The sequence below is a fragment of the Triturus cristatus genome, chromosome 6 (assembly GCF_964204655.1).
Source record: "Triturus cristatus chromosome 6, aTriCri1.1, whole genome shotgun sequence".
NCBI lineage: Eukaryota > Metazoa > Chordata > Amphibia > Caudata > Salamandridae > Triturus > Triturus cristatus.
This window is the reverse complement of record NC_140589.1, coordinates 208,798,053-209,374,768: the sequence shown is the minus strand read 5'-3', so window position 1 is coordinate 209,374,768 and position 576,716 is coordinate 208,798,053. Positions and strand designations below refer to the sequence as shown.

At 44.6% G+C, this 576,716-nt stretch overlaps 2 protein-coding genes across 4 annotated transcripts; one reads left to right on the top strand and one right to left on the bottom strand.

Annotated features, from left to right (window-relative positions):
- The first annotated feature begins 96,985 nt into the window (after positions 1–96,985).
- CLIC5 (CLIC family member 5) lies at positions 96,986–562,303 on the top strand. Of its 3 annotated transcripts, none has more exons than XM_085610537.1 (6): positions 96,986–97,522; positions 406,978–407,087; positions 429,611–429,736; positions 435,215–435,321; positions 521,998–522,179; positions 555,876–562,303. In XM_085610537.1, the coding sequence occupies exons 1-6, from the start codon at positions 97,073–97,075 to the stop codon at positions 556,041–556,043; spliced, it is 1,143 nt and encodes a 380-aa protein (XP_085466663.1). In that variant the 5' UTR covers positions 96,986–97,072; the 3' UTR covers positions 556,044–562,303. The 3 variants fall into 3 exon arrangements, with proteins under 3 accessions (XP_085466663.1, XP_085466664.1, XP_085466665.1); XM_085610539.1 differs by lacking the exon at positions 96,986–97,522 and adding an exon at positions 279,549–279,852; XM_085610538.1 differs by lacking the exon at positions 521,998–522,179 and having other exon boundaries at positions 96,995–97,522.
- LOC146816647 (zinc finger MYM-type protein 1-like) lies at positions 458,078–517,731 on the bottom strand. The gene is made up of 3 exons (XM_085610536.1): positions 517,571–517,731; positions 460,758–460,874; positions 458,078–460,356 (listed from the first exon to the last, which is right to left on the bottom strand). Exons 1-3 carry the CDS (start codon positions 517,616–517,618, stop codon positions 458,203–458,205), a joined length of 2,319 nt encoding a protein of 772 aa, XP_085466662.1. The 5' UTR covers positions 517,619–517,731; the 3' UTR covers positions 458,078–458,202.
- Positions 562,304–576,716: the final 14,413 nt, after the last annotated feature.

Sequence of the window (576,716 nt, the reverse complement as noted above, 5' to 3'; positions counted from 1 at the left end):
TTTGGGGTTTCACCCCTCTTCAGCCATGATAGCTTGACTCCCGTGGCGTAGTGAGCACGGGACCCACGTCTGGGCATACCCTTCCCACATCGGGCGAACAGCAAAAGATACAAGATGATGGACGGAATGTTGCACATTGGCAAAACATTCACCCCAGTCACTCTCTCAGCTCAGCTCTCCATGCCACTGGAATCAACCTATCCTGGCTGAAGAGGGGTGAAACCCCGAAACCGGTCCTAGGATGCTTGTCTCCAGTCCAGGGAGGACCTGGCTTGGCAGTTCGGGCTGGACTGTTCCCATGAGGCACAGGGTCAAGACTGATTTGCATATGGCTGGGTTCAAACTGGAATGGCATGGTGAGCAAAAAACGATGGATTTAGGCCCAGATCTCTGTACTGGGGTGAATGTATGACATTGTTCTGCATTCTGTCCATCAACTGTTGTTTTTGCATTTGTCCCCCCGAATGGGACGGGTATGCTCAGACGTGAGTCCTGTGCTCTCCATGCCACTGGAATCAAGCTATCCTGGCTGAAGAGGGGTGAAACCCTGAAACTGGTCCTAGGATGCTTGTTTCCAGCCCAGGGAGGACCTGGCTTGGCAGTTCGGGCTGGACTGTTCCCATGAGGCACAGGGTCAAGACTGATTTGCATATGGCTGGGTTCAAACTGGAATGACATGGTGAGCAAAAAAACGATGGATTTAGGCCCAGATCTCTGTACTGGGGTGAATGTATGACATTGTTCTGCATTCTGCCCATCAACTGTTGTTTTTGCATTTGTCACCCCGAGTGGGACGGGTATGCTCAGACGTGAGTCCCGTGCTGTCCATGCCACTGGAATCAAGCTATCCTGGCTGAAGAGGGGTGAAACCCCGAAACTGGTCCTAGGATACTTGTTTTCAGTCCAGGGAGGACCTGGCTTGGCAGTTCGGGCTGGACTGTTCCCATGAGGCACAGGGTCAAGACTGATTTGCATATGGCTGGGTTCAAACTGGAATGGCATGGTGAGCAAAAAAACGATGGATTTAGGCCCAGATCTCTGTACTGGGGTGAATGTATGACATTGTTCTGCATTGTCCATCAACTGTTGTTTTTGCATTTGTCACCCCGAGTGGGACGGGTGTGCTCAGACGTGAGTCCCGTGCTCTTCATGCCACTGGAATCAAGCTATCCTGACTGAAGAGGGGTGAAACCCCGAAACTGGTCCTAGGATGCTTGTTTTCAGTCCAGGGAGGACCTGGCTTGGCAGTTCGGGCTGGACTGTTCCCATGAGGCACAGAATCAAGACTGATTTGCATATGGCTGGGTTCAAACTGGAATGGCATGATGAGCAAAAAAACAATGGATTTAGGCCCAGATCTCTGTACTGGGGTGAATGTATGACATTGTTCTGCATTCTGTCCATCAACTGTTGTTTTTGAATTTGTCACCCCGAGTGGGACGAGTATGCTCAGACGTGAGTCCAGTGCTTTCCATTTCACTGGAATCAAGCTAACCTGGCTGAAGAGGGGTGAAACCCCGAAACCGGTCCTAGGATGCTTGTTTCCAGTCCAGGGAGGTCCTGGCTTGGCAGTTCGGGCTGGACTGTTCCCATGAGGCACAGGGTCAAGACTGATTTGCATATGGCTGGGTTCAAACTGGAATGGCATGGTGAGCAAAAAAACGATGGATTTAGGCCCAGATCTCTGTACTGGGGTGAATGTATGACATTGTTCTGCATTCTGTCCATTCAACTGTTGTTTTTGCATGTAGCAGACACACCAGCATGTGCCGAGGCCATGCCCTCGTGTGCTGCGATGATCAGTGTAAGCCTGCGGTCCGCGTTGGGAATCAACCACTCACCAACGTTATTAATTGTCACATAGGGAACGTTATAAGAGTTTAAATGATAAGAGTATTTGGAAGGGAATCCCTTTGGATAATGACCTCCCTTCTCTGTAGCAGCTATAGCTGCCAAAATGTCATCATTAATCTTACTCATGGATCCTGTAACTGCTGCTACTAAGCACGTGTCCACTGCTGACTTAGCTGCTTCATCAGCCAAACTGTTACCAACCATGTGTACTCCTACACGTTGGTGGTCAAGAGTATGAATTACTTGTGTGAGCGGGAGGCATTCTTTCAGCTTTGCCACTCAAACCCATAGCATTTTTATGCTTAATTGTCTTGCCTTTGGAATCACGGTAGTCATTTTGAGACCAAAAGAATAAAATATCATTAAAAGATTGTACACAGTAAAAGGAATCGCTTACTATCAAAGTAATCACATTAGGATCTGCAAACTCAAGTGCGAGCACCAAAGCACGCAGCTCAGCCAATTGGGCGGTGCAGTCGTTGAGCGCCTGTGTGTGTACCGCACCGGACTTAAACTCACCGTTCACTATGGAACCAGCCACAATCGCAAAGGCTGCAGAACAAGAAAGTTTAGATCCAATCGCCGGTTGCACTGAACCGTCCGTGTAAATGATACAATGGTATTCCTCGAGCGGGCGCATAGACAGAGGAGCTGGATGAACAAATTCATATTGCAGTGACTCCTGAGTCTGTAACGAGGAATCATAGATAAATGTGACTTCCGGGGATGTCAACGATGTAGCCCATTGTATCCACCGTGGATGTAAAGCTTTGGAATTAGGAACACTCGCCTTTGTCACTGCTTCCAGAGCAGGATATGGTGTTACCACCAACATGCGTTTTCCTTGAGCTAAGGCGCGTTCTTTCAGAATCGCCATCTGGACTTCTGTCAAGACTTTTTCGACTGAGGAAAACCTCAGTTCTGCTGAAGTGTACAAGTGTGACTTATAAGCAATAGGAACTGTGTCTCCTTCATTAAACGTCAAGTATGTGAAACCCACCGCGCCTGGGACTATTCTTATCACCAGGTTAGTATGGTTGTCACGAGTTAATAACAGTTTAGAGTCAAGTAAATCAGACTGCAAAGACTGCAGTATATTTGTATGTTCTGGAAGCCAGCATGCTTTCGCAAATGTTGGTTGTATCAAAGCATAGAGAGGCTTGATATGCTTGATACGTAAGTATGACCAAAGTTCAAGAAACCCAGCAAAGATTGAAATCTTTTCAGGGTTGTAGTAGGACGCAAACGTACGCACTTCTCTAGGAAGTGCGGTGCCAATCCGCATCCCTCATTATTGAGCCGATAGCCCAAGAACAACACTGCGAATTCAGCAATGTGTGATTTTGCAAAATTAAATTTGTAACCGTAGTCCGCAAATTCTACAATGATACGGTCCACGCGACAAAGATGCGGATATAACTCGTTGTCTGTGAGATAAATGTCATCTACATACGAATACGCATCAGGGTCGATTGTGTCTAACAATGAAACCACACGTGCGGCGAAAACACCCGGGCTGTTTTTATAGCCCATCGCTAAACTTTTCAATTGTTTTTGTTTGCCGCCGTGTGTAAAAGCTGTCCACTGACTTGACAAGGGGGACAGATTGTGGCTAAAAAAGCCATTGGATATATCGAGCGTCGTCTTATATTTTTTCCGAACTAGACTGTCCACTAGGGCTGAACTATGGGTATTCTGTACCACATTCGTCCGATAATGAGAATTCAAATGCTGGTAATCCAAAATTATGCGGTACGACCCGCCTGGCTTGGTCTCGGTAAAAAGAGGGTTATTCATAGGTGACACACATATCTCAATTACCCCTTGATACTCCAATTGGTCTAGTATTTCCGCTACAGGAGCCTTAGCTTCCCTTTAGATGGGATATTGGGGTTGTGCCTGTGGCATGGACCGCAATGGAATCTCGTGGTGGGGTGATGTTGTATCCCATCCCACCTGAGCACGATATAAAGCCGGCGCAAGCCCTGAAACTCACTGTTCTGCAAAATGTTGCGCATGCTCCTTTGAGACACCGTGTGAAAAACTAGAGAGGATTACCTCCTCCCCTCTCGGAGCTGCCAGAACAAAAGGCGGGGGCCAGTCTGCCTCCGCTAACATGATGTCATACATAGAAGTCAGATTTTCCCAAAAAACTCCTTTGATAATGCGTTTTATGTCACCTTCTATGAGAATACTAATTTCATATAGTCTGTCAGGGGGAGCCACTCGGGTGTCTGCAGTTTCAACTGTTATGAAAGTATCAGTTGCTGTCGCCTCCAGAAATGGACGCAGTGCTTGCCGCACTACTGTAACCTCTCTGCTGTCTAGCCGCGTTACTGCCCATGTTAGATTCCGGAGCTGGGTCGTCACCGTCCGTGGCATACCTCGCAGTTAAAGCAGCCACTTTCTTCTTCTGGAAAGTCCTCTTGTTTACCCTTTCCGTCACTTGCCCGTGGCTGCTCATGTCCCTGCGGGGCACCTCGACCTCTTCCGCGATCCTAGCGATCACCTCCACCGGCATATGAGCCTGATGCTTCCTGTGAAAAACTAGGAGAACGGGTATCAGGAACCTGAAATCGATCAGGAGATTTAATTCTTGCGCGGTCACGCAGTTCATAAGTGCCTTCTGGGATCGAAGGTGTAGGGGACGATGCCCATCCCTCTTGCTTTTGTTATGTTTTCCCCTGTTTATTATTATTCCAATTATTTTTAGGGAATTGTGGACGGCCTCCTTGATCAGTTTGAGACGTTTGTTGAGCCTGTGGCTGTGCAGGTACTTTAGCAAAAGGCTTAATATCCAAACTATTACGCCCAACTGTTTTATAAGCCTGGGCTATAATCTTAGGTAATTCGCGGGGCTTGTCTATATCTGGGACAAGCGCCAAAGCATTAGACACCTGAATGTTGACTGCATCACCCTTAACATTAGCAAGGATTAGATCAGCAACCACGTCATACGCTCCAACTAACCTCATCCCCAATTCCACTGCCGCCTCTGGTCCGTGCTCATCTTGAACACGTTTTATTACAGAGGGGAGTATTGTCATTGATGGTGTGCCAAAACACTGCATAAACTGCCACAAATATTTTACCCCAACTCTCACAATCAATGACTTCGGGCACTAAGTCTTTCTGCAGACTAATTATAAAAATCCGGTGCTTCTCCACCGGCGTGGTATGTGGAAACACCGCTTCCAGCTGGTCAAATTTCTCAGCAAGCCAATAAGGTAAATCTTCCTTATTTGGGGGAGGCTTGCCCATAACCGAATTAACCATTACAGGGCTAATAGTAACACCGCCATTACCAGCTGGTTGCTGTGCAACTCCAGGTGCTCCCAACTGGACGTTGCAGTTTACCTATTGAACCATTGCCCTATACACACAGATTAGTGTAGTGTGCATGAGACGGAGAGCCAACACAGGCTAAGTGGCCCCATCAATTGATAACGGACCTAACATGACGGGTGACAGGGGTACGGGAAGGGCGCCATCAAACCAAATGCGATGCTGCCATGCCGTCAACGGAACTTCCAGAGTTCTATTGGCCGATACACAGCAGGAAGGCCGGTATAGCTGTATTTATCCCACAAATTATCCGCCCCTTCAACCGAGGAAGGTAATAAAACACCTCATAAGTGTATACTGGGTCGGATTGGACCACAAAGATCAGATTGACACCAGCATCCGGCACCCTACTTGCTTGCAAATGATGCCGGACTGCCACACGGCTATGCGCCGCGATGTCAACTCAACCACATAGAAACTTGTAAAGAAAACACCAAGGAAAAAAGCGGCAAGACAATGTTGGGTCGTAATCCAAAACACGCACAATACCTTTTTGTAAATTTCAAGCTTGAATCACCTATAAAAGCGACAATATAGGTACGTAAACCGTCACCAATGTTTTGCGGAAACAGAGGTGAGGGGATTGTGAACAAGTACTGAGAACTTCTAAAGTGCCTCGTAAATAAGTACCAGACTAAACGTTAGGTGCGCCATGTTGCAGGGATTCTGCACATACACAGAACTATGCACAGGAAACCAGGACTTCCTGGTATTGTGGTGTACCAAAAACACGCCTCAGTGCCCAGAACCCCTATCCAGCTAGCTATAGTATCCCATTCGTTCTCCATACTACAGCAGAGCTACCAATGATTGGATATCCTAGAACATGTGACTCAGGGCCTCTCAGAATTCATGGGAACAAGACACTCTTTCGCTTAGATACTCTTACCTGTTCACAATGTGAGTAACCAGAGACACTGTATAGTTTAAAATGTTTATTTCAACTAACATGCTCTGTAATGCAGTACACATGCTAAAATTAGCAAAGAAATGCATAAAAACAATATAATCAGCATGGTTACAATTCCATATAATAAGAAAGGGGATAGCATATTATAATGACAGTGGATGAAGCATTATAGCGCTTTACCACCCTCCCCGTGCTACAAGCTATGTTTATTATATCAGTGGAAGACCTCTGGGCTTGGACAGCGGAACCCCCTACCTCAAGTCTTAGATGATAGGATTTACATCTCCGGACAAGCACAGCTCTTCCTCTGGAAAGGCTTTTCTCCAAGTGTACTTAACTTGAATCCCGTGCAATATTAAAAGCACCCGAAAAGTCAGTAGCACAGCTGTGTTCCATGTTATGTCTATATATGTGAGGGATGGACCACAGCCGATTAACCAGTGCAGTTTATTTTATTTTTTATTTTAATGAGTTTCATATAGCGCTGGCTAGACCCGAACGTATCAGAGCGCTTTACATAAGGTTCCACAAAATTACTAAGTACATAGTTACATGATTTGTTTGAAAAGCAGTAACAAGATTATGGAAGATGATAAAAATGGAGCATAGAAGGGTAAGGGGGAAGGATAGGGGGAAGATTGGACAGAGAGACGAAGGAATGTCTACCCAAACACCGGCTGGGTAGGTGACGGCAGAGGGGGAAGTCCTAAGCCCATCTCCTCTATAGCTATCAGGTAGCTCCACCGGGCATCGGCCAGAAAGCTAGGTCTCGGCTAGAAGACATAAAAAAGCATAGAGGAATGGATAAATGGAGCGTAGAGGGGAAAGGGTAGGGTGAAGGGGTAGGAGTGAGAGAACGACGGAGAGACGAAGGAAAGTCTGCCCAAAGTCCGGCTGGGTAGGAGAGGGCAGAGGGGGAGGTCCGCAGCCTATCAGTTATTTTCTGGCCTTGAACACGATGTACAGACGAGAATTCAGAGCACAACAGAAATAGTGAAAGGCAGGCAGTTCCAATGTGAAGCAGCACAAGCAAAAGTGTTTACGGGAACCAATGCATGTAGTGTCGTGTGCATAAGTGGCAAGATGGCGGTGATGCAAAGCACAAACTAATGCTAACTTAGCAACGTCCACTGGCACCCCTAAACCCTCGCGACAGAGTCTGTAAGTGTATGTAAGAGAATGGTACTCAAAGTATCACTACAGTGAAAAATAACTGAACTGGCTGCTCAACCCCTTAGTAAGCAATCACTAGTTAGGCTTCAATACTGTGAACATGTCTTAGAAAATGACATATCAGTTGTAATTGATCAGTATAAGCAAGTTCAATTACGTAATGCAAACAGTGCAGTGCACAGTGGAAGGTGAATATGTTTACATGGTGCTACAGAATACGGCTAGACTGATTTGATAATACAAAGAGAGCCACAGAAAATCAATATAGCTATGACCATTAAAAGTCCTACAGCCAGTCTTAATAAGAAAAAGCTATCAATGATGCGACCCGTACGGGTCTTTGTTCACTAGTCTCATCAGGACAAAACTGTCTTGCATCAGCCAATGGGAAAGATATAGGAATACTGTCGTTAGCAAAAATGAAAAATATAGGTACTGGGTAGAACATTAGATGAGTGAGGATACAATATTTGCCAAAATGATGTTACATCCCACAATATAAGTCGTCCAAAAGTTAAACAACTACCAAGAAGACCTAAAAATAAAATAAAAAATAAAAATCTCCTATAATGAAGCACAAGCCAATGTCTATGTTAACCCCCTGTTGTGACAGAGCCCTGGGAGCAGCTACGATCAACATAAATAATATGGGACAGAAAAGGTGTTTGCTGTGTCTACAGTAGATACAGCGGAGTCTGTGTGCGAGCGGGCGCCATGTTGTTTGTCATTGTACACTGTCAAAGATAAGGAGCCTACCAGAGGCATCAAACAAAAAGAAATTATGTGTCAAGGTGTGTGCCTAAAAACAAGCAAAATCCTGCTTTAGCAAAAATGATGAGACACATGTCACATTAGTTTTCCATGGATCCATCAGTGTTGGAAGCAGAGATCTGCACAACCCCATCTTGTCTTTAATGTTGGCAGGAGAGAGTGTGAACAGGAGGGCCAGTCGCTGCGTCACCCATGCTATTTTGACTTCGGCAAGCTTGTGGTGGAGACCCATGTTGCAATGGTGGCCCCGATGGAGCCCCAGAATGGCTGCAACACAGTTGCCAGGGCAATAATAAGGTAGCAATAACCTCTATTCCCTCGTTCCACTTCTTCGCCATCAAACTCATTGGTACAGGCTGTCTCCATCAGACCTCAAAGGAAGTTTACACCAGCTGGACAGCTCACAGATGAAGGCCAGCTTCCTGCAAAAACAAGGTTTGTACACTTTTGGTTTGTTTGCAGCAAGTACTGTTAGTGTAGAGCTTACTAAGGAAAAGGTTGGTGGTGGAATTAATTAGGGGATTTTTTTTTGTCATCAGAACTGTTGCAGGGGTTACTTGGGGATTAGATGGAGGTTGGATAGGTTTGCTTAAATATTTTAGTCTGTGATGTAATGTTTGTAAGCATCTTCATTGTATGTATATGTGTATTTATGTATATAGTATTTCTACAGGCCAAACCTAGCCAAAAGACAGCCGAGCACTGTACATGGTCAAGGGCAAGCTTAACATCGGCCAGTAATAGGAGAGGAAGTTGAGGACAGTTAATTCATTGTGATGGAGTGTTCTTTAAAGAGGTGAGTGTTCAGCTCTTTCCTAAATTGGAGCTGCGTTTGAGTGGTCCTGATGGATACAGTGATTATTGTTACAGATCCTGGGTGCATTGATGATATAGGCATGCTGCTTTTTTTTCTTTTCGAGTTGGTAATCTGCAGTCTGATGGTGTCCTGGTTGCGGGTGTGCTGAGAACTGCCTGAGATGATGAGCTTGCTTGCAAGATAACTGGGAGTGCAGATCTTGATGGCTTTTTAAATCATGCAGATTGTTTCGAAGAGTGTGTGGATCAGCAAGGGAAACCAGTGGAGTTCCATCAGTTTGAGGGTGATGTAATCCTATTTCATTAGTCTAAGGATGAAATAAGCTGTGGTGAGTAGGGTTCCCTTAACCCCTTCAGTGCCCGCCCCTTTCCCCGCCCTGTGCCGGCCGTTGCATTAGCGGGCGGGGTCTATGACGAGCTGGACTCGTCATGGGCACAGCGCAACCGCGGCCCATGACGAGTCCAGCTCGTCATGGGCACTGAAGGGGTTAAAGGGTGCCAATGTGAAGTCTGGGAGGCCATGGATCAGGGCATTACCACCATCCTGATGCAAGAGTATGAGGGCTTGAACAGCTGTTCTAAAGTTTCTTTCTGAAAGGAACAGTTTCACTTTCTGTAGAAGAGAGACCTGGTACTAGTTCATCTTTGTTTATTTGGCAATGTGTTCCTGAAGGGTAAGGTTGGTGTCCAGGGTGAATTGGCAGTCCCCAGCTAACTATCTAAACTACACATACATCACATCTACCACTACCCTCAAAGAATACACTTCCCAAAACCCAACTACTTACAAATATGCCAGCCAGTCAATGGAACACTTCTTTTCCCAGAGGTATAGTCTACAAGAAGATGTGCCAAACAGGCAGACCTGTTATGCAGTTTGATTGGGGAGATCTCCTTGGTTTGGTGTGATGGTTGTGGGGAAAAGGTGGAGGTGGGGAAATGGCTAGAGGTACTGACTGAATATCTCCAGACAGGCAACTATGCTCCAGTCATATATCTGAGGTGAAACTGCTGAGCGCATGAACTTGTGCCTCAAGCGTCTTCCTCTGAATAGTCCTGATTTGCCCATTCCACCTCAAAATGCAACACCCAATGCCTCTGTACAGATTGTCTGACACAGCACGGCTGGCATGACAGGATGCTTACACTGGGTACGTACAAGCTCTGCTTCGTATTCTTGGTATCTAGCTGCCTTCCAACAAAGGTGACATTCAGTGGATTACCTAGCCTCTTGAAGGAGTGTGGCATTGCCTGCCTGCATGGTGGTTACTGTCTCCTCCTGCTGCAATAAGGACTGTGCTTTGCTTGTTATTTGGAAATCTGCAGCCAGAAGTGCCACAGAGGCTGTGATTATGTTCGCCCCAGCATTGGCCACGGGCACATCTGTTCTTCTTCCATCTCCTCCTCTCCTTTCTGCATGGTGGCATCTGCAGTGGATTTTGTCTCAGGAGTGGCCTCAGCAGCTATTGTGATGAGGCCTGGGAGTCACAGTGGCAGCAGAAGTGGTTTAGGATTATGTTTAGGTAGTGTTGAATTAGGTACGGGTCACACGAAGTATATTGGACGTGCTGGTCTGGTGGTGACACAGGCATTGGCAGGCAGGCTGAGATGTATCCGCGAGGTTGTTGCTGGAGTGGGAGGTGCTCTACTGGGTGCAGAAGAATAAACGGATAAGTGCAAAGTTTGGCCTATAGGTCTTTAATGGGTTCCAGGTTCACGGCTTGTTGAGGGCACCTCGCTGATCGCCTGTACTGTGTCACTTGCAAGTACAATAGGGGTGGACCTGATTACTTACATAACACTGTCCACTAATGTTGTACAACATCATGTATTGATGGTTTCTAAAGCATCTTCCAGACAATGTAACCAATCGTGAATGGCAAGATACGTAAAGGCACACCTGGAATTCACAATACCGTAAGTCATCTTCCCGCCACTAACTTACCACTATAACAGAAGGACTCATTAACAGGGAATATTATACAACCGTGGACTTAACGTGCCAATGTACACATCTTTCACCACTTGAGTTCCACCTCCTTTTATCAGGTACCTGCACCCTATATTTCTGGGTGCAGTGAAGCCAAAGGACACAGAATTTAGGTGGAGCAATATCTGCCAAAATGCAGTAATTTATACTAACTGTTTTACTAATTGAGAACTTTGTTTAGTGTAGAAACTGCGACACTGAGAGGTATCACGGGGGAGTAGAAACAAAATTGCATGGGGAGGAAACCAAAAATCATATAAGTTGAAAAAGGGAGTCTGTATATGTAAGCAGTTCACAGTGTTAGAAGAAGATGATTCCGCAGTAATCTCAGAAGAGAAGAGAATAGAACATAGTATAGTAGTCCAAATAGCAGGGTCTTAAGAAAGTTCCTAAATTTCACTGTTTTTATCCAATGTTAAACTATTCCAAAGTATAGCAGAATGTGAGGGTAAAAATGTACCTCTGGTTCTCACCTTCCTGACTATAGGAACTCTTAGCAAGCATGCCGTATGAAATTCAAGCGTGCAAGAAGGGCAATATATTTGACAAATTTTGTTTGGAAGTATTAGGGTTCCTGCTCATTATTCATAGGCAAATTTGCTTCCTAACAGGAAGAGAGTGCAGGTTAGTGAGATGTTGCGAGACAGAGTATTACTCTTTAAGCCCAAATTAATCATGTAGCTATGCTCTGAACTGCCTGCAGGCTATTGATTGAATAGTTGAGAAGACCAATCTAAAGCGAGCTTCTGTACTCCATGCAAGAAATAACATCTGCCTGAACCACTGACTTCAACAGTCAACCGGAAAAAAGGGATGTTTTTTCAAGTATTTAAAGGGGTGAAAAATAGGGAGTGATTACCTTATTAATCTGAGATGTCAGTGTCAATTTGGAATATAGTATAATACCTAGACCTCTCTCTGTGTTGGACGGAATAGGGGCAGATCCTTAGTTGCTTGCCCACCACAAGTCAGACCAACTATCGGTGTTGTTGCCAATAACCATCACTTCATTTTTTTAGTGTTCAGGTGCAGCTTGTTTCCGCTCATGCATTTAGCAACAGCAATCGTACAATCGTGAAATTTAGTTCGCGCTTGTGCACCTCTTCTTCTAGCCCTACCACTAAATGTGTGGCATCAGCATTCCAGTGCTTAATCTGAGCAGGTGGTTTCCGGTGCTTTGCACCACCAGTTAATTGTCAACACCGCACTTATGACTGTGTGCCACATGGTAGCGTTGCGCATCTGATTTAGAGAGTAGAACAATGGTTGTTTATGAATATGATATATTCCATCATATCAGGAATGAACCAGGCAAAGGTATCTAGGACAATCACTGTAGTGTTACGGTTCTGTTGGTATAAAAAGAGTTTTATCAAATGTGGCAGAGATTCTCTCTATTTTTTCATTTTAAAAAGGTCATGACTTGTCACAGAACTATTGTGTTGGTTTAAACTATTTAGTCTTGCAAGATGTGGAGGCAAGCTCTTTGGCTGAAGATATATGTGGAAGGGCATGAGGATGTGATTATTTGCTATGTGTAAGAAATTGAGTTACTGAATGAGGGCAGTGGAACCACAATCGTTATGCAGGTAAAGGCACAAGCAAATCCTAAATTAGCCTGCGCTCCCCCTCTGGTAGCTTGGCACAGAGCAGTCAGGCTTAACTTAGAGGCAATGTGTAAAGTATTTGTGCAACACTTCAAACTGAAGTAAAATGAAAACACACCACAAAAGGGATCCCACACCAGATTAGCAAAATAGAGCAATCTTTAATAAATAAAACAAGACCAAAACAACATAAATACAACCAGTAGAAGAGAGATATGCAGGTTTAAAGAATTTGGTGAAGTTAACGCCAAAAAACACAAAGTACCAACTGTGGATATCTAGTTGAGCCGGACTGGGACCGGGTTGACCACGATGGAGCGTGGGCCAGTTACAGGGACCCAGTTGGTCTAGCTGAAAAAGAGTACCTTAAATCCTGGTTGCGGAGCGTTGTGAGGTCCTGCGTCAAGGATGTATCCCACAGCTCAGCTGATACTTCGGTTTCTAGGAGATGCGAAACTGCGATGGAAGATCCTGCGTCATTATCGAGGATCCCATTGATGAGAGCTTGGGATGCAAAGTCCAGCGTTGAGGATGCGTCGCACAGTCGAGGCGATGCATCTGTTCCCAGAAGCTGAGAGGCTGTGATGCAGGAACCTGCATCATCATCGAGGTTGCTGTTGCTAAGAATTTTGCAATGCAAGGGCTTGCGTCACGGATGCTTCGCAAAGCGTCTCTTCTCATGCAGGCTACGAGTTCAATGTGGTGTCCGTGCACTGAGAGAAAAGTTGCAGCAGAGGCGATGCGTCAGTTCTGCACAGGATTGCACCCCACACCAAAGTAGATGCATTGGTTCTGCTGGATCCACAGTTAGGCTGGCAGAGCACCTTCAAGCCCACTTCCAAGGGCCTAGGACTGGGGAGGCACTACTTGGCAGGGTAGGACTCACAGATGGCAGAGTCCAGGTGCTGAGTTCAAGGTTGTTGGAGCCTCCTGTCCTGGGGTATTCAGGGGGCCAGCCAACTAGCCCTCAGAGTCAATGGTGTCCTGGGTTCAACAGATGCAGGTCCAGTCCTTCTCACCCAGGCAAGAGTGCAGCAGGTCAGCACAGCAGGGCAGCAGTCCAACAGAGTAGCAGTCCTTTCAGTGGCACAGCAGTCCTTCCTGGCAAAGTATCCACAGGTCGAGAAGTGTACTGAAGCATTGCATCTGAGGTCCAATATTTATACCTGGGCCTTCCTTTGAAGTGGTAGAAGCTTCTAGAGGTTTTCATTTGAAGTCCATAGGCTTCTTGCCTTCCTTGCCCTGGCTCCAGACTTACCACAGGGGGTATGCAGGCCGTTATGTGGAGGCAGGGCACAGTCTATTCAAGTTTAAGTAGGGCTGTGCCCAGCTCCACTGTCCCATCCTGCCAATAATGGCTCATCCAGGTGCGCCTAAGCTCTCCATTGCCTGTGGCTGTCTAGGAGGAATACACAAAGCCAAATTGTAAGCCCCACCCAGTCATGTGACCCAGAGACAGGCTGCAGGCACTAAATGGCTAAGGCAGGAAAATGGCAACTTTTTTATAAGTGCCATTTTCAAAATTGCAATCTAAAATTTGACTTCACTTTAAATAAGGTTTTTTCCTAACAAATCCAAAAGCACCAAGCATCATCTCGTTACCTGTTCCCATTTGGAAGGACAGCTTCTAAATGCACAAAAGGCAATCCAAAGTTATCCTATGGGAAAGGTAGGCCTTTCAGTAGTGAAAAACTAGTATTTTACTACCACGACATAAAAAACTTAAAAGTGCATGTCAACTTTTTAAATACATTGCACCCTGCCCTCTGGACTGTCGTGGGCCTACTCAAGGGTTGACTTATAGTATTAAAAAGGAAAGCTAGGCCTGGCAAAAGGGATATTTTGCCAGGTCGAAATGAGTGTTTAAAACTGCACACACAGGCTGCAGTGGCAGGCATGATACCTGTTTAAAGTGCTTCTTAAGTGGGTGACACAATGAGTGCTGCAGGCCCACTAGTAGCATAAAATTTACAGGTTCTGCGCACACATAGTACCACTTCACTAAGGACGTACAAGTAAATTAAATGTGCCTATTGGGTATAAGCCAATTCCACCTTGTTTCAAGGAGAGAGCACAAACACTTTGGCATTGGTTAGCAGTAATAAAGTACGCAGAGCCCTAAGGCCAGCAAACAAACAAATTCAGTTTAAAAAAAAGTGGTGGGTAAAAGGAAAATGTTTGTAGGGAGACCTTGCAGAGAGGACCATGCCCAATACCATGCATAGTAATGTTATCTTTCCATTTTACTAGCAGATTTATAATTATTTTAAAGCTTGTTTATACCTTGCCTCACTTTGTAGATCAACATTTCTTCTTCATGCTGTTTCTGCTTTTTTTTAAATTGTTTTATTTTTAGAAGTGATAGACTCTCTGTGAACCAGGGTTTATTGAGTCTGGCTCTTCTTGACTTAATCAGTTTCTTAGAAGCACTGTTACCTACTGCGGCAGTCATCCAGTTGAAAGAAATACCCTATATCAACAGCCAGCAGGCATACGTTTTTAGCTAATGGTACTTTAAAGTTGCTTCTAACACTTTGGAGCAAGCCTGGGCAATATAAGGTCAAATACCTTAGTCTTATTATTTTTCTGGATGCAAGAGAACTTCAAACAGTTCACTGTTAAATCTTAATTTCAGTAAATGATGATGGAATACAATCCAAAATAAAATAGAAATAAATGATGAGGAAAGAAAAATCTAGGGTATGTCCAACTTTGATTGTGGGACCTGCTGCCATCTATTGCAAAATATCTGTGGCATTAAGATCATTAATCCTCGAATTAGCATTTCCCAAACAAAGAAAACCTTGCTACTTGCAGGAAAAATGAAGAACTGTCGATGGGATTCCCTATTTTGGTGCACCTGCTGTGTGCGGCCAGGGTACCTCTCTCATTAAATAGGCAGAGTGTGGTGTGCGCAGGGCAAGAGAGGTCACTAAGCAACCAGACCACTGACCCCCACATTTCCGTGAAACTGTGAAGTCAGGAGAGAGACAAAAAACTCAGACTGTAGGGAGCAATATGGCGTCCTTTTTAGGGATATAGCTAAAACTGCTTATTACACCCCAGTGCCTGCAAAAGAGAGCAAAACTAGTACGGCCACTAGCAACAGGCAACAGAAATATGCTATTGGAATTTTCTACATAAAAAAGATGCAGAAATGTGTGAAACTGTAACTGCAAACTTTAAAAACAAATCAAAATAAGTTGTGGCGGTGAGTCAATCTTTAAAAAATATGTAGGCATCTAAAAGTGCACATAAACCTAATACCAATGAGCCTGCTGCCAGTGCTGGAAAATAGGGGGATCTTGCAGGATCCAGGTTCCACCAGCTATTTCAAAGCCAGACCTGGGGTTCGGCAGAGCCAGGAATTTGTCGTGGTGTCATTTCCCGACATCGGGACAAAATTCAGCAGCACTTGCACGTTGTTTGCTTTCCATTTGGTGCAGCAATGTTCAGGCAGCGATGGTGTTTTCTTATTCTAATAGGCAGCTGGGCCTAAAACAAAGGCCTGATTTAAAAGGCCATGAGCCCGCCTTTAATTCAAGTCATCATCCTGGCTAGGGGCCATCTGGAAAAGGGCAGTGAACCCGGGAGTCGTAAGTACGGCATAGCCGTTATGGTAATCCTCCCGTTTTTTCAGTCAGGAGGACCTTGTGTCATTTGTGACTAACCCTTGTTGGGTATACCTTTATTATTTTTCTTTCTATAGATAGCCTATCAGGCACTCCAACCACCCGTTCATCAGGCTCATGATGCTTTGTATTTAACAGAAATCAAGTATGTTTATCTTTCTTGCCCTACCACCAAATAAACGGCCAGCATATAGATATTGGATATTAATAACCAATGGTGTGTTGTTCTATTTGCATAGAGTGTGTGTTTTATGTTGTATGTGTGTTTTGTTCTGTGTCAGTGTACTTTCGTTTATCCTACGTCGCACTAAGACACGTCACATTACCTGATAAATGATAAAAGCAGATTATTCTATCACTTTTTTTCAGGTCACTGAATGCTCACGATGGATTATACATCTAGCAGAGAATATATGTTTTTATCTCCCCTTTTGTGTTTTTTTGCAGGTATTTTGACCATAAAGACCCATTGAGGCACTATACATATATATATACTTCATATTTTTAGGAGCATTTTTCCTTTCACACACATTTTTTTCATTATCAATCTTTCACGTTATTACACGCCACTGTGAGTTTAGGAAGGGATCCTTATGGTCCTGAAGAAGAAGCTTGGGGAGCTTCGAAACATGTCGGCAGACATAGGAGGCACAGCTCATTGAGGCACATACACCTCCCCCCCCACCTTTTATTAATACCAGCTCATAGGTATATTAAAGTCTTCTAGACCGACGAGCCAGGTATTTTTTATCTCACTTTTTCCATTCACTCCAGACCCTTCCTCTCACACCCCTACGTTACACATAGTTGTCCCATAACAACAGTGCCCCCACGCATACGTAGGTTGTAGCACGCCCCGTCCCGTAGAGGGGCGGGAAGACCCCTATGATGAAGCATGACACCAAGGGCCCTTTTGGTGTGTGAGGGGTATTTTAACAACTAGTGTGTATTCTCCACCACAGTGGGGACCTACACCTTGTTCTAGGAGATTCTGGCATACACATATACTTGTGGGTGGATCACTATGTTTATTGGCCATCTGGAACCTAACATCTAGATGCAAATACTATAGAAGGAAATAAAGGCACATAGCTTATCATTTCACCACTATGTAACTATGATTTGGAGCCAGGTTTCTGACATTGTTCAAACCACCTATGTAAGAGACGTGCATGCACTGTAAGAATGCAAGATTTATCTGTGTGTATGAGTAATTACACTACTAATGATTTAAATGGCACCTACTAATTTATTATTCCTTTTACAGCTCTATGCATCCCAGTATATGTATGGTATAAGAGCACTTTACATCACACACACAGATACAATAATTCATACAAGTGTGTCAATCAATTTTCTCAAAATATTACTTAAGACAATGAGGGTTGTAAGGTGTAGGAATCACATATTGTTCATACTAGTAGATATTATATGTTAAGAGTGAACAGTCAGGAGAAACACAACATCAGGAAATAAAACATAACAATGATTGGGATTGTCTGTACTAACAAGACTTTATTAATTCTCAGAAAAGCCCTTATCTACAATCTTAGGTTAACAACATATTCGGAAAAAACACATAAGGATTAAACCCATGACTTACAGTTTGCATGCAGCTCGTTGATTTTTGTAAATGGATCATTGGGGTACATTAGTATTGCAATTTATAAAGTGAAAGTAACAAGATCATCTCCATTTCAAAAGCAGTAGACAGCTTGTCAATCTACATGAAATACTAATCCGTGATCTGCGTGTTACATGAAGTGCTTTGTAAGAGGCTCATTAACCCTCTATGCTACTTTACGAGCCAAAACTGTGAGTGGACAAAACACAGAACTCTCCTAGAACTGCATTAACCATCAGAGTTATCTTACCAATATTATAATCCCCTCAAAATTGCTGGGTATACAAAGATCTCTGCACCAGGTATCTTACCCAGTAAGATATTTTAAAATGAGACCTCTTTGTGACCAATTAATACAGATCTGCTGTCACATTTGTCCTTGTTGGCAGTTTATTTGCAGCATGTGTAGGATTGTAGTTAACAGTGTATTTGAATAGTTTTTTATTAGTTAATTTTATTAATGGTTTTAGATTGTTTTTAAAGCATGTTTAATTTAAAAGTATGCATTCTTAATTTTTAATTTCTATTGCATTTTAGTACTTTCCTATTTTTATTTCTTAATATTTTAGAAATAATAAATGTTGTTGCACACTATCATAAATATTTATAATAATTTGTTACATATGAAATGTTTTGTTTTGTAAATAGTTACACTTGTTTATATTTTATTAAACATTTTTATTTACATAATACTTTTTCTGTAATGTATAATTGAATATTGTTTTTCATATTGATTTATAAAATCATTTTAAATTATGTCTTTTTAAGGCTCATTTTTTAGGTTAATATGTGAATGTATATATTGTATGTTTTAAAAAAAAACATTGTTTAAAAAAAAAGTTTACTGTTTTTTAAAAAGATGCTAACATTAATTGCAATTAAATGAATATAGTTACCTGGATAATGTTGATATTTTGGACCACAATCCTTTGGTAGTTGATATTTTTATACATTACATTATAAGTATTTAAAGTCAACGATCTGTTTAAAATTTATATTTTTGTACCACAACGTTTTTATGGTTCATATTCTGTTATATACAACCATACAATATCATCCCTCCTGCCTCAAATCTAGGTGTACAATAAGGACTCCTAAGCGACCCATTCTTGATTGACCTTTGGCAGTTTAATGATGTGTACATGTCTCAACTGTGTTTACAGCATCTTCACATCCCTCAACTGGTACTAATGATATTGTATTGCACGTATTGTATTTTAATTTTATATGGCATAAAGTACCCTCTGCCATACAATATACGGATATTACAAGTCACCAAGGAGTTCCATGAACATATAGATGAACGAGGCTGAAGTCAGAGTTCCTTTATAAGGTTATGGCATTCCGAGGTAACTTGCAGTATCCTGATCATGTATAGCAGATGGTACTTTATTTCTTATTATACCTGGTCAAACCATCACCTTTCTCACAAACCACTTTAATCCTTGGTGTGTATCACTTTCATTTTAATGAGAGAGCATTTTAGCAAACCCGAAGATAAAAAATAAAATATCTAGTGCAAAATTAAACACATCAAAAATGTTATTTGATATTTGTTGCAAAAAGATATTAGAAAAAGTTTAATACAAGTCAGTTTGAAAAATCAGAAAAGAAAATTCAATTTTGTCTTTCAAATGTAATGGATGGGGAAAAAAGGTGGCCTTATATGTGGACAATTTAATGGTTTATAGTTCAGATCTGCAGCCAGCCTTGCCAATGATTGAGAGACTAACCCCAAGCTTTGGGCAGATAGCAGGGTACTCTGTCAACAACACAAAGACAGAAATCATGGTTTGGCACACGCCAGGGAGTAATACCCTTATTAAAGAGGAAATTAAAAAGCTAAGTGTTTAGGTTACACAGGATTTCAGGAAAATGTTTGTTGAAACAACAACAGAAATTGATGACGTGTTGGGCTCACTTACCCCTCACTATACTTGTGATAACAAATTTGGTTAAGATGGCTATTTTACCCAAATTTATGTTTATCTTTACTTCTAGCCCCCTAATGTTTAAGAAGGAGTGGTTAGACAAGTTGCAGAGTAAGATAAATACTTTTATTTGGGCAGCCTGGAAAAAGTTGCGGAGGAGAAAAGAGAATGGGGGTCTGACTCTTTCAGACCTGCAATTTTATACTTGGGCCTTTCTATTAAAGAATAGGAAAATGCTGTTAAATAGTCTGGACAACTCAGAAATAGATAATATGTTTAAGGCCATGTTAGAAGATGTTCCAGAAGGATATATTTATTTCTTATCCAAATATGGAGATTCCAAGTACTATAACAAATTGAGGCTTAAGGTACTGCAAGACTTGGTGAAGTTATGGTACCGTATAAGGAGGGTCACAAGCCTTCCCTATTTTAGTAAATTTGCACCAATCTGAGACTCCCCAGAGTCTTCTGAATGGATCAAAGACAGACTGGTTATTCTCTTTAAAGAGGAAGGTCTGCAATAGTGGAGTCAACTATTTCCGGATGATACATTGACACCATGGGACGAACTCAGGAAACTGGGACATGGCAAAGTCTCAAAATTTAAATACCTTCAACTGAAAAGCTGGCCTCAGACCTCGGATATAAATGAAAATAAAATACCAGAATTTGTAAAGCGCACAGCTACCTCCGGAGAGGTGTCCCGGTACTGGGGGCCATAGGGAAGATTAAGCGAGCTATTTCCCAGAGTCACATGGTGCTGGGCTAACCTGCCACCGGTACCAGGGATCGAACTGTGAACCCAGTGGTCTGGGGTCAGGCACCCTGGCCGCTGCACCACACCTCTTCCACAAGAGGCTTAAATGAGCTGAAAGAACTACTAATCCAAAGGAAGATAAATAAGTGTTGAGATGGTACTGGCAGTTAATCAACCTAGCCGACAGAGATTTCACAGTATCGGAGGAGCACTTTCTTAGGATGCAGATAAGAGACATGTGGCAAGTATCTATGAATCTTTTATACAGCATTGTCAAGCCTGCCTGTTTAAGGAAGAACCATCTCTTTCCCCTTCACAGAGTGATTTGGACACCCTATAGATTGTCGAAGATGGGAACAGGTAGTGAGTTGTTTGAAGTGTGGGCTGGAGAAGGCAAACAACATCCATATGTTTGTGGAATTTCTGGAGATACAGAGATGCTGGGAAGCGGTATGTAAGTCTATGAGTGAGATTCTTAATGTGAATATCCAGATAAGCCTCTTGTGAGAAAATGGGGTTCTGTTGCAGTACCCCTCACCCCCACACTTTCGCCTGGCTTTTGATGCAACTTTGACTGTAGAGTACTGGGTCCCTGCTGTCCAGGTTCCCACTACCAGTGGTCTTTCCCTAAACACTGTTCCACAATTGACCCTTCCGGCCTCCAGTAGGTACCTAGTAAATGGTACCTGGGTACCTAGGGCATTGGGAGTGAAAAGGATCCCCTAAGTACCCCTCACCTACGCCATTCTGATTGCCACTGCAGAATTCATGAGGTGGTGCAGACAAATTGAAAAAGTCGATATGGCACACTGCTTGTGTGCCATGCCAGCTAGCACTGCCTTAGGTATATTTAAGTCACCCCTCTAGCAGGCCTTGCTTCCCTAAGGCAGGGTGCACTATTCCACAGGTGTGGTCATATCTGAATGAACAGATATGTCCTTACAATATTTAAGTCTATTCTTAGGTATTGTAAGTGCCAGGGAAGCCATAGAGATTACATGGGCTGGAATCCTGAGCACTCGAGTTCCATAGCTCCATGATTGCGTCTCTGAACACAGGAGTGTTTGGTACCAAACTACTCCTCTCAATATACCCACACTGATGCCATTGGGGGATTTATTAAACCAAGTCGTCAGAGGGCACCTACCAACCCTGGTGTGGTCTTTGGCTGGCTGTACTCAGCCTGCCACCATCAGACATGTTTCTGGACCCCTGGATCTAGAGTGCTCTGCACTCCGAGGCCAGAAGCAAGCACATCCTAGGTGAAGGTGTCACACCTCCTCTCCCAAGATGGGCACAGTGCTCAAGAGGGAAGCAGCTGGCTTCCACTGGTTCAGATCTCCACTTCGGGTGGGAGAACAGGTGGGAAACTCAGAAAGAATAGGAGGTGTACCCCCTTTCGCCAATGCCCCCCCTCAGGTGTGGGAGGCGAAGTTGAGTCTTTTCAGTCCCCTTCATCTTGAAGATGAGGGAACCCCTCCAATCTAGGCTAAAGTCTATGCCCCCTCCAGCAGGAGGGTGGCATAAAAGTGGGTGTAGTCCCCAGAGGTAAGGGACCCATTTGCCCCTACCTGCTACTCCCCTGTAATGCCCTTAAATCTAGTATTTAGGGGGCTCGACCAGACCCTGAAACTAGTTCCTGCTGACCTAAGAAGAAGGATGAAGAAGATGCTGTGCAGCAAAAGCTGAAGATCCCTACTGACTTGGCCCCAATCCTAGTGGCTTGTCTCCAGCTTCCGCTTCAAAGACCCTGCAAAGAAGACAACACCTCTCTTGCAGCCAGTGACCTCCAGAACCCGAGGAGGACTGTCTGATCTTTGATAAAGACCAGAACTCCAGAGGTCCTGTCCACTCTGTACCTGACGCCTCCGGCTGTGTCCAGGTGGCCCATCAACCCAGCAATCCTGACCTCAAGTCCAGCATTGGCTGACCCCTCCTGGACTTTACAACGACGCCTGCAGTCTGAATCCATCGGCTCCCCTCTACCGAGCCCGGCCTCAGTAACAAAAACCCGACGTCAAAGGGTACACCTGCACCTAAAGATCCGGGGTCTTAGGGAGCTCGACCACGGGTGTCCCTACGACCCATAACATCTCCACTTACCTCTGCTGTTGCTGGTGACCTTTGTGCAGCCTCCAGTTCGACGCCTGCAGCCTGTTTGTCCAACCGAGTTTCTCCATTGAAAAGCATTGGGCGCCCAATGCTGTCTTTGCACCCTGCACCCAGCCACCCCTCTGCAGCTGGTGGTGTATCTTTAGTGCTGCCTTGTGGCCCCTCCTGTGCTTATTTTAAACCCTGCAGCTTGGCCCCTGCAACCAATTTACTTACCTGCAAGCAATGTGGCTTCAAGTGCCCCCAGTCTCCATTGAAACGCATTGGGCCTAACTTCGAATTTGACCTCCAGACCCAGCCACCCCTGTGCCACTGGTGGTGCAGACTTTGTACTTACCTGAACCTTGCCCTCTGCTGACCTTAAGCCCCGAAGACTGGAACTGTAAGTTGGTTACTTACCCGTGAAACCGCATATTTGTTTTCCTCCATAGGTTAACATTAAACTGTTTGAAAATTGCACTAAGTGCTTGATTATGAGTTTGGCAGTGCCCGCTCCCACACTGGCAAACCCGTGTGTACACTGCCACATTACAAGTTTCCTTGTGTCTGGCGAGCTTTTTTGGGGCGGTCCCATGGGAGTGCCTCTGAAAATGGGAATTGCAATTGGAACGCTGAAAACAGTTCCTGCATGGCATGGACTGTTAAGTCCATGCCGTGTAGGAACTGGGGTGAATGCATACAGGGGGGCACTTTGTTTCAGGACCGCCAGCCTATTCATGGAGTAAAGACCTCCATGACACCGGTGGGGGCCCTGAAACTCGTAATATGCATTGCAATGCCACAGCAGCACCACCAGCATATTGCTGAGCCCCAGACTGCCACACAACAGCCAGGGAACGGCGGTTGCAGCAGTGCAATGGCGGTCGGACCGTCAAAGTTGTAATTGGGCGGTTGGACCGCTGGTGATCCAGCGGGTTACCAGCCTCAGGTACTCAAACACCATATACTCACCTGGGCCCATAAACACACACGTTCACATAGGCTAGTAAATACCACTGGGGGTCACTTTTATAAATGCTTTTATGAGATTAGTTGCCTGACATTCTTAACTAATCTTTCACTGATCAAAAAGTTCTTTCCTCTGGTCAATGGACCTATTAGTTGGAACTAGTTGATGGTGAAATGACATTAAAATTATATTCCTTATATATTGAAATAACCACAGACTCCGGAAAAGTTTAAATGATTTATCTAGTTACATTCATGTGAACCAAAATCAAAATACAGTACTAACTCCGTTTCTCCAAGGAAGGAAAGTCAACTACTTCAGTAATCAGTCACCTATATTAGAACGAAGTTTCACAATGATAGTACTCAGGAAGAAGAGGAGAGAGAGAGCAGTACAATGACATACTACAATGAAGTATATTTACCTAGAATGGTGTGGAATCCAACCCTTTGGCCAAGGAGCTGGAAGGGTCCCCTGGGATAGATCAGGTGACAAAGACTTCAGGACAGGTTTCAGGACAGGATAGATGACCTCTTCTAGATCAGACGCCTACGTCGCACCCTTCTCTGACACTATCTTCCTCCTCGATTCTACTACGATCTTCTTCTAATTAATTGTCTTCTTTCCCTCCTCGATTCTTCCGCGATTTTCTTCTAATTAATTGGCTTAAATTCTAAGTCTGCAATATGATTCTTCTTCAGCATTCGCTCGTTACTCCGACAGCATCCCGAGCTCTGCAGCATCACGGTCTCAAGCCCCACTTGCTAACTACAAACTACCTCATTTATACCTTTCTAATGGCATGTACCACCCCTTAATGTTTCAGTTTCATGAATCCCCTAATTCTGATTGGACAGGCAAAAGGGAATGATCATCGCACCATGCTAATTTTTAATAAATGTCTTTGGCTCTTTGTTTAATGTTCCCGCCCCTTAATTTTTATTCATAGATTTTTATATCCCACCCGTATTCACATCTTTATCAACCAAAAAGTATACATGGGACATTTGTTCTATTCAATATTCAGGATGTTCGCAGGTTCCCAGGACATGTTGCAAAGACGGCCTTGGATGGGATTCAAGAATGACATCATGGCTTCTGGCTTGTTATTACTGCGCCTGCGTGGGGGGGAGGTCATGTGTGGTACAGGCTTCAGTCTCGCTCTTAGGCCCAAATACGAACTAGTAGAGAGGTCAAAAAGAAACATTAATTTCTAAATAAAATTATTTCACTGTATACCACCTATCTCTACTCTAATACCATTTACTTATAAAGGCTTTCCCTGCATTAGCACTTAGTAAATAGCTTGTTTGAGTTTCAGCAAAGCAGATGCTTAGCATGTGAGCTTTCAAGCGCCCATTTTAGATGCGTTTGCGCAGGTGTGGAAATTTCCCTCCAAGCGACAGAACGTCATCCTACATAGATGCAGTTGACGCATACGCAGTACAATTTCCCGCGCTAGCAGCCATTTTAAGTTTCACTCGGGTTACTTGTTAGTAAGACACGTAAGCAAGCTTCATCTTGCTAAAATATGAAATGTAGTGCATATTAGTTATAGGATACACAATTAGTACAGTGTTACGAGTTATATGAGAGGTTTGCTTCCGAACAAGTCTCTTTTATACGAGTCCTTGCCCCATCAATCTCCTCTCTGATGGCATTTGTGCCATCACAAAACTACCCATCACCAAACCAGATGCCAACTTTAAGACATCTCAGTTCCCTTTCCGGTCTTTTCATTTCCTTCCTCAATTTTGTCTTTTAAGTTTTTCATTTTCTTGTATAGTTTGCCTTTCATTTCTTCTAATTGGATTTGTTCATACTTTCTTTTCTTTCCCTTTCCATTTACTTCATATCTTTTTCTCTTTCTACAACATTTGCACCATGTCATTATTACTAAGACTAATATTGTTATCCCAAGTATAGGTAGTATTATCTGTCCTATAAAACCTTTGCCTTTATTAGTAAACCAAGTCCCTATTGAGGTAATGCTATTTATTAATTTCTTCCATACACCATCAACTTCCAGTAGTTTCAAATCTTCTTCCAGTTTTGAAATATTTTTAATGTATCCTCCAATTTCAACACTTTTGTCTGGTACAAAAGTGCAACAATGTTGCACCTTCAACATTTTACAAACTCCACCTTCTTTTGCCAATAATATATCAAGAGCAAGTCGATTTTGTAAAACCATTGATCTAATTGCAACCATTTCTGTATTGATCATTAAGAACCCCCCAGCAGTATCAGTCCATAGACGATCAACTAGTGTGGATAACTGACAAATGTTTCGTGATTTCAGAATGACTCCCACTGAAGGTATCAATGCACCAAATATATCATCTACTATTTCTGAAAAACGAGCTCTCTTTCTGCGGGTAAGTTCTTTTGTGTTTTCATTGCTTCCAGTTATTCTTTTTACGTGGTACACTTTTGGAAATACTATTCTGACATAACAACTCCCGTACCAACGTGCAGGCAACCTAAAATAAGGCTTATTACCACACGTAATAGACTCCAAGAAATACTGGATCTGTTCCCCCTTTTAGTCCCCTTCCACCAGTAATAAAAAAAATATGTTCACATTCACTGGAACCAATAAATATATTGTTATTGTCAGTTTTTAGTCTATGGAGGCAGATCTTCCCTTTCTTTTCAAAATCTAGGGACATCGCAGCATGAGTCTTACCAGCTGTATAACTCTCTTCTTTCTCAGCCCATTGAGGAATCCGAGGATTCTTTTCGGAAGCTTTTCTTTGGAAGTCCTGTCTCCTTTCCTCTACTAAATTAAAAAATATATTTTCTTCTTCGTGTAATGAACATGTTAGATTGTTTTTGTGTGCTTCTGCTATATCAATTGTTTTCATAGTTAAGAAATATTCACTCATAAACTGTGCATCTTTAGTACTAGGAACTGGATTCATACCCTTGCGAATAGGAACCTTTGAAAATATCACATCTATGTTTGAATAATAATACTATAATTTTCCTGTTCTTTAAAATAAAGTAGTTAATATACTACATGAAATACCATATGTTAACGGTAAATGATGGTAAGTGACGCCTTCTGCTACTGAAGCTGGTAATTTCATACATACATAACAATCTCTAATTTCCATAGTTTCTATGTATTGTTTTAACAATTTTGAGAATACAGTTAAAGCAGTATCATTAGTTGTCACAGTGTGATGTAGTCTAACTCATCTGGTGCTTCTAATTTCCCTCTATCTCCCTTGATGTTAGCTACCCTTTTATTAGTATCTGTTTTATTTTTATTTTCTGTCATCATCAAATAAGGAATTGCTATGGTTAATACTAACCATAATATGAGTACTAAAAATATACGGTAACAAAATAGGATGGTAACAGTTCCTATGGGCAAAGAGATGCAAGTAGACAGCCAGGTAGGCTGAAGTGAAGTGTAAGATGTCTCCAAAAGAGTTCGAGTGTGCCGAGAAAGAGTAAGGTACTCCTGTGGGGATCTAGAGGTGCCCTCACACACCCTTTCAGGTGTATAGCATCATCATCGGGCTAGTGCTCCTCGTGGGGGTGGCGCTGCAGTCCCTCACGGGCCCGTTTGACGGGGCTCTTTGATGGAGATCTTTTAGGAGTTTGCCACAGTTGTGCATGGGGGTGTGTGGGACAAAGTGATGGTGGTGAGTGAGAAATAAAAAGAGCCCAAGGACACTAACACTTTATTGAGGATGTCCCTGGAGTCTGGTTAAGATATGTCACGGGGGATGGAGAAGCAAGGTCACTTGCCTTTATGAGAGGGGAATTTAAACAAATACATTCCCTCTTCTCTCACCCTGTAGCTAAGGAGGGCCGCATCTAGGGACACGCATAATCGACGTGTCCCCCACCTTCTTTCCTATTTGATTTCCTAAATTATAGGACTATTGGGATTATAGGGCGTCTCTTCCCGATTCCCATGTTGCACATTTTTTCTTAAGGTCCTGATGAAGCGCTCTTAGATCCATTAGGGACTCATAAAAGCGCGAAACTTGTCGACCCTGTATATCCACCTTCTTCACTACACGGGTGAGAGAAGAGGGAATGTATTTGTTTAAATTCCCCTCTCATAAAGGCAAGTGACCTTGCTTCTCCATCCCCCGTGACATATCTTAACCAGACTCCAGGGACATCCTCAATAAAGTGTTAGTGTCCTTGGGCTCTTTTTATTTCTCACTCACCACCATCACTTTGTCCCACACACCCCCATGCACAACTGTGGCAAACTCCTAAAAGATCTCCATCAAAGAGCCCCGTCAAACGGGCCCGTGAGGGACTGCAGCGCCACCCCCACGAGGAGCACTAGCCCGATGATGATGCTATACACCTGAAAGGGTGTGTGAGGGCACCTCTAGATCCCCACAGGAGTACCTTACTCTTTCTCGGCACACTCGAACTCTTTTGGAGACATCTTACACTTCGCTTCAGCCTACCTGGCTGTCTACTTGCATCTCTTTGCCCATAGGAACTGTTACCATCCTATTTTGTTACCGCATTTAACTTGGGAGCTCTGGTACAGGACCTTTTTTTCCTAATAGCTCCCCGTCCCCCCCTCTTTTGTTTGACTACTAAAAATATACTACATATACATATTCTACAACATTTCTTTATTTTCGTTTTGGTCTTCCAGTAACCCTATCTTCAGCCATTTTAGTCTTCTTTACTTCACTTTGCTTTAGGAGTTTTTATTTCTTTGATCTTCAAGGGGGTCTCACTTCTCCTTCGTAAATCTGTTCTGCAATTATTTCTTCGTCACTTTCTTCATTCAAATCTAGATTCTCGCATTCTTCAAGAATCACATAGGTCCATTCAGGACCTTTGAACTTATTGTTCAAAATTCTCAGTCTTTGGCTTATTCGCCTGGGTGTCAATTACCCAGACTGGCTAATGACTTCATTTATTTGTTCAGGTTCTTCACTCATTGTTTTTAAATGATATTTTAATCTTTTGACACCACCTGGCCAATTAACACCTTTTCTGACCTTTTTGGCTTGTACTGCACTCTCCCTTTCCTTGTCTCTTTTGAGTGTTCTTTTATTTTCGTTATGTCGTTGCACAATTAGGTTATCTTCGTCTTCAGAGTCCCTCTCGCTCTGTCCTTGTTCAGGGCTTATTATTGTGGCTTCATCTGCCTGAACATGTTCTTCTTCCTCTATCTGGTCCTGTTCAGGTCTTAATTTGACTTGTTCTTCTTCCTGAACTTGTTCTTCTTTTCCTAACTGGTCCTGTTCAGGTCTAACTGCAATTTGCTTTTCTGCTGCCTGAACGTGTTTTTCTATACCTGTCTGTCCCTACTCAGATCCGTGAATGTGTTGGTTCACCTCTGCCTGAGTATGTTCTTCTCTCCATGTCTAATCCTCTCTAGTTTCCTGTCTTTCTAATCTGGTTCTGCTTTTCGTTTTAATAATCACATCTGGTATGTCAACCACTGGTATCCAGTCTTCCTGACTTGTGCTCGGTTGTTCTTGGTCAGCTACTTCAGAATCTGTTATTCTTGATTCCTCAGCTATACAACCTTCAGCAGCCTCAACTGCTTGAGTCAGTTGTGGTTCCCTTTCTTCGGGAGCTGGAACTGTTTTGGTATGACTGGCATGTATCCAGTTAGGGAAACCTGCACATTTCACTGCTGTTGTTGTAACCAGTATGACCTCTCGCGGCTCATCCCACCTGGGTGATAGGCACGATTCTTGGGTGTGATTCTTCACCACCCCCCAGTCTCCGAGATTTAGATCATGCTCTTGATCCGGCTGCTGGCAACTGCGTCTTCTCCAACCTGGTAAGAGACAGAACGCACTAGGTCAGCCAATCCTTTACAATAGTCTAGTACCAAATCATCAGTTATATTCAACAGTTTGTGTCCTGGAATAAATGCTAGTCTCAATGCTCTTCCCATGAGAATTTCATGAGGACTCAATCCTGTGTTTCTATCAGGAATGCTTCTGAGTCCCATCAGAACAAGAGGTAATGCATCTGGCCAACACGGTGATGTGGATGCACACACCTTTGCCAGTCTTGATTTGATTGTGCCATTCATTTGTTCTACCGCTCCAGAAGCCTCTGGGCGATATGCACAGTGCAGTTTTTGTTCAATTTTAAATGCTTCACAGATTAACCAAATTATTTAATTATTAAAGTGAGATCCTCTATCCGATCCCACATTTACTGGAAAACCAAACCGCGGAATTAGTTCCCTCAACCACAGTCTTGCAACTGTTATGCTGTAATTTCTCTTAGTAGGGTATGCTTCCACCCACCGTGAAAACAAACAAATTATAACAAGAACGTACTTCAATCCCCTGCATGGTGGTAGTTGTATAACGTCTATTTGCTACCTCACAAATGGTCCTTCTGCCTTTCCAATTCTTCTCCAACTGACCACTGTTTTCCTGCCTGGGTTTGTTTGTTGACAAATTAAACATCTCTGGCAAAGACTCACTGCGACAGCCCTAAATCACGGATTGTACCAATCCTGTCTAAAGAGCCTGATCATGGCATCCCTGCCTACATGTGTGTATCCATGATACATTCTAGCCAATTGTGAAAGCAGACAATCTGGCATGACTGGTCTGCCATCTTGATAAATCCACACGTCATCCTCTGTTCTCCTTTGACACACTGTTTTTATCCACTCTTCCTTTTCTCTCACTTCCACCTCATCCTGTAATTGTCTCACTTCATCCCATGTTTCCAATGCTGAGAGTAGCATAAGTTGACAGCCGATTCCACTTGTTTCAGTTTTCCTGTTTAGTGCCATTTTATTTCTGGCACAGTACTGGACAACCTGGTCAGCGTATCGATTACCAGCTATCACATAGTCATCTCCTGACTGATGAGCAGCACACTTGCCCACTGCCACTTCTTTTGGCAACTGTATTGCTTCTAACAGTTCTTTCACAAATTTTCCATTTTTAATAGGGGATCCCGAAGAAGTCATGAAATCCCTCTGCATCCAGAGCTGGCCAAAGCCATGCACAACCCCGTAACCATACTGACTATCAGTGTAAATGGTTACTTTCCAGTTCCTCCCAATTTTGCATGCTTTAATTAAAGCTATCAATTCGGCTACTTGTGCAAACTTGACTCATGGTAAATAGGATGTTTCAACTATTCCAGCCAATGAGCATACAGCATAAGCTGCACTTAATCCTCCTTCCTCATGTCTCATACACGATCCATCTACAAATAGCTCATGTTCTGATTCTTTCAGGGGTTCCTCCTGTATGTCTGGACGGGGCTTAGTGCATAACTCAGTGACATCCAGACAGTCATGCTCAACTTCATCTCTCACTTCTTCCCCACGTACATCTGGCAATAAACTAGCATGGTTCAATACTGTACACTTGACCACTGTCACATTCTCTGCTCCCAAAATGATTCTTTCATTTTAGTCATCCGACTAGGAGCAAGGTACTGTGTTCGAATTCTCGTTAAAAGAATCTCCACTGAATGCGGGACATACACCTTCACAGTATGTCCCATCACAATTGACTCACTTTTTTCCAGACTCTGACAAGTAGCAGCTCTTGCCTTTAAACAACCAGGTAATGCTGAAGCTACAGGGTCCAAAGTAGCTGAGAAATATGCCACTGGACGTCACATCAAACCATGTATTTGGGTTAACACTGAGTGTGCACAATTTTCTCTTTCTCAACAGAATAGTGCAAATTCCTTTGTATAGTCTGGCATACCTAGGACTGGGGCTTCACACAAACAATTTTGTAAGTTCACAAAGGCTTCCACATTTTTATCATCCAAAACTATTGGGTCCTTTACTCTCTTCCGTGTCATCTAGATCAATTGTTTTGCTAACAAAGAGAAACCTACAATCCACTGTCTACAGTACCCCACTACACCAATGAACATTCTGATCTCTCTAAGAGTTTGTGGTAACTGCATTTGTTTTATTATCTTTATTCTTTCAGGGGTCATTTTTCTCACGCCTCTTTCTATTTGGTGTCCTTAATATTTGACTCCAGTTCGACAAAATTGAAATTTTTCTGGAGATACCTTATGTCCACCATCAGCCAAATGATTTAATAATGCAATTGAATCAGTAACACAATCATCTTGTGACTTTGAGGCTATGAGGAGGTCGTCGATGTACTGGACTAGAACTGAATTTTTAGGCATAATTAACATTTCTAGACATTTTTTCCAAAATCTGATTAAAAATGGATGGACTTTCTGTATACCCTTGAGGAACTCGATTCCTTACTAAAATACGGTCCTTAAACTTAAATGAAAAGAGATACTGGCTGTCTGAGTGATACAGAATCACTGCTGGATTTGGCACTACAGGACAACAAGGCACAACAATTTTATTAATCTTTCTTAAATATTGTACTATCCAATATTTTCCACTAGGCTTCTTGATACTAATAATAGGTGAATTACAAGGGCTGCTCATTATTTCTTTTAAAATGCCTTGTTTAATCATTCGATCAATTTTTAATGCAACACCTGCTTTAACTTCAGGGCTCATTTTGTATTGCCTGGTATTTGGGTAAACTGCACCTTCCTTCACAGCCAATTTTACTGGCTCTAAATTTGCCATCAACCCCACATCCTTTACGGTGAAATATCACATTTCTGGATTCACAGTTGTTTTTAATTCGTCTGGTAAATCATCTGCTGTCATTAATGAGTACATCTCATTTATCTCTGTGCCTTGTTTTGCCAACATTATTTTGTAGAAACCTTCTTCATCAGGGGTCTGAATCGCAACACCATCCGGTGTGCAATAAATTATGCAATTCATCTTGCACAATAAGTCTCTTCCTAGCAAGTTTACTGGACTAGAGTCGCACACCACAAATTTGTGCATTTCTCTGAAATTGCCAATGCGCACCTCCATGGGTTCAGTAATTGGGGTCCTAATCTGTTTGTTTGACATGCCTACAACTTGGATGGCTTCTCCCAAGACGGGTAGCACCAGTGTCCAACAAAAAAGTAATATATTTTCCTTCTACTTTCCCATCAATATATGGACCTGACTGACCTACCGGTAAGGATGTGCCAAGTACTCACTCCTCTTCCTCCCCCCTCAGGCACCGTCATTGATCATCTTTGTGAATGTAACTATTCTGCAAAAGAAATTGTGAAGTTACAGAATTTTTCTTACCACTTCCTCAGGGAAATCCGGTGGCCGCACTGTACTTTGTTCTGTTCACAAAATTTGGCATAGGGGCAGGTGGCACCTGACTCTGCTGATTAACAACCTGCTGCGGGTGATTCATTATAACCTCATTCTGCGTCTGTGGATTTAAATTTTGATTTGGGCCATTATTGTTCTGAATACTTTTACACTCGTTTTTCCAATGTCCCAATTTTCTGCACCCATGAAAAGGAAATTTCTTCTTTGCTTCCTCTCTACTCATTTGTCCTCTGGGTTTTCCCCCATTTGCTGCATTATCATTCTGACCCTGTCTTTTCAATTGATCATCAGTCTGACTATTTAATTTTAACACTTGATGTTCTGACAATTTCACTTGTGCCCACATCACTTTTTCTTCCAACTTTTTACGTCTATTCTCAATATCATCTCCGTAATACTTGCCATACTTTAGAATTTCATCTATAGGTTTTCCCTGCGAGCACAACATGTGCTGCTGGATCATCTGGCAATTGTCTAGCCTTAAACCATACACAAAACGATACACAAAATGACCCATGTTCTTATCTCCAATGTTTTCAAATCCTCTATACTGCTTGAATACCTGTAATACGCGTTCATAATAAGCATGTACAGACTCATTTAATTCTTGGGTTGTTCTATCTATTTTTACCCAATCTGTTTCTTTTGGTGGAATTTTCCCTTTCAAGAAAGTGATCACCTGGTGATATTTCTTCATTACCTCATCTGAAGGGGCTCCTGTTTTTCGTCTCTTGGGTATTCATCAATAGGCCAATCAACCGTGATTTTACATTCTGTCCATAAATCAGCAGGCACCACTATGTCAATTAGACCGTCCAAATCCTACAGCAAAACCTTAGAAACCTTCATAAACCTTTCAACTTGCTTGTACCATTCAATTGGTTTTTCTCACAGCTTGGGAAAATCATTAGTAAATGACAAAATGTCTTGTCAACTCCATGGAACATGTACATATCCTCCTCCTGGAACTTCTCTCATTGGGCACAATCTCTCTGCTTTTCCTTATTCTTTCAACAAGAATTCAGATGTTTCCTTTTTCCTCATCCACCTAGCTTTTCATTTGTCTTCGTCTCCTCACTTTTGTAAGATGGCCATTAACTCCTTAATCTGCAATTTTCTTCCAGACATTCATTTTTTCCAGATCCTTATCAGTAAATTCTGCTCTATATGGCTTCTGTAATACTTTTGATCTCCCTATTTCAATTCCCATTTCGGAGGCAAGATCTGTCAATTTCTCATAACATATTTTTGCATTTCTTGTGATGCTTCTACAAATGAACAGTAATTCTTCTTCACTGTAAGCATTTAGCCTATCTAATCCCACATTTCCAGCTATCATTTCCTCCAATTCCACTTTCAATTTATAAATATCTAAAATCTTTGGTTGTTGGTTTGGTTTGTCTATTCCTTGTGCCCATCTGTCTAATTCTTCCGGGGATACTATTGTTGCACTTTTGACTCCTGTGGATGTTACAATCTTGTCTCTTTTGAACAGATAGGCGTAACTCTTTTTGGGGTTTTATTTATCTGTCCTCCTATCGGCAAATCCATTAATGAAATTACTGAATCGCATTCACTGACCTGATCATCAGTTATTACAATTTCTTTCCTAGGTTCGATTATAGGAGTTGTCATAACTGGCAGCTTGGGACAGTTCACTTTATCGCCATACAATGGAACAACAGGGCCTATAGTCACTGGTATAGTTAATGCTTCATGGTGTGTATTCAACTGAGTTATTTTCTGTATTAGCTCTTCTTGATTTTTATTTATTGTTTCCCTTTCCTTTTCCTGGAGTACCCGTCCAAATATTGGTTCATGTACAACCTGTGGAACCAAAGGTGTACCTAAGGCAGGGGCACTTGGAGTAGATCTACTAGGTCCTTCCTGATATGGTGGAGGGTTTTTCGTTAGAATGTCCTCCATAAATTCATCTTCTGATTCCCCACAACCTGACAATGTTAAATGCTTAGTTTTCTCTGTACACTTGCCCCCTGACTGTTCCTCAGCCATTAATACAGGATACAGTCCTTCTGTAATCATTGCTTGTCTCCATTGTTTCATCTGATTGTCTTGTGAATCACGCATCTGTTTACGGAAAAATCCTCTATAACTCCTACTACTTCTAGATCTGTCGCGCTCAAATGACTCAGTTTACCATTCCTCTAATGCTTCATACTGTTTTAATCTATGTCTAGACTCTAATTCATTCATCCACATTCTCAAATTTTGAAGGATTCTCCCATTGAATGTACCTTTTTCTGGAAAAGCTAATACTCCATCATTTTTTCAGTGTATTCTATCCAATTTTCTAACCACACACAGGTATGGTAGCCTCTCTCCATCATCATAAATGGTGTAGATGTCTTTGGTGGTGGGATAAGAATTCCCTCTCTAGTCTTAATGGGTTTATCTTTCTTAAAGTAATTTTTAATTTTCTGCATATATGACCTCTTTCTCTTTTCTCCATACATTTTAGGAGAGGATCATTTGATATATTCGCCTCTGGCAAATCCTAAATATCTTCTGTCTGGGCGATTCCCTATTAATGTTGGGTCCTATTTCCACATACAAACTCCACTGTCTAATATTATTACAGCTTCTATATTTGATAAACAATTATATTCTTGCTCACACTCGGGGGTTCTCCAATCCTAGTGCTGCTTCTATTCCTTTATCCAATGAACCTCGGACTCACGCTGTTCGTATAGCCAATACTAGCGCGGCCTGTTTGTGACGACAGTATCACTCCTCACTACTGACCCCACCTTTACAAATTCACGTCAGTCACATGCCCGCTGTTTCAACTAATCCCAGCGCTGCCCTCTGTGACGTCGGTGCAACTCCGGCAACTGACCCTTCCTTCACAAGGTAACACGAAAACTTATTTTCTTGCAAATTGGCAATTAAAAGTTTCATTAATAACAACATCAAAACATTCACTACTGTGTCTGTTCCGCTAAAACCAAAGAATAGTTTATTTCTGTTGCTGCAAGTAAGACCTTCTTCTTACTTTTCATAGACTGCGAGTAAAACCTTCCGCTTACCCTTCATTCAAGCTCAGACGAACCTGTTATTCCTTCGGTGTTACCCTTTCTAGGTGATATAAGACCAAAGTTTCACCAGCGAACTCTTTTGCTATCAATCACTCTCACTTTTATATGAAAATAGTCCCTAATATTAACACTGCCAGCCCTGCATAACTTCTCAGTGCTATTCCAACAGATGAGTAACCTCACTGCAGTGTGGCTTCCCTTTGCCACCCGCTATTCACTTCCCGGGAATTCCCAGACAACATAAAACAAAATACAAACGGGTTTGTTAAAACATAAATCAATAATCAATTTATCATCAACTAGTCAATAATAACCACAGCTGTGCTACCAGAAAACTGATCCAGTGGGTTACCAGTCTCAGGTACTCTAAACACCATGTACTCACCTGGGCCCATAAACACACACTTTCACATAGGCTAGAAAATACCACTGGGGGTCAATTTTATAAATGCTTTTATGAGATTAGTTGCCTGGCATTCTTAACTAATCTTTCACTGATAAAAAAGTTCTTTCCTCGTATCAATAGACCTATTAGTTGGAAAAGTTGATGGTGAAATGACATTAAAATTGTATTCCTTATATATTGAAATAACCACAGACTCGGGAAAAGTTTAAATGTTTTATCTAGTTAAATTCATGTGAGCCAAAATCAAAATACAGTACGAACTCCGTTTCTCCAAGGAAGGAAAGTCAACTAATTCAACAAAGATTCACAATGACAGTACTCAGGAAGAAGAGGATAGAGAGAGCAGTACAATGACATACTACACAGAAGTATATTTACCTAGAATGGTGTGGAAACCAACCCTTTGGCCAAGGAGCTGAAAGGGTCCCCTGGGATAGATCAGGTGACAAAGACTTCAGGACAGTTTTCAGGACAGAATAGATTACCTCTCCTAGATCCGCTGCCTGCGTTGCACCCCTCTCTGACATTATCTTCCTTCTCGATTCTCCCGCGATCTTCTTCTAATTAATTGGCTTAAATTCTAAGTCTGCAATATTATTCTTCTTGAGCATTCGCTCGTTACTTCTGACTGCATCCCAAGCTCTGCAGCATTACGGTCTCAAGCCCCACTAGCTAACTAAAAATTACCTCAATTATTCCTTTCTACTGGCATGTCCCACCCCTTAATGTTTCAGTTTCATGAAACCCCTAATTCTGATTGGACAGGCAAAGGGGAATGATCATCACACCATGCTAAGTTTTAATAAATTTCTTTGGTTCTTTGTTTAATGTTCCCACCCCCTAATTTGTATTCATAGATTTTTATTTCCCACCCATATTCACATCTTTATCAACCAAAAAGTATACATGTGACATTCGTTCTATTCAATATTCAGGATATTCAGCAGGTTCCCAGGACATGTTGCAAAGATGGCCTTGGGCGGGATTCAAGAACGACATCATGGCTTCTGGCTTGTTATTACTGTGCCTGCGTGGGGGGTCACGTGTGGTACAGGCTTCAGTTTCACTCTTAGGCCCAAATACAAACTAGTAGAGAGGTCAAAAAGAAACATATTAATTTCAAAATAAAATGATTTCACTGTATACCACCTATCTCTACTCGAATCCCATTTACTTATAAAGGCATTCTCCGCATTAGCACTTAGTAAATAGCTTGTTTTAGTTTCGGCAAAGCAGATGCTTAGCATGTGAGCTTTCAAGCGGCCATTTTAGATGCGTTTGCGCAGGTGCAGAAATTTCCCTCCAAGCGACAGAACGTCATCCTGCGTAGATGCAGTTGACGCATGCGCAGTACAATTTCCCACGCTAGCAGCCATTTTAAGTTTCACTCGGGTTACTTGTTAGTAAGACACGTAAGCAAGCTTCATCTTGCTAAAATATGTAATGTAGTGCATATTAATTATAGTACACACAATTAGTACAGTGTTACGAGTTATATGAGAGGTTTGCTTCAGAACAAGTCTCTTTTATACGAGTCCTTGCTTTATCACTGGTGCGGCAGTGGCTGGAGCAGCACCACCATGCACCCAAACATCAAGGACCGCCAGACTCGAAATTAGGCTCAAGTGTTGACTTTTGAAAGATTAAAGTATTTTTCTTGAAAAACATACTTAAATGTTTGTGAATATTTTGGTCTTAAAATACTCAAACAAAGCTTATTTGTATAAAATTGGTGTGGATCTCCTTTTTGAGTTGTGTATCTCTTATTGGTCAATGTGTGTGCAATGAATGTCTTACATTCCTCTGTGTTAAGCCTAAGGCTGCTCGCCAACACTACCACAAATAGAGCACTTTGGGTTTGCATTGAACCCTGTACACTTCTGGGGGAATCTCTGGACTGTGTGCTCGGTATAACCACGTAGTAGTATACCATAAACAGAGCCACCTTCCTACACCGCTCCCTTGTTAAATTTGGGACCCTGGAAGGCCAGGGTAGTCTGAACAATGATAAATCAAAATTGTTGTTTTACATAATACTCTTGGGCCAAAGGGAAATATGCAAGAAGTGGCTTAGTGATTCCCAATCGAAGTATGTGGAATGGTTGGGGTCGATAATTTACAACTTAAATATGGATGCAAAAGATCTGGGGGGGGGTACAAGAAACAGGGTTTGGCAGTCACTGGTGAAATGTTTATATTGTGAGGGTAGTAGAAGCAGAATGATCTGTTTGAGTAATGGGAGTTAATCATTACGCCTAACTGCTGTTCCTTATGCTTTGATACACGGTGTAAGCCGCAGTATGAGGAAGAATCAGTGAACCGCACTGGGTTTGGCAAGTTTCTTTTACTTTTATCTCTACCAAGACATAGGCGCAAACACGAAAAAATCTTAGAGGAGTAACATGAGGTGAATGAGGACAATTTTCTTTTTTTTAAAGTCTGTTGTAGCAGTAGCTTGGAATGGGTTGAAAAGTGAAGAAAGATCCCAACTTTTCTATTATTATCTAAGGAGTGCAAAAAATAAAAATGTTGCAATAAATATCTCCTTTGTGCCTATCGCTATAGAGCTAGAATTATAGCGCAGAAGAAAGAAACAAGGTTTCATTTTGTTCCACAGCTGCTGTAATTATGTTGTGTGACCTGACCTGCCTTCCTCTCACCTGCTGGCTCTGGCAGCAGCCATTGTGATGTCAGAACGAAACTACAATGAGTAATTACGGTTGAGTTATGACCTCATTTCTTTATATTAGACAACTGGGTGTGCCACAAGTTGCTTATTATGAAGAAATTAGAGACCAGTTTTTATACAGGGATGGCTGAAACCCATGTAGTATATATCCGATGAAGTACCTCCTGTCGTACATTATAAGGGTATTGCAAGTCACCAAGGAGTTCTGTGATCATATAACGGAAAGAGGCCGAAGTTCAAGTTCTTTTATAAGGTCATGGAGCTCTAAGGTGAATTGCAAAATCTATGTAATGTACGGAAGAGGTCATTTATTACTTATAATACGTGGTCACACCATTGCCATCCTCAGGAACGCCTTAAATCCTTGGTGTGTTGCTCCTTCATATCAGGGAGATAGGATGTCAGCAAACATGAAGAATAAAACTAGAATCCATTGTGTAAAATGAAATCCGCCAAAAAGCAGTTGCATTTTTGTTGCTAAAGATATCAGAATCTGGTTAATGCAAGGCAGGTTTAAAAACCACTGTAGCTCTGGGTATGTAGAAACATGTGAGATTGTTTCTATAATTACTTAAAGCATGCAAGAATAAACATGTCGTTATAAATAGCTCCTTGCTGTTCATGCCTCTTCATTTAGAAAAATATATCAGAAGAAGGAAAAGCCAGTTCCCATTTTTTACTTGTTTACAGTACAGCAGTAATGATGCTCTGTGACCTGCCTTTCACCTGACTATTGTCTCTGGCAACCAGCATTATGACATCAGAACTAGACTGTAATACGTTATTACAGTTGAGTAGCTACATCATTTCTTTATTACAGGTGATTAGAAACATTGCAAGTGACCTGTAATAAAGAAATAGAGAGGGGTTTTTATACAGGGATTGCAGGCTCCCATTGAATTCTGATTTCTGCACCTAATTAGCCATGGTATGGGATGAGTGTAATCGGAATGTGCATGGTAGTGTAGTCTGAAGCGTGTTCCATGAACACATGTACATTGGGTTTTGTGGGTTTATGCAAAGATTCCCCTGGTTCTTTAACGCCTCCTTCTTCTCCTCCACCTTCAAGTCCATCTACGGCCAGATTAAAAAGTGACCGGAGACATGTGCTGAGACACATGTGTGGCTGTAAATAATGTGTCCAGTCAGTGTCCCTACACATAAATCCAGCTATCATGAGTATTTGTCTACAAAATGGGGAATAATATACAGATCTGGATTTATCGAGGCCAAATCCACATTCCCTGGTGAAATATGCTTCTATTTACGGCTTGCTGTGAGCAGCTGGTAAATAGTAGCAGGATGGGTACTGCAAGGCAGGTGGCTTGAGGTAGATGGTGGGGAGGGCGTTAGGACAAACCAGAGGCTGTGAACAGCAAGGGCCTCGAAACCCCCATGCTGTGGAGAGGGGAGGTGGTCAGCTGGTGGGTGAAGCTCAGTTGCAATTACAACCTGAGCCTCCTCGTCAGGGGTAATAAGCGCTATATAAATGCAATTACAATTACAGTGTGGTCAAAGTGTTGCTGCACCTGGGAAATGTAGGTGTGTGGTCATCGGGCCTGTTATAATAGGGCAGAGCAGTTTCTCTGTCAGAAATACTCCTCGGCCCAATTTATAATCTGGCCCTATGTGTCTGATGTTGCGGATGCTGCACACGAATCCTCCCACTGGGTCAGGGTGAAGTCTGGTGCTGGCTGTCCCCCAATCACTAATCTTCACATGCAGAATTGCCTCCCATTATTACTCAGTAATGTATGTGAAGATTTCGCATGTGGAAATTTTTGTAATGGTATGGTGCAAAATTAACACATGAAACCATGCGCTAATCCCACCCGGCCGCTTTAGTAATTGGACCACAGTAAATTAGATATACACGGCACCTCCTCTACCTCTAATCCTAAAGTATTTTGGAGAAGTGGATTTGTAACATCCCCAGCAATATTTCCTTCAGCAGTCTGTTCTTCAAAAACTGGAAATGTTGCTTTTGCTGCCTTTAAAAAGTGGTATAATATTCTGTTTGTCAAACATATATTATGTGGTATTTATATATTGCAAATCTTGTCATAAGGCCGGATAGTGTTCCTTTGGGTCACATATCCTTGCTAGGTGTATCTACATTTTGAGTATCCATTGTAAAACACTAATCTAGGTAACATATTTATTTTAAGTAAATGAGCAGCAAAGTTACGTTCCCCCCTTAAATATGGGTGTCTGTAAATGGCGGACGCCAGAACTGTTTCCCCAGTGTGACTGTTGTCCTTTGGCCGACTCTGGGGAGGGGTATAAAGGACACTCTGAGGTATTCATTTTTTTAAATTGTAAGTTGAGCCCAGAAAGGGGGGCAAAAGTGCTGGGAACAATTTTAGAAGAAAATGGGGTGAGGGCTGGCCACCATGGGCATGGCCATGCTCCCACCCCAAAACAAAAAAACTCAGACAGAATTTCTTCCCCCAGGGGTGAGATGGGGGCCACTACCCCTAATCTTCCCCTCTCCCCCGAGGGTTGGCGGGAGGGGCACAAAGGTCCTAGACACCAGGGAGAAGTACAAAAATAGAACAACAGAGGAGTGGAGGGTTGATCATCATGGCCATGCCTCACCCCAAAAAGGACTCAACAGACTTTCTGTCCCCCTGGGGGCAGATGTGGGCAATAACCCTCAATCTGCCCCCTTAGAGGGTAGAAAACTCACTACACACCAGAGAAAAATGTTAGAAACAAATATAGGGATGGAGGCCCCACCACTATAGGTATGGCCATGCCCCCACACCAAAAAGACACAGACAGTATTTCTTCCCCCACCCCCCTATAATGTGGGCAATTACATTCAATCTGTCCTTCGCGGGGGTGCAGAAAACCCACTAGACACCAGAGACAACATTTACACTGCATTTTTGGGGGAGTAGTGGCCCACTTTGGGCATGAGCCTGTGCTTCCCCTCCCCCTAATAGACTTTGTTCCCCCTTCCCCTCCCCGGGGCAGAATGTCCATTAGACACCAGGGACTCCAATCCAGGGCCAAACAGACTTTGACCCCATCTGGAGGGTAGCTAGAGGTAGTCACCCCAATCAGCACACAGTGGAACTTTCATTGACCTTGCTTTGATCCGCTCCTGTCATGGGCACTATGGGAATGCTGGGTGGTAAGATTTTTGTAGCTTCCTCATGATTCCGAAATTTCCCATCACGGAAATATAATGAACATGCATAATTCTAGCCAAATTGTGTGGTTTGCAAGGCATTGTGGGTAAGCAAACCTTGTGGGATTCACACAATGCACACCAACCTGGACTCCCCCTGGGTGTCTAGTCTTCATAAATATCTGCGGGTGGTAGGTTTCCAAGGGTGGCGGCCCAGCATGTCTACAAATACCACAGCTACTCCTATTGCTGATCTTTCCACGTATCGCTTTAGGGGTCTTGGCCCACCCATACAAGTGGGGAGCTGTTGTTATTGGGTGATGTGTGGAAACTCTGCATGGTGCGAAATTGGTGGATTCCCCAGAGATTCTGGAACATTCCCGTACAAATAAGTGTGTACAATGTGTGTTTTTAGCTAACGTTTGAGGTTTGCAAGGGCTACTGGGTAAGAAAACCTGGTGAGAGCCTTGCAGTTCACCCTACCCTGGATTCCCCTGGCCTAATTTACAAAAATGTACAGGTTTACGTAGGTGCTGGCGTTGCTAGGGCCCAAAATCCACAGCTACCCACATTGCAAAAAAGAGTCCGTTTTCAGTGGAAAAATGTGATATGTCAATGTTGAGTTTTGGGCACTTTTCCTTTACCAGCACTAAGTCTACCCACACAAGTGAGGTACCATTTTCATCAGGACACTTGGCGAATGCTGGGAGGTAGGACATTTTGTGGCTCCCCACAGATTCCAGTTTTTCTCACAGAAATGTGAGGAAAATGTGTGATTTTAGTCAAAGTTTGAGATTTCTGGGTAAGAAAACATTGGGAGAGGCACGCAAGTCACCCCACCCTGGATTTCCATGGGTGTCTAGTTTTCAAAGGTTTGCTAGATTTTTCTAGGTGTTAGCAGAGCAAAATCCACAGCTATTCACATTGCAAAAAAGGGTCAGTTTTTAGTGTAACAAAGTAATGTGACCATGTTGCTTTTTGGGCCCTTTCCTGTGGGGAACAACCTTTACAATGCAACTGTTACAACGCACTACACTTACAACGCATTTTTTACAACGCATAATCCATTACAACGCACTACACTTACAACGCATGACACTACAACGCATTTTTAAAAACTACCTTTACAACGCATTCCATTACAACGCCTACCATTACAACGCATAATATTACACTACACTATCCAACACTTACCCTACTGTTGCACCCCCTGGAGTTAGAATAGTAATTTTTACCCCTATACTATCCAACACTTACCCTACTGTTGCACCCCCTGGAGTTAGAATAGTAATTTTTACCCCTATACTATCCAACACTTACCCTACTGTTGCACCCCCTGGAGTTAGAATAGTAATTTGTACCCCTATACTATCCAACATTTACCCTACTGTTGCACCCCCTGGAGTTAGAAAAGTAATTTTTACCCCTATACTATCTAATACTTACCTGAAATGCAATGTAATATTATGCGTTGTAATGGTATGCGTTGTAAAGGTAGTTTTTAAAAATGCGTTGTAGCAGAGCAAAATCCACAGCTATTCACATTGCAAAAAAGGGTCAGTTTTTAGTGTAACAAAGTAATGTGACCATGTTGCTTTTTGGGCCCTTTCCTGTGGGGAACAACCTTTACAACGCAACTGTTACAACGCACTACACTTACAACGCATTTTTTACAACGCATAATCCATTACAACGCACTACACTTACAACGCATGACACTACAACGCATTTTTAAAAACTACCTTTACAACGCATTCCATTACAACGCCTACCATTACAACGCATAATATTACACTACACTATCCAACACTTACCCTACTGTTGCACCCCTTGGAGTTAGAATAGTAATTTTTACCCCTATACTATCCAACACTTACCCTACTGTTGCACCCCCTGGAGTTAGAATAGTAATTTTTACCCCTATACTATCCAACACTTACCCTACTGTTGCACCCCCTGGAGTTAGAATAGTAATTTTTACCCCTATACTATCCAACACTTACCCTACTGTTGCACCCCCTGGAGTTAGAATAGTAATTTTTACCCCTATACTATCCAACACTTACCCTACTGTTGCACCCCCTGGAGTTAGAATAGTAATTTTTACCCCTATACTATCCAACACTTACTCTACTGTTGCACCCCCTGGAGTTAGAATAGTAATTTTTACCCCTATACTATCCAACACTTACCCTACTGTTGCACCCCCTGGAGTTAGAATAGTAATTTTTACCCCTATACTATCCAACACTTACCCTACTGTTGCACCCCCTGGAGTTAGAATAGTAATTTTTACCCCTATACTATCCAACATTTACCCTACTGTTGCACCCCCTGGAGTTAGAATAGTAATTTTTACCCCTATACTATCCAACACTTACCCTACTGTTGCACCCCCTGGAGTTAGAATAGTAATTTGTACCCCTATACTATCCAACATTTACCCTACTGTTGCACCCCCTGGAGTTAGAAAAGTAATTTTTACCCCTATACTATCTAATACTTACCTGAAATGCAATGTAATATTATGCGTTGTAATGGTATGCGTTGTAAAGGTAGTTTTTAAAAATGCGTTGTAGTGTCATGCGTTGTAAGTGTAGTGCGTTGTAATGGATTATGCGTTGTAAAAAATGCGTTGTAAATGCATGCGTTGTAAAAGTGTGCGTTGTAACGTCATACATCCTTTCCTGTTGCAGGCACTAGGCCTACCCACATAAGTGAGGTACCATTTTTATCGGAAGACATGTGGAAACACAGAATAGTAGAACATCTGTTATTACCCATTTGATTTCTCTGCATTTGTACCTTCCAAATTTAAGCCCGTGTGTAAATAAAAAGACCTCTTGAAAAATTCCCTCTAATTTCAATGCTCTTATGTGTACCCACAAATTCAAAGTACAAATAACTACTGCTCCTAAACTCTATCTGGTGCCCATTTTAGAAATACATAGGTTTCCTTGATACCCATTTTTCACTTTCTGTATTTTACTAGATGGATTGCTCTGTAAGCGGTACACAATGAAAAAACATTGAAAGGTGTAGCTCACTTGTTTACTCTGGGTACTTCAGGTTCTTGGACTACCTACAAATCCTATATTTCCCACAACCAGAAGCATCTAGCGGACATAGTTGTATATTGCTTTTGTAAATCAGCAATCATGACAAGAAGTTACAGATGAAGATGATGTCACAAATGGCCATTTCTTCCTACTCGTTGCCAATATTTTTTAACTCCAACAGTTAGTTTCTTTGGGTAAACCTTGAGGGATCTATTCAAATGAGCCATTGCGGTTTTCAGAATTTTGTATGCTTTTAAGAAATCTTTTGCTTTCTGAGATCACCTATGTGGTGCACACAGGTTTCCATCACAAACTTCAAGTAGATTGAAAGCACAAAAATTAGGAAAAATCTATCTCTTTGAAGAATGCCAAAACTGAGGTAAAATATATATTTTTTATTCAGCTCTGCATGATCCTGAGAGCTGGGAAGATGGTGACTTTAGCACAGCAAATCTTTTGTTGATGCCATTTTTAGGAAAAAAAACAGGTACTTTTTGCAGAGCGCACTTTTCTTATTTTTCCCCAAAAAGTCAAAATTTTGCAATATTTTGCCTATATCTTCTGTCCCCTCAGTGGAATCTACAAAGTAGGAGGGGGGTGTTGGGCAGCCAAGATGGGGTTAAATCATCGATTTAACGGTTTTATGTGTTTTTAGAATGTTTTATGGACAACTGTCTAAATAAGTTTGTTTTCTACCTACCCACAAACCCTAGTTATCTTTGGAATCCCTATGATGTTGGAAAAAATGTGCGCGGATACCCTATGTGGGAAAAAAAGTTATGGAGATCTAAGTTCGAAGTACCCAAAATTGCCCCAAAAAAATTCAGCGCTGGGGGGAAAAAGCCTCACCAGTTAAGGAGTTAATGTCTAAATTTTCGGAACATATTATGGTGCTAATAACCAAAATGATATGGTTTTGCATTGCCATCTAGTGGTAGAAGTGATAATAACATGCACTGTACTGTCGTTTCTGCACTGCCATTAAAAGTTATTATTTTTAGAAACATTACGTTGAGTTTCTATTATGTTCTAAGAGGCTCCAAGAAGAATGGAGGCAAGTACTATACATGCAATATTATTATAACTTGTTTTAATAGGGTAATGATTAGATGTGATGGAATTAACGGATTCAAAAGTGAATGAATATGAGGGAAGAAGTGAAGCTACATGAGGCTGGAGGCGATGAGCCAGAAGACGAAGTGCCCTTTCACCCCGGACGGTTTTTTGAACAGGCGCTGGAGTTATTTTGCTTGAATTTGTATCTGCTTCAAAACCTTTACTGCTTCACTCCTGCGAAGAGCTCAAAAGAAAGTGACTACCTAGTAGGAGTTGGAATGGAGCAAAATGTTATGTAATATACGGCCACATACATATGTGTACGGATAGTAATGCATTTAGGGCACGAGAATTTGGGCTGTTGTAAACGGCAATTTTGATGGAACTGAGAAAGCGTGAACTCTAGGACAAGAAAACACACAGTGCAAAGGTAGACTAGAAGGACATCTTCTTCATACCACTACTGCGCCATACTTACTGTGACTGTCCATGCCTTCGTTGCACTTACTTTGTTGACCATTACGTCATCTAAGAGTTATTTGTAGGGTTAGTTTAAGGGTTAATGTAACAGTAAGGATAAGTGTTAGAAGGGTAAGGCTAAAGTTTATGGTTGGGCAGCGATCTTAAGACTTTTTGTATGTCGCACCCCTCCTGAGAAAAAAAGTGCCTGCACCCTTCTTCAGCCAGGTCTGGTGGCTTAGTGGACTGATGATTCTACTGTGGGGGCCAGTGTTTGACCTCATGGTTACAGGGTCAAAACCTGGTAGGTCCTCTCAGCCTTTCATCCTTCTGAAGTTCATAAAATGAGTAAAGTGTGAGTAGTTTGATAATTGGACCAAACTGTATGTGTTGATTTTGCTGTCTTTTATGATTTTTTTATCGAAATAAAGACTTTAAAACCTGAGTAACATTGAGTTGGGTAAGAATAAACATCTGTTATTCAGCACCAAGATGCCTACGAGTGAAAATACACTCTACAAAAAACGTTATGTTATACAATATAACCTACTTAAATGTTTAATAGTGAATAGTGCTGGAGTCGTGGGTTAGAAGTTAAGGGGCGCTTGTCTGAGGATAAAGTCAATGATAGGAAAACAACAATGAGTTGCTTAGCCTCACACAACCTTCCAAACATTCGATGTAAAGAGTGCGCAAGAGTCCGGACACCAGAGGCAACATTGCAAGCTTCCAGTGATGTGAGAAAGTATGCACACCATCTTAGGTTTCTATGCTCTTACAAACTGGCATAACTGCCCTTTGTGTTACCTTCACCAAATCCTAACTATTGATAAGTCTGGCCTCATGCCAAAAATAAAAACACACATATTTCATGGTGTCATTATTTATTACACAAATAAAAACAACCCACATTCTGTAGCCTTGTGTGGATATGGCTGTGTGCCGGTTTAAAAAAACAAACTACGCTAATAAAAAGAAGATTTTTTTGGGATAACGTATGTCTCCTGACTGACTTCAATCTGAGTGCACCTTCCTTTCTTGTGGACACTATACATGCTTTGTTTTTCTGTAAATTTTACGCTTTATAACGGAAAAGATGGATTTTGCCAATTTGAAAGGAAATAGGCCTGAGACGATGTCGTCCTGCCTTTTTTAAATTACATCTTTTAGTTGAAGAAATTTTTAATGATTACTTGACAATCTACTTACAAAACCATATAAAGGAAAAAAAGAAATCAAGACTGGTTGGTTTGATACAAGTTGTACCCAGGCTCTCCATGCATTAAAACAAGCGTTGAGCTTCAAACCTCGCAACAGCACAGCAATTAAAAATTGTTGTGCTGTCTATAAAATATCACTCATCAAGAGGAAAAAAGCTCTCCAAGAGGAGGCCTGGAATAATCTCAGTCTTGCGGCCGAAACAAATGATAGTAAATTATACTGGAACACTATAAATAGTCCTTTCTTAAAAAATGACACTGTGCCTGAAATAACTTCTCACGTTGATTGTAAAACATGGATGCATCATTTTTTAAATATTTTTAACCCGGATAGGTTAATTTTAGATTCCCATCAGGGCAATGAGTTTACCTGGCCAAGACTGCCCCTGACTATTGGCCTGGACGAGGTCTATGAGGGTCTAAGCAACAGCAAAGGTGGCAAGGCTCCTGGCCCAGATGGGGTCCCGCTGGATTTATATAAGTCCGAGATTCACTTGTGGGCCCCCATTCTAACCAGGTTATTTAATGCAACAGTGGAGGGACAGATGCCAATTTCCTGGGGCCAGTCAATAATCATTCCCCTTTTTAAGAAGGGATCCAGGTCTGAGGCAAGTAATTATCGTCCCATTTCACTATTAGACGCATCTATAAAAATTATGAGCAGAATAATTTTAAAAAGACTCGAGACTTGGGCCATCGACAATTCGATCATTTCAAAGGCACAATACGGATTCAGGAAAGGCCTGGGGACGCTGGAGCAGTGTGTTAATTTAGACCTCCTTATACATAAATACACTGTCGCTAAGGATGGCAATCTGTTCCTCTGTTTCGCAGACCTTAGCAGCGCCTTTGATCTTGTAGATCACAACATCTTATGGGACACTCTGTTAGATCTAGGTGCCCCTAAAGAGTGCGTATACTTTCTGGCTCGGTTATACTCCGGACTTTCATGCAAAGTACGTTATGGTCCTATGGGAGAATGTACGCCCTTTTTTAAAGTTGCAAGAGGTATTCGCCAGGGGTGCGTCCTGGCACCGTTTTTATTTTCCCTATTTATAAATGAAATTGATTCAATTTTAAGTAAATTGCCTTCAGACGCCCCTGTGATTGATGGAAGCGTTACTCCTATTTTATTATACGCAGATGATGCGGTTCTTTTATCACGAACACAGAATGGTCTCCAACGTCTAATAGATAGATTTGTGTTATTCACCAAAGACAGGAAACTGATAATTAATAAAACTAAGACTTTTGTTATGACCTGTGGAAAGAGGGTGAAATCTAATTCCTCCTTCTTTATCGATAAAGTTAAGATACAACCGGTCAACAGTTTCTGTTATTTGGGGATAACATTCTCCGGGGATGGGAAATGGAATAATGAGGATGAGAATGTGAGGTTAAAGATGAATAGAAATACCAGTAGTATTTTTAGATTTGCGGCCAAATTAGGGCAAAGGAGAACGAAAGACATGCTGGCCATTTATAAAGCTAGGTGTATTTCATCTGCCTTATATGGGGCAGGAGTATGGGGACATCACCCTGTTAATAATTTACAGAATGATGAGAACAAATTTTTGAAGAAATTGTTATGTGCCCCCTCCTCAGTTCCCAATATCTTAACCCATATGGAAGCCGGTATTGACTTTATCATGGACCTAGCTGCTCTACGTCCATTGTTACTTTGGCGCTCTATTTGGTCCAAAACTGAGACGGTATTTACACAAACAATCATCAAGGATTGTATGAAACTTGATTATTCGTCTCGGATACCATGGCTGAGATATATTTACTACTGGTTTGACCTTTTGTTTGATTGTAACATTCGTCTGAACCCTGAAGCAGCTGTACTGATACCTAAAAAAGACATAAAATTGAGGTTCCTGGCACACAAGAATGCTGCCAGAGAGAATCAGTCCAGTAGCTTAACAACTGTTGCTTCCTACCTTGATTTGGACTTAAGGAGAGGTTTTCAGACATATCTCACGACTGTGACTTATAACTCCCATAGATTTGTCCTAACCCGTCTAAGGTTAGGGATTGTGCATTTTTTAGTCTCATTCCCGGATATGAAGATCAAATCTAGTATGCTGTGTCCTTGTGATAATATCTCAAAACAAAGCTGCTGTCATTTTTTATTGTTTTGTAAATTTTATTGCTATTTTAGGAAATTTTATTTAAAACCTATCCTTTTAAAACACAAGATACGTTCCACCAAATCAGCAATGAAGTTTTTAACAACTCTGGAAAGTCCTGATACCTGTTTTTTCGTGGCATCTTATGTGCTCAAATGCATAAATATAAGGAAGTCCATAGTCTGTACCGATTAGTCAAACTTTGCTATGTATTTTGTACACTTAGGTATCGTCCAGACTTTTCTTTTCTTTTTATGCATCTTGTAGTTCAAATGAATTCTGAATGATGTATTTTGGATTTGTTTTTAGGCTTTGCATCTTTTGCACATCTGCACATACTAGACACTTATATGGAACACGCACTTTGCTAAATATGTAATGTATATACTTTGTGGATAAATTAGCATTATGCACTTTAACAATGCTTACATATTATTATCAGTTATGTTTAGTGTATAAGGTATTAATTGGATGTTATGTATTTTTAATGTGTTTTGTTCTGCTTATATGGTTGTATTTTACATACCGAATAAAGCTTTTGAACTTGAACTTGATTACTTGACTAAATATATGAAGGGTGTGATTAGAAGCAGAAATTCAATGTTATCCCCCTTATTTTAACTGATACATGTATTTTAAATTTATCGTATGTATGGATGTTAAGATTCGATGTGTTGGTTTTATTAACATGTTTGTCATTTTCAAATTCTGTACACTAAGGGACATGTAAGATATTAATTTTACTCCTATGTATTGTGCTTTTATGATTTAAGTGTTTACATTGAATAAAGCCTGTTTTGAATTGAATTGAAGTGTTAAATACCTTTGTGCGTCAGATCTGAACCTCTGTGACCCTCATGGGTCATAAATCTGAGCGGAGCACTGCTCATACTAGGCTCTGCTATCCGTAGCCTGATAATAATATAAAATAAACATAGCCTTTCCTTAACTTTAAAAGGAAAATGCAACACTTATTTGTTAGTTAAAAGTGAACTCAAGGCTTGGAGCTACTATGAAGGTTTCTGCGAGCTACTGGTAGTTTGCGATCGACTGGTTGGAGACACCAGTTTTAGATCATTCTCCTGTTGTAAAGTCAACGTTTGGCTAAGCTTTAGCTGTTTGTGAAATTACGTAGCGCAACAAATACCCAAAGGCCCATGTGCTCCTACACCCCCTCTCAGGATCTACTTAATTCCCAAAGGCAAGCCCATCTGCACCTCTCTGCATCTGGACTGTACCCAGCTCCAGGAATCCTGGTCTTCCCCTTCCCACCGCTACAGTGTTGCGCTCCCCCATGCTCTCAACTCCGGCTGCTGCTTGCGGCACTGCTGTCACACCATACAGCATGGAGGGATTGTTAACATGTGCCTCCTGCAAGTTCTCATGACACTCCGACACCCTAAACTCACCACTCCCACACCAACAGCACCCCACTCGCTCACACACACATAAACAAGCCGTCCGCTCACACTTATACAGACCAACCACCAACTATGCAGCACGCCACACTTGCCTGCATGTTTCTCAAAACCCACTGACCCGCAAAACATGCTACTGGGATATGGGACCTACTGCACAACCATGCACCAGACATGCTCTTTCTTACTGAAACAAGGTTAAACCCAACCTCACAGGGCATCGCTACAGCCATCTCTGCAGGGAACAAGATCGTTAGGCAAGACCGTCAGCACACGCCCATAGGCGTCATCATCATATTCAATGATACCATCAGCTGCCCCACGTACACTCCCAATAGCTACATGGAATACCTCACATCCAAAATATGCATCATAGTGAACTTTTCCCTGAGTGAAACCCTTGTATATATGTGTATATATATATATATATATATATATATATATATATATATATATACACCAACAGGACCCGCATTAATTTTGCCTGCGACATCACAGACTTTGTTACACCCATCATCATCAACGCCAGCACCTTCACCTTCTTTGAATACTGTAACTTTCCCCTAGAAGACTGCACCAACCCAAACTTTATGGCCCTTCTAGAAAGCCTCTGCCTCACCTAGCACATTACCGAACCCACCCACAGCACTGGAGACCTATTGGACTTGATTTTCTCCTCAATCAGCAACATCACAATCGACAAGCCGGCAGCTATGACCTGGACAGACCAGACATTCGTCAGTTTCATCATCCCCATGCTGCACAACCACAAACCTACCACCATTGGATCTGCCCACTGCAGCTGGGAAAGCATCACACAAGAGTACTGGGATTCTGCCGTCTCAGCACCCTGGCAGGAGCACACCAGCAACTTGCCAAAAGCCATCAAGAACCTCTACAGCTGGATCACCACATACACAGACACCCTAACTCCTCTGAAGCACAACCCAAAGGGAAGAGTTCCACTGCAATCAATTAGAGCGCAAATGAAGAACAAGTCAAGAAACCGTAGATAAAAACATCTTCAAATCTGCTCAAAGACTCTACAACCAGCAGTTTTATTTCAGTTTATTTATTTCTAAAGTGCATAGCTAATTAAAAGCGTTGCACCAATAGATAAAGCATGTTCAAGTATAAAGCAAGGAAAAGAATAAGATGGAATGTTGTATACAGTTTAACAACTGTTTAACATTTCCGATACAATTTTAAAAAAGATAGGTTAGACATAACAGTCATTCTTTAAAATGAATAAATGTTCTTGGTGGACTATAAATATAATTTAGATTTAAAACATTTAGTCGTCTCTTCCCTCCTTGTTTATTAGAATATTTGTTTTTAGTGTTGTGCCCGAATAGAACTGCGGCCGCCGGAGAAGCAGGGAGTCCACTGAGGTAGTCCCGGGTTTAAAAATGTAGTTCTGGTTTCTTCAATGCGTGGAGCCTGTCACTAATCAGTACAAAAAGGATAGTAAAAGTGGTCCTCAGTGACAGGTGCCCCAGGAGTCTCGTTGTTAAAGTATCTTTGGTGGGCAGGTGCATAAAGTGATTGTGCACAGCTGTACATGATGTTCAAGAATATAGTAGAGTGACAGTGGTTGGCTAGTCGCATAGCAAGAGTGGTCAAGACTTCTTGTGCTAGTCTGGGCCTGTATTCATTTTCAGCTGTCAAGTATTCAATTTCCGTTCAACCATTGCTAGATAGTTCACTAATGTGCAATTCAACTCTATGTCTGAAGGATTGAAGCAGGCTGTAACAGCCTGTCTGCAGTGGTGTAGACCCGATGCTAAACGCTGGTTTTAATAGAGTTTCTTGATCCTCCAGTGTTGATTTGCATACGCAAATATGTTGTGCCATAGTTTCTGGACCTTGGCTGCCTAGTCAGCATAGCTCCATGCCATCAGTGCGTTGCCATGGTGGAAGGTGTAAGAGTGAGGGCAGGGAACCTAGGTGATATTTCAGGAAGCTTCTTTTGATTCGAGCAACAGAGCCAGAACCCGGGTACGGGTGCGGTGCCAGAGTTTTAGCCAGGCGTCTGGTCATTTTGAGAATGCCTCTTTGTCTACCAGCAGTGAAGCCCGCTTGATTGTTCTATTTACTGTGCTCTTAAATTGGGAGTAGCTTCCATAGTAGATTCAGGCCTTGAGATGCCTAGGACGAGATGAGGTAGTTCCTGGCTGGGGAGTTGTCCCTTGTAGCAGTTTCCTCCCATAGGTAGTGATTGAGTGTTTTTGTGATGGTGTTTTTTGAGTTTTATAGCAGCATTTAATAAGTGCCCATTGCCTGGCCAAAGTTTGTTTTATAAGGCCAAACTCCAACCTCAGCTGAGCACTAGAAGTGTGCAGTGGTCGATGGAATATCGACTTGGAGATCCTGGATATGATTTTATCCAAATGGAGGGGGGGGGGGGTAATCTCTGTCCCTTAAAGCCTTGCTACCATCGGCTATAGTCAGAACCAGTTTGGCCTGCATTGCCTGCAGAATTAGTGTGAATGTCGACCTGGCAATTGCAGCTCTTAGATGATGAAGAGCTGCTAGAAGGAAGATGGCTTTCAACCGTATGTGCTACTTGTGCTATTTAAAGGATCCTAGTCCGTCGAAAAGCAGACCCAGGTATTTGAATTCTGTTGTTGGGTCAATATTTGCTGTTTCCAGATGACAGGGCAAGAAGCTGGTGGCTGACTTTCCTATGACCACTATTGAATTGGATTGAATTTATTAGCTGTTCAATTAATTAAAATCATTACAGTAAACAATAAATAAATAAATAACATCTATTAGAATACAACAATTGTAAAGAACAATTTCGCCTTAGACCCCTGCCTGCACACCATTCCTTCAGTGCCATCGTCCTTACGAGGGCTTGCGTTCCTCGATTCATTTGTACACACACTCTGGGGTTTATTTAAATATAGTTTAAGAACTGGGGCATTTCTAAAATTATGAAAAATGAGCTTTGAGTAAAAGTATTGACCCTAGTGATGCCTAATAGGGTCCTCCCGGCCACAATCACCACTTTGTGAGACCCAGATAGCAAGAGATGAAAGAGGGCCATCAAACTAGCAGAGAAGCAGCCTCTCCCTGTGACACCTCCTTTTTTGCCGTTGAGTCTGAGAAAAACAGGTCTTTACTCCATTTGCAATGAGCAGCGGGCGAAGAAGGTGCCGGCACTCTTTGTTCAATTTAGGACAGCAGCACAGAAGGTGTAGCCAGGATTCTTTAAAAATGGGGCATAGCCTGCACTCGACGCTCACCCCCTTACGTGCCCATGCTTAGTTATAATCTGTGATACCTAGCGTGATGAGTCTCATGGAGAGTATTTTCCTGCGAGTCTCCACTGACAGGCCTCCCGCCGGTACGGTTGAGCCTTTCCCAGAATATATGAATTGTCCAGTGGTTCTTTGAGCAGACTGGTGCTTAAGGATTCGATGTCAAGAGCAAATGATGTTTCCAAGACCTGCTTATTCACCGCTTTCTTCCAAGAGTATTTAGGAATTTCGGATAGTTGTAGACTTACTGCCTTTATCTTTAAAGTGGTGACGGCCTGGCTGAGGCTAATCTGCCAGGCTGTGCCTGTCTCCTCGAGAACGGACCTTAGTTGATGTCTAAGTGAGTCTTCCGGAGTCCTCAAGGTCTTGATGTACAATTTTATCAAGTCCCTCTGGCCTATCAAGTCCGGCCTTCGAAGGCCAAGCTCCAATCTTAGCCTTGATTTCCTTGCTGCTCGTGGAATTTGCAACACCGATTTGTATGCCTTGATTTGACTTGTGTTTAGAAACTTGTCCAGCTCTCCGGAAAGGCCAGGTGCAGGAAGTAGTTTTGCTCTTAAGACTGTCAGTTTCGGCTCAGCTTTTGGACTTAACACATGGTGGATTAATTGTCTTAAAGGATGAGTAATATTGTTAGCCTTCACTTTAAGATGTTTTTAGATGAATATTTGAGGTGGCCCTTTCTGAGTGCCATACCCCAAAATAGCTATAAGCTGCTACTGTGTCAATTTGCTGGTCTCCAATGAACCAATGAACTTCAAAGACATTTAGGGTTATAACTATGAGAGCTGAGACCCCTGAACGTTGGAATAGAAATGGATTGAGACTGAAAAGGCTTGGAGCCATTTCGTGGTCAAGAGGAACCTCTGCTAAGGAAGGAACAACTGAAGAGACTGCTGGGAAGGACCGACCCTTGCTTTGTGATCTGGGGCTGGTCTGCAGTTTAAGGAAAGGAAAATTGGAAGGTGCACTCAATTCGGAGTCAATTAGGTAAAAGTCCTTTTATTCAATAATGCTGTTCAGAAACTGGCACACAGCCAACGCGTTTCGTTCCCATTAAACTGCCAGTGGGAACTTCGTCAGGGCTCAATGGAGGATTTAAATCCAAGGTTGGTATCGAATGCAGAGCAAAAAATATATAAGCCAACTGTTTCCAAATAGACAAATCCCATACAAGTTGTATATGTTGACCTAATAATTCTCCATAGTGTGGGAGGCCAAATATCTATTACGTCCTAGGTCCGCAATTAATATAGTAAATTTTCAGTCTGGGAAGATGTAGTCGAAATAGATAAGAATAACCCACTTATATCGGGTGAGAAAGCGAATCTGTGGCAACTGGTAGTTCAAAACGGCATGATAACCGGCAGTAACTGCCGGAAGAAAGTGAGTCTCTGCAGCGTGGTGTGCGCGTCTTGGTGCCAACTGAGACCGCAGGAAGGAGTGCCTGGTGAACGTGCACTCGGAGTCGACGTGAAGTCCCATTAGCGTTGTGTGTGTGGCTTCGTGCCAGAGGAGGCCCGGAGGGTGCTGTGGTGAACGTGCACCCGGAGAAACGTAATCTCAGAGGCGTGGGGTACGTGTGCCCTGCGGCCACCTGTGACCTTCCTAACTAACTTCCTAGCTGAGCTGCCAGGCCAAGCCGCTGAGGCCCATTGAGAAAATTCTACACGGAAGGCCTAGTTTGCTGAAGGAGGAGAGGAGAGTGGGGTCGCGCCCCCAGGTAATGTGGATCACTACCTGGGCGGGGTGCGGGCTCGGAGGGACACTCTCTCGGCCTCTCATTCCTTCTGGCGACGTGAGCCTTTGCTTCGGTTAAGATTGGGGCCTGTACTGACCAAAGGAGTGACTGTACTGGGGCCAGAGTGAGAAGCTATACTTTATGTCATCGTTGATGCGTGTGGGGGGGCAACTGTTATCGAAGAGGCTGATTGTCGTAATACACATTGCCAATATTGCTGCTAACGAACTGCTGGACTGTCTTATGACACCTGACATTATTTCTGCATAACGAAGTACATGATTGTAGCGCTACGCATTGCATTATTTCTCCATTGCAAAGTACAGGATTGAAGCTGCCCGCATTGCATTATTCCTTCATTGCAAAGTACATGATTGTAGCTACGCATTGCATAATTCCTTAATTGAAAAGTACATGATTGTAGCGGTGCGCATTGCCTTATTTCTTCATTGCAAAGTACGTAATTGGGGTGGGACTCATTGCCTTATTCCTTCATTGCGCAGTACATGATTATAGTGGTACACATTGAATTATTTCTCCCATTGCAAGGTACCGGGGTGAATCATTAAGCATTGTATTATTTCTCCTTTGCCAAGCACAGGATTGTATTGTTATGCAGTGCACTATTGTTTGTCCATTGCAATGTGTGTGATTCTAGCATTACAACCAGCATAGTATTTGGAAAGCGGTGGTTGGGATTTGAACCTACCAGCCAGCCGGAACAAATGTTACCCTTTATTATATGTTGGCTTTTGTATTATGTGGTTTTATCGTATATCTTTTCATATAAAGTTTATACTCATTTTATCAAACTCATGTGGAGTCCATTTGTGGTGTCACCAGTGGGTTGCTGAGAGTGTGGTTGAACATACTGTACACTCGTGCCTTGGAGATAGGCCTGGCTGCTCGTGCCAAGCTATTAAGGGGGTGAGCAGGGCTATCTCAAACGGTGTCCTTACTTGACCTAACATTGAGTGAGGAGTCCCGGGTCTCGCATTTGGTGACAACGGTGCTGGACGAGGACTCCGGCTTCCAACACATAGATTTTACATACCTCCTCAGCTGGTCTGCATTTAACGTTTTTTGTGTTTCAAAAACTGTATAATGGAGAGAATGGAGATGTGCCTAAGAAGACTGTCTTGGCTCTATTTTACCAGATTGTGCTCATGCTCACAGAAGTGAGCGATATTTCACCCATTTGTGCATTAAAAACTCGTGCTGGCATGCTGCTAAAACTTGGCCTTAGAGTTGTCCTTTTTGTACTTTTTTTGTGCAATTATGCTGTGTAACCCGTGATAGTAGATGAACTCAAGGGAAAGTATGCAGTCATTCTTGTTTGCCACCATTTTTCTCGGATACTGGTGGCAGTAGATGCCATCTATGTAGGCATGAAATTACTTTCTCCCAGCGCTACAATGCAATACATTTTTCACATTTGATTAATTTCTGATCTTTTCATAGACCATGGCTGCATATCCACTGATCATCTTTCTGCTGGAGATCTTACTAGTCTAGTGCTCTCATTCCCAGCATACATTGCATGAAAGAAGTAGAACGTGTCTTCCCTGCTCAGCCAGTGAAACTACTGCCAAAATCCCACTCTCAATGCCAATTACAAGCCCCTTGCATTGACAATATCTCTGTTTTTTTTCTTATTCCATGTAATCCTCTGCATCTATGAATAATTCATTTTTGGGAGCAGCTGGATGGCTTCCTTGAGTGCCCTCTAGTCCTGATCGCTAGTCCTGATGATGACCTTTAACTTTAAATATAGGTCGAAACACTGTCGACTAATATACATATAGACTTAAATGACCATGCTTATTTAGTAATTTTCCTGAGTCTAGTGTCATTTATGTTATTTGCATACACATGTCACTTTATGAGGTTTGCGTACTGTGATCACTACTTCTCAAGCACTCTACTGAATAAATATTTGAAACAAATTAATGAAATATACGTATTCAATATACAATCATTGGCCAGGCTTTTCCATAGGTTGATGATTAGCACACTGAAATTAGACATTCACCAAATGTTTTATTGCTTTCACTAACCAAGTCCACGGTGAACCATTGTTACTTGTACATTAGTTTAATCACCCTTGATGGCCACACCATGCATCCCTCACTATGACTGGTGGGCAGTTTTGCATTTGTGTGAAAGCGCTACCTATGATGGCCTTGATGTGACCCCCTGAGCTGCTCTTCCAGGGACTGAGAGTTTGTCTGTGACCAATCCAATGACCACAGCATGCAGGTGACGCCACCCCCATGGACCGCCTTGCTCCCCATCTGCTTTCCATTGGCACTGTGCCCAGTGAGGAGAAATAATGAGGATGGATGTCTGTCTGGCTGATTTGACGGCTGAGGACTTCTGTGCACCCCCCCTCTACTGCGATCTTCTGGCCCGGTCCTCGCTATCTCTTTTTCATTCCTTGTAGAGTCACTGTGTCAAGCTGCCAACTCCTCCTCAGCCCAGTCCTGCACCACTAAGCTCAATAAAAGTAAGTCAAGGGGAGAGGGTGAATGCGTGCAATTGCAAATAACTAAGTGGGGCATTTTGGAAGGAAACTGGTTCAATTAGTTTTCCATTGCAGCAATTAAGGGCATTTTAGCCCCTTAACTACTGAGGCTTAGAGCTGAGCCTTTATTATATTTAGGGTACTTCATGCTCAAGCCTTTATAACTTTTCCCCCACAAATGTTATTGAGGTTAAATTTGTGTCCACAGACGTGTTGGGAATTTTTTAAAGATACTCAAGATTTTTAGATTTGCCTTGAGAGAACTGAGAAAATAGCAAAAATGAATAAAGATGTGGAACGGTTGCACTCCCGGGTAGATTGAGGTAATTCGAGTAATCTTGTGTAACAAACTCTGGTGCTGGTGAGACCACCTCCTAATCGTTGAGGTGTAACTGAACAATGTCTGAATGCGTCTCAGGGAAAGACGTCCTCACGTTAGCACTCAATTGCGGAAAAAAACGCTGTTTAAAAAGTGATACAAACGATCTGGTATGATTCCTTCTATGTTTTAATACATATTCTTTTCATATGACTAATCCAATAGTATGATGGTGCTCATACAAACAAAAGTGGGTTCGGACCACAGTGTAGGTTCATTGAATTAAATCCATGGTTTTAACATGCCATTTTTTCAAATATCCCCGATGCATTTCGGGACTTGCCCTTCGTCAGGGGGAATTCTACAAAGGAAAATAAAGGAGGACATAAGGCTGGAGTCCAGGATGTATACAAACATCAGTAAAACAGTAAACACTTCGATAACCGTGGTGTCTATGCTCTATAAGTAAGATGACATGAATATAAGCGTGTTGGAAAGGAACTGAGTTTCGATGTTGAACCGGTAACCAAAGAGAACTATCATAGAATCCGTGTCGGTTAGAAGACTAGTGCTGGTTGTGTACAAAGCGTATAAAAGAAGAGAACTGAAGTGTTAACGCTCGTGGGGTCAATAAAGTTAAAAAAGTTGAAAAAATGACACCAGTGCGTTCCGTGAAACCCAATCGCGGAAACATTTAAAACCCGTGATAATAAACCGAGCGTGGTATCCGAAGGGTGGGGAAAGTTTAGAAAAGATGTAGGAAACAACCGGTTTAGATTACCTGAATGGCGCCGAGGATGTGGGTGTGTCAAAACCTCTTCCAAATGGGTGAAAACATGCATCATAGGGCCCGGTACTTAATGTCGTGAACCCGGAAGTAGAAAACCGAGTGAAACGCGAAAAACAAGTCATGTGGTAAAAGAAGCTAGAAGAAAGACTAACGTGCGTGAGAGAGTAACCAGAAATATACGCTGAAATGATAATGTATGAAAAATAGCAAAAATGTCATAAAATATTGAGGTTCTCTGGAACAAAACAGGGAAGAAATGCTGTGCGTTAAAGTGTATGTTTTTGTGTTCTAAAGATGGCATCATCAAAAGATTTGCTGGGCCATATGTACAAGGACTGGCAAAAACTATCGCTAACGTTAGTTAGTCAGTAGCACTGAAAACTATCGCCATGTTAGCAATGTATTTACAAGCCGTCGCTACATGGTGATAGCTTCAGGGATCGGCGGCGAAAACTGCCGCTAACATTAGCGTGATGGCAATACGAATTCCGGCGTTTGCGGGCGAAAACCAATGAAAGGCCCATTAGCTGCAAAAAACACACGTTAGTCAGCCCAACGTGAGTTTTTTCTGCCTCTATTGGAATAAATAGCCTATCAGTCGACCTACAATAGAAAATATGCAAGAAAACCACTGAAATGCAGAATGGAGCAGCCCGGGCCAAGTGCAGCACACATCAACAACCCCCTCAAGCCACCAACATATAGGATGAGAGCCTGGATGCCTCGCTGGACCTGCGTCTGGAGCCTGGAAGCCTCGCTGGACCTGCGTCTGGAGCCTGGATGCTTCGCTGGACCTGCGTCTGGAGTCTGGATGCCTTGCTGGACCTGCGTCTGGAGCCTGGAGTGGGATGCAGAGGAGCTGTGGAGTTGATGAGCTGTGGTGGTAGACATTGAGGCGCGGCGATCGCTCGTACCTGGTGGTGAAGTTTGGCAGGTCGCATTGAGTCTCGTTGCTGACCTGTGTGAGAAGACCGCCTTGAGCCCCTTGGAGCTGTGAATGGTGCCGCTCTGCATCACACGCTGTGGAGGGTGAGGCCCCTGAGCTGCGCCGAACTTGTGTGGCGGGAGCGCTGCAACTTCACGCCTAAGGGGGCCCTGCTGCATCAACTGCATCGGGAGGTTCACCAGCGGACTTGTCGGCAACTGCTGTACCGAGGCTCGTGAAATCCCACCTGGCTGAGTCACAGATTTGGAGAGAGTGCAGTGGATTGCGCTACGGTGTCAATGTCCAGGTAAGGAGAAGGTGGGACGCATCATCACATGATGATAACTTCCTGATGTAATCGTGCTATGTTTCCTTTGGTAGGGCTACTCCACTCATGGAGCAGGGCAGGGGCGGAGTTGCATGCCCACTTAACTGCGCAGCGACTGTTTGGTCGGTCCACTCAGGCCACCCAAAGCAGTCATGCGCACTGTCCTGTTCGCAATGCAGGCTGCATTACAGTCTGCATGGAGAACATGCCCACCCCTCCAGCACCTGGCTGAACGCCTTGTCCCGGCGCCAATGACCAATCCCAACACCGAATTGCCACTTTGTGATTGGCTTAGGGGAGGGAGCCTGGCTGCCTACTTCCTGTTCCTGGAAGCAGACTCAGGCGAGCAGGAGCAAAGAAGACACGGGACCCGGCCCCCGGCCTCGAGGTAAGATTTCTCTCATTTGAAAATTAACAACACCCGCTCACACACACACCCCCGCGTCCACGCCCCATCCAGTGTTTCCCACCTCCCAGCTGTCCATTCCCCCTCGCAGCACTTCTCAATGGCAGCCGCTGTGCGGCCATGCGCAGCGGGCATACCACTGTTGTGCCAAAGGTATATATGAAGGTATATATGAAGTTATGATGCATAACATTACAACGCACTCCATTACAATGCACACTAATACTAGGCATATTGCAACAGTAGGGAAGGTGTTGGATAGCGGAGATGTAAATATTACTATTCCCACTTCAGTGAGTGCAACCCTAAAACGAACCCTTGCACCCCAAAGCAAACCCTGAACCCTAAAATTCATCTTTGAGCCCCCAAAAACACACCCTGAAAATCATATATGACCCAAATGCACACCCCAATTTTCATAATTGACCCCAAAACACACCCCAAATTTTACCCCATAATACACCCCAAATTGGATCTCCGACACCCAAAACCCATACCCATCCTAAAACTTAAAAATATCCCATTACTGACCTCACAATGCGTTGTAATTGAATGCGATGTAATTGCACCTGCGTTGTTGGGGTTGCGTTGTAAAGGCATCATGATGTAATGCCTGCGTTGTAATGGACGTCTCCCGCTGAGCACCAAGCCCCCTTCCTCTCAGACACTCCACCGCTACGACGCCAGCAACCTCCTCGCCATCAACTAAATCACCTCAAGGACCACCCCGACTGTCCAGGAGGAGGCATTGCCATCACCTACAGAAGCACACTCCGACTGACCACGCACTCTAATGACCCAACGGTGACCATGGAACACCTCAACCTCCAGATCCGGACCAACCCCAAGCCCATCCTCTGCGGCACCCTCATCTGCAGGCTCCCGGGCGATGGACCTCCATTCTTCGATTCCATTGTAGACCTCATTGCACCCCAGGCTCTCCCATCCACTGACGACATCCTACTGGGTGAACTCAAGTTCCACCTGGACTACCCCAGTGACCAGAACACCACCCCCTCCTGGGGAAGCTCTCCAACATGAGACTCAAGCAGCTAGTCACTGCAGCAAGCCACATAGCAGGACACGGTCAAGCATGTCTCCTCCGCCAGCTGCAACTTCAACTACAGCCACACCACCGGACTCTCCTGGACCGACCATCATTGTACACATTACATCTTCACCATGCCCACCGTACGCCACCGCCATCATCACCCCCCTTCGCAGCTGGATCAAGGCCACCGAAGAACGTCTCGTCAACTCCCTCAGCACCACCACTCCGCCAACGCTTACAGACGATGACACCACAGTGCGCAACCACCACCGATGGATCTCCAACTGTGCTGGCACCCTGGCACCCCTCAAGAACGGCACTGCGTCAGTACCTTACACCTGCCTGATGGCAGGCATAAGGCTGACGCAGTGCCACAGGGGTAGGTTGGCCCTATGCATTGCTGGAGTTGCTTCATGGTTGTGATACGACTGCAGCAATGGGTGACTTTAGCGCAGACAGATATGTCAGGATTCCAGACGTATCTGTCATTACTTGCGTCATGGAGCGCGGTCCAGTGAACACAGCGCATCCATGGTGTTGCAAGAAGGGGATAGTGAAAAGTGTTGCAACGATGTCTTGTCGCAGTGCTGCAACACTTTTCATGACTGAGGCCCAGGAATGAGCACTATCTTATTGATGGTGTGCATTCCTGACCTGTAGATTTGTTGCAGGGCAGCGCAGCAACATTGCTTGCAGCGCTGTCCAGCACCAAAAACCTGCTGAAAAGAGGCCCCAAGTGTTATCGCCATTTTTAAGACCAGCTATTTTCTGGTCTTAAAAAACTGCGTCTAACTGCAGTTAGCGGCAGTTTTTTGGGCCCTCCAAAGTTCAGGATTTCCCTTGTAAATATCGCGAAGTGGGGTTAGCGGCCGTTTTTGCACGGGAACGCTTCCCTTGCATGTCATTATCGCTAACAGAAGTGGCAATCTTTAGAATGGAGGTTTTCGCAGGAGAACTGCTGCTAACAGAGGTTAGCGGCAGCTTGTACATAAGGCGAAAAAAATCTTGCCACAAAACTGTCGGAAAAGTGCTGCTAAGGCGGCTTTAACTCCTTGTACATATGCCCCTTGCTATGCTAAGATCACCATTTGTCCATCTTTCAGAAACAGGGAGAGTTGTAAAAAAAATGTTCACCACAGTTTTTTTTTTTCTAAGTGCCGTCGATTTTTCCTATTTTTTATGGTGTCTACCTACTTGTAGTTTGTTATAGAAGCAGATATGAACCCAGAAATCTATGTATTTCTGATAAGTAGACAACATTTGGAATACCGCAAGGGTCATCTGTGTAGATCATTCAAATATAACGAAAATAAGTAGGAAAAACAAATAGGTGATGTTTTTATCTGCACTTTTTTTACTACGATGGACAATTTACAAAAGTATTATTCTGTTACATCCATCAGACTCTTCTGGCTGCAGAGATATTTACTGTTTGTAGTGTTCCCAAAAAATTTTGTACCCGAAACAAACAACTGAGCTGTGGTTCATAAAGATTTTTCATTGTTTACCTATCCTGCATCAATTTATATGGTATTCCCACACTTCTAATAAAAATGGTACCACTGGATGTTTTGCCTGCTACAGGAAAGACCCTGGAACTTGAACCCTGTGAAGTCAATGTGGTATCCATAAGGCCTTCACAGGGTGATAGGTTTGGTGCACATGTATTTTGTCACATAAATATGTTGAAAGTAGCCTTTTTGGTCCATACTTTAACTTTCACATGAACCTCTGGGGAGGAAAACATGCTGCGATCCATGCAAGCTACACCACCATGGATTCCCCTAGATCTGTAGGTTTCCCAAAATGCCCGGGGTTGGTAGGGTTCCCTGGGTGCCAGCAGACCCATAACTTGAATAGTGAAGCTTCTTACTATGACAAGTAAAATGAAATTGAGATTTCTTTGGGTGTTGTTTTGACATATGGGGTGGCAGAGAGGGGTGAACCCACCATTCTCCCTTGGAGGCAGAAATACTGTCTGGTGCTAGGTGGAGGAGACTGATGCCAAGATGGTCCAGCACACCACCTCATTCCTTTCCTCACTTTCTTCCCTGGTAACCCGATGGGCTTCCAGACTCCCTGAGTGGCAAGACTGGGGTTCCAGCTATCTGCCTGTCCCAGGGAGGTCAGAAAGCCCACCAGGAGGTAGAATGTTGGTGCTGTTAGGGGGTGGGGCATGGCTTGATTCCATGGCAGGCTGTCCCCATCCCATTAGTTTTTTTTTAACCTCTTCTATGCCCATGACGAGATAGTCTCGTCATGGAGCGCGGCTGCGCTGTGCCCATGACGAGACTATCTCGTCATGGACCCCGCCCGCTAATACAATGCCCGGCACAGGAGGGGGAAAGGGCGGGGCACTGAAGGGGTTAAATGACATTCCCTGGTGGTTTATGCACTTCTGACCCCTCCGCACCAGGAAGAAATACTGTGAGGCATTTAGGGATGAGGGCCAGGCCCTGTGCCAAGCAGGACGCCCCACCCCACTTAAAAAACAGAAAAGAAAAACATCCCCTGGTGCATATAAGGCTTTCTGTCAACAGCTGGGAGTAACCCTCCCCAATTTGCCTCCATTGGGGTAGAGATACTGTTGAGGCCTTAGGGCAAGAGAACTCTTTCCTCGTAACCCAAGATTATAAAAACAAAACAAAAAAAATGCAAGCACCGGAAGGTCTTTCTCTGCGTTTGTGTGCACTTATGGGGGATGAGACGTTCATGAGGAGCATCCAATCTAAATCAGGAGTGTTGATATGCATGTGAAAGAAATGCCATATTTTTGCGCATAATTTGGGTAGGAAGATCCAAAACTTTTTTAAACAAATGGCTTTATTGTAGTTCTCTTCTTCTCTTTAAATAAAAGAGCAATTGAATCGTCTATAGCAGGGGTCTCCAACCTTTTCTGTAACAAGAGCTACTTATGTTCAACATAAATTATCCTGAACTACTAGTATTATTAGTGCTGTAATAGTGAACACACCAGACAAGATTACATTAGTGGCCACGCTATGCTAGATTTCCAGCAAGGATCACCTCAGTGCATCAGGAAGAGTTGTCAGTAGCAATGTGAACAGCAGGTTTTGTCAGTCTGGAATGCCTACAGCCATAGCTGATGTTCTCATGGCACCAAGGTAATAATATTCATAATAAGTCTCTCTATCGCTAAATGAGTTATCTTTTAAATATTAGCTATCAAAATGTCTTGGAAATTCAAGCATTTTCCTCCAAATATCTTATGAGTTCAGACATTGCACACATTTTCATCCTGAATACACACTTTTCAATGTTAATATAAATATATTCAGCCGGATAAAAAAAATTTTCTCCCAACATCAACTTATGAGTTCTAAAAAATTCACGCTTTTCAATTTTGGTATGCATTTATTAATTTAGGCACATATAAGCTTCTAATTTAGTAGACTGAGCAGCACACAGGAGAGCTCCTCACAGGTATCTGAAAAGCTAACAGTAGCTCACGAGCTACTCGTTGGAGAAGCCTAGTTTATAGTTTTTTCATTCCAACATCCACATCTTATCTGTTTCCAGCACTTGCTGTTAACTGTTCCACAAGCATATAGAGCAATAAAACTGCTTTTTTCAAGCAGAAGCAAATATGAAAATAAATATTTGTTTGCACACAGGGCATTCTCCCTATTACTCCTTTAGGGCTAGGAGTATACTAACAAAACTTTATAAAAATGTATATATTTAAAACCATTAATACAAACCACCTGTGTAACAATCTAAGAAAGCAATGGGTGCCCTACACTAATGCTAAAATCACAATATTCTTATGAATAAATTTCTTGATAAAATAAGACAGAATAGCCATTAGAAAGTTAGCATACATTTAATTTATTTGAACCTAATACGTTGCCTCATATCTTCCATAGCTAAGTAAATACAGTAAAAAGGACAGTTAATGCAACATGGAACCCCTTCACCAATTGATTCAAATGTTACCATAGTCACACTTATAAGGATTTTTATTTGATCAGCTCTCTTACCGTAATCGTTACCTAAAATTACAAGGTAATTAAAAAATGACTCAAGAAAAGGTCACATGATTCGTCCACGATCTGAGTCCCGATTTACCTAAAGTGTGACTATTCACTTTTTGTAGGATCACGTTCTATAACATCACCCAATGTGTATATACACTATTAAGACTAAGTGATAACCTACGAAAGCATGTACAAGGAAGAGAAGGTGCAACTTACTCTGGTTTCTCTTCAAAACGAAAAAAACAAGGGAGAGACGGTGTGCACCGTGATCACCTTAGTACCCATCCATTCAGAAGGTATTTTTGCACATAATGAAGGTGTCTCTGCTTTTTTTCCACAAATTGCCTGATTGGCACTTTTTTCCCTCCTTCACTTTAAATGAATTGCCAAATACATGTTGTTGTTACTTCTTAGTGCTCTCTCTCTCCCCTCTCTTATCTATTCGCAAATGTTGGCACGTGTGCACCTTTTCATAGAGAACACATTCTTAAGAGCTCCATGCTGCTCCCACCTGTGCCAGGCCCAGAAGAAGTCATCTGCACAATGGAACGGGCAAGTGCCAGGCACAGGAAATCAATAAGTAATTTTCCCCAATGCAGTGGGCTGCTCTCGTCAGACCAGCGCACTCTGCACTTGGAAATTACACTTCCCTTCAATCCTGGCGCGACGTCCTCCTCGCTCTGGTCCAGGCAGGCAGGCTCCAACGTGGGTCCAGGAAGCTGTAGTAACCAATCCTGGCGCTGCTTTTTAATGCAGCATGAAAAGTGTCAGGATTGGAGGGAGCAGCCTCTCTTGCCACTTCAGAGGGCACTGGAGCCCAGTGCTGTCACTAACCCAGCTGTCTTAGATTGCTGAGTTACAGAGGTTTAAACAGCACATGTCTGGCTGGCGTCGCAAGACGCCTGGCCAAAGAGACATGCACACTTTAAACTTAAGGTGCCCTGCCCATCACTGCTTTCTGCTGCTGCCTGACTGGCAGCAGCAGAAATCAGAACCACCCTCCCCTCGTCCTGATGCTCCGCTCCGGACGGGGTTTTTAAAAATAAAATGGTAATAAATTAACTTTATTACCATTTTATTTTTCCATATCTGGGGGCAATTTGGTTAGTAGGGTGACGCTCCTCTGCCTCAAGGGAGGCGCCGCCCCTGCCTGCCAAGTGTGCGATGCCTTTGTATAAACAAGTCCCCTAAAAACACTGTTGCACAGTTACGCTTGCCACAGGAAGGCCTAGCAGTACATTTTTCTTAGGCTTGCAACATAGGGACTTGGGAATGGGTGACTTTGTCGCCTTGGCCCGCCTCCCCCGCAAAGAGGGTCGATTGGTTGGGAGGGTCAGGGGGCGGGAGCAGCATGGAGAAAAAAGCCTTAGAGCGGTTGGTGACATCTCTTTTGCAGTAAGTTAGGACATAGTTTGTTGTCAGTTTTTGTACTGTTTTGGATCATGGCCCGAGAAAAGAATAAGGCCGTCATTAAGGCGTTATTGACACTGCAGGAGGCAGCGAGTGAGAACCTAATAAGTCCAGGAGTTATGAAGCAGGTGTGGGTAGCACCGGGTGTCGATGCGGCAGGTTCAATGACCATGAGGCGCTACAAACAACATCAAAGCGGGCAAACCAAGGTACATAACACTTTAAGGAGTAACATCCTCATATATCCCAACTAGGCGACCTACAACGGTGGAGAAATGTGGTAATAGAGCAATGGTCTCCAGGGAGTCCGGACACACGCGTAATAAGTGTTGGGAGCAGACACGACTGAGCCCCAGCTGGAACACAGCAGTTTTGTGATGGACAAATGCTTCGCTGCCCCCAGAGCCCCTACTGGGCCCCCGCGGTGGGTCACCAGGGTTTTCCTTCACCATCCCATGTCTCTCTCCCCTACCTGAAAGCTGAGGTGGTGCACGCCCCGCTCAGTAGCAGGCACAGGAGGAGCCCTCAGAGGAGAGTCCCGTAGCCACAGCTCACAGCCCCGCTCACCATCTTTAGTGCAGCTTCAGCATGGCACACTTTCGGGATCAGCTGGTAAAGGGTCTTGAGTCACGACTTCAATCGAAGCAAAAAGCATTCAATGAAGGGCCCTGCCCTCAGATCTGGTTCATGCCAATCCTATACTGGGCAGGCTGTGGAGGGTTTATCTTCTTCCAGTTCTAACATGGCCGCTGTCTGTGCCCACCTTGTTTAACCCAGCCTGTTTACTTTTTAGCCATGGCTAGTCTGTACTTATATGTCAGCTCCGCATTCCCATGCTGGTCAAGGATTCCACGGCTCTCCTTTTAAAGTGCACCCCTTTGCGGAGGTTAATGTGGCAGCTGATGTTGTTTGCCTACAATAAATGGCAGGCAGTAAACCGCTGCTCCATCTTCGCCGACAAACTGCTGCATACTGCAGTAATGTGTGGCGGTAATGGTTCCACTGCGTCAGCCAGAAGTGCTTAAGGAGGAGTAAAAAGTTCCTGTGCCCCCTTATTGCTACGGACAGCACTTTGTGTCAGGATGACCAGTTGGGCTGTGCCCAGGAACTTGATTAACTTCAAAGAGCCATAGCCTGTCACAGGCAAATGTTAGCTGACACCAGGCAGTTCCCTACCAATGATGAGAGAGTAGTGCGCGCTACAACAGTGATTTGTAATAAGTCTTTTGATAAAGTTTAGTTTTTTTTTTAAAAAGTCTTAAAGGTGCTCCTGGGGTGACGTATTGGTCAAGGGACGTCGTGTGTAGATAAGAAAAAGGTAGCACAATCAAAATTGAATGTGACCCCCTGGGCACACTGGTAGGTCTCCTTTTTAGAGATTCAATTAGAAAAAATTAGTTCAGTTGCACTTTGTTTTGCGATTTAAGCAATTTTATTCATTGCGTTTTTCTATATCCGCATGTTTATTTATGCTTTAGTTCATGCTTTGTTTCAAATTGTGTGGAACATCTTGTAACTCAGATGTTTCTTTGCAGTCCAATGCATTTCGGGTTCTTTTGAACCCTTCGTCAGGGACAAATCTAAAAAAGCAATCATAGTGAGGAGGCCAGTAAATATCTAATGTATTATGATCAATTATCACAATGCTGTATTGGTCATTGTTGAAAGAAGCTTTGAGTGTTATTCTTGTATGTGTGGGGGAGGAACTAAGGGGCTCATTTATGAGCCCCTGCGTCACTTTTGCACCACTGGTGCGTCACTTTTTGTGACGCACCAGTGGCGTAAAACATGCGCCATGATGCGCCATATTTACAAAGTGGCGCATCTACCTAGATGCGTCACTTTGTAAACCCCTGCGCTACATTATACCTGCGTCAGGTATTATGTATGCAGGGTGGGCGTTCCCACGTAAGTAAGCATCGTAGAAGTGACGCAGTGAAATCTACGAGATTTCACTGCGCCACTTCTAGGGTGCAAATGCGTCAATATCTTACGCCTGCCTCACAGCAGGCGTAAGACTGACGCAGGCCCTATCACATGGGGCTTGCCCCATGTGAAAGGACACATTGCTGGAGTTGCGTCACTTTTGTGACACACTCCAGCAATGCGTCACTTTTGTGCCTACAGATACGTCAGAAATACTGACGTATCTGTGACTCCTTGCGACATGATGCGTCATACTGTAAATATGACGCATCACTGGAGACGCAGGAAGGGCGCAGTGAAAAGTGACGCATCACTGTTTTCAGGCAGTGATGCGTCACTTTTCATAAATGAGGCCCTAAGTGTTCTTGATGTGTCTGATGTTAAATTCATTACGCATGGAAAAAAAACATGGGTTACCATGTAATGTAAAAAAATACGAGTGGAAATGTAAGTGAAGAAGGTTGGTATTACAATGTTCACGATCTAAGTCGAAATTGCGTGAAAACTTCTAGGGTGTCAAGAACTAAACGTGTATTAATGCACATGGTGTTGTAACGCGATGTCCACAGTCTGTATCCTTTCATTTGCCAGTTGTGGTTGTGAAACAATGCGTTTGACCCTTAGTATTTGCGAGTCTGGTAGGTGGTTTTTGAGAGGTTCTTGATGGAAACTGTTATAATGTAAAATGGTGTTGCGGTCTGTTGGTTTCCGATGTAGGTCTGTATGCAATGTGTTGTTGATATTGATGATGGTCACATCCAGGTAAATGATACTTTTCTCTTGTATTTCGTAGGAGAATAAAATTCTCCTACGAAAAAACCACCTACCATACTCGCAAATACTAAGGGTTAAACGCATTGCTTCACAACCAAAACTGGCAAATGAAAGGATACGAGAAATGTCTACTCGCTTCAAACAAAGAGGATATCCTAATGAAATCATAGAACAAGCTATCAAGCGCTGTCAACAAAAAACACGCAATGAACTGTTCTTAAAATCCACCCCGAATACCAACAAACGGAATGTTTTAGTGTCTAAATACTCCACGATCAGCAATAATTTCAAGAAAATAACCAAACGACATTGGCCTATTCTAAAACAGGAACAAGATTTCAACAATTTATTTAACGACCTTCCGATTTTTGCATTCACAAGGAATAAAAACTTGGGTGAATTACTGAAAGCTAAAGATGAAAGACTGAATACAACATACAAAGGTACTCTACCATGTCATAACTGCAACAATTGCAACAGCATTATTCAAGGATCCTTCACCACACACCCACGGAAAGGACACACCATCAAACTACAAGTCAAAGCTACCTGTGACACAACCAACGTGATATATTTGCTAAAATGTCCATGTGGTTTAGTTTATATTGGAAAAACTGAACGAAAAATCAAAATAAGACTTAATGAACACAAATATAATATCCGCACACATAACATCAAATCCAGCATTGCCATTCACTTTCTAGAAAATCACCACAACATCAGTCAATTGAAATTCTTAATTTTGGAAACTATTACAAGAAAAGAAGGCAGAGACAACAACAAGTACTTATTGCAGCGTGAGAACTTTTGGATCAAGAAAATGGATTCTTTAAGACCGCACGGCCTCAATGACCGTATGGAATACCAATGTTACTTATAGAGTTATACACACTGTATCTGGATATTGTAACTATTCATGACCTTCTTATTTTTCAAAAAATATTGTTTTCAATCTTCATTGTATATATGTCAACACGTCTATGCCATTCAATGAGACATTCTACGCATTTACATTTATCTTTTAGGAGTGGAAGTTATTGAATTCAACGTTCACATATTAATCTGATGTTGACCTAAATCCAATTAACCATTGTTTCATTTTACACTCCTATATAATCACAATATACATCCCGTCATTATACGGGAGTAATGTTACACATATCTCACACCTTAATACACCATTTCAACATCGCCACCTATAGAATATATTATACATGATCAATACTCCACTATTTCTTTAGACACACTCATACACCAATCCAACATGGCCACCAAGATATCCTTACAACATTTCACCTTTTGGATACAACGCACCAATAGATCATGGCCACGTCACATATCTTAACAAAGATCCTTCTTCTATTTCGATACATTTTGTTATTTGACTAGTCCGTTATTTATGGCTAGCATGAAACAAACGCCATTCAACTACATATTTACGAAAGAAACATACACCAGCGCATCCCGAACTCGGAGTAAGTAAGTGTTTTTTTCTCACAACCTTTCAGGTTATTTTAACTAACATGTGAACAGCCTGTGATATCTCACAAGCTTCCGCGCAATTTGACATAGACCGTGAACATCGTGTTATAACACCATGTGCAACAAACTCTTCTTGATACTCATTAGAAGTTTCCACGTTGTCTGATACAGACTGTGGACATCACGTTACAACACCATGTGCATTAATACACGTTTAGTTCTTGACACCCTAGAAGTTTTCACGCAATTTCGACTTAGATCGTAAACATTGTAATACCAACCTTCTTCACTTACATTTCCACTCGTATTTTTTTACATTACATGGTAACCCATGTTTTTCTTCCATGCGTAATGAATTTAACATCAGACACATCGAGAACACTTAGTTCTTCCCCCACACATACAAGAATAACACTCAAAGCTTCTTTCAACAATGACCAATACAGAATTGTGATAATTGATTATAATACATTAGATATTTACTGGCCTCATCACTATGATTGCTTTTTTAGATTTGTCCCTGACGAAGGGTTCAAAAGAACCCGAAATGCATTGGACTGCAAAGAAACATCTGAGTTACAAGATGTCCCACACAATTTGAAACAAAGCATGAACTAAAGCATAAATAAACATGCGGATATAGAAAAAAGCAATGAATAAAAATGCTTAAATCGCAAAACAAAGTGCAACTGAACTCATTTTTTCTAATTGAATCTCTAAAAAGTTCCCTACCAATCCCAGGCAATAATCACAGTGGGAGATGTGTTGCTCCCTGAATGAGCTAAGAATGACCACAGATGAGGTATTGCTCATTTCCTTGTCTACTCCTCTGTGGTGGGGGAGCTCTGGACAAAGGTTTTGCCATTTTGGTTTTAGAATGATGCTGCAAATGTCGGCAAGGTCACCCCTGGGCACTTTTACCTCATTGGTTAGGGAGCAGGCCGGTGGCAGGCATACATCTGGCATCCCCAGTACATTCCTCAGAACACTTTCTGGACCTATGGAAGGACAGTAGTGGAGTGAACCTGCTGTCTGTGACCTGAGGAGAGCCTAGAAGGCTGGATGTGCTCTCCCTCTTGCAAAGAAGTGGACTCCAAGGGTCATACGGTTGACCTCATGTTCAAGCTACGGCAGCACAACAAGCTACAAGAGGCCTTTTTCTGCAACTGACCATCTGACCAGTTCCAACTGGGCATGCCCTAGACTCTGCTGGTGTAAGTCTTGATCGCTGAGTGTTGTCCCCAAGGTTCTAGATCCTTGGTGGCTGCTCTGAAAGTGAACTCCTCCTCACTTTTCCTGAAAACTACTGTTTAAAATCTTTTTGCCTCCAAAGACCTCTGGAGGAGTGGGTCCCACCTCTGGAGGACAAAGACCAACCTGTAAAGTCGATCGGAAGAAGGTGAGTTGCTGTTGGGCCAAAAATGTAGGATTCTGCCACTTGGAGCTTTTCCACAGTAGCCAATCTGATTCGGCAAAACCTTGCTGAGAGCATATTTGGCATTGTGAAGCCCTCTTCGGCTACAGCCAGCAACCTTGCCCCATTGGAAGAATTTGAGCTCCAAAAAGGTAACTAAGTCTAAAGGTAGAAATCGTCACCAAGTGAAGATGCCAAAAGTATCTGGCAGGCGAGGGACCTTTGCCGGGCACAAAATTTTAATTTCACCCGACTCGGAGCTTTCCTGCCAAAAAGTCAGGTGCTTCACCAAGACCTCGTCCATTGGTTATCTGAAGACAGGTAGCCCTCTTCGGCCATAGCCTGCTGCCTTGCCATGCGGAGGCTTCTATTTCAGATACTAAGTCCGAAGGTAAAGCTTTCAATTGGGTCAAACCTGTTTTCTGTGTCTGTGCTGGCTCCATCACGGTATGCCTTAACTTGCGCCTACATACCGATAAACCACAGCCAGATGAGCGCGGTTGGCACTTCGCGCTTTTTGTTGCCATTTTTTTATTTAACATTTTTTAATTCTGAGATCCTGCTTCCTTTTTGGATTTTTGTAATTTTGGTGCCCTTTTATTTAATAAAATATATTTGATTTTTTCTAAATTGGTTTGGGATTATTCTTGTGTTGTGTTTTGATTTATTACTATTTTGGTACAGCATAAATACTTTACACATTGCCTCTAAGTTAAGCCTGTCTGCTGTGTGCCATAGTTGCCAGGAGGTTGAGCTCAAGTTAATTTAGTAACTTCACCCCGACAAGAGTAGTGGTTATTACTTGAGTTGGGTACTCACCCCCTCAACTAATACCCCAATTTCTTACAGTGGTCCTCCTGGAAATGCCGTTCACAGTGTCAGTACATGTGCTGATGTCCGGGATGTTGGGTATTTTGGCCTCGCACTACCCCATCTCAAGAATTACCGCTAAGTGGTGCCTGTTTTTGCTTACTCGATACAGAGCCTGGTGAATATACTCAACAGTAGTTTTTAATCTCGCTACATGGTATTCAGGGAGCATCTTGCAAATATCCGATATAATTTCAAATTGAAGTTGTTGATGTTTGAATCTATCAATATTGATTAGAGAACCAATCCTAATTCAGCTACAAAAATGAAGCCGCTGGTCGCCCGGACCTTGTGACAAGGTGGCCAAGTGCAAGCGATGCCCCCTAAATCCTCAAAGTCCATATAATTAGTCAAACATCAGGGTCTGGTAACTATGTCAACGCTTAATTCTCTTGAGCCACAAGAAAGAGCAAAGTATCCATCAACGACAGCTCAACCCCTCTCCCCTATCTCACACACTAGCAGAGGAAACTCTAGTTTTCCTCCTGCATCTTTGGTGAAAAGTTTGTAGCTGAAGACCCACCTTCAAATACAAATGGATAATTCTGGTGTAGGATTAACAGCTAGTATGGTATGTGGTTTGCAGATGACTGGTCGGACCAACGGGAGTTCCTTCTTTAAACTCAAATTCTTTGATATCACAATATCCTTATGAAACTGCTTTCTCTGATGTAAATACTGTTATAATTCCTTAAGAGACCAATCCTGAGACAACAGTTACTTCTATCTCGATTGTTGCAAGCAAGCAAAAAATGGATGTCTTTTTCCTTTTGCATCAACTCAAGCAGACTTCCAAAATGGCCATACCTTGTGGAGAGTCATTGGTAGAGCTTTCTGAATCAGTTTAGAGTTGATTCAAATTGACAAGATGATGCCGCCGTCAGTGCAACAGACTTAAAATATGGTAGGCGAGCAGGGGAAGCAACTTTTGACTTTCAAACCTTCCAAGACATTCTCGTTTCATCTACCTAGAGGCACAGAAATTGACCACAGATTTCTGGAACCCTTGCTGCCATTCGCTTGAGGAGATTCCTGAGGAAATTAAATCTATAAAACAACACCAGACTGATCTGGTAAATTAGGTTAAAGGACGCCTAGATAAAATAGGTGGTCTAAAAATAATATAAATATAATAGGAGGTCAAAAGATAGTGGGCCCGATTCACAGAACTAACTTAAGACAAAATCCTAAACTTACTACCATTTTGGTATTCACGGAAGGCACTTACTCATTTTGGTATTCACAGAAGACACTTACTCATTTCGGTATTCACAGAATTTAGGAGTCCTAACTTTAGGACTCCTAAATGCCTTCTGTGAATACCGAAAGTCTTAAAATTAGGATTTTTCTCAGTTTAGTAGTAGTATAGTTAGGACTCCTAACTTTAGGACTCCTAAATGACTTCTGTGAATACCGAAAGCCTTAAAATTAGGATTTTTCTCAGTTTAGTAGTAGTAAAGATAGGAGTCCTAACTTTAGGACTCCTAAACTGAGAAAAATCCTAATTTTAAGACTTTCAGTATTCACAGAAGGCATTTAGGAGTCCTAAAGTTAGGACTCATAACTTCTGTGAATACCGGAGTGAGTAAGTGTCTTCTGTGAATACCAAAATGAGTAAGTGCCTTCTGTGAATACGAAAATGGTAGTAAGTTTAGGATTTTGTCTTAAGTTACTTCTGTGAATCGGGCCCAATATTATCAAGCTCATTATTAGGTTAATAAAATTGCCAAAAAAAGTGTATTATAAGACACTACAATAGTTCTTCAAAAGGAAAGCCCAGTTTTATAACACTTTTTCCATTCCTTACATTAGTATGCCAAATAATCTTGAAGATTTAGAGCTCATCCACCAGCGTGTTATTGATAAAGCAATCATAATTTGATGGAAAGCAAATGACTTTTCAAAATTAACTGATTTTTTTGATTGGGTATAGATCGAAAACCTGGGCAGAGATAGAGACATCAATCACAAAAGCTATAACGAGCTTAAATGGTCACATAACTATATATACCACACATTTAAGATCATTATAATTTTAACAAGGAGTTGGTCACATATTATATGGTAATGCTTTAGGCTAGATGATTTTTGGTTTTCCATATTTGAGTATCTTAAATGTGAATTACAGATTCAAATTCCCCAAAACCCTATTATAGTTGTGCTGGGTTATTTTCCTTTGATGGGGGATATCTCTAAGATATCAAATATGTGTCTATATTTCAATGTTGGGAGCATGTTGCTATTATTGCAGATGTGGAGAACTAAGGGGCATATTAACAAGGAACAGGGAAAATTAACGCTAAGGGCGCTTAGCGTTAATTTTTTTAACGCCCACTATCGCTGGATAATATCGCCTGTTTATCGCGTTATTAACAACGCTAACCGCCTAGGCGATAAAAAATCGAGCGATAGCGGTATTTTGGGCGGTTATCGCTGGTAATGCAGCGATAGAACTACAAGGATAGGGATATCCTTGTTGATAGCCCATGGTGGATTTAGCCATGTAATCCACCTCCCATTGGATTAAAAGTCTGAAAATTAGCAGACGTAAAAATGCAGCGTTAACTGTGGTTAGCGCTGCTTTTTTTGTCTCTAACAGGGTTAGCGTGAAGCTTGATAATAGGAGTAATGTCGCTTAGCGACATTTCTCCTATTATTTTGCTCTGGAACGCCCACTTTGCATCTCATTAGAGATGCAAAGGCAAGCGTAGTGAAAAAGGGTGCTAACATGCGATTTTGCATGTTAGCACCCTGTTGTTGATAGGGCGATATTTTTATCTCCGCTTCTTTGGCTTTTAAAGCCAAAAAAGCGGAGATAAAGCCCTTGTTAATATGCCCCTAAATTTCTCCTTTCAAAAGTTGGATTAGGAAAATGCACAGTGCAAGAATCTGTATGAAGTTCAGTCTGGTGCCAGACAAAAACATTTTAAACTTTTCACTTTTGCCCTTTATATTCTCAAGCTATGTCTTCTTTGACGTATGTATGTACATAAATAATTATGTTGATGAAATGTGTGCTATCGGTTTAATATAGATAGTTATTACTAGGAGTGATTATAGTTTTTTCTACCTTAAAAACAAAATGTAAGAAAGACTTGTGGATGCGTGGTGTCATTCACAGTAAACACAAGGAAAGGATGGACGGAGCGCTGAAACTTTTCAAACACTCACCCCCAGTCACAGATCTGGGTTAAATCCATTATCATTCTTTAGCTCACTTCACCACCCCAGTTCAGACCCAGTCATATGCAAATCAGTCTTGACCCTGTGCCTCATGGGAATAGTCATGTCCAAACTGCCAAGCCAGGTCTTCCCTGAACCGGAAACAAGCATCCAGGGACCGGTATCGGGGTAACACTCCTCATTAGCCAGTCTAGCTTGAATCCAGTGGCAAATTTAGCAAGAGACCCATGTCTGGGCATACCCTGCCAATTCCCAGTGGTATAGATTCTGTGGGTTGGCACCAGGGGTTGGCAAACGGAAGATGCTAACACTGAAGGGCCTGTAAGAGTGGCCGAGAAATTTAACTGACAACAGGTTCACCACCTGTATCCAAAAGAAGGGTGTATGGTCAGGCATGGTTGGACTTTATGGTGACTGATGATTGGAGAAGATCTTCAGAGGATGCTGGCTTTGAAACCAGAAGAGACAGAGACAATGTAGATAAGTTTATAATGTTAATAATTCAAAAAGGCTAGTCTTCCTTGATCATTGCAGAAAAATTAGCAGGACTGGCATTTTTGGGTAAAATAGTGTGGTGGTATGAGCCATCGGCATGGGAGCTGGGTAGAAGAGTACTTGAGGGATGGGTGTGGGAGACAGAGGAAATGGCAGGGTGCAGAGACCACTTGCATTGAAGCTCTTGATTGAGGGTCGTGTCAGCATTACAGGCTGTGCATAGGGACGGAACAGCCCTGCTTTTCTCACTATTGATGGTTTGGTCGCTTTTCTGAGATTTCAGGGCGTTCGAGATTTTGATGGGAGGGAGCAAGTATGTGTTGCGCTTATCAGATGTATTTGATCACAAGGATACGGTTGAAGTCTTGTTATGGATTTCCAAAGCTGATCAGAGGGATGACGGGAAAAGGGTTGTTTTAAGGCCTTCTCTGTTTGGCTGGGATTTCTGGTAGAGAAGGTATAAGGCTGACCCGGGTCACAGGGATTGGTTTTCCAATCATGCAGATGGTTTACAACTTTCGGCCTCGCGGTTACTTGTGCTGCTTCACAAGGTGATGTAAATCATGTAATTGGGTTTCCATTCAGCGGAATATGGCACACATTAATTTCGCAAAGGTCTGGCTACAGATGCAGAAATGAGCAGGTGTTCTCATGAGATCAAAGTTTGGAGGAGGTGGAAATCTGATTGCAGTAACCGAAACATAAGGCTGTGGTCGTCATTCTAGCTTTCCTAATTTTTATGCAGGCTGTTTTTCAGGGCATGTGTCATTGAAGTATGGATCTCTGGTCCCTCTTTTGTAAAGTAGACAGCCTGAGAGGTGGAGAACAGGGGTTTAGGGAAACAATTCACTTTCAACAGCACGGAAGTACAAATCGAATGGCTTGGGAAAGAGGGCATGCAGTGGAAAGAATTGTTGCTAAAATTGGACGGTCTAGTCTGTGGGGAGCCTTGGGCTGCGTGCTTTTGTGTTAATAGTTCACTTGGGGAAATACAGTCTTGTGCAATGAAGAAGACTGCCATTGTTGAAATGCATAAAGAAATATCTTCTGGAAATGAAGAGGTCCTGCCCCACTGCTCTGGAATGAGCTGATCCTGAGAAAGCAATGGCGAGGCGCTAAGAGGCCACCAATGATCAACGAGGCACAGAGGAAGATAGGGATTTATGAACTGTTTGAAGCATAGAGGATTGGGTAGGATTACACATTCAGATATTTGGTTGGGGAGAGGACATTTTACAGTGGTGATGGTGTGCATTGTCTTAGATGGGCATTGAGTTCTATCTACTGAAATTGAGAGAAGCTTTAGCAAGACTGTTGGGTGCCAGAATTAGTAGTGGAAGGGGCAGATAAACCCCTCCAGAAGATTTTGCTGGTGGCAGTTTTGGAGAGTAAGGATATATGGAAATTTGCTACGTTTATGGTGTGGTAAATAATTTAATTACCGGGACTTAATTTGATACAGAAACATAATAAAATAGCTCAGTAAATAAGAGGCAGAATCCGTGGTATTAGAGGTTCGGAATGGGCTTTATTCCAATGGTCGATTATAATCGGTTGCTCCAAGTTCCATCACCACGAAGGTTCAGGAAGTGAAGTACATACATTATTAACAATCAATTACTTTTATACAATAGGCATTACAGTGAGGCAAATACAAGAGGCGTAACAATTGATAGTGGTGATAATATATTCGTACGTAGCAAAAATAGGTGTAACTGGGAGTGATTTAAAGAACGTCATCAGATGTGATGTCATAAGAGGGTGGTTACATGAAAGAATTTCGCAATGTCAGCAGAAATACTTGGCAGATATGCGCGCGCAGCAGCATGACGTGTAATTGACGTGCAACTAGGGGGTGAAGGGGACTTGACATTTAGCTCTACATGTGGCGACAGAAGTCTGGAGGGTCAAGTCAACCTAATCCCAAATCATATCTAACATCCTATGTTTAAAGAACTAAGTTATCCAAAAGAGAGGTCTCTTCGAGTAGAATCTTATTCTATACTGACTATACTGACTGTTAGTGCGTGTACAAGCGTCTAAGTGTCTACACTAAATGCGAGGGGGTAGGAATACTCCATGGTAACAGGGCTATGAATTACTTGCATAAAGACAGAGAAACCGGGCCTTTGCTCAGTAGCTGGCAGAATGTTTACTTAAACTACTAGACAGGAATGCATTGGGCAGGGATCGGAGCAGATAACTTCGAAGGTGAAATACATTTTTTGGCAGGCAGCAGGCTGATGTCAGGCTTCGTGAGCCGCGCAGAGAATGAGACAAAGTTCATGGTCACAGATGCAGGCTCAGACTGGAGCTTTCAGAGGAAGAAGGCAAGAAGAGTTTGATGACAGAATCAGGGCCTACTTGCCTGGACTGTAAAATGGCATAAGTGAACCATATAAAGCCGGTGGCCTTTCGTACTTAGGAATGGAATATCCGGCCCATTCATGGCGGATCAACAGAGGACATGTTAACGGTGGACGCACATGTATTTGCGTCTTCATAACTGGAACTGGAGGGAACATACATGTACTTGTAACATGCACATAGAACCGTTGGGGTCCAAGATAGGGGACATAACTGACCAGAAAAATCCATATTTCCACATTCCCTCCTTGTCCCCTACTTGCCCGTCAAGAGATATCAATCTTCATTAATCCATTGATCTGTTCATATAGCATCATTTGTTCTTCTTTCTTCTTCCGGGATCTTGAATGAAAATCTTGATGTGGAATGCACGATGTGGCACACAGACCACAAATCGCTGGTCCACATTGCAGGCATAAGCAGCAACTGAATAATATGAGAAGGCCAATACCTAGGAAGGATAGAACTCTCCATCCCCAGGCTGATAACACGCTCCAAAACCAACCGGACCAAGTCCAGGTGCCTGGATTCTGGTGTATCTGGCTTACAATCTTATGAAGACGAGTTATGGCTTTATATACAGATAGCGAATTTTCTGGTATGAAAATGCAACAGCTTGATCCGATGACCCTACAAGCTCCGCCCCTATCGGCCAGGATGACGTCAAGGACAAGACGATTTTGAAGCACAACAATCCGCATAGCAGACTGCTCTTCTGTTAAATTGCCTAAGGCGGAAATAGTTTCGTTCACTACTGCTTCAAGGGTTCTAGTTAATCTACGTATCAGCTTACTATTAGTAACGGTACCTATATAGGGAAAGAGACCTTTATTGAAATCTGTGTATTTTTCCCATGCTGTTTCAGTGTAATCGACTATCGGGAGATCTCTCCTTACTCTATTATATACTAAATGAATATTTCTGTGATAATCAGCAGGAGCTAGAAAAACAGGTGGCAAAAGGAATCCAATATAGCAAGTACCATCCCAATCTAGAGGTAAACGTACATATGCCGTCTGACCACATATGAAATAGGAATGGCGGGAAGCTCTAAATGTAGACTTGCCTTGATCACTAAATTCTACTACAGTGGTGCATTTACTATGGCCCATGTGTATGGAACCATTCTTTCTTATACATAATTCACCTTTTACTGGAAATATTGACATAGCGGGCAAAATTGGAGTAGCTTCGGATTCGACATTTAGGATCATAAGATTAAGCGTAAAATTACCTAATCCATATACTTCATTTTCTAGATCAGTTCCTGTTCTTTTGGGAAGTCCCTCCTTGTTAGGATAGCAGACCTTAAGCAAAACTAAGTTCAAATTTCCCCATACCCAGTTATCTTGATAAACTGCAGAATTCGAATCTAGAGAATTAATTAAACTAAACCATGCTCCACAGGAGCCGTTGTGTGTGAACGGGTATGGAAAAAGAGGTAGAATTCCTTTATAATTCTGATAGGGAGGGAGTCGGCCACATATCCAACAATTTGTAGCATTGCTAACCTGATGGGAATGATGCAACATACTAATAAAAGTGTTATTGCGCAGCGCAAATCTGTATGACAATTCAAGCGGAGGTAATTCACTAAAAGAATGTTCAGCAGTAACATTGTAAACATGTCTAGAAATAGGATAATATATGTGCAACAATATACTTGCAGTAATTATTAAAAGACTTGAGAAAAACAAAATTAATAACGTCACTATGCAATGACTACGCAGTGATTTACAGTACGCCTGTCGTTTCAACATTTTTCGGGTGCTTTCTCTATTCAGGTCCAAGGGATACATGTCAGAGACAATTCAACCGCTTCACCTTGGAGAGGACTTAAACAATCAAATTGCTCGACTGATTGGGCCTGAGCTTTAATTTATAATGTTCGGAATCACTTTTTTCCACAAAAGGAAGTTTTGAGTCAATGGGTGAAGACACACAAGGTGTGGTATTCACATCTGATTTTAGTCCATGAAATTTCTTGATATGACTTGAGTGAATCCATCCTTTTCTGCCTTCGATCTTCACGGCTGTTCTTGTGGTGAGCAACACCAGCTGAGGTGACCTCCACCTAGGTTCCAGCTGAGTCTTTCGATCAAAGTTCCTCACGAGGACCAAGTCTCCCGGAACCACGTCATGGGATTTCACTTCAGTGTTGTCAGGAAAAGCTGCAGCTACCTGTGAACGACAAGATTGTAGTGCAGACATCAAGGAAGCCAAGTAATCTGTCAGCATGTTACAGTCAATATCAGTTATTTTGCGTGGTATAGGCGTCCCCCACATATTTGGTGGTCTGCCAAAGATCACCTCATACGGGGATAGCCCTGTTCGAGAGTGTGCTACCATTCTCATGTAAAAGAGTGCAACTGGTAATGCTACTACCCAGTCGACACCTTTCTCCCTGCATATTTTGGACAATCTGATTTTCAAAGTTTGATTATGTCGTTCCACGAGACCTGCTGCCTCGGGGTGTCGGACACAATGAAACTTCCACTGATATCCTAGCAAAAGTGAAACGTGTTTCATTAATTCGGAGGAGAACGGCTGACCGTTATCTGAGTGAACAACACGTGGTAAACCGTATCGTGGGAAGAATTCTCGAACCAACTGTTTGGCAGTAGTCGGGGCAGTGTAATCTGAAACCGGGTATGCCTCCGTCCAACGGGAAAGAGCACAAACAACTACGAGAACATATTTGAATCCTCGACATCGTTCCATCTGGATATAATCCATCTGGAGGACTTCAAAAGGGTGATCAGGAGGCTGAAATCCACCCTGCTCTACGGGAATGCTTTTTCCTGGGTTGAACTGACAACAGATCATACAGGTACGAACTTTTTGTTTTGCTGCTGCTCGTAAATGCTTGTTGAACCAAATATGTTGAATGCTGTCTAGCATAGCTTTCTCTCCTAGATGCGCTGGACTATGGACAGTGTTAATAATGACTTGGACCATTGAATCAGGAAGGAACCACACAGACTTTTCCTTCGTCATCCATCCTTGATCCGTTTGGATCCCTCCTAATTCAGTCCATTTCTTTATTTCTTCTGATGTAGCATGTGTCTGTATATCAATTACGTCAAGAGTAGGATCTTTAACCGTCATACAATGTGTTGGCGTCGGGACTATTGTCTTTGTCATGTCGGATGTTTGAGTTTGAGCAGTCTGTTTAGCTGTTCTATCAGCTAAATCATTGCCTTGAGAAATGATATCAGTAACTTTCGTATGAGCTTTACATTTCATAATTGATATTGCAGTGGGTAGATGTATTGCATCTAATAAAGCATGAATGAGGGGTCCGTGCTGAATGTGGGCACCGTGAGAAGTTAAATAACCTCTCTCTCGCCACAGCACGCCGAAGTCATGTACAACTCCGAATGCATAACGTGAATCAGTGTATATGTTGACTTTTTTATTTGTGGCTTGAATACAGGCTTGTGTCAGAGCGACGAGCTCTGCTGCTTGAGCGGACAAGGTATTTATGCAATTTGTTTCAATGATTTCAGTGTCTGTTGTGACTGCGTAAGCGGCCACTAACTCTCCTGTACTTGTTCTCATACATGAACCATCTACATACAACGTCAGGTCTGGGTCTGACAATGGGACATTGGTTAAATCTTGTCTGGGTTTCGTCGTTATTGTAATAACATCAATACAATCATGGGCTAGTGGGTCTGTTCCGCTTACAGGTAAAAGTGTGGCAGGATTCAATGTGTTACAACGTCTGATTTCTATATGTGGCTGAAACAGTGTTAACTCGTATCCTGTAAGTCGCGCTATCGTCAAGTGTTGTGTTTGCGTTCGATTCACAAGAACCTCCACTGCATGTGGTACTTGTACTGTCAATGGATGTCCTAACACTATGGCATCGCTTTGTCTGATTGCTAAAGCTGTCGCTGCCACTGATTTCAGGCACGCAGGCAGAGCCTGAGCTACGGGATCTAATGTACTAGAAAAATAAGCACATGGTTTGTGTGCTCCTGCTTGTTCTTGTGTGAGTACTGACAAGGCAGTACCTTCGCGTTCTGTAATAAAGAGTGTAAACTGTTTACTGTAACATGGTGTTGCTAAAACAGGTGCTTGACATAAAGCTTTCTTTAAGCTTTCAAAAGCTTGTGTATGTTCCTGAGTCCAAGGGAGAACAGTCGATGTGGCTGCCTCCTGTGTTGTCAACTGAATGAGTGGTTTTGCTAGAAATGCATACTGGGGGATCCACTGCCTACAATATGAAGTGAGGCCTATGAAAACCCGTACCTCCTTTTGTGTCTTGGGTATTGGCATGTTAGCTATTAACTGAATGCGGTCGGGTGTAAGCTGCCTTCCCTCCTTGGACAGCGAGTGTCCAAGATAAACAACTCGCTGGACACAGAATTGCAGCTTAGAAGGGGACACCTTGTGCCCCTTTTCGGCTAGAAATTGTAAAACTGTCAGTGATGCTTTCTCACATTCGGGTTCGCTTCTAGCGGTGATTAGCAGATCATCGACATATTGAAGCAAGGCAGTGTTAACTGGCATGTGAATACTGTCGAGTTCTCGTTTCAGTGCTTGGCTATAGATGCTGGGGCTTTCTGTAAATCCTTGAGGTGCGCGTGAGAATTTGAAGCTACGTCCATTTAAACTAAATCCGAACAAATATTGGCTTTCCGGATCTATTGGGACGCTGAAGAAGGCATTTTTGAGATCAATTACAGTAAAGAATGTTGCTTCGGAATCAATAGCTGTCAGTAATGATGAGATATCGGGGACCACAGGGAATTGTGGCACAATACACTTGTTTAATTCGCGCAGATCAATAACCAATCGATATACTGGCGGGGCCTTCGGATCTGTTCGTTTGAGAATCGGAATTATCGGTGAATTACATACATTGGAGTCTGTTTCTACAACCACTCCTTGGGCAATGAGCTCGTCAATGATTTGTAGTAAAGCCACTACAGCATCTGGTGGTAACTTGTATTGTCGCATTCGTGGTAGTACCACTCCTGCCTTTAGTGTAACTCGATATGGTGTAATATTCATGCAACCAACATCAGTAGGGCCTTGTGCCCATAGATGTGTAGGTAAAGTCTGCAATCGGGGATCCATGTCTCTAGACACATAATGACCTTTAAAATCACGTAAAAACAATCTTACTCCTTCCGGAGAACAACATATTATAGCTCCTAGAGCTTTCAATGTCTTTATTCCTAACAGGTTTTCTGGACATGATTTAGTAAGCAATAAATCTGTAGTTCGGGTCAAAGGTCCTATCGTAAGTGGAAGAGGCTGTGACACTTCATTAACAATAGGTTTTCCTGAAAAACCAAGGGAAATATTCTGTGAGCCTGAGAGGGGTGCCCCTGGAACTTCACTACGTTTTATGGTTGTTCGACTTGCCCCTGTATCGAGTAAAAATTTTCTATCTTGGCCTAATAATTCACTATGTACATAAGGTCCTTCTTGATCTACAGGGACCTCAATAAGGGGTAAGTCAACTTCCCTCTCCAGGCTGGTTCATGCGTATCGTTGATAATCAGGATAATCATACTGTGCGGTCTGGTACAGTTGTCGTGTCGTGGTTTGTGCAGCAGTAGCCGGCAGCGCTGGTGCGGCTGGCACAAACTGTATAGACTGTGGTGGAACTGGCATGGACTGTGCATGTTGCGGAGCTCCTTGTTCATTCTGATCCTGTCTGGGTGGCCGTGGTCTTTCTTTTGTATTACCTATGGCGATATTATGTTTTAAAACTGGACAATCGTGTACGTAATGACCTGGCCTTTTACAGTAATTGCATGTCCCTTTTACAGGTCCTGGTGAATCACCGGAATGTGTCATACCCTTTTTATGTCCTTCAGCTGGAACTGTCTGAGAGACTAGCATTTTCATTTTCGTGTCTTTCATGCGTCTTTGTTCATGTTCTTGTTCTTCTCTAATTCTATTGTAATGGTACTGTAACATTTGTAACATTTGTGATGGGGTATTACCTTGCCATGTACTCTCGAATTTTAATACTCTATTCTTCACTTGGGGCAAAGAATTTTCAACTAATTTTGTCACAAACAGATGTGGGTAGGACTCGCTACTTGCTTTTATACCACTATTTATACCAAAACATTTTTCGAATCGGGCATAGAAATCACTAGTGTCTTCATCTTGCTTTTGTTTACAGGCTGAAATTGCACCCCAGTCTTCCTTTTTCGTAGTTAATAAACGTGGCAGTACCTGGACTAATAAACCTGGCAGTGCTTTAGTTTTGTCCCCAAGCCCCGAACCTGGACCTCGGGCCTTTTCTTCTGCTTCTAATGCTGTCCAGTCTATCTTTTGGTCTCCCACCTCCCACTCTTTTTCCTTGAGTTTTTCATAAATGCCAGCAGGCATCAATACCTTTAATATTGTCATAATGTCGGGATAGGTATACTCTCCCATGAGTAACATGTCTTTAATTTCTCGGTGGAAGCCCGCTGGGTCTTTATCATGACTGGGTACCACTTTCTTCATTTCTAACAATTCTATTTTTGATATGGGCGTATATACATATACACGTTTAAACTGATTGTCCTCGCCCCTTATTGGGTGTACTTCTCGTAAGGGATTCTGTCTGTCCATGTAATACATCGGTCTTTCCTTGATGGGTAATGAAACAGGTTCTGGACATACAAAAAGAATGTACTGCCTTCTGGATTCTAGTATTTCCTTAATTAACTTAGTACCTGAACCTTTCCATCTATTCATGAGTAATTCAGTCAATATATCAGGTAAGGGACCAGGATCTGAATGTTGGCTTTTATATAGTATAAGAAGTTGTTGAATCATATAAATCCCAGCTAAACGCTGTTCATCTGGGGTGAAGTTCAAAAATGTGTGTGCTATTGTATCATCATCATATTTTCCGGGACTGTCAATCCAATGAACGGCTGACCTGGCTAATTCTTGTTCATCCATAGAATCGAGAAAATGATAACCCCTCCGTTCTCGCAGTAATTTGTCAGCGGCTTGGAATGAATGCTCGTTAGACCTTATATTTATTATTGGTGTTTGAAAATTCCTGTTATTTTCTAGACATATCGGACGTATCGGATCAGTAAGACATCTAGTACTATTACAAGATCTTCCTCTACCTACATAGGCTATAGTTTCTGACTGTCCTGTGGGCAGTCCTGATGCTTCTTCCTCGTTTTGTTCGAACTGGTCTACCGCTAATCTTTCTTCGTGTAGGCGTTCTATTTCTTTACGGATCTTTCGGCACATGGCTATTATACAGTTTTGCTTATCATGTCTCCCTTCTGATATATTCTGGCTCCATCTGGTAAGAATTTGCATTGCTTCCGGGTCTACCCCCGGTCGGTCTTGATTTCTGATCACACAATTTATGAGGAAACGTAACAGTTCCCCCTGTATTTCCACTTTCTGGTATTCCATGGCTCTGTTAATACATTCAGAATCTCGCCCTGTTTGGACGAAATGGTATATATTATCTAGATGCGCAGTCATTCCTGGTAACTTCCCTAAATACACCGCAGCTCGTCTGATACGTAATGATGCTAGGGTCATTTCGTCCTCTTTTCCGGGCACAGGGTCATATCTACAATCTATAAGAAGTTCCTTAAGCGTACGGGCATTTATGAGTTTGGGGGTACGTGAATGTGCTGACTCTTGAAAAGTGAGTTTATTTATTCTGGGTGGCGTAGAAAAAAATATTGGTAGCACCTCCGGTAGCCCCGTCTGGGGTATCGGGTGTGAAAGGATTCGTTGAACGTGATACAGCAACTATAGGTGTGGACACAGCTATCGAAGTAGCTGTAGGAACAGATGTGGAAACAGATGTGCTTGCCGGAACTTGTGTCAGAACTTGTTGCTGTAAAGATACGGGTACTGGATCTTGGCGTTGAATATCCCTGGCAGGCGATCTATGCGGGGCGGGATTAACATACTCGGGAGCTGCGTCATCTAAATATGAGGAAAGAAAAACATCTTCTGCTGTTCTAGGATGCCCCTTAGGATGTACCTTTATTGGAAATAATGGGGGTGGCAAGTCTTTTGGTATCCCCGCAGTAGCCTTAGGTAATCCCTCGGCCAGAAGGGGATACATACCCTTCATAAGGGCATGTCTTTGTCTTTCTACTTGTTCTGATTTTACTCGTGTACCTTCTTCAATTAATAGATTTTCTTGAACTTTATTTGAATTCTCTTTACTCTTCTCTTCCTGTCTACGTGCTTTTTCTGTGCGTCTATACGATTCTTTACGCCATAATTCAATGGCGTCCTTCTGTTATTGTCTAGCTTTCTTTTTCCATAACTCTTCCTCTACTTTCACGATGCACTCTGCATCCCAGGTCCCAGCTGCGGGCCACCTCTGACTTTCTGGTAATTCCTTAGTGTAGTCTACCCATAAATCAAGAAATAATATAGCATCTAGGCCATGTTTATGATACATGAAGTGCCCTGGAGTGTCCCTAGGAGGAATAGGAACGGCTTCTTCGAGTACCCCTTTTCTTGTTGTGATCTGTCTTAATTTCGAAAAGAGCGGCATATTGAAAATTGATCTGATACTTGATTTTGAACAAACTTAATACATTAAACACAATAATGAACAGTCATTCACACCACAATATGCAGAACGTTATTAAAACATTTAACATTTAACATTTAACTGAGCAACGATGATGATGACGATCTAAGAAAAACTTAATCACTAAACATAATACTCGACTCGAACTGAATTATTCTGAATTTATATACTTGATATACTAGATATACTGCTAAACAGTACAGATACACTGCTGAAACAGTGCAGACCGGATTTGTGTACCCAAACCCGTCTGGACCGGCACAACTTATGTGCACGCCAGAACGCCTCCCCAGTAATGGTACTCACCGGGTAGCTCGGAACGGAAGGCCTCGGAAACTGAACTGAACTTGAACCGGACTGGACTCGACTCGAACACTTCGGACACTGGACTCGACTTGGGACTTCGGAAAACTGGTGGGCCTCTGTATACCTCGGATCTTGCTCTCTCCGCTAGGCTCTGGTCGGGATACTTCGCACTTCTCACCGCCTCGTCTGGGTGTTGATCGCAGCCTCAGTCGCCCCCGCTTGACCGGAGGGAGATACAGGAAATCCTGCTGGTACGCGTTATTGTCCGTCCAGCTGTGGCAGGAGACCGGGCCTGCAACGCACCGCCGGCGCGTGAGATGAGAAAGTGTCCCTATTCGGGCGCCATTTATGTGGTAAATAATTTAATTACCGGGACTTAATTTGATACAGAAACATAATAAAATAGCTCAGTAAATAAGAGGCAGAATCCGTGGTATTAGAGGTTCGGAATGGGCTTTATTCCAATGGTCGATTATAATCGGTTGCTCCAAGTTCCATCACCACGAAGGTTCAGGAAGTGAAGTACATACATTATTAACAATCAATTACTTTTATACAATAGGCATTACAGTGAGGCAAATACAAGAGGCGTAACAATTGATAGTGGTGATAATATATTCGTACGTAGCAAAAATAGGCGTAACTGGGAGTGATTTAAAGAACGTCATCAGATGTGATGTCATAAGAGGGTGGTTACATGAAAGAATTTCGCAATGTCAGCAGAAATACTTGGCAGATATGCGCGCGCAGCAGCATGATGTGTAATTGACGTGCAACTAGGGGGTGAAGGGGACTTGACATTTAGCTCTACATGTGGCGACAGAAGTCTGGAGGGTCAAGTCAACCTAATCCCAAATCATATCTAACATCCTATGTTTAAAGAACTAAGTTATCCAAAAGAGAGGTCTCTTCGAGTAGAATCTTATTCTATACTGACTATACTGACTGTTAGTGCGTGTACAAGCGTCTAAGTGTCTACACTAAATGCGAGGGGGTAGGAATACTCCATGGTAACAGGGCTATGAATTACTTGCATAAAGACAGAGAAACCGGGCCTTTGCTCAGTAGCTGGCAGAATGTTTACTTAAACTACTAGACAGGAATGCATTGGGCAGGGATCGGAGCAGATAACTTCGAAGGTGAAATACATTTTTTGGCAGGCAGCAGGCTGATGTCAGGCTTCGTGAGCCGCGCAGAGAATGAGACAAAGTTCATGGTCACAGATGCAGGCTCAGACTGGAGCTTTCAGAGGAAGAAGGCAAGAAGAGTTTGATGACAGAATCAGGGCCTACTTGCCTGGACTGTAAAATGGCATAAGTGAACCATATAAAGCCGGTGGCCTTTCGTACTTAGGAATGGAATATCCGGCCCATTCATGGCGGATCAACAGAGGACATGTTAACGGTGGACGCACATGTATTTGCGTCTTCATAACTGGAACTGGAGGGAACATACATGTACTTGTAACATGCACATAGAACCGTTGGGGTCCAAGATAGGGGACATAACTGACCAGAAAAATCCATATTTCCACAGAGCCATGCAGAGAAAAAGGAGGAGAGTTGATTTAAGAGAGTTGAAGTGTGTCTACGCACATTGATAATGGTGGATATAAGGTTTGAAAGAAGAGTTCTGGGGCGTTTGTACACAGTAATTGTTGAGGGGTTGGTTTTAGGCATTAGGGGTCTATTCTGACTAGGTTTGGTTAATGTTTAGTGCGGCTTTGGTGGTAGCATGCGTGGAATGGGCCAAGGTTTGTTTAACTGTGATGTACACCTGTTACTGTTAGTGTGGTTTCTGGGCTGTGCCTTTGTGCTTAATGGGGGGTTGGAGGAGTGTGGGTGACTTTGTCTCATTAACCCCCTCCCTCATTCTTTTCAAGCGGAAGGTGTGGTCTGTGTACTGCAACGGAGGTCAACTGATTGGGAGGATTAAGGTGCGGATGCAGCGGACAGGCAGCCTTAGAGTAATAGGTGACATCTTGTTTTGCAATGCTATGCAACGGCGGTTAGCCAAGTGATAGGGACAGTTTTTTTGTCCCTCCCACAGCCTTTATATAGGAGTTTTGAGAATGTTTTGATGCTGTATCTCTGGCTTATATGATACAGGTGCGTATTTCAATTTGTATGTACTGTAGGGTTTGTCGTTGATGGCCATGTGCATGATTTTAGTGTGCAGATTTGAAGACTCAGCAGGACATAAGGAAGTTTGGCTGCGTTCATGGTCTCGCTTGGCAGTGCAAGGGGGGTTGGGAAGAGTTGAGAGTTAATAGTTGATTTAAGAAAGTTGAAGTATATCTTAGGAGGTTGATTAATGGTTATTGTAAGATTTGAGAAGGGAGTGTTGGGGCGTTTGCACAGTGTAATTGTTGACGGGTTGGTTTTAGAGGAGGATGGTCTGTGTTCTAGTTAGGTTTGTTTAAGGTCTAGTGAGACATTTGTGGTAGCAAGCATGGCATAGGCCAATGCTTCTTTATCTGTGATGCAGACCTGTATATTAAACACTACCTTTTTAACACACAGAATTGGTGTTAGTGCCGTTTCTGGCCCGGTCGTCCTGCCTGGTGGTGTGAGGCGACACGAGTGACAATTTTCTTGATTGTTCTTAACCTGGCCCAGCTGGGCTACCACTGGTCCTCAGGCGCCAGTCCCCTTTACCACCAACCCCCTTCTTGCCCTCATCAAAAACGTGTCTCGGAATTAGAGTGATTGGTGGTAAAAAGGCCACATTTTATTAACATTCCGCAATGTGTTCATCCATAACAAAACACACTGTGGTACAAGTCAGTCTTCAATCAGTCACAGATCATACATTGCCAGTACTTTAAATGGGCAGGTACTGTCGAGTACTGAGTACCTGCACTTCTTTATTTTGCAAGGGAGAGTACCAGCACTTATCAGCACTGCTGCAATACGTTTAATGGCAGAGTACCAGCACTTCTCAGGAGTGAATAGGTACTCTGAACAGTGAGTACCTGCACTTCTTTATTTCTAAATAAATTACTGTCCATTGCCAATATTCTTCGGATATTAGAAACATCACTTAATGCTGTTTTACAAGCAGGACCATAAATCATCATTTGACATCAAGCCATAAATCTTACTTCTGAAGGCACCATAGTTCCCCTCGTGACCGTTTGTTGTGCTGTGTAAATCTAGGCTTCCCTTGCAACCGATTTGTGGCATTGGTGGCCTCCTCTTGCCGTGCACAGGCTGTAAGTTCCATGTCTGCACTGCCTCTCTTCCTTTGGGCGCTTTGTTGCCCCTTTGTCTCTCTGCCGTGAGGCTTCTCAAGGGTTACCTATCCGGCAACTAATCCTCTACTAGCCTACCGGCTGCTTTTCAGACTTACTTGGTGTGATGCCCGCCTATCTCAGTAGTGTGGGTGGGATAACGACAGTCAACAGCAAACACAGATAAAACAGGATGCCTCGCCTCTGATTCGGCCGTTCAAACAGAGTGTTAGACGGTAGACTTCCCGCATAGTACCCCTGTTGTAAATCAAGAACTACCCTTCCCACAATGCATCAGTATGGTATGTAGCTTGTGTGCCTTCCCATACTGCACTAGGATCTGATCAGCTGACAAGCACAGCTTATAAGCTGGGAGCCACCGATCCCCGGTGCTTGGCTTTGTTTCCTGTTTTGGGCCACGCCCTGTTTTCCTTGGATTGCTACTGGCTCTGCCTCCTTCAGGACGGTACCTTGATTTGTGCTGTGGTTTGCCCGCTTGCCTTAACCTTGCTACAGCGCGAGGTCGCGCTGTTTTCATTGAAGATATCCCTTTCCTTTGGTAGCGCGAGGACGCGCTGGTCGTTAAGTATTGATTGACACCATTTAACAGCGAGAGGTAGCGCTGTTTGTTGCTTTTCAAATTATTTTCCCAGCAACGCAAGGACGCGCTGCTTTTTGACCTGACTTTCACAAGCGCGAGGAAGCGCTACGAGTATTTTTTTTTGGTGCCTTTGAGAGCGCGAGGACGCGCTGTTTTATTTTTTTGGTTTTGCCTGTAATCTCGTGTGCGCGCGGACGCGCTGCCTTGACAATTGGATATACGCAAGCGTCAGGAAGCGCGGAGTGCCTCCGTACCACGTGACAACATTCTGAGTCACCATTTTGCTTTTGGGAGCATTTCTACCTAGAGAGAGGACGCTCTCCTACGTGACAACCTTTGTTCTTCTGATCATATGAACGTTAAGTCACTTCTGCCTTGTGTTAATGGATTGACCTTGTGGGTGGAACCTCGCTTACAAACAAATCTACGTGACTACCAAGAGCTGTGAACTGTCAAAGCTTTCTCTTATTTGTGAGTACTATTTTCGATTTCTCTGACTTATACGTTAGTTCTGTGGTGCTAGGCAGACATATGCCTTTGTATACATTTCCTTTTGGAGGCTCCAGATGCTCGCTTTACAAGCCCCCTTCAGCTGTTTGCAGTGTAAGTGTGTGAGGGTACACGTTACAGACCTATATTGAGTTGTTATAGCCTGTTATAGAAAAGGTGTCTGCCCTAACCTGTCCCTTTCTGCTTCTTGTATTGCTGCAGGTTCCTTTTCTCTAATGAATAGCTCCTCCTTCCCTAAAGACAGTCAAGACGTTCCCTGGTGGCCCATTCCGGTCTCTTCGCTCCCTAGAGATGCCCCTCTACCCACTTTTTGTTACATTAACAGGGGTGTGAGGTGTCTCGGGGGAGAGGACAGACGCGTACTTCGTGCCTGTGGATATTGGCGAACTCTGTACCAGAAGCCCGAGGCCTCAACACAGAGCCCTGACCAATCATGTGCAAGGAATTTCCTGTGTGTGCCAAGTTGCTAACCCTGCTGCTGCAGGGGAGGGTGGTAGTGGCTTCTTTCCTGCCCCTTCGCCTCCACCTTTGTATGGAGGACTCCCCTGCTCTGCTGCCCAGCCCGAGGAGCACGTTAGGCACGGACCCTTGATGATCCGGCTACTCCTCCCCAAACGCTCCTCTTCCATTCTCAATGTATGAAATACAGTTCTCAAAATACTAATTGGAAGTACTACAGATTTCTGTTGATAGAGATATTGTATTGTATCTATTTATATAGCGCTTACTACCCCATACCAGGCGTTAAATAGCTTTTCGGGGAGTAGCACACTACTCTGGAACCCAAAAAGTATTAGTGGTGGATTAGTATAGGAAAATAAGAGCTAATTTTTAGCGATGAACATGAATCTGTTAGTTGGATTAAATAGGATAAAAAACGGCAGGAAGAGAGCTGTCGGGGGGGCAACAAACAGCAAAGACAACAAAGAACAGCAGATACAACAAAGAACAAAGGAATCCGGTAAAAGCAGCCAAAATTGACACAAAATCAGAGCAATACAGTGGTGAGAGAGCAGGCAGGGGTAGATAAAAACAGCGGCAAAGACAACAAATAACAGCAGATATAGCAAATAAAGGAATTGGGTCAAAGCAACAGAAAAATTACACGAAATCAGAGCAATATGGTGGGAAGTGAATGGGCAGTGGGGGAGGCAAAAGCTGTGGCAAAGACAACAAATAACATAAGAATTAGGCAAACAGGATGTGCTAAAATCAAGCAATATGAGAAAGAAACAGGTAAACCAGCAGCAGTATCAGGGAAGCAAAACTAGGCTGGCAAGAAGGGGGCAGACACTGGGACCTGCTCAGAGAGCGATGCAAAATCTCAAAATAGCCAAATTCAGGGCGATAGAACTGTGCAAATGATGGTATTGCTGCACCCAGCATAATGCCTGTACAAGAATAATTGATAGAAATCAAAATGGCTGAACGCCGTGGAAAGGGTCAGAAAGGTCTGCATCTCACCATCCCCAGAGAAATATTGCTAAAGTGGGCACAGAAAAAGGTATCATAACACCAGGTCAATTGTAAAGCACTTGAGCCAAGAAGCAAGGTAAAAAACAATTACCAATCTACATTTTAATACAATGAAGTGGCAGTATATAAGACTAAGCACTTCCATGTCTCTTACTAAGCACTGTTTACTGAACAATTTCAGTGCAGATGAGGGACGCCGTTCTCACTAAACCCTGGAAGACGGATTAAACATGTGGAATCCTTTGACTCACACACTGGAGAATAGCCCAGTCCTAAAATGACATCCACTCGCAGGCAAAAGCCAGCTCGACCTAACTGAAATGGCCGCCACGTTACGCACACAAAGTGATGGGCACCAGCAGCTAGACTTTATTATCGTGGCATCCATAAGGGAGCGGGAAGTCCAGCACGGAGCATTACCTCTACGTCCCTCGTCCTCGACCCAGTCATCACTAATGAGGTATTCCACTTGACAGGAAACAAAACAGGAAACGCTTTTAGGCTCCACCCACCCTCCTGCCAGGAGCTATAAGTACATAGCGAAGAGAAAGCCCTTCCTGACATACCAAGCAACAAAGGCCTGAACTCAAGTATGACCGGGCCGAGGACGAGTAGGACTAAGAGTAATGGGGATTACCGGTAAGTAATCATAGCATTACCTCTACGTCCCTCGTCCTCTACCCAGTCATCACTAATGAGGCATACCAAAGCAACCACACAAGCAGGCCTTTGGCATACCACACAGAGAACACAGACCGAAAACAAAACTGGAGTGCAGCAAGTGAGTTTTTTTTTAAAAGCACACAGAATCAGGTGGGGGAACATAAGTAATCATAGCAATCGTTACGCCCCAAGATGGTAGCAGGGAAAGGCGTGTCAGCCATTTCTAGCCCTACGAGAGCCTGCAATTATTAATGCATACAATAACCCTGCTCTCCAACCCAGCAGAGCGGAAGGAACAAAAACTATCACCTCATTTGTCTAGGGGTCACCATGTTTATTCATAAAAAGTAAAAATAAATAAGTAATTACTATTCCTGCTCCACCAAGCTGTGTGCTTGCTAGGGTTGTTGGGCTGTTTTTTTCCCCTCCAGTTAGCCAGAGGCAGAGGGTATAAGTACTTTGCTTAGCAATGTTGATTGTACGCTAGCTTTGTGTTATTTGAGAGTTGCAACTTTGGGCTACATTTGGGATGGTATCTGGTCCGCCTTAGGCTCAATTTTGGCCTTATATTTGAACAGTACTGGGCTTGGCAGGGCTTTCAAAATCTGGCAGCTCACTCAAGTCTGCACGGAAAAAGGGCTACCGAGACCTTTGGCCCGAACCTTACTTGGCTTAAACTGTCTACGTCCAGAAGTGGTACTTTATACAAAAGTAAACGATTACCCTTATGGATGTATTGGTGTATATCAGTTTTCCATATACACCAAGGGGCTTATTTACAAGCCCCTTGCGCCACCCGTACGTCACTTTTCCCATGTTAAAAATGACGCAAAAGTGGCGCAAGAGCCTTGTAAATAAGCCCCTAAAAATGTATTATTTCTGTCCTTGCTTTCAGCCCTTTTGCTGGAGATCCTTGAGCAATCTGCACGTCCAGAGGTGTCAAGTGCTGCCTGGGGTGGGCCGGGGCAGATCCTCGGGATAGGGTGGGGGCTGAGGCGGGGAGAGGGCGGGTGGCGCGGGCGCCCATCTCTATGGAGCCCGGCCTTATCTTGGCAGCAGGCCGCGAGGGCTTTGTTTATGCCCGATCAAAGTTCTGCCGCGTGTGAATGATTAGGAGAGCGGCTCCCGCGGCGGAGCCACTGTGACAGCAGAGAGCCGCTGTCACTGCCACGGACACCGCTCTCCCGCAGCGCACCATGGAGGCCTACGACCACCTGTACGACTCGGTGCACACCCCGCTCTACGAAGAGATCCCCGACGGGCCCCCGAGCTACGAGCAGGAGCACGGGGACAGCGAGGGGCCCGCCTCGCCCAGCTCCTCGGGCAGCCCGGAGAGCATGGTGCTGAGCGGCCGCGGCAGCCCGGACAGCCCCTTCCCCGCTCCCGGGAAGGAGAGGGCGCCCTCTGCCGGCGACGACGGACCGAGCTCCCCGCCGGCTCTCTTCGGCCGCTCCGCCTCCACCGGCACCATCCCGGGGTCCCCGCTCTTCTCCCCCACCTCGCCCACCGGCGTCTTCAGCCCCACCGACCCCGCAGGCTTCAGCCTCTCCCGGGGCAACTTCAGCCGCCAGGTACCCGACAGCAGCAGCAATAACAACCCAGGGGAGGAGGACAACTCCCTGCTGGACATCTTCCTCTTCGTCAAGGTGAGTGCCGCCGCCCCAGCCCTTCGGACCGCACCTGACAGCACGCGCGGGCGCGCGTTTTAAGGTGCGCACCTGAAATGCCGCCGAGTAACTGTACCATGGACAGGATTAGATGAAACGTGTAGGAGAGACTGCACGTGGAAAATACAGAAAGTACCTCGAAATCACGTTATGCTTAAAAAACACACTGGTGTCTGTCTTTCGAAAATAAGGCGGCGTGTTGGCAAAAGCAGCGACCGCTCCTGTAGCAGCATTGTGACAAAAATAAATAAGTAACTGCCAATTCATTTTTAAATAGTATGAAAAAAAGGCACTCTTCCACTTGAGAAATGTAAGCGACAATTGGGCAACAAGTGGTGCCTGTCTTTTGAGAATCTTGGGATATTTCTGAAACAATTGGGGACTGTGTTAGAAACGTAAATGAAATGTATGCAAAAATGTAGCCCATACCTTGAACATCAAGTGTGACTTTTACGCAAAGTGGGCTCTGCCTGTCTGCAGTGAAGTGGCCTTTTTGAGTAAAAGTGGAAATAGGTACTTAAAATGACCACTAGCAGCCCCTGGTGCAGATGGAAGAGGTAATAGCCGGACATGTTTATATCCGGTAATGACCTTGGTCTATACCGCAGGTGACAGCGAGGCCAGAGAGAACAGAGGCTCACATATTTTGCAGACGACAGTTTTATTTTGCATTTCTCACTGCCTAGGAATTATTATGTACGTCTAATTATAAGTAATGCGTTTGAAAATCAAGTAGCGTTTTTCTCAAACGTATGGACTATTGGTCGAAAATTAAACTCGTGTTTTTTTAGGTTTAAACCCCTTGCTCCAGGTGTCTCCCTTCCACCAGGCCCTGAATGTGGCTTTCTGATATCCCCTGGCTTTCAATGAACATCCCAGACCCTCAAACACTGATGTTTACGGAATCAATGGGAGTGGAACCATTTTGTGGGTTCTGAAAGTGTTGTATTAATCCCAGAATCAGTGCTTTAAATGGACAGGTACTGTCAGGTACCAAGTACCCCCACTTCTTCATTTTGTTAGGGGGGGCACCACTTCGCAGTTCTGATGCATTTCTTTTAAAGGGAGAGTATATGAACTAGGACAGTGAATTCCTGCACTTCAGTACTTCCTTTTCACGCACTGTCAAGATGTAACCCAACAACTGCAGCTTTGGAGAATGCTACGTGGCGCCTCGGGGCCCCTATATTCACTTCCTCCTGTAACAAGCATTTGCAATGCAATAGGTCTTGCATTTAAGCGAGTTTGAGCTATTGACATTGCTTCTACTTTGATAGCTTTATTTCGGTCGATGACCATAAAAGCACAGATAAAATATGTACATACAGGATAAAACATAAATATTTATACATACAAGTAAAAAGTTATTAAACAGAGTTATCAAAGTTGAGATTTACATATTAATGGTTCAGTTGATGAAAGTGGACCTCCTTCGCCACATGCTGTGCAAGAAACGGGAAACAGTAAATACGATAGGGGGCGAAGTGTCATAACGCAATATCCTACATGCTTGTGCGCATTGTTTTAGGCCTAGATTTCTACATAATGGTACAAGCCATGATCTACGAATTTCTTTATAGGCAGGGCAGAAGAATAAGATATGAACTAAATCTTCTTTGGTTGTGTTGCAAGCCGGACAAAGCCCCTCACTTCTTCCTGGCCATTTGCAAGTAAAGTCCCCGATTGGGAGGCAGCCGTGCCTTAACTGAGTATATAGTTTTTTGGCAAACGGGGGCTGAATTTGATCTAAGAATTCCTCCCTGCTGGGTGCCATCTTGACTTGCAAAAATTCTGTGGCCAACCTACCCATAGTCTGTGAGCGGTACAGCAGAGTTAGCTTGTGCTGCTTTAGTAGCACTAGCAACTCCTTCTTCTGTACCGCTAAACAGCTCACCCATGGAGAGTCCCAGAGTTGAGGCAGACCTATCTGGTGTATTAATGCTTTAAGGTGAGATAGCCAGGGTATACTTTTGGCCTTCAGTTGGTCCCAAATAGCCAAGAATTCAGCTCTATAGTCATTGAGCTCGGGCACTGTCCATAACCTTCTCCAGTATAGGAGGGGTCGGTTTGACAGAAATTCAGAAATGGGTTCCAGGTCTAGATCTAACCTCAAGGGGACGAGAGGTGTGCTCTGGGGGAGCCCTAGCAAGTTTCTAACAAATGTGTGTTCAGCCTTTGATAGGGGTAATACACGGGTGTGGCCCCAGAGTTCTGCGCCGTATGTAGCGGTAGGTCTTACTTGAACCCTATACATTTCAAGGGCTGGAGACACTGGTTTAAATTGCGTTTTCCTGTGAAACTTGCTAATGCCACCAGCTACCTGTGTCAGCTTTAGGGCAGATTTGGTCACCTGGGGGCCCCAACCGAAATCTTCGGTCAGGGTAACACCCAGGTAAACAAAGGTTCTGACCCTTTCGAGCGGAGTGCCATTCAAAGATGGGCAGGGGCGGGTGCGCTTAGGTGGGCCGAAAATCATGTACTTTGTCTTATCTAAGTTCATTTCAAGTCCACGCAGAGCGCAGAATGTTACAAATCCATCCAGGACCCTCTGGATGCCCGTTGATGTCCGCGATAATAATAAAGTGTCGTCAGCGAACATCAAAGCGGGCACCCGTCCAGATGACAGGCGAGGGGCGTCATTATTCCTGACCGCGTCCAGGTCACCAACCAGGCCATTTATGTAGAGACTAAAAAGTGTGGGTGCCAAGGCACAGCCCTGGCGAACTCCTCTGGTGACGGGGAAAGGGTCGGATAAATCGCCATTCTTCCCACAGCGTACCTGGGCATAGTTCCCTTTATGGAACCGCTTTAGGAGCTCTAGTAAATATGGGGGGAGCTTTAGATCTTCCAATACCCTCCATAGCTTTTCCCTGGGCACGAGGTCGAAAGCGGCCCGTAGGTCAACAAATACCAGGTATAAGCTACAACCCTCCAGTATTACCGTCTTCCAATACAAAACCTGCAACCTAAAAAGTTGGTCCAGAGTCGAGATCCCGGCTCTGAACCCGGCCTGTAGGGTGGTTAGTATTTTGCTTTCATCTGCCCATTCTAGAATTCTGTCCAAAATGATCCGACCCATAAGTTTCTGTGAGGTGTCCAAGAGACTTATCGGTCTATAGTTTGAGGGCACCAAGGGGGAACCTTTTTTAAATATAGGGACAATTTCGGCCCCGGCCCATGTATCTGGGATGTTAGCTCCCTCGAGTACTGCATTGAACAGTGCCGCTAAATAGGGTGCCCAGATCCTAGGTTGGGAGTGGAAGAGGTCGCCAGGGACTTTGTCAAGGCCGGGTGCTTTATTATGAGGCTGCCTAGCGATGGCATGCTCTACTTCCTTGATTGGCAATGCCTTTTATTCTTGTTTTCGTTTATGAAACATAAATAAAAGGCATTGTCATTTGCAATGTCAATAGCTCAAACTCGCTTAAATGCAAGACCTATTGCATTGCAAATGCTAACGGCTGTCCTGCAGTTCCCCCGGAGCAAAAGCAGGCATCCACTTCTGTGAGGACAGCTGATCTCAGCAAAAAGACAGAAGTGGATGCCTGCTTGTGCCCCGGGGGAACTGACATAAAAAAAAAAACACGCAAAGCGGCATTTTGTTGCTATGGCAACAAAATGGCGTGGGACTGTCCACAGTCCCAAGGACACGCACATACTGTTTGCAATGGACAAATGGCGAGAGCAGCCATCTTTGTCCATTGCAGACGCGTGCATGAGAGCCCTCGCAGAATTGATTCCAAAAGGAGCTCACCTGGCTCGAGCAGCGCATGCGCTGCTTTCACCAGGCGAGACCTAAAAAAGCCTTTGACTTTGGTTGGGACAGCCACACAGAATTCACTAGTAAGTCGTGGCCCCCTTTGTTAGAAGAATAGGGCGACCCTTATATGTAAACACGTGTAGTAGGCAGGGCACAAGTCCTATAAAAAGAAGTGGTGGGACTGACCAAGTAAGACAATATGCAAATGACCTCATGACGTCACGACGTAGCACTATAAAAGAAATAAAATAGTGCTATTTAATTTATTTGTGTAAATACTGGGATAGACTAACTCATCTGACAGTCTTTCAGTGTCTGCATTTATATACAGGGACAGAACAAAGGCAAAAGCATGCCTCTACGAAGTACCTGTGAAGAGAAGGCAAGCTGTGTGCCTTTGTTTTTTTCTGTGGCATTTACATTTAGGTGCCAAGTGGCCCCCAGTCAGCATATACAAACAAAAGGAGGCCAGGTGGCCCTTAACTTCGGTCCAGCTGAAGGTGAAACAAGCATTGGCATAGCCAATAGGTCTCTCTTTTGGGACCTTACAAGTGTTTAGCCATGCAACAGTTGCATAACTAAATACTTATAAGGTCCCAAAAGCGAGACCTATTGGCTATGCCAATGCTTGTTTCTGTTTATTACTGCTCTGTAGCAATGGCGGCGCACGGGTGCCACCATTACTACATAGAAGTAATAAACTGAAAAAAAAAACCTGGCTCACGGAGAACATCAAAGCGGCAGTGATCGCGATCAAACATCAAAGCGGCCGTGCGGCTGCGAATGTGAGGCGCGCGCGCCCGCACACATGCACTGTAGCTCTAGGCTACAGTGGTAGCACTTTGTTGGCCCTCACAAAAAGTCTCGCCAGTCCAGTCCAGCGCATGCGCTGGGTCAGGCGAGACCTAAAAAGGCTCCCTCGCTGCCTGCACGTTGCTGCTGGGAATGGAAAGCAGGCAATGTGCAGGTACTGCTGAACGTGTCCCGGTGTCTGAAAATTACACTGGGACAAGTTCAGCATATTATTGTGGGGCCCAACTTCTTGGCAGGGGGGACGGCGTCCGCCCTGTGAAGAGAGTGGGGGGACGCCGTTTACCTCCGTGTACCCCCGACTCGAGCTCTGGTAGCAGGCCTCATGACCAACAATAACCAACAACACTGGACTAACCATCAACCTTGGGTTCCAGAGAGCGTGCTACCTGGCGGAAAGCACTTCAACATCTTGTCACGGGTAGTAAGCGCTCAGGCCGGCTTTAGGGCAGTGCGACCAATGAGGCACCACTTGGCGCTGACCTGAAGGGGGGGCACTGAACTCAGGTTGGGTCAAAAAGGGTTGTCGCACAGGGCGCCACCAGCGCTTAAGCCGGCCCTGCAAGCACTATATAAATGTAATACAATTACAATTACCTTAAGAAAGTATCCACTGCACGCTGCTAGCTAATGTGGTGCTGCGCCTCCATCTTTCAAGAATGAAACCTGAGCTAAACTGGGTAAATCCACACGGCGAGATGACATAGCGAATTCCACAGCGGGCTTTCAAGAATTTTAAAATAGGCCCCTGTATAGCCCGCGCCTGGTCCTCATAGGCTTAAACGAGGTTCCGTTAAAAATTTGGAATGAGGTTGTGGGAATGTTTTAACCTACATAGACGACGACTTCGAACCTTCCAGACTTCGACAGGAACCTGCCTGTGAAGTAAATCCTTCTTGTGAAATGAGATGCAATGGCAAACCTGGCCAAGCGGAGCGCTGCTGGCTGTCTTTGCAGCTGGCTGCGGTTCTAGTGCGTTTTTTAAACAAACATGACAAAACGCCATCTTTCATTACATTATTTAAAACCATGGTAAGTTTCTTTTCAAATATTTTTTTTTCCCCCGAAAAGCTCACATTAATGGTACATTTTGGAAGTGGGTGGTGGAGGTCAAAACTGTACTGACCAATCAGTGGCAGTACAGATGTAACCCCTATCTAGAAGCCTTGAATTAATTTCGTCTTTATGTTACTATGAAAAAAATGGTGTGTTAGTATATGTTTTGCCCAAGCGTAAGGAATGTTGAAACTTTTAGAAAAATCGTGCAATCCTTCGTAGAGGTCATTTGTAGACTACCAAGAAAATTAGGGGATGTGGAGATAACTTCTGTGTAGTCGAGTATTCCCTTTAGTTCAATATTTTTGCCGGTCCTAAACAAGCAGTAATAGGTGTGTTACACACAGTACAATGTGTTTAGTGACGCCACATTTGGGTTGAATGCAAGAAATCGAAGCCACGTTTCACCTGATTGTCTGCCTAGTTTCAGATTACAGGATAACAAAACCATGTCATCTCTCTGCTTGTAAAACAAAAGCTAGTAATGTTTACCGTTGTATTACGATAGTGCTGACGTATAGAAATTCACCTTGAGGTGAACAGAGTCCAGTGTTGGCATCTGTCAAATATACGGATTACGTGGCTGCACGCTTTTTAGGTCTGTTGCAGACACCTTTACCTTTTGTTGGTTGACCTATTGTTTCCAATACATTCCATATTCTTAGAGTTGGATTTACCTCTGCCCCTTACTCATGTTTGGATAACTTTGCTGGTTGTATGATAGACCAACGCATGCCTCAATAACGCATGCCTAAACCATGCGGTCTCAACCACGACCACGTCTTTACCACGCATGCCTTTATAACAAATTTCTTTGTAAAGGCATGATTTCTAATAGCAAAAGTGGTAAAAATTACAACACAGCCTCCCAGCCATGAGCCCTAAAAACTGGCCCCCAGCACTGCAATCCCCCTGCCCAGCCCTAAACACTACCCAGGCCCCTGCCCTGAGCAGGAAAAACCATCCTCTAGCCCTGCAATGCACCCACCCAGTCCAAAAAACTACCCACCCCCTGCCTCCCACCCTGAGCCCTAAAATGTTTCCAGGCCAAAAAACGACCCGACCCCTGCCACCGCCCTGACCACTAAAATTACTCCCAAGCCAAAAAACTACCTGATCCCTGCCCCCCATCCTGAGCCCTCTAACAACCCCAAGCCAAAAAACTACCCTGACCCCAGGCCCCTGCCCTGAGCCCTAAAATGTTTCCAGGCCAAAAAACGACCCGACCCCTGCCACCGCCCTGACCACTAAAATTACTCCCAAGCCAAAAAACTACCTGATCCCTGCCCCCCATCCTGAGCCCTCTAACAACCCCAAGCCAAAAAACTACCCTGACCCCAGGCCCCTGCCCTGAGCCCTAAAATGTTTCCAGGCCAAAAAACGACCCGACCCCTGCCACCGCCCTGACCACTAAAATTACTCCCAAGCTAAAAAACTACCTGATCCCTGCCCCCCATCCTGAGCACTCAAACAACCCCAGGCCAAAAAACTACCCTGACCCCAGGCCCCTGCCCTGAGCCCTAAAATGGCCCCAGACCAAAAAACGACCCTGACACCTGTCCCCAGCCCTGAGCCCTAAAACGGCCCCCAGGCCAAAAACCTACCCCGTCCCAAACCCCGCCCTGAGTCGTAAAATGGCCCCCAGCCCTGAAAATTGCCCCTTCCTCCCGCCATAAGCCCTAAAACTACCCCCCTGAAAACTACCCCCACCCGGAAAACTCCCCCCCCCCAAACCCTACCTACAAAGCCACATACCGCTCCTTACTCTACCGATCCTTTGTGTTCCTCTCCCCGCCCATTCGGGCCCTGGAACTAGACCGCTGACTGCCTCATCCACGCATATGCGTGGTTGAGGCATCTGCCTTGTTAAGGCAAGTGATGTTCCGCTTGCGCGGTAACGGCATCCGTGGCTTAACCCGTATGCTAAATGCCGTTTCCAAACTTTGCTTTTTCTCAGGTGTTTGCTATTGTATCAGTGACTTTCATCCCTATTCTTGTGTCTATCCCACCTAGGACCATGTAGGTCTCACAGTGTTCAGAGTGGGTAAGTTGTATTTCTTCTACTGCTGCCTCGTTGAGACTCTTGTTCTGTATCTCTTGAGTTACCATAAGTGTGCATATGTTTTGCTGCACTCTCCCCCACTTCACTTTTTGTTTCAGTACTCCATTAGAGTGGATTACGGCTCAGCAGCTGCAAAGTGCGGCAAAGTGCGACTGAACCCCTGTCCTTTCTTTATTCTCCTCCTACCCCGGTCCCGCTCCCATTCTGCTCCCCGCTTTTACTTTATTTATGTAAATTATAATTTGTCTTACTCATGCATTGACATAGGGTATTCACTGATTTGTGAACCATATGAAGGTCATTTCCGGCAGAGGCCATCAATTTCATTATCTATAGAGAGATTGCAGTTTGTGGTGAGTTTCCTGTGTTTATTTGCTTGCACATGGGTGTTGTGCATGAGGTGGTAGTGACTTCACTTTGATCTTCTATTCCAGGCTGGATTTATCATTGGTGGTTTATTATGAGTGTGGACATGGTTAATTTTCTTTATTGTGCATCTATCTCTCGTGGAATTCTTTCTATTATATCTGGTGTCTGTTCTGTGGCAGTATAAAAATGTTTCTCTGTTTTACGCTTGCCTATATTGACTAAAGTCTCAGCACTGGGTGTTTTTTATTTGACCTTTAATTGGTGGAGGTGTCTTGTGACTTAGTTGAATATTTGTGTCTTGGATTGTAATCTAGTTATACATTTGTTTATCTTAGCCCTGATGAAGTCTTTGGCTTTTACCAATAGACGAAACACGTGTTGGCTCAATCTGTGGCTATCTTTTATGTAGATGAAGAACTGAAATACAATCTGAAGTACACAAGAACAAAGACGAAACAGCTGAAGAGACTACTGCGTGGATCAATTATTGTTGAAAAATTATTTTTGTGGCTCAGGAAATTGACTTTGTATTCAGTTGCAAGTGTGTCGACTTATGTTGACACTGATTTATAATGTTGGGTAGTCGTTGTACAGTTTCCTTTGAGCAATGTTTGTGAACTTATTGTTTCTAATTACGTTTTCACGTAACCGTGCTCAGTCTGTACCCCACTGCCCTTTTTTCCCACGAATTTAGATTATTTAGGGATTGCAGCAGGTTTAGTGATCTACCAATAAGGTATTAATAATTTTGGAAATGTGCTCTAGAAGTGACAGGAGCAAAGTAGCGGAAGACCTCTTTAAGAACCTTCACACAGGAGTTCCTATTAATAAGGCAGTGACTCATGGAAACATAAGACCTAATGAAGGTCTGAAGGCTAAATTCAGAAGACTAGAAAGGATGAAAAAACCTGAAATAGCGAAATGGTGGGATGGGGCCACCCTGAAGGAATATCTGAGACTTGAAAGAACCCATAGAGGCCTACGTTCGCGGTTATTCCCGCCCTATGACGATCTTGAGGAAGATCTACTTCTAATATGGGTAAAAGAGTTGACTGGCAATTCAATGCGACTAATGAACATACTAATAGAAAACGCAGATAGAAAGGTATTAAAAGCTGTATAACAGGTGGACAACTTAGAAAAAGAAATTCAGGAGATCAATTTAGTCGATGCAACCAAAAAGAATTATACTATTCTAGAGAAAGTGCCTGGCAAGTTTGAAGATGACATCAAAGAAAGAAAAGCACGCAAACTTAAATGTGACGAGATAGAATACTCCAATGGTAGAGTTTGTACGTTTGCCAAAAGATTTATAGTCTCGTCAAGTTAGACTTACAACGAAGTGAGAGTAAAACCTCACTTTTAAGTGGCCATAGCACAGCATCCTCAAATAGTATTTCTAGTAATGGTGAGGCAGGGGCTCAGGGCTCAGGGCTAGGCCCTCAGCCCGACTCTTTTTAATATCTACCTCTCCCCCCTTGTCCCACTTGTAGAGCAACACGGTGTAAGTGTTGTCTCATACGCTGACAATACCCAGCTTGTGTTCTCCTTCAAAGATCACTCTGAGGCTGCATTTACAAGCTTCGAGCAGTGTCTAATGGACATATCAGCCTGGATGACTGACAACTGTCTCAGGCTGAATACCGACAAAACGGTGGTATTGTTTTTCAATCAGCCTTCCCCTCCTCCATCCGTCCTCTGGTGGCCTTCAAAGCTTAATCCCACCTTCCTCTTCCTGTCTCCTCTGCCAGGAACCTGGGGTTCAAATTCGACACAACCCTGTGTTGGCTCAATCTATGGCTATCTTTTATGTTGATGAAGAACTGAAATACAATCTGAAGTACACAAGAATAAAGAACAAAGACGAAACATCTGAAGAGACTACTGCGTGGATCAATTATTGTTGAAAAATTATATGTTTGTGGCTCAGGAAATTGTCTTTGCATTCATGTCTCGTAATGCTCCTAGTTACTGTTCCTCACATATTGTTCCTTGTCTGTTTCATATTCCTCACATGACTCATTCTGTCTTATATTATAGTTTGACCTGCATCCTCTCCCACTGCTCACAGGATTTAGGTTTGCAGACACCTGTTTGTTAAGGTTGGTAGTTTTGCTGTAGCTCTCTGTAGCCTTCAGCGTAGTGAATGGATCCTGCATTATTAATCCATAGGGTGAAAGCTATAATGAAGACACAAGGGTGGAGGTTGGACTGGCTTGTTTCCTTAATCATGGATATTTACATGCTGATGAGATGGGCCAGCTCCTCTCCTCCAAGCACAGTATACCTGTGATGAACCCAGAGGGATTTCAGCTCTCGCCAACTATTTTTAGTCTTGAACTTAGGGCCCTTGCACATCCCATTTGGATCATCATCTTTGTGTTTCATTGTTGATGTGATAGCAGGTAATGATCAAAGTGGACAAATGCATTGACGATCACGGTTTGCATGTAACATTTATTTCTTCAGCATATCCAGGGGTGGATAAGAAGTAGGCTTGCACCCGGCATTAATAGGTACACTATCTGGCTTGGAACCAAAGCCAGTCATTCATATACGGGGTGATTAGGAGTTGCATGGAACCAGGGGCATAGTAAACTCACATGCAATTTTGCTTTTACCATGTGGTAAATCAACCCCGTTACCATGAAATTACAAGGTAGACCCCTTAGAATGGAGCATTACTGTGCTGGACCAATTCTTTCAATGCGTGAATCACACAGATTTTTGAAATTCCGTAGGGTTTAATACACCTGTTCTGAGCAGGAAGAAACTGTAGGCAGGGACCTCAGGCTGGGGTGAGGGAAGGGGGAGAGTGCTGGTGGAGGAGGTATGGGTAGGGGAAGCAGTAATCTGGCAGGACAGAGCATTGAATACTCCACCCACGTTAGAAAAAGTATGTGAACGGAGGCTTTGGCTGCTGCTGCACCCAAAGTCTCACGCCATTTTTTTGGCAGGAATTATCGACCGTAAAAAAATTCTGAACTGATTCTCCCACATGGTGATAAAGTGAACCTCTTGGAGGCAGGCGGACTCGAATTCCTTGACATGGCTATTCAGCCAATATATCAAACTAAGTCAAAGATAAAGAATTTCGGCTTTGTCCTTGATGATAACTTATCTGTGGGCGCAGAAGTTAATGCCGCGACAAAGGCTATCATGATCCCTCTATTATGAATAAAGAAAACAGTTGATATGAATCCATGCCATTGCAGAGCTAGAAGCCTGAAGGTTCCAGCACTAGTTTCCAGTGGGTGCAAGAACACATTACAAATGCTTCTATATAATCATTAAATGTAGGCAAGGTACAACCCAGGTATGCCTTCAGGAAGCCCTCTGGGTCAGATTAAATCAATGTTTGAGCATATTAGGGTCTAGTGGTCAAAACACATTGAATCAACTACTCTTCAAACCCCAGGTCTTTTGGGGGCAAGACAGCTCAGCATTTTGAGTTATGGAACCACCTACTTCCAAACATCAGCAGTAGCAGATGCATGGGGTTCAAGCAAAATCTTAAATCACATCTCGTTGCAATCTGACCCTGGCAATGCGATCGTTCACACTGGGGTAGCGTTCCTCATTGTAGACCAGAAGGGACAGAAGCCAAGGCCGGAGCCCAAAGGCAGATCAATAGGCAGTGTATGCCACCATGAGCTTCAGAACAAGACAGCAGCATAAGTTATAGTTGTAAATACGTAAGGAGCACAATCAAGAATTAAAAAATAACATTTGGAAAATCAAAGATACGACTGTTGAATTTAAATATGCAACAATCAATCAGCCTCCCCTAAAGTAGCATATTAGAGCCATCATTCACAGAGTGTTTCTGTTTCAGACTAAGGGCCTGATTTAGATCTCGGTGGCATTACTACGTCACAACGGTGACGGATATCCCATCCGCCGAAACATAAATCCCATTGGATAAAATGGGATTTATATCTCAGCGACTGGATATCCATCACCGTTGTGACGGAGAAACCCGTCTGCCGAGATCTAAATCAGTCCCTTAAGCTGTAATTTTCTGGGTATTAAACCCACTCCCAGATGAGGCAGCAATATGTGCCACAAAGATCGTGCTCAAGAAAATCTGTCATTAAAGGAGGAACAACAACACTTATTCCTATAACCAGGTATTTCTAATTGGTTCGATTACAAAAGGTAAATGACCAGCGGAGCATGGACTCCAGTGCATAGCTGCTATATACTGTACATACTAACGCTTTTGTGTGTTCGTGCTGTGGGAAGGAATACATTTGACTACCTTGTAGACAAGCTTTTTATTTGATTATGGAATGAAAATGAAACCCAGTAAGGAAATGCCCATGAATTAAGAATTTCAAATATAGAGAATTTGGATAAGGCTGACGTATTTGATTTGATAAAAGTTTCCGGGTAAAAGTGCTACATAACCAGGAGCTCAGTTAAATTCCCAAAAATGACAGAGCTATAAAAGCAATTTTTAAGAACAACAATCCAAATATGACAGTCATTGAACTGCTTTAAATACATGTACACTCATCCTCCTTGTATTTTTATGTGACTGGGGGCTGAATTGGGGCACAGCAGAATAGAAGACCGGAGGCAATTCTTCAGATGGTTCAGCATAATAAATGTGAAGCTCTCTGCAACAGTGGGATTTTCTTCCCCTTTAAGCTACAAGCAGGATACAGGGCATAACCCAGTGCCTTCCTTCAAAGTTGCAAAACAAATTTATAAGGACAAGCTTATTCCACTAACGTATAATTCTACTGATGCATTGTAAATATCTTCAGAATTGCTATGATGCAGCAATCGCCAGGGGATTTTGAAGTGCATGACTTTTTTTTGCCAATTTCTTCTAAGGATTCTGATTTTTTTTGTGTCAATTTCATCTAGCAATTTTCTCTCTACAGAGCAAATTCACTTTGGTACATTGATTTTATTCAACATCTTGCAACCTTGAGAATTTTTGCAAATACCTTTGGTTATTTTGTTTAACAATTTACTACATGCCCTTTCTACTGATATGTTTAAGGTGCCTTCGGGTGCATGATGCCTGAAGGCCACCATCTAAATTCAGCTAAAATCAGATCCCTTATCCCCTCCCCCTCTTGTTAGTGACCCAAAGGCTGTGTCTCACAAATTCAGTTGCTCTATATCTTATTCAGAATGGGTCGCCAACATGTTCATTACTCTTAATGGGCATTCTTTTCAGTATGTCGTCCCTATAAAACATTATGCAATAGATGCACACTTTTTTACTCCACGGAGTATATCAAAACATATGTGGTAGCTTTGCATCATTCAGTCATTAACAGGTAGAACACTTGTCAACCCCATTAAGAGGAGTTAAGTTTGGTCACCCCCTCATCATTTCCATAGTTAATTTATAGCACGGGTTATCATACGGGATCCCTCTTTCTGTTCCTGTGCTACAACTGGTCAGGAAGAAGTTAGTTACCATGTGTTCAAGAACTGTATGAATTGTAATTTTTGCTTGCAGGGATACATTAATGGGAGAATCTATCTCCAACCTTTGGAGTACACAGGAATGTATTTGAAAGAAAGTCCTCGTCCAGTGCTTGGTGACTGAGGTTCCGGTGGGTGTTACTCCTCACCACAACTTATTGGATAGATAGATTGATGTGCCCCATCAGAAAACTAATTGTATGGATAGTTGAAGATAATCAAACACATTAGGAAATAGAATGAGGGAATGGTTGGCTCTCATCAATTAGGCTAAATCTATAAAATTATAGAGCTTGGATCTCATTCAGAAAGATTTGCTGTGAATTCGTTTTGAGTACTTGCAGCTCACGTCTAAATTCCCAGAGTAAGCCAGAAGCGCTGCTGGTTTACTCCTGGAATTCATTACTATATCAGGAGTACTCCAAGAGTAAGTTGCATCAATTCAGAGCAAAATCATAGTTAATCAGGCTCCATTAGTAGTTTACATAGATGATGAACGACGCCTGTGTAGCTCGGACTCAGTGAATATTTTGAAAATGACATTCTAAATATTAATCTAACAGTATAAATCAGCTAGGATTGAATGCATTAAATCTTTTTTACTTAAACGTAAAAGGAAACGTACAGACATAATTATATGCAAAATGGCAGTCATCCGTGGCAACACTACTTCCAGCTCAATTGGGCAGACATTTCTAGTCAGGCCTGTGATTAAAGTCCATTGTCCTTGCCTTACTTATGGAACTTCACATTCCTGAACCAACTCATTGGGGTGTTTTAAGGTAATGATTCCTGATGAACGCAGGGTAAGTGAGCCCTGAAATAACACACACGAAGGTGTGGAGTGGGTAAAAGGAGAGTTCATAGTAAAAAAAAAAATCATTGAAGTACTAATAAAAGGTAGAGACAAAAAGATATAAAAAAGCCGAAAAAAGGTGCAAAACATTAATGGGTTAGTTTAGGGTAAGACCGACACTGTAGGTTTAAAGTCTGACGCTGTATTATAATGACAGCGGTTGGAGTTTAAATAGACCAGGGAATCCGACTCGGTTCCAACAGGCTGAAGGAGCACGTCGGCCAGTCGTAAAGGCCTGATAATACCTTAAGGACGGCATTTCCGCCGTCGTGATTATGATGGCACTTTCTGACAGCAGTTTCTTGTCGGTCGTCCCGACATGGAACTGCTGTCACAAAGTGTCTTTGGGGGCCCCTAGCAGGGAGCCCTCCCCCCTGGCCCTCCACATGTGGCCCAGAAGGTGCTTCACATCCCTGCACCGTGTGGCAGGCACCATGCGGCGGATGGTTTTGTCCGGCTGCACAAGCTACCATTGAAAATGGAAGTTTGCGACTGCACCATGTGTGGCCGCATCCTAATTGCGGTATCGGAATCGCCGACCTGAGGTCAGTCAGTTCCCAATCTGCAGTGATGTCAGTAGGAGGCAACTCCAACCGACATCATAATCAGGGCCTTGGATTCTTCACAAATGCACCAAGAGCCATAAATATTTTACCTTGATCACTTATAGTAATAGATGACTGAGTAACTAAATCTTAATAGGAAAACCACAAGATCAAAGTGTGTTTAATGATCATCGAGCTGCTAGGTCATAGGTGCAACTTAAAGTGCAGCAGGGACCCTGATTGGCAATGAACAGCCGAATGAACCTTTTTTCGTGTTATGACCCTTGCTCTCTGTTAACTAACCTCCTTTAATGAAGCATTACTTTTTACTACCCAAGCTGCAGTTATTGTTAATGTTTAATATCTACTTCTGGTACTTTCCATGACTTTGGCCTGCACCCATTGTGAACAGCTGGATTTAATGAGGTCAAAGGAAAGAATCAATACAAATAATTGATCTGCTTTGGATAGACATAAGCTTCTAACTGCTTTGGAAATAAAGAAAATGGCCCTAAAGTTGCTTAGGTGGAATGAAAGAGATGTTAGTCATAACGATAATGTGAAAGGCGTGGGCGCTGTAAAAGGTTTGTCTGATAAGGCGAGGAAAATTACCTATTTATATATTTATTTTTTGGTTGACTGAATTACATCTGAACAAGACATGCTGAGCATAGAGTTTAAGCAGGTAAAATGGTACTGGATACCCGTGCAACCGGAGGGATGTGGGGCTAATTGTCATTAACCCATTAGTATCTGCACGTCTGGAGCAGACCCAGTGGTCCTTGGCTGTGCACCCCTCCCCCACTATTCCACCACAAGGACCAATCTATGCTAGAAGGAAGTGGTATGGGTCTTCTTTCTATAGGAGGTGGAGCTTGAGGGATCCTTGAGCAAGGATAGCAATGACACGGATCTAGGGTCAGGAAAGAGCTCAAGGAGGCCAAAGAACTGTTAGGAATAGTATTCTATCCCACAGAGTGGATTGCTTGACTTGACTTACCCAGGCCCTTGCTTAATGCTGCCTCTCCTCGTGCCATAGAAATACAGTGGCAACACTCAGACACCATGTTTGGGGTAAAACAGGGATATTCCAAGTCCTTCCATGAGCGGCTCTTAATGAGTAGTGCAATGCGATATTACTGTATCACTTGCAGTTCCTGATTCACCAAGAAACTCTGTTTCCAGACGAGTCGGAACGTATGACCCGGTCTGAATGAGAGCTTATGTAGCTTGAAGTGGGTATTATGCAAACACTGGAAGCAAGTGTTGGAAACGATTTACTTGATGTAGTTCATACGCTCCTCTAATTGGTGGTTGAGTATATTTTCTTTCTTGCATAGGTAGCGGCCAAATGAGCGATGCCATTGGGCAAAGCTTGCGTACTTTACATTTTGCAAGTAAACAACAATTACATTTCCAAACAATGGCCTGTTAGATCTTTGTTTGCACTAAAGGACTTTTTCAAACTTTCTTGGAAATCTCAAAGACGTTCATGGAAAATGCTGGGGTACAACAACAGACAGAGCTTTCAAGAAGTCGCCGCATGCATACACATTTATATATCAGAAATTTGGGGGCTGATTTCTATCTCAGTGGACGGAGTAAATACCATTGCCATGGCAGAGTACTTTACTCCCACCCTGGCGAGGATACTCTGTCTGCCATATTTAGAGATGCCTGCTGCCCGTGTGGGCATCTCTTGCATTTCCAGGAACTGTTGTCATGGTAGTTCCTGGTATGGATTGCAAGTTTGATGGACAGCTCTGTCAACATGACATACCCCTACGTCAAACTTACAATTATTTTTTTATTTTCTAAAAGTAAATCCCAAAGTGGGATTTTTGTTTTGAAAATTAAACATTTTTTGGAGCTTGTGACATGGGGGTCATTTAAAATTCTCACTGCCCCGTATGCCACGTTTTTCATGGTGGTGATGGTCAGTGAAAACTGGCCACGTGTCCGTGCACTCTAAATCGAGCAGGCGGAAACATGGCTAAACCTCCGATGACCCTTACGCCGTCGGAGGTGTGTGTAAGTGGCAAAGAGAGTAGTCTTGGCCACCTACACACTGAAGGTGCTGAATAAGGTGGGCCGATCTTCAGGGTGATGGAAGGGGGACGGTGGAATAGGCTTTCCGCCAACATTTAAATCAGGTCCATAGTGTGTGGTTTTTTCTCATGTAGAAATTTAACACATAAATGTGTTTGCACTGAGTTACTTTTGCATCTTCACACTCAATTATTTATTTCCGGGGAGAAACTCCTTATCCTGCTCCCAACAATTTTGAGAATGGTCCCTCTTCTTATCACCCACCCTGAAACAGAGTTGCCACTGCCCTTGAGAGGAGTAGAGAAGATATCAAAGGTGGGTATTCTTCTATCCTGTCATCATCTTAAAAGGAATCCCTCAAGGGTCAGCCTGAGCGCCTACATGTGTTGATCTCTACCTAGAAATTCTGGGGGCCATTCTTCTCAAGCGTGGCACATTCGATACCTTGGTGACACTCAGCTTTATTTCAAGATCTCCAAACTTGAAGACACCTCACATGTTGATAAAATTATTAACATCACTCAGGAGTGATTTATCCTTCAGTACCTGAAACTTAACCCTCTAAAAACAGAGTTTCTCGTACTCTGCTCCAAACACTTCAACAATCAGATCCAAGCCTAGTTAGGCTCTTATATCAACCTTGACTGCAAACTGCTAATCATAGACTGAATGTGGCATTTCCTTTGAGAAAAGACTAAGAGCCAATCGTGAGGGATATCCCATCCCCGTTTGGCAAGTGCCATAGGATATGATGCACTTGTAATATTGCAGACGGTATATCAGTCATGTTTGTGAATGAGTATCCCATTCTCAAGATCTAAATCGGGCACTAAATCTTCAATCCCATATAAATGGCATGGCCAAGAATGCCCAGTTTCGTTTGAGTCTGTCACGCGGAAGAAAACATTGCATTCTAGAGGAATAGCTCAAGACCATAGTTCAGTCTTTTCTCCTCACAACAGTGAACTATAGTAACCCCACTTAACAGGACTAGTAAATGTTCATCTTTTACAGCAGCTTACTACGCTTTGTCACTAGGAGTAAAAAGGTGTATTACTTGCATTCCATTATCCAGAAACTAAAATGCTACCCATTGTAGGTAGATTTATTTACAAAATAGCATGTATCACCAAAGAAGGAATCCACTATGGGTGGGTGGAATTTGCAGAGATTTATTTCACTGCATTACATTAAAATTCCTCTCGATTCTGTGCAATTCCAAAATGGGCGGAGTGGGCATTTGGCGCTGTTCAAAATGCACCCTTGCGTCCAATAATGGATCTGAGGATGCATTTTGCGCTAAGATAATAGCGCAGCCAAATATCACTCGGCGTTCTTTCATACTCTTTATTGAAAACTGCACGTAAGGAGGCAGCCCCCGAGGGGCATGCAGTTCATTCTAAACTTGAGAAACCACTGCATATCACTCTGCAATCAGTAATCAATGCAGACTATGTATGGGTGCCTGGGGGTATGCACAGTGATTTTTGAAACAGTCCCGAAAGAGGAAGCAGTCCCTCTGTGTTTAAAAACCACTGCAGATTAAAGTTGAATCTGCAGTGGTTTTTAAACATAGAGGACAGCTCCCTCTACCTGCCCTCTTTCAAATCATTGCAGTGCATACCCCTCATGGCCCTTCAGATCTCTGCAGTGATCACTGCAGAGTATTGCAGAGCGCCAAGGGATATGCAATGCACAGTTTAGAAACAATTTACTGAAGATTAATTCTACTGTCGGAGTGGCGGAATTTATCAGTAATTCTACGTTACAAGAGTAATGCGGAACTACCAAATTCTTCCAACTCCACCGCCGGAGTAAAAAATTCCGCCCAGGCCTAGAATCAACACAGCACTCCCTAATACCATAGAAAAAAGCTGAACGTCTCAGGAGGACCCTTATGTCTCTTAAATACAGACTCACTCCCCTCAGAACCCCAAATATTAATAAACAAAAGTGTACTAATACTCAGTTGTTCCATGGATGTGCTACCAAAATCTGGAACTCTTTTCCTCACTCTCCGTTCTCCTACTTTGAACTTTTCACTCAAAAAGACCTTAAACATTGGTTGGTCTTTACCTCCCAGGTAACAATGAATCCTTCTTGTGCTGCCCCATATCATTGCGACCCTTTTCATGTGCGTCAAGTCAGCTGAATTGAACCAAGACTACAGCTCCCACTAGGCACATATGTTAACAGAAAGTCCAGGACTGGAAAAGACTGCCCCAGAGACATAGAGTTACTCCCCTGCACCTCTTCATTTCTTCTATACTTTATTAATCTCTTTCCTGTTCATCTTTGCAACGGCACAAGTGCTGGCCGCCCTCCTTCCGCCTTACAATGTTTTATTGTGAATGAACAAATGATTCATAGAATGTTTACTGTACAGGCTAATTATGAGTATGTATCGTGGAGTAGTTCTTCAAATGCGTTTTATTTTTAGTTTAGGATTTTGACCACACAGCTCTCAAACTGACCAGTGGCTAGTGGCTTTCTCTGACAAACCTCTTTCAGTCATTGGCCGGAAACTTTATCAATCACGCCTTACCTTAGCTAAGTGGAGTATTCATCCTTCACCTAATGCTGTTGTCTGTTTGGGTGCATTCTTCCACCTGAACTCGAGTGCTTGCATTTAACTGCGCCGGGTACTACTTTACAACTCCTAGCATGTCTGTGTGCGCTTGCTGGCTCCTTACTATGTGCCTTAATTTAAAGTGCTTATGCTGCATATATTAGGACATTAAACCCAGACCTATCATCTTTGCTAATACTTTGGCTAATTAGTGTGTAGTAAGTTTACCCAGATTTGTAACAAACATTGTCTTCATTTACCGGCCTGGGGCTACAATATTTAAGCAATCTCTATATGAGTGCCTTTATCCCTCATTAGGTCGAGGCTGGGCAGCGCATGCGCTGCTCTGCAAGGCATGCTGTATTAAAGTATGGACGTTAAGCTCCGCCCAATTTTTTCATTAGCTTTTGTCATTGTCCATTGTAAACTGTGGTGTTTCATTAGTCAATAAGCTTAGTAGTCCATCCGTAGTACCACCTTTTCTCATTTTGTACCCTCCCATGAGGACACCCCCTGTTACGTTCAATTACAGCCTCCAAGCACTATTTTCTCAAAGAGCTTTGTACTGCCTACTCATGCTGGCAGGAAAAGGCTGGACACTCGCTCTCCTAATGCATGTGCAATGCATTAGGTCTTGCATTTGCGAGAGTTCAAGCTATTGGCATTGTAAATGACAATGCCTTTTATTTATCTGTTTTAAAAAAACCAAATAAAAGGTATTGTCATAAAAAATGCCAATAGCTTAAACTCTGCTTGCTTGTTCCTATATATTGTGAGGTGTTCTGTTCAATGACTAGCTATCTGTTGTAATTGAATTTGCTCATTTGACTATATGATACAAGTGCTATGTACCATAATACATATATATGAGCCATGCCTATACTATGTAGAGCTACACAAATATACATGTTCATGGTGGGAATAAACCTGCAAAAGATTTGTGCATACCCACAAACTTGTGAGTTTGTGAGTGTTCACCACCATTTGCAGGTTTCGCTTTCCTGCAAATCCATTTACGAATGTAAATTCATGTCTATACATATGTGAACGAGGCAAAAATATAAGTTGTTTTACCCTCCAGGGATTGTGAATATTGCAAGTACTTTACTCAGATTTTAGTTTATAAACAGGACCTGACTAGGGCAGTTACATAACTACTCCCCATTGCTGTGCATACCAAGCCTAAACTGGATATGTCAATTTCTGCTGTCCTACACACACCTCACAACTTTGTGGATTTTCCTTCTCAAGAGAAAATCCTTAACTGTCCTTCCAATGAGAGAAGTCTACAAAAGATTTTACTTTTCCAGATGTTGTAAGTGACGATGCATAAGCCAGGTTTAGTATTGTTACACTGCACCTCAATATCAGAATCCACCTTAAAATGACTATAGTTGCCTGCAAAATCATGTGGGTATGAAAATATCCTCACCACATCTTTATTAATGGGGCCTTCCCATATTTCAACTGCAACTCATGCAGACAGCATTAAGCATGCTGTCATGTCCTTTAGGACATTCCTGTCATGTATACCCCATTTTTACATACATTGTCCCATCCACACGACAATAGCAATTTTAAACAGGGGACATTTTATCCAGTAGCTTGCTCCTGTCTCTTTAACACCAGGTTCCTAGTATTCTATCATAATCCCTGTACCTGACATACATAAACATGTCCCCAGCCATGGCAGAATTATTCTGTATAAGGGTCACCACTTTTTTCATCCTTGGCCAACAGCCAGCTGTGCATGATCGCATTTGTTTAGAAAAGCATTGGTGATTGTTTTCAGAACGTTCATGATTGTTTTAAAAACATATTGATTCTAGAAAAAACCCTGGAGTGACCACTTTAGTGTAAGAAACCCTCACTCCCCTCTACAAATTAGAGGAGAATTCCTTCCAAGCTGACACAGGGTCCTGCATGCTGAATCTTCGACACACAGTGGTCAGACATCCCTTGCGGGGTGTTATCCTCGACGTAGAGACGGGGTCCTTCATTCCCTACCATCAGGTGAGAGGGCTGGTTCTTCCCTAGGAGTTTCTTGGCTGCTCATACATACATATACGCATATACATGCTACACTTATAGATCTAGGCTAGGTACAATTAGGCAAATGACTTAGGGCGCGCATTTTAGGAATATGCAAGTACTACTGTTTTTATCTGAACTGCTTATGCTCATCTTATCAGCACTATGGTAGAAATGTATCTACTATTTACTACATTGGTACTAGCAATCTCTTTCGTATGCTTCTGTCTCCTGATTGTCTCAGCACACATGTTTTACACAAGGCTGTCGCTGGACCAATAAATACTTATTGAAACGTCCTTATCGCCATCCTGTGTATTTTCTGAGAGAAAGCAAGCACGAGTGTCTGAGCGAAACATACGGTGCTGCTTTCCACGATCCCTGAGGAATCAGGGTTGTGATGTTCAGTGGTTGCCAGAGACTACCAACACCACTGACATATCCTGTGGGGGTGACAGGAAGCGGTTGGGACACCAAGCCCTCAGTTTAGGTCATCTAAAACGCACAGGTCCTGGGGATTCCTAGGAACTACACGACAATGCCTCTGTCTCCAAGTGTTAACCCATTAAACCCAGCCCTTTTTTGTTTTACAATGCTACTTTTAAATTTGTTTTGCATTTGTGCTGCATCCAGTCATTCTGCTTCCGATAACGTTGGAGGGTTGTTCTGTTCTTTGGGAACAGTAAATCTGGAGAGCATTAGTCCATGGATTATAACTGTTGTATTGTTTGGTACAAGCTCATTTAGTCGTCTGAGCTTATTCTCCCACCAGGTTTATCAATAAAGAGAAGAAACTATTTTGAGGCGGATGTGAATAATGTGCACAGGCTTTGTGCAGCCACTCAAAGTTTTGCGGGAGGCGGTTGGTAATGTGGGCCGACCCACTGCCCCATGCTGTTCAGTGCAGTGAGCGAAAGCAAAATGTGAATAGCAATTTAACTGACCAATATTATTTATTAATTTATTGGAAAAATAATAGCTTGGTGAAACAGCTGAAGCTGTCTCAAAGGCCAAACCTAAAATGATAAAATATGATATGAAATTTATATTGCACACAGCTAGTCCAGGGAGTGCCCTGGTGCAGTACAAGCTGAAAAGCCGTAGAGGAACAAGCTCAGTCTCCAGAAAAAAACAGGTTTTCAGCTTTTTTTGAAAAGCCCTGGGTCACTTATAGAGCGCAATTCCAAGGGGGCTGATTTCAAACTGCTGCACCCAAAAAAGTGAGTGATTTACCTCTTTCTGTCTGCGTCCTGATCCTAGGCGTGCGTGCCATAAATTTATTGGTAGATTGTAGCTGTCTTGACTGGTTGTAAAAGATAAATCTGGTACTTAAATAGGTGGGTCCTTTGCCTTGGAGGGCTGCATAAACCAGCAGCATAGACTTGAGTTTACTCTCTCTCTAATGGGCAACCCATTGAGATCCTGACGATGCAGCCTGATATGCGTCCGTTTTGGGAGATTAAGCAGAAGTCGAGCTGCCGCATCCGGGATCACTTGAAGTTTATCCAGGAGATATTCGGGAAAGGGCCACTTTGCCGTAGTCCATTCGACACGTGATCAGGGCCTCAATGACTGTTTTCCTTTCCTGGAACAATAAAAGAGGTAGATATTTCTTTAGAGATCTAATCGATCCCAAAACAGGTTCCAGCCAACCTGTTAATTTGGGAGCCAAATGACAGCAAAATATCTAACCAAATCCCCAAATGTTTTACCGGATCTCTTTGGGGATCAGGTGGGGGTGCATCATCTGGTAAAAATGTTAGCCAGAACTGTGGGGGAACTCCCCAAAGAGGAGAATTCCAGTTTTATTGTCATTACATTTCAATTGCGATTTTGCTTGCCAATGAAAAGCTGCGGTGAGACAGATTTAACAAGAAGCCCTTCATTTCTGTTCCCTTGTTCCATGAGAAGAGCAGCTGTGTATCATCCGCATAGGAGATCACTTTTACTCCTAATTTTTCTACTAACTGGCTAAATAGGGTGAGATAAATATATAAAAGTGTAGGGCTCAAACCCGATCCCTGAGTGACTCCTGTATCCCCTTCTGGGGTCTTGCAGAGCAGCGTGGGGATCCACATTTGTTGGTTTCTATGTTCTTAGAAGGCTTTTAACCAGCTCCAGGCTTGCCCTAATTCTCCTATCTCCTGAATATGATCTAAAAGAGGAGCATGTGGGACCATTGCGAACGCTGAAGACAGGCCCAATAATATTATTGCAGCTATACCTCCAGTGTACAGGATACCCCTAATAAATTCAGATACCTCTACTAGAGCCATGTCTGTGCTGTACTGGGCCCGGAAGCCTGATTGACTTGGGTGGAGAAGCCTGTTGGCCTCCACATAATTCAACAGTTGTCTAAACATTGTTTAAAAAGCAGTCTATCGCTTTTATCACTGCTATTAGTATAGATGTTTGTATTATATAAGGTGCCACAAATCACAAACAAGGAATCACTGTTTATTTGCTGCAAAGGCAAGGCCGTTGGGTACTTTTTGTCACAATAGAATAAACAATTCACAACACAATGCCTACGGCAGTCTCAGATGCATAGTGTATTGCTGTGTTTTTCAGGAAACTAGTGTGCGAGGAATCAGCCTTCGACCCCAGCTGATCAGAGGACAATTACATTCCTAGCCCTAGAAACAAGCATTGAAAATGCAATAGGTCGCGCCTTTGACTAAGTTAAAGCTATTTGCTTTGCTAATGGTATTGTATAGCAAAGCAAATGGCTTTAACTTAATAAAAGGCGAGACCTATTGCATTTTCAATGCTTGTTTCTGTACTGGTGGGGCCGTTTTAACTGTTGATATTACCACAAACATAAATGCATGCAGTCCCCCATACCTTGCAAGACAATCACACAGCTTGCCTTTGCAAGTTTAAAACTCCCTTGACTTGCAAATGTAGGCCACTTTTGTTTAGCTATCTGATTGGTTAATGAGAGTCACATTTCATATTTTGGTGCAGGGACCTATTTTCTGCCCCAGTCCGACCCTGTTGCTACAACCAAGTGTACATACCCACACACACATAGACAATAGCTTGTTACAGCTTTGGAAGCATGTGTCTCCAGTCTCCCGAGACAAATGGGATTCCGACGAGCATGCTTCTGCACAAGCTGCTGTTTGACAAACGGAGATCCATACTGGGCGCTGTTACCCCGATCACTCACTCCTTCAGACGCTCTCCGCAGCCAGTACCAGCTTTCAGGCCACAATTAGCATCAGTGCTGCGGTTTGCAATAATTATGGCCCTGTTTCACTGCAAACAAATAAGGCTGTTTATCAGCGTTTGGGCGGTGATTTGTGCGTCTTTTTGTCGATAAATGAAGGCGGCCACCTCCCTAATGGATCAGTGTTCCTGCCGTCCGCCATGGCAGCGGGGACAAAGACAGAGACCTCAGCCAACGTCGCAGCAGAAGAGCCACAAAGGGCTCCTCTGATCCTCGCTGGCATCCGGACTGCCCCCGATGAGCGCACTGAAGCAGCACTGTCCTTGCCATCAGATGCACACTGTCCATCCCCCCACAGGGCGCTCTATAGAGCCATGGCTGCCGCCGCACTGCGCGGACGCGTCCCTTGGAGTCCACTTCAGGAACCTGCAGGGACATTTCAATTGCAGAGGGAGGCTGACGCACTCAAATGTTCTGGACAGTGGCGTAAAGATAGTCCACGCAGCCCCTGTGGTGCGGGGAGGGGGCGAGCTCCAGGGGGAAGCTGGGCGTCTCAGAACCCATGCAACTCAGAGAGAGGGGCGCAGAGCCGCCAGCAGCGATGCACCCATGAGAAGAACCCCTGTGCTTGGAGCACTGAGACCCCCCAAGAAGCGCAGGAACACAACTTTCCAAAGCACTGGAAGGGGAGGGCTGTGGACAAACGAGGAGAGAAAGGAGAAGGGGGTGGGAAGGAGGTGTTGTGCAACAATATGTTGAGAAGGGAGAGGAATGGCGCGTTGGGCTTCACGAGAAAAGTGGAGCGGGAAATAAATAAATAAAGTGAGCGCGAAGCCTAAAGCGGGCGCCGCGCTTATTAAAGTAAAGTAAAAAAGCATAAGGCGCAGGTGGTGGATGACACAGAGGGTGGGTAGTGGTGGGGAGGACGACAGGGCAGGGGGGTATAAGGGGAGAAATAAAAAGCGCGGCAGCCATTGTTGAAGGCAAACGCGTAATACGGAAAAAAAAGTGCTTAGCGGCAAATTGAGAGACACTGTCTCCCTCCACAAGTAAATGATCAAATCCCGGTGGGCGGGGCCAAGAGAGGACAGGGTGGCAACCCTCAGTGTAATGATTGCCTCCGGTGCAATCATTACACTGTGTTTTGCCTAATCTATGATGCAAAACGACGCCCACAAATCAAAAATGGAGGCGGAGCCACGACACGACTTCTGGAATCGTATTGATTCCAAGAAGCTCTCGTATTATGAGCGCAGCGCATGCGCTGCATTCGCCAGGCCGACACCTAAAAATACAGAAGCAAGGTAAGTCCAATCCCCCGCCCCCCTTCCCCTCCCACCACCCGCTCCCCCTCCCCTCCTCCTGCCATGAAACCCAGGGCTTGTGTGAATTTATTCCAGGGAAGGGCTTCTCTGTAGCTCCACATTCACGCTGAGCATTTACAGCTCTTATCAGTGTCCGCAGTGCTGGCAGATAAGGACCTGAAACATTTCCTAATGCTTTGAGAGCTCCAGGCATTGAGATGCCACAGCTGTTTTATTTATGAGGGGCCTTTGATTACATCAGATTTGGTAAATGGAAAAAAACAAAACAAGTGTCTCGTCCTTTTGAACTAGCCGTGGATCAATGGATTGTTTTTTTAATACTTTATTTATAACAGTAAAGTTCCAAGGACAGTTAACGCATCAAGCCTGTAAATCGTTTGAAAAAGATGTAAAAATGCAAATCAGATGGAAGAAAGCAAAAAAAATGGTCTCGACAGGGGTAAGCATAACCTAGAAAAAAAGTGAACTAAAGTAAAGTACTTTACCCCACTCTCCATAATAAATCTTCTGAACTCATCCCCAGAGAAAATAGACAAAGACAGCACAGCACGTACGCACAAAAGAGAGGGTAAAAAAAGGACACCACAGGAGGACCAAAATAATCCAACATTATAAAAAGGCACATAAAACACAGAGTAGATATTATTCCTGATAATAGAAGCCTCATTTATTGACAATGGAGCATTTCACAAGTAACAAGAGCAGACAATATGAAGGCGGATGCAAAGGTAGGAAAAGTACATTTGCAGATAAGAACGTGGACTTCGAAGAGGTGAGTCACAAGTTATTTTCGGAAGGATAGAAGTTAGGATTGAGACACATCAATGCCTGTGTGAGCGAAAAAGGGAATTTCTGAGTTCACCCACGCACGTGTGGCGTGGAGGAAATGATGCGGGCCAGTTTCGGTGTGTTTGCGTTCCAGCATCTTGTCAGTTAATGGTCAGGATGCAGCATCCTGGACCAGTTGGATTGCAAGGTTTGGTATTCAGGCAGGTCACAGTGACAGACCTCTGATTTGCTGGCACACTGAAGTGACGTGGATTCCATTGCCAAGGCAGGCGTTGTTTATTGTAAATGTAAATGTATGTGTCTTGTAAAGCGCACTGCTGCCCTGAGGCGTCCTGGCGCTGTAGACCGCTGGGGAACCCGTCCTGGCTATCCCTGTGAGATGGTCCCTCCAGGGTATCTCCAAGGTGAAACCAGGCATCCCCAGCGAATGTGGGGGCCGTTGTAGAGATGAGGCAAGCTTAATGCCCAGAGTTGCCGAGTGTGTTCCTGGTTAGAGTAGGTACCGAGGCGAGAATTCTCGAGTCCGTTTTGACCCTGGTCCACGACCCTGCCGCGTCGGGAATTGAACCCTGGTCCCTGGCCGATTCTCTGCTTACGGATCTGCCGCCTCTAACCAGTGAGCCACGCCTCTCCACTGTGGAATCTACTATCATCTTTTGAGCGGATGATAAAGAATCATCTACTGGAGAGGCCGAGCGAAGTGATATGGGCAACCACGGTCCGCAGTGCTGCCCGGACCTCAAGTTCACAGATGATTTGAGATTGACCTTTATTTTTTTCCTATTTGCAGTTTGGTATATTAGACTGTCTACATGGGTGGTTGAGTGGAAGCAATAAAGCAGACAGATGTGTTTTGAGATTAGTGACGGCAGGTTCAATGAGTTTGAAAATGTTCAAGACTAGGAGCAGTCAGGCATTCTTGCATGTTCCTGCTTTGGCTGTATTTGTTATTAATAGACAGGCAGAGGCATTTCACCTTAGGCATGTAGCAGAGGTCATAGTTGCTGCTAATGTTGAGGGAAATGTAGAGGATGATGCTGTTGATGGGCATGAACCATAATTACTGAGGAACTCTGTATATATCCACGTGGGAAATTTATAAGACTGTTCTGGGTTCAATTGTTGTGATAGGTTTGTGAAGATGGAGGTGTTCCGAGTGCTCCAGAATGTGGTAGATCTCCTGTATCAACAAGAATGCGTCTGACTAGCCATTGCAGGAGGCATGTGAATCCATCACCAGCTATTTTGAGCCTGCTTTTAGCTTGATTGAGGCAGAAACTAATAATTTAAATTAGGGAGTTGCTTTTAGATTGTGTGCTCGAGGTGAGCATTTTTCACAGTTTTTCTGAAATCGGCCTCTGGAAGAATGGGTTTCACTTCAGGAGGGAGATCTGGTACCTTCCTGTCTGGGCTTTCCTGGCAGAGTGTTTTTTCAATCTGAGGTGATTTTGAATTGGGTGTCACCTTGCCAGATGTTGTCTGAAGCAGTTTGCAAACAGCAGAAATTCAGGGCCAGATGTAGGTGGCCAAATACTGATCGCTAACGCTGAAATTCACAGAATTTCAGCGTTTGCGATCGGTATTTGGCTGAGAGCAATGTAGGTGGGTTTAAACCTACTAGCAAAATAAAGAATCGCAAGATTTGCGATTCCTTATTTTGCTCTTGCATTTAAGGAATCGCAAATTGGGATTCCTTAAATGCAATGTAGGTAGCACAAAAGAAAGTGCACTTTAGGCTTAAGGAATCTCTAATTACCACCAACTTCAAGTTGGTGGTAATTGGCGATTACCTGTAAAAAAGCATGTTTTTTGCTTTTTTTAAAGTGCCATTTGGCACACATTCATGCCCTTAGGGCATGTATGTGCGCCACATGTGCACACATGCACATTTCAGGGGTGCAACAGGGTGTCCTTTTGACACCCTGGCACCCTTGAAATAGCTCCCGCTATTTGCGATTCCTTAATACCGAATCGCAAATAGTGAATATCTTCCCATTCATTCCTATGGGCCTCCTAGCCAATAGGAATGAATGGGTAGGTATTCCTTATTAACGAATCTCAATTTGCGACTCGTTATTAAGGAATTTTAAGGAATCGCTAATATTTTACCGATTCCTACCTACATTCAATTTAGTGAGTCCTTAATAGCGATTCGATAAAAATCGCTATTAAGGACTCGCTAAATTGAATTTACCTACATCTGGCCCTCAGTCTTTTTTGGGTTGAACTTTACTTAGGTGCTTTGGATGCAATTCTGGATAAGCTCGATATGAAAGTCATCGCATATTGATGGAGTTTCATCTTCAGTCTTTGAATGACTGCTTATGGAGTATGTTTAGGGTGGAGGTATCTGTATGCTCTTTTCAAGGATTTTAGTGTTGACATCACTGGGTGAAGTGTGTTGAATCATTTTTGAGGACAGATTAGAATTGTGGAACAGACAGTGTAAGCGAGAACCTGGGAGGGAGTCTGTGTGTGGTCTTTGAGTGATGGGTCGGCATGGAGGGCACTGGCGTAACGAAAATTGAGGGGGCCTCCCTGCAAGGAACGGGAAGGGGCTCCCTCCGGGCTCAATGAAGAGCTCTCCGACAAGAGTGCTATGTTGAGGGGGCCCCCTGGAGCTTGGGCCCCCCCGCACCGCGGGGGCTGCGGGGGCATGTGTTACGCCCCTGATGGAGGGTGAGGACCAAGAGGGCTCTATTGCTCTACATTTGTAGAGTTTGCTTATTTTGCCACTGGAAAAAAAATTGTGTCAGTTGATTGCAGAGTGCTTGTGATCTGTTGGGTGCAGCATATATCAGGTTAGATTTATGATCGGAGAGGGTTTTCTCTTTGACCTTGTTGTTTGCTGTGGGTGGTTTTGACTTCATGAAGCCAGACTAAAGTCTTCAGTGTTTTAGTTTTAGTAAAGTTAGGAAAGGGGATCAGTCAGCCAGAGTGAAGCCATTTCAGCAGTATAAGAGGGGCATATGTGTGTTAATAAAAAGCCTGCCCTTTCCAAAACCTTTTCGAAGTGTGCCCTTGAAAATCCATTTTCTTGTGGATAATGTTATGGTTGCAAACTTTGAATCCTTTCTGTAGTAACCAAATTTGATACATATTGCACTAACACATGTGAAAGTAGGATATACAGCCTCCTCGGCCTCGCACCCTTTCACCTCAGGTTCCTACACATTTGCAACAATTTATTGCCATTCCCTTAAGTAACTTTTTAAAACATTTTTATTGGCATTTATCATTATACACTTGAACAGTCACATAATTAAATTCGAGATGTTCTGATATTGTACACATTATAAGTAATTTTTGTTCGGGCAGTGGGTCTAGGACTGACAAAGTTCCATATAATAAAGAGGTAATCAGGTGATCAAACAATACAATCAAATGTTACACATGTTACTCTGTGCACCTCACCGCAATGTGCGGGTGAGCCAAGTCCATTCCATCTATTGGTTCAGTCACGCCTATACCATGATTTTCTGCAATCCCTGGGGCCTGACAATCATCTATTCGTAATGTACCATCTTTAACCATTCTCACTTAACGCCAAGTTATGTGTGCCATTACATAAGAAACCCATTAAGCTTTAATGTGAAAAAAAAAACCCCAGTCTACGTATACTTTGTCACTCTTTCTATTCTTCTCTATGCAGGGGGGGGACGCCCCATCGTGGTCCAAACAAGATGAGGCGGTCCAGCCGTCAGTGACGTCAAGGCTGTCCCCAGGTTCTGTCAATAGTCCACGTCTGCAGTGGGACGACTAGGTGGAGGGGTGGGGGCAAAGAGCCAGGAGTGTCCCCCACAGGGGGAGAGCGCAGGCATGGCGGGCAGCCGGGGCCGACCCGTATCTATGCCATGAGTCGTGGCGTCACCTCTCCCCAGCGATCCTCCCGTTCTCCCTCCTGCCCAATCCAGCAATTAGTTCCCCTGTACTGGGGCCGTCTCACCCTCCTCCTCCTCACTATTTGGGCAGCTCAGGTGTTCCCAGTTAAAGAGGACCTCGCTCCAAGCTTCGGCCATGGGGCGCTTACGCAATCCTTTCAGTTTCCGCTTAAGTAACTTTTATTGGTAATCAGAATACTTAGAAGCTAAGTTAATCTGAACCCAACCATTATTATTGTGGGAATTGGGTCATCTACGAATTTTCAAGGATATCTTGAATGACATGTTCTTTTCATTATATTCACTAGAATGCAATTGATGACTTAAAGAGAGGACTTTACGGTACCTTGGGAAGCTAAGTGGTGGGAGTAAGGTCTCCAAATAAAGTGTCTTGATTGGCATGTTGCACTGTGAGCTGTCATGTACATAGATTAAAGTGTTGGTGATAGAAAATAATTATTTTGGGGTTATTTGTGGGAGGAGGAGGATGGGACAAAAGTGTAAAATGCTTGACCAAAAAGTTAGCCTCGCAATATTCTTTTACCGTATGATCACATCATTACCCGATTTGGTTAAATCAGCTCAGCACCTATTGACGTATGAATGTGTGGAATAGATTGTAGGACTCCCCCTAGGAGAAGCATCAGAGTGCCCAAGTAGGTGCTTCTCCAGACAAGCATGGGATTATAGTTTACTCTTTTGAGTACCTTTGGTCTTCAGATGCTTTCTCGTGTGGTTCCAGTAAAGTATTTTTGGGTAAATTGCTTAGTGGTGTGTTCTTCAAATAGCTATTCTTGAGTTAACTTAAGTTCTGTATTTTCATGCAGCCATAGTAGCGGGGCTTCCTGACTTCTTCTAAACACCCTGGTTTTAGGACCTTTTAGTATTATAGTTTTGAGGTAAACATCATTTTCACAGATATGGCTTTTATTCTTTATTTAATAGCTTTTTAAACGCGCTGTGAGTAGTCTTTGGACCACTTCCACACTGGTTTTGAGGTACTTTGAGAAAGTCAGTGTGGGAAGGCACAGATAAAAGAGATTGTAGTCTAATAAATTGTTGCTGAGAGCCTTGTTGGATATTCTTCAGGCCAGACCATGGCCTAATTGAATAGTTCTGTGTTCAGACATTTTCCAAAAAGATTTTAATTCTTTACTACTCCAAGCCAAACATATGTAGGGCTATCCACCGTCCCGAAACATGGACTCCCACATATCTGCGTCTTTATAGCTGCTGTTTGAAGGCACCTTGGTTCATCAAGCATGAGTTTAGGTCTTTGGGCTTCACATAGAAGCAGAGAATCTTGAACTTGATCCTTGGTTTCACCAGGAGGCAATGGAGTGCAGTTTTCTATGTACTCACACTTCAACCAATCAATCAATCAGGTGTTTGTTAAGCGTAACTACTCACCCGTAAGAGTCTCAAGGTGCTAATTGGTGGGGGAGAGTCGCAGGTTCCAGTCCATCAAGGAGGGTTCTGTCGAAGAGCCAGGTTTTGAGGTTTCTTGCGAAGATGGGGAGCGATGTCTGTCTGAGGTGGAGCGGAAGGTCATTCCAGGCTCTGGCCGTGCGGAAGGAGAAGGAGCGGCCTCCCGATCTGGTCTTTCTGGTGCGGGGGGTCCACGGCGTAGGAGAGCTGGGCTGATCATAGGGTCCTTTGTGGTGCGTGGAATTTGAGTCGACTGTTCAGGAATGCTGGTCCGGTGTCGTGGAGGGCCTTGTGAGCGTGGGTTAGCATCTTGAAGGTGACTCTGGCTTCGATGGGGAGCCAGTGGAGTGTGCGCAGGTGCTGGGAGATGTGGCAGTGTCTTGGGAGGTTGAGGACCAGTCTTGCGGCGGCGTTTTGGATGTTCTGTAGCTTGCGGGTGAGGTTTTTGTTTATTCCGACATAGAGTGCGTTGCCGAAGTCGAGCCTGCTGGTGACCAGGGCGTGAGTGACGGTCTTTCAGTGTTCGAGGGGGATCCATTTGAAGGTCTTATGTAGGAGGCGAAGGGTGTGGAAGCAGGAGGACGAGACAGAGTTGATCTGGCAGTCCATTTTGAGCTCTGAGTCCAGGATGATTCCCAGGTTGCATGCGTGGTCCGTGGGCGTGGGCGGGCTTCCGAGTGTGGGTGGCCACCAGGTGTAGTTCCAGGCGTCGGGGTTTGGGCACATGATGAGTACTTCTGTTTTGTTGGTGTTTAGTTGTAGGCAGCTGTTTTTCATCCATTTGGCGACGGCTTCCATGCTTTCTTGAAAGTTGTGTCTGGCGGTGTTGTGTTCGTTGGATAGGGAGAGGATGAGTTGGGTGTCGTCTGCGTATGACACAATGTTGAGTCCGTAGGTTCTGACGATGGGGGCGAGCAGAGCCATGTAGACGTTGAAGAACGTAGGGCAGAGGGAGGACCCCTGGGGGACTCCGCAGGTGGTAGGTGTAGGGTCCGAGAGGAAAGAGGGGAGTCTGACCCGCTGCGTTCAGCCGGAGAGGAAGGAGCGGATCCAGTCGAGGGCCTTGTCTTGGATCCCTGCGTCGTGGAGTCTGCGTATTAGGGTGCGGTGAGAGACTGTGTTGAACGCCGCTGAGAGGTCCAGGAGGATGAGGACTGCTGTTTCTCCTTTGTCCAGTAAGGTACGGATGTCGTCTGTTGCGGCGAGGACGGCGGTTTCCGTACTGTGGTTTTTTCTGAAGCCGGTTTGGGAGGAGTCGAGGATGTTGTGCTCTTCGATGAATGTGGCGAGTTGGCTGTTGATGGCTTTCTCGATGACCTTCGCTGGGAACGGGAGCAGGGAGATGGGTCTGTAGTTTTTTAGGTCGGTGGGGTCCGCCGAGGGTTTCTTCAGGAGATGGTTGATCTCAGCGTGTTTCCAGTCATCAGGGAAGGAGGCGGTGGTTACGAAGTATAACCTTGGTTTGTGGCCTTTACAACCTGCCATTAAGCCTATTTTGAGCCCAGTTTGAATGATGCTGAAATAGTCTCAGCATATCATTAGCCACACCTATGCTTCTTATGAGAACCTAGAGGATAGGTCACAGTATGAATGGGTGTAGGTCGACATGCTTGAGTAGCGGATTCACCTGGGGAGGAAAAGGGAGATCAGAGTTGTTTATAACTCCCTGATTTCTTACTTTCTGGGAGATGGATTGAGGCATTCCTGGGTTTGGGGGCTACTTGAAAGACAGTGCTCCTTCCAGACTCAGAATGCCACTTTTGACAAAACACATGCTCCAAACATGAGGTCAAGTTTGCCTCATTGCCTGGTCTTGTCTCCTTATGAAAAGGGATTCTGATGTTATCTGTATTCATTTCGAAGCTTACCTCGTCCTGTTCAAGAAGCTGCACAAAAGCTTGCTCATAGCTATTTGTAGGAAATTGGGTTACTGATTGAGGGGTGGTGAAACTCTACTCAGCAGGATACACATTTTTTGTCAGGGTGAACCACAAGTAGACCCCAAATTAACCTGTGGTTAAACCTCTTGTTGTTTGGCACAAAAGCCAATTTGGAAAAACAGAGTAACATGTAATACATTATTTGACACCAAAATGACAATAATCCAATAAGTAGAACCAGAGACATGCAAATGTAAAGATTTATGGGAAAACAGTGCTTAGAAGTACAAAGTACAAACTGTGGTTATTTGGTAGCGCCACACCAGGACAAAGTCACAAGTTCAGGCCGACCGCGATGGAGCACAGGCCGGATACAAGGAACGCTGGTCAAAGAACCGCAAATCCTTATGAAGCCGTTGACGGGCCTGCGATGCGAGGTCCTGTATCCTCGGTGAGGATGTTGTCGACAAAGGCTAGGGCTGCAAAGTCGTGCGTCTGAGATGCATTGTGCAGGGGCGCTTCCCAGGAACTGTGAGCTGCGATGGGAGGTCCTGAGTTGGAGATAAGTTGTGCAGCAGCAGTTCCGATGTGGTGCTGCGAGGAGATGCATTGCACTCTGTTGGTTGTGTCTGAGAGACCACAGCTGCCAATTAGCCCTTGGAGTCACTCTAGTGGTCCTTGGTTCAAGATACTGGCCTAGTCCTTTTCACTCAGGCTGCAGGGTAGCAGAGTAGCATTCCTTGCAGCAGAGGAGAACATCAGTCCTTCTAAGTCTTCCACAGTTCCAGACGTGTTTTGTGGAATAGGCTCTGAGAGTCAAATATTTCTTCTTGGGGCCAGCTTTGAAATAGGAGAAGGTTTTAGAGGTTTCCACCCCCAGACGTGTTTGGCATTTCCTGCCACCCTGCTCTGGTCCCAGCTTGTCTAGGGGCTCAATTGACTGGTGTAAAACCCCTTGTGAGTGTGCTGAGGCAGAGTCTTTGTGATATGCAAGTGTGTTAGGTGACAGCTCCTCCCCCGTCAAATCAGAGATAGCCCATTCTGCCAACAAATATTCCCCCTTTGTCTCATGACAGGGAACAATACACAAAAACCAACTACTAGCTACACCTAGTCATGTGACCCGGGATACAGGCTGCAGGCACCAAATGGTTAGAACAAGAAAATATCAATTTCCTCAAAGTGGCATTTTCAGAATTGTGACTTAAAATCCAAATTTACAGTAAAAGAGGGTTGCAAATCACATTTCCGTAAAGACCAAACTTGACTTTCTTACCTGATCCCAATTAAAAGATGTCACTTATTGAATATAATAAGGTAACCCAATTTCATCCTATGGGGGAGGTAGGCCTCACAGTAGTGAAAAACAAACTAAGCAGTTTTTCTCTACCAGGACATGTAAAACTTAAAAGTCCATCTGTTTGCATACACTACAACCGGCTTAAAGGGCTCTTTAGGGCCTATCCTATAGGTGACTTGTATGAAAAAAGGAGGTTTAGCCCTGGCAAAAAGTTTGTTTGCCCAGCTCGAAATGGCAGTTTAAATCTGCACACTGGCTGCAATGGCAGACCTGAGACACGTTTAAAGGTTTACTTCAGTGGAAGGCACAATCAGTGCTGCAGGGCCACTAGTGGCATTTCATTTACAGGCATTGGGTACCTGCAGTACTGCTTTACTAGGGACTTACAAGTAAATTAAATGTGCCAATTGCTATGAGGGCAATTTCACCATGTTTAAAGGAGAGAGCACAGACACTTGAGCACTGGTTAACATTGGTAAAGTGTGCAGAGTCCTAAGGCCAACAAAATTATTTCAGCAAAAACAGGAGGAGTAAACCAAAATCTTTGGGGAATGATCAGCCTAGGAGTGACAGATCTAACACTGTTGAACAGCAGGCAGGATAGAGGTGTCTTCTGGCTTCTTGTGCCCGAGGACCATACGGTGAACAACTAAAAAATCCAGTTTTTCATATTTGAAATAATTGTGGCACAAGTAAAAAAAATATACAGTGTTTCTCAGCATTTTAGGTCTCTCTGCAGTCAATTACCCACATAAAAATGAATACATTATGTGATAAAGTTTGAGTGATGAGAGACACAGGGCCCAAAAGACTCCAGAAATAATTATGTAATGGTACTTGAGGCAAGAATCTATTCTTTCAACTACTTGGAATCATTAAAACTTCAAAACGTTTTAGGTAAGATTTTAAAGACTCTCCTGTTCTCTGCACAATCTAATTAAACGTGTTAACCACTTCTGTAAGCACAGGTTTCGAATGATTTTTTCTTTTCATTTGCACTTTGAGGTGTGGTTATTACGTCACATAGAGCCTCCCGAGATGCTTAAAGTTCTCGAAATGCTGGTTATTTGAGAATTTACTAATGTGTAATGAGATGAAGATGTTTGTATACTCTCACTTGGAGGATGGAATGTTAACTTAAAAAGAATTTACTGATACTTAACTGGTTAAAGCTCCTCACAGACATGATTAGTGATTGCACAGTGGTGTGGGAGTGTAATATTGTTTATTAACCCCTTCAGTGCCACGCCCTTTCCCCCTCCTGTGCCGGGCGTTTCATTAGTGGGTGGGGTTCATGACGAGATAGTCTCGTCATGGGCACAGCGCGACCGTGCTCCATCACGAGACTATCTCGTCATGGGCACAGAAGAGGTTAAGAAGTGGAATAACAGTACATTTGTATTATGTACCTTCTAGCCCTGACGATGTCATCAATGACGAAATGTGTTGGATAGACAATAACTATATGGGTGAATAAAAGAAGAATTGGTCAGTAACTGAATGTGAGTGTTGTGTTTACAAATTGGAGGGCCCGCTCAAGGGTTTTGCATAATATTTTCATTTCAATTGACAGTGCAGAGCAGAAAAGCACTTTTGAAAAGAATTGCCATCAATAAAAACAAAAGTGATTTACAAACGGTGAAAAATGAGATGTATGTGAATGCATTTCATCATTTTATCCAGTTATTGGTTTAAAAAGAAATATTTTAAATTAGGATGGAAAGTTATGTTTTATGTTTCTTAATAAAGATTTTTTTTACATACTTTATATATCCCAGGGTGGCATAATCCTGTTTTACACAATAGCAGATATGTCAAGAGAAATGTTTTATAATACTGCATATATTTAAGATGGAACGCTGTGAGGTGGCTGCAAAACAACATATTCTATTGCTAAATAACTACTCTTTCATTCATCATTAAACTTATATGGTGTACTGTATATCAGACAAAACTTTGTGTTTTAGTACATTGCAGATTGTTCAGGCAGAGCCACTTTACAATACCACATACATTTGAGAAGGACTGTTTAACAATGTTTGCATATGGGTGAGAGAGAAGGGGCTGCTCTGACAATAGATTGGTAAGGTTATTGTAGGTAAAATGGGTTTTTGATTGAAGGAGGTGAAGACCCTTCTCAAGCCACAACCACAATCCCTGTCAGGGTTAACCAAAAAAGTCCTTAAATTAAACTGTGGTTATCCCTCTGGTAGACTGGCACAAAAACAGTCAGGCTTAACTTAGATGCAATGTGCAAAGTATGTATGCAGCGCATACACAGTAATAGAGTAAAAACACAACACAAGAAAAAACCCTCGCCAAATTAGAAAATACTAATAAATAAAATGATGCCAGAACAGAAAGAATCCAATCAGTAGAACCAGAAATATGCATTTTAAAAATGTTAAGTAAGTACAGGGCCTAAAAACACACAGCACAACTTGCGGTCATCTGGTTGAGCTAGACTGGGGAAAAGTCACAAGTTCAGGCCGATCGCGATGGAGTGCTGAGCAGATACAGAGACCTGGTTAGTTCCGCTGAAAAAGTTACCTTCTGAAAGTCCGGCATGAAGAGTCCAGTTTTCGGGGGAGGAGGCTGCGGGGATCAGGGAGAGTGCCATGGATGGGCTTCGCTGTTGATTGAAGATGAGGCCTGGCATCGCAGATGGTCCTCGCTGTAGCATGAAGATGCAGTCGGGTGTCACAGATGGCAATTGCTGGTGCTTTGCGTTGGCGGTCACACCGGGCGATCGTTGCTGTTGCGCAAAGTGCACATTTCGTGTCGCTGGCGGTTGCTGTAACACGAAGAGTCGAGTTCACCAGAGCTTTGAATTGGTGGTCGTAGCAGGCGGCATGAGCAGGCCTGTTTGCATTCGCGAAGAGCCCACAACTTCAAGATTTCTTATTTTCTTACAAGAGTGCACTCTGATGCCACCCAAGGGTCCCGGATCTTGGGGGTATCTCTTGGGAATCGGGGACTCTCTCTAGCCGAGGCCAGCGGGTCCAGTTGCAGCCAGTCAGCTGGGCGGTTGCAGTGAGGCCTCTGGAACTCGTTGTGTGCCTGTAGTTAAGAACAGTCAACTGAGGTCATTCAACCTATCCTTGGAGTCACTCAGGTTAGCCTGTAATGAAGAGAGCAGGCCCAGTATTCCATCTCAGAGAGCAGGGCAGGCCTCAAGGAGCAAGGCAGTTCTGTGGAGAACAATGCAGTCTGTCATCTGTAGTCCACAGGTTCAATTATGTACTGAAGAGTTAGTCTGAGGGTTCAATATTATACTTGGTGCCAGCTTTTGTGGGAGAAATATTTAGACTACCCCCAATCTGGTTCCTGAAAATTCCTTACTTTCCCATCCTAGGCTTTTAGTAATCTCGGGTGACAAAAGACTTGTGTCAAGTTTCTTTGTGAGTGTACTGGAGGCAGCCCTTTGACATGTGAGTGGGTAGGGAACAGCTCTGCTCCACCCATCCTGGTACAATGCTGCAATCAAATTCAAGTCAAATCAAATTGGCTGTTTAAGCCTGCACACAGGCTGCAATGGCAGGGATGAGACGTGTTAAAAGGCTACTTTAGTGGATGGCACAATAAGTGATGCAGGCCTTCTGGTAGCATTTAATTTACAGGCCATGAGCACATGTACTACCACTTTACTAGGGACTTATAAGTAAATTAATGTTAGAAGTTTTATCCTACAAGGTTGTGTTCCAATTAAATTGATCTCCTCAACCAAGGTTTAAAGATGGCTTGCTACCAGTGATGCTTAATGCAGGATCACCTTGCTTGGAGCATTCTTATATCAGTGATCAAGTCAAACGAAACCCAGTGTAATGCAGCATTAGGCCTAATTTACAGTTCAGTGCTAAGTGAAATTCCTCACATTTCTGTTCTCTCCTGCTGAATTTCCTCCACCTAAAGGATCGAAATTAAGCCGGTCTATTCGACTCTGTCTCCAAAACTTTGACACATTTTCATTTACCACCAAACTCTAAGTCAGTCAGTCAGTCAAAGCTTTTATTTCGGTAAAATACCATAAAAAGACATAAATAATTATGTACAATAAAACGTGATTAAATAGACATTGCATAGAGTATAATCCATCAATACATTAGAGTTTTTGTAAAAAAATTACACAGACAATTAAAAACAAACTTTTTCCACGTAAAAACATATTGTTGGAACTATATCCAAGGCCCAAAGTGTTCTCACTACACCACAAGCTTCTATAATGACAGTAATAACAATACTAGAAGCAAGAGAGTTATGTGGCAGATAGCATTTTTTTGGACCTGGTGAACCACATAGAAAGAAGATATTTAGCCATCGCAAACACTATCAATTGGGTAGTGTCGTACTTCAGGAATCTAAACACCTCCTGATAGTCCCTGAGACCCCTAGACTTGCAGAGCTGGATGATCCACTTCTTCCTTGCCTTGGTATATAAAGGGCAGAAAAGAACAACATGCAGCTCTGTTTCACAGATATCAATACATTCAGGGCACGTGCTTAAGGGGTCAGATGCATTAGACTATCTATGTGTAAAGGCCCTCAGTGGTAACGAGCCGTGTCTAAACTGAATGTAAAGTTTCTTAGCCATAGGGGGTTGGATAACATCCAAGAAAACTTCAAACTGGGGACTAATCTTAATATCCAGAAAGGTGTCAGTAAGCCTTCCCAGAGAGGAATGCAGTAAAATTTCCTTCCGATACAATTGTAAAGCCTCCCGCAGTGATTGCTTAGTTAGTGAGCGGCTTGTCTCTTCCGGTGCGGACCATAGGTCCCCCATCCCTATGAGATAACAAAGGTTCTTTACATATGTTAACCAAGGAATTTTTCCCAATTTCCCCCTTGACAGTATATCGCCGAGATCATGCCTATAACTTGCAAGCTCAGGCGTTGACCAGAGTCGTCTCCAGAACAGGAGAGGGCGATTCAGGGCAATCTCTTCGATAGGAACTAAACCTAGATCCCATCTCAAGGGAATTAAGGGGGTACTCACGGGTAGTTTCAGCAGTCGCCTAATAAAAGAATTCTCAATTGACGATAAGGAAGCAGGAGTACAATATCCCCAGAGTTCAGCGCCGTAAAGCGCACCCCCTCTTGCTTGGGATTTGTAGATTTCCATGGGGGGGCCCACAGGTTTAGAAGAAGTGTTATTAAAAACCTTCAGGATACCCCCCACTGATTGCGTTAGCTTCAAATTTGCCTTCGCCATGTGAGACCCCCATTTCATTTTGTCATTAAGGGTTACCCCCAAATAATCAAAAGTAGAAACCCTATCCAGCTCAACATCTCCCATCTTGGGGTGGGGACAGTTGGTTGAATTAGAGCTGAAAACCATAAATTTTGTTTTAGATAGGTTCAGTTCCAGATCCCTTTTTTTACAGAAGGAGCAGAAAGCCTCTAATGTACGCTGGATGCCCATGTAAGATTTAGACAACAGGAGCGTATCATCCGCGAACATTAGGGCCGGTATCTTACGCCCCGCTAGGATTGGGGAATCCAGATTGGCAGCGCACAAGAGATGCTCAATCAACCCATTAATAAAAAGGGAGAAGAGTTTGGGGGCCAGGACACAACCCTGCCTCACACCCTTTTCAACCGGAAATGGCCCTGAAATTTCCCCGCATCTCCCAAATCTCACCCTTGCGTAAGTGCCTTCATGCAGACGTTTGAATAGATGGCAAAGGTAGGGGGGAGCACCCATCTCTAATAATAAAACCCATAGTTTTTCCCTTTGGACCATATCAAATGCGGACCGAAGGTCCACAAAAATCAAGTAAAGATTGCCTGGACCCATACAGACTGTCTTCCAATAAATTAACTGTAGCCTAAACAATTGATCAATGGTAGAAACCTTTGCTCGAAACCCCGCTTGGAGGGAGGTTAGGATTTGATGGTCCTCCATCCAGGTCTGCAGTCTTGTTAAAAGGACTCGGGCAAACAGCTTCTGTAAGACATCGATCAAACTTATGGGGCGATAATTAGCTGGATCCAAGGGGGAAGATTTTTTATGAAACTCTAAGTGAATGCCATACACAGTCTCCATTTTTGATGAGAAGAGTATTATGGGCACTGTACTTTAGCAAGGCATTAGACTTGTGTAGAAGATTCTCTTTCTCCCAGTTCGCAAATATCAGGATGAGGAGGCCTTCTTGTTGATCATCTCATTGGTTTGAAAAGACTGTGGAGATTAGAGACTGGTCTTAGTAGTTTGATGACTGGATGTGCCATGATTCATGTGTAGGTTGTTTGCGTAAGTATGACTCAGGGTCATAAACCAGTGATGGGACTCTGCGGGGGAAGAGGGAGGAAGAACTAACTATCATAAATTGTACTATAAATAAAGACAATTATAGTTCACAGTATCAATGGTCGCTGGTGTATTATTCCAGAAAGTAGCAACCCGCCCATAAATGACACAGGTACAGGTTTCATGCCATCCATATTCAGTGCACAGTACCCTGAAGCAATCTCTTAATCACGGAATGTTTTCCCTGCATTGTTGTTTGGTTAGTCAAACCGATGATAAACCATGTTGCAAACAGTCTATATTGATCAACAAAGATCACTTAAATTCTAGATGACTGAAAAATGGATCGAAGACCACAATTCAAGTAACAGGTGACACCCCAGCATGCAGCTTACCATTTGAGTGACCAGAGCATCCCCTTCCCAGCTCTTGCTGTAAAAAAAAAACCTCTTCGGTATGGTTCAATAGAGCGCTTTCAAGGACGTCTGTGGTATTTGTATAGCATGAACCTAGATAAAAGGCAATGGAACGCTGAAAAGGTTCTAAGACAAAGATACAAGTCAATGAGTGATTAGATGGGTGGCCAGTTTCTGAGAGGGGAAGTGAACTAACACTGCATTGTGAATGTAGTGTTATTTAATGAAGGTGTGTCTTCAGTTAATTTCTAAATTGTAGTTGGGTTGATGGATACTGGGATGCTGTTGTGAAAATTGGGTGCTTAGATGGAGAAGGCATGTTGCTTTTTTTGGACTGCATTGAGTTTACTAAGGCCTTGTTCTTATCCTGACTGGATTACTGCAACATTAGATACGGCGGAATACTCAAGAAAGATATCCTAAGATTTCAAAAGATGCAAAACTAAGAAACTAGAATCTGTTAAATCTGAAGTAAACAGCTTATAACACCCAGGTGCTGAAACGCCCCATAGCTTACCAGTTTCACAGAGAATATTTTCAAGAACATCTGGATTCATCCCAAAGTACTTACGGGATGCCCCAACACAAGGCTTTCAACTGTAAATTTAGGTCACGCAAAGCAAACCTGATTAATCAAACCAAATTAAACCGGAAGAATCCTGGAGGTCGGACAATATGTGTCTTGGGTGCTCTTCTCTAGTGTACGCTAAGCCAAGACTTTAGGAAAACAAAACTTTATTCTTTCAAACTAAATATTAATCTTAGCCTCTTCCAAGAGGCATTATCCTCTAATTCTTCGATCTTCCTCAGAAACCTAACATTGAAGAGTCTCAGTTGGGCTCTTCATCTGCGTTGATCAACATTTTAATACAGCCCGGAAGAATCCTGTTAAGAGGAAACAACCGTAGATGCTGGGTCCAGGTTCTACAAAATGGCTTCATGCTAAAGCTAGTGTTTTACTAGTTAAATGAATACATAACCTATTGCTAAACCTCTGCATACTGTGCATCTATAGAAGATCCTCGGATCTGCCCGCCTGCTTTGGATTATTGCTCTGAATGTACTGTAAAGCATTAACTGCATTTTTTATAATCATCACTATGATTTGCATCTGTTCCCTGACATGTTCAAGATTTACATATACAATGTTGCTGGTCTGATGCCCAAGTACTCTTGTCTGAATAAATGACCCCGTGGAGTGTGATGTGTGTGAGTGTTGAGTGTGCCCCTGGAGTGGGTAGCACCTCAAAGGAGAGGTACGCGTGAAAGCCGCTCCCGACGAGGTCTGGTGGTGGTTTTCTGTATGATGTGGATTAATGAAGCTACTGGTGTACTATTAACGGTATAGATATTACTTTACTACAGCTTCAGTTCTTATTATGGAAAAAAGACCTGAAGAGCCATGCCCAAATTTCAAAGTTTATGGTTGATGAAGGCCACTGATTGGATGGGCGGCTCCTTGCGAAGCACCTGCCCTGCTCTGGAAGCTCATGGCCGAGTGCAAGCCTGCCTGCCCGCCCTTGCAGGAGTAGTGCTAATGTGTATGTCTGTTCAATTTTAAAAACGATGCTAGGTGCTTTTAGCCAGTCTTACTTCATGGACAAATAGCGGAGAGGGTTAATGTGCCTGCAACAAAGAACGTGTACCATGCAGATCACTAAGTGCATATAATGTCAATAGGTCAAAGGGTTTCTGCTTTTCTAAGAGACATCCCTTTGTTACTTTGCAGTTTATAAGTAAAAATCCTAATATAGAACACTGAATTATTAACTGTCATCAAAGAACTGCATGCACACTGCAAAGTACAGATTAGAGCATAGATTAATGTTGCAAAAAGGGCTCATTTGGGTAGAAATTGATTCTTATTAAAGAGAACCCCCAACTATGGGGTTCCATTTTCAATTCTGAGTTTGTGCTTCTCCTGACCAAGCACTCCTAAACTATACTGCCTACCAGTATGGATGACATGTGACTCCTGCACTTGCAGTCCTCTGGCTCTGGCGTATATAATATTCCCTATGCACTGATTTACACCCTTATGATTGATTGTCTCTGTAATGTGTGTGTGATGCAAAGTGCTCTGACACCCTACACTGGTCGAGCTGGCGCTATATAACTAATTAAATGCATCTGAAGGAGAGAAAGAGAGTAGTTATGGAGACTTGAGGGTCACTGTTAAAAGGTGATAGTGAGGAATCCATGGTGGAAGTGATTACCACCATGAATGGGGGCTGTCAACAAACATTGTTGCACCGGGCGCCACCAGCGCTAAAGTCGGCCCCAGTGCTTAATTTGAGCAGGTGCTTTCCGGTGCTCAGCAGCAGCACTTCTTTCACAGGGCCAGGGCTACAATTTCTGACCATGCCAGTTTTGGTCTCAATAATAATTGTTCAATTTCAAAATAAAAAGGAGAACATACCTTGCATGGTGACTGGCTGGTAAATGTTCATAGGCAGGCCGGCGTACGTCTGTCCAGGCAGGCATGATTGTGTATCACCACATTAGTGATGATGTCATCACGCCTATCCCAAATCCAAGAAGTCATCCACAAACAATGGCTTGCCTTCTATTCCCCGGGTCTGCTGCACCCTGCCACTGCCTGAGCCCAAGCCTCCCATTGGATAATTGTAGCTGGGGGCTGGCTCATGACGGAGTTGAGGCAAGGAAGCTGCGAGAGCGCATTTGGAATTGGGAGTGAGGGCTCTTGAGGAAGAATAAACAAAAGTAAGTGTGGACTTTCCACTTGCATATCCTGCAGCCCTGCATTGCTGCTATCCTCAACGTGCTCGATGCGGCTCAACACAACATTTGTGCGCCATAAAGTCACCTGTAGAATCTGCGCGCTGCTCCCCAGCATGCTAATTGCTGAGCGTGCGCGAGTCCAGTAGGTGCCACAGCCATACTCACCGGCATTGGCAGCATTACAGCCGGGGACGATGCCTGTGCTGTAGCAGGCAGGGTCACAGCAAGCTGAGTTCTGGATGCCGATGTCGTCGTCATCCCTGGACCTACTATTACAGGCAGCACTAGCAGTGACACGACCTGCTGTACTCGGGCAGCTGCCTGTTCCGCCATAAACCCAGTTGTACCGCACTGATTAATATATGCAAAAAAAGCATTTTCATTTGGTGCACGTTTTGTTTTTGCCCTCGGTGTAGGTAAGAAAGTAAAACGCATGCCATCCTTTTCTCTAGGAATGACAACAGGAAAACGCAGAGTTCAAAGTAGCAGGGACATGTACAGGCCGAAGACAGGGGTCACAGGCAGCAGTGTTATAGATGAGAGAGAGAGCAAGAATAAAGAGGAAAAATAAAAAAACAAGAGAGGAGAGCGATAAAACGTAGCAAAGTAGAAGAAAAGGAGGAGAGCAAATCAGATACAAAGAGAAAGCAGACATGATGTGAAGAAGAGAACAATAAGAAGAGAAGATAGAATGAAAGGATGTAGAGAACAGGACAGAGGAAAAAAAGCAGACAAATGATAAAACGGGGACATAGCTAATCACTGCTAGACGAGTGATAGAAGTAAAGAGACAAGATCGAGGGGAGAGAGAGCAGAGCACGGGTAAAAAAAGTGAAGAGGAACAAGCATTTACAATGCAATGGTCTCAGCAATATTATAGGTAGAGCTATTGGTATTGCTCATTATTTTTTTATCATTTTTGTATCCCTAAATAAATGGCATTGTCATTTCTATTGGCATTAGCTTTTTTTTGCATATGTGATACCTATTGCATTAGCAGAGAGAGAGTGAGGTAGTGAGATAGAGAGAGAGAGTGAGGTAGTGAGAGAGAGTGAGGTAGATAGAGAGTGAGATAGTGAGATAGAGAGTGAGGTAGATAGAGAGTGAGGTAGTGAGATACAGAGAGTGAGGTAGTGAGAGAGTGAGGTAGTGAAAGTGTGAGGTAGTGAGGGAGAGGGATGTTGTGAGGTAGTGATATATAAGCATAGAGTGATGTTGTGATGTAGTGAGATAGAGAGAGAGGTAGTGAAAGAGAGAGTGAAAGTGAGTTAGTGAGATAGAAAGAGTGAGGTAGTGAGATAGAGAGTGATTGAAGTAGTGAGTGAGAGAGAGTGAAGTTGTGAGGTTGTGAGCTAGAGAGTGAGGTAGTGATGTTTTGAGAGAGAGAAGTTGTGAGATAGTGAGGTAGTGAGATAGAGTGGAGTAGTGAGGTAGAGAGAGTTATGGAAAACACAAATTATCTAAGGTGAAGATAAATATAAACGGGACCTGCAGCGTGGACTTAGATGGCCATAAGGATTTTTAACGTAGTTGTTGATGACTTAATCAGTATTGTAGAGCACGTCATCTGAGTTCACGTATCTGCATGTATAGCGCCAAAGAACATTCTTGAAGTGTTCGCAGAGAACAGCGCTTCTTCGTTCAAGACCTCTTCAGTTTAAAGTTATTTATGTGGCAGCTGGGGACAGAGGGCCACAGTTCCACAAGCTCCCAACGAAAAGCGCGCACAAGACACAAACGACTTCAAGATAACAAATACAATACATTGTGCGGGATTACCATAGTTCCTATGACCAGAGACTGCAGCTCCTAAGCGCTGTACATAAAAGGCGTCACCTAGTACACCAATGTAATGGAGCTCAACTAACGACTTCGAGAGAATGAAGAGCTGCGTCGGCCCTGCTGGGACTCGACCTTGTGACCGAGGTCGCTTCACACGCCTGAGCATCCCATAGGCTCACCCATTAAACACGATGACTACATTTCAGCTGTAACAAACAAGCACGATTTTAAACTATGATGGTTCAACTCATCAATTATATTTTGTTTTTATTTCAGTTTTATCACTTATTATCTGGTTTGATGATCAAATAAAGCACTATTGCTCTAAAGAAGCCGGGCTTCACCTGAAATATGTGTTGCCATACATGTTAAAAATGAACAAGACTTTGTACTAAGAAAGATATCTTTAAGGATGTTATGAATACGGGTGTCGAGGCTTTAAGCCGAGAGACATAGCAGCTTCTTTCAGTGCTCTGGCGAGCCTGTCTAAAATCTCCTGCTGAGAGCCTCCTAAATCTGACTCCGCCCATCTCCTGTAGCTCAGTGGTTGGGGAATGTTTGCCACACCGGAATGAGAGCTCACTGATCCCTGGTCACCCCCTAAGATTTGCCAACTGAGTATTATTGGAGCGATCGCAGTCACCGCCACACCCATCATGGTGGCGCCGCTCTCTTAACCATTTCTGGCTGCAGCGACGTCTCCTCCCAGTGCATGCCCAATGACAAGGAGGAGACCGCTGGATGACCCGCTGCCATTTACTTACCTCTACTCTGCCGGCATGTCATCTCAGCGGTAAGATCTCTGAGATTTCATCTCAGCAACAAAGCGTACACAACGGTCACGAATGCAACACTTAGGGGGTAGTTGCACGCACGGTGGTTCGCATCTCGTTGTGCAGGTGAAAACCCCTCCCGATTCCCGTTTTGCTGATATGGGGCCACAAGCCCTACTACAGTTTTAATAGAGAAGAATGCCACTTTAGAGTGTATTCATGGATGTCAACGTGGCTAAACAATAATCTCTACTTTCACAAGTAATACTCTCTAGTGCTCACTACTTGTGCTCATTACATCTTGTGATCCACATGCCTACTGGACCTTTCGACATCGTCCTTGTATAGTGCTGCCATACGAAGCACCCCAGGGGTGTCTTAATCTCCACCTACTATTTGCATATACATTGTCCTTCGTACAGTATTACTCCCCAAGTAACAGTCGGAGAGGTATCCCTGTTATGCATGTCTACCGCAATTGATTTCTGCTTTATCTTCACTACCCGTTCCTTTCAACCATGACAGAATCTAGAGAGATTAAACATCATTGAGACCATATAGATACTGATTCTAAAGGTAATCTAAAGAGAGCAAAACATGTTCCCCCTCTTCCTTAATCTCACATTAAAGACAAGCGTGACAGTGCTTCGATATTGGATATTATACCAAAGAAACTGAACTCAGTGCATGACATCACCCAGAGCACAAAAGCGAATGTGGATCTGTTACAAGTAAAGGTGGCAGCGATACGAAAGGACCTAAAAGACCTTACAATGAGAATCACCAATGCCGAAATTAGAATCAGCTCCCTGGAAGATCACAACAGTCTCCAATCCAAAACTGACTTAAATTAAAACATACGATAGTATTAACAGAACGCGGCAGCGATGAAATAGAGCGGTGCGGGCTGTCCGAAGCTCGTGTTCTCCCTGAATGGGTCCGGGAGGCTGCGGGTTGGCAGTTAGAGTGAGGTCGAAAAAAGGAGACAAAACACAAGAAGCTTCCAAACCTTTTCGGCTTCGAGGGCGTGTTCCTGCTGTTCTAAAAAGGACGTGGCTAAAAAGTGGAAAGAACAGCACGGAACACACCCCCGAATCTGAAAAAGACGGAGCCTATTTGGAGGGACGGCTCTCTCCTCCAATGGCTGGCCTCCGTTTAGGAAGCCAGCCAATGGAGGAGAAGCAAAAAGAGAGGCGGGCTAAATAGCCACTCTAAGAATCATTATAGCTCCGGACTTCCGGTTCTGCCTTCGGCAGACCGGACGGTCCCTCGACCTAAAAAGGGCAGTGCTAGAATGAATTGAGGGCAAAGCAGAAATACAGGGAATAAGGTAACACACCAGATGTGACAAAGACTATAGAAAACAATTGGAGAGGTGAGAGGACAGACTCTTAGAGCAAAGACTTAGGGGACATACAACAGATCAAGGTTAGAAGATAGAGACTGAGGCAGTGGGACTGTTGAAAGTGGGGCTCATCGGAGGTAGAAGTGGGCTGTAGCCTCCTGGGCGAAATTTTCTGCACCGGCACTTTTTTATTTTTAACAAATTAACCACTCACGTGTGTTTGCTCGAAAACAATCTACACTTTTTTTAATTCAAATTTAGGAGCCTGTTGGTGAAAAATAAAACTAGCCACAGCAAGGCGATTTTGGGGTTCGGGGTGTTCCTTCGGGACATCTGATTTGTTGTTAGCTGGGGGGCTCAGTTGCAGCTCCCCAGTGGCGCGGGACTGTACTGTACAGACACTCGGTGCGTGTCTCAGTCCGCCTCCTGCAGGTAAGTGCTCTTCACAGAGCTCACCCGCGCCGTTTCAGCTCGCGACAAGCCCCTGCTTGCCTTCCCTTGCTTCTCCTCCTGTTTACCGAGCATTGTGTCGGACTAACGTCTCCTGCGGCAATCCGAGCAGCGCTTGAGATGTGACCGAGGCGCGCTAGGCGCCCATTGTTCGGAGCTGACCGCGCCACGGCCTATGGGTTTTGATTCACCAACCGCGCGGTGATGAGTACACACGCTGGGCACGGTGCCAGGCCCGACCCAGGTGCCACTCTGTGGTACGGATGTCCTGGGGCAGCTTAAAAGCAGTTCCAATTCAAAGCTCTGGAGATTGACGCGTATGTTTTTACTCTGTTGAGCTGGCGGCTCGCTCCCTCCGCAGAAAGAAAACAGGGTGCACGCGCCAAGTCAAGTGTGACTACCAGCACAACTCAAGGGGCCTGCGGAGCAGCACTTCACAGGCCACGCCCACTCCATTAGAATATCTGATATGGAGTGAACTAATGGAGAAAGCGGAAAACATAACTTAGACAATACAATCACGTTTTGTTTGCCGCACCTAGTGCATGAATTGGAAAAACGTCACCCCCACGAGGGACAGAGCTTGAAAAACAGAATCTTACGGTCCAATTATACTTGTATTTAAAGAAAAATATGCAAGAAGTTGGCAACATACAACCCGAATAAAGAAAGATTTAGCTACTCTCTTAAAAGAAGGCCTGGTACTAGGCCTTTGTACGAAAGAAAATAATTGTTTAATCCTAGAAAGCGAGTTCAGAACTACAGTTCAACTTTTTTGCACTCGCACACCTGGGTTGGCCCACAGCCTCAAAACGAGGCACATCACACCTGATTAAAGACCTGAAGAAAAATGGCAACATCACACCACCTTGATTCAAAATGTTTCACCCTACACCATCTCCAAAACAAGCAACATAATCAATAAAGCCAGGACGACTGGCACCCATACCAATCTAGCTAACAACCTTAGCACATCCAGAGACTGTCAGAACACCTGCAGTCAGGACGCCATCAGACTGAAGACAAAAGTGCAAAACAGCAAAAAAGCAAGGCCTTTCCATCTATGCTCCCGGCATCTGGAATGAAGCGCCTTTATCCATCAGGACGGGCCGACCCTTCTCCTATTTAGGAAAGAGCTGAAGACTAACGTATTTAAGGAACACTACCTCACAACACAACCTACCTCTCCAATCACTCCTTGACTGTGCCATTGCCTTTGACCTTGTGTATCAGTCTGCTGCCTTTCGACTAGGTTTGCGCTATACAAATAACACGTGCATTCAGCGTGCATGCCCTGAAGGTACCAACCCGTCGAGTGTCCATCTTGAGATGCTATCAACGATATCGCCTTCCTAAATATCGCCAGTTTTCAAGTTAAACTTTTTTTCTACTTTTGTGATTTAAGAATATTTTTTTTTTTTGCTTGTATGGGCTTTTTTTATGCGCTGTTCTTTGGAGTTCAGGCCCAAAGGTCAGCAGGGGGCAGGTGGTGCATAGGAAAGGGAAATAATCTGAGAGAAATTTGATCCAGTGTCTGACAGAAAAGGGGCTAATATTGAATAATATTGATACTACTAAGCTTTTTGGTAGCCATGCACGCACATCTGATGAAATTGCTAAGTTTGTTTACCTGATGTAAGTGGCGGATGAAGTATGTCAGTCTTGGAAGGTTCAGTGCTGTCCCTGGGTTGGTCGGGTGGATGCTGTTAACATTAACAATATGCAGCACAAGAGGCCCTTTACATCAGCATTGAGCTCTCCAGCTGCCTTCTCTCCATGGTAACAAAGGATGCTTAATGAGACTCTTTAATAGTCCCTGATTCGACAGTGGTCATGCAAAGCAGAACTGTCTTTCAAGCAGATATGCAAATCCCGGCTTTTGCTTTAGTATTATCATATCCAGTCGCATTTCAAACCAGGCCCTCTGCATGACAAAGGATAAGAGGGCAGTGAAAGGTTACTTGCACCCAGACAACAAGATCACAATTTTTTCCTACAATATTTTGAATAACTGCAGGGGTGCAACAAAATGGCCTCTTATGATTTGCATTCATAAAATGAAAATTAGAAGCGTTGATGGATATTACAATAATTTTAATTAGGGCATTGCAATCTTGGTAGTTCCATTGAAGACATTGAACCATCATAGGATTGTAATGGGCAGTAAATACCTCTACTCCACCATTCCAATGTTTCTCTGACCATGTTTAATTAGACACGTCCTTCAATGGTTGGAATCTTCTAATATCTTTATGCCTCTTCCATCTCTGTCCGTGGGTCTTAATAGATTTCCTGCCATTGCTCATGCCTGTGACGTAAGGAGAGGGCAGAAAATGACCTCTATCAGTTATTTCCGTAATAGTGATTTGTAAGGCCTCAGATACTCTTGTGCTGAAGACCTCCACACATTCTCACATTGAAACTCTTTCCCAAGCGGCCATATTTGTTGTCCTCCACCAGTCCTTGTGCCAGAGGCCAAAACCCCTTTTTTGACCAATGAGAGGATCTTTTTAACCTGTAGGCATGTGTTTTCTGTGGCAGTCTCAGATTTTAGTGATATTTGCCTTCTGGGCCATCTCAGACTTCTCCTGGAAAGTCATATTGTGGCTATATCTTAAACAGGCGCATAGTGAAACTATGCACCTGTTTTTGTAATCAGTCATCTATTCGTGCATGCACTATTATGGTGACTATAAAAGGAACCGTGGCTGCCGCACTGTGTTGTTGGGTTGTGCTGTCTGGTGATGCCTTAACTATAGTTTCTGGTCTAGTGTAGGAACTGTAGACGGTGCAACTATGATCAGTGCTGTGCCTATGCACGCGTTCCTAATACGACCCCTGGGATGTTTGTTGAAATCTTCCTTGTCTCTGAAACCAATCCCGTGAAACATCTACTAGGGAGTTGTCCAGAGTGCAGACATCTTTCACCGTTGAGTTCTGTGGAAATGATGGTCACTGGCAGGAAAGTGTGACGGTACTTTTAGGGATAGTCACTACTGAACCTACATTACATTATAGAATTATGCGGTTTGGAGCAAATAAATAGTATTAATGTTGAATACAATTCCAATAGTCCCTGCTTCTACTGCTTAGAGTCAAAATATCTTGTGCCCCAGGTGTTATTTGGGTCTCCTGACACCTTTGGCTGTAGTGGTACCTTAGACAACAGGGAATGAAATCCTGCTTTCAAACAGTTGCTGAAAAATCCTACCCCCCCCTGTTGTACAGAGGAACTGGGCTAGCATTCCATTAGGGTTAGGTGACCCCAAAACTAAAATTGCCAATGTCTCCGGGACCAACAGCATTCTGTTGCAGGAAACAGGTAATCTCTGTCAGTGTTAGTTGTGCAACACGTTTAATCCACTTCGATCCATTCCAACCTGCTCGTTTTTCAGCGTTCACTCGCCAAGGGTTTTGGAGCTACAGAAGTAAAGCCCGAGACTGTGCTGCATGCGTCTGAGATGATGCTTTGAGACAGACTATGTCCAGAGAGCTATTACAAACAATAAAGAGGCTTGGGGCTAATAATGACTGGTATAAGCCGTCTGCTCCAACATTCCAATGTCTGTCTTTGTGTTACTCCCTTTTTAATTTAGAACATCCTATCCTCAGTGCATGGAATGTTCCAATATCCTGTTGTTAAAGGCTCTCACATTTGCTCTATAGCATTGGTTTTAGGGCCTCTAACAACCAGTATAGCCCTAAGCAATAAGCCATAAGCAGCACATAAGGCCATATATTGGTTTGCCTTGAGTTACAAAGGCAGGGCTTTCCAAAGCTTAGACACCACCGTTTTGAACACCTGTAAGGATGTCTTAACCTTATTGTTTTTGAGGATCTGTAATTTGAATGTGTACTATGAGCGGAGCGGTCTTAGGAGCTGATGAAACTTGCCTGTAAGAGAAGGTGGGGTTTCATTATAAACAATTTAGAGCAAATTGCAAAGTAATTTGAAGGTTACTTCCCACATCATCGGTAGCTAGTGCTGGTTAGGTAGGGCTCTCACCTGTTGCTTTGGTGTTTTGCACACATTGTGTGACATCAAACGCTTTGGAAGACTGTGGTAAAAACTATTTCCATGGTCTAGATGGGTAAGGCTAAATGCGCTTGCATTGCAGCCTGTAGTGATCTGATTTTTCTAAGAAGGTTTGTGGCCCACCACAAATTTTACCTTCCATAAAAACTCAAAATATTCATCAGTCCAACAACTAGCTTCTGCTGAAGCAGAGGGTTTCCTTTGTGCAGGCAACTCAAAAACTACTTTATAAGGTTATGTTATGTTACATCAGCCCATATGTGAGCATGTAAGGTATAAGTTCACCAAAGATACGTTGACACTTGAGACTCCAGTCTTGGCTCGGTTCATCAGTTGTTTAAGGTTGAGATAACTCTAATTCAGAAAAGTCCAACACTTGTGCACCTGCGCTGGATCTATGCAAGATGTCCACATGACACAAGTTTACATTCAACGAATAAAAGGAGATCCCTTTATCCTGATTGTGTACCAGTGTTGGACATCTCAGGCTTAAGGTATTGCAAAGACAGGTGGCGGTTTTTCTATTCTCAGTGGATCTGTGTCAAGAGTGAATTCCAAAGCAGACAAATGAAACTTAGAAAGATCGGCCACTAACACCGACAGGAGCGACTCCAGAGCAGCTTAAAAAAAAAATATTAGTAACGTTTATTTATTACGATTTTATTTTGAAGTAACCTGTCCTGAATCGAGTGTCTTAACGGGGCGAAGCCAGTGCTGCAGAGTGGCAGCACGCAGCTGTGCACTTTTGTTTAATGTGCACATGTCCCTTTGGCCGGCCATCTTGTGACTGCCAGCCAGACATGCACATTTTAAACTTCTCTAACCTAGAGAAAGCGCAGGTCTCCAATGCTCTGAGTAGTGCTGCGAAAGACCGCTCACTCCAATTCTGATGCATCTCTCATGCTGAGAGACGTGCTAGGATTGGAGAGTGCAGTTTCCTGGTCCGGAGCTTACAGTAGCAAAGACACCTGAGTGAGGAGGATGTCATGTGGCAAGTCTGTAAGGTAAGTGCCTTTTTTGGTCTCGCTGAGTCAGCGCGCATGCGCTGCTCGGAGAGACATTTTGTAGGTGAGTATTCAAAGTGCTGCTGGCTGGCCTAGCGCTTGCGTTCACGCGAGCATGCACGCGCGAACCACCAGCCTTCAGCAGCACTTTGAAAACTCGCTCCGCCTCTCCACGATCATTGCTGCGCGATGACGTGCTCAACCAATAGTTTCTTTGCTGAGATGGACGCCGCAACACTCCCTCGTCATTCTTTCGAGCCGCCAGCTTTGTTTACTTTTCTCAAGGCCGCGCGATGTCTTTAAGCATTTTTTTTAATCCTCTCCCCTACACCCTCCCTTCTCCGACTCCCTCGTCATTCTTTCGTTATTCTAATGCTTTTGTAGCAGGCACCCGCGCACCACTCGCCAGCCTGCTTTTGTCGTCGCGCGCGCACCACTCGCTCGGCGAGTGGTGCGCGCTTTTTACAAGCGCTCCTATTTTTAATGCAAAATTCCACTGTAAGGTTTGTGAAATCAATACACCACAGTAGACATATTTCTAGACTCTTCCCCTGCCTCTCCATCCCGCTTTGTCTCTGCTCTGGCTCTTCCTTCTCTTCGATTCAACCAGCGTGCTTCAGCCTGCGCCGTCACAGCAGAGCAGCTGAGCTAGGTGCACGAAGAAGAAGGGCTGTGCTAGAGTCAAAACACGACAAAACCTTAGGGGGCTCATCGCTACCTACCACTCACCTGCTGGCTTACTGCACTGCAGTCTCCGGCTTGAGACGACTTGGGCTGCTGGCATAAATAAAGCATGCTAAAGGCTGCCTAATCCGACAGGCACATCTAAATTTACAGCGCCAGGCACAAAGGAAAGCTACCAGTGCTTAGACCCGGGCACAGAGAAGGAGGGCTTCACACATTAATGCACAACTCTGTGCTTGCCTACACCAATAACCAGTGAATTCCTCAGATGTCTTGCATAATAGCATCAGATATGAGCGCTTTGTTCCTTGTTTAATTACTGTGCACCCTTTGTGGAGTTGCTTCATTAGTTTCAATAAGCCTGGTAGTATCTCCCAATTTGCAATTTTTTCCAAAGGTGGGCATGATCAATGGTGTTGAATGCCATAGGTAAATTTATTCCAAGACAGGCTGATATCTTTTGAAAGCTTGATCCTCTCCCAGCCTAATATTAGGCATACATCCCCCGTTGAGTACTCTCGCCTAAATCCAAGTTGCGCTTTTGGGAGAACCACCTCTTTGTAATCCATTCTCCAATGCGTGTAAGAGATATTTGGCATATATTTTGTGTGGTATGTTCAAAAGTGTTATCATGCTGTAGCTCTTTGGGAGCCCTTTTTACAAATCGGGACCTCTGTACTTCCTTTTCAGGATTCTTGGAATTCATGTAGACTTATTACTGCCACTAACTCAGGGGTGAGGGCTTGAAACCCACAGAGTAGGGTTACGTTTTATTATATCAGCAGATAGACCGTCTAGGCCTTGTGCCTGCAAACATTTTAAATTCTTTATAACTTACTTGTTTCTACTTGCCCAGAGAAGCCTGATCCAAAATGGTTCTGTCGAGTATTTGGCCTTTCAGGATCTTGTGGAAGGCTGATTATTATTGGTTCTGTTTTTCAATATAACTCTGATATATACTTAATTCATTTCTCGGCCGATGGGATTGCTTCTGGTTTCCTCATTCCTCCACCAGGGTTTTAAATACAATACCCCAGAAGGTCTTTGATCTGCCTTAATGTACGGCTGTTTTGATTTCAACCATACTGTTTCTTTGCCAGTCCAATTGATCTGTTTTTTCTCCCTTGTAAAATCATTCCTGTGTTGTTTGTTAAGGACTCTCAGTTGAGTCAACTTTAAAATATCCCTTGTTTTCTTGTTTTACCTAATGCTCACCATCTCCATCAATGATCAAGGTTTTACCTTTGGCATCTTTCCATTATTTAAGGCCTTAAATGCGGTGTCTCTCACTGAGTGAATTCATTTTTCATAACCCTCCAGTATTACTTTAGGCAGTAGCAGGCCGGCATGGCGCGCGGGTGGGGAACGGGGTCATGCGGGGAAGGGGGTCATGCGGAGAAGGGGGTCACGTGGGGAGGAGGGATCAGTAATAAATACATTAAAAAAAATTAAACCTACCTGTCCACCGGCCCGCGTCCGGTGTCTTCACTGCTGCCGCTCTCCTGCCTCCGACAGGAACAGGAAGCAGGCAGCCTCCCTCCTCTCCCCTAAGCCAAACACAACGTTCCACTGGAGCGTTGTGATTGGTCGGGACGCCGCCCAACCAGGGGCTGTAGGGGTTGGTACGGTCTCCATGTAGGCTGCAATGCAGTCTGCATGGAGAAGTGCAGAGAGCGCGTGACTGGTTTGGGCGGCCCGAGAGGGCCGACCAAACAGTCTTTGTGCACGCAGGAGTGGGCAAACCACTCCTGCGCTGCGCGGGCAGCTCCGCCCACCCGCCCGCCCACAATGCACAAAGAAACATAAAATGGTAATTACAAAAAGTTATTACTATTTTATGTTTTGGCTTTCTCGCACTGTGATAAAGCAGTGGGGCGAGTCCCCTAGTGGAGGAGCCGCCCCTCACTTTAGGATTGCTACCTTTATACCCTCTCAGAAGATCACAGATCTGATTTACCATTTGGATGTTCAATTTTGCTGATCATATACTCTTGCGTTTATTCTCCCATCGGATTTGAAGGCTATTCTTCCAGATGTCTCTTATTTGGCCCGAGCAGTTTAGTGATAACAGAAGGTGCTTATGATCACTTCCTGTAGAGTCCCCAATTTTAAGGTCTTTTAACAGATATAATCTATAGAGGAGATTATAGCATAATTAATAAGTAGACGCGTTCTCCCATTATCAATGGTATGCCTCCCGGGCTGATGTCCTTTAGCCATGTCATTTGTTACTGTTGTATTCAAAATTTCAAGGTTGTAGCCATTTCTTTTTACCTTTGACATTTCCAGGATTATCAACAAGGATCTGATCGGGCATACCCAAATCTTTTTCCTTTTTAACACCCAGCTGTCACACTTCATAGAAACCAACAGCATCCTAGACACCTCTCAATCCGGATTCCACAGCAACCACAGTATCGAGACCGCCCTCATAGCTGCCACCGACGACATCCGCACCCCTCCTCAACCTAGGCCACACTGCAGCCCTCATTCTTCTGGACCTTTCAGCAGACTTCGACACAGTCTCCCACTGCACACTAGCCACCAGGCTCCATGACGCGAGCATCCAAGGAACAGCCTTAGACTGGATACAATCTCTCCTCTCAGGCAGGACACAGAGAATAAGACTTCCACCCTTCCTCTCAGAACCAACAGGGATCAGATGCAGAGTACCCCAAGGATCCTCCCTTAGCCCCACACTCTTCAACATCTACATGGCCCCCCTCGCAACCATCGTCAGAAACCACGGACTCAGCATTGTCTCTTAGGCCGATGACACCCAGCTCATCTTCTCCCTCACCAAGGAATCCAACATCACCAGGCTCAATTTCCAAGATGGGATGAAAGACGATGCAACCTGGATGAGCAACAGCTGCCTGAAGCTCAGCACGGAGAAAACAGAAGTCCTCATCCTCGGCTCCACCCCCTCCGCATGGGACAACACCTGGTGGCCCCCTCCGCACTCTGAAACCCACCCACCACAACGAACCATGCATGCAACCTCAGCATCATACTCGACTCTTGACTCACCATGAACCCCCAGATCAACGCCGTGTCCTCCACATGCTTCAACACCCTCCTCATACTTCGCAAGACCTTGAAGTGGACCCCCAACTCTAGGAAGACCGTCCCCCATGCTCTCATCACCAGCAGACTGGACTACAGAAATGCTCTCTACGCCGGAATCAACAAAAAACTCCTCCACAATCTCCAGACCGTCCAGAACGCTGTAGCCAGACTTATCCTCGACATCCCACGACATGACTGTATCACCTAACACCTCTGTGACTTCCACTGGCTCCCTGTCAAAAGAATAATAATCTTCAAACTGCTGACACACGCCTACAAAGCCCTTCACAACACCGGGCCCCAATACCTCAATGAATGAATCTCCTTCCAGACCCCCAAGAGAAACCTCTGTGCAGCCGAACTCGCCCTAGCCACCGTCCCTCCCTTCCACAGGGCCAGAGCAGGTGGCAGATCCTTCTCCTACCTCGCAGCCACGACCTGAAACAAACTCCCCCTTCACATCCAATGAAGCCCTACATTGCACTAGTTCAGAAAGGACCTAAAGACCTGGCTTTTCGAGTGACCAACGGAGCTGCTCGCACTCCTCCCCCAGCACCTTGAGACCCTCACGGGTGAGTAGTGCGCTCTACAAACCTTGATTGATTGATTTCTAATTGGAACTCATTTGCTGAAGATCGTGTGCTGATTTTTTCATTTAAATCTCCAAACAGGAGAAATGGGACCATTGGGAATTTCAAGATGATTTTTCCAGAAGACGAACCATATTTTTCAGTTGTCTTCCATTGGTTTGATTTGCGTGGGAAAATATGTTTTTACTATTATTTGATCTATAAGGGTATTTTTCAGTTGTCCACAATTATAATTCCTCAATCCTGATATTTCTATGGTTAGGAATTTTGTAAATTCATTAACTATTCTTGCACTCTTGATTTGTTTTTTTCACGACTGCTCAGAGTGCTAATCCGCCCTCTGGCCTATCAAATTTCCCCTTAACCACATTCAGAAAATGAACCAGGTAATCATCCATAACCACATCCCCGATTTCCTATAAAGCTAAAATCTCAACTTTACATATGTACAGTTTGACCACATATTTTAGGATTGTGTTAATTCATTATTCCAATTCCAGCCCCACTATGTTTAAGGGCAAGCTTTTAACAGCGGAATTAGGGACAGTTTGGATATTTTGTACGAGGATATTTACTAAGGTCGAGATTTCAGTAGACTGTGTTTTGAAATGTAGAATCTATGCATTCACATGCTTCCATTTGTATTATCTAGCCAAATGGTACTTATGTTACTGACTTCGGACTTGATGCAAGAATAAGCTAACTTAGCATCTAAACCAGTGACCTATGGACAGGGCCACTGGAACTATGCGGCAGGGAGAGACAAAATATGCGGTGTAATGATGCACATTTTGTGATATTATCACTCCATTATTTTGTAATTTTCACACTTGTTACTACTATCTGAGCATAGATTGCACCTCATTAGTACCAGTTTAACACCCATATAAAGCAATAAGCAACAGAAAGAAACTTAAAAGAAGTAAAAATGTTAGCGACTTCCATGAGTACCACTACACAATTGTTCCCCAAGTGCCTCCTAAAGAGTGAGTGAAGAGATTCAAGATGGTGAGTGGAGAAGAGGAATAGACAGAGAAGGGGGGTGTGTAAGGAGTAGAAGATATGGAGAGCCAAGCCACCAAAGAGAGCAGATTCTGGGAACAGATTTGATATACTAAGGTAAAGAATCAGAAAGAAGAACAAAAGAGAGTTATTAGTATATTTACTTGTGTATATTTACTGCTACAACTTAGGGCCTAATTACAATGTCGGTCGGAAGCCTCCGACCACTGATCGAAGGCTTGCTGACCGATATTAAAGGTTTAGACTCCGGCCGCCGTATTACAATGACAGAGGTCGGAGTTTAAAGCGTCTGGGGAATCCAACTTGGTTCCGACGGGCTCAGGGAACCTGTTAGCCAGTCGGAAAGGCCTCATAATCCCTAAAGGGCAGCGTTTCCGCCGTCTGGATTATAATGGCACTTTCCGACATCAGTTCAGACATGGAACTGCTGTCGGAAAGTGTCTTTGGGAACCCCTAGCAGGGCCCCCTTCCCCTCTGGCCCTCCACATGTGGCTCTGATGCCCCCTTTACATCCCTGTTTCCGTTTAGTGCCTGCCACACAGTGCAGGGATGTATAAAAACTTCAATTTCTCAATGTGAGCTTGTGCTGCGGGCTTTTTTGGCCCACCGCACAAGCTCCCATAGAGTAATGGTAGTTTGTGACCGCTCCATGTGCGGTCGCATCCTAATTGCGGTGTCGGATCCGCCGACCTGAGGTCGGTTGGTTTCCCGTCCGCAGTGATGTCGGTCGGAGGCAACTTCGAACGACATCGTAATCAGGGCCTTAGAATACATCCACCATTTTTTGCTGTTCACCATTATCGACTGTAGATTTATACCTAAGTGTAGACTTACATGTCTCCACCCCCTCAAACTAGGGAGTGGAGCCTCTTGCAATAGGATTTAATGTTAAGTTACTATTCATACGTTTGGTCCCTGCCAGAGATCTCCCTCTGGGAAAGTATGTTTTAGATTTTGTTATTCTTTAGAGCAAAGTAATAACACTATTCAATGTAAAATATGAATATACATTCATTATAAACATTTATTTTAAACAAGAACTAATAAAATAAAATGTTACAGTAGATTAACTGATCAAATCAAATTTGTAATAAATTATCAATTTAAATATATTAATCTCATTTATAAATAATACTTTAAAAAAAAAATCCTATTCACACTATCATTTGTACTGACTACTTAGTAAAGTTTGGTAAAAATTATATTTTTAAATAATTTAATTTTTACCGTAAATCTTTTAATAGAAGTGTACGGTGTATTTTTTTAAATTAATCTTATTTTTATTATTTTTTTTCGAAGATATATATAATTTAAAAGGCAAAATAATGTATTAATTTAAAATGAATTCCTATGGGACGTTACTTTATTTCCCTGCCTTCATTGTTTTTTATTGAAGCGTGCTGCAGTGTAAGTGGGTATGTGTAATGCTTGACTGACTTCAAGGTTGGGATGGAGAACATTTATAGTTCGCTAGAAACCTTTAGGGCTATAGTAACTTTAGAAGTGTAGTTTGTGACAAACAATGTTCTTACTTTTTTTGTTTTTGCGCATTTGTATTAGACGTCCTGTCCTAAACCACTCCTTAAATTTCTCTAAACCTCCCTTTTAGTAGCAGGTATTTATATTTTCCACTCAAAGCACAACAATGGTATGATGCCCTCTTGAAGTGCATAGGGACCTGTATCCCTAGCATTAGTTATGTACTCCTACCTACCTACTGCTAGTTTCTCCGAGTTACAAAATGGCAAATCCAAGAATTGGATGAGGTGGACTCACTCATGTAATGTGACATGATTCATCATAGACCACCCTGGTGAGATATTACTACAAGGGCGGACTCAACCTTAGGGAGGCTGGCCTGATGGAGGTCTTAGAAATTTTTCTCTGGATAAAATACTTGGATCCAGTTAGTGTTTCAGAAAACCTTATGGTAAACCACAAAATATCCTTTATTCAGGTGGTACCCTAGGCTTAGATACAAATACTGAGGGCGTTTGTGGTTACTATGACCTTTACGTACTTCTGAAGTGCCATGCCAACATGTTTCTGCCCTTTCAATAACCCCTAAAAAAGGTCTTGGGCATTGTAACCCTAGAACGTATTATTTCTAGTAAAGGATACAAGGGTAAATGTAGAGAGGACCTACCTCTCTTAAAGTAGTCACCAGGTAATAGTACTTAATGCTCTGGGGCATTTTGCTTCATGGTCTGCTCTGGGTGGGCGCCTTCTATAGTCACACTTACATCAAGGTAATACGTCCACAACTATCTCAAAGATGTGTTGCTCAGTAGAAGCTGTCCTGAGATGTGGCGAGGCTCTGCATTGTTGTTGAGGATCCTATCAATAGGGTTTGAGATGCGAAGTCTGAGGTCGAGGATGCAGCACGTAGTCAGAGCGATGCATCGGTTTTGGGGAGCTGCAAGGCTGTGATGTGCTTTCTATCGTGGTGGTTGAGGGGGCCATCAATGAGGGATGCGAGGGCCTGTGCCAAAGATGCATTGCGCAGCGGCGGTTCCGATGGCATTTTGGGCTGTAATACAGGTATTTGCTACTGGTCCAATCCACGCAGCTGCGGAAATGCACCGGCTCTGCTCGGGGTTGCGCCGCGCAGCAGAGGAGATGTGTTAGTTCTGCTGGATCCACAGAGGTTTACAGAGTACCTTAAGACCACTTCCAAGGATTCAGGACTGGGGTAACACCACTTGGCAGGGTAGACTGACAGATGGCAGAGTGCAGGTGCAGGTGCAAGGTTGTTGGAAGCCTGTTATATCCCTGAGTCTTCAGATCAGGAGGCCAGCCAACTATCCCTTAGACTCACTCTAGGTTCATTGTTCAAGAGATGCAGGTCCAGTCCTTCTCACCAAAGCAAGAGGGGAGCAGACAGCACATCAGCACAGCAGGGCAGCAGTCCTTCAGAACAGCAGTCCAGCTGAGTGGCAGTCTTTTCAGTAGCACAGAAGTCCTTCTTCCTGGCAGAGTATCCACAGGTTCAGAAATGTACTGAAGTGGCGGTGTCTGAGGTCCAGTTTTTATACCGAGTTCTACATTTGAAGTGGAGAGAAGCTTCTAGAGGCATGCCTTTGAAATGCACAGGTGCCTTGGCTTCCTTGCCCTGTCTCCAGACTAACTAAAGGGGGTATGCAGCCCTTTTTGTGGAGACAGGACACAGCCTAGTCAAGTGTAAGTTGGGCTGGCCCCAGCTCTTCCTTCCCAACCTGCCAGTGATAACCCATCCAGTCACACCTCAGCTCCCCATTGTGTGTGGCTGTTTAGAAAGAATACACAAAGCTCAACTATCAGCTACACCCAGTCATGTTACCCAGAGGCAGGATGCAGGCACCAAATGGCTAAGGCAAGCAAATGCAAACTTTCTAAAAGTGACATTTTCAAATTTGTGATTTAAAATCCAACTTCACCAGTTAGGATTTTATGTTCAATTTCAGAGACAAAAAACATGAAATTGTTACTTGGTCACATTTGAAAATTCTACATAGAACATGTAATAAGGTATCACGAATATTATCCTATGGGAGAGGTAGGCCTTGTGGTAATGAAAAACAAATTTAAGAGTTTTTCACTACCAAGACATGTAAACCGCAAAAGTACATTTCCTGCTTATTGAACAAATAACACCCTGCCCTTGGAGCTGTCCATGGCCTACCTTATGTGACTTTTATGTATGAAAATGGAAGGCTTGGGCCTCGCAAAAGGTTCACTTTGCCAGTTTGAAGTGGCAGTCAAACTGCGCACACCAGCTCTTCAATGGCAGGTGCTATACGTGTTGAAAGGGCTACTCATGTGGGTGGAACAATCCTTACTGCAGGCCCACTAATAGCTTTTAATTTACAGGCCGTGGGCACATATAGTGCACTTTAGTAGGGATTTATAAGTAAATTAAATATGCAAATTGGGTATAAGCCAATGTTACTATGTTATGAGTAGAGGAGCACAAGCACTTTAGCACTGGTTATTACTGGTAAAGAATAGAGGCAAGATGGCGGCTGCGACGCGTGCTGTGTAAGCAGCTCTATTCCCCGGCTCCGCGTCTTTGGAGAAAAGGGAAAAAAACATGCCGACGGGGGTTGAATTTATAACGAATCTTCCTCCCTTAAGACAGAGAGTACTTATATGAGCACTAACCGTGCTAAAGGAACTTACAAACTTACATACTTCGGCTACTGTGGCGGCTTCAGCGGTTTTTTTACTTCAGCGGCGTGTCCGTTCCGGGTGCTCCACTACGGAGATTGCTGATTGCCCGGCTGGACTCTGAGGCGTCAACGTTGAACGCAGCAGCTTGCTAACGGATGCTGCTTGACGTCTTTGATGTGTTCCGGTCCCGCGAGCGCTTCGTTCTGTGGCGTCTCCTAGGATCTTTGGCGGGAAGTCGGTTCCTGGTTGCCCGCGGGAGAGAGAGCGGGAGTAGCACTGTGCAAGGAGGCGGGAGAATGCCGCAGAGAGTGCAGAAACCGCAAACGAAAGTCCAGACCCGTAGTGTGAAGGTAAAGTTACCTGTGGAAGAGAGACCATCTATAGTTAAAAATGCTGTAACTGAACCTACACTTACAAAAGAACACGAACTTACTGATGGTATTGATGGTGTGGATAACGTCTTGGGAGATCAGACATGCAAAAGTACATTTATACCTGCACCTCAAAGCTCTTTAAAACAGAACGCTCTCCCATTTCATGGCTTTTTTGATAAAAAAATACTTAAGCATACTGTAACTGCATCTTCAACGCTTATTACTACGGAGGCTGCAGTCTTTAATTGTAACAGTGTTGCCAAGGCTGGAGGGACGTCTGAGGCCACAGATGTAACAGTAGCAAGTGCGAATTCAGGGGCCCGGGACTCACAGAGATTCATCGCAGATGAAGGCCAAGTCGATCTGCCGCAGGATATAATGTCCAGTGAGTCTTCTGCTGTTATAAAAGCTAATCACATGGCGGAAAATTCAAAGGCTCAAGAGGTTCTGGAAAACTTTTACTCTTTGTGAGACCATTCATCTGATGAAAGTTCAAGTGAAAGGAGGGATTGGGCGGAGAATACTGAAGAAAACAGTCTTTCAGGTGAAGGTGAAGACGAAGACGAAGATGAAGAGGCTGGTCAAGTGTCACCCAATGATAGCATGGTTACATTGAAGAAACGTAAGTAGAGGAGCGTTCATAATATTACCTCTAATAGACATATTTCCAAAAACGCTAAGAATATTCTGCCTGCTCCTCTTGTTGAAAATAGTTTAGATGTTCAGACCGGGGTTGTAAGCACAGAGAGGTCTGCTACTATTTCAGAAATGAATTCTCCGATGGAAACACCTCCTGAAATCACCCTGTCCACCATCTATGACACTATGATGGCTCATCGGGCGGAAACTAAACTGGAAAACCTTCGTACCCAGGCCACTTGCACAAAATTGAAAAATACTGTCCGTCGTGCAATCAAACTTTCCTCTGAAACAGCGGATAGAGTGACAGAAGCTGAGGCTCGCATTTTGGCATTAGAAGAAGAAATGAAATCTCAGAAGCAAGAACTTGAAGCTGTCAAAGGCCTTAAGGATGATCTTTCCTATAAATTATCAGATCTCGGAAATCAAGCTCGCAGGAATAATCTGCGTTTTCTTGGAATTCCAGAAAAGAAAGAGGGAAACGACGTTAGGCAGTTTGTGATTGGACTTTTAAACGAGGCCTTTCCGGATCTAAAAACGTGGGACTGGTCAAAAGAAATCCAAAGAGCTCATCGCTTTCCTTTTTCTATTAGGAAGCCACGGCAGGGTGAAGCAGAGTATCCTCGTGCAATCTTGGTCAGCTTTAATAATTTTTTGGCGAGAGAAGACATTTCAACTCTAGCTAGACCAGATAAAAAAGCAACTGCTAAAAGATGTTCTTTTTTTGTTCGGCCGGATTTTTGTCAGGCAACTGTGACCCAGCGATGGCATCTTAGGCAGTTAATCCCAGACTTCCAGAAAAAGGGAGCCACTGTTTATCTTCAGAACCCGGCCAAATTAAAGATTTTGTGGAGAGGGCAAACAACATTTTTTTTCTCTGAGATCAAGGCCAAAGAATACTTGGGTACTCTTTAAAACTAAAGTTCTTTATACCTAGCAGAATTGCTTAATTTGTTATATTTAGTGAACAGTACTACTGATGTCCTTTTTTTTTTTTTTCCTTTTCATTCTTTGTTCTTCTTCTTTATTGTTTAACTGATGCGGAGTTAGGTGAACGCAGTGTCTCATCTAGCAGGAACTGAGAGTTCCTGAGTCTCATGTGTTGGGGGGGGGAGGGGGGTGGGCCGAAGGTCTTGTACCTGGGGGTGGGGGGGGGGTCTTGGTGGTGGGGTTTGGGGTGTAAAGCAGCAAGAATGGTTGACCTAGATATTAGAAATGTACAAAAACTATGTTTTATAAGGAGAAATTTACTATTAATTTTTTTGGGAATACAAAATGGGGAGAAAATTAAAAATCTGTTCGCTAAATATTAATGGCTTGAATGATCATAGGAAGATTGGGGTCTTACGACATTTGATTCACCTGTTGAATATTGATATTCTTTGTCTTCAAGAGACACATATTTCTTGGGCTAAGAGGGATCTGTTAAAAAGATTGGGTCTCGAGCTTTTAGTTTGTTCTAAACAAATGGGAACGACAAGAGGAATAGCTGTTCTTACAAAACAAGGGATTGGGAAGGGCAGTAAAACGCTAGGTGACAAATGGGGTAGATGGGGAATAGCACAGATTATTATTGATGGGGTGGAAATTACAGTATGTTCATTGTATGGTCCTAACCTAGATGATAAAGAAATGTTTAATCTTATTAATTGTGAATTAGCTAATTGGAATCAGCCCTTAATTATATGCGGCGACTTTAACATTAATATTGCAGCAAATTGTAATATAAGAGACACTTGGAACTATCAAGGACGGAAGATCCAATCTTATAGAGCCCTTAGGAACTTAGTTTTGGGGAATGGACTGATTGATGTTTGGAATAAGCTTAGACCTACAGAACCAGGTTTTACTTATTTTTCTGCGCCGCATCGTGAATTTGTTCGCTTAGATTATTTTTTTATTTCTCCTAAGGTTTTTGATGATTTAAGCATAGAGGTTTTACCACAAATTATTTCTGACCATAACCCTATTGTTCTAAAACTCTCAATTCCTTCTACAGAGCATTATAATAAGAGGCAATGGTCATTTCAAAGGAACCTACTGTTAGATCAGGATTACCTATCCCATATGGATGGGATTATTAAAGATTTTTTTGTTAATAATAATGGGTCTGCATCGACACAAGTAGTTTGGGATACTTTTAAATCGATTATTAGAGGTGAGACTCTGAGTTTTTCACAACATCGTTTAAAGAAAAAACAAGCTGAATTTATGGCTGCTTTGGATAAAATTACTTTTGCAGAAGTAAATTTAGCTTCCTGTATTGGAAGTGGTATTGGTATTCAAGAAGCTCAGAAAACCGTATCTGTGGAACGTTCGATTGTTTATTCTTTTTTGGCAGAACAGGTAGCGATAAAATACAAATTATTCAAAAAAGACTGTTATGAACTAAGTGAACAGACGGGCAGGATTTTAGCTCAAAGGCTGAAACAAAAAGCAGCCATCACGGAAATTTTTAAAATAATAGACCAAAAGGGTGTAGCTAAAGAGACTATTTCTGGCATATTAGGGGCTTTTCGGGATTTTTACCAATCCTTATACAATAAGTCGAATGATGGTACTAGTATAAGGAATGATGTGGTTAATTATCTTTCAAGTTTAGATAGTTCTTTTTCTCTCACTGCTGCACAAAGTATAATATTATCTGCCCCAATTACTTGGGAAGAGGTAGAAGAATCGATACTGGGTTTGGCTATTGGCAAAGCGATGGGTCCGGACAATATCCCTCTAGAATTTTACCGCCCTTTTCGCAACACTTTGAAATTTGAGTTATTAAAATTTTTTCAAGAAGCTTTTTCAGGTCGATCTCCTCCTTCATGGTCATTAGCAACTATAGTTGTATTAAAAAAAAAAGGTAAGGATGCTTTGGATTTAGGGTCGTATAGACCAATTTCTCTACTAACCTCTGATAGTAAGATTTTTTCCAAAATACTAGCAAACAGGCTGAAAGATTATATGCCTAATCTAGTTGCAAAATTTCAACATGGTTTTATTAAAAATAGAGACACAACGGACCATATAAGAAGAATCATTACCCTTCTAGACTGGGCTCAGGCTTCGGGATCCCCGGTCGGTGTGGCACTATTGGACGCAGAAAAGGCGTTCGATAGGGTTGACTGGGGATTCCTCTGGTCTGTCCTAGTCTGGAAGGGATTCCCAAGTGAATATATAACAGCCCTGAAAGCTTTATATACTGACCCTAAGGCAAGTATACGAATTGCTTCGGATACTTCTACAACATTTTCAATAACGAGGGGGACAAGGCAGGGGTGTCCTTGCTCCCCCCTGTTATTTGCACTATATATAGAACCATATCTACAAAAAATAATGCGAGATGGCAATATTCCCCCAGTGACGATCCACCAAACCGAGTATAAAATCTTGGCTTATGCCGACGATGTCGCGATAGTGACTTCCGACATTAATCGAGCTTTTCCCAAGATTATAGAAACAGCTACTGAATTTGGATCATATTCTGGTTACAAATTAAATATCTTAAAAACACAGATGATTCATTCAGCTACTGACGTACCAACTGGTTTGCCATTATCAAAGACGGCTTTGTATCTAGGCGTGATTTTGTCACCTATAGTAGAAGATATTGTCGGGCTTAATCTTGACCCCTTACTTGTCTCCACGAATAGGTCCCTCGAGAGGTTAGATAATTTACATCTTTCTTTGTATGGTCGTGCTAATGTTGTTAAGATGCTTTTCTTCCCTAAATTTCTTTATTTTTTTTCGGACTATACCATTACTTTTCCCATCTAGTTTTTTTAATTAAATTAGATGGGATAATTTCTAGATTTTTATGGGGATATAAAAGAGCAAGGAAGTCTCTTATTAGTTGTACTTTACCCCCGCTTCGAGGTGGTTGGGGAATTCCAAATTTTCGTCTATATTATATGGCGATATCACTTAGATTAATGAGTACTTTAATTTTTGAGAGGATATCTCTGGATGATTTCCTATGCCCTTCTATCTATACAATGATTCTTGGCAGTCAAGCACAAAGATGTTTAGTTCGCTTTTTAGAACCAAGTTACTATAAGAAGACAAGATTCAAAGTAATGGAAACGGCCTTCCAATTATGGAAAATATGCAAACGAAGACTCTGTTTAGATAGTAATTTCAATTTTTTTTTTTTTTTTTTTTTTTTTTTTTTTTTGAAACCGTTTATTACATCCATAAAAAGGTTACAGTTATGGGCCTACAACCGCACGGCCGGCCGCTAGAGCATCACAATTATAGTACATACAGACAGTAAAAGTCTCTCAGCGGTGCACAGTAGAAACACAGGAGTAATCAACGGTGCAGGCCTCACGGCGTCCTGCCACAGAGCACGGTTTCATTTTAAAGACTAACAACAACAACAAAAACCACAACTGCAAGGCAACCCAAGATTCAAGGTGACAACACTTGCTCCATAGTGGGGGATCCAGATTGGCAGGAAAGATCTGAAGAGGGGGATGGGAGGAGATCAAGGACTGGGGGGCCGCGTGCCCGCGGCCAAGCAAGGGGGTACAGCTAGGGAGACGGAGCAGGCGAGGCAGCCGGCAGCTGTGGCGGCTCACAAATGCCCCCACGGTAGGCGTTCCAGGGGCCCCAGATTTTCACCCACGCCCCAGGCTTACCCCTCGCCACATACACCACCTTTTCACGGAACATACACCAATCCATGTGCTCTTTCCAGGCCGACACCGCAGGGGGCCTCTGGGATCCCCACAATTGAGCAATATCACGTTTCGCTATCATGTATCCCAGAGTCACCCACCGCGTCTGCGGAGCCGAATAGTCATTCGGTTCCCATACATTCAACAAGCACCTCCTAGCTTCAGGCAGCAGCGCTACACGCGTGACCACACGCAGGACCTCATGCACACCACGCCAGAATCGCTCCACCTTCGGGCACTCCCACAGTGTATGCATAAAAGTCGCCAACGCACCACAGCCACGCTTACACAGTCCGTCCACGGCAAAACCCATGCGTAGAAGCCGTGGCCCCGTCACGTAGACCCGGTGAAGGATCTTGAGCTGGACGAAACGAAGGCGAGCCGGGATGGCCACCTCTTTTGGAGAGGCCACCGCGGACATCCAATCCTCGTCGTCCAGCTCCAGCCCGTCGGCCACCCAAGCCTCGCGTAAACTAGTTAACAGGCACGATCTATCATTAATCAGCTTCTTATATATGAGGGAGATCGTGCTGTCCGGGACATGGCCATCCAGCACTCTGTCCTCCAGGGGGGAAGACTCCGGAATGGATGCAACATCCGGGAAGACGGAGCCCAGCGCATGGCGGACCTGTAGGTACCGAAAGTACTCACTGCCCTGCAGCTGGAACTCCGCCTGCAGCGTCTCAAAAGTTTTGAATCCCCCCCTCGTCCAGAGATCCCCCACTGTGCTGATTCCGATCGTGTCCCACTTCTCGAAGCCCTTTGATGTCCACAGGGAGCCCAGCCTCTCGGAGGCATACAGTGGAGACGCCCGGGTCAAACGGTCCTTCCACCCCATAGCTGCATTAGCCGCGTGCCAAACCCGCACCATGACACGCGTCGGTCCCGTCAGACGGGAGTCGGGCGCGCCAGAGTACAGTGCTCGATTGTAATCGCCACCGGGAAGGAGCATCTTGTCCATCTCGAATGCCGGGTTCAGGGCGGGCCCGTAAAGGCCATGATTAATTGCAGCTAGCTGGGAGGCCCAGTAATACCGTTTAATGTCCGGGAGGGCGACCCCTCCATCGTACCACGGGAGCGTCAGTTTAGCAAGAGCAATACGCGGCCTCCCGTCCCAGAACAGGCGCCGCTGAAGGCCCTCCACCTCACGAAAGTAGCTTGCTGGGACCATGTCCATAGTGTTCTGGAGGGCATAGAGGAAGCGCGGCAAGGACATCATTTTAAACAAGGCCGCTCGACCGAGCGGCGAGAGCGGGAGACGCCGCCAGCGCACCACATCCTCCTTCAAACGCTGGAGAGGGGGCAGCAGATTCCGCTCATAGCGGGCCTCCGGGTCAAGAGTGATATATATACCCAAGTACCGGAAACCCTGGGAGGCAATCTGGATCGGGCAGTCCCGCGGGAGGACCGGAGCCTCCCCGGAAAGTACGTAAACACAGGATTTCGCCCAGTTAATGACTAGGCCTGAGTTGCGACCGAAGGAGCGCAACACATCCACTAAGACGATCAGGGACTTGCGCGGGGAGGCGAGATACAAAAGGATATCGTCCGCGTAGAGGGACACACGGTCCTCGTGCTCGGGGGTCCAGCGGAGACCACGGATGGAAGGGTGCCACCGCAGCCACTCCGCCAGGGGCTCCAGGGCCAGGGCGAACAGAAGAGGCGACAGGGGACAACCCTGTCGCGTGCCCCGTCCCAGCGCGAACGGGGTCGACACACGCCCGTTCACCACCACCTGCGCCATTGGGCCCGAATATAGTAATTTGACCCAGCTGATGAAACCCGGGCCGAACCCAAACTTCGCGAGCATCGCCCTGAGATATGGCCATTCGAGCGTATCAAACGCCATGGTGGCGTCCAAGGACGCCAAGATGGCTGGCTCCCGCACAAATGGAACACGCGCAAGCACGCCGTGCAAGCGCCGTAGATTAAGCGCCGTGTTGCGGTGCGGGATAAAGCCCGATTGGTCTTGGTGGACCAAATCGCCCACCACGCCAACCAACCGGTTAGCCAACACCTTGGCGAGGATTTTGGGCTCCGCGTTCAAAAGCGAAATCGGCCGATAGGATGTGACCCGTTCACGGGGCTTTCCCTCCTTATGGATTACCACAATTGTAGCCAGACGCTGGTCTGGCGGGAGGGAGCCCTGCGAGTGAGCCGCGAGGAACATCGCACGCAGGTGGGGCGCCAGCACATCCGGGCGTAGCTTATATAGCTCAATGGGAATGCCATTGGGGCCCGTGGCCTTGCCAGATGAAATCGAGCGAATAGCTGAGGCAATTTCGTCCGAGGTGGGAGGAACGTCCAGCGAGTCTCTGTCTTCCGCCGTAAGGGAGGGGAGTGCAATATCCCGAAGCAGGGCACAGGAGTCCGCCTCCGAACAGGGAGAAACAGGGGAGTAGACTCCGCGGAAATAATCCGCGAAACAGGAGACAATGGCTTCCGGCTCCGTGGCACACGCACCATCCACGCTCTCAATCAAAGGCACCACTCGGCTCGCTCTCTCTCTCTTATCCAACCACGCAATCAATTTACCGGCCTTATCACCCACATCGTACAAGCGCCCCTGCTGCTCTCTACCAAGGCCCCTGGCCGCCTCCGTGACGAGGGCCCGGTAGGCCGCCTGCTTTAACTGCAGAACATGTAACTTGGCGTCCGTTACCCCGTTCCCCAGGTCACCCTCCAATTCCGCAATCTCGGCCTCCACCCGGGTCACCTCCTCCCGCCCGCGCCGCCGGGCGTTGGCAATAAAGGAGAGGGCCTCCCCTCTAAGAACCACTTTGAAAGCCTCCCATAGGGAGAGGGCAGATGGGACCGACCCCACATTCTCCTCGAAATAGCGCTGCAAGGATGTGATCAAGTCGGCACGAATGGTGGGGTCGCGCAGATACCAGGCGTTAATCGGGGCCACCCTGCCATCCCCCCTCGGGATGACATCGAAATGCAACAACAATGGGGAGTGGTCTGAAATACCCCGTGCCAGATGGCGCACCTCTCCCACCCTCCCCGCATGGGCTGCTGGGACAAGGATGTAATCAAGCCGCGAGAGACTACCATGGGCCCCCGAGTGGAAGGTGTATTGTTGCAATACGGGATGCTTTAGGCGCCAACAATCCACCAGGCCCAGTGTGTCTAAAAGGCCAGGCAGCCACGCCTGTGCCCGGGGGAGGTCCCTAGGGGGATGGCGATCCATAGATCCAGAAACAACCGCATTAAAGTCCCCTCCCACCACCAAGAGGCCACTCGGAAGTTCCAGAAGGAGGCGCCCCAGGTCCGCAAATGTAGTGGCCTGTAGCCCAGGCGGGACGTACACCGACACAAAACTGAACACTCTACCCTCCATACGTCCCGCCAGAGCTGTGTAACGTCCCCTCTCATCGTGGTGCACCTCATCAATCTCCAGCGGGAGCGAGTTCCTAACCATAATACCCACCCCCCGCGAGCCCGAGGTGAAGCCAGAGTGGGCCGCCAAACGATATCCCCTCCGATTCATTGCATGAAAGGTGTTACCTATAAGGTGCGTCTCTTGCAGAAAGACAACATCTGGTGAAATACGTTTTAAATACTGCAGGACCACACCACGCTTAATCCTATCCCCCAGACCGTTAACATTCCATGACAACACCGTCAAGTCCCTACCCCCCATCATACGTTGAAACAATCGGTCGTCCCCCACCGAGCAGTCTAAAGACAACAAAACAGCTGCAGGATTGCCTTGCGGTACAAACAAACAACACACCCCCCCCACCCCCCGGTCCCAACAAAACTCCCCCCTCCCTGCACCCCTGCATGAGCCCAGACAGCCCCCCCAAAGTGCAGTGTGCCTGTCGCCCCATAGCTAAATACTAACTAGTCCCCCAGAGGAGGAGGGAAGCCCCCAGCAGGCCCCACATGACCTCCATGGGAGGGGAACCTACAGAAGCAGTATGTGGTGAAGGAACAATGTCCCGAGCAAGGCAATACAGTCACCCCTCAATTCTGATCCAGCGGGCCCTCCTCGCCAGCCGCGCTCCCCCCACCCCCCCGGCCCCGATCCCCAGGCAAGGTGTCCAACCAGTCCCCAGCCGCCTCGGGCCGGTCGAAGAAGTGCGTGCGACCATCCACCTCCACCCGCAGCTTTGCCGGGAAGAGCATTGAGTATTTAAGATTTAGATCCCTTAAGCGACGTTTGACGCCAATAAAGCTCTGCCGCTGCTTCTGGACCGCCGGGGTAAAGTCTGGGTAGAAGTTTACGTCCATATTGTCCAACCTGACCGGTCCCTGTTGCCTGGAGGTCTGGAGGATGGCATCTCGGTCCCGAAAATTAAAGATTCGGGCAATAAGGGGCCGTGGCGGGGCACCGGTCTTAGGGCGGCCCCCGGGGACCCGGTGGGCACGTTCCACCGCAAAAAACTTACTCAGCCCCCGGGGCTGGAGGTGGGTCAGGATCAAGTCTTCCACGAAGAGGTCCGCCGCCTCCGCCTCACGCCCCTCCGGCACACCAATAATGCGGATATTATTCCTCCGGGCGCGACCCTCGGAATCCTCCAGTCGCCGGTCCATCAGGGCGCTCGCCTGGCCAAGCCGGCGCACCTCCTTCTGGAGGGCCACCACGTCAGTCGTGAGGCTCGTTGTGGTGTGGGTCAGGGAGTCGACTCGGTCGTTCGTTTTTGACAAGTCCGCCCTCACAAGTCCCACATCCACCAGGACCGAGTCAATTTTTTGCGACAAGGTGTCAAAACGCTGGTCCACTGAGGCCTTCAGTTCAGCGATGGCGCCCATGACGTCCCGGAGGGTTAGATCCACTGGATGGGCGGGTGCCTCCGTCGGGCCCACCGGGGATGACCGCGCTGTCTCCGGAGAACCCTTTTGGAGCGTGTAGCGGTCCATACTATTGGCCTGGTGCGCCGTACCACGGCGGGTCGTCTTCACCTTCGCCCGGTCGCCATCTTGTTTGGTGGCCATGCTGGCCCTTCCACCGTCGTGCCAAGATCTCCAAACGGGCCGTCACACCAGATCACGGGTGTCAAGGGGGTGACCACAAAGCTGCCGGTCGACCCACCGTCGGCGGGTCAGCTGGGCACCAGGACAAGGCCACACCACCGCACCCCGCTCCGCAGCCCGACCTCGCCAGAGAGCAAGGAGGGCGCAAAAGCGAAAGTGAAAGTGCGGGGCACGCGAGTCGCCCAGCCCCGCTCGCCGCTGTTATTCACCTTGTCCCCGGATCGCGCCACTACTCCAATCCGGGGGGCCGGCGAGGAGAAGGCCGCAACCTTCAGTCGATGTTCCCACCGGTGTTCCGGGTCCGATTCGAGCCCAAAAAACTGGTAATGCCTCAGCTCGGGTTCCCCGACACAGTCCCCTTAACAAGGACAGGATATTTCCAGGATTTATTCAGGAGGTCGCGGAGGTCCTCGGGAGCCTCGCACCTACGCGGCCATCTTGGTTGCGCGCTAGGCTCCTCCCCGTAATTTCAATTTTTATATGCCCTTATATGACAACCCATCGTTGCCATCAATATTTTCAGACCATATTATGCAGCGCTGGCAAAACTTTAATATTTGTCAGCTTGGGGATCTTTTTCCGAATGAACAATTTACAACATTTTCGTATCTTCAACAATTATATAACTTACCTAAAGCAGACTTTTTTAAATATCTTCAAATACGTAGCTTTTTAAACTCTAAAAACCTAGTGAATTCTAATAAAATTAAGAAACATGAGGTATTAGAATGCTGTTGGAAACAAAATAGAATTGGGGTGATATATAAGGCAATGATTAAAGGTTTAGAAGACAATCTTGTATCTTATAATGCAAAATGGCAAAAAGAAATGGGTATTGAAAATATAGACATACTGGATGCTTTAGCTTTGTCTGATCAAGTACTATGTAATGGATCTTTAAAAAGTCAGAGTTTTATGAGTACTTTTGACTTATATTATACTCCAGCCAAGTTATTAAAATGGAAAGGGAATGTTGGAGACAAGTGTAATCGCTGTGGATGTATAGGAGCAAACTCTACCCATATGTTTTTTTTATGTCCTAAATTATCTCAATTTATTTCTGAAGTTCAAGCGTTTTTAAATCAAATAACGAATATTCCCTTAGTACTGTCTGTTGATCTTGTAATACTTGGCATCCAAGCTAATCCAGTTCGGTTGTACACACGTGCAGAAGAAGGTTTTCTATTTATATCAATGTCTATTTTCAGATACTGTATCACCTCGCACTGGCTTGATGCTGATCCTCCTTTATTTTTTCAATGGCAAACTAAATTGTTAAATATCTATCAACTAGAGAAAGCTGTGTATTGTCTAAAGGGGATGAAAAAGAGAAATTTTGGTTTAAAATTATGGACTCCAATCAACAATTGGTTACAACGCTAAAAATATAATTTGTAATTAACCTGATTCTCCTGTTATGAAGTATGTAAAAAGTTGTTCTAATTAATTGACTACCTATGTTCTTGTATAACCTATCGGACAAATCTGTGTTTGGTCAACTATTTACTTGCTGCTGTGAAAATCAATAAAAAAAAAAAAAAAAAAAAAAAGGTTATTATTGGTAAAGTGTGCAGACTTCTATGGCTAGCAAAAATGAAGTAAGCGAAAACGGGGGGTCTGAAGGCAAAAAGTTAGGGTAAAACCACACCAAGGATGCCAGGTCTAATAAGGGGCTATGTCATTTCTTTATAATAGGCAACTGGGTGCATCACAAGTCACCTATTTTCAACAAATTAGAGATGGGCTATTATACAGGGATTGCAGAATCCCATGTATTATTAGTAGATAACATGAGCACTTTATTTGATAGATGTCTGATAGAAGTACAGTATGTATAATTAATGTAGGTACTTGTTCCTAGGTGAGACAAAGCTAGAAAAGGGTGTAGAGTAACTGGTTGGTATCTATGGTTTTGGTGGTGAGTGGGGGGGCTTCCTTATTTTGAAGTATTGCCCTCATGCACCCATGTGGGTATCATGCTTCATCATCGGGCCTTTTACTCCTCGTGGAGCCAGTGCTGCAATGCCCCATGGGCCCCGCGACAGGGCTCTTTGTCTGAGATCTTTTTTTTGTATCAGCCGGGATGGTGTATGTGGGTGTGTGGATCTCTATATTAGAGGTGGAGAGTGTGATCTAAAATTATCTCAAGGTATTTCAATCAAACTTTATTCAAAGATCCTTGGATAAGGTTAACAACTAGGTCAGGGTGGTGTGTGCTGAATTAGGAAGCCCCACTATTCAGTGAATGTGATGTAGTGAACTGTCGATGTTTCACTATTCAGGTCAACATGTTTCATGCTTTGTTGGTCCAATACTGGATCCTCAGAGTTTTTTCAGGGCCAAAAATCGTGTTCCCAAACACTCTTATATGGTGGGTGTCTAGAGTGTTGTTTTACGTAATCCCTGGTTATGCCGCATTTGATCCTATGTATCTATATTATGCTCACCCCAGTAGGTATCCATAAATCAACCTACAAGAAAGGAATAAAGTGCAGAGAAAAGAGGCTTGAGACATCCAAACAATGATTGTTTCAAGATATAAGAAAATATGCATAGATAAACCCAGTAGTAGCCCGAACCCTCAAGAGACAATCTATACCAACAGAGTCACCCATACTACCTCCGGTCTCTCAGCAACCTGGCATGGAATCTGATTACCTCAGTTCTCGTCAACCTAGTACGGAGTATGATGATCTCAGCTCCCAATCGAGCAAAACTTACAAAGCCATTCAACTAGCTATCAGGGATATGAAGAACCTACTACTCTTATCAGAAAAATGTCTTTTAAAACTGGAGTGCCTACAGAAATCTGATCACAATACCCATAATAAATTAAAATCTATCCCAATTGCAGTGACAAACAGACTATACAACTCTCGCAATCAACTCAGATATCTGACAGACATTGAGCTACAAACCCTTTTGCTTTCATATGAACCTTCCCCCAATCTTCCCACTAAGTTAGACGAACATCTCATTCAGTCAGTCCCAATTAACGCAAGCAGAACTGCACAGACTAGCCTTAGAAGGCCAAACTTCAATAACCTAAAAAATGTGATACTAATTCCCGAAAAGCAAGAATCATTACTCATCAAACCACAAAAATCTATTTTGTGTCTACTACTCAACTGTCGATCAGCAAAGAAACATGCCGCTGACATAGCCAACCTCATCTTAAACCAGGAAATAGACGTAGCTTTACTAACAGAATCATGACTCTGTGATTCATCCTCCCCATGCCCAGATCTATTAGTCCCCCCGAACTATTGTATTGTGAGACTAGACAGACCTAACAAAAAGGGCGGAGGCATAGCCTGTATACACAGAGCTGATATAGCCATAAAAAAAAGTACAATCAGACCCATTAGAGTCTTGCGAATACTTCGGTCTGTCATTAAGATCCTTAGATAATCAAACCTGCAAACTTCACACATTTTACCACCCTCTCGGTAAAAACACCATGTTCATAGACCAGCTGATAGAAATTATCACAGCAAACTCTACTCCCTATTCTAATGATATTTTCCTAGGAGACTTCAATCTTCACTGGGAGGATCATACTGACAATCAGATCAATCTACTCAAAACCTTCATTGTAGAGAAATCGCTGGTCAAAGAATGCCACCTACCAACCCATTCGAAAGGCTCCACCCTAGATTGGATCATCTCTAAAGAAAAAGCTGTTGACTAAATCGAGATCACCCCTTGCGACTGGTCCGATCATCACATCATTACCTTCCAAATACACCACATAATAAAGAAAACCGCCTCCACAACCAATAAAACCCAGAAAATGAATTTGCGGCACCATAGGGCTCAATATGGAAAGTCTCGCAGCACACTGTGAGGTAAAATTGCAGCCTCCCAATAACCTGGAAGACATCTATGACCTCACGGATTACTACAATAATACAACGACAACCATAATTGAGGACATAGCCCCACTAAAACTCAAAAGGGTCCCAGACAAAGGTAAAAACCCTTGGTTCAACAGTTCCCTCAATGAAGAAAGACGATCACTCAGACTCACAGAGCGGAAATGGCAACAACACCCTTCCTCACCACACTTAACCCTACTAAGACAGACCAGAAAGGTCTATAATAAAAGCATTCTAAATTCAAAAAAAGACTTCTTTAGGAAAGAACTGGATAATGCAAAAAACAGACTGAGGAAACTCTTCGAAATACTAAAAGATCAATCCAATAAAACTGACAAATCTGCACCACAGCTACAAATTCAAACATAAGCAGCGAAGAATTCTCCTTCTTCTTTAAAGCCAATGCCATATCGATGGAGATGGAGCTCAAAAAGGTAGCGGATTGCCCTTCAATCAAGAACACCACCCTGTCCAAGCCTCATTCTCAACCAGTGCTGGAAAGACCTAAAATAATGCTATATGAACAGAATTCAAGCCTGTCTCTGACACAGATATCGCATAGATTATCTTGACCATAAAACCAAACAATCATTTCAACTATCCTCTACCTGCAAATTGCTGGTCTACAATAAACCATCTGCTCATCCGCTCATGGACAAAGATTATTAACAATTCGCTATCGCAAGGCTCACTACTGGACTGCCTAAAAATAGGGCAAGTCACTCCAATTTTATAAGAAACAGAGAACCCCGCAGACCTGAACAACTTTAGACCAGTAACAAACATTCGCTTGCTAGCCACAGTCCTGGAAAAATGTATACAACAACAACTGAGCCAATACATCTCTGAATTCAAACTGCTGAATGACTTCCAATCAGGATTTAGACCGAACCATAGCACTGAAACAGCAATTCTGCACATTGTGGACGATGCTCTACTTGCCCTCGACTGCAACGAAACCTGCCTCCTAATCCTGCTTGACTATTCAGCAGCATTTGACACTGGAAACTATACCAAAATGCTGGATCACGTGAAAAAAAGGATGGGCTTAGAGGGTACAGTCCTAAAGTGGTTCAGTTTGTTCTTAGAAAACAGATTGCAAAAATTCATAGTGAACCAATCTTTATCTGCTTCATCCAGAAATCTTATTCGGGTACCACAGGGCTCATCACTATCCCCTGGTCTATTCAATTTGTACGTAGAGCCACTCACTGATATCTTACAGCAAGCAAACATCTCCTTCCACAGGTATGCTGACGATACACAGCTTTACATAAACATCACATCGATAGAAGAGATCTGTATCATGAACGAGGCATCAAAGAGAACCATCCATTGGCTAACCAGTAATCACCTCAAGCTTAACCCACAGAAAACTGCATTCCTCTTGATTTCCCCCCAGAAAAACACCACGAATATCACGGAGTGGACCAAACTAATCATAACGCTAAACTGTATCCCGAGGATTGTAAAGTCAACCAAATCCTTGGGCATTATGCTAGACAAAAACCTGAACATGCTTGCACATATCAACATGAGGGCAAGAAACGCGTGCTTCCATCTAAGCTACCTCAGAAACCTTTCATAAATAATGCAGACCTTAAAACTGCAGTCCAGGCACTAGTCATATCACGGATCGAATACAGTTGCACAACACTAGGCAGTCTTCCTAAGATTTCAACAGCCTGTCTCAATGCGGCTACAAGACTTATAACGGGATCCAGAAAATTCGACCACATCACCCCTCATCTGAAAGCGATCAACTGGCTGCCCTACAAAGCAAGAATGCAGCAAAATATGGCATGTATCACTCACTCAGAAAGCGATACATTACAATACACCTATGTACCTAGCTCAGAAAATCAGGAGGTTGCCGGGTTTCCCGGAGTCATGGAGATCTATTACTGAAACCGGCCCTCTTCCGAAAGAAAATAACTTATGATCGAGCTTTCTCTGGCGCAGCACCAAGAAATTGTAACGCTCTCCCCCCTAACATTAGAAAAATCTCGTCCATCGCGGGTTTTTTAGAAATGTGTATGCCATGCACAAATGTCTCTATCACAATTCAATGTACAATTAATTTATGACTTGGTAGCATCACTGTTGCAAGTAACTTACTGTATAATGATTAGGTTTACCGAAATTGCAAGGTGTTTGTGTTATAAGTGGAAAGCATTATGTGAATGTAAAGCGCTCTGATACTCTATTAGGGTCAAGTTTGCTCTATATAAAACACCAAATAAAATAGAATAAAACATTTCTTGTGGACAACACACATAATGCGAGCCTGGCTTCTGCATATTGTCAAATCATGCAGTGCCATGCTGTGTTGTCAGAGCTCTAAGTTAGCTCTTCTGTCAGTGCCTAGATCACTCGTGTTATCACAGTGTAATTATAATGCAGAAAATACTGGGACCCCCTTTATACGAGATAATTTTCCAATAGGTCAGGGAGAAAAGGGGAAAATGAAGCCAATCTACCTAATAATACTCCCTCTTGACCTAAACAACAGTTATTTATATATAAACTAGCACACAAAGCACAAAAGTGTATTCTTAATATTTTTTTTATTTTTCGTATTTTTATATTTTCATTTTTTCTGTATAAAAATATAATCAATTTTGAACAGATAAATCAATTTTTCATAAATGAACGTTTCACTTATACTTTACACATTGTTCATGTCAATACGATAAGACAAAGATATTCTTTTGATTCATGACAAAAAAAGGAAAACAAAACTCAGGGAGAAAGAACACTGCACATACAAACTCTTCATTCATGCAGACACATATCAGACATTCCGTACACATATATCTCAGTAGCTTTACCACTTAACACATAATGAGTGGTAAGGTAGTCCTAATAGCCCCCCAAAAAAGGAGCTGCTACAAAAAAAAATTTTGTAGGATCTACAAGAAGATTTGGTCAACGCGTTTCGGTGGTATAAGCAAACGTGGAAACCACCTTCTTCAGGACCAGCTACTTCTCTTAGCGCAAGTTCTCAAAACCTGGGGTAGCTAAAGAAAAGAGAATTTTTACATACAAAAGACAAATTAGTCACTAGTCTCTAAACATTATTATTGTCAATACTGTGTGCTATAATAAAAGACACCGGTTGGGCCAATCTATACAACTGAGCATTCAAGTAAAAATGAGAAGAAGAAAGAATAATAATGATAGTCTGAGAAAATCAACACACAAATTAGTACGATATGAAGTACAATTTCTAATGAGAGAGAGTTACCTTTGACAGAAATTAAAAAGAGAAAGTGTGTGAGTGGAAATAATCCCTATAATACTCTACTCTACTCTGATCAGAAAGGTATGGATCTATGTTAGGAAATCCTGTTTTTTTGGTAATAGTCCTATAAATACAGTAAAGAAGGATACTTACTATTTAGGGGGACAATATCACCCTACAAAGCCTGCTGTTTGTACTGTAAGACGTAATCACAGTGGAAATTCTTCCTCTTATTTGTCTGTTTATCTGTAGATGTCCTAGTGAAATTTAAGGCAGAAAAAACCTAAATCAAGATTATAGCATATTTTAATTATTGCTCCAAGTTCTCTATTTAGGTACTGCTAGTTCTTTTTATATTGGCCGAGGGCAACGATATCCACATAGAGTTTACATACCGATAGTGGTTAGACTCTAAATCCCACTAAATGTAGTATGCGGCTAGGAGACATCCAACAATGATTCCGTAGTACTCCATGTATCTGTGTGGGGAAGTTAAAAATATACTGCATCATAGTCTGTCTCCTATTTATCAATTGTTACTCACTATTACCAGATTTAAATGATTGTAAATACCTTTAAAAGAAAGTTTGTTTAAAGATCACCAAAGTATATTATTTCCATCCATAACCAGATATAGGCAGAGTCTCAACCGTACAAATACACGCTGTTGCAATTCTTTACGGTGTCCCTAAAAGAGATACAGAGAGACAGCCAAAACGATAACGGTCAATTAATATTAATGACCCATGTATAAAGTCTGTGTCCCAAAGCATGGGACCAATGGTAAAGTCAACGGACGTCCAAGATCATGACTGTGCTTCACTAAAATAGTGGGGATGAGTATAAGGGGGTATGTCAAGATGCACCCTTTACTTAAAAGTAAGTACACTTTCGATAGAGACCTGCTATTTTTCACCATTCTATATAGGTCTAAGCCTACCTTCGTTTGGTGGAAAGTTACAATGCTTAACTCTTAAATAAAGCTAAGTACCCAATTAGCCCAAGATAATAGTGAGGCAAACGCTGGATTGGAGTACTAACAAGCAATAGTAGACCCAAATTACCCCAGTTTAAAGAGAAAAATAACAATTCAAACGTTTTTTACTCCTGACTCACCAGCGCTCAAAACATCTAAGTCCTTCAGTCACACGTAAGCATCCTCAGATCGTCCTGCTGTCAGGAAGTGAGCCTACACCCAAATGCGTGTATCTACTTCTACTCCTCCCTCCGTAGTCAAGATTGTCAAAGCCGTATCATCTGTGAAAGAGGCAGTCATTAAAAACTTGTTAGTGAAATTGGGTACCCAACTAACCAAAGGTAATAGTGAAGTAGGCGCTAGCTTGGATTACTGACAAGGAATAAAGGAGCAAACATACAAATTGCCCCAGTTAAAAAAAAAGGAAACAAAAATTCAAGCTTTTTACTCCTAACTCACCAGCGTTCAAAACATCTAAGTCCTTCAGCCACACGTAGGCGTCCTCAGATCGTCCTGCCGTCAAGAAGTGAGCCTACATCCAAATGCGTGTCTCTACTTATACTCCTCCCTCCGTAATCAAGATTGTCAAAAACCGTATCACCTGTGGATGAGGCAGTCACTAAAAAGGGACTAACAAATTTACGCTAATCAAAGCACCATCTTTGAAAGGTGTAATATATTATATCAGCAGAGACCGCATTAGTCCGACTTAGTATGCATACTGTACAAAGACAGGGTTTTCTAGAGTATAAGTACTAGTATCATGCCTGAAATAAGCAAGAAAGGTCTATGTGAAGGCCATGAATTACCGGCACACCGATTCTTAATTACAGAGAAGGGATTTATTGTCAGCGCCATCTTGTAGTGGTGTGTGTCAGGTCATCTAAGAAAGAGAAAAGGGGACTAACCCGGTACCGCCACTATTGCACGCCATCTTGGAACAGTACACCACAAACAATCAAACCCAACCTTCGAGCTCCTAAAAAAAGACTTCCACCCAAAATACACAACCCGAGGAGGCATGCACACCTCAGCCCGACCTACTATACCAATAAGTAGATGAGGCAGTCACTAAAAAGGGACTAACAAATTTACGCTAATCAAAGCGCCATCTTTGAAAGGTGTAATATATTATATCAGCAGAGACCGCATTAGTCCGACTTAGTATGCATGCTGTACAAAGACAGGGTTTTCTAGAGTATAAGTACTAGTATCATGCCTGAAATAAGCAAGAAAGGTCTATGTGAAGGCCATGACTTACCGGCACACCGATTCTTAATTACAGAGAAGGGATTTATTGTCAGCGCCATCTTGTAGTGGTGTGTGTCAGGTCATCTTAAGAAAGAGAAAAGGGGACTAACCCGGTACCGCCACTATTGCACGCCATCTTGGAACAGTACACCACAAACAGTCACACCCAACCTTCGAGCTCCCAAAAAAAAAAAGAAGACTTCCACCCAAAATACACAACCCGAGGAGGCATGCACACCTCAGCCCGACCTACTATACCAATAAGTGCACACACAAACCGCCACGGAAAGGAACGTATCAAGGCCAACAAACTCGCATCACTACTGCAAGCAAGCAGTCCATGTATGACCATCTGTCCACGAAATCTGGAAACAAAATGTAGAAAATCCCTCGAGCAAGGGCACAACTTCTCTTACGACATGAACTATCCACGCAAAGCTATCCGACAACTGACAGACTCAACATCATAGTGTACAACCAGCTGTATATATATATATATGTCTCCATCAGAGTTGATAATACATATGCTCACTCAGAAAGAACAAGGAGAAATATAAAAAACCTGTAATAATCTAATAGATTACGCTTAATTATAGGTAAACACTGTGGCCAAGTGAACATTTTACTCCAGGACTGTAGGGGACGCCCAACCTAAAGAAAAGTCAGCTCATTTAGAAAACTCATTAAGACTATTCACAGTGTAATTAAACAGATAATCATAAAAGCAACTACACATATAGGGACACACAAAATGCATTGTCATTGTTACAGATTAAAAATGTCGTCATTATTCTGATTCCCATGAGGTAGTCATATATCTTACCCCTACTCATATACTATAATGTGTCTTAGGTCAAGTCAGGGGACCACAAGATTTTTGCGGTTCCTGCAAAACGAAAATCCAGAGTGGAGGTGCTCAATGTTTTGTTTCACCTGCAAAGTACTCACGTTTTGCTCTCCTCTCAGCAGCAACTGCTATACTCAAAGTTCCATGTGCGGTCTGCTGTCCGTAACTTGCCCCTCATCCTGCCTTCCTGTAGATGAAGTGCTTGTCGAGTGGGAAGCAGTTAAATGTAACGAGTCTCAGACCCAGAAGTGGTTCCAGCCTCAGAATGTAATGCTGGTATGTGTATGACCGAAGTGGCCGGCGCGTACTATGGCGGCCATATTGGGTTGGTTAGGAGGATCTCATATCAACAAGGGACTCCAATATGGTATATTTGTGCAATAAGACAGTAGATGATAGCATGAGATTGAATCCTGGTGTTGCATGATCATGGTAATCCTCTCATTAACGTGTTTGGCTTAGTGGTCAATGCCAGTATGAGTGTGACCCAAGTGGAAGGGGCATACTGTGGCGGCCATCTTGGAACGGTGTAGAAGTTGTCATATTCCCTACAGGACTCCAGTGTGGTTAATGTGCTTAGTAAAGTACATAGGTAAAGGTGTGGAATTATCTCTCTATGGATCATGGATTTTGCATGACGATAAAACTTTTCCCATTCAGGTGTTTTTACTTAGTGGTCCGGTGGGTTCAGTGGAAAACGACTAGCAGTGAGTTCATATAGCACCAGCGGGGGGCTCCTCCGCTAAGGTGGAAGAGCGATTCCCCACTGCAAGGAGCAACTAAGAAAGGAAAAAATAAATTGAAAATAACGGAATGTTATTATCATTTTATTTTGTCCTCTTGCTTTGGCAGTGCGTGAGGGGGCGGGGCAGAGCTGCAGGAGAGGAGTGGTAGAACAGTCATGTGCACAATGACTGTTTGGGCGGGCCTCTCGGGCCGCCCAAAACAGTCTTTCGCACTTCCCTGTTCTCCATGTAGGAGTCATTACAACCTGCATGGAGAACATGCACCCCCTCCTGCCCCTGGCTGAGCGCCGTATCACGGCGATCACACCAGTGGCTGCCTGCTTACTGATCCGACCTGGAGTCGGACACAGGCGAGCAGGAGAGAAGACGCGGGACCCAGCTGCAAGGTAAGTTTCATTTACACTTTTTTTAAAGCAGCCCGCTACCCCCTCCCCTCGCGTGCCCACGGCCCCACTCGTGTGCCCGGATCCAACCCGCGAGCCGCGCCGGCCGCTCCTGTATAGTACAGCCTGGTAATAATGCGCAAAAGGAAAAAGGGAATGTACTCTAAGCTCCTATAGTACAGCCCGATAACAATGCGCAATAGGAGCATGGTCAGGTGAACAGGTGAAGAGGGTATGTACTTTAAGGGGGCACCCATTAAATACGTGCTGTTAATACTGGTGGATCAGGGATGCTCCTGGTCCTGTTTATCATACATAAGTTGCACCCTGATTTCTCAAACTTGGGAGCGAAAGCAAGGTGCTCATGTGTGTCATACCCATGATAATCAACCCTAGTGCCATCACGGGGGGACCTGTCCGCCGTGTCCCTGTGTCTCATAAAGGGAATGGATACACTTGTGATATATTAACAAAGAAGTTTCTAATGTATTATTAAATGTTACATTCAAGCCACGGGATTTCATCATTCAGTGCATGTACGTGACTTTTCAGACGGAACACCCATCGTTGTTCTCTTGTAAAAAGCGACCGCTGGTCCCATTGGGCGTTTGCTTCTAATATTATCCATCTTATGTCATCTGGGGAGTGGTTGATGTTTACAAAATGTGTTGACATCTTAGTCGTGATGCGTTTGCAACGGATGTTGCTGTGGTGTTCCATGATTCTGGTTTTAATGGGTCTGGTGGTCATGCCTACATATCGTAGATCCCATGGGCATGTTAAAAGGTAAATACAGTTTCTTTTGTTACAATTGGTGTGTCCTGTATGAACCCATGGCCGACTTTCTCCTAGGTTGATTTCTTTGCTCATTTTTGTGAGTTTGCATACTGCTCAGCTTCCGCATGGATAGTGTCCTTTTATTGGAGGTAGTCCACAGAGTTGGTTTGTTTTCTTCAACTTGAGTGGACCAAAAGATCCCTTAGATTTTGCGTCTGTTTGAATGCAAACCTGGGGTCTGGAATGTTTAGTGCTCCGCTCTTAAGGATCGACCACGGTCTCTTTTTGATCATCTGGACCTTGTTAGATGAAGGTGTAAAAGTAGTTACACAGGTAAGGTGAGTGCTCCTAGTCCCCCTCCTTGTGATAAATGATAGAAGTACAGACCGTATTGATCAAAGCATGATAGAGTGTGTAGGAATAATATTAAGAATTATAGATGGATAATAATGAATTACAGGAGCAAACTCAACAACAAGAGCAAAACTCGAGTTGTTTATAATGTTACTCAGAACCAAAACCTCCCCTTAATTCACTTTTGTACCCATCTGCCATTTTATGTTATGTATTCCCCCACAAATCAGCTGACTCTGATGTCATCTCCTTCCCTGCCCCTCCTACAGCTGTGAGTTCTGCTTTCAGTCAAAGCAGACAAGCCTCTCTGTGCTGACAGGCTCTCAGGGAGTCCTGTCAGCCCGGCCTGGAAGGCCTTTGAGACGTAGCAACAGTGTGTAACGAGTTTTGTTGCCAACTGGTACCACGTGAATTAACCGGATATAAACAATAGAGGCTTCCTATAGAAGCCAAGCATAACAAAAATAAGATCAGAGTATGTCAAGCCAGAAGGGCTGTGTGGAGCAATTCAACAAATAAAACTGAAGATTTTCTAAACAAAAGACAAAACATAATAAAACACAAATCATATATCTATACTATTCTTGGGAAAACAACTTAAATAATATATGCATTTCTCACTTCCTTGCTGTAATTGAGAGTGGTTTAAATAGGCAAAATGTTTGTTATGCAGGCAGGGGCTGCAAGAAAGATGTCCTACTTAGTCCAGCGAGCCAAGCTGGCTGCCAGTATTCCGCGAAAGTACTGTGGCTGATGGGACAGTCAAAGGTGCTGAGGCGAACAAACAGTAGCGGCCGGCAACATTAAAATATGGTGGGCACCATGCCCAATGAACTCACCATATCTGTTGCGCTGGCACGCAAAGTCATGTTGCTCCTCTGATCTTCTCGGAGGTGACTAGAGGCGCTGTGGCGGAAGGGAAGGACTTCCTTTCTTTGGGAAATGAAACCAACCAATCCTGGAGAATTGGTTGGAGCAGGATAACTCAGTGCTCGTTTTGAGACTGGGGGCCTGCGGCTGCAACCCCTCAGTTGTTTCTCCGCCCTGGGATTGCTGGTTCTGAAGGGCGCAGGTTAGATTGGCCGGCTTTAGGCAGCTGGCCAGTGTGACATGCGCCCTAGCAGAGGGCTGAAGTAATAGTGCACTAATCAGCCCGCCCCCTGCCTTCACGCTGTAATAGCTCGAGCCTCGAACACATTATAATAAAATGGTACGTATTACCATTTTATTATGAATGCGTGTGCCGGCTGCGCTCGCAGCAGGCGGGACGATGCTCCTTCGCCATAACAGAGGAGCCGCTGCTGCGAACAAAGGACAAGTTACAAAGGTTTCAATGGTTTGTGTTGCTGGAGATTTCACGGGTGGAGTCAAGAACAACCAAGAATGGGATATAGGTGTAAACCAGGCTTATGGGTTGGTGAGGATTGGTGAAATAGACAAGAGTGGAACAAAATATTGCAGACGTGTGTGAAAGAGAAGAGAAAATAGATGGTAGAAACCATTCAGCCTAATGGAAGTTAAAAAAATGGCAGAGTGAATCAAAAAATTGACTTGTCCTATTCTTTATTGGTAAGTATTAGCTAATCTTACTGTATGAAACCCATAAGAATCTACAGGCAATCGTAGAAGAATCTGTAGGATAAGAAAAATATACAGGCGACTTGGATGTGGTAAAAGGATGGAAGCAAACATGTAAAAAAAGACAGGTCTCTTTTAAAGTATTAAAAAAAATATTGCTAGTTGCACAGTCAAGTGCCAGTATGGGCGTTGACGTTTCTAAGTATTACTGTGGCCCCACAGGTACAGCGACACCACGGGTTAAGAAATGTTCCTGCTGTTAACCGTGCCGTGAAGCACATGTGTGATTTATGAGTTTACTTATGCCATGGTAGGTTCAATTGCATTCTTTTCTGCTGAAGTCCCCGGTACTTTGGCCGCGGCATTGTAAAGAACGGCTAATAAATAAAGGGAGTGCAGTATAAACCTTGGGAGTGGGGGAAGTTTGCTGCACAGATGATGACAGGTTAACAGCGGTGCACATCTGTTAATGAACAACTGTGCGCCTCATCTCCCGGCATATCTACGTCAAACAACAACCGCATGCTCAGGTGATGAGTACCCTGGTTTACACATTGGCATAAATGATTAAGAAGAAGGGTTGGCATTCTTGGACTCCTTAACAATCTGTAGGTCTGGCTTGCCAGCGCAGCTGTTGGCAGACATTATGCGATCAACGTGAAAAAAGGGATTTAAGTAGCGCTACCTGGAGAGGCCGCCAGGAGTTCATGCTTTGATTAGGCAGAAGCTTTTAATTTCCTCCAAAAAAGTGCTTGCCTTCCAGCAGATGCGATCAATTCATTTATTCACCTCCCTGAGCTTGAGCTTTCAGGGGCAAGAGACACACAGGCAGACCTGCCAACTCACACCGTCCTACCATGTGAAGGGAGCCGATATCGTGTGTCACACGGTGATCCGGTCCCACCGCCTGACACACGATATCGGCTCCCTTCACACGGTCATCTGTTCCCACCGTGTGACACACGATATCGGCTCCCTTCACACGGTCATCCGGTCCCACCGCCTGACACACGATATCGGCTCCCTTCACACGGTCATCTGGTCCCACCGTGTGACACACGATATCGGCTCCCTTCACACGGTCATCCGGTCCCACCGCCTGACACACGATATCGGCTCCCTTCACACGGTCATCTGGTCCCACCGTGTGACACACGATATCGGCTCCCTTCACACGGTCATCTGGTTCCACCGCGTGACACACGATATCGGCTCCCTTCACAGGGTCATCCGGTCCCACCGTGTGACACACGATATCGGCTCCCTTCACACGGTCATCCGGTCCCACCGCGTGACACACAATATCGGCTCCTTTCACACGGTCATCTGGTCCCACCGTGTGACACACGATATCGGCTCCCTTCACACGGTCATCCGGTCCCACCGCCTGACACACGATATCGGCTCCCTTCACACGGTCATCTGGTCCCACCGTGTGACACACGATATCGGCTCCCTTCACACGGTCATCTGGTTCCACCGTGTGACACACGATATCGGCTCCCTTCACAGGGTCATCCGGTCCCACCGTGTGACACACGATATCGGCTCCCTTCACATGGTCATCCGGTCCCACCGTGTGACACACAATATCGGCTCCTTTCACATGGTCATCTGGTGAGGGGCCGATAGCACATGATGGCAGGAAAACAAGCTGAAAATCACTTTACGCAGTGGTTTTCAGCTCGTTGGTGGAGGCTTTGAAGTGCCAACGTCCATTAAGGGGTGTGAGCACACCCCAGGAGATGAGCACCAGCCTCGGCAAGCTTTTTTTCTTGTTTTGGAGAAGGGGGCTTGAGATCCGGCGGGGGCAAAAGTGCCTCTTGGGTACTTCTTGGCAGGAGGCACCGCTGCTCCAAGGCCCCGCTCCCCTCCTCACACAGTGAAATCTTTATTTTAACCAGGAGGTATGCACACGTGACCGTGTGATGCTATTTAAGTGTGTTAGATAACTAGATAATTTACTTTTCTGGGTACAGCTCATTTTCAGGAGGGCAGTCATTACCTTTAGACTTCAGAGTGCAGTTTTGTGTTTGAGAGCCCAGGGTAACACTAATCTACATGGACTTTTAGGTCTGGCTAGACAGTGCAACTGTAGCCTGACCTTTTGTGATTAACAAAAAAGAGCTTTTAGAGTGCTGCTAAGAGAGGGTCTTGGGCTCCTCCCACAGCCCTGAGTACAGGATTTGTTTAGGCCATGTTTGTATGCTTGCACTAAAAAGACTGGTTGTATTGCACTTTTTATGGCCTGGCTTTACAGCACAGCTGTCGTCAGATAATTATGTGAGAATTACAATATGTTAGGAGCCAGGATTACATGATTTGATTAGGCAAATGTTGTGCACTTCCACAAAAAAGTGATTGCCCTCAATGCAGCTGTGATCATGTTGTTTATTTTTCCAGCTGCATAAGTTTGAACTTTCAGGGGCACACACATGACATCCGAATGCTTTTAAAGTGTCTTAGGTAACTAGATAATTTATGTTGTTTTTCTCTGGCAGCAGATGGGATAGAAAGAGATGGGAGGAGGGTGGTCATTAACCTTTGGAGATTTTTTTGTCTGCCTTGACAGTTCAACTGTCACCAGACCTTTTAACCAACACAAATACAGTTCTTTGCTTCCACTCAAATACTTATCTATTCCCATGCTATTTACTTGGAATGCTTAACATTACCATACAATATTCCTTTAAAGCCAGACCCATTGCCATTGCCAATGCTTGTTTTAGCTTGTGTCAAAGTGCATATTCAATCTAGCAGGAGTGGATTGGTTAGGATGGCAAGCCAATAATCCTGGCTGTACGCCTGATCTGCTTATTATGCAATGTTATGATAGAGGCACAAGGCCTGACATTTTTTGTGAAAAATGTATGTTGATACTCTATATTAAAACCTACTAGTTTAATTCAACATTAATCCTTTTTGGGTTCTGGAGTAGTGTGCTACTCGCCGAAAAGCTCTTTGATGCATCATCCTGTATACTGAGCGCTAAATACATTCAAACCATTCCCTCTTCTATCCTTCTACTATCCTTTTTCAATCCAAATAACAAACTCACATGTCCACCACTCAAATTCATTTAACACTTCCCTATACTAATTTACCACTAATCCTTTTTGGGTTCCGGAGTAGCGTGCTACTCGCCGAAAAGCTCTTCGGCGCCTCGTCAGGGGTAGTAAGCACTATATAAATGCAATTATAATAAAAATTACAATATTTTGTTACTTGGAATCTCACAGATTACTGAAGTAGGTAATAGTTTTGGTGTTAGTCACCCGTGTGACGAACGTAGATATAGAAGATTTTCTCTGTGAGAATGCTTGTTATCCCGTCATAGGGGATATAGTGTTTTGTTTAGGCAATTGTAATTTTGTATACCTTTCTAATTCTTATGACTCTATGTGTGATGGGTGTCTTGTAGAAAAACATACGCTCAAAACTGTAGACCTGAATTAGGTATGATGACAAGCTATATGCCTGTTTAGTGCATGGGAAAAACATTATGTCCAAAGCCATACGTCTGGCCTGCTTATTAGGAGACATTATGACCAAAGTAATTGATCTAAAATATTAATTGTGAAAAGCGTATGTTAAAACCAGTAAGCCTTTAACCATTGTTCTCATATCATGTTACAGGCTATAGACAGATATTTTGTTACATGTAATCTAACAAATTTCCGTAGTACGTGAGCGTTTCAGGTTTGGCCACCGATTCTGACAAACGCTGGGGCCTTCACTGTGATGAATCTGATCATACCCTATTGAGAATGGTTGTATATTGTTTTGCAAGCTGTATTGTTCCACATATTTGTAATTTTATAACTGTATGCATAGTGGTTGACATGTGGCCTAAACGTGCAGTTGAAGAGGCCGGTCTTGTGAGACAATATTAAATTTGTGAAGAGTCATGTCTGATTTCATATGTTTGATCTATTTATTATGAAATGTTAGGTCAAATCATTAACTACATTAGGCTTTTAAGGGTGGATTGTTATTACTCCATGCTAAGGCCCATAGGCAGGTATTTTGTTACATGGAATTTCACATGTTACTGTAGCCGGCAAGGGTTTTGGTGTTGGTGCTCCTCATGAACAAACTGTGTGGATAGAAGGTATGCACTACAATAATTCTTTGTTAGACTCTCTTAGGAGAGATAGGAGTTTGCTTTGCCATCTGAAATGTTACATACATTTGTACTTTTATAACCGTATAGTTGACTTGTGGAATGTTTACGCTCCGAACAAGAGCTTGAGTTGATTATGGTGATAAGCCAATGATAAAGGCTATGTGCCTGATTTTAAATATGAAAAGTTATGAGAAAGGCAGTAGGCCTCGCATATTAATTGTGAAAAGCTCATATTAAAGTCAATAGGCATTTAAAGGTGGATTGTTATTACTCTGATTGAAAGCCCACAGATAGATTTTTTGTTATTGGAATCTCAAGTTTTGGTGCTTGTTACCCCCTCTGACAAACCATGCGTGTAGAAGATCTCTGTGAGAATCCTTGTTAAACCCTGCCAGGAGAGATTATATATTGCTTTCCCAAATGCAATTTTATATACATTTGTATGAATGTATGCCTGATGGTTGCCTTGTGGGAAAGCTTACACTTAGTATGCAATGCCTGAATTGGTTATAGTGACTAGCCAATAATAACAGCAATAGGCTTGATTAGTGTGCAGGGCAGTGGTATGCCTAATGTCATAGGTCTGGCCTGTTTAGTATGAAGAGTCATTACAAATGCAGTAGGCCAGGCTCATTTATTGTGAAAAGCACATAGTAAAGCCAATAGGCCTCTAACAGTGGATTGTTTTCACATTATTTTACAGACCGTAGAAAAGAATTTGGTTACATGTAATCTCACAGATTACCGTTTCAGGCAAGGGTTTGAGTGAATGAAGGAATGATGGACTTAAAGAGCGAGCTGCTACTCCAAGGAGTGTCCCGGCACTAGTGGGTGTAGCCCAAGTACGCAACCCCACAACAGAAAACTACTTCCCCCTGGAAAAAAACAAGTTTTAAGTTTTGTTTCTGAAAGATGAGCTCAAAAGCAATCAAGCGCAGTTCTCGAGGGAGCTCATTCCAAGCCTTAGGAGACAGGAAAGAGAAGGTTTTGCAGCTCCTTCGAACACGCTTAAAGCTTGGGATAACCAAAAGTGAAACAGAAGCAGAGCGCAGTGCTCTGGAGGGAATATACTGAGTGAATCTCCCTGCCAGATAACCAGGGCTGGAAAGAAACACTGCCCTGTGAACTAACGCTAGTGCTTTGAATAGAATCCGTATCCTAATCGGCACCCAATGCAGTGCCTTGAGTGCAGCTGCCCTTGAAGAGCGCTTGGCTGATGAAGATGTAACCTGGGTGCCGCATTTTGGATCACCTGCAGGCGCTTGACCTGAGCCTCTGCAGCCCCTAAATGCAAAACATTCACACAATCGAGATGCAAAATGATCAAGGTGGGATCAATACTCTTCTCGCCTCCAAACGAATGAGGAGTGTTGGTTACCCGCTCTGACAAATCCTGGGAGTAGAATTTCACTGTGATGATTCTTGTTATGCCCTGTTGAGAGGGGTTGTATATTGTTTTGTCAAATGTAGTTTTGTCTATATTTTTAATTTTAAAAGTGTATGCCTGATGATGGTTGCCAGTGTATCCTCACTTCAGTTGGCCTGGGTTATATATAGTTTCAAACCATTGGTAAAAGCTGGAGACCTTATAGGTTCACTACGAAAAGCTACGTCTGACTCCTTGGGTGTGCTCTGTTTAGAATGAAATGTTATGGCAAAGCTATTAGGCCTTATTTACAGATTATGAAAAGGCAGTAGACATTTAAGGGTGGGTTGTTATTACATTGTGCTAAAGCATGTAGGTAGATTGATTTCTTCATGGAATCTCACAGTTTACTGTAGTAGGCAAGGGTTTTGGTGTTGGTGACCCACCTAAACAAACCCTGGGGATAGAAAATGAGCGCTATGGTAACCCTGATTAATTCATTAGGAAACACATTTTTGTTGTAATCGGTTTGGTCTGTTTATTAGGAAAAGTTATGATAAATGCCTTAGGTCTGACACATTGATTATAAAAGGAATATGTCAAAATCAATAGGCATTTATGGGTAGTATTTCTATGTATTAAAGCCTATACATCGTTATTTTGTCACATGAAATGTCACAGATTATCTCTGTAGGGAATGGTTTTGGTATTGGGTGCTGCCTCTGACAAACCCTCAGGGAGAAGATTTGCTCTGCAATACTTTTTAGCTACAATCCATCTCTTAGCCTCCTGTAAGGACCTTGTACTACAACAATCATATATCCATATATATAAATATATATCCATATAGATACATACAGGACCTTTGGGTCAGCTGGGTCCTTCCAATGGTCTGTCTGATTGTTATGTACACTTTCCGTCAATGGCAGGGAACTGCATGGGCGAATGGGTCTGTCCCCATCAGTCAATGGTTCTCTTGCCCTGTGAATTATGGCATTTTCTGATCACATGTGTACATTCACCTGAAAATGAGTGTCTGTCAGTGTTGGGGCTGGTTGGCCAGTTCTTTAGTTCTGATTTTTCCCTTTTATAGATCCTCTTTAATTTAATTGTTTCTCCTCTTTTTATTTTTTATTGTTTTATTTTAGTGTAATTTTTTTATTTTAAGATCCTGTGTAGTCGAACTTCCTTACTACATAAGATTTGCCTGTTTACAAATCATTACCAATTTCTTATCATCGTCGTTGATGTTGTCTGCATCTTATTTGGTTTTGTGATCTTAGAGGAATTAATTAAGGGGCCTGTTCTCATTTATTGGTCCTGCTATTCAATTGGGCCCCATTCCCATGGGCAACTATTTTCATTGGTATCTAACATCTTGTTTTCCTGATGAAGGCTCTTGGGTCGCTGAAACGCACGTAGACTCGATCCCATGAAGATTCAATCATAATCGAAGCCCTATTGTCTCTCAGTACGAATACACTCATTGAGATATTCTATTATTCCTTGTATAAATGTACAAAATAACTACACTTGTTAACTATGAGTTGTGACTCCATCAAAAAAATGTCTTCATGATTGTAAAAGTTGTACTTAAAGTATCAAACAGTATCAGTTTACATCTGCATTTTGAATCTATATTAACTATACTTGACCATGGTATGTTTATCCTAATGAGAGACATTTGTGTGGTGAAGTATTTTGTATAATTGTACAGACACTCATTGCTTTTATAGATATTTTGATAAAATAATAGTATTTTATGGTTCGATTTCATGTGTACACCTAGCCTTCTTTAGAATCAATTAGCAATTATTCTACATAATGCAAAGTAATATAATAGTTGCCTCATGATTTGTTTTGTACAATCTTAATTCGTTTACGACCACGCTCAATCAAATTGCTCCTCTCAAACAATCTATGTCTTTTTCCTCTAGAAGTCATGCTTCATGGTACTCTGACACTCTGCGTCAGGACAAACTAACTCGAAAACGTCTTAAATGCAGATGGGGTCTTACTAAGTCCGCTGAGGATAAAGTAGAATATCGGACCAGGCCTTGGAACTACCATAACATGATCAAGGCAGCACGAAAAGCACCTCTAACTTCAACAATTGCCAATGCGGGCAATTCCACTAAAGAGTTATATAAAGCATTAAATAGCTTTATGAAACCACGTGCCTGTGCCTCCACTATTTTGACTTTCAGGATCTCTGTGACGATTTAGCAGACTTTTTTTAAAGTTAAGATTAATACAATCTGTAAGAACTTCCCAGCCAGCCCGGGACGACCTGAAAGGGAACCTGATTTAAGTCACCTGCACCCAGATGCCACGGCTAGCTTGAGCCACTTTGAACTCTGCTATGTGGGTAAGGTACAGGAGCTGCTCGCCCTTCCAAATCTCTCTCTCCTCAGGACCTTTGTGCTCCTAGGACAACGGCCAGTTTAGCGAACTGTCTGGCACCAGCAGTTAGGGAAATGTTCAAACTCTCATTGGCTATAGCCAAAGTTCCAAAGGAATGAAAGTGTGCCCAAGTATCTCCACTGCTTAAAAAACCCTCAGCAAACCCAATGTCCTCTTCAACTACAGACTGAGCTCATTGTTACCGCTACTCACAAAAGCTCTAGAAAGATACCTTAACTTGAAGAGCATATGATCTTCGATCCCTCTTAGTCCAGCTTCAGAGAGTTACACAGTATTGAGACCGCAATGTTGGCCGTTACTGATAACATTAGGCTCTCTCTAGATGCTGGAACACCGGTCATGTTAGTGTTGCTGGATCTATCCACGGCCTCTGACATGGTCTCCCATTCCATCCTAATCTGTCGACTTCATGAGGCGGTGTCTATGGCAAGGCGCTACATTGGCTCAGGGACATCCTCGGTAACTGCACACAAGATGCCTGCCTTGGTCCTTTGAACTCAAGACTGATGTAAATCAACAAGGGAGTTGCCCAGGAGCCTAAGCCCAACACTTTTTAATATCGATATGAGAGCATGCTGGGTGCAGATCGTGTGATATGCTGATGACAGTCTACTTCTCATCCCTTTGGCCCCAATCCAGATAAAGTGAAAGACAAATTTGTGGGCTCTATGAGGGAAATCATTGTCTGGATGAATAACAATGGTCTCCAACTTAATAGAGAGAAGATGGAAAGTATGCTATTTGGCAAACCCAACGAGCTATGGTCAGCAGACTGGTGGCCCCCTGAACTTGGTCCAGCCCTGGCACCCAAGCAGGTGGTGAAAAACCTTGGAGTGAAATTAGACCAATCACTCTCCATGTTGGATCAAATTAATGCCACATGTGTCTCCTGCTATGTCACAATGAGGCGTCTAAAAAAAGCTTTACCTTGGCTTCCGGACTCCTCCAGAAAAACCCTTGTCTAGGCTCTCATAACAAGGTGCTTGCACTATGGGAATGCTTTACGGGTTGCAGTATGACACTCTGCTGACAAAGGTGCAAGTAGTGCAGAACGATATGAACAACAGCGATACTCTTAACAACAATATTACTTACCTGAAAAAACATTATTCTTGACAACGATATTTCAGCATCATAATATTTTTGTATCACAATTATTTTGGCGTGGCAAACCAGCTTCCTGAAACTTAGGAGATTCTCTGTTTGTAGTTGTGGTAGGAAGCGGAGTCCACATTCTATACTTCTCTACTGCATGGGCTAGCTTGGTTTCTGGCCAATTATCGCCCTCTTGCAGACAGAACATCAGCCTTAGAGTACACAAACTGCAGTACATAGAGCTGAGAATGACATTTGTACAAATTTGCTAGGTGTCGCTAATTAAATTGTGCTTTTTACCTTAAGTTCTGTTATTACAATTTTTTTTTGGCTGAGATGTTTTTTTCCTCTTCTAATTAACTGAAAAAGACAACTCTGATTCATTTTGCTGAATCTGTTCAGGTCAGGACCACTCCTGTACCCTCTGGGCCACCTCAGCTTGGCAATACATTCCTGTCCCTGTTGATTCTCAAAGCCTCTCTATGCAGTGCTTAATTTGTAAAATATTAAGTGCCAGGGCTCTGACCAGGAGGCCACTGCACCTTGCACCACCCATCGCCCTTGTCATTGCTACCAAAACAACTACTAACCATCTCTCTCACATGTAAATGCGACAGTTTACATTATTCAAGGTCCGTGAAGCTAAAGGCATGGCTGGGAAAACAGGTATTAGCAATTTTTTTCTGTGTATTGTTTTCCTAAACAACTGTTATACTGATCATTTCTAAATTACATGAGCAGCGTCACCTTGTGGCAGACTGCTCTAAGTGTGGTGTTGATAATTAGGTGCCGGTGCCTGAGCACCGGAAACCAATTAAGTGCCGGTGCTCGGCACCGGAAAGCACTGGCTCAAATTAAGCACTGTCTCTATGTCACTACTCCAAAGGCTGTGGCCCTAGGTGCCTCAGATCTCTTTTAATCCAACACAGATAAAATTGCCACAATCACAAACCAGCCCAAACAAACATGTTGCCTAAATATGCGAATTGAATACATACCTTCATTCAATACTTGTTATAGGTCACATCCCTCATCCTTGCAGCGTCCTCTGAAGCCCGAATCCAGAATATGGGAATCTATGGCCAGGACCAGTAATAATAATAATAATAATAATTCCTATTTGTAAAGCGCGAACATATCACCCTTAAGGTTTCAAGGCGCTGGTGCCTGTCGGGGAGATTAATGAGCTATGGCAGAGAGTCACATGATGCTGAGCTGAGCTGCCGCTGGCAATCGAATTTTGAGCCTTGCGCTCCGGTGTCAGCTGCTCTGGCCACTGCGCCACACCTCTACCTGATATCCTTGAATGAAATAAAATAATGAATGGTTGACCCCACAGTCGGGAGTCTGTCAACAGAGAGACACAAACACAAGAGCTGGTGATGCTGGGGTCAGTTTACCCGGAGCCTCTTCCATTGAGGTAGGTGGTCATGGGGCGCCTCTCTGAGCTGTGGGCAGGCACTTTTAATTTCATACGGACTGGTATGAGGAAGTGGACGAGGTGGTCATGAGCAATAGTGCCTGTAATGCAAAGTGCAAACGGGCTGCTCTGGAGGGTCAGGGAGGTTCATGATTACAGGGCGTGAAATGCTAGGTAAGAGGGAGGACATTTCCTCACTCCTGAGAATGTGCAGAGGGTTCATTTATAGCACAGGTTGGTGATCCCTGAGTCACAGCTGGGAGAGGAGTAGCACTGGAATGAATATTAGCTGATTAGTCAGCGCATTTTTTGTTGTTGCCAAGATTGCACTTTTTTTGCGTTTCCAAGACTGCACCTCACCTGTTAATCTGTAACTTGCACAAACAGTGACCACCTGATTCAGAAGGCCCCAGGTGCAGAGTGTGATCTGATCCTGTAGAGTTTACTCGTGCATTCAGAGCAGATTTCAAGGGAAGCATAACGAATCTCTGGGCTAGTTCAGTGAATCTCTGACAGTGTACAGCAGTCACATATTTTCTGGTGCACTCCATTCTATAAAATTTATGCCGGCACATTCCCAGGGGTCCTATTATGTAAAGGGCGCACTTTCCCTGTTTGTGCCTGGCACACCTTAAAACAGGTGTGCCAGGCGCAAACAGGGAATGTGCGCCCATTACATGGAATGTGCTGTGCCAGGGCAGCACATTCCTGTGAAAAACGGAGTGACTGCTTTTTGTTGTTGTTGTTGCAGATTTATATAGCACAAACTCGACCCAAAGGTATTGGAGCGTTTTATATGAGCACCAGTTACGTTACACAAGGTCACGCTCATTTCGTGGTAGGCGCGGTGAGAGTAAGTGATTTGCCAAGAATCACAGGAAGCTGAGCCGACGCCAAGGTTCGAACCTGGCTCCCCAGCTCCAAAGTTAGCAGCTCTGGACGTAAGGCCTCAACCTCTCCCCTTTGAACCTTTAGAGCCGCTCCGTGTTTTCACAGTGCAGGCGGCAACCCGCACTTTTAAAGGGGATTAGAGATCCCCTTGCAGGCAGGTGCAGTCAGTGACTGCACCCGCCTACAAGGGGATGTCTGGGGGGTTCCATTGGGCCTTTGGAGTGCTGCCATCAGGGGGCGCACTGACAGTGTTCCACCTTTTAGATGGCACACTGTCAGTGCGTCTCCTGAGACCTTTGTTGCCTCTTCGCCCGTGTCTGTAATACGATGCAGGAGCAGAGGCAAAGGGAATCCCTCATTTGCATGGGGCACGCCCCCATGCAAATGAGGCAATGACCCATGAAGATAGCACTGGCGCTTTATGTGCGCCATCGCTATCGGTATTATAGACGGGGCAGCACAAGCATCTGCGGCCCCTTCTGTAATACTAGAGTGCCCCAGGGGCACGCCAAGCAGGCGCAAACACCCATTGCGCCCTCGGGGCACTTATGTAATACGGCCCCAGGTAGTAAATTCCTCCTCCGTACGTAAAGTGAAAATGTGCATGAGCACAAGTAATCTTACAAGTCCATTAAATAGGAAGGTGTTCCCTACCCTTTTCCACCTTGCAATGGCATTTACTTCTGCCTTTGACACAAGCAAATTTACGTATGTTTTCGTGGTGGGAAATATGCAAGTGGGAAAGAGACTACCTCCAAATTAAAGATGTCCTGCTTTTGGAGTAGGCAGAAACACCTACAGTCCTACTTCTATCTCTAAAATTGTGAAAGTGGTGATCCCAAATGACTCATTTTATGCATTCACAAGTCCACCTATCAAACGTGACATTGCAGCAATCCTAATTATTTGACTCTTTGTCTACCATAGTCTTGTTTCTAAGAGGCCGTTGTAGGAGGCGGCTTATCCGATCCAGCTGCTTTCTAGGAGAGATGCCACCCGTATTTTCGAAAAGATTGAGCAGCACATAATGGGATTTAGGCCTATAATGTATACGCAGCTTATCCTTAAACATCCGCAACTATCCCTACTTCTTTTCAGTTGCAAGTGGAGCATGGTCACCAAATGTCTTTGCATTGTTTGGCATGGTGGCCCATCACCGCCTCCAGCAGGATAGTATTGGAGAATATTTAAAACAAAATGACTAGATACCAGTGAGTAGGTGCAGTCATCACATATTCTTGATTTTTCAAATAAGGGTTTCCATTCAGTATAAAGGGGGCACATTTATCTGCGCTGTCCAAGTGGCGGCTTTGCATCCTTGCAAAGCCAGGATCAGCGGCAAGTGGATTGCCCCTGAAGTCTACAGGGCAAGGCTTTGCAGTGCTTAATTTGTAAAACAATAAGTGCGAGGCCTCTCGTCAGGAGGCCGCTGCAGCTTGCACTATCCATTGCCCCTGCTAGCACTGCGCATGACAGTACCAACACAATTACTAACCATCACACTCTTACAAGTGTGACAATGCGGACTATTCCAGGCCCCCAAAGCTATAAGAATGGCTTGGGTGGCATGTATTAGTTATTGTTAATGTATATTGAATTTATAAACATCTGTTGTGCTTGTCCATAATTCAGGTAGACAGTGCCACCATGTGGTAGGCTGTCATAAGTGCCAGTGCTAAATATCAAGTTCTGGTGCCGAGCTCGGAAAACCACCTGCTCAAATTAAGCTCTGAGGCTTTGAGCTCAGAGTGTAGCTTTGGGCCACTCCCTGGGACAGTCCTGCTACCAGAGCCCAAAGAGAGGACAGGGACCGTGGCGATCTCCCTCAGACTCTGATCACAGGATATGGCTGGGGTCCCTATCCTGCACTAAGTCCTTGTCCCCCTTATATCTTGGTTTCTGACAGTGCTGTCATAAATCCGCTTCTAAATCAGTTGATTTGACTAGCCACAGTACCTTGTGGTTAGAAACAAGCTAAGCTGATTCACTTCTAAAGAAACTATTGGCTGACAAATCCAATCTAGCCGATTACCGCCCTATCTCTCTGGTTCCAGCTTTCGCCAAAATATTGGAGAAGCTTATTACCAAACAGCTCTCTGCCTTTTTACAGCAGAATCAGCAGCTCCATCCCTCTCAGTCGGGCTTCCGCCTGGGCTTCAGCACCAAGTCTACTTTGTTGGAGGTGACAGACACAATCAGGCTAGTGTTGGATCAGGGGAAGCTGGTCGCACTAGTTCTTCTAGATCTATCTGCAGCTTTTGATACGGTCTTACATCCTACTCTCCTGCAGCGTCTCTGTGCAGTAGGCGTTGAAGCCCAGCCCTGGGGTTGTTGTGTTCTTTTTTGGCAAAGAGATCTCAATCAGTTTGGGTGGCCCCTTTCACCTCAGAACCCAAGCCATTGGGTTTTGGAGTTCCTCTGGGGTTCGCATTGAGCCCCACATTGTTCAGTGTGTATATGACCACCTTGGCGGCTCTGATAAAATCGTTTGACGTACAAATTGAGTAATTTTAAGGCATGTATAACTGCCGTGTTCCAATGGGTGTATGACAGCAGCCTCCAATGCAAATCCAAAACCCAAAGGAGTCCCTTGCTCACTTTGCCACTGGATTCAAGCAAGCCTGGCTGAAGACGGCTGAAATGCCAGAAACCGGTCCTAGGAAGCTTGTTTCCGGTCCAGGGAAAGCATGGCTTGGCAGTTCGGGCTGGACTGTTCCCATGAGGCACAGGGTCAGACTGATTTGCATATGGCCATGTCTGAACTGGGGTGGCAGAGTGGGCTAAAGAACGGTGATGGATCAAACCCTGATCTGTTGACTGGGTGTGAGTGTTTGATTGGTTCTGATGCTCCGTCCATCACCACTCCCTTTTGTACCGCTTTGTTCGCCATAAGTTGGCAGGGTATGCTCAGACGTGAGTCCCTTGCTCACTCTGCCACTGGATTCAAGCAAGCCTGGCTGAAGACGGCTGAAATGCCAGAAACCGGTCCTAGGAAGCTTGTATCCGGTCCAGGGAAGGCATGGCTTGGCAGTTCGGGCTGGACTGTTCCCATGAGGCACAGGGTCAGACTGATTTGCATATGGCCATGTCTGAACTGGGGTGGCAGAGTGGGCTAAAGAACGGTGATGGATCAAACCCTGATCTGTTGACTGGGTGTGAGTGTTTGATTGGTTCTGATGCTCCGTCCATCACCACTCCCTTTTGTACCGCTTTGTTGGCCATAAGTTGGCAGGGTATGCTCAGACGTGAGTCCCTTGCTCACTTTGCCACTGGATTCAAGCAAGCCTGGCTGAAGACGGCTGAAATGCCAGAAACCGGTCCTAGGAAGCTTGTATCCGGTCCAGGGAAGGCATGGCTTGGCAGTTCGGGCTGGACTGTTCCCATGAGGCACAGGGTCAGACTGATTTGCATATGGCCATGTCTGAACTGGGGTGGCAGAGTGGGCTAAAGAACGGTGATGGATCAAACCCAGATCTGTTGACTGGGTGTGAGTGTTTGATTGGTTCTGATGCTCCGTCCATCACCACTCCCTTTTGTACCGCTTTGTTCGCCATAAGTTGGCAGGGTATGCTCAGACGTGAGTCCCTTGCTCACTTTGCCACTGGATTCAAGCAAGCCTGGCTGAAGACGGCTGAAATGCCAGAAACCGGTCCTAGGAAGCTTGTATCCGGTCCAGGGAAGGCATGGCTTGGCAGTTCGGGCTGGACTGTTCCCATGAGGCACAGGGTCAGACTGATTTGCATATGGCCATGTCTAAACTGGGGTGGCAGAGTGGGCTAAAGAACGGTGATGGATCAAACCCTGATCTGGTGACTGGGTGTGAGTGTTTGATTGGTTCTGATGCTCCGTCCATCACCACTCCCTTTTGTACCGCTTTGTTCGCCATAAGTTGGCAGGGTATGCTCAGACGTGAGTCCCTTGCTCACTTTGCCACTGGATTCAAGCAAGCCTGGCTGAAGACGGCTGAAATGCCAGAAACCGGTCCTAGGAAGCTTGTATCCGGTCCAGGGAAGGCATGGCTTGGCAGTTCGGGCTGGACTGTTCCCATGAGGCACAGGGTCAGACTGATTTGCATATGGCCATGTCTGAACTGGGGTGGCAGAGTGGGCTAAAGAACGGTGATGGATCAAACCCTGATCTGTTGACTGGGTGTGAGTGTTTGATTGGTTCTGATGCTCCGTCCATCACCACTCCCTTTTGTTCCAATGCAAATCCAGCAAGACGGAAATCTTGCTTTTTGGGTCTCCCACCACCTGGGACAATGGCTTTTAGCCATATGATGTTCTCCCGTTTACCCCTCCAGCCACAGTATCGCATAATTTGGGGGTGAAATTTGATAACACTGCCTCATTTGCTCCTCTGGTGGCAGGGGTAGTAGGCACCTGCTTTGGCCTGTTGAAAATGTTAAAAACAAACTTTTGTCTGCATCCTCTCATCAATCAATCAATCAATCATGTGCTTGTTAAGCACGACTACTCACCGTGAGGGTCTCAAGGCGCTGGGGGTCGGGGTGCAGGTTCTCGTCCCTCAAGGAGGGGGTCTGTCGAAGAGCCAGGTTTTGAGGTTCCTGCTAAGATGGGGAGCAGTATAATCTGTCTGAGGTGGAGCGGAAGGGTGTTCCAGGCTTTGGCTGCAAGGAAGGAGAAGGAGCGGCCTCCCGATCTGGTCTTCTAGTGCACAGAACCACGGCGTAGGAGAGCTGGGCTGATTGTAGGGTTCTTTGGGGTGCGTGGAATTTGAGTCGGCTGTTTAGGTATGCTGGTCCCGTGTCGTGGAGGGCCTTGTGTGCATGGGTGAGCATCTTGAAGGTGACTCTTGCCCCGATAGGGAGCCAGTGGAGTGTGCGCAGGTGCTGGGAGGTGTGCCAGTGTCTTGGCTGGTTGAGGACCAGTCTTGCAGCAGCGTTCTGGATGTTCTGTAGCTTGCGGGTGAGGTTTTTCTTTATTCCGGCGTAGAGTGCGTTGCTGTAGTCGAGTCTGCTGGTGACCAGGGCGTGAGTGACGGTCTTTCTGTGTTCGAGGGGGAGCCATTTGAAGATCTTACGTAGGAGGCGGAGGGTGTGGAAGCAGGAGGACGAGACGGAGTTGATCTGGCGGTCCATCTTGAGCTCAGAGTCCAGGATGATTCCCAGGTTGCCTGCGTGGTCCGTGGGGGTGGTCGGGCTTCCGAGGGCGGGGGGCCACCAGGTGTCGTTCCAGGCATCGGGGTTTGGCCCATGATGAGTACTTCTGTTTTGTTGGTGTTTAGTTGTAGGCAGCTGTTTGTCATCCATTTAGCGACGGCTTCCATGCCTTCTCGAAAGTTGTGTCTGGCGGTGTTGGGTTCGTTGGATAGGGAGAGGATGAGTTGGGTGTCGTCTGCGTATGACACAATGTTGAGTCCATAGGTTCTGACGATGGGGGCGAGTAGAGCCATGTAGATGTTGAAGAGCGTAGGGCTGAGGGAGGATCCATGGGGGACTCCGCAGGTGGATGGTGTAGGGTCCGAGAGGAAAGGGGGGAGTCTGACCTGCTGCGTTCTGCCGGAGAGGAAGGAGCAGATCCAGTCGAGGGCCTTGTCGTTGATCCCTGCGTCATGTAGTCTGTGTATTAGGGTGCAGTATGAGACTGTGTCGAACGCCGCTGAGAGGTCAAGGAGGATGAGGGCTACAGTTTCTCCTTTGTCCAGTAGGGTGCGGATGTTGTCTGTTGCGGCAAGGAGCGCGGTTTCTGTACTCTGGTTTTTTCTGAAGACGGATTGGGAGGAGTCGAGGATGTCCTGCTCTTCGATGAATGTGGCGAGTTGTCTGTTTATGGCTTTCTGAATGACTTTTGCTGGGAACGGAAGCAGGGTGACGGGTCTGTAGTTTTTGAGGTCGGTGGGGTCAGCCAAGGGTTTATTTAGGAGGGGGTTGATCTCGGCGTGTTTCCAGTCGTCGGGGAACGAGGCGGTCGCCAGGGAGTAGTTGATGATGAGCATGGGTGCGATGGTGTCGGCGGCTCTGTTGAAGATGTGGTGGGGGCAGTGGTCCGTGGGGGCCCCGGAGTGGATTGACTTCATTGACTTCAGTGTATCTTCGATGGTGAGGGCTGTCCAGTTGTCAATCGCTGGCTTTATGGTATCAGGTGGTAGTCGGTGAGGGTTCCGTGTGTTGGTTATCTTTGTCAAAGTTGTCGTAGATGCTCTTGATTTTGTGGTGGAAAAAGGTGCTGAGTTTGTCGCAGAGGTCTTGTGAGGGGGCAATGTCAGTAGATTCGCTGGTGGGTTGGGCGAACTCCTTGATGATGTTGAAGAGTTCTTTGCTGTTGTGCATGCGTGTGGAGATTCTGTCTTCAATCGCTTTTTTTTTATTTATTTTTTTGAAAACCTTTATTGACAGTTCAATAGAGAACAAGTATGGGCCTACAACCCCCCGGGGCCGGCCGCTAAGCAATCAGAGCAAAAACAGGCAAGTATAAACACAGGCAGCACATCGGGGAGCAGAATCGTGATGCTAATACTGTGAACAGCGTAGGTAGGGCACCAGGAGAAAAAGGTTTTCGTTTTATAATGAAACAAGGCAGAAGGATCAGGTGCCAGACAATTTTCAAACAGCAATTACAGGTACGCAGAGTAATAGAAGTAAACGATTTACAGCAATCTATTAGGTCAATGGCGCAAACACAAGAACATCAGGATGAGGAAGAGTATCATAAGCAGTTGCGCCTGCAGTCCCCCGCCAGAACTCCCGGAGAGCACCCCGGAAATTGTGGTACACATGGAGCGGCAACGAGTCATAGCAAAGGAGGTGTATCACACTGATCCCAGAAAAAGAAAAAACAAAAAGAATCAGAGAAGAAAAAGGAGGCCATGGAAAAAAGATAAAAGACGAAAGAATCCCCTCCCCCAACCCCCCACCCTGCACCTCTGCAGATGAGTACGGCCCCCCCCCCAGCAGTGTGCCTGTCGCCCTGGAACCAGACCCGAAATATAGGAGAAGAGGGAAAAAGAAGTAGGAAAAGAACCCCACCAGACGGGGGGGTGGAGAAAGTATTAATAAACTGGAGGAGGGCCTTCAAAACATACCCCCCGGCTTCTCCCTCCCGCACGGTAAGTTTCCCCCAAAGTGAACAATAAACAGCACAAAAGCGATCTTCTCAAAGCAAGATGGGGAGCACTATGCACCTATTATGCTGTTAGCTATGCCAGGAGAGCACGCAACCCCTGAGCCCGCCCGTCCACTAGATGACCACCCCTGAAGGATCAGCCTTATCCCTGACCACTCTTTGGAATTCTGCCCATGCCTACCCCTCGACCCAGCACCATATCCAACGTTCCAAGGTAGAGAATTGTCCAAAAACGTCCGAGAAGCGACGCACACAGGTGGGGTGGAAGTCTCTGAGCATCAACACAGTCCGCAGCGTGGAGAAACAGGCTTCCCAGTGCTGCCCCAGGATATGCACTGCACTCAAGGTCCAGGAAGGCAGAAGCAGCCAAAGCAGACAATAGTTGCTGGAGTTGTCCCTGGGTCGCAGGAGGGCACGTACGGGACGAGGCTACCACACCCCACTCAGGTCCGACGCCTCCGGGACAGATCAGGCCCTCAGCTGGACGAACACACTGTAGCATACTGGCCTGAGTGTCCAGCCGTGCACTAACCTCAGGGGTGGCCGCCAAAGTGTCCCCCTGTGCGCAGTGTGGGTAGGCCCTATGTACGTGCGGACAGGCGGGCCGCCTTTGCCCCAACGCCGACGCCACACCGTCGAGCTTACTCCCCAAGACCCCGACACCATGAATCAAGGAGGAGTGAAGAGCACCAAGGGCCTCGAGGAGGTCGCCGTACCCCAGCACAGCTCTCTGCGATCGCGCCGCCACACTCCCAAAAGTCGCACTCTCACAATCCCGCTGCGACCCAGCGGACAGGATGGTAGGCTTCATCGCAATAAGATGGCCGCCAAGTATGCCCGACCCCCACCGGGGCCGGGACCCTGGGACAAGCGTCCCGATGGCCACGTCGCTGGTGACCGGGTTCCGGGGGCAGGCGAAAAGTTATCCGTTGCGTGGTCACGGGCAACAGTCGTCCCCACTACGGACCCGCTCCCGTAAAAAGCCGGGGGCGGCCCGCAAGGATCAGGGCAGGATACGGGCGGCAGCCGGGCAGCTCACCATCAAAGGCAGGGGCAGCCACCGGAGGATCTGAGAATTGCACCCACGGGCATGCACCCGGACCGCTACACTTGACAGTAGAAACGACCACGACGAAATGTAGGCCGAGTTTGGCACCGCTCCGGTGGACCGCCTCCGCCCAGTCACAACAGGCCGCTGTTGTTGAACTGCCACCCGGCCACGGCGTCCACTTGAGGTCCCGGCTCCAGGGCCGCACAGGCCGCAAAGTTCAAATGCTCGTTTCTCCGGCGATACCGCAGCCAGAAACCTCGGAGTCACACAGTCGGGTGCCACTCTCCTTCAGAAACACAACCGCGTAGCACAGGTTGAGGATCTCGTGCAGGATATCCGTGCGGGATGCGGAGGTTCACGGAGCCGGGAGTCTACGCTGCCGTCCCGGTCGCCATCTTGGCTCCTCCCCTTCAATCGCTTTTTACCTCGTTTTCTGATCAGTTGGTGGTGGGTGTTGGTGGCGGCTCTGAAGTTGTTGTGGGCTTCTGTGGATTTGGTGTTCCTCCAGGACTTTTTGAGGTGGCGGCAAGTGCGTCTGGAGTCTCGAAGTTCGGTGGTAAACCATCTGGCTGTCTTGGCGTGGGTGTTGTTGTTTTTCTTGAGTGGGGCTATGGTGTTGGCGCTGTCGTAGATTCATCTGTACAGGGTTTGGGCTGCGGTGTTGGGGTCGTCGTTTTCCGCAATGGTTGGGGTGGAGTTGCTGAGTTGGGAGGTGAACTGATCGTCGGTGATTCTGGTCCAGTTTCTTCGTGGCAGCGGGAGCTGGTGTCTGTGGATGGTAGGTGTTCTGAAGGTGAAGTGGACGCATCGATGGTCAGTCCATGGGAGTTCGGAGGTGTGGTTGAAGGTGATGGAGGTTGTGAAGAGGGGGTCGAGGGTGTGTCCTGCTGAGTGCCTGGGTTCGGTCACGATCTTGCAGAGTCCGATTTTGTGGAGATTGTCCAGGAGGGATGTGGTGTTTGGGTCCAATTGGTTGACGAGGTGGAAGTTGAGGTCTCCCAGTAGGGTGTAGTTGGTAGATGCGATAGTATGTGGGGAGATGATGTCCGTGATGGAGTTGGCGAAAGGTCCGCGGGGTCCAGGTGGTCGGTAGATGAGGGTTCCTCAGAGGTTGGTGGTAGAGCTGGCCAGTATCTTGAAGTGAAGGTGTTCCATCAGGTCTGTGGGCTAGTCAGGGAGTGTGCTCAAGCGGAGGGTGGATTTGTGGACAATGGCGATTCCTCCTCCTGGGCGGTTGGGGCAGTCCTTCCTGGAGATCTTGTATCCTTGGGGAATGGCGATGGTGATGTCCGGTCCCGAGGTGGTGTGGGTCCTGGTTTCGGTGAAGAACGCTACGTCCGGGGTGGTGCTGTCGAGGAGGTCCCAGATTTTGGTGGCGTGTTTGTGGAGGGTTCAGACGTTGGGGAGGATGCATTACAGGGTCTTTGGTTTGGTTGTGTACTTGTGGGCGGGTTGTGCTGGGTCTGTGTTCTTGGTGGTGCTGTAGGTTTGCCGGCAGCGGTGACAGCTGAAGGGTCCGTGGGTGTCTGCTGGTGATGCTAGCTTGCAGTTGTTGTTGCGGGCTGGGTTGAGTTCGTGGAGTGCCACTTTGTTGTAGTGTTTGCAGTGCTGAGGTCCTGGGTTCCTGGTGCTGGTCGCGGTCGGTTCACGGACAGGTGCTGACGGGCTTGCCTTTGGCACGCCCACTGCGCACAGCCGCGCAGCGGCCTCCATAAAGTAGGGGGAGGGGAGGCGGGAAAGCATCGATCGGGAGGTGGGCGGGGCTTAGCGGGCGCCGAACGGCGAGAGGAGAGAGAGGGAAAGTAATATGGTAACAAAAGGCACCACTGGGGCAAAATTAGGTGAAAAAACAATGAGGTAGAGAGGGGCACAGAGATGCCAAAGTCAGATAAGTTTACCAATACCACTTGCACAGGGACAGGTAAAAAAACGCTGCCCAGGCAATCAGCACAGAGAGCGGGTCGAGAGCGGTCTCAAACCCTGTTCTCCTGGGTCGGGGTTGGGGTGGCCAGATAGAGCTACTTGGAGGGAGAGCGGTTCCCAGACCAAGAGGTCAGGGCACTCGCTCTCATGGAACAAAAAAACAGTGGTCCAAGCCTTGATCACCTCTAGCTTGGACTATAACAACTCACTCTATTGGGGGCTGCCTGCCTACCTCTTGAGGAGATTGCAGCTAGTGCAGAATGCTGCTGCTTGACTCTTGCCACCTCTCCCCAGGAAAGTTCACATCCAGCCAGAAATAAAAGACCTGCACTGGCTGCCCGTTAAAGAACGCGTTAGGCCAAGGCCTAGTTCTAACTCATAGAACTTTTTATCGAAAAGTTCCCCAGTACCTGACTAACAGATTTACCCCGTATCAACTGGTCAGGTCACTTTGATCCTCCAACTCCCTGCTTGTGGTAATCCCTCAATTTATAAGGAAAAAATGTGGAATCTGGCTCTTCCACTATAACCTCGTGCCACCGCGGACATTTTGCTCTTCAAGAAAGTTCTCAAGACTTGACTCTTTGGGTCAGCCTGTTAGTTCTTTCTTTTTGTTGAGTTTAGATTTTGCTGTTAGCGTCGGGACACTTTTTGAGTAGCTGTCACGCTATACAAACCCCCAATAATAATAATAATAATAATTTAGTGATTTGCCCAGATTTACCAGATGTTGAGCCGACACTGAGACTCGAACTTGGTTCCCCAGTTCCCAAGTTGGCAGCTCTGGAAACAACACCACATCCTCTCCAAACAAGGAGGTGGCTGATTTCTGTAAAGCAAGAGAATTTGGGTGGTGCGGCAACTAGACATCTCATATAAATTGCAGATGGTATTTCGGCAGAAAGTTCATTTATCGGTACCGGGGGACAAGATGTTCCTGAAGAAGGTGTTGGAGGTGTTGGAAAAGTGGTTGGAGCCCAATGAAGTCAATAGAATTGGCCAAAATGGGAGGGAGGGGGGTTAGAGAGAACACCTCAGGGGAGGATATTTCTGGTGGTTGTAAAAGAGAGCTCAGTACAAGACAGGAAAGTAGTTGACAAGTACAAGAGGAATGGAAATAGAGATGCCATAGCAATTTCAGGGTGGGGCCGCCAGGGCCTAGTGCGGACAGACAGATGAAGCACAGGACGATGTGGCAAGGACACAAAATAGAAACGTAAGTGCTAAAGTTGACGTTATTATATGGGGAGCAGGAGAGTGAGGGGTGGGTAATGTTTCGGGGGGGGGGAGGGTAGGGTGTAGAAGTTATTTTGTGAACATTCGAGATAAAGTCTAGAGTGAGTGGCTAAGCCGAGGGTTATAGGCACAATTATGCTTGCTTCCAACAGAGCAGCCTTTTCACTGAGCTCAAGATGTCTGAAGTGGTTTCTCACCCAATGTGTAACTAGAACAACACCTCAGGTTTCGAAAACAGAAATGTAGCAAATAGTTCGCACTCAGTTCCTGTGATGGAAGCTACTTTTATGAACAGTGATAATGCTCAGAAGGACCTCTGTCAGCATCAGCCCCTTTGTAAGGCTGTGGCAAAGGCTTAAACGTTTAATTTCTGATCTTTTTCTCCTCACACATTACAATTAAACATAAGTAAGCAAAATTGGAGTAATTGTTTTAGGAAACATTTGTATGTGCCCCCCTCTTTGGTTATTTTGTCAACGCTCATTTAGCCCCATGGAAGTGTCAGAGAGAGGGTGACTGGCCTTGACCCAGATGTGGCAGGGTGCCTTCCCCTCACCCGGCTACCTCCGTAACACTGTACTTGCCCACTGACACCAATGAACAATGGGGAATGGTGAAAGACCACGTGCGGTCTACGACCCCTTTATTATATAGCCTCTGGCCACACCTGGCCAGAGGATGTACAACTTATTTATTTACTTATTTTATTTATTTAATGCAGTTTTATATAGCGCAAACTTTACACAATGGTGTCAGAGCACTTTACAAAAGAACCAGGGAAGTTACAAGAGGTACACATGATAGAATTTACACATTAACAGTCAGGATTGTGAAAATTCCAGCATTAGGTTAATACAGGTATAGAATACATATTTACAAAGTTGAGCTCACGTGAGTGCCAGACAGCCGTGAGGGTCATGAAATGGGTTGAATAATTCCTGGAAGTGCCTTTAGAGGAGTAGAGTGTTAAGATCTGTTTTGAAAGTCCGGAAAGAGGCGGTGCTTCAACGGGATGGAGGAAGTGAGTGGCAAAATCTAGCCACATTACCTGAGAAGGATTGAGCCATAAATCTTTCCCTTTTGAAGGCAGGAGGTTTGACAGGTAAGTGTTCCGCATTGTGTGAAGGTCTAGAGTTGCCTGAGATTTTGAATTGATTTGCCAGATAGCGAAAGGTGGAGGTGTGCAAGACTTTGTGGGTGATACAAGCAGTCTTGTAAATTGACCTAGCTTCGATGGGAAGCCATCAAAGAGAAAACAGTATGGGAGTGATGTGATCCTTTCTTTTAGCCCCATAGACAAAACGAGCCACTGAATGGAGGAAGGATTTTAGAGGGGAAAGGTGGGTTTTGGGGAGGCCAGCAGGGAGAGAGTTGCAGTAGTCCAATCTGGAAAGAACCAATGATTGGACCAAAGTTTTTAGGTCTTGCTCAGAAAAGAAGCGCCAAACCCCCCAGAGAAGGCGCAGCTGGTAACGTGCATTCTTGGCGATGGTATTGATATGGGACCGTAAGTAGAGCCTTTTTTCTAGGATAACGCTAGGAATTTGGCGCTGTCAACAATGGTAGGATTGTTGTTGAGAATGTTCAGATTGTTCATCCATGATTGGACAGGAGGAGGAGAGAGTGAGGTCGAGAGGAGAAGGAATTCTGTTTTGGAAGGATTCAGAATTAGTTGATGTGTTGACAGCCAATCTTGGATGGAGTTGAGAGTGGTGTTGAGGATTGAAATGTCATGGGCGGAAGACATCTTTAGGTAGATTTGAGTGTCATCAGCATAGAGGTGATAATGGATCCCAGATTTATTTAGGACTGTTAATTCAACGATGCACTTCCAGGGCAGTGAGCTACCGCAGGAGAGTCAGAGTCGGTCACAACACCAGACATGGCTGTTTCCAGTTTCTGAAGGCTGATGTTTGTGAATAAGGACACTTTCCTCCCGCCTGCGTGTGTGATTACTGAGAATGGAGTTTGTACCAGTGCAGCTAATATCAGGTCAAAGTCTCCTGCTGTCTCAAGACTCCATTGGTGGAGCCTTCTGACGACACAGAAACTAAATATAGTTGTGGTATAAAACTCCACAGTGCACGCGATTTGAGAAAGCAGTGGTTGCTGCGACAGCAGCTCTTTCTACCAATATGTCACCGAACAGGCGTGTCTTACTGAATATTGTGTTTTCCTGCTCCCTGGCTTGTGGGCTCTAGCTGCTATGGCCGCGCAGGGGATGGCTGGGAGAATATATGTAAATGGAAAATACTGAAAAGGCTCCGGTAATGGCCTGCCTAGACTTCATGTTCAAATGCGAATGGCCCAGGTATCGCTGAGACAGGCACACTTTATTCGGATTCAATTCAATTCAATTTCATGATATTATTTTTACTGGCAAGTTTTTGGATGTTTACAGTTTATGTCATGCCATGAAAAAAAGTTATTATTTTGAACAGGTGTTAATTAACACACATTTGTGACTGTAGTGCAGATAACCTCTAACAGTTTAAGAAACCACTTCTCACTGCTTTAAATATTCTGTGAGACAGTCCAATTACTGAGGAAAGCAACCAGGCCAATCCACACAAGAAGTATTTTATGAGATGATTTTCTTACTGGAAAATGTAAACAGTAACGGCTTCCTTGGATTTTTGTCATACTTCTTATCTTTACGAAAAGCCAGCATGGCCAGTGCCCAACGTCATAAACATAATGTGCATTTGTAAAGCGCAAGTTCACCTAACAGTATCTTGGCGCTGAATAACAGATGTTTATTGTTACCCTACTCAATGGTGCTAATTTTATCAACCTCAGAAGGACGAAGGGCTGAGTGAACTCGCCAGGATTTGAATCTGTGACCATGAGATCAAACACAGGCCCCTAAAGGGGATGCATTAGTTCACTTAGCCACCAGACTCAACATCACTTCAGTCCTGATTTTGAATGTGTCACTTGGCTTTGATTTTTACAGTTTTACATTTTACTTTTTTTTAACACCTTTATTGTCATTTTCAACAATCCTGCAGCAGTTATACAAACAGTATTGGCACAATTAGCAGCAATCTACAGTGCCTTCACGAGGAGCTTGGCTAGTATGGTACAGGACTTTTCTGATCACAATAGCATATTGGGGCTCTCCTCTCCAGACCCATTGATTATTTTCCCCTTCGGGCTCACTCTCGGTAATATCGGGCTCACGCATGTCTCTCTCATCTCGGTTAGCATTTAAGAACACCCCACTCAGTTCCCGCCATTCCTTGAGGTCATCCGCCAATTTCTCCTCCCTTCGGCTCAATTTCATATGTGCTTCTTCGGCCTAGATTTTTACTATTAACTTGCTCTTTGGAGTGACAGTGGCTTTATCATTAAAGATATGTACAGCACGGTAGGATTTTTCCAGTTTTAATAGGTATACTGCTCGGCATAGGATGACGGCGTGTTGCCATGGCAGTGGGCGTATCCCTACCTTCAGTATCTGCAGGGCATCCAAGGCTGCCATGCTGTGCAGGAGCTGTACAAAGAACATGGCCTCTGGCCATGCTCTCTGTGTAATACCTGCCGTACAGTATTCACAGACAGCCTACTCAAAAGAAGTCCATCGGCCATGTCCTGTACATAGTGTCCCTCCCTGCAGGTACTGCGGGCATGGCCCACCGAAATTAATTCACAAAAATACCATGGGTAGCAGCAGTGCCAGTAGGCACTCTTAGACACCCCGTGCCATTACAAGGTTGACCAATAGCCTCATAGAGTTAGCCAATCAACGACCTTCTATTTGCCGTTGAGGGGCTAGGGAAAGGAAAAACATTGGAGGCTACATAAAGTAAACATAGCTCTTACAGTCTTGTGTACTTTCAATTTATTCTGGTCCTGTTATGACTCTGCTCGGGGTACAAAAGGGACCAAAAAGACTAGGCCTGGTTACGCAGTTTTAATCATTTTCATGTCTATGGCTGCTGCCGCATGGGTGGTGCACATGGGCAGTATATCTATATGTGGGCCCCATCTCAGCCTTCTCTTTTTTAAGGTCTTTTTATGCAGATCTCAGAAGGTAATTGTACATTTTAAACCACCTGAAGAATCATTGTCTAAATTTGTATGAACCTCAGTTCAGGCCTGTAGACTCCACAGTCTAAAGTTTGCATTATCTTTCTTGTATATTTCTTTTGAGCACTCTCAACTTACACATGGCGTCACTCTACTCACAGATAACAGTATCAAGATTCACCAATATGCCGATAATACCCAAATCTACTTCAAAGTCTCCTCTGCTTCGTGCTTCCAGTGTCTCAAACACTGCTTGCACACCATCCACACTTGGATGTCTATCTATCTGAAGCTTAACCCAACCAAGACAGAATTATTGTTATCTGCAAAGAACAATAAACAAGATGCAATACAAACCTGGTTCAATGACATGAATCTTTCCAGCTTCGTAACTCAACTTTCACCGAATGCAAAGTCACTTTGTTTCACCCGGGACACCGATCTCTGCGTTAGGGAACAGATTTGTCTCTTCTAAAGAACTGCTGATTAAGCCCTTCTATTCCCACATCTGGGTGTTTATGCCTTACTCCATGGCCTTACTTCACCCTAGCATCCCATAGTGGCTGCCTACAAGCTGCATCACTTCTCACCAAGAGTCTGAAGAAATATGATCACATCACCCCTATCCTGATGGAATTTAAATTGACTTTTCCTGCCAGCCCGCACCATCTTCAAAACCAGCTGTATCATTTACAAAACTATTATGACCAGTACCCCCGCTTATCTTGCAGACAGGTTCATCATCTCTGGCGGATCTTGGCGCACCCGCAGCCAGTACACCATCAGACTGCAGACTAAGCAGCGTAAACAAGTATAACCTGCAGACTAAGAAACATAAAAAAGTAAAAACAAAACATCAGGCCTTTTCCATCTATGCACCTAGAATCTGAACCACCATCCTTGCATCAATCAAGACCACCCCAACGCTGCACCTAGTTATGAACAAGTTGAAGACTCACCTCTTTAAAGAACACTACATCACAATGCATTAATCATCCATAACCCAGCTTCCTCTCCTCTTACTCTTGGACTTCATGCTTGCCTTTGGCCATCTACAGCGATCTGCTGCCTTTTGACTGCCATATACATACATACATTCAAACATACATATATTCTCTGCCTTCAGTGCTCCAAACATATAGCTTACAGAAGGGTAAGTCTCTGGATCCCAGAGATGGCTGCAGGAGCAGAGATCATCAGCTATTCTCAGCCAAGCAAATATCCGGTTAAAATCTAAAAAAACACATACATTTTTTAGCACCATTATTTTCTTTTTTTTAAACTGCTGGGCCTATTTACACCAAACCAGAAAAGCATGCAGAGTTTGGCTATGACTTATGGTCCAAGGTAGGTGCATGCTTCTCTGAGGCGATCTTCTCTAGGCAATTTGAATTGAAAATTCAGCTTTTTGGACTCCCAATGTACCAGCACCAAACTTCCAATGTTCAGACTTAAGCTGTCATTGTGAAAGATTCAGGCATTTGTAATCCTGCACCCAAAACTTCTAAGACTACGGTACAGTCATTCTGAGGTACAAGATTGTTGGCCATTCTGACTTTTTCATTCATTGATGTGGAATTACATGGGAACTGTTTTTTGTGCATCATTTCCTGCATACTTTGCCTCAATTACAGGCCTTTTTCCCCACAGACATTTCTAAAGGTTTATCCGAGTGAAATCTGCTGAGTGAACGAATCTCTGAAGAAACGTTCCCTCACAACTCAGAATCCTGATTCAATGTAAACGCATGTTTATGTCTAAATCAGTATTACAGTAAATCATGTTTTAGGGCGGCATTTCCTAAACTATGGGTCGCGACCACATGATTTTTGGTGGGTTGGGAAAGTCTGAGCAATAAATAAAAATGCCTTTACATTTTGTATTTATCTTGTCAAATTGGTGTGCTTTAAAGACTAAGGTCAAATTTCAGGCTATGTCTTCTGACAAATCGTTGCTTATTCTTTTAACATGGGAAGTGTTTTTTTCTTTTTCTGACTGCAAAGTGAGAGGAGTTTTAAAAGTGAATTATGAGACGACAATCTTGTAGGAGTACAAGGAGTGTGAAAGAAAAGACTGTAAGATGTTGTGGGTTTTTTTTTGCACACACAACAAAATGTAAATACCTGTAAATTAACCCTATGCATTCAGCAGTTAGGAAAGCAAAAATGAAACACATTTTTTGTAATTCTGAAGTGTGCTAGAAACAGAGATGTTAATAGGATCAAAACAAATCAAGACAGTTTACTTGGTGATGCTCAAATGATAAATATTCACAGAAACTCGATTTCCACACATTATCATTTGTGTCCGATATAGTTTAATCAGTAAAACTGTATGTGTGTGCAAAGTTAGTGGAAAATGTACTGTCTGTAAATTATATGCGATACCACATTATGCTTTAGTTACATTCAAAATCGTCTTGCCTCCTGTCCATTGAAGGTCGCAAACGTTTGTTGTTCTAAAATGTGGGTTGTGGTTCTAAAATGTTTTGGAAGCACTGTTTTAGGACATGAATTTTGTAAATGCATATCCTGGAAAATTATGTGCAGATTTGTGCCAAAGTCGTCAGTGATCAAAAATGGTCCTTTATTAATAAATTAGGTGAGACCATTAACTATACAGTCACTGTTGCCAACTCTTTATTAAGTTATGTTATTGGTATTTCTGTGGCGTTTAAAACTATAATGGCTTTGTAGCACTTTCTAAATCTGGGCACCCTTTTATGTGGATCTGTCAATCATTTGTGCCTGTTGATTGTTGATGAAGGTTTGTGTGAGGTTAGGAGAGACATTATTTGATGTTTCATTTAACATTGATTTCTATAATTTTGTGTAAAAGTAAATGAGTTTGAGCTTTGAATGTATTTGTGTTTATTTATGGCAAGTGGTACCAAAGGGCCCATTGGTTGATTGTAGTAAAAATAATGTAGTGCTTTATTTAATTGACTATAATATTGCTCTATAATATTCTGGGTCATGTACATGGTTTACACGACAATTATCTTCCATCTTAGTGCACTAGAGGTTCATGTTTAAAAACATAGATTTTTAATAAGTTCTTCGCAGTGCAGTGCTGCAATGTCTAGAATCCCTCCTTCTGAAGAACATTAAGACTGGTTCCTATTTGTCTATAAATATAGTTCACATCAGAGCCGGCCTTTAGAATGGGTGAGCTAGGCTCAGGCCCAGGACGCCGATTTTCTGAGGGGCGCATGGAGCTGTGTGCACTAAGGTTATTCCAACAGCAGCGCCCTACTCATATTGCTCCACCCATGTCCTTGTCCCTGCCAGTTCGTTTCTGTCTGATTTGGCATTGGTTTTAGTACTTTATTATCATACGGTGGGCGATGTTTTTAACACCCCTTTAGGCCCCTTCCGTGCCCTCCCTCACCCTTTGACCCATGCTGGCACACATCAACAAAACCAACATCTGCATGAGGCAGCTAAGCTATCAGTGATTTAAGTGGGCAGGTAGGAGGTCCAGGGATGTTTGTGTACAGGGACCAGTCCCTGCTCATCCAGGTACTATTACCAGTGAACACAAAAGGGATCCCCCTGCTGCCTCATTTTATTCACTGCCATCAGTAAGAGCGTCACATTTCTCTCTGCCCAGGGCACCACCTTCAGGCCTGCCAAGTGCCACGCATCACGTGTTAGCCTAACGCACTCCAGGATGCTTGTTTCCGGACCAGGGAAGACATGGCTTGGCAGTTCGGGCTGGACTGTTCCCATGAGGCACAGGGTCAAGACTGATTTGCATATAGCTGAACTGGGGTGGCGAATTGAGCTAAAGAACGATGATGGATTCAACCCAGATCTGTGACTGGGGGTGTGTGTCTGAAAAGTTTCAGCGCTCCGTCCATCATCTCCTTGTGTTTGCTTTTAACGCATTTGAAGGCACATTCCTGCATTACCGCATAAAAAATAATTATCACGCATGTATAGTGCCTCTTCACTTGTCAAGGAACTTTGTTGTCAAAGCAACAAGTGTGCAGCCAGCACTCGTTTGTTTACCTTTAATGCAATGCAGGCAGTGTGAGCCGGTGTTCCATTGTTCTTCGGAGCGCTCCTTTTAGTTACATTAATCGACAGTCAGGTAAAGAATAAACAATGGGGAAAAAAGAGACTACGTGTAAAGAACAAGAATGGAAACATGGAAGACGGGCTGAAAGAGAATGAAGAAAAGTCAAAGTATGGAGAATGGGGTGTTTTTAGTTTGTCGCGCTCTTCCCCCGTCCCTGGAAAGTTACCTTGGAAGAAGTCAGCCTGGAACCAAAAGCCTGCAGCCGGAAGGAAACATTGCATCGCGTGTTGATGACGTCACACATTGCTGTGTTCTGCCTCAACACCATCTGTTTGAATTCAAAGGGTGGGGTGGTGTGGTTGTTTTCTCCCTGGCTCTCAAAGTGCGGGTGCTTTATAACCATGTCCACCCACAGCTGGTGCCGGGCGCCCTGGGTGGGGGCAGCACCTCTGCGTGCTCACCCCCTCGATTCACCACCTCTGTGTACTGTTAATGCAGGCACGCACGATGCTTTCTTCCCCAGGTAAGGTTATAGTTGTGTTTTTCTTTTCCCGCACTTTAGTGCTGTCCAGTGTGCCCGACCTATCATGAATACACAGGAACCCACTCTCCTGATGGAGGCCGGGAACCCCCGTTTTTAATTTTTTTAAAAATAGCTTTATTTTAACTTTCTCCCTCTTAACATGCCCTCCAAAGCAAGATAAGTGGGTACATTATATTTCCTGGTTCTTTTTATAAATCTCCCACCAGTGAAAAAGCACACGAAAACCAAGAAAGCAGCCTTTCGTTTTCCTTTTGTACTCACCTTAAGAATTATAAATACACATTTAGGAGCGCAGTGTTTGCGTGCAACTGAACAAAAACGTTTGTGTTCCCAGGTTCTGCACCTAAACAAGGACAATAACTTAAGTGCACAGTGTCCATGACTCTAGACTCACACTTACTCTCTAGCCTCTGGGGCGAGTCAGATACCTGTGAGTACTGTTCCTGGACAAACGTGCACTGCACAGACTAGGAACACCATACACAGGGTTTTGATCCCTGACATCTCTTTGTGCAGCTCGTCCCTTTTATGAGCCGAAGCCCAAGCGCCTCGCCTGAGAGGCATGTGCACCTCTGGTTGGCACACAAGGTTTTATGTCAAACCAGAGATCAGACCCTTGCCAGTGGTGTAGTGAACGTTACAGGCAAACAGCATGCAAACTTTGCAAGTACGGTGCCATAAATAAACAAACGTGCTCGGTAATAATGATTTTTATTAGGGTTGACTAAGCGCCTCAATCTCCTGTTTCTGGTGCTCTGCAGTAGTTTTAAGATCTTCTTAGAGTTTCTTATTTCTCAAACGGGTGTAATTTCTGATATTTATATGTTTCCCTCTCCTTCATTGCTTGGTGTTGCTCGCGAGAAAGTGTCACTCATAGTGGTTGAAATGTCACTCATAATTACACTAAAATTATGAAAATGTTACACATAGGAATTTGAAACCTTGGCAGCTATGCACCTTAGAAAAAGGCAGCTCAGGTCTGTATCCTTCCCGTGGCAGCAGTACATACATGCCAACCCTCCCGATTCAGGTGGGAGACTACTGATCTCAAAGCTAGTCTCCCGCTTCCCGATTCCGGCATTCAAAAACCCGATTCCTCGCAGGGCTTCAGCCGGTACTGGTCTAGTGAGACTTGTAGTATTCACTGCCAGTAACCAGCTCCTGCAGGCCAATGAACAACATTTTTGTCATATAATATATACTGCTTTCATACATCCCAACATTTCAGAAGAGCAAAGTGGGAGATTTATAAAAAATAAAAAAAATAAAAAAATCGGGAGAATGGGGCCTTCAATCGGGTTTCTGTCATGTATGGACTTTGGAAATGTGCTGCTGCAGGATCGGACATTTGAAAGCAAATTCACGTGTTTTTTTTATCACCTTTCAGAAGCATGGAGCGCAATGGCAGGCAGAGAGAGAGGGGGATGCAAGAGTTGTGCACTGGCCTGGCAGGTTGCGGTCAGTGCATACACCCCCCCCCCCTCCCTCCTCCGTCAGCCCGGGCTGAAACAGCTTCCGGGCACACACACAGCCGCCCCCCCCCCCCCAGTACTTCACAGGTGTTTAAAAGACCATTCGGTTGTTAATGGGGCTTTGTTGGTTTTTCACACCTTCTAGAGCCCCTGCATCGCCATTCTGACTATTGCTGGAAGAATTAGCACGTTACACATTACCAAGCCCTGCCAGCTGAAACCCCGAGGAATCGGGTTTTTGCTTGCAGGAATCGGGAGGCGGGAGACTAGCCTTCAAATCGGTAGTCTCACGCCTGAATCGGGAGTGTTGGCATGTATGCTGCTTTCTCTGTCCTCCTGACAGGTAAGGGGAAAAAACACACATGTATCTGCATTTCTGGTGTCAGGTCCTGCAGCATCAAACTTTTAAGTCACATACATGGCAACAGACCCTTTTCAGGCCTCAATGTAGTCAAAGGGAGAATACATTCTCTTGATTAATTTTTTTTATTCTCCCACTTTCCTCTTCTAAAATGTCGGCATGGATCGTGGCAGTACTACAGTGGTATTGAGCTTTTCCCCCACGTCTCATCCTAATCTCGCTAAAAGATAGGGTGACCAGGTGTCCCGGATTTGCCCGGACGGCCTTGGTTTTTCACGAGCTGTACGGGCAGATTCCAGGAAATTTAGCTCCTGTCCCGGTTTTTAGAGAGGGCCGACTGAAAACGGCAGGAGGTGCTTTTTTTATGTTTTACAAAGCAGGGATAGTTAGCAGTTGCTTCAAGAAAACAATTTAATTAACAGGCAAGCAACTGGGTTTAAAGCATTGCATTTTATGTATGTTCTAACTGCCTGTTCTGCAATTCTCTGCTGAGGAGCGCCAGATGCGTAACTAGCGCCAAATTGCGGGGGGAGGGGGGCTAAAACAAATTTGGGGGGGGGGGGGGCTAATTCTTCCAGCAATAAGAGTGGAGATGCAGGGGCTCAAAGAAGGGGTGAAAACACAACAAAGCCTTGTTAACAAGTAAATGGTCTTTTAAAGACCTGTGAAGTACTCGGGTGCGGCTGCAATAAGACGGTCGCCAGCCTGGGAAGCTGTCTCAGCTGGGGGTGACACACACGAGGAGGGTGGGGCTGAAGCCCTTTGAACCCAATCTGGGCGTTGCGCGCCTGAGGAGCGCTGTCAATCTGTCCGCTCGCTTGAAGTAAAATTGTAGTGCTTCTATTTTCGTGAAATGTTCCGGTTTTTGGCGTTAAAATTCTAGTCACCCTACCTACAGAGGCTCCCAAATTAGTTGTCTCACTGAAGCCAAGTTATTTCCTGTTATGTGAATCGTACCTTACTTATTTCCAAAGCCCGACCCCGAAGAAACGTGCAGAATGTCAACTCATCGGAAGCAACACATGCGTCGCAGGGTTCCTTCCGGGCCAGGCGTTCCTATCAAGAGGACTCGCCCCCTCATTACGTTCCTCGATGCTGATTAACCAGTTTCTCTATTAGATCCAAACAACTATGCAGGCGCAGAGCAATAAAATGTCATATTATTCTATCTAAATGAGATATGCTTGAGATTATCTGCAGTGTTCTTTTACTGCCATGCCATGGTCGGAAATTTACACACTGAAATGTGCCTGGACAGAAGGTTGTTTAGTGTCAACGAAAGAACACGAGCGCCCTCTTAAGGGCAATCGTATCACCTGCAAGTATGAAGAGCGCAAGCTGCGAAGTCAGGAGAAAGATAGCGAGACGGGTGGATGTGCGTGTACATAGACAGACACTTTTGCAGCCAGCCAGGCAAGATGCACAAATGGATGCAAAAACACAGACCTACAAATGGAGTGTTCGATAGATTTATGGACAGACAGACAGATACACAGTTGTATTGATTGGTAAATATATGGGCAAAACGTGTGTGCATTCAAGTGGATTGATTGGTTGGAATGTATGTTGGCATAGACGGGTGGGTTGGATTGATGGATAGAGGGATGATAGACACATTGATGGACTGACGCACAGACAGAAGCAAAGAGTATGTGGAAAAGCATATGGAGTTAGTTGGCTGGATAAAGATGGGTAGGTTGAGAGCTGTCTAATGAGTGGCAGTCTTTCCTCCACTCTAACAGCATCACAATATCCAATTCAGAGAAGCAGGCTCGAGCCTGAAGCCTGGCCCTGTCTCACATCACTGCTGCAGCCTCGCACATAACTATCCGAACTTTCATGGGGCTCCTGCCCCCCACCTTCACTCTACCCTCGTGAACAAAAAGAAGAAAACAAAACATTAGCATTTGAGGTAAAAAGGAGAGACAAATAAATATCAAGTTAGTGGCTGATTTGTACAAAGTGAAATCAGAAAACCTGGATTAATCATGGCTTCCCCGCTTAACCAAACTGTGTGATCTTATTTTTTTTTTACCCATCTTCATTTTTCTTCACTATGAAAGCTCCTTCAAAAAGACGAGTTCAGAGTACCAGCTTTACAAAACCCATTCTGTTTCAGTTAATACACTATCATTTTGCTCTATTTATAAACAAATGTGGGCTGCATAAATGATTCATGTGACAACTGCCAGGACAGGAATGGTTCTAAGCTCATGGTTAAAAATTATCACTTTTTACAAATACTTCTCAGTGTTGTGCTATAATGTGACATATTTAGGTTAAAGAAATACACTTGCTTGAAGAGATTTTGTCATATTTTAAGTGATGTTTGGTGCATGCTTTTCATGGCAACAATTTTCAGGGCTCAGCTCATGCATGGGTTCTAAGAGCTTGACCGCCGCCCCGGCTTTGACTCGGCTCGCCCCGTTAATTTGTTGGCTCGCCCACCTCCTTTTTTAACCAACTGAGCTTTACTCTCAGAACAATGGATTTTCCATAGATCAAGGATGACCAAATTACTTAACAGCTCGACTAAATTATGCAGCAGTAAAAAGCAAATTGTGCAGCTTAATGTAACTCTTTTTGTGTTGGTATTCCTTCATTATATCGCCATTTGTACAAATCCTAATACTGTATGGGCAAAGGTTTCACCTCATTCGAACCCGTTTAACCCCCAAAGGGTGCATATATGTGTGGAATGTGATGATCCGAGTTGTGCTCCTATCCTGTGGTTTCGCTGCTCTTATGCATGAATTTGAGGTGAAAAGGAGGGAGAGATAGGTTGCTCTAGACTGATTCTAATGTATGCATGGATAGAAGTGTGTGAGTGCCTTGTGGCCTATGTTTGAACTATTTTGGTTTGAGATGAAGGGTACCAACCTTCAGGAGAGCAGGTAAAAGGTCCATAAGTTCATCCAATCCCCCCCCCCCAAAGCAGCTTCCGTGGAAGGAAAATGCAACATGCTCTTTACAGTCAACAGGGCTCACATCACCTGTGATACAGTTTGCTAAACGCATCAATTACATGGAATTAGAAGAGTGGGTGGACATTTAGGGCTATCACTTTAAATAAAATAATTTATAGAACCTTATGACGGAATATAACTTTTTTTCATTTAAGATTCTTTTTAAATAGTCCCTTATGAATGGTTTTAAGGCGCTAGGAAAATTTACAAAAGCCATTAATATTTATATTCTCACATAAATATTTATGTAACAGCTCAGTGGGACACACAAGGGTTAGGAAAGCACCATAGAAATGGCAATATAATAATATAATGTATCTGTCTTGCTCATTTATATTTTAATGGAAACTTGCACAAACTCTCCTTTGTAGTAGTTAAGTGTGTGACAAGGTACTATTGCAGTGTATTTGCCAATGGAGGGAGATATGCTAATGGAGCCATGCATCCCTGGTCTTCTGTCCACACCGAGTCTTTAATTGACACCTTGCAAGCAGGGCTGAGGAGAGCATGAGACAGCAGGGGGCACAAGAAGCAATTACAAATCAAATGCACTCCAGTGGGACCTCGTGGATAAGCCGTCCAGCCTCTTGGAGCCCACTTCAGCCACAGCCTGCAGCTTTGCCCCGCTGGAAGAATCGCAACCCTGAAAAGTGACTAAGTCCAAAGATAGAAATATTCAATGGGGGAAGGCATGAAAAGTATTCGGCTGGTGAGGGACTTTCTCAAGGAGCGAAATTCAGATTTCTCCTGTTTGAAGCTTCCTGCCAAGAGTTAACTGCTTCACTGAGACCTCTTCTAGTGACTACACTTCACAGGCTGTGGTAAATGATTTTCAAACCATGACAAAAAATATTCAAGGGAAGCAGGATTGCTCTAAGTTAATTGCTGAGACTGAGGTACAAGCAAAGTTTCTTTCAGATGGAACCTTTGACAGATTAAGAGCATTAGCCCTTGTCTCGCATTGTACCAGCCGTATGTCATTTACATCTTCAGAGATGGAAAGTGGAATGTTCCTGAAATAACTTTTTTTTATTAAGGATACTCTTTTCTAGAAGTAGGCTGTTTGGTGCTGAATTGAAAACAGTGGTAAACAGATCTTTTAAGACCCCAAAACATACACAGCACCTGGACCATCTTCTATTGAAAGGGAGAGCCTCTGCCAGAGAATGTTTCAAAATTCAGAGAGCTCTGTTAAACACACATTCTGTTAGAAGGTTTGTGTTTTCCAGCATGTGTTGGCAGAATCTTTCTTCTTCTCATCTTTAGGCACCTATTTTATGAATCCCTGAGCACAGATTCAGCTGGGGCAGGTAGTATGTCACATTTTATGTTGCTAGACTCCTTCCCTGATGGTATACATTGCTATAGAGGCTGTAACTTAGGACAGCGGTTCTTAACCTGTGGTCTGAGGACCCCTTGGGGTCCGCCAGGCTTACTTAGGAGGCTCAGTGAGTCTTCTACAAAATTAAATAATATTAAAATTAATAAATTTACATTAATAAAGAATATACAAATAAAGAAGCAAAACTGAAAATGTGATACGTTTTTTCTAGGTTTGATTGCAAATTCATATTTTCTTTAAATATTTGAGCATTTGTTTGTGGAATACTTGTTTTTGTATTTCTCTGTATTGTTTTGAGATTCTAATCTTCGAAATTGCTTCGCCTGGGGGTCCCCGGCTTCCAATAATGACTCAGTGGGGGTCTTCGGGTTCTTGTTATGATTCACTGGGAGTCCACAGTAGTCAAAAAGTTAAGAACCGAGGACTTACGAGATTCAACACAAATGTCTGTGGTGGCTGCTGCATTCAACTTTAGAAACGAAGGTCATTTCCCACATCTGCAGGTAGTGCTATTAAAGATGGATGCCAGTTCAATAGGTTGAGGAGCTATGGGTGCAGACGCAATTTAGGGGCTTTGGTCAATATCAGAGAGACCCCGGCCATTCAATTGTAGAGAGATGACAGCAGTGGGGGTAGCTCTTCACAGTTTGTGGAAAGACTGAAAGAGTCTGGAGAGGATAAGGCTTAAGGGCTGGAGCAGCTGACTTTGAAGCTAGTGAACCAGGTCGAGTCTTTGCGTCAGTTCAAACATCCTGTGATTCTGGGCAAATCACGTAATCTCCCTTTGCCTCTGTTGAGGTAGCTGTTGCGCTCTTTAAGTGATGCTATTATTAATTTGCGATGGATATACAATGTGCGGGCAGATGCTGAGTTAGAGAGCACAGAAACAACTTTTCAGTCCATGTAGAGAGTTGGAGAAAGCCCAGATCAAAATTCTGGGCGCTGCAGTAGTTGAGGAAATAGACATTTTCCATGTTCATCAAAGTATAACTTTATTGTCACTTTGTATATAGCTACATGGTATACACAACAAGGGAAATATAATTACTTGTATTTCTTAATGAACACCATATATATTTGGTATACATTTGAGTTAATTAAAATGTGTGTTGTTTTAACCCACGGCTTGAAAATGCTCCGATGAGGGGACAAGCAAGTATTTTTGTTTCACGTACTTGAAGTTGTATTGTAAGGCACATACTTGTTTTTAGGTCTCGCCTAGCGTTGCTGCGCACATGCGCAGCTCGCTCAGCGAAATTTATTGTAAATGAGGAGTTTGAGAAAAGGGCTTGAAGCCCCGCCCCTTATTTCCAGGTGCCGACATCATGTTTATGTTAAACGGTGGCCTGCCATTGGAAATTAGGTGTTTGGGTTGCCTCCCTTTCGCTTTTTGTGCTGGCCCACCCGGACTGGCTTGCCTGCTTTGCGTCTGTCGCAAAGCACTTTCTTATCTTTATGGGGCCATGTGTTTCTAATTAGAAACACATGGCCCCATAAAGACAAGAGATCCCCATGCTCCGGCTGCAGCGTGGTCCTCGCTTAGCTTCTCTGCCATTTCCTGGCTTTTGTTGTCTTTCACTGTCTGACTTCGCCATAACTTTCTATCATCCCTTCTGTCTTACTTTCACTTTCAAACCTTACTTCTGTAAATCCCTTTCTTTTCTTTCACCCCACTGGTCTTGTCGTTTCTTTCGCTCCTTCGCCTTGCCTTCATTATCTCTACCACCTAGCTCTCTTTCCCTCCCTTTTCTCTAAATCTGTCTTGCGTTGTTTTTCTTTTACTCGCTTTCTCTTGCTCGCTGCATCTTTACTGCATTTCCTACACTCGTACAGCCAACGCTCTCCCATGCTCCCTGCAGCTGACGTACCTCAGTGTATGCATTGGATAACAGGCTGTTTAGATGCACAGTCACTCCACAACGCACAGGTGCCAGTAAGGAAGGAGTGACCCTAGGCGCTGCGGCCTGCCGTGTCCGGGCCACGCGGTGTGTTGGGGGGGATGTAGGCGCTGCTGACAGAGTGGAAAGTGCTTTTGAAAGCAGGGTGGAATTAGCGAGGTCGTGAGTCGGCACCGTAAGGGAAGACAATCCTAAAGCAAGGGGTGGACGTGTTTCTGCAGATTCCTTCCTCCCCACCCATGCATGCACACCTTGAAACGGCCTGCAAGCTTGTTCCTCATGAGACAAGAGTGTGTTATCACGCTGGACAGCTTGCCACCAAATGTCCGTCCAGGCCACCGATCACTCGGGAGATTATGCATACTCCACTTCTGGAGGAGGGGACTTGGCAGTCATGAAAACAGAACTTTATTTTTCTTTCATTAACCTACAGAACATTTCTCTCTCCTGATGCACTTCGAATCAAAATATGGGCAGCTGAGTAGTCCCAGTTTACAGCTGAACTATTTTAGACTGTCTGCAAACGTGCTCTCCGTGGCTACCTCTTCTACTATTTCTCTCTTCTCCCTGTTCGATCCCTTTCTCTCTTTTTTTCCTGTCTATCCCGCCCTTTTCGCCTTGCCGCTCTTCTGTCGGTCTCGTCCACCCTCTATCATTTTCTCCTGCCCTATCTTAACTTCTGTGTCTTTGTTTGCTGTCATCCCTTATTTCTTTCTTCCTGTTTTCTTCTGCCCTCTCTCATATATATATAATATATATCCTCGTCGCCATCCTCGCTTCTCTGCCATTCTCTTTTCCCTATCACGCTCTTGCTTGTCCACCTCTGTTTCTCTACCACCCCTGCTCCCAGAATGTGGCCACTTTTTTTTCCTTCTCTGATCTCCTCTTTCGCCTATTCTCTCACTGGCTTTCTCCCTGTTTCAAACCTGCATTGCTTCTCTGCCTGCCTCTATCAATTTATTTTCTCCTTGGCTTTTCTACGTTTCATGCTCTCAATCTCTGTGCCTCTCTCCAGACTGCCAACCCCTCGTTCTTTTTTATTTCTCACTCCCCACCATCACTGCCTGCCACGGCTTTTCGTTGCCAAAACACAGTTTGCTCTCGAGTATCCATTTCCAATCTTGCATCCAGCAACAGGCTGTACCAGAGTAACGTTTTATTAGAAATCACGCAGCAATTCGTTTAATCAAACCGTTTGGAAATGTGTCACTAGCTCAGCCATTTTAATTCCAGGCCGTGTGTTTATCCTGGCCCTTTTCAGAACTTTTAACTGGCCTGTCCGGCTTCACGGAGGTCCCCCCCAAACAACCCATTTCACATTGGCTCAGGGGAGTTTGGGTATACACGCTACTTAATCAGCTATGAAGTGCACATGCTCTCTGGAGGACCTGCCTGCACTCTGTGCCTACATCAGAAGGGGAGATGGCCTGTGTCACTCTACTTGCGGGACATTGTCTACCTTCTCATTGGACACAGTACAGCATGTTATTTACCTCTCTCCCACTAGTAGACGACCCCCCCAAAGTGTACACTTTTCCCCTGCACATGACACCCTGGTGTCAAACATTGCGTAGATGCCTTTAGAGGAAGTTAGATTTCCTGGGGTTTATCTTTTACAAACTTTGGTAGAGCGGAGCCCAACTGAGGATACCACTGTTTCTTCAGAAACTCTCTGAGTTCACAGTCACAAACTCTGACTGCCAGTTTACTTCCGTTGCCCAAAGAAGATAGTCTATTTGGTGTTGCCAGGGGTAGGTCAGCTGTCCCTGCGTGGGACCACTGTTCGCAGTCTGGAGAGACGGATTCGAAAGGGGAGGGAGGCTAGCGGTCACTGCGTGAGACCACTCTTTGCGCATTCTGGAGAGAGGGAGGCTAGCGGTCACTGCGTGAGACCACTCTGTGCGCATTCTGGAAAGGGGGAGGGAATACAGCTGTCACTGCGTGAGACCACTCTTGTGCAGCCCGGACCAAGGGTCACATTGGGGAAGGGAGGGCCGCGTTCGCGGGGCGAGTGCTGTCTGTGCGCAGTCATGTCTGAGTGAGACCGTGAGAGGCCAGCGGTCACTGCGTGAAAGGGCAGCTGGGCACGCGTGAGATGCAACGGTACCGCCAGACTACTCTGTGACAGTCTGATGTTAGGGGAAGGCCAGCGGCCACTGTGTGAGGGCACCCTGTGCGCAATCTGGAGAGAGGGACACATGAGGCTAGAGAAAGCCAGCGGCCACTGCGTGACAGCGCAGTCACTCAGTTTTTTTTTAAAATGCAGATTTATATAGCGGAAACTCGACCCGAAGGTATTGGAGCGCTTTACATGAGAACCGGTTACATTACACAAGGACACATTCAGGCACGGGGAGATTAAGTGATTTGCCCAGAATCACAGGATGTGGACGCGACCCCGAATCTCGTACCTTGGTTTCCAGCACCAAAGTCTGCAATCTAGCTGGCGGACCACATCCTCACCCCATCTTCTGTTCCGTGGAACAGAAGGGCGCAGACAGGTCTGCGAGAGGGAAAGGAGGAGTGACAGGCAGATCATTCATCTATGTATAAGTCTCATTCATTGATGCAGCCCTATTAAACTTTCATGCAGCCAGCCATCTTGGCCTTCCCCTCCTAGGGTTACTGGGCGGTCTCCCTGGTGCAGCGTTTTAGTGCAGAATCTCTGCAGCTACTCTGTATTTATTGTAACCCCAGGCGTTGAAAAGTCTTTTTGCTGTCGTCCATGGCAGGATTTTAGCCCTACTAACTGGAGGCATTAAAGGATGCTCTCATTTGAATAGACTACTGAAACCCATGCATCTTTTCTCCTTTAAATGTCAATTTGGAGCTTTTTAATGAACATAACTTATGTATTTAAAATTTTAGTGTGCGCATGCCTTGGTTGTATTCTACTGGTACTATAATAAAGGGAAGCAACACATACGGTGACCTGCCTGGAGCCCTCCTTAAGTTGCTGGGTCGCCACAGAGCCTGTAAATCAACAAGCATTTGCAATGCAATAGGTCTCGCATTTACGCGAGTTTAAGCTATTGGCATTGTAAATGACAATGCCTTTTTTTTATGTTTAGAAAAACGAAAACAGAAATAAAAGGCATTGTTATTTGCAACGTCAATAAATAGCTCAAACTCGCGTAAATGCGAGACCTATTGCATTGCAAATGCTTGTTATTTAAACTGGGGCGCACGGGGCGACGAAGTGACTGTAGGCGCCAAAAGACTTTCCAAGTTACATCGGCGGTATTGTTTTGTGTACTTTGAAAAGCTGAAGCGTTACTGCCACCTAGTGAATTTTAAAGTGAAGTGCTCACTTTGTGTCGTAGGTCAGAATATTATTAAATATGTGTGCTCGTTAAAATATCTAGACATAGCATGTTAGACAATAGTAAGGATTAGTCATAAAAATATGGAGGCGTAATAAAGTCCACAACGGCTGAAATGAGTGTTTTTGATCCTGATCTCATTAAGCAACTCACCATCACCACCAGGGTCGCGGGACTGTGGATCGTTGACCAGCCTGGAAGTGGGCAAGCCAGCATATTAATCGAGCCAGAGCCGAGCCATGGGTCTGGGTCTTGGCTAAGGACCATAGCAGGAAAATATGTGACATGCATACTGTACATCAGACGTCATGTAAAATATCATTTGTAATAACATTTCTAAAGTCAAAAGAATATATTTCTTTAAAATTTGGAAGCATATCACTGTAGTACTGTAGACTGCATCACTACTGCACTCAGTGGCATTTATTGCAAATGAAAGTTAGTAAATGTGAACTTAGACACACTCATGGCCCACCTCCGTACCCTGATGCCGATGCTATTCGTGCACACTTGTTGTGCGACCTCTGTAAAGGCAGCCCTCTGTGCAGTCCTGAACTGGAGTTTGTGCAGGTGCTTGCGAATATGATGATCAGTGAAAAAGAGGCAGTACATTCACTCACCACAGTTTGCACAAGCCTCGACTCTAGTGCTGATCCCAGGTTTCCCACTTAAACATTGCGCATTTGTGCCACAGAATGGGTACTTCCTTCCCTCTCACGTTTTCCACCAAAGGTCAATATTTTATGTTTAATTCTTTGAGGGCATAAATCAGTGCACTGCCTTAAATTAATACACGCATTACAATCAGTGCACTGCCTTAAATTAATACATGCATCACAATCAGTGCACTGCCTTAAATTAATACACGCATTACAATCAGTGCACTGCCTTAAATTAATACATGCATCACAATCAGTGCACTGCCTTAAATTAATACACGCATTACAATCAGTGCACTGCCTTAAATTAATACACACATTACAATCAGTGCACTGCCTTAAATTAATATACACATTACAATCAGTGCACTGCCTTAAATTAATCACACATTACAAGTTAAATTAAGCTGACACAAGAAGTCTTTCTTGAGGAAAAAGTGCAGCAAAGTTGAGGGAAGGCAGGGTATTCCGTTTTATGTTTCTTCCCCAGTTTAGGAAAGAGGCCAGTTTCAGGACAGGATCAACATCTCAGCGATAATGAGCAAAGCAAAGGGGCAAATTTACAATAAAGTGGCAGAGCACGGATTAGCTCCAAAATTGCTAACGCTGCGCTCCATAACTTCAAAAACGCAGTGATGCACCATATTTACAATAATACGTGCACCCCTGCTTTTCTCTCTGCGCTGCTGCTAAATTAAGCTGCCTAGCGCCAACACAGAGACCCTTGAACCATAGTGCAAAGGTGAATGCGTTGAAAGAATGATTGTTTAGGTGCAGGTAAGTGTCCCTTTCTGCACATAATCCAGAATGGCAATTTGAAACTTCTCTGTGTGCTGCACAACGCAGCACACCAAGAAACAGCAAAAAAGAGGAGAAATAAAGTATTCATTTTAGCACTGCCTTCTATTTACATCACCCTTGTAAATAGGGGGTAGCGTCAAAATCAATGGGTGTTGCGGCCCACCCCTTTCACCCTAAGTATAGTGTGAAAGGGTGCCTTATTTACAAGGTGCCCGCCTTGTAAATAAGGCTATGACCCATCACCACAGGAACATCATAAAAAGTGATGTTCCTGTGGCAATAGGGGCTTGTAAATGTGCCCCAAAACGAGACAAGTGAAGTGCAAAACTTTGCTGCAGACAGACTTCTACTGAGAACTTACATTGTCATACGTGTCTTCTGAATGTATGATGTTACAACGCATACATTTACAATGCATGCCTTTACAACGCAGTTTTTACATCGCAACATCCTTTACAATGCATTCTTTTACATCGCATGCCATTACATCGCATTTTCAGAAACTACCTTTACAACGCATTCCATTACATCGCATTATACCTTTACAACGCATGCCATTACAATGCATACCATTACATCGCATTTAAGGTAAGTGTTGGATAGTATAGGGGTAATAATTACTATTCTAGCTCCAGTGAGTGCAACATTAGGGTAAGTGTTGGATAGTGTAGGGGTAAAAATTGCTATTCTAACTCCAGTGAGTGCAACAGTAGGGTAAGTGTTGGATAGTGTAACTGTACTATGCATTGTAATGGTATGCATTGTAATGACTTGCGATGTAATGCCTGTGTTGTAGTGACATGCGTTGTAATGACATGAGTTGTAGTGACATGCGATGTAATGGCTGCGTTGTAATGACATACGATGTAAAGGATGTTGCGATGTAATGACTGCTATGTAAAGGTAGTGCGATGTAATGACTGCGTTGTAAAGGTTGTTTCCCGTGACTTTTACCTAGTTGATTGTCCCTCACGCAGGGCAATTCAGATGGCTGATGAAAAAGACTGTGAATGCTGTGAAAGTGCGTGGAGAACGTAACTGGGTGATTTTTCAAAGTATCAGATCACACAACGGACCAGTGCTTCTTTTTAGATGGTGGTTTCCAGTGCTTTGCGCCGGCATTAATTCTCAGCACAAGGTGGCGCTGCCTGTCTAATTTACAGATGAGTGCAACAATGTTTAATAATTCAATATAAATAAAAAATGTATAAATCCTACTACTCACGCCTTTCTTAGAGCCATTGGTGTCCTTGAAAAGTCTGATTGGCACACTTGTAACAGTGTGATGGTCAGCAGTTGTATTGGTACTGTCCTTGGCAGCGCTGGCAGAGGCAGCTGGTGGTGCAAGCTGCAGTGGCATCCTGACAAGGGCCCTGGCAGCGTTACCTTTTTACAAATTAAGCACTGCAACAGACTGTTTGAAAGATTACTAGCATAACACGCCTCTTAACTCACTTTCACAGCACTCCATGACCTCTTCATTATCGAATAATTTATACCAGTGATACTCAAAGTATGGCCCGCGGGCCGCATGCGGCCCTCCTGACCTTTAATATGCATCCCCTGGTTAACAGCAGCACTGGGCTGCTGTTTACTCGACTCAGCACTAACATTAAAAAAATGCTAAATAAACAGGCAAGAATTTATTTAAAGGTTAATTGAAGAAGAAAGAAAGTAACTAGGGTGTCCTGTAAGCTAAACTTTAGAAACTTCTTCATTTTTAAAGACATCTTGCAGCAAACGTGTAAAAGGATGATAAAGTCTTTTCAAAATTAATAAAAAGTATATTTCATTAACATGCAGAACCGTTTCACCTTAGTACATCAGATTATATCAGTGTGTATTTTTGTAAACGTGATAAAAGCCTGTAGTGAACTGAGAGGCAAATCAGTTATGTGAACTCTTTGGGTTGCTTGGGTTTCTATTATACATGAACATTATATTTAGAAAAGTTTGATAACTCATCCTGAAGTCATATATGTGATAATGAAGAAAAAAGAAGTAAAGTGAAATAAAACAATTATCTAGAACCATACAATTTGTTTAAGTGGAGACACTGGGATTAATCCCAGTCTTTTGATTTAACATTATGCAATGCAGAATCTATATGTAGATGCTTCGCATCCCCTACACCCATCTTGCCACAAACCCCCCTTTCCCCACCACTTCCCGACTGCCACCCTGCTGTCATCAATGCAGCCCTCGGTCACATCACAGACCGAACTTTGTGGCACCTGGGAAAATGTTTGTGAGCACCCATGATCTATACCCTCCCCAAGATGGTTATGAAAAAATGTAAGGAGACCATGCGGTGCTGGCCACCACTGCCTCTATTGCTTTTGGAAGGACTTTGAGAATGAGGTGAGAGTGTGGGCCTGAGTCAGAAGGCATATGAAAGCTCACCCAGTTTTTGGCTCTGGATTCCATGGCTCGCGCCTTCTGTGACCTGCCCAACTCTGTATCCATTGATAAAACTGTTTGTCATCTTGGTGCGAACGCTATTTTTTTAACCCAGGCCACCAAGTCAGTGGTGAATTGACTACAGTAACATCAATAAAGCCTTTTTTCAAAACTAGCATAATAAATGCTGCCTCCTAGCTACAACGTATCCTGCCACGGAAAAAATGCAGTTAAAAAACTATAAAAAAAGAAGGACACCTATTAGAGTATTATTTTCAGAAGGTTTTTAGACGGGCCATGAGCTCAAGAAACCACAGCTTTTTGTAATTTACAAGATCACTCAGTACTTCTGTAGTACCTATGGGTGTGCCATCAGACGAATTGATTAAAGCAGTGGCAGCCGACTCAATCAGACATGTGCATTTAGAAGTGCACACCACTCCTCCCTTCCTCCCACACACGCAGGCTCAGCCAGCAGGTGAAAAAGAAAACAATAATAAAATATTATTTTATTTTTCAGCTGCTGGCTCTGAGCCAGTGGGGCGACGCTCCTCCGCCATTGCACAGGAGCCGCCGCTGGAGTAAAACAATAGGCACAGGATCAGCCTTAGATCTATATCAGGATCAGCCTTAGATCTATATACATGTGAATTGCCAAAACAGTAGAAGCAATCCTGGCTGAGGTGGCAACTTGTTCCACAAGGGAGCAAAAGAATCTATCACCATGGTGATTGTTCACCATAGTCTGCCAGTTCTAGTGAACAATCATTTTCTTCATATACTTGAATAAAATGTTCAAAGGCTTTTTGTCAGCTGTAATTCTTTTAGCAGCACAAGGAGGAGTTTTGGCCCACTGAGCTTCTGCAATAACAATAATAAGACCTGATCATCAAAGGCACCTCCTATTGAGGAAAAATATAAGTGGAGGAAGGGGGGATTTCGTAACTCTTTCTCCCATCAACAATCCTCACTTTCAACTGAGGTAATGTCCTCCCACTTTATTGCCTAATCTTTGATCCTGAACCCTTACCCTTACCTGATTGTGACCTGTTCTCAGGACACCCCCGCGCCGCACGGCCACCAGCTGTTGTGTGTGCGACTTGCCCTGCTGCTGCCCGCAGCCTCGCTGAGCCTGCCTCGCCGACCCCGCCCCCCGCCGTATTTGAGTGTACCGTTTGTTTTTACTTTGTTTCCTTTTTGTGCCCCTGCATCTTGTTAACATAATTATTATTTCCCCATTTGCTGTAATAGATTTTTGTGGTTGCCTGTGCTGTTGTCCTGTCTCTCTGCCCCCTGTGCCTGCCCGCCCCGCTCCCGCTTCCCGCCGCCGTGCTAGCGGCCACGCCTCCTTTTCCTTCTGTGCCCTCCCCGCTCCCGCCTCCCAGCTGCTCCTCCCTCCCTCTTCGCCATAAATGGCGACCGCGCGGACGCGCAGCGGTCACGCGCAGCGGGCGCGCCAAAGGTAAGCCCGTCTGTGCCCGTCCGCGCCTGGTCCGCGCCCAGCGCCAGGACCCCTGGCCCCCACTGACGCAAGACGACCCGACAGACCTACGACGCCGCCGCCCTCAACGCACTCAATGCCGGCCGGAACCCCGCCTGCTGCCGGGCCGCCCCGAAACGCTTCCACGGACCCTTCACCTGCACAACCTCCATCCACAGACACGACGTCGAACTCTGGAACCTGCTCGACACAACATCACCAGACGTCGCGTTCCTCACTGAAACATGGATAAACGCCTCCTCAGCCCCAGACATCGCCATCGCCATCCCGGATGGAAACAAGATCATCAGGAGGGACCGCGTCAACCAGACTGGGGGAGGCCATCGTCCACAAGAACACCATCCGCATCACGACCGACGCAGGCGACACCTACACCGCCGCCGAACACCTCCACTTCCAGATTCACACCGACCCAACGATGACCCTCAGAGGCACCCTCCTCTACAGACCCCCGGGACCACGCACACAATTCAGCGAAGACATCACGGACTTCATCAGCCCACACGCCCTCCCCTCCGCCGACTACATCCTCCTAGGGGACCTCAACTTCCACCTGGAGAACAACAAGGACCGCAACACTGTCACCCTGCTGGACAACCTCGCCAACCTCGGACTCAAGCAACTGGTCAACACCCCCACCCACTACGCCGGCCACACGCTTGACCCCGTCTTCTCATCCAGCAAGCACATCGCCTTCAGCCACTCCACCGGACTTCACTGGACCGACCACAGCTGCGTCCACTTCAGCTTCAGAAAAACCACTACCCACCACCACCCGCAACAGGTTCCTCACAGAAGCTGGAGCAAGATCACCGCCGACCAGCTCACCACCTCCCTCAGCCAGAACCCACCTGCCAGCACACCGGACCCCAACGAAGCAGCCCGCAACTTCACGCAGTGGCTGACCGCCTGCGCCGACGACCTCGCACCACTGAAGAACCCTCCCAGCAAACCCAGAAGCAAGAAGGCCCCCTGGTTCACCGACGAACTCAAGGACTCCAAGAAGACCTGCCGCACCCTCGAGAAAGCCTGGCGCCTCGACCGGACCACTGACAACATGACCGCCCTCAAACACGCGACCCGCAAGCACCACCAGCTCATCCGCACCACCAAGAAGAAATCACTGAAGGATCGACTGGACAACAACGCCCACGACAGCAAGGAACTCTTCAGCATCGTCAAGGAGTTCTCCAACCCCAGCACCGGCAACAACGACATCACCCCTTCACAAGATCTCTGCGACTCCCTCGCCTCGTTCTTCCACCGCAAGATTGCCGACATCCACAACAGCTTCGGTGCACCATCCTCGCACCCAACCGTCGGACCAACGCACCCCACCGCCACCCTCCGCACCTGGACCGCTGTGACCACCGAAGACACAGCCCGCACGATGAACACCCACCCTCTTCAACGTCTACATGAGACCTCTCGCAGCCATCGCACGCCAACACAACCTCAACATCATCTCCTACGCCGACGACACCCAGCTGATCCTCTCCCTCACCAGAGACCCCGACACCACCAGAACCAGCCTCCACGAAGGGATGAAAGACGTCGCCGAGTGGATGAAGAACAGCCGCTTGAAACTGAACTCAGACAAGACGGAAGTCCTCATCCTTGGACCATCACCCTCCGCCTGGGACGACTCCTGGTGGCCCCCAGCCCTGGGCACCGCCCCCAACCCGACAGACCACGCACGCAACCTGGGCTTCATCCTGGACTCCTTCCTCTCGATGACCAGACAAGTCAACGCCGTCTCCTCTTCATGCTTTCACACCCTCCGCATGCTCCGCAAGATCTTCCGATGGATCCCGATCGAAACCAGGAAGACGGTCACCCAGGCCCTCGTCACCAGCCGGCTGGACTACGGAAACACCCTCTACGCCGGAACCACACCAAGCTACAGAAAAGACTACAACGCATCCAGAACGCCTCCGCCCGACTCATCCTGGACATCCCTCGACGCAGCCACATCTCCGGCCACCTGAGGAACCTGCACTGGCTCCCCGTCAACAAGAGGATCACGTTCAGGCTCCTCACCCACGCACACAAGTCTCTCCACAACCTGGGCCCCAAGTACCTCAGCGACCGCCTGACCTTCCACACGCCCACCCGCCAGCTACGGTCCGCTAGCCTCGCCGCCGTACCATGCATCCGAAGAGCCACCGCCGGAGGCAGATCCTTCTCCTACCTGGCGGCCAAGACATGGAACTCCCTCCCCATCCACCTTCGGCTGACCCAGGACCACCTCGCCTTCAGGAGACAACTCAAGATCTGGCTGTTCGAGCAGTAGCGGCCCCCTTCCCCCAAGTGCCTTGAGACCCTTCCGGGTGAGTAGCGTGCTATACAAGTGTTATGATTGATTGATTGATTGATTGATTACAAATGACAGTCACTGTAAATCCGCACCCTCCGTTTATACAGAAGTGTGCCACCGATAATATTATCAACACAAGTCACATATACATGTGCATAAACCAAAAAAGTGTGAAAGGACAAGATGGCACCTCACTTGAACAACAACAATGAAGCTGGCTGGTTGGTTCTCACCAGCTATGCCCACGTTTCTCATCATTGGTAGCCATCTTGCCTTATAAATGAAAATAGTGTCCAAAACAAATAGTGGTGAAAGAAATAGAACGTGTATTGTGTGTATCACAAATACCACGAGTACGACCCGGTGAAGTTAAGATTGAAATTAGATGCACGATTCCCCACACCACCAACTTCTGATATCAGAAGAATACTAGTCTCTCGGGATGGGTCTCTTGTTCCAGGGGGGGCTCAATGAAGCATGTTCAGTTTTACAAATGCATATAGAGTACAACTAACCCTGCATATGTGTTTGTGGAATGTATAGGAAATGTTACACGTTAGCTACACTTTAGGCACACCTGTACAAAGTGTAAAAATAGTTTAAATACTACAGAATGTACACTTCAGTGACAAGCGAAAAGGGGCACTTACTTTTGGTTTGTCAAATGAAATACAAGGCCTTGGCAGGGCATTGGCAATTTTCTCTGGATCTCCTCTGCCACAGTTCCCTCTGTTTACATTTGTGTACCTATGTCTTATACGAGCCCACGTGATCTCTTTAAAATACTGAGCAACTTGAAGGATTGCAAGAATTAAAATAGCCTTGAAGAAATCTGATTATTTCGATGGATGAAATATGTTGTCTGACAAAAGTAATCTTTTTTTGTCTTTGCATATTGTGAAGAAGCAAATTGAAGAAATAAATTCAAATTGAGATGGAGGAACTAAGAAATGACTGACATCCATGATTTCTAAGATCAACTGTTAAATCCAAGCACCTGTTCATTCTTTGTATTTGATATTATAGTACAATTTATGATTAGAGCATGTGCACATTTCCTAACTTTTCTGAAATATCAACTTGGGGATTCTCAGCAGCTGGGCCAGTGTTTAATTTGGGCCGGTGGTTTCTGGTGCTTAATCATCAACACCGGTGCTTTTCATGAGCACCAGTTAAGGACACATTCCTTTATGGTGGACACAGGGAGATGAAGAGATTTGCCCAGAATCACAGGATGTTGAGCCGACGCCTAGACTCAAACCTGGTTCCCCAGCTCCCAAGTAGGCAGCTCTGGCCATTACGCCACATCCTCTCCCCACTTTCATGGTTAGTAGTTGGTTCTGTTTTAGGCAGCGCTAACAGGGGAAATGGGCTGGGGCAAGCTGCCTCCTGACAAGAGCTCCGGCACTTATTTTTTGGGCAAATTAACCACTGAGCTGTTCCCTATTTGTAGGCTTCCAATAGGTCCTTTAGTCCTTGAGGAGACTGATAGAGGTGATTAATGCTACAGCGGCTACTCTCCTGTAACCTGTATCACGTGTGCACAGACCTGTGAACCTTCTCACAGCCCTTTACCCCAGATACACACAGCAGGCGGCCATATTTTAAAAGGGAGGCACTGATAGTTGTAGCTCTAAAGTTAGACGTTTACTTTGGGTCAGACTCCATTATGGAGGCTGCCTCACGGATGAGGTCCAAAAACCAGAGGTTCCAAAGGTAAAAGGAATCTGAGGGTTTTAACAGGTCAGAATCTGATTTCCTACAATAATGTTGTTACTTTTTTATGCCTTGCTTTACTACTGTCATCCTGCTAAAACTGAGCCTGTTCACATGTAATCAAATCTTTACTGGGGCTTTTTCTAAGTCTAACTTTTAGAACATATTTGTAACTTGATTTCCTTGTTGCCAAAAGTCTTCAAACTTTCATGAAAGTTTTTAAAGTAAACACACCGGTCTGTAGTTTGAGTGTGCAGGAAAGTTTCCTACAATTGACCCTCTTTAAGTACCTAGAAAAAAGGGTGTAGTTTCAACTAGTGCCTGTCATTTCTCTGCAGCATGGCCATCTTTTCTCCAGATGACCTTCTACAATCCACAGGCACAGGGAGGGTTTCCACAAAACGAGGGTGTAATTGTCATTTGCAGACGGTTGACTGGCTTTCTGCACGGTGCCACCCCTCCCATGGTCTCCGTGACCATTTTACACCACCCAGCCTCCAGGGGAGATGTCCTGCAGGGTCAAGCAGGATTCACTCCAGGACTGGGACCCTTCTTCCTTGAGGGTGAAGAAGAAATGAGAAACACTGTCTCTCAGAACAACCTTCCAAATCCCAGAGATTCTAATTTGACACAGGGACATGTATCTCCCCAATCTCTGTGAAGAAGGTGGGAATTCATCAGTGTACCCAGCAGTAGAGTTCTTGTATCTTCTTTGCTTCCAGTTAACGCTCTGTTTGAATTGAGTTAATCAGGCCTGTTTACAGGGCTAAACCAGACTGCTGTAGGCAGAGACTCCTAAGCAAACGAGAGAACAATTCTTATGCTTGTCCTCCAAAGAGTTGCGCCCTCTCTCTCAAACTCTACCCAAGGTCCCTTTCACCGCAGAAGAACAGAATGCAGCCATTTTGTTTCCTTTAAGTTTAGTACATGTCTTTCTCTCTCCCACTAAGAGTACTGTTACTGCCACCAAGAAAGTATCTTCCTCGCAGGTCACTTCAGTGACAGGTCCCGTGCTGGTTTTGCATTTACTTGTTTCGGTAGGTCCCCTAGCTAAAGTAAAGGTTTCTGCAGAGGTCTCAATGAGCCATTGGGAGATGTGGATTTGAAGCCCAAATGGTTATTACATGTGAATAGGGAAAAGGCTGCAGGTTACAAATACCTTTGGGGTAGACTGGGGTTCAACCCATTCTAGGGGCACACAATGATGTTCCTGAAAGGCATCGGATCTGCAGTTCAGAGGCTCCTAGGGGGCACACAAACTCTGCCAAAATGCAAAGGTACAGGAGAACAGTGAGGGCTCATGCATAAATAGAGGGGTTGGCCCAGTCACAGATTTGTTTTCTTTTTGTGTGACTTTCATTTCATCTCTATAATGACCATGAAGCTTTCTGAGTCTCAGTGAACAAGTGGGGCTGGGAGAGCAAATGGCCAATGCTGATTTCGAACTGGTACACCTACTCTAAGAGGGTAAGTGTGACAAACTCAGGAAGGCGTCCTAGCTTTCATCTTTCTAGGACTCTGGCGGTGGAGCAGGCAGAGAGCTGAGTAAACACAGCACATAACTCTGAAATTGGAAGTAGTGTTGGATAGACTGCCCTCATGGACTTATCCTGCTCTCTGAATGCACCTCCTCAACAGAGCCATGCCCATCATGTTGACGTGACAACTTCTGCTAGCAGGCGGAAGGCAATTACTGCATTCAATCCTCCTGGAGCTGATGAATCCAAGTCTAGAGTATGACATGGGTGGCCGAAGCATTGTTGGCTCCATTGGGCATAATTGTAATTTACTCCATTTGAATCTGTATTCATCTTTTGTTTTTTTTAAAATCTGTTTTATTGAAATTTTAAAGGTTACAGGTACTTGTAAGGCATCATAAACAATTTACACTCCATGCATGGTGTCACCAAATCGCTATAGGTACCAGTTCCCATTGCACATATATTTAGTCTCATACCTCTCCCTGGCACAACCGTCGTACCAGGTAGGATACAGGAATAGCATACAGTTCTTGCTCTGCGTGGGATGCATCCCTACTCAACTACTGCATAGTTTCAAGAGCCCTGAAGTCCTTCTATTATTTTCTCATGAACTGGCTAACAGACACAGCAGTGTAAAAACAGTTAACACCCAACAATCCCAACTCAGACCGGCTCTAGTGACAATGTCTCCCTTCCACCCCCCATCCTGTCTTCCCCAGTAGCCTTACCCAGCATTACAACTAAGTTATTATCCCCCTACAATGGCACTTATCATCTTCTCCCCTGATGTTGCTGCGAATGACCCGTGTACGGAGCATGAAACCTGAAACATGGAACAACGCGTTCACACCCAACGTTTTGACTCTGGCGTCTACCCTGGACCTACGTCTCTCCCCTCAGGCTGTCCCCTTATATGTTCCTCTTCCCCCCTCTGGAGTGCCTGGAGTAGCCCTTCCCATTGAGCCGCTATTGTCTCCTTCCTTAAACCCAACGTTTCCTCCCTCCTGATGGCGGTCCCCTCTGCCCTAGCCCATGCGTGAAACGAGTGTCCCCATGCCTGCACGTGGGGCGGGTCCCGGGCCTTCCATCATCTGGTGAGTTATCGTTTGGCAACCGCTATTCCCAGATCTAAAAATCTAGATGTCACCTTCATGGCTGAGGTTCTACGAAACTGGTGCAGCAGATACACCTCCCATTCAAAGGGCAAATTACGACCAGTACTAATACGTAGCAGTTCACTGATCGCGCTCCAGTAAGGGCGTATCCTGTGGCAGCTCCATAGCATGTGAACAAGACCCACCCCAGGCTCCATGCACCTGGGGCACACCGCATCCGCCCGGTGGAAATACCTATTGATAGCCTCCGGTGTGAGGTATGCCCTATGTACTATAAACAGCTGAATCTGTCGGAGCCTCATATTCCTGGGGATGCACACTGGCTCCTTTAATACCCGCTCCCACTCCCTGTCTTCTAATGGCCTCCCCAGATCGGCTTCCCACTTGCGTCGGAGTGGCTCCAGTATAATCGCTGCGTGTGCGCGTAAAGACGCTGCAAACCAGCGGACCAGGTGTCTACCGCGCCCCATAACGTGAAGGTATTGTATGTTAAGGTGCTGTTTTGGCTCCGTGGACATGTCCCCCCATTTAGCAGTCAGAGTTGCAACTAGGGAGCGGTGCATGAGGAATTGCCCTGGCGGAAGCCCCTCCTCCTCCACTAACGAATCGTACGTTGCCAACGAGCCGTCTCGATACAGGTCCCCTAAAGTCTGTATATCAGCCTCCCTCCAATGCGCCAGAGCTAGAGGTGTGAGTGTCTGTATCCCGCTGGGTGAGCCCTCTAATGGTAACGCAGGCGCATAGGGGATCAGATCTCTGGTAAGAAATAGACTTCTGCGATAGCATTTATACGCCACCTTCAGGAGGAGCGGTGTTGGCGTTGCGCGTTTGACAGCTGGATGTTAAAGCGTAAGAAGCCGTTCCAGAGAGTACGGGGGCAGCACCGTCGGCATGTCCTCTCAACCTCTATCTGCAAACCAGCGAGCGATCCATTGCAACTGCGCTGCTAAGTAGTAGTGCTCCAAGCAGGGCGCCGCCAGCGCCCCCTGATCTGTGGGTAGATATAATTTCGCTAGTGACAACCTGTGTCGGCTACTCCCCCAGATGAAATCCCGGAGCAGCTTAGAGAAGGTGGCAAAAAAGGCCGCCGGTATGTATAATGGCAGGTTGGCAAAGTAGTACAATAGTCTGGGAAGGATCACCATTTTGGACAATGCCACCCTGCCCGTGACTGTCAGCGGCAACGTGCCCCAGAAACACATCTGCGACTTAATAGCCGTAACAGCTCTACCCACATTTCCATCAAATAAATCCAGCGGTTGATGGTATATTTGTATTCCCAAGTATCGGAAGGTGTCCTCCTTTACACGCCACTCTCGTTCCGTTAAGCGTGTACCCAGGATCCTGCCTACCCCCTCCAAACGCGTATATACAGGATTTGCTGGCGTTTACCTGTAGGCCCGAGATAGCTGCAAAATCTCGTAGAATGAGGGCCAGCTGAGCCGGGATATGCTCGATCTCTCTCACGTAAACCAGCAGGTCATCTGCATATAGCGACACCTGATGTGTGTCGTCTCCCAGCGGTATACCCTCCTTCCCCATTACACGAAGGGCCGCCGCTAGAGGTTCAATCGCCAACGGAAACAGGAGTGGCGACAGTGGGCACCCCTGTCTAGTGCCCCTGCACACCGGCACTGCTTCAGATATGTACGGACCAAACCTTACCGCACCGTGGGGTTTCTATATAAGAGGCCTACCATTTGTAAAAATTCCGCCCCTAGATCATAGTGCTGCAAAAGTGCCGACAAATACCTCCATTCCAAACAATCAAAGGCCTTCGCTAAGTCCAGCATTAGGCAACCCGCTCTGGGCCATTCTTTGACGCTTTCAGCCGCAACTCTGCAGAATCTCCGCAGGTTCAGGGACGTACTCCGCTTAGGCACAAACCCGTTTTGGTCGCTGTGGATTAGGGCCGAGACTACTGGCGCCAAACGCTCCGCCAGAACTTTGGTGAGTATTTTATAGTCGGCATTCAGAAGCGCCAGTGGTCTATAAGATCCCAAGACCGTCGAGTCACGGTCAGGCTTCAGCAGGGACACCAAGTACGCCTCGCGCATCGAAGGGGGAAGTGCGCCTTCCTCCAGTGCCTTGGAATAGACCACATGTAGTTGCGGCACCTGGTGCTTTCCCGGATGCCAGGGATGCAACAGCCTCTCCTATCTCTTCCAGGGTTAAGGGGCAGTTAAGCATCTCCTGATGTTCGGCCGAGGCTGTGGGCAACTGGATCCTTTCCAGGAATGCCCTTAGTTCAAGGTCCGAACAGTGAGTGTGTGACCGGTACAGCTGTGCATAGTGGGCCACCATGACCTTGTGGACCTCCCTCTGTGTATACACCAGGTCTCCCGCCCTTGTGCGTATCGCCGCAATCGGGGCACAAGCAGTATATTACTTCAACAGACAAGCGAGTAAGCGGCCCGCTCTGTCCGCTGTGGCATGTGTGTGGGCGGTATGGGCTGCATAATTATGGCACCGCAGCCATTCTAGGAGCTCCGCTAGTTGCGTCCGAAGGTGCTCCAGGCAGCTCGACTGTCTACCTCTCCCCCACACTCGTATTGCAGTAATTGGGATTCAATACGGAGCGATAGCCGTCGACAGCTGTTTCCTTACGTTCCAGGTGGCACCTAAGCAGTGACCTCTAATTGTTGTTTTAATGGCATCCCACTCCACCAGGGCGCTGCTGGCCGTGCCTTCATTCTGTTCAAAGTATGTCAGAATAGCCGTCCCCAATGACGAGCGGAACTCAGGGTCTTCTAACGCACTAGGTTGGAGTCGCCATGTGGGGATACGTGGTCGATCAGCCACCCAACTGATGCGAATCTGCAAGGGGTTATGGTCGGAGTGTGTCCGTCCGAGATATTCCGAGGCCTCAATTAACGGTAGTAGAGACTGGGACCCCACCACCCATCCAGCCGGACATGCAGGTCGTGCGTCGTTGAATAGTAGGAGTAAACACGTTCTGCTGGGTGGAGGACCCGCCACACATCCAGTAATGCCCAGTGCAAAAGCCAGTCCGTGAGCGCCTGTGCGTTAGATCTCGCAGTCGTGACCCGGAGAGGGGGGAAGGATCTGTCCATATGTATGTCGAGCACTGAGTTGAAGTCACCGCCTAGCAGCCAGGGGAAACCAGCGTATGGTGTGTGCACCTGCGAGAGCCATGTCAGGAATGGCTCTTGATGAGCATTTGGAGTATATATCGATGCCAGCAATATTTGCTGACCATTAAGCATTCCACGCACCAGGGTGTATCTGCCTTCCGGGTCTACTACCGTGTCTGTGCTAACAAATGGGACACCTGCCTTGACCCAAACGAGTGTGCCCCTAGCATGCGCAGAATACACGGTGCCGTAAACTTGGCCCCTCCAGCGCCTACGCAGTCGTTCGAGCTCCAGCTGTGTTAGGTGTGTCTCCTGTAATAGGGCGATGCCGACTGAGTGTCTGTGAAGATAAGCAAATATGGAATATCTGCGCGAGGGTGTGTGCATACCGCGTATGTTCCATGTGATCATATTAACTCTTGCCATTGCTAGGGTGTGTTAACTGCTGGGGGACAAGAGGCGGTATGTAGTTTTGTAAGCTTCGAGCACGCCCAGATGCATGCGAACCGGTCTGCGATAACCATTGCAACTTAAGAACTAGCAAGAACATAACATGTGGGGCGGACATCTCGATGCTGTCCGTCCAAACTATGTGACCATGCATGGGGAATAAGGACTAGGTCAGTGTGTGGCCCGATGGGGTGTGTGGCAACCTGCCAATACCGTCCACCTCATGTCCCACGCGTGTGGTGCGCCATATGGAAACCCATTATCCCAGCTCGCTTAGACAGCAGCCCTCGAGCGGCGGCGTGAGGTAGCTACGTGTATGTATGTAAGGGCCACCCCCTCAAGGACCCACCATGTGGTTTGACATGAATGAGGCAGAGCCCTAGTAGCAGCCCACCAAGAGGCGCACCCAGTGTCCCGCCAGTCCCCACCGACCCCTTCCACAGCACACGCAAACCAACACAGCCCTCAATACAGTACTTGCGTGTGCGGCCATCTACAATGTTCGTGGCATCAGACTTCTCATCATATGATATCATCCGCCGTTTGCGGGGTGACCGCCGGAATACATAGTTCTTCGGAGAGTTCGGTCGATGGCGTTGATGCTCCACTTGACACCACCGCGTGTTGCTTAGAAGGGACCCGATAGGCTGGACTGTTCGGTGCGCCAAGGGTCGTGACCGCTTCCAGGACATTTTGCCGCTCCTTTCTCATCCTCTCTGGACTTGGGGCCACCGTTCTGGCCGCTGCTCCGTGGTGCGCTCTGCGGCGTGGTCGGCGTCTGCCTCTCCTGCCGACAGTGTCTCCATCCTCCGGTTCTTGAGGCCTCTTCCCCGTCCAGAGACCCGATTCTTCCAGCCAGTCCCACGTCTCCGCAGGTGTGTCAAAGAAGTGTGTTTTACCCTTCGCCACTACCCGCAGCCTGGCTGGGAACAACAGGGAGTATGGGAGCTCTAGCTCCCAGAGTTGTCGCTTCACCGTCGTATAGTTGCTCCTACGGCGCTGCACCAGGGCGGTGTAATCAGGGAAAAGCATAATGCGGCTGCCGCCCACTGTCAGTTCATCCAATTTCCGTGTTTCCCGCAGTACCGCATCTCTATCCCTGTAGTTAAGAAGTTTGAACAGGAACGGTCGTGGTCTGGCTCCTGGTTGAGGCCTCTGGGCTGGCACCCGGTGAGCCCTTTCCACCGCAAACTGCTTCGACAGCGTTCCCTGCTGAAGTAGGTCTCGCAGCCAGGTCTCTATGTACTGTTCAGGGTGCCTGCCTTCTTCCCCTTCCGGCAATCCCACCACTCTAATGTTGTTTCGCCGCGAGCGTCCTTCCGCATCCTCTGCCCTGTCTTATAGGGCATGTATCCGCTCCATCATATCTTGTAATGCAGCTGCATGACTGTGAGTAACCGGTTGGAGATCTTGAAGCACTTGACCCTGAGCAGCAACCTTGTCAGTTAGTTTGCGGTGGTCCGCATGTAGGAGCGTAAAGTCAGACGTGACCTTATTGATCCGCGTTTCCAAGGACGTCCTGGTTTGTTCTAGTGTAGTCCCGATTCTCTCCACAGCCGCGAGGACGGAATGCATTTTGGCTGCCAGTGCTGTGGACGTTGGCTCCACTTCGTTCTCCTCCCTCGTATGCTGAGAGTCCAGGTTGCCAGCTCGCAGCGGTCCCTGCTGCATTTTGGCTCTCATGCGCCCCATCACGTGTTGTTGCACCGAGGGCATTTGCAGCTGCCACTTGGGGAGTTTCGCTGTGAACAACGTGAGCGTGTCGGGGGCCCCAACGAGGAAACCGACAGGCAAGGATGCGCGCGAACCTGGTAGTACTTGTCCCTTGGTTGTCTCCTATCCCAGCCTCAACTGGCAAGTTCCCGGCCTCCGTCCCTCCTTGTTCGCTATGTGCTTCGCACGTCCGAGCTGCGACAGTCGGGGTTCTCCTCTCGCACCAGGACCTCCTGCGAGTCTGACTGCCATGGCTTCCGTCGCGTGTGTAGTATATTCTCCCTCAGAAGCAATGCGGGCTAGCAGAGGCAGCTCCAAAAGTGCATTTATACCCCCATCGCTCCGCCCGCTGCATCAGAGGTTACTGTCACCCGCCAGTGGCAATAGCAATTGTCAGTTTGTTCATCGCATCTCCACCCTGTCGCTAGGTAGTTTGCTTCCCTGATGCCGGAGTCCCGTGGTTGGCAGGGGTTGGGTGAGGTTTAGTCCGTGGGAAGGGCAGGTCGCTCCAACTCTCAGTTTATGCTCGCATTCACTGTACTAAGGATAGTGCGTGCACGTAGCGCGCCCAGTGGTTCACCCCTCCTCCCGCTGCTCACATGCCTGACCCCACCAGTCCATCGCCGAGTCGCCTCGGAAGCCCCCCCAAGTGACAAACACATCCAGATCTTGCCACTTTTCTGCAGAGGAATGCCCTTCGTCTGTCCCGTCGTGCAGTGGGCCAGCGGATATCCCACACGCCTTGTAGGGCCCAGGGTATTAGCTGTGGTTTCTCTGGCGACCTCCTCTTCGTGCCCTCTACATGTCCGACCCTTGGAGTAGTCCGCTGCCGGGAGTATGCGGCCCACGCGTGCAATCAGTCCGTGCAGTCCTCACCCAGAGTTACGTCATCGGGCTCCGTTCACTGCAGCCCAGGTATGCTCCCCTGTGCACCTGAGCCCTGGGTGCTCTGTAGCTATAGCCTTATGTCCTCAGTGACCGGAGCCTGTCGAGGGGGGCCCCCATCAATCTCCTGTGCCTCTGCGCAAGCCGCCTGTCCGGTCCACAGAGCCACTACCGCAATCCTGCACAGGTGTGGCTGCACAACGTTCTCAGTGGCAGTCTATGGCCCCTTATGCCACCAGGAGGTCCGTGCACGGGTTCCTCCCCAGCATGCAGTCCTCAGTTGAGCCCGGAGACTCCTTTCCCTTGCGTCCGCTACCTCCGCACTGTCACAATCCCTGGGGACCCCCCGTCCGGGTCCGGGCCTGTCCTGGCCAGCCGCGCGGCTCTTTGGCGGGTCAGGCATCTCGCTTCTACTTCGTGCGTCTCACAGGGCTGGTCAGTGTGCCTCCCGGGGGCCTCCCACTCCCCTCACCTGCTGGGATGTCCCTGGCATCCGCCCCATCCTTCTTTCACCCGGGGAAGGATATCACAGGGAGCGCGCCTCAGCTCTCGCCTCCCTTGCTCTGTGTGCCGCACTACGAGTTGGCTGTCAGCGTGGACGTCTGCTTTCCATGAGGGATTGCCGTCTCACCGCCGCACCTCCCATAGGCCGCCTCTACCTCCGTAATGCCGCCGTCCCCGGTGTGCCTCCCACCGGGTCCGCTTCAGCCTCGGTAGGCCGCGCTGCCCTTCGGCGGATCAGGCGCTCCGCTCCCGCTGCGTATTTCACCCAGGGCGGGTCAGTGCGTCCCTTGGGGGCCTCCCGCTCCCCTCGCCGACTGGGATGGCCCTGACGTCTTCTTCACTTGAGGCAGCGGCCCACGCGTCGCGCTCAGTCTCCCTCCCGGTCTGGGAGCTGCACCACCAGGCTCCTCACCTTCCTCGCTGTCGCCGCATGCGATCTCCCTTCTCAAAACGCGGGCAGGACACCACAAGGAGCGTACCACGGCCCCCGCTGCACTGGCTCCATATATTCCAAGCAGATCTGCTTGACCACACGGGCAGCCGCCTCCCAGCCGGGTTCTTCGCCTCGCCGCTCACAGGCCGCAATTCTTCCCCCGCCTACTCCAACGTCTTCCTCCAAGGAATCGGCACCCTGAGGGGTCCCCCGCGTTGCGCCGCACCTCAGCTGTCAGATTCCGCTGGTTGCAGACGTGGATGGCGCACGTGAAGGATAATTATGGCGGATTACTGGGGTTAACAGTTAGAGCACTACGAGCTCACGTCCGCCATGATGGCCGGCTAGCCACGCCCCCTCTGTATTCATCTTTTGTTGTTTGCACTTTTCCTGCTTGCTTTTATATTCTCTTCTAGGGCTGTCTTTTGCTTCAATCTTTGTTTTATCTGCCCTGTTTCTCTTCTGATTTCTGCAAGGTTCTGATCGGTTCTAGTCTTGTGTCTTGGGGCCTGGTTGTGCAGCAGGGCACTGTGCCATGTACTGAGAAGTGGTGAAGATAGCTGCTGTATTCTGAATTCAGGTTTAGTTTGCAAAATGAATTTATTGAAAGCAGTGATTACAAAAATCGAGTTTGGGTCCACCCGGCAGTCGCCAAGTAAGGCGCTGTATGGGCTACAGCAGGGACTTCCAGGTTAGGGTCTCATGACTTTATGTTTCAGTCATCATAGAAGCGTGTACATTTGTGAGATCATGAGGACCACAGAAACTCACAGCAGGTGGGTGTTGCATGGATCTGCATACACAGCACTTTTCGACAAACATGCCACATGGTGCCAAGATACAAACCTCGTCTAGTTGTGAGACCTAATAAATTATTAAGGCCTAATTATGATGGCTACTCCAGGCTACACATGAATAGGGTAGAGGATGTGACGTTACGCACTGAGCTGCCGACTGTGGAACAGAGGACCCAGGTTAAAGTCCACAACTTGGTTCAACATTTTGTGATTCTGGGCAAATCAAATGTATTTCCCTGTGCCTAAAAATCTTAATCTGACCTTGTGTAATGTGACTCATGCTTATGCAAAGTGCTCCAAAGCCCTTATTTCGGGTTCTTATAAAAATTGCAAACATAATTAAATAAAATGTATGCACACCTGGACAAGCACCAAGGCACCAGTGCCTGGTCTCCTCCCTCAACAGTGTTGAACTGGAATTCCATTGTACATGATTGCTAATCAGAAACGTAAATGGTTGGTTTTTCCCACTGTTTACTCCTGCTTACATCGATTGTAATTAATGTTTTCATTTATTGCATCTCATTTTATCATTACAGCTTTATACACCTGGTCCCCAGCACCCGAGTGGTGTACATCGTTCATTATGCAAATAAATGCAACGTTTACCTCACTTTTCACTCTTCTGTAATGCTCATGTATAGAACATTAACTGAACATGTGTGTGTGATGTGACAATCCTTGTTCTATGTCCAATTTATGTCCTCCTCACATCCAATTTGCTCTCTTATTTATTTCCCCAGCCTTGGTTCTGTCACCTCGTTAATGTCTCCTCTTCAGTTGAAAAGCTGCTGCATTAGGAACAGTTCGCACCACTCCTTCCATTACCCTAATGCGGCCATTAGCATAAAACACCTCTCTGCTGCAGCTTTGTCCCATCAGGCACAGGACTAACAAGCTGTGTAAATTGGAAATTAAAATGGAGTCCCTAACACCGGCTAAACACCGCGAGGTGCCCAATCACAGTCCGTTCTATGGCCTCGCTGCCACTGGCGGAGGCTGCCTTAGCAACGAGAGTGCGCCGCGCGACATCAAATGAGTGCCCCTCCTGATCCCCTTCCCCTCTGCCCTCCTGATCCCCTTCCCCTCTGCCCTCCTGATCCCCTTCCCCTCTGCCCTCCTGATCCCCTTCCCCTCTGCCCTCCTGATCCCCTTCCCCTCTGCCCTCCTGATCCCCTTCCCCTCTGCCCTCCTCCTCTCCTCAGTGTTTTATACCAACCTCTTCTAGGTGATGTATACAAGAGGAGTTACTACTGCCCGTTAATAGTGCCTCTGCTGTCTAGACCTTCTCATCGTGAATGAGGGAAGCTTGGTCTGCTGCCTGACACTTTACTACCCACCATGTCTGCAAGAGGAAAATACGTACACAGGAAGACACACCTCTCACCTTGTCGCCTACCAGTGGATGGCGGATGTTTAAGGAGCAATGCAGTTGGGGGGTAAGAGTTATGAAAAGTCTGCCTCCTACCTTTGGCTTAGTGGGGGGTAGGGTTGGGGGTGCTTCTGTGTTCACAGGTCAGTTCCCCTTCGCCCTCACCAGAATCACCTGTTCAGACGCGAAATTATCGGTGAGACACCAAGGGGCATATTTACAAGGATATTGCGCCACCCGTAGCGTCACTTTTTCCGATGTTCTGGTGGTGCGATGCCCTTCTCCAGGGCTTTAAGTGGGATGAAAAAACTGGGGGTCTCTCAATGGGGCGTGGCCTAAAAACACGTAGCTAAAAATCTGTGCTCAGCATATAGTGTGCCGCCCGACTGGTATTTTGCTCATTCTGTCATTGCATACAGATATATGATACAACAAGTAACATTATACCTACAAGAAGTCAGGACTTTTGGCTTTGTCAGTGGTTAGTTGCATAAGATAAATAAGCAGCAACTATGACTTAAATATAATATTGAAAAAGCTTCCACTTACAGCCCTGGTGACCCCAGGACAATGTTGTTGCTCCTGAGTTTCAAAAAGAGAAGGGAAATCCAGAGAGAAAATGACTCTCTTAAGGATTTCCCTTCCCCTACACCGTATACCTGGCATGACGTCATGCCGTAACTTCTCCACTAGTGAGAAGTGAGCAGCGTGAGCACACGCACATCGATGTGCCTGTTGTCACTGCAGTCCGGAAAAAAACGGACCACCTCTGCCAGGGCACAAAACAGAGCCCGATAGAGACCCGTTTCGAGACCTCCTTGAAAAAACTGCTGGTGTTCAGACCCGGTGAGACCCGGCCCACTTAAAACCCTGCCCTTCTCCATATTTACAAGGCAGCGCTAAGCCACTGTAAGTGGCTTAACGCCGCCTTGTAAATATGGCCCTCCTTGCCGCAGTTTTCTGCAGAAAAAGGGTGTGCAATGGGTGTTGCTGTGGGCTTTCCCACGCAACACCCTTCGCTTTTTGCCACCTTTGAAAAGAAGGCATTAGAGCGGCACAATGAAGAGAAATACTTTTATTACTCCTCGTTGTTTGCTCCTTCTATGTGTGCTGCAAAGATGTGTGTGCTGCATTATGCAGCACACATAGGAGTGAAAATGCCATTAATTATTATTTTTGTGCAGGAAGATGTCACTGCCTGCACAAACACAATTATCCCTGCAACGCAGGCATCATAGCACACGGGTGCCTGCACTGACGCTAGGCAGCTTTTTTAGGGCTGGTGCAATGGAAAACATATGTATGCGCCGTATTCTTGTAAATAAGGTGCATCCCTGCATTTTTTTAATTACGCTGCACAGCTACATTGCTTGCAGTGCCGTGCTGCACCATTTCTTTATAAATATGCCCGCAAGAGTGCAGGGGACGGAAGAGGGCGCAAAGGTGAAATAAGGAAGTCGGAACAGGCAAACAGAGGGAGTTTAAGAGGAGGGAATATTCGTGCAACCCCTGGAGAGAAAGAACAGGCCAAGACAGCCTGTTATAAAAATAAATGAATTAAAGCAGTTTTCGAGGCAAGGCCAGAGCTCCCCTCTGAAACTAGGCCTCCTGGGCCCAACCTGCCCATGTGTGTGCGTCTCATTTTCCCATCGCCAGCACATATGTTAAGTGTGAAAAAAGCTCCGAACTGGTGCATGGGCTGAAGACAGCAGAAGTGGCAATTACTGCCCTGTGTGATCTTCCAAGTTAATGTGTGCGCTGAAAACGCACGCAGAACTCTTGAGCACGGGCGCAGACAGACACCCCCTTCTGCGCAGGCGCAGTACATAAAACGCAAACATGATAGGTCCCAGGGCTTGCATCTTGTCAGGGATCACGGCGTAATTCTTTATTGACTCAGGGCAATGAGAATCCAGCCTGGTACACCCGGCCCTGTTCTACGGAAGGCATGGTTTATTAATGGCGGCCATTGTGCGCAGATATTTACATAGACAAGCTGTGGGTTTCACCTGAACTCGCCCGCCCGCGGCACCCCATGCGGCTTCCTTGAGGTGTGCTCGGTTCCAGCCCTGCCCGCTCCCTCACGGTACTAGCGAAGGCATAGGTAGGGCACCTTGGTCCGTTGTCACCTTTCTTACGGTTACCCTCGAGTTGTATTCATGTTTTATTCACGCATCAGCCACCCGTGGCGATCAGCTCTCGAAGTGGTCGCCCGCGCATTAGAATAAGAGGCTGACTGAAGCCTTTTGCCTGCCAAGTAACCTGACGCCTTTGCTGCTTCTAAACTTGAGCAGAAACAAAAAGCATAACTGGGCGCCTTGAAACATAAAACCTGAGCTTTGGAGCACTGGAGTGCTGCGCTCAGCGCACGCCGTTAATTGCATTCCTATACATAGGAAATAGCAGAAAATCTAGACGTTGTGCCCCGATTCACAAAGAATTTCGCGAGTATATTTATTTGAGCATGGCATGGAAGTTAAGCTCACAGTCGCCGCAGGGTTGCCCTCTTCCCGTTACATTTTGATGTTTTGGAGCAGCCAACGTTGGTTTTCATGTGCAGAGCTTCTTCACGAGCAGATGTTGCCAACACTGACTTCTTCAGGCAGAAGAAGTCAAAAATGGCTGATCACATTAGAATTTAAATGTATATTTGCAAAACTTGTTCTCCCTCCCTCCCCCCCCCCCCGCACCTTCTCACCCCCATCTTCAACTCTTTCTGTGTAGGAGAATTCAGAGAAGCTTTATTTATCTAAATCTGTTGTCTTCCAAGCTCAACATATCCATACTTGACACACTGAATTTCATCTAGCGGTTCTTCCATGTTATTGTTATTTTTAGATTACGCACACCAGACAGCTAAAGTGCTTTAAAGTGCTTTCACACTACTTTTTTTTCTAGTATCCAATCCATCTTGGATCGGTAAATAAAAGGGAAAGCAACTGCGTCCTTTTGTAGGTGCAGGCGCGCATTTTTAATGTGTGTACCTATAAAATGACGCAGCGGTTGAATCATTGCTCCTTTTTTTTGCCATGCTGCACAGCAAGACCTGTGGGCTTTGCCACTGCTTGTTATAGCTCTTTCTTGCTACCAAGTGTCTTCTTCGTGGGAAGAATTGCTGAAGGTGAGCGTGGTTCTGAGAGGTGCTCCCCTATTCTTCCAGTGACTTGGATCCCGCCCGTAGTCATGATGGAGTCAGGAGATGTCCACAGACATGTTTCAGAGGCTGACTGGCTCCTGGTTCTTGTCTAGGTTTTTGAGAATAGTTGATGAAGAGTGGGGATGCAGCGTCTCCTATTCGGTAAGTGGTGGTGAAACTGCCCAAGGTTCTGAGAGGGGCCTTGTTTAATGCTCTTGGATGTCTTGATGTAGCCGAGAGAAGTGTGAGGTGGACAGACACGTTTGAGGTCCTTGTGTAGGTTTGCAAGATGGCTTTGTAGTGTGTGTTGATGCCTTGTCACATATGAGTGCTATATAACATACGGGATGCCCAGATAGAACATTCTTAACACATTAACGATTGAACGCGACCCTAGACTTTAAATTCCAAAGCCAGAGTGGTTTATTTCACTTTTCTTTTACCGTTTTTTGAAGACAAGATTAAACCATTATTTTCATGTCATCTTGTCGGGCAACAATTTTTTGTAAAGGTGTCATTTTGATACTTAAAAAAAATCATAAACAAACAACTTATAATGCAACACAGTGAAATGCAATAAACAACACAATGAACATGTGAGATAATCCCAATTGTGAAATATAGTAAAATACAAAAATACAAGTAACCAGTCCTTGTTTCAAATTAACACTGGGCGGACACTAAAAGTTCGTTGACAGAGGCTTCTGCCTACTGTCCTGCCCATGTCTAATGCTTTGGGAATAGTAATTTTGAGGGATGTTGTCCTTGCGGGTAAAAAGAAGGATGTAGAATATTCCCTCATTGCACACCCAGCATGTCTTATCCCATAAACTGGAGTCAACGCGTTTCGAACCCCATCCTGCTGGGGGCTTCTCCTCAGGACTTGGACTTGGTCTTGAGAGCTCGTTGTCGAAGTACCAGGAAGTTAATTTTCAGCAGCGGATGCTTCTTTTGGGCGTTGCAACTTATTCCGTTGCGGGGTACCGAAATCTTTTTTGGGAAGAACAAGTCTCTGAATTATATATTTCGTTTTCCTTGTATCTTCTTTCTTCTGTTAGAAGCGATCGGACACAACAGTGTTCGCGGGTATCTGCTCCCACTCGGCGGGTAATCACTATAGTGGTCCAGTCCAGGTACTGTCGGGACCCAAGCTTTCCTTGTTTAAACAGTTTGTCACATATGAGGGCTTAGTTGGTGAGATGTGTCTGGTTATGAGAGGTGCTTCTTAGCTTCTGCAGTGAATTTGATGATGCAGGTTGTCATGTTGTAGTCGAGAGAAATGTGAGGTGGACAGATGTGTTTGAGATGGTGCCTGACACTGAGCTCCCTATCTAGGTTTAGTGCACGGATGTGGTGTCTACTGTGTAGGGAGATTGGAGCGGCTGCTTTAGAGCCGCTCCGTGTTTTCACAGTGCAGACGGCAACCTGCCTGCACTTTTAAAGGGGATTAGAGATCCACTTGCAGGCGGGTGCAGTCAGTGACTGCACCTGCCTGCAAGGGGATGTCTGGGGTGTCAATGGGACCCCTTTTCCCATCCTCCAGAGGGCTGCTCTCATGGGGCGCACTGACAGTGCCCCTCTTTTGCATGTGGCACCTCCCCATGCAAACGAGGGAACGCCCTCTGAAGATAGCTCTGGCGCTTTAGGTGCACCAGCGCTATCGGAATAACAGAAGGGGCCACACAAGCATCTGCGGCCCCTTCTGTAATACCAAAGTGTCTCGAGGGCACACAAAGCGGGCGCAAACACCCGTTGCACCCCCAGGGTACTTTCATAATATGGCTCCTCATGGATGCTCAGAACATGTTTCTGCTAACAGGTAGGCATGAGGAGGAAGAAGTAGGAGGTTATGATACAAGACTTTCATGTTTACATTTATGGATCTAGACGGTTGCTGGGTCAGTGGGTGAAGATGTGGCCGTGCAATTTAATCCAGGCATGGACAATCTGCTGCTGCCGGCACCGCCTCTCTACAAGCGATGCCTGGTGAATTCAGTGCTGGTATATCCGCTTTACCAGCGAGACTTCATGCGGTTTACCAAACCTTATTGTTTCTTGGCTTTATTGATTATCATGATGTTGAGTATATGATTAATAGTAGTATATATTATTATTTGACATCAAATATATCTTATGATACGCACACACATTACAAAAATACAGATAGAAGCAATTTTAGGCACTTCAAATAACTAATAACTGTGTAATGCCTGGATAGTAATTAGGTCTGGACGACATTTTCGTTACAATAGCATTATCTTGTACAATTTCCGGGATTTCACATTAAACTTATTAAACGAAATTCGCGAAATTCCACCATTTTTCTATGTTGCATAATTATAAGTCCATTTGGAAAATATACTATTGCGGTAGCATGGGAACAATGAAGGCGGACAGCATGGGAGCGACTGTTGTTTGCAGAACTTTTTTTGCTCTTTATTGTAAGTGTGAAATGCATACTGCATTCAATATGGAGGTGAGGATGCATTTTGTGCTAAGATATAGTGCTATATACCAGATTTGCATTTCACATAATTTGGGGACATTTTCTTGATATTTCACATAATTACACAAAAGGGAATGACACAAATTTCACAAAGCCCAAGTATTGATATTCGAGTAAGTCTGTCCTGGTAGTTGCGCTGTCGATAACATCAGCAGTAGATGTATTTTTGCTTAGGATGCAAGCCCGCTCCTAGCGTAGCCTTGCATCTGTGTATGCCACAGCTCACTGCCATTTAATTAGAAGTGCTATGGCAAAACTATTTTAAGTAATCCTGCTCAGCTCAAGGGGTCTCTCTGCCCACGTTCCTGCCATGGCACTCTGTTCTCATGTATTAGTAGTCATTTTCACATGAGTGTCATTCCCTGAGCACGGCAGTCTTGTGGATTGGAACTGGGAACCTGTCAACACCGGCTGTTGCTGAGAAAAACAGTGCTGTGTTTTCAGATTAATAAACCTTTAATCAAACAAATTGGGAATGAAAGGTACAGTAGGACTGAGTTTAGATGAATTACACACGTGGGAGATGAACATAATATTAATTAAGTTAGGGGGATGTTCTGAAAACTGAAAAGAGTGATGCCTTAGAGTACATGGCATTCCAATGGGCTATTGAGAATTCATATGTAGCCTCACATGTCCCTGCGGGCAAGCTGCACTGGTCATAAGGGCCCGATTTAGAGGTTGGTGGAGAGGGTAGTCTGTTGCAACAGTTTACCCTCTCCTCTAAACTCAAGGTCCACCCACCCAATTTTGAGTTGGGTGGACTGCCGGGTTTACGCCGATGAGGTAAAATTTACTCCATTGACGTACATTTTCCTCTGATATACCGAAGGAGTGGGGGCAATTGGAGGGAGCACATAACACTTTCCACCCTATTTAGGGTGGATGGGATTATGTGGGGTTTTATCTGTACCTGGCAGTGAGGGACAGTGTTAGAAATGGGGTTTCTGGTTGGCTAGGGTATGCACCTAAGCCAGGCAGTACCCACCACTCTAGTCAGGGTATGGGATTACACACCCAAGATAACCCCTGCTCTACCCCTTGGTAGCTTGGCAGAGCAGTCAAGCTTATCTCAGAGGCAATGAGTAAAGCATTTGCGCAACACACACACACCAGTGACACAATAAATACACTACAAAAGAGACTCCACACAAGGTTATATAAAAATATCACTTGTATTATATATAAAACACATAGACCACAATCACATACACCATAAATCAGTTTACCAACAATGGCAAATGTTATAACAGTACAGGTAGTGCAATAAACTAAACACTTATAGGTTGTACACGTTATAAATAACACAATCAAACTGTACATGTAATGTCAATACTGCAAAAGTATTCGTTATCCTGACAATACAGCCATCTGAACGACATCAATTATGTTATCAGTAAAGACTTGTGGCTGGAAATGCACCAGGTTATGACGGGAAAGCACACATAAAAAAAACTAATTGCATCAGGGCAGGATATGTAGCAGGTCACAATTAATTTGAGCACCTGTAATTGCAAAGGTGGTCATCTGAAAGAAATGCCCCCAAAGGTATGTAAGCGGCAGCTGCCCACGATCGTGCGGTGCAGCTGCAGGTATTGTCCAAAGAACAAGTAGGAGGTCTCTCCCGGTCTCGTGTGCCCAACCCCAACAAAGCCTGCCCACCAGTGAGTGGCAGCTGCCCGTGATTGCACAGAGGGGCAGCTGCTGCAGGACAACACAGCCACCGCCGGGGAGGAGACCTAGCTGGGTCCCCCCTTGCGTAGTGGTTATCGGCACTCAGACTCACCCGCACTCCAGTCAAGTCAGAATCTTTGGACCCCCGCGGGTTAAACAACGCAGCCTCTGGAGTCTCCCACCCTTGCTCCTCTTGCTTCCTGGATTGGACCTTGCACTCCAGGGAATCGGGCTGGCCGCAGTCCACTTCGGCCGGTTGCTAGGCAACACCTGGCATTCCTGCTGCGCCCTCAACTTCTCCTCCTCTCTTAGGCTCAGACAACAGAAATTAAAGCGCTCACCATGTACTGTTTTGGGTATAGGCACAGTGCTTCTTCATGGTTACTGGGAGCGCAGACATGCACCGGCTGCCACTTTGGAGGAGGAGAGCACTTCCTCAATAGCACAATCTCCCCTCCTGCTGCTCCACAGTGGGACCAGTGCGGTGCTCACATGTGCTGTAGACTCGCACTGCTGGGCTTTAAAACAATGCCCTCCTCACACGCTTTGTTAGTCACAGTGAAGCACTCACCATGTGCTTCTTATGTAAATATAAAGGTACAAGGACAGTCCAGTCCTTTCTCTGCTCCAGGCAGTAGCAACCACTGCAGACTGTTCTACCCCACACAAGTCAGAGGCAGTAGTCCTCACACAGCTTCTCCAGCTCTCCTCCCAGGCAGGTTATTATTTAGATCCAGCAAGGATCTTTATCATGAAGTCTTTAATCTGCCTGAGACTTCCAACAGGAGGCAAGCACACACAAGCCCTTGGAGAGTTCCTCACAAGCAGGATACCACAGCAGGGCAAAAAGAGTCAGTCTTTTTCTTCCACCGCAAACATAAGCAGCAACTGCAGGCCAACCCACCCCTCACACAGAAAAGGCAACACTCCTCACACAGTTCTTCTACTCTTCTTCTTGGCAGGGTTCTCTTGTTTCTTGAAGTAATCTAAAGTCCTGGGGTTTAAAGCCCAAAGCTTATAACCCATTTTATCATTGTTGTTTTTTGCTTCTGAGCTCAGTCCAAACCAGCTCTGTCCTCCTATGTCCAGCATGACCACAAGGGGTGGAAACAGCATTGTGAAAAGGATACTCAGCCTATTGTTAGCGAAACTCCTCCCACCACTCCAGGCAAGGCAGGACACACCTCAACCCCCCTTGTGACATTCTAGAGTGAATGCACATCCCCAGTTGCTGTCACTCCAAAACCAGAACCTGAATACACAAACAGTCAGAGGTACACAGAATGGTAAAGCAAACAAATGCCCATTTCATAAAGCTGGCATTTTCAAACACACAATTAAAAAAACGCCTTTACCAAAAGGTGCGTCAATAAATTCTGAGTTCAGAGAGGCTAAACTCAATTTTCCTATCTTGTCCCAATTGAACGTTACACATGTAAAATGTTACAGTGCAGCTCCAACGACAGCCCTAGGGACAGACAGCCTTTTAACAGTGAAAAACAAACTACACAGTATTTCACTATCAGGACATGTTACACACACCAGTAAATGTCCTACCTTTCACATACACTGCCGCCTGCCCATGGGGGTACCTTGGGCCTACATTAGGGGTGCCTTATATGTAAGAAAAGGGAAGATTTGGGACTGGCCAGTGGGTGCACTTGCCAGGTTGACATGGCAGTTTACAACTGTGTGCACAGAGACTGCAGGGGCAGGTCTGAGATACATTTACAGTGCTACTCATGTGGGTGGCACAACCATTTGCTGCAAACCTGCTAATAGCATTTAATTTACAGACCCTGGCACACTCAGTGCATTTTAATAGAGACTTACCAGTAAGTCAAATATGCCAATCATTGATAACCAGTCATATTCACAATTGACACAGAAAACATATGCACTTTAGTACTGATCAGCAGTGGTAAAGTGCCCTAAATCCTATAGCCAACCAAAACAGGGACAGGAAAATAGGAAGCAAAAGGTTTGGGGATAAACCTGCATAAAGGGGCAGGTCTAACACACCCTATTAAAGGTGGATGGGATTATGTGTGTTTTTTCCCATCACCTGGCGGTAAGGGATGGGAAAAAGAAATAATGTCAGGATGAACTGCAACTCTGTCTAGGTGAGGAGATTGATCCTCAATTACTGCTTGAAAATGTTATTAAGATCAATAAGGTCGTCGAGAACCTTCTGACGAAACCTGACCATAGCAAAAGAAAACCCAAGGTAGGCTGGTTTGATAAGAACTGTACAGCGGCCCTACATCATCTTAAACAAGCCCTGGGGTGTAATCCACGAGATAGGGATATAATTAGGACTCTACGAGCAGAGTATAATTCTGCCCTGGAGACAAGAAAAGCTGAACTCCGCGATGACGCATGGGAAAAATTAAGCTACGCAGCTGATATAAAAAATAGCAAGCTATTCTGGGATACTGTTAATAGTTCCTTTTTGAAAGATGACCATGTACCAGAATTTAATTCCCATATTACTTGTAACTCTTGGGTAGAACACTTTTCAAATATTTTGAATTCTATCAGTAGTAATACCATATCTGCTAAACCACATGATATGCCCGTTCAATGGCCAATTATACCTCTAATGATTAGTAATGGGGAGGTCTTAGATGGTATATCCAGTAGCAAGGGTCGTAAGGCGCCCGGCCCAGATGGCGTCCCGATAGACCTCTATAAAAACAATATGGATTTATGGTCACCTTTTTTAACTAGAGTATTTAATGTTGCTTCTGAAACAGAAATTCCAGCATCATGGGGCCAGTCAATAATAATCCCAATTTATAAGAAGGGAGTAAAGACTGATGCCCGTAATTACCGCCCAATCTCACTACTGGACTCTTCTATAAAGATTTTGAGTAGGGTCAGGCTTTCTAGACTAGAAGATTGGGCTATAGAAAAGTCGATCCTCTCACAACCCCAATATGGGTTTAGGAAAGGATTGGGAACATTGGAGCAGTGCGTAAATTTAGATCTTCTGATCGGGAAGTATACATTGGCAAAGGAGGGCAACCTATATTTATGCTTTGCCGATTTGAGTAGCGCTTTTGATTTGGTAGACCATTCGATTTTATGGCCTCTATTGCTAGAAATGGGTGCCCCAAAAGATATAGTTTACTTTCTAGCAAGATTATATGAAGCACTAACTAGTAAGGTGAGGTATGGATATTCAGGCGAGTATACCCCCCCTTTTAAAGTTAAGAGAGGTATCCGCCAGGGGTGTGTGCTGGCACCATTATTGTTTTCTTTATTTATTAATAATGTTGATGCCACCCTGAAAACATTTGAATCTGACGCACCTAGGATTGAAGGAAACCCTATCCCAATTCTTTTATACGCTGACGACGCGGTTTTATTATCTCGGACCCCTATTGGGCTTCAGCGTCTTATCGACAATTTTACTATATTTATTACCAAGAGAAAGCTTTTAATTAATAAATCAAAAACTTTTGTTATGGCTTGTAGCAAAAACCCAATAACAGCCAGACGATTTTACATAGAGGACTTTAAAGTTTTAACTGTAAAATCATTTTGTTATTTGGGTATTTCATTTGCTGGAAATGGGTCATGGACACAGGAACAGGAGAATGTCCGCTCTAAGATGGAGAGAAATACAAATAGCATTTTTAGATTTACTGCCAAATTGGGCCACCGTCGTATAAAAGACATGATGGCAATTTATGAGGCAAGATGCGTTTCTGCCGCTCTCTATGGTGCTGGTGTTTGGGGACATATCCAAGCGAATTCTCTTTTGCAAGCCGAAAATGTCTTTTTAAAACACTTGCTGTGTGCCCCCCCTTCTGCTTCGACGGAACTCATTTACCGGGAAGTGGGCATTGCTTATATATCAGACATTGTCTCATTACGACCCCTCCTATTATGGAAATCAATTTGGTCAAAGGAAGAGACAAAGTTCAGCCAATCTATTATACGGGATTGTGTCAAAATGGAGAATTGTCTAAAAATACCATGGCTTAAATACATCTCGCATTGGTACAAAACCCTATTTAATTATGATATACGGCTGGACCCTGGGCGCATAGCCTCTGTCACTAAAAATGAGATAAAATCACTTTTTTTATCACTGCAGTTGAAGGCCCGTTTTAATGTAATCAACAAGCAAACTACCTTTATGCTCTACCAGCAACTGGAAATTAAAGAGGGTTTCCAATCTTATTTGTCAGTCGTGACAAGAGCATCGCACCGATATGTAATGACACGTTTAAGATTGGGTACAATACATCACCTTGTTAATTTTCCAGTTATGAAACAGAGTACTGTTCAACGATGTCCGTGTGATGGTATATCCCACCAAAGCTGCTGCCGTTTCTTATTAATTTGTACATTTTATCTTAATTTTAGAATGTTTTATCTGAAACCTTTTTTCTTATTTTAAAATATAAGGTCGGCTAAAGATGCCATGAAATTGCTTTTTAAATTAGAAGATCCAGGATTGTGTTTTCATTTAGCTACATTTATCCTGAAATCCATTGGTATTAGGAAATCTATGTCCATTGATATTTGATATTTGGTCTATCCAGATTTTTACATGTACTGTATTTTTGCATTTGCACTTTTGTTTTTGTCTAGTTACATTTTCAACTAAATCTACTAGTCTTAGGCAATTAATGCCTATTGCTGTTGATTTTCAGTATATAAGGATATTTATTTGTACTGTAATACTGCACTTGCACTTTCTGTACTAGGACTTTCACATGCCTACGAAGTCCCATGTATTTATATCAAGGATAGTCCTGTTTTTACATGATGACTGATATTATGTCTGTGCTTATATGGTTGATGTATATTAACCGAATAAAAGCTTTGAATTGAATTGACAGCCTTAGGGACAGACAGCCTTTCAACAGTGAAAAACAAACTACACAGTATTTCACTATCAGGACATGTTACACACACCAGTAAATGTCCTACCTTTCACATACACTGCCGCCTGCCCATGGGGGTACATTGGGCCTAGATTAGGGGTGCCTTATATGTAAGAAAAGGGAAGATTTGGGACTGGGCAGTGGGTGCACTTGCCAGGTCAACATGGCAGTTTACAACTGTGTGCACAGACACTGCAGGGGCAGGTCTGAGATACATTTACAGTGCTACTCATGTGGGTGGCACAACCATTTGCTGCAAACCTGCTAATAGCATTTAATTTACAGACCCTGGCACACTCAGTGCATTTTAATAGAGACTTACCAGTAAGTCAAATATGCCAATCATTGATAACCAATCATATTCACAATTGACACAGAAAGCGTATGCACTTTAGTACTGATCAGCAGTGGTAAAGTGCCCTAAATCCTATAGCCAACCAAAACAGGGACAGAAAAATAGGAAGCAAAAGGTTTGGGGATAAACCTGCATAAAGGGGCAGGTCTAACACACCCTATTAAAGGTGGATGGGATTATGTGTGTTTTTTCCCATCACCTGGCGGTAAGGGATGGGAAAAAGAAATAATGATCCTCACACCATGAGAGAAACCTCCCAAGGTGTGTGGGTGTAAGAAATTGGGTTACTGGTTGAGGGGGTGAAACCCTATTCAAGCAGCAACCACAATCCTTGTCAGGGTGAAGTCACAAGCAAACCTCAAATTAACCTATGCTCAACCCTCTGGTAGCTTGGCAATCAGGCTTAATTTAGAGGCAATGTGTAAAGTATCTGTGCAACACTTCAAATAGTAATAAAATGAAAACACACAACAAAAGGGATCCCACACCAGATTAGAACAATAGAGTTTTCTTTAATAAATAAAACAAGACCAAAGTAACCAAACTACAATCAGTAGAACCTGAGATATGCAGGTTTAAAGAGTACATTGAAAATAACCCTAATGAACACAAAGTACCAACTGTGGATATCTAGTTGAGCCGGACCTGGACAAAATCACAAGTTTAGGCTGACCGCGATGGAGCACGGGCCAGCTACCGGATCAGCGTTTTTAGGGTAATCACAGGTTTGGGTGGTGTAGGGGCAGAAAATATTCGCATTTATATTACGTTTGACTAGGGTTTGGTAAATGGAGGTTGCTATGTGTTTTCACAATTGATGTTGGTCCCTTTAAGATTTAATATTGTTTACAATGAAATGCGTGGCTAAGCTGTTTATTGTATTTGTTCTAGCAATCCCTGACGAAGAGCCAAGAGGGCTCGAAATGCATTGGATATTTACACACTGTGTCAACTTCATTCAGTAATTGATCCGTACGTACCATTGTAAAAAACCTGGAGTGGCGAGCAGTTGCTATTGGAAGAGTTCAATAAAGATTTCAGATTCAATCATGCTGTCTCCGTGGTGATGAAGAGAAATAGTGAATGGATGTAATATTGGACAACAAAAAGGCTACGGTTATAAGAGTTTACATTGGAGTACCTGGATTATTTGAATATATTGGCGGGAAATGATTCCCACTTTACGCAGTGCGACAGTGTAGAGTGCAAGAGGAGTGCTCTTTTGGAATACATAAACTTTCTGAATTTTCAAAATTGTGATAAAAAATCTGACTTAATCATTAAAGAGGGCTTTTATTTGCAATTCTGTAGACATCAAAGTTGACCTTTCCACCTGCTCGGAATTGGAAGTTACAGCTTATTATGTGTAATAAGGTAACTCCAATGTTATCTTATAAGAGAGGTAGGCCTTGCGGCAGTGAAAAACTAATGTAGGAGTTTCTCACTACCAGGACATGTAAAACTTAAAAGTACATGTCCTACTTTTTAAATACACTGCACCCTGCTATCTAGGCTGTTCAGGGCCTACCCAAGGGTGACTTGTATGTATTAAAAAAGAAAGGTTTGCGGCCTGGCAAAAGGTTTATTCTGCCAGGTCGAAATGGCAGTCTAAAACTGCTCACACAGTCTGCAATGTAAGGCCTGAGACATGCATGAAAGGGATACTTGAGTGTGTGGCAGAACAAATGCTGCAGGCCCATTAGTAGCATTTAATTTGCAGGCCCTGGGTATGAGTAGTGCCACTTTACTAGGAATTTATAAGTATATTAAATAGGCCAATTGAGTGAAAGCCAATTCTGTTATGTTTTAAGGAGCAAGCACAGGAAGGTTATCACTGGTTAGCAGTGTTAAAGTGTGCAAAGTCCTAAGGGACAACAAAAAAGGGGGTCAGAAAACAGGAGGATAAAGGCAAAAAGTTTGGGGATTACCATGCAGACAGGGCTAAATCCAACAGAAGGCTCTTCTTTTTTTTTTCTTAAACAAACTCCCAATTTGGAAGTTTGTTTTTGAAAAAGAAAAAGCTTTGGAAAGATTTGATAGCTATCCATCAAGTTTGGTGGTGTCACCCGTAAACCCTTTCCAACGTTGACAGGAACCACCATCATGGCAGTTCCTGCCAACGTATAATGACGTCTGTGGAGCTGGCCATTGAGCTGGGTAATGATGATAAAGATATTGACACTATGGCAGTGAAAATAAATGTGGCCTAATGTGTGAAAAGGTCAAATTCTATCCTCTTGCGTTTTCCATGCAAAATTTACACGCACACTGATAAAAATACACCAGCAGGCTGACAACACCCAAGTCTCCATTAAAATATCAAACCCATCCCACATCACTACCCTAAAACCTTTAATGGAAAATTCATTAAAATGTAGGAAAAAGCTGAATTACTCCTATTTCTCCTAATGCCTCACCAGAATGCTAAAACTAGATACTAAGGGCCATATGTAGGTAACATACTATTTACCGATTCATAAATACCGAATTTTACCGATTCGGTATTTATGAATCGGTAAATAGTATGTAGGTAAACAATCGGTAATTATTATCGATTCGGTAAATATCGGTATTTATGAATAGGTATTTACCGAATCGGTAATAATGCATCCCTTCCCATTCATTCCTATGGGCCTGGAGGCCCATAGAAATGAATGGGAAGCCATTTACTATTACCGATTCGGTAAATACCGAATCGGTAATAGGGGAAGCATAATCATGGGTGGCAGGGTGTCACATTGACAGCCCTGTTGCACCCCTGATTCGTGCATGTGTGCACATGTGGCGCACATACATGCCCTAAGGGCATGTATGTCTGCCACATGGCACTTTTAAAGCAGCCAAATTTAGCTTTTTGAAAGGTATTCGTTATTTAACATCAACCTGTAGTTGGTGTTAAATACCGAATCTTTACTACTGAAATTCTCTCACTTGAGTGCTCCCTACATATGATTTAAGGATTCGGTAATTTACCGAATCTGTATTTTACCGATTCGGTATTTTACCGATCCCTTACCGATTCGGTAAATTACCGAATCCTTAAATCATGCCTCCTACATCTCAAATGCCTAAATACCGGTCGGTAACGGGATATTTACCGAATTTCGGCTGTTACCGACCGGTATTTAGCTACCTACATGAGGCCCTATATCTCACCGATCTTGACAATATTTCTACCTTGGTCCCCACTGCAAAGTATTTAGGATTAATCATGGAACAAAACATGTTTTTACACACCTGTTGATGTTGCACCAAATGTGATTTCACACCTAATAGTGATTTCACATCTAAATGTGTTTTAGCACCTAAATGTGTTTATTAGTAGTGTTAGTATTTGTACACACCTGTCTGTGTAGCACCAAGCTAGGATTTGCACCTGTGAGGAATTGGGTTGTTGGTTTAAGGGGTTGTTAAGCCTGATCAAGCAATAGCCACAATCCCTGTCAGGGTGAACCACAAAAAAGTCACTAATTTAACCTGTGCTTAACCCTCTGGTAACTTTGCACAAAAGCAGTCAGGCTTAAATTAGAGGCAATCTATAAAGTATTTATGTGCAGCACACAAATAGTAATAAAGTGAAAAAACAGCACAAGAAAAATCCCAAACCAATTTAGAAAAACAGAATATATTTTAATACATTATTTGACATCAAAATGCAATCAGTGGAACACAGATATGCAATTTTAAAGGTTTCAGTAAAAAGAGTGCTTAAAAGCAGAAAGTGACAACTGTGGTTATATGATAGCGGCGTACCGGGACAAAGTCACAAGTTCAGGCTGACCAGGATGGAGCAAGGGTCGAATATGGGGACTAGGTTAGGCTCACTGAGAATTGCACCTTATGTCCTCTGTGCAGTAGTTCAGAGGAGTGAATCAGAGCCCTGTATCAAAATATGATGTGCAGCATCGGTTCCGATTAGCAATGTGAGGTCTGTTTCGGGTTGTGTTGGGCTGCATTGGCTCCGACCAGGTGCTGCAAGGCCTGCGATGTGAGGTCCTTTTGGAGTGACGTTGTGCTACATCGGTTCCAATGAGGGGCAATGATGTATTGGGTTGTGTCGTGTTGCAAGATTCTGATGTGGACCACAGCTGGGCGGACTGAGCACCTTTGTCCCAACTTCCAAGGGTCCAGGACTAGAGAGGTACCCTTTGGGGGTGTTAGGACTCGCAGCAGGTAGAGTGCAGGTTCAAAATGGTTGTAGCCTTTTCTGTCCCTGAGGCTCTTATCAGGAGGCCAGCCAACTAGCCCTTGGAGTCACTCTGGTGGTCTTGGGTTCACGGTGCAGGTCCTCTTCTTCTTCCTCAGGAAGCAGAGCAGCTGGACAGGGGAAATGGCCTTTACAATGCGGGCAGAGCCACATGTGCTGTTTTCCCGCAAGTGCCACCACGCTTTCCTTAACCACACATATGCTTTAACCACGCATATGTGAGGTTAAGGCAGTGTGCGGTCTAGATGTCCGGATGGGCAAGAACAGGAACAGGAAGTGTCAGGATAGAAAGCTCGACGCAGACAGGTAAAAGTGGCTGGGTTTTAGTTCTAGGGATAGGGTAGGTTTTAGGAATCAAGGGGGGGTCGGGTTGTTTTATAGGGCCATGTCCAAGGTTTTAGGGCTCAGGGTGGGGGGCAGGTTCTTTTTAGTTTTTATGGGTAAGCAGTAGTTTTTAGGGCTCGGGTCGGGTTGTTTATAGGGCAGGAGCCAGGATTTTAGGGCTCAGAGCAGAGGGGCTAGGTTGTGATCTTTACCACACATTCCTTTACCAATCATGCCTCTACCGCAAAATCACGTGGTAAAGGCATTTGTGATAAAGACATGCGTGGTAAAGGAATGCGCTGTTCAGATGCATTCGTTGTTCGGGCTGCGTTGTAAAGGCAGACGTGGTTTAGCCATGCGTGCCTCTGTCATACAACCCTGGGCAGTCCTTCTTGCAGCAGTGCTTCTTCTTAGTCTTCCACAGGTTCGAAAGTGATATGAAGAGTGGGTCTGAGAGTCTGCTATTAAAATCCATGTGGCCTTCTTTAAAGTGGGAGAAACTTCTGGAGGCTTCCCCTTCCAGAAGTGTTTAGACTATCCTTCCTCCCTGCCATGGCTCTGTGGGCTAGTGTGGAGTTATTTGTGTGAGAACAGGGCTCAGCCTATTGATTTGAAGTGGCACTGTGCCCAGCTCTGCTCCCCCATCCTGCCTGAGATGGCCCATTCGGGCACACCTAATCCTTTATTTGTCTGGCTGTCTGGGAGGAATGTACAAATGCCAACTGCCACTCACACCTAGTCATGTGCCACAGAAACAGGCTGCAGGCATCAAATGGTAAGGGCACAAAAATGCCAACTTTCTAAAAGTAAAAAATAAAATACAAAAAACTATCAATAAGGTGCTTGGTTAAATTACATACTTTTACTAAAGAACACGATAAACAATAAACTTGACCTGTGTTTTCATTTCACACTTCTTTAGTTATAATTAATACATTCTTATCTGAGCATGAAAATGATAAACGCTCTTCTTTTACATGAATGAATTGTGCTACATTGACAAAACTCAATTGTGAATCCAAACAAAACAAAAATGGCATTAATACATATGGATCAATATTATGTTTTGACAAAAAGCATAGACAACTTAAAATGATACATTAATAGAACACACAAAAGGAAATAAATAATTTTTAAACTAGTTCTAAAGAACTGTGAAATGAAAACACAGATCAAGTATATCTTGTCCTTTAGTAAAAGTATGTAATTTAACCAACCACCTTCTTGATAGTTTTTTGTATTTTTCCTGAGGCCCACGGGGGTTGTTGTTAAAGTCTGAAACCCTTAAAGTGTTGAAATTTTTAAAAGTGAAATACATTTTTACACTTGTAACTTGAAATCCGACATTACCATTAAAGAGGAGTTTGAATTACAATTTATCAGATGCCAAACATGACTTTCCCACCTATTCTCAATCAAAATGTATCATTTATTAAATATACTAAGGTAACTCAATGCTGTCCTAAGGGAGTGGTAGGGCTTACAGTAGTGAAAATGATTTTAGGGGTTTTTCACTACCATGACATGTAAAACTTAAAAGTACAGGTCCAACTTTTTAATTCCGATGCACCATGCCATATAGGCTGTTTAAGTTCTACCTTGTAGGTGACTTACATATATTAAAACTGAGTTGTAGGCTTGGCAAGGAGGTTATTTTTCCAAGTCGAATTGGCAGTTTAAAACTGCTAGCAGGCTGCATTGACAGGCCTGAGAATATTTTTAAAGGGCAACTTAATTAGGTGGCATGACAAGTGCTGCAGGCCCACTAGTAGCATTTAATTTACACACACTGGGTATATATTATACCACTCTACTAGGGAGTTATGAGTAAATGTGCCAATCAAATGTAAGCCGATTTTACCAGTTTTTAAAGGAGCGAGCACAAGCACTTTAGCACTGGTTAGCAGTGGTAAAGTATGCAGAGTCCTAAGGCCAACAGTAACAAATTCAGCAAAACAGGAGTGGAGGCAAAACGTTTGGGGATGACCCTGCAAAGAGGGCCAAGTCCAACAGAACCTAAGTGTGTTTTTGCTCTAACACTTTATTTGTGCTCCTAAAGTCCTCCCACAGTCCTGTTGATGTTGCAATAATGGTTATGTTGCACCTATGTGTGATTTTGCACTTAAATATGTTTTTGCTGTTTTGTATTCCCCAGGCCTTTAGTGCTGGTGCCATGCAGTATTCCAAGTTTGGGAAATAAAAAAAGGGCACAGACATAGAAAGCACAGAAAGAGAGCGGTTATACAGAGACAGAGCTCAAAACATCTGTGCACATCTGTGAATTTCTCTTTGCATACGCTCGACTTTTAAGCTAGACCCATTGGCTTTGCCAAAAATTATTTGGATATTTGCCCCTCGAGTTCTGCTGTGATTTTGAGGTTCTAGCCCCCAAAACTGCTGATTCCTTTGATTGCTGGTTTCAGTGGGGGACTTGCTAATGCCTTATCCTCTGAACTCAACAAAACTGCATACAATGGAGAGGCCTGTTGAACTTCTGTCAAATTGTCTCTCTTTGTATAGTGAACCTAGTGGTATTGCCAAAGCTGGCAGTGTTACTCCAGGAACTATTCGCAAGCGGAGTGATGGCTGCTTGCCAGGAGTCTTCCAAAGAGCCCTCATAGGTGTTCTGCTGCAGGAAGCCAATGGACTGTGTGGCACATATTCAACAGCAAGAGCTTGGATGTCAGTGTAGGAAGGTGGAATCTGACTGTATGGTTACCCCCACTTTTTTTCCTGGTGTTTTGCTGGTTTTGACTTAGTCTGACTGGGATCCTGCTAATCTGGACCCCAGTCTATCTGCTTTCTCCCTAAATTGGTCTTGCATGCACTTTAGGTACACTCCAGATTGGATTCTGGGGTACACTTATAAGTCCCTAGTATATGGTATACGATGTGCCCAGGGCATAGGTACCCCAGAGGCCTCTCAGGGGCTGCAGCATGTATTATGTCACCCCGGGAGACCATTCAAAATGACACAACAGGTCTGCTACAGCAGCCTGTGTAAGGTGGTGCATGCACCCCTTACTTATGTATAGGTTCACTATATCTACTCCATATCACTGCACATATAAACCTATCAGTCACCCCTATGGCAGGCCTTATCAATCCTGAAGGCAGGGTGCTGGATATTATGTTAGAGGGTGCCCCTGCATAAGCAGAACCCCTCTGCAGCCTTCGGAACCTATTTTCCAGGATTGTTTGGGATGCAGCCAACCATATATACTTAAGTGCATTATAACCTTGCGGTAAATGCCATCTTTAAAATGGCCGTATGGAAACATGTCGTGTTTGGTGTCAAACACCTTGGAATCATACCTTCACACCAGTAACTGGTGTGGAAGGTATGATTCCATCCTCCTAAATGGACATATGCGACACACCAGTACACCCGGTACCAGCTTTCTCGACCCTGGTATCACAAAATGGATGCTGCCAGCCACAGACACGAGTCTGCCTTCCTGCTGCTGGACAAAACTCCGGCAAGGGAAGGCTTGACAATAGGTTTCCTGTCACAGGGAGGTGTGACCACCTCCCAGACAGGCTTTGGTGTATTGGGGCTGGGTGGGTGCACTCTGAGAGTGCTTTGATGTCTGCACTGGGAGCACATTTGGTGTCCCTGTGCATAGTCCAGCTCAAACTGGTTGCAGGAGCCATTTGCTCCTGCTCTGGCATGAAACTGGATAAAGGTCATGGGTGTAGCCACCCCTCTGTCCTGACCCTCCCATAGGTGGGTCCCCAGAGTTTGTCCCACCCCTTCCTCGGGTATAAAGTAGGAACCCCTGACTACAGGACTTTAGATTTTACCTGGACTAAACTCTGCTACAGAAACCAAGTACTTCGATGATCTGCACAACGCTGGATGACTGAAGAATCTCCCTTGGAGTAAAGGAGTTACTCCCCTGCAAGGCAGGCACCTGAAACTCATCTGACCGGTTTGCATCTCTGAAGCTCCTGAGGACTCCGAAGATTTCTGCAACACAGGAGGTGGGTTCCCGAGGTCTCTGAGGTTGATCTGTGCACTCAGCAATTCTTAGGCCTGTATCCCTCGTGGGGACTGTGCAACCCCAAACCCTGTGCACCGCGTACTTTTGCAGCAGCATATGCTTTTTGGTGACCCCTGAGGCTGTGCTTTGGGCTACTTGTAGTCCTGACCCCGAGCAATATTTCCACCGAAGATTTCCGGCCTACACTCCAGGAGTGTTCCGTGGGCTGGAATTTTGTGATTCAGCTTGAGGTCCCTTCGCGATCCCTGGTCCGGCGACCTGTGGGTCCCTATGAAGGTAACTTTGACTTTCTGTGGGCTTTCCTGGTTGCTCCAGACATGCACCGAGACTCTCCATAGCTTGGAGAGTCCACAGGACCTTGCTGGTCCTCACCAAAGAATCTTTCTTCTGCTTGCGTGGGTTGCAGTTGCCAAGGCTTGTTGGTGTTCAAACCAGACACTGACCCCCCAGCACTCGACAACCTTTGTGGGACAGCTCACCTCCAGACTTTGGTCGTTGTCGACGTCTCCTGGTCCCCGTGGCTGCAGAGTCAAGCTTCACCTCTTCTCACCTGAGACTCCCGACATCGGTGGGCATTCGTCTATCGTGCCCCTGGTCACTGTGAAGTGACCTAGACTCTGTCCCCTCTGCTTTCAGGTTCTTCTCAGCTCCGATCCAGGCTTGGATCACACCAGACACATTTCATCTTCCCGGCAGCAGCACTTCTACGCATCATGCCATTGAAATCAATGAGCGTTAACGACACCACTTGACCCCTATGCACCCGGCAACTCTGGGATAGGTAACACGGGTACCTCAGTACTCTCAAGGGTGCTGGCCTAAGAACCTTCTGTGTTCCAAAGCGTTTGCTTGAAATCCTCTCCTAAGTGTCCTTAATCTTTAAAATTCCAACCGAGACTTTCCCATAGAGTTGTACGGAGCTCGCGCCTGTGTTCACACACTGCACCCGTCCTCCGTATGTCCCCTGTGTCACTACCTTGGGTGGTTCCTTGGGGTCCCAGTGATTCTACGTGCTCTAGGCACTGTGTCTAGTCAAGTCGGGGTTGTTATACCACTTTCTTAGTATATGGTTTGGTCTACCCCTGGAGCCCACTGTGTATTGTGCTATTTACTGTTGTTCTAGTGCTTTAATATTGTGTACCTTGTTCTCTAATCTCATAAAGAGGTTAGTAGAGAGTGTTTAGTAATAAATACATATATTTTATAAATTCCTTGTGTGGTTCTCCTTTCATTTGGTTATTCAGGAGGTTATAATTTAGTAAATCAAGCTGCTTTACATTCCTTCGAGACTTAGCCTGAATGCTGCTCTCCATAGGTACCACTAGGATAGCTTTCAATAAAGGTTGTCTTTAACCTAATCATCAATTAGGGTTGTTTGGACTGGTGGAAGGTACCCACTTTAACTAGTGGACAGCATATACCAGGCCAACTTCTCACAGTCAACAGACAGGGATGTAAATAACAGCCAATTTAATAGGCACTCTACTCAACACTTTATGTTTACATAATAAATTAAAGTTGGCTGAAATTGAGCAGGGACTACAGTTGCTTCCAAAAAATAAAATAAACATAGATATTGGTAAACATGGATGTAGAAAACTCTAGAAGGAAAGTTCCAAAAACCATGCAAAGCAATTTTTACCATTGCTAATAACAATAATAATAATATAGGCTAGCATTAATAAAACCCTAGTGTAATTGCCTGTTCCTTAATTATATTTTGAAAGAACTTAAGAAAGGTGCAGAGGAACTCATTTTTGTGTGGTGTTCCTGGATAGTTTTGCTTTTATGGGACTGGGAGTACTGGAATAGTTTCACTCTGGGCACTGGGGCACTACTAATAGGTTCCCAATTAATATAATCTGTATTTTGAACAAGGTGAAAATTGCCTCCTTCTAATTCGTGTATTCAGCATTTATGTAAGACCACAGTAAACGTGTTTATAAAGTGCTCCAGTTTTGTAAAATTTAAATGTCATATGTGAGTTGCAGTGTGCATTTACACTACCTAAATGAATGACTTTAAAGTCCTATCTTAAGTTTTGCTATTACAGGCCTGGACTTCTGTGAGCAAAGCTGTACCCACCCCATGTCTAAAGAAACCATTTTGGCATGTTTAAAGACCTAGGGCCCTAGAGTTTGGCAGACGGAGGTCCCATCACAAGCATGGAAGATGCCCTGTCTCCCACTGACTATAAGGCACTTGTAGGGTGAAGGATGGGACATCTGCCACTATTGTAATGGAGTACCCTGGCTGCTAATCTCTAAATAAGGCCCTATTTTTTAGATTAGCTAAGTCGCCTAAAAGTAGGGGCTTGAAACATGCAAGGTTAAGGTGCATAATGTGCAAAAGTGACTTATGCCTACTATGTGGATTATTAGGTCACTGCAATGACAGGCTACCAAAGTTTGTTTGCACTGCATAAGTTAAAACAGCTTTACCTATAGTAAAAGTCTGTTTGTGAATAAGTCACAGTAATCCATATTTTGTAAAGCACGAATATATTACCCCTTAAGGTTTCATGGTGTTGGGGCCGTCGAGGAGATTGAGCGAGCTATTACCCAGAGTCACATGATGCTGAGCTGAGCTGTTGCCGGTGATCGAACTGTGAGCCCCGTGCTCCGGAGTCAGCCGATCTGGCCACTGCGCCACACCTCTCCCCACAAGTCAGCTTAGGAGCTAGCTAAAGACTTCACCTGTGCAAAGTTATATAAGTAATCAAAAGTCTAATTCAGTGGTAACCACTGGCCACAAATGCAATTGCTAAAATATTATTTTCTCCACTTGAAGCCATGGGCAGTAGGTCTTCACAGCTGCTAAATCCTGACAGCATGCGATCAATAGAGATATTATCATTTGTCCCCCAAATCTCACCCCACTCTGGCAAGGAACCCAAAGTGCCTGTGTCTCTGTTTGACACTCTCGCTTATCTGAGAATGCAGCCAAACCATCAGCAGTTAGTAAAAGCATTCTAAACACATTCTGATTGGCTGGGCCCATCTCTGCATTCCATTCAGGTGGCGTATTGATATATCTCCATGTCCACACTGGACTAGCTGCTCTGATACTGGTGTCAATCTCCTGCAATGCTTCATTTGTTTTAAAAATGATAATAAGGGCAGGGGCCCAAGGTTTACCAAGGAGCCCAGCACTGCCATATTAGGATTGCCGAACAGTAAGACTGCCTAATACCAAGCTGTCTCGTTTTGATTCCACCTCATGTCTCTTCCACCACCCTACACTTCCGGCGTCACTATCTCACTCTTGCAGATTCTTGTCTGTGCCTGCCTCTTCCCCTTTTCACTGGTCTCCTATTTTTCTTTTCTTCCTTCTTCTGCCTTTTTGTCTCTTGTTCTGGGTCAAAGTCTGATGGTAAAAATAAGTCATGTTGTCCAAAAATAGGTTTTAGTACCCACCAGCCACAACCATCAACCCAAATTAAGCACTGATGTTCACCATTCTGTACCCAAAAGGCTGCAGGGAGCTGCCAAACAAACCATCAAAGTAAGGAGCTTAAATATCTGTTATGCTTGTTGGTCATGATGCAAATATCAACCGATAATCTGTCTCTACAGCTCTCTCATCAAATGATTTTGTCATCTAGTCGCATGTTTGACAATTTCTGCAGGTGAAAGGCAATCTTGAGAGATCTGGTTAAATTTGGAATGTCAGAATACGATTAACTTATTAGATAGCCATTATTACATTGTGGTCTATATAGAGCACTTGTTACTCCTGAACGGTCTGTGAAGAGCACTGATTTTCGTTAGAATCTTGGGTACCGGTTCAAAGTTAAGGTTAAAACAAGATTTTGGTTTCAAATAGACTTAAAATGGTGGTCTCGGATGAGACGCTTGAGGCTTGTGAGACATGAACTAAACATTGTGATGTAGCATGACCACTTTTAACCCTTTCTGCGTGGCAGGAATTTTTGCGCTGCTCGGGAGTTTTATTGAGTGGGCGGAGTTCGGACGGACCCCTACAGTCTTCCAGAGCAGATGGAGGAGAGGTTTGCACTCCTCAAGTGTGCATGACTGTTTGGCTGGCCCTGGTGCGTCGGCTAAACAGTTGTGTACTTAGCATGTTCTCCAACGGGCAGTGTTGCACAGCCCGGTGGAGAACATGCCCAGGCTCCCAGGCACTGCCTGAGTGGCCAAACAGGCCGCTCAAACCAATCACGATGCTGCTCATGCAGCGTTGTGATTGGCTCGGAGAGCCTGGGTGCTTCCGGTGCTGAGAGAAGAGGATGGAGGGGAGGAATGAGGCGGAGGCGGGGAAGGTACGTTTATTTTACTTATTTTTCACCCCCCCCCGCCTCACCACCCCGGTTCCGAGGGAGCCGCCACTTAGGCCTTGAGGCAAAATGTGCGAATAGACACATTTGCACGTGCAGAATCTTGTCTCTTTTGATCTTAATTATAACACAGTTCTTAAGGGCAGAGGCAGAGCTGAATTTTCAGTGTCCCCAGAATTCAAGATGGTTGTAAATTACCCTTATTATTCCACAGAATTCCATTTTGTAGCTTGGACCGAGAGGAAGTCTCCTCCATTATGAAATATGTTAAATAAATACATACTCCATTATGAGATATGTTAAATAAATACACAGCTAGGAGAGGAGCCAGCATGATCTGATGTTATGGGTAAGGCGTTAACCTCGCATTTGTGTTCAGTAATCATAATCCGGGTCACTTGAGGTATCAGGGAGAGGTATATATCCATGATCCCTCCCAGACTCCTGAATGTGGTATTTATATTGCGTGAATCTATCCAGGAGGCAACTGAACATTCTTTCTAAGGAGTGATGGGTTAGATTCCATCGCAAACATGACTGCTCCCAAGTGGCTGAAGTGTTCACATTGTTGTCTGCATTGGAAATGGAGATGCTTGCGGGGCATTGCACCGCGAGTGTTAACCGAGCAAACTCAGCCATTGTTGAAGGCACATCCCAAACATACCCTGTGGCAGGCACCTAAACTTCCATCTAAAACCTTCTGAAAATGGCTAAACATATGAAGGATACCTGCACTTACAGCAGATGGCTACATTACTGGAGAATAGTTACAAGGATTAATAATATTGAAAGTAAGTCTCAGGGGTGCGGCTGCTTTCCTTGATGGTCAGTTTATAATATTTGGGACTCCGCAATACATGTATAAAACCTGTCTTTAATTTCTTTAGAATGGCCGACTTGTGAAGCACCCAGTCACCTACTATAAAGGAATGATGCTAGAACTCCACTGTAATAAGTTATTACAGTTGAGCTTTGATGTCACAGTGGCTGCTGCCAGAGCCAGCAGCCGAAGGGGAAGTCAGGTCAGGTCATGGAGCATAAATAAAGCAGGTGGTTAAGGATCAAAAATAAACATTGCTTTTCTTTCTTTGGCTCTCTTTTTCTAGCTGTATAGTGACAAGCATAAAGGAAAAACTCAGTGCTTAATTTGATCAGGTGGTTTCCGGTGCCCGACACCAGCACCTAATTGCCAACACCAGTACTTATGATAGTCTGCCACTAGGTGGCGCTGTTTGCATAAATTAAAAATGAGCACATAAAAGTTTTTGTTTTTTTTTATTTAATTTGTTTATTGGTTCCGGTCAACATCGAACAAGCATACTTTACAGTGTATCACAGCTGTTTGTGGTATAATGTTACATCACATTTATACATCAATAGTCGTTTGCATCCATATTTTGGGAGATTACGTACATATCATCACATATCGGATTTCCCGACCTGTCTCAAGGTTCCTTAAGTGTACTAACATACAAATATTATTTAATACTTTTTCTGGTCACACTTTTTTGCATCACATCTATTCTCCTCCCACCAGGAATCTGACACAGGTGTCGTATATTCTACTGTCTCGCCATTACCCTATTCTTACCCGTCTACCTGTGTAAGCTGAAGATATTGCATCAAGGGTTCCCAGTAATCTCTAGGTCTGGATGCCTGCGGTAATTCTTTCGCGTAAACCTCCCAGGTGTCTCTACAGTATGACATGTCCATAAGCCAGTCTTTAAACCTGGGGGGGACGTTTGCTACCCCATCTGATAGCAACACGACGTTTAGCTAGCGAAAGCGCTACAGCCAAAAATGTCCTTCTTTTTACAGGCGTGAGTTTATATATACCTAACAAGCATACAAGTGGGGCATTTGGTATCATTTCAGATAGCATAGTGGTAAGTGCACCGTTACTTCTTGCCAATATCTGTGTATATGTGGGCAGGCCCATGCCATATGTAAGAAGTCTGCATGTAGAGTTTCGCATCTATAACACTTGTCATGAGATCGGAGGCCATATCTGTGTAACTGAATCGGGGTATAATAAAATTGGAAAAACCAAAGGAAATGATGGACGGAGTGTTGAACATTGCAAGCACTCACCCCCAGTCAACCGATCTGGGTTTAATCCATCACCGTTCTTTAGCCCACTCTGCCACCCCAGTTCAGACATGGCCATATGCAAATCAGTCTGACCATGGCCATATGCAAATCAGTCTGACCATGGCCATAGATAGATAAAATTGGTGCAGGAATTTAAAGTGTATTATGCGCAAATTGCAGTTTGGCGTCATGAGTGTTAGCTGTGTGCAGCTATATTCCCAATCTTGTTCGCCTATATTGTCACCTATTAGCACTTCCCATTTATTAAGCGATCTGTTCGCAATACCGCCTTGTTCTGATTGTGACGCGTTGTATAAGCGTGTGACTTATTTCCGACGGCCAGGTGTAGTTAATAGTGGTTTGCAGGGCTTGCAATTTTGGTGGTTCTTCCGGAAATTAGGCGTATAGCTCCCTTATCGCCATCGGCAAACGCAAATGAGCAAACAGCTTCATGGGTGTATTATGTATGCTTAATGATGGGTCCTCTCTCTGAATGAATCTACTGTGCGGGAAAACATCTGCCATAGTGGATCGTTTCATTTCACCCAGCAGCTGTAGCAAACTTTTCTCCTGCGTGACTGACAGGTTTGGGTGGTGCGCGATCGGGAGTGATGACGCATGAGCACACAACAGTTGTTTATTAATTAAATAATCATTTAAAAGGAATAATACCTGCTGCCCGAACCATTTTCATATGTTTGGGGTTCTGGAATAGTCTGAATTGTCACGCTTGTAGGAGTGTTTGGTTAATAGTTGTGTTGATACTTTCACTGGCAGGGCTGGCAGGGGCAATGAGTGGTGCAAGCTGCAGCGGCCTCCTGAAGATGGCCCTGGCGCTTTATATTTTTATTTTTACAAATTAACCCCTTCGACGCTCATGACGGAGCGGTTCCGTCATGAGCGTCGGTTGCGCTGTGCGCATGACGGAACCGCTCCGTCATGGCCCCGCCCGCGCACAGAACCTTCAGCACGGCGCAGAAATCCGCGCCGCGCTGAAGGGGTTAAGCACTGGAGATGTTTATGTTTATTTGTTGCACTCGAATAATTATAGAAAAGTTAGAATCTTTGGGCATGGTTTATTAAACTGATTGTAATATATTTTTGCAAAAAATACTTTACCAGTTTTTTTATGTGTTTAGTTTTGCGCTAGAGATTCTATTTGTATTCTTCGTGTTCGTAAACATGCTCTCTCTTTCATATGGAAAGGCTATGGACTAAGGATTTATGTGGATTGTGGGAAAAGTGATGATATGACTATGTATTATAAGGAATAAAGTACCCCATTCCATACATACTAAGGATATTGCAAGTCACCTCGGAGTTCCATAACCATATAAAGGGACTTGGCCCACAGCCTCGTTTCTCTATATGGACATGTAACTTCTCAGTGAGTTGCAACATCCTTGTAATGCAGAGCAGGGGGTATTTTATCCCATATATAATAATAAAATGTGCAACAATAATAGGAACAATACATTTCGTAAACATAATTATTGGTATATGATAATAATCTGTACTTAATGTGAGCTGGTGGTTGCAAGTGAGGCCCAATGACACTCATTTTTGGGGTGCAGGAGTTTTTTGTCAGCATCAGATTTCCATCCAGAACAAGAGGCAGGAAGGCAGAAAAGAAGGAAAGGAGGAGAAAGAGAAAACACAAAACAGTGACAAAAGGATAAAGTAGGGATGGAAAAGGACCTGTTAGAAAGAGAGAAAGGACCAGGGAGAATAGATGAAAGGGACATGGGGTGGATGGAATCAGAATTAGAAAACCTTGCTTCGATATAATAGGTTGCGTGCCTCTGATGAAAGATTTTGGCCCCTGCACTGATTATTTTACAAATTAAGCATATAAGAATAACATACTTAATACTAAGAGTTAGAGTAACAACAATTGTAATTTTAAGAATCATCAATGTAGAAAGTTGCAGTGATGTGTTCTGTTATATGGAAAACCTCAAATATCTACATAAATGTTTTTAGAGAGGAACATTTGCCCGGATGGCTGTAATCCAGAAAGTGGCGGTGTGAACCCAAAACAACCCACGAAATACAACGCACCATCAGTGAGTAAACACGAGACTGGCTGGGTGAAATGAATTGTTCCACTTTGTGTACGAAAAGTGCTGAGGGCCACCCGAACGCTCTGGGGCTCGCCGGGAGCAGTCCCTGCTGGAAGCCTCGGGCCCGGGCACCCGTGTGGGCGCGCCCCGCTTCCAGTCAGGTGCACAGAGCGCCAGGCGCGCGGGCAGCAGCAGGCCCCGGACCCGGGCGGCGCGTGCCTCCTCCTCCCCTGCGCGCGGCGCCTCCCTCTCTCTCTCCCGCCCGGGCTATTTCGGGCTGACAGCGCCGAGCAGCAGCCCTGACAGATGAGGATCCAGTGACACGGGCCGGACACTTGTTGCTGACGCCAAGCCGCCCCAAGAGCCCGCGGGCCGGGAGCGGGTCACTGCGGTGAACTCCAGGCGCGTGCCCTCCCAGGGCAGGGAGGGATGTGAACATCTGGAGAGGCAGCAGGTGCCCCAGCTCTTGCACCCCTGGACTGGATCCCCCTCGGTGCAAGGAGGAGAAGGACGCTCGCAGCTGCCCGGTGGAAGATGACAGACTTCGCTGCTACCAACGGGGAGGCGAAGGACCCCGACATCGAGCTCTTTGTCAAGGTAGGTGAGGCAGCCACCTCTGGGGGCCACCTGAGATGCACCTTTCGGATCGTGGAGGGGGTGTGGCAGTGCCATGCTGCTTGGGAACTCCCTCGTGCCTGTACCCAGACCTTTTTTTATTAGACACGTGTTATTATTATAGCGCTCAGATCGGTGGTATCCAAGCACTGTTACCAGTAACTTGTTTGATCGCTCACTGGGTTTATGCGCCTGACAAAGAACTTTTACAGTGCAACGCAGTGACATTAATCCGAACGTGCGTATGTGTTTTTTTTTTTACTTAGCGCTTCATACAGCTCTTTTACCTTTTAGAAGCTGTAAATAACATCTATTGATCTTTCGCGTGTGCAGCGCGCTGAGAGCGCTGCGTGGGTTCTTGCCATTGACCTCGGTGCTTGAAGGTCTGCTCATCAAGCCATGCATAACCCACTTTCCGTTCCCCGAGGGACTAGAAGCCACCCCTCATCCCCCGCCCCTCCTGCACTTGAAAGTTCCCACTCACCATCACTATGTTGGGGGACCGGCGCTGGCGCCTGCTCTGTACGCACCCTGCGCTTCTTACCACGGTTAGATTCCGCCTGCACGCATTAATGATCAAAAGAAAACAGATACGCCCTGGCTGCCTGTCACCAGCCCCAGGTTGTTAAACGTGTCCACGAAGTCTGCCAGCACAGCCGGTCTCTTACAAACTTTCCTAAGTGCCGCGAGTCTGTGCAGTAGGTCCTGTGCGCCGCGCTGCTACATGGCTCAGGCGTGCTTGTGTTTTTAATGCGTGTCCCTGGAGTGTTTGTGAGTTATGGAGCTGTTGAAATCAGAGCGGCGATTCCCTGTGGAAAAGAACTCACACTGTTAATGATAATTTGTATTATTGCACGACCACCGTGAGGTGGGCTGCGACCACCCAAACATTCCACATCACTGCCAAATACGGGGCTATTCGGGAATGTGAACACTGCGACCCTGCAGTGGCCCACCCACTGTTCGGACTACCAAAGATGTCTCTTGAGAGTGTCTGTGCAGCAGGAAAAAAATCCAAATGTACGTTCACATGGGGATTAAGCATGGATGGGCCGATCATTATTTTCCTTTAGTTTTAAATACAGAAACGCTACACTTTAGATCCAAGCCTCCACCGCCAGGCTGCTGACAGGGATGTTTCTTTTTGAATAGACCGCTGTGAACTGAATCACCCTCAGACACTCCACAATGTTGAAACAAGGGAAACCAGGTACAGGAATTGGAAGTATTTTGTCTAGGCTCACACAGTTTGTAATAGTGGGGAGCTGTGGTCAGGGAGGAGTTATAGTCAGAATCCGGGCTGCACTGGGGTAAAGGTGGTTGGTGCGCGCATGTTCTGCTAAGATGTGATTTGAGGAGACAGACAATTCTTCTACTTGTATTTGGTTGGGCCTGTGTGCATGCTTTGGGCAAGAAGGTCCCCGACTGGTGACTTAGTACACTACCACGTAGTCACGTGTTCGAATCCCTATATTCCACTCAGCCTTTCACTCATTCGACGTGGACAAAACAAATCCCAGTGACACCATGGCAAAAAAAAAAAAAAAAAAAAAAAATCCGTTATCTATCAATAGCGCTCCCTATAGGGGATGAACGGTACTACAGATACCTCTCTTCTGCGTGTTTAGTTATGTTCACTACGTACAATTTACACTATTCATGTGGTTCTTGGAGTAGAACAGAATTTCTTTAAAGGCCCCCGGTCAACGCCATTCACGTAGGCCCTCCTCTGGAATATGACCGATGCCTTAAAAATCATTTTACATTTTCTACTGGGAGAAAGCGGCATTACTGCGACGAGCCTGGCCCTCTCGAACTGAGAGCCCTCCCTCAGGGATTTAAGGGTGATAAAAAAAAGAAAAACTGGGGTGCCGCTAAAAGGGGCGTGGACGATGTAATTAAGGGCGTGGTTTAAATTATTTAAGCTAAAAATCTGTGCTTAGCATAGTGTGCCGCCCCACTGGTATGTTGCCTCTTCTGTCATTGTATCCAGATGTATAATACAACAAGTAACATTAGACCCACAACAAGCCAGGTCTATTGGCTTTGTCATTAGTTGTTAGTTGCATAAGATAAATAAGCAACAAATATGGCTTCGCGGTCTATAATATTGAAAATGCTTCAGCTCTGAAATGATGAGACTGTGAAAGAACTATACCGAGTCTCTTTGAAGTTACATGGCAGGCAGTGAAGGGTGGTACTGCTGCCGAGTTATGACCTTTTTTTTCACCCTGAGGGTAAAAATGGACAGCTGATAGAGACCCATCTCGGCACCTGCTCTTTAGAACTACCTGTGCTGAGCACCGGCAGGACCCGGCCCACTTAAAGCCCTGCCCTCTGATGTTCACCGTGTGCTCAGCTGCCCGCGTGATTGTTTACTAGAAGTGTTCCGTGGCATTTTCCGGCTGCAGAGGGTGGTGGTGGTGGGCAGTCGGGCGTTTTACATGGCCCTTCGTGGCCGTATGCGGTACACGCAGCATCTCCACCACATGTGCAATATCTAACTGTATATATATATATCTACACACTTAACACACCTGTTCGCGCCCGTAAGGCAAGCAGCACGCGCTGTGTGAGCTTGGGCTTCCGGCCCGTTTGCATGCCCGGGTGCTGTAGGAGCAGATGAGCTGGGCGGGGTTCCTGCAGGCCTCTGGGGCTGCTTGTTTGCTTTGGGGAAGTTACTGCCAGCCAGGTGCCCGGGGGATTAACACGCGCACAGCTTCAATGCAGCTGCCAGCTCCTGCCTGTAGCAAGCAAACAACTGCTGGGAACGGAAGAGCCCGCCATTGTGCAGCCGAGATGCATGGCGAGGAAATAAAGGCGCCTGCTAGCAGGGCCTCTAAGTAATTAATGAGGATAGAATAATAAAAAAACAGAACGCTTTTTTATTTATTTGATTAAACAAAAGCTCTTGTGTTTGTCCACCCACCTTATCGCCTCTGGGCGCTGTAGCCAGTATCTACCCCAAGGAAGTCAGGTATGACTTGTTGCTGTATTTTTCCCTGATATGTCAGTGCCCAGCGACAGAGCCAGTGTGGGTGAACTACACCCCAGCATGGAAACACAGCGGGAGCCCTGTAACCGGATGCCCAGTAGTTGTCTCGTGAAACACGCTGCGCCTCTTCACCCAGGCGGTGGCAGGGCGGCTGCCAGGCTCTGACATTCACCAGAGCCCCACCTCCTCGGGCCCCTCCCTTGGTGCATCTGGCAGGGCCCGTGGGGTCGTCACCAGCGTGAGGAATGTCACCTGCGGGTGCGATGTGCGGCCCTCGTTATCAGAGGCCTAGAGATTATCGTGTCAGCAGAAGGGCTCCCGTTTCAAGCAGGAAGCACAAACCCAGAGAGGAAGGGGCAAGCCAGCAGAGGGCCCTGGGAGCAGGAGTCAGTGTGGCCAGGCGAGGCTTCCACTGCAAGCAAGGGACATGGCCTCCCATCCCCTGGTTTGATACAGCTGTCGAAGTGCATGGAAAAAGAGGAACTCGGACCTTTAGTGCAATGGGGCGGGGTCAGTGAGTGTGGGGCGGAGTCAAAGGTGTGACTAAAAAGACAAGAATATTCTGTGACTCATTTGTTGATCCTGTCACTTTCAGGTAACTCCATATAAAATAACGCACACACCTTAAATGGAGAATAAAAGCAAGTTAAACTAATCCTTTGAAAATGTATTATTTTAGGTTATCAAACCTCTGGTGGTTCATGGGATCCCTGAAGATGTCTTTGTTTGTTACCAGAGAGGCACAAAACTGAATCCTGGTTGGGGCAATGGGGAATAGGGACTTGCGTATTTTAAGTGCTACGAGTTCCCAGCCTGTGACAGAAAGCACTCTGAATACGTAAGCCATTCAGGGGCGTAACACAGGTCCCCGCAGTGCGGGGGTCCCCCCAGCTGCAGGGGGCTCCCTCAGCACAGTACTCAGGCCTGAGAGCTCCGGATTAAATCCGGAGCGGAGGCCCCTCCGTGTACCTTGCGGGGGGGCCCTCAACTTTAGTTACGCCACTGAAGCCATTACTTTAAACTTGCATTACAAACAGCAGGACTTTAAGTGGGATGTAAAAACTGGGGGAAGTGGTCTCTCAAAGGGGCGTTGCCGATGTAATTAGGAAGTGGCTTAAAAAGTAAGCTAAAAATCAGTGTTAAGCATAGTGTGCCACCCGACTGGTAATTTGCTGCTTCTGTCATTGCATCTCAAGAAGTAAAATTACACCTACAACAAGCCAGAACTATTGGCTTTGCCAATGGTTGTTAGCTTTATAAGTTAAATAAGCAACAATTATGGCTTTGTTGTATAGAATATTGAAAATGCTTCAGTTCTGAAATGAAGAGTCTGTGTAAGAAATATAACAAGTCTCTTAGAAGTTACATCAAAGGCAGTGAAGGGTGGTCCTACTGCAGTGTAAAAATATATTTTTTCACCCTGAGGGTGAGGGCAAAAATGGAGAGACCAATAGGGACCCGTCTCAGCACCTGTTTTTTAGGTCTCGCCTGAGCCAGCACAAACGCTGCTCTGTGAGACATTTAGGTAGTGGATTTTTAAAGTGCTACCAGAGGCTTTTCCTGGCCTCAAGCTTGCGTTCACGAGCGCGTGCACGCGCGCAGCTGCCATCTGTCTTTCCTCCATCTGGCCATCATGGCTCATAAAACACAGCGCCCTCCCAAGCGCCTCGCTCTGCCCCTCCCCCACCACAGAGCGCGTCCCTGCGATCACTTCCCGCTCACTTTTATTTTTTTCCCGCGGCTACGTCAGTTTTATTTTTAGGTCTCGCTGAGCCAACGCGCATGTGCTGCTCGGAGAGACATTTAGTATGTGAGTTTTGAAAGTGCTGCTGGCTGGCGACAAGCTTGCGTTCCCGCGAACGTGCACGCGCGCAGCCGGCAGCTTTGCAATATGTACAGCCGTATCACTCACTGCGTGCGCAGCCCCTTTTCTGTGTCCAGTCACATACCCCTTAAGCTCCCAATACAACATCCGGCATTTGCCATCCAGTCTTCCTTCAAACTCCACCCAAATTACTCCAGTTCCCAACCCAACAACCACCCTTACTGTAAGTTTCCTGGATAGAGCCTGTCCACTGATTTCACGATCTATGATAATCCACCAGTCAGTAATTGTTGTAAAGTTCGCTCCATTCAATAACAGTGTCTCCTACATTTCCCCTCAAGCCACGGCACCAGAATACACCTCTCAGTTAACATCAGTCATAGACCATCCCCCAGTCTCACCTCAAACTGCCACCCGGCACCTTGGAGCAGCTGTCGGGCCTGTTCGTCCAGGCACCCTGCTGCCAGCACAAACTGGTTGATCATCACTTGCTACCACAGGTCCTCCATGTTCACAGACATGGCTGCTGCCGCCCTCCACACACCGATCCCCACCGGCCCCTCTCACAGAACCTGACCAGCCCACGGCTCCCACTTCCGACGTTCATTGGCTGAGTATGCCTCGTGTCAGCAACATCATAGGCCGAAGATCCTGTCACTCGACACTCTGTGTCCCACAACAAACAGTGTACGCCAGCGTCCAATGGCAGCAGTACATCAGCCATTGGACGCTGGCGACGCAATGTTTGTTTTGCTTTTTTTACAGGCCCTGCCCAACACTCTCCACCATTGGTCCATTTCACGCCATTGCGCCTATTCCCTTGGTCCGTTTGGCTGAGAAGTGACGGCTGACAATTTCCTTTTGCGCTCTCCTGATTGGCCTGTCTACTACAACGGCTATCTCGGTCCCTCATTGGACGTGGTATTTGCTGTTTTAAACTTCCATGGTAGGTTGTGCCCGTATCTGATTGGCCGCGAAAGTGCAGAGACTTGAGTTGATGCTGTGGGCAAGTTTGTTCAGAACTTTACTTGGGTACTTTATCCAAAGTAAAAAATCTGAACCGGAAATGCCAGTGTGACTAAGCCACATCCTAGTGCGTGGGTGTAGTAGTTGTGTGTTTAGGTCTCGCTGAGTCAGCGCGAATGTCTGTGCTTTTCCAGTTTTAATTTGCAATCATAATTACACTTTAACTGCAGCTGCTTGTATGCATTTATAATTTCAATCATGTGCCTTTAGCAATTGCTGTACATCCACTGATGTGATGTGCTTCACATTTTCTTCCCCCACCATAGCGTGGGGCAGAGCCTTTATACCCCACTTCATCACTGTGAGAAACACTATTTTTTTCCTGATCACTTGTCCACAGCCACCTGAAAACTAATGCACTTTAATGCTGGGGTTGGTGTACCTAGGCTGCTGGGCTTCTCTTTTATTTTGATGTGTTTTTGTCAGATTTTGTTGCATATTGCAAATGTTTGTTGAAATACATTTAAAAAAAAATCCTGCTGGCCAAGAGTAGATATATTCATTTTGCCAAAGCTTGTTTTCAATATTTTTAATTTAAAACAATGAAATTATAAGAGGCGCACCAAATACCAAAATAATATTGAACTGAATTTGTCATTCTTGCAAAGCCTGTCTGTTCCTCACGAGTCACTTTAGGAGCATGAATGCTTTAGCATTGACATGGTATCTTTAATTAGCTGTTGCCGCCTTATATCTGTGCCTCCTAAAATTAGCTACATTTTGCTTCTTTCTGTCAAAAAAGCAGGGAAGCAGGAAAATACATGCACATATTTGAGGCATGGGTAATATCAGTCAAACTTCAGTTCTGTTATTTGGGAAAAGTGTGTTCTCATAAGTTGTACCATAGTGTTTACAAGCAGGGAGATTTGAAGCACCCTCATGCGGTTGATGTAACTCACTAAACTTCTTCTGTTTGGTTTCCAAAAGTGCTGCAAATTATTTGGGCCATCTAGAATATCTTAAGGCCCAAGCAGGAGTTGGACACCAGACTGAATGCAGAATCCTGCTGGTTTTGCATCATGCAGGAAGTACTGTAGTCATTTTTAGTTCTCTCAACCAGCTCAAGCTATCTGCTGGCAAAAAGATCTATTGTCCGCTCACAGTGGACTTGGATCTCGCTAATTGCTTAATGTTGACTGGCTTTACTGTCACTCTACCTTGCTTGTTTTATATTTATTAGCTCGTTTGGGCTTTCCTTCCTTTTCTTGTCTTTCCCCTCCCCTGGACCATGGATGCATTACTTGTGTCCTTTCACTGTCTGCTTTTCAAGCACTGCTGTTTTCTTTCGGTTTAAGCTGTCCATAAGAATGCATGTGTTTTCCAGCTGTCTCACTCATTTACTTCTCTCACCCAGCTGCACTCCTTGTTGTTTTGCCACAAGTGTGCTTCTCTCTACCCCCTCCATGTTGCTCATGTGTACGTCTTCCCCACTTTGCTTTCATGAAACACTTCTCTCCTGCCTAGTCCATGTTGTTATCTTGCCTGTTGCTTCTCCTCCCTCATCCACACCCTTTGCTGCTTCCATTTTCCACATGCACTCTGTTGCTTCCTGCCACCTCCATTCTCTTTGGTGCTGCCCCCACCCTCACTTAAAACTAAATGCTTTTGCAGCTCTGTAAAAAAAGAAAGAAACACTTGCTTCATTATGTTGGATTGTGTTGGTGCATGCCTACAAATAGCACCTATTTCTTTTGTTTGTTTTCTTTAGCTATACTGCACAGCATTGTGCAGCATGGCTAAACACCATTGTTAAAGCCAATTGGTCTTAAAGAAGAGACCAGTAAAACTTGCCAATGCATTTTTGTGAATGACCTAGAGTAACTGGCTCATGGTGCTGTCAGAATGGAAGTGCAAAAACAACAGTTGATGGACAGAATGCAGAACAATGTCATACATTCACCCCAGTACAGAGATCTGGGCCTAAATCCATAATTTTTTTGCTCACCATGCCGTTCCAGTTTGAACCCAGCCATATGCAAATCAGTCTTGACCCTGTGCCTCATGGGTACAGTCCAGCCCGAACTGCCAAGCCAGGTCCTCCCTGGACTGGAAACAAGCATCCTAGGACCGGTTCCGGGGTTTCACCCCTCTTCAGCCAGGATAGCTTGATTCCAGTGGCACTTTGCCACTGTATTCAAGATAGCCTGGCTGATGAGGGTCATGAACCCGAAACCGGTCCCAGGATTCTTGTTTGCGGTCCAGGGAAGACATGGCTCGGCAGTTCGGGCTGGACTGTTCCCATGAGGCACAGGGTCAGACTGATTTGCATATGGCCATGTTTGAACTGGGGTGGGGGAGTGAGCTAAAGAATGATGATGGATTAAACCCAGATCAGTTGACTGGGGGTGAGAGTTTGATTTGCTCAAACGCTCCGTCCATCATCCCCTTTGGTATCGCTTTGTTTGCCCTAAGTTGGCAGGGTGTGCCCAGACGTGGGTCCCATGCTCACTTTGCCACTGGATTCAAGATAGCCTGGCTGATGAGGGTTATGAACCCGAAACCGGTCCCAGAATGCTTGTTTTCAGTCCAGGGAAGACATGGCTCGGCAGTTCGGGCTGGACTGTTCCCATGAGGCACAGGGTCCGACTGATTTGCATATGGCCATGTTTGAACTGGGGTGGCAGAGTGCGCTAAAGAATGATGATGGATTAAACCCAGATCAGTTGACTGGGGGTGAGTGTTTGATTTACTCAAACGCTCTGTCCATTATCCCCTTTGGTATTGCTTTGTTTCCCCTAAGTTGGCAGGGTATGCCCAGACGTGGGTCCCTTGCTCACTTTGCCACTGGATTCAAGATAGCCTGGCTGATGAGGGTTATGAACCCGAAACCTGTCCCAGGATGCTTGTTTCCGGTCCAGGGAAGGCATGGCTCGGCAGTTCGGGCTGGACTGTTCCCATGAGGCACAGGGTGAGACTGATTTGCATATGGCCATGTTTGAACTGGGGTGGGGGAGTGAGCTAAAGAATGATGATGGATTAAACCCAGATCAGTTGACTGGGGGTGAGTGTTTGATTTACTCAAACGCTCCGTCCATTATCCCCTTTGGTATCGCTTTGTCAGAATGGAAGTGGTATGCAGTCAGGAGGCACTACATACTTTCTTATCTTTCAATTTTTATAGAGGGATAGTTTGTTTTCTCAGAAGCTCTCAAGAAACGTCATATCCTCCCATTCCTAAAGAATCCTACACTAGATCCTGATAACCATGCCAACTAGTGGCCAATCACTCACCTATCGTTCATCGGAGAGATCGTAGAAAAAGCAGTCTATATTCAACTTCAAGATCACATCCGTGCTAACCATCTTCTATATGCCTACCAATCTGTCTTCAGATCATGCTGCAGCATGAGATCGACACATTACACATTGTAGACAATGCCCTTTCTTGACCAACGATATAGATGACACCTAACTCCTGATATTGCTGTATCGCTCAGCGGCCTTCGACAGAGTTGACCATCCCACCCTCATACACACTATTGAGTCTTGGAGTGGATTAACCAGCAATGTCCACCACTGGCTCTTCTGTCTGTCCAACCCGACACCAGTTTGTTCACATGGGTACCTCTGGGTCACAAAAGATCGCCATCATCTGTGTAAACTTTACATAGGGCAGCTTGGTGCTCAACCTTCTTCAGACATTCAACACCTCAACACTGCTTGCACATCATCCAGGTCTGGAATCTAGGGCCTCCTTGAAGCTCTACCCGACCAAGACAGAATTCCTGTCATTTGCCAAGAACAGATGAGATACAGTACAAACATGGCCCAGATATGATCCTTGATGGCTTAGAACCCCAACTCTCACCAAATGCCAAGTCGCTGGGTTTCACCCTTAACGCCAACCACTGCTTCAAGGAACACATTGCCAAACAAGCATTGGCATAGCCAATAGGTCTCACTTTTGGGACCTTATAAGTATTTAGTTATGCAGCACAATATCCTTTGTGCAACAACATCAACTGTTGCATGGCTAAACACTTATAAAGTCCCAAAAGCGAGACCTATTGGCTATGCCAATGCTTGTTATATGCTGCTAAACATACACTCCAGGAACAAATGACATTTGCAACCATGATTTACTTTTATAATTGTGTTATTCTGTAATAAAACCACTCAACTCCCCAGAGTAGTAACTCGCTCTGTAAAAACACATCCCGTTGCCAGCAATCCCGTTCTAGCTACTTTGAGGATTTTTGTGACACAGTATTAACTTATCCCCAGGGAGAGTGGCAAGCATGCATTTTCTTAAAACCTTCTTCCTGTGCTGTCTGAGAGCTGTTCCTTCGCTGTTCTCTGTCGTCACACCTGGTTTATCCATCGTGCGCGCCAGCGCGAGGCGTGTTATTTCCGCTTTCTTCATGACATTTCCTCGCTTAAGTGTTTGCACAGTTATTTGTTTGTTTAATTCACACCGCGAGAGGACAATGCCAAAATAGAAACTCAAACCTGCTTCCACGCCTAATTTACGAACTCGGGCAACCTTGACAGATTGTCTTCTATTGCTGTAATCAGGCTCCTCTGCTTGCACTACACCCTCCCTTCTCCCCTTCCCTTCTCGTCAGCTTCATTCTTTGTTTGTCTTACTCCTCTGCTCACACTACCCCCTCCCTTCTCCCCCTCCCTCTTCATCAAGTTTCATTTGACTCTTGTATCCCTGTTATTATTAGATTAAGCATTTTCTTAAGGCCCAGAACACTTGGATTGTTTTTTGCTACAATTTATTTTTTTGTCCCTCATGGTGACATACAGCTCTCCCCCAACACATTAAATTAGGCACTGACATTATACACATCTCTCATCCATAAAGTAACAAGCATTGGCATAGCCAATAGGTCTCGCTTTCGGGACCTTATAAGTATTTAGTTATGCAACACAATATCCTTAGTGCAACAATATTAACTGTTGCTTGGTTAAATACTTGTAAGGCCCCAAAGGGGAGACCTATTGGCTATGCCAATGCTTGTTAGAACTGCCGGTGCTTATCACCAGAAGGACCTGACCCACTTAAGGCCCTGACATACAGTATGAAATGATCAAAAAATGTTTTCAATAACAAATTGCTTAAAAAATATAGATTTCAGTAATACCCAATAAGATTGTACCGACTGCAAACATGTTTCTAAGTGTCCAATAAAAGCACACACTCCAGAACCCAACTGGTAACACCCTTATATTACTTCTCAAGCAATAAATCTTTATCATCAGGAACCGTCAAGCAACTCTATCAGTTTAAGCCAAAACTGTTTCCAGGCAGCATTACATTTGCAGATTCACCAGTTGCACACATTTACATTTATTTCAGCAGCAGGCACCCTGGCAGGAAGGCTTGTTTCTTGTTTAGCTCTCTGTGTCCCTCTCTTAGCATCTTAGCACGGGACGCTTTCTTCCATTTCAGCTCAGTTATCTCAGCTGTTGGAATTACCCATCCTGTAACGGGAGCTTTTAACAAAAAGTGAGGGCGCTCTTTTTATTAAATAAAAAAAGTATGTGCATGTCATGCCCCACAGGTCCGGCCCACTTCAACCTTTGGATTGATAGCAAAAAACAGCTTTAATGTGGTTGTGATGGGCCCCTCATACCTATGCAGCCTGGTGCCAGTGCATGTGCTGCATGATTGACAGCTACCCCCATGGAAGTAGAGACCTAAAGATACTTTTCCTAACGATAGACTTGTGACATTTGGTGCCCCACATCCTGCGAGGAAAAGTAAAGATTTATCAGGAGAACTGAGGGAGAAAACCTGTGCTTCATTCTAGGAGATCTGCAGGAAAAGACGGGAGAACAGCACACTACGTTTATGCGTGTCACCAAAGTCAGCACGAGCCCTGATTCAAAGGGGCATATTCACAAGGAAGTGGTGGAGCACGGAGCTGCGGCAAAATTTGCAGCACCAAGTTCTGCCATTTCCAAAACGCAGGGATGCGGCATATTTACAACAATACGGCACACCCCTGTGTTTTTCTTAGCGCTAAAAATGGCTGCCTAGCACCAACACAGACACCCTTGCGCCATAGTGCAAGGTTACCTGCATTGCATGGAATGATTGTTTATGTGCAGGAAGGTGCCCCTTCCTACATATAAACAATAATTAATGGTGAGTTGTTACTTTTAAGTGTGCGGCATTGTGCAGCACACATAGAAAAAGAAAAAACGAGAAGTAATACAAGTATTTCTCCTCTTTGCGCCATTGTAATGCCTGCTATTGCATGGCATTCGTTTTTGGCGCTGCCTCAGATTTACTCATCCTTGTAAATCTGGGGCAGTGTCAAAAAGCAATGGGTGTTGCGATAGAATGCCCACAGCAATACCCATTGCATGCCACTTTCACGCAGAAAACTGAATGAAAGGGTATCATATTTACGAACCAGCATTAAGTCACAAAAAGTGGCTTAGCACCACTTCGTAAATATGGAGCAGGGCTTTGCTGGTACGTAGGTAAAAGTGACATACCTGTGGCTCAATCCCCTTGTAAATATGCCCCAGAGTTTCCAAAATTAAGTGCTTTATTTTTTATTGTGAGTCATGCGTAAATTGCTCTCGAGCTGGCAACAGTACCTTGTGAACATTCCTTCTGACCTGCGCCAGTGTATTCTTGCTGCTGGACTGTGTCAGTTTGTGCATGCCCACTGCTTGTCTGTGGTGGTATTTTTATGAATTATTCTGGACAGTATGCAGTATCAATCAATCAATCAATCAATCAATCAGTATTTATATAGCGCAGTTGAAGAGCAAGGTCTTGAGTCCCTTCCTGAAGTGGTTCAGTGAGGGTGAGGTGCGGAAGAGTGTTCCAGGCTTTGGCGCGAGGTGGAAGAAGGACCGTCCTCTGGCGCGGCTGCAGTGGATGATATGTGTCTGAGCGAGGGCAAGGTATGCGGAGCGGAGGTCTCCGGTGATTTGGTGGAAGGTCAGGCGTGGTTCATGTAGTCTGGTCCTTGGCTGTAGTCCTTACTTTTTTAAATTTTTTCCTCTTTTTTTTTTTTGTCCTCATTTGCCTTGTTGCCACCCTTCTCTAACGAAACCACCCTGGGTTTTCAACCTCATTTACTGGATACGGGGGGTGAGGGGTAGATCAAAGCTTTGAAAACAGAGGCTCCCCCCTATTGGGACACCCTCGAAAAAAGCACTGGAGAGCCTCCTACCGCAGCCACGCAATCAAACCCTTTCCCCTTGTCTTCCTGTAAGAACAAAGAAGATTTTCACCAGCCGAGGTAGATAAAGGCTTAATCATTGGACCACTAACTCAAAAACCAAAACATCCGTACCTTCACCCATATCGTGCCAAAAAAGGCTTCCAAAATGTATATCTTTTTCTGGTCTGATCCGAAATATCCGAATTAGCAACAAATCTCATTGATTGTAACCAACCAACTTCTGTTGGGGGGACCGGAGAGACCCATAGTTTACATATCTCTCTTTGTGCCAAAAGTACAGCATAATAAATCAGCTTTGCATTGTCGTTTGTGCCCTTACCTTGCAGATCCGAACTTCCAAATATAACCAGTTCAGGGCTTACCTTGATCTGCAACCCTAGGACAGTCAACAAGCAACTACTCACGGCCTCCCAAAAAATCAGAATATTCGGGCATTGCAGAAACATATGCAGATCATCTTCATTTGGGCTTCTGACTTAGGACACACCACCACTCCACCTGAGCCGAATTTCGAGAGCCTTTGTGGAGTCCAGTAGACCATGTGCACCGTAAATAAATGATTTCTCCTTAAATATGCGGGTTTTACTGTTTTATAAAGCATAGACATTGTTACTAGCCATTGGTCTTCCGTCGCGATCTCCGGCAAGCAGTCTCCCCACAGGCTCTCTGGTAACGTGAAAGGACCATCCTCCATCTCGAGCATCAGCCAATACCATAATGTTATTTCCTTCTTGAAAACACAGTTAGAGAAAAGCTTCTCCTCCAGTTCATTATAAGTCCCTATTAATTCGCCCAATGCCGCATACTAACTTTGAATCTGAAGAAATTTAAATCTAGAGAAACTGGCTCCCCACTCCTCCTCAAGCTGGCCCCACAAAATTAACTGTCCATCCGGAAATAACTGCTTCCAACTCAAAAGACCCATCTCCTTTAAGGGTCGAGCCAGTAAATCCATAGTCCAAGGTGGGGACCCTGTTGCGTCCCATATCGATGCCATCTGGCTAAAATATGGAATTTTTAAAGGCCTTCTAATTCTGTACCATGTTTCCGCCATATCCCTTAAAACCTTCAACCTAACCTTCTTAAAATATTTTGGATCAGCAAATCTGTACATAAATCCATTTTCAGCATTTTACTGCTTCCTCGGCATCCCTCTAAACATTTTACCTATTTCTGTATCAGTGGGGGTACCCAATAACATCCTGCCGTTTTTCAGCAAAAATGCCCACGAGTAAAGCTGCAGATCTGGCAATGCTAGTCCCCCCTTCACTAGCCTCCTCCTAAGCTTTTTTCAAGAAAGACGTGATCCTTTTGATGCCCAAAGAAATGAGCTAATCTCACCCTGCAATCTTATGAACCACTCCTTTTTGAAAGTCAAGGGGATTGTATCAAATAAAAATATTAGCTTTGGCAGGATCATCATTTTCACCAAATTTACATAACCAAATAGTGTGAGTGGTAGATGCGGCCATCCCCGTAGACTAGCACTGATCTCCTTTTTAAGCCTATCAAAATTAGTCTTGGTAAGATCAGCAATATTATGGGTAATCCTAACTCCAAGATACCTCATATCATTCTTGCAAGGAATACACTCAGTACTCATATTCCAAGCCATATCTTCTGTTTTCTGCTTGTTAATATCGTAGCCTGAAATACTCCCAAACTCACTGGTTATATCCAGAAGACAACTCATGGTTTGTTGTAATTTAGGTGTATAAATTATAATATCGTCTGCATATAATCCAATCTTCTTGGACCAACCTTCAAATTCAAAAGGCACAATAGCCTCACAATTCCTTATTTTCCGAGCCAATGGCTCAATATATAAATCAAACAAAAGTGGAGACAGCGTGCACCCTTGCCTAGTACCCCGCATGATCTGGACAGGCTGAGTCAACACCCCATTAACCAACACCCTAGCTGTGGGAGCCAAATATATAGCCTCAAAGTCTTACACACATTTACACCCAAATGAAGGTGCTTAACCAGCGTATGCAGATATAGCCAGTTAACCCAGTCGAACGCCTTGGCGGCATCCAATGCGATAACCCTCAAGGGAAGATCGTATGAAGTAGCCATATCTATAGAACCAATGAGGGAAAAAGTCAACTCTTTCAGCAATCTACCCCTGATAAAACCCTTTTGATCCTCATGAACTAGGTGTGACATAACACTGTTCAACCTCCCTGCTATAATTTTAGCAAAAAGCTCATACTCGGCATTTAACAAAGAAATAGGCCTGTACGAATCCACACTCTTTGGTGTCTTCCCTGGCTTAGGTATTAGAGTTATATTGGCCTCATTCCAGGAAGGGGGCAGAGGACTGTCTAACATGAAGATCTCGTTAAATAACTGCCTCATAATAGGTGGTAATACTCCGACCAGATTTTTATAGACTTCAACCGGGAGGCCATCTGGCCCAGGTGCCTTGCCTTTTTTTCCCCCTCTTATAACCCCCTCGACCTCCTCATCAGATATCTCTTGATTCAGGATATCCTTTAAATCATCCGAAAAAGGATCCATATATTCCATCCATTTCAACACTTCCTGTTCTTCAACAACCAAATCTTCCTTATAAACCTTCCCGAAATGTCCATGAAATGCTGCAGCAATTCCCTTGCTATCAGTAAGCATCATACCCGTCTCTTCATTTTTTATTTCTTTAATCAAATTTCTGACTTGGTCACTCTTTGCCTTCCAAGCCAGTAGCTTGCTGCAGCCCTCACCATACTCAAAATGTGCTAACTGTCTGGCCTCCCACTTCTCCTTTACTCTATCTCTCAGAATTCCTGCTACGTTTGCTTTTAAATCAATTAAATCTTCCATCACTTTTTCACTTGCCCCCCTATTTCATACGTCCGCTAAGCCTACCTCCAGTTTTCGAATCTGCTCCTCCTGATCCGAGACCCTACTATAATATAGTCGCCTTTTCTTAGCTGTGAAGGCTCCTAATCTACCTCGTAAATAGGCCTTATAGGCATCCCAAACAAACTCTGCCTTAGCTGAACCCTAGTTTCTTTAAAAAAATTCCTTTGTCTCCTCCTTTAAAACTTCCACTGTCTCCTCTTCAAATGATATTGTTCAATCCAACCTCCAGATTGTACCCAATGTGCAGTCACCTATTGTCAACCGGAGAGAAATAACTGAATGATCGGATTGATGCAGTCCAACATGTCCAACCTGCACTACTGAATCGATCATCCTCCGGTCCACCAAGATATAATCAATCTGAGATTTATGGTTGTATTTTTTATTATAAAATGTAAAACCTAGCTGCTGACCAAACTTACATCTCCAAATATCACATAACCCCCACTGATTCATCAGTAATCTGACTCTATTCGACATCTTAGGATTTATAGCCGTTCTACTGTTTTCAGACCTATCTAATTTATGATGCAAAACTGTATTGAAATCACCTGCCATGATAATCTGACCAGGAAAGTTCAAAAGCTCCTTGACTAAATCCTCTAGTGGACCAATATCATCCCTGGTTTGGACCATAATATCCCACCAAAATGAGGACCTGCCCAAAAACATTTAACTTAACTATCAACCACCTCCTGCTATACTTGAGGCCTTACCTTCTACTGAAATATTTAAACCTTGTGTAAGTAGTATTGCCACTCCTTTGGTTACTGCTGTCTGCAGCGTGTAAACTGCATGGGCCAACCACCTTTGGGCTGAAAACAACGTCTTACTCTCCTTCTCCGTCAGATGAGTCTCCTGTAGTATAAAAATTTGTGCCGAAGAATCCTTCAAATATTCCATTATCATATCTCTTCTTCTCTTCACACGGAGACCCTTTATGTTCCATGATAAAACTTTCAACTCGTTTAATCTACCCCCACTGATCCCCAACAAAAAGAAAATCCCACACACCAAACATTCCAAAGACAGCAAAAATGCATCTGAGGATTTTTCTATGTTCTCCCCCTACTACTCCCTCCCCCTCCCCAAAAAACCCACATCCCACCCCCCTTTCCCTGGAAAACCCTATCCAACTACCCATGGCAAGAAGCGCTATGAGTGCCCCTTGACGAGCAGTGCAGTTCAACTTGCAAAACACCCTAGTGTAAAACGAGTGATAAATCCCAAAAAGAACAGCCTAAACAACTTACAGTATTACTTTAGACTACAGTAATTCATATATTACCAGGCTGACATTGCTCCAGAAATGTGTCCACATCCTCTACAGACCGGGAGGAGTGCATCTGTAGTCCTTGCTTGTGTAGTCTGCTTGTATGTGGCGCCAGAAGAAGCTGCAAAATATAGTAAATCTGCACCCATAAAGGACGCCTGCACATGAAGCAGATTTTTTTAAGCCTTTAAACCTGCACCAGGTGTCGGTATCAAGGCATGCTAGTGAAATTATCACGTGACAGCTCCCCAGGGCTCCTTTTTGCCCTGTGCAAAGTTAAGTTACACTTAGGGGAATTGAACACACTGGGCAGATGTAGATTTTGTTTCTCTGCAGAGAAAACGTTTTTCCCAATGTTGAAAGCTCTTCCACTACACTCCCTCCGGATCTGAGTGGGGTCTATTCTCTTTCCCGTCCTGGAAGGAATGTTACACGAGCCCTTCGTTGTAGTAAATCTCCTACCATTTCCAACATGGAAAAGGGTCAGATGAGAGTTTGGGAATCCCCACAAACATACAAGTGTGTGTGTGCCTATCAAACTTACACGCCTAACCACTCTTTGTGGCATGATTTCCCACTCCTTGCTGGAGTTTACTACTGTGGAGTTCTCCACACATTTAGCAGAGAAATCTGCTGTAATAAAACCATTTATACTTGCCAGCATTACCATTGTGACTTCCCAGCAGGCATGCATGTAGGTGTTTGTGCACAAACATACCTTTACTTTGTGAATTGGCCCCTCTCTTTAAATCCATGAGTGGCGTCCAGAGGATTCATGGCCAATTCATTGACATTTCTCCTGTCTTTCTTCATTTTCCTGGCATAGTTGTCAATAGTCCATAAATGAGTTCAGTTCAAAACAGTACCTTCCTTCTTTGCAGATTCAACATAGGCCCACAATTCGGCCATTTACAGTTTCCACCATCCTTCTGACCTTCTTCATTCGACCTCAGCTAAACACACCTTCTCTGGGGCGGGGGGAGGGGGTGCAGCTCCGGATCAGTGGAAGAGCCAGGTCTTGAGGCTCTTCCTGACGGTGTGCAGAGTACAGTTGCCAGATTTATGCCTTTAGTGCCCTGCTCTGCACATGAACTTGCTTTAGGGTGGCAGGGGTGTGTGATATTTGGTTCCTGAATAAGCTGAATTACATCACATTGACTGTGTTGATGTGTGTCACGAGTTCTGGCCAAGGTGTTCTATTGGTTGTTAATGTGTGGCGTGTCATGGCGGCTGTTGTGAGCACAGGTATAGGCAAGGATAGGGCACACTTGTGCTCTGTTAGATGTATATAAGATGCTCAGTTTGTGCATTTGCTGCTCCGTGTGCCATAGCCTTCGTTAGTGTTGAGTGGCAGGTCCTTGGGTTTCTTCATATTTATAGGTATAGCCAGGCACCTGAGGGCTATGGGTTTTTAAAAGTTGCCTAAACCCATCCGGCTCAGTAATCCAGATGGTACTAATCCCGCTGATAGTAACCACTGAGGCTACGCAACCTTTCTGAAGGCAGTGAAAGTATCCAATGGGCGACATTATTCCAAATAAGCTATATACCAGTGGGGGCAGCAATAAAAGTTAGTGGCAAGGCCTGTGCAACATTTTAAAGGTAAGGTCAGTGCTTCAACATGGGCAAGGACACAGGGGCGGCACAAAATTCCTTGGGGCGCAAAATTTAAAAAGAAACGTTGAAGGATACTTGCCTTGTCCCGGGCGCTGGCAACCCACGCAGGACGTATTGAGCCCCAATTGTAACTATTGGGGGTCTTTCGCTACCAGTGTTCTGTGGTCTGTACTGTGTATCCCTTAACTGGGAACCAAGTACCCCTTTTTAGCATTTGACTCCCCAGCCGTGAGGCAGAGTTCAAGGGTTACTCAGCGGAGGTGCTGTGGGCTAGAGACTCAGCACTCAGAAATGCAACAAGCAGCAATTGATACATGGCTGTCCAGTCACTGTTGTTTCTTAAACAAATGAAAAGTGATTTATTACACACTCTGCTAAATACCACACACAAAGTACAATTATATCCAGAATGGCAGGTGGAGCTGCCTAGTGTGACACCCGGTAAAGGGCCTCACAACTAAAAAGGAGCACACACAAAAGACAAGTCCCACAGATCAGACAACCCCCTAAATGCACCCTGTGCCCCTGCACACCAGCAAACCCTGAACTTGAAAACCACAAAACTCCCCACGTGTTTACCATCATACAGTGGATGGAGTCAATAAAAAGCAGGCCCATTGGCTATGTCAGGTTATCACCACATTAGGCAAAATTACAAGGTCAACAACACAATGCAGGATGGTACCATTTTTCATTAATATTCACCACAATGTGTACTCATTCACTGTTGATAGTGTTACTTTCAAAACATGTTACAAAGTTTATTCTATGTAGTCAACGAATCTTTCTTCTGGCTTTACACTAATTAATCTCTCTTCTAGCTTTATTACACTTGCTGCCAATCTGCTAAAGAACCTAGAAAAAAGGGTCCCTGACCTCAAAGCCATGAGACTATACGTGTCAGCTCCAGGAGTGGTTGAAAAACCAAGAACATTCTCGCTGGTCACTCTTGCGGTGACCTAAGAGATGTAAAGAGGCAGCCACAATTTTACAGTAAGGCTCACGTGGGTGCCGCTGCCACCCTTGCAACCTCCAAGAGCCAACCAACACTTTTCTGGTGAGCCAGTCGCAGCACTCCCTTCAATGCTGCTGTGGCCTCTCAGCGTTTTGTATTTTTTTCTTTAAAAATAAAAAAAACCACAATGCTCTATTAGGCATATCCTTTTTTTCAAGTTAACTTGTGTGTCCGGAGCTTGAGCCGGGGGATCCATAAAAGGTATGTTGGAGGCCATGAGGGACCCCCACATCCCTCACTGTCCGGCCGTCTCCCTGGGCCCAGCACCGCTGATTGGAGGCAGGGTCAGGAGCTGTCCACTTCTCACCTCTCTCCCCACGTCTGTGCTGGTGGAGTATTGTGGTGCAGAGTGATACACTGGCATGGCTAGCGGGTGAAGCACCTTGCAATGATCCTGGGGCGCTGGCCTCCCCAGGGAGCTCCTTTCTTGCAGAGTGTGGCGGCACTCCACACTACCCCAGGCCCTCCCCGAGGGAAATTTCTATCATTGAATGCAAGGGCACCCAGCACCTCCTCCTTCCATGGGGCACTGGCTCTCCCTGAGGGCATAATACTGGAAAAATGAGTTCTGCATGCCCCTCCACACGCCAGAAATCTCCTTCCTGGGATCCTGGAACTCTCCAGAGAATGTGTATAATCCAAGGCAGGAGGTGCCACATGCAGCCCCTCTGAATGGTTCCTCTAAGGCACCCTCGCTGTTGTGGGCTCCTGGGGGCATGTTCTAGGATCCACTTGATGAGGTTAGAGTTTCTTTGGTCTTGCAGCATTTGTGACCCGTCGGGTAGCCTGAAATTGAGCATGTCAGTTAAATGCAATTTTGTCCAGCCTCGCGGCGCCAAATTGAATGGCCTCTAAAGCTCTGTATATTTCAGAGAGGTGTTTTTCCACTGTTCTCCATCCAATGATGAGCGTTTACTCCCTGCCCTCCTGCCCTTTTAGCTCCACCTGGTCCGCTTGAGCCTACCTATTGGCAGAGGCTGCACAGGACCCAGCTCTTCTCTCTGTTTTTCTGTGTAAGACTGTTACAGCAGGTACCTAGGAGATTATTGTGTGTTGACGTTTCTACAATATGTTTCTCAATATGTGCTTCTTGGTGGTTTTTGACCAGTCTCACGGCTATACGTCTCCATGTCTACTACTGATATCCGTCATTGTACCTGTCACGATTGTACCATGTTCGGCCTTAGACATGTGCATTGTGTCCATACTTTCACTGTTTAAAGTTAATAACATATTTGGAACAAAAAAATACTGTTCCTTCAATGTGGGCCCCTCCTATTGTATCCCAGCTCTTCTGCCCGCCTCTCTGTGTGGGTTTCTGGTGCTTTTCCTTGGTCTGGGGTCTTCTTCACCAGCACCCCATGGCCCCAAGACAGATTATCTCCCTACCTTCATGCCCCAGGCTTCACGACCCTCTGGCTGCTTGCAGGGCTCCTGTGCATCCAGGAGGAATCAAGGGTCCCCTTTTAAGTGTTGTCCCCCTCAAACCAGTTCACAGAAGGTACAGGGGAGCCCTCTGCTCTAGTATCCCGTGAGTCCACCACCCTAATGTCTCTTTGACGGAGTGCGTAGGCCACTGTTTCTGGAGAGAGATCTTAGTCCCTGTGCGCCGGCTGAAGTCAGAAATCCTTGAGTCCTCTTGTCCACCTGACTCAGAAGCTCTTGAGCCCCGCTGCTCAGCCGCAGTCGGAAGTCCTTCATTCCTTTTGTTCAGCAGGGGTCAGGATTCTTGTCTCTCCCAGGCGGGCCTTCTTCTTCAGCTGTAGTTTCCAGCAGGTTCCAGAATGTTCTTAGAAGTCTCTCACTGGTGCATGTTTCTTTGTAGAGTGGTGGTGGAAATTTCCCAAAAATTGGCTCCCCTGCCCAATCCAAAGTTGATTCATTACCACTCCAACCACTCCACCCCTGTCACATCCCTCCTGCACAGCATCTTGGGACATTTCAAGCTGGCAGGTGAAGTGGTCTTTGGTTGCCCACCCCTAACTGAAACAGCACCCTGGTCCCTTCACTCCAAAGCGTCAAAAAGAGAGCTCTTCCTGTGAGTGATGCCAGCTTTCTGCCTGCCTCCCTTTCTTTCTCTGGGGATGGGCACACCCAGGCTGTCAGTCAGTGCTAATTTAAAGCAGCCTATGCAGTCTGCCCACCCTCTCCCAGGGGCAGGCTTCATTTACTCCCGAGAACACTTTCATCTCCTGCTGCCCAGCAGAGTTATGAACCTGCCCTGCTGGGTAGTTCAAATCCCAAATCTAATTAATGAAGGGCTGACTCAGAGTACTCAAAGGAGTGCAAATATTGCCAAATTAATATTATATTTGCATTTGAGGCCTTTGTTTACTTAGGAAAGTACACGTAAAACTGCATTCTAGGTGGAACCAAAGCGAAGTTGTTACTCTGATGCAGCTTTCACTTGCAGCGTTAGTCCTGTCGCGCACTGCAGGTTTTCAATGGAGTACCACTGTCTCAAACTATAGTCAACAAGACAGGGCATTTTTTAAAATACTGATTTAAATTAGAAGGGCTGCACAGGCCATAAACAATGTATTAAGGGTCCCATCGGGCTATATGTGGTCAGATACCACGCTCAGTTAGACACTAGTCCCACTCACACGCGTGTGCTCATATGATCTAGTGCACCCAGCGAGAGTCACTTACCCCAGATGCTCAGCATCTGAACTTTTCTTTTTTCAGAGGTGAGCTCTGGCGATTATGACTCAAATAAATGTTACCTTTGCTTGCAGCAAGTGATACTTAGTGAGACTCATAGCAGAGACCCAAAACCCAGTTGGTTCAAAAGCAAAAAGTCTATGGAGGCTAAATGTGTCAGTGCCCATGCTTCACACAGGGGCAGTGCCAACTGCTGTACACTCATGCCAAATAAGCAAAGTAACAATTGGAAAAGCAATCAAAGTTGGCAACCGGATGAGTACCTTCACAACCTTTTAAAGAGCCAAATGTCTCCTTCTCCACCTACCTTGAGAGAGGCCCAGTTCCGTTCATGCTTCCAGTGGCTGCCAAATGCTGGCAGTCTCCTGGCCAATAAGCTGTATTCTGTGCATGGCTCAAACCCTAGCCAGAGTGCCACCCTGCACATAGGATGGTGAGACACAAAGCACTTGCAGGTGACTCTCCTGACATAACTGGTCTTATTCCGTATGTCTTGCACTACCCCTTGCTGTGCCTTGTTTACATGAGTTGACGTTCTCCAGCGTGCCCGCAATTTATGTTTGCCCCCTTCTAGCGTCCTCGGTGTGCCATGATATGGGGTATTTTGCTTTAGACTGAACACGCTTTCCCACATTACCTTCAGTCAAGGTGAGAGCACTATCTTTCTGTGCCCTTTTTCCTCTTCTTTAGATAATCTTTGCATTGATGTGCCGAAGCTATGGGACATGCTTTACCTCCAGCTGTTTTGTGAAAAGGATACAGTTTTTTGAAGGGTGAGCGCATTGGCTGGGTCAAGTGTATACCTTTCAATGGCTGCACTGAAATCCAGCAATTGTTGGTGTATCCATCACATTGTTACTGATGGCCAACTAGGCTCTATCCAGGTTCTATAGCTTCAGTGCTAGATCTAGCTAGAGGTGGAAAGCAACCATGCCCTCAGAAAATTAGGGCCATACTTGATTGCCCAGTCCACAGAGTTGTGTTCCCAAGCAGAGTGGAATGAGGCAGTGAGTCCCTGCCACAAACTCTTAGGTACAAGCAGAGAATGCAGCTCATCAGTATGGTGAGTCAAATTAATTTTTAACTTCCAGATTTTCTCTAAGTATGAGTAATTTCTAATGCTGTTTAAGATTTTCAACATTGCAACTTGCTACAATGTTCTCATTAGTAGGCGTGAGATGTTGCATGGGCATGCATGTTGAGTGAGTATGTGTGTGGGGGGATTGCATTACCCATCTTTGCCTGTCCTTGTTCACTTTGGCTTTTGTTAGAATATGGAATGGGAGGACATTCCAGGGTGGTAGATGGATGCATTGCTGGAAGAACTTAGAGCGAAACTTTGAGTTTCTGTGGTAGTGAACAAAGACTCTTGAACCTTTCTCCAGAGCCTTGATCTCTTTACACGTGGTCCTGATGAAGCAGTGAATAATTATCAGCCCTGGGGCTGGGGAGTTTGTCATGGACACATCATTGCACCATCTATCGCGATATTCCTTTTCCCACCTCCCCTTTCATTTAACAAGCTAACTACATTTTTTAACTCCAGGGCACCCGTTCTTGGGACTGGCACAGAATATCCAAATCAAAACATCTTCTGACAGAAATAGTGTGTCCTAAATATTGTTTTCAAAATATTGCCCCACTTGAGTGAATTAAGGAAAATCTGTACCAAATGGGACGATATTTAGGACACAATATTTCTGTCAGACAATATTTTTGCTAAAGGTATTCTGGCATATAACTAGGTTTTCCTGTTTTCAGTTTCTATTTTTGGTAAATTCTGGTGGGGTTTTTTCAGTTTTTTCAATACCTTAAAAAACAGGGGTTATCAGTGGTTATACATTTGTGCGCCATTAAAAACAACAGAAACAGTGTTTTTCTGGTGTTTATGGAAATTTAATTTAATTTTAATTATTGCTTGCTTTCTGCACTGATAGTGCATGTGTATAGGTAGTGTGTGCACAGGGTTTATGAGCACCAACTACATTTTTACTGCACCAGAATGGACTACTAAGTCAATAGCATTCTTCATTAACTCTGAAGATTGTAAAGATGCTTTCAGCATACACTCTAGCAAGTGACAAAGATCTCTTACAGGGAAGCACTTCAGCTCAGGTATCGATTTTGACAGGCCATCATACAACTTGTTCATATACGTAGCTGAATTACTCCAAATAAAAACAATATCACTCCAATCTTAATTGAACTTGGTAGGAACTTTTTTCAGCAGCATTCCAAATGACACTGTGTTCCATGTTTACCAAACGCCTGGTGTCTTGTTTTCACCACTATCTCAGATGCTTGGTGACAACATTAGTTTCATACATACCTGTAACTACATCTTGCATTGAATGTTTGAAAACTGGGCTGTTTGGCAATTCACTTACAATCAATACTGACTCACTAGAAAGGGGGACAGATGTATTAAAGGACTTCACCCATTCTCTGTCTGTGGGTAAATGTGATGCTATATATTAGGAAAGATTCTAATTAATCCAGCCATTTCACTTATCAGTGAAGACAAATGTAGCCACAATTTCAAATATGAGTTTGATATTTCCCAATTCTCTACAGTTTATAAAATAACTAAATAAGACCTAAAAATTGCAACTAAACACTGCATCTTTAGACCAAAGACCGCAAACCTAAAAAGAGCAGAAGGAAGAAGAGACAATGTTTCAGTGACATCCCTAAACAACAAAACTCAAACAGAATAATGTTAGTCCAGTCTCTCTTGATACTACCTTGTATAACAAAGTTACATTGTATTGGCCCCTTAAGGACAAAATAAAAATTACTCTTTCTCTCATCTTTTCCTTTCTTTGAATGGCACTTAGATTGTGGTTGCAAAGGTGTTTTTTCAGTGTTTATATGATTACACCCGTGATGGCTATTTTCCTTTCGGTGGGGTTTTATCAGTTATTATAGGTTTAAACCTAAAACCAAATAGCCTACATATAACCCATTCATTCCTCAGACCGTTTGTCCATCACATCACTGAATGTGAGGTATTTGTTAACAGCCATTAGCCCCACCTGCTCTTTCCTCCCTTTTAACTTCAAACTTGATTGGTCTGAAGAAATGTTCTTAAAATCATTATATGTCTTCGCGAAATTGCTTCTGTCTCTTTTCTTTTTATCGCAGCATGTTTATTGTTATGTTATAAAAGCTATGCAGTATACTTATGCCAAGGCTGTATGCTACTATGTACATGTATAATATGGCTCTTCAAGCACGTTATTGGCAAAAACCAATAAAATATGTTCTAAAAAAAATATCATCATATCCATTATCTAAGAATTTTAAGAACATCTATACGGAGATTATATAACCTGCCTCTAGCTCGCCTCGGAAATGTAATGTCTAGTGAATACTCTTGCTGTCATTTACCCATTTCCCCTGACCATGTAACACTCCAACCCATTCCAAATGCTCTTACCTTCAATACTGTTCCCTCAACTTGGGCTCCTTTTATAGGATCCCAGAAGCCAAATCTCCTTCTCTTCTGGTTGCTCTGCTGTTCAAGCCACTTTGAGATGCCGCATACTGCAATGGTCTTTATTGTCACTGAGAGTCATTTTTTTCAGTTGCCTCTCTCTTTCAGCTCTTCCTCTTATGCTTCATGGATCGAACTCTAAGGCTCAGAGGGATTAATTTGTCTCACATCACATATTATCCTCCAGAAGTGAAAAGTTATTGACATTTTCATATCGAAACTCCCAAGTTTTGGGAAGCTAGGACCATGTCTAATGTCTTCTTTATTTTGCAGTTCCCATATGGAACCATTGAGCTTACAAGTGTACAGTTATCTTCGCTTTCGTAAGAAGTTAAAGCTTATTCATGTTCAATTTTTATTTCTTTTTTGAGGCCGTTCTAAACGTAGATTTGATTTTGTACTATTATAGTTGTACGTGCTTTGCAATATTATAACTTTCGATGCATTGAACAATATTTACATTTTTTATGTATGACCAGCAAAGGAATGTGACAGGTATGGAAGAACCACTGCCTAGCATTGAATACTTAGGCTTTCTTTAAAATGTTTCTTTAATTATTTTTTAACGTGGTGATACCCCTAAACAATAGCGTTTTTTAAACATATTGTTTACACATAAAACATTCTAGACAATCATGTCTCCTAATCGTCCTGGACCTATCTTTGGCATTCGATACGGTCGAGCATGACAACCTACTAGAACTCTTGTAACACCGCATGCGACTAGCACGAACAGTCCTTAACTGGTTCACCTCCTACCTCCATAATAGGACTCAGAAATTTGAGGTTAATCGCACACTATCGCAGACCACTCCGGTCACTTTAGGTGTCCCTCAGGGCTCCTCACTCTCGCTCTTTCTTTTCAACCTGTTCATGCAGCCACTAAAGGAAATTCTGAGTTCATTCAAGATCCACAACCATATGTACGCTGACAATACCCAACAATACTTAAAAGTCTCCTCCCCTGAAGATATCAGTGTCCTCAACACAACTCTACAGATAACCCAGAATTGGCTAGCATCTAATCACCCCATACTAAACAGTCATAAAACCGAATTCCTACTAATCGCCTCACCCAGCCAGTCACCTGTCATTGAAGATTGGTTAAAACATCTCACAGCCCTCAACTTCATTCCTCAGGTCATTGGCTCAGCGTGATCACTAGGTCTAACTCTCGACAAGAACCTCATCATGCAGAAGCACATCAGTGCTGCCACTAAAGGAGGGAACCACCCAATGAACATTCTAAGAAAACTAAAACCCTCCCTAACGATTTCAGGCAGGCAGTGCAAACCTTAGTGATTTCTAGGTTGGACTATGGAAGTGCTGCCCTATCTGGAGTTCCCAGATCCAAACTGGCTCCATTAAAGGCCTCGCTCAACCCTGCTGTACGACTCATCACCGGCTCAAAAAGAAGCAACAACATCACCCAAGATCTGAAATCCCTCAACTGGATACGATACGAAGCAAGAATTGAGCTAAAAATTGCACGCAAGACTCATAATGCCCTCCACTTCAAAACCCCCAGGTATCTTGCTCAAACCTCGTACTTTCTAGCGGCTCCGGATCCTCCAGAAGCTCCAACACCCTTCTCCTGAAACCACAGAGATTACTCAAGAAGAAAACGTACAACTGATCCTTCTCTGGGATGGCCCCGAAAATTTGGAACACCTTGCCCCCCTGAAGTCAGAATGAATCCATCATCTATTTCCTTCAAGAAAGAAGTCAAAGTACTCCTTATGAACAAATTTCATTCCTTGATTCAACCACACTCCTGGCTACTTTCACTGATGGCCTCTCAGTTCTCAATTATTCAGTTCTGACCCCATCTTACAGTTTCATCTAATACTGTTTACTAACATTGCCTATAACTCTTACTAAACGCTACTTATGGCCTTTGTTGTTATTTTTCCTCTACGCCATGATCCTGTGAAGCATTCCCTCCCTTCTCTGGTTGGCATCTATACATTGGTATTGATTGTATTACTATCACTGCATGGGTCAAATCAGCGCAATAAAAAACTAAATTAAATAAATAAATATTCTGATTAGTAAAAAGTGCAATATGCCACCAAAGACCTGGTGCCAATGTCAGCTCTAGAATGAAGTAATTGCTTAACCAGATAATGATTGACCAACTAAAGTAGGATGCCATGCCTTGGCCAGAGGCAGATTCTGTGAGTATTTGGCAGCATCGTTCCAGCATGTGGTGGGTCCACTGAGATTGTGAATTCCATGGTTTGGATATATAGGCTGGCCTCTAGTTTACTGTGAAAGCTACTGTGAGAGTTTAAGTGTATATATCAACTCAAGAAGCTTCTCTCTGCATCCACCAGCCTTGTTCTGACTGGGCTGCAGCCTCATTGTCAATACAAAGAAAGTTCTACATATGGGGGGGTTCCCACAGTCTAGACTTTTGCAGAAATCGATGAGATTATAAAACTTTGCTAACATGAGTGGGTGTGTCCTGCTGATCATCCGGTTCTCTCTCCAGACATCGAGTTGTCATCAAGGTCTTATCTTGATTCACTTAAGTCCTGTTCCCTTCCTTCCACCGGTGCCTTTATTGAGGTCATTAGAGACACATTTTAGTGATGCGTGCTGGCTGCCATTAAACAAGACACAGTGTGTCATTAGCATACTGGAGACATGGTAGATAAATGTCTAATGAGAAAATCACTCAGTGGGCTATCATGAACAACAGGTTTCAGGATTGAGGGACCTCAAACTATGGTAGACCAGTGGTGACCTGTGTGTCTCATGAGGACCTATTTATCCCTCTTTTGCTGAGGTGAGGAGACAACCTAAAAGGAAACTACCTCAGTCTCCTTTAGTACCTCCTTGTAACCAATGCCCTGTGATCAAACATGTCAAAGGTCGCTGGGAAGTCCAGCATTAAAAAGGCAGAAAGACATTCCCTGTTCTTGGCCCTCATACAGTTATAGGTGCCACAGTTATATGGCCGTCCCTGAACTGAGACTCATTGTGACAAAAAATGTGGCTCTTCTCGATAGCTCTCTAGGTCAGTGAATCCTATCCGTAAGTAGCTTAGCAGAAAAGACAAACCGAAACTTTAACAGTTATTAGTATATGGACAAAACCAACATCTGCTTTCTTCTGGATTGTGGCACCCGGAACTGTTAACTTCAAAAGTGACCACAATTTCCTAAGAGAACTTGTTGACCACTTCTACAAAAATGAAAACTCCTGATTTCAAATTTTCATCATCAGGCTCCAGGAGATAAGATTTTGCATTGCACGTAATGCAGTTGAATGTATGACATTACAACGCATTTACAACGCATGCCTTTACAACGCAGTTTTTACATCGCAGCATCCTTTACAATGTATTCTTTTACATCGCATGCCATTATATCGCATTTTTAAGAAACTACGTTTACAACGCATTCCATTACATTGCATTATACCATTACGACGCATACCATTACAACGCATACCATTACATCGCATTTAAGGTGAATGTTGGATAGTGTAGGGGTAATAATTACTATTCTAACTCCATTGAGTGCAACAGTAGGGTAAGTGTTGGATAGTGTAGGGGTAATAATTACTATTCTAACTCCAGTGAGTGCGACAGTAGGGTAAGTGTCAGGTAGTGTAAGGGTACTATGCGTTTTAATGGTACACGTTGTAATGACTTGCGATGTAATGCCTGCGTTGTAGTGACATGCGTTGTAATGACATACGTTGTATTGACATGCGATGTAATGGCTGCGTTGTTATGACATGCGATGTAATGGCTGCGTTGTTATGACATGGGATGTAATGGATGTTGCGATGTAATGACTGCGTTGTAAAGGTAGTGCGATGTAATGACTGCGTTGTAAAGGTTGTGTCCTGATCCAGTTCATCCCAGATGTGAGCTGCAGGCAGGTTCCCCTCTGTTGATCAAGCTATGTATCATTGAATTCCTCTTTCCACCTCCTTACCACTCTTATGATTTGGTGTACCTTACAACCTCCATGTCGACGTACACACAAAATATAATGGATAACAAATATGGCCACTGAAGCCCTCATTCCAGGAGCACCAGTTATCAGGATTCAGGCATTTTGGCACCAATCCAAGTCTTATTTCCAGTCTATCAACCTGGGAGGTTCAGCTTTTGCCACAGCCTGGTGTTGCGTTTGGCCACTGCCAACATAAGCCAGAGTTTCTGGTACTTAGTCCAGGCTTCTTCCCCTGTCACTATTAGTAGCAGCCTTCCAACTGCCTATCCAACGAAGCCAATGCAACCAAACACAACTTCCAAGAAGGCATGGAAGCTGTCGCCAAGTGGATGAGCATTAGCTGCCTACAACTCAACACCAACAAGACAGAAGTACTCATCATGGGCCCACACCCCGACGCCTGGAATGACACATGGTGGTCCCCCACCCTCAGCAGCCCACCCGCCCCCACGGACCACACACGCAACCTGGGAATCATGCTAGACTACGAGCTCAAATTAGACCGCCAGATCAAATCTGTTGCATCCACCTGCTTCCACATCCTCCGTCTCCTACGGAAGACCTTCAAATGGATCCCCATCAAGCACAGAAAAACCATCACCCGCAACCTCGTCGCCAGCAGACTCGACTACGACAAGGCACTCTACGCCGGAATAAACAAAAACCTCACCCGTAAGCTACAAAACATCCAGAATGCCGCCGCAAGACTGGTCCTCAACCTACCACGACACTGCCACATCTCTAAGCACCTGCGTACACTCCACTGGCTCGCCTTCGAGGCCACAATCACCTTCAAGATTCTCACCCACGCGCAAAATGCCCTCCACAACACCTGACCAGCATACCTCAACAGCCAAATCAACTTCCACGCACCCCAAAGAACTCTACGATCAGCCCAGCTCTCCTACGCCGTAGTTCCCCGTGCCAGAAAGACCAGAGCCGGACGACGCTCCTTCTCCTTCCTTGCAGCCAGAGCATGGAACGCCCTTCCGCTCCACCTCAGGCAGACAACATCACTCCCCATCTTCACAAGAAACCTCAAAACCTGGCTCTTAGACAGACCTTAATAAACTGGATGCTGCACCTCCCCCCCCCCCCAGCGCCTTTAGACCCTTGCGGGTGAGTAGTCGCGCTTAATAAACCCGTGATTGATTGATTTGTTGATTGGTTGAGCCATCTAGCATCAAGTGGTAAAGGAGTTGATAGTGCTGTTGCCATGACCTCTGTTACGGCTCTACAATACCTCTGAATCTCGGGGAATTCCCACAGAGCATAGAAGTATGTGCCCTCTTGTCCGCACCCCCGCAGGCAACTAGATGTACATGTTCTTCCAATTTTTACCATCCAGGTTCGTGAATAGTAAGAGCGATATAGGATTCTGAGTTCAATGTGTTCCTAAAGTTAAGCAGCAACATCCTACTTACTTCTTTCTTTAACTGTAATTAATATTTAATTAAATGCGTCCCCGTTTATATAGCATATTTTTTTATGTTAGTGCTGGGTCAAATAAACAGCATCCCAGTGCTGCTGTTGACCAGGGGACCACACATAACAGTCAGGAGGGCCACATGTGGCCCTCTGGTTTTACTTTGAGTATCACTGGTTTATGGCAACCTGATAGAAAGCCCAATATCATACCAGAAACATAGAAGTCCATAAAATGGACTGTTCAGACACTCATTGGCCCTACCTCAGTGCCATCATTTCACCACAATCCTAGGGGTTGTAGATCGGACATGTCCTACCCCCTCCTTTTGAGACCCCTCCTTTCCTGTTTAAAGACGTCCTAGATGGAGATGGGAACATCACACAAACTTTGACCCCAGGTGACGAGCCAGGGACAAATTCTAGGTCTCGTCTGCAACAGTGCATGTACTGCATGCACTCTCGCTTGCGAAGATATTGTATACAACAAAGGGTTTGCAGCCCGCCTATTGCTTAACATTTGTTGGCTTCATTGTCACTCTTATTTGCTGCCTTCTAATTGGCCAGCTTGTGCTGGCGTCACTTCCTCTTCTTGTGGCTGCTGCATATACCATGTACTCATTGCTTCAGTTTGATTTTGTCCTTCCGCTGATCTCGCTGTGATTGAGTAACTATTTTTATTTTCTCTTCTTACCTGTCATTCGTATTGAACCTCTTGGCAATTGTAGCTATGTTTTAATGTGCCATGCATGCAACAAAGAAGCCCTTTTCTCCTTTGACATGGAAGTTTATTGTGACAACAGATGTTATCTGCTGCCAAATGTATTTCTACTAAGATATGGACATCGGCACAAATGCTTTCTTTATGTGATATGATTTTTAGCCGGGTATCATATTTGTTTTCTTTTTCACACATGGAGACGTTAACTGATTTTCTCAGAATCACAGGGGGGTTGTGCCGAGACCTAACAAGCATCTGCAAAGCCAATAAGCCTAGATTTTCCATTGCCTTTTGTTCATTCCACACAACAGGGGTATTGCTGACTTTGGCAATGGTTTGTAGCCTGTATAGCAGTGTGGCTGCTGTGCAGCATGGATCTAAAAAAAAAAAAAGACTATAAGGCATCCAGCACCAATGCACTTTAAAAACAAAAAACGCATTAGCCCTGTCTGCGTGAGAGCACTTTCTTAAATTAGTTTTAGCCACACTGCAAAGCCTCCATGCTGCTGTACAGCATGGCTACAAAATATTGCCAAAGTCAACAACTCTCATAGGCGAGACCTATTGGCTTTGCCAATGCTTGTTTAAACAATCTTCATTACAACTTGAAGATGCAGCATTGTATATGGGTTGATAACAATAGCAAACAGTTAGCTTGTAAAACTAGAAGGATCTAAAGACACACTCACTCTCCAAAGACCAATCACCAGAGAATATTGCTGAAATCACAGGGGCTGCTACGCAGCAACATGGCCAGCAGCTGATAGTGCTTTCCGCGTACTAGAGAATCTAGGCACTGTGAGCAGCCGTTGATGATCAGAACAAATGCTGAAGCAACATGGCATTCTTAGAGGATGTGCATTGAATTACCATCATGTCCTCAGTGAGTCTGTTTAAGAACCTTACACATTTTTCAGGTTTCATCCCATGATTGGAACCAAGTTTTATCTGTGGCTACTCAGTGGTTGTAAGAATGGCCTGCGCCTCGCAACTCATGTGTACATTGTGAGGCAATGTGGATTGTTGCTGGTAGTGTGATCTCCAGGGTAAGGTGTGTCAGTCATGCTCCGCGTGGTGAAGCCTCCATGCGGAAGTGTATAAGAGCTGGCAGCATTGTCTACTTCTGGTGCTGATCTAAATGGCCAAGGAAGAATGGACATCTAAAGCCGCTCCTAGGCCCCTCACTGTCTCAGGTTTGGAGAACATAGGACAGAAGGGCATCCAAAGGTGGTCTGGCCTCGGGTACTGTATCTATAAAATGGCAAAGGGAGAATAGACATCTAAAGCCGCTCCTAGGCCCTTCACTGTCTCAGGTTTGGAGAACATAGGACAGAAGGGTATCCAAAGGTGGTCTGGCCTAGGGTACTGTATCTATAAAATGGCAAAGGGAGAATAGACATCTAAAGCCGCTCCTAGGCCCTTCTCTGTCTCAGGTTTGGAGAACATAGGACAGAAGGGTATCCAAAGGTGGTCTGGCCTCAGGTACTGTATCTATAAAATGCCATATCTGCCTTAGAACTACTCAGAATCCAGGAGAGACCGCATTTAATCAGGACACATTTCCTTCCTTTGCGGAGATGTTTTCAAATAGCACCTGCCGGTCACTTTCATGGTTAAAAAATATATATATATTTTATTATGAATGAGTCAAACCAGGTATGTCAGTAGTTAATAAAGATGGCAGCTTTCTTTTCAAAATCTATTTATTAATATGCTGCAGCACAATTGCGTGGCATTTAAAAAGTGCAGGTCTGGGGAATAATGACCTCTCTGACCCCCTGTCCCACCCAAGTTCTGACAGGCCTCAGTCCATCAAAGCAGAAACCTGAAATACATTTTATTGTTATTATCAGAAGGATTAAACTCAATGAAATAGCAAAACCCATTGAACTAAGAAGCACCGCCCTTGTGGAACCTTGTGTTGATCCTCCTGGACATGTTGTATCCCCAGATCAATGCCGAGGGGGAGACAGGGTAGTGACAGAGAGTAAGCAAGCCACAAAGATGACATCTATACACATCAAGAGGGTGACTTCATCACATCCATTCACACACATTATTAGGCTATAAATCAACTCCTCAGACTTCTGGTGACGTCAGAGTTTTACCAGCCACATCATGATGCATAAATATTATTCTATTTTTAATACCAAAACGTAACCAGAAATGATATATTTGAATAAAAGTGTACAAAAAGAGGGGGGAAGGGGAGTGGAGGATGACTTCAAATGTCTTTCTTCACTATTCACACGAAAAACATTTGTCACATAAAATATAGGACCATATTACCAACAAACTGCGATAAACATCGCAGAGCGCACTTAGCGCGAATAGTTTTATCGCCGGCGAAATGCTTGCTGATACGGCCATGTGGCCGTAACCCCATAATCCACCTCCCATTATATGCATGCCTAAGTAGAGATTTTAGCAGGTGTATCTTTCAGGCGATATTCGCGGTTGACGCGAGTTATTGTTTCGCTCTGCAGGACTTGGTAATAGGGGGAATGTGAGTTACCGACTGTTTTCAGTCGCTTTGATGTTGGGAACGCCCACTTTGCATGTCATTAGCGATGAATATCACTGACATGCAAAGTGGCACCCAAACCGGTCGCTTTCGTCAGAAAGCTGTCGCTAACTGCTGTTAGCGACAGCTTGCTGATAGGGCGATAAAAAAATCACCGCTTTTGCGGCAAAAAGTGCCACTAAAGCGGCGATGAGGCCCTTGGTAATATGCCCCATATTTTCCTAATTTTAATATTTACAAGCCTTAAAGAACACGACTTTTAAAACAAGGAAAAAAGCTTTTCTACATTAAAAACCGCCCTCTGGTAGAATCCTCATCGACTGTTTTCTGACTCACTCATTTAATTCTAAGCCGATGTTCCCTCTTTCGCAGCTTGTGCACATACAAACGTAGTCATACATGCCAACATTATACATGTGGAGAGTGGGTGATTTTGAAAAAAGATCGGGGGAATGTATTTTCTCTATTGACATACATTGAGTCAGAGGCAATTTGAGGCGTGAGACAGGTAAAATAAAGCCCTTTTTGACTTCCTAAATCGGGGGTCTCGAATTAATAGTGTACGCATTGACATGCCCGTATGTTTATGTTTCCCACTTGCCCAGTGTTGCAAGTCTTCTGAAAATACACTTCCCCCAAATGTTCGAAAACTGGCGTTGGAATAGTAAATGATTTTGTCCTCTAATGTGACATATTTCAATACCTCTTCTTCTATTTTCAGGTTAAACATAGAAATAGGACTACTTTGGGAGGTGCAGTTAGTAAAGCATCCATGATTGTGGACTCCGTGCCATTGTTATGCAGACGAGAACAGTGTAACAAACTTCTCCTCTGAACACAGCCCAGTCGCGCTCCCAGTGACTCTCAGCTATCCCTAAACACTACTCTGTGTGCTTGCTTTGCATATTTGGAAGCCATTTTTAGAAATGCGACGTTAGCGTAACTCGACCCTCGCTGGCGCAGTCACCAGGAGGCGATGCCAGCCTTGGTCGTTCTTTAAATTAATCAGGCTACTTGAGTCTTAGCCTAGCTAAGAACATCATAACTGAGGGACCCTGGCATAGTGCTTCACAGTCTTTAGAAATATTTGGCAGGGGTGTGGTGGAGCCAGCCATCGTGTGCGTCTTTAGAATTGCTCCCTTCGAACATAGAAACCCGCATGCAGTGGGTCACTGCAATACTGAAACACAAAGGTCCTTACATTAGTGGTCAGTATGTGAAAGTCAAATTGGCATGGTGCTACCACAGGTTACACCCCTGATGCAATGAGATGTGAATTAGTTAACCGCAGGAGCAATGGCTACTACAACATATTAATCAAATCTGGAGCACTCAAGAAAAGTACAGTCATTTGTAATTATGTTAGGATATTAAGAGGCTTTCTTTATTTCAGTCTCGATAGAGCATAGGTTTCTCACAATATTGATATTCAGTACTTGAGCAAATAACATTTAACACGGTTATACAATTTTGATATTGATCCATGTAGTATGATACATTGAGATATATAGTATCCTAAGATGAAGACAGCTCAGCTCAGTCGACACATTTTTCGTCAGAAGCAACTTCTTCAGGGCTGTTATAGTGGGGAGCTAGTAATAATGGTCACAGCAAAGGTTGTATAAGTAACTAGTAGAAGCACAAGTGGCATAAGAATTGGTCAAGTGTACAGTACATGTAGATGATTGTAAGAAAGATTCCATTGGTCGAAGGTAAAGAAATATCACATAAGGAACTGGGCAGTCAGAAGTTGGTCAAAAAGCCCCTTGATAAGGGGTTTAGATCGTGACGTGAAATAGGCGGAGACGGAGCTCAAGCCTGGAAAGCAGGAAACTTGGACCAATGGAATCTTTCCTATAATCAACAACATGTACAGTACACGGGATCAAATTGTATGCCACTCACTCTTCTACTAATTGCTTATATTTTCCTTGACCATTACCGGCACCACACCATAACACCCCTGAGGAAGTCATTTTTGCCGAAACGTGTTGGCTGTTCTGTCTTCATCTTAGGATACTATATATATCTCAATGTATCGTAATACATGGATCAATATAAAAATGGTATAACCGTGTCAAATGTTGTGTTGTTATATGCTCAAGAACTGAATAATATTGTAATCTTGTGGAAACCTATGCTCCCTATCAAGACTGAAATAAAATAAATCTATTAGTTTACTAACATCATTACAAACGACTTTACCTTTTTGTGCGCTCCAGATTTTATTAATACTGAAACATTTCTTCCTCTATCTCCATTGCATCATCTGTTACCTTCCCCACCCTGTCCTTCTCTCCTAGAATATCTCTGGTAATAATTAAAAAAAAAAAACAGAGTAAGACATACAAGCTTCTCGAACCAATAATTTCCTTTTCCAGAACAGTTTGTTGGACAGCCACAGTTTGACAACACTGACTGGCGACTTTTGTTTACACGAGGATTGAATTAAAAATGTTATCAAAGGAAAAACCCTTGAGTTTCTCCTTTTAAAAGTTCATTGTTGGTGTCCAAGGGGGAAATCAAGTCCACCATGCCCGTCTACAGGAAATGTGTTAAATAGAAAAATATCAAATGTGAGGAAAGCCGAAAGCTGCTAGGTCTGCCAGTCTTCCTGTTTCCTGTCTGCTTGTTTCAAATGGCCATGCACGGCCATTCACTCTTTTTTAGCTCTCTGCCTTCTTGAACCTTACCACAATTAAATACACTCACAAATCTTGATGTGAAATGTTTACTTTTGATGTAACTCGCTGGCCTCCCAAAGGTCCAGCTCATAGGTTGATCTCTGGCTGTACGAGTCATCTTCCCTTGGAAAATATCCACCTCTTGCACTGGGCTTATTCCTTCTCGGAATCTAAATGTCTATGGTATATCCATCCTTCACCTATAATATATGTATATCTACAATATGCGCCCCAGAATGACGTCAGGTGCAGACGTGGCTTGGCCATGAAGCTCTGCCTGTTTCTGATGTCACGTAGGCTCATGGCCGGGTCAGACTGGCATCTGACAAGCTGGACAGAGCTCCCTGGCCTGTGGAGCATGGCTCCTGGTGCCCATGTTCTGCAGGAGCTTTTGAGAGTCATTTGCTCCCTCCCCACCAGGGATGTGGGCGCTGTAACAATGGATCCGCTGGAGGCTTTCGCAAGGAAGGTGGGGATGGGAGGAACGATTTTTCAATGTCTTATGTGGAGTTGCTCCTCACTGTACCTGGCATCCTTTGCTAAGATATCCGTGGCGAGGGGCATTGCTTTTCTTGTTTGTGTTGAATCTTAGCTGCTGCCCCACAGACTGCTCTTACATTTCCCCTTAATGCCACTTCATTTATCGCCTAGTTGCCCTTTTCTTTGTACAGTTTGCAAAAAGGCATACTTTAACTAAGCCACCAGCTCCTCAGTGTTAGCATGTATGCACGCATGACACAAACCTTTAGAACAGCATGTGATACAGGCATGGAGGGAATCTGCTGCTGATGCACAGCAAAAGTTCCTACCTGGAACCCGGCAACTATGACCGCCTGTGTATGAAGACAAGGTTATTTCGGCAAGACCGCTTGAAAAGCGGACAATCTGGAGTCAGGAGGGGATGGTGTCTAGAGATTGGGCATTTTTCAAAATTGGTGCCAATTGTGGCAGTCTATAGGCGTCCAGAGATGGTTTTTGTTGAAGAGAATTACATTGAGTGAATCTAAGAGATGGAGCTCTCGAAATATTCTTTGTCCAGAGGAGAACCGTCAAAGAAACGCGTCAGGGTTCGAAACGCACAGACAGCTTCTTTTCTGGCCAAATAAGTGTTCAAATGTATGTGTTACCACTGTGGCTCACAATTAAGTATTCTTTTTTTTTTCCGTGTGGGCCAAGTAGGGTCACCATTTGCCCACTACCTCTGCTAATACCTACAAACCTTTTCTAGTGAGATAGTAGGGGTATCATGACATTATTGAAGTTTTAAACTGTACAGAACTTGAGCCAAAAACCTTTTTAAATGTAGTTTTGGTCTTATGTTGTACATGTATTATGTTATGTGAATTGTACATTGTTTTAATTGATGTCACGTTTGTGATTCCTGTGTATATTTAATAATAAGGAAACTCTTAAATGTATCAAATTTTCAAAAAACATTCAAAGAAATGTTGTTCAAAGAACAAAAATTGAAAACAATTTAAAATAAAATAATAATTTACTTTGTGGATCATAGCAATTGGTTTGTGTGATCTTGTGGCAAATGGATGATTGATCAGTATTGGCATTTCTCTTGTTGTTTAGTACAAACCTTTAGAACAGCATGTGATACAGGCATGGAGGAAATCTGCTGCTGATGCACAGCAAAAGTTTACATTTTCATTTTTATAAACTAGGGAAGACTTGATGGACATTTCTCCTTAGTCTATGAAGCCTTCTTCAGAAACTTGAACTCCATCATTAACACCCACTTCTCTCTTGTAGCATTACTTGCATCCATGGTGTGACCAGATACCTTTCAGACCCATCATCTGTAGTGATGCTCGCGCGGGAAGGCTTGTGGCCGGTATACAGTACGAGTAAAATCTGCAACAGATAAAGGAAATCCTTTTTAGTGCAAAGCAAGTTCTAGGCGTGCCATCAACCTACTAACTGATTCCACCTAACTTTAAAGCCTGTGATAGATAAGAGAAAATGGCACCTTTATTTCTAATCAACCATATTCAGAAATATTAAAGGCCAGGTGACTCATCCAGTGTGGTTAGGTACGTGAGGTACACACATGGAAACACTGGTTTATGCTAAATGGCAGTTCAGGTAACTGCTAGCAAAACTTTTCTGAATAATATGCTTAAAGTATCGCATATGGTCAGGTATAAAGTAGTTATGGAGAAGGTCTTTAAAGAAATTATATATAACAATATTTGTATGCAGAACAGGGACAATATTAACTACTCTTAGGTTGCAATAACAAAATAATAAATAGCACATAAGCTATATGTTTGCTAATGCCATTTTAAAGAAGCATTTGCCCAAGCAATACTTTTCGAATCTTTCAACAGAATCATTGCATTGGCTAAGCATATACAATAGAGAACATTTACATGTGGTCAATTGCACGTGCACGTGTATTCTCTGAGCTCCTGGCAAATGAGTGAAGGTTTTGCCTTTGCTCCCGTGCTGTATTACAGATGTGGACACAGAAGCAAAGGAGCTGCACTGGTTGCTAGTCACATATAGGTTGAGCACAGTCAATGTGGCTCTTAAGGGCACCCCTTGTGAGGGTAGAACGGGGGCGCCAGGGATTCCCTATGGATGCCCCCACAAACAGATGCAGTGAGTAACTGTGCACACCTGCGGGTGGAACTCTGCACCCTTGGAAACTCAGGCCTGGTCTTCACCTGCAGCCAAGGCAGACCAGCAGCTTCAAGGAGTCAGTCTCTTCACACATCATGTGTGGGTTTGCTCTTGCACTCCGAATAAGGCACACTGTCCCAGATAAAGGTGAAGTGAGGCGGAGAGTGGGGTGGTATGTCTTATAGTATGTACAGGCCTGGTGGTTATCGCTTCATTGGAGTCTGATGAGATCTGTTGCACTCCGAATAAGGCACACTGTCCCAGATAAAGGTGAAGTGAGGCGTAGAGTGGGGTGGTATGTCTTATAGTACGTACAGGCCTGGTGGTTATCGCTTCATTGGAGTCTGATGAGATCTGTTGCACTCCGAATAAGGCACACTGTCCCAGATAAAGGTGAAGTGAGGCGTAGAGTGGGGTGGTATGTCTTATAGTATGTACAGGCCTGGTGGTTATCGCTTCATTGGAGTCTGATGAGATCTGTTGCACTCCGAATAAGGCACACTGTCCCAGATAAAGGTGAAGTGAGGCGTAGAGTGGGGTGGTATGTCTTATAGTACGTACAGGCCTGGTGGTTATCGCTTCATTGGAGTCTGATGAGATCTGTTGCACTCCGAATAAGGCACACTGTCCCAGATAAAGGTGAAGTGAGGCGTAGAGTGGGGTGGTATGTCTTATAGTATGTACAGGCCTGGTGGTTATCGCTTCATTGGAGTCTGATGAGATCTGTTGCACTCCGAATAAGGCACACTGTCCCAGATAAAGGTGAAGTGAGGCGTAGAGTGGGGTGGTATGTCTTATAGTATGTACAGGCCTGGTGGTTATCGCTTCATTGGAGTCTGATGAGATCTGTTGCACTCCGAATAAGGCACACTGTCCCAGATAAAGGTGAAGTGAGGCGTGGAGTGGGGTGGTATGTCTTATAGTACGTACAGGCCTGGTGGTTATCGCTTCATTGGGGTCTGATGAGATCTGTCTATCGGTATTCCCTGACTCTCAGTCTTTGAGCAATGACTGATTCAGTTTTCCAGAAATGTTTCCACTGGAGGATTTTCTGTACCTCGTGTTATCCCCAGGAGTATTGTATTATTGTATATTGAGCTAGCTTTCAAATGCTTCTTCAATGTATTTTGCATTGTGCTCCGTATATTTTGATTTTGATTTGTTCTGTCGTCCAGGGCCGGGACCCTCATTTCTTCATCCAAACGTCTGTCTCGCAGCATGCCGCAGTAGTGTAAGGGTTGTAGCTAGTGTATAGATCTTTAATCTCATCAAGTTTAAGGTGTTTCAAGACATGGTTAGAAGGTCCTGGTGGAACTGTGTTATGGGACTTGTTGGTCTGTTGAGATGTATTCATTGATTTGGCCATTTTCACTGATTCCTCTTTTTATGTTTGACGGGGTCATGATTGCGCCATGATGGGTGCTCTCCTGTTTATGACGTGCAATCCCCCTCGTATTTGCGGGTGCTGCAGACTGTCACCATATGACACATCTCTGTTTCTCTTCAGCAGAAGATCTCTTACTGCTTTGTCCCCTACTACAAGTGTTCTACTTCTGAGGGTCCAGTCAATCAGTGCACTTGTGGGAGCATCTCAATCCATAGCCCATGTCACGGTCGAGTCAACATCAACTCAGCTCTTTCCACACACCTGTACAGAGGTGCTGAGTTTGTCTTTGGATGCTACTTCAAGTACCATGATGTCTCATCACTTAGTTTCAGTGTGGGTTCTAATTGTTTTATTTATTGAGCTCTGGTTGGTTCAGGACGTTCATATCCTCATGTTGGTTAGGGCCTTCGCTGGGTTATGTAGAAATTCAGTATGGCTGCCACCCTTAGGCAGCCCAAGCCATCTCCGCCCCAGCTCGTTCAGTTCATAGAGGGCGCTCCCTCCACTCACTCACCTGGTCAGTGTGGGCCGTCCCAACGTCACAGCAGTCAGAGAGCGCACAAAGATCTGCCTCCAGTTTTGGCCGGCTCATTTATTGCGTGGTGCAGGAGTTGTTTTCTGACTGATTCCTATTCCAGCCCCTCCCATGGCTGAATGGAATCTCATGTCTCTCTGTTGATTTTTAACACCTCAATTCATCCATAACCGCAGTCTTCGGAAAGGGGATACCTCCCATGGCCGTCGAAAACTCCCACGTGCCACCTGCCCTGCAGGACATCACGTTCAAATCTGACCTTAGTTGACCCTCAGCCACACCCCGGCGTGGTTTTGGAGTATGTGGCCATCAGGAAGTCAGGTCACTGACCAGTCCGTTCAGCACCTAGCAAGCACCGGTTTGGATCAGACAGCGTCTAATCCTTGTGGAACCGTGACTAAGCTCTAAGGCGGTGTGTCTATCTAGGCCGCCATCTTGACTCTGCCTTCCCTTAGCTAATATATGTGAAAACTGTGCTGAAAAATAATCACTCTCAAGATAGTTGAGTTAGCACCCTCAGTGCCCCTACTAGATAAAGTACATCATAGTATTACAAGGTTTCTGGGCTTCTTGGTCCCTTTAAGTCCACACACACTGCATCTTGTATCCTGTCAGTGTGTTTTATTTGATACCGCCGGGTAGACATTCCTTCCTCAACACAAGAGCCAAAGCCACAGGAACACAAACACACCTCCCGAAACCCAGTGGAGAAAAACTGGTTTGGGAGGTGCAGGTAGAGATAAAATAGGTTTTGACTTCCTCTTTCTCATCGAGATCCTGGTGCTGATAGCACAGACTGTTTTTTTGCCCAGACATGTGGATTAACTTTAATTAGAAATAATAAAAGCGGCAACTTCCTTTGAAAGAACTGTTAATTAATGTCATATTTCCATTGTAAGTAATATGACAATACAGTGCTTTGTAAGCACTGGAATCCTACAGATCAGTGGGAGTGCTGTAATACTAAAGTGCAGTAAAGATTGATAATATTATAGTGCACTGCAAGTGACCTAATATTACACTGTAGAATAGATGCTGAAATGCTGTGGTGCAGCATAAGTACAGCGTTGTCATTCCAGTGTCTCAACTAGGCGAAGTAAACAACCAAAAGCATTATATCTTCATTTGCATAATTGTTGATGCCATAAAAACGCTCGCCAAATTTGTCCTGAGAAATTTGGAAGTCTGATTAGAAGAAAAGAACACTTTTGACCCTGATTCTAAGTTGCTTTGGAGAGTCGATTGTTGTCCAAATCTCTGTCCTCTGAAGAGTAGTCTATTAATTGCAGAAAAATAGTAGACATCACTATATTATAATTTCTTGATTTCACCACAACCTTTGACCGGTTGGGGACATGTCCTCAATCTGAAAAAAATGTGAAGTAACTGACTAAAATGGTGAGTAATACGATTCCTCACAGACCTGTCGGACTAAGGTAAGGGCAGTAGGTACAAGTCACGCGGAAGGTCTCGCCTATTACTGGAGCCCACTGGGTGCTTTGTGGAACCAATCCTCTTCAGTCGCTATGTAAATTTCTTTCATTCTTCCCTGCGGGAACTGACTAAGTGAATCCCCTACTAGTTTATCAAGATGACTTTGTCATACTGGATACATCGCCTGATGCTCTCTAGCAAGTCTGATTGCCGCAGACCATTATCGCAATTTAGGCAAAATTATTATTAGCAACACAAGTCGTAGATTATGGCACACGGGACCGAAAAGACTGGCTGATGAACAACATTTTTTGTGGGAGGTTCCCGTGACAGCCAGTACACAATGCAAAAAATTGAACCTTTCCCTTGTCTACAAGTCACTCATGACACACTCGTATAGACCAAAGGGCCAACAAACAAAGCTGAAGCAAAAGCAAAAGGAATCTTTTTGGCACTAAGTTCAGGAAACAAATATCCCTTTCTTCGGTATGACTATCGGACCATCGGAATTCCCACATCAGAGGATTGAAGTACGGTAGTAAGGTTGTAGCCTGGCATTTGGAGTTTCGATTATTTCTTATGCTGACGACTCCCAACTGGTGCATCTCCCTTTCTCCAGGAACAAATTTACAACAACAACTAGCCCCGTGTTTTGGAAAAAGTGGCAAGTTGGATGGCGAACTGTTCATTCAAGCTAAACAGAGGAAAAATGGAGTTGATGTTGCTAGGAAACAAACCAATGCCGCACACAGGTATCGAATGGCCGAAGTGCCTAGGAAGTCCACCCACCCACGCCTCGCCGATAAAGAGCCTAGGAATGTGGATAGACAGCCACTTGTTTTGGCTTGATCACAATTGTACAGAAAATCCTAGACCTTTTACCCCCTCACTCGAGGATGTCAGTGGTCCAGGCTTAATTCTTTCCCGTCTGGACAATGATAACTCTTTGTATTTGGGCTCATCTAAATAGATTATTAAGAGACTCCAGGCAGTCCAGAACGCGGCTGCAAGGATCCTTCTCAAATTTACCAAGTACGTCTCTGTAAGAAATGCACTGGCCTCCTTGCATTAGCTTCCTGTGGAGGAGAGGATCAAATTTAATGCACTTTATCATGCACATAGGGGAATCAACTTTAAAGGGCCCTCTTTGATCAGGAACCTTTTGGTCCCTTAAACCTGCAGCAGGCCCTTAAAATATTTCTAGGCATGGCTACTAAATGCAAATACAAAGAGTCAGATGGGGAGGGAGATCCTTCTCGTATTTGATGCCGAAGGTGTGGAACTCAGTGCCCCAGGAATTGAGATGAGAAATGAATGAGCTAAGGTTCAGAATTTATTTTTAAAACCTGGTTATACCCCCATTAACTCAAGCCATCCACTGTCCTTGCAGTTCGCATAGTCACTGGTACTCACTCAGCATTGGGAAGTCTGCAGGTTGCTATGCGCTTTATAAATCCTCATAGCATAGCATGGCAGTATGGAAGAAACTGAGGAGCATTCTCAAGTTTAGCCCAATGGACAATGCATATAGACCCACCAGTGCCATGACCACGGGAATACCGCCAGAAAGAGTGAGGCTTGAAGCTCAAGTTTCTATCCAGCCTTACCGTCATAGGACATCCACTTAATCCCGGGCCAAAAAGTGTCAAAAGTAAGAGTCTACATTCCATGACTGACACCAGTCTTCATCACTATTTGCCTGAGTTCACCTTCAGCCACTTGCTGCCCAACTATTTCCAAACCTCCTCCGTACATTATTGGGATCTTGCCAATATGGCAGCCAGACTGCCATCGAACTGGAACAGAATCTGGATACCACCTACATACATGCTTTAGTGAAATCTGACCGAGTGAGCAAAAAACACGACGTAGATATTAACCCGACTCCTACGTTTGGAGATGAATTAGGGCAATAGATAACAAGCATTTGCAATGCAATAGGTCTCGCATTCACGCGAGTTTAAGCTATTGGCATTGTAAATGACACTGCCTTTTATTTAAGTTTTAAAAAAGAAAACAAAAATAAAAGGCATTGTTATTTGTAATGTGAGTAGCTCAAACTTGCGTAAATGCGAGACCTATTGCATTGCAAATGCTTGTTCTGCAAATGTAGAGGGGAGTAGAATTACGTGTTGTCAAGTAGAGTGGAAATATGCAGAGTGAAATTATGATGTGTGGGGTGAAATTATGTGGCATGAAAGTATGTTGAGTGGCTTCGAACTGTGTGGCATGGAGCTGAATTGTGAGATGTGGAATTCTTTGGCGTGGTGTGGCATAGACTGCAATTGTATGGAAATGAACTGCAATTGTATGGAAATTAATTATGTTACCTGGAGTTAAATTATGTGGCATGGTGTGGAATTAAGGGATGTGGTGTGGAATTAGTTGGCATGGCGTGGAGTAGGATTGTGTGGTGTGGAATTGTGTGGAGTGGAATTGTGTGGCATGGAATTGTGTGGCATGGAATTGTGTGGCATGGAATTGTGTAGCACGGAATTGTGTGGCATGGAATTGTGTGGCATGGAATTGTGTTGAGAGGAATGGAAGTATGTGTCATGGAATGGAGTGGAGTGGAAATATGTGGCATGGAATTAAATTATGTGGTGGACTTGAATTATGTGCCGCTAAGTGGAATTATGTTATTGAGTGGATTCATTAATAGTGGAGTGGAATTATGTGGCATGGAACTACGTTCCATGGAGTGTAATTATGTGGTATGGCATGGAATTAATTGGTGTGGATTTGTGTGGTGTGGCCTAGAATTGTGGGGTGTTGAGGGAAATTGTGAGACATGGAATTGTGTGGCGTGGTATGCAATTGTGTGACATGGAGTGCAATTCTGCGGAGAGGAAGTATGGGGGTGGAGTGGAATTATGTGATGTGGTGTGGAATTATGGGGTGTGGTATGGAATTATGTGGCATGCAATTGTGTGCCATGGAATGGAATTATGTGGTGTGGATTTATGAGAAGTGGAGAGCACTTTATGTGGCATGGAATTATGTGGAGTGGAATTATTTTGCATTCACTGAGATAGACATGTTACTGTGTGGCGTGAACTACAATTATATGACGTGGTGTGCAATTGTGTGGAGAGGAATTCAGTGCCGTGAAGTGGAATTATGTGACATGGTGTGAAATCAAGTGGTGTGGCATAGAATTAAGTGGCAAGGAGTGGAATTATGCTCCGTGGAGTAGAATTATGAGATGTGACATGGAATGGTCTGGCATGGAATTGTCTGGTGTGCAATTGTGTGGTGTGAAATTATGTTGTTTGGGGAGATTAAATTTAAGTGGTACAGTGTGGTACAATGTGGAATTATGTGGTATGGAGTGGAATTATGTCTCATGGAGTGGAATTATGTAGCATGATGTGGAGTCGTGATGTTGCATGGAGTGAAATTATGTGGGATGGAGTTGAATTGTGTGGCATGGAATTGTGGGGTGTTGACTAGTGGAATTATGTGTTGTAGAGTAGAATTAGGTGGCGTGAAATTATGTGGAGAAGAATTGTGTTGCATGGAATTGTTTGGCATGGTATTGTGCGGCATTGAGAGGATTGGAATTATGCGACATGGAGTGAAATTATGTGGCTTGGATTGGAAATATGAGGGTGGAGTGCACTTAGGTGGCATGGAGTTGAATTGTGTGGTTCAGAATTGTGTTGCATGGAGTGTAATTGTGTTGACTGGAGTGGAATTGTGCAACGTGGAATTGTGTGGCGTGAAATGCAATTGTGTGATGTGGAGTGCAATTGGGTGACATGGAGTGTCACTGAGTGGAGTGGAAATCATATAGCATGGAGTGGAATTATGTGACATGGTAATGAATTGTGTGGTGTTGAGTGGAATTACGTGCCATGGAATTATGTGGCATGGAGCCGAATTATGTTGATTTGAATTGTGTGGCATGGTATTACATGCCATGGATTGGCTTTAAGTGGCGCAGAATTTTTTGGCATGGAATTGTGTGGTGTGAAATTGTATGGCGTGCAATTGTGTGCCATGGAGTGAAATTTTGAGACATGGAATTGTGAGGAGTGCCACTGTGTGACATGGAGTGCAATTGTGTGGCGTGGGATTAAGTGATGTGGAGTGGAATTATGTGACGTGGTGTGGAATTATGTGGTGTGGAGTGAAAGTGTGTGGCATATAGTAGAATTATGTGGCATGGATTTATGTGATGTGCAATTGTGTCGCATGGCAAGTAATTGAGTTGAGTGGAAATATGTTGATCTGAATTATGTGGCACGAAAGGGAAGAGGCATTATGTGACACAGAGTGGAATTATGTTGTAGGGAGTGAAATTATGTGGCATAGTATGTGGCATGATGTGGAATTATATGTTGTGCACTGAAGTGGAATTATGTGGTATGGAGTAGAATTATGTGGCATGGAATTGTGTGAGTGGAAATTTGTGGCATGAGTGGAATTATGAGATGTGGAATTGTGTTGCATGGAACTGCAAGGCCTTGAGTGGTGTGGAATTATGTGGCATGGGGTGAAATGATGTGGTATGGAGTGGATTGAAAATAGGTGGAGTGGAATTATGTGACTTGGAGGGGTAATATATGGCATGAAATTATGTGGTGTGGAGTTGAAATACGTTGCGTGGAACTTGGTTGCGTGGGATTCTGTGGTGTGGAGTCGAATTGTGAGTCATGGAATTGTGCAGCATGGAGAGCAATTGTGTGGCATGAAGGGCAGATGTGTAACTTGGAGTGCAATTGTGTGATGTGGAATGCCATTGTGTGGAGTGGAGTCATGTAGGGAGGAGTGGAATTATGTTACACTTTGTTGAATTATGTGGTGTTCTGTCAAATTATGTGGCATGATGTGGAGTGGCATCATATGATGTGGAGTAGAATTATGTGACATAGAATTGTGTAGCATGGCGTGGAATTGTGTTGCATTGAGTGGTGTAAAATTATGTGGCATATAATAAAGCATAATTATGTATAGAGGTCATTTAAGTGCCTGCTGCTTGTTTCCTCTGACAGATGGTCACTTGAGAGCAATGTATCGGAGTTTGGAGCTGATCAATAACGTGTCCACAGGACCCGATGTGTTCTCGGCTCAGAGGGGAAACAGCAATTAAGGAGGATGTCTCTGTCTCCCTTCACGCCCAGGGAGGAGGGAGATGCGAGCAGAGCATCAAAGGGCTGGGTGAGAAGGGAGGGGGGAATGCAAGGGTCAAAGCGGTGAAAGTGAAAGTAATCGAGCAGAGCATCAAAGGACTGGGTGAGAAGGGAGGGGGGAATGCAATTAGCAGAGGAGCAGCTGTGCACATGCATGTGATCTCGTGCACTTAAGGTTTAGGCCAGCCAAAAGTGTGGGTAGCACTTTGAAAATCCCACATATAAAATGTCTCTTCGAGCCTTTGGCTCGCGAGACCTAAAAACTGAGTCCAATGGGTAAAGCCGGTCATCAAACACTGAAACACGAATTCCCTCAGCCCAATTGAGAAGAATTGTTCAAACAAGATAACATGGTAAACTGTGTCATATGCCTCAGAATGACATAATAAAATCATGACGCTGACACCTCCACCATTAGAGATGATGCAGAGGTTGTCTAGTACCACTAACGGCGTTGATTCAGTCCTTCACGCTGGATATACCTAAGCAGCAGTCAGCATCATAGGGTCTTGGTGATCTGCACTGGCTTTCATCGAGAGCGCATATCGTTTAAGGCACTCTGCATTGTTCATAAAGCCCTCTGCTCTGCAAGTCCAGTGGGATGGTTTGTACCAGCCAGAAATCTCCGCTCTGCACCTCGCAATCAGGTCCTCATTCCCAGAGTCCCCAGGAGGAAATGGGGAGGCAGATCCTTTTCGGTTGTGGCTGCAAAACTGTGGAACAGTCTACCCCTCTATCTTACCTCCACAAAGCCACATCTTCCTTTTTGGAAAGGCGTTAAGAACTTGGCTCTTTACACTTTAGTAAGACATAGGAGATTCTGGGAATCTTTTCTCATCTCTTTCCCTTTTCCCCCTTCTGCCTAGCAGCCTTGTAAGACTACAGCACCTTAACACCCATGGACATTTGTTGCGTTCTAGAAATTTCGATCATCATCACCTGGAGGACAGACAGGAAAACAACTGGTGGGTTCTAGTTGGTTCTTAAGCACCATCGCCATGTCAAGTAAAGAATATACAATGCTTCTTTAAAGCAAGAAGGTCAGAAAGCATAAGTTATCACTTTGGGCCAAAGGACAGCTTCTTTAAGAGTGGAGTGACCTTTGTAAGCTTAAATTCGAGAGACTGCTAAGAAATTGATCAGAAATTGCTAAGAAATTGGTCCTGGGTACAGACAAGAAAAAGATGCTGCTTCAAAATTGTTATATTAATATCCACTAAGGAAGTTCTAAAGTTATAGAGGAGCGTAAGGCTCCTTAATCATATAGTGAGGTATCAGTGCTGTAATGCCATCGTGCAGAGGAGGTGTATTTAAGATAACGATCAATAAAAGCTATAATACTATGTTGCAGGGTGTGTGTGCCAACACTATATCACACAACAAATATTTAGCAGTGCAGCATTAATAGTTACATTTGTTGCAGTGCTATAATGCAAAGTGTTGTTTTTATGTAGCCAATGGAAGTGCTCTTGTGTCATAGTGCAGAATAAAAGCTGTGGTGCTCACAGGGAGAAGCTGTCAATGATCTGAAACAACAGCTCCAAAAAGAGGCCATACTGTGGGCTGCAATGCAATGCAGGGTGCACAGCATCTTTATTTAGGGAATATTGAGCTATGGCATCGTGGAATTTATTCGGCCGACACAAGCCAACAAGCATTGTCAAATCCAACAGGCCTGGCTTTTGTTAGTGGAAATGTTTGGTACTGGTTAGGTGATTTCTTGTGTGTTACCCCAGATGTCTTGGAATGAAAATCCTATAATGAAGCAACATTTTGGGCAACAAATGCATGTAAGCTGGGAGTAGGTCCCTTTTTCTGCATGTACTGCATGATCAAGGTTACGCTGTAGCATGAAAAAAGAGTGTGATGAAAAGGAGTCCGACGATAAAGTTTGTCTTCTAAGTGGTGTACTTAAAAGGTATATACAGTAAATATTGCATGGTAGATACTTTTGACAAAGGGACAGTTTTTTCATTGCATTTTTAAGAAACCTATATACCTGCATATCTTTACTCTGTGAGCAAAAGCTGTAAATCACAGCAGAAAAATAACATAAATGGGTGATCAGTGAGTAACACTGTGCATTTATAACAGGCTAAATCATCAAACAAAAAGCCAAGAACCAGCAATTAAAGTGTCATTGTGTCAGCAAAGCAATTACATCAAAAAGAACACATTGGCTCTAGTCTAATAAAACCACTGCTTGAGCCCTATTACGAAAACTGAATGGAAACTCAAATAGTACACTGAAACCATCAAGGAAATGCCATGACCTTGATAGGTGGTCCATCCAAGCATTGGCATTCCATAAAAAGCACATGAAAATGGCTGAATGTATTTGACCCATAGCCAACTCGCTTTGGGCACTACGCATTGTACTTTTTGAAGAATTGATGATATGAGGTCTTCCAGACTACAAAAACATTCTGTAGCCAGATTAAAAAAGGGACCAATTTACCATAATATAGTAATAAATAATGTGTTTAGAGTCCATATTAAACCTATGTAAGTCGGTTACCTTTCTCAACTCACTTGATAGATGCTCTTGTGATCTGTAACATAAGGGTCTTGGTGTAAAGGGCCTTGTAAGTGACACAGATGGTCTTGAAGATGATCCGGGCTTGCATGGGGAGCCAGTGTAGATCCTTAAGCACAAGGGAGGTGTGATGGCTTGATATGAGCCAGATGATATTAAAACTAGCCTCACTTCAAGATGTGACCACACACGTAAAGAAGAGATGAGAATGTTAAAAAAGAAGTGATGTGAATTAATGGTAATAGATTTTGGGAACACGTGCGAAATAGATTAAGAAACTAGTAATGTAAGTGCTGCAATGGTAGAAAATATAGTTGAATAACCCTGAGATATATGGGGAAATGATTTAATTAATCCCTTGTTCAAAATCTTCTGAAATTAGTGTAGTTTGTTTTCCATTTTTGAGATCATTGTAGCAATTATAGGTTATATTGCTAGAAAGATACCAAAGTAACTTTTTCCAAACAGCGACTGACGTAAATATTGTGTTGTAAATATTGTTTACAAAACTATTGTCCCCTGGAAGTTAATACAACAAATGGGATGATATTTTTGAAATTAATAAAAAATGTTTTTATGACACTATATTTATGATAGATGTTTTTTCTGTCCATGGCGTTATGAAATTTAACAGAATAGATATGTCATTACTTGCATTTCAACCTTCGTTTTTAAGTTTATGTATAAACCTTGATGAATACAACTGAAATAAACTTATCTTGAACTTGATTAAGTGAGGTGAGGGATATGTCGTTTTATCCCTCTTTGTGCCAGATCAGACCATCAAGAAACCTGCTCTGTTAGTTTTTTTTGTTTTTTGTTTTTGAAAGAAGAATAGTACAAACGTTCTCCACAACAGGGCCCTCAACACATTTCTTTCTCTGGGGGATAAAATGTAACCATTGTCCCTCCATGTACTACCACTCTTCATAGTTCTCCTGCTCCATCCTCCCCAGTATCTGTGCTCCACTAACAGTCATCTACAAACATGAACTTCCAAACCATCCTGCACTTCTCCCCACTGCAGGTCCTTCAACCTAAGCTGCTGAAACTCATTCTCTAGCAGAACTAAGTGCAGCTGTTTAGAGTGCTCCCCTGAGCAAGGCACAACTAAAAACCCAATGCACTTAACGCCTGTCTCACATCTTACCCTCAGGTACATCAACAGCATCCCAACCTGTAAATATGAAGCTGTGCTATTTTACCTACATATGTGATCCCATTATCTTTCACCATCGCTCATTATAACATTATATGTAACAGTCATGGAGAGGAGTTGGCCTAGCGGCTAGGGCGGTCGACCTCATATTTGGGGATCCGGGTTCTGGGGATCCGGGTTCCAGTCTCGGCAGGGACGCTCAACATCCTGTGATTCTGGGCAAATCACTTAATCTCCCTGTGCCTAACAAAAATGAAAGTGTCCTCATGTAACACAACTGGTGCTATGCAAAGCGCTCAGATACCCGATACTGGGCGCAGTATAAAACTCTGGAGAAAAAAAATCAAAGAGCCATTCTGTTGTTTGATCTGTGGTATGCTCATAACTTCTTTTCGAAATTCTCATGACCGATTTCAAGACACAATAAATAGCTTTAAGGAGTGAGCCCCATATTTGGTTCAGGGGCTCATACTCCAGTATGAGGGGGATGCCAGGCACAAAGTTCTATCATATATAGGTGTCCTTTCAGATTCAAAGATGACATTTTCCGTAATATACAGAGAACGGGGGGCTTATTTCTCTTAGCCTCAGATGCTTTGTTCAGGGCTTTCTTGAGAGAACTAAATTTCACATAAAGCCCCAGACTGTTCCTCCAGAATTTTACTCTGAAACAAGTGGAGGCTAAACTGATAAATAGGCCTCAAATAAATCAAAATGGAGTCCAAACTCAGGCTACAGAAAAAAAGGCTTTGGCATTCAAGCCTGAAGGGATCCCCAGTGGAGTGCGTTTTGTGGATATTGCAAATTTGCAAAGGTGAAGACTGAGCTCCTTTCTTGACACAGAAAAACCAAGCATTGGCAAAGCCAATAGGTCTCGCTTATGCAAATTATTGGCTTTGCCAATATTTTTTGTGTTGTTGTACAGAAGCATGACTGCTGTGCAGCAGGACTGAAAGAATTCAAATAACAAAAGTGCTTATAAGTGGCTCGCACTGTCTGCGCCATAGCGCTTTATAAAAATTGCTGGCAGGAGGGAGGGGCAGAAGGCATCTCAGAGAGAGGAAGGGCATGCAACAGAGAGGGTGTGGATGCCTAGACAGCAATAAAAAAACACTCTAGACACTGCCACGTCATAAAGCTTTTTTTAGGGAACACAATGTGGCATGGGGGAGTGGTTAAGCAGCAATGCAAAATTAATCTAACCATGTCTAACATAATCTGGTGCTCATGTAAAGTTGTCCAATGTCCTCAAGCTAATTCTGCACTATATAAAAGACACTGCTGAGTGGGTGGGGGAGGGGCAGGATGAGAGGAGCAGGATTGGAGGGGATGGTGTGTAAACACATGCACTCATATGGATTGCTTTTACAAAAAGAAAAAAAGTAGCTTTGTCATTAAAGCGCAAGCAGGGAAGATCACTTATTTGGAAAGGAAGCAGTACATGGGCCATGCTCCATGGAAGGGACCAACACAAAGAGGAAGTGAAGCTGGCATGTGCTGACCAAAGAAAAGCAAGGAAAAGAGAGTGATGATGGAGCCAACTAATGGTTAGCAGTGGGTGGCCTCTAAGTCCCCTGTCAGCTAACAAAATGTCTAGTGAGCAACAGCGCATGCTCTGTCTCAGGCGCCACCCAAAGAAGGCTTTGGTGTGGAATGTGGAAGGATATCCCCTTTAGTACATCAAAAAGATATTAAAAAGTCTATAAGTAAAAGTCATCGAATTCCAAAGTAACGGCCAATACATTGTAACATGTTCCCTCTGTTGTAGGAGCTCCACCAGATACAGACACTCAGAATAAATGTGAAGTTTCTATTCTGAAAAGAAACGCATTGATGTGCAGTTCACTAGTTGTTGTAAAGAAACGTAATGCTATGTTATGTTAAGGTAATTTGTTATCGCACATGAATCACCCCAGTAGGGGTATCTCGGCGCAGCAGAGGATCGCCGGCAGGAGCATCGCAGAGATTAGAAAAGCACTGTTTTGGGCATCTTGCTAAATTTGCAGTGGTTAGAACATATCCGAATGTAATAAGGCAGTTTATTCCAGTACAAAGGGGCCTGATAGGAAAAAGACCCGCCTCCTGCTCCAGTCTTTCCGATACGTGGAACAGTGAGTAAGGCTCTGTCGTTGGATCTCAGAGTCCTAACTGTACAATAGGGTTTTAGCTTCTGGGTAAGATAATTGGGGCCTTTGCCTGTTGGTACTTGTGAGTGAGGCAGCAGATTTTGAAAACAACTTTTTTAGGTCAAGCCTTTGCAGCGCATGCGCTGCTCTGCGAGGCATACTGTACTGAGATAGAGACTTGAAGCTCCGCCCACTCTCTGCCCACATTTTCCATTGGCCTGTGTCATTGTCCACTGTAAATTGTAGCTGTTCATTTGTCAAAAGGGTTAGTAGAACCTCCTTAGTAGTGCCTTGTCTCATTTTCTAACCTCCCCTGGCGACACCCCCTGTTACGTGTGTTGTTGCTCGGTAGGCTTTAATTACAGCCTCCGAGCACTATTTTCTCAATTATCATTGTCCTGCCTGCTGTTGCAGACAAGACATGCTCTCTCCTAACGTTTTTTTAAAAGTTTATAGCACGCATTTGCAATGCAATAGGTCTCGCATTTGTGAGAGTTTAAGCTATTGCCATTGTAAATGACAATGTCTTTTATTTATCTGTTTTAAAACAACACAAATAAAAGGCATTGTCATTTACAATGCCAATAGCTTGAACTCTCAGAAATGCAAGACCTATTGCATTGCAAATGCTTGTTGTGACAGGCAGTCAGCGCAGAGATTTCAGAAGCGGAGAGGAAGCGGCCCTGGGGGAAAGGTTACAAATAAGATAGGTCGCTGCGTTTTGTACAACTAGAAGCTTTGAAAGTAGAGTCTTGTTAGCAGAAGCCATTATGGCATTGCTGTAGTCTAATCTGCTTACAATGAGCGCTTGTACCAGTGTTTTCCTAGCCAAAAGAGGAAGAAAACGAAGGGTCTTCCTCAGCAGGCGCATCATGAGATGGGCCTAGATGGGCACTGAGGTTCTTAATCATCAGTTTGGTAATTAAAAACAAGTAATTAATTACAAGTCACTTTCAAAGATGGCTTAAACTCCCTTGCTAATGCACATGCAGATTTCTGCTGTGCTGTACTGAATTTTAGCAGGTCATTCAATAAACATGTTACCGTAAGTGTATTGTTACCCAATAACGACTAGGAGTTGTTCAGAGCAAAGGAATCTACAAAGCTGGTTGTCCCTTTAACTGTGGGCCTGATTTAGAGTTTGCTGGGCAGATTGTTGCATTACAAATGCCCTATTGTAAGTGCTATAGGATATAATACACTTGTAATAAGACAGGGATATCCAGTACTTCTGTGATGGAGTAATCTGTCCGCCAAACTCTAAATCAGGCCCAAGGGTTTACATGGCTATTGTTATTCTGCTTCGGGAGATGTTTTTAAAACTCTGCTTCCTCTAGGAGCAGACATTGCTATGTTACAACTCGAAAGTTAAAACGTATGACAATCGGGTCATTATGTCAAATTCTTAGAAAAGATGATTAATAATGCCACATGTTCTTTGCTTTTTTTTACATAGCATAAGGAGCTCTCCGTAATATAAGCATATTGTGAATTACTGGAGATTCCTGTGACCAGATAGAGCAACAAGGCGAAAGGCAGAGTTCTTTCATAATGTCAGAGCACCTTGAGGTGTCTTGGAATATCCTTGTCATATACAGCAGGGAGGATTTTATCCCATGTAATATATGGTCACACAATCGCTTGTATACTAACACCCTTATATACATTGAATCTCTTGCTTCTTGTATTGAAGTAGATCCATCTAGTGCAGACATGTGGAGTAAATGTGAAATATGCATTGTGTAAATAAGCATGCCAACATGCATTTTATAATTTGCTAGTGACATATTTTAACCAATGGAATATATGGCACTTTTCAAACCCCACCGTGGTTTAGGAAGAGTGATAACCTTCATATTAATTATTTTATGTAATACAGTCCGGCTGAACTGCACAATAAACAGCCATGGTTCTGTGCATGTTATCTTATTAGCTCATTACTGTATTTACAGGGCATAGAATTTCAGACGAGACAGTTGAAAGGCTACATGTTCCTTTATTTGTTAAGCGTCAGTTTCATTTCTGCGCAGTGACTTGCTTTTTACACTGACTGAAAGCTGGCTCTGGTACTAGGCAGAGTGATTCACTCCTGTAAATCATGATTAGGGTAGAGTAGCATTGTAATTGCCTTATCACAGGTGGAGCGAGATGTTACAATGAAAGAATGTTAAAAGGACATTTGGTATAAGTCTTTTTACTATTAATATAGTGTAAGTGGCCATTCAGACCATCAGATAACCCTTGACCACACTGGTAGAAGACAAAAATAGCCCAAAATGTGTTTTACGAAGTCTGCCTCTGTTTGAACATCTGAGGTGTGTCATAGTCAGCATTTGTAAAGCACGGCGCTGTCACCCCGGGGCACTGAAGATGCCTTGTGCCAGTCGAAAAGCCAGGTCTTGAGTTTCTTTCTGAAGTCCACCAGGGAGGGTGTAGTTTGGAGGTGAAGGGCAGGTCGTTCCAGGTCTTGGCGGTGATGTAGGAGAAGGACCGGCCCCCACTGCGGCTGCGATGGATGCGGGGAGGTGGACGAGGGCGCGTGAGGAGGAACGTAGGAGTAAAGAGGGTTGGTGGAATTTCAGTCGATGGTTGATGTAGGATGGTCCTTGATCGTGGAGGGCGTTGTAGGCGTGTGTGAGGATCTTGAACTGGCATCTCTTCTGGATGGGGAGCCAGTGGAGGTTTCTGAGGCCGGAGGTGATGGGCATAAACTTCTGTAGTCTGCCTGCATCTCTCATGTCTGTTTTCTCACTGGGCATCTGTCACATTAAGATCAATGAGTGGTCGAGAGCGAAATTATTTCTCTTTGGAGACATAAAACACTTAATTGAAATATAACATTTATAAAAGTGAAGACAAATCTAAGAAGCAAGTATGAAATCACATCTAAATGGATGAAATATCAAATATCCTGACATAAAAACAGAGGAAAACAAAAGGCGAAAGCAAATTGTTTCTCCATTACTCTGAGGTGTAAACAGCCTACTAGATATGCAACATACTGGTCTGTTTTACTTCCTTTATTTGGGACTATACTGCTAACGTAAAACACATTGGCAAATCCAGCACGGCTACCCTTGGCTAGTTGGTGCAATGTGTATTTATTTTCATACTTAGCATATTCCACCCCAAAAAATTAAAAATAAAGAAAAGAAATATGCATCCACCTAAACGTGGGAACCGTATGCTGGCCATAAAAATGTTACATGTAAAAATAGTGTACATAACTTTAATCTAACAGTGTGGGTGCTTCCTACTGTACTTAATGCACATCTCAGGCAGGATCATTCATATTGGACGGAAGGGTACTATTGCTGTTGAATTACTGTAACGGCAAGACATACCTAAACTCATAAGACATACTAAAACAATAATAATAATAAAAAGGACAGAAAATAATGAAAAAAGCACTAGCTGTAGTGAACCACCAGCCCTGGCACAGACGTCTTGGTGAATCCCCTGCTCAGCAGCTACTGCACTCTCTATACGTGCAGCAATTGGATGAGCTCTGACCTTTGGCCTTAAACACAAAGGTCAGATGGAACTTTTAGGAAGCCATGGTGTATTTATAGAAAGTTGCACTCGAGGTCAGGAACTGAATTGGGCGAGTCAGCCTGTGCAAAGAACAGGTGAGGCTGGGCTATATTGATGTAATGGAAAAACACGTCACTTGGAGTCTTACTACCCAATGAGGAACTTTACCTCGACGTACATACCTCATTTGCATTACTGGACTTTAGCCCCTACGAAACGTAAACAGGTGGTGACGTCTGTACCAAGCATGCAGTTTTACAATGCCAGAAAAGGGCAGTTTAGCTTCTGAAACATGCCACTGAGAAATATGTTGCTGATCAAGGCAATATGGATTGACGAATTTATGGGAAAAAAACGACCCAAAAGATAAAAGGCACCAGAGTTTGCGTTTGCATTTTTGTTCAATGAGGTTTCAGTGGGGTCAACTCCTCTAAAGTGTTAGATTGTTTATCAGTCATTGTTAAGTTCTCACATTTTTCGTCATGCTAAAAGGAAGCTTAAATGAAAATGTGAATTGAGGCAAAACAATAGATACATATCTATCCTGAATGTGCTTCAAAAATGTATTAAGTTTGATAGGGTGAGGTGGATGCAAAGTACAGCAGAATGCACATTTTTCTGTCTCTGTAGGCACTTCAAAAGCGGGAGGCGTGCTGCGAGGTGGGGGGTTGAATAGGGGAAGCGCATTAAATAAAATGGTGCTCACCGACTTATAAAGCAGACCATGTAACAACACCAGTCAAAGGGCCAGTCCTAATGGGAGGTAACAAATGCAGACAAGGCAGTACCAAGGAGGGACTAACAAGCCTAATAACCAATCGGAAGCCAGCGATTACAAGGACAATGACACAAGCCCATAAAAAATATGGGCGGAGAGTGGGCGGGGCTTCAAAGCCATTCTCCACTACTGCATGCCTCGCAGCAGCGCATGCGCTGCCCAGGATCGACCTAAAAATTGCTCTCCAATGAAAGGATAAATTAAAAAGTCAAGTTTTGATAATTTTCTGAATAAGTCTGAAGTCAACAATTTTGGAGAGGTTAAAAAAGTGTCTAACATTTTGGAATGAAATTAATTTATTTGTAGGTTTAAATAGTTTGGCTAAATGACTCCATTAGAATAGAATGAGGGCCAATAGTTTCGCAAAGGACAATGGAGTGTGTGTTCAGTTCCCTTGATCAGCAACTTATTTCTCCTGAATTAGGTTTTGGCAGTATAGCTACAGCCAACTTTGTAACCGACACTTAACATGCTTACAGTGATCCTTGGAGGGGCCCTTAGCGCATCCTTGTATGGCTTTCTTGTCTACTTTAGCTTTCTACTCCTGATTAGTTTGCTGTTTCCCTTTTTCATGTCTTGCCATTTTTTCATTGGATACATTTATTTTTCCACTGCTGACATCAGGGAACTATTTTCCCTTCCAGGTTTCTCGTACATTGAACTTGAGTCAACAAAACAAAAGTGACATTTATATTGTACAGTGCAAGGCAGATGGATAAAAAACAGCCCTTCAAGGGGCTATGTACAATAATACAAATGTATCGTAGAGAATGTGGTCCAAACATTGTACAATGAATAAACCTTAATCTAAAAATTGATGTACAAAAATAATTATTTAAAAAAATATATTTCCTTTTTTAATTTCCTCATTGAAAACATAAAACCTATTGAATTAAAATGAAAAGCCAAAGAACAAACAGCCAACACGTGTTTCGTGATTTGTCTTTTTTTTTAATTTCTCTTCATTATGGCTGATAATCTAGTAGTCCAAATTCATAGGTGAATTTGCAGTAGTAAGGTAGGATCAACATCGCATGGGCATAATAACCCACATGGGGCTCAGACATTTTCTTTGCTTGTCGGAACCCCATGCTTCAAGAGGGTTATCATGCCCAGGGGATTTTAATTACAGCTGTGCAAATATCGCATTATATGGTTTGTCCTTTAATGGGGTCCCTATTATAGTCTTAGAGCCTGCCGAAGCGCGCACTACCGGCCATTAAAGGCCCGGTCCAGCTATAGGAGCGGGCCTTTAATGGCCGGTAGAGCCCGCTACAGAGGGCTCTAAGGCTATTAGAACATTCCGCCCCTCAAGGGCAGAATGTTCTAATTTGTAAAACAAGGGCCTCACGGCCCAAGGGGGGTGAAATCCCCTCGGGCCCAATGAGGACTTTGTTCACAGCAAAAGCTTGGAACAAACATTGGAATGTTGATGATCCGGGCTTCTACCGGCCATTAGAAGCCCAGAGCACTCTGTTGTCTTCAATAGAGCGCTCAACATTCCAGTATTCTAATTTGTAGTGGAAACATTAAACTGACAAGTAGGTAAATGTCGTCTTCTGGTTAAACGAACTGTGAGTGTGGCTATTTCAATGTGAAACAATTTGATGGTATAATGGTAAATGTCTTTTGATCAAACTGAATGTAGATTATAGACGCAGATGCATAGACTGGCCTGAAGACTGCAACAACAAATCGAATTGGAAGGGGATGCACAACACAGGGAAATGCAGTAAATGTGATGTGATGGGCCAGCAGCACCATTATTCATTCTGAAATATCCATATTTACAAAATGCAATAGTGTTTGCTTTTGTTATCCTGATTCTTGTATTCTTGCATTGCCTGCTTGTGTTCCCTCATTGCCAGTTGTAAAGTCCTCTTCGGTGTGGACATCTGTAGATGAAGAGCTGTCATGTGGGTGGATATGCTAGCGGACTGGAAGGATTTAGACATGTTATCGGAAATTTACTGAGGAGCATTCCTGGGCTGGTTGTGAAGTTTAACATTTCAGCAAGCAAGAGACAGCCTGAAGTTAATATTAGAACATTGGAACTTTGGAAGCTCCATTGAAAACAATGGAGTGCTCCGGGCTTATAATGGCTGGTATAAGCCCGGAGCTCCAACATTACAATGTTTCTTTGTTCACAGCTCTGGCTGTGAACAAAGGCTTCAGGGAGCCGGAGGGGATTTGAATCCCCTCGCGCTCCCTGAAGGCTTTGTTTTGTTAGAACATTCTGCCCTCTAGTGGCAGAATGTTCTAATAGCCTTATAGCCCTTCGCAGCAGGGCTATACCGGCTTTTAAAGTCCCTCAGCTTTGTTAAAGTCCCTCGCCTTCGGCTCGGGCCTTTAACGCTGCAGCGGGCCTTTAACCGCCGGTATAGCCCGCTACGGCGGGCTATAAGGCTATATTAGATTACTTCAACCGGGTTAAACAACTTGTGGGAAGAGTAAACGTGCATAAGGAGAGGTACATTAGCAGAAACATAGGGGCTGTATACGAATATAGGGCTTGTAGTTCCAAATGTATATCACCAGGAAAGTTTGTATCTGGAGAATCACTTCCGGGTCTTGAGGTCAGTCTCCAAACAATATATAGACAAATTGGAGACATTCCAGAAATGATCCTTCAGAGAAGGATGGCCTCAAAGCCCAGAGGGAGGGGAGGATTAAGGGGTGTAAAGTTGTGCTTTGTTTTTTTCTCTGTGTTAACTTGGAAAAATTACCAATATCTCTAACATTTCTGCTCCAGCTGTGCCATGCTGCTTTCACTGTGTGATATAGTTCTGGTGTGAAATAGTGGTGCATGTCTGGTGACAAATGCACAGCAAGAATTTTTACAGGAGAATAGCTCTGAAGGCCATCACCCTGCAGTGAAGCCCAGGGCTATGGACTCCTCTGCATGTTTCACTGTGTAAGACGTCTGTGCTGCTTCAACGCAGCAAAAATGTATGGCAAGGAAATTAGCAAAAATGGCGCTAGTTAAAATTGACACAGTGTAAAGAAAATGTATGGCATACTGGTGCAAATTTATACTAATCTTCTGGCATCTTTTTAATAAATGTTCTATAATTCCTTGCCCCGTTCCCTGAGGTTTCGCCGCACACACTGGCGATGTCCAGTTTACTCAGGCCCTCTATTCACAAGTGCTGCCTGACTGCCACTGAAAGTGCAGAACAGACACAGCAAGTGTTGCTCAACTGGGCTGTCCAGACATGATAAAGTGTCGGACTCGTGCCGGACACATCACGAGGCTTGGCTGCTCGAGTGCATGTCAGAGGGAAGGGATAAAGGGCCAGTCTTCGATAATGCAAGTTATCTTTTAAATTGTTGGGTTGCTATTGGGACTTGCATTGTGACCGTGGGTGCGATCCAGTGTGCACACAGACCCCAGCAAGCATAGAGGGGTTAGAATGGGATGGCAGCTCAGGGGCTGTCGAGTAGACGGTTCCACTGTCAGCGCGTTTTCCTCTTCGATAACGCTAGCTTTTCATTTCCAGCTGTAAGATAGGGTTCGGTGCAGATGCATGCAGACCCCTTCGACGCTCAGGGGTGCGCCGACACAGGTACCCTTCACTATTGTCGGCTGACCCCTACCGCAGATTGTGCCCGGACCTTGTCTGCCCTGGCTCAGCTTGAACTGCGCAGATGCCGCCCCGTCTTCACATGCCAAACACCACTTTGTGACCTTGGGCGTGCGCATATTGAACAGCATTTATAAATTGCAGCTATATTTTTCTCGTGCAGCCTGGAAAATAATTGTGAATCTGGCCAAGAGTTGGAATGTTTTTCTTGTGGTAGTCCCTGTACTAAAAAAGTTTAACATAAGAGTTTTTGATAAGGTGTACAGCGTTCAGAAGAAAACATTTATGTTCCGGCCTGTGGTCCAACATATAGTCTGACATGTTTCACACATACCACTCTGTAGTTAAGTTCAAAACCCCCGTAAACTATAGGAGTACAAACCAGTTTACCTGTAACACTTCAAGCAGGATGCACAGCACTTCAACCTAGAAATTGTATTGTTATTGATTGATCGTGTTGCATGTTTTCAGATATTGATTGCCACCTGAAAACAGCCTGTGTTTGTTCCTGACCAGCCTGAATGTCATTCCAGAGTAGAACACAATTTAGGCTCTAAAGTTTGCACTAACTTACAAAATTGGTCGAGAACGAAGAAAGGGAAGTGAGGAATGCCGATAGCTATACTGTGCTTATCTAAAAGGTGGATACAGAAGTTTTCCTACCCATGTTCCCACCTAAAAGAGTCTATGAAACTGCAGTACATGGGCCTAGAGCAGAACATGAACTTGGAACCAGATGTACCAAAGTAATCCAGTGAAGGCCTTGTGGTGGGTATTGCACTCTTTACTCGTCTAGACTGGTCTTGTCAGTTCAGCAGTGACAGATGTTCGCCAACATTGTTCCAAAGCGGGTCTTCTTAAGGCCTACTCTTACACTTGCTATCAGTGTGACCGAACTCCCACCTCTGGCCTCTTGCTATGTGTAGTTGATGTTAACCAGAACTTTCCAACTCTTCTTGATTATACTTGAAATGAAAACAATAATCTGAGTTTATAAAATGTTGTCCGATTTGCAAAAATCATGTTAGAACATTGGAATGTTGAGATCTCCTTGGAAAATGATGGCGGGGTTCAAGGCCAATAATGGCTGCTACAGACCGTTTGCTCCAACATTACAATGTTTGTGTTTCTGCTTCTCCTTTTTTTAATTAATAACATTCTAGCCCCAATGGGTGAAATGTTCTGATAGCCTCAAAAGCCTTCCTGCCTCGAGCTATAATCCTCGTTAAAGTCTCTTACCCTTGTAGTTGGCCCTCGCCTACAGCTCAGACCCATAACTTGGGTTTGGGGCCTTTGCCTTTTGAAACAGTCTTTGATGATTAACTCCTAAGACGACAAAGGAGTGACTCAGGGCTACAAATGGATACTACGGACCTTCTGCTTCAATATTCCAATGTTTGTCTTTGGGTTGTACCCTTTATTAGTGAGAATATTTTACCCTGTATAGGTGGAATGTTCTAATAGCACTATAGCTCATCTGCCTTAGGCTGTACTGGGTGTTAAAGGCCCTCTCCTTCGTTATAGGCCCTTGCCTTCAACTTGAGCCTATAACATTTTAGCCCTCAGCAATAGGCTATCATGCTATATTGATAACTATAGATTTCATATGTTCTGGTGGCCTAGGTGTGTTAGTTTGTTTCAATCCCCTGACTTCTAGATTGACTGTCAATGCCTTCCCTTGATACCAAAGTGTTGTGATTGTTCTCTGTAAAGGCCCCGGCCAAGAGACAATTCCGTTTGTTCGTGTGTTGCCTTGTTTTTCTTATTCCAGAAATATGTTATTTATCTTTTTTTGTGGCCTCTCACCAAAGGAGAAATTTATGTGGACATGCTTGGGTTCTCCTTGTAATTAAATGTGAATGCTACCGAACATGCCGGCTGTGCGGACAGTATTGCCTGTGGGTCTGCAGTTCATCTGTCCACGAGGCAGCAGCAAATGGGAGGTTCCACACTGCCCTGCTCTCTAATGGGCCACACCCCTCCCTTGGATCAACTGCCGGAAGTTGTTGAGATCACACGGCATTCTACCATTTGTGCTGACTCTTTGGGTTGGGCTCCAATGAGAAAGAACAGGCTGCTTAAGAAACACAACCCATTGAAGGGTTCACCGAGGAGCTAAGGGCTTCACAGACGACTTTACAGCCCGCTCCTTACTTCTAAACCATACATCCTCCGTTGGGATGCATTTCCTCTAATATTGCTTTTCTGGAAAACCTCTTAATGGTATTTATATAGATGAAAAAGGAAGTCCTTTGTGGCTCATTATATCACAAAGCTGAGAATGTATTCCCTACCCTTTGCTGACATTTTAGAACCCTCAATACACCAGGTCATTTTGACCTGTAAATTCTATGAAGCGTACCTTTAACAATGTGACCATGAAAACTTTCCAAGATGGCCCTACTTGGTGTGGTCAGCCTAGCTGTCAAGTGGCCCCTTGCCAAGTCTGACACCTTTAGCCATTCCTACTGTCTTTGTCGCCAATCGCACTTTGCATGCTGGGATTTTCTGAGACCATATAACCAAAGCCTGAAACTGCAAGTACCAGAAAATAGCTTACTGTTGACTAAACTGTCTGGATTGGCTGGAGATGTCAGCAATGGCACCCGTCCGCATGGCACCTGTCCTGTAGGTAACTGCCTAAAAGCTCTTTCAAAATCTCTTCTCTTTAACTCTCCCTGTATGGCTTGCTATATTATCCCAGAGCAAGCACCCAATGTGTTTGGTAGTTTTTCCCCTATTTAACTCTTAGGTTCATTTTCTGGTAGTTAGTGAGCCTCCAGGAGCATAGCTCATAGCATCACCATGTAGTGGGGATTTTATCCCTAAAGGGCCTCCTATCTACATCAGCATTCTACCCAAATCCCATAGGTATTTTCTTTTGCTGCCGTTGCCTTTGAGTAGAGGAAGGGTTCCATGGACTAAGGCCGTATAGTAAAGCAGTCAGTGCCTTTTGCACCCCAGCCTCTTTCAAACATAACCTGAGTTTTTCACTTGACTATTTACTAATCACTTGCAGCAAAACACTATAAATTTAAGGGGGTCATCAGCGAACACCCGCGCCGTGGATATCCACTGCGGTCTCCCTGTAGATTAGGCACCTGCTGGTCTCGGGGTGGCAGCCCGGGGTATTCTAATAAAGTACTGCTTCTAGCCTGATGCCCCAGCTTGCCCCGCCTCGGCGGCACGCAACCAGATCCTTATTTCCGATGTATTAATCCGCTGGCTCATAATATGTGACGCCAACATAGACACAGTGTACCCCGGTTCTGCCTCCCAGTTTAGAAGAGTTCAAATCAACATTTTCAACTATAGATTCAAGTCGCCTGCTGGGCTAACTTTGAGAGCCTATGCCCGGGCTTCAGTACAGGCCACAGGCTATCTTTCATGGACACATGCTCTATACCCATGTACCCTCTCATACCAGTGACGTTAACTAATGAAAAGATAGAGGGGTTATTTGATGTGGCCAGGCAATAATGCACATCATACTGTACAAGTAGCATGATGTTTCTCTTTGAGACCACTATTTGTATGTACTGTTCTATACAATAAAATGCTAATAAAAACGATTTACAAAAAAAAAAAGAATTCAGTGGGTCATAATGTTTATACCTTATTAATATGTATGAGGTAGGATTTGTTTGGTAACTTCCAGTGAATGCCTGCAAATGCAGGAATGGAGGCCTGGGACAGACAGTGGCCTTTATGCCTTAATTTGTGTTAATTAAATGCCTGCATTTTTTTATTAGGCCACAGTCCCTTTAGGATGCAGCTGGCATTTCCGAATTGAAAGCTGTCTTTCACAGGCATCTTTAATTTGTGAATGGCTACCAACTGCATAGACAAGTTGATGTTCCCTTAATGTTTTGTGACTGGAACCATGGTTTTAGACCGTTGACGCATTCAACTTCAAAGTGAGAAAAGGGGACTTAACTTTTCTGCCCGCCTCTTCCCAATTCGCTGTTTGTCACAAAGGACATTTTGCAAGTCAGAAAGACATTTCCAGCTTGCAATATGTCCAGTGTACATTGCAACATTTACTTTTAAGGCAAAAAACCCTGTGATTTTGCAGATTGTAGGCTTTCCGATGGCAAAAAGGCTGGGTACATCCATGTTGGACCTGACGTCCTTTGCGTGGTTTTCACCCAACGTTTTGTTTTACAGGCTTATGTTTTTGCTGACTTCGTTTTTGCTAGCTTTAGGACTCTAGACACTTTACCACTGCTAACCAGTGCTCTCTCCTTTAAACATGGTAACATTGGCTTACACCCAATTGGCATATTTAATTTGCTTGTAAGTCCCTAGTAAAGCGGAACTACATGTACCCAGGGTCTGTAAATTAAATGCAACTAGTGGGCCTGCAGTGCTAATTGTGCCACCCACTTGAATATCCTTTTAAACATGTCCCAAGCCTGCTATTGCAGCCTGTGTGTACAGTTTAAATGCCATTTCGACCTGACAAAATAAGCTTTTGTCAGGCCTAAACATCGCTTTTTAATACATATAAGTCACCCATAGGGTAGGCCTTAATCAGCCCATAGGGTATGGTACAGTATATTTAAAGAGTAGGGCATGTTCTTTCAAGTTTTACATGTCCAAGTAGTGAAAAACTCTTACATTTGTTTTTCACTTCTGCAAGGCCTACCTCTCCAATAGGATAATATTGCTTATGTAATAACTTTCAATTGGGAGCAGGTAGACAGGTCGAGTTTGGGGTCTGAAGAATTGTAATTAAAAGCCCTCTTTAATGGTAAAGTCTGATGTTTAGTCACAATCCTGAAAATGACACTTTTAGAAAGTTGGCATTTTCTTGTCCTATCCATTTGCTAGCTGCAGCCTGTTCCTGGGTCGCATGACCAGCTGTAGCTGGCATTTGATCTTTGTAGATTGCTCCTAGACAGTGATACAAATGGAAGATAGGTGTTGGTAGGATAGGCTACTCTGACTTAACGAGGAGGAGGAGCTGTCACCTACCACACTTGCACATCACAAATGCCCTGCCAGAACACACTCCCAAAGGGTTTGTCATTATTCTTTTGTATCACCAGACAAGCTGGGACCAGGGAAGGGAGGAAGGGGATGCCTGACACCTTAGGGGGTGGAAACCTCCAGAACCTTCTCCTACTTCAAAGTGGGCACCAGTTAAAAATAATAGACCTGCAGACTCAACTCTTTAGTATATATCTGGACCTGTGGAAAACTCAGAAGTAAGACTCCTGCGCTGCTTTGCTGCAAGAAGGACTGCTCCTCGGAACTGATGCTGCACGATGTATCTCTAAGCAGGCCTCACATCGCCTTGGCTGCACAATGTCTTCTTGGTGGGGGACCCCACAATGCTCTGAATTGGAATTTAAGGTACTCTTGTTCAGCTGGCCTAACTGGGTCCTTATAGCTGTCCCACACTTTATCTCGATTGGCCTAAACTTGTGACTGTGTTGTGGTCTAACGCGATTAAATAACCACAGTTGGCGCTATGTGGTTTTTGGTGCTCTTTTCACTGAACCCTCTCAAATTACATATCTCCAGTTCTGCTGATTGGATTTTTGGAATTGGTGTGGGATTTTGCTTGTGTTGTGTTTCCCTTTATTACAGTGCTGCATAAATACTTTATACATTGCCTCTAAGTTAAGCCTGCTTTTGTGCCAACCTACCAGGTGGTTAACCACAGGTTAATTTGGGGTTTGCTTGTGTCTTCAACCTGACAAGGATTGTGGTTGCTGCTTGAGTAGGGTTTCATCCCCATCAACTAGTAACCCAATGTCCACCAATCCAGCCTTATAATTCATGTGTCACTGTAATCGTGAAATTCACCCAGATTGGGTTGTTTTGGAAAGTATCAGGAGGCTGACACTCACTCAGAGCTGCGATGATCGTCTGGGAGGAGGGCGTTTGTTGCTACTTCCACTGGGTCTGATTGTTGTTGGCGATGGCGAGAGCACATTTTAAGTGCTACTGCTGCTTTCGTCCAAAGCGCAGTATTTTTAGCATAGGAGATTTGGATGCCGAAGTTGTTGACATTGCTACCGTTGCTCTCCAGCACGTGGAAGATGCTCCAAACATGATGTCAGACCTAAAACAGAAAGCAGAGCCCTGCTACCAGTATTTCAGAAGCCGGCTCTGTTTCTTAACACATCCAGCATCAAGCATAAACCCTGACATGGGAAACGAAAGACTGCACTCCCCCAATGAGACCTGTAAAATGTAACTCTAAGAGCTGTATAAGTGCAGTGACTCTAACTAGCTAGACCAGATATCTACAGAGACACAGCTTACCAAAAGTCACCCCAACTGTGCCCTTTTCTTTGATCATGGGGCATGTGCCAAAGCAGTCAGTGTTGTTATACTGTTTCTCTTTGCAAGGAAATTTCCAACAGGCATTCAGCAGGCAATGATGGTACATTTTTTCACCTCGCCATATTTATTTAACACATTGAGGTGATGCAGTTACATGAAATGATGTGTTTTGTGAGGGTGTTATTCTTACCACTGGTCGTGATTATTATATAATTGAAGAGGTCCCCGCCACATGGAGTGATATTCTAGGCAGAGTGGTACCTTTTCCATGATTTGGTATTTCAGGAACCTATGATGTTCCTTTTTAGATGTCGGTCTAAGTAAAAGGCCGCAGGCAAATAGCACATTATCATTTGCCACAAATGTGTACCCAAATCCATACTTGACATGTCTGCGCTCTAAGCCATTACTTTTGTGAGCCTGCTCCTTGCAGTGCTGTCTTTATAGGGGTGTTGTATGAAAAGAATATTTCTTTTAGAAGGTTATTTGTTTTTGTTTTTAATGGCGAGTTTTTTATAGCGCTAACTCGTCCTAAGGACATCAGGGCGCTTCACTGTGTATAAATGGTAACAAATATGTGCTTTACATAAAACATATCAGGGTAGACATACAGGCAAAAAGGTAGTATATAGCCAACATATAAGGAGGTGTAGATTCAGCAGCAAAACATTTCTGAGGTAGACACAGTTTATGACTATATAATTTGTTTCAGAAGTGCATAGTAGCGGTGCCTATTGGGGTAGGCATAAAACCATCAGGGCAGTACTCTGGGTCATGCACAGAAGCTAATGGGCCAAAGAGCTCTAGTATCTCATTATATTTGGATCATCTCATTATATATGGACCAGAAACTTGCCAATGGCCTGCTCTCACTTGATCTAGCAGTGAGCAGGAGATCAAGGTCCAAATTGGAACAACCTAAACTGACATGTCCAGGCTGAATGGAACTATTTATTTTAGAAGTCTCCTGAAAACTAAGCTTTTCAGATTGCATTGCGAAGGTCTACCTACCACAAAAATGGCGAGACCAGCGAATGCCGAATTGGTGGTCAGTGCCTGCATCTGGCACGATTCCAACTTTGTAACACTATTTTTTTTCCACCATGTCCTCTGCTGCTCAACTGAGGGCTGTGAAGGGGTCTGTGGCAATGTGGGATGCTATACAAAACTCGGCAATAAAAAAATAAAATTATTTGTGCTCTATTCATTTCGCGGGAGATGGATGGAACACAAATGTACACGCTATGGTGCTGTTGTCAGTCCCTTTCGATAGACAGGCAGAAAGTAAGAGCCAACCTATCTGAGATTCCCTGTATATTCACGTATCTGATCTGTATTTCTTCAGTATTTTTGCCTCACTTCAGAAGATTGCCCAAAGTCTATGCTGAAATAAGGAATTTCTTAGGATGTTAAAAATATTTTGATATGTTGCCCTTTGAAAACTTCCAGATATGGATTCTTGTTTTCATTAGAAAGAGAGGGAGAAGGGAGGAAGAGATAGCATTCATGTAGAAGGTAATTTAAGTGTAGTTCAGAACTAGGAAAATCAGTTTTTTCATTAAATTTACCAAAGTTTCCAAGGAACTTGAGAGTCGCTTTCCAAATAGGTTTGAATGGATAGAGGAAATTTTTAGAAGTTAAAAGCAAAAGTTAAAAGCAAAAGACTAACTTAAATGGCATTTCAGAAGCTTTGTCCTGTACACCGAATCATCTTTGGGCCAGCCCTGCTCTTACACTGTGTTCAAGCAGTCTTGGTCCCTTGATGGTACCTCATTTGCATCGAAGAGAATGGGTGGTCATTGCTCATCGGTACTGGCTCCCATCGCTCTTCCGTTGTCCTTTTATACAATCCAACATCTCCTATTGTTTTGCAAATGTCCATTCTCCAAATATCAACTTGATTACTTGGATCTGTTTTTGCTCGTAACCTGTGTGCTTATCATGATACAACACAGGCACGTAAGCACATAAACGCACACACACGCAGAGAAGCATTCTCTGTGTCTCTGTCGCTCTCTTTGTCTTGGTCTCTGTCACTTTCCCTCGCTCTGTCTGAGGGAGACCTTGCATCCAAAAGGAAGACCCTTCACTCAAAAATCAAAGTTATTTCCTTGTGACATATCCCTTCATACTTCTTCCATTGATTCTTTCTGGGGTCTCCACTCAGCTTTCATCTTATCCCCTGTGGCATGGATGGTGTAGCAGCCATGCACCCACAGAAACTCTGCAGCAACTAGATGCAGCTTCTCAATTCACTGACATGCCTTTTGCTGTGGGGAAATGATTTATTTAATATCTCTGATCTAGTGCATTGTAGTTAGTAGATTTTGTTAAGCACCTGTGCTTTTTATCACTGTATTGCTAATGTACCATGAAAATTACAACCCAAACCACATACGTTGACCTAGGAATTGATAAGTATAAATAATCAAGTACAGCTCCAGCACAGAGCTCAAATAGATGTCAGATTTTTAGGATAACTCTGTGGTGCTGGGTTATACTGGGTAGACAGATCCCCTAGGAGACAAATGCAGTGTGAGGATTGTGATGAAACATATATATTTTCACAAAACGCTTATTGATGCTGTAAATATGGTCTTGCTCGTTCATGTGAGTGATGTGTACCCACACATTGGGGCCACTTTTATCGCATGTGAAATATCGCATGATGAGAATATCACAAACCAGTACATTGATCACACCACAACATCACAAACTAAGTATAATGTAAGTGGGGGTCGAGTGGAGAATAATACATCTGCACCCACCTTTGTGGTGGTGGTGTTGGGCCTACACCAGGCAATGAAGTGGATGCAATAACGTTGTAGGTCAATATTAACAAATTTGATAGAATCTCATAAAACTGCCCCCACACGTCATGTTCCATTATTCCTCGGAAGAGCACAGGAATGTAAAATTACATAACACACACGTCATAGCTGCTGAAAATAGAGGCGCGTGGGTGCTGCAGCACCCCCAAAATGTAACATGGTGGTGTTTAGAAAGGGAATAAGTAACAAAGACCCCTTTTAATTTATTTTGTATCTTGCCACATTTGCTGTGCCTTCGAAGACAGAAGTCAACGGTCTTCTGGTAAGTTGCTGCTTACTCTCTTTACATGGGGATGAGTGTTTACTTTCTCTGACTGCAAAGTGAGAGAATGTTATAAAGTGAACTATGGGACAATCATGGTGAGGTTCAGGAAGTGGGAAAGGAAAGGCTGCAAGATGTTAATTTTCATAGCACTCAACAAAATGTAAATACTTATGAATGAACCTGTTCAAATATTTCATAATTTATCAGCAGTAAGGAAAGCATAAATGAAGAGATCCTTTTTATATAATTCTGGACTGAGATGGAAAAAACATTTGTATAAGATCAAACCAAATCAAGACACTTTACTTGAGCAAATGATAAATATTCAGTGAAACTCGATTTGCGCACATTATCATTTGTGCGCTATATTGTTTAATCAGTTAAACTGTACGTCTGTGCAATTTTAGGGGCCATTTGAATGGAAAGTGGGATGTCTGTAAATGGCAGTGCACTGCCACATTCGGGCTTTAGTGACATATATTCGACCATGTGCTCCAAAATGCTCCACCAGTTACATGCTACACCTTTTCACTCTCCGGCACTTGCAACAGTTGTACTTTGTGGGGCACTTGGATGTTTCACAATCTCTATGACTTAAATGATGTGACATTGATGGCAGCAACCCATCTCTAAAAATTGTTCCAGCTCCGCTGATTCACGTAATCTGGAGTTTCAGTTCACTTTCGGATGTAAACCCAAGGCATAGATTTATTGGGGGTGGGGGGGGGGGAGTCCTATCCTATTAGTGAAGGAAAGCACCGGTAAAACAAATGCTAGTGACCCTTTGTTTGATTCAGCTCCGGTTGTACTTCTTGGCACACATGGAACCCAAACTGAATATGGATTAAAGTAGCATGCCCTCCTTTTCCTCTGTCAGGATTATTAAACGATACCTCCTGTTTCCAAATGAATGGCTGTGATTGGGCGATGAATAAGGAGTGTGAGACCAGGCTCTGTCTGTGGAGGGCATGCACCAAACCATTTCTGGAAATCCTTACTCCTGTAATCAGAAGAGTCAAGGAGAGGTATGGATATATTACCGACATTAATAGAAATAGAAGAGATACGTGCATCTTGAGCTGCACAATTACCTTAGCAATTAGGAAAGATGGTTAAGACAATTTTCTAACAAAGATGGAGTATCCTCCCTTAAGCAAGCATCATGTCTAGTTGTTAGAAATATGCACCATGTCAGGTTCCCATACCTGTTTCATAGTCAGCAAATAATTACAGACATATTTCTGCCTCCAAAACAGGATGTACTGAAAGCTGAAGTACTGAGTGTGTGGGAAAAGTGCCTCTTGGCACTGCAAAGCGCAGACAGTGATTCATGGCGTATTCTGCATTGAGTACAACCCATTATAAATCTTTCTGATTGTTCACATTGGGATTACGCGTGTTAGCACAGAGTGGAGTTCCTTTCTACCACACTCCTTTGATATCATGGGAGTTTCAGCGGCTGCTGAAGCTGCTATGAGTGGCATGTGTGTACACCACGCATTGCTCAGGTATATGCGCGTAATACAACATCTTTTCGTTGTTTGCTCCAGGAACTGCTTACTTCACACCTACAGTACAATTGTTTTGCACCTTTCGTTCGATCAAAGGAAGGTTTACGGAGAGCAAATACTCTTCATGGACCTTTCGATGGTCACTCTGTTAGTTGACATGCCTGTCTGAAGGATCCGGTGTAAACAGGGAAGGAGGTGTAGGGTATGAGTGTGAGCTGGTGATACAAGCTTGAATTCTACATAAAAAGCTCTTTGTTGTATTTATCACGAATCTTCCATGATGTGGGATCTCTGACTTCATAGATCCTCTTTAACTTAAGGAAGAAATTAAGATCATTTGTTTTTGAACTTTTTGGGAGAGATCACAGTTTTTAGATTTCTTACAGCTGTATTGCACCCGGAAGTACAACAAGAAACATCATCAGAACAAGAAATGCAACATTTTGGTGGGTGATATACCTTCTCTGGGGCTTCTACATTCCTGGAAACAGATTGTGTTGGTCATGGGGAATGCTTGATGTGCAGCTTACAGATCAATGGTTTGGATTTGGCAATAAGTAATCATTGCTATTACAGTTCAAGCACTATGTCTTGAAATCTGCAGATTTCAAAATGCACAAGTGCTATATCTAGTGCACAGAGTAGACAGACAGATTATTTTTGGTGAGAAAAATAATGTCACTAAGTTCCCCTAATTAGCTCTGTAAAAGGGTTTCAGACGGCCTCTGTCTCCCATATAGACTTCCTACTAGGCGACTTTTGCTCTAGACCCCATCCCTAGTTGTGGGTCAGCTTTCAAGCATGGAACAGTCAAGAGTGGTAGGTTGGCCCTACATATACTCACAAGTACAACACGGAACAAAACCACAACAAATTTAGGGGCATATTTATCAATCTTTTACGCAGCGCAGCTCATCAAGCCACCTTGCTACGCTGCGTGGAAGGACAGAATAGTGCAATTTTTAACATTATGCTGCACATTCCTATCCTTTCCTAGCTCTGGCGCACTTTGTGCTGCCTAGTGCCAAATGCAGGCACCTTTGCATCACGTTGCAAGGGTGCCTGCATTGTAGGCAGGATTGTTTTTGTGCAGTAAATAACACCTTCCTGGACAAAAACTATCCTGAGAGTTATTTTCCTCTTTCTATAAGCAAAATAATTCAGCACACGTAGAAAAAGGAATAAATGAGGAGAAATAAACATATTTCTCCTCGTTACATCTCACCTGGGGAGGCGTAGCATTTTGACGCCGTCCCAGGTCTACCACTAATGGTAAATCTGGGAATGCGCCAAAATCCATGGCTGGATGTGTGGGAACACCCACGTTCCACCAATGGGACGCCTCCCTGACGCAAAGTAACGTAAGGCAGCGATTTTTGCTGCCTTGAGTTACTCTAGATTTTTCAAGTCATGCAGGGCCACGCAAGGTCGCCTTGCGTGGCTTGATAAATCCCACTTAGGTTTTGCGTCACCCTTGTGCCCTCTTGTGTGGCTCAAGGGCGATGCAACACCTTGATAAATATGCCCCAGAGTTGCAGAATTCATGCTGAGCTTCACATGCTTGTCTCATCTAATGCTGTTACACCTTTAAGCTTTTTTGATATTGAGCTGCTTTTGAACATTTGTCCACCCACTGTGGACAGCAGGAGAGATGTTGTTTTTGCCATTTTAGGATCCAGGTTGGGTTACAACACCGAAGTCTGTCTTCGCCTTCTCTAATTAATTCTTGAACAACTGAAATTCATCTACACCACGGCTTCCAGAATTATCCTGCTCCCCTAAAGTCAGCATGCAACTACCGTCTCTCTCATTCTCGGCGAAGGCTCCCCATTATGGCTGGCATCTTCTCTAAGAAGGTGTGCCTTGTACACCGAATCATCTTTGGGTCAGCCCCGCTCTTCATGAAAAAGCACATCTGCAAACAGTCACCAGGGCTCCGCTATGTTCAAGCAGTCTTGGTCCCTTGATGGTACCTCATGTGCTGCGAAGAGAAGGGGTGGTCATGGCTCATCGGTACTGGCTCCCATCGCTCTTCTGTTGTCCTTTTATACAATCCAGCATCTCCTATTGTTTTGCAATTGCCTGTTCTCCAAATATCAACTTGGTTACTTGGATCTGTTTTTAGTTTCAACCTCTGTGCTTATTATGATACAACATAGGCAGGTAAGCACATCTGTCTTGGTCTCTGTCTCTTTCCCTCGAGCTGTCTGAGGGAGGCCTTGCATCTAAACATCAAAGGAAGACCATGCACTCCCTTCATACTGCTTCCATTGTCTCTTTCTGGGGTCCCCACTCTCCCCCCCCAGCCTTCATCTTGACCCCTGTGGCACAGATGGTGTGGCAGCCATGCACCCACTGAAATTTTAGGGCAACTGGATGCCGTTTCTAAATTCACTGACATGCCTTTTGCTGTGGGAAAGGGATTTATTTAATATCTATGATCCGGTACATGGTTGTTAGTAGATTTTGTTAAGCACCTGTACAAGGTGCCTTTTAGCACTGTATTCCCAATGTATTGTATTGTATTGTAATTGCATTTATATAGTGCTTACTACCCCAGACGAGACATTGAAGCGCTTTTTTGGTGAGTAGCCCGCTACTCGTAACCCATAAAGAATTAGTGTTGAATTAGTATAGTGAAATATTAAAGTAATTTGAGTGGTGGATGGGTTAGTCGTGTTATCTGGATTCAGAAGTATAGCGGAGGGCTAGAAGAGGGAAAAGGTTTGCCTTTATATAGCGCTTGTTCCCCCATATGGGGTGTTGAAGTGCCTTTTTGGCGAGTAGCACGCTACTCCGGAACCCATGTACCCTGAAAACTACAATCCAAACCACATACATTTACCAAGGAAATGACAAGTATAGCTCCAGCACAGAGCTCAAATAGATATCAGATTTTTAGGACAACTCTTGAGTTTGTACATTATTTAAATTTCGATGTCATGTATGGAAATTTAGCTCATGTAGATTTCTTCACATTTTTGTATGGATCTAGACTCCTCAGACCTATGTTTAGTGGCGACCAAACGAGATGTAGAATGAGGGCGTTGTGAAATCACGTCACCTCTCCAAAGGCACACGAATATTTGACAATGTTTCTTAATAAAACACAACAATGCTGGCGCAGAAAAAACCTTTGGTGGGCCCCTTTGCTGCTCCTTCTCTGTCTAAACTTTTCCAGGTTTTATCCAGTGCTACAAAAAAGAGCATTGGCTAAACAATGTTTTTTTAACTGCTGTTAAATGTTTTAATGAATTCTGAGTCTTTCACCCTGCGTGAGCCTTGGTCTGCTCGACTTCATTACCCTGAGGGTCAAGTGCCAAAGGGGTGTACTTGGTGCTAGGTTTGGGGTCAAATAGCAAGGTGAACCCCTCTTGTTACTGCCTGAACCCAGGGACGCCTGTCCTACCTGGGAATCTTGAAAACGCTCCTGCAATTCACAACTTTGGTTCAGCCTGCGAAAGGTGTTTTGATATAAGATGCACTTCTTTTAACAGTGTGTAAACTATCAATGCTGTACCTATAAGAAGTGAGCACATTCCCATTTGATCCAAGGTACCTGAAATATCTCAGGAAAAGGCAGGAAATTCATATGGTGCCATACAGCTTGCATCTCATGACAATTGTCCCACACGGGTAACAAATCCTACTAATGTACTCCTTTGAAGAGGCCACAGTGGGCCCTCTGTCTTGCTCTTGCAATGTCTTCACTTCTCAGTGGAACAGTGTGAGATTGCCCCTAGGGACATTTCCTGATACTCCACCACTAATGCTTGTTGACGCCAACTCTGCCAGATGACAGCCTGTACTTGTTTGTGGATATTGTTCACGCCCCACTGGATGGCCAAGATACATCTGTCTCTAAGTTCTTCCACAACCTGGTCAGTTTCTTATCCAAACCATCATTGGTCAAAGGTATCTTGACGGTTCACGCTACTCCTGGATTTCGATGTGTTTACTCTATTGTGTCGTCGTAGAACACGATTCACAAGTCCACACTTGCTGGATGCCGCTGGTGCCGCCTGTACAAGGACGTCACCAAAGTTATGTGATTGCGTTGATGGTGTAGGAGAACAACACATAGCACACCATGCAACATTGTAGTCTCGGTGTTAATTTGACTGCTGAGTCCAGGTGCCTCCGATAACGCCTAGTTGTTTCTTCGCTTATCGTGGAACCTCCAAAGCTTCCATGGCCGACATCACAGAGGACCATACACACGCACACACACACACACCTTCCAGTTGTGCCCATAGCTCACCTTCCGCACTCCTTCGACTTACAAAGACCCACACATACACACCTTCCTCTTACATATAGTCACACGTGTATGCTTGTACTTGCACACACACGCCCTCATACGGCTGATATCACTTCTTAACAAAAACAAAACAAGGCCAGCATAGTTGTATACGAATAATACTTATACATAAATATGCTACATATATAAAATGCTCTGGATTAAATTATATAACGAATAACAATAAATATGTATTATCTCAAGACTCTACAGCTCAGGAGACGGGATACGACAACCTATGGAAGGAGACTTTTATTTGATAAATTCATGTTCTGCAAGGAGAGCAATGCTTTCACCTTTTCTGAAATAAGTCACTGGGGACAAACTGTTTCGCAAAATTACTGTTTACGTTATATTCTGTATTCGTGTAGACAAAGTAGGGTGTTTTACAGATGTTATCTCACTTTTTTGTTTTGTTTTAAGCATTACCAAGTTGTATACACCCAGTGTGCTAGTGGAAAAGTCCCTAGAGGACCGCATTCAGAGGCAACGTGCCCGCAGTCCCCCCTGTGTATTTATAATTCCTCCTGTTACCACTGCGAGCCTGTAGGGCTTGGAGTACATGACCTGGCTCCCCTCCCAGAACATGAAATGTCACCGGGATCATTCCAGAGAGGATCCTAAAATACAGCGAGAGAAAGCACAGCAGACTCGAGGCTCCCTGCAATAGGCGTTGAAGGCAGTAACTGTTGCGTCGTAGCATTATCGGGGATAATGTTGATACCCCATCGATGTTATGCAATGGTACATGGTGTGAGGTTTATGAGGTGTGAGATTATGTGATGTGAGTTTATGTGATGTGAGGTCATGTGATGTTGTGTAATGTAAGGTTATGTGATGTAAGGTTATGTGATGTAATGTTATGTGATGTAATGTTATGTATTATGACGCGTTATGTGATTTGAGGTTATGTGATGGGACGTTATGTGATGTAAGGTTATGTGATGTTATGTATTATGACGTTATGTAATGTGACGTTATGTGATGTAAGGTTATGTGATGTGATGTTATGTATTATGACGTTATGTGATGTGACGTTATGTGATTCAATGTTATGTGATGTAAGGTTATGATGCAACGTTATGTGATGTGAGGTTATGTGATGCAAGGTTATGTGATGCGACGTTATGTGATGTGAGGGTATTTAATGTGAGATTATGTGATATAACGCTATGTGATGTAAGGTTATGTGATGTGATGTTATGTATTTATGACGTTATGTGATTTGAGGTTATGTGATGACATGTAATGTGACGTTATGTGATGTGAGGTTATGTGAGGTTGTGTGATGTAACATTATGTGATGTGAGGTTATGTCATGCGACGGTGTGTGATGTGAGAGTATTTAATGTGACGTTAAGTGATGTGAGGTTATGTGATGTGACGTTATGTGATGTGAGGTTATGTCATGCGATGGTATGTGATGCGACGTTATGTGATGTGAGGGTATTTAATGTGATGTTATGTGATATGAGGTTATGTGATGCAACATTCTGAGATATTTGGTAAGGATCCACGTGGTAAACCGTAGAGGTAGTACTTTTGCGAGAGTGAGACCCTGACGGACATGCAGCCGAGTGAGACCCTGAAGGACATGCAGCTGAGTGAGATCCTGAGGGACATGCAGCCAAGTGAGATCATGAGTGACATGCAGCCAAGTGAGACCCTGAGGGATATGAAGCCGAGTGAGATCGTGAGGGACATGCAGCCAAGTGAGATCATGAGTGACATGCAGCCAAGTGAGACCATGAGGGATATGAAGCCGAGTGAGATCCTGAGGGACATGCAGCCGAGTGAGGTTATTTAACGGAATGGTCATTCCTCAATGTTTTTACTAACTCTTAAAAAGTAGGTTTCTTTATGCAAGTGAAGAGGCAAACTGTTGCACAGCAGAGTGGCTTGGATGACAAAGCATCCCTCTTAAGCTTGATACCCTGTGTGGGCACCTACTTATAAGGATTTTCTGGTTTCAGTTGACTTCTGTGGAGGGGGCTATATCCTTGAGCTCAGAACTGACGATTTGTGGTCCACATGGCGCTATATGCCAAATCTAGTGTTTTCAGTTTTACCGTTGTGTTCAAAGTGATACAGTTTGACATGGGCTCATACAATATAGCCAAAAGCTTAAGTTCCTAAAATATCTTAGGTGTTAAGAGACCAAGATCTCAGTCTTTCCTGTTTTCAGTTTTAGGAAATTGATCCTGCCACATTCTGATCACAGTAATGCCTTGTTTGACCTGCTCAGGCTCGGGCCTTTAACAAAGATGCTGGACTTTAATGGCTGGAAGAGCCCACTACGGAGGGCTCTAAGGCTACTAGAACATTTCGTCTTAAGAGGGCAGAATGTTCTAATTTGTAAAACAAAGTCCTCACAGAGCCCGAGCGGGTTGAAATCCCCTTGGGCTCCATGAGGTCTTTGTTAAACATTGGAATGTTGATGCTCCGGGGTGATACCGGCCATCAGAAGCCTGGAGCGCTCCATTGCTTTCAATGGAGCTCCCAACATTCCAATGTTCTAATATAGCATTACAGTTCGCTGTCGAGAGCTGCACCAGTCATTAGACGCCTTCTGGGAGAAAGTGGCTCTGTATATACTGTTCCCAAATAGGTACAGTGTGTACAGAGTCCACAGTCCCCAGAGGTTTGGCAGAGGCTAAAGTTAGATATAACCTTACTCTCTAAAGTGGTAGCTTGGTCGAGCAGTAAGGCAGTATCAGAGGACAGTGTAAAGCATTTGTTGTACACACTCAGTCAGCAAATGGTCTCACACACTCAATAACTGAACTCTAGGCCAATGGTTTATATAAACAAATATATGCTTGTTTTATTTTAGAACCAACAATAGGTATTAAAATATACTTTCTCAGAATGAGATGCTTTAGGTAAATACTTTTGCAATATGCAATTGACTTTTGTAGATAGTTACAGATCGTTGCAATAGGCAACACAATTTCAAACACAATAATGCATTGAGCTCAATGGAAGTTTTAAGTTATTTGCGATAGATTACTTTCAGGATTACTTTTGTAACTCCAGGACTGGATCCTAGATTCAGTCCTGGGACAGTTCTTAGAAAAAAGTGGTAAACGTCGACTTAGTTGCTGTTGTGAGTTTTAGGCAATATTTTGCTATTTTAAAAGTTGACACTTGGAAGAAATTTCATAGAAAAACAGTCAATGATTCCCTATGGGAGAAAATTCAAGTTGCAGGTAAAGTAGGTTCTCGTTACTTTTGTAATCCAGTACTGGGCTCCTAGACTCAGTACTGGGACCTCCATCTAAAACAGGTAAGTAATTACGTTTTACAGTTGGTACGATTTTTAAAGAATATTTGAAGTTTTTGAAAATCGGCACTTAGAAGAAATTTCACAGAAAAACAGTCAATGATTTCCTATGGAAGAAAATTGGGTTACTGGTAAGTACGGTTGTGATTTTTTTTCAGGGTCAGTGCTGGGCACCAAGATCCAGCACTGGGATCTCTCCTAGTAGCAGGTGAATATTTTCGTTTTTGTTACTCGGTTGATTTTTGGTGAATATTTTAAGTTTTAGAAACTCCACACTTAGAAGAAATTTCAGAAGAAACCAGTCAATGGAGGAAAAGTTGGTTATCGGCTTTTGGGTAAGTACTCGACTGGCAGAGTTAAGGTTCTGGGCACAGACTCAGGGGTCTCCCAGGGTCAGGTAGGTACAGTTGTTACACCCTCAGCTGCACAGGGGCAGCCGGGTGCAGAGTGAGTTAGGCCCAATGATATCCTATGGGAGACAGGGGGGCCTTGGTTGGTGGCTGCTGACTAGCAGGCCACGCGGCTGTGGGAGCTGGGCTCCTGGTCACTGGCTCAGGGCAAATCAGGAAGTAGATAGGTGTAGAGGTTACACTGCCAGGGCCACTCGGGCGGCTGGGTGCAGGGTGCTTTTGAGCCTTCGGACGCTCAATGGGATTCAATGGGAAAGCTCCTGGTTGAACAAAGGCTGCAAGCTCGGGGACGAAGATTCTTCAGGTGCCACCACCACTTCGAGAGGTAAGTTGGGTAGTTGGAGGATAGGTAGGTACCCAGGAGTTGGGCACAGGGGGCCGCAGGGCGCAGGGGTGCCTTTTGGTGTCGGAAAATCTTACCCTCTGTTGATTGCAGTTGGGGGGTTACCTGGTTCTGAGGCTGCAGGCGTCATCAGGAGCGTCCAGGTGAGTCCTTGGGTGCCGGATTCATGGTCACAGTCGCCGGGGGGACGTCCTCGGGGTCTTTGTTCACAGCGGCACAGGCCAGGCGTGGCGGGTGCAGAGTGTGCAGGGTTCGCGGTTCCGGGCTGATTCCGGGGGTTAGCAATTTGCTTTGAGCAGAGTCACTGCTTGTGGGAGTCCCAGTCTTGGTAGAGTCTCAAGGTGGTCAGGTCCTCCGGGGTTTTTGAGGTTGCTGACCACTGAAGGCTCCGGAGTTCCACAGGAGAAGGTTCAAGGATCAACAGGCCGGTAGGGCTGGGGCCTAGTCAGTTGATGTTGTCCTTTTGTTAGCAGCTCCGCGGCGGGTCTTCTGGTTTCTTGATCTTCTTGCTTGTGTTGAATCGGGATCTGAGGAAGCAAGGTTCAGGGTGCCCCTAAATACTAAATTTAGGGGCGTTACAGGTAGGTAAGGGGCAGGGACCACTGGGTCCCTGCCCTGGGGTGGGTACACCCCCTATCCTGCCACTCTCCTGTGGGAGGGGGGCAGTGGCCTAGTCCTGATTGGGCAGGGCTCCCCATCTTCAAGATGGCGAGAGCCCAGGGACGTGCTTCACCCCACCTCCCCCACCTGAGGGGTGGGGTTGGCAGAGGCTGGCACACCCCCTGTCCTTCCTTGGGGTTTCCGGCCAGTCTTCCCGCCAGAGAGGGGGTTGAGAACCGGTAGGGGCCAGTTGCTGGGTACAGCAAGTGGCCTGGAGAAGCTCACAAAGGCGGAATGCCGTTGAAGCTTCCCCTATCCATCCTGGGGGAGGAGACCTAGCACCTCACCCAGGATGTGCATTGTTGCAGGCCCAGGAGAGCAGATGGCTCTCTACCCAGGGGTCCAGCAACCTGTCTGCTGTGTGGCAGCCTAGGCAGCCCCTCAGACAAGACGTGGATTGTACGTTAGGTTCAGGAGGCATCTCTAAGATGCCCTCTGTCGTGCATCTTACAGTAAACCCACACTGGCATCAGTGTGGGTTTACTGTGCTGAGAAGTTTGATACCAAACTTCTCAGTCTTCAGTGCAGCCATCATGGTGCTGTGGAGTTCGTGTTGACGACCTCCCAGCATGTTAGCATTTAAAAAACCTTGCAAATTCACTGAAAAAACCATAGGTTTCACACATGTTACAGTTAGCTGGACATTTCACTCGTAAAAAACCATTGAAATTCCCCCGTTATAGTTAGTGCAGGCAACTATAACTCACGCGACCGCAATCCTCTGCTGATGACATATGTGTCTTTATGAAAAAAAAATATTTGTAATATATGTATAGCTAAAATTTAATGGAAGAAGACATGGGCAAATAAGTGTCTAAATACAGTATTAGCATCAGTAGAGGATTGCGGTCGCGTGAGTTATAGTTGCCTGCACTAACTATAACGGGGGAATTTCAATGGTTTTTTACGAGTGAAATGTCCAGCTAACTGTAACATGTGTGAAACCTATGGTTTTTTCATTGAATATACATATATCCAACTGCCTTACGATGCAAGTAGAAGAGCACGCACTCAGAATGGTGGCTTTAATGCAGTATATCCTTTATTGTGAACGTTGAGAAAAAGGGATCTGTAGATGGGTTTTTATATGTAAACACACATACATATATATCTAGATATACATATATGTAGATAGATTGTAGCTATATTTAAGTTTAAATATCAGTATGGTAGTGAAAACGTTTATTTAAAAAATAATAAATACACTTACATTTTAAATAAATTCAATTTTTTTAATTAGTTTAGAAAATGTAATAATTATTAGAATGAATTAAAAACATAAGCTATAAACAAGTTCATTACAAATTAAGTAAAAAATTTAGTGTGGGTGAGTAAGTTTAATTTTAACGTACTGTACAAAAAATAAGTTTACAAAAATTATTTAATATATTTCAATTCATTTAGAACTTAATACAGCGTTAATTTTAGGAGACAGTGTAGTGGATGTTTTTCTTTTAGCAGTCCTAGATTAATTATATTTGTTTTAAATTAGTTTACATTGAAATATTTATTTATTTGTTTAAATAAACTGGAATAAATTTCCCTATATTTTCATATGAGGAAATGTCCCCCCTGTGTCAAAGATCTCCGCAAAAAGGTGAAAAGTTGCCACTAGTACCTAGAGCCTCATCACTTCAGTCTTTGGAGTCTGCGTGCCCTCATTTGAGAGGGCGGAGGCTCTTATGTCTACACATAGGTGTAAATCTCCACTCAGAAACAATGAATTGCACAAAAGTGGAGATTTACACTTAGTGTAGGTGCAAATCTACTCATGAAAGCTTACCTTTGTGAATCGGGCCCTGAGTGCTCCTGTCTATGGGACAGGAGCTCCTCTTTGATTGTGACAGGGATGAGCAGGGACAGAGGTAATTAAAGGAAACACTCTCTGAAGTTACAGGGAAGTGAATGACTAGCATCTTTCTTTTTAAAGAGTTTTGGACCAAAAGGATGACGTCATAGGTTTATAATTCATGATCCGTATCCGCATGAAGAGGAGAGTTAAGATATTATCGAGTATAGTTTAAAGTATAGATAACTCCAAAAAAGTGAATACGAGAAAGACAGCGTGGCGTTTAGAGTCACCATCACATTTTTATACCTGGGTGTTCTGCTTTCGGAGCAGGGCTGCCACGTCTAGGCTTTCTGGCTGATACGTTTTCACGTTGGTCTGATAAATTATTCAGGTATTTGGAAAAAGTCTTTTCATACAATCATCCATGGAGTCAGGAGTGACGCCAGCGGAACTGAGGCCTCGGGGAGCCCTCTCTCCACAGCAGCAGAGCCATCCGAGCAGGCAGGAGGCAAGACGATAGGATATTAAAAGATGTGCAAAATTAGGGAATTTGATTTCCTGTAAGTTTCAAGAAATTGTGCACAACTTTTTCCTAGGCTGGTGATATTGCAGCATTTCTCAGTCATGAAATTTGTGAGTGAAACCCATAACATGGATTTTGTGGGACTAAAGTCTGAAAATGAAATTAACAAAGAAGGCGAACATTATTTTACACGTTTTAAATGTTCTTATGCCGTTTTAATAAAATCTAGAATTCGAAGCTTATTGCTGTAAGAAATAATTTAGCTATAAAAAACGAAACGAACATTCGAGGTAAAGTTTATAAAAGTTATTCCCAACTTTATACCAGCCAGCATGTTTTAAAGCTGACTAAAGTATTGAGTTTTAAAACAAAATGTTTGCTTTGTAAAAATGGTTAAGCATACTTCAAGATTTAAAACAAAGGAATCTCAATCCTGTTTTAAACTTTAAAAATAGTTCGATGCATCTGCAACTCCAGAAAGCTCCGTTGAAGTAACCCGGCCTCGTGGGGGCCCATAGCCTCTGGTGTTTCTGCAGGGTTTTGAGGTTATCGATTAACTGCTTGATCTGTCCGAAAACTTGCCTCTGAGCTTAGACAATGTTCTTTTTGGGGTGTAGAGGGTTTCCTGGTAAACACATTTAAGTGCATTTGTGTCCCTCAGAAATAGGCGTTGGAACCAGGGGTGCTGTTGTTCCCCCCAAATAACCTTGCTGGGGTTTCGAAGGTGATTGAGTATTAACGCTGATTTTGAATTTTGTTTTTATTTTGTCACACTTGCAATGCATTCAGAGACAGGGGTCACATGTCAGAGTAGTCTCCTGTCAAATTGCTGCTTATTCTCTTTACATGGAGATGGCTGTTTACTCTTCTTTCTCTAATGGCAAAGAGAGAGGAGTTTTTAAAGTGAATTGTGGCAATCTTGCCGGTGTGAAGGAGAGACTCACGACAACATTTAAATACCTAGAAAAGAACTGTTCAAATATTTCCAAATAAATAAGCTCTTAGGAAAGCACAAGTGAAGCACATTTTTGTTATTTTTAAGTGTGATGGAAACAAAGATGTTAATAGGATCAAAAGAACTCAAGACACTTCACTTGGTGATGCTTGAATGACAAATATTAGCTAAAGCCCGATTTCCACACATTTTCCGGTGCTCACTTTTAGGGAACTACTTTTTTCTTTTTGCTTAAGAAGAGTGCATGTGTTTTCCAAGCTTCTCTGTTGTTTGCTTTTCTCTCCACGTGCTACAGGTTGCTCTCTCTTATCCGTGTGGTTCTCCCCCATGCTATGTGTTTCTCACTCTCGCCCTCATGCTTCTCTACCTCCCTGCACTCTATGTTGCTCTTGCCCAGTCTCCCTTCTCTCCTGTGTTGTTCTCTCCGATTGCATTTCCCCCTGCCCTCTCATTGCTCCCTCGCTCATGTGCATCTTTTATTTTTCTCCTCCACATGCTCCCCTGTTCCACTCCTCCATTGCCACCGTGCCCCCGGGGTCCCTTTTTGTTTTATCCTACCTTTCTTTTGGAGAGCCAGGCAGCAAATTACTGCTGGTCCTTCTGCTTTCTAAATAAAAGTGCTTTCACACTACTTCATTCTGATATTTTTTTTAATTACCGATTAATGTCGGATGTTCAATAATATAATAAAAGTGGTGCTCGCGTCTCATACATACATCATGACACTTACATGCACATCTACAAAATGATGTTTCCGCCAGCGACCGATTTTTTTCCGATGCTGTACAACATGAAAAAAAGGCACTGTCAAAGCACAGGTCTTAAAGTCGTTGCCAATGCTTGTTTTATTAGCTTTACAGCTATACTGAACTTTTGCCATTTCTAAGCGCTGTAAATGACAGATGTTACTTTCACACAATTCAAGGCACTCAATTTTCTGACTTTCAGATGGAAGACTGAGTTGGTCCTTCTGGGATCCGAGCTTGCGATCTGCCAATTGCCACTTTACTCTAGTTCCGAATGCTCAACTCTTTGCGTTATCCCCTGGGTTATTTCAGCAGTGGTCGAACTGCTGAGTCCTGAAGTTATACTACAGTTCATCAGCTGCATGCTGCGTGTTCATTTACCATGACACCCCTTACATCTTTCCAGTCACGTGTTTGGGAATATTATTTTTAGGCTCTCAAATATAGTAGAATGTCGCACTGCCACATTTGTTTGTAGTATTCATACCACTGTTACATCCTATTTGTTGCATCTAGGACAGCCCTGCCACAATAAATGATCAAAGGCGTCTTCAATGTAAGCCTAATAAGCTGCCACCTGGCTGTAGAACTATAACCCCGAAATAAAGCTGGTGCAATAGACATTGGACTAATCCATCCATTGGAAAGATCTGTGTGACATCCTGAAGATCACACATTCGAATCCAAGAGGGTCTTCTTCGTTTATTGAGTACCACTGAGAAGGGTGCAGAGACAGGGAAGACAGGTGGAGACCAAGAGATCTGGAAAGTTGTGACCCTTCACATGATGCTCTGGGTAAACACAACATTTCAGTTGATTCTAGAGTCAGGGAATCCCTTCCAGGATGGGTGGAAAGTCCCCCCCATTTTTGAGAAGGTGAGGGGTTCTCTTTGGACCTTTCTGAGGGAAACAGAAGGAAATCAGAAAGTGGCTTCAGCTTGTGGGTTATCTGCAACTTGATGCAGTCTGTGCTTGCAAGCAGCTAGGACAGCAGCACAGGCTTAGTAAGGAAACCGTCTGGGGCTTTCCAGCCGGATGGTTGTAGTGGCGGTCATCACAGCGTTGTTCCAGGTACGCCCTGGGCCCCCTCACCACTCACACGGCTGCTTAGGCGGCATAAACTGTAGGGCCCAAGACATGAAGAGGAGAAATGCTGAATCGTATCTTCCCTCTGGATGGATCTCTCTGATCAAGAATGAGCCTCTGGCTTTTGCCTCATGTTCTCCTCTCCCCTGGCGAGGGACAGTCGTGACATGCCAGCCGCAGGTGAGGCAGTTTCATCTTTCCAACTGTGCCCTTTCAGGGCGCTCCATCCACCTGGGTCAAATGTTCTTTTCAGCGAACAAATGAGATTCAGAAAAGCTGTGTCATGAAACATGGCTCTAGCAGACACGGCACCTGGTGATCATATCAGAGAGGTTCTAGTATTTGTAGAGAGCAAACATTGAGTATATGGCCTGCAACAGCGTGGCTTAAGGGCTGAGCCCCCCCCCCGCCCCCAACCCTCCAAAAACAAGGAACCATGGGGGCCCCCTTGCATTGCGAGGACTGAGGGAGCCTCCCTTATGCCCCTGTGCCATTTGCACACGGGAAAGTGCCTTATAGTTTACAAATCTGAACTTGAAGGTTCTTAAGCACGAAAACAAGGGTAGGGGAGGAAATATATTTTCAAATATGATTCATGACAAACAGCTCTGCGTCTTAAATTGTGCCCTCCTGTTTAGATTGGCTTTGTTATAACAGCGGTGTTTACCAGGCGTGGTCTGAGAATGAGCTCATTAGAAGACACGCCTTGAACCGGAAGTGCCTGGTTCACAGGGTTAGTTTACACGCCCTCTTGAGTCACGGGGAGTTTTCAGCCCAGACTCGGTGCTGGAGACACATTGTTCTGAGTCTACACTTATAGTTCTTTGCTAAAAATAGACTGTCTATATTTAAACGTGGCAGGGCTGTTCAGTGCCTACCGGGGTGGGGGGCATAACGGAGCTTCAGGGTGAAGCCTTTGGGCTACAGCGCCTTTGGTTTTGCTGGAGGCGCTGGATAGCCTGTGCTGCGTCAATATTTATTGGAAAAACGTGCTTTGAATTAGGGGGCATATTTATGTAGGAGTCACGCAGCGCAGCACTCCCCTGGCTGCCTTGCACTGTGTGACGGGGAATGCCATCTTTAACACGATACAGCACATTTCTGCCTTTTCCCAGCCCTGGCGCACAATGTGCTGCCGAGCACCAGCGCCGGCACCCTTGCACGAGGATGCCTGCGTTATAAGCGGGATTGTTTTTGTGCAGAAAGGGGCACCTTCTTTTTTTTTTTATAACTCTTTTTATTAAAGTTATGCGAGACATACAATTTGCGTACAGTTCCATCCAAACACATTACAGAGAGCACGAAAGGACAAATCATACAGTATAAGAAGGAGAGGAGGAGGAAGCTATGGTGAGGGGGGAATATCACTTCTGAGCTCCTCTGGCGGGGCACATATGTAACCACGGTATGAATTCCAGGGCGACCAGACCTTGGTCCACTTTCCGGGACATCCCCTAGCGGCATAGACCGTCTTCTCTCTGAGCATACACCAGTCAAGGTCGGCCTTCCAGTCTGCAACCCTTGGAGTTTGCATAGCTCCCCAGTGTTGAGCAATGTTCCTTTTGGCCTCCATGCAGCCCAATGTGACCCATTGTATCGCATGCGAGCCCAGATCTGTGGGTTCCCAGATGTTGAGGAGGCATCTAGGCGCTTCAGGGTGTATGTTAAGTTTGAGTACCTGGCTCATGATGTTGTGGATGTCTCGCCAGTAGGTCTGTATGTGATCGCAATGCCAGACAATATGGGTGAAAGTGCCCTGTTGCATGCACCCCCTTTTACAGTAACCATCGACTGAACTACCCATATGTTGCAGTTGGGGCCCCGTGATATAAGCTCGGTGCAGAATTTTTAGCTGTACAAGTCGCAGACGCGCAGATATAAAGGGGCACCGTCTTGAACAAAAACTATCCCTCTGAGGCATTTTCCTCTTTCTATTTCGAAAGAGGAAAAAACGAGGAGAAATGTAGATATTTCTCCTCGTTGCGCCTCCCATAGGAAGGCGTATCATTTTGGCGCTTTCCCAGGTCTACAAGTAATGGTAAATCTGCGAATGCATCAAATTCCATGGGTTTTGTGTAGGAACACCCATGCACCACCCATGGAACTCCTCCCTGGGACAGAGTAGCGCAATGCAGCGATGTGAACTGCGTTGCATTACTCTGGATTTATCAAGCCACTCAGGGCCACGCAAGGTGGCCTTACATGGTGTGATAGATCACATTTTAGGGTTGCGTTGCACACACACACTCTGTTGTTTGGTTAAAAAATGATGCAACCCATACATAAGTATGTCCGTTGGCATCTAAGTGTGGATGTAACAAAGAATGTTTGCAATGAGCTGACAATCATACGCAGTACCAATGGATGGAGGGATGGATGAATGGATGGATGATTTTGACAGATTCTTTGCACCTGTTGAGTATGGAAACCATAACCTTAGAGGCATGAGCCACCTGCACCTTTATTGGTAAGTGGTTGTCAATGAACAGCCCAGCATTGCGCACTTTTAATCACAGGTTCACTTGGCAGTACTGTGGCAGGACATGTATCGCTCTGTAAGGCTGTAGCAGAGGCAGAAGCGCACTTTACAAGCGCAAACGAGCATAATGCAATGTAACACATGGAAACCGGTAAGAACTATGTGAAGTATAATCTTGAATTTCCTTATTACTGTCTAGGTGTGAAATCACTACTCACCTGTAATAACAAATCACGGTGGTATTCTACCTAAGATTTTACAGTTGCGCTGTGATGTCAGATGCCTGCAGCCATACCCAGGAGGCAAGACTCTATCCGCATGCTCCAACCTTCTAATGAAGCTAGTTTTGAAAGTGACATGTTAAACTCTTAAAATATATTATGTAATTAATGTATTCTCATAATATAGATTCCACCCTAGGGGCCTTATGTGAGGTTTTGCAGACTGGTCGCTCCGTCACAAACATAATGTCCGCCTCATTACAAGTACCTAAGGATGTAACGCGCGTGCTACATTTCAGGAAAGCATGAAAGAGCTGGATCTGCAGAATGAACATCTAAGGACAGATCCCCAGCAGCTGCGGCAGTTCCTTTCTAACGCGCTCTTGAAGGCTCCAGACGATACAGAACTCAGTGGCCGCACTAATTCTCAACCTGCTCAAACGGACCCTCATAACCCAACACCCGAGGAACCTCCACTGGCTCTCCACCCAGAAAAGATGCCAATTCAAGCTATTAACACCCACCTACAGAGCCCTCCAAAACCAAGGACCAGCATACATGAACCACCGCCTGAACTTCCACCAAGCATCCAGAAACCTTCACTCTACCTCCCTCGTCCTTGCACAGACACCGCTTACTCGCCGTAGCCACAGCGGCGGCCGCTCATTCTCCCACCAAGAGGCTCCTGTGGAGTGAAAAATGAACGTCATAAAAAACCAGAAATAAGTAAGTAAATAATCACATCTCATTCATAAGAAAGAAGGAGTATAAACCAAGATAGAAGGAAAGGATGATTTTGTGACCATGTGCTATACGGAATAAAACATTCACTTCTGTACATAAAAACATATGGCTCGTCACCTTGGAATTTTGTGACCTCGCAAAGGTACTCGCCCTTCTTCTGCATGGTCACAGAGCGCACAGGTGACTTTCAATATCTTTATAATGGATGGGTTACTTTATTCCATATAGAACATATGCATATAACTGGATGTGCAACATAAGGCTTCCTGCATATGCCAGTATTTGGTAAAGACAATGCCACCTTTTGGTAGACACAAGAACCGATTTCATCAGATCATGAATTGCATGTTATTGTGAAAGGGCCAAAGGCATTATGCTTATGTGTGTGTATACCCCTCCATGCAGGACTAGGTTGTTTGAGGCCAATAACAATGATAATTATAGCTTATGCGGAATGTTATGAAGATATTGCAGCAAGGGATAGTTATCCAACAGCTGATATTTTATATGTATATTGAGCGATTATTTATGGAAACCCCTTTGACCCTTCTTCTTAGATACTTAGTAAAATATTCACATTAAAATGTTGAAAGTAAGAGCCTCAAAAACAATGTTTTTGTGTGCATTGTTTATGAAGAAAAAAGCCTGTAATTCAGTAGCATAAAAGCAAGATACTATTTCTCCTACAATATTTTGTAAGAGTAGATAAGAAAGGGTGAAAATGTGCTAAAAGAAAAATTGAAGAGAAAGCGGAGTAAGCATATGACGAAAAAACGTTGTGAACAGAGGTTATAAAAAGGTGCGTATAGGGGAAGCGCTTACTAGGAGTCTCCATTTTCTAGTAGAGTTAACAAAAAAGTTATGGAACAAATATATACTTTAATTTTTAAAAAGAAACTTGATTTTATTATGATGCTTTTTATTTCACTATTCTTCAACCGCTGTACGACCGCATAAATCTGGGTTCACCTACACGGTTAGCATCAATGACCCTAAATGGTTTCACTCTATTACAAAAAACTCACTCCTGCACTTTCCTAGACATGTTCCTTCACTGATGAAGTTGAGCCTCTCCTGAAAATGGCCTCTTTGTAAACTCAGTGGAAGCAAGTGATATCAACATTCATGCTCTGCCTTCTCTTAACTTTAACTTTTTTCTAAAAAGGCTTCTTGCTTTATCATGTAATACATGTATTTATTTGACTCAGTGTACTGAAATAGCTCCTCAAAGAATTTACACAAAGCATTAAGCTTTTATATAAAAGTGGAGAGCCAAAGAGATACCCATGTAGTGACTGAATTGCACAAAGTGAAACCAGGAGGCCGGGGACGAGCTGTTCGCAGGAACCACCACCAAACTCATGAGAAGGCTCCAGACGATACAGAACTCAGTGGCCACACTAATGCTCAACCTGCCCAAACGGACCCTCATCACCCAACACCTGAGGAACCTCCATTGGCTTCCCGTCCAGAAAAGATGCCAATTCAAGCTATTAACACCCACCTACAAAGCCCTCCAAAACCAAGGACCAGCATACATGAACCACTGCCTGAACTTCCACCAAGTATCCAGAAACCTTCACTCTACCTCCCTCGTCCTTGCACAGACACCGCTTATTCGCCGTAGCCACAGCGGCGGCCGCTGCCAAGTCCTGTAACGCCCTCCCTCTCCAGCTCCTGACATTGTCCTTGTTGATGGACCTCAGGAAGAGACTTAAGAGCTGGCTTTTCAACTAAGCCCAGCAGCCCAGCACCTGGATACTCAGAGGTGATTAGCCATGCCGATTGATTCATTCATTGATTGATCAATCCCGGCTTCTCTGCTTGACAAGACTGGATATGCCTAGTCAATTAACTTATTTCGCTGAGCATCCTTTTCTGTTATTATCACTTTTGTGAGCACCTTGGAATAAAACAATTCAAGATATGTGCTGAACAAAAGCCTCTCTTGGATGTGTTTTAATGGACTACAATGTTGCTCCATTACATATAATAATGATCTTAACCACGTGTGCAACACGTGACAAATGACTTGCCTTTTGGCTCACTATTGGCTTTGGCATTGCGTGAAGAGGAAGGAATGTTTTCAAGTTCATGTTTAGAAACCTTTGCTACTAGTAAATACCAGGCAGTGCAGCGATGCATTCGGATGTAGTGAAGTGATCTGGCACTCTTCTGAATTTTGAAGAGTCTGGATCATATGTTTTTAAGATGTTTGATGCCGTGTTATGACTCCTAGAGTCAACCCAGACCCTTGGCTCGGGTCTAGCTCGGCTTTCATGATATTCATTTGTTGACTTGTCCACCACTAGTTTAAGTCCCCAGGTGCACCATCATGTGTAAAACATAAGAGCATTTGCACCTTTTTTGGGGGGGAATGAATCCTCTCTGAGTCAGCTAGTGAACAACTTTGAGACGTGTAGAGCAAAAGGTTTTCTAAAGCCTCATATAAATGTGTAGAATATACTGAAAGGGAAGACAGAGATTGGTCACAATTGCAAGTACTTTTTCAGACAGGCCTACTGGTTACCCTGAGACCTCAGCATCCCGAACACTGATCACACTCACTCTTATGACTCTCTTTGGAAGCCTGTTGGTTGTACCATGTGGTTATCATTCATAAATGTGACCCTTTATTATAATACCAGAAGTTATTGCGGGTCCATTTCATAATGCTTTTTTCGGTGAGTAGTTGTTTTTTACTCCAGGCTTAAGTTTGATTTACTAATTAAGATCCAGGAGTAAGATGTGCTTAAGTAAATGTTTGTGATTAGGCCTGTGGGCAGGCATTCTTTCGCCTGGCCCAGATTGCATCTACATCCAGAATAATTCACAGCCACTCATAGAAAACGCTTCCTGTAGTTGGCTTAGGACTTTAGCAGCATTTTACACCTGAGACAAGTGTAAGATGGGAACCACCCTTTACAATGAGGTTTTTACCACGGTGCTTATTTTTTTTGTTTTGTTTTATATAGCACGAACCAGACCCGAGGCATCGGGTATCGGAGCGCTTTACATGAGCACCAGTTTCGTTACAGATGGACACATTCATTAAAAAAAAAAAATGTTTGCTAGGCATGGGGAGATTACGTGATTTGCCCAGAATCACAGGATGTTGAGCGTTGTTGCAGAGACTCGAACCCGGTTCCCCCCAGCTTCGCGGTCAAATGCGCGCTAGCCGTAAGGCTACATCCTCTCCCCAAGATGTGCCCTTATCGCGCTTTTTATACCACGCATGTTGTAACCACATATATGCCTTTACAACGCATGGCTTTACCATGCAATTAAGGTAATTTGAGGAGTGTGGGGGGGTCTCCCTCACCAATAATTTTTTTAATATATATAAATATAATCAATATGTGGTAATGGTATGCGTTGTACAAGCATGTGTTCTAAAAAATGCACAGTAAAAAATGTGTTGTACAGGCATGCAAAGTATTTCCCTCCGTTGTTCCATCATACAGCCGTGCAGGACAAAGCTACTCACAGGACAACCTCAAGGAATAAGGCCCTGTGTTGCTACAATTTATATTGTTTGCAAGCCTGAGAACTGAGTGCAGTGATGGGAGCCACCAGCTAAAACATTCATTCAAAAGAACCTTTTAGCTGCAAAAATGTATCAGAGGGCTACCATGATGTGCATAAATCCAAGGTGCAGACAAAGAACCCCACTGTTCCTCCTGCACCCAAATTTCATCACATCCCTCACACCTACTAGAAACTAAGCCCACCTTTCTTTTGGTATTAAAATAGAGCTTGCCTTTTCCTCTAATTCATAAGAGAAAAAGGATTACTTCCTGTTCTCTTCAAAACCACAAAAGTAATATTTTTAAAAAAGTTACCACTGGAAATGTCTCACCCTGTTTACAGTCTGCCTCCTGGTTCAGTGGCCACTTCCTTGAGAAATCTATACATCAGATAAAGAAGAAATCTTCTAGATGGTCTTGTAGCAAATTATATGTGATGTTTGGATGCAGAGGTCCAACTCATAAGCAAACAAAATCTTAACAGCGGTGTAATAAGAAACCGAGAACGATATCCTTCACTGATATCTGCACCTTCCCCGTTCATGAAGCCTTCTCTTATGTTCTTCCTTCAGCCACTACTTGCCAAGAAATGATTATTACTTCTCCTGTTTGACCGGTGTTACGGCCTTTTATCGTTTTAGAGAGGAATTTACAATAAAACCCCGCTACATAGCGCTTTAGGGAAGTTTATGTGTGTAGGCGTCTAATCACTTGGCTGGGTGTCTGAATGTTTGTGTGCTTGCATGTCTGAGCTTTAATGGGAGTGTTAATTGTGCATCGGTTGTTGAGAGTCATAGATTGATGACGTGTGTGGGTGTCTGATAGCATCTTGCATCTGATGACAAATGTGGATGTTTCTTGTCATACTTGGGTGCATTAAGCGATCATGGGTGTCTGATCATTTGCCCGGGTGTCTGCACCCACCCTCTCCGATTCACCAATCAATGCGCTTTCATCAAAACCAAAATGCCGAGCCCTCGAGAAAGTCTGGAAAAAGGACCCGACACCGGACAACAGGACCTCCTACAAACTGGCCACCCGGAAACACCACCAGCTGATCCGCGCCGCCAAGAGAACAGCATTCAAGGACCGGTTGGACAACAACGCACACAACAGCAAGGAACTCTTCAACATCGTGAAAGAGCTTTCCAACCCCAGCGCAGGAAACAACGACATCACCCCATCGCAAGACCTCTGCAACTCCCTCGCCTCATACTTCCACAACAAGATCACGGACATACACAGCAGTTTCAACAACCAACCAACGCACACCACGACCGACCTGCCACCCCCCCCCACCACCACCCTCCACGCCTGGACCCCGATCAGCACAGAAGACACCATCCGCACGATGAACTCCATCCACTCCGGTTCACCAACCGACCCCTGCCCTCACCACGTCTTCAACAAGGCCGACGCTGTCATCGCACCCCACCTGCGAGACATCATCAACACATCCTTCGACACCGCCATCTTCCCCGAAAGCTGGAAACACGCCGAACTCAGCGCTCTACTCAAGAAACCAACAGCGGACCCCACCGACCTCAAGAATTACCGCCCCATCTCGCTTCTACCGTTTCCAGCCAAAGTCATCGAGAAGACCGTCAACAAGCAGATGGCCGCCTTCCTCGAGACGAACGGATCCCTCGACCCCTCACAGTCCGGCTTCCGAGCCAAACACAGCACCGAGACCGCCCTCATCGCCGCCACCGATGACATCCGAGCCCTGATGGACAAGGGAGAAACAGCGGCCCTCATCCTCCTAGACCTCTCCGCGGCATTCGACACGGTCTGCCACCGCACCCTAACACGGCGCCTCAGCAACATCGGTATCCAGGACAAGGCGCTGGAATGGATCATCTCCTTCCTCGACGGAAGAACACAGCGAGTCCGCCTACCACCGTACAAGTCAGAGGCCTCCGAAGTCATCTGCGGCGTCCCCCAAGGATCATCACTGAGCCCCACCCTCTTCAACGTCTACATGAGCCCCCTCGCGGCCATCGTACGCAAACACCACCTCAGCATCATCTCCTACGCCGACGACACCCAGCTGATCCTCTCCCTGACCAACAACCCCGCCGCCGCCAGAGCCAACCTGCACGAAGGGATGAAAGAGGTAGCCGAGTGGATGACGACCAGCCGCCTGAAACTGAACTCGGACAAGACGGAGGTCCTCATCCTGGGCTCTTCACCCTCCGCCTGGGACGACTCCTGGTGGCCTCCCGCCCTGGGCACCGCGCCCAAACCGACAGACCATGCACGAAACCTGGGCTTCATCCTGGACTCCTCCCTCTCCATGACCAGGCAAGTCAACAGCGTCTCCTCGGCGTGCTTCAACATCCTACGCATGCTACGAAAGATCTTTTGGTGGATCCCCTCAGAGACCAGGAAGACCGTCACCCAGGCCCTCGTCACCAGCCGACTGGACTACGGCAACGCCCTCTACGCCGGGACCACCGCCAAGCTCCAGAAGAGACTCCAGCGGATCCAAAACGCCTCAGCCAGACTCATCCTCGACATCCCACGATCCAGCCACATCTCCGGTCATCTGAGAGACCTTCACTGGCTCCCCATCAACAAGAGAATCACCTTCCGCCTCCTCACCCACGCACACAAAGCCCTACACGACCAAGGCCCGAGCTACCTCAACAGCCGAGTCAACTTCTACGCTCCCAAACGCCACCTCCGATCAGCCAACCACGCCCTCGCCGCCGTCCCCCGCATCCGAAGAGCGACTACAGGAGGAAGGTCCTTCTCCTACCTGGCCGCCAAGACCTGGAACTCCCTCCCGTCCGACCTGCGCCTGACCCAAGACCACCTCTCCTTCAGGAAGAAGCTGAAGACCTGGCTGTTCGAGCAGTAGCGGCACCCCCCCTCCCCAGCGCCTTGAGACCCTACGGGTATGTAGCGCGCTTTATAAGTGTCACTGATTGATTGATTGATTGATTGACCCATTGGCAGTTTCTCCCTCTACTTAAGAGCTCGTAATAAGACAATTTGCTTCTGTAAGTTAAATTGATGAAGAGAGAGGAAGCGCACTCGTGTTCAAGCAATGTAATTCCAGTAAAGCGAGGTATGGGTGCAGACGAGTAGATCCCCCTGAGTAGGGATGAAAATTCTGTGAAAGCACGTTCTGGTCAGAAGCGTGTCACTCGAATTGCACTCCGAAGGAGAAATTAATCAAGCGAGGGTCGTTTTCTGTATTTCATTGATTTATTCAATTTATATATATTTAGTCGTTCCTTTGAAAAGGTATGCTTTTCACTGAAGATTAAACATCACAAACGAGTATATTGAGATTCATAACTCGATGTAGCCCAATGCATTTCGGGCCAATGAGGCCCTTCGTCAGGGGCAGCACTATAAATATATATAAATTGAATAAATCAATGAAATACAGAAAACGACCCTCGCTTGATTAACTTCTGTAAGTTAAACTCACGTGCACAAAAGACTTTGTGCATAGGGTAGAGTTTGGGCATGTGTTTCATGGTGGTGGCACCGTCGTTTGCAGCTGGGCATGCCTGCTTGCCCCTGTTTGTTCTCTACCTGTGCATTATGCACGAACAATTGGGATTAATACAAGTCACCAATGGCAGGGCCAGCGACACGTGACTGCCATTGTTTGCTGGTCTTTTTCTGGAAACGGATTCTCCTTTGTGTACCTAGTCACATATTGTGTTACTGCGCTCAGTGTGCACTTGGCAGCTGCATGGACAGCTACCCTCAGACAGGTCAGGTGGAGTACCCAGGGAGAGCTGTATTGTTTCACACAGCCCTTTGTTGTGGCACACTTATGTTTATGATTTCGGGGTGCACCCCGAATGTTAAATCCAGAATTTCAAGACATGCAAGTATGGAGGACAAAATATCGAATCCAAAATATCGAAAGGTAACTATAGATTTTCTATACCTAGCTCCACACATATTTGGTTTGATTTTATTATATATAAAGTGCAAACGAATGCCCTGAGGCGTCTTGGGGCTGAACCGCCAAGCCGAACTGATGTACCTCGGTGATATATATATATATATATATATATATATATATATATATATATATATATATATATATATATATATATATATATATATATATATCTATATATATTTGTCACTGTTACTGCAAATAAAGAGTCACTCCATAGGAACACTAGAACCTACGCGTTTCGGTCTAGCAGAGACCTTGATCACGGTAACGCCCATTGACACCAAACAACCAATATAAATCATATTATTGTTTACATCATTTCCAGTTTGTCAATTCTGGGCATTAGGGGAGTTGTAGTGCCAAGTAACATTCATTAAATAAAAAAGTATGACTTAATCATAATAAAGTGAATAAAAACAGTGATAAAGTCAATATAAAAGAAGACCCTTCCCCTCAAGTGAATTCATTCTTTTCTGAGGATTTTTTTTTAAGTGTTTTGTTTGAATTCATTCTTTTTTTATGTATTTTTAAAGGAACATTCAGTGAAACATAACCATACTTTAAGGACCCATGTTGCCCGTACACACGTCTTCATATAACTTAATAATATTTGCCTTTTTTTCAGGCAAACGGGCTTGATGACGAATCAATACCCTCCAATGGGTTTATCACAGGGCATTCCATTCCATTTTTCGATACTCCTCAAGTGTCTATCTGTCAATGATGCCTTATCTTGCACATGCATATTTTATCGTCATCCGTACAGCCTTTATCAATTAGATGTATATGAAGAGATCAACATATTCCAAACTGCATTGCTTCCTAGATTTTTGCAAAAATGTATGAAAAAAAAGGAAGAACGAAGTGAGGGGGAGAGGAAATTAGGGTGATCCAAGAATTAAAAGGGGTGAGAAAAAGAGTAAAAGGGAGTGAATAAAAAGAAAATTTCTTTACATGATTCTAGCATTGCTAATCGGGAAGTCTATAGACATTTAAGTGTGGATTGTAATTGCTCTGTAATAAAACCTATTGATATCCCTTGGGAGAGATTGTATTTTACTTAGCAAACTGTAATTTTGTATATCTTTCTAATTTTATGGCTGTGTGCCTGATGGCTGTCCTATGGAAAAACGTATACTCAAAACTGTAGACCTGAGATGGTTATGGTGACAAGCTATAAGCCGGATTTGTGCATTGGGAAACGTTATGTCCGATGCCAGAGGTCAGATCTGCTTAGTATGAAAATTTGTGACAAACGGCAATGGTCAAGCTTATTAATTGTGATAAGCATTTCTCAAAACCAGTAAGCCTTCAACAGTAGGTTGTTACCACATTGTGTTACAGGCAATAGATAGGTATTTTGTTACATGTAATCTTTTGCTCCGAGCTGCATATTCCCATAACATTATTCCAATTGGAAATGGGCAACTCAAATGTTCTGTTTCCCTTGCTTGTATGGCTCCTGCCACCACCCATATATTATATTCGGCGCCCTGAAGAAGGTGGCATGACAAATCCTGATTTTTTTCTCACCGAAACGAGCGTCGGTGCAACTGTTTGCTTATAAAGTTGATCAAAACTAATCATTGATGTTATTGATTTATGTGAATGCTATGTACTAAAAGATCCGAATATAGACATATACTGTATCCATTTTGTTGACTGCTAATAAATATATGGAATATATACAATTGGTGATTGAATTGAAGCAATGTCAATATGGTATTCTAAGCATTGTTTTGAGAGAGTAGACTGGTTGTTTGTCTTTTTGAATGAATGAATGTGTCTGGATGTCTTGATGTATGAGTATGGGTTTGAGTTCATTTTAGTATGACAGGGAGACCGTGACAAAAAAAGAATTCAAGTTGATGTATAATAGAAAACAAATATGTATCATGCAGTAAAATATCTTTTGAATATGTCTGATTCATGATATTGATTATACCTATTTGAAAGTAAGTGGAGGAGCATTGCTTTTCATGTGTTTTTGAATGACCCCACATCAGCTTTTATTTTCAATTATTTCATGGTCTTTCCTCATTTTCAGAGGGAAATTCCTGAGTTCCCTTTTGTTAAATGTACCTCTCCAAAAAGACTCACAGTTTGACTATTCTCTTCACTGTCCGTTGTCTCTTTTGCTGGCCTTCTCCTCTCCCTTTCTTTGCTCCAGCTGACCCCAGGTTGCTTTCTACAGCAAGCCGTATGTGTGTTTGCTGCAAACCACTTCTACACAATCTGTGCCTTTGCGTTGGGCATCATTTTGGCTATTTGTGGTCCACACTACGTAAATGGAGGCGTGCATTATTGTTTATTACTGTTTAGGTTTTATGTTATTTTTACGCTAGTGATTATTTATTTGGGAATATTTCTGGTGGTTACCTAACAGGGATGGAAGTGCAGCACATGCTAAACATGTTTTAGCACACATGCTGGTTCTGTTGACCACTAGAGCGGGCCACAGGCACAAAAAACTAATATGCTCTAAAAAAACACCAAAGAATCCCAGAAGGAATAGAAAACATGGTTAGCGAAGAGGCATCCCATCTCATACACAAGTCAGATGTCTTTGGTCTGGGTACATACTTGCTAGCTCCCAAGTCTTGAAGACAAGTATTCTTAATTTTTAAGATGCATAAGGGAAAATGTTACCTAAGTGCTGTTTAGGCACTGGTTAAGGTGACAGCCTCCTTCCAGGGTCTAACGGGTGTTGTTTTCTCTCTTGAACATTTGCGTGTTGACCAAATACATTCTAGGTGTTGTCGTCTTGATTTGCCACGATTTGACTAATTATACTAACTCCAAAACCACCATCTTTTCCTGTTCCTCTAAAATGATTGGAAAATTGAGGCACATTGAATCATATTATATGTAAATAAAACAAGATACAAGTCAAAGCACGCCTTACGATATTCACGGTGGGCTGTGAGCTGTTGTGTTGTGCCTGCCTGCTAGAGTTGTAATGGTTCCCTAGCATCTCATATGACAAAACATTACATAAGTGACAGATAATAAAAGATGCTTTAATATGTGTAGATTCTGTGAAACATGTTCTTTTATTAAACACCTACCATGGCTTAGACACGTACCTCCCAGCCTCTGACACGTGAACGGTATGGATATGTGACTACAGTCATCCCGTAACACCACCCCCTTTTTTATACTCAGCATAATATCTTGTTTCAATCAAACAATCTATCTTTATTTGGCTATTAAACAAAATCATAAAAAAACAGCAACAATAAAATCCCTATTGATAGCAGCTAAAATTAAATTCACAAATAGCACATATCAATGAAGTTAGATAACAAAGTATTGTAACATAACTTAGTCATATCTTTATCCGAACTTCTAATGTTAAAACACGACAAATGGCAATATAAGGTACAAAAAGGCTTTAAAAAAAATCTAAAAATGAATTGTGTTGCGCCAGCGCAGTGCACTCCTTAAAAAGTCTCCCACAAAATAAAAACACAGACATCATATGAAGAAAATTAAATGCTGGTCTGTATTGGCGAAAGCCATAAGTTTTAAAGATAGGTAAAAAGTGTCTATGTCAGAAAGGCTCATAGTAATTGCAAAAGAAAAGTAAAGTGCTCTAACTGCTGCAAAAAGGTATTATAACAGGGGCAAACCAATATGGATTTTGAGTAGTACTGACCTAATGGGTAATAAAGATAGCTTCTAATCGAGCCTGCCCGAGACTTAGTTAAAAGGCACCTTTGCCAAACATTTTGCACCAGAGAAAGATAGGGTTCAGGTCCCCACTCGGCGCAAGGGCTATATAATCTCTCAAGATCGATGTATCCAGTCCCCTGCACTCTGTGGCAGCAGAGACAGACCTCAAAAATAGTTATTTGACCCTGGCATACTCTCCCTTGCCCAGCATGTGAGGAGGCACATACAAGTCAGTCCTGCCAGGCGCCTCAGCAGTACTCTTTGTATAGCCCAGCCACGAGATCTTATGCAGGCTAAACAATCCGTGATCACATCACGGCTGAATGAGGTATGCAGATGTCTCCATGCCATCAAACATGGATGGAGCGGAGGGATTATTATCCGATCTTAAACATTGGTTAAACCAACTCCTCATGAAGGAAGAAAAAGGGACTACCTGGGCATGCGCCGAGCAGTCGCCTACAAAAACGATTCCCCTCCTGCTGTGGTGTGGAGCATTCGTGATACAGCCCATATGGCGGCCCCACAAGTCAGGACTGGAAGGCATTTGAGTTTATGGACCTCCAGCAAAGGCAGGATGGGTTTCTGCCCACACTGCTTGCCAGCTCGAACAGGACCTCAGCCGACTGATTGAAACTCAAACATCGGTTTGAAAGGTAGGGTAGCGACTGTTTCATGAATCAAAGGTGATCCCTAACTAGGAGAAATCGCTAACCCATCTGAAGCTATTCCCCTTCATCGAAATTGGCCTGATTTTGCAGTTCTGCCTCCCACAGACCATATAATGAGTATTTGCAATATTGGTTTTTAGATCTAAATCATCCATAAACATAACACAATTGTCTATAAGGCCATGAATACCATTCGGTGTGCACGAGAGCAGAACTGTATCGTTGGCATAAAGCAGGTCTGGGACAAACGTCGATTTCACCTTCCCCTCTAACACTAAAAAAGAGTTTAGGCCATTAATATATAAAAGAAATACATTTGGGCAAGCACACAGCCCTGTCGGACACACCGGGACAAACCAAATAGTTCAGTGCATTCATCCCCTATTCCATATCTTACAGACACGCTAACCCCGTAGTGCAAAGCATCTAAGAAAATCAACTAGCGATAGGGTAAACCTATCTTGGTTAGGATGCTCCACAATTTGTATCGGTTAACACGGTCGAAGGCGCTATCAAGATCCATAAAAGCTAGATAACGCAAACCTTTTTTGGTGAGCTTATATTTCCTTATTTTGAGGTGTAAGTTCAGACATTGTTCCTGGGTCCCAAACCTTCCCTAAAACCATATGGTAAAGGGCATCCTTCAGTTTTTTTATGTCGTGTATTGATTGTGGAGAAGTGTGGCTCAATGGTTAGAGCGGCAGACCCTGATGCAGAGGTCTGGCCCGAGACCAGGGTTCAATTCCCGCTTCGGCAGGTCTTGGGCTTAATTTCCTCAGACCTGATATTTCTCGTCACAGGGAAAGCCAGGATGGGTTCCTCTGCGGTACAGTGCCAGGACACCTCCGTTGGTAGGTAGCTGTGCGCTTTACAAATGCCAGATTATTATTATTATCTGCAGTCCAATTCCTTCATTCTCATTGGGATGTGATCTCGACAGTGGCATTTGTGTGATATGTGCTTTGTATGACATTCTGCAGAGCTAAAACCTGGTCCTTGTTCATCCTTGTCTGTATCAATAAATACTATGGTTGAAAGCCACCCTTGCCCGTGCTCTCTCGCTCTGTTTTTTGGGTACTAAAATACTCTCTTCATGACAACCCAAGCTATCCCTTTGGGCTTTAGGTCAAGTGGGCCATTGTGTAGGCAGAGAAATCTAACAATGAACTATAGGCCAGAAGTATGAAGCCTTTTTGCGTTTGCAAAAGGTACGATTCACAGAATTGTGCCATTTGGGACCTCAAAAAGAGTTTTCCCATGTGTGAATCCCACATAGCAATTCAGTAACATGTTACCAAATAGCAATTTGGGTTTGGGACCCAATACTGATTTGGTATTTGGTAAGGGGATTGTTTAGGGCATCCTTTCCAAATACAGAATCAGAATGGTATGTAATAATGCTTTGCGACCGAAAACCGGTTGCAAAATAATGCTTTACTGACTACAAGCCTGTAGTGGTAGCCCATCAATGAACATGTTTTAATATAGCACGCCGTGTTACCCCAGGGGGTATCAAGGCGCTTGAGGGGTGGAGAGTCTTAGCCAAAGAGCGAGGTCTTGAGTCCCTTCCTGAAGTCGGTGAGTGTAAGGGAGCTTTGGAGGAGGAGTGGGAGGTCGTACCAGGACTTGGCGGCGAGGTGGGCCATAGATAGCCGATAGGAACCCTTCTCTTTTGTGAATGTTGACATAAACATTTTTTAACTGGATCCCGGTTTGCATATTAAAAAAAGCGTTGTTTAAAAGCAGTCACAGACATGGTAGCCTGCTGACCTCAGCAGTCCACCATCCCTGTGATGGCTGTGATTCATAATGGGTCACAATTTGTGGACTAACTCATTGATAATTATGATTTAGGTTGAACTGCAAGCAACTAGGAATCTGTATTTTGCGAACCAACCTTTTAGTGCTTAGTTTGTTTTGCAAAATAGCACACTGGTCGCAAAAAATCTTCTGGCAAATTGTGACCAGTATTTTACGACCAGTGCTACGTACAACTGGACAGGAGCGGCCCGTGCAGGTCAGAGCGGTGGGGTAGGGTGGGGGGGGGATTCAAAAGAAGCCGCAGAGGGAAACTAAATAAATAATTAATTCTCCCTCGTCGTCGTCTGTCGAATCCTCCCAAGTCCCCCACCTGCCCCACCGCTCTTACCTGCATGGGCCGCGCCTGCATCTGGATCAAACCTTTTCTTAAGGAGGCAGTGTCATAGGTTTGTACATGCCTCTCTCCTGTTGCACAGTCAGTCCTATGCAGTGCAGTTCATCCTACAGGTAGGATCCGAAGTGAGAACATCCCATGGGGTGAACGTCTGCTACTGCATAAGTCTGTGTTTTCGTCCATGACCTTATGCCTGCAATCCTGACACACTTGTATTGTGCAAATACCGTGGAGCCCTGTGCTACATGGAATACTCTGTACCTACCCTTTGCCTTTCATTTTAATAGAATAACGCATCCCAATTTGATATCCACTAGATATTTCCAATTATGTTGTTACATTTTCCGAGATAGTTCCAAAAACTGATTTTGCATCTGGTTAGCCTAAATTTACGCATATAGGCATGTGTTACACAATGGTGCACAACACACCCAAGTCTAGTGGAAGGACTTACAGCTGTGAACATTCTCTACAGGTCTCCATGCATGTGCTTTAAAAACTCCTGTTTTAAATGCTATGCCATGCAAAGGGTGCCATTTAAGTAACCATGCCACCTCCTTTTAAAAGTAGTAATGGCCGGCCAGTGGACTGCACTCTCTCTGCGTTGGAGGCACACTGCTTGGTGTGGTACTGAGGCAGACAAGCCTCACAAGCTGGCACACAGTGCACGCTCTGCAGACTGCCGGGGGTGCAAGTAAAGTAGTGGAATTTCAATCAATAATTCAGGCCAGGCTCCGGTTTCAGCCTGAGTGTAAACTTTCAGCGTCTGGCCGCCATTGTAACCTGCCAGCCCGGTCCGCAGAGCTGTGGGCCGCTGCGGTCCGCAAACTGGGCTGAGATTTGGCGGCAGCCGGGCACCTGCGGAGTCCAGCCTGGCCGCATCGCTGTCCACTGACTGACTGGGTATGCCCCATCACATCACAATGGGGTGACCCACAAATAACCTGAAGGACCTGGGAATGACAACAATGGTCCAATCGGAAAGATCTACTATGCGGATAAGGTTTCAATGAATAAACTCATCCCAAATGTTACACTAAAAACCCCAACCCATGTAACTTAAGGCTAGGCATAGGTACTCTTTCTAACTGCTAGGGAGAGTTACCTTCTGTTATTGTCCAATTATAACATAACACACACAGGAAACACGTTTTAATGCATTTTTTCTAAAAAGACATCAATAATAGGTATATTCTATACATATACAGTTGCTCAAAGGGAATACATGAAGGGATGCTCAGGAAGGAAGTGCTCATGCCTAAAGTTTTAGGAAAAGGAAAGTAGACTTATCTCGTAGATTATCTTATTTACAACAGAGCCTGCTCGTATATACTTATTGTCCAACACAAGTCTGGTCACATCTAGACGGAGGTAATGGTCTTATTCATACTTGCCCCTTTGTGGAACTAATTGACCATCCCGGCTGTGGGGATTGTCGACCATTTGACCCGGCAAGGGTGGGTATTCCTAGTCAGAACTCCTGAATGCAGGTAAACACAACTACTGCGTGAGATAGTCTCTCCTAGAACAGCCAAGGATTGGACAACGCGCCCCTATACGTCCAAAGTCCTATACAAGACTATGGGGACATATGATCTCCATTCCCCTACAATTGAACTGCCTGGCGACAATGACCGCGTTTATGAATGTACCCCTTTGCGGGCGACATTCTTGCTGGCTTGGTGCTCAAATGTTGGCCACCCTAGGCCAGGCGATAAATTACTACCGAAGTCCCTAAAAGAGAACCATAGTTTAATGTCACAGAGCCATGCGTGCATGCAATGACTACTTCTAGCCTATGATGCCATTTCGCATTTTGTGAGCACCAAACGTGACTGTTCACGTGCGTGCAGAGCCATTCATGTCTAGTTAATATTACATGAATGTGGTGTAATACTGCAGGAGTAAATCTGGTCCCGCGGGCGAAGAATGGGCATTGCAGAGTGGGAGGCTGGGATGCGCCCACAAAACGTAGACATTTTTGGGTATTCACAAACGTTTTCTCAGCCCGGGCCCACCCTGGCCACAGTTGGGGATTTACGCCTGTGAAAGGATGGAGTACTCCGAGGGCAGGGCAGACGACACCCAAGAATAGGCGGGGTCTGGGGAACCACAGGCAGTGATCTCCCCGTTTAGAAAAAAACGAGTGGATGTCATTTCGTGAGAAATTACATCCCCTCAAGAATTGCAGGAGTACTCCCAGGAAAGCTGCAACGGGCGCGTTACGCCAGGAGCACTCCTGGAAACCCTTGTAAATTACAAAAGATTTGAAATGTAGTCCAAATGCGGGAGGAAACCGATGGGAGTTAATTTCTGACTGTATTTTAGGAACTGCTCTCGGTATTTTCTTGTTAAAGAGACAGCCTGGCCCCCTCCTGCTCGCAGTGTCCTCGGGGCCCCCATCTCTTTCTTTAATGTGTGTACTTCTTGTGCTGAACGAAATAACTGCAGTTTGATGGTAAGTATTTTTCAGTCATTCTGACAGCTAATCTGTTTAATGTGAATACATAAATAAAGCTTGGTCATACCTGAAATACATGAATGTGTTAATCTTTTGCTCACTCACATATAATTTCGTGCTTTCTGACAATGAATCTGGCCAGGTATAGTAAATATTTACACTATGCTGTATAAGTGTCATTAGTGTTGTGCACGTGGCATGGCCTTTTAGCTTTTTGTGCCGTCCGACAGCTTTGCGCGTGCATTCTGCGCTTCCTCTCAGTCTGTGGTGTGGTTCAGCTAGGGGTGCAGTTAACAGGTATTGTCTTATTCCATCTTGGTGGTTGGTGACTGAGCTGTGAATATACACGGCTGTTCTTTCAGGGTTCATCTCAGTCTGTGGTGTGGTTCAGCTAGGGGTGCAGTTAACAGGTATTGTCTTATTCCATCTTGGTGGTTGGTGACTGAGCTGTGAATATACACGGCTGTTCTTTCAGGGTTCATCTCAGTCTGTGGTGTGGTTCAGCTAGGGGTGCAGTTGACAGGTATTGTCTTTTTCTATCTTGGTGGTTGGTGACTGAGCTGTGAATATACACTGCTGTTCTTTCAGGGTTCATCTCAGTCTGTGGTGTGGTTCAGCTAGGGGTGCAGTTAACAGGTATTGTCTTATTCCATCTTGGTGGTTGGTGACTGAGCTGTGAATATACACTGCTGTTCTTTCAGGGTTCATCTCAGTCTGTGGTGTGGTTCAGCTAGGGGTGCAGTTGACAGGCATTGTCTTTTTCTATCTTGGTGCTTGGTGACTGAGCTGTGAATATACACGGCTGTTCTTTCAGGGTTCATCTCAGTCTGTGGTGTGGTTCAGCTAGGGGTGAAGTTGACAAGTATTGTCTTATTCCATCTTGGTGCCTGGGACTTGGTGACTGAGCTGTGAATATACACTGCTGTTCTTTCAGGGTTCATCTCAGTCTGTGGTGTGGTTCAGCAAGGGGTGCAGTTAACAGGTATTGTCTTATTCCATCTTGGTGGTTGGTGACTGAGCTGTGAATATACACTGCTGTTCTTTCAGGGTTCATCTCAGTCTGTGGTGTGGTTCAGCTAGGGGTGAAGTTGACAGGTATTGTCTTTTTCTATCTTGGTGGTTGGTGACTGAGCTGTGAATATACACGGCTGTTCTTTCAGGGTTCATCTCAGTCTGTGGTGTGGTTCAGCTAGGGGTGCAGTTGACAGGTATTGTCTTTTTCTATCTTGGTGCTTGGTGACTGAGCTGTGAATATACACGGCTGTTCTTTCAGGGTTCATCTCAGTCTGTGGTGTGGTTCAGCTAGGGGTGAAGTTGACAAGTATTGTCTTATTCCATCTTGGTGCCTGGGACTTGGTGACTGAGCTGTGAATATACACTGCTGTTCTTTCAGGGTTCATCTCAGTCTGTGGTGTGGTTCAGCAAGGGGTGCAGTTAACAGGTATTGTCTTATTCCATCTTGGTGGTTGGTGACTGAGCTGTGAATATACACTGCTGTTCTTTCAGGGTTCATCTCAGTCTGTGGTGTGGTTCAGCTAGGGGTGAAGTTGACAGGTATTGTCTTTTTCTATCTTGGTGGTTGGTGACTGAGCTGTGAATATACACGGCTGTTCTTTCAGGGTTCATCTCAGTCTGTGGTGTGGTTCAGCTAGGGGTGAAGTGGACAAGTATTGTCTTATTCCATCTTGGTGCCTGGGACTTGGTGACTGAGCTGTGAATATACACTGCTGTTCTTTCAGGGTTCATCTCAGTCTGTGGTGTGGTTCAGCTAGGGGTGAAGTTGACAGGTATTGTCTTTTTCTATCTTGGTGGTTGGTGACTGAGCTGTGAATATACACTGCTGTTCTTTCAGGGTTCATCTCAGTCTGTGGTGTGGTTCAGCTAGGGGTGAAGTTGACAAGTATTGTCTTATTCCATCTTGGTGCCTGGGACTTGGTGACTGAGCTGTGAATATACACTGCTGTTCTTTCAGGGTTCATCTCAGTCTGTGGTGTGGTTCAGCTAGGGGTGAAGTTGACAGGTATTGTCTTTTTCTATCTTGGTGGTTGGTGACTGAGCTGTGAATATACACTGCTGTTCTTTCAGGGTTCATCTCAGTCTGTGGTGTGGTTCAGCTAGGGGTGAAGTTGACAAGTATTGTCTTATTCCATCTTGGTGCCTGGGACTTGGTGACTGAGCTGTGAATATACACTGCTGTTCTTTCAGGGAAAGGCAAAGGGATTTGTCAGTCGCTCAGGCATCTTCTAGGTCAAAAGTTATGTCAGTGGATAGAGTGAGTGTGTGTGTGTGTGTGTGTGTGTGTGGGTATGCGTGTGCGCACATGTGTGTGTGTGTTGTGTGTGTGTGATGTGCACTGGCCTCTAGTGTTGATGGGTGCCATGATATCCAACTATTTGGTGTGTCTGGGCCATGTTTAGATGCTTGCTAGGAGTTCAGCCCCTGTGTTTCTTTGGCTGTAAGTGTGTGTCATGGGGGTGCTGGTGTAAGCAGGGTGATAGCCATCTGCATGTCATGTATGTGCTGATCTCTATGCATGGTAGATGTGCAGTTACATATCTTTTGTTGTAATGTTTGTGTGTTGCTTCCCAGTTCTTAGTGCTCCTGTGAGCCCAGTGGTACTAGCCATATAGCACACTTGGTTTATGTTGGATGTATGTGATATTATGTGAGTAGTGTCTTTTGTTGGATGTTGGAGTATCCCGAGAGAGTAAGGCAGCCGTGCATACTATTATGACGCTCAGCTGAAAGGCTGTGAATGAGTTACAATGAGCATTGGATGAAAACAATTAAAGACAGTACCCACACTCTGTAGCTCCTTTGGGACCACATTTAAGACTTACTATTGCATGTGTTGCCTTGTAGAATGGTTTGTTGCCTCCTGTGCTGTAGTTTGGGGGCAAACGTTGGGTTTTTCACTTGCATGAGGACAGCAGGCCCAGTAATCCAGGTGGTGACGTGAGCAGAACCTAGTAACCTTATAAAAGCATGGATTCGGCCTTCTATTGCACCTTCTTATACCAATTGGAACAGTAGTCAAAGCTGGTGACATGAGCAGACCCTATGTCACCTATAGAGGGCCGCGGTGCTGCCTCCTGTGTAGCGCATGATCAAGATAACAACTGGTAGTAGTGGGCGTTGCTGGCCTAAGGAGAACCTCTTATTCCTTTTTAAGCATTTCCATACAGGTTTAATTAGGAAATATTCAGAATTAGCAGGGACGTCACATGGAGACACAGTTGTTGAACAACCATATTACACTTTACACATTTAGGGGTAACAGTCTCCATGCGACATAATATAATCCATCTGAGTTAAGGGAAGCATCAGGATGGGCCTCAGGATGGGCCTCAGGATGGGCCTCAGGATGGGCCTCAGGATGGGCCTCAGGATTGGCAAGGAGCTTACCGCTAATGAATTCACTTGATGTTGGCAGCAGGAAGAGCTCCAGAGAGACCCAGCCCCAGACATGATCAAACATAATCAAAATGTCCACGGCCAGGCACATCAAGGAGATGATGCTATGCTCACCACGGGGACCCGTAGGGGGAGGGAGGCGCGAACGCATAACAGGGGCGTGTCTTGTTATGCAAGTTTGTAAACTGGTCCATATTTTCTCCAATCTTGATAGTTGATATCTTACCCTTGCAGACAGTTTTTCCAAGGCATGTAAATGGCGGACCTTGGTCTACCATAAATGCACTCTACGTAAGATACGGCCCTCCTTTTTGGGCTGTTGTTAGTTTTGCAGCGAGTAAGAGCTGTGAGATTAATGTCTCCAAGGGCACCAATAGTGGGTATATACCCTCCCCATCAACATTGACGATTAAAATTATCAATGGATCCATATTTAACTATACACTAGTGATCTATTTGATGTTAGAAAGGACCTCTTTCCAAAAGCTTGTAATTGTCTCGCACATCCACCACACATGAGAATAAGAACCACCCTCACTGCAGTCCCTCCCGCAGGCACCTGAACTGCCAAACATTGCTTACATCTTGCTGGAAATGGGTATTAGTGAAGCATTATTTTGCATGCATGTTTTTTGTATCAAGTACAAAGTTCTGCAACCTTTTTAAACCACAGAGCTCACCTACTTTCTGGGCTGAAAGAGGACAATTTTGAGCAGAGGTTCAGGCCCTAAGCCTCTTTTGCTCTTCTAAAGGATTCCAAAGGCAGGCAGTGCCCAGTCTGGTCATTGCAAAATCTGTAGCCAAGCTTGCTCCCTGAGCATTCAAGGTTGAGAGACAAAAAGGTGGTGGTTTGTTGCTCAGACTATTCTCACATGCGCCATATTTACCTTCCTTTTCTGGCAACTTCTTTACTTTATATTAGATATTAGCGGCCGTTTCTGTTGTGTGTGTAATATCCTGCTCTCCTAAAGTTTCCTTCTAAACATTTTGATTTACATTTTTTGTAGGACATGCAATTTAGATTGAGAAAGCACAGGGGAATAAAGGACAGACAATGCTGTACCTAAGGACACTTTACCTTTCCATTGGTTTGACCAGGATCCCAGAAGGGCATAGCTTTCATGGAAGGCTAACTTAGCCCATCTGTTCTGGTAAAGATTTATACTTTGAGAAATTTAAACTTGCAAAAAAACAGCATTTCTGTTTTTAGGCGATAGCTATTCCTCGAACTACCCCAAAAGCCACTGAAAATTATTGACATCAGTCCTTCACATCGCCCCCCTCCACATTCCTTTCAAGCTTCACCAACTTCTCCTTTTGTCTCTCACAGAAGGTTTTTTAACCGGACAATAGTCCTAAAGGCCTTACCCTAACGCACCCTGTCGTGGCCTGTCAACCCCTGGATCTGATGTTCTTTCTGGTAATATTAACCACAATAGTGACACTCCCCAGGCATCCCAACACTCTATGACCTCGCCGCACATACCAACGTTCTACAGCACATCCACACTGGCTGAGCAGCAAGAACCATGAACCAGGAAAGATGCATTGCATTGAAGATCAGATACAACACCCATCTCTGTGGACCTTAACATGGTGTTATTTGTCCTGCTGTTTTCGGACTGTTTCAGAGTGTTGAGGATAGCTGGACGCCTACAGAGAGTCGAAAAGGACAGTAAGGGGATACTCCAAAACCAAACGTGCTTATTTCAAGATTTGTAGGCTATACACGTTACATTATGTTTTTGGTGTTTGTATGACACACATTGTGCTGTAGTCATGGTCTCATAGTGCCATCAGTACGAAGGTGGTTTTTCCTACATAGTTCCGTGGTTACAGTGGAAACCCAGAGTATCATTCAACTTGTGATGATTTGTTACAGGTATTATGTCTGTCGCTTCTTCTAGGATGTCCACCATGTCAGTCTTCGTCATGGTGTAAATGGAACATTTAGACATTTCAGAACAGCCATCGAGTAGATAGTTCATTGTTTCACGTGTGGTCAGAGACTGTTCATGCTGAATGCTGTGGATTTAAAGAGGAGAGACATTTTGAGTGGCTATCTGCAAAGCAAGAGTGATTGAGTGATTTATTGAGGGTCCCTTGGGACCCATCAAACTATTAAAATTTACTGTTAATTAATAGCTTATAATAGTGATAACTGGCCATCCTGTTTGTCTCCGATGCATAAGCATTGATGCACATGGCTACGCTGAATCTTTAAGGAGACAGCAGTAGGAACTTAAAGCTGGTTTGCACTGGTGTGATGCCTGCTACTGTCAGCTTTAGAGACTCAAGGATGCAAAGCCCTCTCTGGACCCCTCTCAATCCGCTTGGGTGCCCGTGAGTCTCATTGACCTTGGGTAGGCCTAAAGTGGCAAGCGTGCTGCGCAACTGTTCCTTATTGACTGCGCTAATAGCATACAAGAGTGGAGAATTGAGGACACAATGCACTGGCTGGTTTAGCTGCTGTTCAATCAATCAATCAATCGGGGTTGGTAAAGCGCAGCTTCTCACCAGCGAGGGTCTCAAGGTGCTGGAGGGGGGCGTAGGTGGCTCCGTAGAATGCTAGGGTCATCCAAAGAGCCAGGTCTTGAGGTCTTTTATGAACTGGTGCAGTGTGGGGGAATTGCTGGAGGTTGAGGGGAAGATGATCCAGGCCTTAGCTGCGAGGTAGGAGAAGGATTTTCCTCCCGTTTTGGTCTTGTAGATGCGTGGAACAGTGGCCAGAGAGAGGTCGGCTGATCAGAGATGTCTTTTGAGTGCGTGGAAGGCGAGGCGGTTGTTCAGGTATGTTGGTCCGGTGTTGTGAAGGGCCTTGTATGCGTGGATGAGGAGTTTGAAGGTTATTCTTCTTTTGACTTGGAGCCAGTGGAGATCGCGGAGGTGTTGGGTGATGTGGCTGCGGCGGTGGGGTGCCGAGGATCAGTCTGGCAGCTGCGTTCTGGGCGGTCTACAGTCTGCAAAGGGGTTTCTTGTTGATTCCGGCATAGAGAGCGTTGCCGTAGTCCAGTCAGCTACTGATGAGAGCGTGCGTGACAGTTTTTCTGCTTTCGGATGGGATCCATTTGAACGTCCTTCGAAGCATGTGGAGATTGTTGAAGCAGGTCGAAGATACAGTGTTAATCCGGCAGTTCATTGTGAGCGATGAGTCAAGTATGGCACCGAGGTTTCGTGCGTGGTTTGTCAGGTTTGGGGGGTTACCGAGGGCAGGGGCCTCCAGGAGTCATCCCATGCGATGCGGAGGGGGTGGAGCCAAGGATGAGGACTTCTGTTTTCTAGGAGTTGAGTTTCAGGCAGCTGTTCTTCATCCAGGTGGCAGCGGCATTCATCCCTTCTTGGAAGTTGTGTTTGGTGATGTTGGGTTCGTTGGTGAGGGAGAGGATAAGCTAGGTGTCCTCGGCGCAAGAGCGATGTTGAGCCCGTGCTTCCTGACTATGGTTGCGAGGGGGGCTATGTAGATGTTCAAGAGGGTGGGGCTTAGTAAGGAACCCTGGGGCACTCCACAGTTGGTGTCTGTCTGTTCCGAGAGGTAGGGCGGTAGCCTGACTTGCTGAGTTCTGCTGGTGAGGAATGAGCATATCCAGTCAAGGACCTTGCCGCGGATGCCGGCGTCGTGCAGTCTGGTGGCTAGGGTGCGGTGGGAGACCATGTCAAATACTGCAGAGAAGTCCAGGAGGATGAGTCAGCCATTTTACCCTGGTTAAGGAGGGAGCGGATGTCATCGGTGGCGGCGAGTAGGGCGGTCTTGGTGCTGTGGTTGCTGCTTAATCCGGATTGGGAGATGTCCAGGATTTTGCTAGCTTTGATGAAGTTTGTTAGCTGGGTATTGACGGCCTTTTCGATGAATTTGGTTGCGAAAGGAAGCAGGGAGATGGGTTTGACATTTTTGAGGTCCGTCTGGTCTGCAGAGGGTTTCTTCAGAAGAGGGGTGACTTCGGCGTGTTTCCAGTCGTCGGGAAGGTGGCGGTTTCGAAGGAGCAGTTGATCATCTGATGTAGTTCGAGTGCGATGACCGAGGCGGCTCTGTGGAAGGTTTGGGATGGGCAGGGGTCTGAGGGTGCTCCGAAGTGGATGCTGTACATGGTCTTCAAGGTGTCTTCTGTCAGGAGCGGTGCAGAGGTCTTGGTTTTCGGAGTTGACGTCGATCATCCTAATCTTGAGGTGGAAGAAGGTGTTGAGTTTGTAGCAGAGGTACTGGGAGGGTGGGGCGTCTGTTGTTTCACTGCCGGGTTTGGTGAATTCCTTAATGAAGGAGAAGAGTTCTTTGGTTTTGTGAGCGTATTGTGGTTCTGTCTTGGAGGGATTTTTCCCTTGTGGATTTGATGAGATGGCGGTGTGAGGTGGTGGTTGCTCTGTAGGCAGCACGGGATTCCGGGGTTTTATTGTTCCTCCATGTCTTTTCGAGTTGTCGGCAGAAGCGTTTGAATTCCTGAAGTGCATGGGTGAACCATTCCTACAGGATTGTGGAAGAAGCACAGGGCACAAGTCGGGGGTACATGCGGGTAGATGTCATCTCCCCATTATTTTCACTGGGTAGGAGCCGTCTGCCGTACCAAGAAGCTGGTCCTTACTAAAGTAGGCTGAACTTGTCCCGGTCTAATTCTCAGACACCAGGACACGTTCAGCAGTGCCTGCACATTGTTTGCTTTCCATCCCCAGCAGCAACGTAGGGAGGGGCTTTATTATTTTCACCTCCAGCTGGGCCAAAGATTAAGGCAGAAGTTAAGGGGCCATTAAGCCTCCTTTAGTTCCAATATGATCCTGGCTGGGCACTGTCTAGAGCCTCACAATTAGATGCAAATGCAACAGAAACGAAACCGACAGGTCCTTGAGAGAGGCATGCTTTTGAAATTTTTTCAGTCAGTATATAAGAGACATGCATGCACTGTAAGAGAGTCAGATGTATTGGTCTGTTCCAGTATTTACACAAATAACAATTAAAACACTATTGTTTTTTCTTCTATAGCGCTACTCATTCTGGTGCAGGGTGTCAGAGCGCTTTACGTACCATACTCATTATACATTGACAAAAAATAATGTAAGTGTGTGAACCAATGTACAGGATGTGTTACAAAAGTTTAAGGGTTATGAGATGTAGGAGTCGCATGTCCTTCATAGCTCACTGTGCTATATTAGAAGAATGTATTAACTGCAAGTAACAAAAGGATCCTTGTGTTAAAAGCAGTAATCCACTTACCTTTCTATATAAAATAAAATCTGTCATCTGCATATTACATGATGTGCTTTGCGGGAGACACATTAACCTTCTATACTACTTTGATTCAAATCTGGGACTAGACAAAACTCATATGTCTCTAGCAAAAGCATTAACCTCCAGAGTTATCTTAGTATTGTTATTTTTCCCTGAGATTTACTGGGCACACAAAGATCTCTGAAGCAGGTGCCTTAAATCCATGCGATATTTTAAAATGCTGACTTTGCAACCAGTTAAGCAGAACATGCCATGTTTCGCTAATTTCTTTGTAGCAGAGTTAAACAAAAAAAATGTATTTGTTGAGGCCCAGATTTTGTATTGGGTTGCGCCACTTTTTTGGCACAAAACTGACTCAAACTCTTAATGATAGATCTGCTAAACATAAGTGTGAGTTCTTAATAGCTGATGTCACTTCTTGTGATGTCACTTCCTGTGAGGTCACTACCTGTGCAGTCACATGCGATGTTACTTGTCATGACGTCATGTGCTGTGATGTTTCTTTTAGGGGAATGAACGAGACTGGAGAGTTTGCCAGCGTTTATGCTGCAGCGTAGGTAGGGACACATGGCAGATGAGACAAAGTATTTCTTCAGATTCAGGCTGGCATTAGTGGTCAGCAGGAGTCTCAAAACGGGTATTGATAAGTAGAAGACACTTTCTAATTGATGTTAATGTTAATGTTAATGTTAATGTCATTTATAGAGCGCAACAAATACCCGGAGGTGTCCTGGCGCTTCTTGATTCTCTAAGACTGGCAGGAAACAGTAAAAGGAGGCAGACTACACTTTGGAAAAGAGCCACGTTTTCAATTCCTTACGAAAAGGTAAAAGCTCGGTGAAAGATCTCAGATAGCGAGGTAATTCATTCCAAGCCTTCGCTGTGCCATAAATAAAGCTTTTGCCTCCCCAGCGGGCTTTCTTTATACGAGGCACCCAGACCAGGTTGGCCTCTTCAGAGCGCAAATGTCTGCCTGGAACGTACCAGCGAAGTCTTTGCTGTAGAAACTCTGGACCTATTCCATGTAAGGCCTTAAAGGCCAGGCATAGTACTTTAAATTGTATACGGCTTTTTACTGGGAGCCAGTGTAGAGCTTTCCTCTCTTTAGAGACGGAACAGGGATTTGAAGAGTCCATCAGTAATCTAACTGCTGCATTTTGCAGTATCTGCAGTTTTTTTAATCCTTTTAGTTGCATATTAAGGTAGAGTCCGTTACAGTAGTCCAGTCTGGACATTACCGTAGCACCAACTACAATTTGTCTACTGTCCTTAGGCAATAAGGGCAGGACTTTTCTCAACATTTTAATAGTATAGCTGATTTTGGAGGCTAGTGCATTTACTTGAGGTTCTAAGGTCAATTTATCATCCAATATAATCCCCAGGTTCTTAACCTTTCTAGTTGGCACAGGGGCTTTCCCCATTAGGTCTGGCCACCAGGAAGGAGTCCAAAAACTGGTGTTATTCCCAAACAATATCACTTCAGTTTTCTCTGAGTTTAATTTGAGACAATTGTTTGCCATCCAGTTGTCCACTGCTAGCATACACTCTTGAAAACGACCTTCCACATTAGTCTCGCACTCAGGTGTCAGAGATACCACAATTTGAGTATCGTCGGCGTATGATGTAAGGCTGAAACCAAAGGTGTCTATAATTGGGGCCAGTGCACTAACATAAATATTAAAAAGAGTCGGACTAAGTGAGGACCCTTGCGGGACCCCACAAGGCAATGAAAAGGGATTGGACTGAAAATCTCCCAGGGCGACAATCTGTTTCCTGTCCGCGAGGAATGACCTTAGGAGCTCCCAGGCCTTCCCCTGATGATATAGATGTATCCCCCATACCCGCTCTCCGAATACGCCAGGAGATGCCATTTTATGGGGCTCCTTACACAGTAAATATTGCTAATTGCACCGTACACACCAAGGTCACTTTGGCTATCAATGTATATGATTATATAAAATATTGCCTTTATTTGACACTATGCTCAACGATCGTATGCAGCCTGTGAAGACAGCTATTAGCTTTCATAATTCTGGGGCTCCATTCAATGTTTGTATGCTTGATGGGAGTGCGAAAGAGAGTGTGAGTGTGGTGTGTGTGTGTGTATGTGCGTGTATGTGCGTGCACGTGCGTGCGTGTGTGTACCTTTGCAGAGAGAAGAGTCAGGCCTATTCGTTCCATGCAAGCTTCTTTTCCTGGGAAGAGATGCCTCCAGCAATGTGCATGGATCTTTTGTCTGTAAACTGAGAAAATGTTAATGTATTGTAAGCTTTCCAGGGGCCGGATTACACATGACTGCGCCAGCACTAGTTGTCGCTGTGCACCAGAGTATGTTTGTGTTTATGTGCGTTTGCATCTGTGCGCTAATACAATATGCGCACAGATGCAAACAACACAGATCTCAAAGTCTGCGGCAACATCACGGCGCATTACAAACCGATCCTCTGTAATGCCATCGGGTGCATACTATGGCGCACGGCGACAACTAGCGCCGGCGCAGTCATGTGTAATACGGCCCCTGGTATTCCATTATGTGTCATCTTGACTTCAAGAGTTTGTTCTCCTTGAATCATTTGCTCTCGTGAATAGATGCTTGATATGTTTCGGTAGATGAGCATGCTGCAAAAGTGCTAACTTAATTTGTAAGAAATTAAGTGCCAGGGTCCGAAGTATTTTTGGACCCAAAGTATTTTTCTGGAGTCCAGTGCTGGTGGCACATCCCGCAGCTCTTGCCACTGCTGCCAAATGCCAGTGACAGCAGTACCTACTGCTACAGTTATCGAAATGTACGCAGTTGGTAAACACTAGTTTTGATTGACCAAATATCTATGACGTTGAATTGAGGTATCTCACACAAGGGTCTCTAGTTTGTAATTCTTAGCCTGAGGTGGTTTTTGATCCCTTTTTAGATTATATTTCAGGCTTCCACTTTTCAGTTTTTTGCTGATTTTTACAGATAAATTCAGACAGAAAACAGCTATTTCCTGTCTGTATTTAATTTTAAAAGTGAAAAAATACAAAAAATTGTACTTCTTGTAAGTGACTCTCCTTGTTGTCCTTCATGAATTCCAGACCAGCCTTTAAGCAGATAGGCACCATGGGGATCCCTTAATTACGGACATATGTTCACATATATTTGTATATAATGTTAATATTTACCAGTCGGTGTAGTGTTCTGTTACATTTGGCTGCTTAATTTGCTAAAACGCGACAGGCTTCAAAGTAGGAGTGCATCTTTATCAGTTAAACAAATGTACAAGTATACCATTTAACTATTCCATTCAGTCTCAAAACATAAAATAAATATGGATACATACCAATAAAATGGCCAAAAAATAAATATGAATAAATACAGATGGAAATGTTAAAACAATAAATACCATAAAATCGGGAGCCCTTGTTATATTTCATATACAGCCGCAAGGATGTTATATCTCAAATTTCGCTATGGCACCTTACCTCTATTGTCTGCAAGCAAAGTGGAATCCCTGTAGCCCTATGAGCACTATATGTCCAACATGTCAGCAAGTGGAGGAATCCCGGTCACATTTAATTTTTTTTGCCCTTCATACGCTCGGCCCAGGAGAGCATGGATCATTCCACTATGCAAACAGCTCGGCCGTAGGCAACACCTGGATGTCTTACGACTCCTGCACACAGAGTCTATACAGACGATTGTCTGGGCAGTACCTAAATACCTTCTCAGGAGCTAGTCCATCAGATCCAAAGTGGTGGCCTAAGCTTTTTAGTATTTTAATATGCTTGGAATTCCTACTTTCATTCACCTTTTATGAAACATTTACATATGATACTTTAAAATTATGATACTGTATTTTACACCTTTTTAATGCACATTTATTTCCCTTTTTACTGACTTTTTTTTAATCTTCCTCCCTCTACCCATCTTATAGATGCCAGGATGCATAATTTCTTTTTCCCGATACTAGATATATGTGCAACTGTTGGTTCCATGTTCCATGTGTTGGACTACGCTTGCTCGGCTACCTTCGATGAGGTTTATTGTTTGTATTTTTTATGTGTCTCTGTCTTCATGTATTGTTAACATTTATGTTGCTGTCTTCTTACGTTTATGGTTGGAAAATACCGAATAAAGCATTTTGATGATGATGATGATTGGCCAAGTAGGGTAAAAATGATGGAGGACGTATGCGTGATATAGAAAAAGGATATCCACAATCAATGTAATTCAGCAAACTTATGTCACGAAACAGACAATTGGTAAATATTCAGCACTGGGACAAGTCATAGAAAAAAGAATCTCTCCTACACAACTCTACTGAGAGTACGGTGTTTGGAATGTACTCTTTGGTTATTTCTTTATTTATCATCCATAAGTGTTGTTTTAAGTGTAGGCCTCTGGCACAGTTAGGTAAATTGTCTTTGCAAAGAGAAGCCTATTTTCCTTCTCAAAGTATAGAGTGCATCACTATAGTAAGACCTTGATTGCTATCACCACACACTAATTTCAATGCCGCCATCTTTGTTCAGGAAGATATTATCAATATTCCAAGGAGATTGCCATAAGCTGTGAAGAAGGCTAGGCCTTTATCCTGGGGTTGGCAGAAATGCACAGTCTTTCTTTCAACTCGGCACTTGTCCTGATGCCCATCGATTGTGGCGGCCATGCTTGTCCCTCTGTCAGTGTGCACTGTAGCCTGTGGCGGCTGGCAGGGAACTGGGGTGGCGAGCCGGGGCTAAAAATACATTTATAAAAAACACTAAACCTTTGCCAGCCGCCGTCTCTCCTCAGCTTCGGTCCCTTCTCAGCAGGAAGCACACAGACTTCCTCCCCTAAACCAATCACAACTCTGCAGTGCAGTGTTATGATTGGTCTGAGCGCCGTGGTTCGGCGCTCAGACAGGGAATGGTGGTCTCTCATAGTGCATTTCCTGTTTTATTCTTTAACTTTTATGTCCGCTTTCTTGGGATCGGTAGGGGCGTCATGGAGAATGTTTAGGGAATGTTGAAAGAGTAAAAAGGTGCTGGATGAATGTTACAATGATGTAGACATAAGGCTGCAAGGAGCAGAAGATATTAACTGGGAGGCCGCAGCCTGAGACAGATGTGCAAGTTTGAGATGGCGGCCTTTGACTCTCTGGTTAGAAAACATCAATTTTCAAGTGTGTCTTCATTGTAGACTATCTAGTGTTTATGAATTATGAGCACACAGCTGGCCTTGGAACTACGAAGGCGTATCTGGGTACTTGGGAAACAGTGACAAACCTATTCATGTATGCAGGGATAATTGAGAGGTATTGCTTTTCCATACATATTTACTTAAAGGGGTATAAGTGAGTGGCTTGGCTTTCACTTTGCTGAAATTCAGTTGCCTGGAAATACTCTCGAAATGCAATGGGCATCCGATTAAACCAGGGGTGCAGGTGCCAAACAGGAGCATGTACACAAAAATGGCCAAACTAATTGTGTGCAGAGCCCAGCACATTATGGATTTAGTTACCTTGGTAAATGCACCACACAAAAATGTTTTGTTCCTAGAAGATATAAAAACAGCTGAAAAGGATTAACATACATAATACGCACTCATAAATCCTAGACATTGCCCCATTACCAGCCAAATTACTGAGAGATGTGAGTACATAGACGAATACACTAAGACATATAGGTAGTTGTTTACTAAATTATACCTTCGCAATGGAGCCAGCAAAATACACTCTCAATTCCAGGATTTATATGTGCATTAAAGCAACCACTACAGCGGCAGGAAACATACATCCTTCAAGCACTGTATGTAAAACACTCAAATCACTTAATTTATGGACCATCATTGGCAGAGGATTGATGAGCTGATAAATGTTCGAAACATTTCTAGATGATGGAGGGCTCTGGTGTTTGCTTTGTTGTCTTGATTGGCCTTTATTTGTTTGATTTGTCCCATAATAGGCATCATAATGTGTCCAATTCAAGGGCTATTTCTGCACCTGTGTGTGACTTACAAGTGTCAATAGCATTATTTACAAGGGCAAAAGTCCATTCCTGTTTCACAGGTTCATACATGATGGGATGTTGCCGTCATAAATGAGTTTACTCATACTTGAGAACTCACGAATTTTGACAAACATGTGGCAAGCAGCGTCCCAGCCTGAAGACAGATGGAGATTTCCGTCTCTGCCGTGATTAACCCCTCCGAGGGCCCCGCAGAGTAAGGGCTGTCGGAGGCTGACCTGTCATTCTGCCCTTCTAATCTGCATGGGCAGAATGGAGGGTCAGTTTCACTGCCCGCCACCCCCAGGAAAACCCTGGCGGTAAGGGGCAATGAAAACTGCTAATTTCCCTCGCCATGGGAGAAAACTCCTATGACAAGGGGAGCATTTTTATTTTTATTTTGAAAAAGAAATTCCAATTTCAGGATTTTGTTTAAAAAAATAAAATAAAGTAAACTCTTTGGTACAGGGTTCTGTCCCGCTGACGCAGCACTGTGCCAAAGAGGAAAATGCATTCACAGGAACTGCTGTGACACGAGTTCCTGCCAAAGCGTTTTAAATGACTGACAGCTTGGCGGTCGTTTATGAATTTTGCGGGTGGAGTACACTTGGACTGGCGGACGTAAAGTCCTCCGCCCAGCCAACAAAGATTACTCGGTCCACCGATAAATAAATTGGACCCTTACTCCTGTCAAGAGAAGGAGTACATCTATTTCTAGTGTGGGGCAATAGAGGGAAGACCCTCCATTTGGTGGGTGAGTTTGGAAGAGGTTTCTCCTTAGGGAAACATATTTTCCTGGTGGAGAAATAAAAAAGCTAACCTGTGAAAATTCCCTTGCGCTTTACATTTACAAAAGCAGATATGTAGGCTTGCGACACGCCATATGCATACATGTTTATTCCTGTAAATCTGTGGCGCACATAGATTTTCAGGGTTACTCCCATAATACTTTGAGAGTTTCAAGGAAATGTGACCTTTTTGGCGTTCTCAGCTCATCATTTGTGAATTAGGCCCCTGAGTCTTGATGCAGTGTCCATAATGCTGCCTAAAATGGTCCATCGTTTTGAATGCCATGTGCCAGCAATGTGCCTGTCTTCTCCTTCGAACAAGTGCCTAATGACCTTCAAATTTCAACATGTTCTAGCGAGAGGCGGATATTTGCCTGTTCACGCTCCTGAGCTTGGGAACACTTTGCCTAAGGAACCAAAAATTATGCAGATTCGCCTATCCTTTCGGAAGAGTCTGAAGATCTCGACATCTATGTACCATGACAATGTATATGTCTTCATGGTGCATGAAGGTGTACTTGACTATAGCCTTAAAGCGTGCTGTAGCGGGCTATACCGGCCATTAAAGGCCCACTCCAGACTTAAAGCCATTAACTCCTTCCATGCTCATGACGAGCTCAGCTCGTCATGAGTCACAGTGGAGCTGTGCTCATGACGAGCTGAGCTCGTCATAACGGCCGCGGCACGCCCACGTGCGAGAAATTCCCCGCCTGGGCGGAAGAATTTATCAGTGGGTGGGGTTGTGACGAGCTCAGCTCATCATGAGCACAGCTCCACTGTGAGTCATGACGAGCTGAGCTCATCACGAGCACAGCGGTGCCGTGGACCCCCCCCCCACGCACTGTGGGGGAATTACCCCCATAGCGAAGGGGTTAACAAGGGAACGGGACTTTAATGCTGGGATCGGGATAGCCCAACCACGGAGGACTATAAGGATATTAGAACATTCCGCCGCTAGAGGGCAGAATGTTCTAACAAATAAAATAAAGGCCTCAGAGATCCCAAGGGGGTGGTAATCCCCTCAGGCTCCCTGAGGCCTTTGTTCACATCAACAGCTGTGAAGGACAAGCATTGGAAAGTTGGAGCGCCGATCTTCTACAGTCCGTTAGATGCCCGGAGCACTCCACTGTTTTTAATGGAGCTCCCAAATTTCCAATGTTCTAATATACATTAGTAGTCACTGTCCTGGTTGTGACATTTTTGCAGAATTACATTTTGTTTCCCATTATTGCGTTGTACACCTAATGAGACAATTTTTTTAGAGAGCGAGTTCTCTTAATAAAAACAGTTTCCATATGACACATCATACCAGGCTTCTGCTTCTCCTGAGCTTTGTATAAGTAGGCGTTACTGTTGCCCAGTTTAATGGCACTACGTGTTACGTACATCCTTGGCTTAGAAGGATATGTTGTCCTTGATGGGATCCAGACTTCTTATCTCGAGAGCACGTCAGATTTCTACAGGGAAACGTATAGTCACAGTGATCTTGCCCAAATAGTATTTCAAAATGTGCAATAATTATTAATAGGCTCAAAAGGTCTTACACTGAATTGTTGAACACAGGGGATTTGTGCTTAATATAACATTCACTGTGTGTGGGGTTTAGCTGACTTCTTGTAATGCAACTGCAGGATTGAAGGGGTGAGCAGCAATTGGCCTTAAAGTACTATGAGAATAAATATGTATCTTCATATCTGGTGGGATCTCATACTGGGCTTACAAAGGTATACTGTGCTCTTTTTTTCTGAGGGAGGACTAGCGTTGCATGCAGCGAAAGGCGATTGGACTAGCTAAGAAAAGAATGAATGTGGGAGGACCACCCAAACAAGAGCACGAGACACTAGGAACCAAAGAGACACTCAGAGTAAAACAGAGTAAAGAAAACACCTGACGTGCTTGCTAAGTACTTCACCTGGCGCACACTGTACATGGAAATGACAGCTAAGCAGCTTAGGAACGACCCACCGAACGTGCAGCAATCCTGGCAGCGACACTGTGATTCGGAGGGGCTTCCCTTGGAAGCGGCATTGCATCCTATCAGCGAGGACCCGTGATCTGTGCCGCTGGCGCGCCCTAAATCCTGGTGTGAAACCTAAACGGGGTTAGAAGTCCATATTTCTTAAATGTTTTTCGTTTTAGTATGGACACTTCCTAGAAGAATCAGACCAGTTTTGTCATGTCTATGTGTGTGTGTGTACAATGTGTCTCGTAAAAGGAAAGCTCAGACACACGACTCTTGTGTGACCCTAAGTCCTCCAGCACCCGTTCCTGAGTTACCAGCTTTAGCCCCTTGGCCCTGAATGCTCCTCGGTGAAGCTTTCAGTGCCTGGACTCTGTGTTTTAACAACCTCGCCTCTAAGAGGCCTTCCTGCTACCCCAGCCATTGTACTCATAGAAGTGACTAATGAGGCAGCCTCGCTGACTGTCCACACCACTGAGGCCTCTCCAACAAGGCATGTTACCTGAGGCTTTGAAGCTCCCACAAATCAACAACTAGAAAAAAATCAAAAAAACTCAGTTAAGTCCTTCAAATCTCAAAAATTGAAACTGGTCATAAAATTATTCTTTCCAAGCACATGATTGAAATAAGAAAGACAATCCAGCTAAAATACCACGCTGCAAGGAGCACCATGATTCACTACTCCCAATGTAAGCTCCACCAAGAGTGCAGCGCCTAGACAGCACCCTGGATGGAGATTGATGATAAAGCGCTTTGAATACTGTGTGGTAATGCCCCATTCTTCTCGGTGGATCTCTCGCCGGCATCTGAAGCTGTTGATCACGGATCTCCTTTCACCAGGGTCCAATCCCACTTAGGCTAAGGAGGAACCGTTCTGGAGGGGCTCATCCCCCTTCATATGCTGGCGGAAACAATTTGGCATCCTTAAATCATCCAAATTCCGCCCCAAGTCCTTCGTGGTTTCAGTCTGTTGCCCTTGCTATTGAGTTCTTACATGGAGCCAGTGGCAAATGTGGTGATCCACGGTAGCTGCGCTGGGCCAACGCAATGCGGACAAGGCCCTCGTATACAAGAACGTCACATTGGGTAAGGACAGTAGCAGACTTAAATAGCCTCTCTTTCTAAAACTGATTTACAACTGCGCTCCTCAGTTGCTTCAAATGAATGTCTTCATAACAGGGTACCTCCCACTTCAGCGCAGAGAAACAGTCTTAGCCACACAAAATTGGCACACCTGAAGCACGGCGCTCAGTTACACCAATGCCCTCACTTCACATTCCAAATCCATTCGATTTGCTCTTCATCCACACCTACCATCAAAGAGACCCACATTTCCAACATCTGCCGGGTGCCAGCTTCACCGCCATCTGAAAGCCAAACCAATGCTCCCTTCGTCTCATTTCAGATCCCCAGTTTGCAGTGTCCTGTCCTGCATATACAGCTCTTACCATACCTGACTACACACTCACACCTGTAGATTCCAACATCAACAGCTTAGCCTGACTCCTTTTTTGGGTCAAGAATACAATAATGCCACCCATCGGCATATTGGGGGACTCCAACAGTACATACTGATAGAGGCAATGATGCACCACCTGCAAAGCAGAGCAGGGGGACCAATATCCATATCTCACCCGAAAACAAACTGTTCGCAAACGCCTGACGTCAACAAAGACTCAATGAGCATCTGGATATCAAAAAGGCACGTGCACTCGACCTGAGGGTTTGTTGTGCTGCCCCCAGACTGACTCTGGAACCCAAGCCCTCCTGAAGTTAGACTTTCCTTCTATTTGTTCTTGTTCAGGATAATCACAGCTTCTTATGCGGCCAGCTGTAACCAACTAAATGTAAACTCCTGGCGTGTGACTCTGCGTCACTTGAGGTAGAGCATCTGTTATTCTTTATATATTCTGGTTTATACTGTCTCCTAAATGTTACTTTTTCACTATTCATTGCTTCTGCATTGCTGTTAGGCGCTCTACATCCCCGGTGGGTATGTACACTTTGTAAAGGATATTCATAAATACATAAACATACACATGAAAGAAGTTGTCTTTGTGTCCTTTTATCATGTGGTCCCTATCAGAGAGTCAGAATCAAATTACACTCAGACATCAGCCAATGGAAGAGATGTATATATATATATATATATATACAAAAATAAGAATCATGGTCCCAGTGAATGCCCAGCGGGAACAAAGCAACATCATGAGGTGTTGTCTTCAAATTGGTGTTCAAATATTATTTCAAAGCTGTCTAATCTTAGAAAGTGGGCCAAGAAGGATCATAATTTAGGGTCTGATATTGAGTTTGGCGGACAGATCACTCCACCACAAACACGACGCATATCCTGTCCACTGTATTAGAAGCGCCTTGAACTGCAGCTTGGGAGGCATTTGCATGGGGTAAAGTCCCTAGACTACCATAGCACACTGACTCGCTCTATAGTTGTTTTAGTGGCTGCTACTACAGTTGACCTTTTCCCCGTTTAGTCTTTGTTTCTTTATGATGCTAATAAATATTTATTCCGCCGCCATTGGTGTTTTTTTGTTCAAGAGGGTTCCTCCTGTATTTGCCTCACAGGAGTCATTTGTGGCTGTCTAGACAGATAGCCTAATGTCTAGCAAGAGTACGCGTCAAGTAGGCCCTTGGCCCACTTAGATAACGTTATCTCACTGAGCTATATTTGAATGTGGTTAGTGTCTGCTTTCTGTCATGGCCTGGCCTCCAGCCGCCATCTTGGTTTGACCGGTCGCGGTGCTGCTCAGTGGACGCTGACCTCCTTTCTTTGTTTTTCTAGGCCGGCATTGATGGAGAAAGCATTGGGAACTGCCCCTTCTCGCAGCGGCTCTTCATGATCCTCTGGCTCAAAGGGGTCGTCTTCAACGTCACCACCGTCGACTTAAAAAGGTAAACGACTTCTACTCATTTCTTACAAAACCATTCTGTGTGAGACCAAAACATAATTATTTAAGAAGGCAAAAGTGGGACATAGGCTATAATTGAAGGATAATAATCGATAAAAAAAAATAGAATCTGCTTTTAAGCATCATAGAGTGGAAGGGGGAGTTGCATAATATAGGCTATTGCTCTGGACAAGGCAGGGGTGGATGTACAACGGACTAACTTTGATGTGAACAGAATCACAAACTTTTCAGTGCTCTGTAAAGGTGACATGCACTTCACCTGTGGGATCCATCAGCCGGAAGGACCTAGAAGTCTACGAATGCACAATGAGTGTGTAACTATCAACTCAAACATAAAACAAGGAGGAAAGGTAAAAACGTTTTAACAGGTCATATTGTAGGGTGTTTTTGCTGAATTTTTAAGTGTTTGAATCAACACATAGGATTTGGGCTCAGAGTTCAAGTGGTTGTTCATGGGTCATGGTGAGCAAGGCGGCATCTCTAGGTAAATGTCCAGACCAGAGCCAAAGAAAAGGGAAACATTTGGACCAAAGATGGTGTACTGCATTACATTGTATCAATTTAAATCCTGCATTAGTGGAGGTCCTCTTCACCCCCTCTTTTATGCCCTCCCACCCAGTATCTCCTTCCATCTACTCTGAATGGTCAGGGTGTGCAATGGGAAGTCTCCCTGCAGTGCCCTGTAAACATGGGACACCAGCTTTCGTCGCACAGCCATATTGAGTCATAAGAGTCTGGGACTCCTGAGGCCCGTTCAGGAATGTTGGTCTGATTCCCCAATTGCCCCGGTTCCAAGTTAACGGCTGACGTAGCATCAGCCAGTGTAACACTTTTATCATTGGGATATCTATCTCGCAGGGTTTCGCAACTCCCAGCATTCCAAGGGTTGACGGACATTGTCCATGTGATCTGCGCGAAGGGGCGCAAGGTCCAAATGCACAAGTCCGGTGCATAAGGAGATCGACGTCACACCCCTCTGACTATCCTCTTCAAGGTACCACACACCTGCCCAACCACATACGGCACTGAGCTTGGAACACCTGCACCCTACATTAGGAGCCCTGGTAGGGGAGCCCCTCCACACGCACCCTCCACCAACCTTTTCTCCTAAGTGTCCCTCTCATCTAACCAGTTTACTGCATGCTGCAACTGGGTATTTAGATAGTATAACTCCAAGCATGGCAACTCCGAGCCCCCCTGGTTCCAGGTACGTTTCTGCGAAGCCACGGCTACCCTCTTTCTCCCTGAGTCTCAAAGCAGTTGCACAATCAATTTATCTAGTTCAGCAAAAGATTTTCTAGGGATATCATACATTGTACCCTGGAAGATAAATAGGCAACAGGGTAGAAGTTAGCTGGAGAGTGTTCCAGAATCTCACAAAGGGCATCAGACCTTCTAGCACCGTACCCATATTTAGGGTAGTGAATGTCACAGCTTTCCTCATTATCCTAATCCCAAGGTACCTAACGCTAGAAGTCTTCCAAAAATAGACCCACCGTCGGCAGTCTGTAAAGGACACTCCACCAGTGCACCCAATGGAAGTGGGTTAGACTTAACCTGGCTCACGTTGAGCTCAGATATCTCCCCAGATTCCGAATGGGTAGCAAACATAATAGGACCTGATATTCAGGTTGACGCAGGTACACCAGAGCGTCGTCCACATGCAAGGAGACAACGTGAGTGGTTGTTCCTATAGCAATGCCCCATCCCTGCAAACCTGATCGTAACCTACACACCATTTGGCCACTGTCAATGCAAAAAGCATTGGTGACAGAGGGCAGCCCTGCCTGGTCCCCCTGAACTTTGGAAAGTGGCAGAACACAGTTCTACCAATGCGCACCCTCACCACTGGGCCATAGTATAATAGCTTCATTCATTGGAAGAATGAGTCTCCAAATCCCAATATTCGTAGCACTTGCCAGAGAAAGTCCCCAGCAATAGAATCAAAAGTCTGCTCTTTCTCAAGAGGCTCCAGAGCCGGATACAGGAATCATGCAGACCCTGTTACAGTACCTTGGAGGCATCAGTTCCTTAGGTGGTGCAGGGTCATTGAAGTTTTGCAGCTCCGGGACGATGCACTGCACAGAGAAGGTGATGTATCGGTTGCGAGTGCGAGACACCTGAAGGCGATACCGGTGTCGATGATGCGTCGATGTCAAAAGTGTCCTGCGTCGATTCCTCAGCCTCAGTGTCAAACCCCGGGGCTGAATGCGATGCGTACGTCGAACTCGACGTGCGGTGTCCACGGCTTCGGTGCAGGCAGCGGCGATGTTGCAGGGATGCCCCAATTCCGAACTGACACTTGGAGTCGATGCGTTGGTTTCTTGATTGCAGCACCAAATTCGCCTCCAAGGGCCCAGTACTGGATTTGGCACTACTTGGCAGGACAGGACTCACAGCAGAGGGCTGGTAGCAAGATGCAGGTGAAGACTTTGATGTCCCTGAGACTTCAGCAACAGGAGGCAAGCTCAGTCAAGCCCTTGGAGAACATTAGAAAGCAGGATGCACAGAGTAAAGTCCTGTCCCCTCACTCCCAGGCAAGAAGCAGCAGGCAACAGGCCAACACAGTAAAGCAAACAGCAAAGTGTCAGTCCCTCCTGGCAGCACAACAGCTCTTCTCCCTGGCAGAACATGCTCAGCCCAGAAGTGTTCAGAGTATACGGTGTCATAGGTCCAGTACTTATACCCAATTTAGCATTTGAAGTACGAAGACTTCAAAGAAAGGTCTTTGTAGTGCACAATACCCTACCCTTCCTTGCCCTGACTCCAGACACACAAAAGGGGGCTATGCAGCTCTTTGTGCGGGACAGATGCAGCCCCATTCAGGTGCAAGTGTCAACTTCTCCCAGCAACCTAGCCCAGGAAGGCTCATCAGCCGGGTGATGGGCCGTCAGTATATACAGGGCACAACTCAGCTCCCTTTGTGTGTGACTGTCTAGAGTGAATTCACAAAGACCAACTGTCATCCAACCCAGATGTGTTTTCTAGGGACAGGCAGATGCACAAAATGGTTAAGTAAGAAAATGCCAACTTTCTAAAAGTGGCATTTTCAGATCTGTAATTTAAACACCAACTTCACTAAAAGATGTGTTTTTTAATTGTGAGTCCAGAGACAACAAACTCAAATTTTCTATCTGCTCCCAATTGGAAGATACACTTGTAAGATGTTACAAGACAGCTCCAATGCTAACCTATGGGTGAGATAGGCCTTGCTGTAGTGAAAACCGAATTTAGCTGTTTTTCACTACCAGGACATGTAAAACTCACAAGTACATCTTCTACTATTTAAATACACTGCTCCCTGCCTATCAGGCTACCTAGGACCTACCTTAGTGGTGTCATACATGTACTAAAAGGGAAGGTTTGGGCCTGGCAAGTTGGTGAACTTGCCAGGTTGAAATGGCAGTTTAAAACTGCACACACAGACTCTGCAGTGGCAGGCCTGAGACAGGTTTGAAGGTCTACTCATGTGGGTGCACCCATCAGTGCTGCAGGCTGACTAGTAGCATTTGATTTACAGGTCCTAGTCACACACAGTGCATTGCACTAGGGACTTATTAGTAAATCAGATATGCCAATCATGGAGTAACCAAATAACTTCACATTTTAGATACAGAGCACATGCACGTTATCACTGGTCAGCAGTGGCAAAGTGCCCAGAGTCTTAAAACCAGCAAAAATGAAGTTCAGCACACAGTCAAAAAGCAAAAAGACAGGGGAAACTAAGCCAAAAGATGCCAGATCTAACAATCTCCTTGCGTGATCCCGACCCTCACACAGCCAATCTGATCTTGTACACAAAGTGACATGTCCCCACACAGTAGAGAAACTCCAAACACCAGAAGACCATAAAAAACCTCAGTATGAACCCCAATAACTCCCTCCACCCACAGGCAGTGAACCCAAACAACTCTGGCCCATAACCACCATGCTAACACGCAGCATCCACCACTCCAGACTCCCCTTTGAAGCCGCAGTCTCAACCTACCTACATTCATCGTGAATAGGGCCTACCATCCTGCAGGGGCGGCAAGGCTAAAGGGTGCTCACACAGTCTCCAGGGGACCACAGCCCTCACCGGCTGCCCACCAGCGGTTATTTGAAGGTCCACATACAGGTATAGTGCAAAGAAGTAACAATAATTGCCTCCCTCCACATTTGATGGATTTAGGCCCAGATCTTTGTACTGGGGTGAATGTATGACATTGTTCTGCATTCTGTCCATCAACTGTTGTTTTTGCATTCGTCACCCCGAGTGGGACGGGTATGCCTAGACGTAGGTCCCGTACTCTCCATGCCACTGGAATCAAGCTATCCTGGCTGAAGAGGGGTGAAACCCCGAAACCGGTCCTAGGATGCTTGTTTCCAATCCGGGGAGGACCTGGCCTGGCAGTTCAGGCAGGACTGTTCCCGTTGGGCACAGGATCAAGACTGATTTGCATATGGCTGGGTCCAAACTGGAATGGCATGGTGAGCAAAAAATGATGGATTTAGGCCCAGATCTCTGCACTGGGGTGAATGTATGACATTGTTCTGCATTCTGTCCATCAATAGTTGTTTTTGCATTTGTCACCCCGAGTGGGACGGGTATGCTCAGACGTGAGTCCCATGCTCTCTATGCCACTGGAATCAAGCTATCCTGGCTGAAGAGGGGTGAAACCCCGAAACCGGTCCTAGGATGCTTGTTTCCAGTCCAGGGAGGTCCTGGCTTGGCAGTTCGGGCTGGACTGTTTCCATGGGGCACAGGGTCAATACTGATTTGCATATGGCTGGGTTCAAACTAGAACGGCATGGTGAGCAAAAAAACGATGGATTTAGGCCCAGATCTCTGTACTGGGGTGAATGTATGACATTGTTCTGCATTCTGTCCTTCAACTGTTGTTTTTGCATTCATCCCCCCACATTCCAGCAACAATATACATGCTGCAACCCTCCCTTATTGTGTAGAAGTCCCTACAGCCCCCAAAGTTACTTATGTGCATCATGTTAGTCACCAAAACAGCATCAAACTCTCATATCCAGCAACACCATCCCAGCAGTTGGCTTCTGACAGCAGCTCCGTACTCTGGCCACCTCTATACCAATTGCCTACCATCGCAGTCTAGGGCGGCCTGTATAGAATCAGGGATCTGTCCCAGCATGCTCCCTTCTCATTAGCCAAGATGTGTGCTATCACTCATTGAGTCTTGATCACCTCTGTGGCGTAAAACTGATTCCCAGGTATCAGGCAGATATTTCGAGTCCTCTAGTGTGCTGTCCGGACAGACAACGATCCTCCTCATCTGCCGGATCCCATCAATGCCGTCCAAAACAGCAGGCAGTTTATGAGGTCATGCTGATTGCCAAGTGGGACCCCTTCCAGAGGGTTTGCGATTTGGGTGCTCTTTTTGTTTTGCTAGGCTGATAGTGTCCCCAGTCCTCAGAGGCAGCAAAGAAGAATGCCTTTCCTTTATGCTGGACTCGAAGCTTAGCTTTGAACAGCAGATTGTAACGAAGGTTCAATTCTCACAGTCTCCTTTTGATCAGCATTTAGTCCTTATGTTGATTCTGCAGTTTTGTAAGTGTAATCAGGGAATACCATGATATTCCTACCTTCGTATTGTGGTGCCCCATGTACCCTAACATGTTGGAGGAGGGCATTGTTGTCTCTTAAGTTAAAGAGACAAGCTATGATGGCTCGTGGTGGTGCTCCTGGCTTGGGCACCAGTGCCAACGCCCGATGGGCTCTTTCAATTGTAAAATACTTTGAGAGCTTCTTCATTCTCAAAGAGTTTGTAATCCAATCCTCCAATAATAATTCAGTAGATTGCACTTCAGCTCATCCTGGGAATCCCGTAAATATCAGGTTATTCCTGCAGGAGTGCCCTTCTGAGTCTTCGATCCTCTCCTCTATACGAGCCGAGTGGAACTGAACGGTGGCAAACATGTTTTAGGACCGCCACCTCCTGCTGCAGTTCTCTAACATTCCCTTCGGCATCTGTGAATCTCTCTGTCATTTTTCGGAGATCCGCTTATAGAAAGCTCAATTCAATGGCCACCGTATCTATCTTGACCAACAAGTCCTCTTGAGATCCCCGTATCTCTGCAAGGAGATCTGCCAGCATTGGGGTCGTCACCTCCTCCTCTGATGCCCACTGGGGCTGCTCCCTGACTGTATCGCCTGCCTGCACAGGGAGGGTGCCTGCACAGGGAGGGTGTGGTTGTCAATTTTGTTCAACTGCACTGTTTCTGGCAAGCTTGACCTTCCCCATCTCTGAGGGCAGTCGGAGCCACCGCAGGAGTGCCCAAGCACTGTCCAAGCACTGTCCATGTTCCACCACAGTGAGTTACAAGCCTAAGGGCAAGCTGTCTCCTCAGCTCTTCAGCTGCCCTGCCAGGCTGGGCATCCAAAAGTGTCACTGCCGCCACAATTCAGGCTCCCCTGGGCCAGAAATCAAGCCACTGTTACAAGTCCCCTACCGCGAGGGCTGTCCAGTATCAAATACGCTGTCTGTCGCAGCCTGAGCATCTCATGTGATCTTTGCTGGGCTGTTCCCATGAGGCACAGGGTCAAGACTGATTTGCATATAGCCAGGTCTAAACTGGGGTGGCATGGTGAGCAAAAGAATGATGGATTTAACCCAGATCTCTTGACTGGGGGTGAATCTTTTGATTTGTTCTGCATTCCGTCCATCAATTGTGTGTCTTTTTTTGATTAAGCAAGCACAGAAGAGATTGCCACTGAGGTCCTAGTTCACAAAGCAAGTCTTAAATAACTCACAAACTTAGGATGTTTTGTCCTACATCCGTTATCTAATTCTGCTTAGGTGGAGAAGTAGTGCTCTGAGTGGCGATATATGAGTTGAGTGAAAGTGGCAGTGGGGAGGTCATGGTGTCAGGAGAAAGCATAGCGTGGGTAATAGTGAAAGTGGCCCTCGGTAAGAGGTGGTGTTAGTGGTTTAGTGCCAATGAGTCTCTAAGTGTGTCAATTATAATGTAATTGGCAGTAGATGACTACTGTCGAGGGTGATTGTTTGCTAATGATGATACAGACCATCAGGGAAATAGTTGTAAACATGTTTATGATGGCTGAAGGTGTTTGGACCTGTTGATGGGGTTGGGCAGAGTTGAGATTCTGGGTAGGTGCATACTATTTCAAGGCTCTACGTTTCCACTGCTTTATAAGCCTGGCTTTATCATGAAATGCATTTGCTTTAAAATGCACCATTTGCCAATCTTTTTCCAATTTTTTCTTGGGAGGAGGACCCAACCTGTACCCCACTTTTGCTCGCTTCGCTTGCGGCTTAAAAGTCATGCCCAACTTTTACGCCGCACTGCTTTCAAATGTCACCAGCCGCCACTGGTCGTCTTCGAATTTCTGAGAGATTTCTATCCACTGAATACCGTATTGACTGACTGATGTCAGGTGGTGGTTCTGTCTGGTAATCCTGCATGTAGAGTGTTGTGATCGAAATATAGCTTATGCTATAATGGTCAAGTGCTGAGGGCAGACGTAAATCAAATAACTGCCCATTCATACATTATGTTTACAATATTGTCATGTTTTTCCTTATTTAGCCTGTTGCTTTCAGTGACAGTTTGTTTTCTTCCTTAAAATTAAGCACAGTTTATGCCCACAAGTCAGCTGATGTGGTAAAGGTTTCTATGCTGAAGAACACTGTTTACATAATGTTGCCACCAAACATTTTGGACAACCGAGAAAGAGAGTGATTTATTTATCGACTGAGTATACTTTAAATACTCCGAAGACAATAATGCAAACACATAAATAAAATACAGGCCTACACTGCCATCTACTGGCTGTATCAAAAATCAGATCTTCTCCTCAGCTTTAGCGGAAGCTCTTTACAGTACATGTGGCACCAACTTTTTCCGTATTTCTTTTTCTGGCAAGCTTGAGAGCACAGCTGTCAGCAGACCTCTTCTTCCCAACTCTTTAAAACATTCTCAGAGTTGGGTTTGGCTCCACCGGGAGCAGCATTACTCATTATTTATTGGCTGTTTGGTGAATCATTCCACGCACTAGTCAGGGACTATTTTACGTATGAAAGGTACAGTGAATAATGGACCGTCTCATATTTATTTATGTATCTCCTACATGCATTCTATACAGAAAGCAAACTTTTTTGCTGCTTTTGCTGTAAACGGACTTACGGCTGACCTTAATGGGATAAACAGCATTTGTGCATCCAATGCATGTAAATAACATTTGTGAATGTCTTTCTTTATATACAATTGACATATTTAAGCAGACCTATTGGCTTTGCCAATGCTTCTTAAAATTTATTATAGCTCAGCCGTTGACTACCATATAAAAGCCAAGAGGAGTGCACACCAGGACTTTCATTCTATTAATTTTCTAGTCATTAAATGTTGTTGGTTAAAGGCTCTTCACATACATTCATCTGTAGGAATATGAAAGTTTAAAATATCATCCAATCATTTAAGAGAACAGGTAAATAAACATTAGCACTAGAAATAGTGGAACGGGGGAGAGGGGGCTGCAGAACCCCCAGAATAACCACGCTGTAGTTCAGAAACTGAATGAGCAATAAGGAACCCCTTTAAATAATGTTTTTAACTAGTCTCATTTGCTATGGTTCAAAGACAGAGGTCAAATGTCAGTCTATGTCCTCTGAAACATTGCTGCTTCTTTTTTTACCTTGGGATTGGTGTTTCTGACTACTGACTGCCAAGTGAGAGGATTTTGTAAAGTGAACTATGTGACAATCGTGCTTGAATACCAAGAGTGTGAAAGGAATGGGTGTAGAACGTAATTTGTTTTCTAACACAACAACAACATTTAAATGTCTATAAATGATCTGTGCAAGTATTAAAAAATATATCAGCTATGAGGAAAGAATAAATGCATAACTTTTTTTGTAATCCTTAACTGTGATGCAAAAAAGATTTCAGTAGGATTGAAACAGATCAAGACACCATGTTTTAGCAATATATTTGCGACAGTGTGCACCAAAATGCACCGCCGGCTACATACCTGACCCTTACCACTCTCCTGCTGGTTGGGGATGGCGCATTTACTACACTCGTTCTTTTTCTGACACTGGGGTTTTAACAACCCCCATAACATCAGTGATGTAACATTGATGGCAGCACCCCCACTCTGAAAATTGTTCCAGCACCACGGTAAACAACACACGACTATGGAAGATATGTAACAAGCTTTTCAATTGCAAAGTAATCTCTGTGTAATGTAACTGCTTTTGTTAACCCAAAGCTACAATTCACAGTTTATAATTGCACATTGTGCTTCAAAGTTGTCATTGCGAGACCCAATACGTGCATGTCTTACCCTTCAGACGCACAAGGTAAAGGGGCTGGCAAAGGTAAAGGGGCGGCTACAAAGTAGAGAACCGTTATCAACGTCCGAGGGCAGTGGGGGCCATTTGCAAAGTTAGATTGCTACTTCTCTCAGCTTCCACTATGGGTGTGCAATAGTGGCAGAACTGGGGTACCACATACTGGGTCCCCCGATATATCTTTTACAGTGTGTCACTTTGTGTCCCTCTAATTCCTGTCCCTTTACTGGCTGGAAGTCGCAACGCCGGCATTCGCACATCACTGCACCATGCCAAGTTAACATGCTGTCATGACATAACCAGTTACTAGCTGGGTCATTTTCATTCTTCTATTGAGTCAACGCACCAGGGTCACCTGCAGTATGATCTGAACCAGTTCTTCTGAGAAGACATCCCATCGACCTTAGGGCCTCGTTTACAGTGAGGCTGTACCACCGGAGAGGCATTTTGTGCGACGCTCCGGTGGTGCAGGGGTCTGCTTCATATTAACCAGACAGCACTACGCCACTTTGTATGGCTTGATGCGATCTTGTAAACATTGTTCCCTTTAACACAGTTTTCTGCTTTAAAGGAGGGTGCATCGGGTGTTGCTTTGGGTGTTCGCTTCCGCAGGGGAGGTGTAAGGGAGGCGCAACAAGGAGAAATACCTTTATTGCTCCTCGTTTTTCCTTTTCCTATGTGTGCTGCAGAATTCCTGTGTGTGCTGCATTCTGCAGCACATATAGAAAGAGTAAAATGCCTCTTGTGATTGTTTATGTGCAGGAAGGTTTCCCTTCCTGCATAAAAACAATCCTGCCTGCAACGCAGACTAGCATCATGGTGCAGAGGTGCCTGCGTTGTCGCATGGCAGCCCATTGTTCGCCAGTGCAGGGGAAAAAGACAGGAATGCGCCATATCTGATTGATACAGCGCATTCCTGCCCTTTTTAGTTGCCATAGGGCAGCGCAGCAGGAAGGCCTGCAGTGCTGCCCTACGCCACAATCTTGTAAATAAGGCCTCTGTTTTCCAAATTTGGGGTGATCCTGGAATTTGTACTGTTTTTCTTGTTTTTGCTTCTGTATTTTCATTCCATGCTTTCCTATTTTGTAATCCTCTCCATCATGTGCAGCCCTTTTTTTCTTTCTTTCATAGGATATATGAAAATGGTGGCTTCAGCACTATACATACGTATTGCATCAGTATAGGTGTACGCTGCAGGCAATGTATAAGGAGAGCGAGAGGCGGAGCGGCTGGGGGTGAGAACAAAGAAAGTGCAGCAGCAGAATCTATCGGTGGAAAGGCGCCCTCCACATTATTTCCTCACTAATATGTGGGATTTGAGGTCATAGAAAAGCGAAAAGTAATAGACAGGCTGCTTGAATTATTTACCCACCCAGCCCTTCTGGCCGCATTTCATTCTAATGATGGGTTATGGTGCAGGCCGTGGCCAACAGCATGCGGGCCAGTCTTGGCCGCACCCCAAAAAGGAGAGTTTAGCCTAAACCGCTTGGCCTCATCCCCTCAGAAGCATTTTGGCCGCATCAACAGTGCCTAATAGACTTTCATTGAAAAGTGGTTTAAGAAAGAACCGCTCAGCAGATCTGGGAACGAAACCACCAAATTAGTTATAGAAGGTGTAGCTCAGACACAAGGGAGCGGCAGAGTTGAGAAAGCAGAGATATAACTTGGCCCTTTGGCACTCAGTTTGAAGAAGGTGCTGAGAAATGGGAAGAAAACGAGTGCTGTCAGTCATTGCTTACAATCGAAAGGATGATATAACTTTATAATTTACATACTTTAAAAAAAACCTAGCATACCACTACATTCATGCCCTTTTTTAGGTCTTGCTTAAAAGTGCTTCTATCTCCTAGACCTATTGTTACCCATGCTTTAAAATATGCGTAGTGTGGGCTTTGGCTCCGCCTCCGCCTACAGGAGTATTTTTCTTTCATTTTATACGATTGTTTTTTTGGTATATCATTCCGTCTCCTTTGAGGTGCTTGCATTATAATGCATGAGGGAGTATCATACACCCCAAAATTACGAAGAATAATCAGAAAATTAGTTATTTATCTCATAGTTGCATTATATACAGAAAACTATAATTCTCTGATTTTACTGCAGCAGTTTAAAAAATATATATATTGTAGTCCGGACTCAAAATGAAAGCCAGACCTATTTGCTTTGCCAATGCTTTTTAACGAATGCACTCGCTGGAAAAATGGTTGCCTGTTTTGACTGTTGCACTTGGCTCCTTCTTGGGCCACATGGCTCATTTGCATCAATGGAGGATTATTCAGCACATCACTTGTATTTCTTTCCCAGTGGTAATGAACACATTGATTCTGTCAGAGTGTGTAATGACTGTCAGATCTATTCAGTGTTAGATTTTGTAGTGTGGGGACATTAGGTATCAACGCTCAAAATCAATGTAGATCCATGCGTTCAGAAATGTGAGAGGCCATGACCTTTCTGAGGGGAGGTCACAAGAGTATATACCCCAAACATCAGGGCCAGTTCTTGGATTTTTGGGGCCCTGGGCAGAAAGGGAATGTGATCGACCCCTCTAAAGTGCATAGACATGACACATTCAGGGCTGTTTGCATCAGAATAGACGCCCCTGCTCCTGACTCTGCAGCCCCTCCCTCTCAGCCACCTACAAGCTCCTCTTAACAGCTCATCAAGGGTTGAAGGTGTGAGGGTTGCTTATCTCCAGAGAGGGTTAATTCTTCCAGGGAGCTAAACAGCAGAGCAATAGCCATCCCGCTGTGCCTCTGTGTGGGTGGAGGGGGGAGGCCTAATTGCCGGACAAACCTGATGAATGTGTCTTCTAGCAACTGGGAATGGGGCCCCCTCCCTTTGGGTTTCCCTTGCTACACCATAGCAGTGAGGCCAGAGGAGAGGGTTCTCCTAAGGTGGCGCACTTGCAAGGTGGCACCTTTCAAGCTGTGGTTTGACTCTGTTGCATTGGTGTGGGGCCCCAAGTTGAAGGGCTGACTGCGGGGCCTCTGGGCAGTGGCCCACACTGCCCATGTCTAGCGCCGGCCCTGCCAAACACTGGTGGTGTTCTATAGTATGAACGTAGCAATATAAATCCAAGGCCCTCATTTATGAAAATTAGCATAAATAAGAAAGCTTTTAGGCGTCAGTAGCTCTTCTAATCCAGGATTTCTCTTTGCCTTCTCCTCTTTCAGTCATACATTTATAGTGAGATAAACAGGACTACAAGTTCCAGACTGCACAGCAAGCTCTTGGACTGGGTGAGGTTCTCATACTTGGAATCAGGAGGGCTCTGTGTGCAGCAGCTTTACTTCTCTGATGTCTTTACTCACCCAATCAGGGTCTATTGAAAGCCATTACAGACTCCGCTGCCTTAGATTCATCCATGATGGAGCGATGGGTGGAGGTAGCAGTTTGATGGACCGGGCTGTGGAAGGTGTCGACAACTCACATTTGTGCGTTTGTGTTAATATGAGATAAATAAATAACACCAAACCAACAAGATGTGTCTGTCTGATGCAGACACTGTGCAAGCACTTTTTTCCCATATTCAAAATATTTAACAACGATACAGCAAAAAACAGCTCAATGGAATTAAACCAAATTTGGCAGCAAGCTAGATCTTGATCCAGAAAGTGTGCTTTCTGTGATTTGGTGTAAATCCGTTCCATAGTATTTGAGAAATTAAGGTTAAAATGTATGCATATATCAGGCCTTGGAGGATCTGCAGCCCCTTCCGGCTCCCTTGCCTGCACCCACCTCCAATGCAATGGGAGTCGGCTACACAAGCTTTCTCCCGACTGGTGGGAGCCACTTTGCTCAGCTCCTGCCAGGCAGGTCCAACCTGTGTTCCCTGTTCCCCAAAAAATGAGTTTTTTCTGTCCATTCTCTTTTGCACGCAGAAAACTACAGTTTGCCGGGGGATGGGGTCTCATGGACACTGCTGCCATCGGGCCCCGGTGATGCGGTCCTTGGGGTACCTGGATGAATAGAGGAAGGGAATCTGCAAACCCTCCCAAAAAAACTTTGGCCCAATGGGATGGAGTCTCTGGGGCCCTTCTTAAGTCTTGGGAAGGGTTACCGCACGTCCCCTCCGCACCAAATAAAGTTATCAGACCCAGGGGATAGGGTTCCTGGGGCCTTCAGAAAGCTCTGGGAGGGTGGCGCCTCCTCCCCTAATAAAAAAGAACCAGGGCCTGGGGCATGATGCCACAGAATCCTTAAAAGGCTCAGGGAAGGGGCTGCGCATCCCCTCCCTATTAAAGAAAACATTCTGATCGGCCCCAGGGGATGGAGTCTCTGGGCCTTCAGAATGCTCATGGAGAGGGGCCGCATGTCCCTCTCCCCAAATACAAAAAAATGTAAAATGGGTAGAGTAGACACTCATTTCACAGTCACTGCTTCAGCTGAGGAGCTCCTCATAATGCCCTGCAAAGGCTTTATACAAAAAAGGTTTTTAATGCTGGTGGTGCCCCTAGAAGGGGCAGGAGCACCACCAAGCATTTTTTTTAAATGTTGTGGAAGGCTGCAAGGAAAACTGCAGCCCTCCAACAACATTAAAAAACACACCAAGTCTCCTGGGTCTGAATCCATAATTCTCAAAGCTCTCCAAACTGGAGCTATATGCTGTTCAGGTGGAGTGTACGGACACCTTGTGGATGGTTCTATGATTGCACTATGTGGCCTGGAAATTGTTAAAAAAAACACTCAAAGAGATGTTTAATGTTTTTTTAATAGAAAATATTTTGTGACAATCATGAGTTAAACATTATAATGTGGAAATAATAAAATATACATTTGATTATAGGTATTATTGGCATTTGGCAAAATCATTAAGACTATTTTATATTTGCTATAGTGCTGCTTTTTATATTTTGGTGTTCTGACCCTTTGACAAAGCAAGTACTATGTCTGCCTTACTGAAAATTACACACTCTATATTGTTATTGTCTCTGTGGGGCGTTGGGGTCCAGGCCTGGCCGAAACCAGGCCCTGAGCCCAACACTATTCCTTGCACGGCCACAGGTGATGAACACCCAACTCCACACCACGCATGGCAATGGACATCTTACATTACACTAAAAAAAATAAACATTTACTGAAAAAAACAAAGGTTAAAGTGGTGCTATGGTAAGGTGAAAATGTTTGTTAAAACATACTGTTTTAAACAAACAAACCACTGAGATTCACAAGTTACAGTTTTCTCAAGTAACTATAAATCAAGCCCTAAAGTAACAAGAAATCTCACCCTCGGCATGCACTGCTAATTACCTCACATATTACATCACTGATGACATGTTCTATGACATCATTAATAACATCACTGTAACATTTGAAATTACATCTTTGATGATAGCACTGTGCACGGCGAGGGCGTGAGTTATAGTTACTTTAGGGCACAGCCTGCAGTTAGGCGCAGAGCTCGGCCTACCCCGAGTTTCCATCGCCAGCCTCTACTTTTCTTCTCATGTTGTGGCCCACCAATCAGAGAGCTCACGGTCCATCGGGAAGAAAATGACCGACTGGAAAAATAGCCTGCTCAGTCACAATGCTTTATTTCTTAAATTCCTGCTCATGCGTGAGAAAGAATTTATGAAATAAAGCATTGTGATTGTCAGTGATGTCATTTTAGGCATGGTATTGACATTACCACAGTGGTCACCGAATATGTCATAAGTGATTTTGTCACATGGACCGAGGGGATATTGTTGTTTTCCCTAAGTTAGCATGAGTAGGCTGCTGTTTGTCCTCTGCTTTGCACACGTTACTACACACTATTGTTTGTGAAAAGCCTCTCTTGCAACTTTGACACAAGAATATACAGTTATTTTTTATGCACTGTGTGTTCCTGGGATTTAGTCTGAACATTGTGGGAAAGGTCGAACAACAATGCCCCTTGTCATTCTGTTCTTGTCAGGCCCTAGCACCTAGACAAAACATGAAAATCCTGCTGTTTGGGAATATGTACTTTTGGTCTTATTGGAATACATGGATAGGTAGATAACACTTGGAGAGGGACCTTTCCAGGGAGAAGAGCATGACAGCACCTGTGATGTAGCTTTACCATCTATAGACTGAGGTATGGGGTCTGAAGAGGACACCCAGATATCGTCTAATATATAAACATCTTGCTTCCATACAAGGGGAGGTAGGTTGTGCTATCCTGTCATATATAACAACAGCACCTTTTATGATTTACCGACTAAGTGCTATGCTGACCGTATTTGGGATATGCATTTTTCTGCTTGTTGTGGCACGTGTACTGCAAAATAGAGCACGTTAGTTAAAATAAACATTTTGAACTTGTTCGTGTCTCTGTCAGATCTTGTTGTGGATGAGTACAAGAGTGGCAGCAAAAAGGGAGTGTCTTGCAACCGTGATTCCTGAGAGAGTCGGGAGTGTTGTGTTTTGGGGTGCCTCATCACTTGTGTCTTTGTGGGTGAGTAGTAGGACAAGTGAGGCACTATAGCTTGTCGGTCTTGGTCGTACGGGTGCTAAGGTGGTGGGATGACTCAATCCCTACCTACTACGGTCCTATAATCCTACGCATAGTTCTGTGTTTGTGCAGAATCCCTGCAACAATTTAATAGTCATAACTGGTGCTTGGTGAGGGTACCAGTTACAGTTACTACAACTGGTGAGTTTGAGGGTTCTAAAATGTTACGTTTAAATTGACATATTCACCTAACTGTAACGTTACTTTAACCTTTGTTTTTTTGAGTGAATTTCTAAAGCTTTTTTTAATGTAAAGTAAGATATTATTACCATACCTAGTTATAATATATAAGTAATATTTTATTACCGTGCTTCATGATGCTAATCCTCCAACGCGCACTGTATGTGGGTTTGGGTGCAGGGACTGGCCCGAGGCCAGTCCCTGCGCCCAAACCACCAGCAGGCAGCTAATAACTTTAGATCCCGCCTCCTTCTTCTGTTGGAGATGCTTCCCACCCTCCTGGTGATCTCCCCAGTTACCTACTTGTAGACCCGGGTGCAGAGCCAGGGGTCAGCTTCCTTTGCAAGCTCTCTGGGTGCAGGGAGTTTGGAATATACTGGAGGTAGATACAGCTCTAGAAAACAATTACTGAACATGTGATCTTTCAAAAAAAGATTGTACAGCTGGTCATAATTATTCACTTACTGTTCTTCATCCAACCATCCCGTCCCTTACTGCAGTGCTCCACGAAATCCACCCAAGACTGGTGAGACAACTTCTGACTGTCTCTAAACTTTAGACCATATTTTTGCAACCAGGGCTTTTGTCATCAGGGCATCCTTCATCCGGTCACCCTTTCCCATGGCCTGTACAGTATCCCACCTGAATTGAACACACTAGCCCTTCAATCCTCCTCAAAGACTGTGCATTTCTATGGCCACCTCATAGGTCTTAAACCACACATCAATGTTGTCCACCCTCACGTAGCTAGCTAGCAGGTCTTTGGGGATGTGTACACTTTTACTTCCTCTAGGCACCGTGATATCATTGCCACCATCCTCACTGGACTCTGGGACCCTCCTGGCCTTGAGGCTCAGTTTTTTTCTGACTCACTTTATGAACCAGTCAGCCTTTTTTTCCTCCATGACCCTGGCGACGCTTGCCTTCTCCATGGCCAGCCTTTCTTCTTCCATGGCCAGCTTTTTCTCCTCTATCACCAACTATGTTTTTTCTCTTCCAAGGCTATCTCAGCATCTGCTTTTTTTCTCCTCAGCGGCCAATTTCAATTTGGCCAGCTGAATTTTCAGCTTTCTCTCAGGCGTCCTGTCCTCCAACACCTCAGGGTCCAGTTGCGGAAGGACACACTTCTCCCTGCTCTGGATCAGGCAGGGATCCTAGCTCCTGTGGGCCCTCCACTCTCCTTTGGCTCTGAGGCCATATCCAGGCCATTTTCTCCTTCCTCCTCCACTTCATGTTCCTGTGATGTAGACTGCAGAAGGTGGAGCTCCTTCGAAGCTCTTAGGGCAACCTGGTACTCCAGTTTCTTGGAGCAGTTGGCTAACTTATACCCCCTCTCCTTGCACAAGTTTTTTTTAGCTCTGCCACAGTGTAGCCTTCAATGTTGCAAAGGTCTCCTTTCATTTTTTCAAAAAACAAAATCACAGGCGCAAATTGCGAGGCAGGCATTGAATTCAGAAAATTAAAGATTAGGAGAAATCGATTTTGATGTCAGATTATAAAATGGGGTTTTTGTTTTTACACATATCACTGAGTACTGCACAAACACAAGCCCTGAATCCCATCACTGAACACCAATTGTGGAATTCTTTGCCGGACGCCCTCAGAAATTGTAAGTCATTTCTCACCATTCTCAAAAACCTGAAGATGTGGCTCATTGTTTTGGGACATTTGATCCGCGTCTGCGTATTATAAGTTGCTAATGATAACAATAATAATACTGTATAAAATTGGGTTATTAGTTGAGAGGTGTGGGAGCCCCACTCAAGTAATGAACACAATCTTTGCCAAGGTGAGCGACAAAAGTCACTAAATAAACCTGTGATTAATCCTCTTATAACTCGGCTCAAAAGAAGTAAGGCATAACTAGAGGCAATGTATAAAATATCTAAGCATCCTTGAAACAGCAATAAAATGAAAACACAACACAAGAAAATCCCAATCAAATTTAAAAAAACAGAGTAAGGTTTTATAAATAAAATGACACAAAACAAAGCCAATAAGTAGAACTGCAGTTATGTATTTTTAAAGTTTTTGGTAAACATAGTGCCAAGAATCACAAAGTTCCAGTCATGATTATCTGGTAACTCTGGACCAGGTCAAAACATAGGTTCAGTCCAATGGTGATGAGGTTTGGGTCAAATACAGGGACACGCTTTTTCTCGGAAGAAAGTATCGCTTCTAACTAGACCAGTTTTCATGCAAAAAGCACTTGTCAACGGGATCATCAGCCATCGGGCTGCAGGTTGGATCTTGGAGAGGGGCTCATGGAAGGTGGGATGCTGAAGTCTCAGGCCCCTGTCAGAACTTAGCTTTGGCAGTGCATCGTGTGTGGCGTGGTGGGCTATGGATTGTGAAATCCAGAACCTCTGATTTTTCACTTGGATTCCATTTCTTGCAGCTTTAGGGTTTTAGAGGCGAGCTATTCGACCAGCTAAGAGTTCAGGACAAGGGGCACCTCTTGGCAGGGTGCAGGCAGGTCCAGTTGGTGCTGGTAATATAGGCAGTTACAGGGGAAGACCCTGAAGGCTTGTTGTGTCCCTGTAGCTCAAACAGGATGTGAGGCAGCTGATCCTTGGAGTCCACTGAGGTCCTGGGTTAAAGACAAGCAGGTCCAGTACACTCTCAGGCTTCAGACAGCAGGACGGTCCTTCTTCTGAGTCTTCACAGGTCCAGGAGTGTTCTTATGAGTGATTCTGAGGGACAGAGGGCAGGCAGGCCCTGGTGTTACACTTGCCTTTGACAGGGCAGGCATCTTCGGAAGTCAAGAAGAGGGTGGGCACAGTCCTCAACCTACCTTTTGAAACTCAGGAAGACCTGAGTACAACCCCAAGGAGTCCTGCTCAGGAGAGGAATACCCTTCCCCTCTACCAAGGCCCTTTTGTTCACTGTCTGGAGAGAATACAAATCAGTCCAGAGGAGAGACATTGGTAGTCATGGATACTGACAGAAATGCACATTTGGCTTAGGCAGAAAAGTGCCAACTTTTTAAAAGTGGCATTTTCAGATTGGTAACTTAAAATACAACTTTGCCATTAAAGGGTATTTAATATTAAAATTCTAATAAATTCTAATAATCAGCCCCCTGGTACACAGGCAAATTCGGTTCGGAAAAAACAAGATGTAAGGTCCTGGAGAGACGCTGGAGATCCAGCAAGACACCTCATGATAGACATATTTTTAAAATGTATCTATCAAAATACCATCAAAATATTAAAAAAGCAAGGAAACTGTTTATTCTAAATCAAATTGATCAGGCCACTAATTCCTCAAAAACACTATTTAATATAGTTAAAGACTTTGTCTCACCCCAAGTATGCAGACCACCTCAATTGAAATCACAGGATCTCTGCAACTCCCTTGCGACTAATTTCCAAGAGAAAATCTCCCTGATCTACGCTAATTTCTCTCCCCCACTAACCCAGTTCGAAACCCCCTGTAGGAGCCCCACTGAAATTAACCAGCAGTCTTCTGATAATCTTAAACAATTTCAACCTCTTTCCATAACGGAAGTCTCTAAACTAATATCCTCGGCTAAATCAGGTTCTCCTAGCGACTTGTGTCCCCCCCAGAATTATGGCCCTCCTAGCCCCATGCTGCGCCTCGGAAATTCAAGAAATTTTCAACTGTTCTATCAGTTCGGGTATTATTCCTCCAGCATGGAAGGAAGCTTTTGTTCGACCCATCTTGAAGAATCCGGCCGCAGACCCTCTCATACTGGATAACTACCGACCTATATCTTTGCTACCATTGCTAGGCAAACTTCTTGAATCGGCTATTAATAGACAGTTAAGCTTCTACCTAGAATCTAACAACCACCTAGATCCTTCACAATCAGGGTTCCGGCCAGGATTTAGTACCGAAACCGCGATCCTGGCAGTGACGGACTCATTGAGATTAGAAATGGATGCCGGAGAATCAGCTATTCTGGTCCTCCTAGATTTGTCCGCAGCATTCAACACTATCTCACATGCCAAGTTATTGGAGAGATTGCTATCGTGCGGTATTCAAGATCAGGCTTTAAAATGGATACAGAACTTCTTGTCGGATAGAAGCCAGACGATTATGCTGGGACCTTACCGCGCAGACAAGTACTGAGTGGACAAAGGGGTTCCTCAGGGATCTTGCCTTAGTCCCACTTTGTTTAATCTATACATGGCCCCGTTAGCAAAGATAGCAGAATCAGCTGGATTTGAGATAATCTCCTACGCAGATGATACCCAGCTCATTTTTAAAATCAACCCAGAAGCAAAATTCAAACACCTTCGCTTTGCAGCCGGAATCCGCAACATTGCCGACTGGATGACTAAGAATTATCTTCAATTAAATCCCAGCAAAACAGAAATTATGCTAATTGGGAAAGCATCTCTGTGCTGGGTCCAGGGCTGCTGGCCCGACAATCTGGGTATTCCCCCCACCGCTAAACACATGGTAAAGAACTTGGGTTTCAAACTTGATCAAGCTCTATCCATGAAGGACCATGTAGCAGCAACTTCCAGCTCCTGCTATTACAGCTTACGACTCCTACGAAAAATACATCCCTATTTACCTACCAAGCATCGTAAAACGCTGGTCCAGGCCATGGTGATCTCTCGCCTTGATTACGGTAACGCGTTATTGGCAGAATTAGGCCCGACACTGCTTAGGAAACTGCAGGTCATACAAAATACTGCAGCGCGAATGATCTTAAACCGTCCTCCGGGATCACAGTCAGCCCCTTTACTGCTAGATCTTTACTGGCTCCCAATAGGGAAACAAGCATATTTCAAGACCTGCTGTCTCACTTAAACGGAAAAGGCCCTCAATATCCAGCGCGCAGACTCACCAAACAAATTTCAGTTCGTGACCTTAGGTCAAATACACTAGGGTTCCTGAAGACCCCACAAATTCACCTTACCCGCTCAGGTGGGAGATCCTTTTCATATCTCGCACCCCGCTATTGGAATAATCTTCCCATTTCCATACGCTCCTGCCCTTCCCTCATCACTTTCAGGAAGAAATTGAAAACCTTTCTGTTTTGATCACTTGCGAGCTTCTTCTGTTTTTTTTCCCGCTGGTCTTTTCTTTCCCCTTCACTTTCTCTTTAGTTCTCTACCAGGTATAGCGCCGAGATTCCCCAGGGTGAGTCACGCGCTCTAGAAATAACCATAACATAACATAACATAACATGACAACAATAAGTGGAAGTATTTCTCTATAAACTGAAGTTATCAGTTACTAAGCATAATTAGTCTATGGGAGAGATATCCTTGATACAGTGAAAAATTACTTTAGAGGTTTTCACTACTAGGACATCTAAAACATAAGTAAATATATCTTACTTTTTAAATACCATGCACCCTGCCCTATGCGCTTTTAGAGCCTTCCTTAGGGGTGGCTTATAAGTACTTAAAAGGAAGATTTTGCTCTGGTAAAAGGTTTATATTACCAGGTCGAAACAGCACTTTAAAACTGAACTACAGGATGTAGTGGCAGGCCAGCAGGCCTGACACAGATTTTACTCTGCTACTTTGGTGGATGCCTCATTGAGTGCTTTAAATTTAATTTACAGGCCCTAGGTACATATGGTACCATTTACTAGGAAGGTATAAGTAAATACAATGTGTCCATTAGATGTATACCAATTTTATCATGTTTGGAAGGGAGAGAACATGCCCTTTACCACTATTTAGCAGGATTAAAGTGTGCAGAGTTCTAAAGCCAACAAAAACAGGTTCACCAAAAATAGGGGAGTGAAGACAGAAATGTGGGAGAATAACACACAAAAGATGGGCATTTCCAACAGTCCTGTACTTGGAAAATACCAGTCTTGAATTGAAAGCCTTCAAGATCAATTTGAGATCTCGACCTACTCGTTTGAACTTCTGTCTTTATGAAACATTGCAACAACACGATCTACTGGGATATGTGCCACAATTTCCTTGCGTTTGAGGACTGTTTGTTGCAGAACTTCAAACACAAGCACCAATCTTTATTACATGCTTTTGTTGAACAATTAATAACTAGCGTTATTTTCAGTAAGAATCAATTCCAAGATTAGGTATTTTGGAGTGTGTAACTTTAGGAACACACAGTTACACGATTACACATATTTGCTTTAAAACACATAGTTAAAGTTACATGAGACATAAGGTTGCATAGTTGTAGAGCATTATAATAATGAGAGCACTCTGGTGGCAGATTGTCTGATGTTGCCACACAGGGATGGACGGGTTGGGCTTTGCTAAGCTGGTGACTGCTGTTGGGCATATTGATGATATTAATGGTATTGCAAGTTAGTAGTATTGTGGTTTTATTTGGTGCTTAAAATAATATTTTTACCCATTTCCAATGTGACTGGGAAGTGCTATGGTCAGAAATGTGACATATGACATTTGCGATAAAAAGAACTGTGTGTCCTATTTGATGCTAGATCTTGTCTTACTTTAACATATGCTTGCATGTACAATAAACACATTTTGAATCTTTTAAATAACTGTACTATGCATAAATGCATATCATCTAATGGACTATGTTGTCCTTCCTGCTTTGCAGAAAACCAGCTGATCTTCACAATTTGGCACCTGGGACTCACCCACCGTTCCTAACCTTTAACGGTGAGGTCAAGACTGATATCAACAAAATTGAAGAGTTCCTGGAGGAGACTCTGGCACCACCAAAGTACTGTAATACTTCTGCCTCTCTGGTTGAGAAATTCAGATGCTGTTGTTATTGTATGTGATATGGGGATGATACAAATGATAAATGAATCAGGAAATTATTGCATTGTGAATCTTGAGTCTGTCTAAAGGGATTGGATTGATCTACCACCACAAATGTAATTGATTGCATGCAAAGGAATTTTGAAATGATTGATGTTACTAGCCAGCTTAGGAATTGCAAGGTAAGGTTTTGGACTCTCCTTCTTCGTTATTTGAAGATTGGCTCTGCTAACAGCGCCATTTAAAACTTTGCAGTTCCCCTATGTAGTTTGGTGCATACATAGTATAAACTCTGCCCCCATGTCTTTTGTTTTGTCCTTGAGACCACTGGGTGGATAATTTCATTGATCGAACATCACCGTTTATTGATGTGTGGATGAATCAAAAATCAACAAGGAATATTAACTTTTTACATCTGTTCCTACAAATCCTGCCCAGTCCACTTTATTGGTTGGTTAGATCACACCATCAAAAAATGAATCCATCCATTTGGCAATTTGCCCATGTCATTATGGTTTCTGAATGTTGCATGTAAGGCAGCCTGCCCACTTTTGGCACCTAACCTTAGAGCAGAGGTCTTCAAACTTCTTTGCTCTGAGCCCCCCCTAAGCAAAATGTTTTGAAGTGCCCCCCCCTCCAAAACTATATGGCAAGGATTTGGGGAGTGGGAGAAGTAGGGGTGATCACAGAGGGCGGGGATCATGAGATCATTTCAGGGCTGCAATTCCATTGCTCAGAATCAACACTAAATGTGAGACTTAAAAAAAAGCAAAAGCATTAAACAAAAAAAGAATTCACCAAAAACACTACTGCACATAATTGGGGTCTTGTCTGAGCTACTGCATGCTGCCCCCCATTTTTGTGCCAAGGACGCCATCTGCCCTAACACTAGCAAAGAAAATGAGCCCCCATGTCCACTATCTATTGTAAAGCATTCATAATGATGATGCAGTGGGCCCCATGGCAAAAGTGTCACTACACTGGTTTCACTAAGAAAAGGTACTGCCTTGCTGTCGTCTCTGACGTTTGTTAAAATGAGCTCCCATCTCACACCATTCCTCTCCCTCCCATGTCTCATCATCCCTCTCCCTCCCTTCTCTTTTTCCCTCTTCCTATTTGATGCCCAAATCAAGGTGAGGGTCTCCTCTGCCTAAGTTTTTCCCCTCCCTTGGACCATTGTTTCAAGGATCAAAGAAACACTGGCACAGCAATTATGGCCTACAGCACCAATGAAGCAGGCTGTCTACTCTGCCCACTAAACAGGGCTATTACGTCTAGGCTAGATGTCCAAAGCAGTCTTTCTGCTGCATTGTGTGATAAAACAACAACATCAAAAAGTAAATTTAGCCTCCCGCCCCTCTCCCTTGTTGCTTGGGCCATGTTATGTGTGCAACAATGGTGAATTCTGGGCAGTAATGCTAGCAAGGAAAATGCACCCATGTTCTTTGTCATAGTAAGTCTGCCATAGCTGGGGTCCAGTACCCACTCACAGAGGGTGCGGAGGGCTCCTGTGCTGTGAAACAGATAGTAAAGAACTAAAGAAGAAACATGCCTTCTCACCAACGTGCCCGCTACTTGAAAGCAATGTAAATGTGTGCAACGGTTAGCCACCACATATAAAGGCTGCTTTGGAGCCAGTGTAGCTTTTAATAAATGCAGTCACTCAGCTTCAGATTGTAAAATATATATTCTGTTTGAGATGTAATATGTGTCTGTTAAAAGGATTTCACCCTTTTATGGACACATCTAAAAATATTTACATTAGATATAGTCTGAATGATTATCACTAAAATGTGTATTTTTTTAAAGCACTTGTTTTTTCTTAAACAGTATTTTGGAACAGTCTGTTTCTATACAGTGTAATTCAATTTTAAAATAATGTCATTCACAGTTCTTTCTGTCACAAATTGGGACCTCGCAGCAATAAACAAGTCACTATTCCTCACTGCATCAAACAGGATTTAATTCTGTGACTCTCTGGTCACACATGAAGACATCTGCAGTGATCACATTAGCCAACTGAGGTTTCATACGATAAAACAGTATATTTCCATTTGATTAGTTTAACTTTCATTTTTTTTTTCATTTGAGGAGTGTGCATGTTTTTATATGCACTTACCCAAAGGTGAACAAAAAGCAATGAACCCGTTCCGTGCGCGCGTCGGCCAACGGCCGTCGCAAGCACTACCTCGCTAGTGCTGCGCACGTCCGTTGGCTGACGCAGCCCCGTCCACTCATTAGAACTCCCGCACCGCGGCGGAATTTGCGCCGCGGTTAAGGAGTTAAATGCTGATTTGTTTTCTCTTTTTAGTCATGACTTTGACATTGACTTCACACTCACTGCCCCAGACCACTCAGTAGTACTCATTAGTATCATCTTTTCTTGTTTTCAAAGTGTTCAGGTGACTGTGATCAGTTATTGAACACGAACAATATATAACATTTATAGATGTTGCCTTCTAATGTTGCTGTACAGTGTTGCAGTAACATGCATATGTTGTATTATGTTTTGTGAGATTTGTAGGCATTTAATCGCCATTTCTACTGTAAATATAGTTAAACATTATGAGACTTTATTAACGTGCTATGTATTTACAAATACTCAAATTTCTTACTGAAAATTCACTTTGTTATTGCAACTATGACAGCTTTGTTGTACTGTACCTAGCCTCAACCCATAGCCACTTCTTTTCAGCTAGACCGTGGCTGTTTGTCCACGTCAACCCAGAGAGCTAACACCAGTACTTGTGGCAAACACCAGTACTCACAGCTTAGATAGTTCTTGACTGTCCCTGCCATTGATAGGATTAGAAAAAGTCTGACAGATAGATACACATTTGTAATAAACCTTCTACATATATAATTGTCTTACACACACACACGCACACTTCATTTGTTTTACTCTCTTACATGCACACAGGAAATAACACTTACAAATATGTAGCTTTCTCTAAGACACCCACAAGCACAAACATTTTAAACAACCCAGTTACATATCTAGCGCTCTTTCCTACCCAGAAAAACCAACTCACAGAAAGAATCAGAACTGAATACATTTATTGTACGATTAATTAAAATTACAACAGAATATCTATCAACAGTAAAAAGCAAGTAAAACGTGAAGAAAAAACCCCACACGATTTCCCACTGGAATACAGAGGAAAGCAATTAAACCCTTAAAAGAGAAATCAACAATTCCTTAACACCATTTAATGGCTGTATCTATGCTTTTCAATGTTTCAAATAACTCCTCACCACTTAAAACGATATATTTGACCAACCATATCAAAAGCATACATTCCTCACACTTTTCAATGGGCTTTAACTGCTGCATGTAAATGAAGACAGCCTGGAAACGCGCCTTTGGTGCTTCCAGGCTATCTTATTTACATGTAATTGCAGACTCATTGGCGCCCCCCTGGGAACACATTCACGCCCCCCCGGGGGGGCGCGCCCCACAGTTTGAAGACCTGTGCCTTAGAGTCTGAGTTCGTGCTTAACTCATACCAATTATTTACAATATCACATAATCTTGCCTAACCCAGCATTGTCCATGGTCTCCAGACTGTAAACTGAGATTTCCATCCTTTCTGCCAACATTAAGGCCCTAACCGTGTAGGTGGGACGGCTCAAATGCTGTGTCACAGAACTCAGGAGCAATAGTTTGCAGGTCTTTTTTTTCTGTGTTAGTGGTTTCTTTTTGGAATTTTCACCCTCCCCTTGTTGAACAATTGAGAATCTTATGGCCTTATGAAAATGCATCAAAACATGGCTTTCATCATTATATTTATATGAGTTTTATCATACTATTTTCAGTGCTATGAAACCCACCGGAATGTATGAGTACTACACAAGATTGTCCTAAGGTGCCATAACATAGTTGTCCACTGACCTTTGTTTACCTTCACAGAGGATTCGCCCAACTAGCAACCTAACACTTTTAGTGAAACTTTCCGCAACTGGAATTTATGCTATCCACCTCATGATCTACTCATATGGCCTCTGCTAATCTAATGTGTGTAAATAAATTTAGAGGGCCTTGAACCAGTGCTAAATTTGAGCCGGTGGTTTCCAGTGCTCTGCAACGGCACTTAATCATGAACACTGGCGCTTTTCATGCACCAGTTAAGGACACATTCATTTTTGGTAGGCATGGGGAGATTAAGTGATTTGCCCAGAATCACACGATGTTGAGCCGACGCCGTGACTCGAACCTGGCTCCCCAGCTCCGAAGTCGGTAGCTCTGGCCGTTACGCCACATCCTCTCCCCACTTTCATAGTTAGGCGGCACTAATAGGAGAAATGGGCTGGTGCAACTGCCTCCTGACGAGAGCCCCAGCTCTTATTTTTTCACAAATTAACCACTGCCTTGAACTAAACCGTGTTGTCAAAACAGTGTGTAATTGGACATCGACTGGTTTTGACATGAGCACTACTCTTACTGCTGTTATAGGTACTACTTTTAAAGGCAGAGGTACATATGTTTCCAGTGTGGTAATGTGGAAGAACACTGCCACAATGAGCAGAGGTGTAGGAGAAGGTGGTCTTCCACTAGAAAAATATTTTCTCTGTGCAAAAACAATACGCCTTGAAGTGCAATTGCACCGTTGTGAAGTATTTACGCATGCATAAATGTACATCTGCTGCCCCTGCACTTGTGGAGATGCATTTGCATTGGTGGTACTTGGAATTTACAGGAAAACTCCAAAACTACTCTTGGGAAACCGGTACTGTTGCTGCTTCCCAGGACCAGTCCTGGAGACCTGTACGGATCTCAAAGGAGTCAATATGTGCTTAAAACCTGGGAGTATGCCTGCAGGAGTAAATGCCTAATTTTTATTGAGAATTTGACCTTCTGTCTCCTTGCCCAGTGCACATGGGTGGTGTTGCTCTCTGCCCCAGGGTTCTTGTGTCCTTGTCCCAATGTCAGAGATATCCCCACATGCGTGTGATTCATCTACTCCCACTTTACTTTACTCCCTGCCTCAGTGCACTTGTATTCCCTGATCCAGTGTCGGTGTATTTTCCCATCCAGTATCAGCATATGTTCTGAGCAGCCTAAAAATGTAGTAGCTCTTTCACTTTGTGCAAATGCACCTTTACCCCACACCAAATAACAAACTTGTCCTTGAATCCAGAACGTCAAACTAAACCATACCGCGCTTGACCAATACCTGATTATCGGTCCCTTCAATTGATCTTTCAAAGTCATCATAAGTCTTTCCTGAACCTATGAGACCTGACATTACACAACATTTTACAAGGGGGATAACCAAGCCTCTGCATGTGACAAGGTTCCTCCTCTGCAATCTATTTTCAACTTTTTATGATTAATGTCAAAATTCAATTTACAGCTGTATGGCAAATCTGCTCAGTATTATGTCAATTTTCCTTTTGGTAAAGTGCTCTTTTTCATATTGAGTCTTCTCTTCCTCAGGTACCCTAAACTAGCTGCTAAGCATCGAGAATCCAATACTGCAGGAATTGATATATTTTCCAAATTCTCTGCTTACATCAAAAACACGAAGCAGCAGGACAATGCCGGTGAGTAGACCACCTACCTCTAACTTGTCGCCTTAATCAGGCAGGTTAGGCATGTGTTGCTGCTGCTAAAAGCCAGTCTCATTAGATGTCCTGTGATATCAATGTATTGAAGAAACCTGCCACCATGAAATACCTTATCATCAAATTCAACCACAATAATTTCTAACGCAGTGATGGATGGAATGCATCAAACTCTGTTGTATCACCTTTTCAGGAAATGTTATCTTCATAATTTTTTTCCATTTTAATTTTTTGTTCAAAGCTAATCTTGTGAATCTATTAACTCTTTTGCCTCATGCACAAGCTCTTTGAGCTTTTTAATACTCAGCGGGTGATAATAGAAAACAGTGGTGCACCAATCTTGCAATGTCTCTGTTGGTTAAAGGCATATCCACAGACTGTAAAGTAGTTGTTAGAAAATCTTATTTTTATTGTGCTTCATAAATACGTGTCAAAGACAACCAGCCAACGTGTTTCATCCACATCAAGGTGGACTTCTTCAGGGCGCAAGAATTTATTTAAGAATAAACCATTGTTTTCTATTATCGTCTGTTTTTCTAATGTAGGTTAGCAACCCCTGGGCAGAGGGTGCTCACTGAGAGTGCACACATTTCCAAGATCCATATTTTTCGTTAACATATTTCATTCAGGGAGATAACAGTTAGGGTGCAGCAGCTAGTTGTCGTCCACTGCCCATTCTTTCTTTGCATACTCAGCGGGTGAGTTTAGATCACACTGTGATCATCTAAGCAGCTTTGAGCCCAAAGACTTAACCGGTACAATCATCAATGCTATTACAGTACATGCTACCAACAAAAGGATTGTTGTTTTGATTCTAGGCACAGGAGAGATTTCATAGACTTTAACATCAAAAACTCTTACACCACACGTGGGTTGTCCCATTCAAGAAGTTCCCCTGTACACCAGTTTGTTAAAGTAAGAGGGTAGGTTCTGCGTTGAAAGGTCCAGAGCCACTCGGGTAGAAAGTATCTTTCTTTCTTTCATGCTAGAGTCCTAGTTTACAGGTAAGGTCCTGTCAGGGTTCCATCCTCTCTCCATCTGTCCCTATTGGCTAGCTCCCACCGCACACCGCACCGCAACATTCTGTGACATCATTCACTCTCAGCAGTCCAGACTCCAGCTCAGACATACAGGGAATGGAGACACACAGGATGCTACACTCTCTCTGTTCTGCAGCCAGTTAAAACGCTTGCTAATATTTGAGAAACAAGGTTCATAGGTTGTTTGTTGTATCAAAATAGGAAGGTTCTTCATGAGAAAACTTGAACAGAGAGGTAAGAGAGTTCCCAAATTATAGTACTATTGGCCTTCCGTTAGGTTAGGTTCTGCAGAGTGGCTGGCTGTGCGGTCTTATTATAATGATTGTTTGCTCGGACTGTATGTAGTTTTCATAATATCCTGTCTCTGCAATCTGAATACCTCTAATGTTATTACTGAGCTATTGGAAAGTAGGAATAACAGTTTGTGTAAGGAAATGTTCTATTCTGAAATGTCAGGCTGAACAAGAAAAGTTGCAAAGTATGTATATTGGGAGCTACTTAACAATACCAATGGAATTGTGGAGCACAGGCAGAAAAAACTTAACATCTCTGGGTTACACTAGCATTTGTAAATAGGATCACTCTTCTGAATGGTTTTGTATGTAAAAATAAATCCTAAAAAATATTGCTCACTACTACTAATTTTTGCTAAGTTGTAGCACTGATTCACCTATTTTGCATCTGAATGATAATCTATGTATTATCCTTGGAATGACCCAGTGCTGATTTTTTCTGCCAAGATGCAAAGAGTCACAATGGCTCTCTGTGAGGTAGAGATGTCAGAGGCTTGATGTGAGGTTTTGACTGATCTCTCAGACTGCTCAAAGAGAAGGACACACAAGGGTAAATACGTTTTCCCGAAGAGTATCCTTGCCTCACCTTTCATTGCACAGCCATAGCAAGGCCAGGGTATCCGGAAAGTACTGCAAGGGCACTCAATATGTGTAGGAGAAGGAGCTCAGCAAACACAAGAGGATGGACGGAGTGTTGAAACGTTTCAACAACTCACCCCCCAGTGTGAGAAAGAACTCAAACATGCTCCCATTTCAGTGTAGGCCATCAGTTGTGGCCATGACCATTTGGTTTAATCTGTTGGTTTCTCTTGTATCACTCATGTTCTACATCTCCCCCAATCTCTATGTGTTTCCTTATCCATTTCAGAATAATCCCTTATACCACATTTCTTTTAGATGTAGTTTCAGTATCAAACAAATAAAAATAGAAAACGAATACAACTATGCTTTTCGGCTCTCGGCCCAATGCCACAAACCCAGTACACTCAATTAATGTATTGTCAAACTTTGAACTTTGTTTTTATGGAATAAAGTGGAATTAGTGGAAAAAGAAAAATAACTGGGTAAAGCCTCCAGCTTTCTTCCCCAACTAGACTATATATCAAGGTGCGGTGGCTGCAGTAGATAGACAATGAAGTATGGACACTTGTCTGTCTACGGCTCCCATGACTTACATTTGAGCATGTGGTCAGACTGCAGCCAAAAACAACAAAATTGGCTTAAAAGAAATGTTTGGGTAAACCAACCTATTTTAAAACTGTTCAAAATGGTACTACACCATGACTGATTGGATTGTGGTGTTTTGTTATGTCCTGAAGGACATGTTTCTTGAAGGCTAAATACTTCATAGGAACAGTCTAGGGTGCAGTATCAAAAGAGTGCATGATTAAATCACATAACCAGTGCTTCAAAGAATACTAATCATAGACATATTGGAGGACAACAAAATAAAACAAGAGCACTGAAAAGGATCCCCTCAAATAAAAACAAGCATTGGCATAGCCAATAGGTCTCGCCTTTGGGACCTTATAAGTGTTTAGCCATGCAACAGTTGCATAACTAAATACTTATAAGGTCCCAAAAGCGAGACCTATTGGCTATGCCAAGCGGCCGTGGGGCAGTGAAAGTGATCGAGATCACGATCAAACATCTATGCTGCCGTGTGGCCGCGAAAGTGAAAGTAATCACAGTGAAGCGCGGCGCGCCTGCCCGTGCACATGCACTGTAGCTCTAGGATGGCCTGGTAGCACTTTTTGGAGCCCTCTCAATAAGTCTCGCCAGACCAGCGCATGTGCTGGGTCAGGCGAGACCTAAAAAAGGAGGCAGTCCATGGCGATAAGTCAGTTCTAAAACGTGGCCTGCCCCTACGCACATGAGAGGACCTGTTCCAGGGAAGGGCAGCACAAAGACAAAATCAAGATAAAGAAGGGTAGGATGGGAAAAGGGCCAACCATGCTGGGTGCTCACTGTGGGAACCTAACCAAAGCAAGTGTGTCAGGTAGTTTCTCATAGTGAGGTGAGATGTCCTAGAACCATTATGTGGAGTGCAAAGAAGAATGTGATACCTAAAGGGGAAAAAACATAGTGTAAGAGGTCCACATTAGAAGTGATTGGCTAAAAACGCAGAAGGGTCCAAAGAAGTTTCCTATCCACTCAGTTTAGTGTCTTTTTCAACTGACCACACCCATCACCATGAGCAGTTTAGAGTAATCATACCATCTATACAAAACGAGATATTTAGATAAAAGTTAGCATTTCAAAGAAAGAGTATGATCCATGTAAAGGAATTTAAGACATAATGGGTCAGACACATGGGGATCAATAGTTCAGAGAAAGCATGTGTAAATCTTAAAGTATGTGTGCCAAGAGAAGACAGGAAAATATAAATATTAGATGCACCTTCTCGTCATTATTTGGTATGAAATCCTGTATCTTTAGTAGCAAGCCTCCACCACAAACAATGGCAGGCTATTGCCAGTAAAATACTGATTGTCTATCATGGTTTTGTTGGCCCCATCTAAATTTGCTTTCAATACTCTTTACACCCAAGTCCCAAATATTTATTTTAAAGGAGTTCTCAACCCCCAGTGCACTGGCACTAGAAATATGTCATTCCATAGCCACTGTCTTTTAAGTGAAAATGAGAGTTTGCTTTTGTTGTAGGGTAAACGTGTTGGGTAAACGTGTTGGGCCTCATGAACTATTTTTATAGATTATATTTTACCCTTATATCAAATCTCTTTGGTCCTCCAATGGATCTTGTTCTGTGCTGGAAGGGACTGGAATATTTAGAGAAATTATCAAATGAGGACCAGTGACTCTCAAGTAATCCCACCTCTAGTTCTGAGAAACCACCAAATCAAATTGAACTTAGATACAAACAAATAATGAGTCAGATCTTTATCTAAAAGAAAGTTGATTAGCAGGGAAATCAGTTGCATCTCATACCATCCCTTAAAGAAAGTTCAATAATTTTCAAATGACCATTTCCAGTTCATGGACAGAATCGTCTGTCTCTGCCTGCACTGCAGCGCCAATGCCACAGTTGCTCTGACATGAACCCTTTCAGTCGAAAAAGGCTCTACTACGTTAGCATACCAGCCGGCAGCAAATCGCAGTTATCCCTCACAGTTTGCGTTGTTTCTGGAGGTCCCAGTCGTCAGTCTCTTTACCGCAAGATGGGTAAAGGGTGACGTCCATTAGTTCCAAAAGTTGGGCAATTATACTCCATTGATTCCAGGTTTACACCCCTTAAAATCACCAAATTATCGGACCACTCTATTCCATTGGTCACTCTCGTTAGGATGAGAGGATGTAGTAAGTAAAAGTATACAGATACGGGAGAATTAAGTAATCCATTACTCGCAATTTCCGCCACTGTAGTTTAGTCATAATATCATTGTAGCATTTAGAAAGTAGGCGATTTCATGCTCTCACCCGTTGTCTGTCTATTCTCAAGCATTTAGTCTAGGAAGTAATGCTTTTGTTGCTAGTCTAGTCAAGTAAACTACAAACGTCAAATAAGGTGATTGAGAGTTAGAACACAAGTAGAAACTTTACGAAAGATTCCCATAGGCTTCAGACAATTCAGTTCATATTAGAAAAGGAATTAAAGTTGAGACATTCATGAAATACAGCTCAAACACGATAAAATTGTGCTAAAATATGTATCTTGTGTTACATAGAATAGTGCATAAATTCTTTAATTAAGCATATTAATATCACTTCAATATGAATTGCAATTAATTTATGTAAGTATAGCATACTCATAAAGATTTTAATATATCGCTATGAATTCACATATAATTTGGTAAGTATCTTTTGCACTTTATAAGTTATTACAGCATACAAGGTTTAAAGGCACATCAAAGATAATCTTTCCGAAATGCATTCTTCACCAAGCCTTGTGTAGCACCTACTTCCCCTTTCTTGTCGTTTTCAGTGCTCACGTTGTACATGCTAATATTGCTGTGCATTATCTAACTACACATTAAGCATTTAATTTTCACATGGACGTTTCTGTGTTATCGTTTATTTATAACATTTATCCAATCATAAGAACACATGCCACTAAAATGTTAGAATTCCCATCTACTTATTGACTGTTATGTGTAACAAAAAACTACTTCTAACATTCTGCATGCTTTTACGATGCAGTATCTAAATCAGAACTTCATTCGTGTGTGATTCTTGAAACGTGGAGCCTCCTACACATTTTTGTCATGTTCATGTAAAACAGTGTCTCAAACTATTTCTGTATAAAATGATGGTAAATAGATGAGAGGTAACACTTCCGCTCTATCGCTATGTTGGTGACATAACCCATCATCTGCTGCATAACCGCTGCACTTGCAGTGTTACATACTTCAAAAACGTTATAAGAGTATATGCCACCATTCACTTGTTGATTGCTGTATTCATTTATTAAAAAGACAAGAATTTTGCCCAGATGGAATTAATATCTCCAGTTGATGGACTGGGAGAAAGGCATAGGTCTGCATTAGGAAACAGAAACCCTGAATGTTTAAATCACTTTTTTTTTTTACAGATTAGAATTAATGATTTCTTCTCTGTAATTAAAGTGTTCATTTTCTATTCACAAAACATCATGTTAATGTTAGAGTGTTCACAAAGCAGCATTTATTTTGCTAACTCCAGTTGCTTTGCAGTTTGAATCTTAACGTGCCTCATAGTGAGACACTTACACAATAAATATGCCATGCGGAAATACTCTTCTGCAGAGCAGTTCCATGTTGGAAAGTGCTTCAAGGTGAGGCCCTAGAGTGCTAACACAGAGTGAGTCCGAAACTGAAGACATGTTCAAAGGCATAAAGCCATAGCTGAGATATGCTGCCTGAAGGAGGCGACCTCTTCATTATAAGTGTGTACCTGTCACCTTGTTTCCCACCTACCTTCCATAACTAGCCTACCATGCGTTTAATACCTGCAATACCTAGCTACCATATCTAACTGATCATACCTAACCTAACATAACTAACCTATCACACCTACCTACCATATCTACCAAACCTACCTATCATTCATACTTAGCATCATTGCATTTGATACCTAGCATGCATAATTTTCTTTACATAAGGTAATGTAACTATTCTACCATCACTTCTGTTCCCACCTAGGGTACATAACCTATTATACCTACTTACCTCTGATACCTACCATTCATAACCTACCATGACCACCTACCAAACCTATCTTCCATAATTATCATACCTATCTCCCATAGCTATATTACTGTTGTTATTATCCCATCCTCGTCGCCAGAAATTGTAGTAAAGGAGGAACGAGCCACACACCAGCAGGCGAGTTTTTAGTATAAGATGTATTCCAAGAACAGCAGTAAACAGCGATCACTCCCTAGCTGACCAGAAAGCTACCGGCAAAAACCAGGACATTCGAAGAGCATGTGTTGTAATGATTCTGTGCCTCGTGCTGGACTCGTGCAACCTGTAGACATGGAATCTGACGTATGTCAGATCCCATGTGTTTGTTTAAAGCGAACGTCCTGTGTTTTTGTCTGTTGCTTTCTTGCCAGCTGGGGAGTGCTTGCTGTTTACTGCTGTTCTTGGAATAAACCTTATACTAGAAACTTGCCTGCTGGTGTGCAGCCCGTTCCTCCTTTACTACAAATACCTTACCTACCATAACTTGCCTAACTACCGTACCTAAAATACCATACCCACACTACCACATCTACATGCACTACTTAGCCTACCAAACTTGATCTATCTACCATACCTAACCTACCGCACCTAACCTAACACCACCCTGTAGTGGATATGCCTTATCCCCGCCCTGAGGTGGAAGTTTTGTGAAAAAGAGGAAAGTTGTGCCTTTGCCAGCTCTACTACTTCTTAAGTTACTGCTGCCTGCTTCAAGGAGCACGTGTGTCTACCTTGATGCACCTCCAGAAAAATATTCTGGTTCTGAAGCCTGAATCGTGAAATCGTCATCTGAAGCTTTTGAAGGACATGAAAAGATGAATTCCATTGCTTCTTTAAAAACAGCCTCATCTGTTCGTTGGCTGTGCCAGTGCTTGATCCGATTTGTGCTGTACCAGTTAGCTATTTGCATGCCGCCGCACTGTTAGTCGATTGCGCCTGCAAGATCTATATTTGCATAACAGCGGCAGCGTGTACTGACTCAACGACACACTTGTTGGCATTGCCTAGCCGGGGGCAGGTGGTGTAACTGTGCAGTGTGAGACATCATTATCTAATGTTTCATGTTGGTGCACCTTTTACGTTCTTCACACATTGTGTCTCCATTTTAAAATGCACCTTTGGTCTGATAGGACCTTGGGGATAACGTTTGTACTCCATAGCAGTTCTTTTTATACTTCCCTTCTTTGCTCTAATGGTTTCCTCTGTGTAGACTGTGCAGGGCAATGAGAAGCACTTGGCAACATTGTGTCCACAAAATGCAAAGTAATGGGAATGCAGCGCCCTTTGCATGTCCTTCCATATGACCATGACACAGTTGGATTTCTGCTGATTTTGCTTTCAAGAAACAAACAGCAGTTGTTGGAACCACATGATTTTAGACAATCGTAAGATACAGGCTGAGGATGTGGGGCTTCAAACCTCTGATTAAACACTGCCTAAGACAGAAGTGGGCAGGCTATTCATGGTGTCTTTTTTACTCCGAGCCCAAGTCCTCCTCGTCACACTGTTTGCTTTATGAGCAGAAGACCTCACCCCGAAGCCTCTTGTCCCACCTACTCCTTATCCAGACTCAGGGTCTGAATGTAGAAAGAAAATTGTTTGCAAAAAAGGGGACATTATTTTTCCACTTGCACTACAACACTAAGCTTGACTGGACATGGGAGGAGGAGTCTGAGCCCAGGGACAAGTGGGCAGGAATGCAAGATTGTAGTGAGGGAGATTTGCACTCAGAGTAATGACGTTTTCTGATAAGTAATCAGGCCGTCACCATCCGTCCGGCATTCTTCTCACAGTCCTTACTCCGCGAGGATTTAAACCAAGGACATGGCTCCTATGCTGTGCATTTAATAAATACAAGAAAACCAAGTCCCTGAAAACGTCTGGCATTGAGGGTGTTACATAAATGCTAAAGTAGTTACTGATGAATATGTTGTAGGAAATCAAACTTCTTTGCTATGACTCTGTAAGGCGGAGACTCTTGATATATGTCAGATCAAAGACACAGAGGTCACATTAATGTTGGAGATTCCACAATGCTGATACAACAGACCATTTCATGATCAGCAGCATGCGCACATGGATGCCGGCTGTGATCTGGTGGTCCAACAGCACTGCTGAGAAGTTGCCTTCTCCTAACCTAAAGCTCCTCAGGGGACCCAGTCTTGAAATCAAACAAGGAACACGCATCAGCCCCAGGCAAGGGTGATGTGGTGCTACGCACATGTCCCTTCCTAGAGTACACTTGGCAATGGTGGTGACCTACATTACGCCCATTGCCAAACCTGCTGGATGCCACTATTTCAAATGCCTCAACACATCTTGCGGCCCCACAATGCTAGCACTACACTGTGGGACTTTACATGGTCCTCTGCTTTAATTTATTTAATCAAATCACCCGAATCCGATTTTAATTAATTTCTTCTTACCCTTCACTTATGTTTATTACTTAACTTTCACCATGTAATATCCCCCAATGTAGTGATGGAGTGCCCAGAGAAACTGTGGATTGGATGTAGCAGGGGTACACCGGCCAAGCCTGAGTAACCCCTTTCGCTGTTGAGCAGATTCTTGAAGAAATTAAAAAAACCCGGGTTGTTCAGGGACTCTGGAAGAGATTCACTGTTGACCATCTTGACGGAAAGCTGCGCACCTTTAGGATGGTTTATGATGGCGGATGATACCAGGAAGACACCGCGGACCACCAAAGGCCGCCCATGAAAGGGCACATGCATGGTCATTAAAGTATTTCCGTTTAATGTTTCTATGAGTAAAGCTTGTGCCCTCATACCATGCAGGTGGCATAACGTGCCAACAGCTAGCCCATTAAGACACCCTAGAAAAAAAAAATAGATGGATTCCACCAGAGTCAACAACTGTGGATTAACAATGTGCAGCAACCAGAATTGATAGGTTACCACCCAAGGCATTCCTGGCAGGGGAGAGGAAAAAACTACCTGGCTCATCTAGGCTAGACCGTGCAGCACATAAAAAGGGCAGCATTATCAGTGACCTCAAGACAGCACTGCTAGGTTAATGAACCACTTTGACAAAAAAATAATCAAAGAGATTACCTGACACGACCACCAAAGGGCTTGAAACCTCGATTGCCCACAGAAGGAATGATATATTTTTTGATCAGGGAAGAGAAAGAGGAAACAATGGTTTAGTTAGTACACAAACCTACCTCAGTGAGTCCAGGATGCAGTCAGTAACTCTGAGTTAATATTTTATTTATATATATATTTTTTAAGTTGATGGTTCTAAAGCTTTGCTAACCCCGCAAGGCCTTGGAATACCTTCGAGGTGTGAGTACGTATAAGAGGGAGTGGTGAGTAGCATCATGTTAAATTTTCTAGAATTAAATGTGGGGAAACATTGAATTATCCAGCAGACATTAACCCATTTACTGCTAGTCCCCCCCCACCTCGTGCTAAACCTTTTTTTGGCTATTTGGGGTAGTTTGCCCTTAGGCCCTTGTAACCTTTTATCCAAATTTGTGTCCTTTTGTTCCAACATCCTGAAAATTCTAAAGGACACAGGAGGGGATCGAGAAATTTGGCAAAATACAGCAAAACGTAGGGTTTTTTTTTGGGGGGGGGGGATTGAAAAAAAGTGCTGCCGAAGAAAGCGTCAGGTTTTTTCCCTGCAAATGGTATCAACAAAGGATTTATGTTGCTAAAATCACCATCTTCCCAGCTTTCAGAAACAGGCAGACTTTTGTCAGAAAACCAAAATTTTCTACACAGTTTTGCCATTTTACTGGGACATAGCCTATTTTTCTTATTTTTTGTGCGTTCAACCTCCTTCCAGTTAGTGGTAGAAATGGGTGTGAAACCAATAATGGATCCAGGAAAGCTATACATTTCTAAAAGGTAGATATAATTCTGAATTTAGCAGGGTGTCATTTGTGTAGATCCTTCAAGGTTTTCCTATAGAAACTAACAGTTGAAATAAAAAAATATCGAAATTAATTTCAGAAAAACAGCCATTTGTGCCCGGTGTTTTCACCTGCTACTTCTTCTAAGTATGGCATATTTTTAAAGCAATATCCTGTTAGGTTCGCTGGACCCTTCTGGTTGCACGAATATATAGGACATGTAGGTTCACCAAGAACCCGAGGTACCCAGAGCCAATAACTGAGCTGCGCCTTGCAATGGTTTTTCATTGTGCGTTGGGTATACAGGAATTCATTTGGTAAAATATAAAGGGGCATATTCTCAAGAACGTGTGATAACCATCGCAAATTTAGCTTAACACAACCTTGCCTATCGCAGTCCATCGTGAGAAAATAACACCATCTTAACGTCCAATTCCCAACCCGGCAGCACCATGCGATAGCAGCAGGATATCACGCCAAATGACCGCATAAAAAACAACGCGACAAACAAAAAATGCGAAACATGAACGCCCAAAAAGTTGCGATGCCACAAAGCACAATACTAAAATCAGCGAAAACCAGCAACAGGCCTGCAATTCCCACACGTCATGCTGGAAAATGCATTATAGAAGCAAAAAAAACCCCACCAAAATCTATTCAAATTGCATAGCACCATGGATGCACCCGGACTGTGTGCGGAGGACTAACCAAACTCCACAAGCGAGCCCCACGGAGGACCAGCCAGGAACGCCGTGTTCAGGGAAGGGCAAGGATAAGAGGAAGACGGGGTTCAGTGCCCAAGAAGACCGGATCATCGTCACAGAGGTGACAGAACACCATCAACAACTGTTCGTCCCCTCCACTCCGGCACTGGCAACCCAAACGGTAATATGGCAGTCCATCGTCACCAAAGTCAATGCAGTCAGAGTGTCGAGGAGGTCAATGGGGGAGGTCAAGAGGCGCTGGCATGAAGTGCACAGCCAAACCAAGGAGAAACTCGCCGCCAACAGGAAGGCAGCAAGGGCAACTGGAGGTGGCACAGGAGAAGCTGGATGTGCTGAAGCAAATGGTGGCCACAGTCATCAGTGTGGAGACGGTGCAAGGAGCTGGGGGCCTGGACATAGCTCGAAATGACCTGACCCAACAGCAACAGGGTGAATAACCACCAGGGACTGGGGGACAGGGGGAGATGGGCACAATGGCACACATGCACAACTATGCGTATCACACTGCACACCCACAAAATGTTTGTGGAACATGTCCCTGACAATTTTTGGCACACTGCAACACACATAGGAACACCAAGTAGGCCCACCTCCACTATGTGCACATATGGAACCCCTCCAAATCACCAACGACACAACCGAGCCATGCACATGTGATGAATACAGAAAAGTAGTGGCTGTGTGAGCCACACTGACTATGCAAGTGACACTGCATGCCCGATAGCATGGCATCAGCCAAAATACATGATATGGTGCACGAATCGAGATGGAGGGGGCCCAGTGCGGATCACATCCGTAAAGGAGCAGGTCACACTCTGACATATCCACGTGCACCCACAACCCATGCCGTCCAAAACACGCAGCAGACGAACAATGAACAAGGCCACAAAATCTGTCCAAGAGCACATATGACCCAGGTCGCAAACATTTCAGCCCCCGAAAAGCACACAATTCAAAGGCAAACCACCTCAAAAGGATAAGGGTACACAAAATCAGAGCTGCAGGGGCAACTCCCCCACAATGCAGCACACACACATAGCAATCACAGAACATCAGCAATGACAGAGGACACAAGAGGTTCCGCTTGTGCGTAGTAACTGGCCACTCACATCTGGCATTGACTGACACTGTGTGATGATAATGTACGGGTACTACCACACATCCGTCATGTTGTCGAAAATCCCACTGTCTGCCATCAAATAGCCAGCTCCACCAAAACAGTCAGAATGTGCATTGTCATGCAGTCTGTACGCAAACATCTGCAAAGCGCCAACATACAGGGGAAACTCTGTTAACCTGCATCTCCCCTTAACATTGCAGAGGGACAATCAACACTTACTTCAGAGCAGGCCACAAACCCCATCAGTGATGATGAAGAGGACAACCTGCACATATGTCAAGATACCCTCCAACGTATAATGGACAGCCTCCGCAGCCCACCCCCAGGAGCAGAGCAGGCCAGTTGCCTCAAGGTGACCCCACCACCTGCACAGACCACACAGCAGGAAACACACACCACCACAGCTGTCTCCCAGGACCCCCACGAACAATACATGGAATTTCAAAGCTGTGTTTTGTGTTGCCAAGTGGAGTTGGCGGATCAGCTGCGAGTGGGTTTTGACCCCGTGGCAGCCAAACGCGAGGCCATACGTGGGTGTCTGAGTCCCATCAGGGACCACACACAGTCCCTTACGGACACCCCCTGTCCGCACCATGCTCACCAACAATCCTTGACTGACCTCGCTGGGGCCAATACTCGGATACAGGAACTGTCCAGTCAGACAGGCACCAGCGATGACAGCACAGAGTTGGCACAGATGAGTGAGGAAATATGAATTTTGTGATCAGTTATGTCCCCTATCGTAGACCCCAACGGCTCCATGTGCATGCTATAAGTACATGTATGTTCCCTCCTGCTCCAGTTTTGAAGACGCAAATATATGTGCGTCCACCGTCAACATGTTCTCTTTCAGATCCACCATGAATGGGTCAGATATTCCATTCCTAAGTATGAAAGGCCACCGACTTTATGTGGTTCACTTTCCACATTTTTACAGATTCAGGCGAGTAGGCCCGAATTCTGTCATCAAGCCTTTTCTGCCTTCTGCCTCTGAAAGCTCCAGTCTGAGCCTGCATCTGTGTCCTTGAACTTTGTCCTACTCCCTGCGCGGCTAACGGTGCCTGATCCAGCCAGTCGCCTGCCAAAAACTGTATTTCACCTTCAAGATTATCTCCTCCGCTCCTCATCCGATGCATTCCTGTCTAGTAGTTTAGGTAAACATTCTTCCAGCTACCGTGCAAAGGGCCAGGCCTCACTGCCCTCATGCAAGTAATTCATAGCTCCGTTGCCATGGAATATTCCTACCCCCTCGCATCTAGTGTAGACACTTAGACGCTTGTACACGCACTAACAGTCAGTATAGTCAGTATAGAATAGATTCTATCCTAAGAGACCTCTCTTTTTGGATAACACAGTTCTTTAAACATAGGATATTAGATATGATTTGGGATTGGGTTGACACGACCCCCAGACTTCTGTCTCCACATGTAGAGCTAAATGTCAAGTCCCCTTCACCCTCTAGTTGCACGTCAATCACACGTCATGCGGCTGCGCGCGCATCTCTGTCAACTATTTCTGCTGACATTGCAGGATTCTCTTATGGATCCACCCACTTGTGACATCATGTATGATGACGTTTCTTAAATTACGCCCTCTATTAGCTACGTATGCACCTTTTATCAGCTGTTACGCCTCTTGCATCTGTTTCACTGTAATGTATTTTCTATAAAACTGCTTATCTGTCAATAATGTATGCCCTTCCTTCCTGAACTTTCGTGGTGATGGAATAGAATGCCTACAATTCGAATTGTATTCCTTTGTATAGGAATAAAGCCTTTTAAAACCTCTAATACCACGGATTCTGCCTCTTATATTTACTGAGTTATTCTCAATAGACTTTACCGCATAAAAAATAGTACCGGTAACGAAATATTTACCACATAAATTGGCGCCCGAACAGGGACACTTTCTCATCTCACGCGCCGGCGGTGCGTTGCAGGCCCGGTCTCCTGCCACAGCTGAACGGACAAAAACGCGTACCTGCAGGATTTCCTGTATCTCCCTCCGGCCAAGCGGGGACGACTGAGGCTGCGATCAACACCCAGACGAGGCGGTGAGAAGTGCGAAGTATCCCGACCAGAGCCTAGCTGAGAGAGCAAGATCCGAGGTATACAGAGACCCGCCAGGTTCCGAAGTTCCGAGTCCAGTCGAGTCGAGTCCAGTCCGGTCCAGTTTCAGTTCCGTTCCGAGGCCTTCCGTTCCGAGCTACCCGGTGAGTACCATTACCGGGGAGGCATTTAACGTGCACATAGTCTGTGCCGGTCAAGACGGGTTTGGGTACACAAATCCGGTCTGCACTGTTTTAGCAGTGTATCTGTACTGTTTAGCAGTATATATAGTATGTTTTGCATATAAATAAGTATAAATAAGTATTATCTAGTGTCAGTATTATGTCAGTAACTAGATTTCTATTAGTTATCATTGTTCGTAAAACTGTTAAGTGTTAAATGTTTTAAATACGTTCTATATATTGTGGTGTGAATGACTGTTCATTATTGTGTTTTCTTGTATAAAGTGTGTTCTAGTAATAAGGTCTAAAAATGCCGCTCTTTTCGAAACTAAGACAGATCAAAACTAGAAAAGGTGTACTCGAAGAAGCTGTTCCCATCCCACCGAGGGACACTCCAGGGTACTTTATGTATCATAAGCATGGCCTAGATGCCGTAATATTTCTTGATTTATGGGTGGACTACACCAAAGAATTACCAGAGAGTCAGAGATGGCCCGCAGCGGGGACCTGGGATGCCGATTGCATCATGAGAGTAGAAGAAGAATTATGGAAAAAGAAAGCCAGACAGTCACAGAAAGATGCCATTGAATTATGGCGTAAAGAATCATATAGACGTACGGAAAAAGCACTCAGACAGGAAGAGAAAGGTAGAGAGAATTCAAATAAAACCCGAGAAAATCTATTACTTGAGGAAGGTACCCGAGTAAAATCAGAACAAGTAGATAGACAAAGAAACGCTCTTATGAATGGTATGTATCCACTTCTGGCCGAAGGGTTACCTAAGGCTACCCCGGAAATACCAAAAGACTTAACTCCTCCATTACTCCCGATAAAAGCACATCCCAAAACACATCCCAAAACAGCAAAGGACGTTTTCCTTTCCTCCTATTTAGATGACGCAGCTCCCGAGTATGCTAATGCCATACCACCCACACCGCTTGCCGATGGTGTTCAACACCAAGAGCATCCTTCTGTGCCCCCGCAGCAACAAACTCCTATGCAAGTCCCGTCCGTTTCTACAGTTTTTCCCGCATCTACAATGTCTATCCTACGCCCAACGAATCCTTTTGTGCCTAGCACTTAGAAGGTGCTACAGGAGGTACGACAGACATGTTTGCCACACCGCCGCGAAATAAACAGACCCTTAGAGATTTAGCACTCCAACGTACACCCCAACTAGCGACATCCGACATGTTTAAAGAACAGCTTGTGGATTGTAGATACGACCCAGTACCAGGTAGACAGGATAAATTGCTCATATCATCACTTCGGATAAGACGAGCTACATTATATTTAATGACGATACCAGGAATGGGTGAACACCTAGACAATATATATCGCTTTGTCCAAACAGGGCAAGGTCCCGAAAGTATTAACGAAGCTATGGAATACCAGAAAGTGGATGTCCAAAGACAACTACTACGTTTTTTCATAAATTGTGTAATAAGGAATCAAGACAGACCTGGGGCAGATCACGATACCATGCAAAGACTTGCCAAATGGGGTCAGAACATATCAGAAGAGAAACATGATAGACAGGCGTGTATAATCGCCATGTGTCGAAAGATCCGCAAGGAAGTAGAACGAATACATAAAGAAAGACGAGAAACAGACAGAGTGGAATCAGAAGAGGAGGAGGAGCAAGAATCAGAGCAATTAGACACAATAGCTTATGTAGGTAGAGGAAGACCCCATAATAATACCAGAGGTTTTAATGACCCGATACGTCCAATACGTCCAGAATATAATAGACATTTTCCAAACCCTATGTTAAATACAAAATCCCCTGAACACCTATTCCAAGCCGCTGATAAATTACTCCGAGATCGAAGGGGGTACCACATGCTCGATTCCATGGACGAACAAGAATTAGCCAGGTCGGCAGTACAATGGGCTGACAGTCCCGGCGAATACAATGATGATGTACTTGCACACACGTTTCTGAATCTAGACCCATATGAACAGCGTTTAGCTAGTATATACATGATTCAACACCTCCTTATATTATATAAAAGCCAACACTCCGATCCAGGACCCTTACCTGACATATTGACAGAACTACTCACGAACATATGGAGAGGGTCAGGTACTGATTTGATTAAGGAAATACTAGAATCCCGAAACCATTATTTAAATTTCGTATGCCCAGAACACGTTCCAGTTCCCATTATGGGAAGAAAAATGTATCACATAGATAGACAGAATCCGTTACGCGAAGTGCACCCAATCAGAGGTGCCGGTGATAATTTTACACGCGTGTTTGTGTACACGCCTATAACTAAATTGGAATTATTAGAAATGAAGAAAGTAGTACCCAGCCATGACAAGGACCCAGCAGGTTTCCACCGTGAGATAAAAGACATGTTACTCATGGGAGAGTATACCTACCCCGATATTATGAAAATATTAAAGGTCCTATTACCGGCCGGTGTTTATGAAAAACTCAAAGAAAAGGAATGGGAGGTGGGAGACCAAAAGATAGATTGGACAGCATTAGAAAACGAAGAAAAGGCCCGAGCTGCAGGAGCAGGGCTTGGGGAAAAGACTACAGCACTAGCAGGATTACTAATACAGGTACTGCCACGTTTATTAACCACGAAAAAGGAAGACTGGGGTGCAATCTCAGCCTGTAAACAAAAACCAGATGAAGACACTAGTGATTTCTATTCCCGATTTGAAAAATGTTTTAGTATAAATAGTGGCATAAAAGCCAGTAGTGAGTCATATCCACATCTGTTTGTGACAAAATTAGTTGAAAACTCTCTGCTACAAGTCAAGAATAGAGTATTGAAGTTCGAAAGTACCTGGCAAGGTAATACCCCATCACAGATGCTACAGATGTTACAATATCACCACAATAGAATTAGAGAAGAACAAGAACACGAACAAAAACGTATGAAAGATACAAAATTGAAAATGCTTGTTGCACAGTCAGTTCCAGCCGATAGTCATCAAAAGGGTGATTCCGCAGGTCCTGCGAAAGGGACATGCAACTATTGTAAACAACCAGGTCATTATATACACGATTGTCCAGTCCTGAAACATAATATTGCCACAGGTAGAACGCATGAGAGACCACGTCCACCTAGACAGGATCAGAATCAACAACAAATCCCTCAGAATGCACAACCTAGGTTAGCTCCGCAACAACTAGCTCCGCAACAGGCAGCTCCACAACAGATCGTAGCACCACCACAAGCGCAGCCTATTGCTGCAACTCAAGCAACAACACAACAGATGTATCAGTACGCACAAACAGATTATCCCGATTATCAGCGATACTCATGAGATAGCCTAGAGAGGGAAGTTGGCTTACCCCTTATTGAGGTTCCTGTAGACCAAGAGGGACCTTATGTACATAGTGAACTATTAGGGGAAGACAGAAAGTTTTTACTTGATACAGGGGCAAGCAGAACAACTATAAGACGCAGTGAAGTTCCAGGGGCACCCCTCTCAGGCTCACAGAATATTTCCCTTGGATTCTCAGGAAAACCTATAATTAATGACGTAACACAACCTCTTCCACTTACAGTCGGTCCATTGACACGTACTACAGATTTATTGCTTACTAAATCATGTCCAGAAAACTTGTTAGGTATAAAAACATTGAAAGCTCTAGGAGCCATAATATGTTGTTCTCCGGAAGGGGTACGACTATTTTTACGTGACTTTAAAGGTCACTACATATCCAGAGACATGGATCACCGACTGCAGAATTTACCTACACATTTATGGGCACAAGGCCCCACTGATGTTGGTTGCATGAACATTACACCATATCGAGTTACACTGAAAACAGGAATAGTACTACCACGAATGCGACAATACAAGTTACCACCAGATGCTGTAGTGGCTTTACTGCAAATCATTGACGAGCTCATTGCACAAGGAGTGGTTGTCGAAACTGACTCCAATGTATGTAATTCCCCGATAATTCCGATTCTTAAAAGAACGGATCCAAAAGCTCCACCAGTATATCGATTAGTTATTGATCTGCGCGAATTAAATAAATGTATTGTACCACAATACCCTGTGGTCCCAGATATCTCTTCATTACTCACAGCTATTGACTCAGAAGCAACGTTCTTCACTGTAATTGATCTCAAGAATGCTTTTTTTAGTGTCCCAATCGATCCGGAAAGTCAATATTTGTTCGGTTTTAGTTTAAATGGACGAAGTTTTAAATTCACACGCGCACCTCAAGGATTTACAGAAAGCCCCAGCATCTATAGCCAAGCACTGAAACGAGAACTTGACAGTATCCACATGCCAGTTAACACTGCCTTGCTTCAATATGTCGATGATCTGCTGATCACCGCCCGAAGCGAACCTGAATGTGAGACAGCGTCACTGACGGTTTTGAAATTTCTGGCTGACAAGGGGCACAAGGTGTCCCCTTCTAAGCTGCAATTCTGTGTCCAGCGAGTTGTTTACCTTGGGCACTCGCTGTCCAAGGAGGGAAGGCAGCTTACATCCGACCGCATCCAGTTAATTGCTAACATGCCAGCACCCAAGACACAAAAGGAGGTGCGGGCTTTTATAGGCCTCACTTCATACTGTAGGCAGTGGATCCCTCAATATGCATTTCTAGCAAAACCACTCATCCAGTTGACAACACAGGAGGCAGCCACATCGATTGTCCTCCCTTGGACTCCAGAACATACACACGCTTTTGAAAGCTTAAAGAAAGCTTTATGCCAAGCACCTGTCCTAGCAACACCATGTTACAGTAAACAGTTTACACTCTTTGTTACAGAACGCGAAGGTACTGCTTTGTCAGTACTCACTCAGGTACAAGCAGGATCACACAAACCATGTGCTTATTTCTCTAGTACATTAGATCCAGTAGCTCAGGCTCTTCCAGCGTGCCTGAAATCAGTGGCAGCAACAGCTTTAGCAATCAGACAAAGCGATGCCATAGTGCTAGGACATCAATTGACAGTACAAGTACCACACGCAGTAGAGGTTCTCTTGAACCGCACACAAACACAACACTTGACTATAGCGAGACTCACCGGTTACGAATTGACATTGTTTCAGCCACATATAGAAATCAGACGTTGTAATACGTTAAATCCTGCCACACTGTTACCAGTAGGCGGAACAGATCCATTGGCACATGATTGTGTCGAAGTCATTACTATCACAACAAAACCCAGACAAGACTTGACAGATATCCCTTTGTCAGATCCAGACTTGACATTGTATGTAGATGGGTCATGTATGAGAACAAGTACAGGAGAGTTAGTGGCCGCTTACGCAGTCACAACAGACACTGAAGTCATTGAAACAAATTGTATTAACACTTTGTCAGCTCAAGCAGCAGAGCTCACCGCTCTGACACAAGCCTGTATTCAAGCCACAAATAAAAAAGTCAACATATACACAGATTCACGTTATGCATTCGGAGTCGTCCATGACTTCGGCGTACTGTGGCGAGAGAGAGGTTATTTAACTTCTCACGGCGCCCACATCCAACACGGACCCCTCATTCAAGCCCTATTAGACGCGATTCATCTACCTACTGCAATATCGATTATGAAATGCAAAGCCCATACAAAAGTTACCGATATTATTTCTCAGGGTAATGACCTAGCTGACAGAACAGCTAAACAGACTGCTCAGAATCAGACTCACACAACTGACACGACGAAGACAATAGTTCCGACACCAACACATTGCATGACAGTTAAGGATCCCGCCCTTGATGTAATTGACATACAGACACATGCTACACCAGAAGAAATAAAGAAATGGACTGAATTAGGAGGGATCCAAACGGATCAAGGATGGATGACGAAGGAAAAATCTATATGGTTTCTTCCCGACTCAATGGTCCAAGTCATCATTAACACAATACATAGTCCAGCGCACCTAGGAGAAAAAGCTATGCTAGACAGCATTCAACACATTTGGTTCAACAAACACTTGCGAGCCGCAGCTAAACAAAAAGTTCGTACCTGTATGATATGTGTCAGTTTAATCCAGGTAAAAGCATCCCCGTAGAGCAGGGTGGATTCCAAACTCCCGATCATGCTTTTGAAGTCCTCCAGATGGATTATATCCAGATGGAACGATGTCGAGGATTCAAATATGTTCTCGTAGTTGTCTGTGCTCTTTCCCGTTGGACAGAAGCATACCCGGTTTCAGATTACACTGCCCCGACTACTGCCAAACAGTTAGTTCGAGAATTCTTCCCACGGTACGGTTTACCACGTGTTGTCTACTCAGATAACGGCCAGCCGTTCTCATCCGAACTAATGAAACACGTTTCCCTTCTATTAGGCTACCAATGGAAATTCCACTGTGTCCGACATCCCGAGGCGGCAGGTCTCGTGGAACGCCATAATCAAACTCTGAAAATTAGATTGTCCAAAATATGTAGGCAAAAAGGAGTCGATTGGATAGTAGCCTTACCAGTTGCGCTCTTTTACATGAGAATGGTAGCACATTCTCGAACAGGGCTATCCCCATACGAGGTGATCTTCGGTAGACCACCAAATATGTGGGGACGCCTATACCTCGCAAAATCATTGATGTCGACTGTAATATGCTGACAGATTACCTGGCTTCCTTGATGTCTGCACTACAATCTTGTCGTTCACAGGTATCCGCAGCTTTTCCCGACAATACTGAGGTGAAGCCCCATGACGTGGTTCCTGGGGACCTGGTGCTGGTCAGGAATTTTGACCGAAAGACCCAACTGGATCCTAGGTGGAAGTCACCGAAGTTGGTTCTACTCACCACAAGGACAGCCGTGAAGATCGAGGGAAGGAAAGGGTGGTTGCACTCGAGTCATATCAAGAAATTTTATGGACTACCATCCAGTGTAGATACTCAACCCTGTATTCCCTCACAGACAGACTCAAAGCTCCCCTTGGCTGAATTAACAAAACCAGAACTTTACAAACTAAAATTGAGGTCTAGTAAGTCAGACAATTTGATTGTTTAAGTCCTCTCCAAGGTGAATCGGTTGAATTTGTCTCTGACATGTATCCTCTAGACCGGAATAGAGAAAGAAATCATCAGATGCAGCTCAAGAAGCATGCGTATTGTAAATCATTTCGTAGTCACTGCACAGTAACATTATTAATTTTGTTTTTTCTAAGTCTTCTGATCATCATTGTCGGCATACTATTGCACATGTATTGCCCTATTCCTAAGCGTGCTTACAATATAACTGCAGAACATTCTTTTAGTGAATTACCTCCGCATGAATTGTCTTATAGATTTGCGCTGCGCAACAACACATTCATTAGTATGTTACATCATTCCCATCAAACCAGCAATGCCACAAATTGTTGGATATGTGGCCGACTCCCTCCCTATCAGAACTATAAGGGAGTTTTGCCCCTCTTTCCCTATCCGTTCACACACAATGGCTCCTGTGGAGCATGGTTTAGTTTGATTAATTCCCTAGATTCAAATTCCGCAGTTTATCAAGACAACTGGGTATGGGGAAACCTGAACTTAGTTTTGCTTAAAGTCTGCTACCCTAACAAGGAGGGACTTCCCAAAAGAACAGGAACTGATCTAGAAAATGAAGTATATGGATTAGGTAATTTTACACTTAACCTCATGATCCTGAACGTTGAATCTGAAGCTACACCAATCTTGCCCGCCATGTCAGTATTCCCAGTAAAAGGGGAATTATGTGTAAGAAAGAATGGTTCCATACACATGGGCCATAGTAAATGCACCACTGTAATAAAATTCAGTGATCAAGGCAAGTCTACATTCAGAGCTTCTCGCCATTCCTACTTTATATGTGGCCAGACCGCATATATACGTCTACCTCTAGATTGGGATGGTACCTGTTACATAGCATTCCTTCTGCCACCTGTTTTCCTAGCTCCTCCTGATTATCATAGAAATACCCATTTAGTACACAATAGACCGCAGAGAGATCGCCCAATTGTCGATTACACTGAAACAGCATGGGAAAAATACACAGATTTCAATAAAGGTTTCTTTCCCTATATAGGTACAGTCACTAATAGTAACAGTGGCGGCTGGTGACATTTTAAAGTGGTGGGGCGTAATCTGATTGGTATACTTCACCGTTGCGAGCGAGCGTAGCGAGCGAACCCGAACCCCTATAAGGAGGGTTCGGGGGGGTTCTCCCCCCGAGAAAATTTTGAAAAAAGAGGAGAGAAATGGTGCATTTTCAAGCAAATTTGAGAAAGCAGGAAGGTTAATAAAGCAATTGTGAAAGTGCAGTTATAACATTAATAAAGAGATGTCATATAACATAGGTAGCTGCTTATTCAGTGTATAACCACAGAGCTTCATAACAGACTTCGAGATACAATGCATTTCTGAGTACCTCACTCACAGATGTTTTTTATTTAACAAACTAAACTGGTTGCAAAGTAGCAGCATTCAACATTGTTTACTTTTTGTAAATGAAATCAGCACGTCTCTCTCTAAGAGCAGCAAACTTTTCAATAACTTTAGTGTTAAAGTCCGGGATTTTCTGAACTAGCTTGCTCTCTACAGAGAGCATTGCCAAAGCATTGAGTCTTTCCTCAAGCATGGTGTTTCTCAGGAATGTCTTAATCCTCTTTAAGGCTGAAAAACATCGTTCTGCCTCGACTGTTGTCATAGGAGTGGTTATGACAATTTTAAGTAAAGCCACTGTCTCTCCAAGTGACTTTTCCATATTAAGTTTATGGATTAAAGCCAGCAAAGACAAGGCACTTGTGGCCTTCCGGTACACAGGCATTCCGTACAGTACAGTCAACTCAGTTCTCAGCTCTTCTTTATTGAGCATAGGATAAGCTCCCACAGCCTCATTCAGAGCACGCTCCGGGAAGGATTCATCATATTTGGCAAACTGTTGACTTTGCAATAATGTGGCACTCACCAAATGTTTAGTGAAAGAAAAACGCTCTCGTGCCTGCACAATTACAATGTCACAGATCTCCTTTGCAATTCGGACCATAGTGGTGATGTTTTTCCTGTGGTTTGTGAAAAAAGATTTCTCTGGCAGTTTGCTGTCTAAATTGTCAACCCCATCTCTCACTTTGCTTATGCTTTGTACAAACATAGTAGTATATACTTGCACTTTGACAGTATCTATCTCTCGTGCTTGTAACTGATTGTATAACAGGTCGACAGCTAGCATTATATCATGAAATAAATACAGTAAGAACTGAAACTCTCTGTCTTGTAGTGTTCTACCAAAGCCATGGGCTTCAATCTGACTTTTGTAATCAAACTCATCATTGGCTTCTATGGCTTCAAAACATTTCAGAAGGTCCTCTCTATGTTCATAGATTAGGTTGACTGTACGGATGTTAAAGTTCCAACGAGTTGAGGATCCCCTTGGAACGCTTTTGTCTACAATGTCATGAAGTGCTTCTGTTCTTTTGGGGGAACGCGAGAAGAATGCTGCCATGCCTCCTATATCCTGAAAGAAAATCCGTGTCTCGGTGATCTTTGATACTGCCTGTTGCATAATAAGATTAAGTTGGTGAGCGTAACAGTGCACATAATGAGCATTAGGGTACACATCTCGAATTCTCTTTTGTACTCCACTAAGGCTTCCACTCATTACGGACGCACCATCATAGCTTTGCGCAATAAGTTTTTTTTTTTGAGGCAGCTCTGGAAAAATTAAGCTCAGTTGACGCAGTATAGCTGCAGTAATGGTTTCTGCACTAGAGTCTCTTAAATGTGTGAAACCATAGAACCTCTCCACAACTTGTCTGTCATTGTCAATGTATCGAAACACTAATACGGACTGTGTTTTAGTGGCCACATCAGTGGTGTCATCAGCCTGAATAGCCACAAAGTCTGTGTTTTGCAATTCTTGCACAATATGGCTTCTCATAATTTCGAGCATACACTCAAGAAGTTCATTTTGTATTGTTTTAGAGGTGCCCTTAAAGACTGTAGCACGTGCTAAATGTGCTTCCATATCCTTGTCTATGCTTGCTATTAAATCCACAAGGCCTTTGAATATTCCAGGATTTGGGGAACCTTCCGATTCATCATGACCTCGTAATGCCAGTTCAAAAGCACCACAGAAACGAATGCAATCAATTATTTTGGATAGAATCTGTCTGTTCCTATCAACTGCTTCATTGTGTTTCTGTATTGCTTTGCGGTATGCATCACTTATCTGCTGCTCAATCGGAGCATCTTCCCCCAACATCCCCAGTCTAGTCAGGTTTTCCATATGCTTTCTTGTGCGTGAATGCTTCTTTATTTTTTCAGACAAATGCTTCAAGTCTGTTACTCCTTGATTTGTCCAAGTAAACTCACCACCAAACAGCAAGCAGGGGAAGCAGAACAGAGAATTTCTTAATGGGCACCCTGTAAGCCAATCAGCTTTTGTGTACCAGGCGTTTGAGAATGTACGTGTGGACATTTTTCCTCTGTCCTGGGAAGTTTGCTGTAGTTTTAGGTCAGGCCGATGAGGTCCCAATTGCTTTAAATCTATTTTCTCTTGAAGTGGCCGTGCCTGGAATGACCTTGTAATCAGCTCTTGTACTGTATTCATGATGACGATGCTGGCCTTACCAATATATATTAAAGAAACCTGCCAATAATCAAAGTACAACATATAAGGTGCGGTGCAATAATATAAAATTGCAGTATAAATACATATATCTTGTGCAGTATAGCAATAAATCTCCAACAGCTCCCCTTTGCACAACATGACTGCTAAAAATACAGCCTTACTGTCTGCTGCCTCTGTGTGCCATAGTGGTTGCTGAAGGCACTGAAACAGACACTGCTTGAGGGCTTTGAACAGGGCAAGGGATAGATAGTGCTGTTAACAACCGTTATTGCCCAAATCACAGGGCTAAGGGTGTTAGTAAATTCCATCCACTGAGGGTACAATGTTCAGAATGTGTGCCTACCCCAACCACCATGTACAGTGACCACACACATACCTCTAACTCCAATCTAAAAAAAAAATAGCATCAGTTTCCTTACCTTTAACTCTGGTGTTTGCTGGGTCGTAGCCGGGGTGAAAGAGCAGCAAAGGAGGTCTTGTTCTTCGCCGGAAATATGACCAAAAATTTGGTAAGGGTTGTCAAGCTTTGGAAGGTGCTGAAAATAAAAATAACGTGCTGTAACTAGACAAGCATTGCTTTTCAAATACAAGTAATCCCAATGAATTTTACCAGCGTCAGTTCTTCAAGTTAACATAAAATAACTACAGTGTTCTTAAAATATTTATTTTGTTTGATGTTCGGGGAAACCAGACTTTTTTTAGTCTGCTACGTTAAAATTATCCATTGGAATCTGCTTACATTTAAATGTAATAATGATATGATTTTTAGCTTTCAGTATCTTTATGGAATATAATAGATCACAATTTTAAATTCAAATTATCCTTTAATCAATACATTAAGAAGTGCAGCAGAGAACCATAACTTGTGAAATAGTGTAAATATGTGCAAGAACCTATTCAGTCTCCGCTCCAGCAGTGTAGGCGGATCTACAGAACCCAGGCAGCGAGTGTATTGTGTAAGTGTGTTTGCGTCAGTAAATTCCTCTGTGCCTGAAACAAATAGAACACCGGGCTTAACTAATTGAGGCTAGTAGTCTGATTGCCGACTTTGGGGCTGGAAACCAGGGTTCGAGCCTCTGGTTCGCGTCCACATCCTGTGATTCTGGGCAAATCACTTAACCTCCCCGTGCCTGAATGTGTCCTTGTGTAATGTAACCGGTGCGTATGTACAGCGCCCCAATACCTTCGGGTCGAGTTCACGCTATATAAATCTGCATAAAAACAAAAGTGTGCAGTACCATGGGTTTATTTTTCCACAGAAAGCTTGGTCACTGACAGATAACACAAAACAGAGCCTTGAACCCACCCAAGAAACTGCACCTTGACGCAGCCTTACAGAAAAATGTAAGCTAAAGAATCTGAACAGTAGGAAAATCGGCGTGCTAATTTTGGTATCAAAGCTGAAGCGGAGCATAATTTACGTGCACAGTTGCCACCTTCTTAACCCCCCCCCCCCCATATACTGTGTCCATCTCATGCAGGCTACAGTTAAGAATACAAAGTATGAGCGAGCAATGAGAAAGGTTTTCACACGTGATACTAGACAACTTGCTAGCACTGTGTTTTAGTGCCCAGGTAGAGAAGCCCAAGGGAACTGCCTCACAGCCAGCTGTACCCCATTTCCTCAGACCCAGAGCAATAACTCGTACCGGCCAGCAAAGCTCTCTCCGAACCGAACGTCATATTCATAAAGAGCACGGCCCGGGCTGCAAATTCAGCATCTCACTTTTGAAAGCCGCAGGGATCCGTGCAGCGACAACAACGCCATTCCGTGCCACTGCCAACCCTAAAATGGCGGACGCCTCTGCGCACCGCCACTGCGTGAAGAGTGACTGTGTCAAGGTGAGGGGCACGCGTGAGAAACAAGCCAGCCTGGAAACTGGCCTGGTCTTGCAAACATGGTGAACACCACTAGTAGTTATCATTAAGATATTGGCTCCGAATGGATGGTAATCGTGTTCCATTGACAAAGCGCTGCCCTCCACAGTTACCATCTAGAGCTCGAGCCGTGTTAACACTCGGAGTAAATGCTCATGCATAAATGGATATTTAGATATGAGTGCCCTGAGGAAAAAGCCGAGACTAGAAAATACAAAGCTTTACTAGAAGCAGGAGCTGAAAGAAGCCGGTACTGTCAGAATATGTGCGTTTCTACACAGAAAGTGTTCGCTCCGACGGTACCAGGCATGTTTAGTAGCAAAGATTACCCCAACACTATCCAGGACCTTCGGTAAATAGTATTTCTTATCACTAAATAATAGACACTGCTGGCAGGCAGAGGCTCCAAATTATTGGAACCACAACATTTGAAACTTTAAATTAACATGTTACTTCAATGAATTGTGTTATGCGTCTAGGACTTGCCTTCGCACACACTTACTTTATGCAGTGATGGCCGAGAGAGCAGTTGCATTTCCATGTTGGCTGCCCGTGGCCTCCACTTGTCTGATGCCTGGCAGCCCCAGCTCACGTGGGCTGGCTCAGTGTCAGCTGAGAGCTGAAGTCAAGGGTCCCGGGCCGGCTTGCTCGGGCGCCGTCAAGACCGCGGTGGTCCCCGTGGGGTCCTCGGGGGTCGGACTCACGCTTAGTTGCAAAACCACAGGACTCATTTTAGAGCGAGCGGACTCAGTGCAGAATTCAACTGCGGCCCGGTGTCGTTAGCACATGCTGGGACTCGGAGGTTGGCCTAAGCAGTCAGTGAACCCCTATTAATTATCTGAACGCCACAACACCCCCTCCCCCCCACACACACACGCACTTCTCTTGTACTGGTGACAGTGTGCACGGAGATGTCACACCACCTCAGTTTGCCTTCTTTGAGGAGTGCGCAGTCACCACATAAGCTTCTGGAAAAGCCTCCCATTCATGGTTTTTTTTTGGGGGGGGAGGGGGGGTGGCAAATGATACACGGCGCATAAACCTGGGTGAAACAGTCTTCGCCGGTGCACTCAGTGCAGCCGTGCACGCCTCGCCTCGGTTGGGAAATGCACGGCACATCCCTTGATTAAAATAAAGTGACGTATGGATTTTCACAGACACGGGACAGGAAGGAGGCAAGAGTGCAGCGGGCATTATGCAGATCCGAGAGTATTGCAGACCCGGGGCATCACTGCACTAGTACTCACCACCAATGGACAAGTCCGGAACAGTAGAGTACGCAAGGTGACAAGAGTTAATTGTCAGTCACCAGCACCACACCACGACAGTGACGAGTCCGACACACGAGGCACTCAGTCACACGACGGATCCTGACTCACTCCTGTAGTGTACGCACCGCCGCCACGAGGTTATGCAGACACAGACAGTGTGGCACCACCGCGTGCGTGATGACGCGTCACGCGACCGACTGCTGGAGTGCGCACCTCATGGCCAATCACTGTCACTGTGTTCAGACATAAGCCACAGTGATTGGCCATAGTTGCGCGGCACCCAATTAGCGGTTACTCGTAGGCTGCCACGGGTCTGAGAGACTGTATCAGGCTCTCAGCCAATCCAGAGACGCTGCATTAGCAGCGCCTGCCCTGGATTGGCGAAAGAGCACGGATAGGGCTCGCCCGGATACCGAGAGGGGGGCTGCTGCATGAGGCAACCCTCGGCTTCTCGGCCCCCTCCTCTCAGTAGTAGGCAGTAGCAGACAGTGCAGCGAATGCGCATGCTCGTGCTTGTCGTGAGACAAACTCGAGCATGCGCAATAAAATTGCGAGCCGCTGCCTGTCAACTGTGTCAGTGCTCGCCCCCGGCCCCACCCCCTTCATGTCCGACGCAACGCATCATTACATTGCCATTGCTGCCGGTCTGGGATTGATTTGCGTGCGTGTCGGACGGTAAGTGGGGCTCCGCCCCTGCGCCCCAATGGACGCACCGCCGCTGAATAGTAAGCTGATACGTAGATTAACCAGAACCCTTGAAGCAGTAGTGAACGAAACTATTTCCGCCTTAGGCAATTTAACAGAAGAGCAGTCTGCTATGCGGATTGTTGTGCTTCAAAATCGTCTTGTCCTTGACGTCATCCTGGCCGATAGGGGCGGAGCTTGTAGGGTCATCGGATCAAGTTGCTGCATTTTCATACCAGAAAATTCGCCGTCGGTATATAAAGCCATAACCCGCCTTCATAAGATTGTAAGCCAGATACACCAGAGTCCAGGCACCTGGACTTGGTCCGGTTGGTTCTGGGGCGTGTTGTCAGCCTGGGGATGGAGAATACTATCCTTCCTAGGTATTGGCTTTCTCATACTATTCAGTTGCTGCTTATGTCTACAATGTGGGCCAGCGATTTGTGGTCTGTGTGCCACCTCGTGTATCCCACATCCAAGTTTTCGTTCGAGATCCCGGAAGAAGAAAGAAGAACAAATGATGCTATATGAACAGATCGATGGATTGATGAAGATCGATATCTCCTAAGGGTCCGAAGGGGACAAGGAGGGAATGAGGAAATATGAATTTTGTGATCAGTTATGTCCCCTATCGTAGACCCCAACGGCTCCATGTGCATGCTATAAGTACATGTATGTTCCCTCCTGCTCCAGTTTTGAAGACGCAAATATATTTGCGTCCACCGTCAACATGTTCTCTTTCAGATCCACCATGAATGGGTCAGATATTCCATTCCTAAGTATGAAAGGCCACCGACTTTATGTGGTTCACTTTCCACATTTTTACAGATTCAGGCGAGTAGGCCCGAATTCTGTCATCAAGCCTTTTCTGCCTTCTGCCTCTGAAAGCTCCAGTCTGAGCCTGCATCTGTGTCCATGAACTTTGTCCTACTCCCTGCGCGGCTAACGGTGCCTGATCCAGCCAGTCGCCTGCCAAAAACTGTATTTCACCTTCAAGATTATCTCCTCCGCTCCTCATCCGATGCATTCCTGTCTAGTAGTTTAGGTAAACATTCTTCCAGCTACCGTGCAAAGGGCCAGGCCTCACTGCCCTCATGCAAGTAATTCATAGCTCCGTTGCCATGGAATATTCCTACCCCCTCGCATCTAGTGTAGACACTTAGACGCTTGTACACGCACTAACAGTCAGTATAGTCAGTATAGAATAGATTCTATCCTAAGAGACCTCTCTTTTTGGATAACACAGTTCTTTAAACATAGGATATTAGATATGATTTGGGATTGGGTTGACACGACCCCCAGACTTCTGTCTCCACATGTAGAGCTAAATGTCAAGTCCCCTTCACCCTCTAGTTGCACGTCAATCACACGTCATGCGGCTGCGCGCGCATCTCTGCCAACTATTTCTGCTGACATTGCAGGATTCTCTTATGGATCCACCCACTTGTGACATCATGTATGATGACGTTTCTTAAATTACGCCCTCTATTAGCTACGTATGCACCTTTTATCAGCTGTTACGCCTCTTGCATCTGTTTCACTGTAATGTATTTTCTATAAAACTGCTTATCTGTCAATAATGTATGCCCTTCCTTCCTGAACTTTCGTGGTGATGGAATAGAATGCCTACAATTCGAATTGTATTCCTTTGTATAGGAATAAAGCCTTTTAAAACCTCTAATACCACGGATTCTGCCTCTTATATTTACTGAGTTATTCTCAATAGACTTTACCGCATAAAAAATAGTACCGGTAACGAAATATTTACCACATGAGGAGGACAATGGAGACCATGGAGCAGATGCAGGCTGAAAGTAGGGCTGCCATGGCCTGAACACCAGTGAGATGTAGCTGGGATCTTCCATGCCCTGCAGTTCATCATCTTGCCATTGCTGCCACTGAGCCAGTCCCAGATAACTGTAGCGGGAACTTCGACACACACATCTGCGACCCCTGATGTGTCAGTGGCTCACAGTGATGCAGCCCCATCACCTTCGCACCCTGATGTGTCAGTGGCACACAGTGATGCAACCCCATCACCTTCGCACCCTGATGTGTCAGTGGCACACAGTGATGCAACCCCATCACCTTTGCACCCTGATGTGTCAGTGGCACACAGTGATGCAGCCATTACACTGCCACACACACCGGACACAGAAGTATCAGAGGAGTAAGATGTGGATGGTAATTACTGTGTGAGGAAGGAGGTAGTAGCATCCATCCCCTCCAGATGGCCTGTTCCTGCCTGGTTCAGCCCTATGCATCATGCCCTGGGACAACACCTCCCACTGTCCCCCGGAATACTCTGCGACATCCACCCGGACCCCAACATGGACTGCCACATCTTCACTACTTGACAATTACACAGCAATACTGCTGCGGACTGCACTTTCCCTCTTCCCAATCACTTTACAATCCCCAAAGGATTATGGTTGGCCCATCACTGAGCTTCCATGTTATGTGGGCTTGGATGGCCATGTACAGCTCCAGCTCCGTCATTCACCAGAATGTGAATAAAACATTTAAAATCCCACAGATGTGTCATGAATATGTTCACTCATGTTTGGAAGTATGGCTGGATGTAGGGACAATGATTGCACAAGAAGGTACACCCTGGTGAATGACATCATTGTGCATGTTTATCCCTGAGACACATGGCCAATTGGATGACTGTGAAGGTGAGTACTAGCTGTGTCCCCATTGCACATCAACAGCAATCTCACAACCTCCCAATGTAGGCACACGCCCATGTATTGAATAGGGCTGTGTGTAGGAATGACCAAATCGGTAGCAGGCCAGGAGTGGTGTCCTACATCACATGTGACAACAGAACTTCACGTCGCATACCTACTCACACACATCTGTGTGGACAGATTCTGTTCTGATTTATGACATTGCTCCACATGGTCAGAGGTTGGACACCATACTCACATTGCTGAAGACACGTAAGTGGACTCGTCTGCCAGCAACGATCCCAAAACAATGTCTGGCTCACAGAGGTGGAGCTGTCAAAAGGGACCCACCCCCATTGTACATACATCAGTCAGACCCTTCCTGTGTAGGGACGATGCTCATTGTGGCACACGAGTGGTCAATCTCATCAACACTCATCACAGTTAGACACCAGGGAAGTTGCATGACTTTATTGGCATGTGCGTGTCAGTACGGACAAGGCAAGGGCAACAATAGGCAGGGACATGCTTAAGACACTTGCACGCAGCATGGGAACCTTTCGAGGTGCAGGAAATGGGGAGGCAGAGTTGAACACCAATCATTACGGATGGCAACGGTCTCAGCCCACCTTGCCTTGCTGGACGAGTCGTGTGTTGTTTGGCGTCTGCCCATTGCCCCGTGTGAGGGGGCATGACTTACAGCCCATGGGGTCTGCATAGTGCTCTGCCACCGGACTGCGCAGACTGTCTGCTCAGCTGACAGTGATCAGGTGAAAGGGTCTGACTAGGTCGGATGTCGTGCTACATTGCCATGTGTGTGCTCTCCCCCCAGCAGTGTGTCCAAATTGGTAACGTTGCCAAACGACGCTGTGCTGCTCCGACCATCGAACAGCATCACCTTGCACAGGTGTGTGTACAGAAGCGTAGTTCAACGTGCATGCATTCAGAGTCCAGGCGAAGGTAGACATGTCCTCTGTTGTGGTGGGATATGTGAGCATTCCCCACAATGCAATACGTTGTTGGGACCTGTGCTGTGGATGACAATCTGATGTGGCTGCGGGAACGTAGTTACTCATCCATGAATGCCAGCGCAGCCTCATGTGCAATGTGTTCCAATAGTACGTCGTTGTCGGGTTCAAGGAACACCAGTGTGAGCCAATCCATTAACTGGTCTGGGTAGATGTGCTCAGTCCATGCTGTTTCCCCAATCCGCAACACAGCCCAATAGGGAAGCGCCTCGATGTGGTCACTGCACACGAGGAGTTGTGCAATCTCCCATGCGCAACTGCCAGCACATACACCAAAGATCAGTGCATCCCATGCACGGCTATCCCAGTAACACTCATGTTCGTGGGCCAACAGGTGGCGCACTGTCAGGTCATATCCAATTCAGCTACCGTTGCGTTGGATAGGCAGACCTCTATGGCCCACTCGAATGTGCATGATCGACAGTGGAACCAGGGCTGGACGCAGGTGACGTAGGCAAGACAGAAACTCAGACGGTAACTGATTCCCAACACTGCCATTGGCAGGGATCCCAGCAGATGCAGCATTCATGCATGGTACAGTTCCACGTGACAGGGGTTGTGCATGTGCCTGGGAATGCGTGCCATTGCGTTTGTTGGGCTCATGGCACTGGCACTCCTCAGACCGGCGGACGTTCGGTGAACGATATGCCACAGCTCTGGGCAATGAGTAGTATGTGTGTGCGACGTTTGGACGTATGGGTAGTTTTTGACTTATGTGTCAAGGGCATCCCTTGCAGGTGTAGGTCGTGCAGGGACAAGTGTGTAGGGTGTGGGCACGTTGGTGTTTCATTAGTGCAGTTCATGGTGTGGGAGTCGTCGGAGGCTAGTATGGTATCTCACGCAGGGTGTGACAGCTGCATTCAGACTTGTGTGTTGCAGGCTTTGTGAGGCTTTCATTCATGATATCAGTCTGACTATTGCTTGCATGTCTTGAATGTGATGTGGACTTCGCGCTGACTTTGATGCCAGGCCTGTGATTTGGGGTGCACAGATTTCGAGACACACGCAGCTGTTGGCATGCTTGCATGAGCCAAGGGCTCGATTGGCCTTGCACTCCTTGTTCAGTCTCTCCCTTTCTCTCTCTCTCTCTCTCTCTTTCTCTCTCTCCCTGTCCTTTGATGAGTGCCCGACACACCTTCTCATCTTGGATATTGTCTTGCAGGCTGTGAGTCACAGATCGCCCAGGGATGCCCCTCCATGGCTCTTCAGAATAGTTGTTTGGTGACAAATTAGGATGTGACATTTTGTTTGGTCTTTCAATGGTGAATGTATGAATCAGGATTTCAGTACTCACATGTATGTTGATTGTTGCAATTGTGCGACATCAGTCGGGTGCTTTTGTTCATGTTTTCGTGCCGTTGATGTGCAGTGTCTTGGTCTGGGGGAGGTGAGGGGTGCCCGGGGTGGGGCCCGGGGTGGGTGGGGTGTGGTCCTGGGGGTCGTGACGGTGGCTCTTGGATGTCGGGCATGCATGTTCAGTGTCTCCATGGCATCTGTTGTTCTTCAGGTGTGGCTCTGGGCTGGGCTCCCTTTGGTGGTGCAGGTTGTAGTCCGACTTGGCACCAGGTCAAAGCAGGTGTTAGTTTCCTGGTTCTAATGCGGCTTATCGCATGTTTTGTGATCTTATCGTCAATGTGGCTGGTAGTTGAGAATGTTGTGGAGTGGTGTTGTCGCTGCTTTTTTCTCGAGAACGCCTACTCTGCATCTCATTAGCGATAGTTGCCAGGGTCATCTGTGGCGATGTTTTTTGTAGATGCCTTCGCAGGAAATCTGGTGGTATCGGCTCTTAACTCCAGCTTGTGAATGGGGAGATACATTTATCGCAACTTTGGCTGCGATAAAGTGCCGTTAACTTGGCGATAGCTCCTTGAGAATATGGCCCAAAGAGTGAAAAATAGGTCTGAAGGAAACCTATGTATTTCCAAAATGGGAACAAAATGTGAGAGCGACAGGAAATGGCCCAAAACGTACTGTGGAGACTTCAAAATTATCAATCACAAAAAAGACTTGGTTTTGTGAGGGAGTCACCCGCCTTTTTGGGCCCGTGCTCGACCGGCATCTAGAGAAGCCTCCCAAACCCAGATATTTCAGTCCCAGTGAGTGCAGGGGGGTGAGGCTTGGATGGCTTGGATCTCCCAACGTTTTCTTACACAGAATCCCCTGCAAACCTCGGGGCAGATTTACGAGGACTGGCGCATCCCTGCATATCAGCAGGGATGCGCCATGTAAGATGCGTCACGCAAGTTTACCCTTGCGCCACTACAGGTGCGCCGCATTTACAGTGCGGCGCATCGTGGCGCAAGGATAAACAGATGCGTGACACATCTGATGGCGTAAGGGCGGCGCATTGCTGGAGTCGTGTCGCAAGGGCACCGCAACTCCAGCAATGCTCAGGGGCTGCCCATACCTAACATGCTGCATCACGCCTTACGCCTGCTTCAAGCAGGCGCAGGGTTTTGACGCAGCGGCGTCGGAAAAGTGACTCAGTGAAATCTTGTAGATTTCACTGCGTCACTTTTCCAAGGATTTTTCCGACGGAACGCCCACCCTGCATACATTAAACCTGACGCAGGTTTAATGTGGCGCAAGGCTTTACAACGTGACGCATCTCCCTAGATGTGTCACGTTGTAAATAAGGCGCAACATGGTGCATGGTTTACGCCACCGCTGCGTCACAGAAGTGACGCAACGGCGGCGTAAATGTGTCGCAAGGGGCTTGTAAATCTGCCCCCTCAAATTTAGCTAAAAAACCGCATTTTCCTCACATTTTTGTGTGGGAAGCTTGTGGGATCACCAGGCTGACACAAATTTCCTACTACCCAGCGTTCCCCCAGGTCTCCCGATAAAGATGCTACCTCACTTGTGTGGGTGGGCCAAGCACCCACAACAGGGTAGGGCCCAAAACATATTATGGAGACATCAAAATATTCTATCAATAAACAACTTGGTTTTTCAAGGGGGTCACCTGCGTTTTTGGTCCCGGGCTTGGCAGCCATCTAGGGAAACACACCAAACCCAGACAGTTCTGAAAACTAGACACCCAGGGAGGTCGAGGGAGGTGTGGCTTGCGTGGATCCCCCAATGTTTTCCTACACAGAATCCCTTGCAATCCTCAAATTTAGCTAAAAAATATCGCATGTTTCTTACATTTCTGTCTGAGATCACCGCGCCGGCTCAAATTTCTTGCCACCCAGCATTCCCCTTGGTCTCCCGATAAAAATTATGACTCACTTGTTTGGGTGTCCAATGCACAGTCAATATAAAGCACTTAGAGCTTGTTGTGCTATCCCCTGAATCTCTGCGTTTTTGGCCCTTCCCAGTCTCAAGCCCTTAGCCCACCCATATAAGCAATGTGTCATTTTATTCGAGAGGCCGAGGGGAACGCTGGGTGGTAGGAAATTTGTGCTGGCGTGGTGATCCTACAAAGAAATGAGAGAATAATTTGATTTTTTAGCTTAATTTGAGGTTTTCAGTGGATTATGGGTAAGAAAACGTTAGGGGATCCACGCAAGCCACACTTCCTTGGACTCCGCCGGGTGTCTGCTTGTTAGAAATATCCGGGTTTGGTAGGTTTCCTTAGATGGCTGCTGAGCCCGAGACCAAAAATGCTGGGGCCCCCTTTCAAGACCAGGTAGTTTTGTGATAGATCATTCTGATGTCTCCACAATACGATTTGGACCCTTCCCTGTAGCAGGCACTTGACCCACCCGCACAAGTGAGGTACCATTTTTATCGGGAGACCAGGGGGAACGCTGGGTGGTAGGAAAATTGTGTCGGCCTGGTGATCCCACAACATTCCCACACAGAAATGTGAGTAAAATATGATTTTTTGTGTAGCAAAATTTGCGTTTTGCAGGACATTTTGGGTAAGAAAATGCTGGGGATCCATGCAAGCCACATCTCCCTTGACTCCTGAGTGTCTAGTTTTCAGACATGTCTGAGTTTGGTAGGTTTCCCTTGATGGCTACCGAGCCCTGGACTTAAACGCAGGAGCCTTCTTTGAAAAAACAGGTTGTTTTGTGATACATAGGAGGGCAGTGGGGGCATTGGCATGCCCATTATGGGCAACCCCCAACCCTCCTTAAGAATGTAAAAAAAATCCCTGGTGTCTAGTGGGCTTTCTGCCCCCCCTTGGGGGACAAATTCAGGGTAATAACCCCCATCTGCCTCCGGGGGGGGCAGAAAGACTGTCCCGTTTGTGTTGGGGTGGAGGCATAGCATGCTCATTGAGGGCAGCCCCCACCCCTCTTTTATAAAAAAGAACAATAATCCCTGGTGCCTAGTGGCCTTTCTGCTCCCCCCGGAGGGGCGGAAAGACCGTGGCAATTTTTGGGAGGGGTCAGTAATTAGAATGCCCATTTAGGGTAGCCCCCCACTCCTAAATATTTTTTAAAAAATCCCAGGTGTCTAGTGTGCTTTCTGCCCCCCCTGCGGGGCAGAATAGGGGCTACTGTCCCCATCGCTCCCAAACGGGGTAGAAAGGCTAAACATGTCCATAATATACGGGGAGAGCAAAAACCCTTTCCCAAGGGGCCGCTTCCCCCTCCCTAGTGGCTAGTGGGTGGATCCCTGCTTGGGGATCACCCTCCTTTGGTAATCCCCAAGCAGGGATCCACTAGGGAAGGATGCCATTGGTAAGGGGAGATTCTCCCCTTTCCAATGATACCTCTCCCATCTGCCTACGTGCTTGGGGTGCTGAGATAGCCCCGCGAGCATGCAGGCAGTGAAAGTGAAACCAGCTTATCGGTTCATTTCACTTTAATTTTTAATGTATTGACAACAGTGCACCATGTGCCCGATTGTCATTACATTGAGGAAAAAAAAACTCGAGGGATTGGAGAAGTTCTTCCCCAGCTCCCGAGGCTGAATAAAAAAAAAGAGGAAATCCCTTTGCTGTTTACAGCAGAGGGATTTAGTGCTCGTGTGCAGAGAATGGAATAGTTCCGTCCTCCGCACACAAGCACTGTGGCGCATGACGGAACCATTGCGTCATGCACACTGAAAGGGTTAGCAGTCTGTTTCCTGGAATAGGTCATACCTCCTGTTGGTCCTCATTCACAAAACTTTCTTCCAAGAGTAAATATGTGTTACTTCTGGAAAGTCCTGAATAAATCACACTTAAAACTGGAGTGGTACCGAACTACTCACTGTCCCTTTTTGCAGGGTTATCCCCAAACCTTTTGCCTTCTTTCTCCATTTTTTCTGACCTGTTTTTAGATTCTGGACACTTTACCACTGCTAACCAGTGCTAAATGTACATGCTCTCTGTCTAAATTGTATTGGTGATTTGTTTGTCCATGATTGGCATATATGATTTACTAGTAAGTTCCTAGTAAAGTGCACTAGGCATACCAAGGGCCTGTAAATCAAATGCCACTAGTGGGCTTGCAGCACTGATTGTGCCATCCATAACATGTCTCAGACCTGCCACTGCAGTGTCTGAGTGCAGTTTTAAACCTTCCCTTTTACAACGTGTAAGTAACCCCTAAGGTAGGCCCAAGGCAGTCCCATGGGGTGGGTGCAGTGTATTTAAAAGGTAGACATGTACCGGTGTGCTTTACATGTTCTGATAGTGAAATACTGCTAATTTAGTTTTTTACTATTGCAAGGACTATCTATCCCAAAGGGTAACATGGGGATTGCTTTGAAATATCTTTTATGTGTAATTTCCCATTGGTAGCTGATAGAGATTTGTAGTTTGAGGTCTCTGAAATCATAATTTAAAAATACATCTCTTGGTGAAGTAGGTTTTTAAATTGCGTGTTGGAAAATGCCACTTTTAGAAAGTGAGCATTTTCTTACTTAACCATTTTGTGCTTCTGCCTGTCTGTAGAATCCAAGTCTGGGATAGGATGACAGTTGTTCTCTTCTTCATTCACTCCAGACAGTCACACAAAGGGAGCTGAGGTGTGCCTTGCATATCCTGATGGGCCATCACCAGGCTGATGGGCCTTCCTGAGCTAGAGTGGTGGGAGTAGTTGTCACTGACACCTGACTAAGGATGTGCCTGTCCTCACACAAACCTATCTCCACCCCCCAGTAGTGTGTCTGAAGCCTGTGAATGGCAGGGTCTTGTGCACTACAAATACTTTCCTTTGAAGTTGGTCTACTTCAAAGGCAAAACGGGGTGTAAGTATTGGACCTCTGACACTCTCAAATAAGAACACTTCTTGACTAAAGTACATTCTGCCAGGAAGAAGAGCTGGATGGATAGGAGGAACCGACACTCTGCCTGTTGCGTCTTTGTTGTGCTGCCCTTCTGCTTGCTGCTTCTGTCCTGGGAGAGAAAGGACTGGACTTTGCTTTCTGCATAATGCTTCCAAGGTTCTCTGCAGGCTTGTGCGTGCTTGCCTCCTGTTAAGAAGTCTCAGGGCCATTAAAGACGTTCCCTACCAGTACCTGGGCTCTTCTGCTGAGAGCCCTGTCTTGCCAATTGGTGCAAAATCCAGTTCCTAGGATCTTGGAAGTGCAAACTGGTGAGAAAATCCAAGCACCGACTCTCAGCTCCCGTTTTCTAGACGCACCACTGCCATACGGCTGAAGAAAGGATGCATCCCCGATGTTCGGCTGAAGAATTGACGCAGTACCTGCTGTGCAGCGGAAAAATTACAGCAGCCTGAGCCCCAAGCACAGTGTCACCAATGTTCGTGGCACCCGCTCCAACTCTGACGCAGCCCTTGTTTTGAACAATCATAGCATCACCTGCTTCACGGCTGTGAAATTGACGCAGTGACTGTTTCGCCACTGCCGCATCAACATAATGCATCTGGATTTTTGACACATTGTACTTGGATGCTGTCTCTTCATCGAATTTGCCCAGCAGTAAGGAACCGGGGCCACGTGTCCAGAGATTGATGCATCACCTCCCCTTCCAGTAAGAAACCGATGCATCACCTCCCCTTACGGTAGGGAACTGTCACATTGCCTCCACTGGGATAAAGGAACCGAAGCATCGTTCTGTTTTTCAGGTGCCTTACCTCCCCTGCACCTGTTTTCGTCTCTTAATTTTGATGCATTCCAGGTACTTTGTGCTAAAAGTGGCCCATCTATTGATCCCTATGGACTAAACTTGCTTAATCTTTTAAAGTGATATCTTGAAATGTGTTTGTTGGATTTTTGTCGTTTTGGTCTTGTTTTATTCAGATAAATATTGCCTATTTTACTAAACTGGTCAGGACTCCTTTTGTAGTGTTTTCACTGCGTTACCGTCTGTGTGTACAAATGCTTTACACATTGCCTCTGAGGTAAGCCTGACTGCTCGTGCCAAGCTACCAAGGGGGTGAGCAGGGGTTATCTTAGCATTGTGACTTCCTTACCCTGACTAGAGTGAGGGTCTCTACTTGGACAGGGTGCAAACCACAGCCAACTAAGACCCCATTTCTAACACTCACATAAAATGCTTTTTCAATCAGACATGGATATTCAGGTTTAAATTACCTATTAAGCCAGGATTAAGACACAACTACTCATAGAAAAGACTGTGAGTCGGGCCCATCATGCACTAGGCTGTGCCACACGTCGTGAGCATCCTGGGTCGTCCCAAGATAAGTAAGGATAGGGGCATCGCTGTAAGACTCCAACATCAGCAAAAGTCACGGCTAAGCACAGGCACAATGATCATTTCTTTTGGTAAGAATCCTTTTATAATAAAAAAAGAAACCATTGAAATGGGAAGAATGCGAATGGAAATGGACTGTGCAATGGGGATAAAATATCCTCCGTGGAGTAGAACGGGCTCCAGATTGTCCTAATGTAAAGAGCTTTGTTTAAAAGAAAAAGAGCAGCATATTTATTATTTCACGCATGCTCAATTCAAACAAATGTCATGCCTCCCACTCTCTATATATTTTAATTGCCTGGCTTTTGCCAGTGGTTTCCAGCTGCAGAGGCAGATAATGGAGGCGTTTGTTGCCGGTTCCTGGCAGCTGAATTGTTCTAATGACGGGACTCAGTACATTTGTGGTCTCTGAAGTTGTATCTGGGTTAGTGGCCGCTGCTCCTTGTCTTCTCAATGAAGACTAACACCGCGCAGTCACCATTCCTTGTAAAAATGCACACAAATGGGAAACATATGCAGCTCATTTTTTACCTCCTCAAATGTGCTTTCACATGAGCTGAGTATCTCCAACGCCAAATTAAATGCAGTAGTCTGTGCTGCACCTTATTTAAATATCTTGAAAATAAATTAAAATATTGTTCTGCTTGTGGTAGAGTCCAGAAATGTTCACAATAAGTGTCCCTTGGATCTGCACTGTCAAGCAATGTAGGAGAGAAAATGGATCTGCACTGTCAATCAATGTAGGAGAGAAAATGGGTTTGCACTGTCAAGCAATGCAGGAGAGAAAATGGGTCTGCACTGTCAAAAGGAGTTGGCCTAACGACTAGGGCGGCCAACCTCGAATCTGGGGAACTGGGTTTGAATCTCGGAAATGACGCTGAACATCCTGTGATTCTGGGCAAATCACTTAATCTCCCTGTGCCTAACAAAAATGAATATGACCTCATGTAATGCAACTGGTGCTATGTAAAGCGCTCTAATACCCGATTCGGGTCAAGTTAGCGCTATATAAAACTCTGTAAAAAAAAAAGCAATGCAGGAGAGAAAATGGGTCTGCACTGTCAAGCAATGCAGGAGAGAAAATGGGTCTGCACTTTCAAGCAATGATTGAGCGAAAATGGGTCTGCACTGTCAAGCAATGCAGGAGAGAAAATTGGTCTGCACTGTCAAGCAATGCAGAAGAGAAAATGGTCTGCACCGTCAAGCAATCAAGGTGAGAAGATGGGTCTGCACTGTCAATCAATGCTGGAGAGAAAATGGGTCTGCACTGTCATGCAATGCAGGAGAGAAAATGGGTCTGCACTGTCATGCAATGCAGAAGAGAAAATGGGTATGCACTGTCAAGCAATGCAGGAGAGAAAATGGGTATGCACTGTCAAGCAATGCAGGAGAGAAAATGGGTCTGCACTGTCAAGCAATGCAGGAGAGAAAATGGGTCCGCACTGTCATGCAATGCAGGAGAGAAAATGGGTCCGCACTGTCAAGCAATGCAGAAGAGAAAATGGTCTGCACCGTCAAGCAATCCAGGTGAGAAAATGGGTCTGCACTGTCAATCAATGCTGGAGAGAAAATGGGTCTGCACTGTCTTGAAATGCAGGAGAGAAAATGAGTCTGCACTGTCATGCAATGCAGAAGAGAAAATGGGTCTGCACTGTCATGCAATGCAGGAGAGAAAATGGGTCTGCACTGTCATGCAATGCAGAAGAGAAAATGGGTATGCACTGTCAAGCAATGCAGGAGAGAAAATGGGTATGCACTGTCAAGCAATGCAGGAGAGAAAATGGGTCTGCACTGTCATGCAATGCAGGAGAGAAAATGGGTCCGCACTGTCATGCAATGCAGGAGAGAAAATGGTTCCTGACTGTCAAGCAATGCAGGAGAGAAAATGGGTCTGCACTGTCATGCAATGCAGAAGAGAAAATGGGTCCGCACTGTCAAGCAATGCAGGAGAGAGAATGGGTCTGCACTGTCATGCAATGCAGAAGAGAAAATGGGTCCGCACTGTCAAGCAATGCAGAAGAGAAAATGGGTCTGGACTGTCATGCAATGCAGAAGAGAAAATGGGTCTGCACTGTCATGTAATGCAGAAGAGAAAATGGGTCTGCACTGTCAAGCTATGCAGGAGAGAAAATGGGTCCGCACTGTCAAGCAATCCAGATGAGAAGATGGGTCTGCACTGTCAATCAATGTAGATGAGAAAATGGATCTGCACTGTCATGCAATGCAGAAGAGAAAATGGGTCTGCACTGTCAAGTGACGCAGGAGAGAAAAGATACGGATCTGAGGAAGGTTCCCGAACCTTACACAGTCGGCACCGCTGTGCGATATCCTCCATTTGAGCAGTCTGATAAATCTGTTGTACTACCACCAATGGGGTAATTATATTACTGCATCTGGCACATTAGGCAGTACCATAGATTTAGCACTTTGTACGTACAGGTCCTGATCAGGATAGTACCACAAAATTGTTTAGGGACAAACTCCCATTTCCACCCAAAATGGAATTACAAATGGAGCGCAAATTGCAGGTTTTTTTATCACAGCTTGTGGCACATGAAACACGCAACAAATTACAGCAGGAAATAGCGCACATGCACTGTTTGCACACCTTGGAATTGAGTCTGTTATACCCATTTGCTCGTTATTCCCCATTCCACTGTGTCACACTTGTCAAAGTCATGCCTGCCTGCTAATTTGTGCACGCCCGCAAATGCAAATTAGAAGGTGCACAATTTGTAACCACATATAATGTGGGTCCATCGTGATTGGATACAGATGAACAATACCATTAAATATACTCTGTAGGATTTTTAACATTCATATGTGTGGAGATAATTAGGAAATGGTCAAATCTAGAGAACTTGTCCTTTGTTTAGGGGAATCGACCTCATAATAATTAGAAAAAGCTAATTTTTAGAGATGGTTACATTCATTTGATTGAACCAGCCTCCAGATAATTAGGAAAAGGTCAGTTCTAGAGAAGATCTTGTTCATTTGGGTGAACCAGCCTTGAGATAATTAGTAAATTGTAGTTTCGAGAGAGGTTTCATTCAGTTTGGTAAACCAGCCTCCAGATAATTAGAAAAAGATACATTCTAGAAAAGGTGTAATTCTGATTGGTGAATCTGCCTTGTAATAATTAGGAACAGGTCAGTTCTAGTGAAGGCCTCTTTTAGTTGGATGAACCAGTCTCCAGATATCCACCAGCCCAAATGCTTTAAAAAATGTAACGAACCTGTCTTTTTGCTCTTTGTTGTTCGATAAACTAGACCTATCTAGTTGGTGATTTACAGTCAGTATCAATGAGTGCCTGGATGTTGTGTGTTTGTGCATGCCTGTATGCACCATACGTGAGCCAGACCTGTTGGCTTCATCACTGCTCAGTTTACATGTAATAATGACTTTAAGTGGCCAAGTGAGACCCTGTAACCTTGATCTGCCCTCCCTCCTCCCAATGTTTGCTTCTAGTGGCATGAATGTGTGCAAGCATGCACAGATCCACAGAGGCGCCAGGTGCCCCTTACACCTTGCATTCTCCTGCTAATGTAAGCAGGGCCCCTGGTCAGTAAGCTAATGCTTCATGCACAGCATTCATCACACATCCATTGCCTTACTTAGGGTTTCTAATCTCAGCCAGCGGACTTTGGGGACAGTGGTTTGTGTGTAGAAGTTGCCAGACCCAGGTCCCTGGTGTTACTCCCTTTGCCTCCTTTATATGGTGCGGTGCAGGGGTGAGGCAGACCTCCAGTGCATGTTCAGATGTTAGTTAGCTGTGTCATATCCCGGTGAGCCCTCTGTTCTCCAATGCGTACAGCCACGCTGGGATCCTGCAAGGGCATGGAAATGCGGGATTGCTGTCACAACAACCCTAGCACCAAACAACAGGATTGTTAAAGAGATTACTTCAAAAACAGCGAAAAGACTTTTTAGAAACAAACTTTATTTTTCGTCCTGAATTGTTAGTGGTATGCGCTTGAACCCTCAGAGCCTGATTCACAACAGTAAACTGACATATTTATCCTATCTCCTTATGTGCGGAGTTCTCCGCCCCGGCTGCGGAGTCTCTGCAGTGGTAAACTAACTATTAAATTGGAGTTTGTGAATATAAAAAAAATAGTAAACATATACAGAAGTCTAAGTTTACTTTTGGGAATCTGGTCTATCTTTTTATGTGTGCAGGTCTCTGTCCCGGCTCCGTAGACGTAAACGTACTATTAAATTAGAGTTTGTGAATATCAAAAACAAATTTGTAAACCTACACAAAAGTGTAACTTTACTTTTGTGAATCAGGCCTGTATTTTTATCTGTGTAGCTCTCTGCCCCGACTGCAGCATTTCCGTTGTCGTAAACTTACTATTAAATCAAAGTGTGTGAATAGCAAAAAAAATGTAAACTTACACAAAAGTATACATTTACTTTTGTGAACCAGGCCTGTATTTCTATCTGCGTAGCTCTCTGCCGCGACTGTGGGATCTCCGTAGTCGTAAACTTACTATTAAATCAGAGTTTGTAAATAGCAAAACAATAGCACACTTACACAAAAGAATACATTTACCTTTGTGAATCAGGCCTGTATTTTTATCTGCGTAGCTCTCTGCCCCGACTACAGAATCTCCGTAGTCGTAAACTTACTATTAAATCAAAGTGTATGAATAGAAAAAAATTTGTAAACTTACACAAAAGAATACATTTACCTTTGGAATTAGGCCGGTATTTTTATCTGTGTAGCTCTCTGCCCCGACTGCGGAACCTCTGTGGTCATAAACTTCCTATTAAATCGAAGTTTGTGAATAGCAAAAAATAGTACACTTACACAAAAGTATACGATTACTTTTGTGAATCAGCCCTGTATTTTTATGTGTGGCGCTCTCTGCCCCGACTGCAGAATCTCTGTAGTCGTAAATTTACTATTAAATCAAAGTGTGTGAATATCAAAAAAATTGTAAACTTACACAAAAGAATACATTTACCTTTGTGAATCAGGCCTGTATTTTTATGTGTGGCGCTCTCTGCCCCGACTGCAGAATCTCTGTAGTCGTAAATTTACTAATAAATCAAAGTGTGTGAATAGCAAAAAAATTGTAAACTTACACAAAAGAATACATTTATCTTTGTGAATCAGGCCTGTATTTTTATGTGTGGCGCTCTCTGCCCCGACTGCAGAATCTCCATAGTCGTAAACTTACTATTAAATCAGAGTTTGTAAATAGCAAAAAAATAGTACACTTACACAAAAGAATACATTTACCTTTGTGAATCAGGCCTGTATTTTTATGTGTGGCGCTCTCTGCCCCGACTGCAGAATCTCTGTAGTCGTAAACTTACTATTAAATCAAAGTGTGTGAATAGCAAAAAAATTGTAAACTTACACAAAAGAATACATTTATCTTTGGGAATCAGGCCTGTATTTGAATGTGTGGAGTTCTCTGCCCCGACTGCGAAGTCTCTGCAGCCGTGAATGTGCTATTAAATCGGAGTTTGTGAATAGCAAAAATATAATAAACTGACACAAAAGTGTAAGTTTACCTTTGTCAATCAGGCCCACAGTGTTTGTTGGCTGCGCAAGGTGGATTGCTTCTCAGCAGCATTGTCAATGTATCATTCCTATAAAGGATTTTGTAAAAGTTTTACCTATGTGTATGTATCTCTCTAAAATCAGAAACACAGAAGATAATCATGCAAAGGCATCCTTAGGCTGTATCAGAGACCATGGCGACTGGTGGGGACAGAGGAAGGAAGAGCCAAAGGGCATGGAGATAGCATATGTCATCACTGGGAGGGGCATACTCAGAGGCAGCAGAGTGGCTGGGGTGCAGTTATCTCAGTGGATTTTTGTGAAGGGATAGTTCAGGGAGGCCCAGTTAATCTCAAGCATGCACAAAATGAAGAATGTATAAAGAATGAAGAATATGTGTATTCTTGTCGTTTACCTTAGCTTTGGCATTCAGAACAGACATGTTCTTAGGGTCTAACTGCCACTGCAACAATAGAACATTTGTTGTTCTACCGACCCTACTAAAGGACTATACTGTGGATAAAGCCCATATAAAAACAAACACTGCCAAGTCCAATAAGACTGTTTTTTTTAATGCATATTGACTGATGAATTTGTGTGTGTGTAGACGGGCGCTTGGGTCCATGCAATGATGAGCCACTGCAGGTGGCTGAATGATTGAGTGAGTGTAAGGATAACAAACTTTCTTGGAGCGAGTGCCTGAGCGCATGGATAGATGAATAAGTGACCCAATAACTGATGGCAGGATGTATGGGAGTGGATGAATGAATGAGTGATAGTGCAATGATAGATGAATGGATGAACAGGGGAGCAAGCATTTGTGGTGGTAAATGAGTGAATGGTTGCGAGAATGCATGTATGAATGAATGCGGTGAGCAGATGGTGAGTGAATGGATAGATGAATGAGCATATGGATGGATTATTGAGTGCTTGAATGGATGAGTGCTGGTATAAGTGGATGAAGAGGTGAATGAGTAAGTGCACGGATGGATGGATGTGTAGATGAAATATTGCATGAATGAGTCTTTGGATTGCCATATGGGTGGATAGGTGAGTACTGTGGGATGCCTGACCCTCTGAGTCCTTTACCCATGTGACTAGCTACGGTTATCCTGCACTTTCACACCACTTGAGACTATCGGGCACTACACCAGCTCTGAGGCACCAAGCAGCACTTTACGTGCTGGCCACAGTTCATGGAGGTTGAAAAATGCACAGAACAAGGACTCTTACTTGCATTGGGCTCTTCCCTTCCTGCTCTAGTTACTACCCAAAGCCTCACACAAGATGCCATCATTTTGGCTCCTCCTGGTAGCTTACAAGGTCTACAGAGTCCTATGCAATGACTAGTGCCTTGAACATGACACAACCAGATACCATTACAGTGCATCCTCTTGTTAGTTCACAGGCTGATGCTGTGGCCCCTGCTATGATCCTCTTCTCCGAGTCTAAACCTATCTCCTGATACTGTCCCCATCCCTTTGTTGAAGCTCACAGACTGTTGCAGGTTCCTTCTGTGCTCTTCCTCCTTATCGGTAGACTGAGAGGGAGACTGGCTTGTCTGTACTGACCGGATCCATGCATGTGGTGTCCACTGTGCGCTCACAGGTGGCTTCTGTGCCCCAAACCTCAGTCTGATAAAATCAAGCTGACGCTCTTCGACAATGATCTGAGCATATCTATGTGCAACACTCAGAGGTCATTCAGGCCCTTCCTGCTTTGCTTCTTGCCTGAGACACAGCTAAAGTGAACTCCATACAATGTTTTCAGAGGTCTCAAGAAGGTTAGCAGCTGCAGCTACAGAACAGAGCCAGGACTGGAGCCTAGCTGCAATGGGGCCTAGGGTTGTAGTGTAAAATATCGATGGGCTTTTTATGATCCCTGCGATCCTGAACCAACATCCAGAGCAAACCATTGCACCCATGGCAGTGCAATGCAAAAGGTTTGGCATTATCAGGCAGACCCAAAGGTGGTGCAGAAATTAATGATTGCTTCAATTTCACAAATGCATGTCGGCTTCACTAGACCACTGCAAGGGTTCATGGGTATCCTTTCATACATAATCTTCTATGGCATTGACTATAGCGGCGCAATAGCCAAGAGTCCATTGTCTACAATATTTGGCAATACCTGGAAAGGTACCTACCTGGAAAACGTGTATGGGGTGAGGCGACTTACAAAGGGGTTCAGTTAGGTCTAGTGACAAGTGACATGCACCAGCAGAGGTCTCATAACCAAGATACTGCACCCGAGAGAGGCAGAATTGCAGTTTTTCATTTGAAGACTTGCGTCCCTCATTGGCCAGTTTGGTGAGGAGGTACTTGAGTCTTCCTTGCACTGATCTAGGGTAATAGAAGCCAAAAGTAAAACATCCACATGTTGAACTAAAGCTGAACAATGGGGAAAGGCCAGTCTGCTGGGTCTTTCCTTAAGGCTGGGGAAAAGATGGACAGAGCCTTTCTAAACTCTTGTGGCAGCATTCTCCACAAAAGTTGAGACCCTCAAATGAGAAAGCAAAAAGGAATTGACTTTCCTCATGTATAGGGTAGAAAAGAAGGTGGTACAGATGTCGACCACAGGGAACCATTTGGCATTAGCAAGGATGGAGGAAAGAATGATGGCAGGGTTGGGGTCCACAGGGAAGGCAGGAGTAACCACATTATTAATTGTTCTGAGATCTTTGACCAATCTGCATTTATTTGTTTTCCCCGCTTTGCATATCTGTCTGAGGTGGTCAGTCATCGTAGGGCATTTTCCCACCTCTGTTTCTGGTTTCAGTGTTTACTGAGGTATTCTGAGTAGTTTCTTCTGGGGGTCGATTTTGATCTTCAGCGGTTTCATTGAAAAGAGGAAACCCACGTCATTAGCCCCTGTGGACCACAATGTGGGAGGTACCTGGGGAAGTAATTCATTAAATCGGGGGACAGTTCGCCCTCATTTGAATGGAGCGGACTAATAGGTTTTCACTGAAAAGTACCAAACCTTAGTTCTCTCACTGGTGGGTTATATTCTATAACACTCCAGAACACATTGCAATTCAACTTACACAATATATCCCTCCCTAAATAAATTAGTGGATAAGTTAGGGCTCAATAAGACAGAATGTGTTTTCAGTAAGAGACAGAGAGGGGGATAGATATGTGACGAGGGACTCATTGGTTAGAAATACAGACTGCATCAATGGACATAAACTAGAGAGGTAAAGTGAGAAACTCTGAAGTATTTAAAGCACAGCGGCTATGCCCCATGTCCATGAGACAAGTGGTGCATTTGTCATTGATGAGGCAATCTACACAAGGACTCTTTTGATCTACAGGAATGAAGGTATTCACGACACAGTCTGAACCTCTCGGCCTGTCCCAAAATTCTGGGTTAAAATTCTGGGTGATTTGATCACATTTGGGCAGATCTGCAAGATCAGCCCTGTGTGAGGCAGTGTAAGGACAATATTGTTTCTAATACCTAAGCTGGCCACATCCAAAACAGGCTTCATTTCCCTTTATCACTCATTCCCCTCCTAGACCTCCCTTCCTCTTCCTCCTTTGTTCCTGTCTCTAAAGGGCTTCTCTCACTCTTCCTCACCTTTCTATATCAAAGGTACGATGCTCAGGAAAGGACTTTTTCCCCATCCTCGTTAGTGAGTCCCAACCACACATTCAGCTACTTACACAGGCTTTATCTTACTGGTGGTGCATAGTGTGGCAAGGTGTCCTTTTGGTAGTGGTTCACTATGTTTAGATTTCTCATCCCTTGTCTTAATTTCTTTTCTCATGCATACACATAAAAGTAGGAAAGTGGTTTACAGGCCTTGAGCCTGCATCTCATCCTGTGGAGGGTGGTGGTGGAAAGAAAATGGAAAAAAAGGTGAGAAGTCCTTCAGTTATTCTTATAACTGATCTCATGGAGGAGGGGAGGGATGGTATTTTACACGCATACCCAAAGATCCTCTGGCCTTTGCCTTCAGTCATACGCCTGGAAGGGCTCGCGTAGTTGCCGGTGTGGCTAGATCACAGGGCCTCTTTCTCACACACATTTATCCTTTAAGAGTCTGTGTTTCAGATCCTGGAACTCCTGTCTATCTTCCCCATAATTGCCCTATTTCTAGAGCCTGCTCACTCTTAACCATGAATTGTCACTCACACTTTCTCTCCTCTCAAGCCTACTTACCCAACCAGACTGTTGCCCGTCATCTTCTACCCAGATGGCTTTCATCACTGCACTTTCAACATTTGACAGATAACATAAATACGATACGAGCCATGCAAGCAAGCATCAGAAAATGGTAACTACAGGTCGACTTTAGCTACATTTGGCTCAGCGTGCTTGCGCTGTCTAGTCACATCACCGGATTCAGTGCTTGGCTGTGCCCTAGTCCACCTGGAGAAACTTCTTCCTTATCTTTGGTGCTTGAGGTCGTCGTGTGCAGCCCGGTCCAGTGCCTCCTGCTCACCTAGCGCAGGCAGTTACCCGCATACAATGCACCATCTGTAACACAACACTATGGAGGGCTAAAAGTCTAACATACACTTAATACAAAAATAGCCATTTTGGCAGCAAAATAATGATTAACAATTGCCATTTCAATGGACAGGGCATCCTCTCAAATTGCGTTGGAGCATATGATGCTAAATTTCCATGCATTGCACGCTCATTGCTATACGCTTTTTCTCAAAGCAAGGAAATGAAAGCATAACCATGCGAATGAAATTGTTACTTTGAACAAAACAGTTGCTTCCCCCCCTCGCTTCTCACCCGAGCTTCCCTTTTATAAGTAATAAAGTTACCGTTTGGTGAGTGTTGTTACCAATAGGGGGTTAGGATGAATTGACATCTTGAACTAATCACTATAGATGGAATTGATGTAACTTAGCCAGGGAATATACAATGCTTTATCCATGGACAGGAAATCTGAAATGATTGACTTAGGGAAACTAGTTTCTTCTTTTATCCAGATAGAGCCAAAGCAGCAAAGGGTGTAGTGTGACTTTATATGCAAGATACCGTAACCTTACCTCTCTATGTGTTATCTCTGTGGAGGTAGGGGTGAGTAGACATAATAAGCACTTGAGGAAACAATTTTCCTCAATCTGAAGAGCCTTACTGTTGTAATGGAGCCACACAATAGCCACATATGTGGCAGTAACAAATACCCTGGCCTTGTAAATTGCTAACATATCTTTCATGGGTCGGTGACCAACTTTGCTGAAAACCTAAAGATTCCCTGGGCACTTCTTTTTATCTTGCCCCTAACATTTGTGATTTCATGTGTCCATGAGCCATTACCTGCAAAAGTAATACCCAAGTAACAAAAGGTGTTGACAGTAGCTACTGTGGTATTATCCATAAAAAACGTTCTACATTTCTTTGGCTTGGCCCCACAAATCACTGTATAGGTTTTATTTTTGTTAACCACAAGTGTTCTTGTGGCAATAAAATCCCCGTAGGTGTTCCTTAGTCGCTGTAAGACCACTGGGGTCCTTTCCAGCAAAAGAACATCATCTGCATATAATAGCACTGGAATAGGACTCCCGGCGACTTGGGGGACATCTGCTTGTATTGCTTGGAGCAATAATCTACAGATGGTTCTGTCAGAAAAAACTATTTCTTAGCATACCATAATTAATTTGTAACAAGAAACACACCGAGAAAATTATTCCGTAGCTCAAACTGTAATATATAATACTTTTTGTATATGGCTGTCACATGAGCATTTCTTATCAACAAGTAAACAAAACAAGTGGGTGACTTTTCATCAGTAAGTGAAAAAAGGTCATGTCGTGCGTGAAACATATAACCAGCAAGGGAAGATTACAACAATGTCAATACGAAAATCAATGCGCATTCGTCCTTTTACAGTTTTGTGTTTCATGTATTCTCAAACACCCTAATACAGTTCCTACTTTGGTGTGAGGAAACTGTAGAACATGAATTTGATGTAGAGTGTCGACGTTTCAACCCAGGGATGTGTGCTATTGGACCAACGTCACGGCGAGTCTTCTTCAGGACAGAAAAATGGAAGAGCACAGCCACCTATAGTGGTGTTGGTTTTCAACTATTAAATCTTTTTGACCAAGTTTACAGAGAATGACAACAAATAGTGAGAATCCACCATCCAGTTGGACTCTTCGCTGGGAGGACGCTTGTTTTGGAGAGTCTCCACAGAGAAACGACTATGTTGTCATTATTTGGGATTGGTAGATTCCATCATCCTATTTGGAATCTGAATCTCAAGGTAGCTGATTAAACTCAGTTTTCTAATTCTGAATAATTCCGTGTTTTAATTATTTAGATTCATCATTCAGTTGAAATCTTCTCCAGCGTTCGTCAGTGAATAAAACTGCAAGAGCCTTGTCCACCCTATTAATAACCAGGGAACATAATAAGGGGAGCGAAACCCAAACTAGCTGAATACCTTTTTCTACATTGAAATTCATAGTGCATTCGCCTCGTGGACCAAAGCGTTCGTTACTCTATAATTTCTCATACAGCCTTGCGAGAAAACAAATAATCGATCTAGGCGCACCACTGGTAAGTAGGGTTGACAGGAGAATAGAGTGATGGACTAGAACAAAGGCACTACTCAAATCTGCAGAGATACAATCTGCTACATTTAGTGCTTATGTGCTTATTAACAAGTCCAAGTTCACACATTGCTTTATGGTCCCCACTCCTTGTCTAAAACCAAACTGCATCGGGATAGTATCGAGTGTTCACATGCCCACTCTTCCAGTCTCTTGAGTAACACTTTACTCATCACTTTTGCCGCAGAGTCTAAAAGTGATATTGGGTGATAGTTTCTCGATTCGGATTTATTGCCCTTTTTATAGATTGGTACTATAAAAGACATTCCCCATGAAGGTGGAATCACAATGGTCGCGGCCATATCCAAATTGGGCCTTACAAATTGACAACAGCTTTATAAACATCCACTGGCACCCCAGTGGGTCCTGGGGCTTGACCTCCTATGCTTTCTTTCAGTGCTAATAGGACCTCTGAGGAACCTGACCATTAAGGGCCAAGCGGCGCAGAGTACGCCTGAAATCCTCTAGTTCTCCTGCCTTGCAATACAGAGACACTGGACACTCCGTCTGGCGTAAAAGATCGAGTTTTATTAGCTGCAGCTAGGACAGTTGTCTGTGAAGTCACACAGGGATGGGTTCACAAGAGACTGCTCTCTGACCTCCGTGGCGCACAAGCTTTTATACAGTGAAATACAATGGATACAATGGATAACCAAAAACATATAGAATTTGAGACATCGACAAATGTCACCAACAATGGTTTAAGCTAAAAACTGACTCGGGTTCCAGGTGATGTTTGTTGCTGGCCCCTTTAAGCAAATTGCAAAGAGAATCCACATGATACAGTTTACAAGGAGAGAAAACATGGTTGTATGTTCTAGAAGGACAGTCGTGAAGCCAGAGAATGCATGAGATGTGTAGCAAAGGGCAGTAGATAAGATAAGCGAGAGGAAAGAATGGTGTGAGCTAACAGATAGTTCGGGCGGGGGTTATCCAGTTCAGACATGAATTAGTGTATTCGGCCAGACCCTGACACTAGTTAATAAACAGGGGACGAAAGGCTACCTGACACGCAAGGGCAGAAATGACAAAAACATCTAGTTTACCAGCTGCCTGAGTGAGGGCAACCTAAGATGGCGGAAAACACAAGATGGAGTCTGGGTGCGATCGAGAAATGACAAATTTCAGAACTTCAGACCCTCCTTTTGCCATTACTCAGGCAATAACACAATGACTGGGCTCATGTTAGTCTGAGTCGGAGTCAATATCAATTGCCATAAGGTCGTTTAACTGTTGCTGGACCATCATTTTACTATTCTCTGTTTGTTGGGTTACAGGCTTTGATACACATAAGGTAGCGAACAGACCACAGATAGCAGGACCACAGTGTATGCACAAGCAACAAGAGAATATGATGGCCAGAATTGCTCCAAGGAATGTTAGTATCTTCCATCCCCAGGTAGATAACAATCCCCATAACCATCCCATGAGGAACCAATCTCCTTCGTCCTGATGGATCGATGCGGAGATGGTATGTAATTTTGAGATGGCCTGATATACAGTCGGGGCGTCATCAGGAATGTATATACAGCAGCTTGATCCAATTAATTTACAGACTCCTCCTCGGTCTTCTAGGATCACATCTAGCGCAATTCTGTTTTGTAACGTCATGAGACGGTCCGCTCGGAGTTCTGCAGTGATGTTACTTAAGGCACCTGCAGTAACATCGATGGTTGTCTCAACCACGCGAACTAATCGCCTAATGTTTCCGCTGTTAATCATTGGTCCCCAGAAGGGAATGAATCCTTTGAAGAAATCTCCTCCCTCCTGGCCAGCTGTGTCTTTGGCATCAAATACGCCTCTACCATATCTGTGTCTGTGATGGTCTGAGGGTGCAGTATACGTTGGGGGAAGCAAGAATGCTATGTAACATGTTCCCGAAAAGTCAGAGGGGAGCCATGTATATGCTTTGTCATAGCAGACAAAATAGGTTCCTTGTGATGGGATCAATGGAGGGTTATTTTGAGATGTGAATACATATATCTGGGAACAGTTTTGTTTAGTGTCATTCTCCTTGCTATTGATTCGGAGGCAAAAGTTGCCTTGGTGGGGTACAGTCCATGCTGGGGAAGACTTCTCTTGCTTGGTTTTGTTATTAAGACTGGAAATGTAATGAGTTACATTCCAACCTTCATAGGCTTTCTTTTCATCTAAAGGAATCTTACTCTTCCCTAGAATTTTAGCCATGGCCACTATACCCTTTATCAAAGTACTGAGGCTAAAATCCATTCCTTTCTCAAATGTACCTATCGGATATCGAAGTCTGTTGTGGTAGGCAGCCGAAAACATGGCCAGGTGAGCCCATGCTGAACCTTCATATGAGAAAGGCAATACTAAATAGGGCTTCCCTTTATGGGCAGTGTGAGGCATGAGTCCACATACCCAACAGTCAGATATGTTGACAACTAACTGGTGTTGGTGTAACAGCTGGATAAACAAATTATTTTGATACTCCATCCTTCTTATTTGTTCATGTGAGGAAAGGGCACTTATCTTGTGTTGAATTTTAGTGGGACGAGAAGGTACAGAAGTAGATAAAGGAACAGTTTTTAGTTGTAACACATGGACAATCCAACCTATACATGCTAGCAAAACACATAGAATCAGCAACACACACAAGGTTACGCCAAAACGACTACGTAATGATTTACGGTATTTGGTTTGCATATTCTGTCTCCTATCTACCTGACGTGATGTACCATCCATCCTGGCTTAAAAAAATTGTCGCTCGCGGCAATCTTCCTCAATCACTTGGCTAGTTGATAATCCTAAACCTAGCGGATCTTGACCATAAACCAGGTTCAGTCCAAGACTCCTACCGAGACCCTGCGACGGGGACAGATGGCACAAATACTATCTAAAAAGGAAAAATAGTTTCTTGGTGGCAAAAAGTAACAAATGTTCAAGTCTTTGCTTCAGGTCTGGTCCTCAGGTTGTATCGTTTCTTTGTTGGAGTCGTTTGGTCCTGAAAGATTATTTCCGGATTAGTAGTGTTCACTTGTAGATGTAATGGGATGGTTCTTCGAAGAGTGTCATCACTTTCTTCCTCAGTCTGGGTGTCTTCCAGCCGTGCATTTCTAAATGGTACGAACCGGGGAGTCTTGTCTCCTTCAGATTCACCTATGCCCCCGCGGACCCACTGGTCAAAAGGCAAGGACAAGGGTACCTTTTTGCAATGCACGGCGTGGACCCAGTTTTTCTTGCCTTCTATCCTTACTGCTGTCCGCGTAGCCAGTAGAACCTGGCGAGGAGGCGACCAGCGAGGATCAAGATTTTTCTTTCGTTGAAAGTTCTTGGTGCAGACCCAATCTCCCGGTTTGAGAGAGTGACCTGGGTCTGTTGAGGCCTCTGGCAGAGCACTTTGAACCTGTTGGCGAAGAACACTTAATTTAGCAGTCAAGTCATGAAGGTAATCAATAAGCATAGGGTACGGTATGTCTGAGTACTTCCTAGGGCGTGGAACTCCCCAAATATTGGCGGGGCGTCCGAATATCACTTCATATGGACTAAGTCCCATACGAGAGTGTACAGTAGTTCTGGTGGATAGTAAGGCCAATGGTAAAGCGTCAGGCCAGGCAAGACCTGTGCTGGCCTGAATCTTTGCCAATTTCAGTTTGAAAGTGCCATTGTAGCACTCTACCAAACCCGCTGACTGTGGATGGTTTGCCGCGTGGAATTTCTGCCTAATACCAAGACCCGTACATACTTTCTGCATGATTTTGCCTACAAATTCACTTCCATTGTCACTCCAAACAATTTGCGGCAAACCGAATCTAGGGAAAAACTCTTTCAGTAATAGTTTAGCAGTTGATACAGCTGTGTTATCTTTTAAGGGGTAAGCCTCTATCCATCTAGAGAATGCACATACTACCACCAGAACATACTTGAGATTGTTGCATCGATCCATGTGTATATAATCAATCTGTAATACTTCAAAGGGGTACGTAGGGGGAGAGAAATGGCCTGCAGGAGTTGGAGTACCCTTCCCTGGGTTATGCATTAAGCATATGATGCAATGTTTTACTACATTGTCTGCACATTTCGGAATTCCTTCATTTTGCCAAAATGGAGCCAGGAGTTTGCATATGCCTTTAGCACTAATGTGAGCTGGTCCATGAGCCATAGTTACTACAGGTAATACATATGCATCTGGCAACATCCATCGCTGATGCTCTGACAATTCTGTCCAACATCCATTCGAATCCAACATTCCCGTACTTTCTTTCCACTTACTCAATTCTTTCTCTGTAGCCTCTTCCTGAATCGTTCTTACGCTCTCAATTGTGTCCTCACACATTCCTCTTTCTGGGATCTGATTTCCTGGGCCTGTAACATACATGTGACTTGTGATGTCCCTAGCTGTGTTTTTCGCTACCTCGTCTGGGAAAGCATTCCCGCGACCAATGTCATCTGTGACTCTTTTATGTGCACTACACTTGATGATGGCAATTTGGGTAGGTAATGTGAGAGAGTCAAGAAGATCGGTGACCAACTGGCCATGCTGAATCTTCGTTCCATGGGAAGTAAAGAATCCTCTTTCCTTCCATAAATGACCAAAACTATGTGCCACGCCAAAAGCATATTGGCTGTCTGTGTAAACATTCACTTTTTTCCCTTTCGACAGCACACATGCTCTAGTCAAGGCTATCAATTCTGCTGCATGGGCTGAATTGTATCGGATACATGCTGTCTCCACTACTGTATGTAATGTGGTGACTGCATAAGATGAGGTAGTCTCGCCATTGGGTAATTTGAAACAGGAACCGTCAACCCACAAGGTTCCATCCGGATCCTCGAGCGCAGTATCTTTTAAATCTATTCTTCCTTTTGTTTCTTCTTCTGTGCGAAGAAAGCAGTCATGATTATCCTGAGGATCTCTTTCATCTGGGAGTGGTAACAAAGTAGCTGGATTCAAGGTGTTACATCGCTTTATACGTATGTGGCTTGCTAAGAGAGTCAACTCGTAACCAGACAACCGAGCACTCGTGAGATGCTGTGTTTTAGTTCTATTCAATAAAGTGTCCACAGCATGTGGTACCATGACAGTGAGAGTGTGGTCCAATACTACTCCAGCTGATTGACGAATAGAGATTGCTGTCGCCGCCGTAGCTCTGAGACAGCTAGGTAACGCTTTAGCTACCGGGTCTAACGTAGCAGAAAAGTAGGCACATGGCCTCTGTTTGTCTCCAAATTGTTGTGTCAAAACTGATAATGCACAACCTTCTCTCTCATGGACATAGAGCGTGAAACATTTACTGTAATCAGGGGTACCTAACACAGGAGCAGAACACAGGGCTGATCGTAAGTCAGAAAAACTCTTCTGACATTCATCAGTCCATGGGAGTGGATGGGGCGTGTCTTTCTGTGTAAGTGCTAATAAAGGTTTGGCCAAAAGAGAGAAATTAGGTATCCATTGTCTGCAGTAGGAAGTAATGCCCAAGAAAGCACGTACTTCTCTCTGCGTCGATGGTACAGACATGTGCGTAATTGCTTCAATGCATTCAGGGGTTAGTCGCCTTCCCTCCTTTGATAAGAGATGACCTAAGTATGTAACTTCTTGGCACACGTACTGTAATTTAGAAGGTGATACCTTATGATTGAGATCAGACAAATGCCGCAACAATGCCACAGTCACATCTTTACACACATCCTTTGAGTCAGTCGCGATGAACACATCATCCACATACTGAATAGGAGTGGCTCCTGGAGGCAAAGGGAATGTATCAAGCTGGGATTTAAGAGCTTGACTATAAATGGATGGACTTTCACAATAGCCTTGTGGTGCTCTCTTGAATCGGAAGCTTCAGCCTCCTAAACAAAATCCAAAAATATCTCTGCTCTCTTTAGCAATAGGAATGCTGAAGAAAGCGTTCTTTAAGTCAATCACGGTAAACCAAGCTGCTGAAGCTGGTATCATCGTCAGTAAGGCTGTAATGTCTGGGACAACAGGGTACTGTGGTGAAACAATTTTGTTCACCTCTCGAAGATCAATCAAAAATCTATAGACTGGTGGTTGAGAAGGATCGGTTCGCTTAAGAATCGGAAGAATAGGGCTGTTACACACATTTCCTCTAGTTTCTTCCACCACACCCTTCTGGACCAAATCTTGAACAATAGCCAATAATGCTTTTTCACCTTAATTGGAAATCTTATACTGAGCTATACGTGGCAGTTTAACATTAGGCTTGAGAGTGACAACATATGGTGGAATCGCAAGACGACCCACATCATTCGGACCTGTAGCCCAAAGACTTTCAGGAAGAGATAGTAATTCAGGTGGAAACTTATCTCTAGATAGATGCATTGACGATGTCAGTTTCTTACCTAGTGTAAGATACACACCAGAAGGGGAGCAGTGTAACGTGGCATGTAACTTTTTTAACAGATCCAAACCCAATAGATTCTCACCACAACCAGTTGTAAGGATAAGTGATGCTTCCAGGTCATATGGACCAATCGAAACAGGTAAAGGGCAAGAGACTGGGTTACGAACTGGGGCGCCGGAAAATCCTACAGATGTGTTTATTAAGCCAGACAAAGGTGCCCCAGGGAGTTTAGAATGAATAATAGAACTTCTCATTGCACCAGTATCTTAAAGAAATGGCTCTGAAATACCCATTGCATTGACAGTGACATAAGGACCATTCTGATCTACTGGAATTGATACTACTCCCTTACTTTGTCCATGGCTGGCCTATTCATTTTGGAAACTTTCGTCGCCACCTTTAACATAATAGTCACTATAATATTGTGTAGACTGGACTCTCTGTTGGTCAAAAGAATTCACAGCGTTAGGGGAGGGAAAGGAACGCTTCTCTTGGAGGGACGTACCTCTACCTCTACCCCTGGAGACTGACTGGAAATTACCACGGCCTCGTGGGACAAAAACTGATTATTATGGAGCAAAACTGGACAACTGCTCTTAAAATGTCCCACTTCCTTACAGTAAGCGCATTGGTTTGGACCTAGCATAGATCGGGGTACATAATGTTCGGGCTTCTGAAACACTTTCTGAAACTGTGGGGGCTGAGAAGACTGGTGCTGAGCAGGATGTGGAGGATAAGCCTGCTGTAAAAGAACCTTTGTTTTTAAATCTTTATTTTTCTTCTCCTGCTTATCTTTCTCTTCCTTGTCCCTGTTTTCATAATATTGTGCTGTAGCCAATATTTTAGCAGTAGAAGAAGCAGCCCATGCACTCTCTGAACTTTTTAATTTATTCGATAATTCGGGAAGCAAGTTAAATACGAACTTGTCCACAAATAAGCTTTATCCACCTTCCGTGCTCATATCCTGGCCACTATGATCCAGAAAGGTCTCCTCAAAACGAGTGAAGAAATCGGAGACGCTCTCGTCTTTCTTTTGCTTACAGGCGGTTAACTTATCCCAATTTACTCGTACTGCAGGCATAAGAGTCTTCATTAAATCAATGATTCTACCAGGAAGTGCTGTAACCAGATCGTCAGGCTTTGCGCCGCCAACTTGTGCTGTGTCAGCAGCTCTAATAGCTGCCCAAACACCACCTAGTTCGGCAGCATGATCTTCCCTACGAATTTTCGCCCATATTGCTTGTGGAACAACATTCCCAAATAACATATCAATGTCAGCTAAGTTCATAACGCAAGCCTCAACTGTCTGGGACAGCTCCTTATAATAGCCAGCAGGATTTTTACGTGGGTCTGGAAGTGTTTGTTTAAGGGCTAAAACTTCGGCTCTTTTCCAAGGTTCATGTACCCATGTACGCTGGAAATGAGCAGCCACCGGCTGAGCACCACCTACCGCCTCTTTCCATACTGGGGGAACTTCACGCATTGGATAGTGTTTAGTTTTGTCAATAAGATCAGTTTCGGGGAGTTTTAGAGAGAGAAATGAAGTCCTAAATTCAATCAGCATAATCACCGCTTTCTCAACATCTGCTCCTACTATAAAACCTTTATCAAAATCGGCTTGGAGCTTCATCAGTTCCATAGGAGCCGTGTCTAATTCCATATCGTCCCAACCCTTAATGAGTGTGTCGCACATTACGTCAAAAACATATCTTTGAATGGGCTCTGTCCATTGACAGAAGGTGCCCAAAATATCCCGTGCACTATATATTGGACCTTTCTCAATCCATTTACGGGCGAGGGAACCTAATACTGCTTTTTCTTCCGTAATAGGAAGCTGACAACGAGATTGTCGTCTAGAAAGAGATGGAGACAGATTCAGGGCTCCAATTAAGGGAGAAAAGAAACTTGTGACAGCATTTGTGAGTCTCCTCGGTGTACCTGGAGAGTTTCTCACCGGAGCAGGGGATAGAGAGGAATTTAAAGGAGGAGGAGAAAACAAAGGCTGAGGAAGAAGTGAAGTATTATTTGGCTGAGCAGGTCGCTGAGCAGCTGCTGGCTGAGCCATAGGAGGTGCATTAGGAGTTTGCACATATGGTGGAGGAGAATTTAACAAACAAGACATTAAAGGGTCTTCCTCTATATTTTTACTCTTTTCTGAAGGGGGAGTAGGCAACACCGGATAGCATCTATCTATTGCCATGCGATGTTGTCTTTCTGATACCTCCCTAGCAGAGTCTACTTCGTTATTTCTTAACTGCTGGGCAGCCTGTAAAATCGACATATTTTTATCTTTTTGATCTCTTCTTGCTTGTTTCATTTCTTTCTGTTTGGCTTCCTTTCGCCAAAGGCGGAACGAGTCAAACATTGCCGGCCGGGCTTTTCTTCTAAACAAAGTGGTTTCTAAATTGTCTAATATATTGGGCTCAAAACTGCCATTTTGTGGCCTCTGTAAAACACCATCTCTTCTGGTATATCGGACCCATGTTTTGTTAAAAGTAATGGGGCCAATACCATGTTTTGAATAGAGCTCATAAGTGGGAGTTCCAACCGGAGGAATCGGACAAGAGTCCTCGAGCTGGGAGTCCCTAGTACAACCTAAGCAACAAAATCGACGAAACTTACTTAGACCAGGCATCGTTATTTCTCTGGACTATTCGACAAACTTCAAAAAGGGGTGTGTGTCAATTCTTAACAAAAACAGCACAAACGTTCTCACCCCTTGGCTTCAATTATTGCAACAATTGAAATACAAAAAGGAAACTCAAAGACCCAAAAAACAAAATTCGTGGGAGCGACCCACCAATCAAATACTTAACTAAGTATCTTCTTACGCCAACCGGAGGTCCGTCTATCGTCTCGCTCTACCAAATCGTCACAAAAACCGGGGCCAAGGCAGGACGGCAGTCAGGGCAGCAGTCGCAGCAGCCGTCTGAAAGGGGAAGCCACGCCGCAAAATCCTTTGGTCCACTTCCGACATACAGGGGTCAATCACGTGGGGCGCCTCCTCCGGATTTTCCTTGCGGGGCCCCTCACGATCCTCTGGCTGCACCGCTACCACTGAAGCCGTCCCTTCGTGATCGCCATTTGAGGAACCTGACCATTAAGGGCCAAGCGGCGCAGAGTACGCCTGAAATCCTCTAGTTCTCCTGCCTTGCAATACAGAGACACTGGACACTCCGTCTGGCGTAAAAGATCGAGTTTTATTAGCTGCAGCTAGGACAGTTGTCCGTGAAGTCACACAGGGATGGGTTCACAAGAGACTGCTCTCTGACCTCCGTGGCGCACAAGCTTTTATACAGTGAAATACAATGGATACAATGGATAACCAAAAACATATAGAATTTGAGACATCGACAAATGTCACCAACAATGGTTTAAGCTAAAAACTGACTCGGGTTCCAGGTGATGTTTGTTGCTGGCCCCTTTAAGCAAATTGCAAAGAGAATCCACATGATACAGTTTACAAGGAGAGAAAACATGGTTGTATGTTCTAGAAGGACAGTCGTGAAGCCAGCGAATGCATGAGATGTGTAGCGAAGGGCAGTAGATAAGATAAGCGAGAGGAAAGAATGGTGTGAGCTAACAGATAGTTCGGGCGGGGGTTATCCAGTTCAGACATGAATTAGTGTATTCGGCCAGACCCTGACACTAGTTAATAAACACGGGACGAAAGGCTACCTGACACGCAAGGGCAGAAATGACAAAAACATCTCGTTTACCAGCTGCCTGAGTGAGGGCAACCTAAGATGGCGGAAAACACAAGATGGAGTCTGGGTGCGATCGAGAAACGACAAATTTCAGAACCTCACCTCTTCTATTGTGATATTCAGTGGTAAGGGAGGCCAGGGATACTGTTTGTCCCTTAATATATCCTCCTTCCTTGCGGCTGGAAAACTAAACATTTCTGTGAAATGAGCAACCCAGGCATCACATGTAACATGAGCTACCAACTCTGGAAAAGAGTCACTCTTTAGAAAAGATGAATTGACTGTATCCCTGAAAGGTTTGTTATCAACTGTATCTGCGGCCCGAGACAATTTTAGACCAAGCTTCCTATTTTTTCCTGACAGAAAGGACATCTTTGAAGTTAAATCTAAGGGATTTGATCAACATGTTGTCTCTGGGTTGACAATGCATGGCCAATTTCAATTCTTGGGAGGCTATAGTACATGCATGGTTAAACCAACCTCTACATCGGCCATGGCCTCTAATTTCATGAGGTCATTGGTTATAATAATAATACTAATGAAACTAGAGAGGAACTGATCGGAAGTAACTTTATCCTCAAGACAATAAAGAATATCTGTAAGGCCCTTGGAGAAAATGCAGTGTAGGATTTTGGTTGGATCAACTCCATCCCACTTAATGCGAACCACATTGGGTCTTATTGGGGTGATGTTAGTATAAGCTTGGTGGGACATTACTGGCTTTGCCCCCCAAAAAGACCGTCAATACAATACAATTGTAGTCACTCAGGTTCGGCTTAACAACCCTGGGTGTAGTACACCACTTGCTTGCATTGGCTGAAATTAGGATATGGTCAATGATGGTTGTGGCTTTCCTCCCTATAAAAGTTGGTATTGGGTCTCCATTGTTATCACAGGCACCTTTTAGTAAATGTAGATCCAGCTTGGTAATCACAGAATTCAGTATACCCCCATAGTATTTGTGGGGAAAGTGTAAATAACCATTTACAATGTTTCCTCATGGGGGCAACCCAGCTCACTCTTTTGGTTAACAGGATTTGTTGGGCACCACTTACTAAGAATGGGCAGTTCCTATGAAGCCAGTGTACCACTCTGTGCTTCAGCGAATTATGAGTCTTTGTTTGATCTAGCCGCAAGGGGGGACGCTGACTAGAACTGCCACATATGGGCAGCATTCTGTCTGTAAATTAATTGCAACATGTGTACCCGCTCCATTAGCGCCACTATCCCATACTATATTATGGGTTAAAGGCTGTAACTCACTAGAAAAGAATCAATTGTTATGCAGGCGGTATCCAATACTGGGGGAGCATTTGTGGCTTTACGCTTGTCAGTGTCAGCTTAAATGAATGGTAAAAAAGACAAAAAATGGTGTGGCCCACTTCGACAAGATTATCCACTGGTCATGTAAGCAATAAGTTCCATGGAGAAATCATCAATCGATTAAAATTCGAGGCTAAACGAACAAGTCAATTATGTGCCTTATATGTTCCTAATTAAAAACTTCAGAGTTTAAAACTGTACGATCAGGGCATTTATGTGCCCAAAAGTTCCTTTGTGTGATACGTTAGAAATCGGGCTAGACAGTCAAGACAGTTACAGGCCTGAAAGGACCCTTATTTAGTTCTGTGAGGAGTTACGGCTCCTGTTTGATAAAGCCTCACACGAGAAACAGAGGGCAGTCCTCGCCACTTGTCCAAATAAAACAAAATCACATATAAAATAAAAATACAGTACCTTCCTCTTACAAGTTCCAGCACAAAATGTTAGAGGGGGGCTCGGCCTGGACTCTCGCAGGCAAAGACAGGCCTGCCCTTGGCCCAGGCTTTGCCCAGGCATGGTCCGCGCGTGCCCCGTGCCGCGGGAGTGAAGAAAGCACTTTATAGTGTACAGACAATCATCTAGCTGGGAAACTGAGTCCTGGCTGCCTGACGTCCTTCACTCATTAGGGATAAGCTTGCTTTTATGATGTTAGCATCTAACATTCTGCACAGTACATATGAGATTTCACTTTTATTGTGTATCTCACATTAAAATTCTTTACAAGAAAAGTTAGAGGAAATTCATGATGACTAAAGATTTTGATTACAGAATGTGTGGACATAAAATTATAAAATTCATAGTAAATGCAGGCAGGGAGTGTAGAGTTGTGGGCCCTAGGCCCGCATCCTAAAATAAAGAACAACACCAACCTATGTTCTGGTGGGTATAACTGGTCATGAGCACGTGTGTCCAGGCCCTTTTATTAACAGGGTCATCTAACTGGTGACGCCTGTGCTGAATGGGTGTGGGGTGGGTGTAAGTACGGCCCCTAGGGAGGGCCAGATGCATGACATGTCCAGCAGCACACTGCATTCCTCCCAAAATCTAAAAGAAAAGACAGCAAGTCCAACCTGTGGAAACAAAACAAAAATAAACGGGATACTACATCAGTCCATCAGTCTCTAGAGTAGATCAGCAGGGCAGTATGTGGACGCAGGGACTGATGAAGCTGACTGCAACAGGACATCTCTGCTTGCATTCATACCTGTGTGTGACAAGACACGAACACTGGTTCAAAGATGTCCGAAAACTCTGGCTGTATGCTGGCTGTAGTCATGTCCATTGTGTGGAGTTGGTCCACTCTACTGACACTCCAGAGGATTTGCGGCTGGTGTTAACAGTTCAAAAACAGGGTGCATCAGGAGCATTGCCATAGTCCATCACAAGGCTTGCATTGGTGGTTTTGCTTGACTCCTTGAAGACAGTCTTGGCATGCTGCAATCTGTCTCCACCGCAAGGCCTTGGTACCTCCTGGAATCCATTGGTGGGGTAGTGTCAAATCCATCTCTCGCGGTTGTGGAGGCCCCATGGATGGGTTGCCACAGACTTGCGTGTGGTCTGCACTGGGGCTGCGTGAGTGTCACTTATGGGCTGCTGCAAGACCACCAAGAAGCCACTGCCTAGTTGTTTATGCAACCGCAGAGGTAGATGTGTCCTGGTTAAGACTCCTTCTCACCATCGGGATCAGAATGCAGGCAGGGTGAGCAGATAGTCACTGGTTGGCTGATACTTCAGAGTGTCGCTGGTGCTTCTTGTCTGTAGGTACAGCAACGATGCCAGTCTCCACTCTGGTTGTTTGATGCTCAAGGGTTGATAGTGATGATGCACTAGACAAGGGCTGGCATGAAGGGGTTGCGGTGAACCTGTACCGTGATGGTCGCAGGCATTCTTTCTGGGTTGTGCACAACTTAGGGGTATATTCACAAGAACGTGTGATACCTCCCGCAAGAGTAGCATGACGCAACTTTCAATATCGCCCATCGCTGGAAAATAACCCCGTGACAACGTGGGATTCACAACAAGGCGGTAGCATGCAATAGTCTGCCGAAACTGCAGACAATGTCTGCGATAAAAAACACTTCGATGGAGATAAAAACACAAACCACAACACCAAAAAACTTGCGATGGGCCAAAGTGCGATAAGGAAATCAGCGATAAGCAGCGCCAATGCCTGCAACACACCCCTGGCAAGTGGGAAAAATCTCCATAAAAGCAGAAAAAACGCCCACACACAAACTGACCTACACCCAAGCACCATGGAGGCAGATGGAGCAGGCGCAGAGGACGAGCGCAACCCCACAAGCACCCCGGACGACCAGCCTGGGACCTCGGGGACAGGGAAGGGCAAGAAAGATGAGGAAGACGAAGTTCAGTCCGCAGGCGAACAGGATCATAGTCACGGAGGTGATAGAACACCATCAACAACTCTTCGTCACCTCCAACGTGTCACTGGGCGCCAAAACTGCAATATGGCGGAACATCGTCAACAACGTGAATGCCGTCGGAGAGCACAAGAGGACAATGGACAAGGTCAAGAGGCGATGGAATGACATCAAGCGGAAGACCAAGGAGAAACTGTCCGCCAACCAGAAGGCAGCAACGCAGACTGGAGGTGGGGGCCCAGCGCCACAGCTGGAGCTGGATGACATGGAGGAGCTGGTGTCGACAGTCATCAGTGTGGAGACTATGGCCAGAGTCGGGGGACTGGACACTGCTCGACAGGACATAACACAACCGCAACAGGGTGAGTGACCACCGGGTACTGGGGGGATGGGTGGAGATGGTCACAATGGCACACATGCACAATCAAGCAGAGCACAGTGCACACCCACAATGACTCTCGGTCATCGACCAGATCTACAGACTGTCACAATGTACAATGCCATGCTGTCTGAATGTCAACCTGTACCATGCGTCTACACACATGTGGACACATTGTAAAACACCATCTCCCCTTCACATCGCAGGGGCACCATTAACACCTCCTGCATAGCAGTCCCAGACACTCTTCACGGATGACAAGGAGGACAATGCCAGCATTGACGCCCAAACTATCCAAGACAGCATTGACCTCATCCGCCACTCACCTCCAGGCTCAGGGCAGCCCACCTACATCTATGAGAACCCACCCACCACACAAACCACCCAGCAGGATGCACCCACCCTCCCAAGACCTCCAGGAAAAAAGCATGGCCTTCCAATGCCGTGTGCTGGAGGGCCAGATGGAGACGGCTGAGCAGGTGCGGGTGGGCTTCGGCATCATGGCTGCCAAACTGGACGCCATCCTTGGGTGTCTATGACCGCCCCATGGTCTCCAACGAGCCCTGAATTACATTGCTGGAGTCTTGACGCAGAGAAAAGAACACCTGTCCGCTCAGAGTGGCTACAGCGATGCCAGCCGTGAGCTGGCACACAAACGGAGGCTCATGGAGGACATGGTGCGTATGGAGGTGGAAAGGATGGCAGCCACCGCTGCACATCATCGAAATGTAGCTGGGATCTATCATGCCCTAAAGACCTCCACCATGGCATTGCCGCCACAAGGCGTGGCACTGATGAATGCTGCTGCGCCCACACCATCCACATCTCCGCCCCCTGATATGTCAGTGCCTCCCAGTGCGACAGCCAGATCCACTCAGGCCCCTGATGTGTCAGTGGCACCCAGGGTGGCAGCCGGATCCACTCAGGCCCCTGATTTGTCAGTGGCACACAGTGCGGCAGCCGGTTCTGCAACACCCACAGGTGGGGCAGGGCACACACCCGGGGATGAGGATGTGGATGGGACTGTGGTCAGAAGGACCAGGCACTAGCATTCATCACCGTCACCTTCCACTGACCCACGATACACTCCGATGCACTCACCTTGGACAGCGATATGGACTGCCACTTCCGGATCGATGCCCAATGACACGGCGACCAGGCTGCAGACTGTACCCTTACCTTCAGCAGGACTTGTCATCCCCGGATGGACTTCGGCTGGCCCTCCACAGGCCCATATTGTGTAGTGTGCTGGCCATTGCCCTGAACCGCTCCAGCTGCATAACTGCACTGGATGTGCAATAAACATCCATTGATGCACTGCTGTGTCATGTCGATCATCAGTCATGTATGCATGTGTGGATGAATGTAGGGACAGTGATTTCTCTTGCCTCAATTATGCGCATCCTGTGGGATGCCAGTCAGAGGGTACTAAATTGCATTTTGTGTACCGGGTCCTGTGGACACTACAACTGGGACACACGCATCACTCACTTCCTTGTCCGGACATGGACTGAACCATGCCCAGAGCCCACGTGTCATTGTGGCAAGCCCTGCGCTGGTCCGGCGTATGGCAGGCCAGACCACTCTGCTTACGCTCTGAGGGGGGGCTCTCATTTCTACCTGTCGCAGGCGTACTCACTGGTGGTGTGAAGGTCACTGGTCTAGTTGTCAGCATGTCACAGCTACTCCCTGAGGGTAGGTTTGCACGCACACCACACCCATCTGGCACAGGCGTCACAGGCCATGTGACTCCGCCAACATAAGGGGCCGACGACGTCACATTCTCCTGTGCCCGTTGTGACTGGATGACGAAAGCCACGGTTCCCAATCATAAAGGGCACAAGAGTTTTGTTGCGCACAGGGTTAGTGGGATCCCAGGCCTGCGTATGGCACGGGCTGACCACCATGTGGCGCTGACTGGGGTTGCACAGGGTTAGTGGCAACCCAGGCCTGCATACGGCACAGGCCGACCACCACGTGGCGCTGACTGGGGTTGCAAAGGGTTAGTCGCACCCAGCGCATTGCGGCAGGCACAGGCACCCCGCCACAGGACGGTGACTTTGGGTGCACTGAGTCAGTGGCACCTTAAACTGCTGAGTGGGTGGGCACCCTGCGATGATGCCCCATCCCGGCAATCCGGGTAACTGAGGTTTCGTGTGCCCTGCTGGACCGCAGTGTAGGCCAGAGCCAGCGGGCAGCACGGACCTACCGCCACGTGGCCTCGCTTCAGGGTCACAGACTTAGTGGCACCTATTGGGCTGATCGGGTGTGGAAAAGACACACAATTGATGTACAGAATGATTGATTGATTTGATTTGATTTATGAATTTATAGAGCGAGCGATTGCCCATGGGCGTCTTGGCGCTGGGTAGATGCAGATAATACCAGGGATCTGTCAAGACTAAGATCTAACTGGAGGTAAACAGACAGGTTTTTACCCCTTTCCTGAATGAAGGTAGAGATGGGCTATTTTTGATTGCGATTGGGAGAAGGTTCCAAGCCTTAGCTGCATGTAGCAGAAAGCTCCCCCCCCCACCTGACCTGTTTGTATTTTGACACCTGAATCAGTTTTGCTTGGCTAGATCCAAGACTCCTGGATGGCTTTTGCAATTTTAAATGAGTTTAGAAGAACTGAGAGCCCATCCCATGAAGGGCTTTATAGGCCAAACATGCTGAACAAAGCAAAACTGAGCCGGTTTGCAGCCTGCGATGTTGCCGGGTGCACTGGTATGTCCTCAGCCATGGAGTATTCAAGACACAGCAACACACGTGAGACCTGGTGGCCTGCGGAGCGAGGCTGCATGATCTGGAGAGTGCCATGTCCGCGGTCCCCGGGCTTGTGGCTTGCAGCGGCACGTGGTGGGACATCCAGTCTACACGCCGGTGGCAGAAGGTGAGCAGTGAGGCCTGGGTGTGCATGGGCGGGCATGCTCCATGTGTGGCAGGTGCCTTTGTGATGTCTCTGCCTGGGTGTGCATGGGCGAGCAGGCGCTGTTGTCTTGTGCGAGTGTGTGTACTGTGCCAGTCATGTATCTAGACTCTGTTTCAGATGACGGCTCTGACTCAGATGTGTGACCTAAATAACTGCACTACATGCCGGCAAGTGGTTGGAAACACACCGGTGGCAGCAGGTGAGCTGTGTGGCCTGGGTGCGCAGGGACGGCTCTCTCTCTTCTTCTCTCTCTCTCTCTCTCTCTCTCTCTCTCTCTCTCTCTCTCTCTCTCTCTCTCTCTCTCTCTCTCCTTCTTCTCTCTCTCTCTCCCCCTCTCTTCTCTCTCTCTCTCCCTCTCTCACTCTCTCCCTTTCTTCTTCTTCTCTCTCTCTCTATCACTCTCTCTCTCTCTCTCTCCTTCGCTCTCTCTCTGTCCTTTGATGTGCTTAGGACACACCTTCTCGTCATGTTTTTTGTCTTGCAGGCTGTGACCTACGGACTGCCCCGCAGGGAGCAGCCATGTGTCTTCATTTGATTTCGGTGTTCATTTTAATGTTTTTTTTGTTGCTTCGGAAGTGAATGTGTGTTGCTCATTTCTGTGTTGACACATGCATTTCAACTGTTGTAATTGTGTGACATCATGCAGAATAATTTGTACATGCTTTTGTGTAGCTGAAGTGGCATGTCTTTGTTTGGGGGGGTGCCAGGGAGGGGTTGTCCGGGGGGTGGTGTTGGTGGGTGTTGTGGCCCTCTTGGGTGTCCGGGACGCATGATGTGTGGCTCCATGGCATCTGTTGCACTTCTGATGTGGCCCTGGGCTGGTCTCCCTTTTGTGGTGCTGGCTGCCGTCCGACTTAACACCAGGTCAGAGCAGGTGTAGATATCCTGGTGCTTACGCGCCTTATCGCCAGTTTTGTGTTCTTATCGCCGATGTGTCTGGTCGTTGAGAATGTTGAGGTGTGGTGTTGTTGCCGCTTTTGGCATGGGAACGCCTATTCTTCATCTCATTAGCGATAGTTGCGGGGATCCTCTGTGGCGATGTTTTTTGCGGCTGCTATCGCGGGTAAACTGGTGCTGTGGGCTGTTAGCACCAGCTTGTGAATGGGGAGGTAAATTTATCATGACTTTGTCTGCGATAGCTCCTTGTGAATATGGCACTTAGAGTGATGGTGGCCAGGTGCTTACATACTTTCTTTGTAGAGGCGTCTGAATCCTTCAGCCATGATACTTTGAGTTGCTGAGCTGCCAGTTACTGTGTCTGGATGGTTACCTTAGGAAACGTGGGCAGAGACTCGATTCATGCATGCTTTGGGCTTAATCTTGGTTCTCCTGCTGGGCTTCAGGTAGAGACTCGGTTCGAGCATGCTTGAAGCTCACTCCCGGTTCGCACAATGAGATAGATGCCATCGCAGGGCTCCCTCTAGGTGTTGCTGTGAGTAATTCACAGCTCCCTTTTATTGTTCTTTACATGGTGGTTTGTCTATTTCATAGCATATAACAACCACCCTCCATAATTCAGGGATCACTTTAACACAGTCCTATTTGCAGAATTCCAGCCTCAATTAATCAATATGTTCTGTATAACCACCACCCAACTTCTGACAGCCTAGGTTATCGCATGAAGGCATGCAAACCTAATCTGAACCATCTTGCAGGTGGAGCACTCCTGAGGTTTTGTGACATGTGCATCTAGATAAGTCCCACTCAGGTGCACTTCACATCTCAACAAGATAGTCTGACCGACATTGTGCATTTTTGCCATCAGTGCACCCGCTGTGTCAACTGAAACATTTAAAGTGCAATAGGGCCATCGCTCCAGCTGCTCACCTTAAATTTGGTGGGTGCTCTTTGATGGATGAGGACCCTCTACTGCTGCAGCAGCAGTTTGGTAGACTACCCGCGAAACCCTCAACAGCTTGGCAGACTGCCCCCAAAGTATTTAGATTAGATCCCAGCATGTCCATAATTGTTGGGGGAAGTAAGAGAATGGAGAGGGTGAAAAAGAGAGAAAAATTGAGAGGCAGAGAAAGACAATGTGATGAAATAAATGCAATTTGAGCCTACCCACCTTTAATCAGCTGTTGCTGGATTTGGGTATCATGTTTGTGTTGTTGGAAGGAGGAACAGACTATGGGGTAGTGTGTCTCGAGAGGATGTGAAGGACTGTCAAAATGTGTGTACAGATTAGCATTGCGGGCCCTCTTTATAACATCTAAAAACAGGTTCTAAGAATATTATGTGGCTCGCGTTCCAGCATTAAGAGATTGGTCTGTTGCTGTAGCTCCTGGGCATGGTCTTCCACATCTGTATCTTATAGCAGCTTGCTGTGAACATCTGCCTTCCATAACGTCGTTTTATATACTACTGTGGTGTGTTACTCAATTTAATAGCACCCTGGGGCAAGAGACTGATGTAACATTGTTATTGACAAGTGTTCCATGTTTTGTTTGCTGTAGGCTCTTTGTGCAAGTGGTCTGCAAAGCTGTTCCAAGGTTGTGAGGCTTGATCAGTGAAGCAATTCCATGTTATCTAACATTCCTAAACAGCATCACTGTTAGAACTGATACTCTTGGATGGTAGTCCCATAGACGTTTTGCCTCCACGCCTCCTATTTTGCTAAATTCAGTTTTGTTGGCTTTAGGACTCTGTGCATCTTACCACTTCCAATCAGTGCTAAAGTGCTTGTGCTTTCTCCTTAAAACATGGTAAAATTGTCCTATACGTCATTGGCTCATTGGTAAATTGTACTACATATACCCAGGGCCTATAAATTAAATGCTACTTGTGGGCCTGCAGCACTCATTTTGTCACTCTCTAAAGTAGCAATTCAAAAACAAGTCTCAGGCCTGCCACTGCAGCCTGTAGTGTAGTATTAAATTGCTGTTTTGACCTGTCAAAGTAAACCTCTTTCCAGGCCTAAACCTTTTGTTTTAATACTTACAAGTCACCCCCTAAGGAAGACCCTAACAGCTCCTAGGCAGGCTGTATGGCATTTTAAAAGTAGGGCATGTGTGCTTAAGTTTTACACGTCCTGGTATTGAAAAACTTATAAAGTCTTTTCTCACCCTGGTAAGACTTATCTCTCCCATTGGCTAATGCTGGGTTACCTTATTACACTTAATACATACAAATTATGGATTGGGAGCACATAGAGTTGTGATGTTTTGACTCAAATTAATTGTAATTTAAAATCCTTTTTGATGCTAAAGTCAGATTTTAAGTCACAAGTCTGAAAATGGCACTTTGTTTGTCCCAACTATTTGTACCTTCTGCCAGAGTCCTGGTTCACATGACTGTGAATGGCCTTGCTGTTGTGGTGTGTGTATTCATCCCAGACGTTGACACAAAAGGGGATTAGGTGTAGCAGGATGGTCCATCCTGCCATGATGGCTGGATGCGTAGCTGTGCCCAGCCCCTATTACACGTCTGATGTATTTGCCTCCAGCACATACAAAGAAACCTGACACCAGCCTTTTGTCACCCCAGACAGTTTAGAGCCATGACAGGGTAAGGTAAGAACTTTCTAGAACCAGGGGTAGGGCTAGAACAGGGAGTCTCCCCACACACAAATGTATAATATTGGGCCCCAAAACCACTCTTCAGATCCCTTCTGAATATGTGTAAGATTCAGAAGGGCTCTGCTGGCTTGCTACTGGAAGGACTGCCCTGGTGCTCTGTTGCCTGAGGAAGGAACACTGGACCTGCTCCTCGAACTCAGGACCACCAGAGTAACTCCAAGGACCAGCTGACTGGTCTCCTGTGTGAGCTACAAGGACACAACAAGCTCTTGAGACCCTGCAACTTACCTGCCTGCTACTGGTCACTGCTGGAGTGAGTAATAGCCCCCAAGTGGTGCTCCTTCCAGGTCCTGGACCCTTTGTGTAATGCTAAAGTGGCCTCCTCCTGACAAAATCAAAAACCTGGGACTTTCCTGCAAGCCAAAAATTGCTCAGTGAACCGACACGAGACTGGGACTTTCCTGCAAGCCAATCTGCCGAAGGTGCAACACTGGTGGGATTGACTCCACTGCAACTCCCGCTACTCTCTTCCTGCAACAGGAAATACTTTTCAGTGGGACCTACTGGCAGCAGTGTCCAGCCTCATGGAGCCCTCTTCGGCTACAGCCTGTAGCCTCACCCACTGGGTGAATCTGAGCTCCAGAAAAACCTCTAAGTCCGAAGGCAGAAATATTCACCAGGCTCGATGAAAACTAGCACCCCCAATGACTACCTCTTTGGCTAAGCTCCCAGAGGATTAGGCATATGTGAATTTAGTGACTTTTTGTGGTTCACCCTGACAAGGATTGTGGTTTTTTTTTTTGAGTGGGGCTTCCACACCTCTCAACTAATAACCCAATTTCTTGCAAATATCATCAGTCAGTTTTCGATAGAGTACCAGAGGTTCATACCATGCTATGGCCTGGTTACAGTCAAGGACTGAGAAGAGATGTCTTGATCCCTCAGAAAGCATTGTGTTCCAAATATACTTAAACTTAACTCAATGTGGGGAATCTGTGGATGGTGGAAAATTATATTTTACTTTCAAATATAATTTATTCTCTTATTTGGGTCATGAGGTTGTGAGGAAGATCGAGCCTTCCACCATATTCTAGCATTCTCTGGATGGTGAGCTGCTCGTGTAAGTTGGGAATAGAAGGGTGCTGGATCCTGCAGGACGAATGAAAGGTTTTCCAAAGTTCCTTCTAGAGCCAGTACCCCACTGCTCAATTTGAGCCTGTGGTTTCTGGTATTCGGCACCTAGACTTAATTGCCAACACCAGTACTTATGACAGTCTGGCACAAGGTGGCGCTGTTTGTCTAAATTAAAGATGAGGACACAACAGTTGTTTATTAATTAAATAGACATTTAAAATGACGATTACATGCTGTCCAAGCCATTCTCATAGTTTTGGGGGCCTGGAATAGTATGAATTGTCACTCTTGTAGGAGTGCTATGGTTAGTAGTTGCGTTGTTACGGTCACTGGCAGGGCTGGCAGGGGCAATGGGTAGTGCAAGCTGCAGCGGCCTCCTGCGAAGGGCCCCACCACTTTGGGGCATATCATCAAGGGCTGGTGACATAAATATCGCCACTTTTGCTGCCGTTTTCGGCCGAAAAGGGGCGATAATTATATTGCATTATTTGCAAGGACACGCTAGCGTGTGTTTCCTTGTTTCAGCTCCCGTTTTGTTCACGCCTCGCTTTGCATCTCTAATGAGATGCAAAGGAGGCGTGCCTGACAAAACACCATGGGAAAATATCGCTACCCCAGCTTCGTGATATCATCAACGAGGGGTAGCGATAGTTTAAATCTCGTTAACTATGCCTTAACGCAGGAATTTAACGTCTGTTAAATTCCTGACTAAGGCATAGCTAACATGGGAGGTGGATCATGGTGATACGAAAGGCTATCTCCGTTTTGGGTGCAACATCGCTGGTTTTCCAGCGATGTTGGCCCATTTCCCTGGAATATTATCGCCCTGGAGTAACGTGTTGTTAATGCGTTACCAGGGCGATAAATTCCTGCGATCGACGGCGATAAATAAACAAGCGCTAAGCGCGCTTTGCGTTTATTTATCGCCGTCCTAGTAAATATGCCCCTTTGTTTTTTCACAAATTAAGCACTGCAGTACCCCATGATCACCCCTTGCTGCTGGAAGCTAGAGGTCCAGCCCGTGGGCAGCCATGCAGGGGATGTAAAGGGCACATACTTAGGGCCTCATGTCAATGTCATGCATTTTTTTAAGTAGCTTTGTCAAGGGGCAGACTGTTGAATATCTTTGAAACCTGCCTGGGTATTATCCCAACCTCCACACATCTTGTTTTGTTTTTGACAAACGAAAGGGTTTTCACAAAGCCCTGTGTCTGGTTATAAAGTGAAAATTCCCCTTCGGTCTGCATGGCCTAACACATCCCGATGCACTGTTGCACCGCACCTTCTCTCTCCTCTAAAAAGCATTAACAATGAATGGTCGTTGATGAACCCCTGAGCTGACCTGTAAGAAATAGTTGAATGCAACTGGTTCTTTCAAGAGAAATCCCTCTCTACGTATGATGTGTTCAGTGTTTGTTTTTAAAGTTTACTTGTATCGTGGCCTCTTTATTAATTCCTACTTGTGAATTTCCAAGTTGTTTATACTCTAAAATGTTATTCTTATATGCAATTATCTTATATGTATTTAAACATCCCTTCAAAGTATCATGAACCTTCCATGTATATGTCCGAATTCCCTAATTAAAATCAACTCTATTGAATCCAAACATACTAAAGGGTATATTCCGTGCACGATATGCACTTATTTCAGTTTCTACGGATGTCAGTGTGTTTCGAGAGTATTCGCTCTCCTCATAATGTAGCTGCGTTATGTGTCTTAAATTGCACAGGCTGTAAATACCCCGATTTGGTCACATGCACACCCTTGTAATCAGGGGATATTCTAAAATGTCCTTTGTTACTAACAATCACCCTATTATTAATCCATAAAGGGTGATTGTTTTTCTTGATAATAATGTTTGAAGGTATCCATGGTATAAACATATCCTAAAAACACCATGTACATGTTGTCTTAAAATGATTAAATAAGAAATATCCAAACGTTTAGTCAATCAGTAGTTCGTTTTGATAACGACCTACAAAGAAGGACCACTAAAAAAGTAAAGTTCATGCAACAAAAAAATCAGATGCACAAACAAAATCAGCGGGCTGTCTAGGATGTATTTATATTTTACTTATCAGTGAACTAAAAGCATTTTAAAATATTATTATATTAACACCGTTCTCAACTCAACATGAACTTATCCAGGGCTTGATATTCAAGCGACTGACCAGCAGGGGTCGCTAAAGCCTCAGGAACCGAGTTAGAGGCCTTGATTAATTTCTTACACGCTATGCTACTTGGTGGTAATGTTATTCAACGTGTAAAGAAGTATCTCCCAGCGTAGCGTCAGCAGACTGACCTGAGACAGACAATGGCTTGCATTCTCTTTTCCTTCAAACAAAGTGAGTATTATTTCACCATACATCTAGCAAATTCAGAGCATACTCGTTTAAGGGAACGCGAACTATGTTGTTACTTCAGCTCAATTTCAGTGCAAACCCGGGGGCAGATTTACAAGCCCCTTGCGCCACTTTTGCGTCACTTTTCCCATGTTAAAAGTGACGCAAAGGGGACGCATGGGGCTTGTAAATCTGCCCCCTGGTATGCTATTTTATGTCTTTATTATTTTTATTATTAAGGACAATGCTCGCCTCGTATGGTCACCTCGGGCTATTCGAATATTCGTCCGATAGAAAAGTAATGTGCGGTGTTAACAATGACTCTGAGGTGTGTTTCCCTGCACTGCTCAAAAGTGACATCGACTGAATGATGTCACAGTGTGTCTCTAAACACCAGCTGAGGTCATCAAACAAGAGAACATTCCTAGCCCCTTTAAATACACCATCACTTAGATCGGTGACTGTAAATATCTTTTAAGGTAGAAGGGTTTGGTACAGGTGTTGTATTTTGCAGAGGAGAGTTTACACAATTTAAGAAAGGTGTGGGATCAGGTGAGCTATAACTTATACAAAAAGAGATGACATCACTAAACAAGTCGTAAAATATATATAGGGGTATATTTACAAGCCGCCAGTGCGTCACTTTTTTTTTGACGCACTGGCAGTGCAGTGTTGTGCTCCATAGTTAAAAGGCCACGTAAAGCCACCTTGCGTGGCTTTTCGTGTCCTTGTAAATACGGCCCCTTTTCACACAGCACTTTGCGTGAAAGGGACGTTCCATGGGTGTTGCTGTGGGTGTTATCACGCAACACCCATGGATTCTGCCGCATTCCCAGATTTACAATGTTTCGTAAACCTGGGAATGCGTCAGAATCCTACACCTCCCCAGGGGAGGCGTGAGGAGGCGCAACGAGGAGAAATACTCTTATTTCTCCCCGTTATTTCCTCTTTCTATGTGTGCTACATTCTGCAGCACACATAGAAAGAGGAAAACACTTCTTGTGATTGTTTTTGTGCAGGAAGGTAATCTTTCCTGCACAAAAACTATCACCCTCGCAACGCAGGCACCCTTGCACCATGTTGTAAATTTGACGCATCCCTTTGCTTTAAAAGAAACGAGGCGCGGGGCAGCCATATGGCTTGTGGTACCGCGCTGCATTACTTTCTTGTAAACATGGCCCATAGTTTCTAGGAGGTATGGGATTTTTTTTGTGTTGGGTGAGTAGCATTTAATCAAGGATGGTATGGTTGGTAGCAGGACACCAGATAATTTTTTTCAATAGCTAGGCATGGGAGGACACAGCATTGCTGAGGGTGGTGGGGTGGATGGAGGGATTCCAAGGCCAGATATACAAAGCTTTCTCGTCAGGTTTGCATTGCTTTTTTAACACAGACTCGAAGCAAAATCTTGCTTGGACTTTACAAAGCAACACAACTGGTGATTTGTATTAATGTGTAACAAAAAGAAATACAAGGCAGAGCTATGTGCTGCGTGGCGTTACTTTGCGTTACAGTCTATTGTAATCCTAACACCATGTTATGCAATCAGGTACTTCGGTATGCAGAAATAGAGTAATCCGTAATACACTCCGGCACCGATCACGGTGCCTCAGGCGGTCCCTCCGCCACTCGTGCTGACTCACAGGTAGCCTTTCATAGCAGATGATAACAGATGCCCCCCACACGAGTATGATATAACACAAATAGTGCAGCTCTGCACTCCGGCCCCAGTACTGCCACTCCCTTGGCAATACCGATGATACTCAACTGGTGATTTCCCTTGCTCAGGCACAGGATAAGGCAGCCCTCAATTTTGTGTCCTGCCTGCAAGAACTGGCTTCTTGGATGGCAAATAATTGCCTGAAATTGAATGGCAACAAGACCGAGGTGCTTGTGATAGGGAAAGCTCCATCAGTGTGGTCATCGGCATGGTGGCCCCAGACTTTGGGTCCCACCCCCACGCATTGTGAACAGGCTATGAACCTTGGGGTATGGTTGGACACCAATCTCTCCTTTGAGCACCATACCAGGCGGGTGGCAGGCGCCTGTTTTGGAGTCCTACGTGGTCTGTGGAAAACCTTAGATGCGTTGCCTACTGCAGCCAGTAAAACTATGGTGCATGCTCTGGTGACATCGTGTCTGGATTATGGGAACATACTGTACCTGGGTGCAACTGCTATATGTATGCAGAGACTCCAGTGTATCAAGAACGCAGCAGCACGACTAGTTCAAATGCTTCCTAAGAGAGCCTTCTGCTAAGAGGGCCTTAGCCTCCCTACATTGGCTCCCAATTAGGGAGAGAGTTCGGTTCAAGGTTCTGTGCGTTAGCCACCGGATCATACAAAGTAAGGGCCCCTCCTACCTGCATGACTTATTAACCCCCTACTCACCGACCCGGCAAATAAGATCTAGCGGGACAGGGCAGGTGTTGTCCCTACCAACAAGAGAGCAAGGATGGGTGGCCGCTCCTTCCGCTACTTGGCAGCACAGCAGTGGAACAAACTCCCTCAGAGCCTCCGGCTGGAGGGCTCTGAGATTACCTTTCGGAAAAGATTGAAAACATACCTCTTCCCTTCTGTGTAGACCCCCCTTGCTATGTTCTGATTTTTAGCTCCCCTCTTTTGATGCCGAGTGCAGCTGGTACCGCAGCGTGGGGACACACTAGCTTGCTGTAACCAGGCGCTTTATAAATGTGATTATTATTTTATTATTATTTATACAGGGCGCGATACGAGCAGAAGCAGAGGCTCGCGCTGCTGAAATGAGAAAGAGGCCGAGATCGTCTCCCTCCGAGCCTGCGTCCCACCCCAGGAGTCGACACGCATTACCTGGGGGGCGCAAACTCACTCTCCTCTCCTCGTCCAGCGACTTGGGCCTCTGATGCAATCTTTGGGACTTGGCAACGGCGGGCTCAGGCCAGTGGCTCAGCTCCTCCGTGGCTGCCGGTCCGGGCCGCTACTGCTATGAAGATCTCAGGCTGCCACAGGCACACGCACACGGCGTCACTGAGACTTCCTTGAGCTTCGGGTGCACGATCACCGGGCACTCCACACGACTGTCTCAAGCTGCACGATAAACACACACTCAGCGTCACTGAGACTCACTTTAACTCCAGGTGCACGATAACAAGGAAATCCTCACAAAGGTCTCCCGCTGCACAAAGCACACGCACACAGCGTCGTGGAGACTCACTTGGATTCCGGGTGCACGTTAACAAGGCAATCTTCACGAAGGTCTCCCGCTGCACAAAGCACACGCACACTGCGTCGTGAAGACTTACTTGGATTCCGGGTGCACGTAATAACTGGACAATCCTCACAAAAGGTTCAGGCTGCAAAAAGCACATGCACACAGCGTCGCTGATCCTCGCTTGGACTCCAGGTGCCCCATATCACAGGGCACACCTTACGAGGGTCTCGGGCTGCAACAGGCACGCGCACACAGCCCGCTGAGCCTCTCCTGGAAGCTTTTGTGTTCCTGAGTTTCCGCAACAGGGAGCCAGCTCACCTCGGGCCCTTGGGGATTAGCTCCTTCTGGACACAGCACAGCAAAGTCCTTTCAAGCAGGGGGACACAGCTCACAGCAAAGTCCCTTTAGCCTTCCCTTGGTTAAAACAGCAAACTGCAGGCCAGCCCCAGAACACACAGCAAGGGTCAGTCCTTTCCTTCACTCTATTCAGGTGTTTCTTCCTTGGCAAAGGTCCTCTTGACCACGAAGTAGCTCCAGTCTTGCCCAATCTTGATCAAGCCATTCTCCCAAGTTTAGGGGCTTCAGCTGTCATAGTTATACCCCTCAATGGCTTTGAAGTCTTTGTGTTTCAGGGGGCACTGACCCCTGTTCAAACCAGTTCTGGGTGCCTCCCTGCCAGTGACATCTTCTTCCTTTGATTAGTGGGGGTCTGGACTCTCAATCACTCAGCAGGAGATGGGACAATTGTTTTATAGCAGCAACCCAGGACTCTTCACCTCTAGGGGCTACTCCTCCCCTCCACTCCAGATGCAGGTCAGCCTGTTGCTGTCTCACCTCCTCCCCTGGGTCAAGACATTCCCCAGATCCTATCGCTTTCAAATCCAGACAGTCAATCCACAACCAGGAAGAGACACACAGAAATGTTAGAGCACAAAAACCCAGCCACTTCTAAAAGAGTGGCTTATAAACACACAATGCAAAAACCATCTTCATAAAAAGATGTGTTATTACATTGTGAGCTCAGGCATACTAATCTTCACCTCTCCATCTTAATTCTGTGGGAAGATAGGCTAGAAAACATATTACACATCCTTCTTATTCTGTCTTATGGGCAACATGGCCTTTTAACAGTGAAAAACAAAATGGAGATTATTTCACTGTCAGGACATGGTACACACCTTAGTACATGTCCTACCTGTCACATGCACTGCACCCTGCCCAGGGGGTACACTAGACCTACTATAGGGGTGTCTGATGTGCATAGAAAGGGAAGGGTAAGGTCTGGCAAATGGGTGCACTTGTCAGAACACATGGCAGTTTAATAACTGCACGCAGGCACTGCAATGGCAGGCCTGAGTTCCCTTTTTAAGGCTACTTGAGTGGGTGGCACAATTAGTGCTGCAGGTCCACCAGTAGCATTTGCATTACCAGCCCTGGCACACATAGTGCACTTTACTAGGGAATTTACTAGAAAGGCAAACATACCAATCATGGACAACCAATTACCATTACACTTTACACAGGGAGCACTTGCACTTTGACACTGTTTAGCAGTGGCAAAGGGTCCAAAACATCTAAGTTGGCAACACAAAATCTTTCACAGCACTAAAAATAGAGGAGGTAGAGGCAAAAAGGCAAGGGTAATCACGCCAAGAAATGGCAGGTCTAACAGGGAGGCCTTCGTGGAGACCTAGAATTTCAAGCTTTGCTCTTATTATCTATTTGATGTTGCTCAGGATCCCGTGGTGAAAAATATCCCTCTTTTTCTTGGACACCCATCTATAATACTACATATATATTTTTTTAAATTGAAACACTTCCTTTCTTGAAAGAGTTCAGAGTTATAAGTACATGGAACATACAACTTTTTCCCACTAGGCATTTGTCACATGCAAATTTACTTCTGATGATCTGCAACATGATGTAAGGCTAAAATGTAATATTTTTCTGTTTATCATCATCATTTTTGTGTCAATATCACCCTTAATTTGTACATTTAAAGGAAAAGCATAACCGGAAATTCACAAGACTGTGTAACCTACCCATAGAAGAGGCATATTTACAAATGGCAATCATCACACACATTTTTCGAGAACATTGTGAACTGGTTTGTCAATTTGCAGCTCTAGAGTTGGTACAGTAAGTGTTGTACCCAGAAGTCCAGATTAGGCCTGGGCAGACTTCCGCAATGTGGAACTCTACGAAGTGACCAAAAACTCTGTCCTGCATGCGGCGGAGTGCGTTAGGTTGCTGCGTTTGCGCAGATTGTTAGCGCCGGGTGTTTGTCCCATGCTGGACAATCAGCGCAAACTGCACCATGCGCAGCGCAGGTGGGTGCAGCTTCTTTCTGCCACTCGATGTTCTACTTGAGCGCCAGCTTCCTGAAAGGGAACTGAAGGTTTCTGAAAAGGAACTGAAGGTTTCTGAAAGGGAACTGAAGGTTTCTCAGTGTGAGCGGCAGTGGTCATCCGCGACTGCCCGTGTTGTGAAGTCTCACTGGGAGGTGGTCTGGAGTAAGATTTCACTTGCTCGTGCTGGCCAACTGAGCGTTGGCGAGTGTGAGCGAGGAAAAAACTCTTCTCTGCCACATGGAGTGGAGGTTTTCGGAGTGGGAAAAACTCTGCAAGTGGAGCGGAATTTCACGCCCAGGCCTAGTCCAGATAAGATGTATAAGAGCAGAATTGAGAGATTTGGCATAACCCTGACCAGCGTAGAACAAATAAATGACAGCAATGGGAAGCATTACATAGGAAATTTGGAGAGGAAAGAAAGTAATTGTCAATTATATACTTTGGGTGGTCTGAGAACCTTACCCTGTGGCTGCCCCATAGAGAGTATCCACCTGAAGAGTGGAGGTCCATTTTGTAAGCTTCAGTCAGAGTTGCCCACTGTCAGATCTTTATCACCTCTGCAAAGATGCCCGTGGGGATACATGATGCTCCGTCCTGCCCGTGAAATCTCTTGGAGCTCCTTGTAATATCAAACTCTAAGAGAAATCCAGAGGAAAATAGTAAAGGGAAAAGAAAAACTGCTGAGTGTTAGCCCTCGTTTAGCAGGGGTCACTTTCTTCAGATGTTGTGTAGCTTTTGTGAAGTGAGAAGAAGGTCCGGTCTAAGAGTACGGAGAGATTTAGTAAGTAATTCAGAAGAATAGTAAGACAGTTCTGTACAGTCATTAACATAGAACGATTCATAGGGACAGCGTCAGTGCTTAATTTGTAAAAAAACTAGGTGCTGGGGCTCTCGTTAGGAGGCCACAGCAGTTTGCACAACACATTGCCACTATACTTACACAGCTACTAACCATCACACTGAAGTGTGACTATTCAGATTGTTCGAGGCCGCCAAAGCTTTAAGAATGGCTTGGGTGGCAGATATTATTTGTTGTTAAAAAACAACTGTTATTCTGCTCATCTTTAAATTACACAAACAGTGCCACTATGTGGCATCTGTCATAAGTGCCGGTTCAGGCAATTAAGTGCCGGTGCTGAGCACCAGAAACCACCGGCTCAAATTAAGCACTGGTCAGCATAGATTCAGCTACCGTTGTCTTTGTAGCGCGACACATAAGTGGGTCAAGTATCGGAAAAACCAATAATAACCTTTACTCAAATGACATAAATACATTACCAAATATAGACAAGTTAAAGTGTTAATACAATACCTGCAGCCAAAAACAGTCCCAGAGTGAAAGAAAAACAGCTGTTAACTCACAACAATTAATTTATCCTGTAATGCTGCATGTCTTTCAGCACAATCCTATCATGGTCATAAATTCTTCCAAAATCATCTCTTTCTGTCTATCATTACAGCGCAATCCACTGAAAAATAATCTTTTTCCTTGAGGTAACAAGTTGAAATCCTGCTAGACCACCAAATCTTTCGCGAATACAGCTGCCATATTGGATTGGGAATGGGACCTCTTGATTAGATAACGTATATTAAAGGGCATCTTTCATGTTGGTACAGCGTCTAGTTTTATTTTTTCCTTGCTCTCTGGTGCTGATGTCTGTCATCAACATTTAAAAGAGGACAGGTTTTACATGGCTAATGCCATCTGCTCCTGTTAGCCCCAGTTACCTGTTCTTTTTACAGCGTGATGATGCCTGACATTTGGAGCATTTTTCTATGGCTGTGGAATGTGCTAGAATCCATTGCTGCCCTATTCTGACACTACTGTCAGTTCACATTTTGTAATGGGGTAGGTGCCTGCGTTCACCGGCATTTGGGCAAAAGCTCGGCATTATGTGCTTGTGTGATTTTTTTGTTGTGAATGGACAGTAAATTTGTGAATCAACCCCTCATTCTGAAGGGAAATCCTAAAATATTTGGGGGCATATCAGCAAGGCGAGGCGATAAAATTATCGCCGCTTTAGCATCCGTTTTCGGACGAAAAGCGGCGATAATTTTATCGCCCTATCAGCATGGACACGCTAATGCGTGAATCCATGCCTTAGCGCCTGTTTACTGAACGCCCAGCTTTGCATCTCTAATGAGATGCAAAGTGGGCGTTCCTTCCCGAAATAACTGGAGAAATGTCGCTAACCGACATTTCTCCAATTATCAAAGGGATCGCTAAGAAGCATAGCGATAAGAAAAGTAGCGCTAACCATGGTTATCGCTACTTTCCTTATGCCTGCTTTAATTCTGACTTAGCCATGTAAGCAAATGGGAGGTGGATTACATGGCTAAGACCACCCTGCCCTATCAGCAAGGTATCGACGGTCACAGTGCGATTAACGCTGGACTTCCAGCGATAATCAGACTGTTTTCCAGCTAACGGTTGCAGCTTTGGAGATAAGTGTTGCTGATAGCACGCTATCTCCGCGATAGAAAGTAGCGATAGCCGGAGATAATTATCCTAGCGCTAAGTGCGCTTAGCGATAATTATTGCCGGCTCTTGCTGATATGCCCCTTGGTTTGCACCAGTGCCTGTTTTTCCAATTATCTTCCTCATACTTGCAAGAGACAGAATGAGAAACCTCATAGTCTTTTTTTTCCTTTATTTTTTTCTCTACATAGAGAGAAGGCCCTTCTTTACATCCGCCTAAAATATGGAATGTTTTACAACCAATTTGAGTTCTCACACCAGAACATTGAGCCACTAATTCGCTTATTACATGTTCATCATAGTTCAGATAAGATCATTTTACACCTGGAGCTTCCAGTACTAGGGTCTCTGTAATATGGGCCTGCAGAATGACAGGGCCGTCACCAGCTGGACCCTGAGAAATGGGAATTACTGAGGAAATCTTAATTACTGCACTACGTTTCTATACATCATCTTAGTTGCACATTCTATATGCAAGTTTTTCAAAGTCCCTCACTTAAAGGACACATGTTAAATCCAGTCGAGATGCCTGTGGATATAGGAATTTACTTTTCTTTCACTGTTGCAAGAAAAAACTTTTTATTGAATTTTGCAAAACACATATATCACAAGCAGTGAGGCGTAAACATAGGCCTACAAGAGGGTCGTGCAGCCTCATAATTAGAAGGAATACTTATGAACAGTAAAGCCAAAAGGGCAAAGTCCGTTTCAAAGGAGTAAAACCACCTGTCCTGCCAAGGTTTTTGTCCTTACAAATCGTACCATGCGCTTTGCAGGCTGCCAACATACCTCCCTGCCATGCTGTCCTAATTTGCCCGCGCTCTTTCTCACACGGTTTCACTTACAGCAGCATAAACTGCAGCCAGGGAGGCCCCGCTTCACACGGAATTCCTTCTCTCCTGCTCAGCAGCGGCCGGGCTAATCGTGTTAGTCTTACTGTTAGGAGAGGGTCTGGCTGGTGCAGCATCAGAGCGCGGGCTTCAGCGGTGGAGAGGATCCCCTGGCGTTGGAGGCACCCCTCAGTGGGGAGACACAGATGGGACCTGACACAGCACGGGTAGCTGCCATAACACCGCGCCGCCTGAGAGAGCGGCGCGTAAATAGTCGAATGAACACACCGAGACATCAGATGACATGGTTTAACATGCGATGCAGGGCCCGTCTCTCGAGGATGATGGAGTTTATCACAGACTTCTTTAGCTTTAGGACCAATTTTAAATAAGTCCGTGCTAAATAGTGCAACATATTACAAGAATTTTAGATAACTTTTAATATGCATGGATATGTAAATATGACTGGATGTATAAATCTATATATATATAGATATAGATATATAGAAACATACACAATAGCACTTCATACCACTGTTCTACATTTTTTAAGCAATTTAAATAATAGATGTTACTAATATTGAATTTAATGGCATTCAATGTAATCATCACTTAGGGATGGACAACTGTATTGGTCTTGCTGAGATTCAAACGTGTGACCTGTACACTACTGTATATCTCAGCAACGAGCCTTTATCTCACTCAGGCATCGATGTATACGTTTACATTTCACTCAGAACAGCTTTCAATATGGCATCTTCTCCGAAGGTATCAAATCAGACAAAATCATCCCACTTCTAAAAAAAACCTAGAGTAGACCCGATAATCTTTCCAGCTACTGGCCCATCACTCACCTACCATTCATTGGCAAGATCATTGGAAAAAAAAGGCTATGTACAACTCTAAGACCACATCAGTGCTAACCATCTCCTGCACGACTACCAGTCTGGCTTCCGATCATGCTGCCGCAGGGAGAACGCAACCTTACACTTTGTAGGCGATGCCCTCTTGACCACAGATGATGGTGACCCCTGCTTCTGATAATGCTGGACGCATCAGTCGACCATGCCACTCTCATAGGTACCTTAGAGTCGTGAATGGAATTCACAATAATGTCTTTCTCTGGTTCTTCTACCGGTATGACACCAGTTTGTTCAGACGGGTTCCTTCAGGTCACAAAGGATCCCTATTGCCTGTGAAGGCCCCGGGGCTCCATACTCTCTCCTGTCATCTTCAGCCTTTACATGGATATACTTGGTGCTCTACTCGCAGATAACAGCATCAACATTCACCAATATTCCGAAGATGCTCAACTCTTCTTGAAGGCCTCCTCTACTTCAGAAATTCACGCCTCAAACGCTGCTTGCACATCATGCGCACATGGATGCCAGAAATATTACATATTGGATCTTCACTACATAAGATCAAATATGTAATCATGCCATTCAGCTGTGACTAATCTGTGACACCTTTAAACACAGTATATTTCTCATATCTGTTTTGACCTTATTATAATCTGTGTTCCAGAAATGTTTCAGCTCACTTTGAATTAATTTTTCCTTTTTTTGTTTTTTCTAAAGGCTTGGAGAAAGGTTTGACGAAAGCATTGAAAAAACTTGATAATTACCTAAACACACCCCTACCTGAAGAGATTGATGCTGACAGTACAGAGGATGAAAAGGTTTCGAAGCGCAAGTTCCTTGATGGTGATGACCTGACGCTTGCTGACTGCAATCTTCTACCCAAACTTCACGTGGTAAAGGTAAAACGTCATCTGCAATGGAACTTTTTCATTATTTGTAAAGCTCTTCCAAGAGAAGAGTACAGGTCCAGTAACTCTACGGGCAGCTGTTTCATGATAAAGTTATCCAGATAAGCTCTAATAATTAATCTAGGGAACGTGTTGGTGCTTTTGTGCTTGACACTGATTCTTCTGCTCCATCCAACCAAGGAGGAAGTGTATCTTCCACCAGTGGCAGTGGAATAGCACCCGCATAACAACTGTCTAGAAGAATGATGAGTGAGACATCACTGCCCATTGGTCGAAGTCTACTGAGGTTGGTTCCAACTTTGATTGGGCTTCAATATCTTACTATGTTACCTAGAAAATACAGACCGCATGAAATAGAGCTAAGATGCCACTGCTGCTACCAACGTGCCCCCTAAAAATGCAGTATTAGTGATAGAGGGCTTGATTGCCAATAGCTTGCCAACAAGGGTCCGGTCTGAACATAGCCTTCTCAATGGTTTGGACTGCATCTCCTGCAATGGAAGATATGTCTCATGCTGCAATTTTTAGAAGCCCTTTTTCATGGGTGTCCACCACGAGCCGAGAGAGGCAGATCTTGTCATATTAACACTAACAGTCAGCAAGTGGTCACACTGGAACACGCTTGAAAGTCTCCATAATAAGAGATGGCTTGAGTTGAAGACTTGTAAATTAACAACTGTGAACGGGGATGTTATATCCTACTTAATTGTATTATGCTCATTTAAGGTCTCACAAGCAATGGATGTACAACGATGGTTGGCGTGCAGTTGTAGCAAGTAAGGATGTGAAGTTGTTCCTGTCCTGGGTTTCATGCTGAGTTCTACGATGCGACAATCAGCTAAAAGGAACTATGGTTGTGCCTGTTTTCTCCAACTTTGAGGATGTTTACGCATGGGGCTCTCTGGGTCGTGTGACTTTTAACTTTTGTCTGTGTTGGGGCGGAGATCCACTTCTATCGGAATTTGTGCAAGTGTTTGCAGGCCCAGCACGGGCAGGTGTGTTGAAGTTGTCGCACTGTTGTAGGAGTGTTTTGGAGAGTATATACTGTCCATCGGGGAGCAGACAACATGCTTTTCTCTTTCGGGCATCGTGAATGCCGAGTGGGTGTACTGCATACTTCTACAGTTATGTGTATTGGCCGAGTCAATTCGTTCTGCGGAGATATCAAGGAAAAAACATGGGAGCGCTTTACTGTTGATTTATCTGCAGTTGCATTTTGAAAATTCAAAAAACGTGGCGCGAGTCACTAACAGCGCGCGCTGATTTACCTCATGTCTTCGTGTGGAATCCAGCATGACGCGTCTCTCTCCGTGGGATCCTCTGTGACTCACAAGCTTTGGTCTGTACCCATTTGGAGCCTTGACGTGCCGTGAGCCATCCGGCTGGACGTGGGATTACGTGCGGCCATTTTGTGTTTGGTCTCTGATGTCAGAGTTCCATGCAGTATTGCAGCTATCCGCTTTGCCAACCATGCGATATTTTGCCGACCTGTGTGATGTTGATAAAGTTTTTCTGAAGACCGATTGGACGGCCGGCGACAACGCGATGTTTGTTGTGACTATACTTGCTGAAGGGTCGTCTGACTGCTTGGAATCCACCGTGAGAAATGGTGTTGAACCTGCTTGGAATTCGGCAGGATAAGTTGAGGAACACACCGTGAGGAAGGGTGAAGAACCAGTTTTCTGCACACAGTTTGTTTTTGCTGACTATGTTTTTGGTACAAAGGTGTCCTGTGACTCTCACAGGTTATGTATTTGTTCGCTTATGGTGGAGAAGTTTTGTACAAGCAGAACTCGGGTGTGTGGGCGCTCACCAGCATGTTTTACGTGGGCATAATACTCTCTTTAGAGGCATTTGTATAGTGTATTGTTTATTTAGCCACAAAGTTCTCAGGTTATGATAGTGAGATTAGTACATCTATTGTCATGATGCCTCAGATTTTCGTTTTATTTTGCATGGGGCGTCTAAGGTCCCGTGGGTGGTCATCACACGGTTCCCATACATAAGGGAAGGTTGTGGGTAATAGCCCTGTGTTAAGTTATGTGTGTTACTCCCATATGGGGTACGTAACCCCCACAAGGAGGTCAAGAGCTCTTTTTGTATTAATGTTTGGTTACTCCTACATGGGGGTATGTAACCTCTACAAGGGGTTTGGAGTACCTAGGTTAACCCTCACACTGGGTTGGGTTCTGGTTTAGTCCATAAATAGTTTGTACCTAGGTTAACCCTCACACTGGGTTGGGTTATGGTTTAGTCCATAAAAAGTTGTGCACAGTACTAATGTACATCCCTTCACGGGAGTTTCTATGGGTGACGACCCATATACATGTTTGGTTCCCTTTCTTTTGGGATTGTAGTTGTAGGGTATGCTATCTTTAGAGCTACTTTTAGTTATACTTTTGGGCATTGGTCTTGTAGGGTCTTTTACCCTTTTTCGTTGTAGTGCATCACGTCACAGTGGTTGATGCAAAATGCTTCAAATGTATTTCAGGGAATGTTATGCTAGTTTCATAATGTTTTTAATTCTTTTTAGGGAGGGATGGGAGATATTGCTTATCAAATGTATTTATCTTATCCGTTCTTTCTGTGTATAATGGTTCTTTGTACTGCGATGTTTTAATTATTAATTTTGCTTGTGGATAGTTCTTCCTTGATGTTTATCACTTGCATGTTTGTTTTTGTTGAAGAAAAAGGGATAATGTTATATCCTACTTAATTGTTTAACATTGTAGTCCAGCACTGCTGCCACTAGCTGCTCAGCCAGAGCGTGAGATGGTCATAGAATGTTGGTGTGCCTGTGATGCATGGAATGCCTGGGTGTCTGAGTGGATGAGTGTTGGCAGTTGAAGATGGGCTGAGCAGCTAGGGAGGCTGCTCCTGGTGGGGCTGGTACCACACTAGGCTGGCTGGAGTAGAGACAGATGTAACCTGAACTGGAGACTGAATAAAGATGGCTTAAGAATACCTCCTGGCTCCAGGTGTCTTTCTACAGAGATCACAACAGGGGACTATTCCCAGAACCTTTCAAGTGGACACTATCATTATTGTGCCAGAGTCTGGGTGGTATTGCTTGTTAACCACCCTAAAGCCCTCTGCTGGGTGTTACTTTACACCTTACTAGATACGGTACAAAAGCACTGTCGCATACTTCCTGAGGCAGTCTGATCAATGATGTTTCCACTTCTCTATTTCATGCATAAGAATTTCAGGCACCTAAAAATTGTAAGGGCATTTATATAGGATAAAGTTGTAGGGCCCGATTCACAGAACTAACTTAAGACAAAATCCTAAACTTACTACCATTTTGGTATTCACAGAAGACACTTACTCGTTTTGGTATTCACAGAAGGCACTTCTCCTTTCGGTATTCACAGAAGTTAGGAGTCTTAACTTTAGGACTCCTAAATGCCTCCTGTGACTACCGAAAGTCTTAAAATTAGGATTTTTCTCAGTTTAGTAGTAGAATTGTTAGGACTCCTAACTTTAGGACTCCTAAATGCCTTCTGTGAATACCGAAAGTCTTAAAATTAGGGTGTTTCTCAATTTAGTAGTGGTAAAGTTAGGACTCCTAACTTTAGGACTCCTAAATGCCTTCTGTGAATACCGAAAGCCTTAAAATTAGGATTTTTCTCATTTTAGTAGTAGTATAGTTAGGACTCCTAACTTTAGGACTCCTAAGCCTACCGAAAGCCTTAAAATTAGGATTTTTCTCAGTTTAGTAGTAGTAAAGTTAGGAGTCCTAACTTTAGGACTCCTAAACTGAGAAAAATCCAAATTTTAAGACTTTCGGTATTCACAGAGCGCATTTAGGAGTACTAAAGTTAGAACTCCTAACTTCTGTGAATACCGATGTGAGTAAGTGACTTCTGTGAATACCAAAATGACTAAGTGCCTTCTGTGAATACGAAAATGGTAGTAAGTTTAGGATTTTGTCTTAAGTTAGTTCTGTGAATCGGGCCCGTAGTGTGAGGGATGTTCATCATTTGTGTCTGCATAAGGGGGAAGACTAAAGCTGTGCCACTCAAGAGGTTCATTTTTGAACACCAGAAACCTCTTGGTTCAAGCTTCAAGGCTGTAGAATTGTCCACCATCCTGTCTTAAGAGGTAAGGATGATCATCTACAGCAAATGGGTTCAAACTGTTAACAAAACCACTAAGTATTTTACTATTTTCAAATGCTGTATTATGTGTTTTTGTAAAGTCCAGCATTAACTACAGGTAAACGTTTGGTGCTGAGAAACATAAGTACGTGTATGGGACGCCCTATGAAATCTTAGCAATTGGATGGGAAGAGATAGATTTTCAAGGTAGGGCTTCATGGTTATTCGTATCAATAAGATATGTTGGTTGGCAATTACAAAGCCGTGATGCTTGGACTGCAAAGTCAAGTATGTTTGTGAATGTAATACATATATTGATTCCTGGTGTCTAGAATGTTACACGCATACTACCTTTTTGTGCCAGAAACAAAATGCAGCTATGGTTACCAGCTCGATGCGACATACAAAGCACCATGAATCAGATGTATTCCTACAAAGGAAGTCAATGTAATGACTTAACTATTGGTGACACGTGAGCACGTCTTTTTAAGTGAAACATGAGATATTTGCAATACGTAGTCATTGAGGGAGGACCCGCCTATAGTCAGGTAGCATTATCAATTATGGAATGAACCTTGCAGAGAACACAATTATTTTAAGTAGGGCTAACTGATTCAAGCAAGATCTGGAAACCTGGTACCGGGTTCAAGTGCTAGGGCACAGCTTACCAGCATTTTCTAATTTTTAATTTCTGCTTGTGGGAGTGTGTCAGAGCATACCTATAAATTACATTTTCCTTGTAAGAATCACAGAGATTTATATGACCAATGTGTATCATGTATAGTACAAGCACATAACTAAAACAAATATGTTTGAATTAACAACATGAGTAAATAATGGATAGAAGAAAATTACTCTAACTTCCCTGGACCACGGTCAACTGGCCCGACTGTATCTAATTCCTCCCTGCTATACAAATTGTTTGTTCTGGATAGTCTGTTGGTTCTTCTTTACCAAAGAGTGGAACTAGATGCTCTGCTGTTTGACTGATGTGGCTTGCCATTAATGCCTATACACAGACATGCCTGCTACATGCACAGAGAAAGCTTTATGCTCCCTGGCTCAAAGCTTTGCCAACATAAAACTCTAATGTACAAGGACGAACGACTTCCAGAAACTGGACAAAGAGACCTCACTATCACCATGGACTGTTCTTCTATGGTTGCGCCTTATCCTGCTATCCCACCAAACTGCTCTGGGGCAGCCAAAATGCACAATGTTGTGCGCTACAATAACCTACATTAACTAATTAAATATGTGCTCCAATGAAACCCATAGGCGAAAAAAATTCAAAGTTGAAACTATCTTAAGCATTTTGTCAAGGAAATTCAGTTATACTTACAGAACCAACAACCTTACCCAATAGCAACAATAGCCTTGAATTGTTCCTACTGCTAGATTTACAAAGAAGCTACTCTCCAAACTGCAAATTAAACAAAATACTAGCTCGGTTCTACGACAACCACATTGGGTAGCAGTGTGCACTGAAAGTCACATTTATGCAGATTGTATAAGGATACAACCTTCGGCACTGCAGATGTGGGAGTTGGTTGAATGCATACAACCTGCATTCACTGCAGACTATCCATCTAGGCCCCACCCCTGGAATGACTAATCAAATCACAAACAGAAGCAGATCAACATTAGATTATTTAATTGCATCTAAAGCTCTCAGGGAGCCCTGCATCACTGTATCTCTATCTTGAGACGTAAGGAAAGCAATCACTACCCTTTGATCGCCGGCTTCAGCATAATGTATAAGCAAGGTCCAACACTACTAGTACTCGGAACCCCAGATGGCTTGTAAACTTGTACACCAATTAGAAGATTAACATGGGGTAGTGCATCTACAGATAGGTTCAGACAATGGCAACTCGAATTCAAACAAATAAAGTCAGATCATAGCATGGCTCAAGGGTCATATTACATTAGAAATAGACCAATAAGGGTCACCTCTATATATAACTAACTGGTGGGAAAGACGATCAGAGAACAGAACAACACAGGTCTGAGGCTCGGTCAGCCGAGGCAGAAACCATGGTACAACGGCACACATTAACAAGCATTGGCATAGCCAAAAGGTCTCGCTTTTGGGACCTTCTAAGTATTTAGTTATGCAGAACAATATCCTTGGTGCAACCACATCAACTGTTGCGTGGCTAAACACTTATAAGGTCCCAAAGGTGAGACCTATTGGCTATGCCAATGCTTGGTGTGGTTGTGTGTGTGGTTGTGTGTGGTTGTGTGTGTGTGTGTGTGGTTGTGTGTGGTTGTGTGTGTGTGTGGTTGTGTGTGTGGTTGTGTGTGTGGTTGTGGTTGTGTGTGTGGGTGTGGTTGTGGGTGCGGTTGTGGGTGTGTGTGTGGATGTGTGGTTGTTTGTGTAGTTGTGTGTGTGGTTGTGTGTGGTTGTGTGTGTGTGTGGTTGTGTGTGTGATTGTGTGTGGTTGTGTGTGTGGTGTGTGTGGTTGTGTGTGTGGTTGTGTGTGTGTGTGGTTGTGTGTGTGGTTGTGTGTGTGTGGTTGTGTGTGTGTGGCTGTGTGTGTGGTTGTGTGTGTGGTTGCATGTGTGGTTGTGTGTGGTTGTGTGTGTGTGGTTATGGTTGTGTGTGTGGGTGTGTGTGTGTGTGGTTGTGTGGGGTTGTGTGTGTGTGGTTGTGTGTGTGTGGTTGTGGTTGTGTGTGTGGTTGTGGTTGTGTGTGTGGTTGTGTGTGTGGTTGTGTGTGTGGTTGTGTGTGTGGTTGTGGTTGTGTGTGTGGTTGTGTGTGTGGCTGTGGTTGTGTGTGTGGTTGTGTGTGTGGTTGTGTGTGGTTGTGTGTGAGTGTGGTTGTGTGTGTGGTTGTGTGTGTGTGTGTGTTGTGGTTGTGTGTGTGTGGTTGTGTGTGGTTGTGTGTGTGTGGGTGTGGGTGTGGTTGGGTGTGGTTGTGGTTGTGTGTGTGGGTGTGGGTGTGGTTGTGGGTGTGGTTGTGTGTGTTTGTGTGTGTGGTTGTTTGTGTTTGTGTGTGTGGCTGGGTGTGGTTGTGTGTGTGGTTGTGGTTGTGTGTGTGGTTGTGTGTGTTTGTGTGTGTGGTTGTGTGTGTTTGTGTGTGTGGTTGGGTGTGGTTGTGTATGGTTGTGTGTGTGTGGTTGTCTGTGTGTGCTTGTGTGTGTGGTTGTGTGTGTGTGGCTGTATGTGTGGTTGTGTGTCGTTGTGGTTGTGTGTGTGTGGTTGTGTGGTTGTAAGTGTGGTTGTGTTTGTGTGTGTGGTTGTGTGTGTGGTTGTGATTGTGTGTGTGACAGTAATACTAAAAGCATCTCAAAATAAAGGAACACAAACATCGAGTTTGTGGAAAGAGAAAGCACGTTGTAAGTCAAACGGGCGCAGCAAAGCATTAACACAACAACAAAACAAACAAAATCACTTAGCGAAGACTGAGTGCTGATAATGGATACACACAGCCCATCATCTTAAGAGTTCGATTGCAGCCAATGTGCACTCAAACCTGCCCCCTCCTTGCACCCCATATTTCATGAGTTGTAACTGCTGCACCGACCATAGTGCTTTGAGATCTAAAGCGCTACGTAGGTCTAATCGATTAACCAGTTGCCAACATGCTGTGCTTTTAAAGAGAATGTGCCAAAAGTTTCTAGCTTCCTCATCATGTCCTCATGAAAGTGCCAACGAAAGGACTCCCTGAATGGTGCAACGGACATGAAGCAGCCGCTGCGATCAGAAATAAACACTGTGAACGTTGTCCAGTTTCACAGTAACATTTCCTTAATGTTCTTTAAGTCATAAAACAGTAAAAGCATCTCAAAATAAAGGAACACAAACATCGAGTTTGTGGAAAGAGAAAGCACATTGTAAGTCAAACGGGCGCAGCAAAGCATTAACACAACAACATGTTCTTTGATGTTGGATGTTCTTTGAAAGAGAACATCGAAGGGGCGCCGCGAAAGTGATCATGGGCGAAAGTGAAAGTGATCGCGGGCACTTAATGAGCATGACGATGTTTGCCAGCCTCTGCTCCTAAGCGCGCGCCCGCGCACATGCACTGTAGCTGTAGGCTGGCCATGGTAGCATGTTTTTGAGCCCTCGCAAAAAGTCTCGCCAGGCCAGCGCATGCACAGGGTCAGGCGAGACCTAAAAACAGAAAGCAGCATTAAAAAAAGGAAACAAAATAGACAATTTAAACCAGCAAATAGAGAAACGCAACATAAGCTAATAATGGCAAGGAGATCCTATCAGAAAGATGCCAAAAAGAGCAACAAGAACAAAGCTATATTAACAGAATGCCATATCAAACATAACCTGCTCAACAGACCTTAACCCCTTCCATGCTCATGACGGAACGGTTCCGTCATGAGCCACGGTTGAGCTGTGCTCATGACGGAACCGTTCCGTCATGAGCCCGCCCGCGCTCGAACCCTTCAGCACCGCGGCGGAATTCGCCCAGCGCTGAAGGGGTTAAAGACAGTAAAGGTTGACTGAGCAATAGGACCAAATGGCCTACCTGGACATTTATTTAAAACAGGCACAGATTTTTGGAGCCAACATATAACACCTTTGTATCAGGAATGTTTTATGTACGCACAGGTCCCAGACTCGTGGCGTACATGCATCCTGCACCCACTCCACAAGAGGAAAAGCAAAAAGGATGCAGCAAACTCTTGGCTGATAGCATCACTCGACGTAGAGGCCAAGGCATATGCAAGTATTCTCTTAAAAAAGATAGAAAGCTGGGCAGAGAAAGAAAACGTTATTCCCTATTACCAAACAGGGTTAGGCCCAAAGCCTCGTCTGTAGATAACATAGTTGCCTTGGTCTATCTGGCCATCCGTATGAAAAAACCTTTTCAACCCCGCTATATGCCTTCTTTGAAGACTATTCAGCAACGAATGTTGGTTTATTAGACCACCAGATATCATGTAAGACGTTGGCTAACTGGGGGATCCCTCAAAACCTTCTCAGTTCAGTCATGGCACTCTACACAAATACTTGGGTACAAATAAAACTGGGTTAAGGAAACAAGACCACAAATGAATTGTTCCAAATGAAGGCATAAAACAGGGCTTGTTCTCACCCCACTGCTGTTTAATCTATATACTGCTGATCTATGGACCATGGTAAAGAAGGCTAATGTATTCCCCCCTAAAATAGGGTGACAGAAGATACCCATCCTACAATACGCAGATTTAGTGATTTTAGATCATACAAAAATAGGATTACTTAGGTGTCTCAATGAGCTATATAAATATAATGTGAGTAAAAGGTTGGGGTAAACACAAATAAAACAAAAGTAATAATATTCGGGAAATTGATGGGGAAAGCCAAGAAAGTGTGTAAACTCGGCCTGGCAAAGATTGATTACACCAATTCTTACAAATACCTGGGAATATGACTTACTTACTCAACAAAACCACAATTTCACCTGAGATTACTGGAAAAAACAGCCTTCAAGTTAATATTTGCCAGGTTAAACTTTATTTCGGCCGCTAGGGCCATAACATTACAGAAATATAAATTCACAAAGAGATAAAATTCACTAAAAAGAATAAACACTTTCAGTTATAAATCCACTTATTACAAATACCTTACAATAGCAAAGTTCTCCCACTATTACCAAATAACACAATTGGGCCACAGCTGTCTTCATACACTGCTAATATCAGTTAAAAACGTAAGATATAAAATGATTAAAAATATGCTTTAAAAATTACAAATACAGGGAGGTATTAGCGGGACATAAAGCCACTGCCATATAACCAAAAGAAACCTTTAAACCTCCTACAACCCTGTCTGCCCAGATTGAGTCTTAATATTTGCACTATGTCATCTAAACACAAATTTTATAGCCCATCAGCCGAACCCAATATAAAATTAATAAAAGAAAATTTGGTACCAACTATTTAATAGAGTTATTTAAGTTTTCCAGGGAAAATGGCCGCATTAATAATTAAAATGCAATATTTTGACTATAGACGAGTATTCCAGCTACCGCAATACATCCTTCGAGCACAGATACACCTGGAATTCAGTTTACAAAAACAAGACCTAGTGTGCTAATCTCAGTTCCTCGGCTATTCCTACCAGATTGTACAAGCGAAAGAGAGCTCATTCAAAATGGTACTTCAAGATATTTCTAAAAGCTCAGATAAATGATTGGACAAGATACTTAATGAAAGTCAGTGCCGAATTGAGACCAATCTAGATATTCTTAGAACAAGCAGTTTCTCATATACAGCTGCAAGAGAAATAAAGGAAAAACATGCTAGTGCAAGATCTCGATTAACAGACAAAGAATCGCTATGCACACGGGAACCCTACATGACTATGCTACCATCTTTCGAAGCACTGCACCCACTGTACTACCTGAAAGAAGCCCTAAGTCAGGACAACAGGGGAAACATTGTGCTTGCCAGGTTTTTAACATTATCATTGTGCTTCAATTCTAACGATGCAGCAGTTTTGGCCCGATATGGGAAGTTTTTAAAAATAATGCAGAAATCTTTTAAAGCTTAGAACTAGTAAAATACTCCTGACAACTATAATATTTTAAAGAACTTTCATCATAAACCTCTATAAGCCAAGTAGATGGGCCATCGACTTACAACACAATTACCTCGTAAGACTGGTTGCATGACAATATGATACAAACCTTTTAAGTGGACTTGCAAATCGTGAATTAATTACTTAAACTTACTTATGCTGATGGTCTAACTTTTGTCATGTTTTTAATTAATCTTATACAATAGCATTTTATACATACATTGGGGCCAATTAGGATGGTGGGCGGACCGCCCGCCACCCTAGAGGTGCTGGGACCGGCCGCCAGTGGTGCAGCGGTCCCGCACCGTCAATTAGGATGCCATCACCACGGTGGTGGTGGCATCCTGCATACCTTGCATTGTAGTGGGCGGTGCTGGAAGCAGCACCCGCCACAATGCAATATATGCATGTCGCACATTTGCATGCACAATGTGGCAGGCACCATGCGGTGCCTGCCACCTTGTGCATGCAAATGCAGGGGGGTACCATAGGGACCCCCATGTGCACCCCCGACCCACCCAACACCCTGGGGGCCCGCAACGGGCTCCCAAAGAAAAATCGGCATGCCTTTCCATGACGGAGTCTCCGCCATGGAAAGGCACTTCTCTGCCATCATAGTAATATGGATGGCTGTGCCTGCAAGGCACCGCCACCATATTGCTGTGCTTTTCCACCCGGTAAAACCGGCGGACGGTCTTCCCGTCTGCCGGGGGCCCCCCCACCATCATAATGTGGCGGGGGGAAAAGTAATGCGGGCGGTGACTTTTGGCAGGCGGATTGCCACCGCCATACGGGCGGTGGCGATCCGCCCGCTATACTAATCACCCCCATTGAGTGTATGGTAATTTGTTCATGGTTTTTCATGTTTAAAGGAGAGAGCACATGCCCTTTAGCAAAGCTTAGCAGTGGTAAAGTGTGCAGAGTCCTAAAGTCAACAAAAACTTAAGACAGCAAAAACATGAGAATGAAAGGCAAAAAGTAGAGGGAATACCACGCCAAGGATGTCTGGTTCAACACCAAGGGTAGCTGGTATTGCTTCCAATTCCTGCCTCTTTCTTCCACTGCCCTAAACTTCAAATAGGTGTGTTTCACTGTTGCAGGTTATGTTGTTTCACTCTTGTTAGGTCTCGCCTGGCTATCGCGTAAGCGATCGCTCAGCGAGACTTATGTAGGGGCTACAGAAAATGCTCCCAAAGGCTTCCCAGGCGGATCGGGTGGCGGTTACGCGCACAACCACGTGCATTCCATTTGCCACCAGCTACTTCCTGCGCGTGCGCCGCCTCAAGCATTCAGAGAGATTTAGTAAGGGGCACAAGACCTTAGGAATGCGGTTTATGGCCAGTGCGAGGCATTCAAGCGCGAAGCTGGCATCTGACATACAAACATAAACATCACATATGCTGCTTTCTATGATTGGATTAACAAGGGACTGGATACTCTTGTACCTCTTAAATGGATTAAAGGACGCAGCTCTCCCTCTAACCCTTGGTATAACAATACCCTGAAAGCCATGCGCAGGGACTGCAAGACAGCCGAAAGAATATGGAGGCGAGAATACAGTATCAAAGAGAAATCTGCCTATCGACTCAAACAAAAGCTTTATCACAAAGCTATCTGTTCTGCTAGGGCCACTTTCTATGCGGAAGAAATTACCTCCAGTACCAGTCCTTCCAAAATTATATTTAAACTAGTAGATGAGCTGCAGAAAAATAGATCTCCTTCCTCCAATGCTATGTCTGCACAGCAATGTGAGGATCTTGCCTCTTTCTTTGTGAACAAAGTACAAAACATCTACAAATCCTTTCCACGCCATTCTGCTATAACCCCTAGCTCCCCTCCTCCCATTATTAAATGCACCAAGATGGAGCTTATACCTGAAATCTCTTGTGATGACCTAGCTGTACTTTGCAGGAAGGTCAAATCCGGTTCCCCTGCAGACCCCATGAGACCGGCCCACTTCGTAGAATCCCTGGACTTTTTTTTACCCTCTCTAACATCCATATTAAATTTGTCCTTTTCCTCGGCCACTGTCCCGACTGTCTGGAAGCAAGCTTGGGTCTCTCCCATCATTAAAAAATCGACCCTCGATCCCTCCAAACCGGAGAACTATAGACCTATTTCGTTGCTTCCATGGATTTCCAAACTCGCAGAAGCTCACGTCAACATCATCCTGACCAAACACATGGATCTACATAACATCTTAGATCCTTCCCAAAATGGGTTTAGGCCACACCATAGCACTGAATCTGCCCTCTTAGCTACGTCTGACCATCTTCGGACGATACTTGATGCCGGCCAAAGTGCTGCGCTGATTTTATTAGATCTCAGCGCGGCCTTTGACACGGTATCACATAACATTCTACTGGATCGTCTGAACATGGCAGGTATCTCGGACCGTGCACTGGACTGGTTCCGCTCTTTTTTGGAGGATAGGTCCTTTCGGGTGTCAGCCCCTCCATTCCTCTCCCAGTCCCACTCCATCGGACAGGGAGTACCTCAGGGCTCCGCACTCAGCCCATCCCTTTTTAACCTATATGTACAGCCGCTTGCGACTGTAGCTAGAGAATGGGACCTCTCGATGGTGTCATACGCTGATGACACGCAGCTAGCAATCACTCTTACTGAGGGTCCCTCTATTTCTGCAGCGAGGTTCAGGGATGGGCTGGCTGCCGTAGCCCAATGGATGACGGATAATTGCCTACAGCTCAATGCAGGCAAGACGGAGGTACTGCTTCTTGGAGAGAACACCAGCTACTGGAACCAACACTGGTGGCCTCCGTCACTAGGCACCATCCCTCCCCCTAAATCCCTGGTCAAAAACTTGGGCGTTTGGATGGACTCAGCACTCAATTTCCAGTCCCACACGAAAAGAGTAGCGGCCACTTGTGTGGGCCTGATGAGAAGCCTTAATCCCATACTTGGCTTCTTTGACTCCAAGGTTCGCCAAACGATTATACAAGCCACAATTCTGTCCCGCCTAGACTACGCTAACGTCCTACTCTTGGGCGCTAACAAAGCTGAGATTGCGCGTCTACAGCGTGTACAAAACACTGCGGCAAGAACCTTGGTTGGACTTCCCCGTAGGTGCTCGGCTAGAGCCACTATACGAAAACTGCACTGGCTGCCGATTGAGTCCCGTATCCAGTTTAAAGCTCTCGTTATGATCTTTAAAATTCTCAAAATTGGTCGCCCACAACTTCTCCGCCCTCTCCTTATACCTTACGTGCCACAGCGTAAACTGCGCTCTCTTGGACAACATTTATTGACAGTTGCCCATACAAAGTTAGCTCGCATAGGTGGGCGCTCCTTTAGAGTTCTAGGAGCTAAACTTTGGAACAATCTGCCGGTGAATATCCGCTCAATGGAAAGTCTGTCCGCTTTCCGGAGAGCTGTTAAAACCCATCTATTTCCCCCCTTTTAGGTTTCTGACTTTTGGTTTTCTGTCTCTTGTGAAGATTCTGTGGTTCTTTAGCGCCGGAACGCCCCTTTGCTGGGGCAGCTGTTTTGCGCTCTACCAAATTTTAACATAACATAACATAACATCGGACTTGAAAGCAGCAGACTGCTTTCGCCAGCGCGCGCCCGGCCTCACTTCCTGCATCCCCTCTTACAACAATTAACTTTCGTTATAACTCCCACCCCATATGCTCGTTCCCTCCCACCCTTCCTTTGATGTCCGCTTTTCTTGTTGTTTACAAACCACGCCACACACTGCTGCACGCCACACACTGCTGCACGCCGCACACTGCTGCACGCCGCACACTACCGCACGCCACACACTGCTGCGCACACTGCTGCATTACACACTGCTGCATTACACACTGCTGCACGCCGCACACTGCTGCACGCCTCACACTGCTACACGAAACACTGCTGCACGCCTCACACTGCTGCACGCCTCACACTGCTGCACGCCACACACTGCTGCACGCCACACACTGCTGCACGCCACACACTGTTGCCCACCACACACTGCTGCACGCCTCACACTGCTGCACGCCGCAAACTGCTGCACGCCTCACACTGCTGCACGCCACACACTGCTGCACGCCACACACTGCTGCACGCCGCACACTGCTGCACGCCGCACACTGCTGCACTCCACACACTGCTTTTATGCGAGTTTATGCTACTGACATTGTAAATGACAATGCCTTTTATTTGTTTTAAAACCAAAACATAAATAAAAGGCATTGTAATTTTACAATGCCAATAGCTCAAACTCTTATAAATGCGAGACCTATTGCATTGCAAATACTTGTTCCCTTTGTCACTGTTTTCCTATTTTTGTATTTCTCCTTCTTGCCCTCTTTTCTACCTTTATTGCTCATGCTCTGGATCAAATGATGTTAATGAGAAGTAAGTTCTAGTAGTCCCCAAAAAAGGAGTGTCCGCAAAAAGTCACAAAATGCTGCTGTCAAAAGCTTGTTTAATTAAGTGGTTTTGGCTACTACTATCGATGTGCAGTTTGAAACTGGATTCAAAGATGCTACCCTCTATCGCTTGATGCAAAAAACGTATGCCAGGAGTTTCCTCTCCTTATGACCAAGGTTATCAACTCCCTGCCAATACATTTGAATTTGCAGGCTAACATCCAACGTGTGGCCCAATGCCGAGAATACCTAAAGTAGGTGAGGCGAGCTAGATCCTTGCCAAATGTTTTGCATAACCTCAGACTCTCCAGTAAGTTCCCATTGAAGGCCACTGCTTGCGAATGTCTCTTCTCTGATAATCTGAATATCTGGCATGGATCTGTCCTTCCCGTACTTACATTGTTAACCCATGATCACAACCCGAGACCTACTTTTAATAACCCTTTATCTTTAATTTCCTTATCCCAGTAGACCTATGTTCCACGCACAATGGTGCTAGTTACATCTTTGCCATAGGTATTTGGTTTATTGAGGCACAATGTTAAAACCAAACACAGCAGAAAAAGTGGGGCAGTTAGACCTACTGCCACCCGGGGTACGGCCCCTAAGTTTGCTGCCGTGTGCAGGTAAGAGCGGGGGGTTGGTGGCAGCTGGTGGACAACTTGTTCCAGGGGTGTGGGTGTGGCGGCCGATGGACGACTTGTTCTCGGGGTCGTGGGGATGGTGTAGTCGACAGACACGACTTGCTCATCTCCATCGCCCCCAAAAAGAGTGCTGCCGTCCCACCCCCCGCCCAGCTATGCCACTGAACGGAAAACAGTACAGCACAGGACAACATTCGGCCCCAAGCAGAGAAAACTGAAGGACCTTCAAAGACAACAGCAGCAAAACAAATCTTGCACACCATTACCTCTGCCTCTAAACAGCATATGAATGAGAGTGAAAAATAGAGCATGATTCTAGTTCATGGCACAGCATGCGATCATTTACTCATAGAATGTGATCTAGGCTAGCCTTCGTAGAGGCGGTTTGTGTTAATTATACCAACTGCTTCATTTCCATTGTTTGTACCAGGAGTACGTGTATTAAAACAAAATAATTCTCCAGGGCAAAATCAAGTAATTACTGATCGATAACTAAATAGAGCCAAGATCAGTACTTAATTTGAGACGGTGGTTTCTGGTGCTCGGCACAGGCACTTAATTGTCAAGACCAGGACTTGTGACAGTCTGCCACATGGTGGGTCTGCATATCTAATTTACAGATGAGGACAACAACAGTTGTTTATTCGTTCAATATACAGTAAAGATGACTAATACCTGCCGCCCAAGCCGTTCTTACAGCATTGGGGGCCTGGAATAGTCTGAATTCTCACACTTGTAGGAGTGTGATAGTTAGTAGTTGTGTTTGTGCTGACATTGGCAGCGCTGGCAAGGGCAATAGGTGTTGCATCCGTCAGTGGCCTCCTGACAAGGTCCCTGGCATTTGTTTGCAAATTAAGCACAGGCCAAGATTAATCAAAGATCTTATGACAGGAACCCAACACAGGTCTAGAAGGGTTTGAACTGTGCCAAAGGTGCAGGAATCCACAGAAAAATCCAAATGGAAATTTTTACATAGTCTTTGGTTAACCTGAAAATCAGGCATGATTCTGGCATCCCTGGATCTACACTTGATGCCCCAATCCTAATGCTGAGGTGAACAGTACATGGTTGCAACGGTGCAAAAGACAGGGTGTCATCATGCACATTGTGGCATGATTAGCATTCAACTGAGTGTGAGATGTTCATCATTATCAGGCCTTGAACCTGTCTAACTTTCTGTGGCAAATCCACTTTTTTCTGCATAGTCACCCCAGATTTTACACCTTTTTCAGGGCACTAGTTTTGCTGGCTTTAGGACCCTGCACTTTAACACTGCTAATCCTTGGTAAAGTACCTGTGCTCCCCCTCTAAAACACTTGATGTGTTGGAGCTTCCTATTTGACTTATTTAACATTCCTATATGTTCAATGTAAATTGTGCCTAAAGTGTGACTGTGGCCTTCTTTAAAAAATAATGTTTTGAGTTTTTTTATAGCACGAACTCGACCTGAAGATATCGGGTATCAGAGCGCTTTACATGAGCACCGGTTTCGTTACAAATGGACACATTCATTTTTGTTAGGCACGAAGAGATTAAGTGATTTGCCCAGAATCACAGGATGTTGAGCATCCCTGCCGAGATTCAAAACCGGTTCCCCACCTTCGACGTCGACCGCTCTAGCCATAAGGCTACATCATCTCCCCTAAAGGGAGTCATATATTGTATGTAGAGTGCAGTACATATTTGCATCACATACAGATCTGATAAAAATATACTTCTGCCAGGAGCACCACTGCAGTGACACATGGCAGGGAAAAATGCCTTTGCCATTTTGTTCATAACTTACCTCTAAAGTGTTCCTTGTAAACCCATGAGGTCGCTAATGTATAAAAATAGAGCATGCTACCCATTGGGAGTTACAATGTCCTCATTGTGAAAAAAACAAAAGCCATTTCACTGTGCTGGCCTGGCAACACTTTTCCTAGCTGGGATTAAAATCTTCATTTTCCACCTCTGCGTATGAAAGAGCTAGAAAAATGCTTCAAATGTATTTGCTGCTTAATTTTTAAAACCTTAATTAATGGTGAAACAGGTGTTTTGATTACTTAAGCAGAAAAGTAACTTTAGAAAAAAGTATTTTAGACTGCCCGAGCCAGCACTGGCTTAATACTAGTTCTGCCACTTCTACTAGATCCAGACCTGGAATACACAACGTTGTAATGATTCTGGTTCAGAGGGCAGTTGTTTGCCCATGGACCCAGGAAAGGCTAATAAGTATTACTGGTAAACCACTGGTCAGGGATTAGTGGTCTGTGAGTGGGTAGGAGAAGTTGGCAGAACCGAGAGCAGCTTAAACACTAATTATTTTGACAAGGAGATGCCAAGGAGGGAATCTCCTATTTATCCCCTGCTCCCTCCTAGACAGTCAGGCTCCAACCACTGTAAGGGAAAGCCATTTTAGACCAAGTGAGGTAGGAGAGTGGCGAATAATCGGAAGATAGACCTTCCTGGTGGCAGCTGGACCCTGACATGTTGAAACAGGGGATCCTGTGTAATTTTGCTGTAAGGCAAAGAGGAAGAGCTGCAAAAGGAGGTGGGGGGACTGCAAGGAAATAGTAGGATTGGGTGGAAGATTTTCTCCAGTGACTGGATAGTGCACAGTTTAAATTTAGCTCCTCAACCATCACATCCTCAGAACATACCTGGACATATGAGACTTTATCTAGAGGAGAAGGCCCTGCTGAAAAAAGAATCCTGACTTCTGATTCCTGGTTCGGCTGGAAGAAGAGGGCTTGCACAAAGACTCAAGAACTCTTGAATCCTGCTGCCACTCAGCAGCTGAAACTGCTTTCCAAGGGTCAAGTGGTGAGCCTCCTGTTTACCTGCTTCAGGGACCGAAAAAGCAGAAGGACTCCTGACTCCTAGAGGGCCAGTTGACTAAAGAGGTTTTGACCCTGCAGTAGAACTGGCTGTAGGGAGACCTGGTGCCCATAAGCCTGCCCGAAGGAGTAACCAGAAGAAGCTAACCCAACAGATGAACACTGCGTCTTAGGGAAAAACATTGGACAGGGCAACCCATTTGGTGTATCCGGCCTCTGCTCCATCGTGGTTGGCCTGAAATTGCACCTTTCCCCCCCGGCCCCCGTCCACTGCAAACTGTTATTTTTCCATAGTGCTTGACTTTTTCTAGGCACTTTGTGCCTTAAATGTTTAACCATTCATATCTTCACATTTGGTAGGCAAATGTCTAAAATTATTCTGTATGCAGATAATGTAATTCTCTCCTTAACTGAACCAGCTACTTCCCTACAGGCAGCGGTAGACGAGATGGCTCTGTGCGGGTAAATATTTGGGTTCAAACTCAACCTAGAAACAAGTTACGTTCCATGTATGTGATTCCATTGTCTAAGCACCACATCACTTACCTCGGGATAAAACTTGCTCACACTTCTCACAACATTGTAAGGATTGATTTTCAGGAACTCCGGCAGATCAAAAAAAACTCACAATCATGGGCTACTCATGGACTTTCCTAGTCAGGTAGAAAAGCTGCAATAAAAACGACAACTCTCCATAAGATTCTATGTATATTTCAAATGTTGCCTCTTCCAACCCCAACCAATACACTTAGAACTCTGCAAAGCAAAATCAATTGTTTTGTATGGGTTGGGAATAAACTGTGCCTGTCCCTTACACATCCTTATCGACATGTGAGAAAGGATGGTCTTGACATCCCCGACATAACCCACTATTACCAGGCAGCTAGCCTTAACCCACTAGTGGAATGGACCTAGGAAAACACTCTTGCCTTACGGACCAGCAAGCGGCAGGATTTCCTATCTGGAAAGCACCCTGGGTGTGCAGGGAGGACAGACATTGAGGCCTGTACTCTTCCCCGGTCACCAGGGCCACGCGGAAATAATGGGACAATGGAGCTATAAAAATGGCTTCACAACCTACCCCTGCCCAATCACACAAATCACCAAGGAAGCTTAAGCAGCCAGGGTCCAGGAAAACAATTGGCTCTGGAGTAGAAGAAAATCTTGTTGGCTCATGAGGTGGAGCCAGAAGGAACTGGACCTAAAAGCCAGGAGGTTCCCGGAGACCAGTGAAAATGGTGGTAGCGACAACGTGTGAAATTTTACACTGCCATTTCAAACTGGCTAAATAAATATTTAGCAATTTTTGGAATGGGTGAATCGGTGCTTTCAGGCTGACTCCCACAGGGCATTCCTGATCTACAGGCCATCCCTCTGAACATATTCCACCAGGCTTTAAAGAATGAGGGCCTCAGAAGTCAGGGCACAGCATGACAGAACTCACAACCTAGCAGGGAGTCTATTGTTTGGCTGTTTGTTGCATGACAACAAGGAACTGGATTGTGGTCCGTCCTAGGATGGAGACCCTGAAGGGTGAGGTTAGAGTATGAGTCAAGCAGTGAAAGTAAAATAATCCAAGACCTGGCAGCGAGGTGTATTGTTTAATTTTGATTACATGCAACATACACACTACTAAAGGAATGGTCTCTGGATTACGGCAAGCTGCTCAGTTTTTATTGCAACCTTTGCAAACTCTGCAGACAATTTGAAAACTTTGCTTGATTTGCAAAGCTTCTCTCGTTATTTCACAAAGTCTGGGACAATTTGTACTGAAAACAGTTAAAGAGATGCCATGCAGTGAATGACGTCACAGCCCAAGCAGCCACCATCAGAGACAGGAACATTCTGGAAAGTCTATTGTTGGTGATGGTCAGCCATGCAGAACTGGTCAAAGAAATCTTTTTTCCCCTCTGCACTGGCCCTGGAACCCCACAAATGGCAGCATGTGCATAACACCCGTCTCTGTAGCCCCTGCAGTGCAGGTGGGGCCCCAACCATCCAGGGGCCCCCAGACCTTTCAGTGGGGCTCATTCTGTCCAAGATCATAGACTAGCTGTGATTATGGGGGGCCCAGAGGCCTCCCTTCACATTCTGCAGGGGACCGTCATCATTCTACTTCATGCCACTGCCTGGTAATCCCCTTGGGGCCGGAAACAGCAATTTCGCCCCGAGGTTTTGATTGCTGAAAAGAGCTGAAATCAAAGGGTAAAATACCAGGGACTAATGAGGAATATCCAGGGGAACCAGGATTCCCAATTCATCCAGTAATTCCTCATTACTGGGGGGAGCTCAGTGTTTAAAAAAAGATTCACACCCATACTCTAGAGGCAACCCATGGCTAATCCCTTTTATTTTAATCTCTAGCGTGAATATTAGATCATTATAGATTGTGCTGCCATACGTAATAATGTTTGAACCCACAATTCAATAAAGAGTGTTAGTTTAGTACAGTCGTGCCCAGCATGACTTGCGGGTTGGGGGGCGGGGAGTTGCACGGGGACGGGGTCGTGCGCAGGGGGGTTAATTTAAATAAAAAATAAAAAAGTTAATTTACCTTCACAGGCCCAATCCTGCATCGTCGGCGCCTCTCCTACTCTCCTGACTCCGGCCGGAACAGGAAGCAGGCAGCCTCCCTCCCCTGGCAGCATTGTGATTGGACGGCGACCAGCCAGGCGCCTAAGGGGAGGCCATTTTCTCCATGCAGCCTACATGGAGAAAAGGCAGAGTGTGCATGATTGGTTTGGTTGGCCCCAGAGGGGCCGACCAAACAGTCAGCGCCCTCAGCAGTGGGCAAGCCACTCCTCCCCTGCCCTAGAGCAGCCCCGTCCACCCGCCCGCCCCCAATCAAACACTTCTGCTTTCTTGCAGTGTGAGAAGCGGAGACATAAAATGGTAGTTTTACCATTTTATGTTTCTGCTTCTCGCACTGCGAAAAAGTAGTGAGGCGACGCTCCTCCGCCCTAGTGGAGGAGCCGCCCCTGGTTTAAAGGGCCCCAGCACGGAGGCATTCATAGACCACAGCTAAAGGTCACCCGGTACATGTCTGAATGGTTGCAGAGGGGACGTAAATTGACTCTTTAAATTCAGCAAGGGAATCTCCCCGAGCACCCTCACCCTACTATGTGTGTGGCAAATTCCCATTCTCACCAGCAAGTCGTTTTAGCATTTCCAGTGCTTTTTTAGGTTAATTTCCCCCAGACAGCCAGTTCTGTCTGGCTCCAGAGCCCTGGAATTATTTTCTTTGGTGTCTGAGCAGAGAGTGAGGTCCCATTTACAGCACAAGGAAATAATTAATTTCATTTTTAAGCGAACGCGTGTGCTATATACAGAGATTACAGTGAACCCACTCAGGTAAGCAGCAAGACGAAGGAACACCGTTAGCAAAAAAGTAAACTTTATATGAATTATTTGGGTGGCCTAGTACAAGTTAGTGTACTTAAGTTAATGGTGCATGCCATAGGAAGGCCCGGGGCTGTTTTACAGCCTTTTTAGGCAGCCATGCTCTCCATTGGAGCAAGCTTCAAAGGGACTGTGCCGGCTTACATTTCACACCTATGCTTCCCTTCACATCCCATGCGTTTGACCTGTGTCAGCGGTATCCTGCGATAGCCCCTGAAGGCCGAAATACAGCAGCGATGCAGAGCATCCTCGGGGCAGCAACTTGGACAGCTTGCTACACTTACAAGCTTGGCCACACCTCTCTCTTGGCCCCGCTCCCATGTTTAACGAACAACCCGAGCACAGAAACTGTCAATTAACCTAATCTGTGAAGGGATGTGGATTTTTTGTTGAAAAGAGCTGTTCTAAATACCATGCGCTTAGATTATTTTCTTCGAATGTAATGTGTTTGAATAGTCTGTACCCCCTTGGTGTAAAGGGAAAGTGGTATTGGTTCTAACATTAAATGTAAAAAAAAGTACTCGAAATTTTGAATTTAACAACTTTCCACACTACATAAAAGGAAACATACTTTAATAGAAATGCTTCACAATATATAGATTTTTTTTAAACTCATGCAAGAGTAAGAGAATAACATTTACACATCTGCCACGTAATCGTGACAGGCATATGCTTACTATTTAAAATAGTTAAAATACATCTTGGAATGGTATTGTGCATTGTGTAACATTGTTTTACCATTGGAACACAGCAAAGTACTTTAAGACACACAAACCTAAATAGCATGCATAACATTAAAATTATATGCACAATTATAGTGATCACACAATCTTCTCCTAAGAGTGCCCAACAAGGATTATCACGGTGCAAATCTTCTACCACTAGAGTTTGACAGACGGGGCAACTTACATCAAACTCATTACATACTATGGTAAACTAACTATACCTTGTCGGGCCTACTGATCTATCGCCCGCCCGGACCCTCCAAAGAGTTCAAAACGGCTCTTATTGACACTGTAGGGCCATTAGCCATGAGAGCAGCAAATTTCAGTATCTTTGGGGATTTGAATTTGCAGGATGCTGACATGGTTAACTTTCTGGCTGATCTTGAGGCTTGCCAGCGATTCCAACTGGTGCAAGGGCCTACACACTCAGCTGGCCATTTGTTGGATCCAGTCTTTACTAATCTTGCTCTCCTGACTGTTCACTCTCCCTCCCCGATGTGCTGGTCGTATCACTATCTCTTAACGATGACACTCTGGTGTTGTGCCTATGAGCAGGGTGCCTCAGAAGCGCATCCTTAGGCGCCCTTGGCATAAACTTAATATCGCGCAGTTTCAAGAGCTTCTTTCCTCATCCGTGCCCAGTCTTCCAGTAGATTCAGACTCTGCCGATAAATCATTGTCCGACTGGATCTTTGGTGCTCTCGACTCTCTTATTCCAGTAAAATGGTCTAAAAGACGCAGAACCAAATCTAGTCCTTGGTACAATGCTAAGCTCACTTCCATGCGCAAAGAGTGTAAGAGGTTGGAGAGAGCATGGAGAAGGAACTATGACCCTAACCTGAAGAAGCCCTATAACATAGCAATTAAGCAATATCATAGGTCTATCCAGTCGGAACGGGCCACTTACTATGCGGAGGAGATCAAGAGCAGTGCAAATCCATCTAACAGCCCTGACTGCTACTCCGATATCATCTGACGACCAATGCTCTTGCCTCCTTCTTTGTGGAGGAGGTGGAGAAGATCTATAAATCCTTCCCTCAGGCAGTGTCAGGTTCTGTCCCCGTGGCTTGGCCTCCCACTTCTTATTCTCTGACTACTTTTCCTGCCATCTCCCAAAAGATGTTGTCTGTGTTATGTAGTAAAGTCAAGTCGGGTTCCCTGTCCAAGCCTCTTAAGCCGGCCTATGCGATGCAAATTTTACCTGTGCTTATTCCCCCGTTGATGATGGATTAAACCCAGATCAGTTGACTGGGGGTGAGTGTTTGATTTGCTCAAACGCTCCGTCCATCATCCCCTTTGGTATCGCTTCGGGGCATATTATCAAGCACGGCGTTAAAATTATCGCCGCTTTAGCGGCAGAAGACTGCCGCTATAGCGGCGATAATGGGCTTGATAATATGCCGCAGAGAATTCCAATAGAAGCCCATGTCGGCACCAGAACATGGGCTTCTATGGGAATTCTCAAGGGCATATTATTAAGCACATTATCACCGCTTTAGAGTCAGTTTTCTGCTGCAAAAGTGGCAATCATTTTAACGCCGTTTCTTGATAATATGCCCCTTCATTCCTCCTTTGAGCCATATGATTAACTTATCTCTCTCTACGGCTGTTGTACCGAGCACTTGGAAACATACTAGGGTGGTCCCCCTATTAAAAAAACATAACATAGATGCGGCCAAACCGGAGAGTTTCCGCCCCATCTCCCTCCTTCCCTGGGTCTCTAAAATTTCTGAGGACTACGTCAATACCATCTTGACGGGGTATCTAGAGAAAAATAACATACTAGACCCCTCTCAGAATGGTTTTCATTCCGGTCACAGCACGGAATCTGCCCTTCTTGTTGTCACCCATCTCCGGCCTTGAATGAGAGTCGTACTTCGGCACTGATTCTGCTCGATCTCAGTGCCGCATTCGACACGGTCTCCCACCAGATCCTGTTGGGGCGTCTGGAGGAGGTGGGAATAGCGGGCTCCGCCCTGGACTGGTTTGCCTCCTTTCTTTCCAGGAGGACTTTCCAGGTTGCTGCCTCTCCCTTTGTTTCCAGAGTTTATGCCACCAAGCAGGGGGTACCGCAGAGCTCAGCTTTGAGCCCTACCCTCTTCAATCTGTATGTTCAACCAGAGGGCTCAAGGTAGTATCATCTGCAGACGATACTCAGTTGGTAGTCACACTCTCCAATGACATTACTCAGATTGCTTATAAGTTCCGTAGCGATCTTGAGGCCGTCTCGGAGTGGGTGACTGCCAACTGTCTCCAGCTCAACGCCAGCAAGTCTGAGGTACTGCTGGTAGGGAGAGACTCAGAGCTGTGGAGCGAGCAATGGTGGCCTGCCACGTTGGGGCCGGCACCTGCCCCATAACAGGTGATAAAAAACCTAGGGGTTTGGATTGATACCGCCCTTTTCTTTCGCAGTATAAAGTCCTATCTGCCTTTCTGTAAAGCTGTGAAAACATTCCTCTTCCCTCCGTTATAAGCTGCCTTGTTTGCTACTAGCTGTGCAGTTTTCTGTGTTCAGCGCCGAGACGCCCCTTTGCTTGGGCAGCCGTGGGCTCTACAAGTCACCATAATATAACATAACATCTACAAGATTCGATGTAACAAAATAACAGTAGCATGTCCTCTGCTAAGGTGGAAGAGTGCTGCCCCACTATTTGAGCAGTGCAAAACTTAAAATAAAATTACAATAACAAGACGTTATTATCATTTTAGTTTTCTGTGTGGGACTGGAGCCACATCAGGCGGGGCAAGGCTGAACTTGCCAGAGCAGAGTGAGGAATGGTTTGCACTCCCTAAGTGCACATGTCTGTTTTGCTAGCCTCTCTTGGGCTAGCCAAACAGTCACGCGCACTTAGCATGTTCTCCACCTGGCTGTGTTGCACAGTCCGTTAGAAAACATGCCCAGGTTCCCAGGCACTGCCTGAGTGGCCAAACTGGCCGCTCAGACCAGTGAATGACTGGGAGGGGAAACATTGTTTACAACGAACGCGATACATTGCATGCAATTACAACGCGGTCATTACAACAACCGCGTTGTTACATCGCATACCAATACAACGCAAGTCGTTACAACGACTTGCTGTAGGGGGCAGAAGCTGTTTGATTTTTTTGTTTATCCATTTCCCCCGCCTATCTCTCCCGTTCCAAGGTAGCCGCTACTGCAAAATACCTTTCTTCAGCATAACAACAATTCACTCCCAAAATTCTATTGCTTTTACCATGTGCTTTACACAATAAATAAGTCAGGTCTACTGCCTTTGTCATAACTTTTCATAATAAACTGTTCAGACTTATGGCACTTGACATAACTTTTCCAAATGAACAAATCAGGCCAGTAGTAGCCTTTATCATTCCCGTGACACCATAACCAACTCAGGGCTAATGTACTGAGCATAAACCTTGCTGCATAGTAAGCATAAGGCACACATCACGTTTGTTACAGAGTATCCCATCCACCAAACACTAAATCAGGCCCCTAATTTCTTAACTTTTGCGGAAATCTATGAGATTAAATGTAACCCAATACCTGCGCATAGACTTTTACACAGTTTAATGGCAATGCACCATTTGAGGCTAATGACACTACCAAATGCTTTTTACAATGAAGAGGCTAGGCTTACTGTTTTTATCATATTTTTTCATATTACACTGATCAGACCCATCAGAACCATTCATGCCAAAGCTTTTGTCATTGGCTGTTCATCAGTACAAACTGAGGCCTACTTTATTGCGCATAAGCTTCCCACAAGGCAACTGTCAGGCATATAGTATTTGTCATCAGCTTTTAATAAACAAGCACTGGCAATGATAATAGGTCTGAATTTAACGTGCTGCACCTTGCATTTGCATGCCGCTCACTTTACGGTCACTTTGGCACACCTCTCACCCAGCTCCTACAGAGACCCGCTGCTCAGTCTGTAATCACATGGGTCCACCTCTCAACCTATTCTTATACAGACCCACTGCTCCCTCTGCAATCACACAGGCCACACAGCTCACTTTGCAGTCACATACACCTCTTACCTTGCACTAACAAACTGCATGCCCTGCACTTGTACACCTTGCCATGCACTCTTACACCACACACTCTGCACACTCACTCATTGCCCACCTTGCACTCACCTGCCAGTCACTCTGTACCCACAAACCTCTCACCCAGACACTGCTCACCCTGCACAATTCTTCACTTCTCATCATGCATTCCCTCACCACTAATGCATCACTCTTGCTAACCACTCACCACTAAAACACAACCTCTACACTGCACACAATCCTTCACCCTTACACACTGCTCACCTTGCACACTCACATCCCTCACCCTCTTTTCACACACTGCTCACTCTGCACTTCCACCACGCATGCTACACACTCACATCACTCAATGTGCACACACAGACACACACTGCTTACATGCCACTCAAGTCACCACTCGACTTGCACTCAAAATGCTTACCCTGCACTTAGACCATTTACAATCCTCTCACACTGCATTCACGTGCCACTAACACCATTTACACTAACTTCTCACCCTACGCTCACAACCACTCACCATGCCCATCACTCTGCACTGACATTGGTCATTCAGCACTCACACCTCTTACCTAGGACTCACACATCTCTCACTCTGTACCCACATTACTCACCCTGCACTCACACTGCTTACATACTTCTAACCCTGCATTCACACACCATTAACAGATCAGTCATGGTGACTGTTCACTCTGCACTCACATACTTCTGATCCTGCATGCTCACAAACTGCTCACCTTGCACACACAGCTGACCCTACACACTCACACACTGCTAAACCTGGACTCGGACATACGGCAATAAGACGCTTTTACACTTCACTCAGACACCTCTCGTCCAGCATGCTCACCTTCCACTGAGACATTGCTCACCCTGGACATAGACCAGTGCTTAATTTGAGCAGATGTTTTCCGATGCTCTGCACCTGCACTTAATTGTCAATATTTGGACCTGTGACAGTCTGCCACATGGTGGAGCTGTCCATCTAATGTAGAGATGAGCACAACAGCAGTTGTTTCTTAATTCAGTATACATTAAAAAATGACTATTGACTGTTGCTCAAGCCATTCGTATAGCATTGGGGGCCTGAAATATGCTGAATTGTCACACTTGTTGGAATGTGATGATTAGTAAATGTGTTGGTACTGCCATTGTCAGCGCAGTTTGGCAATGTGTGGTGATAGCTGCAGTGGCCTCCTGATGAGGGCCCTGTAATTTATTTTCTACAAATTTAGCACTGACATAGACAATGCACCACCTGCACTAAAACACTGATCATGCTTCATGTGCACCTTGCACTCATGCACTGCTCGCTCACCCTGCAGACAGTACGTACCCTGCACGCAGACACTGCTTATGCTGAACTGATATCCTGCTCATCCTGGGCTCAACCACTGTTCACACACCACTCGTACACCTCTCACATCTCTCAATCACCACTAACCTAGCATTCACCTACATGCCACTATTGACCTCCTTTTCTGCCCAGCAGGAACAAGCTGCTCCCACTAATGTGCATGCGTGCACATGGAAAACATGGAGCAGTAACACTACCTCTGTCCTTGTGCTTGACACTTTGGTGAGGCTTGAGGCCACACACTTGGCACCTAGTTTCTTCTGCCAGATCCCTAGTGTGATGGTTTCAAGGGCTGCAGGTTACCTGGGTGCTTCCAGGCGGCTCAGATGGCCTTACCTGCTTGTCTCACCAGGGACAGGGGAGCACTGCTCCCCCATGTACGCATATGGACAGTAACATAACATGATGTGTATTTGTAAAGCGCACGGTCACCCAAGGGTATCTTGGCGCTGACTAACAGATGCTTATTGTTACCCAAAGGCGCTAATTTTTATTGGTCTCGGAAGGATGAAAGGCTGAGTATACCTGCCAGGATTTGAACCTTTAACCATGAGGTCGAGCACAGGCCTCTACAGTGGATGCATTATTCCACTAAGTCACCAGACCATACAATAGAAAACACGTGTGCGCTACCTCTGCCCCCATGTTCCACACTTTAATAGAGGTTGATGGACACGCACATGACTTCTCATTACGGTGCTTTATCTGTGACGTATACAAGGAGTGCAGGCTACCTGGGCACTTCCAAGCTGGTCAGATGGCCGTAGTTTTTCGTCTGGCCACCGGAGACAGAGGTGCACTATACCCATCTGTGTGCATGTTTGCTGCCTCTGCCCCGTCAGGTAGATGCCCCATACCTCACTGATCCCCGGGGATGAGGCAGCCGTCGCCCAGTGACTTTCCAACTGCTCTTACGCTGGGCCAGACTGGGAACTGAAATCAGCCCTGGCAAACTGCTCGGCCGGCCCCCCTGGAGAGCAGGGGGGGTGCGGCCGAGCTGTTTGAAAGGGCCGGTTTCGTCTGATTTTGTTACAGGGGGCCGATATTTCCAGCCCATGGTAACAAAAACGACTCCCCAGGGGGAAAAATCGCCCCCCATCCTGGCGGCCCACTGGGGAAACGCCCGGTGCCTGCTGCAGCCAGTCTGGCTCTGCTCTTACGTCCTGTAATAGTGGACCTGGGCACAGAGACCTGCTGTTCCTGCTTGTGTGCATGAACCTTTACAGACTACGGGGAGCAGCCACACTGACTCCACCCCAGCCATGCCAGCGCTAGCCATGTCTTCTGCTGCTACCTGCCCTTGCTCTGTGAAGTGTGAGGTAACAAGCTGCAAGCCCTGTGGGTTGTAATTATGCCCACTCAGCAATTCAGTGGCCTTGTAAATAATACCAGACACTGGAGCTTGGAGGGCATCAGTGGGAGGGGTCCTTGCACTTCCTCGCCCATATCTTTATTTACCCCATACTCCGCACCCGGCATCAGGATGTGTTTCTGATATAGTGCATAATTGTACACTCTTCCGCCTAGTACCATCTGCACGACTACCTCGTGGCCGGATGGGAGAAGTAGGAGGACGCCCAGAGATTTCAAACGTAACAAATGATGACGTGTTTCGTCTAGAGCGTCGCTGCATTACTATGTTTGACATATGGCCGTTTCAAGCGAGGGGATTCCCCTTGGGACCTCCAATCATGGTGCGGCAAGCACTTCTTTTTTGATGTGGCATCACACAACTTCTTTCCAATCAAATTCTGTACTCCTGCCCGCCAACATGCGGGCGGAGCCAAAGCTCCTCTCTAGTGATGTTCACATTATTGCCGGGCGAGAGCTGCGCTGTCAAGCCAGATCACAAAAAGGAGAAAGAAAAAAAACTGAAGAGGACCTGTAAAAGGAGAAAATGGAAAAAGTAAAGGACTAACCCACCAAGCCTGTCACTACAGCTAACTCATTTAAGATGGATGCACTTGTTATCAGGCAAAATTCGCAATAGGGTCAATGGCTGGTCCATGCTGTGTTCTATCAAAATGTGACTGATAGTTGATCAGCCTTATGGAGAGAGAGGGCGGACCCAAACGCCCCCCTACATGTGTGTATATCTGTGTATGTGTTATTTATTTATTTATTGGAAGGGCCTGGCAGACCGCTAACAATTCTAGGCCAGATCTAAAAAATAATGCTTAAGACGCATACTATTTACAGAGAAATGCAGGATCATAATAGCACAGCCCTTCTTAAATTTCTGACTGTTAGACATACAATCGATGTTTGTCCTAGCTGAACTAGTCACATTTTGATTTTTATAACAATTTCTTATAGCAACATTACATTGTCCTGCAGTTAATTTAGAACGAAAACTATGTATAAAGTTAACTCAGGAAAGCAGACCTAATACTCAGGTAGGTGTTTGCTGCTTTTGTGTAATTTGAATGTCCTGGCAAGCACTTTCAATAAGAGCATCGCTAAGCTGAACAAAAGCTACACCTGTTTTTTCTCGTCTCCCGGTTGTGTTTCTTTCACCCTCCCCCTCCTCTTTCCCTCTTTCATACTTTGTCCACCTCCCCTGCTCCTATCCCCTCTCCCCTGAATCTTTCCCCTTACCTGCTTTTTCCCTTACATATGTTTTTTACGCATGTAACTACGCTCCACCAACTTGTAACTATTCTCTGAAACTGTGTAACTTGTAACTATGTAATTTGTAACTATGCTCTGAAACAATGCTCGGCCTCATGTAAAGCGCTCTGATACCTCCGGGTCTAGCCAGCGCTATATAAAACTTTTCAAATAAAACTAAAATAAAAAAATTAATTTAGAGCATCGCAGAGCAAGAGAACACAGTAGCGAGTGGTGCATACAATGAAAACATTATTATTCTTTTATTTGAAATTGGCAATGGAGTTATCATTTGCTCAAGGTACTCTCCACACCGAGTTTGGTGATCGCCATGCCATCATCCGAAATTGATTTGCAACAGTAGCTTCTTTAGTGTTTCTTCTTACTGTGGTGTATACAGTTGCAGAGTATACGGGACAATAAGTTCATGGAAAAATTAATGGTTGAAACAACTGGATTTCTTTGTAGTTCTTTCAGCTGTATCACAACAATTGTGTAGTTCAAGTTTTTGCACAGGTTTTATGGTTACCAGATTTAAAATATTTGGACGTTTGGTATTTACATGTATTCATTTCTAAACCGTAAATGCTGGATTCAGCTATTATCAGCCATTTTATGACCAGGCAGAGCTCTGCCCACACACATTGTTAACTTTTAGGCCTTGTGCACTCTGCGTTCAAATAGTCACAGTGGACCGGCCCGCCTTGCCTGTGGGTCTACTGTCCTATCTTTCGATGGTATCCAGCCTGGGCTTCTAGGCAAAGAAGGAAGAGGTTACAGGTGTTCTCCTGTGGCATCCATTGTTGAGCCTGCTAGGGCTAGGAAGGGCAGTGGGCCCACACCCCTACCCTTTTCATCCCTATCACTTCTTAACCTTTCCTGCCTCACCTCTCATCGTTTTGAATCTAGATACTACTTCCCACCACAGGAATACAACATATTGTCTCCTCCAGTGCTTAATTTGAACCAGTGCTTTCCGGTCCTCAGCACCGTCACTTAATTGGTTTCCATTGCCTGGCACTGGCACACAATTGTCAACAGCATACTTAGAACATTCTACCACATGGTGGCGCTGCTCATCTAATTTAGAGATGAGCAGAACAACGGTTGTTCAGGAATACAATATACATTAAAATAGTGCTAATACCTGCCTCCCCAGCCATTCGTTTAGCTTTGGGGACCTGGAATAATCTGAACTGTCACATTTACATGCGAGAGAGATGGTTAGTAGTTGTTGTGGCAGTGATGACAAGGGCAATGAGTGGTGCAAGCAGCAGTGACCTCATGGTCAGAGCCCTGGCACTTAATATTTTACAAATTTAGCACTGGTCTCTCGTCAGTTTCTTGGATGCGTTGCATATCGCTGCCTCTTAGAGGATTCATTCAACAATAACCCACCACAGTGGTGTTTGCGGGTACCCTTCAGTTCTTCTTCAGCTGTCCCATCTCCGCTTCTGGATGCACACTCTAGGCTCCTGTGGTATCTGGGGTTATCCTTGGTTGGAGCCATCTCTTCTTTCGGGTGGACCGCCTAAACTCCCTAGTGTGGTGTCTTCGATTATACTTGGGTGATCCCAATGACCCGCTACTGTGGTGTATGTAATTATTTATTTTATATTTTTCTGTAACAGGAGTTTTAGTGTGCTTTGCAGAGAAACCGCTGTAACGCCGGAGCTGTCAGTTACATTGAAACATTGGGGGGGGGGGGGGGGGTCAAAGATTTAACATTTGTATATTTGTACTTTTTGTAGTTGTGGTTGGACCCTCGCCCCACTACTGTGGGGCTGTGGTAATCCTTGGGTTGTGCAATCTCAGTGCTGGACTACTGAAGCATTTAGTTAGCATTGTGTTGTGGTATTTCCACTTCTTGGTGGGCCCCATATTTCCACCATGGTGGTTAAAACTGTATTGCACATTTAACAAGACTGTCTGGACCCAAACTTGAACTCCGAGTTGTGAGAGAATGTAAATTTGAAAAGCTAATAGTGGTAGACAAATGTGAATATCCCTCACACATCTCTGCTTCGCGCCATGCTTAAACGCAGCCACAAGTTTACAGCCCAAGTTTGAAACACTTCTAAGAGCCTTACACACAACACCAAAATCCATCCCACATAGACCAGTCTAGAAACAGCGCTCAACAAACCATTCATAACAAATGGAGTAATGGCTTACTCAGCTGTATACAAAGCACTCATGCGATCACTGAAGCTCTGGTGCCTGGTGCAAGAAAAAGGTGATGGCAAAAACACAACATTTCATTTTAAAATGGAGTCAGTTATTATAAGGCTTTCCACATCTCCTGCTACCATAGTATACATATGCCTTAGCTTCAATTAATAATTATGTGACACCTACTCATGATTCTTAACATAGATGCAAATATCACGCCCAGGTAGCTAAAACGTTAATTATACATATTATATAATGTGTGATTAAATGCAAATGAAAAATAATGACACCGCGTCACCAAGATTTAGGTAAAGAAAACTGTCTCTTTTCTACCCTGTCTGGCCCTTTCGAAAAGGTGGAATACACAGAGGGTGTGACACAGATATTGCTCACGTGGTTTCTTCTGAGATCCTTCTCAAACACATCGTGAAAATATATCTTAGAGACTGCAACTTTTTAAAAACTATATTTATGTCTAAAAAGCAATACATCATCACATTAATGTTAATGTATAGGTAAGTGAGTTGAAGGCAGAGACCAGACAGTAGATACAGTGTTGTTCTCCTGCTATTCATGTAAAACACTAGCCTTGGATGCAGCAGTAGCAGATTCATTCAGACATCTGACCTGCAGGATCTGTGCAGTGGGTAGATTATCCCACTGAATGCCCATAGCAGGATGAGGGATTGTGAGAGCTGGTAGAGAGTAAGCAAAATCTGTTTTAATGTGTTGTGACTCAGGCCCTTAGTCTATAGCTAAGTATGTTAAGAATTTTAACAGGATCAAAAGCGTATGTATGGATGTTCGATTGTACATTTATTTAAATAAGCATGAAACTTTTATAAATTAGATTGGGAATAAATCTGTTTTTAAATAGTACTTAGAGCAGACGACGACAAAACCTGATTCATCTGAATATTTTATGGTCTTTTTTCAGATTGTAGCAAAAAAATACCGCAATTACGAGATCCCAACAGAGATGACAGGCGTATGGCGATACCTGAAGAATGCGTATGCGCGGGACGAATTTACCAACACTTGTGCAGCCGACAAGGAAACAGAGATGGCGTACGCAGATGTGGCCAAGAGGCTCTCCAAGCCCTAACCGGCATAGCCAGCACTCACAATTATTAGTAGGATAACAAGAGATCAGTGGTCCACGCCTCCTTTCCGCTTTGAGTCACGTAAACAGTGCAAGAACACTCTTTCTGAGTAGCCGTGCGCTATGGAAGTACTCATCGTTCATTCATCCATTCATGAAGTATTCGCTCACAGACTTTTCTTCATGCTGCCCAGGTTACAGCATTTTACCAACACCATTGTATTTCTGGCATCACCACCCTTTCAACTGTAAAGAATCATTTGCTTCTAATAAATGTCTGTGACACGTCAGCCTCAAACCCAAGAAAACTGAAGTCAGTATCACTGAAAAATGTTAATTTAAGCAGACTGACCTGCTCAAGCTTTCTTAATAAAATCCCTCATGTTTAGTATTTTAGTATTTTTAGAAAATGTCTGTTGTAATGCCACATACTTTGTAACTTAAAAAAAAAGGAATGTTTCAATTGTGAGATGTGGAATTATCAAGGGATGTGCTCTGAAGCCGGGCTGGAAGGGCTAGCTTGCCCCAGAAGTTGGTTCTGTGTTTGATATAGGAAATGTTGATAATAGTCAGTATGCGTATGTGACATAACTCGTTGTGTTTTACAATCTTAAGTAAAACATAAAAGACTGAAATTGAGATGGAGGTAGTAAAAGGAAAAATGTCATCTTGGTTGGAAGTGATCCATGCTGGTTTGAGTTGGATTTACAACCCTACGTAAGAGGTCTCGCTGGCGTGTGGAGGAGTATAGCTGTATCACCTCACATTTCTTTCACACAATTTTTGCTAAAATTCCTACAATGAACAGATGCATCGACCACTTATAGTGTCACTTTTCATAGAGATATTGAACTCCTCCTTAAAATGTTCAAAGTATTAAGATTCTATTTCCTTCCATAGTTAATGTTGGGCTCCTTGTTTCCTAGTCACAAACTGATTGTGAGCTAGATGGGGCCTCTGAAAGCAGTTTTGTCCTGGGGATTACATGACAGAAGACCCAGTGATGATTTTGTTAAATGTTCACTGTAAACCTGAGACCTTGGTGTACTGGTCTTGGCTACTTATTTCAAAGATGGCCCCGTGGGCGTCAACCCTTAAAACCTTGGTTGGAGACCTCTAGTTTGAAGAGCACAATTCTGATGATGTCATCACATCATATATGGAAGAACAAAGGAATGACTACACTGAGGACATGGGGTACTAGAGTCACGTGTAACTTTTGTTGGCATGCTCTTGCAACACAGTTGGCCAATATAGAGTCAAAATATAGAAGACACTACTCTGCCTTTAAAATTACACCATAGTTTCCCATTCTTTGCAAAAATACTTTGCAGTATGAGCACACAGCACATATCAGGATGGTGTGAGGTTTTTCCTTGATTTATATTCATTTTGTGAAGTGTTAGGACCAGCATGTGATGACATCCCATGCTTTTACATTGCTCGTCATGTCAGACAGTGGGTATCACAAGAAGCTACCTTAATTTCTATGGAAGGGCTGAGAGTTTATTCATTTGCAAACATAAAAAAGCCAGATTCTTACAATACAACGGTCTACTGTGCATTTACCGGTTTCTGATGAATGGGCGATTACAAATGGGCACGAAAAGTTTAAAAACGATTTTCGTGTACACGCTATTTATTCTGTCAGCATGATAAACTGGAGGACTCAAAGTTGTAGGAACCGCAGCTTAGTGCTAATATAGGGCTGCAGTACCATTGTGAACTGCTAGGGGGCTCTTTTTTGCAAAAATACAGACTGTGTCATTTAAAAAGCAACTTGCACGAATGAATGGCCTTCCTCATTCTAAGGGGATATGAACCTTATATACACAAAGTCATATTCGCGCCTTCATTCTCGCCACTTACATATATACTGGGTTTCAACATTTCATTCTGATAAAACTGTTTAGCAGATTTTAAAAATCTTGAGCTTCGGAAAGCCCTAAGTAACATTTCATCTTTGAACCATTACTACTGTCCCTCAATGTGTCCACCACGGAATAGTGAACTTGCCTCGATATAAAACAATGGCCTTCTAAGACTTTCACCTCATTACGCACCAGCGCTGTTTCCCACTACATTTCACTAATGTCATCTTTGACGTGGTCACTTGGTGCAAATGTTGTCTCCGCACTTGTGCAATCGGTGAAGTTAGGAAATGTCAAAGCATAATTGCTCAGGTGGAAGCTGGATTGTCCAGCGCCTGGTTGCACAGAATCTACGGTGCATGTATAGCTAACCGTCTACCTCTTCAGCCCGCATTATCTTCAGATTGCTGTTTGACGGGAGTTCCAGTTGGATCTCTTCTGGGTCTTTTCATGGTATGGTTCAATACAGGGTGAAAGTGAGAGTTTAGGAAGAAGGCCTGCCAAAGATTCCTGGCTGCCTAGGAGGAACTGTGAACTGTGGGATATGCTCAAAACCTCATTGATAGTAGCTCCCAAGCGACACTCTGCGAAATGCGTATCTTTTGTCTAGTTGTAGTATTCAGTCAATCACTTTGGATATTTCTGTGGTGAAACATGGCAATTTATTACAAATATGTTTCCGAAATATCTTTTCATTAGCAGAATATTTGTATTGCATATCTTAAACACGTCAACGTCTTTGTTCGGCTGATCCCACAACCCTTAAAAAGACTCTATGTTGTGCAATATTTTTAATGGGAATTATTTATCAAAGCCTAGCTCAAGTACTGGCTTATGCGTTAGAAGAAGAAGTGTGGGCAAAAAATCTGGGCAACAATTTTAAGTTTCATACAACATGGAGCAGAGCGATATCTAACCCAGGTCCGTTTGTTGCACAAGTCCCTATCTAGAGTTTCATGGTCGTTGAGTTTGGCGTCACAACTTCGGAACAGGATTGATCGTCTTAGAAAGTTGAGCGAATGCAGCCCGCTCTTGACACTTTGTCCTTCTGGAGGAGTAAAGCGATAACAAAAGTATGTCTAGCTTTCTTTTAAAGTGGATGGGGAGCTGGCAAGCCAGGGATGTCCAGTGAAGCACATCTTCCGCAGTGGCGGCTTACATCAATAGGGCAGATTCTTTTATTAGAGTGGGTGGTTTTGCGCGTGTTGTACGTTCCTATTGTTTTGAATAGCTAGATCTTTGAGAACTATGTGCTCTTCTCTAGGAACTTTCTGTGTCCATCAGCGATCAGAAAAAAATATTTACACTGGCTCCTAAAATCCTCAAAGTTAGCTGAACTTTTGGTAGAGAACCCTTAGACGTCTAGCAACAACATTTCCTAATAAAATATAGGGACTGGTATAGCGCCCATGGGCTGCCATACCCATCTAATTGACACTTCCGCCTGCCACAGATGTCCTCATCATGGTTATACTGAGAAGCAGCCGCCTTCTTACTTCACATAATATTTGCAAAGATTTTCCATTATTTTAATGTGGACGAATTGAGTTGTCAGTTCATGCCCCTGAACGTCTATTCTATCTTCAAACATAAGCAACCCAAGTGTTGGTAGCCTTGACTAAACTAACAAAAGTCACATGCTGTAAAATTATTTAGCAAATGTCAGGCCCCGCTGAGGGAGGTGTTTGAATTGCTGACTCAAATAACATTTTGTATAAACTAAAAAGCTTCAAACAGAGTTATTGGGTGTGACAGAAAGAGCCAAAAAATAAAACAAGCCGGTGCTTGACCAAATATAGAGGCAATGGAGACATGCTATGTTAGCTCCTCGCGGTAATATCTCAATTACAATGAGGAGTCACTGACTGTCGAGTCATAAGCCTAAACACGTGTTTTTACTGCTCATGACAAGGTACTTTATGGGCATCAATCCATTCTGCAGTGCGTGCTGAGCAGTGCACGTCTCGTCCTACTGATTACTCTCAAACATTTCACTCCTGTGGTTCGCTCAGTGAACATTTTGCACCAGTTCTCGCATAGCATTATGGTAGATGTAGTTCAGTCAGTTTATTTTACTCACATTTAAAAAGATTGAACAGACAAGTACTTGCCCAACCAAGGCTGAAAGTCACCTCACGGGTGCATGGTGGTTTTTGTCACTTTCAGACTAGAATAGTCCTCTCATTTGCAGGTAGTTAGAGTAAAAATATGGACGGATGGGAGTAATAACAACATATACAGCCATTTCTTTTTAGTGAACCTAAACACATAGAAGGAATCCACAGCATCTCAAACAAACCTCAAAAAGCCTAATCCATGAAAGGCTGGCAAAATTCAAGATTGTACACATGCTGGTTTTTCCCTATAATTCCACTTTTGAAGGGTTTCACAAAGGATTTGAGGAGTACTCCTAAAAATCGATGACAGTTGTATATTTACAGGAGTACTCCAACTACGCAAAACCTATCAGCGCGAATTTACAGGTTTGCGCATTGAACTTTTCTCTCCAGCAGTATTGTTGTTTCCTTTGGTGAACCCGACTCCGCTGCACCCCTATGAAATATGTATGTCCTCTTCCACATTCTGGCAAGATGCTCTTTCCCGCCTTTAACAGGAGTAGGGTTTAAGTGTGTTTGTAGGGTGGGAACTACCTGCATAATGTTTGTAAGTCACACACCAACATGATTGTGGGCATTAACAACACTTTGCGGGACCGTCTCCTCCTTTATTCCTCCAACCCTTTGAGCTCTTGTTTTAAATTAAGAAAGGATGGCAATCTACCAATCCACTAGATTTTCCTCTTTCTTATGTACATTGTGTTCTATGCAAAATCTACAGATCCAGAATTTCAAAGCAAAATTGCCTTTTTAGCGGGGCTAAGTTAAACCTCGGTGTGCAAAGAAAACGTGAATTGAGCCCATTGCGCTCACACAGGTGGCATGAAACATATTTCCAGCCTGCTCTGAAAACATGCATGAAAGCTGGGTCCATCCTACCCTCTATCCATTTTAGTTACTGAGAAAAGTGCCTCAGTGGTTGTTTTAGAGGTATTTGAGTCTTACTGTGCAGCATGCTTAATTGCCTTACACCTATTGTATATGAGCAAACATGTTTCGTGCCTTTTCAGAGTTCACTAGGGCTAATTTCAGTTCACTGCAGCAGCACATTTTGGTAATTATGTGTTAATGTATTTTAAGTGAAAATATTACGCCAAGGAATGTAGGAAGATGCTCATGCTGTAAATTGTGTCCTTACTTAAACCTTGATTAGTATAATTTGCCACTGTTTGTCACAACTGAAACAGCAAAGTATGATAAAGTATTTAATGAGAGGATTTACCCTCTCCACCCTGCGGCTAGGTCACAGACACTGGACTGGTGGGAAAAATTAAAGAAAATGATTTTCATCTGTTTTGTAGCTTGTGCAATATGGAATGAAGCAAACCGTATTGGCACAAGGGTAAAAGATTGAGCAAACTGATTTCCTGTTGTATTTAATGCGTTTATCATAGGAATAAGAGGTAATGTATTTGCTCCACTTTTCAAATGTTAAATATTGTATTATGTTTGAGGCCAAATCATTTTGTTCAGTTTTTTTGTTAAATGAGTAGCAACATTTGTGATAAATACGTTTACCCAATCATTACAAAAAAGTGCAATTGGTGTATTACGACTGCTTTTTTAAAATAGTTATTATTTACTTGAAATCCATATTGTTGTGTGTTGTTGCATATTATTTCATAATAGGTTTCGTTTAGTGGCGCAAAACTGTATCTAGAATGTGGGCTGAGGCAAAATCAGTTTGCTTCATTCCATATTACAGAGCCTGCAAAAATGTTGCACATGGATTCTCCATATTGTTTTGCATTTCTGCAAAGTTTCTCTAATACTGGAGGCAGTTCCGTCTTACTGTGCTTGAAATCCTTGGTTGAGCATGGTGAGAAGCAATATTTGTCTAAAACGAATGCTGTGCCTCATCGGTAATTAAATGAAAAAAAAGTATTCCTTAGAGGGATTTTGATCTGGCAAATTTAGTTAAAATCGAATGGAGAAGAAAAAAAGTGTGGCCCTTGAACATCAACATTGTTTCAAACTATGAAATGAACCAATTTTCCTAGGAAAAACAAGAGCATGTATTTCTGATTTTGCAAAGCCTTGATACTAAACTTGCCTTAAAATTCTATATTGTGTAGACTGCATGATCACAAGTAGTTCGTATGAAAAGTTTCCTTTATTATTTAAAGAGGGCTGGAATTGAATTAATGTATTTAACAGAAATGAAAATATATAATTTATTTTTGATTTGTTCAATCGTATATCTCTGTGTATTGTTTCAGATGACCTTGTAAGCGTGTACTTACTAATGTGGATAAATTATTTTATAAGATGCAAAGTTTTCTGTTGTGATTGCCGAGGGTGGATTTTATTATTGTATATATGTTCCCCAGCGGAGTTTATTTTCACCTGATTGTTCTAGACAGCATTTTTATTTCCTCATTGTCTGATTATTGCTTTCGTCACATCAATTGTATTGCAGCATGTAAGTAGAAACTTGCATGTGAATAAAGAAAGAATGAGGTGGAGTTAACTTGCCGAATGTCTCAATTACTTAAAGGCATTGGGCATTACACTGGGTCAAATTCTTCCAGTTACACTGCTGATTAAATGTATGTACGACTGGGTAGGAGAGGCAGACAGTTAACCCACATCTGCTTTGATAATGTCTCCGATTGGATTGTGGGATTTTTGTTCAGCTTTGTTGTGTGATCGATTAACCCCCTCTTGGCCTTAGCCTAAGGGTAGCAAGACTGACCAAGCCCTCATTTTAGAAGTACTTAGCTGTAACAGGTTGTTTGAAGATGGAATGAGATGGAGAAGGGTTGGACTAGCTGAAATGAAGATTACAGGTAAGTAATGGTTGTTTCTCCTCATCGCTTTCCTTACTTAATCGAAGATGCACCATCAGTGCATAGTCTTGCTTCCAAGAGCACACTACAAATAACAATCAGCAAAGATACTGCAATAACAACGTTTTAATTACCTAACAGACACAGCACTAAAGGAGGTCTTTGGAGACACAGGGGGGGCATATTTATGGGGCCTTGCATCTTGCTTGCACCATGTAACGTGGTACATGCACGACGCAAAGCTCTAAGTCATATCTATGAATCCATGCAAAGTCACTTTGCGTGGCTTTGAGTGGCTTCATAAATATGGAGTAATGCAACGCAGTGCAAATCGCTGCATTGCATTACTCTGCGCAACCATGGGCGTTGCGGTGGGTGTTGCCACTGAAATCCCAAGGTTTTTCACCCATTCCCAGATTTACCAAACCTGGTAAACCTGGGAATGTGCCAAAAAGATACTCCTTCCCAGGTGATGCGTAACTAGGAGAAATATCTTAATTTCTCCTCGTTTTTAGGTCTCACCTGGCGTAGGCTGCGCGCATGCGCAGTCTCGCTGGCGAGATTTAGTGTTAACAGGGTATTTTCTGTAAGGGGCTTTAAGCCCCGCCCCTCTGTTCCATTGGCCGGCGTCACAGTTTATGGTAAACGGTGGCCAGCCATTGGAACAGAGGTGTCGATGACGTTTTTTGCTTGGCTTTTCGAGCCGTCCCACTTGGACGGACTCGCCTGAAGTACGTTCGTCGCAAAAGCTTTCTTATCTTTATGGGGCCATGTGTTTCAAGCACATGGCCCCATAAAGACAAGAAAGCTTTCACTACGGATGAAAGTGAAAGCCGACCCTTCTTGTTAATGCAAATTGACTTTTTGGCGCTGTGCCCGAGCTGAGGGACCCCGTGTGCCCGGATCTGCGGCTGAAGGTAGGAGAGGCTCCCTCTGCGCAGCGCCTGCGAGGCTCGGCCCCTCCCAGCTCTCTCTTCATCGGGCGCGGGGGCTCAGCGCTGCCGCCTATGCCTGGGACATCCGCCGGGGTGGGGATGGCACCGAGTGCTTGGAGGAGGCAGTGTCTGCCACCTCAGCCAGTCCAGCCCGCACAGGGGTAGGGGAGAGGCTCCTGCAGGATGGGGGTGACTGCTGGAGCAAGATGGCGCCTGCAGGACACCTGGAATCGGCGCTGTGCCTGAGCTGAGGGACCCCGTGTGCCCGGATCTGTGGCCGAAGGTAGGAGAGGCTCCCTCTGCGCAGCACCTGCAAGGCTCGGCCCCTCCCGGCTCTCCTTTCATCGGGCGCTGGGGCTCAGCACTGCCACCTATGCCTGGGACATCTGCCGTGGTGAGGATGGCACCGAGCGCTCGGAGGAGGCAGTGTCTGCCGCCTCAGCCAGTCCAGCCCGCACAGGGGTAGGGGAGAGGCTCCTGCAGGATGGGGGTGACTGCTGGAGCAAGATGGCGCCTGTGGGACACCTGGAATCAGCGCTGTGCCCAAGCTGAGGGACCCCGTGTGCCCGGATCTGTGGCCAAAGGTAGGAGAGGCTCCCTCTGCGCAGCGCCTGCGAGGCTCGGTCCCTCCCGGCTCTCCCTTCATCGGGCGTGGGGGCTCAGCGCTGCCACCTATGCCTGGGACATCCGCCGTGGTGAGGATGGCACCGAGTGCTTGGAGGAGGCAGTGTTTGCCGCCTCAGCCAGTCCAGCGCGCACAGGGGTGGGGAGAGGCTCCTGCAGGATGGGGGTGACTGCTGGAGCAAGATGGCGCCTGCGGGACACCTGGAATCGGTGCTGTGCCCGAGCTGAGGGACCCCGTGTGCCCGGATCTTTGGCCGAAGGTAGGAGAGGCTCCCTCTGCGCAGCGCCTGCGAGGCTCGGCCCCTCCCGGCTCTCCCTTCATTGGGCGCAGGCTCAGCGCTGCCGCCTATGCCTGGGACATCTGCCGGGGTTAGGATGGCACCGAGTGCTCGGAGGAGGCAGTGCCGGCCGACTTAGCCAGTCCAGCCCGCACAGGGGTAGGGGAGAGGCTCCTGCAGGATTGGGGTGACTGCTGGAGCACGGGCTGTGCTGGCCGCGGGTTCCGGGGTGCTGTCTGTGGTAAATATTTCATTACCGGTACTATTTTTTATGCGGTAAAGTCTAGTAAGAATAACTCAGTAAATATAAGAGGCAGAATCCGTGGTATTAGAGGTTTTAAAAGGCTTTATTCCTATACAAAGGAATGCAATTCGAATTGCAGGCTTTCTATTCCATCACCACGAAAGTTCAGGAAGGAAGGGGCATACATTATTGACAGATAAGCAGTTTTAAAGAAAATGCATTACAGTGAAACAGATGCAAGAGGCGTAACAGCTGATAGTACAGATAAAATGTGCATACGTAACTAATAGAGGTGGATATATGGGCGTAATTTAATAAACGTCATCATACATGATGTCACAAGTGGGTGGATCCATAAAAGAATCCTGCAATGTCAGCAGAAATATTTGGCAGAAATGCGCGCGCAGCCGCATGACGTGTGATTGACGTGCAACTAGAGGGTGAAGGAGACTTGACATTTAGCTCTACATGTGGAGACAGAAGTCTGGGGGTCATGTCAACCTAATCCCAAATCATATCTAATATCCTATGTTTAAAGAACTGTGTTATCCAAAAGGAAAGGTCTCTAGGATAGAATCTATTCTATACTGACTGTTAGTGCGTGTACAAGCATCTAAGTGTCTACATGAGAGGCGAGGGGGTAGGAATATTCCATGGTAACGGGACTATGAATTACTTGCATGTGGACAGCGAGGCCTGGCCCTTTGCACGGTAGCTGGAGGAATGTTTACCTAAACTACTAGACAGGAATGCATCGGATGAGGAGCGGAGTAGATAATCTTGAAGGTGAAATACAGTTTTTGGCAGGCAACGGGCTGGATCAGGCACCGTTAGCCGCGCAGGGAGTAGGACAAAGTTCATGGATACAGATGCAGGCTCAGACTGGAGCTTTCAGAGGCAGAAGGCAGGAAAAGGCTTGATGACAGAATTCTGGGCCTACTCGCCTGAATCTGTAAAATGTGGAAAGTGAACCACATAAGGTCGGTGGCCTTTCATACTTAGGAATGGAATATCTGACCCATTCATGGCAGATCTGAAAGAGGACATGTTGACGGTGGACGCACATATATTTGCGTCTTCAAAACTGGAACTGGAGGGAACATACATGTACTTATAGCATGCACATGGAGCCGTTGGGGTCTACGATAGGGGACATAACTGATCACAAAATTCATATTTCCTCATTCCCTCCTTGTCCCCTACGGACCCTCAGGAGATATCGATCTTCATCAATCCATCGATCTGTTCATATAGCATCATTTGTTCTTCTTTCTTCTTCCGGGATCTTGAACGAAAACTTGGATGTGGGATACACGATGTGGCACACAGACCACAAATCGCTGGCCCACATTGTAGACATAAGCAGCAACTGAATAGTATGAGAAAGCCAATACCTAGGAGGGATAGTATTCTCCATCCCCAGGCTGACAACACGCCCCAGAACCAACCGGACCAAGTCCAGGTGCCTGGACTTTGGTGTATCTGGCTTACAATCTTATGAAGGCGAGTTATGGCTTTATATACTGACAGCGAATTTTCTGGTATGAAAATGCAGCAACTTGATCCGATGACCCTACAAGCTCCGCCCCTATCGGCCAGGATGACGTCAAGGACAAGACGATTTTGAAGCACAACAATCCGCATAGCAGACTGCTCTTCTGTTAAATTGCCTAAGGCGGAAATAGTTTCGTTCACCACTGCTTCAAGGGTTCTGGTTAATCTACGTATCAGCTTACTGTTAGTAACTGTACCTATATAGGGAAAGAAACCTTTATTGAAATCTGTGTATTTTTCCCATGCTGTTTCAGTGTAATCGACAATTGGGAGATCTCTCTGCTGTCTATTGTGTACTAAATGAGTATTTCTATGATAATCAGGAGGAGCTAGGAAAACAGGTGGCAGAAGGAATGCTATGTAACAGGTACCATCCCAATCTAGAGGTAGACGTATATATGCAGTCTGGCCACATATGAAGTAGGAATGACGAGAAGCTCTAAATGTAGACTTGCCTTGATCACTGAATTTTATTACAGTGGTGCATTTACTATGGCCCATGTGTATGGAACCATTCTTTCTTACACATAATTCCCCCTTTACTGGGAATACTGACATGGAGGGCAAGATTGGTGTAGCTTCAGATTCAACGTTCAGGATCATGAGGTTAAGTGTAAAATTACCTAATCCATATACTTCATTTTCTAGATCAGTTCCTGTTCTTTTGGGAAGTCCCTCCTTGTTAGGGTAGCAGACTTTAAGCAAAACTAGGTTCAGGTTTCCCCATACCCAGTTGTCTTGATAAACTGCGGAATTTGAATCTAGGGAATTAATCAAACTAAACCATGCTCCACAGGAGCCATTGTGTGTGAACGGATAGGGAAAGAGGGGCAAAACTCCCTTGTAGTTCTGATAGGGAGGGAGTCGGCCACATATCCAACAATTTGTGGCATTGCTGGTCTGATGGGAATGATGTAACAAACTAATGAATGTGTTATTGCGCAGCGCAAATCTATAGGACAATTCATGCGGAGGTAATTCACTAAAAGAATGTTCTGCAGTTACATTGTAAACACGCTTAAGAATAGGGTAATACATGTGCAATAGTATGCTGACAATAATGATCAGAAGACTTAGAAAAAACAAAATTAATAATGTTACTGTGCAGTGACTACGAAGTGATTTACAATACGCATGCTTCTTAAGCTGCATCTGTTGATTTCTTTCTCTATTCCGGTCTAGAGGATACATGTCAGAGACAAATTCAACCGATTCACCTTGGAGAGGACTTAAACAATCAAATTGTCTGACTTACTAGACCTTAATTTTAGTTTGTAAAGTTCAGAGTTTGTTAATTCAGCCAAGGGGAGCTTTGAGTCTGTCTGTGAGGGGATGCAGGGCTGAGCGTTCACACTAGATGGTAGTCCATAAAATTTCTTGATATGACTCGAGTGCAACCACCCTTTACGTCCTTCAATCTTCACGGCTGTCCTTGTAGTTAGTAGTACCAATTTTGGCGATGTCCATCTAGGCTCCAGTTGGGTCTTTCGGTCAAAATTCCTGACCAAAACCAGGTCGCCAGGAACCACGTCATGGGGCTTCACCTCAGTATTGTCGGGAAAAGCTGCGGCTACCTGTGAACGACAAGATTGTAGTGCAGACATCAAGGAAGCCAGGTAATCTGTCAGCATATTACAGTCAACATCAGTGATTTTGCGAGGTATAGGCGTCCCCCACATATTTGGTGGTCTACCGAAGATCACCTCGTACGGGGATAGCCCTGTTCGAGAATGTGCAACCATTCTCATGTAAAAGAGCGCAACTGGTAAGGCTACTATCCAATCGACACCTTTTTCTCTACATATTTTGGACAATCTAATTTTCAGAGTTTGATTATGGCGTTCCACGAGACCTGCTGCCTCGGGATGTCGGACACAGTGGAATTTCCATTGGTAGCCTAACAAAAGGGAAACGTGTTTCATTAGTTCGGATGAGAACGGCTGGCCGTTATCTGAGTAGACAACACGTGGTAAACCGTATCGTGGGAAGAATTCTCGAACTAACTGTTTGGCAGTAGTCGGGGCAGTGTAATCTGAAACCGGGTAGGCTTCTGTCCAACGGGAAAGAGCACAGACAACTACGAGAACATATTTGAATCCTCGACATCGTTCCATCTGGATATAATCCATCTGGAGGACTTCAAAAGCATGATCGGGAGTTTGAAATCCACCCTGCTCTACGGGGATGCTTTTACCTGGATTAAACTGACAACATATCATACAGGTACGAACTTTTTGTTTAGCTGCTGCTCGCAAGTGTTTGTTGAACCAAATGTGTTGAATGCTGTCTAGCATAGCTTTTTCTCCTAGGTGCGCTGGACTATGTATAGTGTTAATGATGACTTGAACCATTGAGTCGGGAAGAAACCATATAGATTTTTCCTTCGTCATCCATCCTTGATCCGTTTGGATCCCTCCTAATTCAGTCCATTTCTTTATTTCTTCTGGTGTAGCATGTGTCTGTATGTCAATTACATCAAGGGCGGGATCCTTAACTGTCATGCAATATGTTGGTGTCGGAACTATTGTCTTTGTCATGTCAGTTGTGTGAGTCTGATTCTGAGCAGTCTGTTTAGCTGTTCTGTCAGCTAGGTCATTACCCTGAGAAATGATATCGGTAACCTTTGTGTGGGCTTTGCATTTCATAATCGATATTGCAGTAGGTAGATGAATCGCGTCTAATAGGGCTTGAATGAGGGGTCCGTGTTGGATGTGGGCACCGTGAGAAGTTAAATAACCTCTCTCTCGCCACAGTACGCCGAAATCATGGACGACTCCGAATGCATAACGTGAATCTGTGTATATGTTGACTTTCTTATTTTTGGCTTGAATACAGGCTTGTGTCAGAGCGATGAGCTCTGCTGCTTGAGCTGACAAAGTGTTAATACAATTTGTTTCAATGACTTCAGTGTCTGTTGTGACTGCGTAAGCGGCCACTAACTCTCCTGTACTTGTTCTCATACATGACCCATCTACATACAATGTCAAGTCCGGATCTGACAAAGGGATATCTGTTAAGTCTTGTCTGGGTTTCGTCGTGATAGTAATGACTTCGACACAATCATGTGCCAAGGGATCTGTTCCGCCCACTGGTAACAGTGTGGCAGGATTTAACGTATTACAACGTCTGATTTCTATGTGTGGCTGAAACAATGTCAGTTCGTAACCCGTGAGTCTCGCTATAGTCAAGTGTTGTGTTTGTGTGCGGTTCAAGAGAACCTCTACTGCGTGTGGTACTTGTACTGTCAATTGGTGTCCTAACACTATGGCATCGCTTTGTCTGATAGCTAAAGCTGTTGCTGCCACCGATTTCAGGCACGCAGGAAGAGCCTGAGCTACTGGATCTAATGTACTAGAGAAATAAGCACATGGTTTGTGTGATCCTGCTTGTTCCTGAGTGAGTACTGACAAAGCAGTACCTTCGCGTTCTGTAACAAAGAGTGTAAACTGTTTACTGTAACATGGTGTTGCTAAAACAGGTGCTTGGCATAAAGCTTTCTTTAAGCTTTCAAAGGCGTGTGTATGTTCTGGAGTCCAAGGGAGGACAGTCGATGTGGCTGCCTCCTGTGTTGTCAACTGGATGAGTGGCTTTGCTAGAAATGCATATTGAGGGATCCACTGCCTACAGTATGAAGTGAGGCCTATAAAAGCCCGCACCTCCTTTTGTGTCTTGGGTGCTGACATGTTAGCAATTAACTGGATGCGGTCGGATGTAAGCTGCCTTCCCTCCTTGGACAGCGAGTGCCCAAGGTAAACAACTCGCTGGACACAGAATTGCAGCTTGGAAGGGGACACCTTGTGCCCCTTGTCGGCCAAAATTTTTAAAACCGTCAGTGACGCTGTTTCACATTCAAGTTCGCTTCGGGCGGTGATCCGTAGATCATCGACATATTGAAGCAAGGCAGTGTTAACTGGCATGTGGATACTGTCAAGTTCTCGTTTCAGTGCTTGGCTATAGATGCTGGGGCTTTCTGTAAATCCTTGAGGTGCGCGTGTGAATTTAAAACTTCGTCCATTTAAACTGAATCCGAACAGATATTGACTTTCCGGATCTATTGGGACGCTAAAGAAAGCATTCTTGAGATCAATTACAGTGAAGAACGTTGCTTCTGAGTCAATAGCTGTTAGTAATGAAGAGATATCTGGGACCACAGGGTATTGTGGTACAATACATTTATTTAGTTCGCGCAGATCAATAACTAATCGATATACCGGTGGTGCTTTTGGATCCGTTCTTTTAAGAATCGGAATTATCGGGGAATTACATACATTGGAGTCGGTTTCGACAACCACTCCTTGTGCAATGAGCTCGTCAATGATTTGCAGCAAAGCCACTACAGCATCTGGTGGTAACTTGTATTGTCGCATTTGTGGTAGTACTACTCCTGTTTTCAGTGTAACTCGATATGGTGTAATGTTCATGCAACCAACATCAGTGGGGCCTTGTGCCCATAAATGTGTAGGTAAATTCTGTAGTCGGTGATCCATGTCTCTGGACACGTAGTGACCTTTAAAGTCACGTAAAAATAGCCGTACTCCTTCCGGAGAACAACATATTATAGCTCCTAGAGCTTTCAATGTTTTTATACCTAACAAGTTTTCTGGACATGATTTAGTAAGCAATAAATCTGTAGTACGTGTCAATGGACCGACCGTAAGTGGAAGAGGTTGTGTTACTTCATTAATGATAGGTTTTCCTGAGAATCCAAGGGAAATATTCTGTGAGCCTGAGAGGGGTGCCCCTGGAACTTCACTGCGTCGTATAGTCGTTCTGCTTGCCCCTGTATCAAGTAAAAACTTTCTGTCTTCCCCTAATAGTTCACTATGTACATAAGGTCCCTCTTGGTCTACAGGAACCTCTATAAGGGGTAAGCCAACTTCCCTCTCTAGGCTATTTCATGTGTATCGCTGATAATCGGGATAATCGGCTTGTGCATACTGATACATCTGTTGTGTCGTTGCTTGTGTTGCAGCAATAGGCTGCGCTTGTGGTGGTGTTACGATCTGTTGTGGAGCTGCCTGTTGCGGAGCTAGTTGTTGCGGAGCTAATCTAGGTTGTGCATGCTGAGGGATTTGTTGTTGATTCTGATCCTGTCTAGGTAGACGTGGTCTTTCCTGGGTTCTACCTGTGGCAATATTATGTTTCAGGACTGGACAATCGTGTATATAATGACCTTGTTGTTTACAATAGTTGCATGTCCCTTTCGTAGGACCTGCGGAATCACCCTTTAGATGACCATCAGCTGGAACTGACTGAGCAACAAGCATTTTCATTTTTGTATCTTTCATACGTCTTTGTTCATGTTCTTGTTCTTCTCTAATTCTATTGTGGTGATATTGTAACATCTGTAACATCTGTGATGGGGTATTACCTTGCCAGGTACTTTCGAATTTCAATACTCTATTCTTGATTTGCAGCAGAGAATTTTCAACTAATTTTGTCACAAACAGATGTGGGTATGACTCGCTACTGGCTTTTATGCCACTATTTATACCAAAACATTTTTCAAATCGGGAATAGAAATCACTAGTGTCTTCATCTGGCTTTTGTTTACAGGCTGATATTGCACCCCAGTCTTCCTTTTTCGTAGTTAATAAACGTGGCAGTACCTGTACTAGTAGCCCTGCTAGTGCTGTAGTCTTTTCCCCAAGCCCTGCTCCTGCAGCTCGGGCCCTTTCTTCGTTCTCTAATGCTGTCCAATCTATCTTTTGGTCTCCCACCTCCCATTCCTTTTCTTTGAGTTTCTCATAAACACCGGCGGGCAATAGGACTTTTAATATTTTCATAATGTCGGGGTAGGTATACTCTCCCATGAGTAGCATGTCTTTTATTTCACGGTGGAAACCTGCTGGGTCCTTGTCATGGCTGGGTACTACTTTCTTCATTTCTAATAATTCCAGTTTAGTTATAGGCGTGTACACAAACACGCGTGTAAAGTTATTACCGTCACCTCTGATTGGGTGCACTTCGCGTAACGGGTTCTGTCTATCTATGTGATACATTTTTCTTCCCATGATGGGAACTGGAACGTGTTCTGGGCATACGAAAGTTAAATATTGGTTTCGAAATTCTAGAATTTCTTTAATCAAATCAGTACCTGACCCTCTCCATATATTCGTGAGTAGTTCTGTCAATATGTCAGGTAAGGGTCCTGGATCGGAGTGTTGGCTTTTATATAATATAAGGAGGTGTTGAATCATGTATATACTAGCTAAACGCTGTTCGTATGGGTCAAGATTCAGAAACGTGTGTGCAAGTACATCATCATTGTATTCGCTGGGACTGTCAGCTCATTGTACTGCTGACCTGGCTAATTCTTGTTCGTCCATGGAATCGAGCATGTGGTACCCCCTTCGATCTCGGAGTAATTTATCAGCGGCTTGGAATAGGTGTTCAGGGGATCTGGTATTTAACATAGGGGTTTGAAAATGTCGATTATATTCTGGACGTATCGGACGTATCGGGTCATTAAAGCCTCTAGTATTATTATGGGGTCTTCCTCTACCTACATAAGCTATCGTTTCTAATTGTTCTGATTCTTGCTCCTCCTCTTCCTCTGATTCTACTCTGTCTGTTTCTCGTCTTTCTTTATGTATTCGTTCTACTTCCTTGCGGATCTTTCGACACATGGCGATTATACACGCCTGTCTATCATGTTTCTCTTCTGATATGTTCTGACCCCATTTGGCAAGTCTTTGCATGGTATCGTGATCTGCCCCAGGCCTGTCTTGATTCCTAATTACGCAATTTATGAAAAAACGTAGTAGTTGTCTTTGGACATCCACTTTCTGGTATTCCATAGCTTCGTTAATACTTTCTGGACCTCGCCCTGTTTGGACAAAGCGATATATATTGTCTAGGTGTTCACCCATTCCTGGTATTGTCATTAAATATAATGTAGCTCGTCGTATACGTAGTGATGATATGAGCAATTTGTCCTGTCTACCTGGTACTGGGTCGTATCTACAATCCACAAGCTGTTCTTTAAACATGTCGGATGTCGCTAGTTGGGGTGTACGTTGGAGTGCTAAATCTCTAAGGGTCTGTTTATTTCGCGGCGGGGTGGCAAACATGTCTGTCGTACCTCCTGTAGCACCATCTGAGGTGCTAGGCACGAAAGGATTCGTTGGGCGTAGGATAGAGATTGTAGATGCGGGAAAAGCTGTAGAAACGGACGGACCTGTGGGAACTTGTGTAGGAGGTTGTAGTTGCGGGGATACAGACGGATGCTCTTGGTGTTGAACACCATCGGCAAGCGGTGTGTGTGGTATGGTATTAGCATACTCGGGAGCTACGTCATCTAAATAGGAGGAAAGGAAAACGTCCTTTGCTGTTTTGGGATGTGTTTTGGGATGTGCTTTTATCGGGAGCAATGGAGGAGTTAAATCTTTTGGTATTTCCGGGGTAGCCTTAGGTAACCCTTCGGCCAGAAGAGGATACATACCATTCATAAGAGTGTTTCTTTGTCTATCTACTTGTTCTGAGTTTACTCGGGTACCTTCCTCAAGTAATAGATTTTCTCGAGTTTTATTTGAATTCTCTCTACCTTTCTCTTCCTGTCTGAGTGCTTTTTCTGTACGTCTATATGATTCTTTACGCCATAATTCGATGGCATCTTTCTGTGACTGTCTGGCTTTCTTTTTCCATAATTCTTCTTCTACTCTCATGATGCAATCTGCATCCCAGGTCCCCGCTGCGGGCCATCTCTGATTTTCTGGCAAATCCTTGGTGTAGTCCACCCATAAATCAAGAAATAAGACAGCATCTAGGCCATGCTTATGATACATAAAGTACCCTGGAGTGTCCCTAGGGGGGATGGGAACAGCTTCTTCGAGTACCCCTCTTCTAGTTTTGATCTGTCTTAGTTTCGAAAAGAGCGGCATTTTTAACCTTATTACTAGAACACACTTTATACAAAGAACACAATAATGAACAGTCATTCACACCACAATATATAGAACGTATTAAAACATTTAACACTTAACAGTTTTACGAACAATGATAACTAATAGAAAACTAGTTACTGACATAATACTGACACTAGATAATACTTATTTATACTTATTTATATGCAAAACATACTATATATACTGCTAAACAGTACAGATACACTGCTGAAACAGTGCAGACCGGATTTGTGTACCCAAACCCGTCTTGACCGGCACAGACTATGTGCACGTTAAATGCCTCCCCGGTAATGGTACTCACCGGGTAGCTCGGAACGGAAGGCCTCGGAACGGAACTGAAACTGGACCGGACTGGACTCGACTCGACTGGACTCGGAACTTCGGAACTACGGAACCTGGTGGGCCTCTGTATACCTCGGATCTTGCTCTCTCAGCTAGGCTCTGGTCGGGATACTTCGCACTTCTCACCGCCTCGTCTGGGTGTTGATCGCAGCCTCAGTCGCCCCCGCTTGGCCGGAGGGAGATACAGGAAATCCTGCAGGTACGCGTTTTTGTCCGTTCAGCTGTGGCAGGAGACCGGGCCTGCAACGCACCGCCGGCGCGTGAGATGAGAAAGTGTCCCTGTTCGGGCGCCAATTTATGTGGTAAATATTTCATTACCGGTACTATTTTTTATGCGGTAAAGTCTAGTAAGAATAACTCAGTAAATATAAGAGGCAGAATCCGTGGTATTAGAGGTTTTAAAAGGCTTTATTCCTATACAAAGGAATGCAATTCGAATTGCAGGCTTTCTATTCCATCACCACGAAAGTTCAGGAAGGAAGGGGCATACATTATTGACAGATAAGCAGTTTTATAGAAAATGCATTACAGTGAAACAGATGCAAGAGGCGTAACAGCTGATAGTACAGATAAAATGTGCATACGTAACTAATAGAGGCGGATATATGGGCGTAATTTAATAAACGTCATCATACATGATGTCACAAGTGGGTGGATCCATAAAAGAATCCTGCAATGTCAGCAGAAATATTTGGCAGAAATGCGCGCGCAGCCGCATGACGTGTGATTGACGTGCAACTAGAGGGTGAAGGAGACTTGACATTTAGCTCTACATGTGGAGACAGAAGTCTGGGGGTCATGTCAACCTAATCCCAAATCATATCTAATATCCTATGTTTAAAGAACTGTGTTATCCAAAAGGAAAGGTCTCTAGGATAGAATCTATTCTATACTGACTGTTAGTGCGTGTACAAGCGTCTAAGTGTCTACATGAGAGGCGAGGGGGTAGGAATATTCCATGGTAACGGGACTATGAATTACTTGCATGTGGACAGCGAGGCCTGGCCCTTTGCACGGTAGCTGGAGGAATGTTTACCTAAACTACTAGAGAGGAATGCATCGGATGAGGAGCGGAGTAGATAATCTTGAAGGTGAAATACAGTTTTTGGCAGGCAACGGGCTGGATCAGGCACCGTTAGCCGCGCAGGGAGTAGGACAAAGTTCATGGATACAGATGCAGGCTCAGACTGGAGCTTTCAGAGGCAGAAGGCAGGAAAAGGCTTGATGACAGAATTCTGGGCCTACTCGCCTGAATCTGTAAAATGTGGAAAGTGAACCACATAAGGTCGGTGGCCTTTCATACTTAGGAATGGAATATCTGACCCATTCATGGCGGATCTGAAAGAGGACATGTTGACGGTGGACGCACATATATTTGCGTCTTCAAAACTGGAACTGGAGGGAACATACATGTACTTATAGCATGCACATGGAGCCGTTGGGGTCTACGATAGGGGACATAACTGATCACAAAATTGATCAGTTATGGGGCCATGTGTTTCAAGCACATGGCCCCATAAAGACAAGAAAGCTTTCACTACGGATGAAAGTGAAAGCCGACCCTTCTTGTTAATGCAAATTGACTTTTTGGCGCTGTGCCCGAGCTGAGGGACCCCATGTGCCCGGATCTGCGGCTGAAGGTAGGAGAGGCTCCCTCTGCGCAGCGCCTGCGAGGCTCGGCCCCTCCCAGCTCTCTCTTCATCGGGCGCGAGGGCTCAGCGCTGCCGCCTATGCCTGGGACATCCGCCGGGGTGGGGATGGCACCGAGTGCTTGGAGGAGGCAGTGTCTGCCACCTCAGCCAGTCCACCCCGCACAGGGGTAGGGGAGAGGCTCCTGCAGGATGGGGGTGACTGCTGGAGCAAGATGGCGCCTGCAGGACACCTGGAATCGGCGCTGTGCCTGAGCTGAGGGACCCCGTGTGCCCGGATCTGTGGCCGAAGGTAGGAGAGGCTCCCTCTGCGCAGCGCCTGCAAGGCTCGGCCCCTCCCGGCTCTCCTTTCATCGGGCGCGGGGG

Bases quoted from the DNA above. Each gene is read 5' to 3' on its own strand.
- LOC146816647 (XM_085610536.1), bottom strand. From the start codon at position 517,618: ATGGACCTCCACTCTTCAGGTGGATACTCTCTATGGGGCAGCCACAGG. The intron at 460,875-517,570 runs GTAAGGTTCTCA...TTTTATTTTCAG, and splicing joins CTCTATGGGGCAGCCACAGG to CACCTTCCAAAGCTTGACAA. The intron at 460,357-460,757 runs GTAAGGAAACTG...GATTATTGGCAG, and splicing joins AGCAAACACCAGAGTTAAAG to GTTTCTTTAATATATATTGG.
- CLIC5 (XM_085610537.1), top strand. From the start codon at position 97,073: ATGGAGGCCTACGACCACCTGTACGACTCGGTGCACACCCCGCTCTAC. The intron at 429,737-435,214 runs GTACTGTAATAC...TCTCTTCCTCAG, and splicing joins GAGACTCTGGCACCACCAAA to GTACCCTAAACTAGCTGCTA. The intron at 435,322-521,997 runs GTGAGTAGACCA...TTTTTTCTAAAG, and splicing joins GAAGCAGCAGGACAATGCCG to GCTTGGAGAAAGGTTTGACG.